The following is a 549,865-nucleotide window of genomic DNA, read 5'->3' as shown; positions in this document are numbered from 1 at the left end:
AATGAATTAAGAACCTGCTTAAGCAGTTCCCTCCCTAGGAATGTGAAAATTGATCTGCTTCTATCTTCTTAAACCAACACTCTTCAATGTGGAAAACACATTACGAATACAAAAATCTAAAATGATCCACTACTGGCCCCTGAAACACACTTGCTACTGAAAATATTACAGATTTAACTCCATCTCCCTCCATTGGAGTGGAAATAAATAAACCAGATTCTCTAAATTGGTTTCAAGGACAATGTCAGTACTATCTGTGTTAACAAAATTTCAGGCAAAAGAGCAATGATTACCCAAGACAAGAGTGCCTAATTTTCTACATGGTCAATTGGTTTTTTTCAGAAGAACAACCTTGAAAGTATCCAGAAATCAATTGATTTGGTAATGCACACTCAGCAACCCCAAAGTTGACATAGGGTTTGATCACCAAGTGAAAATCACTAAGGCCTTGATAGGCACTGTCCAAGTAAAGATGTACTCTGAGAACAGAGAGTGCATCAAGAAGGAGTGACTGACATGCGCTGATACTCGCATGCACTATTTTTTAAAATAACTATGCTGCAGGCGCCACAGGTCAACTCACTTGGCAGCTATTCCAACCTTTTCTTCCTTGGCTTCCTCTACTATAGAAGCTAGGAAAGCTGAATAATCACTTTTCTAGCCCCTTTGGCAACTAAGGGTGGCTAAATGAACAGTTTGGGCTGAAGAAGACATCTTCACTCTCCCATTTGCTTAAGTCAAAAACTTGGAGTCATCCTTGACTCCTGTCTTTCTCCCACATCCCACCTCTGATCCATTAGCAAATTCTGTTTGCTCCACTTTCATAACATATTCCAAATCCAAATCTCTCTCGCCACCTCTACCCCTACTCTCTTGGTCTAACGCAGCATTGTCTATTGCCTGGGCCACCACAATAATCTCCCATTTGGTCTCTCTGCTTTCATCCTCGCCACCTCCAGCCTATTTTCCAAAGAAGGGCAGAAGTTATCTTTTTAAAAATGCGAACCTCATCATATTACTCCTTTACTCAAAAACTTTGATGTCTTTAAATACAATAAAATACAAACTCTTTACCATAATCTACAAGGCCTTGCATGATCTGACTTCCAGCTACCTTGACAACATCCACACCCACCATTTTCCTGCTTGCTCACCCTGTTCAGCATTGCTGGCCTCCTGCTGTTACTCAAACAGGTCAAGCATGTTCCTCATTTGGGCCTTTTGTTTGCCGTTCCCTCTGCCTGGAACACTCTTTCTCCACATTTCCCCGTCCTTTATCCAGCCCTCTACTCAATCCTCACCCTATCAGAGACACCTTACCTGAACACTCTGTCTAAAATAGCATGCTGCCCAGCACTCACTGCCTTTTATCTTCCCTTACTTCATCGCACACATTACCACTTGACTTTATATTTAATATGTATTGGTTTATTTCTCTATTGTCCCTCCAACACACACACACACACACACACACACACACACTATTTTATTTACCACTATATCCCCAGCATCTAAAACATTGCCCGACATGTAGCGGGAGCTCAGTAATTGTATTTGTTGAATTAGTAAACTTCTCGTAGACCTCTGTCCAGGCTTAAGTTCTACTATATTACCTTTCATTGCCATTTCTTCTCCTTTTTCTAAGTTAATAGTTATGGCAGCCATTGTTCATTGTCCACCCATCACATAAGCCTCATACTCCACTTCCATGACAATAAAACTTTGATTTGTTCAGGTAACCACAGAGCCATGAATCTATCCCAGTCCTGAGTGATGAATCACAATTCACATACATTAGTCACAGTAATGCCATTTCACTTTGCCACAGATTGTTATACAGTAGACGTGTGATCTGATTTTGTCAAAGGGAAAGTTAACTAAAAGGTTTCCCTTCTCAAATAAAAAGACAGAATCTTGCAAGTAGCTAGGCTTTTGTACTTGTTTCTTCTTTCCTTCTTGTAATATGGATGTGAAGATACAATATTCAGAACTGTGGCAGCTATCTTGCAGCCTTGAGATGACATGAATAAAAATTAAAAGTCAACTCAATGAGGATAGTGAATGGAAAAGTCAAAAGACAGCAGGTCCTTGATGACATCATCAAGCCAGTGAATAAACCTGAAACTGCCCACTTCCAGCATTCCTATTAAGGAAATAATAAATGTTCTTATGCTTTATGCTATTGTTAGTTACGTTTTCCTCTATTAACAGCCAAATGAAATCCTAACTGATTCAATTATTTTATATGTGAATGTTTTTTTGAGGACAGATGTGTTTTTCCTCTATGTAGGACATTCTGGATAAGAAAAGGGAAGGAAGGACAGAGAGAGGGAAGGGAGAAACACACTCAACTAACTTGTGGATGAAAAATCTTGGAAGTGAAGTAATTTACAGGGAAGGATAAGGAAGCTATATATATATATATATATATATATATATATATATATATATATATACATACACACACACACACACACAAAATATTTTCCTCACTCGTCATGTAGTCTCAACCTCCCTGACTGTCTTTATCTGATCCTTCCACTAATTTGGAGGATCATAAACTAAGCCACTGCTTTCATAAATCTACCACCACACTGTAAAACCTTTAATTACTTCTCATAATCAGATATTGTTCACCTAATTAGCATTCAAAGATTCTAAAATCCAATCACATCAATTCATTGAATTTACCTCCCACTATTTCCTCATCTAAACCTTCCTGCTCAAATAAACAACTAAGAGCAAACTCTCCTTATTGCCCTCTCATTCCTTATTACATCTAATGCGTTGATCTCGCCATTCCCAGTTGCTGCATGACCCCATAGACAAAGTAAGAACGTATTTAAAACACTAGCAAAGCAGAGAGAGAAACAGATTCAACTGTAATGGACTTATCCAGAATTTTGCAACCAGAAAAATCTGGAATAAACTTTTTAGATTTCATTGTATGTGCACGTTTTGTGCTTTACAGTTTTAGAATTGCTTTATTTTGAATTACATATGGTGTACGTACATCACAAATTTTCTTCTAAAGGTTAAATCAAGGCCTAACCACTTAAACCCCTTTTCTCCTCATGTCCAAATCCTGCTCCATCCCTTGAGCCCAGGTCAAAATCCCATCTTCTCCAAATAACCTTTCCAAACGACAGTAGGGTTGTTTTGTTTTGACTGAATTTTCACTTTCAGTTTTTATACTGAAGTTTTCACTTAAAATATATTTATATATTTATTTGTATTGCAAACTGTTCTGTATGAGTTAGAGCTTATCTCTCTTATCAGACTCAAAATCTCCTACTTACAGGTAAATCCTCTAGAATGGATTGCACTTTTTTTTTAATCTCCCACATTGCAACTAGATCAGTAAGAGTGTCATGAATACTTGTTGAATGGAAGGCGTACAGAACTCCTGACCTGCCAGTTTTCATGACCAATGTGCAGATAAATGTTTGAATATAAATATTTTGTGTTTCAAGAGTTATCAGCAAACCATTAGATAGATAGAGAAACCCTGGATTAAGTTGTAAAGTAGGATACGATAATCAGCAATGATAAATGAAGAACCAAATCCTTCTTTAGGAAGTTCTGCAGGAGTCCACCAACTTAACCAATTGCCCCTTGCAAAGTCTTTCCTAACAGGCAAAAGAAGAGCCACACAAGAACTCAATTTAGTCAGACATTAACCATTCCCACCCAGTCCCACTTCTTCCCCTTCCCCGAGCACCACTACTACCCCCATGACCAGGTCAAAAATATGTGTTTTAAACTGAAATACAGATTGGCAACCAACAGCATTTATGCTGTACAGAAATTGATTGCCAAAACATGCCCACCTCCGTGCTGCCTATGACAGTCTGCTACCTGCCTCGCCGACAAAAATTGGCAGCCTGCATGCTTCTTCCTCCACTTCAGTGTCAATGGGCTATCTTGCTCCCTCCCTGTTTGGAAATCGTGGCCAAAGACGTATGCATGAGCTGCCTCCAAAATGCCCGAGGGAAAGGAGGAGGAACTTTAGCACTCTAATTTTAAAAGGGTGCCAGTCCATGATGTAAAAAGAAGATAATATTCTTCTCCAAATGTGGGCACTGCCTATTTCCTTTACTGCAGTCATTAGCTGATGTCTTTGGCAGAGAATATATTGAGTAAGCTTTTCCAGGATGGGCTCGTAGCCTTGAAAATGTATCATCTACAACAAAAAGCCAAGCTCCTGATTGTTTCTCAGTTTGCACCCACACAGTCACCAAGACGCACCATTTTATTTTATTTCTTTTTTGTAAGTTACGTGAAGCTTATTTTGTAACATCAGAAATTGATTTACTTCACATAGACAACTATAAAAACACTTTTCTTTTTTTTTCTTTTTTTTTTATTGTGGTAACATTGGTTGGTAACATATATAAATATCAAGTGTACATCATTATATTTTGATTTCTGGGTAGATTACATCATGTTCACCATCCAAAGACTAATTACAATCCATCCCCACAGCCATATGCCTAAAAGACCCTTTCGCCCTCTTCCCTCCCCCCTTCCCCTCCGGAAACCATCAATCCAATGTCTGTCTCTACTTGTTTGTTGTTGTTTTTATCTTCTATTTATGAGCGAGATCATATGATATTTGACTTTCTCCCTCTGACTTATTTCACTTAGCATAATACCCTCAAGGGCCACCTATGTTTTCATAAATGGCCAGATTTCATCATTTTTTATGGCTGAGTAGTATTCCATAGTGTATACATGTATATATATATATATACATACACTACATCTTCTTTATCCATTTGTCACCAAATCACATCATTTTAAAAAATATTTTTTTAAAAAAGCAATAGCCAAATTCATACTCCCTCTGTCCCCTTAGCAATGGCAAGTTATTCAGATTTTTACTTTTCTTTTTGGCCTATTTTCTTTCCCTTCTCAATTAAAAGGTATATTTTTATCACCAGTAACTACTGCATTTCCCATTTTCCCTTTTCTGTTCCCTGGCCTTATCTCTCTTGTCCCATACCTGAACAACAGAAATTTTAAAAACTAAACTGAATTGTGGGCAATCTATCATTGAGATTTTAAGGTGAGTATAGAAAAGCTGGATATGAATAGGATTTGACTCAATAAATCATTTACTTCTTTATAAATCTGAATACAGATGTATTTAGTATTTATAATAAAGTGCTTCTAAGGAGAAATGTAGAATTTTTTCTCAGTAAACTTTTATTTTGGAAGGTTGCTTACTCCCATTATGCCAATATCACGTTATGATAAGATAATAAAATTGAACTAGTATAAAGTTTTTTCTATTGGAGTCAATGACGTGAGTTTAATAGGCAGTCCAGAGCTCCAACTTCAACTTTAGTCAATTCCAATGTCAAATCTCTGATTATCATATGCTCCACTTAATGAGTAACTAGCTACAGGGTAAGATGTCAGTTTGATTGCAGCATGATATGTACAAACCAGACCACTGGTTTTTTCTGTTTTTACAGAGTTAAACAGTAACAAATATGTCTTAAAAGGCCATGGAAAAATACCACATCACTGGGAGAATTGAAAAAATAAATGCTTCTAATTATGGGTTAAGTTGCTCTCGTATTCTGGACTTGATTTTTTTCCTTAGGGTCTCAGGAAGATATAATGTGATATATCGAACTACAGAAACAATAAATAACTTCTACCAAGTTATCTAGTGTGAGGACCAGGTTAAACAGATTCAAGCATACCCATGGTTTTTATTAACCTTTTCTTAAGAATTAATCAAAATGCAAGCCCCAATTCGACCACTCCAGGGCTATGTGACATTAAGAACATGACTATCTTTTCTAGGTCTGCTGTCTTATTTGTAAAATAAAGATAATAACCCACCTCACAGGACTGTTGTGAGGATTTAAATGAGAGAATATATATGAAATACCATCTGGTTCAGCGCCTTGAGTCTGGTGAATTTCCTCTAAACCCCTTCTGATCTCTAAACTTCCATTCTTACTATTATGAGCTGATAAGGATGTATGTAAGCATCCCTTCCATTCCTCTGTAGCAATTAGTTAAATAAGTAGCTCTTTGTTTATAGATTTTCTTGCAAAATATATTGTTTTGTGTGCATGTAATTTTAATTTATATAAGTAGTATTATATAATATATTTCATTTCATTTCTTATTCTACTTATTTTTTGGTTTGGGGCTTGGAGAAGTTCTTTTTTTCTTATTATTGTGGTATGGGAAAAATATAAAATCTGCAATACATTAGTCCTTCACAGCTCCGTTTCAAGGCAAATTCAAAAGTGAGATTTTCTGAATCAGGTATGCCCGAACTTGCTTGGAACAATTTTATCTAAAGAGATTAGATATACATGCAATACATGCAAAGCAAACACATGATGAAAGGGTGTAGAAGTTTTTTTTATCTTAGCTCTTTTTTCCTTTTTTGGCAGAAGTGGGAGGGTGGAGTGGATGCCCCGGGTGCACAAGGTTGAGTTAATCATATTCTTCACTTCATGGCCCATTATCATCATTGGTCTGTGCAAGGCTTTGCCCTTATTTTATTTATTTGTTCCCTTTAATCTCCATTCCTGACACCTTTCTCCTTCACCGCCCCTCCACGCGATGAGTTGAATGAGTGTCTTTTTGTTTGTAAAGGTACTTGCAAGCTATATCTTTGTTTAAAGATAATTTTAATTTACTTAAATTTACTTTAATTTACTTAAATAGTATCATGCCACATCTTCCCATTTCTTTCTTTTTTCACTCTACATTGTGCTTGTAAGTTCATCTATATTGCCATGTGTAAATCCAGTTAGCTATTTCTAATTCTTGCTTTGTTGCCATGGTGTGCAACCACCACATTTTACTGAACCGCTTTCTCAGTAATGGACGCTCAAGAGAGCATCCAGCCACCTACCATCACAAATAAAGCTGAAATGAAAATTCTTATATGAGTTCCCACATGGACCTGTGTGAAATGTTTTTGGCATATATACCCAGGAGCAGAATTGCTGTATACTAGGGTATACAAACCTTTAATTTTATCAAGTACTCCCGATTACACCTGTCTACCAGTATCAGCAGTACCTGAGAGTTCCTATAACTTCAAATTGGCATGCTACAGCTTTCTAATAAACAAAAGCTGATATTGTTTTAACTTGCATTTCTCTGATTATTGATGCAGTTGAGCATCTCTTCATTTGCTTGTTGGAGTTATACTGTAAATTAGGCAATTCATGTTCAAATCCTTTCTGCATTTCCCTATTAGAATTGTTGTCTTTTTCTTATTGATTTGTAGGAGTTCCTTGGATATATTAGATATTAATTCCTTGTCAGTTTTAATCTTTGAAAATATATTCTCAGTGTCATTTATTAATTTTGTCCACAGTATCCTTTGTAGAAATCCTTCAGTTTGATGTAATCTCTCTGTCTTCAGATTTGTAATTTTGAAGTTTGAAGTCTTTTCTTGCCCCTGGGTCACAAAAAATATTCTCCTAAGTTTTCTTCTATTAGCTTTATAGTTTACCTTTCTCATTTCAGTCTTTCAATCTTCTGGAATCCAACTTTGTATGTGAAGTTAGGTAGGGATCCAGTTTTATTTTCCTTCATATACTGAGCCAATTTTCTCAATACCACTACTAATAAAATCCATCGTTTCTCTGTTGATTTATGGTATCATCTTCATTGCATATTAAATTCTCAGTATATCTGGGTCTGTCTCTGAGCTCTCGGTTTTGTTATTTAGGTCTGTCTATTCTGCACTACCAACACTACACTGTTTTTATTATTATAGTTTGTAATGTCTCTTCATATCTCAAAGGACAAGTCCTTTTTTGTTATTCTCCTTTTTATTGTTGTCCTAGCTGCTTACGGATCTTTATTCTCCGATATAAACTTAAGACATTTACCAAATTCCTCACAATAGCCAACCGGAATTTTTATTAGGATTACATTGAATTTATATATTAACTTTTGGATTATTGATATCATTATAATACTAAATCATCCAATCTAGGTGACACTCAGGACAACTTTACCTAAAGAAGATCATAGATGTCCATGAAAAGCAAAGTCAAACAAAGCGGGGAGAAGGTTTTTTTTTAATTATCCTAGTTTTCTTTGAAGGTTGAGAAACCATTTCCTGATTTGGAAAAGAAAAAACATGACACACTGTAGAAATGTTTTAGGGGACTATGAGCTCTTTTTTAGTTTCTGCCTCAAGAGGAAAACTAAGATCCACCCTTCGAGAATAAGATAATCCACAAAATCCCTTTATAATCGCAGAAGAGTTATGATGCATATTACAGCCAGAGTGATGACGAAAGCTAAATATACACAGCGCCTTGATATGAGACTGCTGACTCAGCTGTGAGCAGACCCAGATAGCCCAGAGTGGCTAGGTAATCCGACCAGTTAGGGAAATGAGCTTAGTGATCACAATCTTTCTGTTTGTTTATTTTAAGAATAGAAATTTAAAGATTTTAAATGTTACTTTTAAAAAAAATTTGGCTGCATCATAGTAAAATGGTGTTTAGACAGAGTTCCACCTACCTGTTTTAATAAAGCTATATTGGTGGTTCTTTTTAAGCAAAAATTACTACAATAAAAGTCATCTCTAGTGCAAAATTAACAAACCAAAATGTTGTGGTTTAGAATAAAAGTTCTTAAGAATTAATTTTTGAAAAATAAAAGTTACTCTCCAAAAACCACTGTTGTTTTATATTTTTGCGATATATGTTTTGCCCATAGTGAAAAGGAAATTCATTTTTTAAATATAAACTATCTTTTAAATTCACTTCTAAGTAAATAAAAAAGGTTCTATGAAAGTTTATGATCTTGTAAAAGTAACTGTCTGGCTTCTTGACTAAATTCGCTTCCACTGGAATCTGCTAGCCTTTTTATATTAAAATCTATTAATCTTCAGCCAGGTCATTTCTGCCTAGATTCATTCTCCCTTTATTCGGCGGTCAGAAGAGAAACAGTCACAGAACACAGCCAACAATCTACATATGCCTCCGAGTCTTCACTCATTGTCAAAAAACATAGTGACAATTGTGACGATGATCTAGAGGCAGCTAATTAATACTTTAAGTTTGCGATGAGAAATTTTTTTTTTTTTTTAAGATTTTATTTTTTTCCTTTTTCTCCCCAAAGCCCCCCGGTACATAGTTGTGTATTCTTCGTTGTGGGTTCTTCTAGTTGTGGCATGTGGGACGCTGCCTCAGCGTGGTCTGATGAGCAGTGCCATGTCCGCGCCCAGGATTCGAACTAACGAAACACTGGGCCGCCTGCAGCGAAGCGCGCGAACTTAACCACTCGGCCACGGGGCCAGCCCCGCGATGAGAAATTTTTTAAAAGAGTAAAACTTTTTTCATGCTAAAGTATGCCAGCTGGTCACACAAGTGTTTAAAATGAAGACTGAAAATAAAATTTTGTTCTAGCTTCTGAAAATGCTAGTAAAGATCATTTTTAGGATTTCAAATGGCTTCCTTAAGCTGCATCTCTCAGAAGTATACCTAGTATCTTGACTAGCCAGAGCCTCTCATTTTAAGGTAAAAATATCATGATGTTTATCATGCTGAAGCTAAAGTACTGAGATTTCACGAGAAAACTGAATTGTAGTGAAAATGATTCAATAGTCAAGAATTTCATTCTGCCAGTACTTGATTCTCTTTACTCTTCAAAGAAAGAAATTTATGGTATATTATTGGGCATATTTTAAAACTACAACCAGATGCTGCCACAGGATATCAAGAAATATTTCTTAGAGCCACATGCAGTCAAAGAGTGTGTTATTAGTCATCTAAATGTTTGAAACATTTGAAACATTAGCATCTGACCGAGAAGAGAAACAAATGTGCTGTTCAGAGAAAAATCTCTCCAACATTTCTAGATCTGTATTCAGTCCCAAAGTCCAAAACTATCTGACAAAGTCTGAAAATATTTGTTCCCACTTCCGATGACTTATAATTGTGAATGAGCATTTTCTAATTTAGAAGAAAATAAAGAGTAAGAAAAGAAAACAAATGCATAAAACCTGACCTACAGTGCAAGGTACCCATGATCAAACCTGTCAGAGATTATTATCAATAATTTCAATATGCTTTTTTTTAATGTTAATAAATTTTTATACCTAAAATTGGTGATTTGTGTATGCTCTAAAAATCCATTCCATGGTCCGTGGACATTAGAAGCTGGAGGATTTTACTCTGTGCCTCTGGGTACCACTGATTCACGACTAGCATCCAAGGTTTCAGGTAGGAACCAAAAGGAGAGAGTCATTCTCTTCCCAGGTCACAGGAGCGTGTGTTATTACTATAGTACTATACTATTTTTATAAACAAAAAAACTGTAATGTAGATAAGGAAAATGAGGGCCGGCCCAGTGGCTCAGCGGTTAAGTTTGCACGTTCCGCTTCAGCGGCCAGGGGTTTGATGGTTCAAATCCCCGGTGTGGACCTACGCACTACTTGTCAAGGCATGCTGTGGCAGGCGTCCCTCATAACTAGGTGATAGTTGTTCAGCTTCCACTTCCAAACTTCTTGCTGTCCTTTAAAATTGTCTTCTTCCTGCCGCCTTGAGAGAGCATTTCACACAGCTCAAAGCAATGCATGTTTGAGTGCAGAGCTCTCTCTGTTCTAATGGCACTGTCTTCCCTGGACCACGTACAAAGCACCAATTTCCCTCCCTACCCCACAACCTGCCCCCCTCCACTTCTAAACCTGGACATAAGGAAGCATCTGGATACTGGATACTTTTCTTGCATTTCTTTTTAAGCCTTAAACCAACATTGCAGTGTGCAGTTGGGCTGAAGGTTCATATTCAATTTGCCAGTCTTTAAAAATCAGTAGAACTATTTCCACTAGATGGCTGTCTTTACTAAGAACTGTAAGAGCTATGCCAGCTTGTGGCAATTTGCATTTTAAAGCCTACGTTTGCAGAGAGAAGTATATATGCAGCCATTTAGTAGACTTACTCGTACAAAGCTTCTATTATTCCGTTTTTTAGCCCCCTCCTTTGGAAAAAGTCAATACATATTAAAAACGTGCTTTAAAAAAATAGAAATTTCGTTTGTTTCAGGTTGAAAATTTTGTTTTTTCTGTTCAGATTGAAGCACATTTGACCTATAATATTGTGTACAACACGTTAATTTGTTACACATATATTGTAATATGATTGTTACTGTAGCAATAATTAGCACCTCTATCAAGTTACATAATTATCATTTCTTTTTAGTGGTTGGAATAATTAAGTTCTAGACTCTTAGCAAGTTTGATGATTATAATACAATAATGTTGTCTATATTCACTATACTGTGCGTTAGATCTCCAGGACTGGTTTACTACTCATTGCAAGTTTGTACTCTTAACCAGCATCTGAAAATTTTCTCAAAGAGCTAAGGAGTTTCACCCAGAAGAAAGACTGAAAGATGTATGTAAACATTATCTCTGTGTAATTGTTCATATGCTCAGATCAAAAATTACCTGTTGATCATAAAAATTAAGTGTTCGATATTTGGGAAAAGAGATGGGCTATTGCTATTTATAGCTGGCATTTGTTTTGCATCTTTTCTCAAGGTGATAAAGGTATTTTTAAGTTAAAACATAATCTATTGAGTAGAATTTATTGTATGCCACAATTTCCATTCTGATCATCAATGAAGTTGTTTCTTCTCTCATGCTTTGTTATTTATTAGTATTTGATGCCTTGTTATTTGATTAGTAGGAAAATTGGGCACCATGCTTGGGGGGATTAGCTGGCTGACAGTTTTTCAGTAAACTTTTTATTGAAAGTATAACAAAACTAAAGAAAATTTCACAAATCATAAGCATATAGTACAATTTTCACAAAGTGAAATGAATGTAAATGTTTTTGTGCAATGTGGATTTTATCTTTTTTAATTTTATATATTAACTGTTTAATGCAGGATTTACAATAATGACATGTATAATTGATGATAAATCAATGTTGATTAGTTGATTGATCGGTATTTAATTTAGCAAATCCCCTAATATCCTTTTTTTCTCATTAATTGTGATATTTCAAATACTTTTTTGTTATATCTTCTCATCTGTAAATGAGAACTTATAGGTTTATATATAAATCTAATTTAATGAATCGTTTTCATGCTAAAAATTTGAATTTTTTTATTGACGTAACATTGGTTGATAACATTAAATAAATTTCACGTGTACCTCATTATATTTCAACCTCCATATAGACTACATCAGGTTCCCCACCAAAAGTCTAGTTGCCATCCATCACTGCACAAATGTCTCCTTTACTCCTCTTGCCCTCCCCTCACCCCCTTCTCCTCTGGTAATCACCAATCTATTCTCTAAATCTATGTGTTTGTTGTAGTTGGTTTTAGATTTTATGTTTTTAAATTTTATTTGCTATTTATTTGGTTACACCTAGACTAAGAATGAGAACCCTGCCAGCCACCCAGAAGCCCATTCATGCTCCCTCCTGGTCACCTCCCCACAATGGGGACCGTTATCCTGACTTCCAATATCGTATATGACTTTTGCCTGTTTTTTAAGTTTATATGAATCTTCTTGTTTCTTTTGCTTCCCATTGTGTTTGTGAAAATCATTCACCTCGTTTTTCACTGCTGTATATCACAACTTTTATTCATTCTGCTGTTAATGGACACGTGGTTTCTAGTTTGGAGCTATTATGAATAGTGCTTCTGTGAAGTTCGTATATATACCTTGAATCAACATGTGTATGCATTTCCTGGGTTGGGTATGTACCTAGAAGTAGGATTGCTGGGTCATGGGATTTGCATATGTTCAGCTTGGGTAGATACTGCCAGTTTTCTGAAATGGTTGTACTAAACTACATTCCCACCAGCAGGATATAAGAGTTCCATTATTCTGTTTCTTCCCCAGCATTTGGTATTGTCAGTTCTTTTATATTGTAGCCATTCTGATGGTTTTCTAGTGAGAGCTCATTGTGGTTTTAGATTGCATTTCCTTGAAGACTAATGAAATTGTTTATATGCTTATTGGTTAAGAATTTATCAGCCTTTTGTTCATTTTCTATAGCCTTGTATCTTTTAAAAAAAATTAATTTGTAAGGGTTCTTTATATATCTGAGGCTTGTCAAGTCAGTGGTCAGAGATAAATACATTGTAACTATCTTATCCCATTCTAGGGCTTGACTTTTTACTCTTTCATGGTATCTTTGATGAACAAAGCCCAACTTATCAATTTTTTTCCTTTATGGTTAGCACATTCTTTGGGTCCTGTTTATAAAATCTTCGCCTATTTAAAGTTCATGAATACATTACTCTGTTTTCTCCTGAAGCTTTATTATTTAACCGTTTATATTTGTACCTAACCCATCTGCAATTGTTTTCTGTATATGGTATGAGGCAGGAACAAAAATTCATTTTTTCATACTGATAAGAAATTGTCCCAGCACCGTTTACTGAAAAGACCATCATCTTACTAATGTACTACAGTTTCATCTCTGTCATAATTCAAGTAACTGTATTCATGTGGGTTTGTTTCTGGACTTTCTATTCTCTTCCATTGGTCTCTCTATCCTTGGGCCCACGGCGCATGGCCTTCATTACTGTAATAATATGACAGTATCTAGTAGTCTAAGTCTCCCAGTCTTGTCCTTCTTCAGGATTATATTGACTGTCCTTGGCCTTTTGCATTTCTCCATAAATTTTAGAATCAACTCAACGATTTCTACAGGGGAATAAAAAGAACTGCTGGGATTGCTACTGGAATGGAATTGCATCAATAAATCAATCTGGGGAAAATTGGTATCTGTGGTGGCTTTATAATGTGTCTATTTAGCTAAGCAAAATTACATCTTCCAGAATTCTCTTCCCTGATAGCTTTGGTTAGAATGGCCGCAGGAGTCTTTTTTTGCATGAGATCTGGAGAGCAGAAGTGAAGCAGCAGGCATAATTTCTATGTTCAGAATTCCAGAGCAGGCATTGTTATAGCTCGTGCACATTGTTACTTACCTCTTGACTCACCTTGTTGGTGTGGGGACAGCAGTCAGGCCTGTAATTGCTCCAACTTCCTCTGAATCCTCTTTCAGCTTCTCTGACTCCTTAGCAGTGGGCACAAATTTCTCCTCAGGACACCCACATCATCAAGGTTGGAGACAGTGAGAGGTGAGCTGATCTAGTTTCCCATCTGTACTCATGTGTTCTAGCTTGTCCTTGCTCTACCCACTTCCTATCTATCTTCCCTTCTCTACTGCCTGCCATGTAGATTTCAAGCTCCAGCATGAGACACAAAGACAATAGCCTTACAGAGACTATTTAACCAGCTCCCACATTGTGTAAGGTCAAATTCCCATAATACATCATGTATATATATTTATGATACTAAACTTGAAGTGAGTTCGCTCACCCGTTGTGCAGCAAGCCAATCTCTGACACCAGGTGTAGTGGAAGAAAGTAGGAATTTTATTTTTGCACAGCACTGAGCAAGGAGAGAGGGCAGCTAATGCTGAAATCCCAAACTCCCCGAGAAGCTAAAAGGAAGGGTTTTTATTTGCGGTTTTAGGTAGGGGAGGGGGAGCATATGGCCTTGCTGGTTGGAGCTTTCCCATTAGCCTGTCTTTGGCCTTGAGACTACTTGCAGAGAGGGGGAAGCCTGTGACCTTGCTAGTCAGCAGCTTTCCCACCAGCCTGTATCTCTTTGTGGGGAGGAGATAATCCAGGTGCTTGTCCTGACAGTGTCTGTCTCCATGGAGGATAGTGGATTCTGGAGCCAGAAAGCCAGAGAGTAAGCAGGGAATGAGTGTTTTGGTTTTAACCCCATATATGCTGGGTTTAGTGTGGGGAAACTGATATCAGGGTCAGTATCATTTACACATGTTATATATATATATGTATATGTATGTATATGTATTATATGTACATATAATACATGTGTCTGTGTGTTTGTTTATTTATCTTATCTTAGTGATTCTGCTTCTCTTATTGATCCCTGATTGATAAATTTTTATAAATTGGGTCTTCCAATTCATGAGCATGATACAGACTTCTATTAATTTGGTCATCTTTAATCTCTCTAAATAATGATTTGCAGTTTTTTGGTGTGATGGTCTAGCCCATATTTCATTATACTTATTGCTAGGTATTTGATATTTTTGATGCAATTGTAGATTTTATATTTTTTAAATTTTATTTGCTACTGTCTGCGGCTGGTGTATGAAAATACAAATTGACTTTGTAAATTTTGATGATATATCCTGCAAACTTGCTTAAATTTAGCTATCATTTTTAATAGTTCATGAATACTTTTAGATTTTCTAAATATATAATCATGCCATCTGAGATTATGTGTTTTCTTTCTTGCCTTTTTTGGACTGGCTATGACCTCCAGTACAATGTTGAGTAGAAGTGGTAATAGAAGGTGACCCTGTCTCGTTGTCTAGCTCAAGAAGGTGTATTTAAATAGCTCACTCTTAAGTATCATGTTTTCTGTAGGTTTTTGTAGATATTCTTTATCAGATAAAAGAAATTCCTTCTATTAGTTTGTTGAGAGTTTTTGTCATGAATGTCTGTTGCATTATCAAACATTTTTTCTGCATCTACTGAGATGATCACAGGAACTTCCTCCTTTTTTCTGGTAATATGGTGAGTTACGCTGATTAATTTTCAAATGTCAAACTGAGCTCAACAAAAGCCAATTTGATCACCATATATCATCCTTTCCATATATTAATGGATTAAATTTGCTAATATTTTGTTTAAGATTTTTGCATATCTGTTCTTGAAAGAGATTGGCCTGTAATTTTCATTTCTTGAATATCCTTCTCAAGCTTTGGCACCAAAGGCTATGCTAACTTCTTAAAATAAGTTGAAAGTATTTCATCTTTTTCCATTCTCTGAAGGAGTTGTGTAAGATCAGTGTTATTTCTTCCTTAAATATTTGGGAGAATCCACCCACAAGGCTGTCTAGACCTAAAGACTTCTTTACAGGAAGGTTTTTAATTATAGAATCAACTTATTTAGTAGATATGGGACTATACAACATGTGTTGTATATATCATCTTTTTATCTTTTTAATGTCAATAAGATCTGTAGAAATGTCCTCTTTTTCATTCCTGATATTGGGATTTTGTGCTTTGTCTCTTTTTTCCCTTGATTTAGCTTGCTAGAAGTCTGTCCAATTTATTAGTCTTTTCAAAAGCCCAACTTTTGGTTCTGTTGGTTTTCTCTATTGTGCATTTGTTTTCTATTTAATTAATTTCTGCTCTTATCTTTATTCAGTTCCTTCTACTTTCTTAGATTTATTTTGCTGTTGTTTTTTCTAATTTTTTGAGATGAATATTTAGGTCCTTCGTTTTCAGGCTTCCTTCTTTTCTAATATATGCATTTAAAGCTATAAATTTCCCCATAAGCACAGCCTTAATAAAACACACAGGTTTTAATATGTTATATTTTCATTATCATTCAATTCCAAATACTTCCATTGTGATTTCTTATTTGAGCCACGACTTACTTGGAATTATATTGCTTAATTTCCTAGCAGTTGAGGGTTTTCTAGTTAACTGTTTTTGATATCTAACTGGATTCCACTGTGATCTGAGAACACATTCTGTATGATTTTAAACCTTTGAAATTCTGATGAAGCATGCTTTGCAACCCAGCATATGGTCAATTTTAATAAATGTTCCACACGAACTTGAAGTGAATGTGTATTGTGTTGTTGTTGTGTGTAATGTTCCATGTATGTCACTTAGGTTGTTTTGTTAATCACCTTCTTCAGATCTTCTTTATACTTACCGATATTTTGTCTGCTTGTTCTATCAGCTACGGAGAGAGCCATCTTAAAGTGTCCCACTATGACTGTGGATTTTCCTATTTCTCCACTTAGTTTTGTCAAATTTTTGCTTCATATACTTTGAAGCCATGTTATTGGGTGTATATAGGTCTAAAATTGTTATATCTTCCTGAAGGAGTCACCTCTTTAAAATTATTAAATGTTTCTCTGTATTTCTAGTAATGTTTCCCGCCTTAACGTGTTCTTGTCTGATATTGATACAGCTACATTAATTTTCTTTTGATTAGCACTTACATGGTATATTTTTTAATTCTTTTACTTTCAAATTTTCTATGTTCTTATATCAACGTATGTTTCTTATAAACAGCATATAGTAGGGTTTTGTTTCCGATTCAATCTGACGATCTTTTAATTGGAATATTTAGTCCATTTACATTTAATTATATTGATGTAATGTAATGATTAATATATAATAAAGTGAATATCTCACCCAGGTGGTTTTTATCTTTCATTTCTTACCTTCTTTTGAATTAATTAAATACTGCTATATTATTCTATTTTTTCCATCTATTAGTTATTTATGCTTTTTAAGCTATTCTTTTAGTGGTTGGCCTAAATATTGTAATTTATTACAGTCTATATTAGTTTCCTAGGGCTGCCATAACAAAGTACTACAAATTGGATGGCTTAAAACAACAGAAATATATTCTGTCACAGTTCCAGAGGCTAAAAGTCCAAAAATCAAGGTGTCAGCAGGGTTGTTCCTTCCAAGGCTCTGAAGGAGAATCTGCTTCATGCCTCTTTCCTAGCCTCTGGTGACAGGTAGCAATCCTTGGCATTGCTTGGCTTGTAGATGCGTCATTCCAATCTCTGCCTCCAGCTTCACGTGGGGTTCTCCCTATGTCTGTGTCTTCACATGGCTGTCTTCTTCTAAGGACACCATATTGGATTATGGTCCCACCCTACTCCAGTATGACCTCATCTCTACTTAACTAATTATATCTGCAATGACCCCATTTCCAAATAAGGTCACATTCTGAGTTTTGGGGCTTAGGATTTCAACATATCTATACGAAGGAACACAGTTTAACCCACAACATAGCCTAAAACTAATTATTACTTTTACTACTTCCCTGACAATGCTAGAACTTTAGAACTCTTTGACTCCATTTACCATTTCCTACCTTTTGTGTTACTGTTATTGTGCATTTAACTCTATATATTTTAAATTGCAAAGAACATTTCTGTTGTTTTATGCAGTCAAAATCCACTCATATTTACCCATAGCCTTTTTTTTTTTTTTAAAGATTTTATTTTTTCCTTTTTCTCCCCAAAGCCCCCCCGGTACATAGTTGTATATTCTTCGTTGTGGGTCCTTCTAGTTGTGGCATGTGGGACGCTGCCTCAGCATGGTCTGATGAGCAGTGCCATGTCCGTGCCCAGGATTCGAACCAACGAAACACTGGGCCGACTGCAGCGGAGCGCGTGAACTTAACCACTCGGCCATGGGGCCAGCCCCCCATAGCCTTTTCATTACCCTTCATTTTTCTCTGCATTTTCTTTTTCCATCTTATAGTATTTGCTTTTGCTTTTTCTCCTAGTCTGCTGGAACCCCAATTAAACGTATATTAGACCTGTTTACTGTGTCTCATTTGTCTGTGGTGAAATTCTCTTTTTCTTAATCTGTTTTCTCCAACTTTTCCTCTATTTTCTTGAATACATTCATCATAGTTATGATAAAATATTTAGCAAGTATCTGTAATTCTGAATTACCTGTCTGATTTTTCTCTTATTTTTTCAGTCATTTTGTCCTATTTCCTAGTATGCCTAATACTCTTTGATTGACAGTCATATATTGTATTGAAAAATTGTAGAAGCTCTGGATAATGAGGAAATCTCCAGAGAGGGTTCATCATTTCCTTTGCTAGGCAGGCAGAGTTAGGGCTCATCACCTTAATCCAATCAGGCACTGAGCAGATTCAAGTTTAGGCTTCAGATTTACTAAGGCTCTTTCAACCTCTTCTTCACTCTCATCCTAGAGCATAGTTTACAGAGTTCCAATCAAAAGCCTGGGTAGTTCCCCAGGGTCCCCCTCCGTGACATGACCTGAACTCTAATTCTTGACTCCTCAGTAGCCCGGGACTGCCAGAAACCACTCTGCTTTTCAGAAATTTTTTGCCTGTCTTCTTATCCTCCTGTACTTCACAGCCTCAGAATTCAGCAAAATGGCTTGAAAAAGTCCTGACCAATTTGGCTCAGTTTTCTGCTCCTCCAGCCTCCAATTTGAGTCTCTTTAGACCACAGGATTGCCAAATGCTCTCATGGTTTCTCTGCCTTCCAGCAGCAGCCCTTTGCCCAAGACTTCTATTGGGTTTTCAGCCACATTCCTTGAGCCCAGAACTGTGGAATTCCCCATGGAAAACATGGCTGCAGAATGTTAGTTCAGCTCTCCATGGTTTTCCCCTCTCCAGAAGTTTGACCTCTGAAGTTCAAGCTGCCTTAGCAGCTTCCCAACACCCATAAAGAGATTTTATTTGTCTGCTTGTTTATCCAACTTCTCTAATTATTCTTAAAGGGTGCAGTTTTCTGCCATAAGTTACTCTATCTTACTAAAAGTAACCACAGAGTTTTAGAGCTTCCCCTTCAGTGGAGCTATTGATCATGCTTCAGAAAGTTAGATTGCCTCATAAGAGACTTTCTCTTTCATTTTTAGTCAGGTATATGATGGTCTCTAAATCCCAACTGTGTTTAATTGGTGTGCCTTATGGCAAAATATGAATTTAAATTAATTAAGAGAACTTGGCGTTGGACCATTTTGTCAAGAAATAAATGAGAAAATTAAATATACAAAGTGAAAAACAAATATACAATTAATAAAGCACATTGAAAACAAATTTTATTCAAGACTGAAGCAAAAAAACTTGGTAAGGTTTTCATAGAAACAGAAATGCTTTTATTATGTAAATGTATGCTACATTAACATAATAAAATAATTTGCAGTTAAAAAAGATTGAAGCAAAATGTTAAATTTACTTTATTTCATATTGATATAGATAACCTAACTAGAATATTTATAAAATAAAAATAAAATTCTTTCAAAAAGTGTTATAGCTCAGTGATTTATTAGCAGACGATTCTTTTTTTACCTCAGGTTTACAGAATTCAATTGATAATATTAATTTCATGGCAAGTTATCATTATCCATCCAAGTTAAACTCCTTTTAAGAAAAATTTTTAAATTTATTTATTGTCCTTTTCCTTTATCTCTATCCCCACTCTCCAATTCCATTTTCTTTCTGCATGCCATCATAAGCTCTGTCTCATGTATTTAATATATCTTCTTCCAATCTACCTTTCATACATGCATTTATCCCTGAAAATATGTGATATTATTCTGTCCATTTCTTAATTTACATACATGAAACTGCACTATCGAGTGTGTTCTTTTTAAATTCTTTTGTACAACCTTATTTATGAGGTCTATCCATGTTCTCTATGAAAATCTAGTTCATCTCTTCTGATCTTTGCAGCATGCTCAGTCATATGCTTCTATATTTTCCTTATTTATTCCTTTATGAAGAACATGTAAGTTGTCTACAACTCTTGGTTACCATAAGCAACTGCAATGAACATCCAGTGCACGTCTCCTTGTGCATTTGTACTAGAGTTTCTCTAGGGTAAAAACTCCTGAGGGGAACTGCTGCATTCTAACACATACATATTCAGTTTCATGAAATATTGATCGACTACTCTCCGGAATGGCAGCACCATACCATTCAATCATAAACAGTTGCCCAATATCCCCACCTGCACTTAATATTATCTAATGATCTAATGAGTGGAAAATGCTCTCTCTTTGTCTTAATTCACATTGTAAATATCAGTCCTCCCCCAATTAATCAATAAAAGCGATTCTATTTAACATTCCAGAATTTTTGAGGAAATCAAACTTTTTCTAACACTTATGTGGAAGAATAAAGTCCACAAATAGAAAGTCAATTTTATAAAAGAAGAACAAAAAGGAGGGAAACTCGGGCTGGCCTGGTGGCATAGTGGTTAACTTTGCATGCTCCGCTTCGGCAGCCCAGAATTCATGGGTTCAGATCCCAGGAATGGACCTATGCACTGCTCACCAAGCCATGCTGTGACAGTGTCCCACATACAAAAAATAGAAGAAGATTGGCACAGATGTTAGCTCAGGGCCAGTCTTCCTCACCAGAAAAAAAAAGAGGGAAATTAACCTACAAGATATGAAAGTATATTACAGAGTTATAATAATAAAAACATAAGTTTCTGTCACAGGAATAAGCAAACAGACCATTGGAACAGAATTCAAAACTCAAAAACAGACCCATGCATTCACGTATGGGAATTTTGTAAATAATAAGAAGAACAGAAGGGGCCGGTCCCATGGCTGAATAGCTAAGTTCATGCTCTGCTTTGGCAGCCCGGGGTTTGCCGGTTCGGATCCTGGGCACGGACTTACACACTGCTCATCTATGCATGTTGTGGCAACAGCCCACATGGAAGAGCTAGAATGACCTAAAACTAGGATGTGCAACTATGTACTAGGGCTTTGGGGAAAACAAAAAAAGAGGAAGATTGGTAACAGATGTTAGCTCAAGGCTAATCTTCCTCACCAAAAAAGAAGGAACAGCGGCAACAATAATATGGAAGATAATACTATTTGTCACAATTCTTCCTTTGTCTTTGGCCCCTGCCATAGTTTCACTATGGACAAGTATCCTTGCCCCACTGATTTGGGCCTTGGCCCTAGGACTTGCTTTGGTTAATGGAATATGAGTGAACGTGACACGAGCAGAGGTTTTACGTGTGTTTCGTGGCTTGGCTTCTCTTGCATATCTGCCACCTGCCATGAAAAAAACATGATATCACAGAAACAGCCAATACAAATAGTAATAGCCTACACTTATCATAGACTTTTTATGTACCAGGCACTGTTCTAAGTGTGTTAGTTGTAACAGTACCTTTAAGCTGCCCTGTCACCTTTAAGATAACTACTGTTATTATCACCATTTTAAAGATGAGGTAACTGAAACACAGAACTTGCCCAAAATTACAGAATGAAGTAAGAATTTTAGGTAACATCATATTACAATGGGAAAAGAACAGATTATTTAATGGGTGCTGTTGGGAAAATAGTTTATCATTAATTTTGATCGCAACTTCACACCAATAGAAAAGGTAAACTTGATATCAAAGGCCTACATGTGAAAGGCTAAGAAAATGAAAGATTATAGCTTTGTGACAGTTGATAAGGGAGGAATTTCTTAAACAAGACCCACAAAGCACAAGCCATAAGGTAAAAATTAAAGGATTTGACTTTATTAAAATAAAGGATTTTTTTTTTCAGCAAAGGAAACCACAGACAGAGTTAACAGCCAAGGATTCCATTTGCAGAAGATATTTGCAAGGAAAACAACGACACAGTTTCAATAACCTAGACCATGGGTCAGCAAGCTTTTCCTGTAAAAAGCCAGACACTTAATGCTTTAGACTTTGGGAACGAATCTGTTGCAACTACTCAACTCCGCTATTGTAGAACAAAATAGCCCAGGACAAGACATAAATGAATGGGTATGGCTATGTTCCAACAAAACTTTATTTACGAAAGCAAGTGGCAGGCCAAATTTGGCCCATGGACCAAAATCTGCCAACCTCTGATCTAGACTAGCACTACATAAAAACATAATACAAGCCACATATATAACTTTAAATACGTATGTTCATAAGCGTAACTAATTCCATCAAATACTGCTAGATTGCTCTCTAGAATAACTGAACAAGTCTCTATTTTATAGACAGTACAAGAGGATTCTGGTTTTCCCATATCCTCTCCACATCTTACTTCCTAATTTTGGTCATTCTAACATATGTAAAGTGGTAACTTTTTGTTGTTCTAAATTTTCTAGTAGCCGCATTTAAAAAATAAACAGTAGCAGGTAAAATTGATTCTAGCAATGTATGTTCTTTAACCCAATATAGCCAAAATATTATCATTCCAATATGTAATTAATATTAATGAGATCTATTAATGAATATATATTTTAGACTTGCAGCACATCTCAATGTGAACTACTGATATAGTCAAGCAGCCTTAGAAGGAACTTAGGGGAAAGCTAGGTCCCTGAATGACCTTGTGGAGAAAAACCTCCCTTCCCCACAGCCCTATCACATAGGCTTTGTGTGTGAGAAATAAATTTCTATTGTATTAAGCTACTGAAGTTTTGATGGATTTCTAGTATTATCTTAATTAATACAGAAATTAATACCTTGAAGTTGAGTGTTGCAAAAGAAAACCTAAATTTGTGTGGCACTGGCTTGATAGTTGAGAGGCAGTGAGGAAAATACTATGATTGTCTCTACTGCTGGCTGCTGCTAATGCGGTTGTTTGGATCCATAAATCACACACCTGATCTCTATAGCAAACGGTCGTCCAGCCACAACCTTGGCCCTGTTTCCAGAACATGCCATCTCAGCAGGCTAAGAATTTCCCAAATCATCCAGTTCAAGTTCCTCTTTCCTAAACAGTTCATTTTTCAATTTATCTCTTTCTTTACTCATTTTACTATAAGTTCTAAGGCGAAACCAGTCTGCACCTTCCCAGTGTTGCTTGGAAGTCTCCTCAGCTAAATATTCAAGTTCATCTCTTATAAATTCTACTTTCACCCAATAGCAGGACATAATTCAGCCAAGTTTTCTGCTGCTTAATAATGAGGATTACCTTTCCTCTGGTGTCCAATAACATGTTTGTCATTTCCCTCTGGGACCTCAGCAGAAACACTTTATCACTCACATTTCCAGCAAAATTCTGTTAGTAATGATATGTGTATGACCCAAGACAATAGAGGCTTTCTCTACAGTTCTCTCTTCTTTCTGGGCCCTCACCAGAATTGCCCTTAACTTCTATATTTCTACCAACAATCTGTTCAAGGCAATCTAGGCTTTTTCTGTCACGCACTTAAAAATTCTTCCAGTCTGTACCCATTACCCAATTCCCAAGCCACTTCCATATTTTTAGGTATTTGTTACAGCAGCACCCCACTTTGCGGTACCATAATTTGTTAGTAGTGTCCTAGGGCTGCCATAACAAAGTCATACAAATTGGGTGTTTTGTAACAAGAGAAATTTATTCTCTCACAATTCTGGAGATTAGACGTCTGGAATCAAGGAATTGGCAGAGCCCTGCTCACTCTGAAGGCTATTGGGGGCCTACTTCCTTGCCGCTTCTAACTTCCAGTGGTTGCCTGCAATCCTTGCAATTCCTTGGCTTGTAGATGCATCACTCCAGTTTCTGCCTCCACGCTCACATGGTCACATTCTGAGGTTCCGGGAGGATACGAACTTGGGGAGGACACTATTCAACCTGGTATTGTCTTTTTCTGCCACCTTCTTATTTCTGTTCTAACTCACTGTTTCCAAGTCCAAGCTGTTCCCTTCTCTCTTAATGAAGGGAAAAATAAAGGCTGGCAAGGGAAAGCATCCTGTTTAAAATTAAGAAATGTGCTGGCAGACTCAGTCCCACAGTTGCTTTAATTATACATATAAACACCTCTGGAGCTATTTGTTCTGTGCTTATTTGTTTGTTTTGAGTATTTCTTTTCAAGTACCAGCTGGTTCTACATCATCTTTTCTGGATTCTGTTAGCTTATATTCTATTTAGGAGTTTTACATCTAAGTTCCTGATTGAAAGCGGCCTGTAATTTTCCTTTCTTGTCCTTTCCAGCTTCATTGAGTTAGGGAGTATTTCCTCTTTTTCTAGTCTCTGGAACAAGATTAAAATTAGCTATTCTATGAAACTTTGGTAGGATTTGCCTGAACAACTCTCTAGACTCGATGTTTACTTTGTGTGAAAATTTTAAATTATTGATTGGTTTGACATTAGAAAATCCATAAATATAATTGACTATGTGAATAAATTAAAGAAGAAAAAAATGCATCTCAATGCATTTCCTAGATGTAGGAAAAAAACATTTGATAAAATTCAACATCCAATTATGATAAAAACAACAAATAAGGAAGCATTTCATAAAATTCAACATCTATTCATGATAACAATTCTTAGCAAAGTGCAAATAGAAAGAAACCTCTTTTACCTTAAAAAAGTGTAACTACCAAAACACTACTGAAAACAATATTTTTTTAAAACGTTATTCTTAGCAGTAAAAAGTTAGATGCCCCTTTAAAAACCAGAACAAGACAAGCATGCCTAATATCAACATTTTTATTCAACAATACATTAGAGGTCTCAGCCAACCCAGTAAGGCCTAGGATTGGAAAAGGAGAAACTTTTTTCACAATTCACATTCACAAATGATAAGACTGTGTGTGCATATGTATATATACATATATACATACATACATACATATACGTAAGCCTGCAAAGAATGATTAGAAAATACAATTTTAAAGTCTATTATGGACAATTTCAAATATACACAAAAATAGAGAGAACAGTATAATGAACTCCCATGTATCCATTACCTAGCTTCAATAATTATCAATATTTTGCCATTCTTCTTTTACCTCTTCCCTCATTTTTTAATGAACTATTTTAAATTATTTTTATCAACCATTTCAAACAAACAAAACATCATGTCACTTTAAGTATGAATTTCTGATAAAGGCCTTTTCTTCTTTTTACCCTGATGAATACTATGTTAACATATTAACCTAACCAAATTAACATCAATACCTTATTATTACCTAATATCCAGTCCATATTAAAATGTCTCCAAGTGCTTCAAAAATGCCTTTTTACAGTGGTTTGATAAGTCATACTCAAAAAAATTTACGATAGTAATAAAACTAGGAAGTGCAAGATCTATATGAAGGAAAGTACAAAACTTTATTGAAATTCATTAAAGAAGACCTAAATAAATAGAGAGATATGCCATGTTCAAAGATAGGAGAATTCAATGTCCTTAATGTAGCAATTCTCCCTAAATTGATCTGTAAATTCAAGGCAAGTCTCATCAAAACCCCCATGGGGTTTTCAAGGAACGTGAGACTCTGATTCCAAAATTTATATGGGAGAGCAAAATCTTGAAAAATCAAAAAAGAATAAGTTGTGAGATTTGTCCTATTAGGTATCAAAATTGATTACTAAGCTGGTAAGATAGAATTGGAGGATGTATTACGATGTATTAAAGGAGGGCTATACAAATCAATTAATGGAATGAAATCGAGTCCAGAATCCGACTCATGAATATATGGAAGCTTGAAGTGGCACTGCAGCTCTCTTCTGAAAGGTAGGCGTTCTTAATAAACGGTGGTAGGACAATATGTTATCTATTTGGAAAAAAAGAAAAAGAAAAGAAATTAAATATCTATCTCATACCATACTCCAAAATCAAGTCCAGAAGGATTAAGGACTTAAATGTAAAAGGCAAAAATTTAAACTTTCAGAAGAAAATAATTTCTTAAGTAAACACACACAAACACACACAGAGACATAAACTCTAAGCGAAAATATTTGTAAATTCAACTATATTAAAGTTGAGGCATCTTTTCATTCGGAAAATAAAAAAGCAAGCTACAAACTGGGAGAAGATATTTCCAACACATATAACTGACAAAGGATTAGTATCCAGAATATATAAAGAATGCTCACAAGTCAACAGCAAAAGGCAAACAACCCAATAGGAAAATGGGCAAAAGACACAAATAAGTATTTACCTGAAGAGGAAAATATAAATAGACCATAAACATCTGAAAAGACACTCAACTTTATTTGCATTTTTATGCCATTTTTAAGTGTACAATTCAGTAGCATTAAGTATATTCACATTGTTATGCAACAGATCTGCAGAACTTTTTCATCTTGCAAAACTGAACCTCCATACCCAATTAACAATAAATTTCCCATTTCCTCTTCTCCCCAGCCCCTGGTAACCACCACTCTGCTTTCTATCCATCTACATCAGATACCTCATGTTATGGGCTGAATTGTGGCCTCCCTTAAATTCATGTATTGAAGCCGTAACGCCTAGTACCTCTAAATGTGACAATATTTTGAGATAGGGCCTTTAAAGAGGAAATTAAGCTTAAATAAGGCCATATGGGTGGACCCTAATCCAATCTGACTGCTGTCCTCTTATAAAAAGAGAAAATTTGGACACATAGACACAAGAGATGCACATGAAAAGAGGAAAGGCCATGTGAGGACACAGCCAGAAGATGACTATAAGCAAGTCCAAGAAAGAGGCCTCAGGAAAATCAAAGCTGTCAACACCTTGATCTTGGACTTCTAGCCTCAAAAACTGTAGAAAATAAATTTCATTGTTTAAGCCACCCATTCTGTAGTATTTTATTATGGCAGCCCTAACAAACAAATACACTTCACATAAGTGGAATCATACAGTATTTGTCTTTCTGTGACTGACTTATTTCACTTAGCATAATGTCCTCAGGGTTCATCAATGTTGTAGCATATGCCAGGATTTCCTTCTTTTTTTTAAAGCTTAATAATATTCTACCATATGTATATACTACTTTTGTTTATCCATTCATCTGTTTGTGGACCCTTGGGTTGCTTCCACCTCTTGCCTATTATGGACAATGCTGCTATGAACGTGAATGTGAAAATATCTCTTCCAGACCCTACTTTCAACTCTCCTGTATATATGCCTAGAAGTGGGATTACTGGATCACATAGTAGTTCTATTTAAAATTTTTTGAGGAACTTCCATACTGTTTTCCATAGCAGTTGCACTATTTTACAGCCCTACCAGCAGTGCACAAGCATTCCAATTTCTCCACATCCTCATCAACATTGTCTTGTTTTTTTGATAGCAGTCATCCCAACGGATGTGCAGTAATATCTCATTGTGGTTTTGATTTACATTTCTCTAACATTCATTAGATATTTTTAAAATGCAGCCCAAGACCTCTTTGAAATACCATTTACACCCACTATACTGGAAGAATTAATCTGACAATACCAAGAGTTGATGGGGACACAGATTTAGAAAACTCCTACATGCTGCTGGTGGGCGTGCACATTATTCACAATCTCTTTGAAAAACAATTTGGCATTACCTTGTAAAGTGAACATTCTAGTTCCCTATGACTCAGTAATTCCACTCCTAGGTAGTCCATTTCTGCAGTGTTTTTCAAACTCTGGGTAAGCACTCATTTGTGAGTTCTGTAATCCATTTACTCAGAGTTACAATTACCATTTTTTTAAAGACTGGAGAGGTGAATATTGTTTTATTATTTTGCAAAGTTTTTGTTTTATATATGTGAGTGTGTTTACCAGTTGAAGACACTAACAGCATTTCTTATACTATGGGTAGTAGTCAAAAGTCTGAAAGCCTCTCACATTAAATTGTTGCACAGGTGCACCAGGAGGATGTATAAGAATGTTCCTGTTTTACTGTTCACAATAAAAAAAATTGGAATGAAACCAAATGGCCAGGAGGATTGTAAATTTATGGTATATTCACACAAGGCAACTCTATAAAGCAATGAAAATGAATGCACGAGTCTTACAAATGTCTTCTTAAGCGAAAAAATCACAAAGACTGGTATTTTTATAAAGCTCAAAAACACGCACGTAAAATTGAACAATATGTTGTTGATGGATACACACATGGGAAGGGATTAATAAGTGCAAATTAGTAAATTGGGAATGATAAACAAAATTGGAAATACATTTGGAGGGCCAGCCCCGTGGCCAAGTGCTTAAGCTCCCTCTGAAGTCCACTTTGGAGGCCCGGGGGTTTCAGTGGTTTGGATCCTAGGCGCAGACATGGCACTGCACCTCAAGCCATGCTGAGGCAGTGTCCCACATGCCACAACCAGCAGGACCTACAGCTAGAATATACAACTATGTACTAGGAGGCTTTGGGGAGAAGAAAAAGAAAAACAGATCCGCAACAGATGTTAACTCAGGTGCCAATCTCTAAGGAAATGCATTTGGCAAGCGGATGAAACTGGAAAAAAAACGGTAGATGCAATTGTGTTGGTCATGTTCTAGTTCTTAGGTGCATTCATGGATATTTATTAATATTAATAACATAAATTTATACTAAATATTTTATTATGTACTTATATAATTATGTAAGTTACATATTTACAAAAATGCTCCCAAAGTGTACATGCTCTATCTTTTAGCACATTAGTGAGTCAACGTTCCCAAACAAAAACTGAATTTCCTGAAAAACAGGTTAAGAAGTTAAAATAACAGGGGAGGAAATGCCTGTCAGTGTGCCAAAGGTCAACACGTATCATTTTACGTAAGACTACCTTTCTTTTAAACAGTTTCTTGAGGCCAGGGCATGGAGAGTAGGGAATGATCAAAACAGCCACATCACTACCTTAAGCGTGAGAATTAACCGAGTGCTTTTCTTGCTTCAATGGTCAAAAAAAACAAGAAGAATTGCAACTCATTAAATTTCGTCGGCGATGCGTATACCCAGTGTATCCACACCTCATCCAAGTCAGTATAATACTGATTTACGTATGGGCCCTTTAGTGAGTCCTGAGCTAATAAACTACGGAAAGAGTAATTAATCAGATGACTATCGGATGATTATTGTTAATTCAGAATTGGAACAAACTTTCATCGGTTCCCTAATTTCCTTTAAATGATCTTAGGGCCGCTCATCCAAACTTCCCATCAGGTAGAGAGCGACTCATTCATTTCCAAGAAGCAGCTTACAAGAAACAACAAAATAGCAGTTGCGGAGGAATGGAAGAGACAGTAAAGAAATAAGAAATGCCCCAGGAGAAAGAGATTGTGGAGGCTGAAAAAACAGAAAATTTCCACAGTAAAAATTTCAAAATAACATGCAAGATGGGGAAAAACTTTCAAAGGCACTTTTCAGTGTAACAATAAGAGAATTCAGCTTGGGAATTCCGTGCCTTAAAAAAACAAAATAAGCACACTCGCTCCCAGTCGCTCGACGTCACCAGACGCCACCGCAAACATGGCGGTGGGCCGAAGCCCCTTCTCCTCCCGCCGCCAAGGCTTTCGCCGCACATTTCCCACAAACCCCTCGGCGCGGCCCTGTTCGCCGAAACCAGCCCGGCGCGGCTCGGAACACTGCGCACGCGCGGCAGGACGTCACGTGCGCTCCCAGGGCTCCGCGGAGCTGGCAGGAGGGGCCTCACCAGCTTCCGCCGCCGCGTCGCCTCAGGGCTCGAACGGCGGGTTCGCTCTGCCGCGGGGCAGCCGGGGGTTGCAGGGCCGAGCGAGGAGCGCGCGGCGGCGCGGCCATGGGACTGCGCCGAGCCCGGTGACAGGAGGGAGCCGAGCGGCCCGGGCCCTGAGCGCGTCTCCTCCCGGGGGCCTCGCCCTCCTGCTCGCGGGGCCGGGGCTCCTGCTGCCGTTGCTGGCGTTGCTGCTGGCGGCGGCGGCGGCCAGGATCATGTCGGGCCGCCGCTGCGCCGGCGGGGGCGCGGCCTGTGCGGGCGCGGCGGCCGAGGCCGTGGAGCCGGCCGCTCGCGAGCTGTTCGAGGCGTGCCGCAACGGGGACGTGGAGCGAGTCAAGAGGCTGGTGACGCCCGAGAAGGTGAACAGCCGCGACACGGCGGGCAGGAAGTCCACCCCGCTCCACTTCGCCGCAGGTAACCGGAGCCAGCGCCGCGTCGCCTCGCCGCGGACCCCACCTGCGCACCCGCGCTCGCAGGCCCCAAACCAGACACGGCGCTCCTGTGCCCCCGGCTTCCCCCAGGACTGCCGTCGTGGTCATTTCCCTCTCGTCGAGTGAGGACAGAAGAGATTGGGCCAGGGGGCGAGCGTGCCGCGCTCGCTGGAAGTTTTTTTTGCCTGCTTTGTTTTGTATCAACAATACCTGTACCAACTTCCGGTCTTGCTACCCTCAAAGGCCTCCACACACAAGAGGGAGTACGGGACGTAGTACACCTTGCGATTTGAAAGGCCAATTTTCTCCAAAGTTTATCGTTCTTACGGGTTGCACTATTTAACTCTTATCAGTCCTTTGGGTTAAGGGCTTAAAGGCCCTTGTAAAATGCAAGGATGTAATTTGGGAGGAGTAGCTTAATTGACCATTGACACGTTAGCGTGAATGGGTTTATCAGGATAGTCATTAGCAAGTTTCTGGAGAGACTAGAACTGGAAATAGTCGAGTTTGGGAGAACTGAGATCTGACTCGAGCTGGGTGCGGGCGGGTAGTCTGCCCCCCACACACAAGTTGAGGTGAAAGTAGTGAGATGAGAGGAAAGATGATGCGGGTACTTTAGCTTGGATCTAGAATCTAAATTGGGACTAACCTCACTTCATTCTGAGATTTAGATCGTTTGAATTACTTTCTTTTAATATTTAGCAGGTTCACTATGATACAAACGTATTCAATTTAATTAAAGAATTTAAGAGAACTAGAGATGGGACACACAGCTGATTTCTATAAAGCATTTATACTTTGCGCCATGAGGAAACATGCGACTGTCTCTATCAAGTGAGGCATGCATGATGGAAAATGGGAGGAGATTCTCATGCTTCTCATAATCCTGGTTTTTCATTTTGTATATTACATAATTGTTTAAAGTAATTTTTGGCAAAAGCAAAAGGATAGGTTTTAAAGCTCTCTGTTTTTTTGGAGTAGGAATGATGAGCAGAGAAGAAACATAAAAATTTCCTTGTTCACAGACATTGCTTTGACAGTTTTTACCAATTGGAGATTTGTTTGCTTTAACCTATACTTGTTTTAAAATGTAAATATTACTAGGAGGTATGCTTTCTTGATCAGTTGCAACTTTGCTGGGTTCCCATTGGGGTGTCTTTTTAAGGGAAAAAGTTTGGGGAACCATTGGCAGGAGAACAAGAAAGAGTCAGCAGAAAGGGAAGGGAGAAGAATACTAAAGTCAAATCTCACCTCTTTAGCCATTTAGCCTAAGATTTTTGTGATTGCTGCTGCTTTTCCTCAGCTAATGTGGATTGTCCTGCTTGACCATGTGGTCAACCTTTAAACAACTGATTTGGCAAACTGTTATAACCAACTGATATGCAATCCAAAGGGTAGTGTTACTTAGATTCTGTTCACTTGATCCGTGGGATAAAAATAACCAGGTAAGATCTTAGTTGCTACCTTTCAAGAATTTGGTGTATTAGTGAGTTCATATCTGAAAATAGTAATATTTAGAGGTTTAAGGTTATGGGATTAGCTTCTTATTGACCTTGTTCCTCCCCCACCATCCCACCCTCAATTCTGTCCTAGTGTTTCAGAGTACTTTTTACATAGATTTCACGTGGTTTGTTCAGACTGAAATGGAAAACTTACTTTAGGAACCAACCCACCCCTCACAGTTTACCCAGATTATCAGGTACAGGTTATAAGATTAAGAATTTAGGGTGTACGAAGAAAGTAATAAAATGAAAGTTACTAATTGTCTACATTAAACCAGAGCTTTGAAGCCCTGCATTTAAACCCAGGCACATAAGAAGAAACTTTTTAAAATTAGCTTGGTAAATTTGATCTCAATTATTAATTAGATTAATGAAAGAGAACTTAATTTTTAAATAAATACATCTGGCTGCATTTTCTCTTAACATATGGAGAATACATTTTGTGATCTCTTTTGTAGGTAGCCACTTATCAGTCATGTTAAAGCGCATGTAAGCATGCCGTTGGAAGCTCAGCATAGGCGTGGGACTTTGTAGCTGCCTGACCAAGCAGTTTTTTGTGTTTGTACATTATAGAGTAAGCTATAGGAGAAAAAAATCTTTTTTTTTTCCAGCCACTTAAAGTTTGGAGGTTTTATTGGGGGAGGGGAGGCATGTTTTTGTCTTTTTGCTTTGATTTTCAGAGAACAGGAATGAGAGGTTTGTGCAGATGAAGGAATATGAATCGTAATAGAGGAACAGTTTAGTCTTTTTTTTTCTCCTTCTCCTCAAAGCCCCCCCGAGTATATAGTAGTGTATTTTAGTTGGTGTGGCATGTGGGATGCCGCTTCAGCGTGGCTTGATGAGTGGTGCTAGGTCTGTGCCCAGGATCTGAACCAGCAAAACCCTGGGCTGCCGAAGCGGAGCGTGTGAACTTAACCACTTAGCCACAGGGCCGGCCCCCAGTTTAATCTTTTCATCGAAAATATTTGATTCACTTAAAAGAATAATCAATTGCCAGCCCCAGAGGAGTTAAGTTCTTCTGTTAATCAACATAAACAGGAAATTTTGTTTTATTAGGAGTTTTTTATTATTGAACTAGATTACATCTCTTTTAGATAAGTATGCTTTAAAACATCATTTCTTATGAGAAAAATTGTTTCCTCTGTAATCCCCCTGCTGCCAGCCCTCCCTCCCCCCCAACACACAGGATATGAATGATTTTTTTGTGTGACACATCACAAAACTTGTAGAGGCAAGTTGGTGGTAGGGAGGCTGCATCTGTAATTTTGCTAAAAGCAATAGCATCTGAAACTCGTGGCAGTGTAATCCCATAGAAAACAGCGGATTTCAGTAAAGGAGATTGCTTCTCTGAACCTTCTTCGGAAAAAGAAGAGGGGCAAACTTTGTGAGAAAGTCATCTTGTCCATCATAGCCAAAGAAAAGAAATATATAGCATTCTCTAGAATCTTAGAACTCAGGGTAGAGGAGTGGGGGGAACAGAATTCCATGGCTTGAGAATCTTAAATAAGCTTAAATAAAAAGAGCTTGCATTGTAGAGTTCTAGCTAAACAAGGTAACACTTGTTTTGTATTTGTAGTTTGTTATGTATTTGTACTGTGCTGCTCAGCCATGTACATTGGACCAGTCAAATTGAACTTTGGTTATTGTATTCAGTTGTGTGAATTGCATATAATGAGGATTTTTTTTTTCAGAGGAGGGAAGTGAAATTAGGGCATCTGGAATTTATTATACAATCAACAGATATGAAACTAGAATTACTTATTCTAAAGATGAAAGAATACTAAGATTAGACAATGTTACTGTCTTCACATATGAGACAGATGGTCAAGTAGTAGAAAAGTGATTGGATATGACTTGTGTGGCTTCGGTAATCAAAACTAGGGCCAGCAGGTGAAAGGTTACAAGGAGTCAGACTACATTTACCAATCTGTTCAGCACTGAAGTAGGCTGGAAGGGTCCAGCGAGTGGCTGGATTGACATCTTTCAGAGATGTTGTAGAAAGGATTTTTACATAGGGTGAGCAGTTAGACCAACAGATCTGAATCTGACTAGTATTAGAAAGTGGAATGATTCCTCCGTAACAACGCAGTTATGAAAGATGTAATAGTTTTTGTTATTGCCATTCATGTCTTTTCCCAAAATGGTGATATTGAAGGCCTCCAGTAACCTATCAATAGCATTTCCTTCTTTTGGCTATAGGCCAATGTACCCACATTTCTGACCTAGGACTAGAATTATAGATTATTGTTTCCAGCGTTAGTTTTTGCTGTAGAGGGTGATTAAATCCTCCATCAGTAGAAGACCTCAGTATTACATAAAGAGCAGTCTTTTTAAGAATTGAGTCTTTCTTGACTTACCGTATCTCCCAATATATCATCAAGACTTGAGCTACAACTTTTTCCTCAGCTTTTGCTGGACTTAGAGGTAGGTGATTGAACTCAATAACATCTAGTTTGGAGTACTTGTTTCAGTACTTCCCCATTCAGATTGTCAGAACTTCATCACCCTAGAGACCATGGCATCCTTTTCCAAGTTTCTCCTAGTTTAACCAGACAGATAGTATGTGTCCTCCAAGTTGAGCTGGGCAAAACCTTCTCCCTTGTATTCCTCATTCTAAAGAAATGTATTTGTGAAATACCTTTTCTGGATCTTAACAAACTAAAGTTGATAGTAAATGAGAAGTTTAAAATGATATCCCTCAGAAAAATCTGACAGGAGTCCTGGCTATGTAAGTCAAAGCTGAAGCCAGCTTGATTATACGTTCCTATCTCCCAGACCACAGAAGCCTTCTCTGTTTCATGGTATTTGTTGACACTGTCTGTTTCTGGGCATTTCCTTCTGACAAAGCCTTACATGACACCAGCCTACGTTTAGATTGGTAGGACATGGCTGTCATTTCATATTGGACCAGTTGCGTCATTAATGGCCCATCCCGCTATTGGACTATAAAAATGGGGAGGTGGTGGCTCTCAGTCAAACTTCCTAAGAGTCTAAGTTGGTTTCTCTGTGGTAACTTGCACTGCTTCACAGCTTTTTGGAAGCTATTTGGATAAACGTCTGTTTCCAGTATAGCAGCAAAATATGATCCTGTTAACAGTAGTCATGGTTGGCAAGACAGTTCCTGGAGCTGCTGAAACTGATGATACCTGCAGAGTAATGAGAGAAATTGAATAGACTGCTTTTCTTAGTGGTCACAAATCATCAACTCCATATTCTCTCTGAGGGTCATTTGCTTATCAGGTCCTACTATATGCCAGATACTGACCTAGGCCAGTGAACAGAAATGAACAGGACACAATACCTGCCATTAAGTGGGACAGTTTTTTGATCAGCAAATAGACTTTCCAGAAGCCTGCTTTGTTTCCCTGTTGGTGCTTTATAGTGGATTTAAACTCAATGTATAGATTTCATCAGGATTTTCACGTGTAAAGCAGTGTTTGGAGCGCTGTTCCATAATTATAAAATAAATCACAATATATCCTGAGTAGCCATGACTGCTACCTTTAGGCTTCTGATTCCTTGGTAAAGAGATCCTTAGGATATGGAGATTGTCATTGACTCTGAGAATATGCCTATTCATGTTTTGCCTAGCCAGTGAGAACATGATCAGAGTATACCCTGCAAAGCAATATTTTCCTCAAGAAATGAGTACTTAACAGAAGTGCTTTCAAACTATTCTTAAGAGCACAGAATGGGGATTTCATCAGGGATTAGCCCTTGGAGTGTGGGAAGAATCTTAAATCTAAAGGTTTCACCAAACTCCCAACAGTGGAATATTTTTACATTTGAAATAGCTACCTATTGACCCCCTCTAAATAATTTCCTTTCATGCTGAGAAGTGGCTTCAAACATTCAAGATCTCAGACTCTTTATCTATTGTTTCGGGATAACAAGGGTGACCTCTGCTCCCATCTGATAGTCCTTATGATGTGGCTTTGAAAACCTGCTGAACTCTGCTGTCAGTTTCCAGACAAGTTTCAGACATCTTAATGGCAAGGGAATCATGCTGATATAAAGTTATTGAAGTAGACGTCATATGTGTCTTGAACTATTGGTAACTATATACATATAATCACTTGACCCTCTCCGCCCATATCTCCTCCCCAGCTGAAACTTAAATTTCTGTATTGAGTTATACATGTCAGAGTCTGTTTGTCTTTGACTCTGATTTTAAGCAACCATCCTCTTCCCAATGATATTTTGACAAAAGGCTACTCCTTGACCTTTCTTCAGCTACATCACCAATCCTTTGGAACAGCTGTCTTCCTAACTGACACTATCTTATAACAACTAGACGTTCTATTACAGCTATTTCTGTGCCCACCTCACTCTCCCTTTTTGAGAAGTTAGCCTGTAAGTCACCATTTTTATTACTTTAGATGTTTTGATTACCACTGAGGAAATAGTGATCCTTCTTCTAAAAGTGTTTGAGTACATCAAGCAACTTTCCAAAGAAAGAGGTGTTTTCTTTCTTTATTCTGAATCCTTTTCCCTTACTCTCCAATTTAAGAAGTCTTTTCTAAAAGCATCTCCTCCAGGTAGGTGCTGAATGGCTAGGAGAGCAGAACCATTGATTGGGGCAACTGTGAATGGCTTACTTGGGGGAGGATGATATGATCAACAATGCCCAGGCAGTGATAAGGAAGACTCAAGTTAGGATGTAGTCACAACAGGTTTGGTCTTTCCCTCCTTGAAATTTTTCCTCTTGGCTTCTGCAATGCTGCTCTCTCTTAGTTTTATTTCCCAGTCTCCTTTTCTCATAACATGATGTATTCAGCAAATATCAACAAATTGCTATGTGCCACACAGTGCGAAGGACACTGGGGAAGTAATGATGAACTAAGATAGACATGGATGTCTCCTGCCCTTTATGGAACTTAAGAGTCCAGGAGATAAGTAAACAGTAATTACAAATTTTAATAGGTGCCAGAGGATACTGCTATGAACAACAAAGACAAAAATCTCTGTTTTTCTGGAGCTTGCATTCTAGTGGAGGAGTCGGGGGAGACCAAATAAATAGAATGTTAAGATAGGAAATAATGTAGGTGGGCAGAATGGACTGCTTTAGATAGGATGATCAGAGATGGCCTCCTTAAAGTGGTAATATTTAAACAGATTAGACAGTGAGTAGAAGCGAGGGATGCAAAGAGCAGGGGAGGTGCAGTTCACGCAGAAGGGCAGCATATACTAAGTCCTTGAAGTAATTCTGGCATACTTGATGAGCTGAAAGAAAGCTGAATCATAGTTCAGAAAGGAAGAGTGGTATGAAATGAAGTTAGAGAAGTAGGTAAGGGCCAGTTCGGGCAGCAGGCCTTGTAGGCCACAGTAGGGTGATTGAATTTTATTCTAAGAGCATCAGTGGGAAGCCAATTAAGTATTTTAAAAGAGTGATATGATATGGTTGTTTTTAAAAGGTCACAAGAGAAAGAAGTAGAAATCAGAGGCCCAATTAGGAGCCCGTTGCAGTAGTTCAGGTTGGAAACAGTGGCGGTTGGGTTAGGGCAGTTGTCAGTGGAAATGGGGAACATGTTGAGTTTGGGATGCCTTTGAAACATTCAGGTGAAAAGTCGGGACTGGAGATTTAAATCTGGGGGTTGTGTATCTAGGTAATATTTAAAGCCATAGGAGTAGACGAGATCATCTAAGAAGGGAAAATAGGGTAAAGAAGTGAGTCTTGAATCCCAGCATCTAGAAATTGGGTGGAGGAAGCAGGAAGCTCTCAGAGAGAGAGGACATGTCCAGAGTTTGAACTCCCATCTTCTGTCACAAACCTATTTCATCTGCAGCTTTCCACATCAGAATTGATGCCAACTGCACCCTTCCATTTCTCAGTCCAAAAGCCTTGAGGTCATCCATGACTCCTCTTGCCCTCGCGCTTGCCCTTTCTCACCTTCTTACCCGTACCCTCACCCTACCTTCAGTCCATGAGGAAACTATGCTGGCTCTACCTTCAGAGTATCCAGAATTTGCCACTCATTACTCTGACAAGTGTCACCAGATTATGGTCCAAACCACCATAATCTCTTATCTCCTTCTGTCTTTAACCCCCTACAGTCTAGTCTCAACAGCCAGAGGGTATTTTTCAGTTATAAGTCATCATGTAACTTATCAACTCAGAACCCTGCAGTGACTCTCCATTTTCCTAAGTAAAAAAGCCAAAGTTCTTATGGTGGTCTCAAAGCCTCTCTGTCTGGCCCTCATTGCTTCTAACCTCATCTCCTACTATGCTAACCCTTTCTCACTCGGCTCCAGTCACTCTGGCCTCCTTACTGTTGGCCAGTAAGGCTAACTCCCTCTCTTTCAAGTCTTTGATCAAAAGTCACCATCTCAACAAGACCTTTGGTGACCTCCCTATTCAACTTTATATACCCTCATACACACTCTGATTACTCCTTATTCTGCTGTTTTTCTAGTTACCTTCTAACATACTTTTTGCATTTGTTGCACATCTCCCCCACCTCCATGGAATAGAAGTTCCTCAAAGGCAGGGATTTGGTCTGTTTTGTTCACTGGTATGTCTGAGGCACCCAGAAAAGCATCTGTCACATAGTAGATATTCCCTGATCATTTGTTAAATGAATGGATGACAGGAGGAAAACCAGGATAGTGTGATGTCATAGAAACTTTGGAGAGGAAGTTTCAGGAAGGAAGGAAGGAGTAATCAGTTGTCAGATGTTTCTGAGAGGTCTACGAAAATGAGGACAGACACGCATCCTCTGGATTTGGCAACGTGGAGATTTTAAGTTACCCTCGTGAAAGCAGTCGTAAGGAAGAAGCAGAAGCCAGAATTTGAATTTGAGAGAAGAGTGAATGGAAGATAGAGCATTGGTGACAATCCTTTGAGATTTGGTTATGCGGGGGAACAGAAAAATGAAAATATGAATATTGGGAGAATATTTTTTATAAAATGAAAGATATTAGAACATGTTTACATACTGTTAGGAATGATCAAGTAGAGAGGGAGAGATTGATGGGGGTAGGAAAAGAACAAAGACCTTAAGATGAGAAAGGACTACAATGCAAGGTGAGAAGGGATTGAAATTTGATGGAAAGTACATTTCTTCAACAAAACAGGTGGAAAACTAGTGCTCTCTAGTCTACTTCATTCATTTTCCTGCATGGCTTCCAATACCATCTTTATCGTTTCCTGAGTTCATGATCCACACAACCTTCTACTTACTGGACATCTGTTCCACAAGCACCTCAAACTAAGCATTTCCAAAAACAAATCGTCTTATCCAACAAAACCTGTTTTATTTTGTATCTCTGAGATCTTATAGTCACCCCATTCCTTCTCTCCTTTCCTCAAATTGAAGTCACCAAATGTTGTCAATTTTCTCTCCTAACTGTCTTTAGTTACTTCCAACAACACTATGTGCGGTAGCAAAAGATTAGAAACAACATAACCATCCATGAGAAAGGAACTAATTAAATTATGCTACTTCTGACCAAGAAAATACATACTGATAGGAATTGATTTCTAGGATAGTATTAGATTTTTTTCCTTTTTTTTTTTTTTTGCTTGAGGAAGATTAACCCTGAGCTAACATCTGTGCCAGTCTTCCTCCACTTTTTACATGGGTTGCTGCCACAGCATAGCTGACCAGTGATTTAGCTCCATGCCTGGGATCCAAACCCGCAAACCCGGGCTGCCAAAGCAGAGCGCACTGCACTTAACCACTATGCCACGGGGCCAGCCCCCAGATTTTTTCAAAGGAAGATGCAGAACAGTTGTTTTTTTGAAAAATATTAGTAGGTGTTTGTTTGTCCTTCAGTGACCGCTGATTTGTTGTAGAGGTATTTTTCATACTGTTTCTGAGAGGTAACTCAGGAATACGGGATAATTTCCTTGGGGTCTTTGTGATCAGAAGAAGGAGGATTCAACCTAAATAGTTTTATTTTATTGAATTGAGTTCACTTAATTTGCAACTTTTTAAGTGACATGTACCCAGGCACTGGGTATTTTTGCAGTGAACATGACATATATTGGAATTTTATGTAAGATTTCATTAGGAAATGCTAAGTTGAAAAGATAAATGTATCCCCATGTTCATTGCAGCATTATTTACAATAGCCAAGACGTGGAAGCAACCTAAGTGTCCATTAATGGATGAATGGATAAAAAAAAAATGTGGTATATGTACACTATGGAGTTTTATTCAGACATAAAAAAGAATGAAATCTTACCATTTGCAGCAACACGAGGGGACTTTGAGGGCATTATGCTAGGAGAAGTCAGTCAGAGAAAGACAAATACTATATGATCTCACTGTGGAATCTTGGGGGCGGGGGGAACAAAACTGAACTCACAGATACAGAGAACAGATTGGTGGTTGCCAGAGGAGTGGGGAGAGGGGATGGGTGAAATGAGTGAAGGTGGTCAAAAGGTACAAACTTCCAGTTATAAAATAAATAAGTCCTGGGAATGTAATATACAGCATGGTCATTTATTTATTTATAACTTTATTATATAGTTAATAAAATTGCGTTGTATATTTTAAAGTTGCTGAGGATAGATCTTAAAAGTTCTCATCACAAGAAACAAACATTTGTAACTGTAGTGATGGCTGTTAACTAGACTTATTGTGGTGATCATTTTACCATGTATACAAATAGTAAATTATTATGTTGTACACCTGAAACTAATATAATGTCATATGTCAGTTATATCTCAGTTTAAAAAAAAAGAAAACTTCATTAAAATTCTGCTGCCTGAAAACAGTTTGGTAAACACTAGTCTATAGGACAAAGCCCAGATGCCACCTTAGCGTGACATATAAGGTTCTTCCTCATCTGGCATCTACCTACTTGGGCATTCTCTGTCCTGGCTATTATGAATGATTTGCTCTTGCATGCTTCCGTGCCTCTGTACATTGTGTTTCTTCTGCTTGAACCGCAGTACTCTTCTCTGCTCAGCTCCTCCTCATCTCTCCTCATTTTTCTAATGATCCTTCAATGTTTCTGTAAGCCTTCAGCTCAGATGTTTTTACTGGAATCTCCTCTGGGATAGACCTTCCTATTCTCGGCTTTCCCCTAATTTAAGTCTTCCCTTCTTGGAGCTCTAGTAGTGTTTTATATATACTTCTATTATGACAATTACATTGTATTGAAATTATTGGTTCTTATTGTTTCTACACATCTTAAATTGTAAGCTCTTTGAGAATAGAGAGAATCCAAGATAGAAAGATACTCATCTTTGTGCCTAGAGCCTAGCTATATTGAAACAAAACAAACTAATAAAGAATCTGGTTAATCTCTTCAACCATATAACTCTTCCGACAGCTGCAGCCAGGCCCACCCAGGCACACTGCTTGGAAAGATTGTACCATTGCTTTCTCGTTCCTCTCCCACTCTGGTCTTTTTAGGACTATGTTCAGACTTGGTGGTTTTAAGACTATTCTGGTAAAATTTCAGATGAGTGAAAAGGTCTTTTCTGTCTCTCCCGACACACATATGTGCTTCCCAGTCTGCTTTAACATATTTGCCTGAAATCCTTTTCATGTTACAGTTAGCTGTAAAAAAGTTTTAAGTGCTATTGTATGGGGATGATAAGAGATCGAAACTCATTGGTACCAAATCTGTAAACCACTATAAGTGTGTTGTCAGCCTTTTTTGATTTGTTTGATATGGGGGCAATTGCAGAAGAACTGTGGGACATGGGTTTCTAAGGGAGGCCTCCTACCTAGAAGGAAGTTGCCTGTGTTGTGCAAATGGCAAAGTAGGGGCTCCTTTGATGACACTTGATGTCACACTTTACCTAGGATCACCTCTGTCTTTACTATATAAATAAATATAAACTGTAAGCAGATCTTTTTTGTTGCTATCTGAGTCTCCCAGTTTAGTGGAAACATTTTATGAGATAGATGTGGGAAAGGAATTCTAGCAAGAGTTAGTTATATACTTTGAACATCTGAGAATGTATGCACCCTAAATCTGCACGAAATATTCTGTATTTGCAATTAGAAGTGCTATTTTAGAGTGGGTAATGTTTGAACTTTGGACTTGCAGTCACCTTTTTCATTACCTTTATCTGAAGTTAGTACTACCTAAGGTGTTAGCGAGACCCTTTGGCTTTCTCATTAAGATTAGTTAGTGGTATATTTCAGACTACCTTTTCATCAATGAATTCTTGAATTGTTGACTCTGTTATTATTTTCCATCCAAAAACATTTTAGCGTGATTTGTACTTATTAATTCTAATTTGATATATTTTCTTTGAAGAACTTAAATGTGGATAACTTGTGTTCTTCTAGGTTTTGGGCGAAAAGATGTAGTTGAATACTTGCTTCAGAATGGTGCAAACGTCCAAGCACGTGATGATGGGGGGCTTATTCCTCTTCACAACGCATGCTCTTTTGGTCATGCTGAAGTAGTCAATCTCCTTTTGCGACATGGTGCAGACCCAAATGCTCGTGATAATTGGAATTATACTCCTCTCCATGAAGCTGCAATTAAAGGAAAGATTGATGTTTGCATCGGTAAGACTATTTACTTTCTAGAATTTTCCTGAAATGGTTTGTAGGTATTCTGGGTCTCAATTGAAATTCTGCCAGGCTGAATTTAAATATTTAAGAACACTTCGTGATTTAATCTTACCACTATTTTCTGAGTGGTTTTTTTGTGTATGGTACTGAATTTAACTTCTTTGGAAAGTAGAGTCCAAAATTCTTGTTCTCTAGAAATTTGGATTCTCTTGGGAGATAAGGAAGACAAAGAACCATATAAAGGCATAGTGGAAGTGAACAGGGAGTGTTAGAGGGTAAAGAGTGCAGTAACTTGGATGGAGTCAAGTCATTCCTTCCCAGAGCCTTTCCAGAAAGTAGTAGGAGAAGGGTTGAAAAGGTAGTTTGGGACTTCTTTATAAAGAGCTCTGAATTCCAGATTTAGGAGCTTGATAATATTATTTGTGGAATCATTGAAGACTTTTAAGGAAGACAATACTGTGAGATGTTTTAGAAAGAGTGATCTGGTAGGCGGCTGGGTAGAACGGATGACATCAGGGAGACTAGCTAGGAAGCCATAGAATAACCAGGATGAGAAATAATGAGGGCGTGAACCAGGGTTGTTGTAGGAGAATAAACTTGGCAGGATAGGTAAAGAAGCATTTAAAGGAAAAGTTACCAGCCATTTAGAATACTTTAAACAAATGAGATAGGATTTGCCTGACAGATTGATCACTGACAGAAAATTATATGTGAGAAGGCTGCTTATTTGAGAGTTTTCATTAACCTGGTATTGACTTTTCTGAGCCTCAGAGAGTCAGGAATTTTGGACTCTGCTACCTTAGCTCTGTTTCCTAATGCAAAACAGATAGTTGCAATCCCTGAGACAGACAGAAAGTCAGTTCTCTACACTAGGAAAAGTCCAAGGGCTCTATGCTGGACTTAAGTTGTTCTCCTCTCACCCCAAAATCAAATCACTATTTATACCAAAGTCACCACTTAGTTTAAATTAGGTAATTTATAAAGATACAGAACTGATTACCTAGTAACCTCTGCCCAATTCTCCTTTCCTGTTTGTTATCTTAAATTGCTACTTCCCTCTGCTCATAATCCTTTTCTGGTACCTGAGTCTCAGACATATAAATAATTAGCTTTAATAATGTAGAGTTTTCCATATATAGTCATAGATCTGTACTGTCCAAAATGATAGCTGAGGACTTGTAATCTGGCTAGTCTGAATTGAGATGTACTATAAGGGGAAAATACATGCCAGATTTCAAAGACAGTGCAAAAAAAAGGAATGCAAAATATCTCGGTTTTATATTAATTGCAATAAAAACGTAAATATTGAAATAATATTTTGGGTATATTAGGTTAAATAAAATATGGTAAAATTTTATCTTTTTTTAATGTAGCTACTAGAAAATATTAAATTACATATGTGGCTCACATTTATAGTTCACATTTTATTTCTGTTGGACAGCACTTTACAGATAGAAGTAGAGTGGAATGAATATTAACCCTAGCAAAGAACAGGAACTGGGCTTCCGTTTCTGCTTGTAGTTACCTGTCTTTCCCCAGCTCCTTATTTATAGACTGTGCTGAAGTATCTTCATATAACAAATAATACAGAGCATAGCACAAGTCTTCTCTTTTTATGTGCCTCTGGTTGTAATGTAGCAGTTTTGATTTGGGATTGTTACTCTACAGAGAGTATTTTTCTTTTATTTTTTCAAAGAATTTACCTGTGTGATTTTTTTTTTTAATCCCACAGATCCCTATTCCTGGGCTATCCATAGCTTTAGAAATTTCATTTCTGTTCTAATAGAACAATCTTTCTAACATATGCAGTGTTCATTTGGAATGAGAAAAATGAGCTTTCAAGCAAACTTGCCTTTTATTTCCTTACACACTCTTATCTATCCTTAGTCACTTATCGGCAAAGGAAAATCTGACATTGAGCTTAGGGCACATTTATTTAATGTGTCTAATACATTAAATAATGGAATATTTTAGGGGCTGGCCCCGTGGCCGAGTGGTTAAGTTCACGCGCTCCGCTGCAGGTGGCCCAGTGTTTCGTTGGTTCGAATCCTGGGCGCGGACATGGCACTGCTCATCAAACCACGCTGAGGCAGCATCCCACATGCCACAACTAGAAGGACCCACAACGAAGAATATACAACTATGTACCGGGGGGCTTTGGGGAGAAAAAGGAAAAAAATAAAATCTTTAAAAAAAAATTTTAAAAAAATAATGAAATATTTTATATATTCTTATCCTTTAAATATAAAATTTACTATCAGGATATGAAAGGTCTTTAAATAACTTTGAAACTTCTGGACCAGAGTTTTTGAGAAAATGATTTACTAAAGTCAAATTGCCATGATTATCATTTTGAAAAGTAGTGTTGCTATTTTGCAGTGCTCTTACAGCATGGAGCTGAGCCAACCATCCGAAATACAGATGGAAGGACAGCATTGGATTTAGCAGACCCGTCTGCCAAGGCAGTGCTGACTGGTAAGTCTGTGTGTTCTTTGGGTATTCCAGGAAGAGTTTAAGAATGACTTGCTGGGTAGATAGTCGGCTTCCTGCGGTTAGTGACCTCAACTAGATTTTTAAAATAGTGTCAGTTCAGTTACTATTCTTTTCTACATCTGGACAGTTGGTATTTGATTCTTGTCTAAGAAAGGTAAAGCTTTTTTTCTTTTCTTTTTAAATTGGTGTTTAAATTTATGATTCCTGCCTTACTGGGAGCAGAGGTGATAGTTAATTGTGTGTTACTATCATGTTTTCAGGATATTTTAAAAATATTCCTGCATTTTCCAGATAACTTATGTTTACCCTATGTACTATTCTTTTTTTTTTTAATGTATTTTAATCTCTTTTTTTTTTTTTTTTTTTTTTTTAATGAAACCTTTTCGAAGAGCTGTAACTGATCTTGCTTTTCCAAAGTGAGGATTCTGGGCATACCAATTTCAGTACTGTGAAGAGTGTCAGTTATTGTGCTCTACTATAACATGGTCATGTCCTTGGAATCTATTAAGATGTATAAGGCTGTAGTCTCTAGGTTCAAATTAGACTGCTGAGCTTTTTTGAGTGATAGTAGCTACTTCACATGTTTTCAGCCTCATCAAAGTGTTTCCTCTTAAGCAGTCCTCTGCCATGTTGTTTTCTGGATTCTTATCTACTGTGTGATCACCATTAGAACCATGTCTAATCTAATAGCAAAAAGCCTGAAGGGTTCTGCATGAGCTTTTGTGCTTGGACTTTGTGATATTTCTTCTGGTATTACTGAGAAAATTTAAAAGAGTTGTAGAAAAGTGAGCACTTATTGTAGCTATCAGTTCAGTGTTTATTTCCTCCTTCACTATTCCATGCTACTCCTTGCTTTTTATCATTTTTAAAAATCTTGAGGATTAAAAGAAGCCTTTGGACTAGGAATCAGTACACAATTCATATTGTGGGCAGCAGTTTGATTTAATTTCAGCAAGTGAATAAACGCTATCAGTTAGGTTGAATTATGTTAATTTAAATTATATTGATTTTAAAGTTTTGTTTATATTCATTTGTAAATATAAAAGCTATGGGCATAAAGTGTTTATATTTAATCCTGTTTTTATGTGTATATATTTATAAAGTATTATAATAAAAACAATTTTAGTGTTAAAAAATCTTCCAGATTCATAAAAATGTTAATGATTATATTCAATTGGTGATGGTATAGGTTTTTTTTTTTTTTAAAGATTTAATTTTTTCGTTTTTCTCCCCAAAGCCCCCCGTACATAGTTGTATATTCTTCGTTGTGGGTCCTTCTAGTTGTGGCATGTGGGACGCTGCCTCAGCGTGGTCTGATGAGCAGTGCCATGTCCACGCCCAGGATTCGAACCAACGAAACACTGGGCCGCCTGCAGCGGAGCACACGAACTTAACCACTCGGCCACGGGGCCAGCCCCCGGTATAGATTATCTTTTGTCATTTTTGTACTGTTGGTATGTTGGATTTTGCTTGTTTTGTTTTCTTTTGAATTGAAGTTGTGGATGTATTTTGTCTGTTATACAAATAACATACTGGTTTCAGGAAATTTGAAGAATAGAAAAGGAAAAGCTTATCTATAACCTACCACCTAAGACAAACTTTGTTAAGAATTTTGGTATATTTCCGTCTTGGCTTTTCTTTTTCTGTGCCTATTGTTTTCATACAGTTGTGGTCACACTGCATTATATAACATTGAATTATTTTTTTTCACTTTCAGCACAAAGGTATCTCATGTTCTTCATATAAGTATTTTTAAACTGTACAATATTCTGTTGATTAACCATTTTCCACTTATTGGAAATTTATTTCCAGATTTTTCTACTTTAAATAGAGTTTAGTGAGCATCTTTATGCATAAAACTGTCATTACTTTTGTAATTAAATTTTTAAAATTTATGCTCATTTTTTTTTTCTAATTCACAGGTGAATATAAGAAAGATGAACTCTTGGAAAGTGCCAGGTGTGTACTAGTGTTATAAATATGTACCATGAATACTTCACCTTTTTTTTTTTTAACAATAGGCAAACTTTAAAAGAGAATTAAATTTTTGTAATGCTCGCATACATGAATCCACATAGGATCTGATAAAGAATACAAATTGCTAATACATTTTTTTGTGTGCTAGGAGTGGCAATGAGGAAAAAATGATGGCTCTACTTACACCATTAAATGTCAACTGCCATGCAAGTGACGGCAGAAAGGTACTTTTCTTTTGCAACTAAGTTTGTGTTCCTCTCCAGGTAACATGAAAATGTGTTTATCTTACTGTAAATTAAAACTTTTGACAAGAGTACTGATATTTTCTCTTAAGCAGTAATTTGGATTAATTCTTAAACTTAGTAAAACCTTACTGATAATAAACGTTTAGTTGTTTGCTTCCCATTTGCAATAATGAACTTATAAACTTGTATGCTATGTCTTTGGTATATATGTTGGATTTTGAAAAACAAAATTGATAACTATTTATTTAGACAATGAAGTTATAAAGTTTTTTCTGGATTTCTGATTTCATATTTGGATTTTTACCTTTTTCACGCTTTTTTTTAAGCCATTATTTGAATTTCATTAATTTGTCTGATTAATATTTCAGTCAACTCCATTGCATTTAGCAGCAGGATACAACAGAGTAAAGATTGTGCAGCTGTTATTGCAACATGGAGCCGATGTCCATGCTAAAGATAAAGGGTTAGTAAGCATTTGAACAAAAATGAGGATTTCTTAAATATTACTGTCCTTATATAATAACTCCTGTAACCTTATAACAATCATATTTCTTATGAAGCAGCATACATATTCATCAAGCTTTTACAAGATGCAGATTGCTCTGAGGACACAGGAAATTATAAAACCTTAAGGCTACCACTCAAAGGGCATACACTACATGTTGGGGGCATGAAAAGATACCTAACAATGCAAGTTCCCTACTAAGTATGAGGTGATAAATAGAGATAATAGTACAGGATTTCCCAGGAGGGAACTTGGTGATGGCAGTAGTAGTTGGGATATCCTCCAGGTGCTACTTGACCTGGACTCAGTTCAAGAGAGCAGACAATTTAGGAAACATCACTCTGTGCAAACGAATTGGTGTGAGAGGAGGTGCTACAGCAGATATTACAGCATATTTAAGGAACAATGACTAGGCCAGCTTGGCTGAAGCAGATGATTCGCATAGGGGAGAAATGAAGGTTAGGGTTGGAAAAATAGGTAAGAACCAGATTTTAGAGGACTTGGTATTCTAGCCTAAGGAATTCAAATTTTGTTCTGTGAGCCACGATAGCCATTGAAGGATCTTAAGCAAGAGGAGTGATTCTTCTAAAAGAGGAGTTTTAGAATACGCATTCTGAAAGCAACGTGTAGGGTAGTTTGGAGAGGGAGACTAGAAGCAAAAAGACCACTTAGAAGAGTGAGCATTGTAGAGGTTCAGGCATATTGAGGCTCTATAATAGTGGTGGCAGAGGAAGTAGAAAAGAAGACAGATGCAAGAGATACTACGATGTAAGACTGAATAAGATTTGTTAAATATTTGCATGTGATGAGAAAGAAAGGAAGGAAAAGATTATTATATTTTAAATTCTGAAGCTAAATGAATGAGACCTAATGACACACATACTGAAATCCAAGGGGGAAAATTATTTTGGGAGGAAACATTGAGTTCACTTTTGGAACTCTTGGTTTTATGAGATGATGATGGAAACTCATGTGGACGTAGCTAATAGACAGTTGGAAATGAAATTGGTGCACAGTTAAGTAGGAAATCGTATAATCAAGAATGATGAGGAGAGCCATGAGCCTTTAAAGAGAGGACAGATGGAACTAAAGATTAAGCCATGGGCGGCCATCATGATGGTGTCTGTGGTAATTAATTAGTGATCCCCAAGGAGGAGCAGCCTGAAGATAGGAGTCAGGATTTTGAGGTTCCCCTGTACCTTCCTATATAGAAAATTCCTCCTCCGTTGCCATCATGAAGGAGTAGGGTTTTAGTTTATTAAGTCATATAGCAGTTTACCTTACAGAAGCTCAAAAAAATGTTTAAAAGAAGAGCCAGTGTTTGAGCTCTGAGTTTGGAAAAGACGTGTTAGAAGTAAGCCAAGAGGGAGGGAAATCTGTCCTACACCCAGGGGACAGTGTATGTAGAAGCGTTCAGGGAACTGCAAGTCGTTTAGCATATCGTTATTGGAGGTAAGGCTAGAGAAGATCAATCAGATCATTGTATGCCAGGCTAAGCAGTTGGGTCTGTCTTTTGGAAGCAAGGAAGAACCAGTGAAGGACATTAAAACAAAGCTTACGTAACCACATCAGGTTTACCTTTTAGAAAAATCTGGCTACAATTTGGAAGATAAACTGAAGTGGGGGCTATTTCAGTAGTACAGGGAGGGATAATAAAGGCCCAAACTAAGGCAATGGCAGTAGCAGTCAGAAAAAAAAGGTGGATTTGAAAGAGACTTGGGAATTAGAATTTTTAAGACTTAGGGTTCAAATGGATGTTATTAAATTTTATACACTTTTACTAGAAGGTCACATATAAGCCATTTGCTATTTAAATCCAAGTGTAAATTTAAATAAAATTAAATACACTAAGCCTAGGGAATCTAATAACACAGGCTTTCTCCTCCCCTTTCCTATTGTAGTGATCTGGTACCCTTACACAATGCCTGTTCTTATGGTCATTATGAAGTAACTGAACTGCTAGTCAAGGTTAGTTCTCTTGTACTTTTCTTATAATCATATAAAATTACTTGAAATACGTAGTATATCTGTTTTCTATGTGTTTTTAGTGCTCGGTGGATATAGAAGTATTTATAATCATTATAAAATGTAGATATTGATAGGTCAGCATCTGACTCCTTTGAGATTTTTGAGATACGATAAGATTTTAAATATAAAGTAGCATTACCGTCTTGCCAATAGCAGCTTAAGTGATTCTGTCATTTGTGGCTAAAGGTGAAGTTTTAAAACTGTTGACTGTATCAGAAAGTAGTTTTTAGTGAACTGTGTATTATTAAAACCACCATTTACGTTTGAAAGACTTGCTTAGTTGTAATTTGGGTTGAAACAGGCTCACTTGGTAAGCTTCACTTCTTCCAGTATGCTGTGTGGCTGTTGTTTAACATGCAGCTTCCCAGGGCTGGCAAGAAACTTAATTTGCTCCCTGTTAGGTGAGAAGGGAAGATATGTATTCTCCTTGAGAGTGGATCCAAGAATGTTACCCACACCCATTTCCTTTTGTCCCCCCATCTCTACATATGTATTTGAACATTCTTTAGACTTCTCTCACTCTGTACCCATTCTGCTCCTTTAATACTTTTTCTCATTCTGTCAGCAGCTGTCATGTACGGGAAAGAGGACATTTATTTCTAATGCCTCTGTGCTTCCTTTTGGGCATTTGCTACCACAGAATACATTTTCCCACAGAAACAACTTTATTATAGTGGTTAGATACACTGAGTAGCCCATAAGCCTTTTTAACTTTATAATGTGGCTCCAAAATTTACATTTATAACAGTAATGCTTTTGCTTATTGTAAAACTGAATCTTGAATTCATTGGAACATGTGGAATGTTGTGGATGAGAGTAAAACATCAGACACATCACATTGGGTCTTAAAGACAACTGAATGGTGTTTTGCTAAGACCTAGTGTTCACGAAATAGGAATAGGAGGCTGCCTAGAGGTCCTACATATAGAGCAGGTTAGCTGAGGTGAGGGTGCAGGCATTTACTGAGTAGACAAGTTCAAGAGAAAGCAAGTAGATAGGGACAGGGAACATAGGCAGAGGTCCTGGGCAACACTGAGTCAGTTGGCAATCCTTGCTAAAGAGTCTGGCTAGCAGAAACAGGCATTTAACAGCAGACATTGAGTGACTGCTTTTCCTGATCAGGACACTGTACAAATTGTGATGCGACTGCTTGAAAAGCTAACATAATTTTATGCCAGTAGTAGAAGTATAGTGTCGAGAGCAAGTGTAATAATGGTTGCACTGTACTTTCACAGTCAAACCACATTGAGAATCTACTGTTATTCTAAGTTTTCACTATTTTTTTAATGAATTTTTTAAACTGAAGTATATTTAGTTGAGGACCACTAGGGTGATAGGAAGTCTAGAAACGATCTAATAAGAAGAATGAGTGAAGGAGCTAAAGGTGTTTAGACTGGAAAAGGAAAACATAAGAGCTACCTTCCAATACTGTAAAGAAGAATATTGATCCCTTTTGCTCCAAAGAAGACTAATAGATCAAAGTTTAAAGCATGTGTTTAACTTGATATAGAAGAGAACTTCCTAACCACAGGAATTATCTAGTAATTATAAAAAGCCTTGTTAATTGAGAATTCGTTTCCCATTATTGAAAATACTAAAAGAGTAAGTAGCTGGTTTGCCTTCTGCAAGAATGCTCTGGAAGAGATTTTGTTTGATGAGAGGTTGAACTAGAATGACTTCTGTGGTCCGCCCAGTTCCAATACTTGGAAATGGCTAGAGTTAAGAAGACTGACAATACCAAGTATTAGCTAGTGTGTGGAGCTTGGAATGCAAACATCACTTGTGGCAATGCAAAAATAATACAGCCACTTTAGAAAACTGTTTGGCAGTTTCTAATAAAAGTAAACATATATCGACCATACGACCCAGCAATTCCACTTCTAGGGATATATCCAAGAGAAATGACAGTGTGTGTTCGTAAAAATAGTCCAAATACCCATCAATTGGATGATGGATAAGTAAATTATGGTCTATCTATACGATGGAACGCTACTTTGTAATAAAAACAAACTATTGATACGACAACAGGAATGAATCTCAGACATTGTGTGTGAAAAAAGCTAGACACAAAAGTACATACTGTGTTAGTTCATTTTTATAAAATTCAAGAGCAGGTAAATCTAATATACGGTGCTAACAATCAGAATGGGGGCAGGAATTGTCTATAAAAGGAGCATGAAGGAACATTCTGGGGTAATGAAAGTATCCTGTGTCTGGAATTAGACACAGTGTGCCTGTGTCCTGTGATGATATGACAGATAATTTGCGTTTGTCAAAACTCATCAAACTGTACACTTAAGAACTGTACATTTTGCCATATGTAAATTATGCCTCAAAAAAGGAAAAAATTAGTTCTTGGAAGAGATTCAGGTTAAATATAAATCTTCATTCTTAACTGTTTTTAACAACAATAGAGTTAAATAGGCCCTTGTGGGTAGATCTAGCAGCCAGCTGCTGTTTTTTCTGTGGGGAGAAAAAATGTATTCTCTTTCTGAAATAGCAATTACTTTAAAAACTGAACTTTGGGAACAGAACTTGTTTAAACTTGCATAATGTTAAATTAGACAGTACTAATAATTCTAAATTCTCTTAAAAATTGAACACTAAATGTATGCTTTACCCCCCACCCCCCCAGCATGGTGCCTGTGTAAATGCAATGGACTTGTGGCAATTCACTCCTCTTCATGAGGCAGCTTCTAAGAACAGGGTTGAAGTGTGTTCTCTTCTCCTAAGTTATGGTGCAGATCCAACACTGCTGAATTGTCACAATAAAAGTGCCATAGACTTGGCTCCCACACCACAGTTAAAAGAAAGATTAGCATGTAAGTATAAAATGATGACTGTTCAGCTAGGATATTATATCAGTAAACTAGAAATTTTTTCTCTCTTGTTTGTTTTTTGGAAAATTTTAAGTAATGGAATATTTTCCTTAGCCAGGGGTATCTGTTGTTGTTCAGTCTAGCATATTTAATCATTTGGAGGTTTCTACTTGTTCTGCTCTTAAGATGCTATGAAAAGACAATAATATTTTTGTTTTTTTCAATTCAAGTTAAATGCTTTTTATATGTATTAGTTTTATAGATGGTGTGCTTTTGGAAACAAAGAATTTGGGTTTTATTCCTGTCTTTGATATGACTTTCTAGTTAATCTGCTATGAAGTCAAACTGTTATTTGTAGGATTGCTGTCTTGTAGACATAGTCCCCAGATCTTACCATCTAATATTCTTCGATATCTGGGCAGTTTCATGGTTTTCTTTCTACAACTGAAGTAGAATGAGAAATAGCCACCTAGTTCAGATATAGTATTACTATACATAAACAGGAAACTTGTATTAAACTTGTTTTATTATGGAACAATAAAGGATAATGGGTGGTTTCACAGGTCTGGTGAATAAAAGAGAGGAATCTTGAGAAAACACCCTCTTTCATTTGTTCATCAGTAGGTGACCCTTGGAAATATCCAAGTTGTCTAGTCCCCAGTTCTCTGATATGTGAGCAAAACCACCTGCCACTGCCATAATGTTAGTGTAGGGTTGTGATCCCCTTTGTTTTATTCCTTTACTGAGAAAAGTTCTGTGCCTTAGAAAATTCTTAGAACTCTCTGGTCTGGGAATGTATTACAGTACTCTGGATGCCTCCAGACCAAAATAGACCTTGAGTTGGCCATGGGCTAAATCTGTGTATATACTTGGGGGTGAATTGGGTCATAAGTGAGGGGAACTGGAGTACCACTGTCTCCCTTTTCAGGGGTTATATTTGGAGAATGTGTTTAGAGCCTCTATCTGGCTGTTTTGATAGATAATTTTGAAGATGATTTCAAGAAAAATACTAAGTGTCTTTTACTAAGTTCCATCAATTTGATAATTCTGATGCAGATTTAAATGCTTTTTCTTCATTTAGATGAATTTAAAGGCCACTCATTGCTGCAAGCTGCACGGGAAGCTGATGTTACACGAATCAAAAAACATCTCTCTCTGGAAATGGTGAATTTTAAGCATCCTCAAACACATGAAACAGCATTGGTAATGTTTCAGATTTAAATTTTAAAAATACTATAACTAAAAACATGCTAAACTAATCATAATGTCCTACTTTTGATGATGCAGGATAAGTTTTAGTAATAGAAGTGTTTTAAAAATTCATGCTTTTTAAAAATTAATGCCTGCACATACATAAAAAAATTTTAAACAATACAGAAAAATATCCTCACCCCACAAAAGGCAATACTATTATTCGAGTATCCTTCCAGAAAAAAATTTTATTCATATACTGGTATATTTTACATGTAACTTTTATTATCATAAATGGTAAATATCATTTGTGTTTTTTATTATGAAAATTATAAATGTTTATGGTTGAAAATTTGGAACTTACTGAAAGTAATGAAAAATAAAATAATTCTGCCATCAAGATAAAAATCACTTGGTTTTCCTTCCAGTATTGAAACTTTTTCCAAAATCAGATCTGAAGTCTGTGTATATCCCCTCTATACTGTGTGAATAAAGTATCTGTGTGAGTAGAGGCTATGTCCCTGATAGAGGTAATGACAGCTCTGTGGAGCGGTAACAAAGTAGGCAAAAATTGGGGAGTCTGTGGAAAAGCAGTCAGAAGAAATGGGAGCTAGTAGGGATAAGAAATGGAAGAGAGGAAAGGTAATGGTGTAATCAGAGGCTGCCTTAGAAGTAGAAATTTGAAAGGAACAAAGTAAGTCCTGCTGTATGAAGTGCAGAATGTGCTTTGGATGAGGGAAGATAACCCTAAGTAAATTGACATGTTTAGGGGCAGATTTAACTCATAGTAGCCTTACTTACCTAATGTCTTTTGTGGTTAATTTTCTTCCTTATGCCATGGTGTCAATTCTGTGAAGTTTATGTAGAAACCTACAGAAAGCATTTTAGACCTTTTTACTACTTAACTTGTAAAAAAAAAAAAAACAAATAGCAAAGCTGCAAACTAAGAAGAAATGCTAGTTCAAAATTAAAATCATAACAACATCAAGATGGTACAGAGAAAAGCTGACATGGAAAATTTTCTGGTCTGAAAAGCTAATACTACTTGTTTTTTTCCCCTAAATATTCTGCTATTAAATGACTTATTTTTGTTAGTGACTTTAAAACATACTAGGAGTTAAGTATTGGTGGATAGCTGTTTTGCAGGGGCATGTCTTCCAGGTTTCCAGAGGTTACAGCCCCTGCACCAGGGTGGGGTGGAAGAGTAGGGCTGCAATTTGAAATGGATGTGAAGTAACTTCTTGATGAAGAATTCTTAAATGTAAACTATTTCCATTCTCTGTACTGTCCTGATGGATGTCCTGGGATGGTTACTCATAACATACCAAAGGAGCTATATTCACCAATTAGAAATGGTTTTACTGAGGGCAAAGCAATGATTTTGGTGACAGCAACAGCATCAAAGAATGAATCTGAAGCAAAGTCATGAAGATCATATAAGCTTTATAATTAACCGGTTATAATCAGAGAACAAATTTCATGTGTACTGTGTATTTAGATGTAAGAGCAACTTAGCTTAACAATTATCCAGACCTTTCATTCCATGAATTATCAGGTTTCAGTTTTAACTTAACATATATATACATTGATTTAGTCATTCATTCATTCATTCATTCTGACATTTATGGAACACCTGTCATATCTGAGTATCATTCTGGATGTTGGGGATGCAAAGATTTGGTACATGACTATGAATACTTATTAGGTTTATAACAGGCAAAACCTTACCTCCTGTCTCCTTTCCTCTTTGATACGTCATAGATATAGATGTTGCAGCCTCCAACTCAGAGTGTATCATTTTCTACCACTGATTTTGCCAAACAGATAATCCAAGCTCCTTATTCTGCTGGAGCAACTCGTTGAGAAAGAAATAAATACCGCTCAGCTTGTTAACTATTCCATCGATGATGATATCAAGCGGAATCCAGAGCTGATGAGTGCTCTGTTATTTCGTCATGTAAAGAAACCCCTACTTTTGGGGTATTTTATTAAAATAACGTAAACACTGTTATCTGGGAACAGTTTTGGAAGGAGTCTTGGTCACATTAAGTTTTTCATCACATTAGTAGTGACTTTTTCAAAGATGTAGGACAACTGTAAAGCTTGATCAGGATAAATATTCAGGTAAATAACTGGTATCACCTGGTAGATAGGATTTTTCAGGCCCTGTCACAATTTAGTAATCATTGTGCATTTTGTCCAATAGAAAGTCTTTGAAGAGCAAAGTTAAGTCAAAAATAAAACGAAGAAGTGAAATGACTTCTCGATTGTTCTTGATTGGAAACAAATGTTCTTAAATAAAAATCAGTTATGTATAGTCCTTGATTAATGCTGCAATTTAAATTATCTAGCATTGTGCTGCTGCATCTCCGTATCCCAAAAGAAAGCAAATATGTGAACTGTTGTTAAGAAAAGGCGCAAACATCAATGAAAAGACTAAAGAGTAAGTATACTTTTAATAATTAAAAATTATTGATATTTTATTTTTTGGAAAATACATTCATTGTCTGGCTGACTTTTTCTCTTTAAGATTCTTGACTCCTCTACATGTGGCATCTGAGAAAGCTCATAATGATGTTGTCGAAGTAGTGGTGAAACACGAAGCAAAGGTATACTTCCTTTTTGGTAATCTTTGGTAATCCAATGAGTTGTTTTCTCTTTAGCAGAGGAAATGCCTTACTTGTAAACTATTTACTCTGTCGTAAATATTACTTTTTTCCTCATAATCTGTACTTTAAAATAACCTGGCGGATACTTTTTCTGTATCTTAATTTTTTTGCTAGAAAAGCCTATGGATTTATTCAAAAATATATTATTCCTGTATATCTTTCTTTCTCCATTCCTTTTAACCACGCCCCACTAGTCAAGTTATCCTTGTGGTCTTTTTCTAACAGTACACTCGTAAGAATATCCCCAGCCAGAGACGTACTGATTCTGACCTATCTTTTCCAGTCTCCTCCTCACTTGTATTTTCTGTTCCTTGGTTACCATGATGACTCCTGTCATATACCCCAGCCACAGTCTTTCTTATGCTCTGTTATTTCTGTGACTAAGCCAAAGAACTTGAAACAAAAGGAAATAAATTATTTAAATAACTTGACTAAAAGCATAAATCCCCATATTGGGAAGTTACTGTTCTTTAGTTGGCATTTGTACACAAAGCATTTTATTCATGGAATAATTATGTTTTCATCAAGGCTAGAAATCATCATTTCTTACCCAGGAACTTTAAAAAATACTACTCAGTAAGAGATACACATAGCATCTCAGACTGGAAGCAATGACACCTAATTCAGCAGTTTTCACACTTTTTAGCCACAGATCCTAGCCTTGTTCAAACAAAATCTTTGGTAGAAATTCATTACGTAACAGAAAGAATGGAGCTGCTCTGCGTGAAAGGAGAAGAAAGGACTAGACACCCCTTTCCCCCTTGGGTGGCCCCTGAGGCTCTTCCCTAAATGAACTTTGCAGAATAGTTTTTCTGATCTGTCCTTCCTTGGGTTTCCAGTCAAGGAACCACTTAGAATGCTTCAATTTCTTTTGTTGTTGTCTCTCAGTGTCCTAATTTCTCTTTGATTTGGGGAAATTCTTGATAATGTATAACCTCAATTTTCCTATTGTAAGTTATTGAAAAAATAAAGTTTATTTCTGCTTACTGCTTGGCATATCTCACTTGTCTGTCTGTTCTGTATCTTTTCGTTGGTTGCCTTTTTCGTACTGGCTGCACCATACAGTGGTGGTGCGTTACTCAAAGACTATCTGGATGCATATTAAATTTGAGTTGAGAAACTCACTGGAACAGTCTTGACTAGGATGACCAGCCGTCCATTCAGAGTTGTCTAGGACTGAGGAATTTCTGGGAACACGGGACTTTGGGTGCTAAAACCAGGGAAGTCCCAGGCAAACCAGGACAAGTTGGTCACCCTAATCTTAACCCAGAGTGGTACCCAAATAAAGTTTTCAATTAGATGTATTTCACATTTCACTGAGTTTTGGTATGTGAATAAATAGATTAATTGCCCTGAGCATTCAAAATTGATGTTTCAGATTCTGTAAAGGTGAAGACTAGCTATTTATAGTCTAGTTTTAGATGCATTGAGAAAGTCTTACCATGCTTCTAGTCAAATATTCTCTGATTCCGTGAATATGAGTTGGACAGTGTCTCAATAAACACTAGTGGCCACAGGGTTGATTACTGAGGAATTTAATTTCTCAGTTATGTTTTGTAGAATTATTTTCCTGGTGGTGAGAGTGGGGTTAAGATAAGGGGAGTCTTACAGGTGATTTTTTTACTGTGAAAATTTTCAAAAACACCACCAAGTTGAAAGAATTTTACAGAGCATAACTATATACCCACCACCTAGATTCTACTAACATTTTACTATATTTTTTATTACATATCCATCAATTTCTCCTTCCATCCACCAGTATATCTTATTTTTTGACAGATTTCAAAGTAATTTGCAAATTACTGTACACATCTCCCTAAATACTTGTACATAGGCATCAACTAGAGGTGAATATTTGTTTACAGTTTTTCTTTGGAAGTGAACTTTACATGCAGTGAAATGGACAAATTTTAAATGTAGTTTTACTGAATTTTGAATAACGCTTACAACCGTTTAACCAGAACTCATCAAGATACGGAACATTATGTCATGGCAGAGGCAGTGCCCTATCCAAGGTAGTCTCCACCCCTAGAGGCAACAACGGTTTTGATTTTTTCTGACATAGATTAGATTTGCCTTTTCTAGGCCTTCATGTCCATGGAATCATGCAATATATACTCTTGTGTAAGACTTTTTCTACTCAATATATAACCTTTTGGAGATTCCTCCACATAGCAATAGTTTGTTCCTTTTTATTGCTGAAAAGTATTTCATTGTGTGAATATGCCATGGTGTCTTTATCCATACAGATTCTATTTTATATGATAAATAAGGTAGAAGATTAAGCCCATAGAAATAAGTGTTTTAATGCTAATTTACTCTCTTGCTTTGTTACTATTATCTGTCTTGAGGTTAGCCCCCATGTTTCTGGATCTCAGAGCCATAAAAATACGTGGTTTAGGCTTTCTTAGGCAATGTCTAGCTGTAGACGTGGTGAATCTATGAATACTTTAATGCTAAACACAACAGTTATTCAACATTTCACACTTTTAATCCAAAACTGGGTCTTCTTTCTGATGTCAGCTTCATGCATTGGTGAATTTATGCTCTAGATTTGAACAAAAATACTTGCTTTGGCACTGATAATAAGAAAATAATTGAGATTTTTAAATAAGTAGCAAGTGTTAAATACGTGATTGGATGGTTTTAAATTTTGCACTGCAAGCTAATTTCAGCTTTTTCTACGTTGTTAAGGTTAACGCTTTGGATAATCTTGGTCAGACTTCTCTGCACAGAGCTGCACATTGTGGTCATCTGCAGACCTGCCGCCTCCTTCTGAGCTATGGGTGCGACCCTAACATTATATCCCTGCAGGGCTTTACTGCCTTGCAGATGGGAAATGAAAATGTGCAGCAACTTCTTCAAGGTATTGAATGCTTCCATGAAAGCAATTTTTTTAATTAACCTTTAAGTTTTTTCACATATCATGTAGGAATTGGTAGTAAAAGAATTTTTTAGAATTTTTGCCTGTTTCTTTTTAACTCATACTCTATGTCCAATTGTTGTTAAGTCTTAATCATGATTTTGTTCCAGTTGCATTTGCTGCCCAATTTCTCTGAGTAAATAGTTGGCTTTTAAGTTTTTATCTAGAAAGGTTTTAAGAGTAAGATACAATAATTGCTATTTCTTTTTAAAGAAAGGAAAACTGGGAAAGGTAGGTATTTCTTAGTAGAGCAACGACCATAGTGATAAATAATACTCTACAGACTGGCTCTGCCTATTCACTCTTTTTTTAGGTCCTTCATCCATAAGGCATGTAAGAATTTGTACAAAGTAATCAACTATTTGACTTATTAAAACATATTGAACTATTGAATATAGTGATATTCGTTACATTTTAAAATCAAATCAGTGTGGATCAAATATCTACACATTTGGCATAGGTTGAGCGTTTCAGTCTAGAAATCTGGTCCCATAAATTTTAAAGTGTCTTTGACATCTCAAAGCTCAAATGAGAAGAAATGTAACAGATCAAGCCTTTCGTATCTTCCACACTTACCTTGATGATCTTTATGCCTAGGGTCTGGAAACCACATTTTGAGAAAATCACTGCTTGCATAGATGAAGACAGGTTGATAAAACCTGGAAGCTGCCAAAATTGAGCAAGACTGCTTTCAAGATTTTCTTTACTTACCCATATGCCACACATTTGTTTCAGTGTCAGTTTTTGGGGTAGTAACACTGGTCCTATTCAGTTGCTGGTGATGGACATTTACAGTCTTGCTAGTTTTATGCTAGGTGCTGTTATCTTTCCGCCCGGTGTCTTAGAATAAATTATCAAGTGGACTTTCCAGGTCAAAGGATAGCATATGATTGTTAAATCATCTAAAAAAGTTGTCATGTGCCATTTTACACTACGACTAATAGTGTATGACAGGACCTATTTTCCTTGTCAGCACTAGGTATTATGATTCTTAATCTTTTCCTTGGGTGAATGTGTGTGAATTACAGAAGTAATAGATGCTTTTCTTTTTTCTTGTGAGGAAGCTTGTCACTGAGCTAACATCTGTGCCCATCTTCCTCTATTTTATGTGGGATGCCACCACAGCACAGCTTGGCGAGTGGTGCTAGGTCTGTGCCCAAGATTTGAACTTGCAAACCTCAGGCTGCTGAAATGGAATGCGTGCACTTAACCACTATGCCAGTGGGCCAGCCCAATAATAGATGCTTTTATAAATGCAAATTATAGAAATATTGTCAGTGCAGCTCTCCCATTTGCTCTTTGCCCACTAATAGATGAAAAAAAACCCAGTATCTCATTTTAATTTGCATTCCTACGATGTAGCAGTATTTTTTCCATTTTGTTCTTTGCCTGTAACTTTGTTTAATGCTTTATTATTGCCTGACAGATATTTTTCAAATCAATTTTAGTTCTGACTTTGATGTATTAACTCTAAGACACTTTTCTACTCCAAGATAAAAAATATTCACCAGTATTTTCTTCTAGTATTTTTAACGTTTAATTTTTTTTATACTTAAGTCTTTAATCCATCTGGAGTTTATTTTGTTCTAAGATACAAGGTACATGTTTTCTTCCTTTCCTGCAAGATTTAAAATGAGCTATAAAACATGGAATTTCAGACCTAAAAATGAATTTAGATATCTTCTCATCTAACTTCTCTCTTTAGCACAGAAAAAAATCTGAGGCCCAAAAAGTTCAGGTGACTTGCCCAGTAGATATTCCTTTTTATTGCTTAAATCACATTTTTAATTGTTCACATTTACATACATTTCATATATATATATTATGTTTCAAAAAGAAGATTTAAGGAAGTCTTACTGTTTTTCTCCTACTACCATGGAGATTTCCTACATAATCTACCAAACTGCTGAAGGACTTTACTTTCAGATAAGATGCCACCCTTAAAACTTGGTCCCACCTTCTAAATAAGAGTTAATCATTCTTTCCTCCTTTCTTTTTAGAGGGGATCCCATTAGGTAATTCAGAGGCAGACAGACAATTGCTGGAAGCTGCAAAGGCTGGAGATGTAGAAACTGTAAAAGTAAGATATGATCTTATATTTTTGTTAACTTTGGGTTCTTATTTTGATAGTGTTTTAATGAATCTGTAGTAGTGAAATGCCTAGTTATTTATATGTGCCTTATTTTAAAAGGTAAATAATGCTAATCTAGTTCTCTGCAGATAAGGATCATTAAGTAATGAAAGAAACTTTTGGTTTCACATGGATCTCAGTAAATACATCGCAATCACAGATTTAAATAAACTGCATGTTTGTGGAAGTTGATTTTGTTTAAAGAACCTATTCATTTGTCCCTTTAAAAGAATAAGGCATATCAGATTGTTATCCACTATTGTTTACATATGACACATAAAACAAGGGAAGAAGACTAAACAATGTGTCATTCTGTCTACACATTTCTTCTGGTTTCTTCATTTCTTTGTCCCCTCTACCTCTGTGAGGACCCAGTGTTTAAATATGGTGATAATACAGTGTTGCCGCTTTTCAGAGTCACTGTCTCCTAATAATCTTCAACTCATCTAAACTGAAGTTTTTTTTTTTTCTTTCTCAGAGGGGCCACCTTCAGCTCTTACGTGGCATATCTCCTATAGCAGTCTTCTCTAGAATAACGCTTCCCTCAGATTTTACTTTGCTTTTTACTATAGAATCATATGTAATGTCTTAATGCCTATATACTACCAGATATTTGTTACCTACAGAAACTGTGTATCTGCGTAAATAACTTAGAAGCCTAACATTTTGAAAGAGCATGACTACTTTTCAGTTCAACTAATATAAATTAAAATTAACTCAGCATGTTTCGTAAATTAAATAATTCTTCAGTAATGCGATAATGTTATTTTAATTTCCAAAGCTAGTAGGGGGGAAAAAACCTTATTGTATCTCCCTTCCGCCTGCCTCCAGACTTGCAAAACAGTTGTTTAAGGCGGCACTGACAAGTAATAAGAAGTTTTATTTTTAAAATTTACTCATTTGATTCATGGCAGAAGTAGCTATTTGAAGCATTTCCACTGTATTCCTGTATGGTGTTCTCAATCCTGAACAGACTCACCCCACAGAGTCAGTTTTAGATTTTCTGAGAATGAAATCTGAATGTTGGTTCCATCTGAACTTCCTTGAGCTCTGAAGAAATTTATTCACTGTCCTTTTAAATAAAAGGATTTCTGGAAGTTGATTTAAAAGTCCGTGTGATCCTTTCCTACTGCTTTATTTGCGTAGATAGTACAATCATCTCCGAAAAAACTTCATATTTTATTTTTTAACTAATTTCATTTTTCAAAGAAAAAATGCTATTATAATACAGTTTTATTGTTTGGCTTGTTTTATATTTACATTCTCTTGTCCTTACTTAGGAGATTAATAGGGTATTGAAAGGAGGATTACTCACTATACTGACTTGAGGAAAAACAAGTCACTTGAGTTAAAGGCAACTAGCTGGGTTTGTTTTTTGTGGCAGGGGGTGATAAGAAAAAGTTTTAAATGTTCATCCACTTAAATATACTAAACAGTAGAGAACTATATTCAGTACACGTAATGTTAAAGACCAGATTTGTTTTTGTAAAGATAGAAGGAGTGTAGAGGAAAAGATAGAGGAAGAGGAGATGAGATTGGGGGCAAGAACTGGATTTAGAGAATAAAATAAGGCCACTGGATTGAGGAAGTCCTTCCTCACTCACTCTCTCCCTGTGATAGGCATCAGGCTGTCTTCCCTCACCTCTCCTTTTAAATTCACTTCATGGAAGTTTATCTCCATCAACATGTCTATTCCATTTGTATCTCTAGACATGTGGCTTGGTGTGAATCACTGGGACAATAATATTTGTATATTACTCAGTGAACACTTAATTATGTACTCAGTTGTATTTGCTTAGTGATCCATCAGGCTAGTTACTTTTCGGACACCTCCTATTAGAAAATTGGTCTCAGAGTGGACAAAGTTAAACTGAGAGGTAGGGAGTAGAGTGGCTGATGATAACTACCAAACTTGGCACATGTGTTAAAAATACTTATTCTTCGAACCCGACTTCAGACCCACGAAATATCACATGGGCCAGTGAATCAGTGTATTTGACAAGCTCTGGTTTGGGAAGCACAGAGAGCTTTATCAGTCCTGTGATTAAACCGCTTGAGGTAAACCTACTGATAGCTGGCTCCTTTGGTTTATGGTTGTTAATGCCGTTGAGTTGATTCCAACTCCTAGCAACCCTGTGTACAGCAGAGTAAGAACCCTGCACGGTCTTTTCGCACCCTCCTCTCACCTTCTAGCACTCTATTGGACGACGCTCCACTGCTATAGATAGGGTTTCCATTGCCAATTTTTTCAGAATTGGGTGGCCAGGTCCTTCTTCTTAGTTTGTTCAGTCTGGAAGCTCTGTTGAAACCTGTGCTCCTTGGATGACCCAGCACTGATATTAGGAGTACTAGTGGCATAGCTTTCAGCTTCAGAGCAACACACAGCCGCCACAGCATGACAACCAGCGGACAGGTTCTTTGGTTCCCTGACCAGGAAATAAACCCAGACAACAGTGGTGAAAGCACCAAATCTTAGCCACTAGACCACCAGGGCTGGTTGATTTATTAGGCTTAGGTTATCCCTACTTTTAGGGTAGGATGTTTTAAAATGGGAAAAGGTTTTTACTAATATTGATGTTCTTTTGACTTTTTTTGAACACCATGATTTATTATCTATGCTGCCTTCCTTCTCCAAATGTTCATAGTTTTCATGCAAAATACTCTTGAGTATTTTGAGTGTTACTCTTTCAATCCTTTCTCAGCTATCCTTCCTCATCTGAACCAAAGAACACAAAAAATTATTTGAGTGACTTTCTTACCTCTCCCAAGGATGGTACATAACCCAATAGCATTCTGTTAGTTCATTCCATATAGTGCAGTATAATTCTGTAAGTGTAGTTCCTCAACTAACAACATCGCATCCCCTAGGAACTTGTCAGAAATGCAGGTTCTCAGGCCCCACGCCAGATACACTGAATTGGGAAATCTAGAGGTGGGACTAATGCACATGAAAATTCCAGAACCACTGGTCTCGAGCAGTACTTCTCGAACTTTAATGTTCTTGCAGATCATCTAGAGATCTTGTCAAAATGCAGGTTCTGACTGAGTAGTTGGGAGTCTGAGATTCTGAGTTTTTAACAAGCCCCCAGGTGATGCCAGTGGTCCTGTGATCAGTGTACCTCAACGTATATTTGCCACAAAATGAAAGTTACAATGGCTGATAATTGGCACTTAGCTTACTTTTATGTAAGTAGTAGTAGTGACACTAATAAAACTTGCCTACAAGCTTTAGCAAAAGCAGAAGATTCAGACGTAGATGAGAGGACCAGAGGGATTCCAAGTAAATAACAAGATGAAATAAGAAGAAGAAATAAGAGTTTCTGAGAATATTGATTTGATGAGATAAGAAAATAAGTCAGACATTTGAAATTTCTACTAAATGAATGAAAACAAGAGACCAGAATATGTAGCATCATGTGTATACTGTGTTTCTTCCTATAGAAATTGTGTACTGTTCAGAGTGTCAACTGCAGAGACATTGAAGGGCGTCAGTCTACCCCACTCCATTTTGCAGCTGGCTACAATAGGGTGTCTGTGGTGGAATACCTGCTGCAGCACGGAGCAGACGTGCATGCTAAAGATAAAGGGCAAGTACCAGCTATTGCCATGGCTTCTCTTCTCCTTTATCTGACCTTTTAAGAAAGATTGGCTTAAATATACCTTTTTATTTGACTGTTTTTTTATTGCAGTGACATTGGTTTATAACGTTACATAAATTTCAGGTGTACATCCTTATATTTCGATTTCTGTGTAGATTACATCATGTTCACCACCCAAAGACTAATTACCATCCATCACCACACACATGTGCCTAAATGCCCCTTTTGTCCTCCTCCCTCCCCCCTTCCCCTCTGATAACTACCAATCCAATCTCTGTCTCCTTGTGACTGTTTGTTGTTGTTTTTATCTTCTACTTATGAGTGAGATCATACGGTATTTGACTTTCTCCCTCTGACTTATTTTGATTAGCATAATACTCTCAAGATTCATCCATGTTGTCACAAATGGCTGGATTTCATTGTTTTTTATGGCTGAGTAGTATTCTATTGTGTATCTTTGCCACATCTTCTTTATCAGTTCATCCCTTGATGGGCATCTAGGTTGCTTCCAAGTTTTGGCTATTGTGAATAATGCTGCAATGAACATGGGGGTGCATGTGTCTTTATGCATTCATGTTTTATGACTTTTCTTTTTTTCTTCTTTTTTTTGCCGAGGAACACTGGCCCTGAGCTAACATCTCTGCCACTCTTCTTCTATTTTGTATGTGGGTCACCGCCACAGCATGGCTGCTGATGAGTGATGTAAATCTGTGCCCAGGAACCAAACCTGGGCTGCCAAAGTGGAGCGCTCCAAACTTAACCACTAGGCCATGGGGCTGGCTCCTTAAATATACCTTTTTAATTTCCGTTAAGATTTTGTGATGGTTAGCATTTATATAAAGACTTATTTGCATAATGCCTTGTAATTTTATAATGGCCAAGGAGATTACAGCATTGGTGTGATATTGATTTTTAGTGTAAAATTTTCAGTTTGCATTGAGGATATTTGAATTCTTCAGCTTGTGTTAAAATTATTTTTCTTTGAAAGTATCCAATTCTCAATTCTAGATATTGAGGGTATAGATATTTGTTATATTCTCTGCAATTCTAAATATTTAAAAAATTTTGTCCCTGGGGCCGGCCTGGTGGCACAGCGGTTAAGTTCATATGTTCCGCTTCTCAGCAGCTTGGGGTTCGATGGTTCGGATCCTGGGTGTGGCCATGGCACCGCTTGGCACGCCATGCTGTGGTAGGCGTCCCATGTATAAAGTAGAGGAAGATGGGCACGATGTTAGCTCAGGGCCAGGCTTCCTCAGCAAAAAAGAGGAGGACTGGCAGTAGTTAGCTCAGGGCTAGTCTTCCTCAAAAAAAAAAAAAAAAATTTTGTCCCTGACCCCCCCCCAACAAATAATTCCATTTCTCCTTTCAATAAATTTAGGTTCTATAAAATACAATCAGTATAGTCCCTTATGCAGTTCAAGAAATTTATCAGCTGTATGTAATTATTTAGATTAAAACATGTCTTTGTGTTGCATTGCTTATTTAACTTTTCATTTCAGAGGCCTTGTACCTTTGCACAATGCATGTTCCTATGGACATTATGAAGTTGCAGAACTTCTTGTTAAGCACGGAGCAGTAGTTAATGTAGCTGACTTATGGAAATTTACTCCTTTACATGAAGCGGCAGCAAAAGGAAAATACGAAATTTGCAAACTTTTGCTACAGGTATATTAAAGTACTTACTGTGGACATGGTGTATTATATAGACTATGTTAATCATATTTCTAAAAACTAATATTTCTAATAACTAATATAAACTTAAACTAGTAAGGAGGTGGGAAGCAAAGTTATCTAATTCTCTACATAGATTTCAGAATGTCATGAACACTTATATTTTAACCTAAAAATATGTTTACTACACATATATTTGTTATTGTATAAAGTCAACTATCATTTAATACTTCCGATTATCTCAATTTTTCCTATATAGTATTTAAATCTCAAAATATTTGATGGATTATGTAATTTATAAGCCAGACTTATTTAGCACTAATAAAATAAAAAGTACTGGTCTAATACAGGTACCAATGTAAATATTTTACAGTAAAAACAAAAGTATAGTTAAATTTATACTTTATTTCAGTGTTTTTGAAAACTAAAAATAGCATACACGACAGACAATTTTTAATGAAATGTTGCCTTAATTTGAATGTAGTTTAAAATTTTGGTTATATTATTGCATTGTAAAAGCCCAATATTTAATAGCTTCTGTATTTTTCATGGGATTTTCTGTGTATTACATTAAATGTTAACAACAATCATGTTAACTTTTAAGGTAGAGTCTCAGTATAAAATAGTTTTCCTAGGTATAGTTACATTGACTATTTTCTCATTGACCAAGGGCAAACTTAAGCCAATTCCTCCTTTTCTGTTTCTCACATTCCCAGCATGGGGCAGACCCTACAAAGAAAAACAGGGATGGAAATACTCCTTTGGATCTTGTTAAAGATGGAGATACAGATATCCAAGATCTACTTAGGGGAGATGCAGCTTTGTTAGATGCTGCCAAGAAGGGTTGTTTAGCCAGAGTGAAGAAGTTGTCTTCGCCTGATAATGTAAATTGCCGTGACACCCAAGGCCGACATTCAACGCCTCTACACTTAGCAGGTAAGTGAATGAAGTTTCACAGATTTAGGTTGGCAACATCTCAAGATTCATTTTACCTGACTAAAATCTTTCCTATAAGTAAACCTGAAAGGTTCAAATCAGGTCTCTTCTAATACCACCGTTATACTCTAGCTTATTTGTTCAGGGCAACTGTACTTCATGTTCGCTTTAGTGCTGGTATCTTACGTTCAGTGAGAATGATTGAAAGAGCCTCTGCCACTCGCCGTGTGCTTTGGAGCCTTGATTCCAGGTCACCATATTGTTTGAATCATCTTTACTGAGTGAATTTTGGCTACAGAAACTTGAAAAATACTCTGCTTGAGCCAGTCTTCTTCATGGGGAGCTAAAGCTTTCCATTCTTCCGATGATATCCGTTAAGCAAAAGCAGGAAAAAAGTCTTAAAAGACTTTCAGAAGTGATATATACCTCTCGCCAAAGTTATTTGTTGTATTAGTTTGCTAGGCCTGCCTTAGCAAAACCACAGACTGGGTGGCTTAAACAACAGAAATTTATTTTCTCACAGTTGTGGAGATAAGGGTGTTGGCATAATCACTTTCTCCTGAGGCCCCTCTCCTTGGCTTGCAGATAGCCACTTCCTGGCTCTGTCCTCACGTGGCCTTTTCTCTGTATGCACATCCCTGGTGTCTGTCTCTCTGTGTCCTAATCTCCTCCACCAGTCAGATTGGATTAGTACCTACCCTACTGGCCCTGTTTTGACTTAAGTACCTCTTTAAAGATCCTGTCTTCAAATAGTCACATTGTAAGGTTCTGGTGGTTAGGGGTTCAACATACACATTTTGGGGGACACAATTGAGTACATAATATTCATTCTAAGTTTTCACTCATAAAATTGGTGCGATGTACCTTTGTTTTTAGTGAAGGTGTGCAATGTTGTGGTTTCAGTATAGCTTTTTCAGCTGCGTTGAAGATGCTCGGGAATGGGCCATTAGTCCCTGAGCTACAGCTAGTACATCAGTGGAGTTGCATCATAGGCACTTTTGACTCATAAGTTTATCTAAATACACATTGTTTAAAAAGAGAAGTAAGTAATACAGGTGTTTCTGCTCCTTCGTATAATATGGGAGATGGAAGTCTCTTCTTTCAGTTCATTTCAATCTCATAGTCTGAGTAACTGAGTATGTTCCTAGTTTTTAAGAGATAATTTTAGTTATATTTGGTTTTTACCTTTAAATTCTCACCCCATGTAAGTTGGGACCCCACTGTCCAAGGGAAATAATTACTCCATCTGTCTGTCTTTTAGAGCATTTTGGAAGTGATAGACCACAAATGCTAATATCATGAGAAAAAGCTTTTCTACTTTCACTGGCAATCAGGAATTTCTAGTCCATGCAAGACAAGATGTGACCTGACATCTGATTTGAGTTGTGCTGTGCCATTTTTTTTTATATTAGCTTTTTATATCTTTATGGTAGCTTATCTAGACATTTAACATTACTATTTAAGTCTGTGTTGTCTTTGTAAGTGGCAAATATGTTGTATACACAAAATATTTCTGCCCACTTGTGTAATATTATACCTTGAGACCTGGAAGGACTGTTTTACTCAGTGTAATATTTAGCTTTTGGTAGTTTTGTACTTCTGTTTTTCTTTACTTGATCTTATTAAATTATTTTGCTTTAGGTCCTTCAGCAAAAGGCTAAAAAACTACAATAAAAATAAATGAATAATATTTTGAACTATTTTAAAGTTTCAGGTGGTACCTGGTTTTATGTTAGCCCAGTTCAGTTTCAGATTTGCTTTCAGTTGGTGGTTATGTGTCCAATAAAATATACTTTACTTTAAAAGTATGTACTAAGGTAGCTGACAGTTCCCAAGATGACAGCTGAGGCTTTATGTTACACATATAAAATACTAAGTTCTACTTCATGGCTTTAGCAACATACAGGTTCTGCTGCCGGACTTGTAGAGATGTGTGCCCCTAAGTTCTCTCTAGCAAAAGGCATGTCCTTATGGCCCTCTGGGAAAGTGGGGCCCTGAGACCCACGCTGGTGTGGTGTCCCCTGTTCTGCCAGCCATTTGTGTTCCTAACTTGGCTTTTATATGATTGGATGCCTTTTACTTGCAGCCCTTGAGCCCATGTACCTGAGTTTAGGAAGTTGTATATATAATAATCATGAAGGCAGAGACTTTGGTAAGACGAAAAGATACAAGCAAGTCAGTTAATGTAACTTTGAGAGTCTCTGAAATAAATGGGTATCATCACCAAAAGCTTCCAACTTGAGGCCAGTGGGCAGCTTTTCCATAAGATAAATTTTAATAGACTCCAATGGAGAATTTCAGATTTCTATAAAATCTTTTTATCTTTTAAATAATGTCTGTATATGTTTAATATGTATATATAGATATAATATGTGTATTTACCTATATACACATATGTATACATAAAATAATATGTATATATAGATAAATACAGACATATATTTACCTATTTTTTATACTAACGAGTGAAAGTAATTTTACTTCTTTTCTAAATTAGCTGGTTATAATAATTTAGAAGTTGCAGAGTATTTGTTACAACATGGAGCTGATGTGAATGCCCAAGACAAAGGAGGACTTATTCCTTTACATAATGCAGCATCTTATGGGGTGAGTTCTTTCATGTTGACGTTAAAAATCTCTGAAATTTCCAAAGTGAAAATCAGTGTTGCAGTCCAAAGAGAATTTAATTTGACTTTCTCATTTTACAGAAAAGTAAATATGAGGGCTAAAGAGGTTAAATAACTGCCAAGTTTCAATTCTGAATTTATTGTAAGCTTGCCACGTGACCTGCAGCACATTCTGTCTTTTGTTTTATTACCTTCTGTAGCACCCATCTCTTATTTTCAGTGAGATGTTGGTGCTGTTGTTTATTTGTTGGTGCCTGGAAAACCCATTGAGATTCATAGGAATCTGTAGAGATCAGATGCTTTGTTCCTGGCTTATAACAGCCTTGGAAATTACAGTCAGTATTGGCTATCTTTAATAATAATCGAGGAAGGCTGCTAGTTTATAAATTGATGTTCAGCAATTATAACACTGGAATAAATGAGAAATTGTTAAACTCCTATTAGTTTAGTCCTCTTCTTGCCTAGAATTCTTAAGCATTTTCTATATATCTTCTCGTTATTGAAATGTCTACGATGATTTTTAATGAACTACCCATAAATTAGGATGTTGAGGAGAAACAAAGTTCTTCTTTTCATTTCTAGAGCAAGTTTAGAAATATGGAAAAATAGGTATATAGCTAGTTTCTTGATAAGAACTAAAGTGTGGTAAAATATTTCAGACTGTAACAGGAGTGTTTTCTTTTACAGCATGTAGATGTAGCAGCTTTACTAATAAAGTATAATGCATGTGTCAATGCCACGGACAAATGGGCTTTCACACCTTTGCATGAAGCAGCCCAGAAGGGACGAACACAGCTTTGTGCTTTATTGTTGGCCCATGGAGCTGATCCTACTCTTAAAAATCAGGAAGGACAAACACCTTTAGATTTAGTTTCAGTAAGTGATGGGCTCTTTGAAAAATCTCAGTGCTTTCCTGACTTTTTAAAGTTCACTTGGTATATATAAGATGTCCTCATGGTGAATGTGGCAAAATCTGGGTTTTAGCCCAATTTAAACTTAGGACTTATTGAAATATAGTACGTAAATGAGAGAATTATCTGTTAATTGTATGCTGAGTTCCTTTGGAAATGGGAAAAAGAAGTACGAGCTCTAGCTGCTTATGTTAGTTGGGAAACAAAGTAGGCACAGGCCCTCAGTGAACAGTTACAGTGCGCACAGTGTGAGGTAGTCCAGGCCGTGAGTCTGTGAACTCCCCCAGCTGGGAACATTGCCCTCACTGTGCAGCCAAAAAGCCTGCTTCTAGCAGAGATTGCCTTCCCTCCTCCACTGCCTCATCCCAAAGCTTTCATTGCTTACTCGCCCAGAATTGTTGATGAAACAAGCTTGTTCCTCCAGTTTTCTTTGGAAGTTCTTTTTTTGTCCTCTCCTAAGGGAGCTCATATCTGTTGTGGCCTCCACCTCTGCTTTGGCACCTGTGACACAGTGCCTCTCTTTCCTCTCCCACTGAGGACATTGACCAGAGCAGTGGAAGGAAAGGGAGAAGAAATTCTTCTTGAGCTGGGAGGAAGGAGAGTCGCTTCTGCAGACTGCTTTCTACTGAGAGATTCCGCTGTTCCAAGTTACATTGAGAAGCTGATTTAGTTCAGCTACGCTGAAGATTCAGTAGATTTTTCTCAGAAGGCTGACAACTCAACCCTATTTGCAACTTTGTTTCTTCAGGGAAATGTCTTGCCGGTTCCAAACTACCTTAGAAGAGAATTTATCTAATTCGGTCCGCCCATATGTTAGTCTAGCAGATATAATCGACAATGAGACAAAGTGCTCTAGAGAACATGCATGGGCCTTGCAGTCAAACAGACCAGCCTTAGAATTCCAGTTCTACCGCTTAGAGTTGTACAGACTGGCATGTTGCCTAGCCTCTAAGCCTCAGTTACCTCATTTATAAATGGAGATAAAATATATCTGGTTAATATGAGAATTAAAAGAGGTAATGTGCTTACAGTTCTTGGCATGGTGTCAGGCACATAGAAGGCACCCAATAAATGGTGCTAATGTTCTTTTAAAAATGTTACATACAAACTGAGTGCCGTGAGAGTCCTCAGACTCGAGGGGAGAAAAAGGTGAGGACTGCAGCAGTATAGGTGACTAACTGAAAACAAGGACTGAATGGTAATTACTTAGTGTCTTAACTGAATATTGTGAAAGAATGGTATATGTCACTAATTAATGTACCGGTAAATTTGGAGATTTTTTTCCATTCCAGCAGATTTGATTAAAATTATTATCTTTCTTTCCCCCACCCATGTTCAATTTTGAGGACCAAATATGTTGCCAAATATTTTCCAAGAAATACAGTCATTCTGTTCACTAAAGTTCTCTGTAGGTTGAATTAGTTCTTTCAGAGTAGTTGCAATAGTGTTAAAAGCTCTTGCCTTTTTTAATTGATATTTCTATAATTTATTTCAGTGCTTTTCAACCATGGTGTCAAAGTTAGGATTTTTTTCATGCTTTGCCACATTTAACAGTTTTATTTTGATTCCATGTATCTTGAGAGAGATGTTCTGATTTATGTTTTACATTTAATAACAGTTTAACTGAGTATCGCGTGTTTGCTTCACTTTCTTAAATAATTTTTATGTAATAAGTAATTGTAGTGTAAATCTGCTGGATTTTTATCATATTTTTAAGTGCATTCTATTGAATATAGTAGAATTTAAACTTGCTTATCTCAGATTTCAACTCTCTCTGACTTGTACCCTAGGCAGATGATGTCAGTGCTCTTCTGACAGCAGCCATGCCCCCTTCTGCTCTGCCGTCATGTTATAAACCTCAAGTGCTCAATGGTGTGAGAAGTCCAGGAGCCACTGCAGATGCTCTGTCTTCGGGTCCATCCAGCCCATCAAGCCTTTCTGCAGCCAGCAGTCTTGACAATTTATCTGGGAGTTTTTCTGAACTGTCTTCAGTAGTTAGTTCAAGTGGAACAGAGGGCGCTTCCAGTTTGGAGAAAAAGGAGGGTGAGACATTCTGCAAGAATAACTTTCTAAGTGGTATTGTAGCCACATATTTGTCATTTAGAATGCTAAAGAGTCATTTTTAACCTTAAATACAACTATTAGTATCAGATTGATTAATAAAGCCTAAAAGCTTTAGCCCTTTATTTCTTTTACATTATTTATTAGAATTCCTAATGAAACTTTCTTCTTCCAAGTTGAGACTTGATGAATCTTATGCTACTAACCTACTCTTTAGATGTAAGTAGGCTTTTTGAGAGATTTGGAAGTCCTTTTGGTTTAGGAGTTATGCCTTTATTTACCTCTTCCAGTTTATTACAGATTTATGAAATACTTTTTACCCGTCCCAAAATATCCAATTCTCTTGTTTTGTTTTTTTGAAGATCTTTATGAAGATGCAATCCACATCATAAAATTTATCCATTTAGAGTGTACAGTTCACTGGTTTTTTAGTGTATTTGCAGAGCTGTGCAACTATCACCATAATCTTTAGGTTACAACATTTTCATCACCCCGGAAAGAAACCCTGTACCCATTATCAGTCAATCTCCATCCCTCATTATATTCCCCAGCCCTAAGAAACCACTAATCTCCTTCTGTCTCTCTAAATTTGCCTATTCTAGACGTTTTATATAAATGGAATCATACAATATATATTTATGATTGACTTTTTTTTTAGAGATTCATTTATTTGTTATTTTTTTGCTGAGGAACATTGTGCTTGAGCTAACATTTGTGCCAATCTTCCTCTATTTTGTGTGTGGGACGCTGGCACAGCATGAGTTGATGAGTGCATGCCAGGGATCTGAACCCATGAACCCGTGAACCCACTGCCACCAAAGCAGGGTGCATGAACTTAACCACTATGCCACTGGGCTAGCCCTGGCTGCTTTCAGTTAGCCTAATGTTTTGGAGTTTCATCTATGTTGTAGCATGTATCGATGCTTCATTCCTTTTTATGGCTGAATCATATTTCATTGTATGGATACACATATCACATTTTGTGTATCCATTCATCAATTGATGGACATTTGGATTATTTCCGCTTTTTGGCTATTATGCATAGTGCTGCTATGAACATTTGTGTACCAGTTGTTGTGTAGACACATTTTTCACTTCTCTTGGGTGTATACCTGGGAGTGGAATTGCTGGGTCATATGGTAACTGTGTTTGTATGAGTCTCAGATGTACTTATTATATTTTGCCTTCTGTATAGACTACATGGTGTTTTCCACCCAAAGTCTAGTTGCCATCCATCACTGTACACATGTGCCCCTTTACCCTTTTCTCCCTCCTCCCACCCTCCCTTCCCCCCCAGTAACCACCAGCCTGTTTTCTGTATCTACATGTTTATCTTTCACATATGAGTGAAATCATATCTTATTTGTCTTCTCCTTCTGACTTATTTTGCTTAGCATAATACCCTCAAGGTCCATCTGTGTTGCTGCAAATGGCAAGATTTCATCTTTTTATAGCTGAGTAGTACACACACACACACATATACACATACACACATATACCGCGTCTTCTTTACCCATTCGTCCATCAGTGGGCTCTTAGGTTGTTTCCAGGTCTTGGCTATTGTGAATAATGCTGCAGTAAACATGTGGGTGCGTATATCTTTTCAAATTAGTGTTTTTGTGTTCTTTGGGTAAATACCCAGGAGTGGAAGAGCTGAATCATATGGTACTTTGATTTTGATTTTTTGGGAATTCTCCATACTGATTTCCATAGCAGCTGTGCCAATTTACATTCCCACCAGCAATATTACAAGGGTTCCCTTTTCTCCACATTCTCTCCAACACTTGTTATTTCTTGTCTTTTTAATAATAGCCATTCTGATGGGTGTGAGGTGATAGCTCATTGTGGTTTTGATTTGCATTTCCCTACTAATTAGTGATGTTGAACATCTTTTCTTGTGCCTCTTGGCCATCTGTATGTCTTCTTTGGAAAAATGTCTGTTTAGGTGGTCTTCCCAGTTTTTAATCGGCTTGTTTGGTTCTTTCCTAAGTTTTATGAGTTATTTATATGGTTTGGATATTAACTCCTTATTGGATTTACGATTTACAAATATTTTCTCCCAGTTGTTAGGTTGTCTTTTCATTTTGTTGATGGTTTCCTTTGTCATGCAGAAGCTTTTTAGTCTGATGTAGTGCCATTTGTTTACTTTTTGTTTCCCTTGCCTGAGGAGACATGGCATTTAAAAAGATGCTTCTAAGACCAGTGTCAAGGAGTGTACTGCCTGTGTTTTCTCCTAGGAGTTTTATGGTGTCAGGTCTTACAGTCAAGTGTTCAATCCAGAAAAGAGCCAGTTTAGAAAATCATTTTTTAAAAAGAAGAGAGACATACATACCTGTAGTTTCTATAAAGCTGTTCTCTATCTTTTACCCATCAAAATGTATCTCACCCTGTGCGACGTTGTGGAACTTGTTTTCATAAACTTTTTTGTGAAGTAGCTTAAATCCTCAGAGATAGGGGAACTTTTTTGTTTTGAGACATAATTGACATATAACATTATATTAGTTTCAGCTGTGTGGAAACTTATTTTAAAGATACAGTTAAAAATAAATTTTTTTGACTGTTTTTTAACCTGAGAGTGCCCCTCTGGTTAACTGTTTCTTCTAACAATGAAATTTTCTAGCTTTCTCTTTGTAATTTTTGATGTCATGTTCAGTATTCTATCCTGAGTGGCTATTAATATTTGGCTTCATCTTCCCATTCTTCATATAATAGTAATATCGTAAAACTTTATTGTATAACATTGATATCTATTATTCATTATTCTGGTGTGAAACTGTGTTTTCTGGATTTTTTATTTTTCAGTTCCAGGAGTAGATTTTAGCATAACTCAATTTTTAAGAAATCTTGGACTTGAGCACCTAATGGATATATTTGAGAGAGAACAGGTGAGTACACAAATGGTTTTGCTTGGTTTGGTGTTTTATGGATCCTCAAAAATTAGGACATACTTGGACAAGCCCAGTGGTATAGTGGTTAAGTTCATGTGCTCTGCTTTGGCGGGCTAGGCTTCACAAGTCCAGAGCCCTAGGCATGGACTTACACACTGCTCATCAAGCCTTGCTGTGGTAGCATCCCACACACAAAATAGAAGACGATTGGCACAGATGTTTGCTCAGCAACAGTCTTCCTCAAGCAAAAAGTGGAAGATTGGCAACAGATGTTAGTATGTTCGTTAGCTCAGGGCCTTACTCACCAAAAAAAAAAAAGACATACTTCAAATGCCCTGAGCCATTCACCGTATTGAGGGGTGAGGGGGATGTTTTTTTAAACTAGAAATCAGTCACTCTTCTAAATTGGCTTCATCTTGGAATTTCCATTTAGTTTATTAGCACATAAAAATTGAGTCTTGTGTAGTATTAGCTTTCTTGAATGAAAAGTTTAGCTTATTCCATCCTTAAAGTAAATCATCCTTGACCTCTGTTTGTTCAGTTCTCTTGTGTCAGTCACTACTCACTCTAAGCCTGAAACTTTGCTAACCACTATGGGAAGATACATAGATACACCAACTATATATCTGGGATTTTCTAGAACAGTCAGAATTTAAAGGACTGTCAGAATGCGTTTACTGATTTTTTTGATTCAGTAAATGTAGTTGCTACAGACTACCACTAGGGAACTTTCTTTCTACTTATGGAGCTATAACAAAGAACATATGAAGAGCTAAATTTTTGGCATAGATTTAGAAATTCACCGGAAAAAAATGGTTACTACAACAAGCTGGATTATTTAGGCAAAGCTTCATGGACGATATGTAAATAAAATAGGATTTTAAAGAGTGTCTTCATTTTACAAAGTAGGAATAGTATATTTGAGGTAGAAGCGTTAGTTTGAACAATGATGCAGATGTACCAGTTAGCATAGCCCAGAGTTTGGAGGAACCCTTGAAGGCATTGTGTAAACAGGTTGGATGTGTAGTGAGGGTGGAAAAGATAAAATCATGTACCTAATGTGGTTAATTTGAAAGTGCGTTTTTGTTTTGCAGTTTAGTTCTGCTCAAGTTCTTATGTTAAATGAAAATAATGATATTTTTGGTAGTTCATGACTCAACTTTCTGTTTAATTAGCTGCAACTTTCATTTTCAGTTTGACAACTAGTTTGCTTTCATTTCTCAGCTGTTCAAAATAATTTGAGGTAAATGTGTGAATCTAGTGCGTTATGAGAGCACCAGTATCTGAATATTTACCAAATGAGTAAGTCTCCTAAACAGTTTCCTCCTCTTTTGTAAGATCACTTTGGATGTATTAGTTGAAATGGGGCACAAGGAGCTGAAGGAGATTGGAATCAATGCTTATGGACATAGACACAAACTAATTAAAGGAGTTGAGAGACTTATCTCTGGACAACAAGGTATTTCACTTTAAATCATTGCTATCATCAGTTTAACAGTTTGCGTAATGGCAGCCCTGAACTTAGTAAATGATAATATAAAAATCCGTAAGAGCCCATTTAGTAGGAAAAGCACTAATTAGGATTCAGGAAACCTGGGATCAGGTCTTAACTCTGCTACTGTTAAGCTTCCTGAGCTGTTGTTAACTGTGTGTGAACTTAAGTAAAATTTCTGGGCCATTCAGAAATTTGGGAATTGCTTTAGTTCTGACGTTATTTCTGTCATTTCTATTCAGTTATTTCTGAAATATTTGTAGCTCTAAAATTGTGTGATTCTAGAAAATCTGAAACTTGGATATCTCCTATCTTAATGATAATATAATAGATAATGACTAGATGTTTAGGCCTGCCCGTAAAATAATGTTATAAATCTTTATTGTAAATAGTTAAATTATAAACACTTGCAGTGGAAATACTGGGAAACAATGCTACAGCTGAGGAACTTTAACAAAACAAAGGTGAATAACATTTTTTATTTCTCCTGAAGGCAGATACTTAAGGAAAATGTAAATTGCATCGTGCAACAGGTGTTAACACTCTGTGTACCAGGTCCTGGCTGTAGAAAGATGAATTGTTTTAAGTATCAAAAACCACCTTTTAACTTCATTATTAAACTGAGGGGAGGGATTTACCCTGGGGTCAGAAGCGCCCTATAATTGAAGTTCTGGCTATACAACTAGGATTGAAGATAAACCTCCACTAGCAAAAGTGAGGGGATTTTCAGAGAAGAATGTGTGCTGGCCAGGATAGGATCCGTCTCTTGAAGAAGAAAAAAGAGCAGCTCTAAAAATTAGGTGATTCAAGCTAAGGAATGCTTTAAACTGGTAGGGACTGGGGGAAAATGTTTAAAATGTGAGATAGCCTTGGATATTTCTAGTATAGATGACAAAATTTTATAAGATAAAGAAGAAGGAAAACCCGTGGCTCCCTGGATGTTAGTATACAGTATAAATAGCATCAAAAAGAGGAACTAAAACCCTCAGTTGTGGACTGCCCTTGCAACTTCACTAGAATAATCCTGATCTGGTAGAATGGCAATTACAAAGGAGTACTGGGATAACAAGGGTCATTTAGGAAAGAGGCAGGTTGAAAAGGAAAGCAGACAGTAGTTGTACATTAAACACCTGATGGAGCCTGCAATGCGGTTATTAAGACCTTGTTGCAAGGCTCAGGAAACAATGACAGAAACAGATACACTGCGCCCAAGTGGCAGAAGTGTGTACTTCCATGCCACCTCTGGTCCTGTAGTCATTCTGATACATCCAGCTATAGTTGGGTGGGAACATTTATTCCTACATGGAGGAGAAATGTGGTCATGACATAGAATGACTTTGTCTGATCATCAAGTCAGTAGATTACTTGTCCTGATCTTTCAGTACTGATAAATGTCTCCTTAAGGTGGTCTAAAGATGCCTTAGTCAAGAGTTTCTCACAGTCTTTTTATTGTTAAGTCTTTATTCTGTGAAATACCTAGACACTGTAATTCAGCCATACCTATCAGTCCTTATTAGAGTTTGGCAGTCCTATTAGTCAGACAAGAGCTCAGAACTAGAATAGTGCTCTTAATCTCCAAAGGCACACTGCCACACCTTAACCCAGCGATGAAGGATTTGATCTCTACCTGAGAAGAGAGCAGAGCTTTAGAGATCTTCTTGTAGAGATTAAAGGAGAGTTGTGTTAACAGATATACCAAAGAAATTCAAAATTCTGTTTGATTCTGTTGAAAAGCTTTTGTGAGAGTAAAGATACAAAAGTGTATATGGTTTATCTTGACCACTGACATTCAGAAAATATGACGAATTCATTGCTGAATTAAAGAATCTATTAGGAGTTAGAATAGGCATTCAGAAGTTAGTAAACTTTATGGACTTCTCATTTTAGGATGATTTAAAATTACCTGAGGCTGTGCAGGTTTCTGTCATAATTCTTCCTCACATTTATAAAAAATAAAGGGACTAAATGCTGAAGGGGCTGCATAGTTAGTAAAGGAAATGATTTGAATAAGACAATGTGTGACAGACTCATTAAGAATAGATAAAGAATAGAAAGATTCTCTGAACTGTTCTCACAAAACCCTTATGACTTGTCAGGTGAAAAATTAGTAGTCTAAATGCAGTGTGGTGTTCTGGTTTGGATTCTGGAACAGAAAAAGGACATTAGTGGGAAAAACTGGTGAAACCCAAATAAAGTCTGTAATTTACTTAGTAAGGTTTGATAGATGTACTATGGTTAAATGAAATGGGAGCATTAATGCTCCTAATGGTAGCATTAGGAAGTTGAATGAAGGGTACACAGGAACTCTCTCTCAACCTTCCTGTAAATCTAAATTATTGCAAAATAAAAATATTTTAAAAATTGGTAGTAACCATCAGATATATTAGGTGGTTATTTTTGGTTGGTGTTAACAGTTTTTCTGGCAAATTTTTTTTACGTTGAAATTTCATTTGATAGGTCTTAACCCATACTTAACTCTGAATACCTCTGGAAGTGGAACAATTCTCATAGATCTGTCCCCTGATGACAAAGAGTTTCAGTCTGTGGAGGAAGAGGTATGTTCATGCACCTGAAATGAATATTACCTCAGTAGCTCAATTTCCTGGAGGTTCTCCGATCTACTTGAACATGTAGTAGGGTATTTAATTGTCCCTAACTCTTTACCACCTGGAAGGCTTTCGAAATCGGCATTTAAGGTACACTCCCTCAAGAAACCTTAATTCCAGTAACTTGGTTCAGCACTACAATTAATAATAGCACAGACTTCTGTTGGAGAAGAGGTTGCTGTTACTTAAAAGAAAATGCTAATGTTCTCTCCCTTCACGAAAGCAATTGCCAAGCCCAGTATCTTAGACAAAACCCAGAATATGTGGATGCTACTTATCCAGGAAATTTTTCTTCCAGCTTTCTTTCCACAAAACTCTTGGATCCACTGAAATCTTTGAATAGTGCCTTAACAGTTTGAAGAACATGTACCTTATGTGTGTGAGTTGAGCACAGAGATACAAAGTTGAGTGAGACTTAGTTCTAAAACTTAAACTGCAGCTCTCAATGAAATACAAATTTTGCTTTATTACGGCAGAACAAATGGGAACAAATCATTATTTTGGTTTGTTTTTAGTATGTCACGTGGTTAGCTTTGTATGTTTAGCTCACCTATGCATCTGCTTGTTTCTTTTTCTTCCTTTAGTTTGCATTATATAATTTTCACCTCTAAATATTGTTTTCAGATTGTATTAGCTAACATTTTTAGAAAATAGTACTTTTGAACTTATAGAACTCATTCCTTAACAAAAATATTAAAAACTCATTTTGTATTCTCAAAAATAGAATCAGATGAGTCAAGAACCATATCTCTCAAATCCGAAAAGACATAGAAGTTAATGCATGTATATTTGAAATATTTTTCCATCAGATGCAAAGTACAGTCCGAGAGCACAGAGATGGAGGTCATGCAGGTGGAATCTTCAACAGATACAATATTCTCAAGGTAATAAGTTGGTGAAGATAAAGTTTGCTGAGACCATAGTTTTCAAACCCTGAAGCCGTAATTAACTTTCTTAAGAATATAATGATCTGTCCTGGTCTGTAGGTCTTTGACATGGCATCAGGGGATATTTTGGGAAAGATTATATCCTTGGGAGGTTAAGATTCTCAAAATCTCTGTACTATTTTTATAACCAGTAATCTAGCCCTTGTTGAACATGTTCAAGTTTAGGGATTATGCTTTATCTTGGGGTAAAATAAATCCTGTAGGATTAGGACTTGAAACATACAAACTACTATTAAGGTACGTTATTCTAACAAAGGGCAATTTTTTTGTGGCTCATAAAAGAACTCCATCTTAGTTTTATTATGCTTTTTTTATTTGTCCTGTGACTACTCCAGGTTTCTGTGAGCCCCTGTATGTACCACTTTTTTATAATTTTAATAGTATTCACTCTGTATCTTCATCTTTTCCAAAAAGATGTTTTAAGTCATTCTAATGAGAGTCTCGTCTCCTTATTGGTATCAGTTACTCTTCTCAGGACATTTTCCAATTTTGCTGTTTTTGTTAAGCTATAGCAAGCCAAACTACATACTCTACTTGGGATGCATAATGATTTTGTGTTAACTACATCTAATTTATGGTTAGAATTAAAATTTTGCAGATGTCTTTCTAATACCTAGATTTTAAACTTAAAAGTGAACAATATCAAATCTTTCAGCTGTGTTGTGTTACTGTTTAACAGTAATACCCTATTATGAGTATAATATTAGATGTCATACTTTAGAGTTAGTGAATAGTAACTAAAACTAAAACCATTGAGCTTGCTATTTTACACTAATAGAAATTAAATGATTTAAAACAAACGCACATTCAGGTGAAGGGCTAATACTTCTGGGAGCTCATTTTTATTAGTTTATATCATAGTATGACATAAGAATGACATCTTGAGATTTCCATTCAGGGACATATGTATAATCATTTTTAATAAGACAGTTATGCCTACTACAGGAAGTTTCAGTCAAGTCCTCTTTGTCTGCAAGCAGTAACAAAATCGTAGAGATTTGTTAAGGGTGAGGGCAGGAGAGAGAATATGTGTTTGATTTCAAAGTCATTGAATTTGAGGAAGATACACTTTCTTCCTGCAAAAAGGTATTTTAATGCAATATTTATTGAAAAATTATTCAATAATGAAACTTTTCTTTTTCTTTTACATAAATGAGATCTGTTTATGCCAGTTGTGTTCCTTGATTACTTCTGTGACTGTACTTTGAGTTAATTTGAGCCAAGACTAAAACCATGAGCTCCTAGATGTCTTCTGGGACCAGCAGGGGGCTGTAGCACCTTTAAACACAGCTGAGAAATAGCTCTAGGATTGTGAATTTTTACCCTGGAAATACTCCTAATGGGACCATTATCCACCTTTAAGTCTTCTCTAGACAAAAGTTCTGGGAATTGGAGGGATAGGGAAGGGTACAGGGAGTAATAAGTGTGTTTGTGTGTGTGTGTGTTTTAAGAATGATTTTGGTGTGGCTGTTTTAACCATTTTTTAATTAAAAACAGATAAAGATGGTACTTTGAGCTAGATAAAACAGGAAAAAAGATACTGTTCTTTCTAATACTTAGATACAGAACTTAGCATGTCTAATTTGGAGATGTTTTAGTAGTGATTCTAAATTAATGAGCATGGAAGTGTTTTAATCAATTAATGGTATTCTTGACTTTATATCACATAATGGCCATGTAGCTATTTTCCCCTTTGAAGTTTTGGTTTCCAAAATGTAGCTGTATTTCCATCTTTATGGCTGGGACAAAATATTTTTAGTTGACTAGAACAACACATAGTTAACATTTCAAGGCAAGTTTTGCCTCTCTTCTGGCTGAGTATGTGGCCCATTTTTAGTTAAGATGAACAAGTAGATAATTATTATGACCTAAAGATTTGATTTTTCTGGTTTCTCTTATAGATTCAGAAAGTTTGTAACAAGAAGCTATGGGAGAGATATACTCACAGGAGAAAAGAAGTTTCTGAAGAAAATCACAACCATGCAAATGAAAGAATGCTATTCCATGGTAAGATTCCTTCCCCCTCACCCTACCACCATCCTCCTCCACATTAGGATAGTTTTTTGTCAAGTATGAAATAATAATAAATCTGCATATTCCTTATGTCATTTTAAAAAAATAAACCTAATTTTTTCTGTAAATTTTACATTTATATTCATATTTTCAACCTCTTTTGAATTTGTGTATTATATGATGGATGGTTTATAAAATGGAAAAAAATACAGAAATAGGAATGTTGATTATTCATATTTTCCTTTTTTCTTTATATATTACGATGATTCTGAGAAATGGCATGTTTTATTTTTAACTAGTTGATTGAATTAAAATTAGAATAATATCTGAAAAATCCCCTCAGAAGAGTATATACATCCTATTCTGACTTTGATTCTAAGTGTCAGAACTACGTTTAACTTAAGTGTTAAAAGAGCCGTTGTCATTGGATCTATGGAGGTTTCTGAGAACTTCGTTGAACCAAGAGCTCCACCGTTACTTTTTTGTACGTTGCAAGTTGGCAGGTGTTGAGTGGTCTTTCAAGTTTGTAGCAAAGATTAATATAGATATTAATGTAGAGTTTATCAAGTCTTCAAGCACATTACCCATATTAGCTCCAGTCTATTCCTTAATTTGGCCTTGATTGCAGAAAATTTTTAGAGACCTATAAAGTTCTATAAAACACAGTATTTAAATTTCACAATCCCCTAGAAGAATGGCTAGAGCAGAATGGAGCAGAATTGGTGTATAACATCTAAATGGTACTTCTTGTTCCAAAACCCTAAAAATCATCATGATAATCTCTTGGCACAGAGCATAACATTTATTTCTGTATTGACTTGATGGTTATAATGAGTGATTTTTCCATTTTATAATACAAATGGTTTTAGTTTTTCCAAATTAATTCAAATAAACGATTCTATTCTTCAGTATTTCTGTAAAGTGGAATTCGATGTATTTTCCTGTCCTTTGTGAACAGGGACACTGATCTTGATGAATCAGTTTTTTAGCTGTGTTATGTTGGCTCTTCCCAACCCCACCCTCACCCTACTCCCTGGCCTGGTTGCAGCGCCCAGCACCTTCCCTTTGGCTAAGCTCCCTTTTTCAGCACACATAGAAGGGAGGAGGAGAAAGAAGTCAATATGTAGGAAATGAAGGAACACACTGCATTTACAGATTGAATATGGTATAGCAGGTGATGAAAGGCAGAGATGTGGAAGGATGGGAGAGAAGAGGTATAAAGAAGAGAATGAACATGAAAAGGCCACTTTTGATATCTAGAAAAAGTACACAGACGTGGGTGTCATTGTAAGCCTAGTTTCATTCACACCTGCTATATGAGGTGCATTATGAGACTCTTGGTTTTGGATTTGTATGGTCTACAATTTGATAACTCTAGCATTGATATTTCAAGCAATCTGTTTGTTTTTCTAGTTGAATCTACATGTGTCCTTATTTTGGCATCTTAACCACAATGCTATTAAAAATATTAATTAATGATAGCAGTTCTTCTAAAGTATTTATTTATTCTAAAGTAATAAACCGGCTGACTATTAACCTGTTACCCTTGTTTTTTGATTTCGCTTTGTTGTGGCAGCAGTGTATATATGTTTAAGAATTTAACTTCTAAGAGGCTTTACTTTCTGTTCTTTTTCTTCTGAGATAATTTTGAATTGTTATCCATCTATATATATTTTAGGGTCACCCTTTGTGAATGCAATTATCCACAAAGGCTTCGATGAAAGGCATGCCTACATAGGTGGCATGTTTGGAGCAGGGATTTATTTTGCTGAAAACTCTTCCAAAAGTAATCAGTATGTATATGGAATTGGAGGAGGTACTGGGTGTCCAGTTCACAAAGACAGATCCTGTTACGTTTGCCACAGGTAAGAGGTCTCCTTTTTTATTTTGATAAGAATCAGATAAGAACTGGTTTCGTATTTGAGAAATTTGGGGGGGCAAGGCACTATCTTGGACAACTTTAGGAATCCAAGCTAGGTGTGTTTCAGGTTGCTTTTGGCCCTCTCACCAGTTATAATAATAGCTGATATTTATTAAATGATCTGTATGAGTCAAGCACAGTTCTAAACACTTGACCTATCTAACTCATTAATCATTAGAACAGCTGGTGCTTAAAGAATATGGAGTAGAAAATAACCATTGAACATAAAAGAGATTTTACTGCAGCCTTGAATATTGTAGGACTGTGGACTCCTTAGAACTCTAGTATTCAAATGCTGAAATGACACTACTTGCCAAGTCTAGTCATTTCGTGACAATGGGTGAGGGAGTCTTTCTTCCACTGTGACACGATCTCATTCCTCAATTTGTGATATTACTAGTCAAAAGGTTATAATAAAACACATCAGTTCCTTTAGAAAGCACATTATTATCAAATAACTACTTTGCACTCTTTTTTTCCACTTTTAGTTACCCTGTTGTAACTCAGTTGTTAAAATCATTCAAATAACTTGGCCCTAATAGATAAAATCCTCATAGGTAAATAAATTATCTTCTCCCATTTGAAAAATCACTTCAGATTACTTATTGAGATTTATCCTACAGTTAGGGCACTGCTTATAAAGATCTAGAGAATCACCTAGATCACCAGAATCACTTATAGGGCTTGTTAAAACCTGGATTCCTAGCTGCCGATTTAGTGGGTCACGAGTAGGACCCTAGAGCTTTAATTTCTACCAAGTTCCCAGATGGTACTGATGTTTCCAATCACTGATCTAGAAAACACCCAGAGGTGTAGTTCTCAGCCTTAGCAGTACATTGGAATCACCAGGGGAGCTTTAAAAACTACTAATGCCTGTGTCCCACCCTTAGAGATTCTCATTTAATTGGCCTAGAATACAGTCTGGGCATTATGATTTTTGAAAGCTTCCCAACTGATTTTGAAAGGTTACCAAGGTGAAGAACTGTAGTCTTGGAGAGAAACCATGTCTGTTTTTGTTTTGTTCTCGTTTTCTCCCCAAATTTAGACTCAAGTAGGTGTCTAAAGTCAGCCCTCCTGCATATTACCTCCTACCCACTTCTTTTTTAAATCATAAATTGGGCTGCTTAAGAGGCTTGTTATTTCTTGAGATTCTGTAACTTGAACACTGCTGTTTTTACTTATATTATCTGGAGGTTAAATAGTACTGATTATTAGTAATAAGCAGTGTTCTAGTACCTCTTCTAAACTGTCTTTGGGACAGAATACTTAGTTGTCTGGAAATAAGTTTATTAACTGAAGACTTATGTATTCTGGATTATCATGGAACTGATTGTGACTATAATAGAAAATCTGTTAGAAATGCTGAGAAGGTTTCCAAAGGGCATATCTAGAATAAAAGATATATAGCCTGTCTTCTTTGGAGAACAGAATCATCAACTGGTCCACCAAAACCTCCTGTTCCCCTCTAAAAGAAAAGAAGAGAGAGAAACAATGAAGTAATAAAAAAAGGTTCGTTGGAACTAAGGAAGGCCAAATCATATACCTGAGGGGAGTGGGAGAGTGATCTGCTTAAAACTTCTGGTAAGGGGCTGGCCCCGTGGCCAAGTGGTTAAGTTCACATGCTCTGCTTCGGTGGCCCAGGGTTTCGCCGGTTCGGATCCTAGGTGCGGACATGGCACTGCTCATCAGGCCACGCTGAGGCAGCATCCCACATGCCACAACTAGAAGGACTCACAACTGAAAATATACAGCTATGTACTGGGGGACTTTGGGGAGAAAAAGGAAAAATAAAATCTTAAAAAAAAAAAAAAACTTCTGGTAAGGGAAGACCTATCTGAGGTGGTAACATTTCAGCTGAAACATGAAAAATGAGTATTAGCTGGGTGAAGAGTGCTAGGTAGAATAGATACTGTTCTAGATGGTAGAAGAAACAGTATGTATGATGGCCATGGAGTAGAAAGTTTGGCTGATAGGAAGAAAGAAAATTAATGTGCCTGGGCATAATGAACACAAGGTAAGATTAGAGAAATCAGAGCATTGTAAAGAATTTAGATTTTCTTCTGAGTACAGTGGGCAGCCTCTAAAGGGTTTTAAGCAAAAAGGTAATGTGATCTATGTTTTTTGTTGTTTTTTTCTAAACCACTGGTTGCTTGGAATAGTTTAGATGGGAATTAGAATAGAAACAGGAAGATTAGTTCAGAGGCCATTGTTATAATCTAGTTGAAAATTTTGGTGATTTGGACTTGATGGTGGCAGTAGAATTAAGAGAAGTGCATGGGGGCCCCACCCGGTGGCACAGCAGTTAATTCGCATGTTCTGCTTTGGCAGCCCAGGTTCACTGGTTCGGATCCCAGGTGCAGACATCACACAAGTTGGTGAGCCATGCTGTGGTAGTCGTCCCACATATAAAGTGGAGGAAGATGGGCATGGATGTTAGCTCAGGGCCAGTCTTCCTCAGAAAAAAGGAGGATTGGCAGCAGATGTTAGCTCAGGGCTAATCTTCCTCAAAAAAAAAAAGAGAGAGAAGTGCATGGATTTCAAATATATTTTGAAAGTGGGATCAAACTAGGCTCAGTTGAATAATTACCCACCTGTGCAAACCACTCTTGGAAGCCCCTTAAACTTTCTCCTCCTTCCCACTTGGCCTGTGATTTGTACTTTTGCTGGGATACAAACAGAAGGTAGAGTCTGCATCTCTATAAGGTTATTACATTTTTAGGTTTTGCACTTAAAATAAGGATTAAAGTGACAGATTGTTTTTTGGGGTTTTTTTCTTGAGGAAGATTCACCCTGAGCTAACATCCTCTGCCAGTCTTCCTCCTTTTTTTGTACGTGAGCTGCTGCCACAGCATGGCCACTGACAGACAAATGGTGTAGGTCCAACCCAGGCCACTGAAGCAGATCGTGCCAAACTTAACCTCGAGGCCACCAGGGCTGGCCCAACAAATTCTCTTATTAATGAGAGTAGAAGACATTCTTACAAAGTTCTTTTAAGGGTGAAATGATAAAAGCAATCATAAGTGTTTAAGTATAAATGCATTTAAAGCTTATGCAGTGTACACAAATTAAACTGTCATGTGCTGCCTTGTCTTCAAGATCTTTTCCTTTTCTTGTTGTAGGCAGCTGCTCTTTTGCCGGGTAACCTTGGGAAAGTCTTTCCTGCAGTTCAGCGCAATGAAAATGGCACATTCTCCTCCAGGACATCACTCAGTCACTGGTCGACCCAGTGTGAATGGCCTAGCATTAGCTGAATATGTGATTTACAGAGGAGAACAAGTAATTCCATTTTATTTGTTCATCTTCAGAAATGCTTTAGAGCCATTGCTTTAACTTCTTACTAATCTCTTAAACTGACGAGGCATGTTGCCTGAAGAACTGAATTTCTTTTTAACTTATATTTGGAAATAATTTCAGACTTACAGAAAAGTTACAAAAATAGTGAAGAGAATACCCTTATACCCTTTACTCAGATTTTCCAACTGTTCACAGTTTATTATTCTCTTTCTCCTTTATCATTCACTCCCTGTGTGTGTACACACATAGTTTTTTTTCCGAACTTCTTGAGAATAGGTTATAGGCTTGTTCCTTTACCCTTAAGTACTTCAATGTGTATTTCCTAAAATCAAGGATGTTCTCTTAAAATTATTAAAATCGGGAAAATACCATTGATATAATTTACATCTAAGCTATAGACCTTGTTCAGATTTTGCCTGTTATACTGAATCCTTTCTTTTAGCTTCTGTAAAATATAATTGATCAGAATCCTATATTTAATAATTAACCTGTCTGTAGCAAAGAAATATATAATTCCCTCTTGCTCTTAGTGACACAGATCTAGTCAAAAGCATCTCTAGAGCAGTGTTCTGAACTGGGAATATATAGCAGAGTCACCTCAGTTATTAAAAACAGACAAACACAGGCTTAGTACCCATCCTAGACCATTCAGAGCCTAAAGGATTGGAGTCAAGGTAAGGATGTTTTGAGAAAATGCCCTTAGAGGATTCTGATCCACAGCACTAATTTAGAACCTCTTCCCTAAAGATTAGGAATCCTTACGATAAATCTCCTTTCAAAGAATTTTGTTTACCAATATTTGAATTAATCTTTCTCTTCCAGGCTTATCCCGAATATTTAATTACTTACCAGATTGTGAGGCCTGAAGGTATGGTCGATGGCTAAATAGTTGTTTTAGGAAGCTAACTCCACTGAACCTAAAATCGTCTAAGCAGCTGGTGGCCTCTTAAGTTTTACTCCTTTGCTGAGGAAAATCGTCTTGTCTACAAGCCTGTGGCAAAAGGATAAAAAATGTGAAAGAAGTATAACATTCTGACTTGATAAAGCTTTAATAATGTACAGTGTTTTCTAAATATTTCCTGTTTTTCAGCACTTTAACAGATGCCATTCCAGGTTAAACTGGGTTTGTCTGTACTAAATTATAAGCAGAGTTAACTTGAATCTTTTATACGTTGTGCATTGATGCTAACAGAACCTGTAATCCCCTCAACAGAATTCATTTTACTAATACAGTACTGTGTTCTTGAAAACACAGCATTTACACTGAATACAATTTCATTTGTAAAACTGTAAATAAGAGCTTTTGTACTAGCCCAATATTTATTTACATTGCTTTGTAATATAAATCTACTGTTTGAGTACTGCAGCAGTTTCCACGTTTTCATGTGTACTGCTCATCTGTACTTCATCTTGCATCATCATGATTGAGCGATCTTTACGTTTGATTCCAGATGCTGTGTTGAGAAGCTAGCAGAGACTTTGTCAGTTGGGAAAGATTGATTTATCAGATCTAATTTGCTGATGGAAGTTTTATCTCTCGTTAGAAATCTTTCCCAATTAAGAACTTGTTTCATGAGTACTCTGGGGATTTAATTTGTGATACCTTTGTATGTATAAGACACATTCCAAAGAGCTCTAATTATGATAGTCCTGATTGCTACAGAAGTTCCTTTATTGGCCTCAAACTCTGGGTTCGGCATTTGAAAATTTTCTCCTGTCATTCTGTGAAAATTAGAGCAAATGCTTCCATTTTTGAGAGATACTAAATCCTGCCACTGAAAAATTATCGTGGTTCTTTTCGTGGAATGTAAATTGGAAGTTAAGTTTCAGGGGCAGGAAGGGTAATCCTGAATAATTTTCCAGTCTGTTCTAATTACCTTAAATCTAAAGGAAAAAAAATAGCAAATGGGAGTGGGTAGTTTTTTGTCCTAAGTATTTTTTCCTGTTCTTTTTCTTTGGCCTTATTGTTACTGGCACTTCATATACCATAGGTAAACTCAACCCAGAACCATGAAATATCGGTGTCCCGGTTGTCTCCTGGTCTCCTGAATGGGCAGGTGCAGTGAGACGGGCACTTCTGCTCCTGGGTTAGGTCATTGTGACATTACGCTCAATTGGAAATACACTTCTATTGTGCATCACATGATGTCCAGGCTTGTGTTCAGTTTGGCAGCTGTGGAGGGGAATGCTATCCCATAAAATGCCATTCCTATTTTCTAATGTAGAGCTATCTTTTCCATAAAACGTGCTAAAACGTCTTGTTACAGAGACATGAGTTATGGCTTGACAGTCTATTTTATTCGTAGGCTCCAGCTCCCTCAGAAGTCAAGGCAGGATTTTTACCCCCTTAAGTCTTTGTAAATGGGGACGTTCCCTTTCACTCTCTGTACCAGTTCACCTTTGTTTTACATTTTACTTAGTCTCTTAATTAGCTGGCCCTTTGCAGTAACTTGTATGTGAAGTTCTAGAGAATCACATTTCTTGTCTTGAGTAAGAGTTAAAGTAAATGCATATCTGCAGTTGTTTCTATGATGTAAATTGTGATCTTTATTTAAGAGGTCAGTTCCTGACCTTGGAGTACTTTTATACAGTTCTCTAATAATTGCAAATATGATCATACAGTCATTTCTTGGAACACAAATGGACTATGCCAAATTTTATAAAATTTTTCAGGTTCTGGAAGCTTCCAGTTTTATAATTAGAAGATAATGAGATGAGTTAATGGAATTTATATTTACATACCTTACCTCTCAACATTTAGCCCATATTACTCACCCTATGAGTGAATCTGGAATTGCTTATCATGTAAAATCATCGTAGTCTATGAATTTGCGGTATTGCAGCCTGTTGTTTCATCTAATCCATTACTTAGTTAGCGTGTTGTTTTTCTGTGAATGATTATATTGTGGTTAGTATGATAGCATGGCAATATTTTCAGATAGCTTTTTGTTTGTTGGGAGCTTGGGGGGGTTGGGGGAGGGTTTTTGGAGTCTTTTGCATGAAATACCTTACTTTATAATGATGGAATTGCTTTTTCTTTTGTCTTGTGATTTTTTTTGAAGTGTGATTTAACTTTTTGTGTGAGTAGTACTGTTATATCCATCTTGAGTGTCTTACTTGTACTGTATCACATTCCATACCCTCATTTAATCCTTAATAAACTGTTCACTTGTTCTTCTGGGTAGCATGGTAATTACTGAAATAGAATAAATGTGTAGAATGGTCTTTGGGAAAAAGGATAAAGATTACAATAAACCACAATTTCAGGAAAACAATGTAATTCTGAGTCTAATAGTGATAAAGAGTGCAGTTTACAGTTTGAAATACTGAGTCTTGGGACCATACCTGCTCAGATGCTTTAAGATGGCAGTAGCTGTCAGATGCTTTTAGACGTTTAGTCTGTCCAGCACAACTTTTGGCAGACTTTAAAGCTCATTCCTGGGGAATCTCTCTTCTTAACTTAATAAAGAAGAATATATTTTGTTTTCTATGTCATATAAAAAATTATGTTTTCAAATATTAAAATTAGTGGTATTTATTACTCTTAAAAGAAAGTATAATAATATGCATTTTAGACTTCAGTATGCTAAGTGTCTGTGTGTGTGATCAAGTCTGTGCTTTCCATAGTAAGAGAATAATGGTGCAAATAACCCATACGTCATTTGGCTTTGAAATATATTTCAGCAGCTTTATCTTACTGCTTTAGTTAAGATAATATTAAAGTGTTCACTTGCTGTTTTAGAGCATGCATGTCACTGTATGATGTGATCCAGTTGTTTGCAGGGTGATGAGGAAAGAAAGCATACAAATAAACTTCCCTAAGCTTTTGTGATTAGTGTTCCTGGCTGACCCTTTGCCTACTGTCCTGTCCTAGTCCAGGACTAGAGTGACAGAGGGAGCAAGTAGTAGTAGCACCCTTCCTTCACCAGGAGAACTGTCTGAATTTTATAAAGTTAGACTAGAATGTGATCTTTTCACTATCTCCTGAATCTCCACCCCTCCTTGTTTTCATGCTTACTGACAGACTGACCTAAAATACTTAATCATACCCTTTTAAAAGGTTCTTGTTCCTCACATACAAGCCACCATTATCAGAAGTGTCTTCTCTACTTCATCATCCACCCACAGTTGTCATCGCTGTCACACAGATATACACAAAGCCCCTGAGATGATGTGCCTGTATACCATAGAGCAGTGGTACATAAATGTGGCCTGCACATGGGCTTGGTCTGCAAACCATTTGTTACCAGTCCATGGAAAGATGAAAACAAACATTGAGAGGAAACTTTTATAACAGTCTGACATTGCTGCAGTGGTTTGACTTTCTTTACCAAAATATTTGTCTGCTACAGAGTGGAAATTAAGAGGGGAAAAACCCTAGTCCCTCACAGACAATTTGAAAGGTATAAGGAAAATTCCTGTTTGTTTACCACTAGACCCATCACTTAGCACATGCTGGCACATAGTAGTTCCTCAGTAAATTTTTGTTGAATAAATAGTGATTAAGTGATTGGGCTCTAGGGTCAGATGGATCTGGATTTGAATTTTACCCTGTCCTTCACCAACTGTGAAACCTTGAACAAACTGTATAATCTTTATAAGCTTTATAATACTTATAGGGGCATTGAGAGAACTAAATGATTTTCTGTCTGTGCCACTAAGTGCTGTATTTGACAGTAACTGCTGATTGTAATTAATATTATTATTTCCCTGAGTGTTCCAGGACTAGTGGTTGAATTTTCTTGTTGTGGAGACATAGAACATAGAATTTTAAAGCAGCAAGATTTTATTAGCCACTGATCCCTTTGTTCAAATGAAATCTTAAGCTCAAAATGTAAAGTATATAAATCTCTAGGTGTGTGAGGATCTCAGTTTGAAAAATACTGATAAAAGCACACAGACATGATGCCAGCCTGGTTGAAGGAAGACACACCCATAACCCAAGCTGCATCATATTCCTGCGGTACAGAAGAAACAGTCCCTGCTCAAATGGACTCCTGGGCAAAAGTCCAGAACACTCCATGTGAGCACCGGTCAGCAGACACAATCTTGGAGGATTAGCACCCCCACAAACTTAATAGAACAGCTATGGAATAAGAATGTTTAAAATGTTGGGGCGGGGGGTTGGTGAAGAAAGCATAAAACCATTAGAAAAGATGATACTATGAAAAAAGCAAAGTAGAATTGAAAAGCTAAGTCTTTTGGAGCTAAAAAATGTATAATTAAAAACTCAGTGGGCAGATTAAACCACAGATTGGGCATGTCTGAAGAGAGAATTGGTGAACTAGAAGATAAATCAGGAAAATACCCAGATTATAACAGAGGAAGAGGTGGGAAATAGGAAAGGGCAAAGAGACATGGGAAACAGAACAGGAAGATCCAACGTAAAGAATAGGAGAGGTAAGAGATTTGAAGGTTTTTCCAGAATTTATAAAGGATATGGATCCTCAAATTGAAGAAGCATAACATGTCTAGGAGAGTGAATAAAAACAAGTCTGCTTATACGCATGTAGTAGAATCGCAAAAAATGAAAAAACCTAAAAGCAACCAAGGAGAGAAAACATTACCTACAGAGATGTAATTACACTGACAGTAGGCTTTTCAATGGCAGCAGTGTAGGCCAGAGGATAATAAAATAGCTTCAAAGTGCTGAGAAAAAAATTGATGTTAGCTTTGAACTCTATAATAGGTAAATGAGTATTCAAAAGAGAGAAATGAAGAAAACGTTTTCCGATTTTGCTGAAAGAACTCATGGGATTGGTCTTTAGGAACGAAAGCAGTTCAATCTAGAAGGAAGGAGTGATGCAAGAGCTGGTGAACAAAGAAATTGGTAAACATGTTGGTAAACAGACTGAAATCATACATAAAAAGAGACTGAGTACCTTATTAACTGATGGGGACTGATATCTTCAAGACATAATAAGTGAAAAAAGCAGGAGGTTGACCAGTATGTATGATTTGCTACTGTTTGTATAAAATAGGGAAAAGTACAATATACATTTGCTGCTTTAGGCATAAAATACCTCGAGGATACATGGAAACTATTGGGAGGACATGTGGGTGCTGGGCAACAGAGGTTTTAAAGGGACTTTTCACTGTATACTCCTTAATTCATTTTGAGTTTTGTACCAGAAATATTTTATCTATTTAAAACACTATAAAATAAGCATTATGTATAAAAAATACTGTAGATTTGAGATTTAAAAAGCAAGGTGGAATTTAAAGGCCTACTTGACAATAATACAGAAAATAGGAGAATCTTTAAGATAACTGATGAATTTTAGAGTTTGTCAAGTATGCATATTAAGCTTTTAAAGATAGTTGCTAAAAGAGTAGAAACAACTGTAAAGGTGAAAAAAAGGTAAGAAAAATGAACCTCCGATAGAAATGGGAATAACAGGTGACTCATGCACTTCTTTTCCCCAAAAAATATAAAAGAATCTAGAGTGAATAGGAAATATCTGTAAAGGGCTGAGAATAGGCTAGACACTCCTGGGGAAGAAGACAGTAAGTCAGGAGGAGCAGAGATTGAGAACAGCATTAGTGCTGTAGTAACTCAGCGCAATATGCAGGGATAGGCTCTTTGAACAACTGGACAGACTATGTATGGAATTTTTGTGTACATCAGAGGTAACGTTACAGATGGCGTGAAAAGGAGGAACTGTTGAATAAATTGTTATGGAACAACGGTTATCCATATGGAAAAAAAGATCTATATATGGATGCATACACAAAAATAAATTTCACATATGAAAAGTGAAATATTTTAAATGTTTAGAAGAAAATAATGATTTTCTGATTTGGGGATAAGGAAGAACTTTTAACTGAGCTTCAAAGAATGCTAACCCTAAAAGAAAAAATTGGTAAATTTGACTATATTAAAATTAAGAACTTCAGTTCATCCAAACTCCTATAAAGAAAGAAGCATGTCACAAAGTGAGAGAACATATTTGCAACACATGTAAAGGGCAAAGGATTCATATCCAGGATATATTAAAAGCTGCAGTAAGGAAGGGCCAGCCCCAGTGGCCTAGTGGTTATGTTTTGGCGTGCTCCGCTTCGGTGGCCTGGGTTTGGTTCCCAGGCATGGACCTGCACCATTCATCTGTCAGTGGCCATGCTGTGGTGGCAGCTCACAAACAAAAAGAGGAAGATTGGCAACAAGCAAGTACAATAAAGAAAACACAAAAAGAATGAGTAAAAGATAGGCATTTCTCAAAATGGGAAACCCCAGTGACCACTAAGCATTCCAAAAAATGCTCAGCCTCATTTACAATCGGGGAAATTCACATCAGGTGCCATACAATACTATTTTACGTCTGCTGGAATTGACAAAAGTGAAAAACTTGCCAATGCAAGTAGTAAAGAATGTGGACCTCACACAGATTGCTGTGGGTCCAAGTGCTTTGGAAAACAATTTGGCATTTCCGGTAAAATGAGAAATTCTACTTCTGAGTGTTTAAAGAGGAAACCCCGACTCAGGGGTTCCCGGAGACGAGCAGAATGTGTAGCATTGACAGCAATAATGTTTATATAATGACTGTCTTCTCTTTGCCCTCCTGATTCACTCTTCACTGTTCTCCACCCTGCTTTCTGCCCCAGAATACTAAACTTTATGGACCAAATAGACAGATTCACTTGCCCTCTGGCTTCCTATTGGGTTTGGCCAAAGGGGAATCCCAGCAGGATATTGGAGGGAGGGAGAGGGGAAAGGAAAAGAGATCTGAACGTCTGTTTTCCCTGTTCCCATCCTGCCCAGTCATCTCAGGACAGCCCTGACACTATTGATCTTTGGGCAGGATGATTCTTTGTTGTGGGGGCTGTCCTGTGCATTGTAGGATGTTTAGCAGCATCTCTGACCTCTAACCACTAGATGCCAATAGCATCTCTCCTCCCCCAGTTGTGACAGCCGAAAGTGTCCTAGATATTGCCAAATGTCCGTTTGGGGGCAAAATCTCCCTTTAGGGGAGAACCACTAGATTCACTGTCCCCTTGACTGAAAAAAAGTCACTGCTTCTCCCAGAATGGCCCTGCCTCTTACCCAACTTTTCTGGTTTCAGTACTACTCCCTCCACTTCTTCCTCCTGGCATAGGGGTGGTAGCAGCTTCACTCTACTGTGCTATCCCTTCTGATTTCTCTCCGCTCTGTCTATACCTTTGTGAATAGTTGCTTTATTAAATCTTCCTTGAATCATCAAACTTTGAGTGTGGCATCTATTTTCTGCTGCCACAATAGTAAAAGATCATTACTAAAGGGGCCACTCCATAATCACTTCCTGATTATCTTGTCTTCCAGGCATTATGTCAGGCACTAACCAGAAGAGCTAAAAAAGAAGGTGGCAAAGAAAGACTTGAGGAGGAGGGGTATAGAAATAGACATGCCCCCTAGAGGCTGAAAAAAGAAACACTAGACTGAAAAGATTCATAAACTGGTCTCTAAACCGTCGGCTCACTAGAAATCTGTGACTGTCTGTCAAAGGGAGTTTAGTAGTATCATCCTGTTAACAGATAATTCTCAGGCAAAACAGTTTTTGAAGATTGCAGAAGCTGATCCATGAAAGACCTCTGCAAAGCAGCATATGGAAAGCCCCTGTCATAGGGCCTAGCACCCAGTAAGTGCTGCATAAATGGTTAATGAATCAGAAGGATAGTTAGGACTTTGAATCCAGCAAAGAGTTATTTTATTTTAAGACATTTACATGACAGATCAAGGAGACAAAATATATACAGAAGACCTAAATAACATAATAACATAGATTTAATTGATATGTATAAAACCTTGTTTCCCAAGTGTTCATGGAACACTTACAAAAATTGTCCATGCATTAGGTCATAAAGAAAACCTTAATAAATTCCAAAAACTAGAAATAATGTGGGACGATATGCTCTGTTCGCAATGGTCAAAACTGAAAATTAGTAACAAAGCTAGCAAACAAAAAGTCCTAAACACCTGGATACTGAAGATGTTTCCTTGATTTAAACAGGAAATTAAAACTGAAATTGCAGAAGAGTTAGTGGAGAGGATAAAGAGAACACTCAAAATATGAGACACCCCAAAAGCAGCGTCCCAAATATTTGAGATCTTAAATACTTTTAATAAAAATAAACTAGAGAAATTACTAATAGCACCAAAAGTAAATAAACCAAGAAAGAAGGACTTAGTAAAAGTAGAAACTAGGGGATAAGAAAACAATTGAGGAGCAGCAATAAATGCAAAAACTAGTTCTTTTAAGGGAATGAGATAGATAAGGTCATCAAGAAAAAGTAAATCATAAATCCACAATATAGAAAATGAAAATGGGGAAGTAACCACAATTACAGAGAAAATTTAAAAGAATTTTCAAAGACCACTTTTCTCAACTCCATGCAAAGAAATTTGGAAACCTAGATGACACCTAAGGTGATACTCTAGTAAAACATAAATGACCAAAATTAACCCCAGAAAAGAGAAAATCTAAAGCCAAATGCCAAGGAAGGCATAGAGAATACTGTCCAAGAGCCATCCCCAAACCATCCCAGACCCAGGGAGTTTCATACATAACTTCTGACAAACCACTAAGGAATCAGTAATGCCAGTGTCATTTGAGCTGTTCTCGAGTGTACAAAGCTTCCAATGTTTTTATAGCTACAACATAGAATTAATATCAAGCTTCAACAAGATAACACCAAAAAAATGAATTTTAATGCACAAATCTTTAAAATAATTGCAAACAAAATCCAGCAGAGTATTAAAACAATACCCACGAGAGTGGGGATTAACAGTGAATGGGCGGGAGGGAGCTTAGGGTGATGGACACATTCCACCACCGTATTAGAACGTGTATCAGTCATAAATTTACTAAAGATAACTTAATTGCATACTTACAATGGGTGAATTTTATGGTATGTAAATTATATCTCAGTAAAGCTGTTGGTGAAAAATAATATATAACCAGTCAGAGCTTATATAAAAAAGCAAGGATGGTTCACCATTAGAAAATATAGTTCACCCTATCAATAGCTCACAGAGCAAAAATTAGGTAACAATCCCCCTGAATGATGAAAAGGCATTTGATGAAGGCATACATATGTACCTACATATATGCAAAATAGAAATAGATGCTTCCTAATGTAACAGTTACATATAAATCAACTTCATTTATAAACCAAAAGCCAGCCTCATGTTTAATGGAGAAACACTAGAAGCATTTCTTTTATGTCAAGAACCAGATAAGACTGTCCATTATTTAACCTTGTTCTGAAGGTACTCGCTGATGCTATTTAGTAAAGAAAGAAAAAAATGTTAAAGGAGAAAGTAAAATTCTTTTTACTTACAACTGATATTATCTGAAAAACCCAAGAAAACCAATTGAAAAACTATTTCAAACAATAAGATCATTCAGTAAGATCAGTTGCTACAAAATTAATAAACAGAAATTAGTAGCCTCCCTATCTGCACACAAAAACAGTTGTAAAGTGTAATGGAAGAAAAGATCCCATTTATAATAACAAAAAATATATATAAAACCAAAGAATAAACTTAACAATAAAAAGAAGATATTAAATGTCACTTAGAGACAGAAAATAGGACTGGCACAAATAGAATACCATATGCTATTTTTGGACAGAAAGGTTCAATGATGTTATAATGATTTCAGCTCTCCCTAAATTAGAGCTAATATATAAATATATTTAAATACTATATATATAAATACTATATATAAATACTAATGACCTAGTAACATAACCCTTTTGAGGGAAGGAGTGGGAAATTATACAAACTGATTCTAAAGCTACTATGGAAAAATAAGTGTACAAAGATTCTTATTAAAAATATCTGGAAGAGTACTGAAGGGCTACTAGCCATATCATATATTAAAATGTTTTAAAACTACTGTTATTAAAACAGTAATATAGGCACATAAACAATGGAATGGAAGAGAGCGTCCAGAAATGGTCTGAAATCCACAGTATATGATAAAGGTGTTATGTTATGAAGTTGTGGGAGAGATGATGGTCTTTCAACAACTGGGGAGCCATGTGGGAAAGATAAAGTCGGACCCAAGCCCTATGTCTCACACAAAATGCACTTCTGACGAATCCAATATGTGATGATAGAAACGAAACTACAAACTACAAGAAGAAGGCGTAAAATGATGTCACCAATCTTGATATAGGGGAGACCTTTTTAATTATAACACAAAACCCAGAAGCTAGGAACAAAATAACTGATAAATACAACTTCATAAAAATCTAAAATGTCTGCAAATGGAATGAAAAGATAAATGGCAATCTGCGACAAATATTTGCAACACGTATAACAGACAAGGAAGTGATTTTTTAACATACAAAAATCAAGAAACAAAACAACAACCCAATAGAAAATGAACAATATAGAGAAAAGGAAATAAAAATGGCACTTAAAGAAAAGAAAAACAACTTAACTATATACTATGGTACCTTTTTCCACCTCTCATTTAGGTGAAGAGTGATAGTCAAAATATTTAACAGGCAGGCACTGGCCAGTTAGAGTAGATGCTAAAGACTCTGGCTGCTGACTGATGTTAACCCTTTAGTGGCTGGATTGTGGGAGGTCGTGGGGGAACGACAGCCCCCAAGATATCAGAAAGGAGCACTCGGGGGGCTTGGGGCAGCGGATGGGCACCAGTGGGCGTGGAAGGATGCTGATATTTAAGAGCCCCGCTGGTGCAGTACAACTGCCTATCAGCTCCGGTGGGGGAGAATGCCTCTCTTGCATCCTGGAGAAACAACCTCTAGAAAGAAAACTGAGCAATACTTGTCCAAATTTTAAGGGGATATACCCTTTGAGTAAGGACCCATGATAAAGAAATACATCATAGCATTATTTGAGAAGACACAGTTATAAATAGCACATCTATCTGTCAATAGGGGACTGGTTAATTAAATCATAGTGCATTCAAACACCAGAAAGTCTAGAGTCATGAAAAGAATGAGCCAGTCCTATGTGTACTGATCAAGATAGCTTATTGAGTGGGGAGAAAAAAAGCAATGTTTGGAATAGTGTGTATGGTCAGTTACCATTGTAAAAATATAGAGGGAGGGAAATAACATATTGTCTATCTTTGCGGGGGGAAATGCAAGTAAGTGGCAACGGTAATCTGAGGAGGAGATCTGGGTGGCAGGAGACATAGGAGACTCCATTCTATATGCATTGTACTGAGAATTTTCTACTTTGCACTCATTTAAAAATACAATTTGACAAAATAGAGGAAGATTGGCACAAATGTTAGCTCAGGGCCAATCTTCCTCAAGCCAAAAGAGGAAGATTGGCAACAGATGGCAGCTCAGGGCCAAACTTTCTCACATATATATGTATATTTTTTAATATATATATAAAAAAATTTATATATATAAATTTTGTTTAATTTGTATATATATACAAAATTTGTTTAAAGATGAAATTTGAGTTAGGTAATATCTAAGGGTCCTTTTAAGCTGTAAGTCTGCAAAAGTGTGACCAAAACTGAACTAAGTGCCCCAAATCTGTTCTACCTTCAGTCTTCCTCCTCCTGGTTCATGGCCTCTCCAGTCTTCCCGTTGTTCAAGACAGAAACCTTGGAGTCGTCATCCCCTTTCCCTCACAGCCCACATCAAGCCTCAGTCTCCCTGCTTCCCCCTTGTCCATCACCGCTCCCCGTCCCAGATCCCATAGTCTATTTTCAACTCAGGAGCCCGAGTGATCCTGTTGAAGCCTAAGTCAAACTATATCTTGCGTTTTGCTCAAAACATTGCAGTGACTCCCTGTTTCACTTAGAGGAAAAAAATGAAGTCCTTAAAATGCTCAGCTTGACCCACGTGACCGGCCTCTGCACCCTTGTGACGCCATTTCCCACTCTACTCCGGGCCGCTCCACCCTTCTCCTGAACACACAGGCGTGCTTCCCCCGGCCCGCCTGGCCTTTGCAGGTCTTTTCTGCTGCGTAGAATGCTCTTACCCCCAGCGTTCCCCATGATTTACTGCCCTTCTTCCTTCCTGTTTCTTCAGACATCACCTTCTCAGGGAGGCCTTCCAGAACCACCTTATTTTAAATTCCATTGCATCCTTCCCCTTCTCCCCCAATTCACTCCCAATCCTCCTTACTCTGCTCTACTTTTCCCTACTAATCAAGTTCTAAATTCAACATAACTTACTTATGTATTTTATTTATTGTCCATCTCCCCCCACTAACAGGGAAACTTCACAAGAATGGATTCCGCTGGTGTAGCCCAGTACCTAGAACACTGGCGCATAGACGGTGCTCTATAAACTCTTGTTAAGTGAGTGAACGAGCTTATACGTCTTCACTCAGTTCTTTTGAAGTCTACTTACCATATATGGAGAGAGCAAAAGCTAATAGTGGCATTACCAGCAGTAACAATGATAACATAGTTATTTAGCAAATCCGCCACCAACAGTACAATAATATCCAATAATCATCGTTATCATGTATCCGATTCACTGCCAGCAATAGCATATCAGTTATCATAGTTATCATTTTTTGAATTCACCACTAGTAATAGTACTATCAATAATCACAGTTATGAAATTCACTATCACTTATACCAATAATTACAATTACCATGTATTAAAACCCTGCACCATGAGCCAGATAAATCCCACATAGATTATCTTTCAGATAAGGGAGCTCAGGAGTTAAACAGACTTGCCCACGGCCAAGGCTGGTAAATCTTTTCAGATTCCCTTTCCTCTGTGCTCCTCAACCCTCTTCAGTACGCTGTGCTCCCGGCGAGCAGGACATCAGCCATGAGGAGACAGGAGTCTTTCCTCCAGGCTCTGTGGGAACTTCGTTGGTGGTCTGTACCATACAGAGATGCAGGATGATGCATAGTTGTCTCCACTTTTCTGGTACTTCCAGTCTCAGATCGTGGGGAGTAACTGCTGTGTGTCTCTCCTGGAGTTAGCACTCCTCCCCACCCGTCGGCATACAAATTCTGTCAGAGGAATTTTCTGTCCCTAAAGCAGAAAACGGCTCCAACTTGCCCTAGAAGAGGCTTGGACCAAGGAGGAAGTTACTGAAAATCGAACTGTGCCTTCCCTCTTGAAACAGATGCTGGAAAGGATGTTTTTATTTAGAGTCTCTAATCAGCTGAATTTTAAACTGACCAATTGGAGGAACAGACAGATTCTGGATGAAGCTGTAATCCAGAGGTTGAAACTGATTTCTATTGGCAGTTTCAACCCTACATATTTGTCAAGAGGGAATGGTGGGGACTCTTCTGGGGGAGTGTTCCATCCCAGAAAGAGGAGAATGTTTCTCTTCTGACCGCCGAATAAAGGGAGAATGAATCTAGGCAGAAATGACCTGGCTGAAGATTAATAGATTTTAATATAAAAAGGCTAGCAGATTCCAGTGGAAGCGAATTTAGTCAATTTGTATTTATAGACAGGGATTAAATAAACTAATCCGACGGGAGTCTGTGCAGGCAGTTGTTTGGGAGCAAGATAGATGCATTTGCGTGCGCAGAATTGTGAATGAACGAGGATCCATGGCTCAGTGGGCAGGCGGGGCATAGGGGAGACCACCAGTCCAGATAACCAGACATTCACATTTCCCACTGTTTTGTTCTATTGTATCCAAATGTGAGAAGCTGCTTTCCAGTCCTCCACACACAAAGCTTTTTGTTGGACTTTATTGAGGCTTGATCCCAGCTGCTTTACTCAAACTGCCAGCCTCAGAAGGAGTTTTGCGATGGCATCTGGCAGCTGGGCTTTGCCCCCAAGTAGATTTATGAGCTGTGAAAGATGGTCAAATTAACACGAGAAGCATTCCTGATAGGATTAGAGGGTCTGAGACGTGCTGGCACTTGCACACCGCCCTGGTGCAGCACATCGTCTCTGCGTCTTCCCAGCCCTTCTGGGTGGGGTTGGGAGAGGGCTGAGTAGGAGGTGACACCACACACCCCTCTCCCAGCTGGCAACTCAAAGGGTCACCAGGAGATTCCAGATGATGTTATTTGGCATTTAACATTTTCTAATGGCAGCATCTCCCAATCAAAAGGACTGAACTGAAGTGGTAAATGCATCCCCTTTCGGGCTGGAGACCCATCCATGACTCTCCTTGGAGAGAAAGAGTGTCTCTTCTATGGGGGTATTGACTCCTCCAACTTCCCTGACAAGCGCTGGGGGTGGGCCTTAAAACATCCATTTAAGTAATACTCATTACTGATTTTTCTGATTGTAACAGTAAAGCACATTCATCATAGAAAATTTGGAAAATGCTGAAAAATATAGCAAAGTAAAAATCACCCATCATCCCATTACTTAGAAATAGCTTACCATTAACATTTTGGTGTATTTATTTACAATGTGTTTTCTATGCCTATAGACAGGTAATTTGTTGTTTTTGTTCTAAGAAAGCCAGATGATACTGTTTAACCTGAATCTTTTCTTTTAATATTATACCCAAAGTATTTCCCCATGTTACTAAACATGTTACTAAACATCTGTTTTTAGAAAAGGTTATTTTTTTTATTGTGGTCATAGTAGCTTATAACATAGTGAGATTTCAGTTGTACATGATTGTTTGTCATACACCATATAAGTATGCCCCTTCCCCTCTTGTGCCCACCCCACTCTCCTTCCCCCAGTAACCACATCTCCTTTATCCAATCATCAGTCCATGGGCACTTGGGTTGCTTCCATCTCTTGGCTATTGTGAATAGTGCTGCAGTGAACATAGGGGTGCATTAAGTCTTTTTGAATTGCTGATTTCAAGTTCTTTGGATAGATACCCAGTAGTGGGATAGCTGGGTCATATGGTATTTCTACTTTTAATTTTTTGAGAAGTCTCCATACTGTTTTCCACTGTGGCTGCAGCAGTTTGCATTCCTACCAGCAGTGGATGAGGGTTCCCTTTTCTCCACAACCTCTCCAACATTTGTTATTTTTTCTCTTGGTGATTACAGCCATTCTAATGGGTGTAAAATGATATCTAAGTGTAGTTTTGATTTGCATTTCCCTGATGATTAGTGATGTGGAGCATCTTTTCATGTGCCTATTGGCCATCTGTGTATCTTCTCTGGAAAAATGTTCATATCTTCTGCTCACTTTTTGATTGGGTTGTTTGTTTTTTCATAGGTCATTTATGTGAGTTCTTTATATATTTTGGAGATTAACCCCTTATCAGATACATGATCGGCAAATATTTTTTCCCAGTTGGTGGGTTGTTTTTTCATTTTGATCTTGGTTTCCTTTGCCTTCCAGAAGCTCTTTAGTCTGATGAAGTCTCACTTATTTTTTCTTTTGTTTCATTTGTCTGAGTAGACATGGTATTCGAAAAGATCCTTTTAAGTCTGATGTCAAAGAATGTACTACCTATATTCTCTTCCAGAAGTTTTATGGTTTCAGGTCTTACCTTCAAGTCTTTGGTCCATTTTGAGTCTATTTTTGTGCATGGGGAAAGATAATGGTCTGCTTTCATTCTTTTGCATGTGGCTTTCCAGTTTTGCCAGCACCATTTATTGAAGAGGCTTTCCTTCCTCCAGTGTATGTTCTTGGCTCCTTTGTCGAAGATCAGCTGTCCATAGATATGTGGTTTTATTTTGGGCTTTCAATTCTGTTCCATTGATCTGTGTGTCTGTTCTTGTACCAGTACGATGCTGTTTTGATTACTATAGCTTTGTAATATATTTTCAAGTCAGGGATTTCAATGCCCCCAGCTTTGTTCTTGTTTTTCAGGGCTCTTTTGGTTGTTCGGGGTCTTTTGTTGCCCTATATGAATTTTAAGATTCTTTGTTCTGTTTTTGTGAAGAATGTCATTGGGATTCTGATAGGGATTGCACTGAATCTGTAGATTGCTTTAGGTAGTATGGACATTTTAACTATGTTTATTCTTCCAATCCATGTGCATGGAATATCCTTCCATTTCTTTATGACAGTATTGATTCCAGAAAAGGCTATTTTTAATCACTGCATAGTGTTCCATCACATAGAATAAAGTATCACAACTCAGGTTGCTTTAGCCACAGTAATGTTTTACTTCAGGGGACAATGTGCATGAACAAGTTTGTGTCACACAAACAAGATGCAATATTAAGACTCTCTCCTTGAATTTGCGCTGCCTAATACTAAAACATATTTTAAGGCTGTAATAATTAATTAAAATATGTGCTATTATTAAAAGATGAGAGTGAAAATTATTGAAACAATAAAAAATGGTATTTCAAATCAATGGGGAAAGAACGAATGAAAGAAAGAATATAATAAGTGGTCCTAATACAAGTGACGAACTGTTTAGAGAAAAATTAAAATCAGGTTAAATTCTTCCTTCACATCATACTCTAAAATAAATCCCAAGTGGATCTAAAAGTCAAATTTTTTTAAAAATAGGACTAGAAGATGATAAAGGTGAATATTTATATGATTTCAAGATGAGGAAACAAAAGCAAAAGAAGTTTTAAATCAAAAGATTAAGAGATATGATTACATTTTAAAAATTTAATTTGACATGTGAAAAATACATAAATACAAAAAAGACCAGAAATATGACAAGAGAAAAAGTTCATTAGAATTAATAAAATGAGTGAAAGTGAAAACAACTTAATGCCAATTTTATCTATCAAATTGGCAATTTTTTTTAAAGAATAATACTCTAAGGCGGAGGTGCTAAAAATGGATACTCTCATATATTGAGAAAGTGGAAGTGTAAATTGGTGTAACCCTTCTGGGAGATTAATTTGTAGATCTGTAAATCATAAAATCATAAAACAGCGTTTTGCAGCTCTCCTTTTCAGATATTAAAAGAAATAACAAATATCATCTACTGTGTGGTGGTGTATATCAGACTCTTTATCTAAATAATAATTGTCATAGCAAATCTATATCGTTTTATCTATAAAGATGCCCATTTTACAGATGAGGAAACTGGGGGTTAAATGTCTGCAAGCTGTGTGTATTTCATTATTCTGACACTATTTCCCATGTGTTGTTATTTTTTTCACTTTACCTAGTCAGACCCTGATAAAGATAATAAATTAAAAGCATTAACCCTGCCCCACCCCCAAATAAAGTTTAGAGGAAAATTCTCATTCACAGCTTTTCAGCTGCTCTCTGAAATCTTCAGAGCTGCCCGCCAAAGAGGGTGTGAGAGAGTGCTATTCTGTACTGTGAGCCCTACTGACTGAAGAGTTACATCATCACATCACCACATACTGGGGCCCCCAGTGTAAAGCCAAGGGATGACTGGGGTTGTAGGTTATTTATGTGGTTGAAATTCCATTGAAACCCTCTAAGGAATGGAGTGGGACCAAGAAATCCAAAACTCCATGGGTTAAGAAGGTTGGAAAATACCTTCCTCATTCCCCAGGACTCCTAGCCCCAAAGTGGTCCATCCTGTTTCATGGAGAGGCCCTGACTACTCTGTGGCATGTTATCTTACTGGATATTTTTTAAAGTATGTATTTGGGCTTCTGGTCTTTTATTTTCAGGATTAAATTGTTGTTGTTTGTGTTGTTGTGGTATGAAATGGGTTTTCAGAAGAGTATCCTAGTTCTTAGCCTTGTATCTATAGAAAATAAATTCAGTTTTTATGATTCAATTAAGGACTATCATCTAGGAATCATTTAGATTGTATCATTAAATAGGAGGTTGTATAAAGCCATTGTGTTAGGGCTTCTCAACACTGGCTGTCATTGGAATCACGTGGAAAGTTTAAAAAATACTGCTGCTTGGAACAAAGAGAGAGAGAATTCTGCATGTTCCAGGGAATTCCCCCATCCAGGTGAAAACTGTAGAAAGAGAGGTGAAAAGACGTGCTTAAGGTATACCAGAGGTTTTTTGTTTTGTTTTACTTACTGTTGTACCTCTAGAGTCTAAAACAGTGCTTGTCATATAATAGGTGTGCAATAAATTTTTGTTGAATGAAAAAAAATACTGCTGTTTTGGCCTCACCTCCAGAGATTCTGATTCAATTGGTCAAGAGTGGTCTTAGAGTATTGGTATTTTCTAAAAGATCCCAGGAAATTCTAATGTGCAGCCAGAGTTGAGAGCCATGGTATTTGATCCCTTGTTCAATTGCCTTTCCACCTGGGCCACTGGCTCCATACAGACAAGGACCACGTCAGTCTTGTTCATGATTGTCATTCCAGCATCCAGTCCAATGCTAGGGACATTTGTGTTAAATGAACACAATGATGCCCTTGAGAGTTTATTGATTCAAGGCCTAAGTGGCAGCCTGTTTAGAGCCACCACTGGCTTTGTGGGGGCAGGGAGGAGCTGGAGGCTCTGAAAATCAGTTTGAGCCAAGTTTGGAGGTAACTGGAGGAAGCAGGTGAAGGTAAGCACATGATGGGTGACCAGGGGTTGTAAGAGTTTTAGCAAGGATTAGGGGCAGGCTCAGCTGGTCTTGAGTGTGAGAAGACTGATTCAGTGTGAGAGGCAATTATTTATACCTTTAAGGATACTTGGATGTCAATTGTATGCCGAAAGTGGGATGTGGGGCCAGTTTAAGGCTTGCAGTAGAGCTGGGAGTTGGCCAACCCTAGGGAGCTGTTGCGACACCCACGTTCAGAGCCCTGCTTCTGCTTTCCTATAATTCCAGGCACGAAGTCATGCTATAAATCAGAGCTCTGCTGGCTACAGCAGTGTTCAGAGGGGAGGCCCAGGGAAGATTGATGAGAATTGGGTAAGGGGGTGGGTAGGGGAAAAAGGGGATAAAAAGCTGGCATAGAATGGTTCTGAAGACTAGGAAGCCAGAGGGAAGAGATGCTGCTTTGGATTTCCTGCAAGTCACTATTTGAAAGGATGAAGGGAGGCCCAAGGGCTGGTTTCTTTAAAAGAGTGTTTTGTTTTGTTCTGGCCCTGAAGCAAAATCATAATGGCAGTGCTTGGTGTAAAGGAGGGGGAAGCCAAAGTGTAATTTTTGTATATTTGTTTTAAAATATTATCTAATTTTGGATAGGTATTATATTTTCATGGTTCAAAATTTTTAAAGTACCAAGAGGTATTCAATGAAGTCTCTCTCCTATCCCCATTCCCCAGTCATCCAATTCTCCACATTAGATAAATGCTATTACAGTCATGCATCAATGAACGATGAGGATACATTCTGAGAAATGTGTCATTGGGCAATTTTGTCATTGTGTGAACCTCACAGAGTGTACTTATGCAAACCTAAATGGTATAGCCTACTATACATCTCGGCTATGTGGTACTAATCTTATAGGACCACCATTGTATATGTGGTTTGTCATTGACAGAAACATTGTTACGTGGTGCATGACTGTATTTGGTTCTAGTGTACCCTACCAGGGCTTTTAACACATATACGCGCCAAGATGAATATGTATGTGTGTATATACTTTAACCCCTGTTTTACATTCATATTATACACACTGTTCTGCATCTTCTATTTTCACTCAATGACATATCTTGTGGATCTTTCCATATCAGTATATAGAGAGCATTCTCAGTCCCTTTACAAATACATGGCATTCCATTTTTGGACATGCCACAATCAGTTTTACCAGTCTCCTATTGTTGGACATTGACAATGTTTCAAACATTTGTCATTACAAAAAAAGGAAATGCTTCAGTGAACAACTATGTGGTCATGTCGTGTTTTGAATGTGTGAGTACATCTGTAGGATCAGTTTCCAGAAGGGGAATTGCTGGGCAAAGGGAACGATGGGGGAAACCAAAGTGCGGTTTAAAAAAGCAAAATGGGCATAGTGCAAATCAAAAGATATGAAAGGGTATAACAGAGTGAAAAGCAAGCCTCCCACCCACCTCATCCCCTCCCGCTCAGTTCCCTTCATAGACGCAACCAGCATCATCAGTTTCCTGTGTATTTCCCCAGAGATTTGATGCACAATCAAATATATATGGGTTTCTTCTTTCTCTTGTTCTTTTTTTTAACACAAATAGTAGTACACAAGACACCTTGCTTTTTTCCCTCTATATAATATATCTCCAAGATACTTTCATATCAGTGTAGTGTTGCCTCAATCTAAAGGAGAATTTTCTAATCATTCTCCAGTGTGGTATAGTTGTCATCATTCTTTTTAATGTATTTTCTCATCCAGCTAGAAAGCAGTTTAGCTCAAATCTGAGAGTCTCATAGAATTGGAAAAACTCCTAGAGTTTACATTTGTTTTTAAGATGTGTATGATTTGGGGGGTGGTTGTATTTGCATTTCCATCTCGGTGACCCATAATATGAGGGGAAGGAAGAAGACTCATGGAGGTAACACCTGAAAGGAAGCTCACACCTGCTCTGCACTCTCAGACTTGCTAAGTCCTGGGGGACTCCTGGCACCTGTCACGTCGGGCTCCTGCAGGTCTCCTGACCCATTCAGGTTCAGCCTTCACCTGTTTCATACATTGGTGTTCAGCATAAGATTTTGTTAGAAATAAGGATTTGGGTCCAATACACCCCTCCACCCCCTACCCCCCGCATTTCAGAAGAGGGTAGTGAGGCCAAGAGAAGTTGAACAACTTACTCCAGGTCACCCAACTGGTATAAGCATGACCAGAAGGTGGGCCTCCCAAACCACGCCCACATCCTTCTCCTCCCCTCCCACCAAGATCCTCATCTACCTTCCCAGGACAGCTTGTGTCCTAAGCGGACAGCAGGGCATTTAACCAGCTCCTCCAGATGACATCTGTGCATGTTATTGTCACACCACCTGAACCCAAAGAACTGCTTATAGAGTGGACCTCGCAGGCATTCCAGCAGAACCCCTGGGAGGACATCAGGGGAAGGAGGCAGTGGGTCTACATCTGTTCTCTCCAGCAGCTCACAGGTCTAATTGGTACAAGGCCAAGGAAATGCTAGATCCAAGAGCTCACAAGAAGGACCATGAATCAAAACGGAACACTCCTGGGGCTTGTCTAGGTGAGTTGCATGGTAGTTACCAAACGTGAGTCTTACAGAATCACTTGGGCAATCTGCAAGTTGAAAATAGTCTCAGCTAAAAATGCTGCCCCAGCAGGTCACTTTTGCAAGATCAGAGTGGGCCCGAGAAATCGGTATTTTTCCACCAGCTCCCAAAGTGGTTCAAATAGAACTAACGCTCAGCCCAGATTTGAAGAAATAACAGTGAGTAGAAAGAGCTCTTTAGAGTCAGTTATGGGTTCAAGGGGGCAGCTCTTCCTGTCAAGACACTTACTCTCTCTGAGCCTCAGTTTCTCACGATGTTAAAGAGGGAAAAGTGTGTGGATGCTCTGCTGACTTCACAGGGTGGCCGTGAGGCTCAGATGAGGTAACGTCTGTGAAAATACTTGGCAAATTATAAGCTGCATATAAACATGAGGAGGCGTTCCTCACTGTGCCCAAGATGAAAAGATACTTGGAAGAGACTGATTTATTTTCAGCCCTCAGCAACAGCTCCCAGCTAACCTTAGAGAGCCTGCTTCAAAATGCATCCTTGTTTCCCTACGAACACCCTCTCCTTCCTTGTCGCTGGGCTTCGCCTGTGACTCACTTCACTGTGGGTCAGCGTTGGCTTTTCCGGGTTTTGTGCTGATTGGTTGGTTTCGGAGGCTCAGACTCCTTATTGCATCAAGTGTGGGACTGAGGAAAAGAGTGCTCTTCCTCCAGACCCATTCCAGGCCCTCTTCCTTCCAAGTCGTCCGGATTTGGGAGAGCCTTGGATGGGGTGGCTTGGATCTAGGTCACAAGATTGCCCTTGTTAATCCCATGGGATCCCCCTTGCACCCAGTGCTTCAAGGGAGGACCAATGAAAGGGAGTAAACGGCCTGCATTTGCCTTCCTGCTTTCCTACAGAGAGATGCAAAGGTTCCTGGAGATTAATAAGTTAGAGCCAGTGTGGGGTTCGCTCCCTGGGGCTCTCCTTGAGTGGTGGGACACCATGCTGTTTAGTGAGGGCTTCAGTGGGTCTCTTAGAATGTCAGAGAATAGCGCCCCCCTCCTCCCAAAAAAGGAGTTCATATTCTGTGGTCTCTGCTCTAATGAAAATGCAAGTCGCCTCAGCCTGGATTAGAAGAGGTTTTCTTTTAAAGTGCCTATCGGCTTGGAACTACAATGTAAAACAAGAGCTAAATTGCAGGAGGCCATTTCATGCCAGCCCAGCGGAGAGTAGAACCTCAAAGACTGCTTAGCTAGGGGACAGTGGTGGCCAGATCCTGCCGCCCCTTGAAAGCAGCAGGCACAGAAAGTGGCCCCTGGCTGGAGAATGCCTTGGCTGCCAACCCGCACAGCTTCCTCCAGTCACATAGAGGAACATTCTTTCATGTGTCCTCCTCCTTAGGCTGTTGTTGACCTTTCATGATTAATGTACTCATAATTTTGACAGGCCTTGTGCTTTTTTAATAAAGAAGGGGAAGCCCTTTGAAGATAGAAACAGTAGTCCTTTAATTGTTGCCTATGAAGTGACAATTACAGCGTATGACTGAAGCTGGGGGAGGCGAACTGAGAGAAGAGTCATTTTTTCCCAGTTGTCAAATGTTGCATGTTACTGTCTCTTTAGGGGAGGACCTGCCGTTGTAAGTGTGTCGACCTAATTAGACGACAGTTCATGATTACAGACATTCTTTAGGAAGGCCTGGTTTTCTTATACATCTAGAGTTTGATTAGCTTTTGCTCTGACTTCAATAAACACTTCCTGAAGGCCTAGTAGAGTGCAAAGGAGAGGAGGAAGCGAAAAACGGCTAGCAACTACCACACGCCTGCTGGGCAAAGGTTTCCCTTCAGAAAACTGAAAAACACCAGCCTCCCTCCCTTTCCCTTAGGAATTCCCCAAACCTCGCTGTACATTGGAATTATCTGGGATCTTAAAATAGATATACATATACACAACACTGATAGCGGGATCTCACCCCAGACATTCTGACAACCTGGGTCACAGGGATGTTTAAAAGCTCCCCCAGGTGATTCTAATGCCCAGCAAAATTAGGGAACCACTGGCATAACTTTTCCTTCAGGAAGTCTTCTTTATGCCCCTCTCCCATCACCTCCAACACACCCATGCCCCTGCCCCGGTGGCAGGTGCCTCCTGTAGCACTCAGGACTGAGCCTTTCATTATCCCGGTTACTTTACCCAACACCCTTCCTCGGGAATCCTGGGAGATTCTGGAGAGCAGGGCCGGTGTCCCACTCACACTTGAATCCCTGGCCTGGAGCATTGTGGGCTCTGTAAGTACTAGTCGAAGGAGTGAACTAATTTTCTATTTAGACACTTCGTTTTACTCATTTCCACCATGCCAATTTACTTTCTCTGGTGATAATAAATGTCATTTTAATGTCACTTAATCGCACTTTCTCTCATTTGCATGGTCATTGGATCACGTAATAAAAATGAATCATTTACACTATTTTATGTATTCTATATTTTAAGAAATATGCCCAGCTGAGGCTTTCAAATAAAAGATCCAAAAATGTGGTTTGTCACAACAGAAGGTTAAATGATTAGATTTGGTTCAGCAGAGTTATTTATGAAAATATATATGTTCATTTAGATTTCGGGAGGCGTAAAACCTAGTTTTTCTCCTATTATTAAAAAGACATATTTTATGAGATATGCGTTATAAAATTAACCAAAGGCAAATCAGTAAAAGTGTCTCCATTTTATTCGGTTCATACGGATTTAAAGAAAGCGCCCGCACACACGCACACATTTCTGAAGTTGTACCGCGCTTTATTTCCAAAATTCAGACAAAGAAACAGATCTACAAACACAAGCCCCCTGTAACATCACCGAAGGGGTCAGATTACAAAGCTGGGGGCCGGGGGCCTTCAGAACCACGGTGACTCTCTCCACGTTCCTGGCCTCACATTTCTACTTTCTGCGACGCCCGAAGACTTCTTAATGACCCGCTTTGTAGCTCTGCCGGGCTGCGTCAATGGCAGTGAAGATAATGTGACTGCGGATCGCGGGGTTGGCCCGGGAGGGGCGCGGGTCTGGCCAGTGGGAATGTCGGACGCGGAGCAGCGACATCACCCCACCGGCATCAGGCCATCGCCTCCATTCAGCGGCGGAATGTGGGCGGGCAGAGGGTGCGCGGGCCCCCCGGCCCGCCGTTAACCCTGTGCGCACCCGCGGAGGAGCATCGCCCGGAGCGGAGAGCATCATTCGGCTCACGGAGCATCACAAGACGCACGGAGCATCCTCCAGCGCACCCCCGCGCGCGGTGCTTTGGCTTGCCAAGTTCATTCCCCTCTACGTGAGCGTGTGGCTCTTTTGGTGTTGTCATTTTAAAAAAAAGGCAAAAGAATCTCACCATTTAACCACCATGATTACATTCCCCAGAACCACATATTCTCAATACAATTCAAATAATTTAGAAAACATTTTAAGGTAATCTGGGGGCCGGAAGCCAATGCAATGTAGGCGGCTTCCCTTGCTGGAACTCATGGCACAGCGCCCAGAAGAGGGAAGCGAGCGCCAAGCAAGCTCTTAAAACTGCAGCCTCCTCCTCCGCACTTTGCACGTGGGAACAGTGAGAAATGGCCTTTTCTCTTACTTTTCTCCCCTTCTCTATAACTTTATTATATTCGTAAGTAGACCAGTTTCCAGTTGCTTTTTCTTCGAACTTTTTATTTACAAAATATTGAAATGTACAGAATTGTTGAAAGTGTGGTGCAATAATACAAATGAACATTCCTGTATCCTTTATCTAGATTCACCAATTATTAGCATTTTTCCATATTAACTTGATCATCCATCTGTACAGAGAGCTTTCTTTCTCCTAAATTATTTGAAAGTAAATTGCAGATCTCTTGACATTTTACCCTGAAATAATTCACATGTAGCGACTAGGAATAAGGACATTTTCCTTCATAACCACAGTACTTTTACCACACCAAAGAAATTTAACCCCACTTAAATATAGACCTTATTTGAATTTTCTCAGTTATTCCAAAAATGCCTTTTAACTGTTTTTTATAATCCAGAGTTCAATAAAGATGGACTGCATTGCGTCTAGTTATGTTATTTACTTTTCACAGTAATTTTGCTATGCAATTTTTATTATTATTTTCAGTCTGCATGGCACATTTCTCAAGTTTAAATTTGGATACTGTGATTATCCTAGATCTATCTTGTACCCAAGGCTAGTTAGCACATTTTTAAAACAAGATTTTGACAGAAATCCTCTGTTGCTAAACTTCTGGTACAAACCGCAGGTTTGGTATGCAGACCGACATGCTCCCCTGCCCTGGGGTCTGCCCCAACCCTGATACAGCAAAGCTGCCTTCCCCAGGCCCTCTCCTCCAGAGTCAAGTGTCCCGTAAAGGCTCTTAGTCTCTCCATTTTCTCTTACCTCCCCTTTGGATCCATGATTTCATGCTGCTTTACAGCAATTCTGATCAAACCCAGATTAAACCATTCTATTTTCTTCTTTTAGAGAAAACTTTAAAATCATTTTTAAACTTCCCCAAGTCCTGTCACTCTTCTTGTCCCATATGTGGACCTCAGAATTCTTTTCCTACAGTCTTATTGCCTTTCTTTCCTGGCTTATCTATAATAAATGTGTATTGAGGGGCTGGCCCAGTGGAGTAGCAGTAAAGTTCCTGCACTCGACTTCGGTGGCCTAGGGTTCACAGGTTCGGATCCTGGGTGGGGACCTACACATCGCTTATCAAGGCATCCCACGTATAAAGTCAAGGAAGATGGGCACAGATCTTAGCTCAGGGCCAGTCTTCCTCAGCAGAAAGAGGAGGCTTGGTGGTGGATGTTAGCTCAGGGTTAATCTTCCTCAAAAAAAAAAATTTAATAAATAAAAATAAAAAAAATTAATGTGTATTGAGTGCTTGCTACATGCCAGACACTATATTAAATCACTGTATATATGTATATAGTCCTCAGAACAATCTTACAGAGTTGGCATCACTAACATTACTTCTGTTTTAAAGATGAGGATACTGAGACTTAGAGTAATTTGTCTAGTGGGTGTGACATTATAAGACACAGAGCTGGGACTTGATCCTTGGCTATCTGGCTCCAGAGTCCATGTTCTTAACACTGTTATATATCACCCTTGAGACATCAGCATGTCCAGAGCCCTCCTTTTTTTTTTTCTAAAGATTGGTACCTGAGCTAACATCCGTTGCAAATCTTTTTCTTCTCCTTCTTCTTCTCCCCAAAGGCCCCCCAGTACATAGTTGTATGTTCTAACTGTAGCTCCGTCTGGTTGTGCTACGTGGGACACCGCCTCAGCATGGCCTGATGAGTGGTGCCATGTCTGCACCCAGGATCCGAACTGGCAAAACCCTGGGCTGCCAGATTGGAGCTCGCAAATTTAACCACTCGGCCACGGGGCGGCGCCCTAGATCCCTCCTTTTATTCGACAGGTAAAGAGCCTGTATAACTGGGAGGTGTTTCGTCCATCAGGTAACTCTGGTTCATCGCTATTTTCATAAATCATTTGGTAGAAATTGGTGACACTCGTGTGCCAGAGCTGCATATTGAGCACAAGCTAACATTTTAGCCAAATGACATCTGGAGAGCCATTTCAGCGAGCTTTTGGCTCACGGAAGCCGTAGAAGACCGCTGGTGACACGCCCGGGAGCAAGAGAATGTTAGATCATCCTCTTAACCAGTGGTTTCCATATGTCTGGAATTCCAAGACCATTAAAATCTCCTGATACATTTTGAGGAAAGACGGAAGGTTGCCATTTTGTTACTTTGCCAAGTGAGGATATTAAACTTTTTGAATTACCGTTTATAACACTAGCATCATGATTTTAGAAAAGGAAGGATATTTTAAACCTCTCTTTCTCCACTCCTACAAAAAGATTGAGGGACATAATCTCAGAATAAAGAATAATCCTTAATTTGATAAATTCATCTCTATCAAAATTCACTATATTTTCCTTTTCTCATTTTGTGGTAGATGGATAAATAAGCCCTATGATGAAGTGACTTTGGGTCTGTCCATATGGGCCAACAGCATCGTTTTGCCGATAAGGGGGTGACTCATCAGACACATCTTTATGTTAGCTGGATTATTGTGATGGAGTCTGCAAGCCAAGATGGAAGGGATTAAGCCCATCTGTCTAAGAAAATCACTGAGTGGTTTCCCCCTGGTTAAGGGGAAAGGTCTGGTGCATCCTTAGGCTGTGGATGTAGGACTGGCAGAAAGTCGCTCTGACTCAGCAGAAGCAAGGGATTCATAGAAGAAGAAGAACTGAAGTATTAACAGAGGGTGTCCAAGGTCTACGGCCTGGAGACGGGACAGTTGTACAGTAATGGAAAGACTGTGGTTCAAGTTCCAGCTCTGCTCTGTGTCCTTGGAGAAGTCACTGATTGTCTCTGAACCTGTTTCCTCACTCATAAAATGCCATCTCGTGAGGCAGATAAGAGGACATACAAGAAAGTGCTTTTCAAATTAAAAAGCAAATAGAAATTATAGGAATTATCATTGATGAGTTTTTATTGATAACAGCTTTAAAACAAATATGTGTGAGAGAGTTCTGGGAAGAGCAAAGATTTCAATTTGCAACATTTTTTAGATGTCACACAAATGGGAGAACAGAGCAGTGGTCCTTGAAGATCTCATTCTTAGGAATGTGTGTAGAATACAGCGCTCTCTGTCTTCAGTCAGTGCCAGTCTCCCAGCCTGTCAGGCCCTGTGCAGGAGGTCGGTGCCTGGGGAAGAGGCTGCAGCCAAGGCAGAGTCAGTTAGTGGGCATCCCTCAGGCTCAGGAGAGGAGCATAAACTCCCAGGAGGGTCAGTACCACATTTCAGGTCAGATGAGAAGAGCCTCTGCCTGAGCCCCCCTCTGGAGAGGGCCCTGCATGTCGCAAACACATTTACAAGCAAATTATTAAAGACCACGTGAGTACCTCTGTCATCAGAGGGAGGGCTGGGTGCTAGCCCAGCACAACCCTAAGCCTAAACATCACTTTACTGACAACACGGTTTAGTCTTCAGGGAACAGCTTCTCCATATTTTTTGCCCTGTGTTCTCACAACAAAAGGTGGCCGTGTGTGAAGGCTCCTGATGTTGGAGAGTGAAACCCTTAGGTATGAGAAGAGAAGTTAACTTGTCAAGTCCTTCCTCTCAGATAGCAGGAATGCAGTAAATTCTTGAATATGATGAATATATTATTATATATTTCCCAATAATACTGAGAGACCATTTTCTTGCTTCTCTTCTGTGTTCAAGTTCGTAATTCCAGAAGTACTCATGAATAAGTGCAGTATTCACAATAGATATGCCAGCTAAAATTTTTTCAATAGTAAACAATTCATATTACTCTTCATTTTGCATATATGTGGCTCTGAACGTAACATGCATGAAGCTTGATAATAGTGCTTTGCATTGGCAACTAGAAATGGACATTGAATGCCAAAATTGGAAATAATTTTTATAGAAATATTTAATAACGTTTAATAACATTTCAAAAAATCGTTATCAGCTTTATTTTAATCATTTTTATTTAAAATTTTGAAATTCATTAGTTATAATTTGTATTTTCCTTTTAATTTAATAGGTAATTTTTAATATCTTAAAAATAACCTTTTAAAAACATATAGAAATAATTCAAATGTTTGGACTCTTTCACTTTTTAAAATTCACATGTTTTTAATAAAGATGTATCAAGTTTTGTAGCCACTGAATATTATTACATTTTATTTTTTAATCCCTTAGATCACTGAGAATGAGTACTAGTCAAGATTGGGATAGAAAATATCCAAATGGAATCAGAGTAGAGAAAAAAAGCTGAAAGGAAAAAAGAAATAAAAAATATTCAGAATGATCTGTTTAAATTTTTTAAACCCTAAACTGTAGAAAATGACCATATAAAATGTGCAAACAAGGCATTAGAAATTCTTTAATGAATATTTTATTACTTATCAAAATAGTGAAATCTGGCTAGAAAATTAGTCTCATCAAATCTACAGCTTGAATAAGTAGAAGAAAATCTCCACACTTTCAAATTCTTTACTAAATGGAGAAATAATGACTAATCAAAGCAATGAGAATTTGAAAAAGAGAATTATTCCTTCTAAACCACATTCTGAAAGCTCAAATACTACCTGGACTGTCTATTAGGAGATAAAGAAAATGACATCCATGAAATCAGCAAGCTGGAGGACAAAGAGGAGACCTATGGAACTTTACTGTATTTTTTGGGTAAGGATCCTGGAGAAGGGCTGTCACTTCCTCTGCCAGTATGAGAATGTTTCTAGGAAAAAAAAATTCAAATAAATGATTATTCAATTTCTCATTGTATGAACTTGGCAGAAAGTCTAATATTTCATTTTACATCAAAATTCCTTCAAATGGAGAAACTACAGAAACTGGCGTTTATATTCTAAGCACAAAGACAAAATATTCTGTAGCTCCTCTCACATTTTTCATAAGCATCTTCATGATTAACGTTGGTTAATGAAGGGACCTGTGAAATGATACATTTAGATTCTCTGTTAAAAGAAAATGATTGTCACTTGTGCATTAAAAAAACACACAAACCAAAAAAACAAAAAGGCTGAATAAACAGCAATTGACGATATTCCACAGGGACAACTAAACACCAATATAAAACATCCATGCAGAGTCCTAAAATAATAATACATGTCCAATACTTAGCCAGACATAATGATGCTTTTCGTGGCACTAACACAATATTCACAGAAAATAATGGGAAATTTCTAGATTTAATGAAAATGATTTCAAAAGTTAAAGCTAGAATAGTCAAAATTAGTTTCACACCTGTTGTAAAAAATACAGGTTTCCACTCAAGTAAGGAATTGAAGAAATTAAAAAAAAATTCAGTTGTAGGCCTTGATTTAAAAGATTGCTGAAGGCAGGCCTGTAACAGTGCTAACACCTTGGTAAAGGGAGAGATGTACAAGCCAGAATTTAGACCAAAAATCCAGAGGCATTCTTTGGGCTCTACACCAGTGCTGTTCGATAGAAACATATTGCAAGCCATATATGTAATTTTAAATGCTCAAGTAGTCACACTAAAAAACATGAAAAGGAACAGGTGAAATTAATTTTAATGATTTATTTAATTCAACCTAATATATTAAAATTTTAGATATATGCAAGTCATATTTAAAGAATTATTCATGAGATATTTTACATTCTTTTGGGGGGTGGATACTATGCTTTCGAAACCCAGTGTGTCTTTTGTACTTGTGCCACATGTCAATTCAGAGTAGCCACATTTCAAATGCTCATGCGTCTAATGACTGCCATAATGGGCAGTGCAGCACATAGTTTAAATTCATTTCAGGAATGTGGCCTCAACTGTGTTAACAGCAATGCCATTCTTTGGAACAATTCAAAGATTATATGCAATGTTTTCTGGATCTGCCCAGAAATGTCACACCTTGATGAAATACGTATCAAAACTGACCTTTCAGACTCACAATGTAAGTGCCTGTTAAATGCTGCTGAAGCAGTTAGACTTAAACTAGACAAGACACAAGGTGTGTGAGATGAGTTAACTGGAACAATAGATCTTCAGATGAAGAATGCAGTTGGTGGTAGAAAATGAAATTAATTTTAAATTTGCTCTGTCCATACTTATTTGGTGTAAGTATCACTTGCCATTAATAATGTTATCAAAAATTTACAAGAACCAGAGGGGCCAACCCAGTGGCATAGGGATTAAGTTCGTGGGCTCCACTTCTGCGGCCTGGGTTAGCAGGTTTGGATCGGGGCACACACCTGGCACGACTCGTCAAGCCATGCTGTGGCAGGCGTCCCACATATAAAATAGGGGAAGATGGGCACAGATGTTAGCTCAGGGCCAAACTTCCTCACCAAACAAAAACAAAAAGCCTTACAAGAACCACAAATAGGTTCAAGATTGTCTGTTTCACTTTTAAAAGGATTAAAAATACTTGCTTAAGTTTAGAGAAAATTGGTTATTTAAATTGAATGAAACTGTGTGTGACATATGAACAAAAGCGACATTCCAGGAAACATAAGGAAATCAAAAGAAGGAAAAGAAAATGCTTGCACAACTTTGAAGGAAAAGTCATTCATAAATAATCCTAAACTAATTTCAATAGAGCCTATTTTCTGGCCATTATAGAATAAGATATAATCTTAATTGAAGAGAGATTTAAACAAATTGCAAACTTTGAAAGAAGAACTTAAGAAATATTGTATGGTTCTAGATATTGCTTTAAGAGATGAAACATTGCAATATAAATGATAGCAATTCATATGATTAAATTACAATATTTTATAAATATATTTCAAGTATTTTATAATATTTTCTGCAATAATGTTAATTTATATGCCATCCCAATACAATGCTTGAATGTGATTTGTAAAGTTTAGGGCTCATTTCTGAATCTAAGAAATTTATTGACAAATTCAGTTGCTACTGTCTCAGCAGAATGAGGTATCTCAAAACTGAAATGAATAAAAAATCACCTAAGAACTATAACGACTCAAAAATTATTATCTAACTTGGCATTTCTGGCAATAAAGCACAAATCATGCTGTTATAATACAAACAGCATAATTACCAACTTTGCTGAAACGAAGACAAAACATAAATGTATAATAACTTGTAAATCATATATATTGTTATTACTCATCCAACATTCACCGGCCCATCAAGACAACACCAGACACGTACCATGATCATTAAAATTCATTGTCTTTGTTATGTTACCAACTGTCATTCCTATAAAAATCATAGTTTTCATATGCATATATTTAAATTTTGTTGTTTGACAGCATAGTCAAGATAGAAGGACAGAATAAATTTATTAGCTTGAGTCATGATTATTTAATCTTTAGACATACGATATGTGGACTTTCCTCCATTGGAACGCTCCCCTCAGGCCCTGCAAATGGTGGAGGAGGACCTAAAGAGTAGCTGCTATTGGATGTGATGTCTCAGCCTAAAAAAGCTCAGTAGTGCCCACACCTATTTCCACAGCTCTGAGAACCAATTCCTTACCTCTGTGGCCTCCCCTGGTGTCTTTCTTACCTTCTCCCTCTTGAGTTTCCAAAGAGACTCTAGTGGGACAGACCTTCTCTCAGACGTGCTCCTCAGCTTAGTGTAGCCCACCCGTCCCTGGGGACCTGGCACCATTTCCTGGGGGTCAGACCACAAGTCAATCTCAGCAACACCACGCAGCTTAGGGTGCCTTTGATCCTCACCAGCTGTTACCGCTGGGAGGTTAATAGGCAGCAATTGTTCCCCAAACACACTCGAGGTTCAGACTTGGGAACAGGCCACCAACACAAGCTCATAGAGCTCATTAGGGACCCCTCTCACCCTTAGATCTGCCCTCTCACCTTCAATATTTAGCACGTACCAGGAAGTCTATGAATTTTAATTAAGATCTAATGGCAAACTTTGAGATAGAGAATAAAATGATAAACAAGAGAACTTTTATGCTATTGATACCGAATTTTGCAAAACTGCATTACCAAAACAATGCACCAATCATGTCTAAATTGTTTGCTAAATCATCTTCAAAACTCCAGAAGATCATTTAGACATTAAACAATAGTTGTTGTTTTTAAGTGGCAAATGAAATGGCGTGGCTATTACAAGAGAAGGCCTCCTCTGCTATTTTGAACAAATTTACCACTAAGCAGTAGGCAAATTTTGAGGCTGCTAGGAACTTGAGGCTGCTGACAAATGTCCCTGCTGGCCCCTTCCGGACCCTCCCCTCTTACATCCTACCAGCTGGTCCAAGGAGGCTAATTATCCCCCTTGAAAATAACTTCAGCCTTCCAGCCTTCAATCTGCTCCCAACCTTCCCAAGGCAGCCTACTGGCTTTTAGGTACACATGCCATAATCTTACACTGAGGTCCTCCTTCATTCTGGCTGACTCACTGAAAGTTTTTATAACACCGTAGTGATGCCAGCCATTCACAGTTACTCAAAGTGGTTTCACTCTCCAGATTTTCCTGAGGGTTTATGTTGTGGATATTAACAAGGCTTTGCAGGAACATCCGAACCAATCTAAGAAACTGGTCGCAAACCCACATGGTTGAGACGGCCGGTGTGAGCTAAGGAATGAAAACTATGACTGTCCCAAATATTTTCTTTCCTCCAGACACACTGCTGCTAGTAAGTTTTCAAAATACTCCAATCCTCTGGGGGTGTGTGTGTGTGTGTGTGTGTGTTCTGGTGTTTTGCATGTTGTTTTTCTTTGCTTTTTTTTAAAAAAAAAATGTAATTGAGAGCATTCCCGAAGCTTGGGCAGTAATCAGAAGGGATAAGAAGAGAGAAGGGTATATATTTCATCCTGTGGCACTGCCAAGGAGTACTCATACATGGTTAAATATAAACTGTGACATCTCACCCTCCTGGGGGACCCCACACTGGCCATCTTCTTGTCACCTCCCTCCCCACATCTTAAAATCAGCGCACAAGGACTCTATCCCTGTCTCAATTTGGAAGAGAATCGTTCTCATTGTGATCATTGTGTGTGGGAACAAAGAACATATGGATCAAAGGTTTAGGGTCTTCAGCCCCACCACCATCACATGACCACCCAGCTCAAAGGCAGCAGCTGTCAACTGTAGTGCTGGCCGGAAGCTTCTGGCCTTTCATAGAGAGTCCCTGTGGTGACCTAGGAACTGTCCCCTCATGACATTTACATTGTTTTGCACTGTGCTGCCAACAGTTCTTTGCAAGATTCTGTATTTAGCCATTACAGGTTTTACCCTTAATGAGAGCATCCCTTTTTTTTTCTCTTTGAAGCGTACAAGCTGTGTCCCTCCAGCCCCCAAGTTCATTTTGGTTTTCCTTTGGAACTTTCGAATCAGTTTGCCTGCTTCTCATGTCCCAACATCCTATTGGTAGTTTTATTGTAATCATATTTAAATGTATAGATTATTTATGCATTGATATTTTTTAAATGTTCCAGTTTCTTATCTAATAATAATAAGAAATCCATATATGTTTTCATTATTCAGGTCTTTCTTTTCTGCCCTCAGAAGTATTTCTGTGTTCTTCATCTAGCTCCCGCATATTTTTTATTGAGTTCATTCTTAAGTATTTTACCTTGTGTTGCTATTTTTTTTTTTCGAAGTTTTAAATTTTTTTTTTTTTAAAGATTTTATTTTTTCCTTTTTCTCCCCAAAGCCCCCCGGTACATAGTTGTATATTCTTTGTTGTGGGTCCTTCTAGTTGTGGCATGTGGGACGCTGCCTCAGCGTGGTTTGATGAGCAGTGTCATGTCCGCGCCCAGGATTCGAACCAACGAAACACTGGGCCGCCTGCAGCGGAGCGCGCGAACTTAACCGCTCGGCCACGGGGCCAGCCCCTTGTGTTGCTATTTTTAATGTCACCTCCCATTATCTTTTCTAACTGCCTGTTGTCTGTATATGATGAGTACCCAATAATTTTAATATGGCCAAAGCAGCCTTCTTGCTTTAAAGGGAAGAAGTGGGCTTTGGTCTGCTTTTAAAAATTGAAATGGGGGGTCCAGCCCTGTGGTGTAGTGGTTAAGTTTGTGTGCTCCTCTTTGGTCGCCTGGGGTTCCCAGGTTGGGATCCCAGGCACCTAGCACCACTCATCAAGCCATGCTGTGACGGCATCCCACATAAAGTAGAGGAAGATTGGCACAGATGTTAGCTCAGCAACAATCTTCCTCAAGCAAAAAGAGGAAGATTGGTAACAGGTGTTAGCTCAGGGCCAATCTTCCTCTCTCTTTCTCACACACACAAACACACACACACACACACACCAAGTTGACATGGGACAGAGTTTGAGTGTGGTAAACCCGAGGTCACAGGAGGGACAGAGTTGGGGTGAGTCCATCAAAGTCCTGCAGCGGCGCTCATTGGTCAGGAAGGAAGGAGAGTTGCTCTTTGAAGTTGTGAGAAAGCCGTGGATCTGGGAGGTCAGCTGTGGTCCCCAAGCCTCCAAGACCAGAAACATTCTCATCTCCTTTCAAGTCATCCTCATTGAAGAAGATCTCACATATCCCCTTGCTTCCACATTAGGGACATGAGCACTGTATATTGTTCTCATCATCAGATAATTCTCTCTTCTACAACTACACATTTCTTGCTTATTCGTTTTTATGCTGTTCCCAGCTGAGATGGAGAGTTGCTGATCACCATTTTGTGTACGTGCTTTTTAAGGCTGAAAGTTCCCTTTAGATGCCTGCATTGGTATACAAAAGGAAGTGGAAGCACTAAGGATGTATTTATTGCATGCTTGAAATGTGCCAGGCACTGTGCATTACATGAGCATCTCACTTAATCCTCCCAAGAAACCTATGGGGAAATTACTATAATTTTCCTCCCTATTTTACATAGGAGAAGACTGAGACTCAGAGAGATGAAGTCAGTTGTCCAAGGTCCCACAGCTGCTTCGTGGTAATACCAAGATTTGAACCCATACCTGTTGGCCTCCATCACCTAAACTCTTAGTAGCTTTTAGCTGTAATATAATTTTACAACAGTGGAAGATAAAAGACCTAAATCATGCCTTAACCGAACTAATCATTAGTGTTTTATTAACCTTTTGTGGCAGCCATGGGAGTGCACTGCTCAAATCTCCCTTTAAGTGAGAGCCAGCTATGAGCAGTGTAGTGAGCTAACAGTGTCCAGCAGCACCTTCAGGATCCACCACAGTGTTCACACCAAGAGCATCTTCTTCCTGGGCCACTCCCAGTCCGTGACTGTGCCTGCAGGGGAACTAGAATCAGGCCATTCCTGTCCAATGTGAGCTCCTCCAATCTCTGTGCTGGGGCTCCCCTCCAGTCTGACTGAGATTTTCTCAGAGCTGCATAGAGCTAAGCCTCTTTCTATCCAATCGTCCCTCCTCCCACTCTCCCTGCATAGAACTCAGAGATTCTCCCCACCTACCCCTGCTCCCTCTCGCTTTATCTCTTACAGGCATTTCCCCCAGTAAGTCTTGCCATCTGATTCTTAGGGGAGGACCACTCTGATATTCCTTTCCTCAAAGATATTATCATCTTTGTGGTTCTCCATGGATGGTCTTCGAAGTTTCTATATTCTCCTTGCCCTAGAATGGGAAATATGCTACCGTTCAGACCAGAACTGAGCAGCAATGACACTGGTCACAGGTGTCGTATTTATGCTATGGGCTAAGAGCTTGACCTCTGGTCCAGTCCTTAACACGTCAGTTAAGCATGTAGATACACTCAGTTGTAAAATAGTCTTTTGTCAGTTGGTCTGCATGTTGATATATTCACTTACTACGCCTATTTCCTAACCTGGACAGGAGACATAGAATAGTGTTTAATATATCTATATTTCTGTCAATCCTGAATATCTAGAATTCTGCTACACATAGGTGGGTCTTTTATTACTGTATTTCAATGAATGTAAGGCTGTGTCAATTGTAATACATGCCATTTTTTATGTAACACCAAGAAAGTAAAAAGATATTGCCAATTAATCATGACATGCCATTGATTATAAGATGTATTCAGATTTCAGATATAAATGTGGGGAAAATGTATGCTGTATAGTCTTTGTCCCTACAGATCACCCTCCACCTGTCTCCATCTTCCCTGCTCTGGGCCGGGCAGGCTGACCACTAAGCACTGCATCCACCAGACTCCCTTGTCTCTGGCTTCTGATTGGGTTCAGTCCATGGAATGTGGAGACGGAAGCTCAAAGGGTAGTTTTAGAGAGAGGTTAGCATATTTATTCTCTTGAGTCCCTCCCTATAAGCCAAGGTTTGACAATGATTACATTTATGTTAGGTATCTAGTTAGTTTCCTAGTGGGCAACCCTTTTCCTACAACTCCAGTTCTTTCTCTCTGGGTTCTGGAAACCACTCCTTTGCTTTGCTTCTTTGGGCCTGGGGCTGGCAATAGCTTCCCCTATTGCCAGTCCCAGGGTGTGCCATCTTTTCTTACTAGTCCCTGTATTCATTTCCTGGGGCTGGCATAACAAAGTACCACAATCCGGGTGCCTTAAAACCACAGAAATTTATTTTCTCATAGTTCTGGAGGCCAGAGTCTGAAATCCAGGTGCCAGCAAGACAATGCTCACTCTAAAGACCCTATGGAAGAATCCTTCCTAGCCTCTTTCAGTTTGTGGTGGTTCCTGGCAATCCTTGGCATTTCTTGGCTTGGAGATGCATAATTCCACATTCTGCCTCTGTCTTCAAATGGCCTTCTTCCCTCTGTGTCTATGTCTCTTCTCTTCTTATAAGGACACCAGTCATAGTGGATTTAGGGTTCATCCTACTCCAGGATGACCTCATCTTAACTAATTACATCTGCAAAGAGCTTACTTCAAGATAAGGTCACATTTTGAGGTTCTGTGAAGGATATTAATCTTTTGGGGACACTATTGAACCTACTACAGTCCCCCTTACTCTACGCTTTTGTAAATAGTTCTTAATTAAACTCTTTCCTTACCCCTTCTGAGTGCATGTTGTGTTTCCCATAGGAACACTGATGATACAATGTGCACCTTAGAATCAATAAGCACAGTATTGTTTCTGACTAATAGAAATTGCACTAGAATCTTGTATTAGTTAATGTAAAGGTTAATTTCAGGCTACAGAGGCTTAAATAAGAAATGAGTCAATTCTCATTATTTGCAGCAGTAATATTCTATAGAGTTGGTGTGAACACAGAATCGGTGTTCTGAAGCATTGCTCCTCGGCAGAATACAGGATTGGGTTTCTGCAAGCCTCTGGCCACAACATTCACAACACAGAATAAATTTGTTTTATGTGTGTTTCTGTTTAAAGACACTTATTTAATATGTATTGCTGATTCGTTAACATTGAACTCGTGGCCAACAGCACTATAATGCATGCCTGAACAAAGCTGATCTAACATATGTATTTTCTCTTTAAGGCACGTCATAGCTTTCTTGTTCTTGGGAACACCAGACAGCACTTCAGCTTTATGCTTGGGGGCCATTTTAAGCTGTGAAATTACCAAGAGAAGATACAGAAATGCGACAGAACAATGGCACTATACATATCACGAAAAGGAGATTTGTTTACAGTGTAAGAGCTGAAACAAGAAGGCAGAGCATTGCCTCTTTCAGCCTCAGCTGGGAACATGCACATTGGATGACTCAAATTTTTCACCACTCTGTGCATGCACGTGTCCACAAAGGACTGCAAAACTGCCCTGCGTATTGATTTTGGGGTTACAAGTAAATTTTAGCAAGTAGGAAAATTTATGAATAGGGAATCCACGAATAATGAAGATAGATTGTATATTTTCTTTTTCTCTCATGTACAAATCTGGCCCGTGTAGAGAGGCAATTTTCCATGAGGTTATGCAGGGATCCAGATTCCTTCCATCTTGTTGCTCTGCTATCCTGTAGCATATTGTATTCCTCTGCATAGGTAAAGGTGACTTCCTAGAACATCTATGTGCCACCTTCCAGAAGCGGAGAGGAGAGGACAAGCAATTTTTTTAAAGCATATTGAAACTAAAGGTGCACACAATCACCCACAAAAATGTAGTGATTTGATCACACCGGTCTGCAAGGAAGGCTAGAAAATGTCTCTGGCTGGGCATCATGCACCCAGGAAGAAAAGGAGACTAGATCTGGGGTCGATAACTGGCAGTTTACCACAAGGAGTAATTAAAAAACCAGAGGTATATTTTTAATCCTGAAGCTATGTGCAATGTTGTATCATGGGAAGTCTGGGGAGACCTGGGTTCTATTCTACCCCTGCCACTAATAAGCCACTTATCTTTTCTAATATACGCAATCAATGCTATAAATTTACCTCTAAGTACTGCTTTAGCTGCAGTGCACAAATTTTGATATGGTCTATGTTCATTTTCATTCAGTTCAAAATATTTTCTCATTTCCCTTGGGACTTCATCTTTGACCCATGAGTTATCCAGAAGTATGTTGTTTAATTTCCAAATATTTGGAAAATTTCCAAATCTCTTATTGTTATTGATTTCTATCTTAATTCCATTATGCTTGGAAAACATACTTTGTATTATTTAAATTGTTTTAAATATGCTACAATTTGTTTTATGGCCCAGAATATGATCTATCAGTGAATGTTTCATGTATCTTTGAATAGAATGTGTATTTTGCTGTTAATAGATGAAGTATTCCATAAAAGTCAATTATGTAAAGTTTGCTGATGATGTTTTTCAGGTCTTCTATGATTAGAATGATTTTCTTAATGATTTCCTGTCTTCTTGTTTTGTTAATTACTGAGAGAGAAATGTTGAAGTCTGAAGATATACTTATGGATTTACCTATTTCTCCTTTGGTTCTGACAGGTTTTGCTTCATGTCTTTTGTAGCTCTGTTGTTAGGTATGTTCACATTTAGGATTGTTATTTTTTATAAATCAACTCTTTTATGTTATGTGATGTCCATCTTTATCTTTTTTCTTTGTTTTAGAGTTTACTTTGTTGGATATTAACATAACCAGTTGTGGTAGGCAGAATAATGCTCCCCACCAAAGATGTCCATGTCTTAATCCCCAGAATTGTGAGTAAATTATGTTAGATGGCTATGGGGAATTAAGGTTGCTAATCAACTGACCTTGAGATGAGATTATCTTGAGATGAGTGCAATGTATTCACAAGGGTCTTTTTAAGTAAAAGAGGGAGGCAAGAGAGTGAAAGTCAGAGAAGGAGATGTGATGAGCAGAGGTCAGAGTAAGGACTTGCTGACTTTGAAGATGGAAGGAGCCCATGAGCCAAGGAACGTGTGTAGCCTCTAGAAACTGAAAAGGCAAGGAAATGGATTCTCCCCTAGAGCCTCTGTTGTTTATTTCCTCTCGGCTGGGCCTGCCTGCTGTTTCTAGATTGACCTTTTCAGGGAATCTTGTTTTGACCTTGAACCTTATCTTGTTGAAGTTTACCCCTAGAATTTTCTTTCAGTCATCAGAAAGCAGAAAATTAAGACACGTCTTTCAGGTGACAGTATTCCCAGGCAATGAGATATGGTAAAAAGTTGGCATTTTATAATGCTAATAATATTAATAATTATAGCTAATAATATTCCTGCATGGATTTGCTTTCTGGATTGAAAATGCAGAACAGACTGACAGCATGCCAAACATATTGTGACTAGCCATGTCCCATGACTGCCAAACAAATTTACAGCCAAATTGGACCAGTCTCTTAGAGAAGATATCTCTTTCCAGTTTAAATAAAATTGAAAGAAAAATAAATGAAAACAATATCCATAGGAGAATGGAATATGTTTGTGTATAATAACAAAGGAGTAATTGGGGGAGGGACAGAGAGGTTCATTACTATTATGGGTTGAATTGCATCCCCACAAAATTCAATTAAAGTCCAGTCCCTAGTGTCTCAGAATGTGATCTTAGTTGGAAATAGAGTCATAGCAGATGTAATTAGTTAAGATGAGGTAATACTGGAGTAGGGTAGGCCTCATACTGGAGTAGGGTAGGCCTCTTATCTGGTGTCTTTTTATAAGGACTAGTGTCCTTATAAAAAGAGGAAATTTGGAGAAACACACAGGGAGAATGTCATATGAAGAAGAAAGCAGAGATCTAAAAGCCAAGGAATGCCAGATATTACCAGCAAACCATCAGAAGTTAGGAGACAGATGGACCAGATTCTCCCTCACAGCCATCAGAAGGAAATAACTCTGCTGATACCTTAATCTCAGACTTCCAGACTCTAGAATTATGAGGCAATAAATTTCTGTTGTTTACGCCATGCAGTTTGTGGTACTTTGTTCTGGCAGCCCTAGCAAACTCATACAATCACTATTTAAAGAAGTATAAGCATAGAAGAAAACTTTGTGGAAGTAGTCAGGTGATTTCAATTTTGTGATCACTTCCTATGCAGCTAAAGAGCTTTAGTTTTTGTCCATCAAGAGGGAAGTGGTTAGATAAAACTATACTTATTTTATGTACTGTGGACCAATGAAAAAGAATGTGGTATATTTATATTCACATGTGCTAATTTAGAAAGATCTCAAAAATATATTATGTGAAAACCAAGTTGTAGGATATGTATAGCATGATTCCATTTATGTAAGAAAGAAAAAATCAAGATATTTGTAAATATATGCAGGCAATTGTAAAGAACATAGTCTGAAACTTTACATACACCCTAGGTTAAGAACCTCAGCTATAGACCACTGAGAATTGGTCTGAATATCTATCACATCCAGAGAAGAAAAACTTCTGATGGTTCCCACAAAATTGTACTTCTATGAAGATGACAGGGAGGAGGAAAGAGTGAGAAGGTGAATAGAGATTTTCACATTTTAGTTTTTATACATTTATATTTTAGAAAACTTTAATGAAAATGTCTTTATCAGAGTTTTATTGGTACAATGTTAGGGAGGGCAATCGATCAATAGCTTTCAAAGTTCTAAGTACATAAATCCTTTAACCCACAAATTCCACGTATAAGAATTTATCTTGCAGATGTACTTGCATATGTGCACAATAAAATCATTTCAAAGTTATTTTTATATATTTATATTAGTTGTCTATTATTGCTGCATAACTAATTGTCACAAACTTAGCAGCTTAAACAACATAGATTTATTATCTCACACTCTGTGGGGCAGGCACAGCTTAGCTGGGTCCTCTCCTTCACAGTCTCCTGTGAGGCTGCAATCAAAGTAGCAACCAGGGCTGGAGTCTCATTTGAGGCTCAGCTGGGGAAGGATCTGCTTCCAAATTCGCATAGTTGTTAGCAGGATTCAGTTCCTTGCAGATGTCAGACTGAGGGCTTCAGTTCCTTGCTGGCTGTCAGCTAGAGCCTGCCTTCAGTTCTTTGCCCTGCGGGCTTCTCCATATGGTGGCTTACTTCATCAAATTCAGCAAAGAACAGAGTCAAGAGACAGAGTCTGCTGGCAAGACAGAGGTTACAATATTATGTGATGTAATTATGGAAGTGATATTCCATCACCTTTGTTGTATTCTCTTGATTAGAAGTAAGTCACAGGCCCGCTTTCACTCAACTGAAGGGGATTACACAGAAGTGTGACTACCAGGAGGTGAGGCTAGTATAATAAGTAATTATATTTACTTATATACTTGTATATACTGTCTGCCGCAGTATATGTCTTGTAGAGTTAAAAAATGATAAAATAAGATAAATATTTACTCTTATTTGAAGAATTTGGATTTAACTTTGATTTCTTTTGGACTGATTTTGTTTTGTTTTGTTGTTTGAGATCAAAGGTATTTAGGTTGCAGGTACCAAGAATTTATTGTTTTAATGTAATATGCAAGGGTATGTTCCAAATGGAGGACCAGAATGGTCAGAATAAAACCATCTTACCTTGTTAGGAAGAGAATGACCATGAGGACTCACCTTCAAGCTTGGAAGTAAGTAGTTGTCACACAGGATCCTTGAATTCTTCCAAAAAGTTTTTACTAATAATTATTAACTAGTATTCCAACTCTCTCTCTCCCTGAATATATATATATTTCTTTGACTTAACCATACACATTTGACAGTTTTGCATATCAGTACACATAGAGATGTTTCATTTTTAAGTGGCCACAAAATATTGTATTAGGTTGAACCACATAAAATTGCTATTTTTTGTAGGTAAAAAATGGTCAAATATCAGCAGGTTCTTGTGGTTCAATCTAATATAAATGAATTGCAATTTATTTACCCAATTTCCCATTGATTTAAGCTGTTTGTTTCTAATCTTTTGCCAATATAATAATGTTGCTATAATAACTTTTTACGTGTTCTATGCGTACTTGTACTGATATGTCTTTAGGATAAAGATGTCGAACTTCCAGGTTAAAGGGTATGGCTATTTCAAATTTTGATAAAATAAATTGCCAACTTATTCTCCACTGAGGGAATACCAATTTACACTCCCACCAATGTTATCCGGAGCTCGTTTTCTAGAACCTTTAGCAGCACAGTATATATTTTTTCTTTATGTCATTTTGAGGCACAAAAATTTTCACAACTTGCCCAGAATTAGACTTAGAGACAGAGCCTGGTTTTAAATTTTAGGTTTACGTTTACATCATCCATCATTTGTTTTCTTCCCCACGTGTGTTTCTTGAGTTACACCAAAGTTTACTTCAAGCTAACATCTCCCAGATGTCCAGACCTACACTCACCTTTCATCTTCCTAATTTCTACATTTCCTAATCTAGAAACCTAATGTTTATTGTTGTTAATCTCATTGTTTTTTCCAGTGGTTGCATGGTGTTATCCTAAATTCCAGCTTGTTGAAGGCTGATACTATGTCAGGGTATCCCCACCCCCTTCCTCAGCACCAGAGGACAGGGCATTTGGCACAGCATCAAAAAATTATTTGTTTATTGTTTTATTAAATTAATTGATTTAAAAATTTATCATTCTTTAAGAGAAGGAGAGGTAATATTTATTGGGCACCTAGTGTGTGGTGCTGGGCAATATCCAATATGTCACATGATTTATTCTTCATGATAACCTTGCAAGCTGGCCATTATCTTTATTTAAAAAGAGGAGAGTGTGCAACATGGAGCGATTAAGCAACCTTCTCAAAATAACCCAGAGTAAGTTGCAGGCAGAACTAGTATTCAAACCAGCCCTTTCTGGCTCCAATACCAGTACTTGCCCACATCACAGGAGCTGCCTTCTGGGGCCGGGACTAGAAGGAGGCAAGTGAATTGAGTGAGTGCACCCTCTTGCCTAGGGTGCAAAATAAAAGGGAACCCAACAAACTCAGTAATCAAGATAAATAATTTTTTTTTGCTGAGGGAGATTAGCCCTGAGCTAACATCTGCGCCAATCTCCTTCTGCTTTATATGTGGGTTGCCACCACAGCATGGCTAACTAGTAGTGTAGGTCCACACCTGGGATCTGAACCTGCAAACCTAGGCCACCAAAGCGGAGCTCCCTGAACTTGACCACTAGGCCATGGGGCCAGTCCCAAGATACATAATATTTTAATGCAATATTTTAAAAAATCAAAGTTAATGCAAAACAATCTGTGATAAAATATTAGGTTTGTGTGTGTGTGTGTGTGTGTAAGACTGACCCTGAGCTAACATTTGTTGCCAATCCTCTTCCTTTTGCTTGAGGAAGATGGTTGCTGAGCTAACATCTGTGCTAGGTCTTCCTCTATTTTATGTGGGATGCTGCCACAGCATGGCTTGATGAGCGGTGCTAGGACTGTGCCCAGATTCCAGACCTGTGAACCCCAGGCTATCGAAGTGGAGTGCTCAGAACTTAACCACTACACCACCCAGCCGGCCTCCTAGAGATTTTGATCCTGTCTTCTCCCAACTGCAGGTTTGTCCTTCTAGCCTAACCTTTCAAATCTTTCTAGAAGCTCCAGATACAGAAGCCTGCTCTATTTCTCTGGCCACTTTGGTTGTCTTTCTCTGGATCTTTCCTAACTCCATGATCTTTCTTGGGTTATAACATGTAATACTCTACACATAGTACTTGTTGATTTTCACATGTTATCATATCTATGTGAAACTATGTATAGAACTGTAGAGTGCTAGCAGTGTGTCTTAGGGACTTCAGATTTAACCCAGCCCAACTCCTTCAATGTGCATGTCAGAGACAATGGGACTTAGCTAAAGTCAGCCTGGAAGTCAACAGGATCTGTCCATTTCCCTTCCACTGCAAGCAACTGGCCCCTGTCAGTCCGTATTCTGCTCCTGAGACAGAGTCCTGATGTAGCTCTTCTTAAAGAGTAAAGGAGCAGAGACAGCAGAAACCTACACTGCGTACTTGGGCCTACAGAGTTTGGCCAGTCCCTCTTTCATAGAGGTAAGTTCATCAGACTGCCAAAGGGCACACAGGAAGGACTTGCCAGTCCTCTTGTACAGAGAGCTGGAACTATGGTTCTAGCTACAGTTCTAGACAATGCTGTTTCATTCCCAATACCCTTTTCTGATGATACCCAAATTTTGCCGAACTCTTTGGAGAAAGTGTATATTGGTTCCTGTCTTTAGGGAGTGGTCTCCAGCTACTCTGAGCTTCCCTTCCTTGGCCAAGATGAATTTTGTCTAATGGTCAATGTTACTCAGAATGTGACTTCATGAACCCCGCCTGAAACTATGTGCAATTCGAATGTCTTGCCAATTATGTGAATTCAAGAATGTATAGAATTGGTAAAAGATAGTTTATATTTCCTAGAGGCTGGTCAAAGAGGAAAAAGTTCAGGAGATGTTCAGTATCTATAAGATTTTTGCATTTACCACTATTTTAAAAGGGGAGGGGAAAAGGTCAGCAAAAAGGTAAAAACCTTCTAACTGGGGGTTGCTTAAATGTCTAGTGGGCTCAGGCCTGTAATATAAATGAGTAAAGGCAATTGACAAGATGTGTAGGAGCAGTGAAGAACTCTCGAAAACATGCCTAATCTAAAGGGGGCGGCAGACATTCAGTGTCAGCCAATTGTTGTCATGTAGGAAGGCGGGTCCGATGTTGCTAGATCTGATTTTTCAAGAGAACTCAGAAATCTGGATTTTTATATAAAATTATCTAATTGTTTTGGTTGCTATTGGGTTTTTTGGGGGGAAATTATCTAATTTTTAAATGGTGGCAACAAATCCAAATTGGAAAGAAGGAAAGGAGGGAAACAGGAGGAGAGGAAAAACGAAAGAGAACCACCTGCAGGCCAAACAGAACAGCAATGCGGCCCAGAGTTTGCCGGTTTGTGACTCTTGCCTTATGCAGACTTCTTCCTTCCTTCCTGTCTTTCCCCAACAATTCAAGACGTATTCAGGGACTTCTTCAAGGTAGACTCGGAACTAGATCAAACACAGTCAGGATTTCCATTGCCCTGACAGTTCTGTAAATCTATCCATATAGTTTTTATTGAGCTCCTAACATTTGCAAAGTCTATCATTACATCTTGTTTAAAATGAAATATGTTAACAATTACATGAAACAGAGATACAACTTCCAGAATGGTCCAAATGACTCTGACGTATATACTTAACACTTTAGCTGTTTTAAGAAATATGATCAAAAATAAAGAGAATTGTTTTTAAAACCTACTGGAGCACTCAAGTTTTACAATTCACTTCTGAATTTAGAAGGTTAATAGGGAAGTTTCAGAACATCAGGCATCACTCTGTTGAAAAGTAGGGCTTTTTTTTTTGAGGAAGATTAGCCCTGAGGTAACTACTGCCAGTCCTCCTCTTTTTTGCTGAGGAAGACTGGCCCTGAGCTAACATCCGTGCCCATCTTCCTCTACTTTATATGTGGGACGCCTACCACAGCATGGCGTGCCAAGCGGTGCCATGTCCCCACCCGGGATCCAGACCAGTGAACCCCAGACCATCGTGGAACGTGGGCACTTAACTGCTGGGCCACCGGGCTGGGCCCGAAAAGTAGTGCTTCTAAAAGACTTCAAAGGCAACCATCCTGAAAATCTTTCATTGGAGTCAGTTTTGACTCTAAATGGTCTATACCTATAGAGGTCATCTATGACACCAAGCAGCATCCAAGTTCATACTAATTCTGAAAGAAAAAAAAAAGTTGGTAATCTTGTCAACTGATTAGATAAGAAGACACTGAACAATTCAACCTGGCTCAGGTTATCAACCGCTCATTATTACCTTTTAATATAAATGTTAAACAGTATACATGTATCCTACTTTCCACATGAGATTCACATCACTTCAATCACTGTTTTCCTCTCATGTTTTTCAGCCTGTGTCCATCTCTCTCCCCAGCCTACAATTTTCGCACATTTAAGGTATGCCTACTTCTGTTTCCACTATTTCTTCTGCTGTTAATCAGAGTCGAGACTCTTCAAAATTTTTAACTTCTTTGCTGTCTCAGATATTCTTCATACCCCTTACACTCTCAACCCAAGCCACCCCCAGCCCCGCCCCATTCTAGAACCTGGACTCTCCTCCACTCTCTATCCCGTATCTCTTGGCCTAAATAACGCCCTTAGCTACCTCCTCCCCAACCCCCGCCCGGATGTCCCTCCCCGGGCCGGCAGCCTCAGCCATTCCAGAAACTGACAAAGAAATTGCAGACGGAGCGCCACTCCTCAGCGCAGTAGGTCTCCGTGAGCTTCGCGTTCTCATCCAGTCCGTCAGGGTCGGGCCCGGTCCCCAGCGGTCGCTCCTCTTCGGGGTCCGAGGCCGCCTTCCTCTTGCCGTCTTTGGTCTTCTTCTCAGAGGGCTTCTCTTTGGGCGGAGCGCTCGGGGGAGGCCGGGCCCCTGCGGGAGGGCCTGGCGCGGGCTCCTGGGGTCGACCCTGGCTCCCGGCTCCGGGCTTGAGATCCCGGGGGAAGCTCCCCGCAGTGGGGCCGGCGGGTGGGGACGGGTAGGGCACCAGGCGCAGCTTGGCGCCGCGGCCCTTCTTGCCGTTGCACAGGCGGGCGGTGAGCGGCGCGGGGTCGTGGCAGGGCCGCCGCATCCTGCGCAGCCGGCTCAGCACCTGCTTCCAGAAGCGCCCGCGGCGCGCGGCGTAGGCGGCGCAGCTCTCCGGCTCCCCGCGGTAGGCGCAGTGCAGGCGCGTCCCGGCCGGGCCCTGGCAGCGCAGAGCCAGCTCGCTGCCGGCCGCGGGCCTCGGGCCGGGCAGCAGGAGCTGCCAGCTGCACGCGTGGCGCTCGGGACTGACGAAGCGGCCAGAGGAGGGGCCTGCGGGACCCAGGGCCAGCTCTGCTGCGCTGCCAGCGCGCCCCTTGTCCCTTCGGACGGCTGAGAGGACACAGCCGCCCAGCAGCAGCAGCAGCGAGAGCGACGCTCGCAGCCTCAGAGCACTCATGGCCCGCGATGTCTGCGCTCAGGTCGGCTCTTTTGGGACCCGTGGGCGCTTCAGTGACGGCAGGGCCAAGAGAGGGACATCCCTTGGACCTGCGGACAGAGGCAGAGACGGCGTCCGACTGAGCCAGGCGCAGCCCTTCGTTCGAGCCCATGCACCTGCGAATCCCCCTCCCCAGACTTTGTGAACACTGGTTTCCAGCAGGCAGCAACAGCCTGCGAGGACCCCCTCTGAAAAGTTTCCTGGGAGAAAGCCGCTTACTGTCTAAATAATCGTTTTGAAACTATTGGTGCTTTGAGGTTTTCTTCTCCGTGCCAATACGGTAGCAAAGCGATGCCTGATAATTACCACCTCCGCTCCTTCCTCCACCCTCTCCCTTCTCCACCCTCCAATAAACTTTCTTCAAAATCATTTCAGATTATCCTTCGGAAACATGCACTTTGAACTTACCGAGTTCAGGGAGAGGCAGCGAAGCCTTATTAGGGCGGAGGGAATGACTGCACGAAGGATTAGTCCGTTTCAGCTGGCTCCCAGTGAATGAACGTGTTATCAGTGGGACAGAAAGGGCCTCTCCCACATGCCCCTCCCAGATTTCTCTCGCAGTGGGAGATTTCTCACCCCTACGCCACACACGCATCCAAATGTCCGATGGAAATGGCAATGTAACATGAAATACAGATCTTGTATTTTGCTTCCAATGTTTAAAATAATCACGTGAATTTTAACAAATCATTCTTTTCTTTCCTTTTACAAATTTAATTATCCAAAAAGAAGTTAAACAAAGATCTAAGTTTTAAGAGAAACGAAATGAAACAAAACAGTTGTCAATATTCTAAACCAGGCACTATTTACCCTCTCTTTTTCATATCAGTCTGAGTTCTATATCTTCACCCATCATTGCCGACAGTCTTTCTCATCCTAACTTATCCTAATAAAAATATTACTACTAATAAAAATGTAATATCCTAGTTTATTAACATACCATGCTGTCCAGTAGTTCACCCAGGGGTGGGCATTTGGGCTTTTGATTATTTTTAGGTATTATAAATCAATTATAAAATTCTTACAAAAATTAGAAGTTTAAAAAATTTGAATTATAGTTGCAAGGTAATATTACCAATTTGAATAATTAATCTTTAAGAATTAATGTTCTTGAATCTTGAAAATTTTATATTTAAACAAAGCTTTTTTTTATACTACAGGATATTCTATCATCTTTTAAAAAAATGTTCTCAGTAATGTTTTTTTATTTCAAGAGTTTATACCTCTGACTATAACTGTTTTATACAAGTATTTTCCTAAAATATTCCCCAAGATGTCAGCAAGTCTCATAATATTTCCTAATGTCTTCTTTCAGACAGTATTTTCTATTACTGAACTCTGATCGGTATTTGAACAGTTATAATTTGACTACTACTATAACAACCAAAATATTTTAGAATTAGGAAAATGTACTTAAATATGTTTTCACACATATTAAATATATAGTAGTGTATATTAACCTAAGAAAGGAAGTTTTTACCCCTCTGGTGAAATCAGAGAGATTAAATGACTTACCCAAGATCACACATGATTTAGTGATAAAGCCACAAGCCACTTGACTTTCAGTGATCAATGATCTTTACATTTCAGCTTTTTATTTCACAAGTATCACTTTCACAGTTAGTTGTGTCTTAGTTACACCAATTCAATTTATACTGAAAAACAATTAGTATCTATGAAGTTAAGAAATATTAACATGTGTCATAAACAAGAGTAGCTTATTAATACATTTCACAGATGGAAGCCTTTTCTTTCAGAAAACCATATTTGTATTAGCAAAGTGCTGATGAGTAGTTGCAGGCTTTTGTCTGTTGTTCTGGCCTTTACTTACTGTTATCAGCTACTGAACGAAATTGGAACAGTTTTTCAGCTAAAGAGTGACATCTTGTGACATTTTGCACTAATTACAATGAGAAGGTTTATTATCTGAAAAGTCACAATTATGAAGAGACCGTGCTGTCGGAAACATTATCCCCAGAAGAAAAATAAGGGCACACAGATGTGCTGTGCCATGTCAGGAAGGGGTACCTTTTTACCAGAAGTTACTTTTTGTAAATTGTAGTAAATTATACGTAACATAAAATTTACCATTTTAACCATTTTTAGGTGTACAGTTCAGTGGCATTAAGTACATTCATAGTGTTATGCAACAAACACCACCACGGATCTCCAGAATGTTTTTTGTCTTCCAAAATTGAAATTCTATTCCCATTAAACAATAACTCACTCCTCCCTTCCTCCACCCTCTGGCAATCATCACTCTACTTTCTGTCTCAACGAATTTGACTACTTTAGGTGACTTGTGTAAGTGGAATTATAGAGTAGTTTTCCTTTTGTGACTAGCTTATTTCACTTGACATAATGTCTTCAAGGTTCATCCATGTTGTGGCATGTTTCAGAATTTCTTTCCTTTCTAAGGCTGAATAATGTTCCAGTGTATATATATATATATACCACATTTTATTTATCTATTTATCTGTCGATGGACACTTGGGTTGCTTCCACCTTTTGGCTATTGTGAACCCTGCTGCTATGAACATGGGTGTACAAATAACTGTTCAAGTTCCTGCTTTCAATTCTTTTGGGTATATACCAGAGGTGGAATTGCTGGGTCATATAGTAATTCTATTTTTAACTTTTTGAGGGAACTCCATACTGTTTTCCATAGTGGCTGCACCATTTTACATTTCCACCAACGGTGCACAAGTGTTCCAATTTCTCCACATCCTTGACAATACTTGTTATTTTCTGATTTGTTTGTTTGTTTGCTTGGTTGTTTTTGTTTTTATAATAGCACCCTAATGGGGATGTGAAGTCTATCTCATTGTGGTCTTGATTTGCATTTCTCTAATGATCAGTGATATTGCACATCTTTTCATGTGCTTATTGGCCGTTTGTAGATCTTCTTTGTAGAAATGTCTATTCAAGTCCTCTGTCCAATTTTTAACGTTTGTTTTTTGTTGTTGTTGGGCTACAGGAGTTCTTTACATATTCTGGATATTAAATTGTTATCAGATTTATGATTTGCAAATATTTCCTCCCATTCTGTGGGTTGCCTTTTCACTCTGTTGATAGTGTCTCTTGAAGCCCAAAAGTTTTGCATTTTGATATAATCCAAAGGGAGACACTTTAAAAATATCATGATGTAAGATGTGTAAGAAAACATGAAACATATACCCTAATATTGATTTTTTTCCTGCTTTTTCTCCCCAAGTCCCCTCAGTATAGAGTTATATATTTTAGTTGTGGCATGTGGGACACCACCTCAGTGTGGCCTGACGAGCGGTGCCATGTCCGTGCCCAGGATCCGAACCAGCAAAACCCAGGGCCAACGAAGTGGAGGGTGCGAACTTAACCACTCGGCCACGGGGCCAGCCCCCAATATTGATTTCTTAAAAAATAATCTTGTTTGCATCAGTGATACAACAGGCCTGTTTGGATTCATACCATATACCACCTAATAGTTTAGAATGGGGCGACATTTCTCGATAGTTTCAATGATTGACTGCTTAGTCCTGCGCTCTGAATTCTGCAAGGGAAAAATCTTATCATAAGGAACAGAGTCTATGGGGCACCTCCTTCCCTTCTTATCCTAGAGGAGGTTAGCTGCAGCACCTGATCCAACAAAGTTCTACAGTGAGTGGGGCGGAGTAGAGGCCTCCTGCCTGTTGTTTTCTTAAGACTACATAATTCTTCCTGCATGTAAAATCAGCTTTGTACAGTTTAATATTCAATTTTTTTGTTTCATGTGTATTAGCCTAATATCCCAAATTAAATCATAAGCTTTTTTAGACAAGAATAAGTTTTTTTATTTCTTTTGTACCTAAGACAGTGCTCAAGGAGAAAAGTAGATTACCTGAACTCTCATACATTGCTGGTAGGAGCATAAAATGGTACAATCATTTTAGAAAACTGTTTGACATTTCCTTATAAAGTTAAATACACATCTACTCTATGATCCAGCCATTCTACTCCTAGGTATTTAGCCAAAGTAAATGAAAACATATGACCACAAAAAGATGGGTACAAGAATGTTCATAGCACCTTACTCATCATAATAGCCCCAAAGTGGAAATGACCCAATTATCCACCAGCAAATGAATGGATAAACAAATTGTGATACAATCTGTTTATTACTCAGCAATAAAAAGGAATGAATTACTGCAACATGCAACAAAGTGAATTCATCTCAAAACCATAATGTAGAGCAAATGAAACCAGACACAAAAGAGCGCATATTGTATGACTGCATCTATATGAAGTTATAAAAAAGCTAATTGACAGTGAAAGAAAATCAGAAAAGGACTGCCTCAGGGAGATGAATGGGGGTTTGTATTGACAAGGAAGGGATATGAAGGAAGTTTCTCCAGGTTATGACAAGTATCTTGGCAGAGGTTTGGGTTACACTTAAGATTTGCGTATTTCACTGTATGTAACTTTTACCTAAAAAAGAAGCCAAACCTGTAAACAATTATTAAGCCCAACTTAATCACATCCATGCTGAATAGTTTAGGGGTGAAGTTCTGATGTTTGCAATTTATTCTTAAATATATAAAAAAATAATATAGATACGAATAGACAGAAATGAGTAGTAGACAGTTATGTGATAAAGCTAATACAGTAAAATATTAATTGTAGAAGCCAGGTGGTAGGTATACGGGTGTTCACTGCATAATTTTTTTCAATGACAGTATTTTTGAAAAATTTCATAATAAATGTTGGAAAAAATAGAAAACAAAAATATAATTTAAAAATTATATCCCTACCATTAAGAATTAACATATATTAATACCTTGTCATATTTGCGTTCCACAATTTTTTAAGAAAAAAATGTCGCATAACTCTTCTATTTCCATTACCCCTCTCAAATCCCATTTTCCTCCCCACTCCACTCCCACCCAAGGGTAATCAGCTTTTTTATTCTAAGTTTGGGGTATATTCTTTCAATCCACTTGCAATAATTGTATACTTGTTTATGCACATACAGGTAAAACGCATGTCAAGTATAGTCACTGCAGCTTTATTCAGAATAAGGAAAAATTTGAAAAACCTAAATAGCAATAGAGTAGAGAAATTCAGTAGAGAAATGAATAAACTATGGATTTTTTATACAATGGAATAGCTCTTGAAAACACAGTTAACTAATTCATTAATTAAAAACAAGCTTATATGATACTGTTTATTGTTTATGGAACACCCATGTAGCAAAATGATAAAAACATGGACAGGAAGTAAAACACAAACTTCATAATAACAGTTATTACTGGGAAGGTAGGGAGGGGAATGAGATTAGAGAGAAGTAAAAGACCTCAATTTTATCTTTAAGTTTTTGAAAATTTATCTGAAGCAAATATGGTAAAATTTTAATAGTTGTTAAACGTGGGTGCTAAGTATATGGATGGATTTTATTCTCTATATTTTTATGTATGTTGGAAAGAATTCATAATTTTAAAAATACAAATAGTATTGCTTTGTGAGTATAGTTTTTACAATTCATAGAAATTGTATGATATTGTAAATATTGTTCTGCATCTTGCATTTTTTACTGAATTTATGGTTTTGAGCTTTGTTCATATTGGCATATGTAGATCTAGTTAATGTTGGGCTGTTGATAGCCCATTGTATGACTATATTATATTTGATTTATCTATCACCCTACTGATGGACATTTAGGTCATTTCCAGGTCTTCTCGATGATAATGAATGCTGCAGTGAACACCCTTGTAGAGATCTTTTTGTGTACAAGAGTGTTTCCCTAGACCTGTCACCTTTAAATTGGAGTATATGTATCCAGGAGGACACCCAAAAACTTCTTGAGAAGTGTTTAGGCCTGTATAGATTTTTTACAAATTTAATTTCAAGATCCACAACCTCTACGTGCGTGCTTTCCTCCATGTGTTTATCTCAACTACAGGCCTGGGTATAGACCAATGTTTGGGGTACTATGCTGGTTCTCCTTTGCCACCTCCTTTCACAATTGCTCATTTCTCACTTGACTACACAAAGGCGTAGTTCTCATCCATATCAAATCTCACTTGAGATTTTATACATAAAATTTAATATTTATGCATTTTTATATTGTTTTTATTTTTTAAATAAAATAATCCATGTTAATCCATCTAAAATTTATTTTTGTTTAGCATTAGTTAACATTATAACTGTAGATCTAATAATTTTGATGTAAAAGTCTAAATAATTTAACTGATAATCTATACTTTTATATGCATATCAAAGTCCCTTTGATCATAGCAGAAGGACAAAGTTAGTTGATATATCATTCCACTATCTTCCTAGAATCTCCTGCAGCTATAGTAGTCACGTGACACAATTCTGGCCAATGAGGTGTAAGTCTGCTAAGAATTACTGGGAAGATTTTTGCTTTCTCGAGACAAATACTATGTCTTACTCCTTCTTTTTCCTGGATGTATGATAACTGCAGGTGACGCAGCCATCATTTCAGCTTTCCCAGGAGAGCTGGTCTCAGGAGAAGCTGACTCCATTCTCATCTCCTGGGTGGTCTAAGGATAATTCCATCTCCACTGCCCATAGTTGGTTTAATTATGAGCGTGCGACCCAATTATGCACACTTTGTGAAGTTTGCTCTCAGCTTCTGGGAAAGTTCTTCTCTGCTCTTAAAAGATTCACAGAAAGCCAGTCTTCCTCTCCCTTCCCTTGGATGTTTTGCTTTTGCACCATACAAGTTTTACAGATCAGTGGATTCAAGTTTACCTACTTTTTTCTTCAACGGTATTTTTTTGTGCATTAGGAAATTCTTTCCTACCCTAAAGTCAAAATATTCTTCAGTGGAGTCTCCTAGTAGTTTTAGAGTTCTGTTTTTCATTTTTAGACCTTTAACCCATCTGAGATTTATTTGGGGATATAGTAAGAAGTAGGGAATTTATTTTTTCCTCTACATGGAGAGCCAATTAACCAACATTCTTTGTTCAATAGTTCTTTTGCCACTGATTTTTTTTTTTCCCTAGGAATGATTCGCCCTGAGCTAACATCTGTTGCCAATCTTTTTTTTTTCCTCCTCAAAGCCCCAGTACATAGTTGTATATTCTAGTTCTAAGTCCTTCTAGTTTTTCTATTTGAGCTGCTGCCATAGCATGGCTACTGACAGACGAGTGGTGTGGTTCTGTGACTAGGAACTGAACCCCTGCCACCAAAGTGGTGAAAGTGCTGAACTTTAACCACTAGGCCATCAGGGCAGACTCGCCACTGATTTGTTTTTTTTATTGGCCCTGAGCTAACATCTGTTGCCAATCTTTTTTTTTTCCTTCTTCTCCTCAAAGCACCCCAGTATGTAGTTGTATATTCCAGTTGTAGGTTCTTCTGGCTCTGGTATGTGGGACGCCGCCTCAGCATGGCTTGATCAGTGGTGCTAGGTCCGCACCCAGGATCTGAACTGGTGAAACCACTCAGCCATGGGGCTGGCCCCGCCACTGATTTTTGAAGGTACCTTTCTGGTGGTAAAAAAATAATAGCTAATATTTATTTAGCACTTACATGTATCATGTATCAACTCATTTAATCCTTAAAAACACTTTTCCAAAGTACAGGTCCATGATCTGTTATTTACAATTCTGAAATTGAAAAAGGTCTGAAAACCATAGTTAAAAAAAATTCATTTGGCAGCAAAACCTGACCTGAACTGGCATGCAGCTATTTATAGTCTTTTATTTATTCCTCTTAGTATGGCTATTCATACATTTTGCTGCAGAACCATAAATGTCCTTGATTATAGGGTGCTGCCCTAGAAGCTGCTGGCGTGTGACATAATACAAGGTATGTCTATTGGATTACTTATCAAAATCTAAAGAATTCTAAATTCAGAAAACCATCTGGCAGGGTCAGGCTGGTGGCGCAGCGGTTAAGTGCGTACGTTCCGCTTCGGCGGCCCAGGGTCTACCAGTTCGGATCCCGGGTATGGGCTTGGCACCACTTGGCACGCCATGCTGTGGTAGGCATCCCACACAGAAAGTAGAGGAAGATGGGCATGCATGTTAGCTCAGGGCCAGTCTTCCTCAGCAAAAAGAGGAGGATTGGCTGCAGATGTTAGCTGAGGGCTAAATCTTCCTCAAAAAAAAGAAAAGAAAAGAGAACCATCTGGCAGGGGTTTCAGATAAGGGTTGTGGACCAATATATTATTATCCCCATTTCATAGCTGACGAAATTGAGACATAGAAGTTAAGTCACTTGCTCAAGGTTGAAAAGTTAACAAAAAGTATAATCAACGTAGTTAACAATGTTTTTGAGTGCTTATTGTGGCAGTCACATGGTTAAATGCATTATATTCATTATCTCATCGAATCCTCACAATTCTAAGAGGTACCATTATTATTGCCATTTCCCAGATGAAGGAACTGAAGTTTAGAAAGGTTATACAATTCCCTTGAACACACAGCTTTTAAGTGTGGTGAGGAAGGATTTAAAAACAACTCACTCTAACATCAATATATTTGATTGTTACACTTATCCCTTAGAATCCTATTAATACCAGTCCTTTCCTCTTCTAAATGTCATTTAGAACTGCATATCTAATTACCTCTTGGATATTAAAGAATACGATTTTTAAAATGTGTATCAGATCATTTTATTCATGTGTTTAAAACCCTATGACTTTCCACCACATCTAGAGTAAAATCCCAATTCCTTACAATGGCCCCTCTCTCTCCCAGCTCATCTCCCAACACAGCAGACTTTGCTTAGACTTTTTCATTAGGTGTAGCCTTACCTGATCTTCACACAGCTGGCTCCTTTTGTCACTCAGGCCTCAGCTTGAGCGCCTCCTTGGTTTTTCCTAATTACCTAGTCTAGAGTCTCTAATCACCCTCTCTATTCCATCATTCTGTTTTATATAGCATATAAACATGCTATTTTCTTGTTTATCTTTTTACTCTTTTTCCTTCCACTAAAATGTAAGTTCAGCCAGAGTGGGCACCTTCTGTTTTGGTTTCTTTTGAAGCCTAAATCTCTATTACAGAGTTTAGCATATGGTAGGTACTTAATTTTGGCTGAATAAATGAATGTAGTACACTATCAGTAAATAGAACCTGCTTGTTAGTTTCAGTGATGGGAGATAAATTGAGAAGGCAGGTGGCGGGAGGCAGTGAAATGTGAAGAAGCTTGGACATCAGCTTAATCAGATTTTGTCTAAGGGTATAAACACTGCCTAACAGAGTGACACAGATCAGGTACCAAATAAATATTTGTTGAATGAACGACAGTATATACCATTACTAGCTTGGATCTTAGGCGAATTACTTGAACTTTCTGAGCTTGGTTTTCTCACCTGTAAGTGAAGATTAAAACCTACTTTACAGGGCCGGCCTGGTGGCGCAGCAGTTAAGTCCCCACATTGGGCTTCTCGGTGGCCCAGAGTTCACTGGTTCAGATCCCGGGTCCGGACATGGCACCACTTAGCAAAAAGCCATGCTGTGGTAGGCATCCCACGTATAAAGTAGAGGAAGATGGACAAGGATGTTAGCTCAGGGCCAGTCTTCCTCAGCAAAAAGAGGAGGAGTGGCAGTAGTTAGCTCAGGGCTAATCTCTCCTCGAAAAAAAAAAAATTACTTTACAGGGTTGGCCTACAAATTATATGAGATAATGCATGCCAAATGCCTACCACATGGCACGTAGTTTCTTTCCTCTTACATTTATATACTACTCTATGGTTTACAAAGCTCTTGTAAGTTCTTCTCGATACATGACCTCATTTTATAATGGAAAAACAGACTCAAAGGTTGAGACATAGCCTCTTCAGGTAATGAGAAGCCAATAGGCAAGCTGTTTTAAAAGCAGAAGAGTGACGCGATAAAAGCAGTGTGTTTTGAAGATTAATCTCTTGGTAGCCTATAAGATGGGCTCGACTGAACAAGCTGAAGAAATATGACTTTGACTACTGCCATAAAAATCACGTTTAAGTTGATGAGGGCCTGCATGAGGTGACAGAAAAATGTTTAAAAGCCTAACGAATTAAGCGAGTGAATAGGCAGATAAGACTGAAAAAAAAATAAGATGGGAGTTTCCATATCTAGTTGAGAAAATGATGGTACTAACAACATAAACAATTAAGAAATCAAACTTAGCAAAAATGGTTGGCAGAAGACCTTCCCTCCAATATCCATGCAGAACTGCTGGCAAATAGGGCAAACGTTTGAGCCGTGTCCTAAGGGCCACTGCAGATCTTTCTTGATTTCACCCTTCCCATGGTATCGCCACCTGGACTAGAGCATCCCAGTCCTTGGGATCAAGTTTTCTCTGGAAGCAGTCTGATGAAGATCGGAGCGGTAATGAATTAGAAACCAAGTTTTCGAACCTCCAGAACCTTGGCTAAACCGCCTTTTTTCCTTCTCTGGAAAAGAAAGGGACCTTTATTTCTCCTCCACGCCTCATTTTGAGACTAACGACCCTCTCCAAAGCAGCACAAAGAGACTTTTTTCCCCCCGCGCGCGCCGCCAAGCCGAAGACACTCTCACTCTTTTGCCTTACCGGCCGAGAGGAGCTCTGGGCGGTGAGCTGACGTCACTTCCGGCGCGCTGACGCTAAGTCCGGCGTGCCGACGCCTGCGTCAGCAAAGAGCGGAGCTGGGGGCACCGGTTTTGAAGTCGTGCGGGTCGGAGGACTGCTGCCGTCGCCGCTGCCTCAGACCCCTGCTCCCCAGCCGCGGCGGGGACGAGCTCGGGCAGGCGGCGGGGCAGATGCCCGAGGGCCCGCGCCGGGTCGCCCCGCTCGCCCCGGCCGCTCCCTTGTGCTCCGCGGCCTGGGCCTGCGCCGCTCTGCTCTCTGGAAACTAGCGCCTCAGCGGCGCGGCGCGTAGCTCGCGGGGAGCCCCGAACCGCCGGTGCCCGGCCATGGCGGTTTCCAGGTGGGTCTCGCTCATGACGAGCGGATGGGAAGGCGGCCCCGGCGAGGCGCGGTCTCCTCTTGGTGCCCCGACTCGCTCCCAAAAAGGAGCGGTTCCCATTGTCACTGCGCCCGGGCGCCTTCTTCCCCGGACTTCAGAGTTCGCCCCTCGGTCTGTGGGGCTTTGGGCTCGGGTTACTCCCAGGAAATAGGTTCAAAAATATCTTTTTCGTGCTGAATAGATCTCTTGCCACGTTAGAGCTGGTGTTTCTCTTTCCTAACCGTGTTTCTCTTGTCTGGTTTCTCTTCCCTCTTTCAGTTCTAGAAGAGCCTCTTATCTTGCTTAGTATTTTAAGGCTGATCCCTAACCTCCATTTCACGGGAAAACTTGGTAGTAACTGTCGAAGTTGGGGAGATTTGAATTGCTCTTATCTAAGTGACCTTCTGATTATGTTGAAGTTTTTTATTTATGGCTTTAGGGATGTGTTCTTTCCTGAGGACTTTTTCCTTACCTTATGGTATAATTCTTCCTTTTGTTTAGCGGTAAACATTCAGGCGTCAGCATTGTAACCTTTGGCAAATTAATTGTATTAGCACCATCTTCTTTAAGGCATGAAAGGTATATCACGAATCTTAAATTATTTTAAAATGTTGCTCGTCAACAGGAAAATCTAGGAAGACCAGCAAGACGTGTATTTAGATAGCTATAGGAGGCAAGTGCTCCTTTCCTCCAATATGATGGAATGGTGGGAAAACTTTTTGTCGGTAGTTTGATTTTAGTGGACATGTGTACATGGAAGTAGGGGCTCGTTTCTCTGATAGCAATCAGAAAGATTCACCGAGTTCATTAGTTGATGAGGTAAGTTTTTATGAGAACGGGGTTCTTCTACCACATAGACTGAAGGGAAAAAATGATAGTTCAGAAAACAAATTGTTTTCATTCATCTTTCATAGTTAATTCAACACATTCCTTGACCACAATACGTGCCCAAGCTTTCTCTGTTTTGCAAGCGAAAGGATAACCCATCCCTCTCAGATTCCCTGGATAACTGATGAAATAGCGTGTGGGAGAAACCCATGGGAGTTAGGGCAGTGGGGTTGCTACGTACCTGAAGTGTAGGGCATCTAATTGTTATTTCATAGATTAGTTAAATCCATTCAATGTGAGGGAATTCTTATTTTCTCATATATGAAACTGCCTTGAGAATGCCAGTTGTATTTTCAAATTTTGCAAATATAGAAAGGTGTATCTTCTGATTTGTTACCTCCTACATAAATACACTGATACATAAACTTAATATGAGATTTATCATGTGATACAATGTTTAAGGGAATGAGTAGATCTTGAAATTCTTTTCTTAGAGCAGACTATGTATGTTTTCACAGTGTTGGATATAATTTTATAGAGACAAAATGAAAGTGTTTAGCAAGATCCTCATCTCTTTGGCCAATGCTAGTCTATTTACAGAAGTTTAGGGCACCTACATTTCTGAATGAATGAGCTTGGAAAGCTATGGCCTTTTGTTCTTGACCTTGGATTTCAAAGGGTAGTGCTCTTTTTTCTGTACATTCTTTCTTATTCACTTTGGCAAAATTCTACTAAATTCTCCTTAGGAAAAAAAAAAAGCCTTTCGTAGTCTTATGAAAGAGCTGCTTCTGTGCTTATTTTGGTAATATAATAGATTCAAGGAAAACACATTTGAGACATCTGTGTTTTTGGGATACTGTCCTTGCCTTTTTCTTTTGCAGATTCACTTTGAATAGCACACCTTAATTTCAAACTGGCCTTCTTCAGGCACTAAGCACATTTCTTTACTAACTAAATTTTCTTTCTCTCCTGTTGCTGCATGTTTGTGGAATACAGACTGATTTTAATATTATTTTGTACAGAATAGGTAGAAGATGGTTCAGAAGATAAAAATAATATTTGCCAGAATCAAATCTGAAATATATTTTGCACTGTTTATGTCAATGTGCATAACTGAAAAGGAGCTATGTAATATTTTTTGTTGCTATGCCCTTGGATCGATCCTGATCCCTAGTGATCCTGTGTACAGCAGAGTGGAGCCCTACCTGGCCTTTTTGTGCCATCCTCTCATCTTCTGGCGCTATATCGACAGTGCTCTGCTGCTATTCACAGGGTTTTAATGGCCAGTTTTTTCGGAAGTGAGTGGCTGGATCCTTCTTCCTAGTCTGTCTTAGTTTGAAAACTTCACTGACACCTGTCCACCATGGGTGACCCTGTTAGTATCTGAAATAAGTGGTTGCATAGCTTTTGGCATCACAGCAACATGCAGCCACCACAGTATGACAACCGACGTTTGGGTGGTGTGGTTCCCTGACCTGGAAACTGAGGGCTAAGGTGGTGAGAACTCCGAATCTTAACCTCTAGACCACGGTGTAATATTTTTAAGACCTTGTAAATATTTCCAACAGAAGGGAAGTAGTAAGTTGGTACCATCATTCCCTCAGTTGCCAGGTTCAGAAGTCTGAAAATAATGTTTGACTTCTCCCTCCCTCCTTTCCCCCCCATCTAGCCAGTCACCAAATCCAATCCTGTTGGTTCTACTTTTCTAATGTTTCTCTGGCCAGTCTTTTTTCTTTCCATACCAGTTACCTCAATCCTTCTCCATACCAGCATCATCTCTAATCCAAGACGCCTGCAATAGCAGCCACTTGCTCTTCCTGCCTCCCATGGGACCTCTTTCTAATTTATTCTTTGGCTATATTATTTGCTAATATGTGACTTTTAATGTGGTCATTTTTCTGTCTAAAACCCTTTAATTGTTTTCTGTTACCTTAGGATAAAGTCCAGATTCCTTACCAAACCATATTCTTACTGGATTCTTTGTGATCTGGTTCTTGCTTCACCTTTTTAGCTTCCTCTTGTGTCAAGTTCTCTGCATCTTTCTCTCTTTCCTTCTCTCTCCTCCTTTCCCCCTCTCTCCTTCATTCTGAATCTGAATCTGTGTTCTCACCTTCGAATCTTTACTTCTGGAACATTTCTTTCCTGCCCCCTCCCCTCCCCGACCCCCAAGTCTGGCAAATTCCAACCTTAGGTTTTGAGTCTAAGCTTATGGGTCGCTTTGTTTGGGAAGCCTTCTCTGATTTTTCCTTCATCTGAGCTATTTGCACCAATGTGTGCTTCTATCAGTAATAATACTTATCATACCTGTGATTGTTTACTTGTTCTCTCCCCTGCTGGGGATTTACATAAGTTCTGTGGGAGAAGGGAATATATTTGATCTTTCTATCCCCAGCAGAGTGCTTGTCTCCTAGTAGGTGTTCAATACATTTTCTTTAATGAATAAGTGAGTGGTTTTGTTTGTTTTAATGCCTGTTATGATTTTGCTCTAACTTATGTATAGTAGAATATTTCTGGTGTTTTTCAGAGAGTGCTTCTGAGTTCAGCTACAGTTTTTCCTCAGGAAGAAAAACTCACTATAGCTTTGAATATTGGCCAGAATTATAATTTTAAAAACATAAATATTACCAGGACCATTTTTAAAAGTTTATAGTATAGTACAATTCTCTGTTAGTGTGGCCTTTTATAATGCAAATTGGATGTAATGAAACCCAACATTTTGTGTGATCAGATTTTTTAGATCCTGCTTATAGTTTTAGAAAGGCCTAGTTTTACTGTACTTTGAATTGTAAGACTGTGGCAAATTATGAAATGGCATGGTCAACTCTTGGTCTGTGGGTGAGTTAAATCTTGCAAAAGCAAACAAACAAACTTTGCGACTCTCCAAAATTGCAAATACAATTATACCATTTGAAGTTCTCCATAAAATGTAGTGAAATATTACCGAAAAATGTATGAGTACATTAGACCCTTAATAAAAGAGACAGTATATAAATGTAGGAGTAGAGAACAATGTTGCCCTTAAGATGTGAATGCTGGAAAGTAAGCTAAGCTCACTCACTAGCTACTTGTTCCCGTAAAACCAACCTCAGCAAAAAGACAAATTTGTATATATTACAGCTTACAGTGTTGCTTGCAAACAATTAAAATCTTAGTTGTTAAATCTTTGAAGACTGCTGTTTGGCTTGGTGAGCCTTTCTTCCAGTATCATCTGTCACCTGACTGGGGTTGGGCCACCAACAGTAAAGGCAACCTTAGAGGGATTGTTAAAACTAATGCTCGTTACGGAAGATGGGGAATCTGTGGCATTGCTGGGTTCCATGGCTTAATAGAGTTTTTTAAAAAATTTTTTATTGAGTTCATAATAGTTAACATCAATGTGAGATTTCACTTGTACATTATTTCTTGACTGCCACCACATAAGTGCTCCGCTTCACCCCCTATGCCCCCCCCACCCTACCCCTCTTCCCCTGGTAACCACTGAACTGTTTTCTTTGTCTGTGTACTTGTTTATATTCCACATATGAGTGAAATCATCTGGTGTTTGTCTTTCTCATGCTGGCTTATTTCGCTTAGCATAATTCCCTCTAGGTCTTTCCATGTTATTGCAAATGGGATGAATTTGTCTTTTTTTTCTGGCTGAGTAGTATTCCATTGTATATATATACCACATCTTCTTTATCCAATCATTGGTCAGTGGGCACTTGGGTTCCTTCCATGTCTTGGCTATTGTGAATAGTGCTGCAATGAACATAGGAGTGCATCTGTTACTTTGGATTGTTGATTTCAAATTGTTTGGGTAGATACCCAGTAGTGGGATAGCTGGGTCATATGGTAGTTCTATTTTTAGTTTTCTGAGGAATCTCCATACTGTTTTCCATAGTGACTGCACCAGTTTGCATTCCCATCAGCAGTGTATGAGGGTTCCCTTCTTAATAGAGATTTTTTAAAAAATCTATTTTTGATACGTTTGCCTGTTTATGCCACAAAATTGATTGAGTTGACTGTTGTACATTGACTAGCTAGTATGATTATAGTTTTTCCTTGATCATATAGAGAAAAGTTAAAAATATAATTTAGAGAATTTTTCCTCAGTGATCTAAGCTATAAGGGTCATGTCTAAAATGTCTAGATGGCAGTTATGATTTGACTTCTGTAGAAGCCACACCTTAGATCTGTGACATACATCTTTGCATTTGAGATGGTCCAATGTTCAGAAAAGATTCAGGAAAAAAAACTGGAAGACACCCTCTTATAGAAGAAACAAATCGTTAAGTCTGAGCAGGACTTTTCTCTGTTTTGTTAATTCTCTCTCTACACTGCTGATACTTCAGAGAAACATTGTTTCAACAGGTCTATTCTGCCAAATAAAAGGAAGTTTGTTGATGTGGGGGAAGTTCCAGTGGATCCTTCCTATTAACAGGAAAAATGCTAAAGTGATCTTATTTATAGGACAGCACAGATTTCTCATGTTTGCTGGGACTGTTCCTTCATTATTGCTAATTTCAATCCATTATAGGATTGACAGAGGGACTATTGTAAATTATATCAAATATTTCATACTTAAAAAGATTTAGTGACAAAAAAGCCAGGAAAGGTAGAGGAGGCATTATAGAAGTTTTTCCATTTCAATCCCTGTGGTAAATGCTTTCCTGTTTCTTTGGATTATACTTCAAAGTACTTGTATAAAGGGGTTTGTTTTGTTTTGTGTTTTAAAAAATTGTGGTAAGGGGGGGCTGGCCCTGTGGCCGAGTGGTTAAGTTCGCGCGTTCCGCTACAGGCAGCCCAGTGTTTCGTTGGTTTGAATCCTGGGCACGGACATGGCACTGCTCATCAAACCACACTGAGGCAGCGTCCCACATGCCACAACTAGAAGGACCCACAACGAAGAATAGACAACAATGCACTGGGGGGCTTTGGGGAGAAAAAGGAAAAAATAAAATCTTTAAAACAAAACAAAACAAAACAAAAAAAATTGTAAGGGGCCTGCCTGGTGGCATAGTGGTTAGGTTTGCATGCTTTGCTTTGGTGGCCTGGGGTTTGCAGGTTCGGATCCTGTGCACGGACCTACACACCATTCATCAAGCCATGCTGTGGTGGCATCTCATATGCAAAATAGAGGAAGATTGGCATAGATGTTGGCTCAGTGACAATCTTCCTCAAGCAAAAAGAGGAAGATTGGCAATAGATGTTAGCTCAGGGCCAATCTTCCTCACCAAAAAAAAAAAAAAAAGAAAGAAAAAAAAGAAAAAAATTGTGAAAATATACATAACATAAAATTCACCGTTTTAAAGTATGCAATTTTTTTGTATAAAGTTTTAAAACCACAGATATTTCTGCTAAAGAACCTAGATTTTATGTTTAAGACAAAGTCATACAGAGGCATAGGTTGTTGAATCAAGGGTAGAACTTATAAAAAAAGGTCCTGAAGGAAATAACACAACTTCACTGTACTTTTTCAGCATTCATTTAATGCGTATTTATGGAATGCTTTGTATGTTTTAGGTGCTAGAGACACAGCAGAGAACAAAAATGAAGTCCCCATTCTCGTGGAGTTTATGTTCTAGGTGGGAGTGGGGAAATGTAATTTATCTAGCATGCACCTGGCCTTGCACCTGGCTTTGGTGTAGTTTCACATCTTTATATTGATTCTTAGTGTTCTATGTGGTATGTTAAATTAATCTACTTTCTTGTTTAAAGAACGCAACATTAACATAGTTTCAAACTACCCACAATGTGAACTAGAAGGTATACATTTTAAAACACCAGCCTAGAGAATTTCTTGGAAGTTGTTTCTTTTGACCATAACTTTTTTGCTTAATGATAATGTGTGGGACTTGGTATAGTGTTCATATCAGAAATTTATTTTCTTTCCTTATGCTGTAAATAACACAGAAAAGTAAAAATTCAAATAGTTTCTGTTTTAAATTTTACTGCACTTTTGCTGGGTATAAAAATGCATAACAAAATGGACAAACTTGACTGATCATTCTCTTTTAGTTTACAAAGCCATCCTTGTGAGGCACTCTGTCAGTTGACCTTCCACAGTTTTTTAGAGTTTAGAGAGATTAAATTTATTCTGAGAATATTGAGATTGGAAGTAGATTGAAGAAGTTATATCTTACACGATCATGCACTGCATACAGTGTTTCAGTAAATGACAGACCACATATACAATGGTGGTCCTGTGAGATCAGTACCATATAGCCTAGGTGTGTAGTAGGCTATACCGTCTAGATTTGTGTGAGTACACTTATGATGTTTGCACAATGATGAAATCGCCTAACAATGAATTTCTCAGAACATATCCCTGTCGTTAAGCAATACATGACTGTACCTCCCCCCCTTTTTTTTTTGGTGAGGAAAATTGGCCCTGAGCTGATTAACATCTGTTGCCAATTTTCTTCTTTTTGCTTGAGGAAGATTGTCCCTAAGCTAACATCTGTGCCAGTCTTCCTCTGTTTTTTGTATGTGGGATGCCACCACAGCATGGCTTGATGAGCAGTGTGTAGGTCCACGCCCAGGATCTGAACCTGCGAACCCTGGGCTGCCGATGCAGAGCACATGAACTTAACCAGTATGCCACCCAGCCAGCCTCTGACTGTACCTTTCTGTTTTTCATCCTCAAATGGCTTAGGAGTGGAAATGCAACATATACTTGTTTATTAACGATGAAGTACTAATCTAGGACACAGTAGAAAATCTATATGATTTCTTTCAGTTTCTTTTATATGTATCTTTATGAATTATCATAATGCAAACAACTGAAGAGAAGATGGGTTAGATTGCAGCTGGCAGCATAACCTCTACAAATTTCTATGTACTCTTTCCTTTTTCTAGGCAGTCTTTAGAGTTGCCTGAAATCACAGGTAGGTAAGCAAAACATGAATCATGTCTTGTATAGTCATCTCCCTGAATTAAAATGCAAATTGAAAATGGCCAAATTTCTTACCATCAGCAGATTCATAACCAGTGGATATTGTCAAATATAATTGCCTTATGTTTTATTTAAGTTATTCTCCTACAGTCTTTGGTATCCATTCAGCTTGACATCTGTTACCTCTTTCTCCTCCATCTGTCTATCCTTCAGAGAATGAAGAATGGCATTTTCTCTACTAGCTGTTCTGCAAGAGAAGATTTAGCCGAAAGAAGTATTGTGGTAAGTACTGTGTTCCCTCAATCAGCCCTCCTTTTAACTTTCTTTCTCTTCTGACCACCTAGCTTCCTTCAGACCTCTCCTTCACCAAGGGCCCTGTCCGCCCTCCAACATAATACTGACCCTGTCTCATGCCCTTTCCCCCTCCCCCACCAGTTCACTGCACCAGCCTTTTCCATTGTGGCCTGGCCCTGATGCTTACCCTGCTGGCCTCATAGCTGGCTACCCTGGGGTAACAGGTCAGACTGCCCTCTTGTCCGATCCTGGCCTGCTTATCCCTTTGTTCTTCCTTTTGTGTGGTGTCTAATCTGCTGTCCTGGAGAGAGGAATGGAGAACTCCAGAAGGGGTTTTGAGTCAAGAGGACCAGAGAAGCAATCTTATGTCCCCATTCCTCTATTCAGGGAGGCAAATTTGGCTACCACCAAAGTGGGAGATGTGAGAATAAACAGGCCTGGAATTGGATGAGAGCGTGAGCTGATCTGCTGCCCTCAAGGCAGTTGGCTGGTGGAGGAGCAGAGGTGACATGACATGGCATTGGGATAAAAGGCTTTGCAGAAAGGAGAGGCAAGAGGAACTGTGTGGCTGTGAGACAGGATCAGCATTAGGTTAGAGAGGGGTTGAAGGTCTTTGGGCAGGAGTATGGTTCTAATGAAGCTGGGTAGCAGGGGACTAAAGGAAAGTTTGGGAAGGGTGGAAATTATTGAAGGAATACAGTGCCTACTGCACAGTCTCTTTCAGCTTGCTGTTTGGAACAGGCACAACTGCCTTGATGTTCAGAATGCTGAAGTCCTGCTGTGCTGATCTTTTCACTTACTGAAACATTACCTCAGCATCACTTTTGCTATTTTTATAGCTTGTTTTTATGTAATATAGCTGTTACAGATTAAGGATGTTTCTCAAAGGAAGCAAAAACAATTGTAATGTAGCACACTCTTTCTTTGCTTAAAAATGTTGCTTAAACTTGTGCCCAAGAAACTTGAACTTTTTAAAAATTTTAATTACAGTAAATACCAACTGCTCAACAAATATTTGAATACTGTGCAAAGTATTGTGGGGGACAAAAAGAATCATCAAAGGAGGTGAAGCCTAATGAGGAACATAAGACATCATGTGACAAAGTAATGTAAGAGATGCCACAAAACAAAGCGTAATAACCAAAATGGCTATTCAAGATGAGAATTCATGTGGATTTTAGAAGAGGAAATAATTTCAATGGTATAGTAGTCTGTGATGGTTTCAAGAGGGTAGACGAGTTAAAATCTTGATGGATGGGAGCTAGCTGAAGAATTGAACCAAGAAAAGGCATTGCAAGTTAAGGAAACAGTATAGACAAAAATGTGGAAACCATAAAGTTTCATGTTTGTTTTTGATTACTGTCTGATAAGTAAGGGTGAGTCATTCAGAGTTTTAGAGTGAGGCAGTAATTTGATCAAAGGGTGCTTTAGGAAGTAAATCTGGCAATAAGATCATATTAGCATGGGGATTATGCTCACCAGGCAGTTGAAAGTGTGGTACTAGAACTCCCAGATGGGCTAGATTTGGGGATTATTTGTGCTGTTTTATAGTTTAAGCAGATAACAGTAGTTTCCTAAAGGAGAAACTGGTGAGAGATGAACAGCCGAGGATTGAATCTGGGAGAATGTTCAGATTAAGAGTGGTAAGAGTAGTGAAACCAAGGAAGGAATTAAGAGTTCACAGAACAACAGGGTTGTATAATATTGTGAAAGCTTAGGAAGGGAAGTATTTTAGGATTGTGATACTTGCTGATGTTGGATGTCATAGAAGAGTCAAGAAAATTGGATTTACAAAAAAATTGGATTTGGAGTTTACAAGCTCATTGGTGACCTTCTGGTGTACTATTTCAGTAGTAGAGAAGGATAGGAACTTGACTGATAAGGATTAAATTGTGTATGGTGAGGAAATATGAGAAGTGATTTTAAACACTTGTTCAGGATGCTTGACACTAAAAAGCAAATGTTCTAGAAGGTGGAGGTCAAGCAGTTTATTTTCTCATTAGAGACCTGCATATTTGAAGATAGAGAAGGGAATAGATTAATAAAGCAGTGATTTAAGATATTGGAGAAAGAGTAATTGAATGAGGATAGAAGGGGATGGTATCAAGAAAACAGTAGAACAATATCTAAGTCTTGAAGAAGAGTGAGGACTGTCTTTTCATCTGAAATAGGATAAGTATAAAGAACAAACTTTAGAGGTAGCGAGGAGAGAACTTGTGATAATGTGTGTTCCTTAGCCTAGAGATCTACTCAGTGAAGTAGTCCATTCCATTTTAAGGAATAGGGAATAGTAATTGGGGCTTGAGGAAAGTGGAAATGGTTGGGGAAAACTTTGAAAACTGTCAATTTTCTTTTAACCTTTTACACATGGATATAAAACAAGTTAGTATTATCATTTAGAGTGTGCATTTTGCAGCCGGCTTTGCTTTTGGTCACAAAAAGCAAAAACTGCGTCAAGGAAAAGGAATTACGAAGTAGTTGCAATCTTTCCAGAGGTGCAGTCTAAAGAACTTGGCATCAAATAAGTCAAAGATAAGACAAACACTATGTTATGTAAGGGGGAAAAAACTACAAAAAAACTCCACAACATATAATGATGTGAAGCTGTAAAATAAGGCTAAATTACCTAGTTTGACCTTCCAAAATAAGAAGGTAAGCAAAGTTAAGTGTGCATCCCTAAGTCATCTAACAAGTAACAGAAGCAGGACTTTTACGTGTCTCCTAACCTCTAGTCTAGTTTGTTTTTCATTTTACCCTTGTTTCCTATAGGAAAGTCCTGGATCTATGTGAACTGTACACATACAGGACAGCTTGATATTGTTATAAAGAATACATGCAGCAAATACAAATATAAGTCTGCTGTAGCATAAATTTGACCTAATACAGTCCTTTTTTGTTTTCCTTGAGGAAGATTAGCCCTGAGCTAACACCTGTGTCAGTATTCCTCCACTTTACATTTGGGTTGCCACCACAGCATGGCTGATGAGTGGTGTAGATCCCAGGATCTGAACCCATAAACTCGGGCTGCTGAAGCAGAGCACGTCAAACTTAACTACCATGCCACAGGGTTGGCTCCTAATATATTCTTTGTAATAAAACACTTAAGTTTTGATAATTTTTCCTGCCACAGGATATAGAAGATTTAGAGTGAATGTTTATCTTGATACTTACAGAAAGTTGTTCATAGATGTTTAAGATTTCTTTTTGCAAATTTCATTGAGCTTAGGCATTCATAATCATATGGTCATGGTCATGGCAATATGCAGATGTTAGTTGTGAAAGTTCAGAGAGGGTTCTCATGAACTTGAACATCTCAACCAGTTTTAAAGACGAACATAAGTCCAAGGGTGTTCTGAGAGTTATGTATGGCATGGGTGAGGGAAGTCATTTTATGGGGAAGGGATTTGAGGTCTGACTTAGTCTTAGAACTTCAGAACACCAACTGTCAGAAAAAAAATTTTTCTCCCATTCCTTTGTCCCATTATCTCTCTGAGTCACTGTTCACCAAATCCTGTAGCAAAAACTGATGAATGAATGAGTAAAGGCAAATATTTACGTAGCCTTGATTGAATAAGGCGAAATATTGTGTCATAAGGTGGATGTGTCTGTGCAAAGTATATGTATAAAGTAAATTAATTTTTGCATGTCTTGTAAAAACTAATTTCTTTATAGTCACTCTGTGTAACGTTCAGTATATTGGAAGCAAAAACTGTGTTGTACTTACTCTTTTTTTTATGTCACTAGCTATAATTGCCTGAAATATTTTTCTTAAACTATGTCCTTCTTACATACCCTTGACTATAAAATTTGAACCTTGTCTCTTAGTTTTTTGTTCTGAAACAGTTAAAAAGTTTTCATAATACCCTCAGCCTTCTTGACTGAAAAGATGTATTTTAGTTATATTTCTTACCAATTACCATGATTTTGTGCTTATTAGTGACTGGCTAGTTTGATAAATACTACCAGACAAAAAAAAAAAAAAAGTACCCATTTGCTCCCATATAGGTTTATCTTATAAAAGTTGTTCAGAACTTTCCTTTGTAGTTTTTTAGCTCTTTGTGAAAGAAAAAGAGTCCCAGAAGTGAAATATGAGCCTCTTTGCAGTTTATTAATGCTTAATGCTCACAGTTAGCTTTGGGACCTTGGTTGCTGCTTTTCCTCGTTAGATAAAATTTGAAGGTATGTTGACTGAATCTCCCTGCATATAGGATTGGGCATAGTTAGTATAATCTTGCCTCTTGCCATCCTCCATCTTGTTTAAAGTACCCATTTATTCCACTTATGACACCGCTTTTCTTTCATTACCTGTGGCATCTACTTTGCCTCATTGAGCCTGATTAGTAGTGTGATAGGAGGGCTAGACTTGTGTGATATGTGGGCAGCTGGTGGTAGTTACTTGTGACTTTGCCTTTCTAAAACCTTAGGATTTTCCTGTATCCTCAAAACAAAGTAACCAGTTTTCTTTTTCTCCCAACTGTTTTGTATGTGGATGGCCACGGATGAGTGGTGTAGGTCCGTGCCCGGGAACTGAACTGAGGCTGCCAAAGTGGAGCACGCCCAACTTAACCACTAGGCCCACCCCACTTCCCATTTCTTTTAATGACGTCTTCATTTTCTAAGAGTTAGAGCCTCAGAATCCTTTCATTTCCTTGGCATTTCATTTAATTTCTATACTTCTGCAGCATTTCTCCCAACTTCTTTCTAGTCTTTTGCCATGATTGTAGTTCAAGTCAGCACTTTTAGCCTAAAATTCTCTAAAAGTTTCCTTTCATTTTACTTCATGCTTCTCACTGCTGCCAGATTAATCTCATAGCTCCAGTCTCATGACTTTCTTGACCCAAGACCTTCTTGGTTGAACCATACATTCTGAGGTCTCCGCAATAGGGCTCTAGCTGCTTTCATAGCTGTATCTCCCACTGTTCTCTTAGTTGTACCCTGAATTAAAACCAAACTATGTTATTCACTTCCCTAAATATAGTTTCCCTTTTCTTTTTGCTGTGCTCTTGTTATTCCCTCTTCCAGATATTCTTCCCCATTTCCTTTTCACCACCTCATCTCCACCAGTACTGAAATCTTATTCTACCATTAATGCCCATCTCATACCCCATTTCTTTTATGAAGCCTTTTCAGTATTACACGGTTGGGGATACAGTAGGTGCTACCTCTGTTCCCACTCCTCAAAGCACTTTGTACTTCTTTTCTGACACATATATCTTTGTGCCCTGTATTTTAATTATTTGTGTACTTGCTTTACCCACTCACTGCAGCCCCATAGCAAGTTCCTTGAGAGTAGAGATTCCCTGAAACCCTAGCATAGGTTTTCATTCATAGATGCTCAATATGTTTATTGACTCAAACATACATATGAGGAAACACACTTCAGAGTAACCATTATATTTTTGTTATTTTAGGCTTGATCGTCTTTTTATCTTACTGGATACTGGCACTACTCCAGTTACAAGAAAAGCTGCTGCACAGCAACTTGGAGAAGTGGTGAAACTTCATCCTCATGAACTAAATAATCTCTTATCTAAAGTAAGAACCCTTTTTTTCCTTGTAGTATAATACAATTGTAGAAATTTGTGCTTGGATAGGAACATGAAAGTGAAGATAGAAATTGCCTTATTTTAGTGACAATTTATGGTCTTCAAATTCCGTTAAATATCTTAATATTTCTTCAAATATGTAAGAAATTTTGCTATTTCTTTATGTGTTTTTTTGGTCACATGATTTAAAATATTTTGTTTTTTGCATCAAACTTAATTGTTTAAGGAATTTGACAGTATAGAACCTTTTGCCTGTGGCACATCTGACCCAATTTGGTAGTGAACTAAGTTGTTAATCTAGTTTGTTAGTTGTCTAACTTGTTCTTAATGGCTAATAGTATATCATAGTTGGCAGTCTTCACATGGATGAATACTCATGGCAACGATTGAAATATATGAGAAACTAGTTGTCATTACATTCTTATTTATCAGCTGCTTGAAAGTGAAGGTTTTCTGCTTTTGTGGATCAATGTTTTCATAATCCCAGCCCATGTTCTTTTCCTAAGCAATGGCTGTATTTTCACTGAACTCTGTGGGCTTGTAGAAGTGTGGCCGTATGATAGTAAGAAGCAAATTCCATGTGTTTAATTCTCTGGCATGCAAAGTAAAAACAGGAGGAGGGGTGTGTAGGAGGGGATGAATAGAGGATAGGATGTGGAAGCCGTATGATAGCCCAGACGCTCGAAGCCCCAGGATACCTCTCTTTCTGTGGGTCTTACCCCCTCCTTTTGTCCTCATTTGTCTCTGCCTGATTTGTGTGAGTAGGAGTTCTAAGCCCTTTGTCGACATATAGAAATCTGCCCTATATAGTTTCTACCATAAGGACTTTCTTTTCAACGTATTCCCCACTTAGATATTAGAACTTTCTAACCAAGATGTAGATAGAGAGACAGTGATTTGACACCTGCAGCCTCCATGTTCTCAGAATGGAGAAGGATGCATTATTAGGCAGTATTATACTCGTGTGTATGGTGGGAGGATAGAGAGGTTTACCCATTTCGTCTCATCCCAAGGGAACAGATAGAGGACTGAATGAGCTGAAACTGGAAACAGTGAACAAGACTAGTCTGTACTGAACTGAGAAAAGGTTTCCAGCCTTCTAAGTGAGTTCAGGTCTTCTTAACTCAGTGCCCAGCATACATCAAATAATTCCAAAAGAGGCAAAGTTTATCTTCTCACCTCCTATCCTCTTTTCTTTGCTCTCAGTGTTTTCTTGTTGCCTTTTGGTTTTGTTTTTTAAACAGCTTTATTGAAATATAATTTACATGCCATACAGTTCACCCACGTAAAGTGTACATTTCAGTGATTTTTAGTATGTTCACAGATAAATGCAACCATCATCATAATCTAATTTTAAAACATTTTTTATCTCCCCAAAAGGAAACTTCGTGGCCATTAGCAGTCACTCTCCATCACTCCCCCTCCCATACCCAGTCCTAGGCAACCACTAATCTACTTTCTGCCTATAGATTTGCCTATTCTAAACATTTTATATAAATGTGTGACCTTATGTGACTGTTTTCTTTCATTTAAAATAGTATTTTCAAGGTTCTTTCATATTGTAGCATGTCATTATTTCATTCCTTTTTATTGCCAAATAATATTCCATTGTATGGAATATGGATATACTATTTGGATATGCCACGTCTTATTTATCTGCTCATCAGTTGATGGACAGTTGGGTTGTTTCCACTTTTTGGCCTATAATGAATAATGCTGTTATGAAAATTCATGTACAAGTTTTTGTGTGGATGTATGTTTTTATTTCTCTTGGGTATATACCTGTGAGTAGAATTGCTGGATCATATGGTAACTATGTTTAACTTTATGAGGAGCTGTCAGATTGTTTTCCAAACTGGTTCTGCCATTTTACATTCCCAACAGCAGTGTATGAGAGATCTGATTTCTTCACATCCTTGCCAACACTTGTTAACTGACTTCGATTGTATCCATACTAGTAGTGAGTGTAAAGTGATATCTCATTATAGTTTTCATTTGCATTTTCCTGATGACTAATGATGTTGAACGTCTTTTCATGTGTGTTTTGACCATTTGTATATCTTTGGAGAAGTTTCTATTCAGATCCTTTGGCCATTTTTAAGTGGGGTATTTGTTCTTTTATTATTGAGTTATAAGAGCTCTTCATGTATTTTGAATACAGGCTCCATATTAGGTATTTGGTTTGCAATTATGTTCTTCCAGTCTGTGGGTTGTCTTCACTTTCTTCTTTTGTGTATGTGTGTGTGTGAGGAAGATTGGCCCTTAGCTAACATCTGTTGTCAGTCTGCCTCTTTTTACTTGAGGAAGATTGTCAGTGAGCTAATATCTGTGCCATCTTCCTCTATTTTATGTGGGATGCCACTACAGCGGGCTTGACGAGCGGTGTTAGGTCTGCTCCTGGCATCTAAATCTGTGAACCCAGTGCTGCTGAAGCGGAGCGCATGAACTTAACCACTATGCCACCAGGCCGGCCCCACTTTTCACTTTCTTGACATTATCCTTTGAAGCACAAAAGTTATTAATTTTGATGAAGTCAAATTTATCATATTTTATATCACTTGTGCTTTTGAGATTATATCTAAGAAACCCTTGCCGAACCCAAGGCCACAAAGATTTACCCCTATGTTTCCTTCTAAGAATTTTATAGCTTTAGCTCTTTTAGACTTATGGCCCACTTTGAGTTAATTTTTATGTATGGTGTGAGGTAGGCGTTCAAAATCATTATTTTGTTGCCCCAGCACCGTTTGTTGAAAAAATTCTTCTTTCCTCATTGAATTGTCTTGGCACTCTTGTCAAAAATCAGTTGATCACAGACACATAGTATTACTTTTGGATTCTCAATTCTATTCCATTGATCTTTGTATCTGTCTTTTGCTAGTACCACACTGTCTTGATCACTGTTGCTTTGTAGTAAGTTTTGAAATCAAGGAGTGTGAGTCTACCAATTTTACTATTCTTTTTCAAGATTGTTTTGGAGATTCTGAGTGCCTTGTATTTCCCTATAAATTTTAGGATCAACTTGTCCATTTCTGTAAAAGAGCCAGCTTGGATTTTTATAGGAATTATGTTGAATCTGTAGATCAATTTAGGGAGTATTACCTTCTTAACAATATTAAGTCTTCTGATCCATGAACATGAGGTGTCTTTTTGTTTGTTTAGATATTATTTAATTTCTTTCAACAGGATTTTGAATTTTTGGTAGTTTTCAGTATACAAGTTTAACACTTCTTTTTTGAATTTATTTTATTTTATTTTTTTAAAGATTTTATTTTTTTTTCCTTTTTCTCCCCAAAGCCCCCCAGTGCATAGTTGTCTATTCTTCGTTGTGGGTCCTTCTAGTTGTGGCATGTGGGATGCTGCCTCAGCGTGGTTCGATGAGCAGTGCCATGTCCGCGCCCAGGATTCGAACTAACGAAACACTGGGCCGCCTGCAGCGGAGCGCACGAACTTAACCACTCAGCCATGGGGCCAGCCCCTGAATTTATTCTTAAGTATTTTATACTTTTTGATGCTGTTATAAATGGGATTGTTTTCTTAATTTCATTTTGAGATTGTTTATGGAAAGTTTATAGAAATATAATTGATTTTTGTATGTTGATCTTTTATCTTATACAATCTTGCTGAATTCATTTATTCTTTCACTTAGTTTTTATTTTTATTTATTTATTTATTTTTTGAGGAAGATTAACCCTGAGCTAACATCTGCTACCAATCCTCCTCTTTTTTGCTGAGGCACACTGGCCCTAATATGCATGCCCATCTTCCTCTACTTTATATGTGGGACGCCTGCCACAGCATGGCTTGACAAACAGCACATGGGTCCACACCAGGGATCCAAACCAGTGAACCCTGGGCCGCCGAAGTGGAATGTGGCAACTTAACTGCTGCACCACAGGGCTGACCCCTCACCTAGTTTTTATAACTTAACTCTTTGCATTAAGTAATGGGATTAATGAATAATATACACTTTGCTTTTTACTATGTTAAAAGCTAGGTTATTTTTCTAAATGTACATAAGCATTCTTTTATTAAACTCCTTTTTCCTTTTTTTAAGGGGTAGTGATATTTCCTGTGAATGACAGAATCTTGTATAAATTTTTTGTCCCCCCTGGGGAAGATTTACCCTGACGTAACATCTGTTGCCAATCTTCCCTTTTTCTTTTAATATGTGAGCCACCACCACAGCATGGCCACTGACAGACAAGTGGTGTGGTTCCATGCCTGGGAACCAAACCCGGGCTGCTGAAGTGGAGTGCACTGAACTTTAACCATTAGGCCATCAGGGCTGGCCCTGTAAATGATTTTAATAATTCCAAAGTGTTTTATATAAATTTGAGGACTGCTAAATTAGAAGTTAATAACAAGTAAATTTGTATTTCTCTGTTCTGGTTACCTTGAACAAACAATATTTTTTGGTGTGTGACTATTTCATTTTATAATTTTTTAAGGTGTTGATATATTTAAGGAGTACAAATTGGGATACCCGGATTGCAGCAGGACAAGCTGTTGAAGCTATAGTGAAAAATGTACCTGAGTGGAATCCAGTGCCAAGAACCAAACAAGGTGCTTTTAAGTAGAAAAAGTAGTTTGCAGTAAAAACTTTACTGTACATTTTATATTTTAATATAGTTTCAATTTTAATTTATAGGCTTAATTTTCATGCTTTTAGGTGTAGGCTTGTCAGGAAATGACATTGAATAAGGCGATTTTCACCACACTTTAAAAAAAAAACTAGATAGATAAATGTTTTCATATATATTTTTAAATTATTAATTCTACAGTATGTGTGATTTACAGAGATTATTACTTTCCTCAAGGAATTTATGTCCTAAAAAATAAATTAAATCAATACAGTGTAAATATTTGAAACAGTCTATTTTTTCTTGTTGCTGGGAGAATAGTGTAATTTTTCTAAATTTTGTAATTATTTTCTAAATTTAAGCACAGTTATATATGGATATTTGGGGGGGTAAGTCTTTAGTTTTTTACGTGTCTTTTAGATGTCTTATATTTTTCATTTTAGAAAAACATATAAATTATTTTTTCTGACTGCCTGTAATGATATTTAAAAATGAACGTATGCTTTTGAAAATTTGTAAAGGTGAATATTTTCATTAAGTGCAAATTTAATATGGTGCAACTGGATTTCATTCTCAAGTCACATTGATAACATCACTTTTATCATAAGTAGTAGCTTATCCAAAATTTTTGCTTTAATTTGCTGGCACCAATTATTTTGAGTGATTGTGTTAATTTGTGTTCTCTCATCAAATGAAATACCTAACCAAAAGAACTTTTAACTTATTTTAGAAGAGTTTTTTCCAGCTTATTATCTCTGCTTATTTTCATATATACAGCTATTAGAACTTAGATTCTTTTTTATAAAACTTATTAAATCAGGTACACTAGCATTAAAATTTATAGTAAATAAGGTTGCTAGTCATCAGTAGAAAATTTAAAATATAAGTAGTTCCCTTTAAGTCAATCAATTGTATTTTAGTTTACAGATGAATTATATGCAAATGCCAGCTAAACAAACCATTAGGTCAGTGAACAGTTACAACATATTTTAAAATTTAGCAGCATAACGTTTTTTTTGGGAGGAATACAGAACCTTTTATAGATAATTTTAGGCCTCAGATTGATAGATAATTTTGAGCAGTTTACTGTGAGATTATAATTTGCTTATATTATGAGAAGTGAGTCCTATTGAATGAGTAGTTGCTTTGTATCCTAGATATTCCTCAGATATAGGGAGGGATGATGTTTATTAGTCTTGTTTCTGAATATATTCTGTAAGTATGTGTTTGTCTTCCAATTTAGCACTCTAATTAACTCATGCCGTTACCTTGGTACTTTTTAACTGTCAACAGAAAGTGGAGATAGCACGATATCTAACATACGTATTTCAACATTGGGATGCATTTCTTCATATAACATCGTGCTTTTGTAGTCAAAAACAGCCACACATACACCCACTAACATTCAGGTAGTTTGTAGAAGGGGAGCCACCAACTAAATAGTTTATTCATAAATAACTAAGAGCTGATCATAAATAAACCCACAGTAGCTTTTCTACTTCCTCCACCTTTTACTTTTCTTAAAATATTACCCACCCACCCCAAGTAATGCTCTTTTCCTTAATCCCACACTTTGGCTATATGATCAAATTAAATCTTTTTTAACTTTGTCTAGAACCTACTTCAGAAAGTGCTATGGAAGATTCTTCTACTACAGATCGATTGAATTTTGACAGATTTGATATATGTAGATTGTTACAACATGGGGCATCGCTTTTGGGATCTGCTGGTGCAGAATTCGAAGTACAAGATGAAAAATCAGGTATGTAGTAGTTCTGTAGAAGAAAATCTGAAACGTGTGGTTCAAAGTAATTCATCACTTGGTATGCTATGTATCAGTCATGCAAAAAAATCCAGCAGATATCATGAAATGTAAATTGGCTAGAGTTTACAATTGTGGGTGGGGCACGCTTTGGGTGGGGAAGGTAACCAGAAGTACTTGGTCTAAAGTTACCATATGAATATTTTTCTTCTGTTAAGTGAATATGTACTATATATATACATCATTAATAGATACATATTAATATTTCAGCAGCCATTTTATTATGTAATATAGAAATTATAAAGTGTTACACAAGAGCCTCAGTTGAATAGATTTTAAAAGCCAGTATTAGTGTAGATTGTGGTCATGTTTTCCACAATTCTGGAAATTTGAGAGGCTGTATGATAGTTTTCTTTTTATAATGTGTTTTAAATATTTAAATAATTGGATCTACTCATGCTGGTGACCAAAGCAAAAACTGGAAATGAAAAATAAATCTTGGATAGGTAATTGTCCCATTATCTTTAAACTTACAGAATCTATCTGGATATAAAATAAATGTTTTGGCCATTCAAGATTGATGCCTTGAGTGGAAAAAACCTTGATGTTTTTAATGGATTTCTGTAAGTAAATAAGTTGCTCTTTTGACTAAAACCAAAACAGAACAGTGTTTTGTTTTTTTGCTAATTAAATTAATTATTAGTCAAAACATACCTATCTAGCTAAGTTAATGAAATGATCTTCAGTTTGTTCATCTTAAAAAAATGTCAAATACCCATTCCCTCTTGTTTAATATGGTTTCTATTAAAAGGTCTAGTTTATTTTTGGAGAGAAATAAGAGGAGAATTTGCTTAAGTTCCAGAAAAACATAGTTTTTCTAATAAGGGAGGTAGAAATTGTTTAAAAAACTTCCTAATTTGAAAAAGTTATCTCTAAACAGTAGGTTTACTGATCTTACTAGCGTACCCAAGGACATCAGCAGAAATCATTGACCCTTATCCAGGAGTAAAAGTCGGTATCACCTTTGTTACTTTAAAAAAATATGTGTGTTTGGATTTTATCCTACAGATTCTGGTTTAATAGATCTGTGGAGAGCTCTAGGAAATTTTATTTAAAAGAAAAAAAATGCCATAGGTAACTCTGATATGTAACCAGGATTGGGAACCCCAATTTTTTGAGAACTCAGTTTTTAAGGCTAAGTGACAGCATGCTGAATAGTGCTCCTTTAAAACCCTATAATTAGGTTTTCTTTAAATGTCTGCTCGTCTGTGTTTGTCTCTTCATATATATGAAAGACACATACATGATCAGTATAGGTGCTGGCCTGTTTCCTTTGCAGTTGTGTGGATATTTTCCCCAATAGGACTTTCCCTGGAATGAGAGGACTATTTTGGGCTCTGTGTAAGTGTACTAGACTTGTGAGCCAGCAGTCTTCACTTTTGGATGCCTAGTGTTTTTCCCTCTGGGTAGAACAGCCTTAACAATTTTTTTAAATAGCTTTATTGAGCTATAAGTCACATATACAGTTCACCCATTTTTAAAGTGTACAATTCAGTGGTTTTTAGTATATTCACAGATATGTGCAGTCAATTTTAGAATATTTTCATTACCTCAAGAAGAAACCCCATATCCTTTAGCTGTCACCCTCTTATCCCCCTACTTTCTCCCTTCCCTTTCCCAGCCCTAAGCAACTTACTTTCTCTATAGATTTGCCTATTCTAGTCATTTCAGATAAATGGAGTCATACAATATGTAGTCTTTTTTTTTTTTGAGGAACATTAGCTCTAAGCTAACACCTACTGCCAATCCTCCTCTTTTTGCTGAGGAAAATTGGCCCTGAGCTAACGTCTTTGCCTATCTTCCTCTATTTTATATGTGAGACGCCTGCCACAGCATAGCTTGATAAACAGTGCGTAGGTCTGTGCCTGGTATCCAAAATGACAAACCCTGGGCCACCAAAGCAGAGCACACAAACTTAACCACTATGCTACTGGGCCAGCCCCCAATATGTGATATTTTGTGACTGGCCTCTTTTACTTAGCAGGATGTTTCCAAGATTTATCCGTATTGTGGTGTATATATCAGTGCTTATTTCATTTTTTTAATTCTAAATAGTTTTTATTACTGTTATAGGATGTATCAGTTTTTTAATTGTGGTAGAATGTAGACAACATAAATTTATCATTTTAACTATTTGTAAGTGTACAGTTCAGTAATATTAAGTACATTCACATTGTTGTTCAGCTGATCTCCAGAACTCTTTTCATCTTGCAAAATGAAACTTTGTACTCATTAAACAACAATTCCCATTCCTCCCTCCCCACAGCCCCTGGCAACCACTGTTCTATTTTTCTGTCTTTATGAATTTCACTACTCTAGGTACTTTAAATAAGTGGAATCATACAGTATTTGTCATTTTGTGACTGGCTTATTTCACTTAACATAATATTCTCATCAGGGTTCATCCATGTTGTAGTATGTGTCAGAATTTCCTTCCTTTTTAAGGCTGAGTAGTATTTCAGTGTGTGTTTGTACCACATTTTGTTTCCGTTCATCCATCAGTGGACACTTGACTTGCTTCTACCTTTTGGTTGTTGTGAATAATGCTGCTTTGAACATGAGTATACAAATATCTGTTTGAATTCCTGCTTTCAGTTCTTTTGAGAAAATACCCAGAAGTGGAATTACTGAATCATATGGTAGTTCTATTTTTAGTTTTTTTAGGAACTGCCATACTGTTTTCCATAGCAACTACACCATTTTACATTTTACATTCCCACCAAAAATGCACAAGGTTTCCAATTTCTGCACATCTTGCTGTGTTGTGGGGCCTGTAGCTGGTGTGTTAAATTAAGAATATGCAGATTATGACCTGCTGAATGAGGAGGCACAAGCCACCCACACAGGGTCGGCAGGTAGCTCTTTCAGCATCTGATCTCCCACTTTGGGGAAGTGAAAACCCCGGGGATCATTTTGATTGAAGGCACAGTTTTAATACACTCATGCAAAGAAAGTAAAGTCACAAAATTTACGACTTACAAATCCCAGAAAAGGGGGGTGGGGGGCAATGAGCTGAGAGAAGGGCAGACTTTCATCCCAGGTCATGAGCAAGCAGGAGAGAGAGAGACGAGTAGGAAGCACCTATTACTTATAAGGTGGTTGGGGTGGAGGTCACTAACTTTTGGAGGGCTCAGCTCTAAGTGGTTATTTTAAAGGGCGCCCCAGGAAAAGCAAAGTGGGAACTTGTGGTGGGAATCCTAAACTCAAGTCTTTATCTACATGTCCAGACTCTGTATATGAGGAGGGTTGTCATACTGTGCAGTGCTTCGGTAGCAACTCAGAGTAACTGTTTTCTCATCATACTTGTCCGCACTTGTTATTTTCTGTTTTTTTGATAGCAGCCATTCTAATGGGTGTAAAGTAGTCTTATTTCATTTTATGGCTGGATAATGTTCCATATTGTAAATCATGTTTTGTTTATCCATTCATCAGTTGATGACATTTGGGTTGTTTCTACCTTTTGGCTATTAGGAATAATGCTGCAGTAAACATTCATGTTCATGTTTTTGTGTGGACATATATTTTCATTTCTCCTGTGTAGGTAGCTAAGACTAGAATTGCTGAGTCATATGGTAACCATATTTTACCATTTGAGGAACTGCCAGACTGTTTTCCAAAATGGCTCTACTGATTTATATTCCATTAGCAGTATATGAGGGTTCCGATTTCTCCGTGTCCTTGCCAGTGCTTGTCATTAACTGACTTTAATTATATCCATACTAGTGAGTGTGAAGTGATTTTGATTTGCATTTTCCTGCTGCATAATGATGTTGAACATCTGTTCATGTATTTACTGACCATTTGTTTATCTTTGAAGAACTGTCTATTCAGATCCTTTGCCCATTTTAAGTGGGATATTTGTTCTTTTATTATTGTTGTAAGAGTTCTTTATATATTCTAGATACAAACCTCTTACCTGATAATATAATTTACAAACATCCTCCCATTCTGTGGGTTGTCTTTTCACTTTCTTGATTGTATCCTTTGAAGCACGATAGTGTTTAATTTTGGTGAAGTCTGATTTATCTTTTTCTTTTGTTTCTCAAGGTTTTGAGGTCATATGTAAGAAGCTATTGCCAAATCTAAGGCCATTTGCCCCTGCGTTTTCTTCTAAGAGTTTTATGACTTTAGCTTTTACTATCTGTTATTGATCCATTTTGAGTTAATTTTTCTGTCTGTTGTGAGGTTAAGGGTCCAACTTCATTCTTTTGCATGTGGCTATACTGTTGTCTCAACACCATTTGTTGAAAAGAACTATTCTTTCCCCACTGAATTGTCGTGGCACCCTTGTTGAAAACTAGTTTGCCATAGACATGCAGTTTTTTTCCTGGACGTCTCAGTTGTATTCCATCGATGTCTATCTTTATGCCAATAACTCATTGTCTTAGTTATTGCTCCTTTGTGGTGAGTTTTAAAATCAAGAAGCATGCGCCTCCCACTTTGTTCTTTTTCAGGATTGTTTTGGATATTCTGGGTCCCTTGCATTTCCATATGAATTTTAGGATCAGTCTGTCAATGTCTTCAAAAAAGCCATCTGATATTTTGGTTGGAATTGTGTTGAATCTGTATATCAGTTTGGAAAGTATTACTGTCTTAACAATATTAAGTCTTGTGATCCATGAAAATAGAATGTTTTTCCATTTATTTAGATCTTCTGTAATTTCTTTCATCAATATTTTGTAGGAATATAAGTTTTAAGTTTTGCTTTTGATGCTATTATATGTATAATTGTTGTCTTAATTTCATTTTCAGGTTGTTTCTTTAATCTTTTCTCCCCCTCCTCTCTGTTCTATAGATAGGGCAATGCAAAGTATCCAATCTTTAAATTCACTTATATTTGGTCCTGTTATCTCCATTCAGCTGCTAAGCCCATTTAGTGATTTGAAAATTTCAGATATTGTTCAATTCCAGACCTACTTCTTTTTTTAAAAAAATAGCTTTATTGGCATATTTTTGCACATCACAAAACTCACCCTTTTCAAGTGTATGATTCTATTTGGTTCTTTTTTATAGTTTCTGTTTCTCTGTTGAGGTATCCTGTCTTTTCATCATTGTGATGATATCTTTCTTTACTTTGAGCATTGTTATACTAGCTGCTTAAAAATCTTTTCTTCTAATTCCAGCATTTGGATCTTCTCAGAGTTGGTCTCAATCAACTGTCTTTTCTTTTGAAAATGGATTATATTTTCCTGATTCCTTGTATGTCAATTAATTTTGAAGTGTATCCCTCACATTGTAAATGCTATACTGTGCAGGCTAGATTCTGTCATTTTCTTCCCAAGAGTGTTTTGGTTTGATTGGTTTCTTTGCTTGTTTGTTTGTTGTAGCAGGCATTTAATTTGGGGAAACTCAAATCACAAACTGTTTTGTGGTGGGCAACAGCTCACATCTCAATTTAGTTTTTAGCTTTAGCTGAACTGTTTGGAATCTTCCCTGTGCATGCATAGTTCAGAATTCAGCCAAAGATTTGGCTGAGTTTACACAGAATTTGGGCCTTCTCTTTGGATCTCTCCTTATGGGTTTTCTCTGTCTACCTTCTAATGGCTATAGTGACCTCTGACTCTCCTTCCTCTAGTTCTTCAAGCCAGAAAGACTGGGTTTTTCCCCTAAATTTTTAGCTACCTCACATATCATGGACTGGGTCTACTCTCAGGTTAAAAACTGCAGAAATGGGAAACTCACCCAGTACCATGCCCTTCTTCCAGGTATTGACAACACATCCATGTATATGCCTACTTTTGTTCTCTTTCAGTGCCTTCAGGTGTTTTTTTGTGTTTTGGCAAGAGTTTATTATAATCTGTGGAGAGTTAGTCCAATAAGAACTTGGTCATTATTAGAAACAGATCATTATTGATTTTAAAATGTTAAATTTTTTTCCCAGTAATGTAGAATTGTCTCTTGCATCTAAGTTATTTTAAGCCCAAATTTTTATTTTTAAAATAGTACTGTTTGATCTGTTTTCCACTGAATTATTGAGGGTTTTATTTGGGACGTTCAAAATCTATCTACTTGTATGCCTTTATCTTTGTTATCTGGGCTGTTAGGGCTGTATGGGCTAAAAATACCTAAAGAGCACACTTGGAATAAGCATGTATTTGTTGAGATCTTTTTCTGTCAAGTAAAATCTAGGTTTTGTTTTTTTAGCCTGGTTAGATCTTTCAGAGAATATACAAGGTGTAGCTATAAAATAAGATTGCTTTATTTTCATAGGAATGCATCTCATTTTATATATACTTGATAATTGTCAGTAGGACAATGGAAGAATCTCATGAAAACTGGTAGAGTGTTTTATTAGCTAGAATACTATTTACCAATCATGGTTAGGTAATAGAGTTTATGGCATATTCAGAGATTGTGTGTATAGTTTGTTTTATTGTCAGGAGGGGTATTTTAATAGTTACATTTTTTAAGAACATTTGAATCAACTCTTATCTTCATGTGTTAGAAAATTTCTTAAATGATTTAGAGGAAGTATATTTCTTTTCTGTTTAAAGGTGAAGTAGATCCTAAAGAGAGGATAGCACGCCAACGGAAACTACTACAGAAGAAACTTGGCCTTAATATGGGAGAAGCCATTGGAATGAGTACTGAAGAACTCTTTAATGATGAAGATTTGGATTACACCCCGACTTCAGCAGCCCTTATAAACAAACAACCTGTAGGTAAAACCTTTGGTTGTTTGATTGCAAGTAATAATCAAAGAGATTTGCTTCATTTTGCTATGCAATTGTAATTAAAAAAGAAAATGCTATCCTGGATTCTGTTCATTGCTGCCTAGTGCCACCATAATTTAGTGTTTTCATAATTTGGATTTCTAATGACAGATTCTAAAGAGACAGAAATTCAACCTACCTTGAAGACACCAAACTGTTGGATAAAAGCAGTGGTATACCTTTTAGGAGCCACTTGTATTGAAGGATACTCAACTAGTATTGAACTAGTTGTGTTAGTTACTCTTTCCTTTGTTCTTTAGTGAAGGAAAGAAAAAGTAAATGTGTGAGAGAGTGGGATGATGATACTAGAAATCTTCAGAGCTATGATTCATTCTTTTATTTTCTAAAGTAACAAACATGATAAAAAAAAAACTTTCAACCAATGCAAAACGGTATATATTATGAAGGAAAAGAAGTTTTTCTCCAAAAATTGGTGGACATCCATGTCTCTACACCCCACTGGCAACCCTTTTTAAGTTACTTGTGCATTCTTCCTGAAAATTTCTATGTACGTACAAGGATATGTATCCTTTTAAGCCTTGTTTGCATTTCTCACTTCGTGTAACTTAATATATATCATTATATACAGGTTGAGCACATTCTTTATGGCTTCATGCTATTTTGTTTTATGACTGTACCATAATTTTGCTCCGTATTCCTCCTTTTTCTCTATTCCAGTTCCCAGTGGATGCCTTTGTGCTTCTTTTTTTATGCCTCAGATTCTTTTTAAGCTCCAGTAAAAACTGTGGCTCTCTCCTTAGAAAAATTCACTTACAAGTGAAATATTACTTTTCAAAGGGTTCAGTACTCTTTTGTTTTGCCCCTGCAATATCCTTTAAGGATTCCATGGGCCCCATTAAGAATTCCTGCTTTGTAGTCATGAAACCCTTATCTTGTCATTTCCTTGGCCTTTCCCTTTGCTTAAGTGGAGAATGGTTCTGTTTGCCTTTATACTAGTCCTCCAAACCATTAGAATTTGTAAAGTATATTTTTTAGGGTTGGGGGTATGTGATGATGAATGACTTTTGTAGACAAGAAAAAAATGGCACATATCAGAGAGAAAAAGGAGAAGAGTATAAAGAGGCAGAAAATCTAATGACAGCCAGGAAGCAATGGAAAGAAATGGATTACAAACGGAAGCATAAATGTAAATAAAAAATAAAGAAGAAACTAGAGTATAATAAAGGAGAACAAAAATGTAGTAATGTGCTCACAGTGTGGTAGTTGGACATGGTATAAGAAAATGAATGGGTGGGTGTATTAGAGAAAATGGGCAATGGATAGAATAGTGGGATGTGGGATGGGCAACAGCCAGTTTGAGGTTTGGAAGATCCAAGTTTGGTTGGCTTTATATGTCATGGACCTTTGGAAAGAATTGCTGAAGGTTGCTTGTTTCCATAGGCTCATCACTGCTGCATTGCCTTGTATACGTGCCAGTGGTCCCTGGACCAAGACTATAGCAGGTCAACCACACTGGTGACCCCAGTTGGTTGTAGAAGTGTAAAGTTCAGTTGAATCTTACTCAGTTAAGGGCAGAAAGGATTTTTAGGCTTGGGCTGAAAGCATTTCTGTCTCACAGTCTTTATAATGTCTCCCGTGAATGGAAAAGAAAGCAAAAAGTGGCATGAGGGGTTATGAGGAAAGGTGCATATGGGCTAAATTGACTGTAGGATGCCCTACCAATCACTTATGGCTGTAATTATTTTATTTTTTCAGTAGATGATGATTATCCGTTTCTTTTGACATTCTTTATTCTTATGACTTTTGGGTGGTATGGTTATTTTAAAGTCTCATCTGTTCAAAGCCCTCTGTGGGTTAGGATAATACATTCTAACATAAAAAAAACTTATATGCACGAACATCTGTTGGGAATTGGAAGAACAGGGAAGAAGGAAGAAGAGAGTGGAATTATGGTACAGCCACATAAGAGAATAGCATGAAGCTGTCAAAAAAGACTCAATTTGTATATAGTGAAATTTGTAGACTTAGTCCTCTTCTAAGGCTGAGACTGAGTATTTATTTTAACTTCAAAAGTTCAAACTCACCATTCTTTTATTCTTTTAGACTCTCCAGGCAGCTGAGTTGATTGACTCAGAATTTCGAACAGGAATGAGCAATAGACAAAAAAACAAAGCTAAAAGAATGGCCAAGTTATTTGCAAAACAGAGATCCAGGGATGCAGTGGAAACTAACGAGAAGAGGTAGTAATCCTTTTCTGCTTATTTATTTAAAACAGTAATGCTGTGTAGCTTAGATCTGTGCTTGATTTCTAAAAACATTTTGCAGACATTGTCTTTAGCCATGGAGTACCATTTGGATTGTCTTGCACAATTTTTAGAGAGTATTTACTATTACAGCCAGCCCTGGTGGTCTCGTGGTTAAGATTCAGCACTCTCACCACAGCAGCCAGGTTCATTTCCTGGTCAGGGAGCCATACCACTTTTCTGTTGGTTGTCATACTGTGGTGGCTGCATGTTACTGTGATCCTGAATGCAATGCCACTGGTATTTCAAATACCGGCAGGGTCACCCATGGTGAACAGGTTTGACCAGAGCTTCCAGAGTAAGACAGACTGGGAAGAAGGACCTGGCCACCCACTTCCAAAAATAATGGGCTATGAAAACTCTATGAACAGCAGCGGAGCACTGTCTGATAAACAGTGCCAGAAGGTGAGAGAATGATGCAGAGACTGAGCAAGGTTCCACTCTGCTGTACACAGGGGCTGTAAGAGTAGGGATTGACTTCACGGCGCTAATAACCACTCAAAAATTTACTGTTACTGAGGACTAGGACAACTTCCCCAGAAAAATCCTCATATGCAGATTTTTTTTCTCACTATGAACTCTGAATAAGTGCAGAAGATCTTCCAAAGGGAGTGCATTCCAGGCAGAGGGAACAAGTATAACTGCCTTAATCTTGAAATATTCAAGAAACATGATGAATGAACAGAGGTGAGAATAGTAGAGTGAAGTCAGAGGATGGTCTAAGGGCCACAAGTTAGAAGTACTGCATTAATAAAGTGAATTGTCACAGTATTATACCACCTGTTCCCTAGGTTGGGGGCTAAGTCATATAGTGAGTAATATTTCTGTGGTAGGAAAGAACTTTGTGGGTAAAATCACTGTCCTCACTTTCTTAATGAGTTAATAAAAGTGATATCTGTGTACAGTTTGGAGCAAAGGGTGGTTCAAAACAGCCCCCTTCAGAAGCGCTTTGAGGGGTTTGTTGAAATGCCGATTCTTAGGCCCCACACGGCTCTGTTAAATTAGAATCTATAGTGGTGGTCAAGAAATGTTTGACTAAATGATGAATTAATAAACACATGAGAACTTATGAAAATAGAGTTTTGTTGCACATGACAGAACCTTTTGTTGTTCTTTGTATTGATGTAAAGCTAAAAAGTGTTTACAGTGTTTATTTAAAAGCTAGGCACAAAAAGGGATAAATAATAAACATTTACTTGGTATACATTTTTACTGGCAGTTATTTTTTTTTAAGTATAAAATGTTTTTGACTTGTTAGCCACAGCGTTTTTCAAGTTAACAGCGCATTAGGCTCATATAGTAACTTAATAAGTGTTTCTAGTGACTTTTATTCATATATATCTCATTGAATTTTATTCACACATATATATGTCATGTTAATGATAAAGGTTAAGAAGAAAAAAGAGATAAAACAAGGAAGGAACATGTGAAATGTTTTGTGGGGAGAATTTGAAATTTTAGATAGGATGGTCAGGGAGGGATTCACAGAGGTGACTTTTCAGTAAAGACCTGGAAGAAGGGAGGATATGAATATTTGGAAAAGACATTTCAAATAGAGGGCACATATCTGGAAGTAGAAACATGTCTAACGTGACTATCTAGTTTAACGACAACCAGCCTGGCTAGATTGGAGAGAATTGGGGAAAGAATAGTAGGAATGAGATTAGGGAGGCTCAGATTTCTTTCATCACCTTATAGAAAAAGTAGTTGGAGAAATAAATTACACTGTTAAGATGGAGGGAGGGAATATTTATAAAAAATAATGCTGTGTATACCTTAACTGTGCTAATTGTTCCATTCTGTTAATACTAAATAGTTTTACCTGTATTCTCCTTTGTAATATTTTGTTATTATGCTAGCCTTGGTATTTTGGTCTTTTAGTCATAAAATAACATTTCCTCAAATTTTCTGGGCACATTTTCGTTGCTCAGTTCTTTTATGTTTTTCAAGAACTAGTAAGATTATAGTGCATTACTCAGTATATTAGTTTTCTCCAGGGTACAAAAGCCTAAAAACAATATGCTGGGCCAGATTTAGGTTGTTAGACCAAAGGAGTTTCAAATAAAAAGGAGAGGAGCTGATTGTAGAGAGAAAGGAAAAAAGACTTGTTAAATTTGAGATACAGTTTGAAAGCAAGAATTCATTGATCTATTTTACCTTCATCAATAAGAGTAGTAGGATATATTTTGCTCAAGAATTTTTAAGTAGTTAATCTAAGTTATTTGATACATGAAATTTTAAGTAAATCATATAATCAGAATATGGCAAAACATTTGTTCAAATGGTGGATTCTCTTGCATTCATTGTGGTTCACATTATCTTTTACTCACTTTTTAAATTCGTGACTTTTATTTTTTAGCAATGATAGCACTGATGGGGAACCAGAAGAAAAGAGACGAAAAATAGCAAACGTTGTTATTAATCAGTCTGCAAATGATTCCAAAGTTTTGATTGATAATATGCCGGACAGTTCTTCCTTAATTGAAGAGGTACTATTGAAATGCCCTAAAGTGTCCTTTGAAATTGTTTATAGTTTTTTCATACTAATGTCTCAGTAGATAGTACTTAATAATCTATTAATTGAGAGAAATTTTAATTAAAAATCTTGTCTTCATTAGTAAAAATTTTAATTATTTCAGTTTTTAAAAACCTGACTATTATTACTAGGCCTACAAATAAATACGCTTTACTAAATTACTTAAATTGTTAGCATAAAATAGACCTTTTGAATTAGTAGTAATTTTGTTTTTCTTATTCAGACAAATGAATGGCCGTTAGAAAGCTTTTGTGAAGAACTTTGCAATGACCTTTTTAATCCCTCCTGGGAGGTAAGATTTCTTCATTTTATTGTGTCTCAGCTCTATTTTCTTCACTAATGAAGGGAACAGTGTCAAGCATAACCTATGCTTCCCCTCTTTACCTCTTAGGACCACTGGCCAGAACACTTTGTTACTCACCTAAGTAGAAAATTTTAGACTCATTTTCCCCTTTCATACCCTTTTTGTCCTATTTCTTTAGTGAATTGTTCATTTCTTTTCATTCTTTTAGCAATAATATAAAGACTTGCGTATCTCTCCCAGATGTAAAAATTTTCTTTGGAAGTAGACGATTTTGATTAAGAACAGTAGTTTCCAGACCAGCTTTTTAGCCTCAGAAATAATTTCTTCAAAGAAAATCTTGAACAGGTTCCAATACGTATGAGAAATGAAAGTGAAGTTCCTCTGGTTGAAGTTGAGGGTTGGTGGTTTCAAAACATTCTGTCCTGCTTTTGTTGGCTTCTGGATAATTTAAAAAACACCGCTTTGAAAAACTTTTTAGCAGCCTTTCTGCTTCTTGAGGTACTTCCGTTTAAAACTGTTCAAGTCTTAATTCAAACGGAGTCTTAAATAAATGGGTGCAGTGTCAGTGGCCTGTTTCTTCCCTCTCAGATGACGCTTCAAAAGGCTACAGGGCTACAGTGAAGCATTAGTCATGAGACATTTTAATTGTATTGTCTTCATTTCACACTTAACACTGGTAGCTTTGGAACTTAGTTTTGATGCATATATTTCTAAAATGTTGGTGTTGGGGCTATAAGGAGCAATGTATGATACTTTCTTTCCTCTCCTTTGCTGTGGATAATGCTGAATGCAGGTAGAGGGTAGAGGAGTGGCAGTCAAGTGGATTAATATCTCAGAAGGATTTCAGAATAGCTATTTTCTTAGTTTGGTTTTAAAAAAGTTCCACATAACCAAAGTTGTGAAATTAATGTACTATGTAATTCTTCTTAGATAGTAAAAGAAAAACATGTTCTTGTGATGTATCACTTAGTTTGTTCTAATTTCTCAAAGATCCGATATCCCTTTTTCATAGTAAAGAAAAGTTAAACTCAGTTTCTTAAGCATTTAACCTCAGACATTTGTTTCTTGGTTCTTTCTAGGTTCGACATGGCGCAGGCACTGGACTTAGGGAAATCCTTAAAGCTCATGGGAAAAGCGGTGGTAAAATGGGAGACAGCACTTTAGAAGAAGTAAGTGTAGTAAAGCACCAATTATTCACCAAGTTTCAGTGGTTGGCCTCTTTTTCCAAGACAGAGAAGTAACAGAGCATGTGCCATGAAGTAGAAATGAGAGGTAAATAAGAAGAAATATGGAAAGGTGAATATGAGAAAAACGGTTAGGAAGAAGTCTGTAGACAGAGGAAGAATGAGTTCACGGGAAAGATTTGTTCAGAAACATGGAGTGGAAAAATATGTGGAAGCAAGAGTATTTGAGAAGGATATAATGAATGGACTGGAAGGTAAAGTAAGATGAATAAGAGGATAGTTTAGAAGTCAGTGAGCGATATGATTGGTGTAGCATGGAGACACTGATAATAGGATAGATAGATAATAGATACGTGACAGATATAATTGATATCAGAGCAATCTTCAATAGTTTTTTAACTTCTCTTGGAGTGCAAGTAACTTAATAGAATTCATGAATCTTAAAGATTGTAGTATAGTATATGTGAATTTAATTAAACATCAAAGAGGATGTGGTTAATATTAAAGATAGTAATTGGGACTATTCTGTATTTTGATTATTATTCCTACAGCTAAAATAATCTGTCCTGATATTTTAGTTTTGGTTTTGGACCTAGTGTGTTTCCCCAACCCCCAATACAAAGTGTGATCTTCATTACTAAAAAATGATCATTTTAACAGATGATTCAGCAGCATCAAGAGTGGTTGGAAGACTTGGTTATTAGACTCCTTTGTGTTTTTGCATTAGACAGATTTGGAGACTTTGTTTCTGATGAAGTAAGTATCGCCTAAGTGAGGCTTTGCCCAATCAAATGTCAAATTCAACAAAATAAGTTTTTTGTAAATATGAGGTTTCTTATTTTCTCATTTGTAGGTTGTGGCACCAGTTCGTGAAACTTGTGCTCAAACATTAGGTGTGGTGTTAAAGCACATGAATGAAACTGGAGTTCATAAGACTGTGGATGTGCTGCTTAAGTTACTTACACAAGAACAATGGGAAGTTAGACATGGAGGTCTGCTGGGAATAAAATATGCTTTGGCAGTTCGTCAGGTAAATGTTTAGGTTTTTGAAGGATATATAGGAGACTTTTCCCCCCCTCTTAGTTTATTTTCATTAATTATATGAAATGGCCCTAGATTCTTAGTGTTACAGATAAGCCAGTTCTTCAAGATTTGCCTTTTTGAGGTAGTGTCATAGAGATAGGTGATGCTGCTAAGAATTAAGTATGACAACAGATGGTTTGTTAGGTGCGGAAACTTGTTCCTATTTCTTAGCAAGACCAGTTCACAGCTAGTTTCCTAGTGTATGATCACAAAAGTAGCCTCTGGGGGCAGCTCTACTGGGAAAATTGAAAAGAGAGTAGATTGGAATAATGAGAAGCGGGAAGGGATAGCTTTCTCTTCCCTCTTTTCTCGTACCCCCTTTGGTTGTCAGTGGCATTGAATGAGAAATAGAAGTTAAGGTTCTAGGACAGGGGTACGTATGTGTGTGTTTTCACACAGAGAATTCATAGTCTTACCTCAAAAACGTGTTCTGATGTTTTAAGTCACATTGAATAGTAAAGTACTTGATTTTGTTGTAATCTTTTTCAAATGAGATTAGTCACATAGGCTTCTATTAATGTTATTTTTCTTTTCTGTTTGTGACTTTTTTAATCAATAAAGATTAAATTTATGCTTTCATATGGCAAGTTTAATAAAAAATGTTTACAATAATTGTACTACAGTAAATTAATCTATTTTGATGTACTGTTTTACAGGATGTAATTAATACTTTATTGCCTAAAGTTTTAACTAGAATAATTGAAGGACTCCAGGACCTTGATGATGATGTCAGAGCTGTTGCTGCAGCATCATTAGTACCTGTGGTAGAAAGCCTGGTGTATCTTCAGACACATAAGGTAAATTTAAATATTTTTGCATTTTTTTCCCATCAGGGTTGTTTACATTTAGGGTGTAGAGTATTAGGAAAACATTGAGTACTTTTTTCTCCTTCATCTTCCGTTTTGCTTATGACACATAGCCCTCTGATGTATGTGATCTTAATTACATATTATCCTTGGGAAGAGTGAATTTACTTCCTCTTTGTGTACAGAATATATAGGGAACTTCCTTGAGAAGAAAACAAACATTTCTTTATTTTACCCCTGGTTTTTAGACGTATGAGATTTTTGGTTTTTTTGATTTTTGGGTTTTGGCTTTTGGTTTTTAAATCTGGTCTCATTTTTTGAAGTGCCTGTTTTAAGGTCTGATTTTCTTTTGTATTCTCAGAACCAGAACATGTATATTTGAAAGTGCAGCAAGAACTATTTTAAAAGCTCAAAAGCTAATTTGTCTTTTTGTGATGATTAGTACTGTTTTAATAGTCATGCATTGCTTAATGACAGGAAGACATACTGAGAAATGTGTCATTAGGCGAGTTCATTGTTGTGCAAACATCATAGAGTTAGAACATCATAGAGTACTAAATGGTATAGCCTACTACACATGTATGCTATATGGTACTAATCTTACGGGATCACCATCATTTATGCGGTCCATCATTGACTGAAACATTGTTATGTGGTTGGTGCATGATTGTATATTAAAATTACTTTATGTAGAGGGTCATGTCTTATTGCGCCCACACTGTATTGTTTAGTTTTTTATGTAGCGTATTGGCCATCTTATTTCCTGAATTGTCTATCCCATTATGAGCCTGGTTAGGAAGGGACGTGCCAAAGTAGAGTTGAGTGGCATTAAAAAGAGGGGTTAGAGAACTCTGAAAGGCAAATAAGGTCTCCTTCTTGACCTTGCTCAAAACTGGCACTATCCAAGATCATTGAGATTATATATGTTGATGAATCAGTAGCAATTCCTGGGATATGATTTGGGATAGCTTGTGAATATTTTATATAAAATTAATAACTGTTTTTTTGATAACTGATCTTATAGGTACCCTTCATTATAAATACATTATGGGATGCTCTTCTGGAACTAGATGATCTAACAGCTTCAACAAATAGTATTATGACTCTTCTTTCATCCTTGTTAACTTATCCTCAGGTCCAACAATGCAGGTAATTATTTCTAGTTAGTGGAATAAAGTAAAAAGTGTTTACATACATTTCCAGATAATTAAGCCTGAAAATCAAATGGTCTAGCACCTTTAAGAATACTACTGTAAGTTCAGATGCCAAAGCTTGCTATTTTCAGGAGGCCTTTTTATTTTTTACTCTCTAGCTACTAGTACATTTGGAGCAGGAGCTTAAAAAGGTCATATTCTTTATCCTTGAGTTGCTTCAGTTATATAATTCTTCATCTTGTTCATCCTATAATAATTAACTTTAGAAATATAATCATTGCATATTATTTTTACCTCTAGCCCCAGAATATAGAATTTTAGCCTTATTTAGTGACATTTAGTTAACAGTTATCATTGAACATCAGCATTACATTTTCCAAAATTTGCTCCTCTGTGAACTTTTTCTTTGTAATGTTCATTTCAGCTCTTGCCCTTGATTTCAGTAATTATTCATCAAGAAGGGAATACATAATAATGTAATATAATGTCCAAAGGCAGAGATTGGATGAAGCCAAAACTGTAAATCAAAAATTTAAAGTGTCACCTATTTTCCTAACCTGATACTTGAAATGAAGCCCAGCTAATTAATGTATTCCCTACTTTTTCTGGCTCCTGAATGTTATTGTTCCTATTAATAGTACTCTTGGAGATACAGAAGAAAAAATTTGTATGCAACTTTAAAAAATCACAGATGAGAAAATTAATTGCTATTCTTCAGCCTAGTGAGGGTATTCAGTGAATGTTCATGTGATAATGACTAAGTGATTTCTGACTATTTTCAATGAAAATCATAGATGTATGAAAAACATGTAGAGAATGTTTCAAATAATACTGATCTACCGGTGGTACTTCAACATTAAATTTAGACTAGTAGGACAGCCCACATGATGGAATAGCAGAATAAGTGCCTGTAAAAGCAAATGAAGAGAAAATTTGAGGTGGTAGTGCATGTATGGGATTTCATAATTTTCAGATGCTTTCATTAGTAATGACAGCTATAAGGATTAAATGAGTTAATCTATGTGAAAGCCCTTCTCAAGCTGCAAAATGCAAGAATTTTAAGTTATCCTAAATCAGAGGTTGGCAAACTTTTTCTGTGAAGGCCCAGATAGTGATATTTTTGGCTTTGTGGGCCATATGATCACTCTCAAAACTACTCAGTTCTGCCATTGTAGCTCAAAAGCAGCTGTAGACAATACATAAAGGTATGACTGTGCCTGTGTTCTAATAAAACTTTATTTAAAAAACTGAATGGGTTGGATTTGGACTGTAGGCCTTAGTTTGTTGACACCTGTCCTAAATAAAGGACTTAGGACTTTTTAAAAAAATCATCAAGTAGATAGTGTCAGAAAAGCTAGATAATGTAAGAAAATGAAAGAATGTAGTGAAAATTCTATTAATTCAATGTGGAATAATGTAGTTTTTCCCCCCAAAATTGCCTTATTGGAAAATTTGCTTCATATATTGTGATATTTGGCAGATACTTTCCAGCTTATGTAAGAAGAAATGCAGCATGTCATTTGGAGCATGAAGAGTTTCACTATTAACAAGATCTTGTTATAATGCTTTTACATATTTTGAGTCTGTTTTATGTCTGTGTGTGCATGTGTTTAATTTGATAAGTAAATTTACTAAATGTGTAAATAAATGTAAGAAGTGATGTTTATACAAAGCTAAAGTAATGAAATAGTATTAAAAGATAGGCCTCCTGAGAGGAACCACAAAAGAACAGACAAATAGTTACACTGACATATTCTTTTTTATTCATACCTTTTGTACAGAGGTGTACATTTCAAATGCTTAGAAATCATTTTCTAATTCCAGGTAACTTTTATAAGTGACTCAGGGATGTGACAGGAATGCAAAGTCTAGACGTGGCTTTACTTGTTTCCCCATTTACAATCTAATCTGTGAAAAGGAAGATATTTAAGTTTTCCTTATTTAGTAATGCTAAATCAGGATAACAAATTTCAAAGCTACTACCATACCACCTCTTGCCCATTTGGTATGGAGCAGAGATGGCTTCAAATGGGGATATGAGTTTTGTGCATCTAATAGTTACCCATTGGGGTTACCTGTGGGAAAGGAGTAAGGATTAGCAATCCTGATTTTGTGTAGGCTGACTACCAACTAAAATACATATGCTATTTTCCTGAGTAAGAGCAGATTGAGAATAAGGGCAGTTATGTTGGAAAGTTCTCATTTGATAAAGGTAATTCATGGCATTAATGCCATTGAGGAACCTAATGTTAATATTTCTACTCTTTATGACTATGTTTGCTCCGACTATTCTGGGGCTATAACAGTTTTGAATGAGGCTATTAAATGAATATTTGTATAAAAATTGTAGTATCTTTTTAAAATTCATCAAAAAACACACTGGGTCCACAAGGAAATAGTATTTAGGTAATGTATCAACAATGTTTCAGCAGAGAATGAGTAAGATTAATTTGTGTCTTCTTTGTTAGTATTCAGCAGTCACTCACAGTTCTAGTTCCACGTGTCTGGCCTTTTTTGCATCACACTATATCATCAGTTCGAAGAGCAGCATTGGAAACTCTATTTACTTTATTATCAACACAGGACCAGGTAAGAACTAATAACTATGTATAGTAATCTTGAAGTTTATATAAATTAATTTTATAAAATAAATCTGACCACCATGTTACCCTTGCAACATATCCAAAGATCAGGAGACTGCTGTGCCTAGTAGAAGATGTATGGTGACCATGTAGACACGTAAGAATATAATCACTGTGATGGCAGAAATAGTTTAATATTTTGTTCCAGGTCATATTCCCAGCACTTGGCATAAGGCTTAAATACTTGTCGAATGAAAGATTGGTTGAATAGTCCCTTCCTGTTGAAGACCTGTTATTTAGTCTGTGATTGACTTTTGGATGGTTGGTAGAACCCATCCCAAGTTAGAAGGCTACATTTGAAGCTCTGCAGTATGACTTCTAAAGACTGATGATGAAATTGCTAGGCACTTGCCTCCTCTTAGGCATTGGAATACTCAATCTTAAGAGCATGTTATTTTCATGGGTAGTATACTTCACTGTCACACATTGAAATGCCTATAGAGATCATCCAGGTAGTAGTGTGTGAATGGAATCTGTGATGAGCTGAGGAGTCCTGGCCCTGTCTATAAAAGGTTTTACATTCCTATTTTTAAAATAACTCTATAGGTCAAGCAAAATACTAGAATTTAGGGAAATATAAAGAATCCACTCTTCTATCATGCTGTTATTTATAGGTACTACAGTTTGAGCCAGTGATCTTTAAAAAGCAGTAGTTAGGGTCGGCCCCATGGCGTAGTGGTTAAGTTTGCGCGCTCCGCTGCAGTGGCCCAGGGTTTTGCCGGTTCAGATCCTGGGTACCGACATGGCACTGCTCATCAGGTCACATTGAGGCGGCATCCCACATGCCACAACTAGAAGGACCTGCAACTAAGATATACAACTATGTACTGGGGGGATTTGGGGAGATAAAGCAGAAAAAAGGAAAAAAAAAAGATTGGCAACAGTTGTTAGCTCAGGCGCCAATCTTTAAAAAAAATAAAGTGGTTAATTTTTTAGACAGTATTACAGTGTGGATAAATGTGTATTTTGTGTTTACTAACCATGCATTTCTATGTTAATTAGGAATATTTCATGTAGAATTGCTTTAATCTGTAGCGTGGTATTGTGTTGTACTTGTGTGAATCAACATCTGTAAATTTGTTTTTGTATTATCTTTTTGGTTTTATCTAATCAGAATCTTCTGAGGAAAAACTGTCAGATCTATTTTGTAATCCTGAGTGGATCAGGCGTGGGCTGATATGACAAAACTGGCATAGGTTCTGAATTTTTATTTCATTTTTGCTTTAGTTTTGTGGGTTTGCCTAAATGTTTCTGATGTAAGTATTCTTAAATTCACTCTGGATAGGGATTTTGAAGTTATCAAACTTATTCTGTTCCCATTGTTCTGTTTTTAATAGCTTTACTTTTAAGAGCAGTTTTAGGGTTACAGAAAAATTGAGTGAATAGTACATATGTGCCCCCCCCCCACACACAGAGTTTCCCCTGTAGTTAACATCTTGCATTAGTGTAATACATTTGTTACACTTGATGAAGCAATATTGATACATTATAAACTAAAGCCCATAGTTTGCATTATGTTTCACTCTTTGCATTGTAGATTCTATGGGTTTTAACAAATGTGCAATGATATGTATCCACCAGTACAGTATCATACAGAATAGTTTCACTGACCTAAAAAATGCCTGTATTCCACCTATGTATCCCTCTTTTGCTCCCTCCAAACCTTTAGGAAACACTGACATTTTTATTGTCTCCATAGTTTTGCTTTTTCCAGAATGTCATATAGTTGGAGTCATATAGTATGTAGCCTTTTCAGATTGGCTTCTTTCATTTAGCAGTATGAAATTAAGGTTCCTCCATGTCTTTTCATGGCTTGATAGCTCACTTCTTTTTATCACTGAATAATATTCAATTGTGTGGATGTACTGTAGTTCATTTATTTACCTATTGAATGATATTTTGATTGTTTCCTGTTTTTGGCAATTATGAATAAATTTTCAAACATTCATGTATAGGTTTTTGTGTGGGCATAAGTTTTCAGTGTGCTTGGGTAGATACAAAGGAGCATAATTGCTGGATCATATGGTAAGAGTATGTTTAATTTTATCAGAAAGTGTCTTCCAAAGTGGCTGTACCATTTTTGCATTTCCACCAGCAATGAATGACAGTTTCTGTTGCTCCACGTCCTTGCTAGCATTTGATGTTGTCAGTCTTGTGGAGTTTAGCCTTTCTAAGAAAATAAGTGTGTAGTATGGTATCTCATTCTTTTAACATGCAATTACCTAATGGTATATGATGTTGAGCATCTTTTCATACGCTTATTTGCCATCTGTGTCTCTTCTTTAGTGAAGTGTCTGTCAGATCTTTTTCCCATTTTTGAATTTTAAGATTTCTTTGTACATTTTGGGTACGAGTCTTACATTGTTTTTTTTAAGCCTCTCGGTTCTTTATAAGGTGATTAAACCACCTGCAGGCTCTTTTTAACTTCCTTTTATGGCTTTTTATTATTTAGTAATATCAACTTAATTTACATTGTTAGGGAATAACGTATTTTATGTAAATGAATTTTCTAAATAATTGAAACATACTGTTTTTGCCATCAGCAATAGTTAACCATTAAAATGATTGACACACTTGATCATCATCTTAAAGTGTATTAAACATAAGTTAATATTTTTTGATGAATCAGTCGCCAGTATTGCTTGTTGGTCATTAGTTTTTTACTGTGTTTATTATGGTATACTGTGGGACTGTTGAGATACATAAGAATCACTGCTTTGGGTGATTGAACTGTTCTTTTTCAGTTGCTTTTTCCTAGTTTTTTTTTTTTTTTTTTTTACAGACATTTTATTCACTTCTCCAGTGCACTGTTTATTTGATTTTGTTTGTTGTAATGTTTTTTACTTTTACAAATGTTTGCTCTAAAGCAACGGCTAATTTACAAAATTTAAATACCTACTTATCAAAAATACTTTGGAACAACAATCTTGTTCTACAAAAAACTTTTTGGTTGTTATCACAACTATGTTGTGATGGGGAGAGAATTTTTATGGTATAAAGGAATACTAAATTTAATTAACAGTCATGGGAATCAGAGCAGTCACAGTAATACATGATCAGATTTTGTTGTCTCAAGGCCCTCACCCTCCCTAGTATATATTTGGGTCATTTTGGGAAGATTGCAGGATACTCCTTCAAGGAGGGAGTCAGTGCCTGCTATTCTTAGTCCTCAAGCTCCAGAGAGGCAGGGGCCTGAATGATCATGTATTGTTGACGTTATTGGTCATGGTCATTGGTATCAGCAAAAGAACATATCCAGGCCTTCTCTCTGTTTCCTCTTGCCATCCTGCAAAGCTCAGGGTCTGCTCTGAGAACCATTTTAGATCTTAGCAGCAGCACTGTAGAAAGTATGCTTGTCACTCCTTCCACTGCTTCCAGGGATCCAGTACCCCCACCTTCAGATGTATGGCTGCGTGGATCTCTCAGATGTCCTGTTGTGCCTTATACGGAATCCTCGGTTAATGAATGTCCCTTTGGTTGTAACTTACGGAGTAGAGACTAAGGGAACAGCTCACTCTGCCACAATGCTGACAATCCCTCTTTGTGATTTCTTACTTTTGTTAGTCTTATGATGTGGTGTCTCCTCCTGTGTTTTATAATTTTTACACTTTAGATAAGATCCAAGATTGTTCCAAATCCTCTTCGAAGTTTTTTAGCCCCTCAATGATTGTTGATATTGGCTCTTAAAATTACATGGTTGTGAAAACAGCTTTGTTTTCTGTGATGTTGATTTTCTTATCCAGGGGTTTTTTCTCTTTTTTTGGTCTTTTGAATTTGCCTTTACTGGATTGTAAATAAAGGCTTTGGCTCTAGCATATATCAAGAATTGATGATGTTGACTCTTCATCATTTCTTATACCAGAATTCTATTGTCTTTGTGATTTGTGGGATGTCAGCCACCACTTTGCATAGGCCCTTAATATTTGTTAAATAAATTTGTATAAAATTCTATGCAGGGTGCTCTGGGAATTAAAAAGGAATCCTGGGGCTGGCCCCATGGCTGAGTGGTTAAGTTCATGCACTCTGCTTTGGCGGCCTGGGGTTCTCCAGTTCAGATCCTGGGTGCGGACCTACACACTGCTCATCAAGCTGTGCTGTGGCAGCGTCCCACATAGCAGAACTAGAATGACTTAGAACTAGGATATTCAACTATGTACTGAAACTTTGGGGAGAAGAAAGGAAAAAGAAAAAGAAAAAACCCTACACGGTTCTTACCTTGGAAAAGTTTACAGTGTGATTATGACAAGACTCTTTACACAGTAAGATTAATAACCTCTGCAAGGAGTTAAATAATGGAACACCAGAATATGAGAAGTACCAGGAAGCAGCACCGAAGGCTGGACTAAGTGCTTAAAGATCAGGAGGATTCAGGTGATAAGGTTAAAAACCAATCTTCCCTGACTTTTATTTAATATCTAATATCTTCAATATGTACTTGTACAAACATCTCATTTTGCTGAGTAGTGTGTCAGTTTCAAATTAGGCAGGTATACAGAATGTGTTTTGGAACAAAAGAGATTTTCTAGTCGACTCTCTTTAGACATTAAATATATCCTGCTTCCATATTTCCTTCCAATTATTCTGGTGTGTGCATGATCCTTTATTTTTTGGGTCTTAAGTTTATTGTGTTTCCCATGTCATTTTTAGTTATCTACATCTCTAACTTCTTTTACTCTTCTTCCTAAAAAATTTTTAATGGGGGCAGGCCCAGTGGTGTAGTGGTTAGGTTTGTGTGCTCTGCTTTGGCGGCCCAGGGTTCACTAGTTTGGATCCTGTGTGCACACTTTCACACCGCCTATCAAGCCGTGCTGTGGCAGGTGTCCCACGTATAAAATGGAGGAAGATGGGCACAGATGTTAGCTCAGGGCTAATCTTCCTCAAAAAAAAAATTTTAATGGTATCATTAATGGAATTTCCCCTTGTTTTTGTCTAGCCTCTATCTTCAGAATATCTCTTTGCTGAAAGTCATGCTGTCAGTGAAACTTAATATTGATGCATATAGATTATTTTGTGCTTTGTCACTGCCCTGAGCCTTGCTCTCCAATATCCTCACCATTGAAGACTTATAGCTATGGCACTTACCACTCACTCTTTAGTACATTCTGCTTTTGGCCCCCATATATATCCTTTACTATTTTTATTTGATTTTTCATTCTGTTTTTTCAAATAATAGTAGAAAACTGATTTTTTATGCAGTGAAAAACTTGTTTATTTAATGGTTATTGTTAATCTTGTGATCCCAGCACCATTATTTGCTTTCTGAGAAGATGTCAGAGTAAACCATGTCTGATGCTTTTATCTCTTATTGTATTCCCCTCTCTGGCAGTGCCTGATGGTTGTTACTGCTTGATTCATAGCTACATGCAAACTCTCTTGTAATGCAAGTCCATGATCTCTTATCTGTAGTTTTGAAAACCAAAGCTTTTTTATAAGTTGGGTCAACTGATAAAACTACTTCTTCGATGGAAAAACCTGACCATTCTGAAGAGAAACTATTTATATGCCTTTATCCTACTTAATGTGCCTATTCACAAATTTTGCTGCAGAAATATTAATACATTTTATTCAGGTGCTGCCTCAGACCCTCTTGAGGATATTACATAATATATATAACCTCATTATTATTATAAAATTTGAAAAATTTTCAATTTTAGAACACATTTGGCTCTAGGGAATTTGGATGAGAGATGATAGGCCTGTGGTGATGATAAAATCTTCTCTCACTTTAACTTGCCTTACTTTTTCTGAGCTGCTTTCTCTCACTATGGTTTCCTCTTCAGTGGTTTAATGAAGAGATCCCTTAACTAAACAGAGAATCTGGGTTCTAACTTTGGCTATACCATTTGTTAACTTCATGAACTTAGTTAGGTTTATTTAACCCTCTCATGATAATCTCCACACAGCCTTTTTCAGGGTTATATGGGCCAAGTAAGATAATGTATGTGAAAGTGCTTTAAAAATATTAATACTGTGCAAATATAAATAATACAGAATATAAGAACAATAATAATGCTTCCACTTCTGGGAATTCTTTCCTAACAATTTGGAAGTCTTATTTATATTCTGGGATGTAAGAATGATATTTAATAATAGTAATAATAATCCAAGCTATTATTGAGGGCTTTCTTTATGCTATGAACTATGGTAAGCTCTTTACATGGGGTAACTACTGCCATTCCTATTTTGCAATGAGAGAACTGATGATCAAAAATTAAGAAACTTTCCCAAGCTCACATAGCTACACAGCTCACAATGAGCAGCTCCACTCAGATTCAGATCCAATTCTAGCTGACTTTCAGCTTTTAATTTTAAATGGAGACAAAATGGATTAAGTGTCTATTGAATTGCTTTCCCACTTCTGAATATGAAGTCATCTTACATGCAAAGTGAAAAAATGAACCTCATCTTTAAATTACTAGTAGCTCTGTTCTGGTTTCAATTTCTGACTTGTCAACCTATTCCTCTCAATAACTCCAGGGTAATTTGGTGAGGCTAAATGTGGCTGTAGCTCAGTACATCAGTACCTTTTAAAGACAGAAGCCTGTGTTCCCTTGAAAGTATTCTGATTATCTTTAGTAACTTTTTGTTTTGTTTTGCTTTTTGAAACCAGAAGACTTTATAAGGAAGATGTCCTTAGGCTTAAAATTTATCCCATTGTAAGTATGTATGCAGGTATGCATCTCTAAAATGTCCTTAACTACAGTTATTTAGAAAATTTGATTTTCATTAGACTTCTCCGTGACATACCATGGCATCTGTGAAAATAAATTGTTTAATACCTGTGCCTTTATCTGTGGTGTTAACATGTAAAAGTATTGGCAAGCCTGACTTCTTGGGGAGCATGAAATAAGAACACTTAAGCAAACCAAATTAGTTTCATTTGGTAATGACTTAGAATCAAGGTGTAACTTTATTTGCTAAACTAGCAGCTTGGCAATCAAAGTTTTTCCTTTCTGTGTTGTCTCTTTAGCCCATGACTGTGTTTATACATGCAAGATTATGTTTATGAATGTATATGTCTATCAGTGAACTACTTTACTGGAAAATCTAGATTAACTAGTGTTGATAACTGCTAACTTTTGTAGCTACAACTTTGACTCCATGATCTAGAAAGATATGCTTCTGGACTTTAATATCTTATTTAGTCAGGTTTTGCTGGTTGGGTCAACTTTTCCATTGCACTTGCATCACAGTCATTTTGTGAGTCATTCTAAAATTTCAGTTACCAATACATACAGCATTGACTTTTTTTTTTTTTTGGTCAAAATTGTAATTTATTTATTTTTACTGAGGTATAATTGACATACATTAAATTACTTTTAGGTGTACAACATAATGATTCAATATTTGTATATATTGTGAAATGATCACCACAGTAAATCTAGTTAACATCTGTCACAATACACAGTTATCCAATTTTTTTTCTTGTGATGAGAACTTCTAAGATCTACTCTCTTAGCAACTTTCAAATATGCAATGCAGTATTGTTAACTAGTCACCATGCTGTATATTACATCCTCATTTACTTATTTATTTCATAACTGGAATCATAGCTTTTTAAAAAATTATTTTATTAAACTCAAATTGGCTTAAAAAATTTCAGATGTACATCACAATATTTCAGGTGTACATCATAATATTTTACTTTCCATACAGCATTGACTTTTGTTTGAAAGGCAAGCTTTAGCATGAAGCTTATATTCAGCATGAAGACATACATGGGATTGAGTTGGAATCTGAGGCATACTTAATCTAGGATGTAAGAAAATTTAACATGCATATGTAGAGAAGGAAAGAAAAACAAAAGAACAGACTTGACTAAGACTTTGGCATTAGAGATCATTAGCACAATTAGACTTTGGCCATATTTTGTAAAGATACTAAAAAGGGAGAGCATGGGCCAGCCCCCAGTGGCATAGTGGTTAAAGATAAGCTCGCTCTGCTCTGGCGGCCCAGGTTTGGTTCCTGGGTGCACAACCACACCGCTTGTCTGTCAGTGACCATACCGTGGCAGCAACTCACATTTAAAAACAAAGAGGAAGATTGGCAACAGATGTTAACTCAGGGCGAATCTTCTCCAGGAAAAGGAAAAAAAGGTAGGGGAGAGCAAAATTTAAATCTCTAGTTGACTTTCAATAAATGTTGATTAGACAAACGAATAGAACAGGTTATTATAAATTGTCTAAATATAGAGTTGGAGGGGGTTTTTTTGGCAGTGGGCCAAACTAGGACTTCAGACCAAATTAGTGGAAAAACTCAGTGTGATTCATCACTTTGTTATAGCTTCTTTGCAGATCTTCTTCCCTGCAACCCCAAATCACTTGATATGGAGATAGAAATGATGATGAATTTGCCTACAGGCAGGAATCAGGTCTTCATGGTAATGATGATCAGGTTGCTACTTTTTTCCACGTCTACACATTTTTGTGGGAATGCTTGTGTGAAAATAAAAGAGGGGGCATAGCAAAAGGATACTGGCAAAATCTTACCCCACCTAAGATGCCAATCTTCCCAGTTAGTGATTTATTACCAACTACAATTGTGGAAAATCTTGCATATTACCAACTATCCCCTGTGACTTGGACCATTTCCCATAAGCACAATGGATTTATTCAACAAATATTTTAGTACCTACTGTGTGCCTACAATTTTCTAGATATTGATCAGTACCAGACAAGGTCTCTGTCCTTCTATAGACCTTAAAACAGGACATTAAACAAGATAGAGAAGACAACTAGACAAGCTCTAATATCATAATGCGGTAAGTGTCTGATAGGGGAAGTAGGCAGTGCTATTGGATCCTAGCAAGTGAGGTGAGTGAAAGTCAGGGAACATATCCTGCTAAAAGTGAAGTTTAAGCTGAGACCTAAAGGATGAGTGGACTTTAACCAGATAAAGAGCAGCATAAGAATGAAAGGAAGGAACAGTATGTGAAACTCTGGAAGCAAGAGAGAGCATAATGGCACTAAAGAGGAAGTGAAAGGAAATTGATGTGCTGGAGAGTAGAGTGTGAGGGAGTCTACATGGCCAGAAGTTTCACCTTGATTTTCAGTTGCAGTGAAATGTCTGATAGTCTTGTTTCTGTTTGTCATTAATTCTCTTTATTCTGAGTCCCAGGAAGGCAGAACACAGGAGGGAACATCAGTCTGAATAAAGAAGCTGGGGAGAGACTACCCCATTCAAATCACGTTAAATAATGTCAGTTATTTCCCTGAATTAATTCCTGCAAATCCCCTCCCCTCCATATAATCTTCACTACAAAAATGTTGGGGACTGCTTTTAGCACTAACATGAAGTGCTAATATTGTGTGAATCGTTTAACACAAACCAAAAGAATTTTCTTAAAAGCTCTCTTAAAACATGAATTCCGGGGCTGGCCCCATGGCTGAGTGGTTAAGTTCGCGCGCTCCGCTGCAGGCGGCCCAGTGTTTCGTTGGTTCGAATCCTGGGCACGGACATGGCACTGCTCATCAAACCATGCTGAGGCAGCGTCCCACATGCCACAACTAGAAGGACCCACAATGAAGAATATACAACTATGTACCAGGGGGCTTTGGGGAGAAAAAGGAAAAAAATAAAATCTTTAAAAAAAGAAACAAAAAAACATGAATTCCCTTATAACTTAAGTTGTAGTAGTCCAGATATAGTTAATTTAAACCTGGTGAAGTAAAGAGTCTGGTAGGAATTTTTCTGTATTTTAGTTTACACTGTGCTGGACTGATACTAAACAGTCATCAGAGTTTTCCAGACTTTGCCTAAGATTAGGGGGGAAATTTTTGATTAGTAGAGTGCTAGTTAGTAGCACACTAAAAGTCCATTGACTATTTAAAAAAAATTTGAGGAGGGGAATCCCAAGGTGGATAATCTCTAAAGGACTAAAAATACTACACTCCTCAATGCGTCCCCACTCTCCTACCAATGCAATTAAATAAACCTATAAATACAAAGCAACAGCGTTAGTTTACCTGCCTAAATCAATGCCTACTGGAAGACAGGTACAAAATTAATGAAAACAGGTGGGACAACTTTTGTATTTGCAAGAGACAGATTGTCCCTAGATGGGCCAAACTATACCTTGTGATCTTTTAAGATAGTAATAATAGTTAAAGCCATGTTACTTTTGCAACCATATCTAAAAGGAGATACTTACACGATATTCAAGTGGGCCGCATTTGACCTACAGATGTTTTCTTGGCTGTATCTTGTATTTTCTGCTAAGCAGACTTTATGCTTTGTTACTTGAGAATCCGTATTTTTCAATACTAGTTCCTGTGATGACGTTGACCTATGTATTCTGGGGTGGGTTTTTTTGTTTGGTTGAGTTTTTGTTTTCTCTTTGTTTTTTAAATTTTATTTATTTTTCTCTTTATTTTATTTATTGACTTTACTTTTTAGAGCAGATTTAGTTAACATCAAAATTAAATGGTAAGTCACAAAGAGTGCCCATATACCTCCTCATCCAACCCCAAACACAGCCTCTAACCTCCCACACCAGAGTGGTACATTTGTTATAATCAATGAACCAACATTGACACATCATTATCAACCAAGTCCATAATTACATTAAGTTTCACTCTTGATATTGTACATTCATTCTATGGGTTTTGACAGATGTATAATGACATCTCTCCACCATTATTCTATCATACAGAATAATTTCTTTACCCTAAAACCCCCTCTGCTTTATCTGTTCGTCCGTTCCTCCCCCTGGTTGTTTTTAATAAAGTAGCAATTACTAGAGTAAAAAAGCTTGTAGCCTGAGAAGACTGCTATGGTTTATATCACATTTATTGTTTATAAATATAGGGGGGAAAATCTTCCTCTATAGATGTGGCTTTGGGATCTACAAGCAACTATTTGGATTTCCAATGAAAAGGTTGGGGTGGGTTAAGAGAGTTGGTAGGTATGATTGGGGAAAATCAGAAATAAGAGATTATAAAAGAGTAATCTTAAATTAGTTGCTTAGTGCTATTACAGTCTTCCCAATTCTGTTAAGATTGTCCCTAATTCTCTCTGATGAGAAAAGAGAGCTTTTCTTCTTCCCAGCTTTCCTTCCCCTTTCAGTGAAAAGTAGTTAAGGCATAGCAAATCAGTGATTAGGCTCCCCAGCTGATGATTTTGTAGTCTGTTTTAAACTTCTTTCAAACCATTTTGAGAACATATATCCGTGGTCCTGTCTTTGTCATTAGTTTTCCATTGGCTAGAAAATTATAGGTACCTTTCTGGAATTTCAGTTAAAATTTTCTGATTTCTCTTTAGTCTCTTCCAGACAAAATATTTTTTGCCTAAAAAATTACGATTGGTACAATTGGAAGTGGGTGATAGGTACCATGAACTAGTTACTAGAATTTTTCTGTTGACCAGTCTTATTTTAGTGAGCTTGTCATCATTTGAATAACAATAGACAACACATTAGATTCCTTTTCTGAGAACTCTGGGAACACACAGATACTTGGTTAGGCACTATTTGATTTTTTGATTTGGGTGGGCTTTTGAATTGTTGGAAAATTCCTTAGTTTGAGGTTCTAAACCTGGACTTATGGGAATCCCTAAGCCCTCTGAAACTGGAAGCAAAAAGTTATGCCTAAGTATGTGTATAATTGTATTTTTCTAAGGAAAGCGTGTGCATAATTTTCATCAGATTTTCAAAGGGTCCCTGATTCAAAATAGATTAAGAACCTTTGCCTTTAATTTTGTAGTGAACTCAAAGTAGAATTTTCTAGGTTGGATATTATAATTCATTACTTGCCTTACTGGTGAGCACATAGAACTTAATCTCTGGTCCTCCAGCACAGCAGTAGTAATCTGATCATTTTTCAAATTTGCATGACAAAGCAGTGATATATAATATAATCAAGGGAATGTTGGTGGTTAGAGTTTGCTTCCATATGGAGGAGGATTTCAACTTATCTGATGCAAAATTCAGTGTTGTTAATGAGACTCTCTCTAGCTTCCCAGCGAGTATATGCCATTTAACTTCTTTAAATCATTGGAATAACAACTATGGTACTGTTACTCCAAAATCTTGTCAAAATTTATTACACTTGAACCTTTTTGATAAAGCCATATAGTCTTTTCATGGTAATACTTCCATTATTTGACTTAGAGCTCTTCAAATAAGCTAATACTCAAGAAGTATATGCTATATCTTTGATTTTGTTTTTATTTTCAGAACTCTTCATCTTGGCTTATACCTATCCTGGCTGATATGCTGAGACACATTTTTCAGTTTTGCGTTTTAGAAAGCAGCCAGGAAATTCTGGACCTCATTCACAAGGTACACAGTGAATATATCTGTACTCCTTTTCCCAGTAACTTGGATAGCTCTTTTTAAATGTTCATAATTGCTATACTGTTGTTGGTCAGGGATTTTAAGAAATTAGAAATCATTCAAGAGATTTGAAAAGTCTGGAGATGTGCAAGATGAGACAAGGAAATAGGCTTCTTACGGAATATAATACTTAAGTCCTGGTTGGTCATGCTTCCTCCTCTGATTTTGTGAACTACTAAGCAAGTGTTTTAAGTACTTTCTGATAGTCTCAATACAGAAAATAAAATGAAAAACTGCTTTCCTCCGTCGCTTATTTTGCTATTTATCAGTATGCTTATTGATCCTGCAAAGTATCTTTTGGTATTTATTGGTAATATATAGAGTCTGATTGTCATAGTTTAAACTTGTACCTTTTTCCCATACTTAGCAAGATTGCTCATATGTGTTAGAATTGTTAAAGAAGAGCCATTTGATGTATTCAGTAATATTTAGGGGGGGAAATGGCACTGTTGTACCTTTAAAACCTGTTAAGTTAGTGCGCAATTATTGGCCTCTGGGGTAGCTCATTGTTAACAGCCTTGGATTAACAGTGGTGGTATTTCTACATTGCGGGTCCCGGCCCATTTAATGTTAGGAATCAAGAAAGGTACCTTAGTGAGTAAGATCATGAGTCAAGACTTACACTGTTTTGAATTTATATTAGGATATTAGCACCTCTAAATTTAAAGGATATTTATCAGGAGTTATATCTTGAAGTGTGTGTTGAACACAGGACTGCATTACTATTGAACTTTATGATATATACAAAGTATTTCAGTGACTTATTGAGATTTTGACAACTCTGTTATTTTCATGAGTAGCTTTTATTTTAAATGATTTTCATAAAATACTGAAGAAAATTCTTTGTATTCCTTTTTTTAAAAAGTTTCTTTTGTATTACTTTTATTAGTATACAAACTTACCAAAAAACAGTATTTAAAAATAAGCCTCTATATTGAATTTTAAAATTAACCTCCATGCTATTTCTTACTTATTTTTTTCAATTCAGTATCCCTAAAAATAAATATTAGGCTTTACTAGCCCTTACTAGAAAAGCTTCACTTTCTTGATCCCCTTTCACCCTGTAGGTTTGGATGGAATTATTGAGCAAGGCTTCAGTTCAGTATGTAGTAGCAGCTGCTTGTCCGTGGATGGGTGCTTGGCTTTGCTTAATGATGCAGCCTTCTCATTTACCTATTGATATAAATATGTTGCTGGAAGTAAAAGCTAGAGCCAAGGTAAGTGTAGAGGGACATAATGTATTTGTATGTTCAGCTCATAATTATTAATTTGATAACCATATAAGAAATCTGTATTGCTTTATTATAGGTGTGATTTCATTAATTTAACAAAAGGAGAAATTATTATTTAGTTAGGTCCTTGACAAAATGCATAGTAATTTTTATCCATTAAAATTATGTGAAAAGAACTAGTTTATTGGGATTATAACAAATGAGAGTATTTTTTTTGTTGCCTATTAACTTTTAATGATTAATCTTTATTTTTTTTTCCTCCTTCCCTCCAGGAAAAAACATGTGGTAAAGTGCGCCAAGGCCAAAGCCAGAGTAAAGAAGTACTTCAGGAGTACATTGCAGGTGCAGACACTATCATGGAAGAGCCCACTACAAGGGATTTTGTGGTTATGCGGGCCAGAATGATGGCAGCCAAGTGAGTATTCATAAATTCAAAAGTAATTTAACCAAAGATTCCTCTGATATGTCTGTCAGTCCTTCCTCCATCACACTGGTTACAGAGGAAGAAAAAATTAAAGTGAAGAAAACATTTTTAATTTTTTTGAAGTTTTAGATAAGATTTCTATCTTTTTATGAAGAGAAGATAGGAGTTATGTCTTCCTTGGGAAAAGTTACAGCTTCAATAGGGGGACCTTGAAGTAATTTCTATAGTAACTTCTTTTTTCTACCTCTTAGATTGTTAGGAGCACTTTGTTGCTGTATTTGTGATCCAGGTGTAAATGTGGTAACCCAAGAAATTAAACCAGCTGAATCCCTTGGCCAGTTACTACTCTTCCATTTGAACTCCAAATCTGCCTTACAGAGAATTAGTGTTGCTTTGGTAATCTGTGAATGGGCTGCTTTACAAAAGGTAAGATTTTTCCCAAAAAGTAATGAAGACAAATTGAGTAAACCAATTTCCATTAGCTGTTAGGATTATTTTCATTATATTTTACAAACAGAAAAGTGAAAATTTTCTCTGTATAAAAATCCAACGCTTTATAGACAAGTATTCCAAATTATATTGAAACATTGTTTCTGTCCTCTTTGCCTTTAACCCTATACTTTTTTCTTAGAACCCTCAGTCTTGTACTTGAGACTACTAGCTATGCCCATACTTATTTGATCTTGGTCCTACAATCTGTTAAGAAATGTCCCTCTCTAGAAAACATGTGTATATATGGAAATGGCCCAGAACTGTTGGTCATTCATTCCTCTATAGTATCTCTCTCAGATATATCATTGAAAACTACGAAAGACAAGAGGCTTTGAGTAATAGAGATCTATTTGCATGAGTAGTGGCAAGGGCAGAATTTTTGGTCACAGGAAGAATAAAATCTCCACATTTAAACCAAAATCTTCATGTTTCCAAATAAGCCATTCCCTTGCAGCCCCTTTCACTTTTAACACCTAGTAAGATTTTGTGTAAGGCTTGCTTCTGTAAATCAAAGAAACTTCCTGCTGGCTTTGTTTATTCCATTGTCTGGAATTCTGGAAATTTAACTGTCTGCACTTGCTGTGAGAGTTGCTTGTTACTGCCTCTTAGCAGTTTGTCAGAGCTGTGTCTAAAAGTAATTGAGCCATGCTCTATTGAACTGAGACCCTAACTTTGCCTCTGGAAAGAAGCAAGGCTCATCTGTTTTTAGGCAGGACTCGGTGTGCTGGAGAGGCAGTGATGCTGTGTTTTTGTGCCTCTCAGACTCAGCAGCAAGTGTTGACAGTTCGGTTTCTGGACCCTCACAGAGCTTCTCTGGACTTACTCTGTGAAGCCCAGGCTGATCACCCAGATCCCACAGAACCCCTCATGGCTCACCACTGAGGCCATTCCCCCTCTGGTTGGGCAGGCAACCACCAGAGAGAGTGGGAAGGGTTAGTTAAATTTGGGGGCAGGTGAGTAGCTTTTAAATTATATATCCATTTCTACAGTATGGCATGTGAAGCTGTGGGTTCAACTCTTAAGAAATCTAATAATGAGTTTTTAAATAACATTTTTAGTGCATGCTAAGTGTTCTTTTCTGATTGATTTCTTTTTATAGTTACATATTTTTAAATCTATGCTATATATAAACTTGGAGTAAATTTAAAGTAAGAGTAGTTAGGAGGAAAATTTGATGGAATTGTAATAGTTCTGTGTGCATGTTCTGTAGTCATTCATATTAAAATTTTAGAGCAGTTTGAGTGTGATACCTTTTCTTTGTGCAACTAACGATATTGTTCTGGGAGATAACAGAACACAGACTCAAAATCAATAGGAATGTAGAACTTGGTAGTTTGCAAGTGAAAATTTATGCATCTCTAGAATTATGTTTATATGTTTGCCCTGAATATTGCTGTCTGTTATGTTTTAGGAGTGTAAAGCTGTTACCCTAGCTGTGCAGCCACGTTTACTTGATATCCTTTCAGAACATTTATATTATGATGAAATTGCCGTTCCGTTCACGCGAATGCAGAATGAGTGTAAACAGCTTATTTCGTCATTAGCTGATGCACATATTGATGTTGGTAATAGAGTAAACAACAATGTTTTTACAATAGATCAAGCTAATGACCTGGTGAGTAAAGAAGTAACTTTCTTAATTTTAGATAGAGCATGAAATAAAGATTAGAAATTTGTCATGTCATGTTTACCACAAAAACACTAATTTGTTGAATCTATCTTTGGCTTGGTAGCCTGTCATCTGTACCCTTTAGAAGAGTTATTTCGTTATATTGACTTTTCTTGAAATAAGAGGATGGAGGAGGAATTTTTTTTTTTTACTCAGATTCTGACAAACCAATGCACCTAGTCGAAAAAGCTGTTACATTTTTCGTCATTTTTTCAGTTTTGGTTAAAACTGGCAGAGTATAGAGAAAACCACTTCTGTACATTCCTGAGTATTTCTCCTCCCCCCTCCTGACTTATAATGAAAATATTCAACCATAAAGAAAAGGTAAGAGAATTACACAACGAACATTCCTATACCCACCAACTAGATTCCACAGTTAACGTTTTACTAAATTTGCTTTGTCACGTATGTATGCAACTATCTACCCCTCTATTCAACCATCAATTCATCTTATTTTTTAATGCCTTTCTAGGTAAGTTGCAGATAGCAGTATACTTCAGCATATGTATATCATTAAAATTTAGTATTGTGGTTTTTTTGCTTCTTTTTGAGGTAAAATTTATATATTATCAAGTGTACAAATCTTAAATGAAGCAATTGATTAATTTTAACAGAAGCATATACCTATGAAACCCAAACCCTATCAAGATACAGACAGTACCATCACCACTTCCCAGTCAATCTCTGCCTCTCCCTGCCCTCAAGTAACCATTGTTCTGATTTTTTCCTCCATCATGGATTACTTTTGCCTGTTCTGGAATTTCATATAAATGGAATCATACACTCTGTGCTGTTTGGTGTAAGGGTTTTTTTCAGCATGATGTTCTTTAAATTTCATCCATGTTGTTATATCTATAATAATTCATTCTTTTTTATTGCTGAGTTTTCTTCCATTTTATATGAATATTCGACAGTTGGTTTAAGCCTTTCTCCTGTTGATAAACACTTAGGCTCTTCCAAGTTTTTGGCTCTTATCAATAGAGCTGCTGTAAACATTTTGTACAGGTCTTTTATAGACATATATTTTCATTTCTCTTAGGTAAATACATAGGAATGGAATTGCTGGGTCATAGGGTAGATGCTTACTTAGTTTTATAAAAAAATTGCAGACCTTTTCCCAAAATGGCTGTATCATTTTATCGTCTAACTAACAATATGTGAGAATTCTGGTTGCTCCACATAATCACCAACATTTGATGTGGTTATTTCTTTTAGTTTTAGCAATTCTGGTGGTTGTGTGATCGTGTTCTTGTGGTTTTAATTTGTGTTTCCTTGATGACTTAATGTGTTCAGTGCTTTTTTATGTCTTATTGGCCATTTGTGGATCTTCCTTTCTAAAATGTTTGTTCAAATCTTTTGTCTATATTTAATTAGATTCTGTTTTTATTATTGAGTTGTAGGAGTTCTTTATATATTCTGATACCAATCGTTTGTCAGATAGATGCTTTCTGAATATTTAAGTCTAATTTATCAATTGTTTTCTTTTATGATTACTGTGTTATGTGACCTAAGTACCTTTTCTTATCTCCAAGTGGCAAAAGTATTCACATATATATACTTTTTTTACAACTTTGTGGTTTTAGCTTTTATAATTAGATATTTAACATGCATATTGAATTAATATTTATGTACAGTGTAAAATTAGTTGAAATATAAGTGTGGGTCTCTATCTAGGCTCTGTTTGTTCAATCTCTTTGTTTCTCCTTATGCCAGCACCAGTGTCTTGATTACTATACTTAGTAATACTGTACTTAGCTTTGTACTAAGTCCTTGAGGTTGGGTGTTGTAAATAAGTTTGTCCTTATTTGAGCCACTTCATTTGTGTTGTTCCCTGTGAAATAGCAGTCTTCATTTCTTATGCCCCTTTGTAATTAAAAAATACCGTAGTTGAAATTTTTTCTTTTCACCTGTGAAAGAAAGCAAAAATTGCTATTTTTTTCTGAGTTGTTCTTTTATAAAGTTCTTTTTCTAATTGTTGTTGTATAATTTCTCCTTTTCACCCCCCCCCCCCCCCCCACACACACACACCTTTTTGAGCGCCTGGAATAAAATCTCAAATTTCTGTATGGTCTGGGTTCCCTTCCTGCTATTTCTGGCAATGTTTCTTTTTAAAGCTAGCAAATGGCCCCTTTCCCAAGCTTTTCTTATTCAAACTTTTTACTCCCCAATGAAACTACTGTTCTGTCTCATCAACTTCATTAGTCCAGCGGTTTTGACCTGGGATATCAGAATCTCTGGAAGAGAGTATTTGAGAGAAGGGCAATTTCAAAAGGTTAGTCTTGGCCTTGGCTAAGAGCCACTGCCCTCTGTATCTTTCATTGAATCCCTATTCTTCTCTTGCTTGCCAAATATAGGCTTTTCCCTAAGGCCTTTCTTTGTCTCTCACCATTCTCACAATTTAGTTTTTATCTATGTGCTATCCTGTCTTCTCTTGATGTTTTGTGTTCTTCTATTAGGCCTTTTTACTTGGACATCTTACTGTCACTTCAAACTTAACACAACCAAAACTGGAAATTTTTTTTTTTTAACAAAAAGTGCCCTTTTTATGCAGTCACAAATCTAGTTAACGTTGCCTTTCAAAAAATCTCATATGTTTATCCTGTCTCTGTTTCTGTTGCCACAACCCAGTCAAAGGCATTAGTACTTTATGACTAGGTCCTGACTCATCTCTAAGGCTCCAGGCAGTCTCTGGTCCATTTTGTCCTGCATGCTGTGTCAGACTAGTAAAGTCCGTTAGTGCCACTCTGAACACATCCTTCCCCTGCTGAAAAACATTATTTTCTTTTTCCTTGATTTTAGTTTTTCCATTCTTATTTTCAACACCTTCTCTAACTTCCTCATTTCTTTTCTCCTCATTATTTCTCAAACTTCTTCCACTTAACCCTAGTTCGCTTTCCTCTTGCAGAAGTGTACCACTCTCTCGCTTCTGTGTCAGAACTCCTGTTTTCTTTTGCCAGGAATTCCCTACCCTTAACCCTCTGTTCTGATCCCAAGTTCATCTCTTGACATTCCTCCATCTGCACCCAGTGCTCAAGGTATGGTAAGCTATTTTCAGTTCCTTGGACAAGGCCTCGCTTTCCACTCCCTGTCTCACTCTGTTTGCCGGGATGCCCCTACAACTTCTGATTTAGCTGTTCTTAAAAAACCCAGCACAGGGGCTGGCCCCGTGGCTGAGTGGCTAAGTTCGCGCGTTCCGCTGCTGGCGGCCCAGTGTTTCGTTAGTTCGAATCCTGGGCGCGGACATGGCACTGCTCATCAGACCACGCTGAGGCAGCGTCCCACATGCCACAACTAGAAGAACCCACAATGACGAATACACAACTATGTACCGGGGGGCTTTGGGGAGAAAAAGGAAAAAAAAAAAAAAACAAAAAAAACAAAAAACAAAAAAAACCCAGCACAAGTGTTAAGTTTCTCTGGCAAGCCTCCACTAATTTTGTCACCTAAGAAGACTTAAGCAACCCATGTGCTCCCATAGCAACTTGCACTTAACCTAAATTCTCTGTTATATTGTCTTAATTGTTTACTTATATATATATATCTCCCACACTAGTCTCTGCATTTTTTTGAGTGTATGAAGACACTGATCTTACTCATCTTTTAGTATTAATAAATATATGTTGAATGAGTGAATTGGGGGTAATTGGAAAGCTTTTCCTGAGCTGCCTAGAATCATTGAAAATTGACAGAAGCATAGTGTATTTAGGACAATGTTTTTAAACTTTTAACAGTGAAACCCTGTTTCAAATAAATCTTATGCAGAACTCAAACAAATAAAACAGACAAAACAAAGTGGAATGTGATATGTATTCATGTTTCTTTGTAGTGAGCAGATCGACATGGTCAAGCAGATATAGCTCAATTTAAAGCCTTTGGTATTTTGTAATGATAACAGACCATCTTATTTGTGTGCCTATTTTGTTTTTCATAATAAGAGGCCAGTATTATCAGTCTTGTCCATAATCTAAGATTTAGATTTAGAATCATTTCTAAGTCTGAAAAATTAGGCTCTCCATTGAAAAAAAAACTTAAATTCTTCAGTGTTTCAGGCTTTTCTGACCCATATTGATCAGACTGATCTATTTATGGAGCTTCTTTATGATTCCAGTTACCTATCAAACAAGGAGACTTTGTTATTTAAGCCATCACAAAATCTTTAGATGGTAATTTAAAAAACATCCCTACACAAAAACTTGTACATAAATGTTCGCAGCAGCATTATTCATAATAGCTAAGAGGTGGAAACAACGCAAACCTTCATCTACTAATGAATGGATAAATACAGTGTGATATATCCATATAGTAGGATATTGTTTGGCAAAAAAAGGGAATGAAGTACTGATATGTGCCACAGCATCAATGAACTTTGAAAGTGTTATGTTAAATGAAAGAAACCAGTCAGAAAAGATTACAATATTGTATTAGTCCATTCATATGAAATATCCAGAATAGGCAAATCTATAAAGAGAGAAAGTAAATAAGTGGTTACATAGGGCTGGGAGGAAATGAGGAATGATTGCTAATAGGTATGAATTTTATTTTGGAGATGATGAAAATGTTCTAAAATTGTGATGTTGCACAACTCTGTGCATATAATTAAAACTATTGAATTGTACACTTTAAATGGTGTATTATATGTGAATTATATCTCAATAAAATTGTTTAAAAAGTTGTATTGAACAGTCTTTTAATGGGATTTGTAAAGTACTTAGACAGCTGTGGTAATTGAAGAATTAATGGTTATTGAACCATTTTCTCCCCCGCCCCCCCCCCCCCCCCCCCCCCCCCGCCATTACCTGGGCATTTTCACCAGAAGGGAAGTGAAAGAAAAAAATGAAAATAATCCAGTTAGCAACACTTAGCCCCTTAGTAACAGCTACCCTAAAAGTTTTTGAGTTGAAGAATATTTTTCTGTAAAAGGAAGTTTATGAGTTTTGGTATTCCTTAATTAACAGTTAGTTGATATTTGCTTATAGCTGTCTCATTTCACCAAAGTACTATGTGGGTGTTGAGTGTGATTTTCTCTCAAACTTATTAGATGTATTTAAAGGATAGGTCATTTTGTTCTTCTCAAGGGACTGTATCTTAAAGAATATAATGCTAATATTAAATTAAGGCAAATTAAAATGAAGTTTAGTTGGGAGGTTTTAGACATTTATTTAGTTTACTGAATGTTAAAATAATACTAGATATTGTGAAACTTAAGATTGAAACAGAAAGCTTGCTGTCTGCCCTTTAGGAGTTTATAGGCTATTTGGGGTTGATGTCATTAATTATTTTTAATTTCTCTTTTTTAATAGGTCACTACTGTTTTTAATGAAGTCACATCATCTTTCAAATTAAATCCTCAAGTGTTACAGCAGTTAGATAGTAAACGACAGCAGGTCCAAATGACAGTTACAGAGACCAACCAGGAGTGGCAAGTGTTGCAGTTGAGAGTGCATACTTTTGCTGCATGTGCGGTTGTGAGCTTGCAGCAGCTTCCGGAGAAATTAAATCCTATCATAAAACCATTAATGGAGACAATTAAAAAAGAAGAGAATACACTAGTGCAAAACTATGCGGCTCAGTGCATAGCCAAACTACTTCATCAGTGCACAACAAGGACGCCCTGTCCCAATCCAAAAATTATTAAGAACCTCTGTAGCTCACTTTGTGTGGACCCGTATCTAACTCCTTGTGTCACATGTCCAGTACCAACACAAAGTGGCCAGGAAAATTCTAAAGGTATATATCTAAACTTTCATTTTCATTTACTTATAGGTATAATTTAAGCACAAATCCACTTGATGTTAGAGCTTTTTCCCATTTTGAGAGAATTTGCACATATTGCTAATCAAATCACAACCCTCTAAAACTCAAATAAGCTATTCATAAAAGACCTGATATCTCATATAAGATGACCGAAATCTATGAGACAGGTGTTAACCCTTACCTTCTCTTTTAAGACCATTGTTATAGAGTTTACTGTTAACTGGGCTAGAAAACTTAATTGTATCACATGTTAAGTGAAAGTTCATCCTGTAAAACTCTGGTTTCTCTGATTCAGTGCATGGCTTATGAGATAAGTAAACTCTCTTACCTTTAGCAAATAATTAACTAACTTTTCTGTTTTCATCTGGAGAATTTATATGGAAAATAAGAACTGCTCTCTTTAGGCTAGTCTCAAGGACCAATGTTTCTTCACATGCCTTAGTCCTATATGATTTATTTGATTTGTTAATAAGATTTTGGAAAAGCAAATTACTTGAAATGTGATAGATTTACAACTTTGGTGCAATATGGGTCTTTAAAAAATGCAAATGAACTAGAAGAGGAAAGTGGACATTTAGAATATCAACATCTTAAAAGTTTAATAGGGTGATTCCTCCACCCTCCCCCCCCCCCCCACGCCGCAATGCTTTGTGAGGCAGCAGTGTTTTGTAGTGGTCGATGTTTCTGAATTCGTGGTGACTACGGACATTTCTTTTAGAGAGAGCTTTCTTGCACTGTTTTTTAATATTTCTTTTTATGCCTAGAAACAATCATTCATTTTTTAAAAATTAGTATACTTTAACTGAAGGCACAGTCGTTCTTGCATGTGATGTTTCTTGTTGTTAACATGATTCTGCAACTTTGTATTAAATATGATCCTGTGCAAATATCAAAACATTTAACTTAATGTTATAAATTATTGATTATTTTGTTACCATTTCATTGTCTAAAGAAAATGTCACTGGCCTGTAAAAATTGAGGCTTAAAAGTCATAGTTTTAAAATATGTTATATCTCTTTTGGAGCAGAAAGCGTTTGGTCACCTATATTATGCCTAACGGATTATTTAATTGTTTTTCTTATTAGGATCCAACTCTGAAAAAGATGGAATGCAGCATAGTGTCACCAAGCACAGAGGTATAATTACACTTTATAGGCATCAGAAAGCTGCTTTTGCTATCACAAGTAGGCGAGGTCCTACCCCCAAAGCAGTAAAAGCTCAAATAGCAGACCTTCCTGCAGGAAGTAGTGGAAATATCCTTGTTGAACTTGATGAGGTAAGTAGTTTTTTTCTTGGAATACTCTGATTTTTAAACAGATATCTTACAGATTGAGAGCTAAATTGTTGTCCTAGCTTCCAGAATTGTGTTTTTGTATTTTTAAGTGAAAGAACTGGAATTAATAACGTTTGGAGTACTCCAGCAACGTGATCCAGAAAAACCGCCAACTTCTTTAAATTTCTTCTGCCTCTTGTAATTTTTACCAGCTTAACTTTGATTATTTTCCTAGGCAAGAAACCCTACAAGCTACATAAGTCATTCATAAATATAAACTAATTCACTCCTGTAGCAGTGATTGCAGAGATGTTATAAACAGTGAAAGTTAACTTTTCTCAATCTTATCAATGCCAGGAATTACTGCCGATATTCAGAGGATAAGTTTGTAAGTGTCAAATAATTGTCCCCTACCTGACTTTTAGTCAACCTGGAATTTAGTAAATTTGTGATGTGAGGTAGGGATCTAAATTTATTTTGCCATATGAACAGTCAGTTATCCTGCTAGTGAATCCTTTCCTCCCTGCTTTATAATGGCACCTCTGTTATATATCATGCTTCGTTTATGTGAGGATCTGTTTAGGGTTTCTATTCTGTTTCATTGATCTACTTGTTCTACAGTACCATCTTCTTTAAAGACGATAAGAAAAAGTGGTTTTTGAAAATCTTACAGTCACATTATTAACTATGGAATGAATGTTCTAGGTAGTTCTTTTGGTTGCAAGACGTAGGAACTTATCTGAGTTCAGCAGTGAACTATCAATGCTAAAAGACATGTATTTAATATATTTCTGTAAATATAGGCCTATTTTAGGGGCTGGCCCTGTGGCCTTGTGGTTGAGTTCAGGGCGCTCTACTATGGCGTCCTGGGTTCACAGGTTCAGATCCCAGGTACCAACCTACACCATTTGTTAGCCATGCTGTGGTGGCAACCCACATATAAAATAGAGGAAAATTGGCACAGATGTTAGCTCAGGGCTAATCTTCCTCAAGCCAAAAAAGAGGAGGTTTGGCAACAGGTGTTAGCTCAGGGATAATGTTTGGCAGCAAAACAAACAAGCAAATAAAATATATATATAGACCTGTCTTAAGTTTCTTTTTTTAATCAAAATCTTAGCTTATTGTCTACATTTCTTTTAAAATAGTCTATGAATGAAGGCTTTTCACTGATTAAATTCTTCTCGTAATTCAATCGAAAATTTATTGTGATTTTAATATTTATACCTCTATGGTTTGCATTGTTCTTTCTCGACTTAAAAGTAATTTAAAAAATATGTGTGTATCTTTCTGAGGGGACAGTTTTTTTTGTATTTAATTATAATAAAATTACTTCTAAGTGAGAGGTTATTAATCTTGTGGTTATAGTAAACAGATGCCCTTATTCTGTCCCTTAAGCAAATATAAATAAGGACAGATCTTTTTATCTCATATTCTCTCTATCTGGTAAGTTTCTTTGGGGAAGGGAGAAGAAGAAGAAAACATGTCACTTAGGACCATCTCTAGAAACGGCATGTATTCTTTTATTCCTTACCCCCAACCTGAAAAAAGCATTTTACTTTATTATTGAAAAATGTTTATACTTGTGATAAATATATCCGATAATTGGTTAATTGGTTAATGGTAACACTGTGAATTCTTAGATGGTGACTTCCAGTTTCTCATAATAAAATTTCAAATGCATTGTACTTTTTTCTGAAATTCTCTTTTCAACTAACATTTAATTTTAGGCCCAGAAGCCTTACCTGGTACAACGGAGAGGAGCCGAATTTGCCTTGACAACTATAGTGAAACATTTTGGCGGTGAAATGGCAGTGAAGTTGCCACATCTCTGGGATGCTATGGTTGGTCCACTGAGGAATACAATTGACATAAATAATTTTGGTGTGTACATATTTTTCTGAGTTGGGTTTTTAATAAATTTCAGTGTCTTTACATATATCCTTCAGATATATGTAAATCAGTGTCTTTACATATATCCTTCCTTCAGTGTCATTACATATATCCTTATAAAATAAAAATGCCTAAACTTGTTTATCTCAGACCAGCTAGTAAGTTTTAAAATGGAAGGTTGGTAAAAAAATTTATTTTAACTTATTTTCGTGTCATTTTGTATATTTTTTTGTTTTTTATTTTTTCTGTTATGTATTTAGAAAGAGATAGTTGAAATGGATCATTATGTTATTAAACTTCTTTAGTTGCTTTGTGTTGTATCTCAGCACTTAAATTAAGGGCATGTTATTTAATTTTTATGTTAAAAAGCAAAATAGACTCTCCCATGGTAGCTGAGGAGGTACTAAAACTTTTTGTGGGCTCTAGATTTTGAAAAATTATTTGCAAGGTGATATGTGGTTAAATCAATATATTTTAATAGATGGAAAGTCCCTCCTGGAAAAGGGAGATGGTCCTGCCCAAGAACTGGTGAATTCTCTGCAAGTTTTTGAAACAGCAGCAGCATCAATGGATTCTGAGCTTCATCCCTTGGTAACTAATGCAAGTGTAGTTTTCTTCTAATAAAACAAGTAATCTTAAGGCTTGGCAAATACAACTTTGATGTCATCCCCAGTAATTGCGTTTTCTTTTATATGGTATAACTAGATTCCTTCTTTCCTGACAGCACAGTACTTGTGGTCTTTGAAACAGATCTTAGCCACGGGGGAGTGAGGTCAGGGCTCTGATGACATGGAAGCCAGGTGTAAACAGGAAAGAAAGCTGCAGCCCTATTCATCTTAATAATATTTATCTTAATAATAGAGCTCCAAGAAAGGAAAAGCATAGGTAATAACACCTCTTCCCAAGATAAGTAAGTGTAAAGGTAGAAGGAAGTTACCTGCCTAAGGTGAGACTAGTCAGTGGCAAAGGTAGAACACTGATTTGTGTCTTTTGACTATTAAAATATTTCTTACGAAAAAGTTGGGACAGAGGGAGGAGGAAAATAGACTAGAGAATTAATTGTCTGATTTTTCTATAGAAGAAACTTGTATTCTTCCCATATAACTGCAATAGGAATATCTCTGCAATTTATAGCACTGTGAAAGGTGCTAACTCCAATTCTCTATTCATATCTGTAAAGGGAAAATCTAGAACAGAGTAGAGAAAAATGATCTTTTTCTGTTTATGTAGTAATAAAGTATGTCCTTTTACTTGTTAAATTTCACTGATTTATCATTACTAAAGCAGGACAGAATCTATCCTTGTGTTCTTACCCTCCATGATTAACAACCAGCATTCAGCTGAGCTGTAAGGCTAGTCTGTCGAGCAGGTATCTGGCTCTCATTAACATTAATCCTGGCGTTCTGTGCAGCAGGCATTTAACAATGGGATATGTCATGCTATTGTGATCATAATGCCTGTGGTAAGCCAGGAGGTTAAAGTGGAAAATACCTACCAAAGTATGGTGCCTAGAACAAAACAGGATCTCTCAGCCCAGTGAATAAAAAGTATGTACCTAAACCTAAACCAATGCTGCCAAATTTGAAGGGGACTAGTGCTGTGTGATGTCATTTTCCCAACCTCAGTAGGAGAATTTTACAAGTGCCTTTTGATGTGTTCCCTGTTAATTTTGGAAAGAACTGAGTATTCTCTGATGCTTGGAGAGAGGATGTTGAGCAGTGGAGAAGTTCTGCACCTTTTCTTTTTAAATACTTCTACACTAATCCCCCCTTATCTCCAGGGGATACATTCCAAGACCCCCAGTGGATGCCTGAAATTGTGGATGGTACCAAACCCTATATATACTGTGTTTTTCTCCTGTACATGTATATTTGGTATATATGTGACACCAAAACTAGCATGAATTTCTTTTTCTTTCTTCAAAATGTCATGGATACAAGATTCTTTCTTACCATAAATCTTAGCAGCCTCAGCATACAATTTTTTTTCTTATTCACCTTTTCACTTAGAGGAAGCACTTTATGGCTTCTTTTTGGAATATCCAAATTGCTAGCATCACTATTCTTGCCTTTGGGGCCATTATTAAGTAAAATAAGGGTTACTTGAGCATAACCACTAGGATACCACGACAGTCGATCTGATAACCAAGGTGGCTACTAAGTGACTAACAAGTAGGTAATGTATACAGCATGGATATCCTGAACAAAGGGATGATTCACCTATTGGGCGGAATGGAGTGGGCTGGCACAAGATTTTATCAGGCTACTCAGAACAGCACACAATTTAAAACTTATGAATTGTTTATTTCTGGAATTTTCCATTTAATATTTTTGGACCACGGTTGACTGCAGTAACTGAAACACAGAAAGTGAAACTGGATAAGGAGGGACTACTGTGATACTGAGTTTGGATTTAGATTAAATTTTATTGAGGATGTTTTAACAATAATGTTTTGAGGTAATCAGAGATATTCTTGAATTTAGAGTCACTTAGAATGTTGAGAACCTCTGAGTATGGGCTATTATAGTTATATTTTAAACAGTAGATTCCCTAATGAGTATTCTGATTGTCTTAAACTCTTTGTTTTTAGTTGGTACAGCATTTGCCTCATCTTTATATGTGCCTTCAGTACCCCAGCACCGCAGTGAGGCACATGGCTGCTCGTTGTGTTGGTGTCATGAGCAAAATAGCTACCATGGAAACCATGAATATTTTTTTGGAGAAGGTACTTCCATGGCTGGGAGCAATTGATGACAATATCAAACAAGAGGGTGCAATTGAAGCACTTGCCTGTATCCTTTTTTATTTTGACAAACTATTCAGAAATTATATGCATTTTATTTAAGGATGACTAAAATAAAATTGATTTGTTCAGATATGCACATAAATAGCCTGCCCTGTTCTGAAAAGAAAACTACTTTTTTACATTTTATTTTGAAGTATTTTTATATTACATTATAAATACATTACAAATATGTTTTTTAATGAAAATTTTCACACAAAGCTTGAAGAATAGTTATTAATTTTAAGAATTCTTTTTAATAGGCAGAAATAATTTTATGTACTTTATGAACTGTATCTAGTAACTCATCTATTTCTTTGGTTTATAAGCAATGTTTTATTAATATTAATCAGATACTACATAGGCATATTATAAACATGTTTCCAAAGTTCATTACTTGGGTGGAAAATACTAAATGTACTAAATAACTAGAAATATACAGGGAAGCCCTTTGCTAAGGGTATGGCATCCACTGACATTCTTTAACTTGAAGTACATGAAAGATAAGAAAGACGGATGGTGATCAAATGAGTAGAAACTCTGGTTCAGAAATGCTGGAGATTGCAGGAGGACTGAACTTACTGGACCTGCTTTGTCCAGTTGTTGATTGTCAAGATCCTGGTGGGAAATTTGGAATTAACCTTTGAGTGACCCTAGTTGTCCTCCCTTGCTTGCAATGTAACATGTTATTTTGGTATTGGAATTCTAAAAACTTGTAGGAATTTCTCTATGAAAAAAATCTTATTAGTAAAGCTTCTCCAGCTTTCCTCAGATAAAAAACATAATTTTATATTACTAATCATGAGAAAGTTACGTAATGTTTGCAAAGGAGCAGCAGCATGCAAATGCTGTTATAATTGAATCATCGACCTTGAGAGGCAGTCTGTTCTCTCATAATACAGATGAGAAAATGGGGAACAATTTTAGAAATTACAATCTTAAGATGTCAGTTTGTTTGCAAAAACATGTACCTCCGAACCATTTGGAAATTTCCTTAATAACTTACTCAGGTGTAATGGAACAACTGGATGTTGGTATTGTTCCATATATTGTCCTTTTAGTTGTGCCTGTGTTGGGAAGAATGAGTGATCAAACAGACAGTGTAAGATTCATGGCTACGCAGTGCTTTGCAACACTAATTAGACTCATGCCACTTGAGGTAAGTTGAAGATACTTGGTTTATGGACTTAATGTTTTCTATAACTTCATAATAACTGTAACACTTTTTAAAGAACAGGTCAGGTTTTAAAAAAAGACATTTTGAGTATGTTTATATTACAAGCACTAAGAATTTCATGCTTTAATTTTTTTTCTTTAACACACAGGGTTTTAAGTAAAACTATGGTTCCTATAAGAATGATAATTCATTGATGCTATTCTAGAAATCGAATTGTTCTTAAGTATCCCTGCTAACATCTAGGTAAAGATTCGGGTGCTGACGTTTATATGAAAGGTCAATTTGAGAGATGGTAATTGAAAGTGTAAAAGGCAAATGAAGCCTCTGTGGGAGTATGGAGAAAGCAGACTAGAAGTTGTAGAATTTTGGAATATATTCATGGGATAGAAATAATGTTTGTGGCCACTGTGGGAAGAAGAAGTGGCTTGAAGCAGGGGAAGAGCCAGGACCCTACCACCAAGCTGCTTAAAGTATTTTGATGAGATTTTTGTAATTCAGGAAATAAGTAGATATGCAGTTCATCTGTGTTGTAGCATGTATCAGTACTTCCTTTTTATGACTGAATATACTCCATTGTATGGACACACCACATTTTGTTTATCCATTCACCAGGTGATAGACATTTGGGTTGTTAATAACTTTTGGCTATTACAGGTAATGCTACTATGAACATGCACTTATAAGTCTTTGTGTGGATGTGTGCTTTTATTTCTTTTGGGCAGATATGGAGGAATGGAATTACTGGGTCATATGCTATTTAACTTTTAAGAAACTGCCGAACTGTTTTCCAAAGTAACTGTACTATTTTACATTTTCCATTCCTACCAGCAAAGTATGAGTGTAAATTGGATAGGATCTTTGAAAAAAAGTTTTGCTATATCTGGTAAAGTTGAAGATTCCCGTCCCAATGACCCAGCAAATCCATCCTATGTATGTACCCTAAATAAATTCATACACATGTACCAAGACACATCTTCAATAATATTTATTATAGCATTATTTATAGTAGTCTAAAACCACTCAAATATTCGTCATTGGTAGAGTAGATTTGTTAACTGTGGATTATTATACTGCAATAAGAATGAACAAAATACAGACACATACAACAACATTAGTGAATCCTTAACATAAGATTCCATTTTTGTGAATTGCAAAAATAGAAGTACATGGGATACATACTTAGGTGATAAGGGTATAAAAAAATAGGAAAGAAATTGCCATGAAAGTCAGTGAAATGATTACCTCTTGAGGAAAAGAGAGTGGATTGTCACTGAGAAGGAGCATATGGGATCTTCTAGGATGATGGCAGGGCTATTTTTCTTGGTTTGGTAATAGTTATAAAAGTCTTCTATAGTTTATTAAGCTGTACATTTGTTTATATATTTCTCTACTTTGTTTATATATTTCTCTACATGAATATTCCACAGTAAAATAACCACCATGACAAAAAAAAATTACTAGACTATTGCATCAAAAGACCCAAGTGTCATTTCCAGAACTGTTTCCATCCTCTGCTTCCTAGGTCTTAATCACATCCTTTATCTCTTGGGGCGTGCATCATCTTACCTGTAAACGAAATTGGTTATACTTAGTTCCCTTGGCCGTCTTTAGCTTTCAAATCAATGAGTGGTGGGAAACTATCATGTGTTCTTTGAGCAAAGGAGTAGATGATGAAAGCACTGTTTTAGGGAAATTAGTCTAGTAGCTGAAAGCATTGTCAGGAAAATCAGTTTAATAGCTGTTTGAATGTGGATTAGAATGGAAGTTCCCCAAAACAGAGCCCAAATCCACTGTGAGGTGACAAAGGGTCTAAACTGCTTTTCTTTAAAAGGGAAAATAACAGTACTTGATAATAGATTGGCAGAGAAAAGAGATTTTAGACTTTAGAGATTGAGAAAAGATTGGTAAGGTTCCCTTTGATAGATGTAAAAATTACAAGAAGGTGATGCATATTTTGCTTCCAGGCGTGATAGAAAAACAGGGACCAGATTTATACTCCCACCTTAACTAGAAAACCAGGCAAAATGAATCAAATAATGGTTTTTAGATGTTGAACAATAGGCAGCACAGAACAGTGATTCATGAGAGAAGGGAAACAAATGAAGTGCCCTAGCTTATTGTCTGGAGTGAGTGTCCAGGCCATGGGACAAGAAAGCGAAACCTAAACAGCTTAGCAGTCTCACCAAGTTGAAGAGTCGGAGTTCAGAATGCAGGGAAGACAAGATGGCTAGAATTTGCAAGGCAGAGTACCTGAGAAAGTAGCTGCACAGAGAGGAAGCTCCAGAGGTCCACACAAGGGCTGAGTATTCATCTGGGCATATGTTTGAGACTAGGGGAAAAAAATTTAAAAGGGAGTAGGTGGGACAATTCCTAGAGCTCATAAGGGCCAGGAATAGTTTGTGTTTCCACTAAGCTGAGTCAAGAGACCTTCCACCATATAGAGCATCGAGTACAGATCTTAGAAGTATATTGCCTGAGTAGTGGGGCCAAATTAGCCCTTGACAAAAGGCTGATTTGGACCTGCTTTAACAAGGCTTAAAAGCAAGCCTTAGGGGCCGGCCCAGTGGCACAGTGGTTAAGTACACACGTTCCGCTTCTGGCGGCCAGGGTTCATCAGTTCGGATCCTGGGTGCAGACATGGCACTGCTTGGCACACCATGCTGTGGTAGGCGTCCCACATATAAAGTAGAGGAAGATGGGCGCAGATGTTAGCTCAGGGCCAGCCTTCCTCAGCAAAAAGAGGAGGTTTGGCAGCAGATGTTAGTTCAGGGCTAATCTTCCTCAAAAAAAAAAAAGCAAGCCTTAAAAGGATCAAATTGATTTCAAGTAACTTAACTACATCCCAGAAAAAAGCCTAAACTATTTAAAAGAAAAAAATCCCAGCACCCAACAATGTAAAACTTATGATGTTTAGCACCCACCAAAAAATAACCAGGTATGAAGTTATGTCCAATAACCAGGAGAAAAGTCGGTCAATAGAAGGAGAACCTGAATTGACCTACATAATAGAATTAGTAGACAAAGACGTTAAAATACACTTCATATGTTCAAGAAGGTAGAGGAAAGCATGAGTGTAATGAGGAGCAAAATGGAAGATATAAAAAACAACCCAAATTGAACTTCTTGAGATGAAAAATATAGTTACAAATAAAAACACATTGGATGGGATTAAAGCAGATTGGACACTGTGAAAGAAAAGATTAGTGAGTTTGAAGACACAGCAATAGAAACATGCTTATGTCATGCAAGTTCATTCCTGTTCCTCTTTATCTTGATTTCCTCTATTACATCTTCTTGGGAAGAATCATGTACTTTTCTGAAATATATACTGTCAAGGATTCAGGAACTATCAACCAGTGGTTTGACAGGAGCTCTAATTCCCTTCACTGTTAGTAACTCTTGCTAATTTTATAGGAATTGGAGTGAGGAAGATACTCAGAGGAAGGGTTACTGGCACTGAACAATATTTATGACTCTTGGCCTTAGGGTTTCATTGTTAGGAAATGGACTTCATATATGGCTTTATATCTGGTTGAGGATAAACGTTTGAAGATTTTGTTACTTCTTTGTAAAGCATTGTGAGAAAGTCCTCATTTTGATGATTGTCATGGTATTAGATGTGCTAAAATGTTAGTTTATATCTTATTAAAGTTACTAATTCTCAAAGCTTGTGAAAATATAACGCAGTCATTTTTAAGTCTCAGTGTATCTACTTCACTCCTCCAATACTATTTCTGGTGTTATATGGAGTACATATTTTAATTGAATTTAATTGAAATTCTGTTTCCAGAGTTTTACATTTCTTAGTTTTAGAGATAACATAGGGCAGTAGATCTCAAGCTTTTTGGTTGGTCTGAGGATCTCTTTTACACTCTTAAAAAATTGAAGACCCCAAAGAGCTTTTGTTTATCAAATTTTCTGTAATAGAAATTAAAACTGAGAAATGTAAAAAGATTTATTCATTTAAATAATAAACCCATTAGATGTTACCATAAGTAACATTTTTTAATGAAAAGTAACTGTTTTCTAAAACAACAGTAAGCCAGTGAGAAGAGTGACATTGTTTGACGTTTTTGCAAATCTCTTCTATGCCTGGCCTAATAATAGATAGCTGGATTCTTGTTTGGGCATTGAGTCTGTTGCTACATGTTGCTTGGGTTGAGGTATACGAAGAAAGTCCATCCTCATAGAGATAGGTAGTTGGAAAAGTGAGCAGTATTTTGACTGCCTTTCCAAATTATTGTGGATATTCTTTTATCTGATAGCATACCAAAACTCAAAAAGAGAAAGCTTGTTAAATTTATGTGCAATATAGAATCTAAAATCCTAGCGGTGAATGTGTAATTTGTCTTACGTTAATATTCATTAGTTTGTCTTACACTTTTGAATAGATCTTTTATTCATACATGTTTTGTAAGATAATGCATTGGTTATTTGGAAAATACTGGTTCACTGAGTTATATAAATCTTTTAAAGGTTGATACATTTCATCATACAATAACAAAAAATTAGATTCATTACTATCACCAATGGAAAATTCTTTTTAAGTATTGGGAAGCTGTCAAGCTCACAGCGCCATGTTTCTCTTGAAAGCTTGAATTTTATCACTGGCAACAAGTTATGTCAGTTGTTTTCCTTGAAGTGACAAATTTATTTTTGAGAAAATGTCAGCCAAATACTGAAGTCAAAATAACCAGAGTTTGTCAGTCCATTCAAGTAAAATGTTGCATAATAAATGGCTAGATCAGCTCACAATTTAAACAATCTCACAAGTGCTTTCCCTCAACATATTGTGCTTTGATATGCAGCAGGAGTGCTTTATGTGTACTTCACTTTTTGTTGCACGGAATGTTAAAAAGATGTGCATTCAAGGGTTGAGGTTTAATAAAATTATTTTTACTGCTTCAAGGACATTCTTAAGTGAAACTAGCTTTAAAAAAAAATGCCGGTGCATGGCTGTGAGGAATACAGTGACTACCAGTACATTTGATGCCGTTGCCTTGATTCTTTGTGAGGCAAAAGCAGTTTTCCCCACCATTACTGTTGCAGCATTGGTACAGATGTTAACACGGTGAAAAACGCAAAGTGTCTTTCTTTTATTATGAAACACTTTTTACCTCAATGACCCTTTGAAAAGGTCATGGGGATGCCACAACTAGAAGGACCTGCAACTAAGATATACAACTATGTACCGGAGGGATTTGGGGAGATAAAGCAGAAAAAAAAAAGGTCTTGGGGATCCTGAGGGGTCTGCAGACAGCATTTTGAGAACCAATACCTTGGGGCATCATAACACTAAAACTGAGAAGCTCCAGTAACAGCATTTTACTTAAAATAAGCTATACAACTTTATTTGCCTCTTTATCAAATAATGCATGGTGTGGGAAAAATTAAATTGTAGCTATGTTCTTTAAAATACCTCAAATGTGTTTGTTTAGTAGTCTCATTATAGCACTTTTAATACTTGTCAAATTCTTTAAAGTCTGCTTGTTTGTCTTTCAGTCTTTAAAATTATACTATTTTTGAATTACTTTTTTCTCTGCATTTATATTTTGAAAAGGCTTGAAATTATTTTATAATCTGAGGATGAAAAAATTGTGACTAAATAGTTTTAATACACTTTAAAAAATCATTTTAGGCAGGCATTCCAGACCCTCCAAATATGTCAGAAGAATTAATCCAATTGAAAGCCAAGGAACGACACTTTTTGGAGCAATTGTTAGATGGGAAAAAATTAGAAAATTACAAAATTCCAGTACCAATCAATGCTGAACTCAGAAAATATCAGCAGGTAAAGTTTTATACTTGTCTTGAAAATATAAATAGTGACTATTCCTTTTGAATGTACCTTGAAGAGTTTTTTTAAATTATTTAGTAAAATCTTAGATTTAGTGTCTTATACCCATTTATTTCTTTTTTGCCTGTAAAAATACAGATTTTTGGTCTGTGCAAACGTGTTTTTTACAAGAAAAAAATTCTTATGGCCTGTTAACATTTATAATTTTTCTCTTTCTCCCAACCTTTCAGGATGGTGTGAACTGGTTAGCATTTCTTAATAAGTATAAACTTCATGGAATTCTGTGTGATGACATGGGTTTAGGGAAAACTTTACAGTCCATCTGCATTCTAGCAGGAGATCATTGTCACAGGTAATTTAAAATATTTTAAAAGAAGGCTTCCAGATGCTGAGAAATGTAAACAAGCTAGTTAATTTATTGTGTTTTGTTCTTGTAAAGGGCACAGGAATATGCAAGATCAAAATTGGCAGAATGTATGCCACTTCCTTCCTTGGTGGTTTGTCCGCCAACATTAACAGGTCATTGGGTGGATGAAGTAGGTAAATTTTGCTCCAGAGAATATCTCAATCCATTGCACTATACTGGACCTCCTACTGAAAGAATAAGGTAAGAACTGTACAACAAAAAATGTTTGATCTTTTGCTTTAAGTAGTTTGGAAGAATTAAAATTTATTAAAAATGAATTCTAGTTAGTTTTTTTGATTGTCAGACATAGAAACTAATTTAAGAAGGTGAGTGTACATTGTAAAGATATAATTATCTTTGATGAGTGAGACTTATCAAAATTCAAGGACTTTAGCCATTGTTAACAATCAAGTGGGCTTTCTAAGTATTGGAACTAGAAACTAATGAACCAAAGCCATCTCTGTGCCCTTCTTGCTACCCTTTTGACCATAGCATCTCCTAGCTGCTTCTATTGTATTTTTATTCTCTACCCACTTTCCCTAAGAGCTCCCTTTTCCTTCTTCTCTCTCCCCAAAAGTGCTTTTGGTCCACAATGGCTACTCCAGGTGCCCTGATACCGTAGCAGCAATAGAGTTCTATTAGCTTTGCCCTGTTTGTGTTAACTAGTACATCTCTTATGTTCCTAAATACAAATTTTGAAGAGCGCAGTCTCTTTGATTTCAGTTTATCTTTTAAAGCTTGGATAATCATAGGTTGCTGATTACTCCATAGTCTTGCTGCCCTCTGTATTAATAATAGCTGACATATATTGAACACTTAATGGCCAGGCATTATTCTAAGCAGTTTTATATTTATGTAAAATTGTATATTGTGTATTCTCACAGTCACCTTATGAGGTGTGGGTACTATTATTCTTCCCAATTTGCAGATGAGGAGTCCAAGACATGGGGACTGGGTCCAAGGTCACTCAGCTAATTGGCAGAATGAGGATTTGAACACAGGCAGTTCAACAGCTTGCACTCTTTAGGAACTTACTGTAGTGTGTGTTAGTTAGAATTCATTCACTTACGGGTGATAGAAACTCAACTCAAACTAGCTTAAGTGAATAGGAAATTCATCAATTCACCAAATCGAGAATTTCAGTGGTGAATTCTTGCTTCAGGCATATCTAGATTGCTCTCATTTGCTCTTCTTCCCCATAAATAACTTGTTCTATTGGTCTGTGCTGGACTTCAGTCTAAAATTGGTGGATAAGATGACCATGGACAGTCTTAGACCCACATTCTCCTAGCTTGGCAACTACAGTAAAGAGAGATCTCTCTTTCATCATGAATGTATCAATGCTGGAGATCACTCACTGGCCTTGTTTGGGTTATCGCCAAACCAGCCGCTGTAGTCAGGGAATAAAATACTGTGAATGGCTCAACCTGATTCAAATACTTCATCTCGTTGGTGATAATGGGGACGTGTGATTGATAGCTGCTCCATCCCCGCCCCAGCACAACATGGAGTGGTGAAGGAAAGTTGTTGGCAGATAAAGTTAAAATGTCCACCGCATTTTGAGTTAGATACCTGTCTCTTTCTAATCACACTGATTTAAAGGCAACAAGGCCAAGTCATAAGTGGAATGGCCTTCAAGTAGCAGGGTCAGAGATGTAGAGTAAGCAGAAGGGAATGTTGGGCTTAGTAGGCAAATTGAAAGCACCTTATATAATGGTAGCTGTAGTTTCCCCCTTTGAAATTATATTATAAACTCTGCGGATTCCCTGTTTCCTAACCTTACTTATTTTTAAATACAGATTACAGCATCAAGTAAAAAGGCACAATCTGATAGTGGCTTCATATGATGTTGTGAGGAATGACATAGATTTCTTTAGGTAAGAATTAAAATTTTTTTCTTCAGAAAAACTTAGTATCAAATTTGAAGAGACTTAATATTTTCCTACCTCAAAGACTCTTCATATAGTTCCTGACATATAGTAAAAGATGCTAAAATTTTTTTGTTTATTCTCCCTTAGAAATATTAAATTTAACTACTGTATTCTTGATGAAGGCCATGTCATCAAAAATGGGAAAACAAAATTGTCAAAAGCAGTAAAACAACTGACTGCTAATTACAGAATTATTCTTTCTGGAACACCAATCCAGGTAACTATGTACTTTTTTTTTTTTTTTTAATATTTGCCATGTGGAAGAAGAGTTGGCATTTGGCAGTGAATTAAAGGAGAGGTTTTTAATTTTTTTTAGTTTATAGGAATGATGATTTCCTGTAATTACCTTGCTGTTTTGATGGTTCATTTGGTATGTAGCAAACTAGGTTTTAAAATTCATATTTAAAATATAATTTTAGGCTATGTAAATAGAAGTCTTATGTCCAAAGTATGGGAGACATTAGACTGTTCTACACAGGCCATTCTTCTTCTCCAGTATTATACTACAATCTGATTTATTTAACATTGAAAAGCTAGAGGTGAATCATCATATAGTGGAGGTGTGAATACCTGTGGTTAGGAGGCAATTTGAAGGGAAGAGATTGTAGACGTTTATCTTGGAAAAGGAAGGAAATGGGCGCGTATGTGGATGTCTTCTGATAGTTTTGAGAGATTCTGTTATTTTCCAGAGGAATAGGTTGCAAAAGTTCACACCTAGTTTGGATAGCCAACTCTGATGGGAAAATACCCTCCATTCTCCACTTAGCCAAGTGACCTGTAAGATTCCTTCTCAAAAATAATTGATGGTTTTTTATGTATTTGTTACTTTTCTTTTAAGTTTATTTTTGGTGATAGACTGATTATTCTAAGTGTTAGGGTTTTACCCATTAAGTGAACACTACAGATTTTAATAACCACAAGAGATAACTTAATTACAAGCATTTTAAAATTTAATAGAAGTAAGAAGTATATTTAAAAGGGAAAAAAGACTCTTTAGGCTTGAATTATCAAGATTTCTTTTGCTTCAGTTTAAATTTATACAGAAACTTCACAGTATTTTTAAATAGGTTATTGCTTTCACAACAAAAGGTTTTTTAAATTTGTTCTTGTCATTGTTTGCTTAAAGGCCCTCTTTCTTTCTCCCTTCCCCAACTGAACAATTTAGTTCTGAAGTTGTAATGGGGGTTTCGGCACCAAAGATCGATGTTAGCCCAGGGTTGGGGTGGGGCATAGCCTAAATGGGATTAAAAGGATGTCCATATGGGAGGGCAGCCCAGCATGGTGAGCCAGAGCCTGAGCAGAAGGGACAAGGGGGTGGTAGGATGGTACTTTAGTATCCACACATATTGGGAAAGCATCCAAAATGAAAAAGTACTGATTTCTTTTTTCATGAAGCTTTAAAGGTAGAATTGGAAAGAACCTGTGCCAGTTCCTTGTCATCCATAAACGCTGGGTAGATTTGACCTATAACCAAACTCTTCTAAGTTCTTCTTTGTTAAAGAAATGGTGATATTGGCCGAATTCCTTAAATCTTGCTGTTAATTTGAGTGTCAAAGTTAAAAGAATCAGAAACATACTCATCTTTCTGCTCCTCCTATTCACTACCTGATAAATGCCACCAATAGGATTTAAATACTATGGACCAAGCCTTCTTCTGGTGGAAGAGACTTGAAAATTTCCCCCAAATAGGGTAGAGTATTTTCTCCAAGGATGCTGACCTGAATTTTACACATTTAAAATACAGACTTTTACCATATACCTAAAAATGTGGTGATAAACTCTCATCTATGTCATCATAATGGGCTTTCATTAATGTTCCATTTTTTAAGTGTAAGGAAATAATCTCAGTATAAAATATAACTGGTGCTCCTTTCTTATATTTAGAACAACGTTTTGGAGCTGTGGTCATTATTTGATTTCCTCATGCCAGGATTTTTGGGGACTGAACGCCAGTTTGCTGCTCGGTATGGTAAACCTATATTAGCAAGTAGGGATGCTCGAAGCTCCAGTCGAGAACAAGAAGCAGGTATGAAAAAGAGATGTAATTATATATTCTGTGCAAGTGAATATAACTTATTCCTAACTTTTTTAAAGCTATTTTCTCTTATTAACAGGTGTTCTTGCGATGGATGCACTACATCGCCAAGTCCTGCCATTTCTTTTGAGAAGAATGAAAGAAGACGTTTTGCAGGATCTTCCACCCAAAATTATTCAAGACTATTATTGTACTCTTAGTCCTCTCCAGGTTAGGAATCTGGTGATTGTATTTGTGGTTGTTGGTGGTATACTTACTAGTAGAATGTTTTGAGTAAGCCACAAAAGTATTGAATAAAGGGGATTAGCCTTTGGCTTTATCACACTAATCTAGCTTCTGCTTCCCTAGACTTTTGGAATATTCTTTTTCAAACCTAAATGAATCTGTTTGGATATGTGCATTTTGCATATAGCATTAAAACAAAATCCAGTATTATAATTGCTTTCTTATATGTCTAGTTAATTTAAAAAGTTACAAGGTTAAAGTGATAAGGAAATAAGGCAATATTTATAAGGGCCAGCAATCTGCCTGTAATATCATATCGTCAGAACAGCATTATAGATATTGTCAGTCCCCATTTTTGCAAATAAGGAAAGTAAAGCTCAAAAAATGTTAAGTAACTTGCTCAAGGTTACATGGCTAATATACATCAGAGCTGAGTTTCAAACCTTGGGAAGTGGAACCTCATTCCTTTCAAAGTATTATTGCATTGCCAGTAAATTTTTGAAATAAGTTTTGGCTTCTATACAGTACTGATTTTGTACCTAGAGACCATTATCAAAGGAATTTATTGTATGCCTTTCCTTGCGTAGTATTTTAGGAAGGGAAACTGTCCTTTATCTTAGTAAGACATGGCCTGTAATCAGAACTTTCTATTTGAATATTTACTTCATGTTCTAGGTTAGTATGCATCAATCTATTTCAGTATTATGAGTTGATTTAGTATGGCCAAGTGAGTAAAAGATACAGAGACACCCAGAAACTTACCTTCTTTCCCCTCCAATGTTTAGACAGTTAACCTATTAGTATTTATGTATACAACTTGAGTTTAGCAGATAGGACATTAATCTAGATGCTGAGAGCTTTGTGTTCATTTATATGATCAACCTCATCTCCTTGGGGCTCCATTCCTCATTTGTAAAGATTTATTAATATTCCTTGAAAGGAATATTTTAAGGGTAATGAGATGAAGACTTTTTAAAGTAAGTGTAATAAAGAAGAGGTGCTATATGAAAAAAATCTATAGTGATAGACTGGTGGTGGTATTATTACATGAGCATAAAACACATTTAAGTAGACTGGAGGAAGGGAGCTGGGGAGGGAAGTAACATTTGGCTTTATTTAGCATCCATAGCTTTTTATTCTCTACTTCTGTTCTTTGGCACTCTAGATTTTCTTCTCTTTCACATTGTTTTAGCATGTATAAGATAGGAACCCAGAGCCCAGTGTAATGACTTAAACTTGATAAAAGTTCCCTTTTAGGCAGCAGTAGTATTATTTTTAAACTTTGTCTCTGGGAACATACCTATAAGGTCTTGACCATATAACTTCACTTAAGGAAAATATTTGTCATTTACTTGTAAGGGTTCAGGTTCTCTTTTATTGATAATGTTTTTATCTTCTTGAAAAGAATGGAAAGGGCTGGCCCTGTAGCTGAGTGGTTAAGTTTGCACACTCTGCTTCAGCAGCCCAGGGTTTTGCCAGTTTAGATCCCGGGTGTGGACCTAAGCACTGCTCATCAAGCCATGCTGAGGTGGCACCCCACAGAGTAGAACTAGAAGGACCTACAACTAGAATATGCAACTATGTACTTGAGGGGCATTGGGGAGAAGAAGAAAAAGATTGGCAACAGATGTTAGAGCCAATATTTAAAAAAAAAAAAGTGGAAAAATTGAGTCAGGCCTATTTGACTAGTTTTCAGCACCAAATTTAATGTGTTACACTTGTTTTCTAAATGTAATTTTAAAGGAATTCACCAAGATGCAGTGGATAATCTAATCAGTAGTGAAGTATAGGCATCATAACTTATTTTCTTTAATGAGGGCTGATTTGAAATTACTGCTCTTATTGGCCTTTGCAGTTATGTTTTGACTAATTGAAAATAAATATACTTATTACTTTCATGGGGGTGATTTTACAGGTTCAGCTGTATGAGGATTTTGCTAAGTCTCGTGCCAAATGTGATGTAGATGAAACAGTTTCTTCAGCTGCACTTTCTGAAGAAACTGAAAAACCGAAGCTTAAAGCTACAGGCCATGTATTCCAGGTATAGATTATAGTCCACTTTTTAAATGTTGCTGAAGAATGTTCTTCAATACAACAATTTTTACATGGAACACTGAAATATGGCTTTTTAAAATTTATTCAATATTGTGTATACATTCTTGAAAATAGGTAAAAGGGCCAACTTATTTTCATATTCATAATTAGTAATTAGGTAATTGAATATTAAATGTGTAAAATGCAATATACATTTGTATATTGCATAAAAAGAAGGGTTTTAGAGTAGAGAATCTTTTGCTTTCCATTAAAAAATTATTAGAACTCCTACCACAAGGCAGTAATTTTTCTAAACTCGGGGGTTAATTAAAACAGTGGACAAAACAGACTCTTTCCCTTGTAGAGATGAAAAATGAGTAAGTAAGTAAAATACATATTATGTAAGAGAAAAAGAGTATGGGGTTATACAGTATAAGAGGGTAGGTTGTAAGTTTTAATAGAGGGATCAGGGACAGCCTCACTGAGAGGGTGACATTTAAGCAGAGATCTGAAGGAGGATTGAGGCATGCAGATATGTGGGGGAAGCAGTTCCAGGCAGAGGATACCAAAAGTAGAGAAGTCCTGAGACAGTGGATGCCTAATGTGCTTGCGGGAATAACAAATGAAAAAGATGGAAAGCGTTAACTCAAGTTTTTTCTTTTCTCTTTTGAAATAATCACCATAGAAAACCTCCCAAACCCCCTTGCCACCAATAAAGTAAGTACTGTAGTATTTTTAAAGATAGAAGAGGGAAAAGGTGGTTGTGAAGGCTTATACCTCTCCCATAGTGCCCAGCAGTCTCTTGAGCCTTGTCAGTGGAGCTTACTAATACAAATCTTTGTGCCAAGGATGAGACACAAATCATAAGCCAAGTAAAAAGCAAAAGAGAAAGGGTGTGGCTGAATCAGAGAAAAGAAAGAAGAGATCCTATAGGATGCTGATTCTCAAACACAACCACTTGAAATAACTACCTAGCTCCACTTTCCCCTCCTCCACACCAGACCTACTGAGTCACAATACTGTGTAGAGGGGAGAGATTTGCCGACTTATAAGGTCCTCAAGAAATGTTTACACCCACTAAAGTTTGAGACACCCTTCTTTAGGAAATGATGCCTGGTTCCAGAAGCATCTGTTAAGCATTATCAGGCACTTTGAGTGGGAAAGGGTTAGCTATAGAAGCTAATGAATAAGATACTCTTTCTGCCATGAGAAGTTCATTGTCTAGTGGGAGAGACAGACATAAATAGTACAATTTGTACAAATTATAGATGCTCTCATAAACATAAATACAAACTGCACAAGAAGCACATATGAAAGCATCACAGATGAGACATTTGAACTGGTTCTTGACAAATGAGTAGGAGTAGCGAGAAGAGAAAGAAAGGCATTCTAGATAGATGGAAGAGATATTGAGATACAAACATTTGTGGCATGTGAAGTGGACTTGTTTATGCTTTTTTTTTTTTTTTTTTACCCCTTAAAGGCATTACAGTACTTACGTAAACTATGCAACCATCCAGCATTAGTTTTAACACCTCAACATCCAGAGTTCAAGAGTACTACTGAAAAACTGGCAGTTCAGAATTCTTCTCTTCACGATATTCAACATGCCCCTAAACTCTCAGCTTTGAAACAAGTAAGTAGATCTTTTAAGTGTTAGATGAGTGTTGTACATTCCTGATCTGTAACACTAGGTAAATTTGCTTTTCCAAAAGATTACTGATGTGTTTGCTGTTTCTTTTATTTTTTAATTTGGTTTATTAAATTTTTGGTATAGCTTTTTTAAAAAGTGTGTGAAATACATATAGCATAATATATGCCATTTTTAGTGATTTTTAAGTGTACAATTCTGTAGCATTAATTATATTTGTAATGTTGTACAACCATCACCACTATTTATTTCCAAAATTTTTCCATTACCCAAACAGAAACTCTATACTCATTAACCAGTAACTTCCCATTCCCTTCTCCCCCAATCCCTGGTAACCTCTAATCTACTTTCTGTCTGAATTTGCCTGTTATAAATATTTCATGTAAGTGGAATCATACAATATTTGTCCTTTTGCAACTCACTTATTTCACTTATTTTCAAGGTTCATTCATGTTGTAGCATGCATCAGTACTTCATTCATTTTTATGGCTGAATAATATTCCATTATTATTATGGTGATGATGTTTACACTACATTTTGTTTATTCAGTCATGTGCTGACGGACACTTGAGTTGTTCCCACCTTTTGGCTATTGTGAATAATGCTGCAGTGAATGTTGTCTTATAAGTATCTCTTTCAATCCCTCTTTTCATTTCTTCTGGATTTAGATCTAGGAGTGGAATTGCTGGATCATATAACAATTCTATGTTTAACTTTTTCAGGAACTGCCAAACAGTTTTCCATAGTTGCCTGCACCATTTCCATTCCCCCCAGCAATGGGCCAGGGTTCTAATTTCTCTACATCCTTGCCAACATATATTTCACTTTTTTTTTTTTTTTAAATTATAGCCATCCCAGTAGGTATGAAGTGATATCTCAGTGTCAATTTGATTTCCTGTCTCTCATGACTAATGATGTTGAGCATCTTTTGATGTACTTATTAGACATTGTATATCTTCTTTGGAGGAATGCCTGTTTACGACCTTTGACCATTTTTTAGTTGGATTGTTTGTCTTTTGGTTGACTTTTAGGAGTTCTTTTATATTCTAGATTAAGCCCTTATCAGGTATATGATTTGCAAATACTTTTTCCCATTCCGTAGATTCTTTTCATTTTCTCCATAATGTCCTCCATTGTTTCTCATGAGAAATCAGGTGTTAATCTTACTAAGGATCCCTTTTACATGATGAATCACTTTTCTCTTACTGCTTTCAAGCTTCTTTGTCTTTCAAGGGTCTGATTATAATGTGTGTCACTGTGGAACTCTTTGAGTTTATTGGGAGCTGCCTACTCTGCCATTTTGCTCATGTCACTGTCTTGGTATAGCTTTTAAAAAATTCCAAGATTTCAAAAGGTTAAATTAAAAGAACCAATTTCAAGCACCAAAACATTAATGCTAATATCCTTTAGTTCTAACTAGTCTTAAAAATTAATATCTTATAGTAAAATCTGGACTTTAGTAATTCTTTTAGGTTTCTGTAGTTATTCTGGCCTAAATTTCATTGAGAATAACTAATGAATGAAGATTTTAGATTTCACATGGGTTAGTATAGAAAATATTATATAATGGTAATATATAATCATTATAATATGACATCCAAGTATGTATCCTTATTTCACTAAATGTTAAAGAAAGGACTTTTACCATAAAATTGAAGAATGACTATTATGTTTAGGTGGTTTATATATGGAATAGTTTTCTTGTTTGACCAAACTTTGTATATAAAATGTTGATGATTTTCTTAACATAGCTGATACATTAGGTAAAGCTCTAAGATATATTTAGTCAAGGAATCAGCTAATTAGATCTATTTTCAAATAAAAATTGAATTTCATCCACAATTTTAATTATACTACAGGCTTGAAATTATTTTTTAGTTTATTTTTTGGTACATTATTTTTTTTCCTGCAGTTATTTCTGGGAATTAAGATGCTTTAGGAACTCTGCAACTTAGGCCCAGATTGTTTCTGGCCATAGTCACAGAGGGCTGTTTTAGAACCCTTCTTTTCCATTTTCTCAGTTCTTTTCAGCCATGCAAAGTAAAGGTTCTGTCTCAAGAGAGAGAACGTACCTACCTTCCTTCTTTCCTTCTTTTCTTCCTTCCTTCCTTCCTTCCTTCCTCCCTTTCCTCCCCACACTTCTCCTCTCCTCCCCTCCGTCCCTCTCCTCCCCTCCCTTTCCTTTAAAATATGTGTTATCTGAAGTAGGGGAGAGGTCTTATTTGCTTTTTAAAAATCGGGCACTAGAAATACAGAAACAGGTTTATCAGCAAGTAATAGTACCAGAAGTATTTAATATTGTCAGAGACAGAATTTTAAAATTTCAGGAGACTGGAATGATGAACTGAAACTCTAAGTGAAATTTAAGGGAGATAAGCAGAGTCAAGTTTAAAAGAAAACACTTAGTGGGGCCGGCTCCATGGCCAAGTGGTTAAGTTCACACACTCCACTTTGGTGACCTAGGGTTTTGCTGCTTCGGATCCTGGGCGAGGACCTAGCACTGCTCATCAAGCCATGTTGAGGCAGAACTAGAAGGACCTACAACTAGAAGATGGAACTATGTACTGGGGGGCTTTGAGGAGAAGAAGAGGGAAAAAAAAAAAAGATTGGCAACAGATGTTAGCTCGAGGCCAATCTTAAAAAAGAAAAAATTTAAAAGAAAACATTTAGGTAAATATAGATTCTGTCAGACTTGGTGAACATTTCATATAGGGTAAAGTTGAGTTTGAGTTGATGACAAGTTCACTATAAACCTACTAAATGAATTAGTTGCCAATAAATAAAGCTAATATGGTCTTCGGTGGGATTAATAACAGTGTAATGGCCAAAATGATGGCATCATAGTTTCACTGTATTTTATACCAGTCAGACCAAATTTTGAATATCATTTATAGTTTTGGGCTTTAAATGGAAGATCAAAATAATCTAGAGATTATTTTACATGAGGGATAGCTTGAAAAACCTGGGGTAATTTAGTCTATGCTGAAGTTAGGGCAAAATAAAATTAAATTCCTCTCTGGGGAGGCAGCTGGCCTCTCAGACATCCATATCAGGTGGCCTAGGTAACCATTTTCTAGAGTCTACACCTTTGAAGGCCACAAACTAGATTTTGCCAGGATACTTGGAGTTCAGCAGTCTCAGGGCAGACTCAAGTTATACAACGTTATTGGGAAAACCAGAAGGGCAGTTCTGCCACCAGACAAGAATACTTATATCAAATGATCTGTCCCTACAACCCAGTAGGATAGCTACCCTGAATGAAGATTATATTAGGAAGATTGTCTGATGAGTGTGGACTTGAAGAAGAAGTCGTAGTTGAATGTTCTTTATATGACTGGTTGTCTGGAAGGTTTGTGATATTGCTGCATAAGGGACTGAGATAATTGAATGTGCATGACAATGACCTTCTGATAAATTCTGTCTCTCAAACTCCTGTTTTATAGCATCCATGTAGAATGTCCCACTGATGATATCACGTTCTTTATACTGCGTACCACACGTCATAATCTCATAAAACATCCTAGAAGGGAGTTTTAAAAATTAATTTAACTTGGTTAGCAATCTGATTACAGATTTAGGGGCAAGAGATAGGGATAATTACATTTATCCCATTTCTTTCTTTCACTTGGAGAAGTTCCTTGGTGTAGTACACTATATGTCTACTCTACTCTCAAGGATGGGAAAATACCTAGGGCAGTCTAATAAAAATTTAAAATTTGAGGGCTGTTGGGTAGAAGAGAAAGAATAAGGAAGCTCATTAGAGACTCATTGTCCAAAGTTTTTACTGGGTCTGATCACATAGACTCCCTCTGCCTAGTATGTACCAAAATTCTAGACTTTCAGAAAGACAGCAGCTCTCAGCATAAATTACATTGTTTGCACAGCAGTTTAAGCACAGTAAGCCACCCTTATCAGAGAGAGAATGATGCAAAGTCTCCCGAAATCCAAGTTGCCAGACTTCTTTCAGCCAAGGGCTGACCTTGCAAGCAGGACTTTCTAAGAAAAGTAGTTCAGGCCTACCGTGTTGACTTTTTTCTGCACCATACCCTGAGAGTTTTACATTGAATTTGAAGTTTGTCTCAGTTCTCTTGGATTTTGTTCACTCATTTATTTATTGTACCTGCTATGTGCCAGGCGCTGAACCACTTCAGTAGCAGGAAATACAAAGATCTATAGCAGTGTTGCTCTTGCCGGTAAAGATCTTGGTCTACAGATGTAGTAGTAAGCTCAGGAATCCAAGAGATCTAGCTAGATGCTGCTTTTGGTTCTCTTCTTTCTTTTTTGTAATTTTGATTTCTGCCAAATTTAGCTGCTTTATTATGTTTTCTTCACACCCTAGTTTCTCATAACCCTTCATGAACCATTTTGCCTGGGTATCTTCATTGTCATAACTTTCAGTAAACATTTATTGAGGCCCTACTGAGCCTCAAGGAACTCAGGCAAGGGGAGAAGGCCGGTTAGAGAACCTCTTTCAAGAGGCGACCAGGAAATTCTAAGCCTGAGCACCTCAGAAACTACTTCCTGATGCTGTAGGGTAACACACTGCAGCCCAAAATGCTAATCTGTTTTCCAGGTTATAGGTAAGTTTAGCCTTTTCTCACCACAAAGATAAATATTTGTCACAGTGAGATTGGTTGCCTACTTATATTGAACACCTGTATAACAATTGATCCTTTTTTCAAGTTGCTGTTGGACTGTGGTTTGGGAAATGGCAGCACTTCAGAGAGTGGCACAGAGTCTGTTGTGGCCCAGCACAGGATACTGATCTTCTGTCAGCTTAAAAGCATGCTTGATATAGTAGAACATGATCTTCTCAAACCTCATTTACCCTCTGTCACTTATTTGAGATTAGATGGCAGCATACCTCCTGGTCAGAGACATTCCATTGTTTCCCGGTAAGTGGCTTCTAAAACTCTTATAAATCAAGCTATAGTCATTATATTATTACTTCCATAGATGTTTGCCTCATGAAGTATCTTCTTTGGCTAAATATCTGCAATTTTTTTTATTGTTATTTTATAATTCAACCCAACTAAACCCTGTTTAAAATATAGAACCACAGAGATATAATTGAATAGTAGTAAAAAAATGTGACTAGTAGGAAAGCACTCTGAAGGGCATGAAAGAAATTTAAGGCATCAACAAAAAATAGAGATAACTACTTTCCCCCTCACCTTTTTTGGAGGGTTGAGGTGGGAGGAAGCAAACAGGTAGCTTAGCTAAGATTTCTATCCTGATCTCTGTGTCTCTGCTGAGAACAAACTGAAGCTGGCCCAGCTAGGAAGCAGAATTGGTGAGTGCAGTGTTTCTTAAGTGTGGTCTGCACCCTCTGGTTTAGAAATCTTAGGGTTAGTTTTTTAAAATTCAGATTACTAGGTTCTGTCCCAGACCTGCTGACTTCAAGAGTCAGCGTTTTTAACAAGCATCCATAAGAGATGGTTAGGCACAATATAGTTAGAGGTGCACGAAGGGGCTTTGGAGGCAGACAGACCCAATTTTGACTCCTGACTCTGCTATTTTAGGCAGTGTTCTCTTGGGTCTGTTTATCATCCACATAACCTGAGTCTCTCTAAAATAAGGACAATGCTAATGTCCTTATAGAGCTATAGTAACAGTGAAATAACATAATGCATATAGCAGACAAAGCCCATTGCTTGACTCATAGTGAGAATGTAATAAATGGTAGCTTGGTAATAATGTTAGTTTTTTTTCCTAGAAGCTAGTAGATGTCTTTTGTCAATATCTTCTAGAATTAGTACGATAGTAGCAACCAACACCCTCATCCTCTGCCTTCCCTAACTGATCTAGCATTTTCCCCCACTTGCCTCTTCTGTCTCCATATGGTAAAGGTTTATAGTTGGGTTTTGTCTTAATTATAATTAGTGTTTAATTACATTTTTGCAACTTAGTCTTTATCTGATATCCTAAAATACAACCTAATTGGACTTCTTTCTGTATATGAAATTTATGACATGTTCTAGAATACATTCTTTCTACTACTAAATGTGTTATGTATATTAAAAGAAGATAGTTTCATTTCAAGTGGTCACAGAAATGTCCATATCATGGATTTTTAAATGTGTTCTCATTTGTGCTATTAAACAATTTATTAAACTGTTTAAAGTTTATTAAACAGTTTCTGTTATAGGAACCTTAAAAAGAAATGTACTAATTTTATTTTTTTATATCTATACTTTTAGGTTTAACAATGATCCATCCATAGATGTTCTCTTACTTACAACTCACGTTGGTGGCTTAGGGCTTAACTTAACAGGTGCTGACACAGTGGTATTTGTGGAGCACGACTGGAATCCCATGCGTGATTTACAAGCCATGGACCGGGCCCATCGCATTGGGCAGGTAAAAAGTCATCACTCACAGGTGTTAACCTGTTCACTGGGAAAAATACTCCCCCCAAAAAAGACAGAAGGCTTTGGTTTAAGTTCCAACTCTGATGTTAATAAATGTTGTGACCCTTAGCAAGTCACTTTAAATTCTGTTGCACAACTTGCTCATGCATTAAATGAGGTTCTGGGGCTAAGAAAACCTGGGACACTGTCCATTCCTAATATTCTGTGATTCTCTGCAAACATTTTAAGCTCAGGGGGCCAGATAAATAAAGAAAACCCAATCCTAATTAGATAGTAGTAAAGTATTTAGTATAAGTATGTAAGCCGCCTGACTTGGTCAACCTCAAAGCTTATCAATTTATTTGTGCTATAGTTGCTTAACTTCTTTTTCTCATTCAGAAACGTGTGGTTAACGTGTACCGATTGATAACCAGAGGAACATTGGAAGAGAAAATAATGGGTTTACAGAAATTCAAGATGAACATAGCAAATACTGTCATTAGCCAAGAGAATTCTAGTTTGCAGAGTATGGGGACAGATCAGCTTCTCGATCTGTTTACTCTTGATAAGGTAAAGAACTTATACAATTTGCTGTATCTTTAATGTGTTCACAGACTTCCTGGGACTCCTTAGTGAAAGTATTAAAGGGACCAGAAAAGGCATTCATTTTGGTATCAGCTAGACAACCCTCTGAGGGAATTTTTGATGTCCAGATAGGACTCTCCAGGATACTAGGGGATGTTTGAAGTTTAACTTTCTGGTTGATGTCTCCAGTGACTTGCCCCAAGGTTTCTCTCCTTAGTCCTTTCTTGTTGAAGGATAGCTGTCACTGGAATCAGCTAGACCTGGGTCTGCATTTCTTGCCCTGCCTCCTATTAACTGGTGACCTTAGGCAAATTAGCTTCTCTGAGCATCTACACCCTTGGCAGAATAATAATGTCTGTATTACTACATGGTTATGAAGATAAAATGAAATAATATATGCAAGCACTTAGGGTACCTAGTATAGATTCTCAATAGTAGCCATTATTGTTATTGTGGATGATGGAACTAGTACATCAGATAACAATTGATAATCAGAGGATACACCAGCTGGAAATACTCATCAATCTAATAATATAAAACTAATAGGGTTCGATTTAAGGTCCTGCACAGGTTCAGAAAACGGTATAGTCAGCATAAATTACCATGAGAAATACCTTATATAATGTAATTAAACTGGCTGTAATAGCAGAATTGTCATGTCCAAATCTGAGAGAATAGTTCCACTGTACTCTGTGTGTAAAGCCACATTTAGAATATTATGTATGGTTCTGGGTGCTGCATTTTAAACAGTAATAGATTAGTAAGTCCGCAAAAGATGACCAGAATGGAGGAAGGTTCTTCAATTATATCATATTAGGTAAGGTTGAAAGAAGAAGATACATGTAACCTAGAAAAAAGAAAGCTCAAAGAAACATGGATTGCTGTCTTCACATAGCTTTTATTCTGTTTGAAAGAATATTCTTATGGGTGACTTTCAGTGAGGAGAACTGGGCTTAGGAGGGTGTTGCAGAGAAGCTAAAGCTATTGCCATAAAGGATCCTATTGGGACAACTGGCAAAATTGGAATATGGACTATATGTTAGCTTTTAATATATCAGTATTAAACTTGCTTATTTTGATCTTTGTACTTTGGTTATTCAAGAGAATGCCTTTGTTCTTGGGAATGCATGCTGATTCCTATCTAGGCATAAAGGGGCCTAACGTCTACAACTTACTCTCAGATGGTTTTGGGAAAAAGCTGATAGCTATATATCTGTGTATACGTACATACACAGACATGTCCATATACAGGGGAGAGAATGACAAAGCCACTGTGATACAGTGAACGATAAGTTCTTTGTAATGCTCTTATTAATCTTGAAATTCTTCCCAAATAAAAAGCTTAAAATGACAAATAAAATTATTAGAGCCTTGGGAAAATAGAATAGGCTATCTTATGAGATCATGAACTTCCCCATCACTTGAAGTGATTAACTCTTGAGTAAGTGCAATGTTAGAAACAAGTGTGATATTTTAAAGGAAAATATAATTTTTGAAGTTAATAATTTTTCATTTTATCTTTCTGCCAATTTCTCTTAAGGATGGCAAAGCAGAAAAAGCTGACACCTCTACTTCTGGAAAAGCAAGTATGAAATCAATTCTTGAAAACCTGAGTGATCTTTGGGATCAAGAGCAATATGATTCAGAGTACAGCCTGGAAAATTTTATGCATTCTCTCAAGTAACTATCAAAATATTATAAATGCAATTGCTGCTAGTTCAGTTACATTTCTGCTGATATTCAGCAAATTTCAAAGTTTATGGTGAACTTTTAGCTCAATGTGTAAATAGATCTGAAGAATATTCAGCATAACGCTGGTTCTTGTTTCACTGGGGGGAACAAGCTATTCTCAAATATTTGCACTGTATTAAATTTAAATGTTAATGTGAAATGGTTTAAATTTTACATGCTGAATAGCTGCAGAGCAGAGGAACCAAACCAGGTTTACACGTGCTACCATGAGGTGTTCTTACTGAGAACGAGCCTCCTGTCTTTACCTAGTCACTTTGTACAGGATAATATCCATGAGTACTTTAGTGTTCATGTACATTTTTTCTTTTAAGTAGAACTTGTTTTTATAAATGATTAAAAATAGGGCTTTTTTTTTTTGTATAAAAGCCTTAATGAGCCATAATTTTAAGAATAATGACTATGATATTGGTCACTCTTGGAACATGAAAATCTTAGACAATGAATTGAACCAGGCCCTCAATGGAAACCTTTATATATTTAATGCAGAAGCGTAGTGTTTTTCAAATCTTTAACATCATTTTGTCAACTTTTAAAATATATCAACTATTCTAAATACAGGTAATGGTCTATTTAAGGCTCTCATAACATCCTATTAAGAGGGTGTTTTTTTTAATTTATCTAATGGCTAGGATATAGCCAGATTCAGAGAACATATGTACTCAATAGGTTTCAATCATATAAATATATAATATATTTTTTGTAACTATGAACAACTATATACAGTTTTCCAGAAGTAGATTTTACACTGTTTGGAATTCCAAAACCAATGGTGAAGAGACTGTTTATTGTAGTAATGCATGACTGAAGCATAAAAGGGAGAAATAATTCCTCTACGTACACAAACATACATAAATACACATATCTATATGCACAGATGTTACCTATCCTGCATCCGAAAAGGTGCTTGGTATTGGCACTAAAATCATGTAGTTATACTGGGCAGCAATAATAATTGGGCATGAAGTTGATTAACATGTTAGAAAAGTGAGCTCAATGATGAGGGTGGGTATATGTATATAGATATGCATGTATGTGTATGTATATAATTTTATAAATTTCACACAAATTAATACATGCCTGTGTGCATATATATGTTTGGGATATATTTGTATATACATGTACAGGTAATAAACATCCCCAGGGTTTGTGGCTGGACATACACATAGGCATTGGTTTAAAAACCATCAGACCTCAGCTGTAAAATAACAACTTTTTTGTCTAAAATCATTAAAGTTATACTGTTCTGCAGCATTTAGACATGGACATTTGTCACATTTCAGTAGCTTTGACAACCATACTGTAACATTAAACCTAGCATTCCACAAGAGAATAAAAATAAGATTGAAACTGTAAAATATATGCAACTGTGTGTTATTTGTAGGAAATTATCACTAGAAAAAGCAAAAGACTAAAATTATTAGTTCAGATCTAAAGGTTCTAAAAAAGCTCAACACCTTTTTTCTAACTAAATGGGTATTTCATCGTTTTTTAGGATTTATATTCAAATTGTAGAAGACCAAAAGGAAACTCTTGACTTTACATAGAACATCCATTGTACATAGCATAGCATAGGGTAACTGAGCCAGTATCCTGAGGTGAATTTTTTTTTAATTAACTAACTGTTTATTTGCTATTCTGTAGGCCAGCTATTTAAAGAGATAGGAAGGGCAGAAGAATTCACACCATAAAAGTTAAAGTTTTTTTTCCAATTTGAAAGGTTAGACAAAGCTGGAAGTCCAATATTTAGGCAGTTTAAATTTTAAAAAACTAAAATATTTCTAGAAGCATAGATAAGAAAATGATAACAGTGATTGGTTCTGAGTAAGAAAAGAGAGTCAGAGGTGAGAGGAAGACTTAATGTGATTGTAACATTTAAAAAATAACCTTTTGCATTGTGCAAAATTAAATCACACATTCCAGCTTCCCAAATAAATAAAAACACATAGAGGTAAGAGCTAAGTATGCTCAATTAAATCACCCATTTAGTCAGTAGTACTGCTTAAGAGTAATGGGTATGTGGGGAAAACTGAACTGAGTAGTGAATGATACTAAAAGCATTTGTGGTTGTTAATTTTGTGGATGTGATAATGATATGGTAGTTATGTTTTTTAAAATTTGTGCCTATGGGAAACAAAACAAGCATGAGAGAATGTTGGTAATATTTTAAGCTGGGTAATGGGTTCATGGATATTCATTGTACTATTTCCCTTTTTTGTGTGTTTATTATAGAAAATTTCAAACTGTTAAAAATAACTATAGATTGAGATTATCAGAGTCATCACTAGTGTTTCCTATAGGAAAATCTTATGTTTTTGGCACTAAACAAATATTAAAATTTGGGGTTCTGGGTATAATTTTTGTTATATGTATAATATATGTATACATCCACAAATATTTCTCCAAAAAATATTCTAGTCTTTCAACAAGAGCTTATTATAATGGTAACCAGAGTGAAAGTCTCTGAGGTTGGAACTGATTGAGCCAATATAGTATAGCTTTATTCCTTATGGATGGTTATATAAGCTTATTCAAAAGTAAATACTCCAATAAAACTGTTTGAGAACGTGACCATTTAGAGGCAACAGTGGGGGAACTATGGAGCATGATAGAAATTATAGCAAAGTAACAAGCGTTCTATCACACATCTGTTTCAAATATTTAATCCCAATACAATTTTATACCTTCTGTTAAAGACAGAGCTTGTCAATTTCCTAGAATACAGTCTGGCGTCAGTGGAATCTAAAGTGAAATTGATTGATTGCAGGAATATCTGGTATCAAAAGCCAGAGTATTCAATGTGAATCTATGAAACAAAAACTTGAGTTTGCCAATTAATAGAAAATGTTTGCTATTCACACAAATCAGTGTCTCTAAGGAGACAAAAATTGACTCCTGCTTCAAGAAAGGGTTCCTACCAGTCTATGGTAAATTCCTTCAAACCAGTGAAGTTCTGTTGAAGAATATAGGGGCTGAGATCCTAATATCTGTGTAGGAACAAAAGACTTGGTTTCAGGCTTATGGGAGAAACTGCAGCTATAACTTAATCCCCTACATAAAGCCACAAATTGCTCATGGATTCAAACAGGACCAGCACAACTGTCCATGAACCCAGAAACACAAAGTCATCTATGAGAAATCAGAATCCCAGGCCTGCACCACAGGTAAGTTTAAGGTCTGAGTTCATGCTAAATGTAAACGGGAGGAACCACAAATCAAGAAAATGACAAAATCAACTCTGAGCCCCTATGAGAAGCAGATACAAAACTGCCCTAGAGGGACAGTTCCAGATAGGGTCCCATAGGATTACCACAGAGGGAAAGATTCTAAGGTTAAGCTTATACACACACACAAATCTACAGGAGGCAATGAACTACCAGAAGGAAAAGTTACCAGAGGCAAATAAGAGAGTTAGTTCTTTAAGAACTACAAATAGGGCCTGGCCTGGTGGCTCAGCAGTTCAGTTCGCATGTTCCGCTTCTCAGCAGCCCAGGGTTTGCCAGTTCGGATCCCGGGTGTGGAAATGGCACTGCTTGGCATAAAGCCATGCTGTGGTAGGCATCCCACATATAAAGTAGAGGAAGATGGGCATGGATGTTAGCTCAGGGCCAGTCTTCCTCAGCAAAAAGAGGGGGATTGGCAGCAGATGTTAGCTCAGGGCTAATCTTCCTCAAAACAAAACAAAACAAAAGAACTACAAGTAGAATAATCTGAAAAAACATAAAATAATATTAAGATAATTAGACATAAAAATAAGGAAAACATTATAATAAATTTAAATTAGGCAGATTTGAAAAAGATCCAATAAATGAGAAATAGTTATTGGAATTGAAAACTTGATAGTTATCAATGCAGACTAGACACAGTTGAGGAGAGAATTTGTGAACTGGGAGATTGACTTTACAAAATCACCTACCTAAGGGTAGAGAGATGAACTGATAGAAAATACAAAAGACAGTGGGAGAAGCTCAAAGACCAGTGAGGAAGGAGGATATTGAAGCCAACAGCTGGTATAGTTACATTAAATTCAGAAAAAGTAGCCTTCAAGACAAAAGTATTACTTGCAGTAAATAGGGGTGTCTCATAATAAGAGATTCAGTTAACCAGGAGGTTATAATAACTGCAAATTGATATACACCTCAAAAATCCATAAAGCAAAAATAGACAAAGCTACAAATAGGAAACAGATAAGTCCAAGTCACAGAGATTTTAACACACCTCTTTCAATGGAACAAGCAGACCAGAAAGAAAAAAATGCAACAAGATACAGATGATTTTAACAATATAATTAACAAATGTGACTTAACTGACATGTATTACATATCTATAGATAGACCCAACAACTGCAGAATACATGCTTTGAAAGCTTAGGTGGAACTTTACCAAAACTGACCATATGCTGAGCCATAATGCAAGTCCTGGCAAATGTCAAGAAATTAAAGTCATTCTTAGTGTCCACTTTCTCCACGCCTGTTTGGGAGAGTGTAGGATTGGTAAAAAGGTAGATCAAAAATACTGAGTTCCTTCCCAGTACAATAAGGCAAAAAAGGAAAGCATACAGATTAAAAAAGAAATTTTCTACCTACAGTTGTCCATGTAGAAAGTTCTGAAGAATCTACAAAAAAGCTACTAGAAGTAAGTGAGTTTAGTAGGTTCCCAGGATACAAGGTCAGTATACAAAAAGTCAGTTGTAGTTTTATATACTAGCAGTAATAAATTGGAAACTGAAATGTTTAAGCATACTTTATGTAATAGCCCCAAAACCTATGAAATACTTAGGTATAAGTCTTACAAAATATGTAAAAGGTCTGTGTCCTGAAAACTACAAAAGGCTGATGAAAGAAATCAAAAAGGCCTTAAAAAATGGAGAGATACACCAAGTTCATGGACTGAAAACAGTATTGTTAACATCTTACTTCTCCCCAAACTAATCTGTAGACACAAAGCAATTCTAATCAAAATTCCAGGAGGATAGTCTGTACAAATCAGTAAACTGATTTCTAAAATTTATTTGGAAAGACGACAAAGGAACCAGAGTAATCAGAAACAACTATGAGGGGCCAGCCCAGTGGCGTAGTGGTTAAGTTGACATGCTCTGCTTTGGTGACCTGGAGTTCACAGGTTCAGGTCCTAGGCATGGACCTACACACTGCTCATCAAGCCATGCTGTGGCAGCATCCCACATACAAAATAGAGGAAGACTGGCACAGATGTTAGCTCAGTGACAATCTTCTTCCAGTAAAAAGAGGAAGATTGGCAGCAGATGTTAGCCCATGGCCAATCATCCTCACCAAAAAAAAAAAAAGAAAGAAAAAAGAAAACCAAAAAAATACAACTATGAAAAAGGAACAGCTGGAAGACTTACATTGCCAGATTTTAAAGCTTACCATAAATGTTTAGTAATCAAGAGAGTATAGTAGTGGCATAAAAATAGGTCAGTGGAACAGAAGTGATTGCCTACAAATATACTGACACTTACATAGTCAATTGATTTTCTACAAAGGGGATTCTCTACAAAGGTGCTAAGGCAATTAAATGGAGAAAGGATAATCTTTTCAAAAAGTGTGTGTCTATATGCTAAAAAAAACCCTCCAAACATACCTAATACCCTATGCAAAAATTTAATTAAAAATTCATCATGGACATACGTGATAAACCTAAAACTGTATAACGTCTAGAAAAAAACATCAGAGAAAATTTTTGTGACGTTGGGTAAAGATTTCTTAGATATGATACCAAAACCATGATCCATAGAAGAATAAATGATAAATTGTAAGAAAATTAAGAACTTTACAGGGGGCCGGCCTGGTCGCGCAGTGGTTAAGTGCGCACGTTCCCCTTCTGGGCGGCCTGGGGTTCACAGGTTCGGATCCCAGGTGCAGACATGACACTGCTTGGCAAGCCATGCAGTGGTAGGCATCCCACATATAAAGTAGAGGAAGATGGGCACAGATATTAGCTCAGGGCCAGGCTTCCTCAGCAAAAAAGAGGAGGACTGGCAATAGTTAGCTCAGAGCTAATCTTCCTCAAAAAAAAAAAACTTTACAGTATTTGAAAGACACTTTAGAAAGAATGAAGAGCAACAGAGTGAGAGAAAATATTTCCAAATCATGTATCTCATAAGAGATTTATGTCTCATTATATCAAGAATATAAAAAGAACTCCAAAATTCAATCAGTAAACAACCCAATATAAAGACAAGCAAAAGATTTGGAACAGACACATCACCAAAGTAGATAAACAGAAGGCAAATGAGCACATGAAAAGGTGTTCACCATCTTTTCCAATAGATGTGTAGTGGTGTATCATCACCATTACAGACCTACGAGAATAATTCAAAATTGTAAAACTGACAATACAAACCGCTGACGAAGATGCAGAGCAGCTAGAGCTCTCACACAGTGCTGTTTGGAATGCAAAGAGGAACAGCAACTTTGGAAAAGAGTTTGGCAGTTTCGTATAAAGTTAAGCATGCACTTACCAATGACCCACCAATCCCATTCCTAGGTATTTACCCAAGTGTAGTGAAAACATATGTCCACACACAGACGTGTACACAATGCTTACAGCAGCATTATTCATAACAGGCAAAGGATGCAAGCAACCCAAATGTCCATTAATTGACAAATGGATAAACAAATGTGGTATATCCATACAATGGAATATTATTTGGCCATAAAAATGAATAAAGTATTGATACATGCTACAGTGTGGATGAACCTCGAAAACATTATGCCAAGTAAAAGTAGTCAGTCACAGAAGACCAGATGTTATATGATTCCATTCATATGAAACATCCAGAACAGGAAAATCTATAGAGACAAAGAAAACTAGTAGTTAAGGCTGGGAGTGTGGTATAGGCAGATGATAGGTAAAAGTTACAGATTTCTTTGTGAGGTGATGAAAATGTTCTAAAATTGTGGTGATGGTTGCATATATCTGTGAATATATTAAAAACTACTGAATTGTACAGTTAAAATGGGTGAATTGTATGGTATGTGAATTATATCTCAAGAAGTCTGGTTTTTTTAAAGAGAGTTTCTAGGGAAACCAAAGGCAAAAAAGGAGACAAAAACAAGGATGCTGGAGGAAACTGCAGCCCCCAACACCTGGAACTACAGCAAACATTAAACAGAGCTTAACTCAGAGCCAGATAAACAAAATCTCACACTAAAGGCCTGTTTACCTCAATTCCTACTTCCCAATACATCACGTCCAGTTTTCAACAAAAAATTACAAAAGATGCTGAGGCAAGAAAAGATACAATCTGAAGAGACAAAGCAAGCATCACTACTAGGCTTAACTTATGGCAAAGAGTTTGGAATTATTTTGGAAATTTAAAGTAAGTATGACTATTGTGCCACAGGGTTTAATGGAACAAGTGAACAACATCCAAGAACTGATGGGTAATTTAAACCAAGAGATTGAAACTCTAAGAATTAAAAGGAAATGCTAAAAAAAAACAGAACAGAAATGAAAAATACCTTTGATGGGCTTAGAAACTTCCCAAACTGGAATGCAAAGAGGAAAAAAAATGAAAAAGATAGACCATATCCAAGAATAGAGGGACAATTACAAATGGTTTAACATATGCGTAATGGAGTATCAGAAGAAGAACGAGAGAGAGAAAGGAGCAAGAGAAATATTTTAAATAATAATGACTGAGGATTTTCCAAAATGGATGTCAGAAAGCAAACCACAGATCAGGAGGCTCAGAGAAAGCAAACAGAATAAGTGCCAAAAAATCTACACCTAGGCATATCATATTTAAACAGCAGAAAACCAAAGACAGAAAAAGTTTTGGAAGAAACCAGAGGAAAAAAACACCTATGAAGGAACAATGATAAAAATTACATCAGATTTTTCTTCACAAACCACACAAGCAAGAAGAGTGGAGTGAAATATTTAAGTGGTGAAAGAAAAACCCCACCAACCTACAATTCTGTATCAAGTGAAATTCTTAAAAAATGGAGAAATAAAGCCTTTCTCAAACAAAAACTGAGGGAATTTGTCACCAGTAGACCTGCCTCACATGGAGTGTTAAAAGAAATCCTTCAGAGAGAAGGAAAATGATACAGATCAGAAACTCAGATCTTGATAAAGAAAAGAAGAACATGAGAAGGAATAAATGAAAATAGAACAAAATCTTTTACTTTTTTTATTCTTAATTGATCTAATATATAACTTTGAAATAATAGCAACAATGTATTCAGTGATTATGGCTTATATATAATTAAACAATGACGGCCATGTTAAAAGGGACAGTTGGAGATACAGTTGCATACTGCCTAATGATGTTTTGGTCAATGATGGACCATATGTACAACGGTGGTCCCGTAAGATTGGTACTATATAGCCTAGGTGTGTAATAGGCTATACTATCTAGGTTTGTGTAAGTACACTGTATGATGTTTGCACAGTGACAATATCGCCTAACAATGCATTTCTTAGAACATATCCCCATCATTAAGTGATGCATGACTGTACTCTATTATAAGGTGTCTGCACACCCATGAAACATGGTATGGTGCTATTGGAATGTGGACTTAGATTAGTTTAAATGTAAACTGCAAACCCTAGGGCTGCCGTTAAAAAAATTTGTAAAAGAAGTATAATTGATGTTCTAAGAGATGAGAGAAAATGGAATCTTAAAATTTGCTCAAATTAATCCAGAAAAGGCAGAAAAAGAGGGGAAATTTTAAAATGAAGCAGTGAATAAAAAACAGCTACAAATATGGTAGATACTAATCTTACTGTATCAACAGTCACTTTAAGTGTAAATGGCCTAAATACACCAGTTAAAAGGTAGAGACAGAGAGTAGATTAAAAAAAAAAATAAGACCTGGGGCTGGCTCTGTGGCCTAGTGGTGAAGTTTGGTGTGCTTCACTTTGGCGGCCCAGGTTGGTGGGTTCAGATCCTGTGAATGGATGTACACCACTCATCCGCTGTGCTGTGGTGGCAACCCACATAAAAAGTAGAGGAAGACTGGCACAGATGTTAGCTCAGGGCTAATTTTCCTCAAGCAAAAAAAGAGGAAGATTGGTTGGGGCCAGCCCAGTGACATAGTGGTTAAGTTCACACACACTGCTTTGGTGGCCTGGGGTTTGTGGGTTCAGGTCCCAGGGATGGACCTACACACCGCTCATCAAGTCATGCTGTCACAAGTGTCCCACATACAAAGTAGAGGAAGATGGGCACAGATGTTAGCTCAGTGACAATCTTCCTCAAGCAAAAAGAGGAAGATTGGCAACATATGTTAGCTCAGGGCCAATCTTCCTCACCAAAGGGGGATAAAAACGAAGATTGGTAACAGATAGTAGCTCAGGGCTAATCTTCCTCAGCAAAAAAATAAGACTCAACTATATGTTAGCTGTAAGAACCCGACTTTAATATAAAGACATATATTAAAAGTAAAGGGATGGAATCACCTCTGCCCATTAGGATGGATACTATTTTTTAAAACCCCAACAAAATAACAAGTGTTAGCAAGAATTTGAAGAAATTGGAACCCTTATGCACTGCTGATGGGAATGTAAAATGGTGCAGCCACCATGGAAAACAGTATGGTGTTTCCTCAAAAGATTAATTAATCACCATATGACCCAGCAATTTATTTCTGAGTATCCAATACATTTGAAAGGACCTCGAAGAGAGATTTGCACACCCATTTTCCTAGCAGCATTGTTCACAATAGCCAAGCAACCCAAGTGGTGCATTAATGGATGAATGGACAAATAAAATGTGGTATAGACAGACAACGGAGTATTACTTAGCTTTAAAAAAGGAAGGAAATTCTGATATATTCTACATGGATGAACCTTGAGGATATGCTAAGTGAAATATGCCAGTCAGAAAAAGACGAATACTGTATGATTCCACCTAAATGAAGTATCTAGAGTAGTTATGTTCATAGAAACAGAAAGTAGAATGGTCATTGCCAGGTCCTGGGGAGGAGGAAGTGGGGAGTTGTTGCTTAATGGGTATAGAGTTTGGGTTTTGCAGGATGAAAAAGTTCTGGACATCCATTGCACAATAATGAATATACTTAACACTACTGAACTGTAGTTGTGCCACAGGGTTTAATGGAACAAGTGAACAACATCCAAGAACTGATGGGTAAGATGGTAAATTTTGTCTTCTGTGGTTTTTTACCCCAATTAAAAATAAAAATTGAAAGTATAAGATATACCATGCTCACACAAAAGAAAGCTGCAGTAGTTATATTAATTTTAGACAAAGCAGACTTCAGAATGAGGAAAATTTTCAGAGTTAACAAAGGGCATTACATAATGATAAAAAGATCCATTCTCCAAGAAGACATAACAGTCCCTAAGATGTATGCACCCAACAACCGAGCGCCCAAATATGTGAGGCAAAAACTGATAGAACTGCAAGGAGAGAGAGACAAATCCCCTACTGTAGGTGGAAGCATCCCCTTATCTCTATCAGTAACTGACAGAGCCAGCAGGCAAAGAAATCAGTAAGGATACAGTAGAACTGAACAATACTCAACAGCAAAATATATATATTTCTTAAGCTGACATGGAAAATTGACCAAGATAGGTCATATTCTGGGCCATAACACACACACTTCAACAAACTTAAAAGATAGAAATCATAGAAAGTATGCTCTCAGACCACAATGGAATTAACCTGGAAATCAATAGAAGAATGATAGCTGGGGAAAAAAAACCCCAAAATGTTTGGAGATTAAACAACACATTTCTAAATAACACATGGGTCAAAGAAGAAATCTCAAGAGAAATTAAAATAATGTTTTGAATTAAATGAAAATAACGACCTATCAATTTGTGGGATGCAATGAAAGCAGTACATAGAGCAAAATTTATAGCATTGAATGCATATATTGCAAATGAAGAAAGACCTGAAATTAAAACCTAAGCTTCCAATTTAGTAAACTAAAAGAAGAGTAATATAAATCTAACACAAATGGAAAAAAAGAAGGAAAATTAGAGCAAAAATCAATGACACTGAAAACAGGAAAATGAGAAAAATCACTAAAACCAAAAATGTTGGTTCTTTGAAAAGATCAATAAAATTGATAAACCTCTATCTAGCTAGGCTAACCCAAAGAAAAAATAAAGAGAAGACATGAATTACTAATATCAGAAACGAAGGAGAGGCCACCACTACTGAGCTCATGGACATTAAAAGGATAATAAAAGATTGTGAACAACTCTGTGCCCACAAATTTGATAACTTACATGAAATAGATCAATTCCTTGAAAGGTACAGTCTACCAAAACTCACACAAAGAGAAATAGATACTCTGAATAGGCCCACATCTATTAAGGAAATTGAATCAATCATTAATAACTTTCCAAAACAGAAAGGACCAGACCCAGAGAGTTTCACTGACAAATTCTACCAAACATTGAAGGAAGAAATGATACCAATTCTTTACAATATCTTTCAGAAAATAGAAGCAGAAGGAACACATCCCATCTCATTCTATGAGGAGAGTATTACTCCAATACCAAACCAGATAAAGACGTTACAAGAAAGGAAAACTACAGACCAGTATGTCTCATGGGACTCTCAACAAAATATTAGCAAATCGAATCCAACAGTGTATAAATAGAGTTACACACCAGGACCAAGTGGGATTTATTCTAGGTATGAAAAGCTGGCTCAACATTAAAAAATGAATAGAATGCATTACACTGACAGGCTGACGAAGAATAATCATATAATCATTTTAATAGAAGCAGAAAAAGCCTTTGACAAAACTCAATACCCATTCATTATAAAAACTAGCAAACTAGGAATAGAGGGAACTTCTTCAACTTGAGAAAGAACAGCTACAAAAAACCTATAGCTAACAGCACACTTAAGGCTGATAATCTAGATGCTTTCCCTTTAAGCTTGGAAACAAGGCCAGGATGTCTCCTCTCACCACTCCTACTCAGCATTACACTGCAAGTCCTAGCTAATACAATAAGAAAAGGCATACAGGTTGGAAAGGAAGACATTTAACTGTCTTTGTTTACAGATGACATATGGTTGTCTATGTAGAAAATCCCAAACAATTGACAAAACAAACAAAAACCCTGAAATTTATAAGTGCTTATAGCAAGCTTGCAGGATATAAAGCTAAAAAGTTCATTGCTTTCCCATAACCAACATTAGTTCCCCCAAAATGAAAAGCTTAGGTATAAATCTAAAAAATGTGTGTAAGATCTATATGAGAAAAACTACAAAATTCTAATGAAAGAAATAAATAAGTGGAGATAAATTTCATATTCATGGATAAGAAGACGTGATATTGTTATGTTGGTTCTTCCCAACCTGATCTACAGATTCAATGCAGTCTCAATTCAAATCCTAGCAAGTTATTTTGTGGATATTGACAAACTGATTCTAAAGTTTATAAAAAAGAAAAAAAACTACAATAACCAACATAATACTGAAAAAAAGCCCAAATGGTGGGATTGACACTGCCTGACTTCAAGACAATATAAAGCTACAGTAATCAAGATGGTGTAGTTCTGGTGAAAGAATAGACAAATAGATCAATGGAACAAAATATAGGACCCAGAAATAGACACTCACAAATATAGTCAACTGATCTTTGACAGAGGAGCAAAGGCAACACAATGGAGAAAAGATGGTCTTTTCAATAAACAGTGCTGAGACATCTGGACATCCACATGCAAAAAAGTGAATGTAGACACGTACACCTCACACAAAAATTACCTCAAAATAGATCATAGACCTAAATATTAAACACAAAACTATAAAACTTCTAGAGGATAGCATAAAAGAAAATCGAGATGATCTTGGGTTTGGCAATGAATTGTTAGATACAACATGAAAAGCATGGTCTCTGAAAGAAAAAACTGATAAGCTAAACTTCATTAAAATTAAAAACTTCTGCTCTGCAAAAGACACTATTAAAAGAATGAAAAGATAAGCCACAGACTGAGAAAATATCTGCAAAACACATAAAGAATTTGTATCCAAAGAACTCTTAAAACTGAACAATAAGAAAACAATCAACCCAGTACAAAAATGGGCAAAAGATCTGAACAGACTTCTCACCAAAGATAAGACAGATGGTGAATAAGCACATGAAAAGATACTCAACAGCATACATCATTAGGGAACTCAAATTTAAAACAGATGCCACTACATATCTATAAGAATGGCTAAAATCTAAAACACTGACAACACCAAATGCTGACAAGGATGTGGAGCAACAGGAACTCATTGCTGATTGGGATGCAAAATAGTACAGGAATTTTGAAAGACAGTTTGGCAGTCTCTTACAAAGCTAAACATAGTCTTAACCCTATGATCCAGCAGTCGTGCTCATAGATATTTACCCAGAAAACTTATGTCCACACAAAAACCTGCACACACAAGTTTACAGCAGCTTTGTTTATAATTGCCAAAAACAGGGAGCAACTAAGATGTCCTTCAGTAGGTGAGTGGATAAAGTACGGTACATCCAGACAATGCAATATTATTCAGCACTAAAAAGAAATAAACTCTGGGGGCCAGCCCAGTGGCTCAGTGGTTAAGTTCACACATTCTGCCTCTTGGTGGCCTGGGGTTTGCGGGTTCGGATCCCGGGTGCGGACATGACACCGCTTGGCACGCCATGCTGTGGTAGGCGTCCCACATATAAAGTAGAGGAAGATGGGCATGGATGTTAGCTAAGGGCCAGGCTTCCTCAGCAAAAGAGGAGGACTGGCAGTAGTTAGCTCAGGGCTAATCTTCCTCAAAAAAAAAAGAAAAAAAAAAAAGAAAGAAACTATGAAGCCATGAAAAGACATGGAGGAACCTTAAGTGCATATGGCTTAGTGAAAGAAGCCAGTCTGAAAAGGCTACACACTGTATGATTCCAACTATGTGACATTTTGCAAAAGGCTCAAACCATACAGATCATAAAAAGATCAGTGGTTGCCAGGGGGAGGGATGAAGAGCTGGAGCACACAGGTCTTTTTGAGCACACTATTCTGTGTGATGCTGTAACGGTGGACACATGATGCTATGCATGTGTCAAAACCCATAAATGTACAACACAATGTACTGAGCCCTAATGTAAACCAAGGACTTTAGTCAATAATAATTTATCAATATTGGTTGATCAGTTGCAACAAATAAACCACACTAATGCAAGATGTTAATAAGGAAAACTTGGAGGGGGGGATTGAAGAGGGCACATGGGAACTCTGTACTATTTGATCAGTTTTCTGTGAACTTAAAATTGCTCTGTAAAATAAAATGATTAAAAAAAAGATACATGATAAGAAAACACCCAAACAATCCAATTAGAACGTGGGTAAAAATAGAGACATTTTACTAAACAGGATATAGAATGACAAATATATACATGAAAAATGTTCAGTATTGTTAGTCATTAGCAAAATGCAAATTAAAACCACCATGGCATATTATTGCACACCTATCAGAACAGCTAAACCAAAAAGTAGTGACAAAAGCAAATGCTGGAGAGGGTACAGAGAAACTGGATTACTCATACATTTTGGTTGATGTGTAGAAAGGTACACCTGCTCTAGAAAACAGTTTGGTAGTTTCCTTAAAAACTAAACATGAAACTACCATATGACCCTGCAATTAATTGCACTCCTGGACATTTATCCCAGAGAAAATGAAGACAGGTTCACACAAAAACCTGTGCATGAATGTTTATAGCAGCTTTGTAATGACCCCAAGCTGGAAACAATCCAGATGTCCTTGAACAAGTAAATGGTTAAACTATGGCGCATCCATACTATGGAATAGCACAGTCACGCACCACAGAACAAAGTTTTGATCAGCGACGGACCACATATGTGGCGGTGGTCCCACATAGCTGTACCATACAGCCTGGGTGTGGAGTAGGCTAGACCACGTAGGTTTGTGTACGTACATCCTATGATGTTCGCATGACAAAATCACCTAATGACGCATTTCTCAGAACGTAGCCCCGTCATTAAGTGACTGTACTTGGCAATAAAAAGGAACAAACTATTGATACATAACAACCACCAAGATGAATCTCTGGATAATTGTGCTGATTGTAAAAAGCCAGTCCCACAAGGGGATATATTGCACATTTCCATTTATATACCATTCTTGAGAAGTTACAGAACTGGAGAACAGATTAGTCATTGTGAGGGTCTCAGGGGGTAAGAGGGGGAGGGAGGTGGGTGCGACATGAGTGTTCCTTGCGGTGACAGAAATGTTCTTTATTTTTTCTGTATCAGTGTCAGAATTCTGGTTGCGATATTTAATGTAGTTTTGCAGCATGTTAGGGGGAAATTGGGTAAAGAATACATAGGATCTGTCTTATTTGTTACAACAGTATCTGAATCTACAAGTATCTCAAAATAAAGAAGTTTTAATGTTAAAAAATCAATCAGACTATACATGGAAGTGGGGCCAACAGATCCTGGATGTTAATCAAGACTTGATAAGCCAGTCAGCACATGCGCTGTGAGAGAACTGGCTTCCACTGTATAATGCTCAGCCGTCAACTGCAGAGATTAACGATGAAATTTTTTTAACTTTATTTCTCTACTCCACCTCTCCCCGCAAATTAACTTAAAAAAAATCACCCTGGATGTTGGTAGGCTTCAGGAGGAGCAGAAAGGAGCCTGGAGACAAGAGGGGGGAAGATTGGAAGCAAGGAAGTGGATTTTGGGTGATTGGGAAGGTGGGCCAGGCTATGTGGGTAACTGGTAGCAGTGACAGCCAGAAAAGGAATCTGGTTACTCTAGAGTGTGAAAAGTGAATTAGGTAGAGGGTGCCCAGAAAGAATCCCCTTCATTCCCAGCATCAGCTTTTTCCTTTCCCAGAGCCTGTTTCTGTTTTAATCTTCCACTGAAACAGAGAAATGCACAGATCACAGTGTATATCTCAATGGATTTTCACAAGCTGAACACACATGTGAATTCAACACCCAGATCAAGAAAGTCACCAGCACCCCAGAAGCCGCCTTCTTGCCCCCTTTCAGTCACTCCTTCCATTTATATAAATAGAATCATAAATTCTGTAGTCTTTTGTGTCTGGCTTATTTTGATCAACATTAAGTTTGTGAGATCCTTCTGTAATGTTGCATATACTCATAGATCTTCATTCTCAAATTGTTACGCAGTATTCCATTTGGATCTACTACAGTTTATCCCTTCTAATGTGCAGGGCATTTGGATAGCTTCCAGGTGGGGCTATGTCAGTGGTGCCGCCATGATCATTCTCATATGTGTCTTTGGGGAACATACACCACATTTCTCTTGGGCATCTCCCTGTGAGTGACAAAGCTGAGTCACGGGATATACACAGATTCAGCTCTTGTGAAATGGTTTTCTAACATGGTTGCATCACTGTACACTTCCACCAGCACTTACCTAGATCCTCCCTCCCTAACACTTGGTATTTCAGTCTTTTCAATTGTCGTCATTCTGTGGATATGTCTTTGAATCGCATTTTGGTTTTAATGAGGAGCGATGAAATTGAGCAGAAGGGCCATGTCTTTCGAAAGGAGAGGCCGGGCGCACAAGACAACTCCTCACCTGAGGGACCAAACCTTGCCGGGGGAGTTTTTCTTCCAGTTTCAAGGAGTCTCATTTGGTTTAGGCCCGCACTGAAGTTGACAAGTTGGAAAGTTTCCCTTACACGTAACAGTTCAGCTCAAACCATCTGAACCAAAGATTTGACCAGTAACAGCAAAGAAGAAAATGACCTGACCTCAGCTGACCCTTGTCGGGCAGGAATGAAACACAGGTGAGTGCACGATGCAGCTACAGCCAAGGCCGCCTTCTCTAAACACCAACAATGCCCAGACTCAGAATTCCATTCCCTCCATAATACTATGTCATGGGACAGAGTAAAGGCAACTTCAGTTACCCGTTCCAGTGATAGCTTCATTGCAGCCATTTACGTGGGGACCCCCGAGGGTCCCCCCAAGTTGATATGAAGATGGGTTTGTTTTGTTTTGGTGGGGAGGATTGGCGCTGAGCTGACATCTGTTACCAAGCTTCCTCTTTTTTTCTCCCCAAAGCCCCAGTACCTAGTTGTATGTCCTAGCTGTAGGTCGTTCTATGTGGGACGCTGCCTCAGCATGGCTTGATGAGCGGTGCTAGGTCCCGGACCCTGATCCGAACCTGCGAACCCCGGGCTGGCGAAGGGGAGCGCGGGAACTTAAGCACTAGGCCGCGGGCCCCTGAAAATCTTAAACCAAAGGCATTTGAGAATCAATAGATGCAAAAAGAAGCTTTTCAAGAGCTTCCCTGATCTGACTAAGGCGGAAACTGAGAGGAGGCTGTAATCATGCCCCCTCCGGGGGAGTCTCACTGGCTGGAAGGAAGACGGCGACAACGCTGCACCTGCATAAACAAACTAGCACCAACTTTCCCATCTTCCACTTGTTCCTCTAAAAACCCACCGTCTTTCCTAAAGAAGCCGTTTGCTGTTCCCACAGAAGCCCTTTCTCCCCTCCCTCCCGTTCCCCCCTTAGGACGGCTAGAAACCCGTCTCTAACTGCTGATGGGCCACTGCTGCGGGTGCTGTGTCTGCACAGGAATAAACTGTGTCTTTTCCCCTGCAACTCTGTCTATCAGTTAATTCGCAGGCTCCTAATCTCTGAACCCAAACTGGTGGAGGAAACAGTTTTTCTTCCCAACAATCCTTTGAACAGCAGTATACCCATCAGTTTGGACTCCCTTCGCCCCATTAGGAAATCTATTTAGCACAACGTTCCAGTTAAAATGTGTCTTCCAATTTGAGAGTGCCCCAGTGACCCAGGTGTCAAGGGTCTGGTGAAACCCACCCAAGTCCAGTTTTAAAGCTGAGTTCCGTGTTGCGGGTAGTGACCCTTCCTGTGAAGCGGGCACCTTGACCGCAGCCCCAGCCGCCCCAGCCCCAGCCCGGCCGGCGCATCGCTCCGCGGGCCGCCAGGACCTAGCGGGGGCGCTGCTTCAGCCCACGGCACCCGGACCCGGGACTCCCGGTTTTCACCCCGAGGCAGAACAGGCACCACTCGCTCCCACTCCCCCTCCGCTCCAAGAGGGAGGCCAACCGAGCCTTTTTGCCAGGGGACAAATGTGGCGTCCGAGCCAGCCCAGGGTTCTGAAAACAGGATTCCATTAGTCGCTTAGTGTATGATATGTTTTCACAAAATCCATTGTAAACGCGACCTGAAACATTATATTCTTCTCCCCGTTTCGGAGGGAGCTGCAAACGTGAACCGCCGTCCCGCCGCCGCGGCGGCCGAGCGCGCACCCAGGCCCGGCCCGCTTACCTGCAGGGCTGCGGCGAGGAGGGGACGGGCCACCGCGACCCGCCGGGCCACCCAGGGGAGGGGCAGGCTGGGGCCCGGCGGCAGCAAGGGGCGCGCCGCAGAGACGGGGGGCGCAGACGGCGGCGGGCTGGCCCGCGGCGCGAGCGTGTGCGGCACCGGGCAGCCCTCGGCGCGGCCGCGCGGGGGACAGCGGAGCCCACGGCGTCCCCGGCCGACCCTCAGCCCTCCCGAGGCCAGCGGCCCCGCGCGGGCCCCGCCGCCCAGCCGGGAGCACTTGGAGCCCCGGCTCCCGGCCGGCGGCCGCCCCCCTCCGCCCCCCACCGCGAGTGCGGCCCCCTGGGCGCCCCGAGCCCCCCGCGCGGCCCCGGGCGCAGCGCGGCTCGCGCTCTTGGCCGGCGGCCGGGAAGTTGCGGGACCCCTGCGCCGGACCCCACCTGACCACCGAGACCAACCCCGGGGGTGGGCCGCTGGCCCCGGCAGGTCCTCAAAACCCTTCAGGCGATTCTTTGTTGGGGTCCGTTTTCTAAAAGGATTCAAGTTAGCGCCCCACGAGAGCTTCCGGCTCGGCCACAACCGATCTGGGATTTTTAAGGACCCTTTTTCGGAAACGATTGGAGGGCCTAGCGTGAAAAATAAAACGAAAGGGGGCGTACTTACGTTTTCACTGCCTTTCTTGATTTTGATTTTGAGAATTGGTTTCATGAGGCAGCGCTGGCATAAAAACCCAACTGCAGCTCTAAACACCTTGCACTGAATACACGGTCACATTGTGTCAACAATCCCCTTCCCGTCTCAAATATACTCGTGCCTTTTTTTTTAAAATGAGTGTTGTGTCAGAGAAAAGGTGAATTTTGCTGTACTTAATCTGTCGTAAAGGAATTTGTTCTCCCCGCCCCCAGAAAGCCAATCGAGCAAATTGGAATGAGCAAAATGACCCCAGGTGCGATCCACATGCTCCAGGTTATTCCTTAGCAAATGCAAAGGATGACAAGTGTCAGTACTTCATACAACTAGATTTAATAAGTTGTTATTACAGAAAAAAAATGAAGTCCAAACTACAAAGTTTAAGCGGTTGTAAGCAACAGCTGCATTGAGCTCCGTGTTCAGTCACAGTACTGCAGTTCCACACAAGCAACACAGGCCAAGCCCCACAGGCGGAAGCTGAGTAAGGTTACTAGCAAAAACAATCTAAGAGAACAGGTAATAAAAAATACGATACATTTAAAATTAGTTGTTAGTTGAAAAAACAAATACAGAGATCTTAGCTGTGAACACTCTAAAAGTTATGTCCATTATTTTGACAGCAAAAATACAAATACCTAATACTTTATACCCCAACAGAACTATATCCAGAAAAGGAAAAGAGCAGAAGTTATCCTGTGTTAGCACCCGAGTTTTCTACTTGTTGCATTAACTTCACTGTCATACAAATTTAAACATCCCCAAATCACATATCCACTTCTTGACCCGTTTTGGGGTATAAAGTCAACAGCATTAATTATAAAATACTCTGTGGGTAAAATGGAACACTATTGCAGCTGAGATAGAGAAGTTTGGTTAATATAAAAAAAAAAAAACAGAAAATGTTAGCTGACATACCATACAAACTGGTGAAAAAGCAACAATCCATACAAATAAGCCAGTTTAACAAAAAGATACTTTTTTTCACTAATCTGTGACTAATCTTTCACTCAAACCTTGCAAGTAGAGATGTCACAATACTCAAATATTTAGATAGGAGCTTTACCCAGTTAAATGCCATTTTGTTGCTAATATAATAGATAAAATGAAAACTAGCAGTTATTTGCTAATTGCATAAATGCAGTACATTCTGCATTAGCCCATGCCTCACTAACAAGCTATAAAACACAAGATATAGGCAGAAATCTAAGCATAATCTTTATACCACTAAGCAAGAATTTTCCAATTTCTTTTCTTCTGTTCCTAATCACTTATTTGTAGTTAATGTAAAATTCCAACCAGTAGTACCCAATTCGAGTTAAAATTTTACATCACAACTTGATCTAATCTATATATTATTTACAAAACTGAATACATAGAGCATACCCAAGAGCCAACTCTGGACACACGTTTCTCCGAGTAATTGATCACCTCGCCTCCGTGGCAATGGAACCGGAAGAGGCCATCAAGGACTAGCAGAAACTCGCCATCTATCTAGAGCAAGTCATTGGATGTTCTGTTTACGCAACACCAGTTCTGCAGTTGGAAGATTTTTGTTGGTTTGTTTTAATCTTAGGTGCCATTACAATGACAGGCTGCCTTCACAGCACAGCTTCAAGGTGAGGTGGGTGTTGGAAAAGAAGCAGGAGGGCAGACAGATCATGCTCGGAGGGGCCATTTGTGCTGCCACAATAAGGGACAAAGAAGGGACATGATACAGGGAACGGGCTGGGGGGGTGGAGGAAGACGAAGTCTGAGACCGTCCATATACAGTGGTGACGCCCAAGTGTGCTTCCTCAGCACGCCACCCGAGCCGCAGGGCAGGCAGCTCAGGGGGGACACCGCCACCCGAGTCTAACCACACAGAAGGTGTGTCCTCTCAGCAACTTCCTTCCACTCTCAGACGTCACCACTATGAATGCATGGAAAAGATTTGGCCGGGGCGAAAGGCACCGTCTCACACATGGACAGCAGCTGGTGTCAGATTCACACACACACACACACACACACCACACACGCGACATAATGAAGAGTTAGAGGGGAAAAGCAATGAATCATTGTGTGACCTAGCCAGGTTTTCAACCCGGTGGCACTTCAGTAGGGGTGACTTCATTATCAGGGCCACAGATTTGGCTGCACCTGGTGTTGTATAAATCCACTGTGACATCCCTAGAGAACTGTACTGTGACATCCCTAGTCTTACACTAAACCACTGTGATAAAGGAAAAGGCTTGTCAAAATCTCACATGTTCTGCTCATTCTGTCATTTTATTACCCAATTATCCATTACATTTTCCAATCACTTTACATAACCAACCATTTTCATCGTTGTCACACTATTGTAAACCACATCAGCAAGTTAATACATAAAGCTTTGCATTTCAAAAAACTAGACACTTTAGTAACAATATTACAAAGGTTTTAGCTTCAAAAATAACTGAAAATGAAAAAAATAAACTTTTAAAGAATTAGCATCATAAAATTAATTTATTCCAAGTAAAAATACAAAATAATATTATGACATTGACCAGATATGAAAGTCCCTCCCAGAAACAACTCTATTAATGATTGAGAAAGCACTCCTTAAAGAAAATACGAAATAAAATGAAAAATATGTAAATATGTTTAATTTTTTTCTTAGCAAAAAATCTTTCTAAAAATAACAATGAAAATTTGTCTCAGTACAAAGGCTACATTACTATTGAAAAAATACCAGCATGAAGAAAAGGTACATATTTGACAGTAGAAAAATGATTTCAGTGAATCACAATGTCTAAAGTTTGCAATGAAAATAAATCTGCAATAAAGATTTATGCCTTTTTTCTTTTCTTTTTTTTTCTATTTTTTATACAAACAGTACAAACAGTATTGCACATAACAACAAATAGTCGAGGTTAGGTTATAGCCTTCAAAAAATCGACTAGTTCAAGTGTCACATCAAGGAAAGGCCACAGCAGGCCCTGTGATACTCAGGGGCTCCCCAGTCAAGCTGCAGGTCAGAACACCTCTGTGTGTTAAAAAATAATTCTTTTTTGAAGGACCCTCTCTTTTAATATAACATTAACAACTTGGGGGCACATTTATTTACAAAACAAAAGGGAACATGTTATAATTTAATAAACTAAAAAAGTTCTCTTTAAAAAAATACAAACAGAAGAACTCTTTCACAATCCTGGTCAGTCGTGCACAATCAACGCTTGATTATAAATATACAAATTAAGGGAAAGTCGTTTCCACCATCTATTCACAACTTTCAGCACCAAATGGAGTTTCGCTTTTGGAACCTGTTCTTCACAACAATGGTTTTTTGCCTTCACGTTAGCTTTATGCTGTACAATCTCCCAGCTTGGTTTTTTTTTTTTATCTCAGTGTTATTTTAGTACATGAAAGAGGGGTGCTTCTTCAAAACATTTTGCTTCTTTCACATAATTAGGTAGATTTCTGTAGGTTAGATATGATCTTTAATATTATAGTTATAAAGCTCTAACTTCTTCATTTTCAAAAAACACAAATAAGCATGAAAAAAATAAAGTTACCCATCTGTTAAATCATTTTTCTTGCAGAATTAAATTAATATATATTTTTCTGAATAAACTTACTTAGAAAATATCATTTTCTTTCCTATATTTCAAAATTGAGGTATTGCAAAAGATCATGTCAGTCAGAAAGCATGCCTTTTTCCTTAAAAACAAACAAACAAAAAAATCTTCAGCCAACTTTTGAAAACTGTCTAGAATACAAAAAGTAGTAGTGCATAACAAAATTTCTTGTACAGATGAAAAAAACCACAAACATAGAAAAAAAACAAACAGAAAACCACAGCTGGGCTGGAAAAAAGCAATTATTACCAAAAAGCCCAGAGGTAACCTCAAAAGGGGAGAATTCTAATAAGCATTTTTAATCCAGTAAAAAACTATTTTGTTTTTCCTTTTTGAAAACAAACTATAGTTTGAGAGCTGGTAATTGCAACTAAACACTGGAGAAACAGAACAAAACAAAAACAAGCAATATTAACTTAAGACAGTACACGGACATCACAGCACATAAAACACAGCGACTTAAATCTATTCTGCAGTGTCATATCCAGTCAGATTGTCCCCAGAATTCCAAAACATAGGAAGAAGATTAAAAAAAAGATCTACATAGTCTCACAATCATTGTGTGTGTTTATATATTACTATCTGCAGCCCAAGAGTGAATGCTAAAAATGTCCATGGCAGTCCCAGCAGGTCTTCATTCTATTCAAGCTTTACAGGATAAACCCAGGGAATTAAGTAGTTAATTTCTCACCCAGACAACCAACCCTGCCCAGGCCATCTTAGTTTGCACAGACATTTCTTTAGCATCACCATCTCGCAACTTTCTTAAAATGTGCCTAGTTTGTCAATCTGACAACTTATCTCTATATACTGTATATATTCCTAGTGTTTGTAAGCTAAGATGAGCTCTTTGGTTTTCTGGACAAGGTCTGAAGCTATGTAAAATGGTGCAAGCACTAGGAGATTGTAACTAAGAGCTCATGTGTTAGTTAATAATATACCAGTTAGGAACTGTCAAGTTCGTTAATGTCTGACACAGAGGCTTTAAACAGTTAAGTTTGATCACAGTTAGACATAATCACTTTACTATATAAAATAAATTGCACAATATATAACAGAGCACCGCAAAGTACTTCATCTACCATCCACGAATTTGCTTTAAGAATATCCTACACCTAGCTTTTATATTGGTTGTAATATAGGCCATTCTGTATGGGCTCTTCCTAATTTCAGAAGCATTCCATTTATTGAGGCATGCCTTCCTCCAGTCAATTACCAATTCTTTGAATGAAAAATCTTTTTAAAAAAATCAGTATTTTATAGCTTATATAGATTCTTAATTTGTGCATTGTGGGAAGGTTTTATACTAGACATTGGATATAAAATTTATTGCATGCAGCAACCTGATTAAGTAAACATGCAGTCAGAAATAGTGACCTTCCGTTGAAGCTTTCTCAAGTCTCTTCTGATCTCCTTCCGGCAGCTGATTCTATCCCTAAATCACAAAAGTGTGTTGTTGGGTTTTTTTTTAAATTGATACTTTAGCCTGAATAGAGTATTATGGTATTAATAATACCACTTTAATAGCAGCAAAAGCTATTGCAGCATAAATTTACATAACACTAAAAGATCTAACTAAAATCCTTAGCAAAACAAAAGTCAAACATGAAGGAAAAATAAAGATTCAGCTTATGAGGTATCCTTACATGTCAAAATAGAGAGCAACTAAAGGCTTATTTTCATTAAGGGTTATCCTTACTCTAAATGACCCCAACTAATGACTGCTGAATTGTTGTGAAGTTTTTGCTACATCTGCCACCTACTCCCGAGCATTACCTTTGGTAAGTCTTCTCCTAGGGGCAACTCTCTAAGTTTCTGAAAATAAGTGCATGCTCCAGTTCAAAAACAATCAGAACAACAACACAACAACAAAAAATCACAGACGTCAACCTGGTGGCCGCAGATGAGAATGGCAGTCTACGTACTGTCACGAGTGACAAATCAGGTGTAAGAAATGAAGGTACCAAGCAGACAAAGGTGTGAATCAAAGTGCAAATCAGTACCGTTATACACTCCGCAATTTTGCATTATACTGGACACTGAGTTCAGTAATATGACTGTAAATAATAATAATAAAAAGACCCATTTCTTCTTTAAAAATTGAGAACGAATGCACAGATTTCCAGAACACTGTAAGCCCTGAGGCAGTGCCCTCTCTTTTCCCTCCTTGTTATCTACTCCAGTACTTGTGGCTGGGTCTGTCCTGGGCTCAGCTCCAGCGGAACGGGACATGGCGAGGGCGGTCACCTCCCTCCTTCACCAGCGGTTTGTGGAACTCTCGCCCGGCGCGGGAGTGGATGCTTGCCCAGCAGTACTCGCAGTAATACTGCAGACAGGTGACGTTGGCACAGAAGAACGGGGCAAACTTTCCACCGCAGCGCGTGCCCTGGCACTCATCGCACATCTGATCATCCAGCACGTATGGCTTCACTTCCACCTGGACCCAAAGAGGAAAGACAGGAAAACAGCTTTAGCAAAGCCGCCTCGTGTTTCTTCCTTTTGAGAGTCAACAGTATAGCTTAATGATGCAGCTCAGTCAGACGCCGCTTCGAACTCAGCTAGGGCTGAATGGTAGCTGAGCACGGGCTTCGGAAGCTGCTGCTTGCTTTACTAGTCGTGTGCTTGTAGGTAAATTCTTAACCTCTCTGTGCTTCTGTTGGCTCCATCTGTATATCTGTAAAGTGGGTATAACATTTATACACACACGTATTTATATATCTGTAAAATGGGTATAACAGTGTCTCCCTCACAGGGTGCTGCGGAGGATTGAGAGGCAGCGATGAGAAAGCACACGAGCTGAACAAGGCGGGACAAGGGAGAGCGTTCCAGGGAGAGGAACCAGCTAGGCCGCAGGCGGGAAGCAGGGCACACACTTGGGGAACGGATTGGCAGGAGCCAGGCCACAGGCAGAGTCACAGCGAGGCCGGCAGGGCAGGCTGAAGGGCGACGCACTGTGAGGCTCCGGGCTTCGGTGTTTTAACAAGGCCTCAGAAGACCAGCATCCCAGCACTGTAGACAGCGGGCCGGAGGGAAAGGGGGCGCCTAGTGAGACGTTAGACGCTACCGTAGTAATTGTGGCTTTTCCGTTTTTTGGACTTTAATGATTTACTGTCCCCCCAAGACTGCAAGCTTCAATGGAGGAGAACTTTTCATCACAGCCCTTCAGGGGGCATTTTATAATCTAAACGAAGCTACACTGTGTTATGTGAAAACCAAAAGCAAGAATGAGCAAAAGGTAGCACAGTTTTCCCCTGTCCTCTTCCCAGAACCTCAGAAAAGGAACGTCATTAATGTTTTCATCTCGAATGTTAGAAATGAGCAGGAAGGTGGCAGGTCAGCGATCAGGCTCCTCCCCACACCGACCTCCAGAGACACCCCAGGGAAGAGTAGCCACTGTGGCCGCTGGGGCTGTGCGGTCTGTGACCTGAGCTACGTGCCTGACGACTCAAGCTGCCTCTGGATGCCGCCAGGAGGTTCCGGCAGGGCACGGGGTGGGCTGCACAGGAGGCGCAGCAGGGAGGCCAGCGTCGGGGGAGCAGGAAAGGTAGGGACGCTGAGGATCAGACCCTCGACTTTCCTGGTTCTCCTTCCCTTCCGAAAGCCCTTTTGCTGGCCTCCTCGAGAGTTCTATCTCCAGCCACAAGCTCTAGTCTGCAGGCCCCTCGGCCAGCTAGAGATTTCTACTTGGAAGATCGGAGAAGACCTGTATCAGCTCTTGGTTGCTCAGGGGGAAAATGTCTCTGCTCTGGCCCTAGTTCCCTTCTTCCTATTTCTCCCTTCCCAACTTGACAAGTTAGCGAGTGGGCTTCAAAAGAAATCTCTCACATTCATCTCTGCATCATAATCACAACTGTAGTGGCTTTGTATCATCTGCCTGGGTTCAAATCCAGGCCACATTATTAGCTGTGCAACCTTAGGCAAGTTTCTTAGCCACTCTGATCCTCTGTTTCCTCATCTGTACACTGGGGGGAAGAGTTCATACTTTATAGCGTTCCCATGAGGATTAAATGAGTTAAATCACACAAAGCACAGAGAACGGCAGCAGGCACGTCAAAAGCACTAAGCACAGTTATCCTTCCTACTGCTTCCTCTCTAGTGTAGACTGTCACAACTTGCGTCTGGATGTGTTCACTATCGATGGCCTCCAAGCTCCGAGACCTCCCTGGTTCAATTCTCCCATGTACATGCTGACGTTTCAATAATCTCCTTTCACAAGGTCCCTCTCCTGGTCAGATTCTCCACCGCCCACAGGATCAAGCCCAGCTGCCTCGGTAGGAGAGGGGACCCTCCGTCTCCAACAACTCAAATACAAGCAAGAGCCTTCGTGGTCTGCCCCGATCTCTCTCCCGACTCGGCCTCAACTTAAACTCTGCCTAGTCTCTATTTTTACTGCACTTTCTTCCCACTTTAAATGCTCAGCCCACTCAACAATTTCATGTATCCAATGAGGCCCAGTCTATCTTTTTCTTTCTTAACATAAAATTAACCACTTTAAAGTGAACAATTCCGTGGCATTTAATACATTTACAATGTTGTACAACCACCATCTCTATCTAGTTCCAAAACATTTTCATCGCCCTCAAAGAAACCCTGTGCGACTAAGCAGTTATTCCCTTCCCTCTCTCCCCAGCCCCTGGCAACAACCAATCGCATTCTGTCGCTATGGATTTACCTATTCTGGATATTTTATATAAGGGGAATCATATAATATATGAGCTTTTGTGTCTGGCTTCTTTCACTTATCATGTTTTGAGGTTCAATCATGTTATAGCATGCAGCAGTATTTCATTCCTTTTTAGGACTGAATAATATTCCATTATACATGTATGTATATGTGTGTATATATACCACACTTTTTTAATCCATTCATTCATTGATGGACAATTAGGTTGTTTCCACCTTTTGGTAGGTGTGAATAGTGCTGCTATGAATATGTGTGTAGGCATATTTGTTTGAATACCTGTTTTCAATTCTGTTGAGTATACACCTACGAGCAGAATTGCTGAGGCACAAGGCAATTCTATGCTTAACTCTTTGATGAACTACCAAATTGTCTTCCTCAGTGGCTGTACCATTTTACATTCCCAGCAGCAATGTACCAGAGTTCCAATTTCTCTATACATTCACCAACACTTGCTGTGTTCCATTTTTGTGATTACAGCCATCTTAGTAGGCGTGAAGAAGTGTCTTGTGGTGGTTTTGATTTGCATTTCCCTACTGACTAATAACATGGAGCATCTTTTCATGTACTTGTTGGCATTTGTAGATCTTTGGAGAAATGTCTATTCAAGTCCTTTGCCCATTTTTTAACTGGATTGTCTTTTTGTTGTTGAGTCGTTTATGCTAGATACTAGACTTTTATCAAACATACGATTTGCAAGTCATTTCTCCTATTTTTGTGGGTTGTGTTTCACTTTCTTAATAACATCCTTTGATGCACAAAAGTTTTTAATTTTGGTGAAATACAATTTATCTATTTTCTTCTTTTGTTGCTCCTCCTTTTGATGTCATATTTAAGAATCCACTGCCAAATCCAAGGTCACAAAGATTTACCCTAATATTTTCTTCTAAGAATTTTATGGTGTTAGCACCTATATTTAGGTCGAATGATTTCGAGTTAATTTTGTATACAGTGTGAGGCAAGGGTCCAACCTCATTCTTTTACACGTGGATATCCAGTTGCCCCAGCACCATTTGTTGAAGAGATTATTCTTTACCCTTTCAATGGTGTTGAAAACCCTGTCGAAAATCAATTAGAGGCCCAGCTTTCCTTAATTATTTCAGTCCCACAGGGATCTATTCCCTCCTCCTTTGAACTTAATACTCCGTATTGTTCCTCTGACATTCCCCGTCGGTAGTCCTGTCCTGGTCAGCATTGCTCCACAGCTTCAAGCAACTTGAGGACAGAGTCCCGCGGCAAGACAGGACCGTGGCAGATCCGGGTAAGACTGCGGTCTGCAGAGATCTGAGCTCCTGGGGTAAGGGAGCTATAGGCTTGTGAGAGTGTATGGAACTGGCCTGATGTCCCTGCATCTGAAGGCCAAGAAGGAGCCCAAATGGTGGAACGAATTCCCTCTGCCCCAAGACTGGAGGACGGCTGGCCGAGGCAGGGCACGGAGGGAAATGGCAGCAGCCTGCTTTCCCAGCTCCAGTCTACGAGCTGAGGGCTGCTTTGCTTCCACCACCAGGCAGATGTCTACGCTCAGGGTGCTCCAGCAACCAGATCTAAGCCTCAGTAAGCCTAGAAAAGGGGATCCAGCAGTCATAGAGAGGGCTGGTCTGAAGAAACAGAATTCACACTCAGTAAGAGAAAGCTGCTGGATGAAAAAGACAACAGCCGTGTATAATATATACCATTTATAAATATGAAAAGAGAACTTAAGGAGATTCAACTCTATCACAAAGAAGATTTTCTGGTAATATTTTTTTTAAAAAAGGTTGCTCTTGTTCAGGTGTAAAAATGGTCTTACGGTCATGTGGAGTTCTCTTCCCCTCCAGTTTCCTTCGTTTTTAAGAGCTTTAATTAATTTTTCAAATTGAAGTTAAAGTCACAAAAAAATAACCATTTTAAAATGAATAATCTAGGGGCATTTAATACATTCACAATGTGTAACCACCACCTCTATCTAGTTCCAAAACATTTTGATCACCCCAAAAGGAAACCTCTTACTCCCAGCTTTATTTTTTTAAACACTCTTTTAGAGATACATACTAAATTATTTAACTGAATTATTTCAGGATGAAATGACATGATGTCTGGGATCTGTTTCAGAATAATCTGAGGTGAGGGTGGGAAAGTGGGTAGAGGTATAGATGAAACAAAATTGGTCAAAGTTGATGATTATTGAAACTGGACGACAGGAACATTGTATGTTGATAATTGTTGTAAATGGATGATGGGGTTCATTACACTGTTCTCTATACTTTTGCATGTATTCAAAGTTTTTTATTACTAACAAGTTAAAAAATCTAAGCCGTGGCATTTTGACTAATTAAGCTATCAGATGAATTGAAGAGAGGATAACCACTGTTGAGATCCAGTTCAGTGGCATTTCAAAGCTCTGGAAAAAAACAATTTGAAAAGTAAAGAGTAAGAGGAAAGAAAAGAAATTTTAGATTAGATCCAGGAGAACCTAATATTAGAGTAACAAAAGTTCCAGAAGCAGAAAAAAACGGAGGAAAAGTAATCACTTGACAGGAGTCCTGAAACTGCAAATCAAAGATACCACCAGGTCCAGTCTGGACTGATGAGAAAAAACCACACCACCAGGCACATCTTAGTAAAATCATGAGCTAAAATTTCTGAACTCTAAAGGTAAAGAGAAAATTTTACATGCTTCCAAGTGAAAAAAGCTAGTTACTGTCTCCTACAAAGGAAAGGAAGAAACAAACTGGCATCAGACTTATCTGCACACTGGAAGATGGAACACCGAGGAATACTGTCTATTAGGCTCAGAGAAAAAGACACGATCCCCAAATCCTGCAGCATCTAGTCAAGATATTTCTCTGTCAAGAAGACTTGTAAGAAAAGTAGTAGCTTTATGCTATTGTAGCAATAAAAATGGAGAAAATATCCTATTCACAATTGTAACAAAAATTATAAATTAGTCGGAATGAACCAAACCATAAAGACACAGGACCTATATGAAAAAAGAATTAAAAATAAAAAAAAGAAAGTAACTAAAAAAAAACACACACCAACTAGGTCTGTATGTACAAATTAAGGGCAAGGCAGACCTTCTTAATAAGGACTAGAAACCTAGAAGATTCCGAAGAAAATAAATATATTAGACTATGTAAAAATAAAATATGCTTAAACGGCAAAGATACCATGAGAAAAGTCAACAGGCAAATGACAGATTTGCAAAAAAAAAAAAAAAAAAAAAAATGCAGATTATTATTTATACTATACTTAAATGGCAAGAAAAAGACATACAACATAGTGAAAAAACAGGTAGAGGATAATTCACATAAGAATCCACAGGCAATCCACATAAAAAGATGTACACATTTATTAGCAGTCAGGAAAAAGAAAATTAATATCAGTTTATTCACATCAGACCAGCAAACATTTAAGAAGTGATAACTATTTCTTATCAATTGCTGACAGAAATGTTAATTGCTACAACATTTTTAAAAAGCAAACTAGCAAACTCTTAAAATTAAAAATACCTATACTCTTTGATCCAAGAATCCCACTGTTGATTGTTGTTAATGCTGTAATCCCAACACTTGGAAATATAACCGTCAGATGTGAGGACACATGTAAAGTATATTTATTGCAGAATTACCCAGAGTGGCCAAAAACTGGAAACAAAGTAAATGTCCACCTATAGGGAAATGGTTGAATAAAATGTGGTACATCTACCCCCATGGAATATCATGCAGTCACCAAAAAGACTGAATTAGTGCTCCACCAGTTGATTTGAAAGGATTTCCACAACATGGGGATGTTAAATTCAAGCGGAACGATGGTCATGAACACCTACCACAAATTGTAAAACAACGGACAAACAAATTAAGGTCACGTAATACATTCGTGCTGATATACGAAAATGCAGAATGTCTATTCAGGCTTCCAGCTGAGCTTCACAACAAAGCTCCTTACTGGCTGAGGGGTTTTGAGGGATTGAGTCAATACAGTGCTCAGGAGGTCTGCCACGAAGCTCCATCATGACCGTCTCCAGGCCAGAGGTACACAGCGATGCCTTATTTAATCAGCCTTCTCAGTGAATAACAGATTCCTCCTAAGTTACACTTCCAGAGAGCAGAAATTTTTCCTTTTCAATGGAAATCTTTCTAAAATGTACTATTTATTCTGCCTTCTCTTAATCATTGGACATTATGAATGTCCTTTATAGTAGTGCCAGGTAATACAATGCAGGGGACAGTTTTCACTTTTCCTGTCACTTCAAAATCTGTCTTCTATCACTTTGAATAATACCTTTCAATGACCCTTTATAAATTTACAACTTCCAATCGGACTGAAAAGCTAGATAATCAAGTTTGCTAAGACTTGCACATTAAATGCCAGTCAGTAAGACTCTGAATAAAGCCAAAAAAAGAAAAGGATGTGACTTTTGGATTGCTCCTGTGCTCTCAGAGGCCCTTCCTGACAGCTTCCAGGGGGCTGCCTTCCAGATGGGGAAGAGTGCTATTGCCACGAAGCCACTCCAGCACCCGCATGCAGGGTGCTGGTCCAAAGAGCAGAGGCTTGTCCCACAGACAAGACACACATGATGACTCAAAATCATCCAAAACACAGAGGTGCAAGTTGGCGACCACAACCTCTCAAAAGGCAACAGTTAAGAGTGTCTCTGACAATTTATATCAACAAAGAGAAGCAGCTGCATGAAGGACGTGGGAGCTGGCTGCCCCTGCACTAAGGAAGGGTGATTATTTTGGCTCAAATGGATTCACTTATTTGACTAATATTTATGGAGCACTTATACCTTGTAAGCCACTACATTAAAAACTGAAATATAATAGAGAACAAGATATAGTTCTTTCCTAAGATAATTCATGGTCTACGTGAGAGTTTCTTAAAGGTATTCCCAAAGTTTGTAGTTTTCGCCATATCCTAATGCCATCTGTACTATGACTTGATGTTTTACTTGACTATCTAGATTAATTCTATTTTTCCCCATACACAGATATACAGCTATGAAAATAAAAATGGGTTTCTCTGTTAATCACCTAAATCACCTGAAGTATCATTAAGCTCTGACACTTTCGAGACACCAACCTACTGGGATCACATCGCTGATCTATGCTACCATTAAAGTCCAAACACCAGAACCCTATGCAGAGCCAATCATATCACCAAGCTGACCCTCTAATTCAAAGAGATTTGCAGGCAAGGAGATGAAAACTTCCTACAGAGAGACACTTAAATTCCTACCATATATCAAATGGAGATGACCATGCCCAAAGATGGTGAGGAACATGTGCAACTTATTGATGAGCTGGTAACCAATAAGGATAAGGAGGACTGATGTGGAACCCTGCATAAGTGGCTGTAAGAAGATGGATAAAGGGAATAACATATTTAGAATGATATCAACAAGAGAAAGCCATACTTTCACAACCTGACCTCGGTGCTGACATTGTTTTGTTTCTAACAAGCTAGAGAAAATATTTCTGTCTGCAGTTATTTTGGTACCAGTCAATAAAATGATCTCCCAAAGTAAATAAAGCAATGACTAAAGAGCTCTTGGTGGCAGAGAGGAGATACCTAGGGAGACCATAAACTATTCACAGGTCCAGAATTCCCTCTCCTTAGACCTGAGAAGTTGTAGTAATGAGGAGGGAGGCATTAGCCAAGATCAGGCTTAGTTTGAATTATGTGCTAAAGGTCATATTAAGGACCAAAAACTGGTCCCTGAGGCCGGCCCCATGGCCAAGTGGTTAAATTCACATGCTCCACTTTGGTGGCCCAGGGTTTTGCTGGTTCAGATCCGGGGTGTGGACCTAGCACCGCTCATCAGGCCATGCTGAGGCGGCGTCCCACATAGCACAACCAGAAGGACTACAATTAGAGTATGTAACTATGTACTGGGGGGCTTTGGGGAGAAGAAGAAAAGAAGATTGGGGGTCAGCCCATGGCGCAGTGGTTAAGTTCGCACATTCCACTTCAGCGGCCTGGGGTTCGCCAGTTCGGATCCTGGGTGCGGACGTGGCACCGCTTGGCAAGCCATGCTGTGGCAGGTGTCCCACATACAAAGTAGAGGAAGATGGGCACAGATGTTAGCTCAGGGCCAGTCTTCCTCAACAAAAAGAGGAGGATTGGAGGCAGTTAGTTCAGGGCTAATCTTCCTCAAAAAAAAAAAAAGATTGGCAACAGGTGTTAGCCCAGGGCCACAAGACTGGTCCCTGCTGCAATCCCCCCTTTGGTGATAGGAAAAACCAAATTAAGCCTGTCAGATACCTAGCCATCCCGAGGCAGGCAAGGCATGCCTACAGGCAGACGAGATCCGAGTAGAAGCAATAACTTCAGACAACGGAGTCAGAGAGGACAAACTGGAGACAGAGGCCAAGTGAAGCGGTCTAATTTAACAGGGGAAATGTAAACCTTGCCAGAACTCAGGGAGGCCACTGATCATCCGGGGGAAGATGCTTCCTGGAAAAACCAGTTTATTTTGTGTGCTCCAAACTTTTAAATATAATGTGCTCCTAATCGTCTTGGCAGGTGTCATAGAGTACATCTATCCAGGCCTAAAAACCACAGTAATCTCAATACCATTCCCACTGAACACTGTGTCTTTACAGTTGCTAATGCAGGTCCTCCACCGGCAGACAATATTAAGAATGTTTAAACATAAATTTTTAGTTTTTCAATTGACTATGAGCTGGAATCCTGCTGTTTAGAATGCAGATGACAGATGCCTAGGAAGTTAAAGTAGCAACGTGAAAATAGCTTTTCCTTAGCAACAAAGTTATCCACAACCTTCCAGATACAGCAAATTCACGGTTATTAATTTTAGCAGCAATCTGGGGTAGATTAAAAAAAAAACATAGGGGAAATGGTTTGGATTTTATTTTTCTTTTTACCTCTCAAAGGACGGGATTTACCATTTTTCATATTTTCCCAAAGTGCTAGGGGAAGGAAGATTTTAAAATCACCCTTGTGCCTTTCCCACAGTTCAGAGTGTGCTTACGTGTGCTAATGTTGACACATCTGTGATATGTTTATAGAGTACAGAGAGATCTGTGAGTGCTCTGTTTGGCCTTAAGGTAACTTTTTCACAAAACAAAGAAGGGCCGACTGACAACATCCTGCACAATCCATAGATCCACCCCCTACTCTAGTTTCCTTGCATGGTGCTTGGGAGTGGGGCTGGAGGTGAGGATGTAAACCAGCCCCAAACCAAGCTCTAGTAGCAGAAGAGTGCATCATGTGGAGAATCAAGAGTAAGAAAACCATGAAATATCTGTGAAATGCCTAACTGCCATGGCAGCACCCCCACACCCAGGGTGTAGGAGTGCAGAGCACCTGGCTCTATCCATTAACTCGCTATATCACAACCTTCCAGGCCTCAGTTTCTCCTACCCTATGAGAGGTTTAGACCAGCTCTTCCAAGTAAGAATAAGCACTCACCAGAAATTGCTAATTGACTGATACTCCCTGGCTTCTGGGGTTAAAGAACTTGAATCATATCCCACTAAGAATACTACTTAAAAAAATGGTGATGGTCTTTTCCCTATCAGTAATCTCATAAACAGCCTCTATACTCAGATATGAGCAAGAAAGAACATTTAACAACTCTAAAGTGTTTTCACATTAAAAATGATCACAATTCCAAGAGAGAAGGCATGACAAGAGAGAACTGGACAGGAGAGATCAGGGGTCAAGACTAGGAAGGACAGACAAGACAAAAAAGGGTCAACGCTATTCAGAAAAGAGGACATCTTTCCCTCTTTCTTTAGATGACCCAAACTCCATTTAAAAACTATTTCTAGTCAAAGGCTCTGCGACTCCTTGTGCTTTAAAATAAGCCTAGGTAGGATTAGTTTAGATAAGACTTGAACTTGCTTCTGGGTGTTGCTTCCTCTCAAAGGGTCAAATCAAACATAGCTATAGCTACAGCTAGGAAGAAATCACGCCAGATCAAGGCGGGCCAGTGACAGCAAAATAAATGTCTGGGTTGTGGGAGTCCCAGACTCCCAGGAGCAGAGACAGTCTGGGAACAGGTCATCAGAACCCTCACTTCTTTTGCTATTGAGTCATCTCACATATTCCAGCCGGCCAGGAACAAAGTGTAGTATTCTCAGCACTTCTGTTAGAGTGGTTAGTGGCTCATACTAATCTTCACACAGGCTAAAAACATAAAGCCTTTGATAGTCTTTAGCTAAAATTCAGGCCCAACATGTTTCTAGCAAAGAGAGAAAAAAAGATGAAATACATGAAGTACTTGAAATGCTTGCCAAGAGAGGTGCAATGGATAACATCCCGTTAAATCAAAAATGCGTTATTCTAAAGAGTACGCTCTTCAAAGCAAATATTATGTTATAGCTTAGCTACCACAACGTTCCTTAAATAAAAGTATCAGAAAGCCCAAAATTAGCTAATGAAAAGTCAGTCTCTCTGGTATTTTGCATTAAGCTAAAACAGAGTCAAGGGAACATTATTTGTCAACGGTATATTAATTTCAAACTATTTTTCCTTCTTATACAGAGAATGGAATGTTAGAAAGATACCATAGATAATTTCAAGCAATCAAAAGACAAAGAACTATAAACACCAAAGGCAATATCTACCACACGTTTGATGCTCCACCACCATGGATATGTACCTGCTGCTTCCCTGCCCCACCTCAACCTCCTGTAGATAGAAACCATATGTTCAGCAATCCCACTTCTGGGTATTTAATCAAAAGAATTGAAATCAGCATCTTGAAGAGAGATTTGCACTATCATGTTCATTGCAGCATTATTCACAATAGCCAAGGTGTGGAAGCAACGTAAATGTCCACCAACAGACGAACGGATAAAGAAAATGTGGTCTAGACATTAAATGGAATATTACTCAGTCTTAAAAAAGAAAGAAATCCTGTCACATACAACAACACGAACCTTAAAGGTATTATGCTAAGTGAAATAAGCCAGTCACAGAAGGACAAATACTGCATGATTCTATTTATAAGAGGTATCTAAAGTAGTCAAACTCATAAAAAGCAGAAAGTAGAATGGTGGTTGCCAGGGACTGGGAGCAGGGGAAGCAGGGAGTTGCTGTTCAAAGAGCATAAAGTTTCAGTTATACAAGAAGAAATACTTCTAGAGATCTGCTGTACAACATTGCACTTATAGTTAATACTACTGTACTGTACACTTAAAAACTTATTAGGAGGGTAGTCTCACGTGTTTTTTCACCACAATAATAATAATAAAAAAAGAATATATGCGGTGAGTGGGACACACTTGGAAAAAAGGGACTGAGGAAGGGAAAAACAATCAACTGCTTATAAAACTTCTGAATTTGAGCATGAAAGAAGAAAAGAAGCTGAAAACACAGTATTTTCTCAACTGAGTTCCCTAAAACATTATTCCCAAGAGACGGTACATTTTAGAAGAGTTCTATGATCAAAAAAATTTGTGAAAAATTGCTTATTGTCTCCTTTTTGGAGCTTCACAATGAAGATAAGTATATAAAATATTCTAAGAAGTCCTAGATAAACCAGTCTATTTAACTTTCTTCAAGAAAGCATTTCTGAACTCATCTGACTCAGAAAAAGACTCAGTGTGTAAAACAGATACTAAACTTCCAAGGGTTCAAGTTTCATGGAGAACGATTTAGGAGACGGTGGTTTAGGGGAACTGATGTTAAGGACACATTTCTGAGCAGGGCAGACCTGCCTACCACGAGCTCCTTTTCCTGTTTCAAAAACTCAAATAACCCCCACCTTTACCCCTACCTTGCCTGAAATATTTAACCCCTTTCATCACGTGAAATTCCAATTCGACTGTCTAATAAGCATCTTCCAGAAGAGCTTAAATATTAGTCATTGATAGGTTCACGTAAATCAGTGCTATCACTGCCACTACACGTTGACAGAGCGCTTTCCAGTTTTCAAAAGCACTTTCATTAACACACATACAAACATCCTTCCTTCAAGCTATAGAAGAAGTGGTCCAGTCAAGACTAAAGCCCAGATTGGCTGATTCTAGCCTAATATCCTTTCTACTAGTAAAAAGGTCTCTATGGGCTGAGTTGGCAGACTATAACCAATGTTTACTGCATGACACATTTCAAGTTATACACATTTGACTTACAGACTTTTAGGAGACAACATGACCAAGTTGAGCTAAACAGTAGTTGTGGGGGGAGCCCCTCAGATTTTTGTAAAGAAATTGTTCACATCAACCAAATCATATGTTTTTGTTAGACCAAGGGAGATCCGACTGATTCTACTCTTGCGAATCTTCTCAGGACCGCGATGAGTAGACAAAAGGGTAGAAAAATGGCCATGTAAAAAGATTACCCATTTTCTAATGATCTCATTTTTCACACTACAAAAATCTTTCATATGTAAGTGACCTAGACTTGAGTTATAAAGAAAACTAGATTTAGCAGAGCTTTCACATCTTAAGTGTTCACTTGGCATCACTTCTAAAAATACCATTAAAACAGACAGAATGAGTACAGGTGCCCTCTTTTGCCCTTATTGTACTTAAATACTTTAAACTGTTCCAGTTTTCACAGAAACACTGTTCAAAGGAATATAAGAAGAATTTAATCCTAACCTTCTACTCAATTTCAGGTTCAAAATTTTTTCATTATCAGAGAAAAGATACTGGTAAAAACACCCCTTTCTAAACTAAAGAGAAAAAAACCTTCAATCCTTTAAATGGGAAAATGTATACAGGTGTTTACGTCAGTAAAAGGAACTTAGGAGTCTCCATGTGTGTGTCTTGACTAATATCCAACCAGCACGTTGGCAGATCGGCACCCATGTTAATTTCTTTTTTCTTATTGTCAATTTCAACTATTTTATTATCCTTATATTAAAGATTCTTAGTAGAACTGAGTAGGCACTTTGAAAGGAAAAAAAAAAAGAGTCACTAATTAGCCTTGGACATATGGTTAGGCAACAGCACAATTTAAATAGGCCAGGCTCAGCAATAATACAAATCAACATCTGTACAGCTTAATAACTTTTCAAAGCACTTCTTCATCTACCATTGTTTATCTGTGTAATAAACCATAAAATAGTTAGGCTGGTGTTTTTACTAGTATAGGACAATAAAATCAGTAAAATCAAGCCTCTAAAAGGTAAAGTATAGACTCAGATCTCCCAATTCCCAAGCCAGGACACTTTTTCACTAAGACCATGGTTCTCTGGGTGGTAAGGATAGGAGTGGGTGGGGGATATACGCCCCCGACCCTTAGATACATAAATGCCCCACCCTATTAGTGTTCTAGGAAGCCTCTGCAATCCATGAGAGTATATCACATGCCTCATGTATGCCAAGGCAGAAGAAATGCTGAGAACAGCTGTGCTGGATATCATACAACCTGGATATTGTCAACACAGGGACAAATTACCAATAGGCAAATAACTGGTGAACATTAGCCATAATGCATAATATAAGCCTTAAGGGATTTTTTTCCAAGATGTTAATTTTTCCTTTGAAGTAAAAACTGAGGCACGAATTGCATTTGTATCATTTATAATAATGTTCCATAACAAGGATCATTATGACACTAAAAATTCCTAACATTTCCACTAAATGTTATAATCCAATGGAGCTGTATTGGCTCACACTGACTTGAAAAAGGTTTTACATGAAGACAACATCAAAGTGAAAATCAAAAGCCAAACAATTGCCAAAAAAAGCAAAAATATTTCAAACTCACTTTGCTAATGTTCAAAATGATCTACAGACATACTAGAAAATCCTACTAACAAACTCTAGCTGTGCCCTGCTCTGTGCAGCATATGTTCACCTGAAAACTTATGTGAAATACTGAAATATGTATAAAACTAAATAAAGAACCTATAATCTAATTCAGGGGTTCCTAACCTAGGTCTGTGGAATAAGCGGGTTTGAAAAAACATCAGACTCTTGGATGAGCAGCAAGTTTTAGGAAGGGAGTCCCTGAGCAGAGGCAACTCAGTCCTTAGAGTCAACAGGTATCTTGAATCTCCAAACCATTCCTAGATTCTCCTCTGTTACGAAATAAAGGAGCTTGGATGAGGTCATGCATAAGTCCAGCTTTAATGTACTACAAGTGTCAAAGAACACTTTTTGATATTCTACATAGCAAAATCTAAATTTCTTTATTGAGAAATTTATTTCTTAGTTCTTAACTAAGTAGAAAAGGAAAGTAATGCAAAGTGCCCTCTGGTGGATAGTTGGATAACGCCAAAGGTTGGATTTAATGGCTTCCCAACTGGGCCACCTCTCAAAAAATCAGTATTCTCTCAATAAGTCACTCACTCATTAGTTCATTCAAAAATAAATAATTAACGTGTTTCCACTATGTGTCAAATATTGAGTACACAGTAGCTAACACGAAAGACACACAGTCATTGCCCTCATCAATTGTATAGTCTAGCAGGGTAGATAGACATTAAACAAAGCATTATTTCATTACAGAGGTATTTAATGCCACAGAGGAATGGCAGATGGTATTGTCACAATGATCTATGGGGGAGATGTAAGCTCCAGTGAAGAAAAGATTCCTAAAAATATCCCAATTAAACTAAGACCTGAAGGAAAAGTGGCTATTAGGCAGGCAGAGGAAACAGCATCTATAATAATCCTGAAAAAGAGAGAAAAAGGCCAGTTGTGACTGGCTCAAGAGGAAAGGAGAGCTAAAGCAGAAGTATGTAGTACATGAGGGGTCATGTAGGCAATGTTAATTAAGGACTTTAACCTTTATCCTAAGGGCAGTAGAACAGAATGAAAAGGTTTACAGGAGGGGAGGACATGATTCAAATTATGATTTTAAGCGATTACTCTGGTTTTTATGTAAAGAATGAATTGGGGAGACCAATGGGGAAGCTACTCTGATGTCCAGGTGAGAGATGAGAATGACTCACTCCAGTATCCTTGACAGCCTTCCATGGTTGCTTCCAGTTCTTGCTCTCCCATGGATCATCCTAATTTATTCTACACATTCACTTCGTGCCACCCATGTACCAAGCACTCGCACTCAGACCTCTGAGCACAGGTGGCAGAGCCAAGATCACGGCAGCTCTGTAAGGAACTACCAGTAGACGCTCTTGTCCACCTCTGCTAGTCCTCCCATTACTAGACAGACCATGGCAAAAAGTCTGTTGAAGTGTAGATTTACCAGCCCACTCCAAAAAGTCACATATTCTTGGGGGGTCCTAATTACAGTTAACGCAAGGGTCAGGAGTTTGTCCCAACAGCCTGGGCTGCCTTGTTCCTGTGACTTCGAAGAGCACAGGTTAATTAAGTAAGATCCTCTCCCTATAATGAGCTGAGCAAAATTATACAGGATAAATGCAGTGTTCCCCATGCTCCTCACTGGGGTTATTGTTCAATTATCCTTTTACTGCAAACTAAAAGGCTGTACATTAAAATACCTCTTTCCATGTTCTAAAATTGACTGTGGTGATGATTGCACAACTATTTAAATATATTAAAAACTACTGAATTGTATACTTTAAACTGGTGATTTGTATGGTATGTGAATGATATCTCAATAGAGCTGTTACCAAAACAAAAAGCAAAAACAAAAACACTACCTCTTCCTTAAAGATGAGTGAAATGACAGCAGAGATGAAAGTGCCAAAGTTACAGGATCGACTGTTCCTATAAATGTTGTATATTGACATATTTTACATTCATAGGCAAGCCAAAAAGACACTAAGATGGTGAGAAGAAATCAAACCTATAAAGGTTGTATGTTCCCCATAAACCACTCCATCTAAAAGCTTAGCCAAAGAGCAGTAATAACAATAATAACAATAATAATAAACACATAACATATAAACTCTCAAAAGACATGCCTTTTTTTTTAAAAAGTTGGATACAAAAGAGATAAAGGAAATACACCAGTCAAATTCTTCTTCCTGTACCTCCCACAGCTCACCCAGGAAAGGGGCAACCTGAGAGCACACCCCTCAAGCAGTCCTAGAACTTCCATGGTTCCAGGCATTGCTGCTCTGCAAGTGGCCCTCTCCCACTCTGCATATGGGGCAAAAAAGTGAAAGGGGTAAAGACTGCAAGCAGGAAGCAAGTGGCCCTTAAAATGCCATTTATAGTTTTTTAAAAAATCCACTGATTCCACTAAGCCTGCATTTATAATGATGGAGACAGCAAAGGAGGCTCCTTTGACCAGAAAGGTAATGAAGGTTGATGCTATTTAAAACAGTCAAGATCTCTGTTTAAAGGCAACTCTAGGCTAACATGAGAAGGAAAGAGAAAATGACTGTAGATCTTGGAATTTGCAAGAGCAAGGAAAGGACTGTGGGCATAGGTAGACATCTACCCCCTGACTTTTAGGACAACAATTTTCAAAATCTTGGCTATGAGACTGCTGTATTGCTAAAAACCTGGAGGAGATATTCAGGAAAGAAGAGTGTGCATAATGACAGAAATCCTCTGTAGATAAGAACAGAGTCTCTGAGAAAGAAAAAGGGCATTACTTAAGGAAATACTAATGTGCTTATATATAATGGGCACTCTCTGGAAACCTCAAATTTAAGCTTTAGGAGAAAGATAAATAAAACTAGGAATGAACCTTAAAAAGCATGTATGAAGACTGTAGTTACAAAGGCTCGAAATGGCATTGTTGGCTATGTTCAAAGCCAGAAGACAACAAGAAGAGGACAGAGTAACCGTTTGGGGGAAGGGAGTCTGTTCACATAAGAACAGAAGAACAAGGAAAAAGGAGCCCAACTCAAGATGGAAGTTGGCTTCCATCGTTCATAATAAAGAAAATGGTCTCCATATTGGTCAGGGCAAACAAAGAGCATGAAGATCGGGAAAGTAGGGGCTTTGCCACTTTCAAGGATTTCCAATTCTCCCGCTTAGATGACTCTCATCCCAGGGCACTGAGGGAACTGAGAAGTGCCTTTTTGACACCTTGTGGATGGAGGTGGCATTTTTGTGACCACAATAATAATCCCGCTATACATGTGTATACTGTGTTACACTGTATATACTGCTTTCTTGTTCAATATCTCTTCTGGGCTTCTCAACAATCTTGTGGGGTACATAAGGCTATTACTACTACCCTCATTATACACTGAAGCTCAGAATTTAAGTGACCTGCCCAAAGTTACATAGCTCACGGGGAACAGGACCAGATCTAGACCCAGCCATCTGACTCTGGCCCTGTGTACCTTTTCACTACATCCTCAGCAGAGCAAGCGATAAAATTCAAGCTATGTAATATTAACGACTTCAGTATCAAGGGCATACTGTAGCAAGATGAATACTGTTAACCAGCAAGTGCTAGCTAAATATCTATCCAACTGCCATAAGGATCTAGCTGTTCAATCCTCAAATCCCATTTAATCTTCAGACCGTCTCCAGGACGGAGCTACACATGAGGACCCAAGGCTCCTGGCACTAAGTAACTTGCTTGGGGTCACCAGTGGCTGGGGCAGCAAAGGTTTAAAAGTACTGGAATCTGTTCTAGCTCCAAACTCCATACTCTTTCCACTACGACTGGCTACTACTCTCAATGCTTATCAAGAATGACTCTAAGATATGGAAGGTATGGTTAAGCCAAATATAGCAGGCAGAAAACAGTCAATGGCTTTCCTCAGTCCTGAGAAGTTGATGTTCCAAATACATTTTCATAGCATGGCCTACGATCATACTAACAAAAGAAAAACAAATTCTCTCTTTTTTTCGTGTGTTGTCTTTGTGAGGAAGATTGGCCCTGAGCTAACATTTGTTGCCAATCTTCCTCTTTTTGCTTGAGGAAGATTGTTGCTGAGCTAACATCTGTGCCAATCTTCCTCTACTTTGTATGTGGGACGCCACCACAGCATGGCTTGACAAGTGGTGCGAGGTCCATGCCCAGGATCCGAACCTGCAAATCCTGGGCCACCAAAGCAGAGTGTGCAAACTTAACCACTATGCCACCAGCTGGCCCCAAATTCTCTCTTTTTTACCTAGTTCTAAGTCTTATGGGAAGAAATACTTAGGGCCTGACCTAGCAGAGGCGGGTGTAGGGATAGGCAACAAAACAAATAGCATCTAAATGTAAAATGATTCTTTAAGGGGCTCTGAGATCATCATAACCCCTGGGGCAAGTGTACTTGCCTCTATTTAGGAATAGGCCAGGAGGTTGTTAGGGTGGGGGCAAAGGGAAGACAAGCATGGGGAAACGGAACCTTCTTTTATCATCTTTAGGACCTACCTCCTGTACAGTCACTAGTTGTGGCTTCAGAGGGGACAAAGAAAGCTACCTCCATACAGATGAGAACCTAAGGCTATTCAGGTTAAGTTTATTGCTTGGGGTCACCAGTGATGGTGCAATAGCAGTCTAAATGTAATGGAATTTGGTGTTGCAGACTCACAAATGTATGGGCACAAGCAAGTCCACTAACACCAGCAATAGCAGTTAAGAGAACCCTCCAAGTAGAACCATTTGTCAATTCAACAAAGGTTTATTGAGCATCTACTACTGTATCTATACATCAAGCAATGGGTAAGCACTGGGAATGAAGCAGAGAATGAGACAGATACCATGTCTATCCTTGTGGAGCTTATAGTCTGTAGGGGGATTATTGTTACAAAAGGAGAAGCTCAGGATGCTGTGGGTGCTTGAAAACTAGGAATGGGGTTGAATCTTTATCATCCCTCTGATCTCCATTAATTCAAAGAGTATTTGAAAACTCTGAAAAAGAATTATTTTAATTAATAAACAAACCACCACTACTTACTTTTAAGGAGCCCAGTGATGTAGCAAATAGATTAAGTACCGACTTTTATAATTTGATCAGATACATATCTTAATGAAAATATAATCTCGCTGAATATAAAAAATTCATCACCAATTGAAACTTTCACCTCCTAAGAAACTTAAGTCTGCTGCACAAAATTAGTCAAAGTCAACCGAACAGAGTATAGGTGAAACTTCATAATAGAACATATTTATTACTCTACTTATTGCAGTCCAGTGTATGCCGCCCCAGGAACATCCTTTGCTGGAAGCATTAATAGTCACTGTACAATTACACAGGGAGACGCTCAAGACTCAATGCTATTCTCCTACTTGTGCTTTTAATCTATTAATATAGGTCTCAGTTTAGTTCCTATCACCTTCTGTTCCCTCAAGCTTCCAAATAGTGGCAAAGCTGACATTTAAACGTATGTCTGTCTACAAAACCTACTGAGCACACCAACTCCCTACAACTGTACCTTGTGTCCCCTTCTTTAGATCAGAGGTAGCAAATTTGAACACCTCTAGTTGCCAGGCAGGTAACACCAATGAGTGAAGAGGCAGGTAACGTATAGGCATATATGGTATGAGCAGTAGAACTACAGGGAGTGGGAGAGAGGACCAGAGGGGACAGTGGATACTTGGCTCTAATGATTGCTACCGTGTGTGATCTTGCAATTTTAAGAGAAACCAGAACTTCAAAACTTTGTGTATACTGCTGAACATTAACATCAAATGTTAGTCCAAGTTTGTTTGTTTCAAGAGCACCCCATGGGTCAAACAGGTCACCCGCTCTCAACTTCATTAAGTCACATTCTCAACCTTCGTCACTTTTTCAACCTTGCACTTGTTGGCATCATCTTTTGAACAGCACTGGTTTGGTATGCTAAATTCTGCAGGGTTATTTTCATAAGTGTAACATCACCCTGGGGATGGGTGAGGCAGAAAGGTTCATTAACGCCTTAAATACCAAGGGAGCTTTGCTTTTCAGGCAACCTAGATGGACTCATGGACTAATGCTATGTAAGGTAGAGCTGCTCACTTATGATCACAAGGTGCTTTTCTCCCACAGAACAAACTTCATTTCTTTCCCAAAGCTATTATCCCCTGGGTAGTTGCTTACCCGTTTGTCAATGTCATTGTGTTGGAGCTGCACAAAGCGAGCACTGATAGCTGCAATGTAACTCTGCTGATTGGAGAACGCCACGCGGCCAGCACCTTTCGGGTACTTCAGCTCTGGGTCCGTATCAATGCCAGCATAGCAGACACCACCATACAAACGGTCCATGATCATTGCCAGTTCAACTGCAAGAAAATAAACACGATTTTGTATAAACGTTTAGAAGGTACTCTTGCCCAGAAGGAAGAACTATTTAAGGATCATGCAGTGTAATCAAGAAAAGGAAAATCCACATTAAGTATCATGAAGAGTATCCACACCAGTCTTACAACTCAAGTAGGGGAGCTCCTCACAGGATATTTAAAAATAAAATTTTTTAAAAAATACAAATTTATACACACACGAATTTACATAATCAAAACTTCAGCAACAGTATAAAAGGAAAGATCTATCAATAATCCTCCTGTTCTAATTTCTAACTGCTTGGTCCACTGGAGTGGGCCCCGGGTAGGCAAAGCATCTCACAATACCTAACAAGTTAATAAGAAACAGCCCTATTTACTGACCTCTAAGACTGAAAGCAATTATGAAAGTCACACTGTTATATTAAGACTAAGCTATAGAAAAAATTAACTCTTCATTTTAACTAGAGGCAATAAGTCGACAGTCTTAAAGAAAATCTCTACAATTAAAAACAATAAAGATTTTTAGAGTATATTCTATCCCAACTGAGAAATCTCCACACTAATCTCTCACACTGAGTTCTAAATACTACTACTAGTATGACAATAGCAGCAATGAACATTTATTGAGCATTTACAACGTGCCAGGAAATACTAAGCTGCTACATAGGCAGTAAAAACATACCCATCCTGCACCCTGCTATAAATCCAGAGATCTAGTCTGCACTCCTTGCCACATTTCTTCTAAATATTCCTTTATAGTGGTATATTTAAAAACACGTACAGAAGGCATTGGAAATTGGACCATTCCGAAAGTCTAATATTCTAAAATTATCCTCACCATAAAGGTACCATGGAGAGACATGTAGCAGTTACTTACCTGGATCCAAACTGCCTGAAGGTAATTGTTTACTCGATACTGGATGGCATCTCCTCCAGGTATGACCATTCCTTTCTGGTCACTTACATGGTTTAAGTCCAAAAGACTTAGCCCTACCTCTAGGGAACAACCCAAGAACCTGCTTCCCTCAAACACCTACATACGGTATATGGAAAGGAAAAGACAAGGAAGATAAATGATGACCTGGGCCACAGTCAGTGCCAAAGACCATCACAGAGTAGAGCTCCACAGGAATCAGTATCTGGGGAGAAGAGAAGCAGCACAACCTGGGGGGAAGAGGAAGAACTTTGCAGCAGATACAAGGGCTGAAGGGTTGAACTGTAATAAGAACTCCACTAGATTTCTACAAAGAGAATGAAAGCCAAGTATTATTGGTTCCTGTAATATGAAGCTGGTGAGACAATAAGAAAAGCTATGTCACCATGGCAGAAAGGCTGTCTTTCTACTTAATGATTTCTCTCCATACTAGACTGCTTAATATTGTTTTCTAAGTGCCTATTCTTAATAGGAAGAATGACCTGCAACCAACAGGTAATTTTTAGAAAGTAAGAAAATAAGCCAGAAATAACTAAGTCCCAAAATAAGTACTATTAAAGATAGAACAGCAGGGGCCAGCCCGGTGGCACAGTGGTTAAGTGCACACATTGCACTTTGGCCGCCCAGAGTTCACCGGTCCTGATCCAGGGTGCAGACATGGCACGGCTTGGCAAGCCATTGCTGTGGTAGGCATCCCCCATATAAGTAGAGGAAGATGGGCATGGATGTTAGCTCAGGGCCAGTCTTCCTCAGCAAAAAGAGGAGGATTGGCAGCAGACGTTAGCTCAGGGCTGAGCTTCCTCAAAAAAAAAAAAAAAAAAAAGATAGAACAGCAGAAAGCCATCCCAATGATCCCATTATGATCAGAATTACTGAGTCATATCAGCCAAGGGAACATTGCTGATTAGAGCCCAACTGGACCATGACTGCAGTCTTGGGGCAGGATCCAGGCATCACATTCATCCGAACAATGCAATAAGAATCGTGCACGTACCCTGAATATCAGAGTTCAGTGGGTCCTTATACTTCATCCCAACAACCTCTGATGACTTGAGGACCTCCTCATGTGGCTAATGTTATTCCAGTAACAGAGACCAAGAAGCTGAAGGTAGCATTAATTAACTGCAGTCATTAATGAATTTCCCTTATTGGTCAAATGGGCTTCGTAAAATAAGTAACCACATGGCCTAGAAATTAAACACTAATTTTCCAAAGACCTGGCTTCCTCTGGAATAGAATAGGAGAGTAAACACTCCCTCAGCCTGGTGAACGGCCAGGAGAAGAATGCTGTGCTGGCAAGGCACTGAATGGCACTTGTTTGCCTTCCTTAGGAAGGACGCAAGAAAGTGATTTAGAAAGAAGGTATACCAGCTGTAAGCTTGAAGCTCCAGCTGAGGAAGACAGTTACTGTAACCACAGGTTCTTCTATAGCAGAGTGATCTCCAAAGGAATCCTAAGGATCTTCAGATGCTAAAGAAGGCGTCTTCCAAAAGCACAACATTCCATTACTCCGTGAATCTAGCTGCTGGAAAATCATCTTCATGTGCCAAAGATTAGGTCATGACTGATGTTGCTGGCAGTCAAGTACTTTTGATAGGAAGCAGAAACTCTCACTCACTTATGCTTTATGAAAACTAATTACAAATAAATCATTTCCACTTATAAGCTTATATACAGTCATTTTCTTGGCCACCAAAAAGTCTGCAGACATTTGAGTCAATAAAGTCTCACTCAAGTAAAAGGCAATTTGCTGAGAAGCTAGAAGAAACCAAGGCGACTAAAGAGTTTTTTGGGGGGAAGAGTATGAAGGTTTCCCATCTCTCTTTCTATTCGAATCTATACTTTAACTACAGAAGGTCTAATACTGTGATCATCCTTGAAGAAAAGTAAATAATGGTCCAACAACTGCTGTTTGCATTTGGTCCTTTACTCAATCAGCACGTCTTCACTAAAAGTGTACTTCCTGCAGGCTAAACATGCTGGGCTCAAACACCAGAGGGATGTCATTTCAGTACTAAACAGAGTTCCTACTTACTGAGAAAAGTGACTACCTGGTAAAAGTAGCATTAAAGAAAGGTCTAACTTAATTCATCCACTACGTAGGTGACTAACAGAAACACAGAGCAAGACTTCAAGTCCTATAAATTTCCAATCTGAAAAAATTTTTTGATATAGAAGATACAAATTCACCTACAGATGTTAGAATGTACAACTACTTTTAGAGGCTAGGTTTTAAAGGATTTAGAGTGACATTCATTAGTTAATATAGGGAAGTTCCATATAAATTCCCTTCTTCTGATGGGGGGAAGCTGAGCCAAGAAGAGGGCTACCATTTTCACTTCTTAGGAGGAGAGAAAAAAGAAGAAAGATCGCAAGGATCTGAAGAAGTCAACTAAAACCTTCACGGGTTTATGTATACCTTGTGATTTCAACCCTGCTCATGAAATGTGAGCCCTTGATCAAGGATGTGTCTTATCCGGAAAATGTAGTCAAAACACGTACTGAGCTAATGACAGTGAATCCTCATTCTAAACCGTCCTCTGTAGAGGGCAGGAACAGTGTAGCTCCCACATTCTTAACATTTAACCTAAGGAAGATAAGACTACCAGAGCAAGACATACAGGTGGAGCCTGGAATTCAGACAGATGGAGGTGACAGCAGGCATAGACAGAGTCTATGAAGAAGTCAAGAGTCTCCAAACTACTTTTTATTTTTTCCTTCCTATGCAGACAGTGTTCACAGGGTCTGTCTGGTCACCACAGGGGTGGAAAATTAGCAGGTCTGGTAGCTTTATCCAAGGGCATTCTGTATTTTAGATAAGACATTCTGTGCTCCTAAGACAACTCAAGACATCTCATGAACAACAGTTTCAGGGTAACAGAAACATTACTATGAGTCTAACCCAAATACTGGCTCTTGTGATGAGCTTCACTGTGCCATAGACTAGAGAAGGAAACAAGAATTTGCAGTTGTGTGCAGCACATACCAAGAATTCTTTTGGGTTGTGGTGACTATGCCTCTGAAGTTGACTCTGAACCCCAATTATGGTTTGTTAGATTTGCTCCTGATTCTTCAGAGATCTGAAAGGGACTTTAGCTCACCAGAGAGGAAATTATGATGACTCCCTCATCCTGCCCCACCTCAGGGTCCTGTTCCTATCATTTAATTAGATGTTAAAGCCAGCCATAAGGCAATGTCTAAGTCTGAGATACTATGAAAATCAAATAGGGCAGAGCAGGAATGAGGATTCCCAAGGGAAATATCAACACATTCATCTTTCCAGATCCTAAACTGTGAAAGTAAAAGCCACATTTCTTCTCTTTGGAAATAAGACCAAAGCAGAAAGGAAAGAGGCACAGGCACCTCAGGATGATGAAGAGGTCTGGACTTCTGAAAGAAAGTAAGATTCAACTTGAAGGTGGACTTTCCAGATTTACCACGGTTGTTGAATTGGTTCACAAGGGCAGTTCATACATCTTCAGCGGAAGAAATGTGTTCATAAGCTTCTACTCTGCATCAGATGTTGGGAGATTAAGAATGTTTTCAAATAAATGGTATGAACAATCAGCTAAGTCAGAGAGATGGAATGTTTAACTTGATTAAATTGGACTGGTACCACGTTGACTGTTACTGCTGTTACTGAGACAACATCTCAGATCTCAGCTTGACAAAGCGGCTTCCTGCTGTGCAAAGAGCCCCAATAGGGAAGTCTGGAGATCTGAGTTTGAATCTTGGCTTTTTTACTTATCGTGGTTTTGGCCAATCACCCCCTTTGAACTCTGCTTCCTTATCTCTAAAATGGAAAGTCTACCACTTACAACCTCACAGGATTATCATGAGGATTAAACATACATGAAAGGCTCTGAGCATACTGCTGAGCACAGAGTGGTACTCAAATGTTTAGTTTTGTCCAGGGGTTGTTTTTCCCTCTACTCATAAATCTTTGCTTAACATTAACTTGTCCTCGTTTCTGTTCCAGAAGTACCAATTCATCCCAAGTCTTTCTTTGGTTTTATGCTAATGCTACTCATCTGCCACTGATAAGGCAAAGTTTGACATCAACCGTGGGCAACAGTTTGCTTTTTTGGGGGAGGGAGAACACAAATACATACTAACATTAGAAAATTCTTAACCCTAAGGGTAAAGCAGTTAATCAAGTCAGTATGCCAAATCTGGAGTTCATCTGGAACAACTCCTGCTGAACTTGGGACTTGGTGGAAAAAAAGGCTTCTACTGCTGAAAAACTTGATATAAAATGATTTCTGCCTGCTACCACTTCACAGAACAGAAAGAGGATATGGTTACAATACTCCTATTTTCTCAATCACAAATGAGGATTCCTAACACATATGAACTACCAGAATGTTTATACAGAAGGTCTGAAATAAACGCACTTAGACAAATTTAGGATGTATGTTCTCTAGATGGATGCTATTTATCACTGAGTATTTACCTCAAAGGTTTTTTTTTCCTCCACAGAAAAGCCATCCTTACAACAGTCAGAAGGGAAAAAAGGGCAAAGAAAGAAATTTCAGGATCCATCACAGAAAATTAGTAGGGGAGAAAAAGACAGGAAAAAGTTATCAAAGGAATAGTTAGGAGAGACAGGAGACCCAAAGATGATGAGTAAATAGTAGGCTCCAGAAACTCAGATGAGCAATCTCTCAAGATTGATCTGTTCTGCAGGACCTGGTCAGATAGACTGTCAGAAGGAAGTCATGAAGTAGAAGAACTCACATGCCTCTAATTAGAGAGGGTCAAGCCTGATCAACGTTGGAAGTGGATCAGTCCCAAAGCTTGATCCCTGAAGCAGTCCTTAAATCAGATGTCTCAGCCGGGAAGCTGGAGACAGGGAATACTCAATGTTTATAAACTGGAGGAGAGAACAGGGAGCAGAAGCTTCATTCTCCATTTTTTCCTGGTGGCCTCCTCATAACCCCCAAGCCTGGCACTTATTTCCTCTCAGAGCAAAGAGATGCATTCTGGAGAGGTCCTAATGCTATAAGGATAGGCAACAGGGCTACTTCCGTACTGAGATTCAAGAGGACACGTTGACTACATTACTTGAAATGAAGAGTGGCAACATGATGTTGCACTTCCAGGTGGTAGCAGGTGGAGAATCAGACAGACTACCCCTTTCCCTGTACTGATTCTCTGAAGAATATGTAAACTTTAGCCACATGGTGGCATGGTGAGTCTACCTATAGTCTTTCCTAGCATGTGGGTGGGAAGAGCTGGGACTGGAAGAAAAACAAGACCTGGGAAAAATTAGGAGACTTCAGGCAAACTGTCCTTGCCTTGCCACCGTCATTGACTGCAGTGATAGAAGAAGGGAGGGACAAGAGATAGTAGAAATGTGTATTATTTGACCTAGAGAAACCAAGAATCAGGCAATCTAACTTTGGGTAAATTCATCTAGATTTCCCACTGATTATTTTTCCATTTTCAGATTAATTTTTCCAGGCCTGTGATTTTTTTCCAACCTGAATTATAAAAAGGAAGGCTGGTCAAATGACCAGAAGGAGCAAGCTAAGCTCATCAGGACAATACCACTTAAAACACTTCTCTTTAAAAGTGTTTGTATATTTCCATTTGGTGGGATAAGACTATACTTAGAATAACTTATCAGTGATAATGGTCCCTGTCTTACAATGGGGAAATATCAAACATAAAAAGTCTCACAAGATCCAAAGGAATAACTCTTGAGTGATAACATTTTAGTCACTGTTAACATGTCAAAGAACCATTTTTGGCTCAGGATAAGGTGAAAATCAATCTGGATACCCAGAATCTCACCTGTTGAGTACCATCACCCATATCTAGCTCAGGATCACTCTGTACATAGCGTCTGAAATAGTTTTAAGAATTTCCACAATTCCATAACTACAGCACCCCCTGGAAATAATAAAAAATGCCCTGAAGTATTTAAAAACCAAATTTGAGAATCATTATGTCAAAGAATATAGTTTAGCATCCAATTAATTCTGAGTTAGCATTCTAATACATTTCTTATTTTCTTCTGTTCTGAAATCTTTGACTTTCTGTAGATGATGATCTGTTTAACACAACAGGGGGATGTTCTTTCAGTTTAGCACGATGCGGACTTGCTCAGTGCCAGTAACATAGTGGATGCTCAATAAATGTTTATTGTTCAAGTGAACCACGCTATATTCAATTTAAGATTGTATAGGAAAGTCAAAATGAATTCCTTTAAAAATAGTCTTCTATTCCAGGGTAGACATCAGTCCACAAATCTCTGTGTGTTCCAAAGAAACTCAATTCTACACAACTGGATAAAAGCTGCAGACATTAACTCTTTTTTCGTCTAGATTACATGGCCTCCAATATGAAAGTCTTGCATAGATAGTAAAATTCTAAGATGCTATATAGATTGTTTAGCCATCTAGAAACTAGCTACACTTATGAGAGGTGTTGGCATAGGGGAACATTTCCATTAGACCAAGTGACTGTAGCTTACTATCCACATAATGGCAAAAACAAAACAATTTTAAAACAAACAATTTTAGCTTAACTTTCAAAAAAAAAAAAAGAACTTTGAGACTTATAAAAGGTATACTATCTGGGAAGGGAACATAAAATCCCATTTCTGACTACGTAACTAAATATAATTCTTGTCTAATCCTAGAATTTGCAGCATCTTATAGACATAGAATGTTAAAGAAAAAAACATAATTTAGCGTCTTGGGTTTTCTGTCCTGCAGTGTCAGTGTGATCATAGACCAAGTGTGAAAAATGGATCTTCATAGGATTTATAGAGGGAAAATGATACACTGGCCTTTACTTATCCTTTAAATCACTTAAATGGGAAGAATAAAGAGAGAAAAATAAAAAGGGAATTTAGTTTGTAAACTATTGTGTCTGTGACTTAAAAACAGACATAAGAGGTTTAACACCAGTTCTGTTATAACTGTGGGGCTTTTTCTTTCAGAATTTTTTTTTTCAGATTCCCATCTAGGAAAAAGGAGAAGGGCTAGAATATTAAAACTAATTTGTGCATGTAGTTACTTGCAAAAAAGAATAGCTAGAATACTCACAATGAATGCTCATTTTTGTAGAATATATATGCAGTTAAAAGAATATCAAAGGAGGTTTTCTCCCTCTCCGCTCATTAATATAACACCAGTTAGAAAAAGTCAGGAATATTCCACAATGCCCCCATTACAGTTTTTTTTTTAAAGCACAAGCAGTTTAGAAACAAAGGGCTGCATTTGCCCTCATCTCATAATGCTGTTCACGTTTGAGTTAGCCCTTCCTAGACTTTATTCTCTGACAGCAGATAAAGGGGAGGCATCTCTGTGCTTGGCTTGCTTTCTTTCGGCACAGTTTTCCATTAGAATGAGAATAAGACCCAAAGATATTTGACTTTCCGAAATACTGTAAAATTACAAACTCCACAGTCATAATTAATAATGTTTTAAAGTCTTTCAAAATGGAATTATGAATATATCTTTACATAGGTCTAAAGTTGTCTTTTAGGAGTAGATCGGAGAGTTGAAATTTGAATAAATATGTTAGAAATGTTGACAAACATTCCGAATTAAAAGGTCATAAAAGTCATAAAGCCAAATAGCTATAGGTAAATTTTATAATACTGTTTTTACAATTTGATTTTAATGATCTCTGCTTTTTCTTTTATTTTTAGGTAGAACTAAGTCTTCTTGCTTACAAATAACACAGAGATAACATTGCACTTTCACAACTACAGTGGCAACAATACCCTCATTTTTTCATCTTGCTTCTAAAAAATAAACTCAATTATTTTAAGCACTTAAAAAATTTAGTTCTTACAAATAATTTTATCATATTCCACTGGCAATAACACTGATCCACAACTGATTAGATTTGTGTTTGGATTTAAATATTGAGGTCATCAGCTCAGCATCACTTCAAACACGCCAGTCAATTATGATTCTGCCCAATCCTAGCAGGTACAATTATTTCCTTATTGGAAAGAAACTTGAAAAAAAAACAGGGAAACTTTTAAAAAGTCATCATAAAAATGCTCAAATACATAACTTATTCTTCAAAGTGCATAAGAAAAAATAGGAATCTGCTTCACTTGGGAAGAGTTCAGTTGGATTCCCAGGGACACAATTTCCAGCAGTGGTTTGGATGGTCACTGAGTCGGCACACAGCTGCACTGGACAGATTTCTGATTGGGTGACTTCTTTTTCTGTCATACATAACAATGCTAACAGGCATAAGAACGCACACTGCCAAATGTATCACTATTATTTTTAAAATATGTGGTTGAATAAGCACTAAATAGAATTCATCCTTTTGAAATAACAGTTTAATGAAATTCACTCTTGCACCATAAGAAAATAGAGCATTTGGGGAGAAAACATTTAATCTTGAAAGAGTCAGCTCAGTGAAACTGACATGACAGCCTTCCTTTTGGAGATTATGTATAGCTGACCAGAAACCTAGAAAATATTGAAGACTAAATACATTGGGGATTTTGTTGTTGTTGGTTTTGTTGTTGTGGTGTTACTATTTCCACTCACCAGCTCGAAGGGGTCGTGGAACTCCCCCAACAAAGATAGTTTTTCTGGGGTCCAAAGGCTGAGAACCATCCATTACAAAGTCACTGTCACTTAGGTTCCATGGTCGAATTTGCACCTGAAAAAAAGTCGTTTACTTGGTCCTTACTTCATTTCCATCAACCCCAAATGAGAATAAGGTGACTAAAGACAAACCCACTGATTTGTGCATTTTACAACATATACAACCCAAAGAAAATCCAGTTACAGTTAACGTAATCTGCATTAAGTGCCTTTCAACAGAACTCTTGGGGAACCTACTCACAGGTACTGTACTCAACACACTAGACATATACCATAAAACCTTCAGAAACCGTCTGTGGTTTAAAAAAAGGCAGTCTTTTAGAGACAGTTTCTGAGTTTTGAATCAGATCCATTTTAACACATGATAGAGTGTTTATAACCTGTCACAGAGCAGCCCTTAGCTTTTTAGGAGCTCACCTAAAGGGAGGGAAGAGGAACATTAGGAATATTTTCTAAAAATTATCTATATGTGTGGCTTTTAAATTCTTATCATCCCCCTAAAATTAAAACATTTATCTTTCAGTAATATGATTTAACATAGATTAACATTCATCAAGTTAGCACAGAATTACCAGCAATATCAAATACTGAAGCACACAGTTATCTACTTTTGATTTATCTGATTTTCCTCAGGTCTGGTTAAATAAAGGCAAGCCTAGAAATTGAAGTAAATTTTATAAGAGTAGAAAAAGAAATCTTTATGACATATTTCTTTCTGTTTAGTAATATCTCTTCACTGGGACTCTGACTTCCTGCCCATAATTTGTACTGTTTCATCATATAACAAAAAATAAGGTATTTCAACAGAATCTTAACCTTAAAACATATTCCTTTCAAACCATAACTGAATTATCAAAGAATTGTTTAAAACAAAACAAACCAAAACCACAAAAAACTCTCTCATACTGAAAGGCAAGTTTCAACACTGCCTGAAAACCAACCAGCCACTCAGGTACCACGTGCTCTGGGAAGTGGGCTAGGAGTAGAATCAGATAAACCTGTGTCAGTCGTTAAGAAACATGCCTCTCCTTTCCCCTCACTGATTAGTATAGGAAACAAAACAGCTGAGTTGTCATTTCCTTAGTATCAACAAAATTCTTCATTTTCCCCATTGCTCAACCGGCAATACTTAACGCAAGGAAACACATAAATAAGATAATTTCTTATGTGGCTTGGCTTATATCCGGGAGGACTCTCATTTGAAAGGTAGTAAATCTGTCAATTACACTTTCTTTTCTTTTTTTTTCTTTGTCTCCCCAAATCCCCCCAGCATATAGTCGTGTATTTTTCAGTTGTAGGTCCTTCTAGTTGTGGCATGTTACACTTTCAAAACACCTTGAATCAACTCTAAAACTGGCATTGCTCAGTTAAACTTAAGATCTGTTTGCAATTCTGTTAACATTCAGGCATTTGCTCCATCTTTATCGTGTGGGAAAAAAAACCCAGTTCTTTCCTTGTAAAATTTGGTCTGTTTGACTAAATTATCATTCCCTTGACATTTACGACAAAGACAGATTCACTAATACCATAAAACACCACTTTTAAATGCCTTCATGAGGACCCATTATTAATTTTTAATTAAAACACAATTTCCCGACACTGTAAGAACAAGGATTCTAATGTCACCAATAAAAAAAAAAAGTAGGATGTATCTTTTTCTACACAGAATCCTCTCTTCTTCTAGTCTCATCCCTAATAAGGCAGTTAAGGCAGCTTCAGGACCTGGTAAGGTAATTCCAATAACTTTACGATAATTGAGTTTGATCATAGATAACTATTTCACAAATGAAAACAATTCCTGTGTAGTATCCCTAGTGTTCTGCTTTCATTTAATCAAGAAGTACAGAAAATGCAGCCTTCTATAACAGCTGGAGGTTCCTGCTGCTCAAAGCAATCTGCAGAGGATCTCCAAACCTTCCTGCTGAGAGCTTTCATTACTGCTGCTTCTCCTCCCCAGCCCTCCCTCATTTCATTACGTCATACACAACCCATTCCCTTACCCTATTCTTGGCATTACAGACTACATAAAAATACAGGAAGAGGACTCAGGAGACAGTAATGATTAACCCTATTTCCAAAAGTCACATTTCCCAGCTGCCACCAGAAGACAGCTCCTCAGAGCTTGCACCACTGCAGAATAAGAGAAATATCAACATAGGCCAACATCAGCACTCTACATGCTAAGCAAAAAGTAATATTGTCGTACTGTTTGCACTGAGAAGTTCCATTTACACTCTGGTTTCTCTCTAAAATATAAGCCCACTCAGTGGCCGGCCCGGTGGCGCGGTGGTTAAGTTCACACGTTCCACTTCGGCGGCCCGGGGTTTGCCAGTTTGGATCCCAGGTACGGACATGGCACTGCTTGGTAAGCCACGCTGTGGCAGGCATCCTACATACAAAGTGGAGGGAGATGGGCATGGAGGTTAGCTCAGGGCCAGTCTTCCTCAGCAAAAAGAGGAGGATTGGCAGCAGATGTTAGCTCAGGGCTAATCTTCCACAAAAAAAAAAAAAAAAAAAATGCCCACTCACGTACAGGGCATGTTCTCCATCTTCTAAGGTTTATTCTCAGAACTCAGGGCCTGATATCCATGTTTTATATCTCTCTTACTCCCTGAATATATTTCCTGGTCCTGATTTATATATACATACATATATGTTTCTCTAATTTTTTAATACCATACTTCATAAGCTGACTCAAATATTTTATAGAAAGGGGTAGAACATAAACAAAAGAATTGCTTTTTATTATCTCTGTTTCTTTAATAATTATTATTGATAACGGATGAAATTAGAACTCTGTCCTAATTCAGTAGAAATTTCCCCCAGCGATACAACTTTTACACATACAGAGATTACTCTGTGTTGTGTGTAAAACAACTCTTCCAGTATGATATCAAATAGACAATACCCTGGGCAGTAAAAGCCTCAACATCCTGAAGACAAGCGTAGGGACATCACTAGGAATGGTGAAGATTTCCTTAAATGAGCCTGACACAATTCCAACACTCCTTCCTGCAGAATCCTGGCTACACTTGCTTACAAAGATGACTCTAGGAAGAGGCTATCATCTGGAAGACAGCACCCACCAGCCCTTTGGCCAAGCCGTGACCTTGTAGCAGAAGTTACACAAAACCAAATGTCTGTAGGATAGGACACGTAGCATAAATGTGTCAAGACACCAGGACAATAGTTAGTAGGCAGTTAGCACTGGAATAATCCAGTCCTTTTAAAGAAGCAGACACTTTTTAGCTCCAGCAAGTGGTTATTCGTGAATGTGTTGTCAGACATCCATTTTTCAAGAGTAGCTAAAAATTCAGATTTTTATGCAAAATTTCAACATTTTAAAATGCTGGGAATTAATGTTAAAATCAAAATCAAATGTTAAAATCACTGTACAGGCTAAATAAAACTATCTGCAGGCCAGATCTAGACTGTGGGCCCCAGTCTGTGATCTCTGGCCAGAAAGGTTTAGTTTACACACAGCTCACAATAGAATGGTCTGTTTTATAAGTTCGTATGAGAGAAAATACAAAAATCGTTTTTCTTTAGTTTCTTTTTTAAGTATATATTCCTGTGGAAGCTCTCGTGAGGACCATGAAACCTACTTTTGACTGAATTATTTTTCTTCTAAATTCTCATCTTCTGAATTAATAATCTGCTTTGTGTAATTGCTTATCTCCAAAGGCAACAACCAAACAAAGTCTGCTGGTATAAATATACTAATTTATACCATATAGTGACTTTTTAACAGCCTTCAAGATATTTAAAAGAACATAACATTAATGGTATCAACAGTTGGGACTCAAAGCACTAATTTTCCTTTTGGAGGTTTCCCACGGTGTGTTTTGTGAAGTGCAGGTCCCTAGGGTTTGGGAAAAGTCATAGACATCTCTTCCTTCTTGGAGTTTCATGGCACCCACTGGTGTATATCAAATAAAGGCTCTAAGAAGTTCTACAGGAAAGAAATCTGTTCAAATGTTGTTTAATCCAGCATTTCCAAAATTATTTCCACAGAAAATATTTTTTGCGTAACACCTATTAATAGCCACACTTTGGATAATACTCCTCTTATTATATCTTACTCTTAGTATGTATCAAAATACGGCATAATAAGTTGAACAAAATGTTGTTAGAAACTTCACTCCAATCCAGGTCTTTTCCTCACTTATTTCCTGCTATTGCTCTAAAAAGCTTGCTTCTATAGAAATTAACTTAAATGGTTAAGAATATAGTAAATTTAAATAATAGATAGCTCTTCAAAGAACTGAAAGTTTTCTGACTAAACTGCACAAAAGAGATGCTACCAAACTACTTTGACTATTTTGCTATCAATAAAGAATAAAATATCTAATTATAGTCCTATATAAAAACTAAAGTTTCATCCTAGTTAAATCTAAAACTAAAAGTCATTAATAGGGATAAGATTAGGCCAAGTGCTAGGAAAAAATTTAAGAAATGCAACATGTGTCATTTATTTTGACAGGAAGCTATAAGAAAACATAATTCCCTAAAAAGAAAATTTCAATGAAAATTTGTGAAAGTCTCTAAGTTGAAATTAAATATCAAATGCATTTTTATTGTATCGTTAATAACAGGATAAGAGAAAACATATAGTTTTTTTTTTTAAAGATTTTATTTTTCCTTTTTCTCCCAAAGCCCCCCGGTACATAGTTGTGTATTTCTTTTAGATGTGGGTCCTTCTAGTTGTGGCATGTGGGATGCGACCTCGGCATGGCTTGATGAGTGGTACCATGTCCGCGCCCAGGATTCGAACTGGTGAAACCCTGGGCCGCCGAAGCAGAGCGCGCGGACTTAACCACTCAGCCACGGGGCCGGCCCCCTAGAAAACATACAGTTTTAATAAGAACAATTTCTAACACAATCCTTAGGGCTTCAAGTTGCCAAACATGACCAAGTCTCCCTATAGCTCTGTACTTCTCTGTTTAGATCACTACAGTCATGCGCTACATAATGATGTTTTGGTCAGCAACAGACCACATATACGACGGTGGTCCCATAAGATCAGTACCATACAGCCTAGGTGTGCAGCAGGCTATACCATTTAGGTTTGCAGAAATACACTTTATGACGTTTGCACAATAACAAAATCCCCTAACAACACATTTCTCAGAACACATCCCTATTGTTAAGCAATGCATGTCTGTATTTAGAATTTAGACATTCACCTACCAATAAATAATGTTATCAAGCTCATTTTGAACATCTCACCCTGTATTTCATCCTTGTCAGATCATCTCCTTTGGTTACAAACATCCAGCACATCAATGTCCTACTCACAATGCCTTCCTTTTCATCTGTTTGTCTCAAGGCAGCTCCAAAAAGCAACCAAACTGTTCAGAGTCAACAGGGCAACCTAGTGGCCAGCTCAGGAAACTACTTGACCAAAAACCCCTTGCTGTCATTTGTTCTCTTTCCCATAAAGCACATGGCTCAGCCTCCCCACCCCTCTATTTCCTTTTTCCTCTTTTCAATACTCTTCAAACTCCTACCTAAGCTCCTCAGGAAAAAGTCTCCATTTTTCTCTCCCTAATCCTACAATCCTTTCAATCTACATGAATGAGAAAAACAATACATACTGCAGAACCATCAGGACTGCTCTCCCCAACAAGTAGCAGCATCCCGGCTCTTCTGACAGCCAGGATGAGTCAGCTGAACCTAGGTCTGCTGACATGCAGCTGCAACAGCTCAGCTGTAGTGGTAATAAACTCAGACCCACCCCAGCTGTCAGCAATTCTATTTTAAGCATCACAGACCTCACAGAATGACTGGAGTGCCCCACAGTATCACAAATAAACTAGTTTGTGGTTTGTGAGGCATCTTTATCTTTTCCATGGTGTAAGGAGTTATTTTATTATTAACCACCAAAACTAACAGCCACAACAGCAATAATTGCGGTTTGGACTCTTCAAAGTACATTCATATTTAGTATCTCATTTCAACCTAATTTTTACCACATCGCTCCCTAACAAACAGGTCAGCCAATTTCCAGCAGTTTAGATGCTACTATTACTCTCAGTGCTGCCCTCCACCCAATGGAGAGGAGAAGGAGGCGCCCTCCCTGTATCTTCTGGGGAAAGTGGCTAGAAAGGAACCTAATAGCTGATCAGAGTTGTTGGCCTTGGAAAGATTTCTGTACCCTGGGCAGCTCTGGGGGCTCCAGTCAGAACTCCATTGGGCCTCAAAGCAAAAAGCTGCAACTCTCACACACAGACTATTCCTCCCATTCCTTAGACACAAGCAGATCACAGGCTTCAGAGAGCCTTGTCAAAATAGCCAGGATTCTTCCTAGACAGGGAGCCAAAAGTAACCCTAGGAAATTCTCTCGTGGCCTTCCAGGATGCCCCAGGACCAGGAAACAGTCCAGGTACGAAAAGGAAACCCCTGCCATCTGCACCAAGCTGCCTGATGTGCAGAAACTGCACGCTTACAGCCCGCTTTGGGACCGTCAGTTACTGCTGAACAATTCAAACAGCATTCCGTATACTGTTTCATAAGGGTACACAGTACAAAAATAAAGCATGCATAAACTGTGCCCTGAAAATGGTGATGTATATCCTTACTCTATGCTTGACTTAATAAAGCCATTATCAATTAAATTTTATGACTAATACCCACACATAACTGGAAGATTCAAGGGAATACCTTCCTCCTAAAGGCTGGTGACTTTCCTGACTCCCTCAGGAACATCTGACCACTTTGCCCTTTGAGCCCCCCTCCCACAACTACTTCCTATAACACTTCTATCATAGCACCTGTGACTCCTTACTTCACTTACTATTCACATGTCTCTTTCCCTCCACTGGACTTCAGGGTCCTCTAAGGCTAAGACCATATGTCTGCACAGGTCCCAACTGCCCAGCACAGTGCCCAATCCCTAGCGAGTGCTCTGTGCTCATCAGTGTTCTGGTGAATTAATAAAGGTTTTCCTGAGGGGCAGACACTGCAAGATGCCTAGCAGCTGCCCTCCAACCTGAAAGCCATCTTCCAGGGGCATGGAAATACAGTGTGTCTGGTCACCAGTGGGTGCTCCAGGGTTGGGCCTAATCAGAGCAAATTTCTGATGCCACCAGGTGATCCACTCAGTGATCAGAATTACCTACTGCTCATCATCACTAATGATGTTTTCATATTACTTAGAAAGTGTAAGCATCATAGATGATTCCCTTTTGAAAGAAAGAAGAAACCAGCACTTTTGAGCACCTACACTGCACCACTGTGCCAGGCATTTTACACACACTCTCACACTTAAACTCACCGTAACCATTATGCTACCTTACTTTAGAGACAAGAAAACTAAGGCTCAGAAGAGTGAAGTCAACTCGGGACTGAAACCTAGGTTTATCTGACCGAAAGTCTATATATATTCTTTCCACTATCTGACGTCATGAGGCTGCAAGGATCTCATCCTCCAGGTTACTGGCTACCAGTCGTGCTTCCTAACAGTCTCCCGGACAAGTCAAAATGCATGTTTATTTGTGAGTGATTAACCTCTCTCTTCTTTCCAAACCCATTCCGCCCATTTTCAGTGCATTAAGAAATAACCAATAGATTCTTCTTAAACCTACTAACAAAACTAACAGAAAAGCTCAAGAAAATGATTTAGCAGTGAAACTGGCACTATATTCAACTACTTTAATTGCCAGGTTCATAGCCTCAGGCAATCGTGCTCTGCAGCCAGACAATTTTGTCCAATGTCTACATAAATGTGTATTTTCAGCTCCATGGTACTAGGACAAGGATGTTGTTACTGGCATGCTGATCACTAAAACTCTTGAGAGGAATGTACACATCAAAGTTCAAATTACCTAAGTTTTTCCTGGGAAGAAGCCTATTCTTTGAGTGAGCTTCATGGAATACTAATTCCACCAGAATCTTCACAAGTATAATTCCCAAAGAGGTATACAATATGCTGAATTAAACAATATTACACAAATTTATTTACTGCAAAACTTCTCAGAACCTTAATATATCAATGTTTCCCAAATATTTTTGGCTATGTAACCTTTAATTAAAGGAGAAAATCAATATAAAATGCACAAAGAAATGGATAGAAAATGCTCAATAAATGACTCCTATTATTACAAGCAAAGCTTTTGTTGATGGTCCTCTCAAGAGACTTGTGTTTTATGGGACAAGTGTTCTTCAGAATACACTTTGGAAAACACTGACTATGATCCCTTAGGGGAAGGGTATTGGCTTATTTCATCCACTCGACACCATATGGTACATTGGAAGTGCAGCATCTTTTAGACCTCCCTAAAAGGAATAACAGCTTCCAAGCACTCAAACACTAAGAAACTCTGGACCCATTTGCAAATTCACAGACTTAGGGGGAAAAAATAGAATTTATTATGAACAGGAAGTACTTTTCTCATTTTAGAGGAGGAATTCCTTCTTTGGAGAAATTCCTATGATGACAGGTGTCCAAACCACGAATTTAGATCATGGAATCAAAGAACAAATAAATAAATCAACAAGATCAGAAGTGCTGAAGATTTCCAAGGTGAGATATGACAAAACCAGATTTGACCGACCCAAGATAAAATTACAGTATTATTTTAGGAGGTATTAGGTGAAGAATGAAAAAGTCTGAATAAATATACCACAAATCCAAGGAGTCAGGCCATCAATCAAGATGCCCTATAAAACATAGCCCCCTATTTTTCTCAATTTAATTTCTCTCTACCCCCTTTCATATATTTGTGCTCCATCTAACCCACCTAAATGTTCTTCATTCATACTGCACAATTTCTCATTTCTGTGTTCATACTGTTGCCTTTCTCTGAAATGTCTATTTCTCTACCCCTCCACACCTCCACCCCTCTCCTGGCCAATCTCCAAACTCTCTTCATCCTCCAAGGTCTAGTTCAAATGACACTTCACCCAAGAAGCTTTCTTTCATCACTCCAGGTGTATATAAACTCTCCAAAGTACTTAGTCTATATCTCATCTTCATTGTATTTGTTATTTTTCTTAATTTGACAAATACTTGAAAACCTTTTATGTGCAGTCTCTATAAGATCTGTGTATTTATATACTTGTTTTATCTACTCATTACACTATTAACTTTTTGAACACAGGATTTTATGTGCGATTCATAGTAAGTTCTAATTCATAGTAACCAGTACAATGCCTTGCCCACAGTAGGCATTCAACGGTGGTTTGAAGGAAGGAAAGAAGAGAGGCACACTGTTTAAAAAGATAGGTGTATATGGACTGGAGACAGCTATAATAGCTGGTATGATTTGCTATAGATGGCATAGTGATCAGAGAAGGCTTCAGGAAAGAGATAACATGTGAGAGGGGTCTTAAAATAAGGGTAGGTAGGAATTAGAAACTGAGATGGCAGAGGAAATAGTTCAGTTGATTGGAACATGGGGTTCAGAAGGAAAGCAGAAAAACGTAAGGTTGGAAAAACATTTGATGTCAGGCTAGAAGATCTTAAATTCCAGGCAAAGGATCTGGACTCTTTTTGTAACTAAAGAGGAGTGATTAAAACTGCTAGAGATTCCATTGATATATAAATGGGGGTAGCAAAGACCAGAATGATGGACAGATTGGACAGAATTAAAAATTAAAGAATTAAACCAGCCTCTATTTCCAGCTTCCTTGCTCCCACAATTTTTTCAATTTTTGTTTTTCAAATTTTAAGTGGATGATCATGTTACCTGAGCAATAACCTAATGAACTGAGCTTATAAGCACACTTCAGTTTGGTAAAACAATTTTTAAATATACAGCAAAATCAATTTGTCATATTTCAGGACCTTTATAAATTGTGATTGTGCTATAAATCATAAGGAGAAGGAGTAGGAAACTTTTCTAATACTCCTTTCAAGGTGTTTGCTATCCCATATCTCTGGCCAAAGTGTTATAGAAGGTAAGAACCATAAACATCTCCTTCCTTACCTCCTTTTCAAGGTTACTCTTCTTCAGCTGCTAAATCTGTTAGACTCTCTTAAGTTTCCTCTTCTATCAGTTTGCTGTCTTAAAACTTCAGGTTCAGTCTATTTATATATTCAAAAAGTGGAGTCACCCTAATAAGACGGACCACTGTCACTACGTCTGTCCACTTCACTGGAAGCCCGGACAAAGACACAGCTATCCTCTGGGATGCCTCGGACTATGAACTACGCAACTCCTCTTGCTGGAGGAGGAAAAAATATCACAGATCTAGAAGATTTACAATGGCTCCTGCTCTTGCCAATTTGTCTTCCCATTGTTTGGGACTGAGGTCTCAATTAACCAGGCTATAAATACAGTTTCTTTTGCCATATTTCAGGATCAGATCTATACGTAGAATAGTCTGAGTGGAGCCATTTAATGAAAGGTAATCACTGACCAAAAATATCTCCCTAACACTACCTAAAATTCACTAATTAGGGATTTGTTTAAGTTAAAAAACAAACATGATCATAGAAAGGATAAGTGAGGGGAACTTTCTACCAGGCTCTGGATTAGGAAAACAATCTGATTAACCTAATCCACCCAAAGGGAGTGGGGGTTTGATTTGGGGTAAGGGGTAAGGGAGAAGAACAAAAGATAGAAAATCTGAGTTCATTTTAGAACATGATGTATTTCCAAGGAGAAACCCACGGAGGATCAAAGAGAGCTAAACAACAGAATGAGGGCACTAGGATCCTGAAAGGCAGCCAAGCTAAGAAGCAGAATAAATGAGAAAGAGCCACAGTTCAGAAGGTTTGGTGAACAAGCTTCAAGGGTTGACTTTACCTTGAGCTATTGCCAAGGTCCTCATTTACTCCCAAAGGTTCAACCCAGCTCTCACTTTCTGTGGGAGCCTCCAAAATGAGGCAGGATGTACCACAACCTGGATAGGGTAGTGCGGCCAAATGAGGCTGGGAACGGCAGATGTGGAACTGAAGCCAAGAAAGAGAAGGTTTCAGAAATGGAGCCCAAAGAGCTGGAACCCCAAACAGGATCCAGTTCATTAGAACTACAGGTATTTGGGGACTTTTATGTTTCCCATCCAAAGTTTTATTCAAATTGTTTATGCTGGAAATTATGAGTATGACTGGGTCAAAGAAATATGTGATCAGCAGCCACCATTCAGAATTCACCAAGCTCCAATAAAACTGCTTCCCTTGAGCTCAGAAAACGAAAACTGCAATAAGGCAGAAATTTGTAAAAACACAAACAATGAAAGTTAGTTTCCCTATAGACATTTCCAAAACAGATAATTACACTAATTATTTTCAGAAGTCCTTCAAGTCAAGGGTAAGAGATTTGTTTAGAGTGAAAACACTCAACAGTGTTGGTGTGGCCTCCATACCACCTCCATCTGCAACCACAACTGCTCACTCTCCTCTCAAAAGATGTCCAGTCCTGGTGAGGGCTTACCTGACAAGGCATATTATCCTCCTACTCAAACAGAGCCAGTGACATGACCCTTCCAAGGTACATGAGCCCCACTGCTTATCTCCTGTCTCCTCCCCTCAATTCGACAGCTTCTTAATCCACTATGGGCAGAACCATCTCAATGTGTGCCTCTACTCCTCTGCCTTTTTATATATATAAATATATTTCCAATCCTCTCCTACAGTGCATGAACAATCCCACCATAACCCTTCCTGGCTCACTCCCACTCCCCTTCTACTGATGTGCCAGTGGTAGAGGCTCTCTGGAAGTTAACCATTTACTTCTCAGACATCAGACCCTGCCAAATTGGGTTCAGTCTTTCTAATCTCACACTATTCCAAAGAGATTTAGAGAAGTTATTTCAGCTTTCTTATTACTCAGATAAAACACTGCACACTCCCATTCTAGTCAGTCCCCACATCTCCCTCATAACACGCAGCCTCTCCACACTGTTTAAATTAAGACCAAACTTAACAAAATTTCCCTACTCTTTTTTCCCCACCTACTGCTTCCTACTGTTTCCCCCTCCTCTACAACTATCCTATCCAATGCTGTTAACTGCTGTTAGAAAAATTTGGTAATGGCCCCAGAATTTGAAAATTACAGTGGCACCTTTATACTTGCTAAAATCTTTGCTGCTGCTTCTGCATCAATTATTCTACTAGGCCTCAATATCCCCATTCTTTAGTAACTCTCTCTTCTGCTTTACCCGCTGTAGTCTCCTCCTTATAGGTGGTCAAGTCCCAGAATCATTCCTTTGCAATCAATTGTAAAGCCTGTTCTAGAAGTCAGCATTCTTTCAACAGATGTTACCGTGTAGATAAGCTCTAACCTTGCTCTCCTGAATTGTATAGCACTATGTAGGACTAATATGTAGCACTATGTAGCACCATCCAGTTATGTCTGCACAAGTACCTGACCTCAGCAAATGCTTTCACATTCATTTTCCTCTTATCTGAGCCTTTCAACATCCAAGAGAGGAACCATTTTATAGATGAGGAAACCAAGATTCAGCAAGGACTAGGTAACTCATTCAGAGTCAAGTAAATATTTATATGCTGGAGTCAAGACTCAAACCGGGAACTTCTATGTCTGACCCCAAGTCTTTCCCCATGCACATTTCTGAGAATAAACCTAGCTGCCAAGCAAGCTCCACACCTCTGGTGTAAGTCTTACAGAGGATGCCTCAGGCCTCATTACAGACACTTGCCTTGGTCCCTTGGTCCACAACACTTTTTTATTCTGTTCCCTACTCCAAGCATCAAGTCTTGACACACAAACTCACCCCCGTCCCAACTTCCCATGGATCCTTACTTCTGCCATGTTAACCAAGCTCTTTTCTTCTATTCTGAACATAGTCTTGCCCCTTCTCCACTGATAACACCCTCTGCCAGGAGAAAAGAAGCAGTCTTCCTCTCTTATCCAGTGACTTACTCACTCACACTCTTTGGCTCAAATACCACAAACTCTGTATAAGTGTATGTGTATTTATGGTTTTGAGTCCATGTTCTCTGTCCTTCCCCTGTCCTACCCTGTTTAAAGGTATCCATTTTAGAGTGTAAGCTCCTGGCCCAGAAGGCTCTATTTAGCCAGCTGTGGTTACCACCCAGCACAATGCCTTGCATTCAAAGGCACATAAACATGGACAATTATGATCTTTTTTTAAAAAAAAAATAAATTACTCCTGTCCTTGGTCTGAAATAATGACAGAAACCAGCTGCCAAAACCACTAAGAGCATTATTTACTTCAATTCAGAGTCTCTGAATAGGAATTAGCTTAAAAGAGCTGTAAAGTGAAACACAAGGGCACATTTGTTTACATGCAGTCTCAAAGGTATAAAACGAAATACTGAATAATTTGTTACTAGCTTCCCATCAACAACAGTCCAGCTCTACTGCATAGCAAGGTCACGCTGGGTAAGAGGATCCCAGTTACCAGCATTCCCATTAGAAAAAGGAGGCGATGAGCTATTCCAATTGTACATGTGCTCTGGAAAAGCAATAGTTAGCTGCATATTACTTACCGGTTTATCCTTGATGGTGGGGCTTGACACACACAGGTACAGTTTCCCATCTTCTTCTAGGCAGGCATCTATCAAAGCTTGTACTGAGCTCTCTTCCTGGAACAGCAGAAAGGCATAACCTTGGGGAGAACAAAAACAAAAAGGTGGGGGGAGGAATCAGTAAATTAAACTCAAAGTACCAATTAAAAATTTATCTATTGTTTCACTTTGGCAAATTCTTACTATAATCTAAGAACCTGAAGCAGGACACAGGGATGTAACAGCCACTGAGACCCTCATGTGCCAGCCATTGTATTAGATGCTCATAGATATTTACTCAGGGGAGCAAGTTCAGAAGACCTCTATAGAATTTCCACTAAATAGATCCAGTCATCTTTAATGAGACCAGGCAGACTCACCATTCTTGAACTACTGGCCAGGAAACAAGTAGCACCTGCCCTCCAACTTCCACCAAGCTTTAGGCTTGACACATGCTACAATATGGATGTACCTTGCAAACATAATGCTAAGTGAAAGAAGCCAGTCACAAAATACTACATATTGCATGAGTCCATTTATATGGAATGTCTGGAATAGGCAAAACTATAGAGACAAAAAATAGACTGGTGGTTGCCTAGGGCTGGAGGACTAGAGAGAATAGGCACAGGGTTTCTTTTTGGGATGACGAAAATTTTCTAAAATTGATTGTGGTGATGGTTGCATAACTCTGTGAACATACTGAAAACCACTGAACTGTACATTTTAAATAGGTGAAATGTATGGTATGTGAACTATATCTCAACAAAGGTTATCCAAAAAAAAAAAGCCCAACAATAGGCTAGTGTATTTTACATGTTACTTCTGATGATAATGCTGTTTCTCCAAGGATACTCTCCTGTCTCATGGCAGAGTACACGATGTATAAACATGGATGCTAACTGCAGGATTTCCACAGACACAGTCAGCTTTGTTCAGTTCAAAATCAGTAAGATTTATGGGCTAGCCTTGTGGTGTAATGGCTAAGTTCATGTGCTCCAACTTTGGCGGCCCAGGGTTCACAGGTTTGGATCCTGGGTGTGGACCTACACACAGCTTGTCAAGCCACGCTGTGGCGGCATCCCACACAAAAAATAGAGGAAGACTAGCACAGATGTTAGCTCAGGGACAATCTTCGTCAAGCACAAAGAGGAAGACTGGCACAGATGTTAGCTCAGGGACAATCTTCCTCACACACACACACACACACACACACACACACACAGAATCAGTAAGATTTACTGAGCAACTGTTAACAAGTGGGACACATTCTATACATTATGAGAAAACTGAAATGAGTGAGACTAGTTCCTGCTGTCAAGAGACTTATGTGGCAGAAGAAACAGACATTTAGACAATTAACTACTTGCTACAAAGCTGAGGGAGATAAGTGGGGACAAAAAGTGCCGTGGGAGCCCAGAGGAGCAAGGCATCTGACTCGAGAGAATCAGCAAAGACTTCAAAGAGGACAATACATGTTCAAAGGGCCAAATCTGGTGCTTGTTGCCACACTGGCACTCATGAATGGCAGCTGAGCAAAGGCCCATCTTGAGCTAGTGTAAGCCTGGTATTCAATTACTCAACCTCTCTACAAACCCTTTAGCTTTGCTAAATCTCTCAGCTGTCACCTCCACTCCTGGTCCTGGGTACTGACCTTAAAGGAAACCATCACCAATACGGTTCTCCCCTGGTGCACTGCATGCCAGAAAGATGTAAGTGGTGGAGAATAATAAGAACCCTCATATTCAGAAGATTCTCACCCATTAAACAAAGATGTTAATCGACTGGCCTAGAAGCAAAGCTCTCTGGAGTCCTGGACAGCACATAATGACAGTGGCAGAGGATAATAAATAACGGGTACTCTTTTTTTATCCTTTGTCCCAATTCCTCATCTACTACAGAGCATCTAGGCAAACAGAGCAGGAAAAAGATCAACCACTACCCAGCACACTGAGTGACCAATGCAACAGGCAAAAGCCAACACACACAGGGGAAAAGACCAAGCCCACAGGAGTGGGGATGTAGCTGCAAGAGGGAGGTTGCCTATGTGGCAGGACCCAGAGCTGTTTCCTGGACTTTTGCTCCCAGGCTGGATGGGTCAGAGGATTCAGCAGATGTCCAGGCAAGAAAAATAAAACCTAACTGTAAAACTAGAAAAGATAATACATCATTTCTTCATATTCTCTCTTTTACAAACAGTATCAAACTATCACTAAGCCCTAGGGAATCTATTAAAAATTCTGTGTTTTCTTTTAATGTGAGAACATTAACTGCACTTGCCAAAGAGAATATTAGAGATGAATGGGTTAAAAAATGCAAATATCACCAAGAGGAAGTCTTAGCATATCCTCTCAAACCTCCTTGCTCACCAAGTTAAATCCTGGTACAGATCTTCCAAAAAGATCCTAAGAGGCATACTGGATATCTTGTTCTTGGAGAGGACCCTGTCTGGGTACATTGTGCACAGGCACATAAAACGGCCTGGGGATGGGCGTGCTCAGTGAGCTGGAGCTTTCTCCAGCTCCTTGCCTCTGAAAGGCCACCAGGCTGACTGTACCCTTCCTGCACATTGCTGCCCACCCTCTGCAATCTTCTGCATCAAATCCCAAACTGGGTTCGACTTGGGCATCAGAGGGTAGGGAGGGAGTCTCCACATAGTAGCTGAGTAGCTACCACAGAAGCACAGAGATTTTCACTCAGGCCTATCTCACAGCCAAAAATGCTAACATTGGCAGTAGACAGAGTAAAAACAACTGGGATTCACAAGTAAAAGCCTGCTACAAATACTATTACCAAGAAAAATATCTACAAACAACTTCTTATCCTTTGCCAGGGAATGGCACGTAATATTTTACGGTGACTCTTTACAACAAATGATCTTTTACAACAATCATCTCTACTCCCTGATCAGCAAGCTGCCACTTTCAGTAACGACAATATTCTCTTAGCACTACACACAAGGAGTGTGATTCAAGTCCAAGAACTTCCTTCAATCCTACTTCCTACTTTAGCCTTCCAACCAAAACAAAATCACCATAAACACCCAAAATCACTGAGGAAAACAACTTTATGATACCTTCACCTACTAAAATAACTTTGGATACCTCAAGGTCAACCAAACCCAGATGACAACAGAAATTAGAGTATTAAAAAAAATCAGGAAGGAAGAAGCCTTCAAACACATTTCCTTTTTGATCTTCAGAAATTTAAGGTCAAAGTAAACAATGTAGAAAAAGATCCCTTCAAGAATAACAAGGTCAATGTGAGATGGAAATTCAATCAATGATTTACTAAAAGGGAAATTCCACGTGGTACTATGAAAAGAGATCTAGACTAGGAATCAGAAGGTTTGGATTTGGGTCAAAGTTCTAACATTTACTAACTGTGTGGTAATAACAGCTAATAGCTAACATTTATTGAGTATCTACTATGCACCACTGTTCTAAATGCCTTAGGTATAATAACTCGTTTCATCTTCACATACACCCTGTGAGGTAAGCACTATTTTTATTCTGTTTTACAATTAAAGAAATCGCACAGAGTGATTAAGCAACTTGTTTGAGCTCACCCAGTAAGTGGAACCATGAACTTGAATATTACCTTAAAGTTTCTGAGCCTTACTTCGTTCTCTGTGAAATGAAGAAACTTAAATATTTGTCCTGATTATCTTACAGAGATGTAGGTTGTGAGATAATATATGTAAAGGTGCTTTGTAAACTAGGATATTAAGTGTCAATTTTTCTCTTACTGCATTTTCTGTTATTTATGTGATATGTAAAATTGAGTTTTGCATATGGTCTCATTATAAAGATTAGAGTTCAGATTAATGATATACACTTTCTACTTTGCATTTGCAAGCATTTGATGAATAAAGGGCAGTAATATAGAAACAAAAGAAAACCCTTAAAGTTATTTGAGTGACAGGCTGAATATTACTCTAAAAAAACAATAAAGTGACTGAATATTTGCTTTCATATATCATTAGCTATTTCCACCAGAAGAGATAATTATCAGATGTGGTATTATTTGCTGATTTTAATACATTCTTTAAATAAAAGCCTATTATACCTATAAATTGAGCTCCTCAAACTGTCACTATGATGCCAGGGTTTTAGTTTGAAAGGTATATAAAAGAAACTTGGCCAAAAATTTATACTCCCTCTGTTCTCCCTTGCCATCTGAGCCAGTAAGAGATAACAGGATTATAAAATTCCTCAAGTTTCAGAAATGGTGACCTTGTTTCCCAAGTACCTGAGGAGTATGTAGGGGTTTCAGAGATGCAGTGAGCTATGAGAGGCCCTCAACTCAGAGCTCCTCTGTGGGTAGAAATATGGGCTCTGAGGGGAGGAGTACGGACTCTTGGCATTGTCACCATCACAACCCTGGGTTATGGGCAGAATGGATGGCAGGAAATTGCTTGCTTTCCCACTGGTGCCAAATAGGTTGGGGGAAGGAGAGTAGAACAGTGAGGGATTTTTGGACAAGCCAGAACTGACCAATGCACTTCTCTGGGGTAAAGAGGAAAAGGAAGGTATGAGGTGGGGAAGACTTAATTGGGATAATTCCATTTTATTTGGCCAGATTTTTGAAGGGTAAAGTTAATTAAAAGATTTTTTTTCTCTTAATACCTTAGAACACATTAAGTATAACAAGCTCCAAAATGTTCTTGGCTATCTTTCAAAAACAAAGCTCCCTGAGCTCTTAAATAAATAATTTTTCACATTATAATTTTTTATACTTGATCTCTAGTACAAATATCACCACCAACTTCACCACCACAAGTACCAGTTACGAAGTGCTTACAATATGCCGGGTACTTTGCTAAGAATAAGCATTTTACATCTGTTAGCTCTTTTCATCCTCACAGTAATTCTATGAAGTAAATACAGTTGTTATGCTTATCACTTTACAGATGAGGAAACTGAAGCTCCAAGAGGTAAGGGCCACCTCAGATTAAAACCTAGATGTTAATTTGGAATTAAAACCTCAGTCAGCTTCCAGAGCCCTCATTCTTCAACTGTTAATTTATACTGTCTCATCTAAAAATGGTAAGATAAAACTTTCAATATCACTAGCAAATAAGGACTTACCTATTTATTATTTACTGTCACTTTAGTGACAGTGATCATTTGGCAGTGTTTCAGTAGCATGAAGTGGTTACCTGTGTTTTAGTGTTTAAGGTCTATGTAGACATATTTGCTCTAAAGCCCATAAAAATTATGTTAAGAAGAGTTGAAATGATGAATTTCAAAATAATCAGAAGTCTACATTTAGTTTTATTAAGGTCCAGCAAATTTTCATATTTAGTAAAGATGCTTACTGTTTTTCAATATACATTTAAGTTATATATTTAGAATGAAGGCTCTTGAGAGAGTTACAGAGCAGATCTCACTAAATTAAATCAGATTTTAATAAAATGAATATCACCATCATAGTAATAATCAACTTAAGCAAGACTCTTCAATGAATTCTAAAACCATTGGGTGAATTTGAGGAGAGAATACAAGATATTCATACTATGTTAAAGTACCACTTCACAGATTAACAGTATTCGCAAGGGGGAAAAAAGGTACTCTACAACGGAGGAATCTGGCAGACAACACCTTAACCAAATTATCAAACTTAACATCACCAACAACAGGGCAAACTGCCATCAGGTGCCTCCTGCATGTGTCCTTCTCAGTGCAGCACATCATCTGTGTGGTCTTCCTGATAATAGTGTTTCACCTGAATCTCACTATGAGGGCACAACTAGATAATTCCAAATTAAGTGATACTCTATAAAACATCTGGCATGAACTCTTTAAATGACACAAAAGACAAAAACCTAGGAAAAACTGTCTAAATCAAAGGAGAGTAAAGAGAGATGACAACTACATGTAAGGCTAGACTTTCACTGGATCTTGGGTTAAAAAAAAAAGTCCTACAGGACATTACTAGAACAATCTGAATATTTCCTGTTCTCAGGAGACATCTGAAGCATTCAGAAGTGAGGGTTTGATATCTACAACTTAACTCTCAAATGATTCATCAAAAATATATGTGTGTGTATATACACACAGACAGAAAAAAGGAGAGAGAAAGCAAATGCCGCAAAATGCTAACAACTGGTGAATTTAGAGGAAAGCTATGTAAGTGTTCATTGAACTATTCTTACAACTTTTTTGTAGGTTTGAAATTTTTCAAAATAAAAATTTATTAAAGAAAAAATTAAAAACCACAAAGTCTTTCTGAAGAAGAGGGTAATATACACTCCCATTCTCTAAAGAGGTATGTGGTCTTTTGAAAGACCCAGTAGTTCTTAAAATCAACTAATGCTTTTAGTGATCAATATGTTTCAAGTATCAACTATAATGGGAAAATAATTCCAGCTTGTAGGGTTGTGCCTGAACCACCACTGCATTCATAAAACAGTGGCCTGACCAAGGGCTGGCTGGTTTCTGACTAAGTGAGATCAGCCCCAGGAGGAAGCCTCCAAGTCTGGACAGAGAGAGATCTCTCCCTGCACAGAATCCAGCCTCCCTGATTTCCTGTGACCTTCCTAGAGAAACCTGAAGGACACCTCTCCAGCTGGAGCTGCCTGAGTTCAGACTTTTTTTGGGCACACCAAGTCTGTTCCAAACATTCTCTCTGACCTTGGCTTTCAGGTCAGGGGACTTACCTGGTTTGCCTCAGGAGTCTTTGTCCTTGGATTCAATTTAATAGAACCAAAAATAGTTAGGAGGTACAAGATATGATGCTGGCAATGAAGCTACAAAGATGAATAAGCCTAGGAAGAACCCTGCCCTAAAAAAACTCAGCCTGTAAATAAATGACTAAGAAACAACATGAAAAGTGCTATGTTGGGGGTATGTCCTACAGAACACTGGTGAAAGACAGATGGAGCAGAGGTGTCCAAACATCAAGGAAAGCCACAAAGCAAAGGCCATATCTGAGCTAGAGGATAGTTACTCTTCTAGGAAGTAAGGGCATTCCAAGTTCAGGAAAGAGCACAGGCCAAGGCACAGAAGGGTCAAATGGTCAGCTCATTTGGAAAACAGTGAGTGAGTAGAGTTCACCAGTAGAGCATAGGATCCAGGGCAGTGGGTGAGAAGAGACCAAGATCTCTTCAACCCTTGGTCTGCTGCCTGGAGAACACTGTAGGTCTCTGAACTAGATTTGTTACTTATTTTGCTCTTGGATGAGAACATCTGACCTTCAAGATTTATTGAATACTGACTATGTGCCCTAGGCACTATGGGGAAATGCTGACAGAAGCAAGTCCTTGTTCTCAAGTAGTTTATAAGCTAGTACAAGAAGGTCCTGAAGAATAAATACAGAGAGAACTCTAACCTAGGAATAATGCATTAAGGACCCCCAAGAAGTGTTTCTTAAAACATATTTTTACAAGTTGGACTCCACAGAAGGAAGACAGATCTTTCAGTGAAGAAGTCATAAATAAAGAAATCAGGGAAGATTTTCTGTAGGTGGGGGTAGAGAAGCCAGACATTAAAGGTATGACACAGGTGGAAAAATGGAGGACATTCCAAGGGAAGGAGTTAGCCTAAGTTAAGATGTAGAGATGGCTCCTCAGGTACCACCCAAGTCCATAGATTCCTAAACATTCCCCTTGCATTCAGAACCAAACACATTTCTTTGACTACATTTAGGGCTGAAGGCTCAAACATTTTGGTACCAGACTGTTTCGTTTTCTATTACACTAGTAACTGTCTCTTTGTGGGCTCGTTGCTTGGCAGGCAAGGGGTTGGGCAAGGTGGAATGGATAAGAAAACAAGTCTGAAGGGTAGAACCACCTCAGAGTTGAAAATTAGCAATCTACTTCCTGTGTTCTTAGTAATGTCCTGCAGTCCAGGGCAGTGACCTGGGGCATTTGGGATTATAGTCTGCTTTGTTTATATAACCACACATTTCTTATATAAAGAGATCCTTGTGAAGTCTGCCAATCTGTCACTTCTAGTCACAGTCAGTTCTAACAAGCACCTGACCAAGAAAACTGAGACCAGCCTGGGGGTGAGGGAGGGAACTGGTCAAACTAGTTGGGCAGTTTTATTATTATGAAGCATTACATTTTCACCGGGGGAAGGACACTAATACTACTTAATACTTATTAAGCCTAAGTACTGTGTTGATGTGTATGTGCACTGTCTCACATAATCCTTTTAATAACCCAAGGAGCAGTATTAACTCAGATGAGTAAACTGAGGTTCAGAAACTAAATGACCTGCTCAGTGTGATATAACTAGTAACTGCTGGTATCCACATCTGAGTCCACAAATACCTAGCTCTTGCCCCATTGCTTATTGCTCTCCCTCATTCAACATCAGACAACTGGCAAATTCTACACTTTAACCCAGCAGATGCTTCCCTACAGATGAAGCTTTAGTCCAGCCCTGCTTGTACACTGCCTGAACTTTGACAATCTAATTTCTTCTTCTCCTTACACTTTAATACTCCTCTGGTAAAGTTTTTGTTTTGTTTTGTTTGCTGGGAAAGATTCATCATGAGTTAACATCTGTTGCCAATCTCCCTCTTTTGTTTTTCTTTTTCTCTCCCCAAAGCCCCAGTACATAGTTGTATATTCTAGTTGTAGGTCCTTCTAGTTCTTCTACATGTGCTGCCCCCACAGCATGGCTACTGACAGACAAGTGGTGTGGTTTCACACCTAGGAACTGACCCTGGGGTGCTGAAGCGGAGGTATGCCAAACTTTAACCACTGGGCCATCAGGACTGGCTCATCTGATGAGCTCTTAATGCTGCCGCCAATAGGTTTTCTCTGTGTCACCATTTCCCCCTCTCAAGACTAAGGCTATCCATATTATTTTGAAAGACAATCCAGATCTTTGCCCTCAGCTTTCACAGTTTTTCAACAGATCCTCTCAGCTTCCCATTCCAAACTCTTTCAACTGACATATCCTCTCTTGGTCTCACTTGCTCATGGCCTTAGCCCTACCCAATTCCTGTCAGCAAGTCCTGTCCCAAGCTACACCCTCTTCTAAAACATTCTCTCTGCCTCAGCCTGCCAAATTTGCACCTTCCATTTCAGTTCCCGAAATTTACTCTCTTCCAGAGAAAGTTTTCATCAGGGGTGGCTTTGGCTTCTCTAAACTAAACAAGCATCTCTCCCTTCCAAGCACTTCTGCCTGGGCAAAGCACAAGTACTGCTTAACAGAGTACAAGACATCTCTCATTTATGTGGCTGCTCAGGCCTTATCCTGTACACTCCTATTGCCTACTCCTTTCTCTAAGGTCCCTCAAACGACAAATGCTTTGAAATCAAAGACTAACTCTTATAATTCATCTTCAATACAATGTTGAAGAGATAGGTGTTTAATAAAACAGTTTAAACTGAGGGTGTGCTAAGCTTTTAAAAACAACAATAAGATACTGCTCCATCTGTCAAAATAGGACAAAACAAAACAAAAAGCCCACTCTTGCTGCTATGCAGTGCAGTTTTCATGTTTTTACAAGAAAATCCTTCCTGAGAATGAAAATTTCAATAGATTAAATATTAAAATATAGGATTCACTAAATAGGATGAGTACTATAAGCTAGGACCCGTGTTTTAAAAAAAAAGAAAAGGTAAAGCATTACTCAAAAGCTTACAAACTGCAAAAGGTTAAGTACAAGCTAAAACCATTTAGCTTCCCAACTTGATCAGTTTATGTAACTCAGAAGGTGGAAAAACTTAGAATCTGGGCCTAAAACAACATTGACTTATTTCTATTCAAGTTATGCTACAAGGGAAAAAAATGTGAGTTTGAAAACTTTCCTTTCCAAAGCCAGATTTAGACAAACTGAAGGAAAAAGAAATAGATGCCATGAATCCAGCCCACTGCAGCTTCACAAAGACCTATTTTTGTCCCTTTAGAGTCCTCTTTCCTGTTCTTCAAAGTTTCTTCTTAGCTTGTTGGCTCAAAGTCGACCTGAATCCCATGTGGCCTGGCTTATGTCAGGTTCACAAACCATGTTAGTATTGTATAAACTTCCACAACTGCATGATCTTGGTCACAAGAATCAGTAGTCAAGCCAGCCTGGCCACTGCAGAGGAAACACATGATTACCAGCAGTACAGCCACACTTTTATACACACTTTACTCAAGGTGGGTGGGCATCAGCAGAGTGCAAGGCATGGGTCACTTTTGCGTAAATCTGCATGCTTGTAACTGTTCCAGTTCACCTGGCTGTGCACCTGAACCCTGTAGCCCTGGACTGCCAGAGCTGAAGCTGGCTAAGCAAGTGGGCTGAGGAGGACAGCCTCCTCCATTCCACTGCCAGCACCAATGACTTCTGAACAGGCTTCGGAGCCACGCAGCCAATCTCCTGTCCAACATCTGCAGCTGGCTGCTGTCCTTGCCTTTGCCCCAGAGGACTCTGCCAACACTGGTAGTGCAGCTGTGTTCACTGCCCAGGAGAGGTCAGCTCCTCCCCCTGGCCCCAGCCCCAGGGGCCACAAGAAGTGAGATATTGGCAATATCAGGAGCAGCTGCTTAGCACAGAACCACGTATAGAAGGCTCAGGATGGGTAGACATTTTTTGTAACTCCAGTGACAGCAACTTTGGATTTAGGCTATTTTCACAGGAGGCAAACAGGGAGGTTTTGCTAAACATATCTAATATCAGCATAAAAGCTTGTTATACCCAACTTATCTTCCTAGATGCCAAATTCATGGCCCCAAGCTCAAGGAAGCACAAATGAACTGTTTCTTTATTAAGCAGTCAAGGATTCTAAGGCTACTACTGTTAGGATGCCCTATGTCACAGCTAGGTATTAAAAGATGAACTGGGCCAATCAGATTCCCTCTCTCTGGAATTCAAGTAGAAATAGGAAAATTTGCCACTGGAAGCGGAGAGAGGAGCACACATGCAGAGAAGAGTTGAGTCATGATAATGGTGGAACAATACAATGAAGAATTAACAGCTCCCACAATTCAAATACCTGCAGCCTGCCACCCCCTAGCAAAGTCTCCATGACACCTGGTTCTCTCACAGCTCCTATTTTTGGGCTTTCCTTGTTACTCATAACCACATCCCCAATCTGAGGTAGCACAAGAGAACCTCTGATTCTTGCAGTCAAAGAACTCAACTACAAAGTAGTGCACTCATGTCCAGAAATGATGTGGCATCACCCAAGAGGCAGAATCCCACGGTTAAGCTACAACTAAAGGGCAGCTCAGACCTGCAGCCTCAGCCTAAATCAGCTCTTAGAAATATCCCAGCTTTGTGAGTATGACCAACAGAACAGAAGAATTCAGGAAAAAGCCAAGGACCACTTTCATTTTTAAATAGCTGTGAAAGTGTACCATGGGTCATATATCTTAAGTTGCTACTTTTTATATAAAATTCAGCCTTATAAATAACAGCCTAATTTATCAGATTATACAGTTTAAACCTAACTTTCTTTCCCACAAATGATACATATTAGCAAAACAAATAAAAACTACTTTCTTTACAACTCACCAGGTAAAATAGTATAAACGATAGGTCTGCCAGGTCCAAATCTGTCTAACAAAGACTGTGTGCTGTTAGGAAAAGACACTTTACCTCTTAGAGTCTCAGTTTAAAACAAAGGTTGTACTAAAATGAGATGATCTTTAGGGAACTTTCCAGCTCTAAAATTTGGTGGACTCTACTTCCTGAGCAAGTATGGAACTCATCATTTGCAAAGATAAAAGTCATTCATTTAATAAATATCTGAGGGCCAGCCATTGAGACAGGTATCCAAGGTATTGGGTATAGAGCAGTGAGCAAAACATAAAAAATACCCTACACTTATAAAATTTACATTCCAATCTAGAAAACAGACAGAAAAACACATATAATTTCCTCAGGTTGTGGTAAGCACTTTGAAGAAAAATAAAATGAGAATTAAAAAAATAAAGTGAAGATAAGAGGGATAGAGAGCAAGAGGGTAGAGGGGCTGCTATTTTAGATAAGGAAGTCAGGAAAGATCCCTCTGTTAAAGGGACATTTGAGTAGAGGTCTGCCTAAGAGAAAAGACGAGCAGTCCATTCAGAAATCTGGGGAAGATGGTTTCAAACAAAAGGAAGTACTAAGGCCCTGAGATGCCTTAGCTGACCTCAAGGAATAGCAAAGAAGTCAGCATGGCCGGAGTGGGTACGAGAGAGAATAATAGGAGATGATGTCAAAGAACATCCAAGATTCAACAGACAAGACAGGGGAGGAAAAGATTTAAATGTTTCAAGTATGATTCACACCAACGTGGTTCCTGGCTTCTGTGGGGGTCCATTATATTCCAAACACACAGGCAAAAAGGTAAGTCTACAACTGCAATCTATCATTTATCTGACTTGGAACAAAGCAAAAACTGTGCTGCAGATGTCCAAATTAGCATAAATTTCATAAAGAAAATTGCTTTGGGAAGCCATGTGATATCAAATCCGGAGTCCTTAAGATTTTCCTTTCTTTTAACTCTGGTTAAGCTTCTGCAAATTTATCCTAAAGAAAATAATATGAAAGAAAAAGCCATATACAAGAATATATTAACAGAAGCATTATTTGGAACAGCCTAAATGATCAACAAGCAAGTAAATTACGGTGTAACAATAGGTTAAGCAGCCTCTTGAAAAATATGAAAATTATTTAAAACCATGGCAAAGGGGAAGGAGAATAGAAAATTATATCTCTGCTATTATTACAACCCCACAAAAAAAGATACCTATGAATAAAGATTGGAAGGAAACAGAAAAATGACGACGGGTTGGTTCTGCTGGGCAGGCAGGATTATTCTCATTGCTTATAAAATAATACTTGTTCACTGCAAATCAGATTGCTTTGTTCTGGTTTTACTACTTCATTACAATATTAAGGCCTAGAATTAAGATAACAATAGAAATTACTGTGATCCTATACTTCACAAGTGGGCCACACTCATCTCTAGTCCATGAAGGTCTTCTCAGTAACCTTGCAATATCTGATGGTGTTGACTATTCTTTCTGGAAGCTTCTTTCCTTAGTCTCCACAGCCACAGACATATTCCCAGTCTTTCACTCACCCACATCTCCACTGCCATGTCATCTTCTCCCTTCTGGTTCCTAACAAAAGTTACTTATTATCTGTTTTTCATTTACTTCTCCCTCCTCTCTACAAACATGACTCTTGTCAGAGACTGGGTACCTCCAACCCCAGTCTCTTTTCCCAAACTCCCTAACCACAATTCCACTGCCCATTAGGAATTTCCTCTCAGATCAGATGTGAGGACATACCAAACTGTACATGTCTTTAATCAAATCATCACTACACCAAACTAGTTTTCTCAGTTGACTCCTCTACATTCAATAGTGCCGTGAGTCTCATTCAATGGAAGGAATTTTAGCACAGCCCTGCCATCAAATCTACCACCATCATGATCTACCTTATCACTAAGAATGACTGGTCCTTTTCCCTCTCCATTCTAGTAATATCTCCATGTTAATATCTTAGGTCTTTGGGGTCCTTATTATTTCTATGAGCTGGATTACAGAAAATTCCTAAACAGTTTTTCTGACCGTGGCTAAAAAACTAAAACCAAATAAAAAAACCCAACCTCTTTCTTGCTTAAAAAAAAAAGAAGACTTCAATGATATCTGGGCACTATGAAAGTATTCTACACACATTTCTCATTTAATCCTCATAGGAAACTAGAAGTAGAAACTATTATTATTTCCATTTTGTGGATTAAAAAAAAGAGAGAGAGATTTAAGAAGATTAATAATTAGCCCAAGGATACAGAGGTGGCAAGTAGTGCAACAGGAATCCAACCCAGGCAGCTTGCTCCAGAGCCTGTACTCTAGATCAGTGGTTCCTTGGCCCAAGTCCTAGGCCTGGCAATCAGGCTACCACGTAACCTTGCCTTAATCAAAGCCTGCTGCCTAGCTCTGGGCCATTCTTATTCCCAGATAAGAATACTAGAGTGCAATATTTAAGAATCTTCGGCTCTGAGGTCAACCTGTTTAGGATCAAATCCCAGTCCTACCATTTAACACATGACTGGACAAATTACCCTCTTCTAAACCTGTTTCTTCCTCTATAAAATGGGAATGCTAAAGGTGCCTACTTTGTGGAGTTACGAAGATTAAATGAGACTAGGCATAGAAAATAGTAACCCATTGCCTGGCTCAGGGCAAGCCCTCGGTAAACGTTAGCTATCCTAATTATAATTCCAGCACCCTACAATTTCTGCCTATTCTTTTCCTGCCTAGCTTTGAAGATCAAGGTCTTGCACAGTCCACAGTAATCTGTTCCACCTCTGGATGCCTAGAATATTTTTTGCTCACTTCTCATTAACCATAAGTTGATCTGTATTTTAAGAAAAAAATAACAACATCATTCACAATACCTACCATATGCAGGGACTGTTTTAAGCACTCCACATGGATTTACTCATTTTAATCCTTATCACAACTTTATGATGTAGGTTCTATTATTATCCTTCTTTTGCAGGTGATGAAATGAAGGCACAGCAAGGTTAAACAGCATGCCTAAGGTCATACCACTAATAGGTGGGGGAGCCCGGCAAGTCTAGTTCCAGAATCCATGCTCTTAATGCTTCACATCTGTGTTTTCATGTCTCCTCTAAGAAACTGCAGCCTTCTCAAAAACAAGAAAGGTGTCTTCTCTAGATTCCCCACAAGGCCAAATACAGACTCTTCCCGAGACGAACATGTAACAAAGATTTGATGGATTCATATTCCCAATGCTATATGATCATGTGCACCAGGACCTAAGCCATCTGTTTGCATTTATTCTGTTCTCTCACCACCCCTTTTCAATAACTATCTTTAAATTACCTGCACCCAAGCTATTACAAACATAATGGTGTTGGTTAGTATTCTGTATGAACGTGCAATCTGGTTCATGCCCTAACATTTGGGAGAACCTCTCTTTCCAGCATTCACAATTTCAACTCTACTATTCCAAAACTAAAAAGCATGTGAATGCAATCTCAGGAAACTTCTCCTCAATATTTTGACTAGATTTGGATTTCTTCTCATCATCAAGAACTAAATGGAGAAAATACAAAGCAAGACTTTGCTTCAATTTTATCAGCAACTATTTTTCAAAAGTATCTTAAACTAATATTTCTACTTGACCAACTCCATCCTCCTTCCACTCCAAAGATAAACACCACACAAATACCTTCACGTCCACTCTCTCTGGAGGACTGGATCAATTTAGGGAAGAAAAAAATTTCCTACCTCTTCAAGGCTCTTTCTTTTGCATCATTTTCTCCCCCTTACAACATTCCAACCATACTTCCTTCATTTCTTCAAAGGTACTAAAGCCCTTTCACACTGTCTTTGCCATATGGTACTCCTCTGCTTGGAACTTGCTTCCCTACACTTTCTAGCTAATTCCTCAATTTTCAGGTCTGCTTAACTGTCATTTTCTCAGAGAAGGTCTCTCCATATCCCCAACTGTAATTGGTGTCCTCTTTTTAGGGTCTCTCACTGCATTCTCTATTTTTCCTTCACAGAATTATCACAGTTTGTAATTGTGTTTATTTTTGTGACCATCTGACTTATTTCTTATCTCCCCCACAGGACTATAAGTTCATGAGCTCTGAGACCAAATCATAAAGACACACATTCTGACTTTCATGCCTATCTACCATTTCCATGTTCTCAGTGGTGCTCTGGAGAACAATAAGCAATTATTTGCTTGCAGGCCATAGGCAAACTGATCCAGAGAACTCTGCATATTCTCAAATGGTTGATCAAATGCCTCAGTGGCCTTTGTCCTGGAGAGAGCCCCTGTCTCCACCACCTCCCACTCTGCTGGCTCAACAACATTTAAGGGGACAATTCATGTGCCTGGCCACTGTTTCTCTACATTGACTTTAAGCTCCCCACAGTCCACTGAAATGGTCATCGTTTTACAAACCCTACTCGATATTTGTATAGGTAAATCTGCTGGGTGGATGAATGGTTTTGTTTATTTCAATAGGCGTATACTTTCCGAGAAAAAGGCCAAATGGCTCAATAGAGGATGATTCACATATTCCTCTCTACTTACATACAAGCCTAAAACATAGAGCCAAACAAACTGTACCTGATGGTCAACCTGAGGTGACCTAAAGAAAAGTACAATCAGCAAGAGGGGCATTACCAAGAAGGCACAGACTTGAATTAAAATCTAAGGAATTTAAGGAAAAGTAGAAACAGCACAAGGGAGCATTATTAAGAGGTACAGAACAATTTGGGGTGAATTCCTTAGTTGTTCCCAACATTCAAAGCAATGGGCATGGATTCCCAAAGTTATTTCAATCTTGGAATAACATCAAATTTCTTTCGGTCCTCCCAAAATAGGTCAACCTTCGGACTTTAGCTGAGAGCAAAACACAACAGGAGCCAATAGTATAATAATAATTTCTCCTCCCTGACCCCAATCACCAGAAAGGCAATCTGCTCTCCGAGGATGCAAACCTGAGGACCAGAATTAGGAGATCTAGATTCTCTTCTTGGCCTGGCTCTCACTGGTCCATCTCAACACTTAACCTCAGCTGTGAACTAAGGGCACCACCTCTAATGTTTTATAGTTCTATGTTATAATGCTGTTATATAGGAGTGGTACCAAAAACCACGGAGTTCATAGAGCTGCTAAACTCTGTATTGCTCAAACCAACCCAAATGTTCTCTCTTCAATTCTGAGTAACAAATTTAAGTAGGATATTGTAAATGTGAGAATATATACAGAAAAGGTAGACAAGAAGAACGGTGATCCAAAAACCATTAGACATGAGGTATGACTAAGGGAAGTGAAAATATTTAGCTTAGAAAAAAGAAGACTGAAAGAGAAACTGATAGTCCTTTAAGTACCAAGAGATAGATGTCACAATGATGACATTTTGTTTTACATTATAGGACAAAATTGACCAATAGGTACAGATTGCCAGGAAGCATTTGACCCAACAGAAGAACAAAATTTAAGAATTAGGTCTGCAAACATATGGACTTCCTCTGAAATAAACTGCCTCCTTTGTTAGTAGATGTCCCAGAAGCTAAATGAGCAGTTCTCTGGGCTATTTTAGAGCAGGAATCAACAAATTTTCTGCAAAGGGACTTGAGGGCCACATATAGTCTCTGTTACATACTCTTCTTGTGTGTGTGATTTTACAACCCTTAAAAATATAAAAACTCTCCTTAGCTCACAGGCCATACAAAAACAGGTAGTGTGCTGACCCCTGTTCTAAAGGAGTGCTGCCAAATAGAAATATGAATCACATATGTTAATTTAAAATTTTCCAGTATCTACATTTTAAAAGGTAAAAAGAAACAGGTGAAGTTAATTTTAATATATTTTATTTAATCCTATACATCCAAAAGATTATCATTTTAACAGATAAAATCACTAAGAGATCTTTTATTTTTTTTAAACTGTTTTCAAAATCCAGTGTATATTTTACACTTACAGCATATCTCAATTCGAATTAGTCACATTTCAAGTGCTCATTAGCTACATGTGGCTAGTGGCTATCATACTGGACAGAGCAGTTCCAGAGAACTTGAGCATTCTATTGAAAAACAGAAGAAACGACCTTTCAATCAATGCCTATTTCTTTTTTCTTCTTCTTTTTCTCCCCAAAGCCCCCCAGTACATAGTTGTATATTTTAGTTGTGGGTCCTTCTAGTTGTGGCATGTGGGATGCCGCCTCAGTGTAGCCCAGTGAGAGTGCCATGTCCACACCCAGGATCCAAACCGGTGAAACCTGGGCCACCGGAGCAGAGCGCACAAACTTAACCACTTGGCCACGGGGCTGGGCCCCTCAATATCTATTTCTAATGATTCAAATCAATGAAAAAAAAAATGGAATAGTCAATAAGTGACTATTGGAAGGACTGGCATGCTACCTGGAGAAATAAAGCGGGATCCCTTCTTGTGCCTTCTTCAATACAAATTCCAGACAGAAATTAGAAGCCAATATAAAAAAGTAAAATGAATTCAAGGGCCAGTAAAGAGAAAAAAAAAATGCCTATAAAAGGATGTTATTTTAACCATCAGATTGGCAATGAATAAGAAAGAGTCACTTCCCTAGACCTTCAATAAAACTGTTTTGTAAATCAGGTACTATTGGTGGGAACATAAAAGTGTATGATCTTCCTTAAGGGTAGCTTGGCATTCTGTATAAATATGCACCTTGCTTCTGGAAGTTCACCCTAAGAGGTAATTATAAAAGGGCAAAAAGATGAAGGCACAAGGATATTCACTGAAGCATGATTCATGAAAGCAACAGCTAAAAGCAACTTAAATGTCCACCAATAGGATTGATTAAATAAAATAAGGTCATTAATGACAATGTAGGTTTCTTATAGAAAGATATTGATATTGCTGGAGGGAAAAGGCAAGTTTTGTATAACATGTATAGTGTGATCCCATCTATGTAAAATTTAAAATTTCATATAAATGTCTATGTTCATAAAGAGATATCAGAAGGATATTTAATAAAATATATACAGTGATTATTTCTGATAGAGGTAGATTTGGGATAAGTTTCTTTGGACATGACCATATATATATGTTGATCTTTGTTTTCATTTTTTACAACCATCATCTGACACCTTTTATTCAAGAATCATTTTTACAGCGTTTTTGACATGATTATTTTTTTCAACTAGCACTCTTAGAAATATCTTTTATACATGTCATTTTACAGAGTTTGCTACATGCACCACAGTGTGGTGGACACATTCTTTCATTGAAATAACACTGTCTTGATTCACATGTGCAACTAGTGCTCTCAGGAACACCTTTTCATACATGTGACTTTACAAGAGTGCATTACATGCAGCACAGTGTGGTGAACTCATTCACTGAAATAACACTACTGTGATTCAACAAATTATTAGCACTCCTAGAAACATGTTTTGAACATGTGTCTTTACATAGTGCCATACGTGCAGCACAAAGTGGTGAACACATTCCTTCACTGGAATAATCAGCATGATGATTTTTATCCTTTCTGATTAATATAAAACTTAATTTAACTTTAAAAATTCTTGGAAAGAATTAACAGAAGAATGTTAAAAGTAAACAAACAGGCCTCTATTTAGTAACTTATTTTCATAGGTTATAAAGAGAGTGAGAGAGCCAGCCCTGATGGCCTAGTTGTTAAAGTTGGGTTCCGGTGGCCCAGGTCCAGTTCCCGGGCGCAGAACCACACCACTCATCTGTCAGTAGCCACGCTGTGCCAGCAGCTCACACAGAAGAACTAGAAGGACGTACAACTGGAATATATAACTATGTATTGGGGCTTCGGGGAGGAAAAAAAAAGAGGAAGATTGGCAACAGATGTTAGCTCGGGGTGAATCTTTCCCAGCAAAAAAAAATAAAATAAAGAGTGTGAGAAGAAGTATAGGTGACAGATAAACCTAATAAACCAGACATAAAAGGAAGCCACTTGCCTTTCCCAGGTTAAGCTATAATTTAATTCCTTACAAAGTATAGGAAGGACAAGTATTTTGACTCCATCTTCTTGTAGTGAGTAATGTTACATAATACTACATATCAAAAAACATTTCTTTAGAGATAAAAGACACTCTTGAAACAGATCTACAGAACATAACACAAGAAGAAAATTTCCTTTTTAACCCAAAACATTCTTCTATATAAATCTAGGAATATACCAAAAGTTAATATCATCAGAAAAGTTCCACAGAAATGACAAACTATGAACAAAGTAATATATTTTTATGGTTTTGTAAAACATCAAAAAAGCCTACCAGAAATAAGGGAAGCAAGGTCATGTGAAGAGTCCTTTGCTAGTTTGCCCTCTACCCCTCAACAGGCTAAGTCACTTAGATACAGATATGGATAAAGGTAGTTTCATACAATGTCATTCTTCAGCCACTAGGTTTTCCAAGTTTGGGGTTTATAAGATCTATAAAACCACAGGGCTATGGGATATAAATAAAACTTGACTCTAAATTATCTTTTCCTCTCCCATCTCTGACATTCCCCAAAACTCTAGATCTTTTCTCTCAAATAATGAAAAGTTAGCACAAGCCTCATTCATACAGATTCACAGGACCTCACGGTCAATAAAAGAGATGCCATGAAACAATCAGTGTACTCCTGGGGGAATAGTCTCCAAATGGAAACAGTAAGTCACAAAAAGATGACCAACCTAAAAATGTTTTCTTAATTGAGAGAAAAAAGTCACCAGCTATTTCAGGAGTTAAAAGGCTACCTTTTATTGAACTGCATCTTGGAGAAACAGGCAGGCAGTAGAGACATTTTATGTGCATTACCTTTAGGAGGAAAATATGACTTGCTTTCAGCTTTGTGGGGCCAGTCTACGACGAGAGGTCCAAACCTGCGAAAGCTGGCAGTGATCTCATCTACAAAACAAAGAAGGAATCTTAGCAAAAGAGAAAAAAATACTGCAAACAGAATAGCATAAAACGTGTCTTTTTATGTAAAAAATGTTTTGAGAGCTACTTTCTAAAGCAAATTTACAGAAGTCAAACCTACTAAGTGAAATACCATTGTTTGGGGGGTACATTTGGTTATTCACTTTCAATCATGCAGAATGTATTTCTAACTATAATTCATTTCCCTTCACTGCCAATAAATTTGATATAAAGAATTTGGAAGAAAAAATCTGACATTAGCTAAGGTGACCTTTCTGCCAAGTAAAAAGGAGACTCTAAAAATAGGAATGTTCTGTTTTTAGAAAAAAGGCAAAAGTATTCAAAATATTTAATGTGTGCTTTTATTCATATGAAATGATCTCTAAGATTATTAATCTTAGATTATTATTTTTAATCTAAGTTTATTAATGTCTAAGATTATTTTAGAAATAGATATGATTCATTTGGTGAGGTGAAGGGGCAATAAGTAGGTAATTCTATTTGGTGATAAGAAAAAGTTAAAAGCCAACGGTCTCTTTTTCCCATATATACCTACTACACATGCTATAAAGAAAATGTTTCAAAAGTTACAGCTCAATAAATTTATCTTTTCCTTCTGACTTTTGACTCAGAGCAGGAGGTTATAACTTAGCTCCTACTAAGCCTTAAGTTGCCACTCCCTCAGCCATGATCAAAACTTTGTCTTAAAGAAAAATCCAATTGATCAATGAGATTAACACTAGTACAAGAATAGTTTGAAGGAAAATGAGACTCCAGCTGTGTACAACTTTCAAGCAGCAAGTCTAAAATAAAAATATTTTTAGAGACTATTCTTCCCTCATCACGAAAAAAAGAAAATTATAATAAATTAGAGAAATGTCATAGCTGGAATAATGCTGGCAAAACAATTCTGCTTTAACGATATTTTTTTGGTAAATCCAAAGCCTACTAGAACCAGAGACATTGTTTTTTCCCTTAAGTTAACTTTGTCACAATTTTATTTCATTCATACATCCAGCAAATATTTACTGACAACATACTATGTGCTGACCGACTGGCTTTAGGCACAAGTGAAAACTCACTTTTGGACTGTGAGTATCTCAAAAATATATTAAAAATTCTAATTATTCTTCATTCTTTTAAAGGCAAGGGAGGCTTTTCATTAATAGGTATCTACATTAAAATATTAGATGATATGTGTGATGGACATGAGCAAAAGTTCTGGAATCAGACTGGTCTTGAGTTCTAACTGTACTTTTAGCTACATGACCTGCGACAAATTGTTTCCATCTGATCCTCAGGTTCCTCATCTATAAAATGGAGTTGGTAAGATATGCCTTACCAACTATGGGTATGGAAAGCTATTGGGATTAAATGAGATAATATAATGTGAAGCATTTAGCACAATAATAGACTTACAGTAAGAGTTTCATAAATAGTAGCTCTCATTATTATTTTAAAATTTATCCTCAAATTAATAACTAGGAAATGGGAAGCTCTTGGGAGACTGCTATGTATGAACATGTATGAACAGCAGACTTGAAGTGCACAACCTAGGACTTCCTCATCCATCAAACAGTCTCACCTCGTGCACACTAAGACATGAATGTCCTAAAGCTGCCTTGGAGAGGAGAGGCAGAGCACAGAAAGAACAAACCTGACCTTTATAAAGTCATTAATGAATGCATAGTACCTTCATCAATATCAGGAGGAAGGCCTCCAACAAACACCTTTCTAGAGTAGCGTTCTACTCGTTCCCCATTTTGACAGCGAGTGGGAGAACTTAAGCCAGATGACAAGGACTGATCGCCATGACTGTCGTCCAGGAAGGCGTCTTCAAAGGGAAAGAGAGAAGATCGACCTGAAACAAATGTGGGAGTTTCTACAGTTAAAATGATTTTCCTGGACAAAAAATGCTTTATTAGAAGCCAAAGTAAAGAGTGAGGCATACAAAAAAATGTATCCTGAGCTGTGGCTTTTTGAATAAGCAACTACAGATTACCAGGTCTAGAAAAATTTATAAGATCATTTTTGTGTAAAGGTATGTACAGCACAGAAAAGATGAGATTGATACTGAGGAAGAAGCATCAAAATTTGCAGCTGTTTTTGTTGCTAAAAAATCACTACATTTTACTCATACAGTCCCTATCACCACTGCTAAAAATATTCAGCAGTTACTTTTCCTTTCCCCAGGCATTTCTTAAAATAAATGGAAAAGTTATCCTTATTCACAGATTTTTATTTGCTCTTTACGGTGACCTCAGAAGTTCAGTTCTAAAGATTAGCCCTGACAGTTGAGGGAATATTAAAGGGATGATAACTTCTCTGATAGCAGGACTAAAGATGACCAAGTTTTCCTTACCATTTCAAGCTATTCCAATTTGGAAATTAACATCTATGATAATAAAAGGTGGGGAAAGTAAATGAAAATATATAAATTAAGAGGTGGGAGTACACACGTAGATGTGGTTACCATATCTTTACCCTACTAATCTAGGCCATATTTTATATCACTCAAAAAATTATTTTCATAGTTAACTCTATAGCCAAATAAAGTTTGTAGAGCAAAGGCACCTACCCACTCCACACGACTATAAGATACTAGCAGTCAGAGTCTGTTAATAAATGTAACACAATAATGCCATCTGGTATTGCAAAATAAAGTCTAAGTTTAAAAACAAATATATTTCCTGTTTGAGTCACTGAGCTCCTGGTAAAACTTTCCTCTAGGTTCACTCTAAAAAATAACTGTCTTGAACACTCTAACTTTTGAAATAAAGAAAAATTCCCCTCCCAAATAAATTCACACAGTCTTCAAAAAAAGAACAGGGTCTTCTCCATTTAGTCTATATCCTGTCGATATTTCCCTGAAACCTAGGTTCTGCGTCACTACAGCCAACTCTCTAAAACAGAATATAAATAGCCTTTAGAAAAATACTGGACATTTATTTCTTTTACAAAAAAATAGTTACTAATATAACTCTGTTTATTTTATGAACAACCCAGGTGGTGTAAGAAAGGCACTGTTTTGATGTTGGGAGTTAATAAATAAAAGAACCAAAGAATTTTTTGTTCAGTTCTTCTCAGCTTAGCTACAAAGAAACAGAACAAAATTTGTCATCTCATGTCACCTAGGTTTTTTAGCCTGGCAGGAACAAACAATAGACAGTAAATTCTCATCCCTTGGTGTCTGTTTTGATCACTATGGGTAAAAGAAATACATCTGCAGCTCAACTATAGGCAAAATGAGCTTCCCAAATACATCCAGAGATGTTCCCCCACGGCCGTCAGATTTGCTTTTCATGTAGTCCAGGCTCAGTGAACTATGTGCCTACTCTGTGACAGGGACACACACAGATCAGCATTTCCCACAGAATGTTCCTACGCCCACCTCTTACTCTCAACACAAGTAACATGAGATGCTCAGAAAACAAAAGCTGGTGGGAGGGGAGGGAGAACTAAATAATTTTGGAAAATACTGCACACCTTACACCCTTTCCAGAGAGTCACAATCCGCATGAGGATACAAAAGTCTGGACAAAGTTCTTCAGCAAAGTAATCCTGGATTTAAGATAAAGGAAACTTTAACATACATAACTCAGTGGAAAACACTTGAAGAAATATTTTTCTACATTCCAGGAAGACCAAACAAGATAGTTATTTGGAAGTCTCTGCCAAACAAATCAGGTCTTGTGAGAGAGATAGGTACGTACATAATTATAAAATGGAGAGAGAAGTATTAAGAGAAGACTTTACAACAAGTGACACAACATAAGAGTACAATCTACTGTTCTATAGGAGATGGAGGGGAAAAAGACCTTGAACATGATTTCACAGGAGGGCAATTTTGAGCAGAATCTTGTGGGAGTTTCTAAGGTAAAGAACAAGAATCCACAGAGAAAGAACTTTCAAAACTGCTCTCGATCTTTTCCTCTAAACCTGCTCCTCTAGCATTCCCTGCAATCTTAATAAAAACGACTATTATCTACACCCAAGTCAATCCAGAAATCTAGGAGTCATCCTTGACATCTCCCTTTCTTTCATAGTCCACATCTAATCTCTTTCTCACTAAGTCCTACCAAAATTCAAGCTACAAAATAATTCTTCAATCCATTCAGTTCTCCCCATCTTCAGTCCTAACATCTTGGTCCAGATCACCATCATCTCTCCCCTGAACTCACAGTCTAATGAGTTTATACAACAGTCTGTTTAGTCTACTGATTCCCACCTTATACCCCTACAATGCTGTCTCCATAAAATAGCCAGTCACCATTTTCAAATATTAATCTGAACATATCCACACTCCTCACCCTTATTCTTAAAACCCCGCAATAACTTCCCATTTTGGATAAAGCCAAAAAAAAAAACTCACTGTAAACAGTAAGGCCTCTGCCTACCTCTCCTACATCATAGCTGCTGCCTCTTCCTGATTCACTAACTTTCAATCACACAGACCTCTTTTGAATTTCCTGATTATTCCTCTTTGCCTCAGGCCCTAAGGACAAGATGCTCCCCCTACCCAAAACAAACACCCTCTTCTCAACTCCCACTTTCCTAGTTAATTCCTACTAATTCTTCAGGTCTCAGCTGACAAGTCATTTCCTCAGGTGGAACTTTCCTGACCTTCTAGATTAAGTTAGATCCACTTTTCTATCCACTTATAGCACTTTTCCTAACGCTTTTCCCACTTACTATTACATTATCATATGTGTTTTTATTTGGTATCTCATTCCCCAACCCCATTAAACTGTAAGTTCTATTAGGACAGGGACCAATTTAATTTTGTTCACCACTATATCTTCATGTCCTAATAAGGGCACATAAAAGATATCCAATAAACGTTGAAAGTGAGGCAGCATCCAGAAAAGGAAAACAGTATGTACAAATACATGTGCTGTAAGCACATGCTGGAACACAATACACAAGTGTGGGAATAGCAAGAGATGGGACCACGTGCTAGAAAATTGAGACCTTTTCTATTGCTTCTATTTGTTCAAGCATTACATTCTATACTCTATATTACAAAAGCAGTAGGGAAATTTCCTGTTTTCCAAATTTACTATTTCATTCCAATATTAGCTTTTTGTGAACTACACTCACTCCCTGGAGACTCGGATATTCCCATCTAATTCATCTTCCATCCTGTCAGAATGACTTCTCTAAGATGCCGCTGACCATGTTATTCCTTCTACCGCAAATCCGACAATAGTTACCATCACCTCCACCAGCAATTTGCACCCAGGGAGAGGGTGGACAAGGTGAGAGTCTGAAGAAATCTCCAGATGAGAGATGAGGAAGTCTTGAACCAGAGCAGTGAAGAAAGAGAAGAAGCGGATGTTCAAGACATTCTGGTCAAAGAGAACTTTCCTTCTGCATGGCCAACACAACCACAGCTTCCCCAGAGTATTTTGGCAAAGAAAATAAAAGCAAGAGTTAATTGTAAAAATTTGTACTGTTTTAAAAATTGGTTATGGGTACTGAAGAAACTTTCCAAGGTTTTGAAATCAAGACTCTGTCTTATTATTAGTATTTAGAGTACCATAGACTTTAGCAATAAAGTTGCCCTTTGAAATGAAACTACTAAGCATTCACACATATGTGATATTTCTCTAACTGTAAGAACTAAGAATATAGGCCTCAGAGGCCAATCTCCAGATCTACTTAATCTGAATCTGTAGGGGTCAAACTTGAAAATCTGCACTTCTAACAAATTTCCCCAGTGATTCCTATGGTCAAGTTTAAGAACCACTGAAACAGAGATTATCTGTCTGTAGCAGGCAGCCACTGATATTGTGTGAAGTGTATGAAGCCTTGGGAAACATCTTAGTTCCATCAAGTTAAGGAAAGTATATCCTCAGGAATGGAATGTAAAATCTGTAATCTAATCAACCTTACCGTAACATGACTGCCTAAAGTGCTGATGGAACAAAAAGTCTACAGGAAGCATCTAAAAGATGGAAGTGTAGAGTAAGAACTTGTAGCATTTACCCAGCACAGACCAACAGGAGACAAGAGGATTTTATCATACTGTTGGGATTACTCCTCTGTGGGACAGAATGGTTCATTTGATGTTCCCATAGCCTAAAAACTATTTCCCTATTCTCTAATTATAAGCTCCTGAGGACTGTTCTATTAATTTAGTACCTTGCTATTGTGAAGAGGTGACCCTTGAACTAGCAGACAAATAATCAGCCACTGAAATTGTATTTCTGTTCCATCCATCCATCTCCATGATAAATTAAAACACTGGTATTCTAATTTGTCCAGTGGTCCCTTGCAAGGTTGGTATTCATACATTCATTTGGTTGGTATAAATCCATCCTCCCAAGACAAATTCTCCCTGGGAAGATGAGTAAAATTTTAGTCCCTGGACATGTGTTACTAGAAACTGAAACTTTAAGAGGCTGCACCCAAATTGTGTCCCATGAAAAGCCCTGCTTCACTAACTAGCATCTCTCTGACGGATTTCTTTTTTTTAATGAAAATACTCCCCAAGACCAAAATCTTTTACATAAGCCATGTTACTTACCAAAATTACATTCTTATGTACCTAGCATATAAATCTGCTTTAGAATCTCATAATACTTCCATATAAAATATTCATATTCAATATCTCAACAGAAGTAGGAGAAATGTTTCTCAACTGCTACAATTTGACTGTTTGGCTTTCTCTTCCACCAACGATCTGGTTTTCTGATATTTATTTTCAATTAATAACCAGAATGTAGTTTTTGGTCCCGTATTGGACAAATAATCTCTGAATGACTTAAAGCTAAAGGAGCCTTGTAAGAACAGTGCCAACTAAGAAACCCACAAAGCACTAGTTAAGCACAGAAGGCTTGCCCAAGAAAACTCTTCCCCAGGAGGCTCCCTTTCCTGCAGCTTATGATGGGAAAACAAAAGCCCACTGGCCATGCTGGGCTGCCAAAGCTGCTGGGACCTCACCTCTGAACTCCCACCAATGCCTCTGCTGTCAATCCAGCAGTTCCAGGGCACTTCTGGCCCAGTACTTCCATTCCAAGCCTGACCTTTTCCATCTTAGTTTTGCAACTAGCTTAGAAATTAGTCACTATGGGGGTTTAAAAAAAAACGGATTATGAGGCATGACTCTCTTAAGAAAAACCTGCTTGGGAAGTCAAGATAGTCAGGCTTCAACTTAGGCTGTACTCTGTGACCTTGGACAAGACATTTCACTTACCAGAGTTTCATTTATGTAATGAGAGATTTGAACTAGTTGTAGGGTTTTCAAATCTCTGGGGCCAGCAGAATTCCTTCTATTACCCAAAAATCTTATAGAAAACCCTAATAAATAAATAAAAATACATCTTACTTGGCATTACTATGCGGATATCTCTTAGGCATCACAAATTTAATGTGTTTACAAATGAACTCTTGAAACTTACCTTAAGCTTATTTTTTTTCCAGTCTCATTTCAATACATGGCATCACAATTCACCCATCTGCTCAAGCTAGAACCTGAACGTCATTTGTGAGTCTTCCTCCTTATTTACTCTCCACATTCAATTCTTCAATCTAATGCCATTAAGGTGGGTTGATTCTACCCTCCAGAATATATCTTCCATTTATTCACTTCTTTCTACCTCCATTGCCATGACCCTATCCTAAAACACCATCATGTCTTGCCTAGACTACTAACATCATTTCAATCTAGACAACCCACTTCTCCTCACTCCACTCCAAACAGTAGCCAGAGTGCTCTTTTAAAACGCAAGTCCAATCACTTGACCCTGCTTTAAAACACTCATAGATTTCCTCCTGCACTTGGACCAAGTTCAAAATCCTGCTGAAGCCCAGCAAGATCAGATTTCCTTCCTTCTTCCAACCTCATCTTAATGCACCCTCCCCTCTCCCATCAAGCTCAGCCATTCTGGGCTCTACATACTTCCTCAAACACGCAAAGCCTTTTCTTGCCTCAAGCTACCCTCGCCTTTATTTTTTTATTTTTATTCTTTTAAATGCAGATTCTGACTCAGGAGGTCTAAGGAGGCCCAAGAGTCTGCATTTCTTTTTTTGTTTTTAAAGACTGGCACCTGAGCTAACATCTGTTGCCAATTTTCTTTTTTTTTTCTTCTTCTCCCTGAAGCACCCCCCCAGTACATAGTTGTATATTCCAGTTGTAGGTCCTTCTGGCTCTGCTATGTGGGACACCGCCTCAGCATGGCCTGACGAGCAGTGCTAGGTCTGCGCCCAGGATCCAGACCAACAAAACTCTGGGCTGCCAAAGTAGAGTGCACAAACTTAACCATTTGGCAACGGGGCCAGGCCCTACTCCCGCCTTTAATAACATCTTTGTTGAGATATAATTTACATATCACATAATTCATCCATTTAACCCATTAGCTGTCACTCCCCATTTTTCTCAAACCCTCTCAGCCCTAGGCAACCACTAGTCTACTTTCTGTCTCAATAGATTTGCCTATTCTGGACACTTCATAAAAGTGGAATCATACAATATGTGATCTTTTGTAACTGTCTTCTTCCACTTAGCATAATGTTTTCAAAGTCTATCAATGCTGTAGCATTTATCAGTACTTTGCCTTAAGCCTCTTACAATAGCTGTCTTATGATGTCTGGAATTTCCTTTAAAATATTCTAAGAGAAAAAAGGGATGGGATATATTAAACAAGATTGGCAAAATGTTGATAATCATTGAAGCTGAATGATAGGAATATCATTCATTAAACTACTCTATTTTTATATATGTTTGAAATTTTCCATAATAAAAAAATTTATTTAAAGACAGTTGTCTTTCCATCCTTTGGATTTCAGTTTAAACAATACTTGTTCAGAGAAAACCACCCTACTTTAGAGAGAACCTCCCATTTCTCCTGCCTAGTACTTATCACAAATTTTGAGTATAAAAATGTTTATTTCATTTATTTATTGTGAACACTCAGTAGTGAAACAGAACACATCTAGAATCTAGCACAGCTTCTAACCTACAGAAAGCACGTGAACACAATAAACGAAATTAGGGTGGACAGCTCATTATTTCTTAAGGCCTCTCCCAGAGCAACTTCTTGCAAAAGTGAAAAACTAGTGATCTTACTCCCCTCATCATCTGCTGTGGTCAAACTTTCCTATTACTATAAGTAGTAACATTTCATATACTATAATCATGAACACTCAGAAATTTCTTCAGCTATCCATGTTTCTTTTTGCGACTATTCATTCCTTTAGACAAGAAAGCTCACACAACTGGGTTTGAATTAAGAGGATGGCATGTTTGTACCATGGTCTCACTGACATAGCTGGTCTCTCCTCTCTTAGGCAGGCTTTTAGCAGAAAGATCCAACTCCAACTTGGTACACAAGTTTGTTTTATCGGATTTTTAGAACCTTTGTTATCAACTAAATCATCCATTAATGTCAACAGATTTTTTATGGATTAAATATACACAGAAGTACATTTTACAATAGTAACTCCAATCCAATAGTAACTCCAATAGTAAAGTAACTCTAATCATTCTTTGTATTTGCTCATTTACATTATTTAAAAGGATCTTTTATATTATCCTTGCTGTTCTTTAAGAAATTAAGTTAAACATCAAGAGGACTGGCACAACCAACATGTCTACTTATGGACAAAAGTCTCCCAGAGACCATAAAAACTCATGTGAAAAGAAACAACACAACATATATTTTAACCAGGTGTGCTGCTAACTGTGTAGGCAAATATCTCATATGACACTACCCATGATACTAGTTTCTAACAGGGGCTGCAGTTCTGTAGGAAAACACATATCAAAGGCTCTGAAAGCCAGAATACCCAGAAGGAAATGCTAAGATTCTCTGGTGTCATTTTGGTTCCACAGGGGTAATCAATATTTGTCTACTGGAAAACACCTCTAAAAAAAAAGTGGGTATCAATGGGAAATATAATTGGATATTTAAATACTTTATATACAATCAATATTCATTTTCAAATCCTATTTTTTCACATCTAATTCTTCTTCTTCCCTGCTACTATTGCTTCACCTACACCCCTGGAAGCACTTGGTTTGCCAAAGAGTCTAGCCTCCAATACTTGTTTCTCCATCTAAGCCTTCAACTGATGTCCAAGTCCTCTCCTGTTTTCATTACTTGTATCATGAAACCCTCTTTCTAAAGCCTGACATATCTGTGTCGAGGAGTCTTATCCTCTGTTTCAAAAGCCATTCATCAGGGCAGGACAGACCATCTCATTGCCAACTCTCCTCTCCAGCTGGCCCCCACTGCAAACGCTCAGAGACATATGCTTCAAGCAACCTGGTCATGCCAATCTCACCTTGAAGCTTCTTTCAAGTTGAGTCACATACCTGGAATGTCTTGCTTCCCACTCCTCTTCCATCACCCAAATAGATCCTGAAATTCTACCTATTCTAGGTTTATCAGGAGAGGTGAAAGATTCCACTGGCCTAAATCTTGCTAATAGACCTCAAAACTGTCACAGATAATTCCCCTTGCTTTCTATTCCTAAAATATTTACCAACGTGTATATCTAACGCATAGAATACGAGTTATAGCTAAAACTTAATCATAGGTAAAGTAACATACATCAGGAAGTTCACTTTTTATGCTTTTAAGGGAATGTCTAAATTTTGCTTGGAGGAAAGAAATCAAGCATTCATATAATCCCTGATCACACAAATAAATGAGCATGAGGAAGTCTGTCAGTTCGTCAAATTTATACTATGCAGTGTTGACCTAGATGAGTATATTTCAGGGAATGAGAGTGGATATGAGGTACACCTGCCCCATCCCACATGGCTATGTCACTAGATTTAAGGAAGATGACTTGTCTTTTTCAACTTTTGGAATAGAGGACTAAAATGAGAGCACAGAACAAAATTTTTCTGCCTGTTCTTTTCTCATTACAGAAAGTCAACATCAGTCTTTTAGTCCTCTCTCGCACATGCTCTCTGTCTCTCTCTGTCTCTCTCTCACACACACACACACAGACACACACAGAGACACATCTCATCTTCTTCATCTACAACTATCAAACCACAGACATAGAGAGCAAGGAACAAGTCATTCTAGGCAGTGTTTAGCTTGGCACTTGTTGCAAAGATGATCATGGCTTCTGAAAATGATTAAGTCAAAACTTAAAAATAGATAAAGGGAAGGTAACATGAAAATAGGAAGAATAATTATTTTTTCAGGAGTTTAGAAACTGTGAGTGATATTATATTCTTGATGTTTACTATTTAATATACTACAATTTGTAAAAATAAAATAACTTTTTAAAAAATATGATGCCAAACTCTGGCCTGCATAGATGTGGAATGTTACATAAAAACAATCCTCATCAACAAGCATGTAATAAGTACTAAATACATGTAGGTCACAGTGTTAGGCACAAGAGACAACTTTCCTCAAAGAACTTATATTCACTTGAAGAATCAGGTCATACAGAAAAGACAGGAAAAATGTAAGACAGTCTAAGCAGAGGAAAACACTGCCTGCAAGGCCACTGGGCAAGGCTTCCTAGAAGATGCAAGGCTTGAATCAGGCCTAAATGCATGAACTAAGGACAGGCCTTAGATAAGTAAATGACAGGAGGGGTGGATAGTACTTGCATTGGCCAGAGAGTGGAAAAGCACAGAGATTGGTCAGGGGAAGGTGAGGTGGGAAAAATGGAGATGATGAGGCTGGTGAAACAAGAGATGCCAGAAGATGGGAATCCTGAATAGAGGAGGGTGACATGGACAAAGAGGTGTTTCAGAAAGATGAAACAACCGAAATGGAAAGGGAGGGATGAGGCCTGAGAAACTAGAGGGAACATAGTGACAAGATCTGGTGACTGATCAGTGCATAAGAAGAGGAGAGGACAGCCCTATTGTCTACCCTCCAGATGGTGTCCATTTTCCATGTAAAATGGTCCATTCCCTATTTCTTCCTGAGAGTGGTCAATTTTCTAGCAACATGAGAAAAAAATATATGGTACAAAATGATTTCTAGGAATATTATTTTCTACACTTTAAATTTAAAAATAAGAAATGTTAAAAAATGTTAAATGGTATTTATGGAAACATGGTTTAAAAATAATCAACTACACAAATGTTTTTCTTCACCATGAAAACAAAACTGACTATACGATTCAACCATGAAAGAAAGTTTCAATGGTAACTCAAATATATATTAGGTTCACATTTGCTGTGGAATAAATAATAAAATACTGTGAATTTAATATTATTATCTTCTTTTCAGAACTTAACTACAAAGTCTGAGACAGCCTGATGAACACTGAACATCACCCAGTAAGCAGCCAAAAGACGAAGGTTCCAGACTTGGCTCTGACTTCTAACTTGAGATCACACAGTAAATAAATTACTTCATCTCTCCCAGCTTCTGCAAATGAACACCAAAGCAACTTACATTTGTAGAATGCTTTTGGTTTTCCTCTCTCTTTATACTACAACTTCACTAACACTCTTGAAGTTGGACAAGATTGATTTTATTACCTCATAATTTACAGATGAGGATACCAGACATAAGTGATAAAGCAGTGATTACAATCTAGGTCTTTGGCTCTAAATCTCATATTCTTTCTGCTACATTAGGCTTATCCTACCTACTTCATAAAATTATTTGAACAAATCATAGATATGGAAATGCTTTAGAAAGGTTACAGCATTACACAAATGAAAGCAATATTATTTTGTTTGAGTGTGACCAGGAAAGAATGCAAGTTTTATGGGGCCTAGAGTCTACACAAGTTGGGGATCCCTCTTTAAAAAAAAGAATACAAAAATAAGGTAAAGATTTTGGAGGGGGCCCATGAAAGTGAGGGTCCCTGAAACTTAAGCTTCATTTAGCTTCAAGGTAAATCTGCCTCCGGATGTAAAACAAAAAATTCACCAGTCAACCTACTAAGATCAAGAATTGCCCTCTAAAACCTAAATTCTACCTTCTAAGGAGTATGAAAAGAACAGTGGATACAAGACAAAAAAACATGTATGCTTGGCCTTTATTCTGTCAAGATCATTTGCAATAAACCATATAACAAAAATTTCCAGGTAGAAAGTCTTTGCTATGTCTTTATTAGGATTAGAAGAACAAATTACCAACTAACAACAAAAAATAATTATAATGAAAGTGATAAGAGAATTATTTTGCTAAAATAATTAAGCTAGAACATCATACCATACAATAATTATTGTTTTACATACACACAAGTATAAACACACACACACTCGTATTTACTCACAATTTGGCAAGCAAAAGATCTCATTAAAAAAATTTACCTCGTCTCCGCCCATAGCTCCTGGCTGCATGTAAACACAGAAGAAAACCATGGGTATTTGTATCAAAATGGTGAATTTAAAAATAAAAAAATATTCACACAAACCTTTTCTATGTATTCTCAGAATTAATTAATCTGGAGATACTGTTCAACTTGACTGCAGACATATATAAAAAAAACTTTTACGAAGCACAAGTTAAATCACAATCTTAAAGAGAAATTCAACTGGACGTGGCAGCCACTGGAAAAGATACAATGGGTGCTTAAGTTTCACAAGTCTTATAAGGATTTATATCGTGGCCCATTATCTATATCATATATAGAGAAATAGAGTTATTTTAAAATTTTTTCAGATTTTTACATCTTCATTTGTACTATATATTACCATCAGACATTAATTTAAAGAAAAAACCATTCATTCTAAATAACTAAAAACTGTAGTGGGTGGTGGTCATTCTGAGTTTCTCCTCACACACACACACATACATGCACACACACTTCATAAATACAGTCCCTGAAAATTGTATAGATATTTTACACACAATTAACTCTTGCTTTAGAGAATGTGTTTCTGTAAAATTTTCAGTGAAGTTTCTCTTAGTCTCCCCATTTACTTTCCATAGTATCACAGATAGGGAGAAAACATATCTTTTTCATCTAGAAAGTGAACTGAAAAAGTAGTAAGGGATTAAGGTACTTGGTACATCCCAAGCCATGCTGAAGAATAGAGTGCATTGAACATTTTCTTCCCCTTCAAAACTCAAGGCCCACAGAATGCATTGTTACAGTGTTTAATAGAGCCAGACTGTGGTATCATACATATATTGCTAGGAGATCCTGTCATCTAAAATGATTTTCAAAGTGGAAAGTTTTTCAAATTTGAAACCTCAAGTTCTATAAAAATAAATGAGAACTGTAACTCATTTTTTAAAGCATAAAACGTCATAATAAAAGATAATTTGGGGTTACATTTACAGTATAAGGTAGTACTAAAGAACACTACTTCTCTCCTAGGAAAAGAACTCAGACTTTTCAGGTGGAAAGTTGAACTACCAGTTGGCCAATCTCATCATCTACTAGTTCCCACTTTTCTTCAGATATCATACTCACCCTTGCCACACAACTTTGGCTTCTTCACTTTCCCTTTACACAAATATTAAAAAGGATTATCCAATTCAAGTTCTACTTGCTCCCTAGCTCCTTCCATCACTATAATTCTCAATGAAAAACATCTCTTCTGAATTTACAAAGCAATTACTATTTAATCACTTACAAAGGGAATGAATCTCAAAAAAAAAAAATTTAAGGAACTTTTGCACTTTTCATTATGTGGAACCTGGAATTCATCTCCCCACAGAATGTATAATAAATGGTAGCTTCCTAGCGTGGCCTCCCAAAAAGTCTACTTCATTTATAATAATATAGGTGAATCAATACTCATAGACAACATTTACAAAGAGATTAAATAGGTTTTGACATCCTACACTTATTTCTTTGTTCCTTCCCTCATCCCCAATGATGTCATGCTGCCCAACACCCTAACTGCAAAACCTCTATTTAGGGAGGAAATAAAACATTCTGTATTTCAAAATTATTCATTTCTCTTCCAAACAACAAATTCCCATTCTTTCATTATTGATTTCTGGCCAGATACTCAATGCAAAAGAATCTGATTACAATACTAGGTACAAATGACTCATCAGACCTTAACACCCCTAAAGGATAAATGAGAATGGTGTTCACTCAAGTCTTCAAATGCTAAATATTCAGGTAATAAAGAACATGAAGTGAATAGATGCAGACAGGCTTGGGGGTAGAGTAGAGCATCCTGAATTGGGGAGAGGGGGAAGAGTTGCAAAAGACATACTTGGGAGCTTTGGGATTTTTTTAAAAGATTCTATCCTGGGGCTGGCTCCATGGCCAAGTGGTTAAGTTCACGCGCTCCCCTGCAGGCGGCACAGTGTTTCATTGGTTCGAATCCTGGGCACGGACATGGCACTGCTCATCAGGCCACGATGAGGTGGCGTCCCACATGCCACAACTACAAGGACCCACAACTAAAATATACAACTATGTACTGGCGGGCTTTGGGGAGAAAAAGGAAAAAAATAAAATCTTTAAAAAAATAAGATTCTATCCTATCTATTTTTTTATTTAGCTGAAGAAGATTTGCCCTGAGCTAACATCTGTTGCCAATCTTCCTCTTTTGTATGTGAGCCACCACCACAGCATGGCCACTAACAAGTGGTATAGGTCTGCACCCAGGAACTGAACCCAGGCCACTGAGGCAGAGTGCACCAAACTTAACCACTAGGCCACCAGGGATGGCCCATACCTGCAAGTTTTAATCAAAGTTCAGTTCATGATTTTTATTGATTCTTCTCTTTTTCTCTAATCAAAGACAGTAAATTGGTTCATGTCAGCCTGGGAATTCTGACATCATGGAGGCAAGATGGCATATGGAAGAGGCAGCCAATTTAAAGAAGTGATCTGAGATGCTTCAATTTGCTTTCATCATTCATTGTGGCATTTAATTATGTGCTACCTTGGTCCTAATTTCAGTATTTTATCTATAATCTCTATAGTGATTATTATTATAGCAGCTAAAACTTAATGGTATTTACTATGCACCCAGAACAGTTCAAAATGTTTTACATGTATTAATATCATTTAATACATCACAACGTTATGATGTAAGTATTCTTACTAGCCTCTCCTTACAGATGAGGAAAATGGGGCACAGAATTAAATATCTTTTCTAAAAATCACACAGCCAGGAAGTGGTGGACTTGGAATATAAATCTAAGCACTCTGGATCCAGAGTGCACACTTTCAACCACCTCACCATACTGTTAAATTTCTAGGGGGCAAGGTCTACATTTTGTACTTTTTTTAATATCCTCTAATGCACCTGGCAGAATGCTCTGTGCCAAGCTGGTATTCAACAAATATGGCTTGTTAGCTGAGTGCACAATCAAGGGAGGGAGTAATACACGCCTTGATGGGCTTTCGAATGTAGGTCAACTCTGTTGGTGATTAAAAATTTGCTCATATGATGGCCATTTGCAAATAGACTAATTAGAGTCAAACTCTTCCCTAAGGGAGAAGTAATGAAATGAACACCAAGGAGAGAAATTTTGGAGCACAAAAGTAGTGCTTTCCCCTGAGAACAAACAGGACTTTTAAACAAGAAAGAATATTGAATATATAAACTATATGAGATAGCACAAAATGACCCCACATAGAAAAAAAAAAAAGAGAGAGAGAGTAATGTAACTAATTCCATCTATATACTATATTCTATGCTAGTATAAATTCATACCAGATATAACATACCAGATGTGATATACTTTCAAAGTCCTATCTACTTCCTCCAAGAACTTTAATACTTGATTCTCAATCATCATCATCACAGATAAAATTATTTTACCATTTTATAAGCACTAAACAATTTTAGGCCTCAAAAAAATTACATTTAATTTGTAGAAGTCAAGGTCGTGGTACGCTTGGCTAGGGGTATTAACAGGAAGGGAACCTGAGAGGGTTCTGGGTGTTGATAATATTTTGGTCTTGATCTAGGAACTGGTTATATGGTTGTGTTCAACTTGTGATAATACATGAAGCTATACGTTTATAACCTGTGCATTGTTTGGTATGTATATTATTCTTTAATAAAAAACAAAACATTACAAATATTGTAGATTGGTTCACAGGATAAAAGGTTACAAGATTAATGTAGAAAATCCAAAATGCTAACATTTTTTGTAGTCTTTAAATCATAAACCAGAATATTCCAAAATTTTAAAAAACTAGACTTTCAATCCATCAGAATAAATAGAAAAAGGCACATGAACTTTGTAGTGGGATATGCCGAATTTATTCTGAAAATAAGTTTACATGATGAATGACTAGCACATTGTGAATGGCACTCTCATGTTAATGGTATGACTTTGTTAGGCATATGAGGAAACACAATAAAATGGATCATCTGTTACTCCTTATGACTTGGCCTGCACTCAGTTTTAAACAGTTGCACTCATACATGTGATTCCCCAAGGGCATGTTATGATCTGATTTTAAAATCTAAACTAATTCTTCAACTACATGGATTCATCCAAATTCGCTGAAATTTCCCTAAGCAAAGTAACATCATATACAGATTCCACCACAGAGGCTCAAAAATGAGAGAGAGAGAGAGAGAGATTGATCTCCATTCTATTGTGTATCAAAGTAGCATGCACCATTTCAGAAACTTTAAGCAGAGTCCCTGAGGTGCTATACTCATGAAAAACAAATGAACAGGATACAGCGACCTTAGGATAACATTTTACTCACTGGCTTGGAAATATCTGTCAAGACTGTTAAAGTCAACTGTAACAACAAACTGTTAATTACTTTCCTTGCAATAAAATCAGTTTCTTAAAACCCCCTGCAAACACTTTTTAAATATCATTTCAGCAGGCAAAATTAAATTCTATTCGAACATCTAATGGTTCCTTTCAGCTTCCATCTAAGTATTAGTCACGTGAAAAATTCCAACTAAGATGGGTTAAAATCTTAAAGTTAGTACAAAAATGTCCCCTTTTCCCTAATTAGACTGTAAATTCCCAAAGAGGAGAAGTGATGAAGTTTGTCCCATAAATTCTCCTCTTCTATCTTTTTCTTCATAATGTCAGGTAAAATAGTTTTAGCCCAGTGAGTCTCAATTCTGGCAAATTATAATTGAAAGGATCAATTTCTCCATAAACAATATGAACTTAGCAGGTAAAAATGATCCTTGAAGGGATGGGATACATTTTCATATGCTACATTCACATAAAGTATTTGGACATTTTAAAATCCCTTCTTCCTACCCTTCTCTCTTTGACTCTTACCCATTTTTCTCAGGAAAATCTTTTTTTCCATTCCATTTGCAAGCCTAAAAAGTAACACTAATAACTGACAAGCATACTACTACTGTTACTGACATACTTTATAAAGGAGAAGAAATATCATAAAGGAAAATATAATAACCTACTGATAATTTGCCATGCTCCAGGAACTCTATGCTAAATGCTTAACATGTCTATTCTAATTCCCAAAGTAACTATCATAATATATGTTCCCAGATGGGCAAACTGAGGTGCAGAGAGAATGACCAGCCTCAGGTTGTTCAGCTACTGAACACCAGAGCTGGGACTGAATCTAGGTCCACACTGGCTCTAAAGCATTTATTCTTTTTTCTTTTAAGTTGAAGTATTACTTAAATTCGATAAAACATCCACTGTAAGTATACAGTTTGATCAATTTTGGCAATCATATACAGTCGTGTAACGACTACCATCATAATCAAGATATAAAACAGTTTATCTCCCTAAAAAATTTCCTTATGCCCATTTGCTATTGGTCCCATCCCCCAACTCATGGTCCCTGGCAACCATTAATTTGCCTTCTGTACCACAGTTTGGTTTGCCCTTTCTACAACTTCTTATTAATGGAATCAATGTGTTTGATTTCCTTTACTTAGTATGTTTTTGAGATTTATCCATGTCGCATGTGCTAATATTTCATTTCTCTTTATTGCTGAGTAGTATTCTATAATATGGAAATACCACAATTTATCCATTCACCAGTTGTTATGGACTGAGACGTGTCCCCCTAACATTCATGGGTTGAAGCCCTAACCCCCAATGTGACTGTACTTGAAGACAGGGTCTTTAAAGAGGTAATTAAAGTTAAATGAGGTCATAAGGGTAATCCAATAAGACCCGTGTCCTTATAAGAAAAGGAGATAATCAATCAGGAATGCCCTGGGGCTGGCCCTGTGGCACAGCGGTTAAGTTCGCATGTTCTGCTTCTCGGTGGCCCAGGGTTCACTGGTTCAGATCCTGGGCGTGGACATGGCACCGTTTGGCAAAGCCATGCTGTGGTAGGCGTCCCACGTATAAAGTAGAGGAAGATGGGCACGATGTTAGCTCATGGCCAGGCTTCCTCAGCAAAAAAGAGGAGGATTGGCAGTAGTTAGCTCAGGGCTAATCTGCCTCAAAAAAAACGGAATGCGCATGCACAGAGAAAAGGCCATGTGAGGTCAGAGCAAGAAGGCAGCCATCTGCCAGCAAAGGAGAGAGGCTTCCGGAGAAACCAACGCTGCTAGCAGTTTGATCTTGGACTTCCAGCCTCTAGAACTGTGAGATAATAAATTTCTGTTGTTCAAGCATCTAGTCTATGATATTTTGTTGTGGCAGCCCTAGTAGAGTAATACACCAGTCAATGGACATTTGAAAAGCCCTCACTCTTAACCACCAAGATTGAAGAGCCAGTATTTCAAACCTACAAAGTCCTTGAAAGTACCCAGAAATTGCATTTAGAATTTCCACAAACTTCATCATCCTCTAAATGTTTGCTTTTAGCAGCATATTCCAAGATTAATAGAAAGGAACTTATCCAAATTTTCCTTTTTGCTTTATTTCATTGTTACTACCATAGTACTATTGTTTTCTATTAATCACCACACTTAAAGCTGTTATTTTATGAATTAAAATCAGTATTTGTAATAGGAATTTGTGTAGATTGGTCAGAGAATCTAATTGTCATCAATAACATATGAATCTGTACCCTGCATTCTAAATAACTGAACTTTTGCAACATTCTGCTTTATTGCTTACAAAATCTTACAGAAAACCTATAGATCTTTAATCAATCTCCCAAACAAAACAGGAATTACTTCTGTGACCAACACAAAGATGTTCTATCCAGTTTTGCTAGAACACCTTAATCGAGAGTTAAGGTGAAGAGTAAGGAGGCTCACTTCAGCCTCTTCAGTTGTTTTATTCAAACTTTTTTCTAAGCAGCAGAACACTTTCTCCTCCAACAAATATGAGGTATTTGTTCCCTAGACAGAACAAGGCTGTTCAAGTTGAAGCAGCACAGGGACACAAAGCCCACCTGTCAGGTATCCTTCCTCCATAGTGGCCCTTGAAGTATGTTCTTGGCTGCTGGGGTTCCACAGAACATGACTGGAAAATCTATACTCCATGGTAGGACCATTCTTACTTATTAGAAAGTTCTTTCTTATACTTGCTTCTCTATTATCTTTAACCATGGACCCCAGCCTAATCCCACTTTTATTTGAGGGTCATTATTTTATTTCCTTTTGGTTTTCTCTTTCCTACAGTGAAGACATATTTACCTATCCTTTATAAAAAATGGTTTTCCATACCCCATATCATCCTGAACATTCTCCTTTGGATAAACCTAATTTTCCAGTAAGACAACACTTGACTGTCCAAACCTCTCATGAGAATATCCAAGGCCCTTCACCATCTGAGCCCTAATCACCTTACAGATCCTCATTCCCACTGTTCCACACATCAGACCCAGATATCCCAGTCACAACAATTTAACCCACTCTCCCAATAGTACTATTATGATATAAGCACCTATCTGGTCAGCATAAGAATTTAGATACCCACATGTCTTGATCTATTCTTCTCTGCTCCCTCAGAAACCCCTAACCCCCTTGTCCATTTCCACTTACTATTATTTTCCCCATCTTGTCCCAAACGTAAGTTCAAGGTTTCATTATACCATCCTGCAGTGTCCACGCATACCTAGTATTAAGTTACATTCTAAACTACATTTACCTTATAGGTTACTGACAGAACATCTCAATATGTGACACGTTATCAAAGTAATCACTTCAGAATTTCTAGGTCCATGTCCTAAATTGCTCATTAAAACAGAAAAAAGTCATTCAAAATGTGTACATCTGATAAGATTTCTCTGGAAACAAACCTAGGTAAAGAATCTCTGCCCTATACTGCTATCACTGGTTCGAAAGAGTGGGCGCTCATATCCATTTACAGCAGGTGATGTCCAGGCATCCTCACACCTGTGGCCTAACAGCGTTCCACTGAGAGTAACTAATTGCCATCTTGCTTTTATTTCAGTAGCACATTGCTAAATGACATGATAACTGCCCCCCTAAAAAAGCAAAAAATCAAGAGAAGTTGAGGATTCTAATCACATAACAGGGTATTTTATACTTTACACAGACAAAATCTGTCCAAAGCAGGTCTGAAATTGCCTACAACAGAGGTATGCATCCAAATATCTGGCATATGTTCTTAACAAAGCATTTTCTCTGAACCACTATGCCAAAATCTCATGAGGTCTCTCTTCAAACTTTATATAAATACTAAATTTCTGGACTGTTCAGGACAGCCAAAACTTGCTAATCCTACGTTTATTTCTAAACCCCAAAATAATGCAGGGAATTATATAGAGAAAAGAGAGGGTGAATAAAATGGGTGCTAGTATGCTCAGGAGCCTAAGCAGCATCAAAAGCCGGGCCCCCTGGTCAATGCTCCTTGTCTCCTTCCTATCAACAAGGCTCCTCTTACGAGGGAAGGAGGGTTCCTTCATGGAAGAAAATTATAGAAAGGAATTGACCTGAGAATTTGGGAAGAGCTCCAGCAACATAGAGAGCTGTTCATTCCCCTCACCTCTGCCCTGACCTCTTAAAGACAGCTTCTTCTTCTGACCTGGACTTGGGAAAACATGAAGGGACAATAAAAGCAGGCCAAGCCTTGAAGGAAAAGAAAGAACAGGAGGGAATGCACAGCATGGACCTTAAACTACTTGATTCCTTCACACTCAGATAAAGATAAGACATTGGCAAAAGGTGGGATAGCAGTGGATCTCTCTAGAGGTAACTACTTCTAATTCTCGTCTTTTCTATCCATCCCTCGCCCACCAACAACAACCAGATTTCATCCTAGACCAATTAAATTACAGTCTCTGGTGTGGGGATCATAGGTATTTTCTATTTTGGTTCCCATTTTGATTGTATAGCCAGGATTAAGAATTACTGCTGGAGGCGGCCCAGTGTAGTGGTTAAGTTCATGCACTCCATTTCAGCAGCCTGGGGTTTGTGGGTTTGGATCCCAGGCACAGAACTACACCCTGTTCATTAAGCCATGCTGTGGCAGCATCCACATACAAAATAGAGGAAGAGTGGCAAAGATGTTAGCTCAGTGACAATCTTCCTCAAACAAAAAGAGGAAGACTGGCAACAGATGTTAGCTCAGGGCCAATCCCCACCCCCTCACGCTTCCCCCCAAAAAAGAATTACTGCTAACTCAAAAGGGAAAAAACAGGGAGGAGGGGTAGAAGAGTAAGGGAGCAGAGATAAGCATTTGTTAGGTGTGTGCATCTTGGCAGGTTTGGTAATAGGAGCACTGCACACTTAACCTCACCATTTATTAAAAAGGGGTTAATATGTCCATTTAAAATTAAAAACACAGATAACTTGCCCAAGTTACATAGCAAATAAGTGATATATCCAGGATTAAAACCCAGATCTGTTTGGCCCCTCCAAAACGGCATTATTTCCACTATGTTAGGCTGAAAAAGAAAAAAAAAACTTTAGTCAGATAACAAAGGTATATCTGTGTGGATGGTAGCAACAAAAAAGAAGGCAAAGCTTCACCTACTTAACTTTACCTGGAGATCATCTGCAAACCACGTCTTTGTTCAAGTCTCCGACTTCCAATCTGCATATACCAGAGGCCTGAGTAGAAGTATGGTTAGAATTGCTGCCACTAACAAGGAAGACTATGTTCTGAAACTAAAACTGATCATTTTTGGAAGTACACTAATTCTCTACAATCAATAAAGAATTATGTAGCAAACTGTTACTTAAGGAGCTAAATGAAATCTGAGTGATCTTTTTGGGAAAACCCAGAAGAGTAGCAATCATACTGGATTAAGGGACTGGTTGGCAGAATAATCTGTGTGGCTAAGCCATACATGGCTATTTGCCGGCTGTATGACACCAGCAAGTTCGTTCAGCTTTTTTCGACAATGAAGACACTGCCATGCTTTAAACAAGGTTGCAATAAAGATGAAATGAATGACCATCATTCTCAACTTTTCTATCAAGGTGCCCCAATAGCAGAGGGAAATGAATCACAGAGCATTCTTAAAACTTGAAGTCTAGAAAACCCTTTGAAGTCTCCAGCTTTATCTTAAAAACCACATTTTAGTTTCATTTACTAGTCTACCACATAGCCATGCTTCGTTTGGATAAGAAAATAATCCTGGGCTGCTCAAGGAAAGTGGGTTTTGACTATGTCCTAGCAAACTGTTATAAGCATTACCAAGGCACAGAGGTCTGTGAAAGCAGTTTGTAAACTGTTAATTGCTAGATCCATGTATGTTATTACCATCTTCCAAAAGGAAGAGTTAAGATAAATCTTTAGGAAGGAATTAAGGTGGATTAGCTATTCTCTAAAGCTGTTACACTCTGCTTTTCACCATCTGTCTGAGATAATCCTTCTTCTGGTCTCCCATTTGAGTATGTACTCAATGGGCCAGGCATTGCACTTGAAGCAGTGAACAGTTGTGAATAAAAGCTAGTCTCTGCCCTCTTGAAGAATACATATTGAAGAGAAACATCAACATTAAATCATAAGTGTGGTGAGTGGTAAAATGGGAAGTCCAGGTTCTATCACCTACACAAGGAGAAAAAGCAAACTGGGAAGTTCATAGAGAAAAGTAGGTAACTTCCAAATTTTCTGCATCTTTTTTTTCTTTTTTCTTCTTCTTCTTTTTTTTTTTTTGCTGAGAAAGATTAGCTCTAAGGTAACATCTGTGCCAATCTTCCTCCACTTCACATGTGGGTTGCTGCCACAACATGGCTGACAAGTGGTGTAGGTCTGTGCCTGGGATCTGTACCCAGGAACTTGGGCCGCCAAAGCAGAGCACACCAAACCAACTTAAACACTATGCCATGGGGCTGACCCCTCCTGTATCTTTTTTATTAGGTTGGAAGCACCCAATTCCTGGCACTTTAGACATATTCACCCACACAAGGAACTTCTTCCAAACTCCAATAAAGTAAGTCAAGAATATTTCAGACTTCACTTATTTACAATGTCAAACCACGTAGACCAGGTTTATTACTCTATTTTTCAGGAAAATAGAATTTATTAAGCATTCAGCACATAAACAAGGTGACAAGTAATATTTTTTCAATGATTTTCCCAAAGACACTGAATTTGTGTGTTTGTCTCAGCAGAAAAATAATACAACCACTCCTAACAATTAATTAAGTGTTGAAAGCAAAGGTTATCACCCTCAACCTGGAGGCAGAAGGTTCTGTTCCTGGCTCCATCGTGCCACCCTAGCCAATTCCTACAGTTTCTTGAACCCCAGCTTCCCCACCTGTAAAATGAGAAGGTCAAAACAAAACAGAATAATAATGCCCTTAGGTCCCCTACCACATTCATGTACAGCATCCATCCAAAACAGTTTGAAACTTGACTACTTAAAAGTTATAGAACATTACATATCCTCCTAACTACTATTTTTCATTTTTAATTAGCTATCATTTACAATCTATTCATACCACAATTGTATATTAATTTTACTTCTAAATCTGTTCAGATAGAAACAGCAGCACTGGATCTTGTCTTCTAAAAGTTTAAAATACTCAAAGACAATGTCTTTAATCTGAGAATCTCAAAATAATTCCTTCACTATCTTATTACTCTGCTAAAAAATTATTTACTTACAGCCACTCATGGTGAGCAGAAATACAATATACTCTTCAAATTTTGGAAAATTCCATTTGGAATTTTAGCAAACCTGGCTCTATTCCCACTTTGGCATAAAAGAATCATGTGTTCGGCTCCCTCTCTGCCACTTCCTCTCAGTTGAGTCTCTCCCCAAGGAGTTCACTTCCCGCAGAGAATGAAAGGGAGGGGGAAGGGGAGGTTCCACGGCCACACAGGAGTCTCTGCCCAACACAAAAGTTCATACCAAAACCCTTTCACATTTCCTCTTTCAATTCAACAAATGCTCTGGCAGCCCTCAGTTCAAACAGAAATATAAGCGAAACCTTCCAAAATACTTTCAAGGCATTAACAAGAGGAAAAAAGTGGAAGACAGCATAATCGAAAGCTCCACATTTCTTGGTGCATCAGCTATGTATTAGGGGTCTAACAATCAGCGACCTCACAATTTCTCAAGCAGGTAAATGTCTTTTTGGTTTTTTTAAGATATTAAAAATACAAGTCTTCAAACTGTCTAGGTTTTATTCTAGGACTCCTCAATTTATCAACATTTTTAAAGCTTTGATCAGGAAGAGTAAGAGCAAACAATCACCTCTCCCTGTCAGAAGGAAAGTGGCACTTCATATTTCTTCTTCACCTCTTATAATTTGGAACAGACTCTAGTTCCAAGCCGAAATATATCACAATACAAATGATGTGAAAACTTTTAATTTAACTAAAATTGAACCTCTGTTACATTACAAAGCTACTTCTAAAAAAATCACTCTCTGGCATATCTTTTTTCCAAATATAGCAGTAATAATACCTTATTTGTACGTGTGCCTAATCTCATCTGAATCTCACAAGAACAATGAGGTAGTTAGAGTAGCCTAACTATCCTCTTGTAGGTTTCTAAACTAAGGAGAGACTTAGGAGATTCAGAGACTTGCGCAACTAGATGGCCATCCTTATCACATGACTCCTCTAAGATCTAAGCCCTTACTTTTGCCTCTGAAAAAAGGGAGATAACAGTACTTCAAAATATTCTTGAAGCTGTTGTATTTTCTCTCACTATAGATCAGATTACATTTTTTCAAATTTTATATTAAGGGAATCATCTAGTATGTACTCTTTTTCATCTAGCTTTTTAACTCAGCATAATTATTTCGAGTCATTCATGTTGCATGATTCATACATGAATCAATAGTTCATTCCTTTTTATTGCTGAATAGTATTCAATTGTATGAATGTACTGCAATTTGTTTATCCATTCTCTAGTTGAGGGACATTAGGGTTATTTATAATTTTGGCGATCATGAATAATGCAGCTTTGAACATTCACTTACATGTCTTTGTGTGGATATACGTTTTCATTTTTGCTCTTGGGTAAATTCCTAGGAGTAGAACTGCTGCATCATATAGTAGGTATATGTTTAGCTTTTTAAGAAACTGTCCAACTGTTGTTCAAAATGGCTATACAGTCATGTGTCGCTTAATGGCGGGGATACCTTCCGAGAAATACGTCAGGCAATTTCGTCGTTGTGTAAACATCATAGAGTGTACTTACACAAACCTAGATGATATAGCCTACTACACACCTAGGCTATATGGTACTAATCTTCTGGGACCACCATCATATACACAGCCCACCACTGGCCGAAATGTCATTATGCGGTGCATGACTGTACCATTTTATATTCCAAACATCACTGTATAGCACCTTTAAAAGTGCCAAACATTACGAGAGTTACAACAACTCTAAGCCCCAAAGAAGGTGCATGTTCCAATGTCAGGGGACAGAGGCAGGAAGCATTTCATGCAGGAAAAGAAGATTAATACAAAAAGAGATGGTAATGTACCCCAATACAGCCACTCTAGACTATGAGTGACTTGCAGGTGTGCTGTCTTAAATTCTATCGGGAAAACATCTAAGTATAAACAATGTAAGATAAACATGTTTTGGAAGTCTAACATGGCCAAAAAAAAGGAAATCTTAAAAAGGCAGCAATAAAGCTGATGCAAGCAATCAAAATAGCAGCTCACCTGAGCATTATCTACTAGGCACTATACCAAGCTTTACAAGATTTAAATACAGCCACTTTAATGATCATTATCTCCATTTTACAGGTGGAAAAGCAAGAGACAGAGGAGTTAAGAATGTGGCCCCAAGGTCATTTGGCTTGTCAGAGGTGGAACCAGATCTGCCTGACCCTAGACAATGCTTTTCAGGGCTACACTAATTCATTGCTCCATCTTCAGGTTTCACATGCCTTGCAGCCTGCTTGGAAGATAGCTCCCTGCAGCTGAATGATACCCCCCGCTTAAGACATACTACTCCCTCTGTTTCTAATTTTGTACTCATCAAGCAGTTTTCTGATATTTAACTGTTTTTCCAAGCCCATTCTCTACTTGGAAAAAGAGGAGCCGACCAGTCAAAAAGAATAAAGGGGATATACTTGGCAGTGATTATCTCTTAGAGTAAATTACAAGACCAGGTATTCTGGTTTTGAACATTAATTTGACCATAAATTTGGCTCACTTGACTAACCATGGAGGTACCAATATCCTTTTCTGAGGTTCATCATAATAGAGGAAAAATCACCAAGTCAGGCATGAATCCTGTACAAGCCCACAACTGCTAAACTCAACTCCATTCCTAGAATATAGCCAAGAAAACAAAACAAAACAACCCACAAACAACCAAACAAAAAACACAAGCAACCGTTAGTGTGAGAAAAAATCTGGCCCATAGAACTACTACATATATAGCTGAAACCACTCTCAGTAGCCTCCTTCCTTCTCCAGCAGAAAAAATAAAAATATATTATGCAAACTTCCCACGTTTTTGGTGTAAGGATGAAGAGCATGAAAGGACAGAATTATTAAAAAGTTAAGAAAAGATATATTACCAGTTTAAATGGAAGGGGCATACTGTTTCAGAACTAACAACTTTGGAAATACTGGACAAGAGACAGGTCTTACTGATGGATTAGAATTTCTTCCCACCATCTCCCCTTCTATATTCTACAATACCTGAGGACCTAATATTTTCAGGAAAAGCCAAAATTTAGATGTGTCTCTTAGTTTACTCCTCAAAGTTTGGCCTGGTAATTCTTCGTAGATTCATGGTCATGAGTAAGAAAAATCAGTAGATTCTTGGCTTTACACAAATCTCGCCAGTCCTTCAACACCCTAAATGTCTATAGGTTTACTGTTTTCTATAGTTGGTAGCCTACCCTCTTCTCCCAAGCTCCATTTTCTGTCTTCTAGATGACATCAGTGGCGGTGACTCTCAGAGGAAAGTATAACTGAAAGGCATGCAGTGGGAACACCAAAACACGGGAATTGATTCAAAGCTGGGAAGTAGCACTAAGAAGTGAGAATGCTCACCATGACACCTCTGTCTTTCCCATCAAGTCAGGATAGCTGAAGGCATGGTGTCTTCAGGAGAGATTTGGGTTTTGGTGAGGTCAAGGAAGTAAAAAAAGGATGGAAGATTTTTTGAAGACAGTGAACGGCAGCATTACATATAGAGTTAGGAAGCATATATTTTGTATAGCAAAAAAGGGTAATAAAGAAGGAACTACAACTGACTCATACTTCATTTTTTAAAAAATTTAACCATTGACTCAATTCTCTTTCTCTTAGCCAGTAGCTTCTTGTCTGAAAATACAGTTCAACTGCAACCCAGTACCTTTCAATAATGACGAACTGTGAATTAATAAAGTTTTAGTGGTTTGTGACTTCATCTTAATTATTCCTATACGAAGGCTGAGGGAAAAGAAGAAGGATAGACCAGTCACAGGACAATAATGGTTGGGCCAACAAATGGTAGGGATAAAAGGGAAGATAAAAAATATATGTGTATTTGCACATGTGTTACATATTAAGTCACCAGATGGGCTGGGCCCAATCATACAAAAGGGAAAAAAAGCTTTATCACAGCAAATTTGTCAAAACCTGTAGGTCTCACAAGTACCTGCCAAAAAGGATACTTTGTTTATTCTCATCATTTTGAGTTGGAGTCAACTTTGAAAAAGAACTGACAGTAAGTAATGCAAATGTCAACCTCTGGTTGTTTTTATGGTTTACTCTGAGGAGCCTACAGGGCAGCACCCACAGAGCCATTTGAAGATTATGCACTCTGATTCTGCCATAATGTTGGAAACATGCATAACTCATCAACAGTTGATATAAATATTGGCAAAATGACCCTTTTGGTACTTTAAAAAAATATTACAGAATCACATAATCTTCATCCTGAAAGCAATCACTAAGACAACCTAATCTAATCCCCTTATTTTATAGACGAGGAATTTACAGGCTAAAAGGGGGATTTAAGCAATATGCAAAACTGGAAAGAACATAAACAAAACCTCTTATTTAAAAGCAGAAAATTAAAGAGAAATCAAAGAGAATCAAATTTTTTTAAAAAGAAAAATGCCTTTTAGCTTCATTTTTTACACAGAAAATCAGAAATTATATCCTCTCTCTCTTGCAAAAGAAGGCTTACATCATGTCAAATTAAGTCTTTTCTAAAATATACACTCATTCCTTCAAGCAGACACACTACCACACTGTTCTTTCCTTTTACATTCAACTCTAAGTCCCATCACCTAACTGAAGTGTTTTCACAAAATTTCACAGAATTGCTGAAGCTCAGCAAGTTAAGCATGTTTATTAATCCTCACCCCAATGTACCTACTTCTAGAAAAAAAAAATCAGAGGTACCATAATCTAAATGTAAAGTGACCTTTATTTTAGAAATTAGAAAATAGAGGTGGATAGTCTGGAATTTTTACTGTTTCCAAGACCCTCCCAAAAGAGGGGATGGCTGTTTAGAACAGAAGAGGGTGGAGTGGCCTAGGACCTGCATCATCAGGCACAGCCAGTGGTTCTCAGCAGTGCTTACTGGGAGGCAAGCTACACGTCAGAACCAAAAGAAATGTGGAACACATATTTTAGAGATAACCTAAAATCTGCCCTAATGGCATTTCAACATCCTTACTCAAGCAAGAGGGAAAGGGGCAATATTGTACACAACCTACAGTTTACCCAGTATGTCTCCCATGTATATGGAGAGTCAGCTTGTATATCTAGGAGGGTGAAAGAAGAAAACCTGCTATCACTCATTTGATAGAGGAGAAAACTTAAATCCTGAGAGATTCAATGGCTTGTATGATCCTTCTGACAACTAACAAGTTCCATTTAGAGCCGACTTCTGCAAAGCTATTCAGTCTATAGACACTAGGAAGGAGAACTGTTGCCAGTCAGATATTTCTTCCAGTATTAATTAATACAATGACTTTCTGGTTAATAAAGTTTCGATGCTCCAGAACTCAATCCAGCAATTATACCGACAAAACCATTTCTAACTTGCAAAGCTGATGACACCTATACCACACAAACTCCACTAATGGGAGACCCCTGATGGCCTGTTTGAAGCACCTGCTGGCCATCTAGCACGATGAGAAAGTTCTGAGTTATATATAAATAAGCTGATTTATTCATTCACATTCTCTCCCGACTCCCTCTTCTCCCTTCGCCTCCCTCCTTTCTTCCTTTTTCCTTCCTCCTCCCCAATGGTATGCAGCAGGAGTCAGCAAACATTCTCTGTAAAAGGCCAGATAGTAAATAGTTTAGGCTTTTGGGGGTCTACCATTGTAGCACAAAAGTAGCCACAGACAATCAATAAATGAACGGGTTTGGGTGTGTTTCAATAAAACTACTTACAAAAACAGGCAGTGGGCCAGATTTGGTTCACAGCACTGTAGTTTGTCAACCCCTGATATGGAGTAGCAGTTCTCAAACTTTAGCCTGCATCAGAATCACCTACAGGACTTATTGATACACAGATTTCCGGGCCCTATCCTGAAAGTCTCTGATTCAGCAGGTCTGTAGTAGGGCCTGAGACTTTGCATTTTCAGTAAGTTCCCAAATGATACTGGCGCTGCTGGTCCAAGGGACCACACTTTGAGAACCACTGGTATAGAATAATGATCTATGATGCACTCGGTGGAAGGCTGAAATGTAATGAACAACTAGGAAAGTGGAAATTACATGTTGTAAACTTGACTGCCAATTTTATAGAACATTTTATATGAAGACTTACTGTTAAGTGCCATAATATTATCTGTTCCTGGATGATGGAAATTTATTCCCATGCGTCCTGAAAAAATAAAATAATTTTATTTTAAGCACAAAGAAAATAATACTTAATATAATCATTTCAAATACATTGTAAAATATGAACATTACAAAAAGCTACGACAGATTAATCTATAACAATACTATCAAAGACCACAGCACTTGCAAGAGTTTTTAAATCAAGTCATAAAACATACACACAAAAAAAATCTTAAAACAAAGCCAAAGTCTCAATAATAACAAATAAACAAAACAAAACAAAAAAGATGCTTCCATTATAACAGTCTGAAATTTTAACGCATCTTCTGCATTCCGATTTCAACATGCCAACTCCTTGGATAAAGCATTTTATTTAAACAACCATTCATACCGCTCTTCAAATTCAAGCAGCAAAATAATGAATTCAAAGAAGTATATAAACTTGAAGCTTAGAGGGGATAAAAAGATAAAGACTTCATAGTGGCTCAAAAATGCAACATAATTACCAGAATGGCAATAAGAAGAAAGATTGTAAAATTTATATAACAGATATAGTGGGGAACAATGACTGACCTAAAATGTAGAGTTCCTATGCTGCCCCCACCACTAACTAGTTACATGACCTTGGGCATAATGCTTGTGTCTCCAGACTTTTGTCCTTATAGGGGTCACAAACTTCATCTGCCCACATTGGCTGGCTGCCTATTTTTGCATGCCGCCAAGCTAAGAATTATTTTTACATTTTTAAAGAGCTGTAAAAACAAAGATAAAAACTAAACAAAGAATAATGTGTGACAGAGACCATATGGCCCACAGGTCTAAAATATTTGCTCTCTGGCCCTTTACAGACAAAGTTTGCCAATCTTTGGTCTCTAAGATGACAAGTCTGAATCAGATGTTTCAACTAATAGCCTCCAGGGTTAAGAGAAGATGTAGACATTTGGTATGTTTTTTCATTAATTATTTGGGAAAAGGAGGTTGATGTATCAAAAGAAAAACAAAACAGAGAGACATAGAGTGCTATATGAAAAAAAATGTACTTAGTGTGTTTTCTTGGCCAATTCCTTCAACAAAATAGTTATTGAAATAATGCTTTTGTGTAAAGCTGATTATCTATGAAATTGGCTCTGCAAGGATTTCATGTCCAATTATGTGAAGGGTTATCATGAAATTCTCAGAAAAATGTTAATTTTATGTCACTTACCATGGTTTAAATAAATAAATCAATAGTATTTTGGAGGAGAGTGATACAAAGAAAGCTGGAAATAAGGAAGAAGTGATTGACTTTTACAACAAATACAATGTTATATACAATTACAAAAGGTCAGTGACTATTTGGTATTAAACTCTGTTATGGAATACTGGAGGCAAACAGCATTATCATACTCTTCTGGCCCCAAAGAGAAGAATCACGGTGGACAAAATAGAGTATTTGCTTCAAATAAAAAGAGGGAATCATGAGGGGCCAGCCTTCTGGCCTAGTGGTTAAGTTTGGCATGCTCCACTTTGGCAGCTTGGGTTTGGTTTCCAAGCGTGGACCTACACCACTAGTCAGTGGCCAGGCTGTGGCAGCAACACACATACAAAATAGAGGAAGATTGGCACAGATGTTAGCTCAGAGCAAATCTTCCTCAAGCAAAAGAAAAAAGAAAGAGGGAATCATGAATTCCTAGTCAAATCAATTTTTTGCCTAGAGAAGGCCATCCTAATCTCTTAAAGACTCAGGTCTGGGCCAGCCTGGTGGCATAGTGGTTAAGTTGGGCACATTCTGCTTTGGTGGCCCAGGTTGGTGGGTTTGGATCCCCAGCTGGTGGGTTTGGATCCCAGGCGTGGACCTACACCACTTATCAGTCATGCTGTGGCAGCGACCCACATACAAAATAGAGGGAGATTGGCCACAGATGTTAGCTCAGAGCAAATCTTCTTCAGCAAAAAACCCCAAAAAAACCACAATTACTTGGCTGAATATAAAAAATTCTAAATCACTTTAAAAAACAAGGACCTTCAGGTCACAGTAATTTGTGAAAGGTCATTTCATATTAAGAGATAGGGAAAAAAATAAAACTCTCATAAGTGTAATGTTGCTTGTATTGATGAATGTGTGTGTGTGAGAGAGACAGAGTGAGTAATTAAGAATAGAAAAATCAACAATTGATGGATTCCATTGATCAAAACAATTCATGGATGAAACTATTCTAATTTTACCACGAAGCAGTACAGGACTTTCAATGAAAATTACTTTTAGTTTTTATTATTTTAAACTTCCTTACTAGGAGGAAGATGTTACAGCTATGTGTAGTTTTGTGGAGACTATTTTGCTAGCATTTATATTATAGTAAAATTCTTTTATAGAATATATTTTAATGTTTTCTATAGAAAATTATCATATTAGTAAAGAATCATCTCTTAAATGCCTATTTTATTTTTGAAAGATTTTGTAGATCTTTTTATATTTACAAGAAGCTAATTACTAGGAGGATCAAAAACTACCCATTGCTAAAAAACATTTTTAATGGTATCTGTATATGTAATTGCTCTATGTTTCTTATGTTTTTCCAGCTCCTACGTCATTTTAGAGTCCCTAAAAGTTACAGTCTACACCATATGCAACAAGTACTATCTCCTACCACCACCTTGGTCAGAACCTATTATAGGAAATTTTGTCACCAGAGCAAGGCTTTGATTCAGTTAGTTATATCAATGTTCTTTCCTTTATTATTTTCAGATGATCAAGAGCTTATTTGGATTTATTACCACCAAATACTAACAACTATGAAATTAGATGTGATCTACTCATCATATTCTGAGGTATTCAAATTTAACAGTAAATAGCCAGTCACTGGAAACTCTGCCTAAAAACCCAACAAGCATTCAAAATCAGTGCCTATCAGAACCTGAAGAAACAGCATATAGAGAGAGTCTCTTCAATTTTGACCAAGGAATATTCAGACGTGGGTGTGGTTCCTAAAAGCTAGGGATGTTCTCTAAACATTCTTGAATAAGAAAGAGTTATCAAGAAAACCAAGCAAGCCCAAATTTAGCTGATCCTCATTCAACTTCTTTTATTTCCTGTGCTACAATCATTTATGGTAAAGAATTATGTAGTTTACAATCACTACATCAAGTAATAGTTTTTGTATGGTTCCGGAACTACTTATGTTCCCAAACTGCTGCCCCTCTCTGCAGTCCTCCGGAAGTTGGATCCTTTTTGGACTCTTACAACGAGGTCTTAGGACTTTTCAGCCTGGGAGATGATACTAAAAAGAAGCTCAGTAGTTTTCTAATTATGATCTTCTATCCCACACTGATGACTGCCAATTCAATCTTTCTAAAGATGCAGTAAAACAAGAGTCTTAGGCAACGTTTTGTAGATGAAGGCATCACTATTTGCTGCAAAACAGGAAACTTTTTCCCTTTCCAGGTAACCTCCCTAATTCTGTTGGCTTCTTTGACTTCAACGAATCTCTTAATCAATATCATCAACAACAGATTTTATAAGAAACTCTGGGTCAATGCCAGATCCATCAGGACCAATTATTTAAGCACAATCTAATGTTTCCCAACTAAATGCAAATTCTTTTTAGTAACTTATGGCTTCTGTAAGCTACTTTCTTTACCTCTTCACAAATTAATGTTCAGATTATAAGATACAATACATTTTCATTGGATAAAAGCTAGACTATACAGAAAAACGAAGAAAACAAGACCACCAATCAAAGACAAGCTCTGTCAACATAATTTGATTTACGGTCTTCCAGTTTAGAGAAACTGGAAGTGTAAATAAGTGTAAAGGTTTCTTTTCTAAAATTGGAATTATTTTATAATTTTATTTTTTACTTAATATATTGTGCATCTTATATTTTACAGTTACTATGGAATTTTGGAGGAGAAAGAAAATATATAACAGCAAAAGAAAAACTAATTCCAAATTCAGATGAGGCCATTTCTTTTTTCTTTCTTTTGTCCAACAAATACTGCTGTTTAATCAGCTGTGAAAATAGAATCAAGTGTGTGACATCTGGTGATTTTTGTTAATGCAGTCTGGTGCTGCCAGCGTGACATTTTGTCACCCGTCCATGGTCTGCTATTTTTAAATTGTTCTTGTCAGCTAGCTATCTGTTAAGTATAGTGTAAAATATACGGTTTCGAAAACTGGAAGGCATACTTGGTTTTACTGAGTTAAATGATGCTGTGGAAACTGAAGACTGTGTCCCACTTTCCCCACTGCCCAGGGCCTGATAATGGGGGTGAGAGGGGATGGAGGGAGAGGTTGTAGAATAGGGTTACATAGGGTTTTTCAGACTGTAAAAATCACAGTCTCGTAAGCTCAATTCACATTTATATTTAAGAGGCTAGTTATAAAAAACTACCTCTCCTGTTGTTCAAGTTTCAGAGTCCAACTAAACTCATACTTTTATATGTCCAAAATAAAAACTGGAATTTTTATTAATTCATAATTATGAAAGTCACCTCTTCACTTCTGCAATATGTTATGATAGGAAACAACTGCTGTATCTTCCTCTAATAATCCCCATTTGCTCTAAAAAGTCAAGTCCTTCAGAGACCTTCACATAACAGAATGTGAGTGCTGTGTTCTAGAAAAAGCTATAAGAAAAAATGCATATTCTACTGGATTCTATTTCCCAACAATTTTCTCTATAAAGTTGAAGATATACTCCTTCAGAAAAAGTATGCACAAGATGCAATAATATGATATGTAAGAATACAATAAAATGGTGTTTTAAATCTTTCTTAAGGAAAAACAATAGAAGTTTGGTACTATAATATTCTAAGTATGTTCCAAAGAATCAAGAAGCAAAAGCTGTGAGCTTAGACCTGAGGTCATATCCTAGTTTCTTCTCATATGAATAGCGGATAATTTCTGGCATGTTATCAATTCCTTTGTGCCTACATTTACTCATTTCAGGCTGTCCTCTATAACAAATCAGAATTTCTGGACATAGTGCCCAGGATTAAAGTACACATAATCTTTTTCTTTTAAAACTCTCAGGTGATTATACTGCTATATTGAAAGGATCATTGGGCAAATTAATGGGAGGTACCTATTAAAAAAAATCACTCAGCTTCTATCTACTTTCCTCCCTTGCATAGATTAAGAACAATCATTTCTTGCTAACTCAGAACCTGTGCCCTAACAGTTTGTGGAATCTGCTAACTTTTATACAAGACAAACTGATAAGGGCCAAAGGGAGGCAGCACAAAAACAGAACTGGAGCAACGATTCAAGTAAGTAAAGAGACAGTATGTTTTTCTGGCACTAAATGTAATGAAGGTGTACTTTTTCTAAAACAAAGGAACCTCCACATTCCACAAAAGGGGCCAATTGTGTGAAAGGCTCTATAATACTAAATTTAAATTGTGATAAATAAAGACAAATGCCTCTATAACACAAAAGGGGTGGCATTGATTCCTTCCAAGTTTCTGTCAATTTAAATGTTTTACAGTACTATCATCAGAAGATAGCTATTTTTTCCCCAGATTCAGTATAGATTTGAAAAGCAAACTCTTCAATATTAGTTCTCAACTGACATCGCCTCTTTTCAGTTTTCAAATTTCAGTTCCATGAATGGCAAAGGAAAAGAAAATTCAAATATATAAAAATGTTTCATCAGGCATTAACCCTCAAGGAGTCAGCCAACTTCTGTCGTAAGAGGGAGACTGCATGGGATGAGAGACGGGTGACTCCTTCCTGCTTTTTGCCAAGATGTCTCCTATATTGTGCTACCCCAGCCAGGGGATCAATCCTTGCTTCACAATGTCACCTACACTGCCCAATCCACTGTGGCTAGTATTTCCCTATTATTCTGCTCTCTCGTCACTCTGTACCCTTTGAATATTAATCCTAAAGGAGGGGTTGATTAGTCAAACCCAGGGACCCTGGGTTTTCACGGGGATTCCCAGTGGCTAGGTGAACCCTCCTTATTGGTAGCAATTTGGAGGACAGCTGTAAAGAGGGTATGGAGATGAACCTTTTTCCCTACCTCTTATCCCACCTCTCCCAGTGCCAGAAATCCTCTTAATCTTCATAGTTATGATGAGAGTTGGATTTCCCTTCAGTCCACTAGAAAAGAGGGCAGAGAACAAATCCTCCCACTCAGGCCTCAACTCATACCTCTACCAACCCACGGAATTCTGTACTTAAAAAAGAAATAAGGGGCAGTTTTCATTAGTCCATTGCCCCTCTCAAAACCCTCCTCATCTCTCAGAAGCATTCTCTCAAACAAACAATAGGAAAAGAAATGCATAAGATATGGTAAGAGACAACAGGTAATGATTAAATTGTTATTGTTAGAACCAAGAATGTAGTTTGAGATCTTTAAGAAGCTGGAAAAAAAAATTAGTCTAATTTTTATTTAAATGAGGGTTCTGTGATCTGACCAATAACACAGAAGACAGTCCTCAGGGTGCTGTGAAGAAAGCTCAGTTCAACTTTTCCTCTACATTACTTGACATTTTTATCATGGGGGAGGAGATAGGGGACCTTTTAAAATTCCCTACAAACATCTTCAAGGCTGACCTAGTACAAATATAAATAAACGTGATAGGAAAAACTGTCAAAGCTCTGTACTAAAATAGAAGTCTTATTATTTCCTAAACTTCTTATTCTGTCATTCCTCCCACTAACCCTTTTTTTCTCCAAATCAAGAGAATAGTTGAATAAAGGGATTTCTTACTAACTGCATTTCTAAGATGTCATATCACTGTGAACACATTTTCACCAAGTTCACTTTAAGTACATCATGAAGTACTTTATTTTTCATCAGTGTGCTATCCTATTTTATTATACTTTCTTTACATTATTCAGATATACAATTTTAGAAAGCCAACATAACTTAGGAGGATTAGTTTTCGTTCTCCTTTAGGTGGTTTTTGATAATAATAAAACGTTTATCCTTCAATAGTCACTATTTCTCCAAGGCAAATACAAAATTTGACAACTTGCATTTGAAAGCTTTCAACATTTAGCTGCAGCCTAGCTGGAAGGAAGTAAATATTGTAGGGATATAAAGGTTTAATTTATTACCCAGGCCAGGCAGTAGGCACACCACTACCACTGCCAGCAAAGAAAATTAAAGATAACATTTGAGCAGTTCTAAAAGTGTCAGGGAGTTTATCTGACCTTCACACCCACTCTATGAAGTAGGTGCTTTATTTTAACAATGAGGACACTAAGGCTTTGAAGAGGCTAACTAATTTATCTAGATCAATAGCCAACTTGAGGCAGAGCCAGAATTCAAACTCAGGTTTGAATGACTGCAAAGTCAGAAAGGCTCAGTTAAAATTTTATCTCCTGTACAGAGAATATAAAACGTCTGGAAGAATGTTAATAAAAATAATAATCTTTGCTATCTCCAGGTAGTAAGTCTCAGGTGATTTTTTCACTCCCTTATCTTTTTATGTAGTATTTGAACAAAATCAAGCTCGGGGCGGGGGGGGGGGGGGGGGGGGGGGAGGGACACACAAGCATACAAAAAACAAATGACTCTGTAACCTGAGTTTGGAGACCCTCAAAATAGTGTTCCCATGTTCAAGTGGGAGAAGAGGACACTAAAGGCAGGAGGAAAAAATACAATAGAGTTCTAGAAGGAAGTGCTTCTGGACAGATTCAGACAGAAGCCACACAGTAAGTCCCCTAGCCTATCACCTTTCTATTAAAGCTCAATTCACCTAGCTGTTTACATCTTTTAACCCAGAGAACCTCTCTACGAATTTACCTTAAGGAAAAGCTATGTGCAAGAACTTGTCCGTGGCAGCATTACCTATTACGAAAAAAATGCTGGAAGCAGTCTAAAAGTCTAAAGTTAAGGCCTATTAATAAATTATAAAGACCAGATAAAAACAGATAATATTCATTATGTGGGAGGTAAAACAATAAAGGATATACCATCACAATGTTTCTTTTCTTTTTTTAGTTATCTTTTTGTTATTATAATTTTCTCCACTTTTTAAAGTCAAAAATTACTTAAAATCTTTCCTTTAAAATGCTAGCATCATAATTATGTTATTAGAAGTCATAAGGACCAAACACATGGTACCATAAACCAGATCTAAAAGTCTCCCAGTTGGAAAAGAGAAGCAGGAAACAGAGGACACCCTAACCCTAAGCAGAGGACAATGATAGGGTGATGTCATTGACCATGGGAAATAGTCCATTCACAGGAAATCAATGTGGGTGGTATGATGAACTGAGAAGTTGCAATCATACTGAGGCTGTAAAAAAGTACGTAATAAGTGCCTTCCAACTTATTAGAATACATTATATCTGTAAGTACAGTGCAGAAGGCTCTTACAGATGAAACTTCACATTTGCAAGTGTAGTGGAGAAATTTCTGCAGAGGTAGTTGGACATCCAATAAAAAAAAAGGGGCCACTAAAAATAGAATAAGGTATTTACATTACCCCATAGCGAGGTACCCTCCTCACACTTTGCCATTGCTAGTCTCAAAAGGGCACAAATATTTCCTGCTTAAATCTTCACAAAATTCCGGAAAATTATTTTACAAACTATAATCTAAGATCCTTTCACAATCTTTCATTGCTAGAAGAAAAGAATACAGAGCACAATAAAACCAGTATGCATAGAGAACAAGGGCTGAATATTTTAGAATAATTAAGAGAGGCTTATAGCTGTTCGTGGTAGAGAAGGAAGATAAATGCAGCCTTCCAAGATACTAAAAACACAAAACAGTCTGTGAAAATCATTGGTTTTTTTTTTTAACACCACTCTCACTTCTAAGAAAGACGAGGTAACGGTGACTAAATATAACAATGAATAAATGAGAGGTTTTTTTCTACTTCTGAAGGCCTTAAAATATAGCTTTTCTCAAAATCCTTTATCTTCTTCATAGCCTGTTAACTACTTTCTTTTCACTGGAAATTGAAGAAAGCAGCAGAAAATCATGAGTGTGACAAGAAAATGATGAAATGAATTTCTGATGTGGCTTGAGGAAATGACTATCAGGTGTTCACGGTCAGTCATACCCTATATAAGAGCCTGGAGAGAACCAGAGGGGATCAAATTCCTCACAACTCAGGAGGGCATAAGGGTTCATACAAGATGGGCATCCCTGTGGCTAATGCTTCACAGTTTTCAGATATTTAGACTCTAAACCCAAGTATAGTGGATCTTTCCACAGAAAATTTTCACTACACTATTTTAAAATATCATAGGGACCCTAACAAGTCCTATAACCCATTAAAAAGAACTATCTGTAATTATGAATGTAACATCAGCCTCTATCCTGAATTTACATGGGCTCTAAAAATAGGAAGTCCTAAAACTGCTGACATTGGGACTTTCTGCCTTATATTTAACCCAAAACGTTTATACACTTTAAGACATTTTCCTTGTGTTTTATCCTTAGAGACTGCAAAGGATCACTGGAGGCTCTTAAGTCTGTGTAGTGATACTTCCTCTACTAGGAAAGTAATAATATTTTAATAAAATGGAACACTTTTCTATGAAGATTTCTGCAGCAGTCTTTGGAAACTGGCTTACCAAATTTCTTACTTCCTTGCAGCATGCTTGGACTTAAATGAATTATCCAGGTTCAGCTAAGGATTCCAAATGCACAAAGCCAAGAAAACCTGGTTTCTGGTCATGCTATAACCATGACCTCAGCTACCCATCACATGCTTCTGCCAGACATTATGATTAAAGCAATCAACCTTGATTATTGTAGGTAGCTGAACCCAGGTTAAAAAAAAAAAAAAAAAAAACAACTTTAAATACATTCCACAATGCTTTACAGAAGCAAACAAAAACAAACAAACCAAAACAAAAGAAAATAACAATTATTAAAAAGCTGATTTTTGTTTAAAACACCAAGCAAGGAATGGACATATGAATATTCCTAACCTGCAAAATGATTCCTCCACATTATATCAGCGAAACTCATTGGTGGGCCACTGGGAGGGTAGTGTTTACCTTTCAGAGGCTCATGATCAGTCCTTATCATATCCATTAAGGAGTTCTCCAACGAGTGCAAGTTAAAAGTGTCATAGGGCCTACTCCGGTCCTACAAATGAAAACAGAGAACAAGACAATACATAAAATTACTTCACAAAATTAATACCATATCCTTTGCTTCTTGCCATGGATTGATGACATGAATCAAAGTTCCAGATAGTTCTAACAACACAGTCATTATTTTCATTAAGAATAATGACTTGGCAACATTAAGTTTAACACAAGTTCCCATAATTAATGAAATTGCATCCTTTTCCTTAATGTACTTTAATGTATACGTCCCACTACTCCAGACTGACTTTCTCTCAAATGAACTAAATGAAGTAAATTCAAAAGGAAGAGTCAAGAGAATTGGCTTTGCCCTCAGCCCTACACCCCCTGCCTCCACTGTCAAATGAACAGAGAGGTTTTTTTCTGGAGGAAGACCATGATTAAGAACACTCAGTCTAAGAAGAGAATCACTTTCCTGAAAAATAAAAAGATGACTGTAGTTTCAATGTAACTTTATTGGGTATCTTTCATGTTTACTGCCAATAAGTTCCATACATTAGATACACTTTATAAAAATTAAAACGTGTCCAAAGTACTAAAATTACCTTTTGAAAGGTACTCACCTGAAAAAACTTTAACCCAAGGTAGTGTTTTCATGATATTAGATTCAAAAACACCTTGAAATTAGAGAGCTAATGCAAACTAAGTGAAGAACAAAATAACTGTTCCGCCACATTTCACTCAAGCCCATGGGAGACCATCACCTAAAAATTATTTTTAGTAGTGTGAGCCTAAAAGGAAAGGCAGCTTATGGCCTAACTTAATACTGTAGGACAGATTTAGTTTGCTTTTGTTTAAGAAAAGCAAGACAACCATTCAACCACATCAAATCAAACTACAGCAATGAGACATTATTTTCAGACTCTTAAACAGCATATCCAACCTTGCAAATAATCACTTATCCTCTCCTGTGAACAAGAGAACTAACAAAATGACTGCCTAGATGAGCAAAAGGGGATACAACAGGTAAAAACCTCAGCTACAGTGACAATTTTCTAGGTTCAGTCTTAACTCTTGGGCAGTTTTCTTCTGGTTTCTGGCAAGCATGGCTGTATACCTATCCAGGGAAGCAGAAAGGAAGGTGGCATTTCCTCAGCACTGAGCATAAATGAGGAACTCAGAGGGTTATTGAATGAATAAATGCAGTATGTACACACACAGGTCCTAAAAGCCCTGAACTGAGAATCAGGAGGCAAGAATGCCAGAACAACTAGTCAATTGGGTACATTATGATCCACCTCTCCAATCTGTGCCTGAAATGCCTCCCTTTATACAAATGAGAGGATTGAGAGAGATTATTTCTAATATCCCTTACAATCCTATACTTTTTTTTTTTTTTTAACTCAGAGATGAAGAGTAGGTGTGGAGGGGGCAGATGTTTTCAAATGCCACAAAGAGAAATTCCATTTCTACAAGCCCTTAATGCACGAGTCAAGGGCCAACTCCCCTACTAGGCCCTGGTGATTCAGAGATGAATGTTATAACCTAGTCCCTGTTTGCAAGTATTTAGTAGAGAGAGGGAGACATAATCAATTAAAATAAGAGCATGACAGGTGTTTTGACAGAGGAATGTAAACAATATAATGGAAAGTAAGTCACATCTATTTCTTAAAGAACATCCATTTGTGTATGTGTGTAATTTTTTTTCCTTTTTGAAAAATCACATTCTATAAAGTCCTAGGTGTCTGGAATCTGAACCTGCCAATTGACCACGTATGAGGCTTGTCTTAGTTATTCTCAATGTCCTCAGTAACCTCATTGGTAAAATGGGATCTTACCTGTGAGGATTACATTGAAATTACCCAAGTATTTATTTTACTCACATTGTGTTTGCCAAAGAGTAAGTAGTCAACATTTTTAAGTTTACTGCTGTCACCTACTTTCTACTTCAACCCCATTTTTTTCTTTATAACACTCCTCAGTTATCTGTCTCTACTATTGGATAAAAAAAGAGACATGGAATATTTTCTTTGGTTCTCCATTTTGGTCTCTATCTAATTCAAGGTCTTATCTTTTACCTTTAAGGTCTTCCTGCAGATCATTTGTTTTGCTTTGGGTTCACGTTATCAGTGGAAACTCTAATTACTTAAGGAGTAAAACTGAATTCCCAGAACTGCAGGCTTATCTGTTCCTCTAAGAGGTATCGTAATTTTTGTCCAAAGAAAAAGCCAGGGGTAGGAAAGTGTGCTGATGAGGAGGTAAAATGACAACCTACTTCGGGCACTGACAATCCCAGAATGATTGTCTAGGAGCCTTCTATCATATATATCCATACTTCCAACTAGAGCCCTGCAAAGTGGGATTGTTTCAAAACAGGCTGATAAGGTGAAGGGACTATAAGAAATGGCTGTCTGAAGGCATTCAAGAATCTTTCCAGCCAAGACAGTTTATTTGTTTTCATTTTTTAATTCTTAATATAATCCTTCAAGGTAGATAACAACATACTCATTTTACACAAGAGGAAGATGAGATTCAGAGAAGATTCAAGCCTGGATCTGACCTCAAACTCAGTACCTAGGGAGTATAAAAATCTGTCCAAAGAAGTTGATCCAATCCATATGGGATAGTAAATGAAAGCTCTATGTAAGTGTTGCATCTAATTACTGATGAAATGACCTTCCTGGCAAGGAGGTAGTGAGTTCCTGTCAGAAAATAGTATCAGATATTAGATGATTACCTGTCAGGAAAATTGGAGGGGATGTTTGGAGGGGTATTCATGTATCCGAAGTGGTTCCCAAATGTGTCAGATTGTCGAAATCACATGTAAAATGGTTAAAACGCAGGTTCCTGGGCTCCAGCTAAAACCAATTTAATCATAATTTAAAAAGGAATAAATGTCCCAGGTGATTCCTATACTAGCTAGATTTGAGAGCCACTAGATTGAATGATTCTTCAAGGTAAGCCTTTACATCCATGAATCTGATCAGTGAAAAGGGACAACAAAATGAGGGAAGGGACTAGAAGGATAGCAGCAGGAAATAAACAAGCCTGGTCAGCTTTGCAGTCTTTCAATTGATTGTGGGTTAGAGAAGCAGTTTGTGGCCTGGTTTTTAAAAGCACAAATTTTGAAATCAAGCATGTGAGTTTCCTGCCACTTGCTATCATGTCACTCTGAAAAAATTCCTAGGCCTTGGTTATCTTCATCTATAAAATGAGAGTGACAATAATTCCCTCTTTATAGTTGTTTTCAGTACTAAATGAAAAAATGTACAACAAGGCATTTGCACAGTGCTGGCTACTGGAATATTAGGGAGAACACAAAGAGACTTCTGAGATGCCACCTCAGAGAACTGGAACATAGATTTAAAAACCTAGGGGTTCAGGGATGCTAACTTAACAGGGTTCACCAGTGAACAGATGAAGACATATGGTGTGAAATGTACAACACAATTTGCACAAGCTTCTTAACTGAACAAACTTCAGTGCTGAGAAACTTATTTTCTCACTAAAATGAATTCTATCTATGCCTCATCAATTTATATTTGCTGCATACTATTCATCCTTTTTGTTTTACAAATAGTAAATGTCGCTGAAATAACTGATTAACCAGAAAGCCTGCAAGAAATAGAAAAAAGGATAGAAAAACTTAAAAATTTGCAGTGAAATTCAATGGAAATTACTCATTGAGAAAACAAGACCACAGTTTATCATTAAACGACAAAAGTTAAGAGTGACAACTAACCTTTTAAGCCTTTTTTTCATGTTTTGTTTCCTGATATAGGGAAAATAAGGAAAACATCTTTTTTTATTTGTTTTTAACAAGCAAACACACCAGGAAGTATTAGAACATTTATAAACAATGCATCCCATTATAGACTCTTTTTCTCTGAAGATAACCAATGACAGATGTTATCCGTTAGTTGTACATAGAGGCAGCCCACTCCTACTGTACAGTTCATTAGCCCTGCTTTCTTTCTTCCCCTAGCTTGACTTAATATTAACAAATTTATCAAGTATTTAATATGTGCCTGGCACTGTTATAAGCACGCTAAATACATTCTCTACAACTCTATGACGTAGGTAACTTTTATCCCCATTTTATAAATTAAGCAATTAAATCTTAGAGAGATTAAGTAACTGGCCCAAGTTTACAGAGCTGGTAAGCGGCAAAGCCAGGGCTAAAACCCACTCAAAACCAGACTATACTCTTAAGGACACTCACTGCCTCCCTAACTTCCTCCTACCCCTTCCGCCTTAAATCCTTTTCACAAACACCCCCTTCAACATAATCCTGACACAATCATAGAGAGAGAGGCCTCTTTGACCCTACCCTGCCACTCAAGCAACCTAACCCTCATTTGCCCTTGGTCAATTACCCTTCTTCAACTGACAACTAGTTAAACTCAAGAAGTAGCTTGATCTACGCTCCAGCACAGCCCAGGCCTGCCTCTACCATCCCTGTCTATTCGCTTGCATTTTTCTTGGGAGAAAAATTCAGAACCCTTTTCTACTCTTTCTGGTTTATCCCCAGACATTTCTTCTCCTAGAGATCAAGGCAGAAGGCTGCAAGGGGCCAAGCATCTGACAAAAAAGCAGCTCTGGAACCAAACTATAAAATTAATCATGGTGCCTACTATGTGCCAGGTACTGGGCTAAACGCTTTATAGCCATGGTCTCAATCCTCACCACAACCCTGCAGGGTAGGCATTATCTTCATTTCACAGAGGAGAAAACTAAAAGGCTCATAAAAGTTATGTAACTGCTTGTCACATAGCTGGTCAGAAATCAGGATGTGAACACAGGTCTGTGACTTTCAAGTCCACGACATAATATTCCAATGCTTCTACACTGGTCAGTTATTGTGCATCCCATGAACAACAGGGGCTTGTCTGGGAAGAAAGGGGCACAGGCAACATCAAAAATCAAAGGTGGGTAGATGTTTGAAAGGGCTAGGAAAGGATAAACGGGGTCATGAAATAATATAGAAAAACAAGAGGAATTCCCGAAGGAAAGTTTTTCTATTTATCATATGGCTTCAACGTATGTATAGATAAAACATTTCAAAGTTAAATGCATTCAACACATAAGAGAGGATTAACTCACAAAACTAGCCATTTCTGAATTTCCACCCTACTGTTCTTATTTTCTAGTTAGTTTACATTATTTGAAACTATCTCAGCTCCCTGTCTACACTACAAACACTGTTTAAAGGTAACAAATATGCTTTTCCTATTTTTAAATGGATATTTAATTACATAATTAATATATGAACCTACTCTTCTCAAACATACACACAAAAAGAGTATTACAGAAAAAGCAAAAGTCTCCAATCCTGCCTTCTTGTACTCTTTTTAGACCACTATATATATTTGGCATGTATTCTTTCAAACATTTTAAAACATATTCATATATATGTACCCATAGAAAATATATACTGTTTTATGTTATTTTTTTTCCCTAAGTGTAAAAGTATGCATACTATTCTGCAACTTGCTTTCTTTGGCCAATACTATGCTTCTGAGATAGGTCCCTTTTAATATATATGCTTTTGCCTCTCCCCACCCAACCATATATATATATACCCCTCCTACAAAGTAAATGCACAGTGACTATGTTAAAAAAATCAGGTAATCAATCCAGTGAACATTCTAGAAAATAATTTCTGATTTTGAGGTTTCTTTCCCATCCCCCAATTTTCTCAAAATGTCTGTTCCGGCTCTTTAACTGCATCTCTTCCATGCTTGGCCTACTTTGGCACAATGGTTTCCTGACCCCCAATTTATATGAAGGACACCACTAATAACAAAACTTAAGGATCCATGGAACTTGCCAGCCCAGACTGAAAACCAAAGAGGCAGTACATCCAAAAGCTCAAAATGTAATAATTTCAAGCACAGAATGTGCTTAAGAGTACCATAAAGAACAAATAGGACACTTAATAATGAATATTAGATGAAAGCAGCAAACAATTAGATGAATAGTAGTATAAAATTTCTATGTATCACAAAGCAGAAGTTTAGGAATTTGTAGTTCTAAACACTTACTGCTGTTATTTGTCAGAACCTATCAAAAGCATGAGGTTCCTATATGAAACTGAACTTCATTATATTACTCAGCAACTTGACAGACATTTGCCCTAAGATTAAAACCTTTCCCAAATAAAGGAAAATGTATGTCACTAGCCTGAGGGAAGGAGAAAAAAATAACTTTTCAAATGCAGATTTTTATCTTCTCTTCAGTAAGTATCAAGTCCTTCAGTCAACGGTAAATTTTAAACATCCCAAATGAGACTACCATATTTGTAACCCTCTGGAAAACATGATTGTAGACTCTTCTTCAGTCACCCAATAGCAAGCAAATGCTCTTTTACATAACTAAAGTCCTTATGAAGTTGAAACCTTTCTCCTTTTCTGTCCTTAAAGAAAAACAATAGATCAGCATCTGCTATGAATTTTTTTTTTTTAAGATTTTATTATTTTTTTTCCTTTTTCTCCCCAAAGCCCCCCAGTACACAGTTGTATATTTTTAGTTGTGGGTCCTTCTGGTTGTGGCATGTGGGACGCCGCCTCAGTGTGGCCTGACGAGTGGTGCCATGTCTGTGCCCAGGATCCAAACCAGTGAAACCCTGGGCCGCCGAAGTGGAGCACACGAACTTAACCACTCGGCCACGGGGCCGGCCCCCTGCTATGAATTTTAATATTTCTTAAAATTATTGTTGAACCCAGTCCTCCAAGCAAGAAATTCTCAAGAACCCTCAATATAGCCTGGAATAAGATTAGGGTATACAAAGAAATTATGACTTCCTCGTCTTATTCTTCTTGAGGATGACTAATTGCAATTACTTTAACCTTTTTATCAGATTATATTTTCCCTTGCTGTATAACACCAAACCAAGCTAACCAAGGTTCTCAAGACATTTAAAAAAAGGAAGAGGACAGTTTCACCTGCTCTGAGGGACGCTTAAAAATTAGATAATCAAGACAACTTGAAGCATAACCCAGCAATTTTCACCTAGTCTCCTCCTGCTCCCTGCCATCCCCCATCTTCCTTCACCGCCCTTCTCATTGGTTTGCCACACAGGTCAGATAAGAGGCCCCCTTTATCCAACATAGGAAAACAGGGCTCTTAGAATCACCTTATTCACCTGAAATGGCCTACATATTGAGGCCAGATCTAGCCTGGCAAATGTTGAAAAGATCAACCAGACAAAAACTACAAATGCCTATTGCTATCACTTGTGACTGTGGTAAACATTTCAGAGCTAAGTACATATGCACTTAAAAAAAGAGTGATTATACAGTTTAGCAGTTTGCTAGGTAAAAGGCAGAAAGCCAGACCTAGGTCAGACCTAAGTCTGAGCCAAATCTAGCAAGGATACAGAAAGGGAAAGAAGTAACTACACAATGGTCAAAAGAGCAAGCTTCAAGGCACTACAAAATTAAAGTTGTCCCTTTCCCTGGCCATCGTGCATATGTGACTAGTTAATGTTGCCCCAAATCACTAGGTTGTTAGCAAGCAGAATATTATCCCAAGCAGCTTATTAGGCATGATAACGTAAAGGGAGCTTGACCTTTGCAACCAAAGCCTATCTTAGAACATTATGCAAAGAACATGTAGTTCCTCATATTGTTTTCTTTTTACTGATTATAAATGTCAAAATCCTTCCACAAAACTGACCACTCTAGGCACAGCTGGACTCTCCTTCACCACTCCCATATTTTAACTCCAGGTAATTAGCACCAACTCAGTATTAGAGTAATTATTTCTTTACATGGCTGTCATCCTCAATAAACTGCAAGTTCCATGGGAGCAGAGATGTGTCTTATTTCTCCATATTCCCATCACCTAGCAGTGACACATAATAGGCATTCAGTGAATAAGTGCTTTGCATTTAAATTGTCCTTCTGATGGTTTCACATTGCAAGAGTTTCATTTAAAACTAACAAAGAACTACACATGTATTAGAATGGCTAAAATACAAACAAACAAAGGAAACCCCTGACAATTTCAAAATGCTGACTAGGACACAGAACAACCAGAAATCTCATAAATTGCTAGTGGGAATGCAAAATGGTACAGCCACTTTGGAAAAACAGTTTGGGAGTTTATACACTTATACATACACCTACCCATACAACCTAGCAACCCCATTCCTAAGTATTTATTTACCCAAGATAAATAAAAACACATGTCCATAGAAAAACCTGTATACAAATACGTTTGTAACAATTTTATAAAACAAGCTTATTCATAATTTCCCAAAACTGGAAACTACCCAAATGCCCATCAAGTGATGAACGGATAAACAAATTGTGGTATATCCACATTATGGAATATTATTCAGCAATAAAAAGAAATAGGGGCTGGCCCCATGGCTGAGTGGTTAAGTTTGTGCGCTCTGCTTCAGCGGCCCAGGGTTTCGCCAGTTCGGATCCTTGGCACAGACATGGCACTGCTCATCAGGCCACGGTGAGGCAGAGTCCCACACAGCACAACCAGAGGCACTCACAACTAGAATCTACAACTATGTACTGGGGACTTTGGGGAGAAGAATAAAAAAAAATATTGGCAACAGTTGTTAGCTCAGGTGCCACTCTTTAAAAAAAAAGAAATAAAGTACTGGTATGTACTATAAATGGACCAATCTTGAAAATACTATAATAAGAGAAAGAAGCCAGTCACAAAGGATCATATGTTGTATAATTCCAATTACATGAAAGGTTCAGAAATAGGCTATTTTGGAAATGTCCAAATTATCCATAGAGATAGAAAGTAGATCGGTCCCTGCCTAGGACTGGGGCAGTCAGGAGGCAAATGGAGATTGACTGCTAATGGGTACAGGGTTTCTTTTTGGAGTGATGAAAATGTTCTAGAATTAGGCAGTAATGATTGACACACAATTTTGTAAATATATTAAAAGCCACTGCACTGTATACTTTAAAAGGGTGAATAAACTTCATGGTATATCTCAATAAAGCTATTATTTAAAAAAAAAAAAGCTTTGAGGCTGGCCCCGTGGCCGAGTGGTTAAGTTCGCGCGCTCCACTGCAGGCGGCCCAGTGTTTCGTTGGTTTGAATCCTGGGCACGGACATGGCACTGCTCATCAAACCACGCTGAGGCAGCATCCCACATGCCACAACTAGGTGGACCCACAACGAAGAATATACAACTATGTAACGGGGGGCTTTGGGGAGAAAAAGGAAAAAAATAAAATCTTTAAAAAAAAAAAAAGCTTTTCTAAGATTTTAACAGGAACTATGACACTACACTTCAGCTATGACTGAAGAAATGCAAAGTCTTGACTCCAGCTGTTCCATTCAGGTGTCACTAAAGGACTCAGGTAATTAAACCTAAACAAGACAGTAGTAAAGCTCAAAACATAACTCTAATGCTATCCATCGTCATAATATGTGTCAATTACATTTCAATCTTTTTTTTTCTTTTGAGGAAGATTAGCCCTGAGCTAACATCTGCTACCAATCCTCCTCTTTTTTTGCTGAGGAAGAGTGACCCTGAGCTAACATCCATACCCATCTTCCTCTACTTTATGTGTGGGATGCCTACCACAGCATGGCTTGCCAAGTGGTGCTATGTCTGAACTTGGGATCCGAACCAGCAAACTCCAGGCCGCCAAAGCAGAACGTGTGCACTTAACTGCTGCGCCACCAGGCTGGCCCCTGTCAATTACATTTCTGAGGATGCCTTTAACACTCCTCCAGAGACCCACAAGGAGTTATTAGTCACATTATCCACAAGAAGCATCTTCTCATGTCTTCCATTATTTCTGATGAGTTTTTCTATCTCAGAGATTCCTGTCTTATACTAATGCACTGTGTCCTTCAGAGACCCAGCCCGTCCCATTTATAACCAGGGCACATTTTAAGAATGATGTGCTCCAGTATCTGGCTAGAAGCAATACTAGACCATAAAAGATACTATATCCATAAAAACCAAAGTCTGCCCTGCTGCTGTTCATTTCAATTGTTGTTTGACTTGAATGGTTAAGCAAGGAGATACACAGCAGAATTCGCAGATTCACCAGAATCTGACAGGGGCCGCGACGTGAACGCTTCTGCTGTGGCCCCCTGTTATCCTCCATGATCCTTGTATTTAAAAACTGAGCAGCAAAGTACAGCTGCTTTTATGCAAATAGCCCTACGGAGAAGAAAGCAATAAAGAAATAACTGTGCCAATTTGGGCTAGCAGATGTCTAGGGTTCTACCCCCTTTCAGAACCCAACAGATGCCCAGTGTATACACAGATTAAGAGCTATGGACTATAGTTCTGTCTATAGTTCACTGTCACTCTCTGGCACCACCACCACTGGAGAGGTCACCAAGGTGCACATGTATTTATTTTTAAGCAGGGAACCTGGTAAGTACCAAGAGAATTCACTCCAAGCTGACGGACTGGGACCACAGGAAGAGAAGTACATTATTTTTTCTCAGTTTCTGAATTCTTCTCTTCTAATGGAAGAAGAGAAAACAAACAAAAAAACAAACCAAAAAGAACCCCTGCATCTCAAGTTTATTGCACAACTCTGATTCCAGATGAGACCAATAATAAAAATAAAGTAATCAAACAAATATAATAGGATAGTATGGTCAAAAGACCAAACTGTCTTAACCATTTTTAAAGCTTTATTATTTTTGAATTTGAGCAGGCTTACCCCCTAACCCCTTTTATGCCCAGCCCATCTCTGACCATAAGATGACGCTGGTTTATAAAAATAGCTACCAATCTACCTCTGGGGGGAGGGAAATGGATGTGTACATTGTTTTTCATAACAAGTCTTGTAGAACTGATCAAGTCATAGCTACGATATAACAGAAGATTAATATGTGCCAGACCCTGTGCTGAGGACTTTACCTGGATTATTTCATTTAATCTTCAAAACTGTCCTATGAGGTAGATATTAAAATCTCTATTTTTAGATGAGGAAAATAAATATTAAATTCAGTTCTTAATACAAATCAAGTGTCCCTGAAGAAAGCTAACCATATACAAATTATTTATGTAAGCATTCCAGAAAGAAAAGAACATTATGTCCTTAACCTAACCTTCCAACACATGTAACTACATTTAAGATGAACATGTTAAAGCATCTAAAATGCAAAGCATCTATATTCATTAAAATATTTGGTATTTGGAAGTTTAAAAACTGTACTTTAAAATGAAGCCTGTATCATTTTAGTAATGTTACCTTAAGGTACTTTAGAGATCATAAAGTAAAATGCAATAATTTAGATTAAGAAAAGTTGAGTCAGAATTTCCAAAATGTCTAAAGAACAGAATATGTTTTAGAAGAACAGCTTTCTTTATTACTTTCAAATGTTAGTGCTAACAAAATTTTGCCAAGTGTGCTAAGGGCTGTTTTACTTTTTTTTTTTTCACGTATTTCACATATATTTATTGGGAAGTTTAATATGCCAGGCATTAAAGATTAAAAAGTTAAGCGAGGCATAGACTTTGTCCAAGCATATTCTCTGTCCACAAGAAGCCAGCTGTCTAGTTTACAGATAATTACTATATAATGAGGTAAATGTAATAACAGAGCTATGTGCTTGAAATTATGGGAGCACAAATGACAGAGAGATCAGAAAGCTTCCAAAAAAGGAAGGCCAGAGGCACAGACGCCTGGTCCCAGCTTCCTCAGAAATTTGGAAGGACCCAAGAAGAGATTCCTCAAAGGATATATAGAGTATAGGCTATAAATAGATAAGACTTGTTTGCAAATACTATTAAGGATGTAGTTTAGCAAACCCTTTCTCCAGGACAGCATCAGGTTAATTTGTGTGTGAATATGTACAATTTCAGAATAATGTCTACCACGAAAGAATCCGACTTTATTTTAAAGACATTTTTGGTATGATCTTAAATCTTTTCCCTGGTATTCAACTTTGGAGATCTGGAGGGGAATATTAACACTATCTGTTGAGCCTGATCTGCAAATATGCACTCTCCAGCATACTAGGCTACAAATAATCTAACGTCTTCCAATAATAGTTTATTTATAGAGTACTTTACATCTCATAAAGCATTTTTACAGACATCTTTGCTCATCTGAACCTCATTAAGGAGTTCTTTTGAGCCTTACTTAGCATGCCCTATCCCACTTCAACTTTTCCCAGAACCTTTCTCCTCTTGCTAAACCAACAATAGAGCTATGAAAAACTCTTGGAATTAAATAAGAGCAAAACTGGTCAATATTGGCTTTATGCCCAGTGCTGTTTTAAGCACTTTACATGTTTTATCTCATTTCTTCTTCACAAAAGCTTATTGAGGTAAATACTATTATTATCCCATTTTACAAATGAGAAAACTGAGGCACAAAGACATCACACAGAAAGTATCTGAGACAGGAGTCAAACCCAGGCAATTCAGAGTCTTAAAACTATTGTGCTCTTCTGCCTCTAGGTTGAGAACCATTCCCAGTTAAAAATTCTCATCTCTGTTTATTATCTAACCATTATTTTCTAGTCATCTTGGTGTGGGGTGTGTATGTGAAAGAGATATGTACCCTCTTATATTATTGTTTTCTTATTTATTAAGCTGAATTCCACAGGAAGAAGGGAAAGCAAAAACATGAATAATTCTAAAGCATTTTTTCAGTCCATAATTTTAAGTCACTCTTCCAGACCTATTAAAGGACTGGTAAAAAAAAAAAAAAAAAAAAGAAAGAAAGAAAAAACCCTTGGGGCCGGCCTGTGGCTGAGTGGTTAAGTTCACGCGCTCCACTTCAGCAGCCCAGGGTTTCGCTGGTTCGGATCCTGGGCGCAGATATGGCACCACTCATCAGGCTATGCTGAGGCAGCATCCCACATGCCATAATTAGAAGGACCCACAACTAAAATATACAACTATGTACTGGGGGTCTTGGGAAGAAAAAGTAGGAAAAAAAAAAAAAAAGAAGATTGGCAACAGTTGTTAGCTCAGGTGCCAATCTTTAAAAAAAGAAAAAGAAAAGAAAAAAACCTTAATATTTTACTTCAATTTGTGCGTCAAACTCTATTTTGAGGAAAGTTTACTTAAATCAAAAACTTGAAGTAATAATTTGCTTTTGAAAAGTAATTGAAGTAGGACCTCCTTTTAAGGTTTACATATTTGAAGCTTTTTTGAAGCTATCTGAAACTTCTTAAATTGATTCAATTTATAAAATTTAATTTTATTCCCAAAATGTTTTGGAAACACTTATTGCCTAAAAAGTGAAATACCAATGTAAAAAAATTATATATATAAACTTATGTAAATATATAAACATAAATATATGTTTATGTATGTGTGTGTGTGTGTATATATATATATATATATATATATAAAACTCTTTCCATGGACTCTACTATCAACCAGAATATATTACGCCTTCCAGAGGCAGCGGGAAAAACAAGCAAGTAGACTGGCAGCGTTGTGATTATCCTCATTCAATGAGACTATTCTACAAGCAAAGACTCAAAAGAGGAATTTCAACACACAATTTGAGGAAGGAAAAAGGTGAGAAAACCAAGAAGAAATGAAAAGGAAAAAGCAGACAGAACTCACTATTTGTACAACTGTATACACAAGATAATCATCTTTTCACTGGGATGGCCAGTGGTAGGCAGAATTATAACGCTCTGCTGCTCTGCAGTTAGATAAAAGCAAAATACGTAAGTCAGAGTACATCATAAGCACTGAAATTTCAATAGAACTGGACAAGTTAATTTACATCCCTGTGAATCAGTTTCCTCATAAGAAAAATGTGGATAACAGTAACACCTACCTTATGAAGACAGTATTTGTAAAGCACTTAGTACACTATGTAGCATAAAGTAAGCACGAAAAGAATGTTAAATAAAAAAAGTAAACAAAATACCGTTCTTCTCTGCCATCACACGGGAAGGTGAAGACAGTCATGGTACGGAGGTTCAGAATGAACCTCAATTCTGTTTTCATGAAGTAATAATGAACCAAGGTAAAAGTCAGGCATGATTTACAGGCTACAAACCATAATTGTGAAAGAGGGAAGTGGCAAATAAATTGCATTCAACTAAGTGGAACTGAATATACATAAGGCATATGAAAAATCTCCAGCAATTATTTTGAAATAATGGAAGATAGGAAAGTTGTCAGAGACCAAAAGAAAGGAGGAAAAATATTACAAACATGCATATACACACACACACACACCCCCACACACAAACACACACAAACACACGCTTTAAGGAACAATACATAAACTATTGAAAAATCTGTAGTCACTTGGAAAAACTGCAGGTATGAACAAGATTTCAATAGATACATTGTGTTTTTAAAAATGTTTCATTTGAATAATTTTACAATTTTGTTGACAACTCATCTATCCTATATAAAAACAATTTCATTTAAAATATAAACGTAAAAACTCAAAGATAATAAAGGAATATCTTTAGTGAAACAAATTAGGATATACGCAAAATGCTTTTGTCAACTGTAAAGAAAGCACCACATAAAATTAATAGAAAAAGCGGCAGTATAATATTCGTATTTAGCCATTTCCAGGCAATATTTGTTATCGTTGTTCAAACACTCTATAGCTTTAGAAAATCTGATGAAAATTCTACCTACTGGAAGCAGAGGCTCAGTCTGGTAGACAGTCTATCAAGCATACAAGAAAACTCTTACATTCTCCTTGTAAATTACAATAATTTTTGTAATGCTAATGGAAAACCACAGATTTTGGCATAAAAGTGAGAAATGAAACAGAAACCACAAGTTATAAAACTATACTATGACTTCTAGTACAGATAAACTGTGTGAAATCATGACATGGAACAAAAACTACCTAAGATCAAATTGTTTTAAACATCAGCTCATTCAGACCCATTTCTTCTAAGATAAGACTACATATCTGCACTGTCCAATAAGGCAACCCACCCACATGTGGCTATTGAGCAAGTGAAATGTTGTTAGAACGAATTGAGATTTTTCTATGTGTAAAATACACACTGGATTTCAAAGATTTAGTATGAAAAAAACAATGTAAAACATCTCAATAATTTTTATATTGATCACATGTTGAAATATTTTGGATACAGCAGGTTAAATACAATTTCACCTATTTCTTTTTACTTTTCAAATGTGCTACTAAAAAATTTTAAATTATCCTATGTGCCTTGCAGTCTATTTCTATTTGGCAGCGCTCCTACATACAAATAGATTTAACGGTAACAGTTTCAATTCCTATGTTCCAAAGTTAAGACCACTGACTATTCCAGCAACTAGACCTGTTTACAAATTCAACCAATCCCTGCCCAAACTTTGCTTACTAATTTCTGCTCTAAAACCATCCCATGACTAACCTCAGCTTCCAAAACTTTATTTAAGAACTCTAATTTCTCCCCCTCTAAGACACTCCTGAGACTGTCGAGGTGATGTTTGCTCAGCAAGTTTAGGAAACCCAGTTTTGTACAATCAACAGGTTTCCCTAGTGGTCTTTGTTTGGGCTCTGACAAAGTCAACGACAAAGAGTTGGAAAATGCAATAAGTTGTGTTGAGGATGCATAACAAACAGGAACAGTTAGAAAGAATATATAAGTTGCTCTGTCTAGTGATTAAAATTATGTAAATTAAAATCCACACTTGTAGCAATCTACCTTATTTCAGAAGAGTAAAAGCGTAAATCGCGTGGGCATTAAGGTTTCTGCTACAACAGAGTAGGAAAACTTAACATTAAGTTAGAAACAACAGGTATAATATCAATTTCACTGACATTTCTGAGTCCTATAAACAGGCTAGAAACATGATCTAAATTTTTAGACTTTGTAGACCCTTATTATTTCCCTAATCTGCTACTCAACTCCTGACTGCGTCTTTAGAGTACAAATGGGTGCAGTTTTACAGGAGATATAAATGTGACCATCTCTATACTTTTCTTTCAGTTTCAGGACTCAGTGGAACACCATTTTCAAATCCCAACAACCAAGGTAAACCCTCTAGTCTAGAGCTGATTAGAATGTGGCAAGCTAGCTGAAGAACACCAAGTCTCCCCAGTACAGAGTGAACTGCACCCTGCCATTATGATTCCAATCAATGGCTATATTTAAATTCCAGAATTACAGCTACTTAAATAGGCCGTATTTATGAAAAGCTAAATTTATCCCCAAATCACTAAACAGAAAACCATACATATGACTCAATTTTCACTTTTTACCATTGCACACATATTAATCTCAAGCAACACACAAACATTTTCACTTACCCAAAATAGTCACCTATCCCATCCAAACTTATTTTAACCATTTCCTTTCAACTTTCTCTGTGTTCTGCACGCCAGTAAGTAAAAGATTTAATAAACAAAGACATCAGATACCCTCCAAATCCTACGGCAACCTAACAACAGAACATCAGAATAAAAATTTTTCCTGGGGCTGGCCCCGTGGTCGAGTGGTTAAGTTTGCGCGCTCCACTGCAGGCAGCCCAGTGTTTCATTGGTTCGAATCCTGGGCGCAGACATGGCACTGCTCGTCAAACCACGCTGAGGCAGCGTCCCACATACCACAACTAGAAGGACCCACAACGAAGAATATACAACTATGTACCGGGGGGCTTTGGGGAGAAAAAGGAAAAATAAAATCTTTAAAAAAAAAAAAATTTCCCATCTTGGGAACCATACATTGATGTCAAAAACCAATGTTGTTGCATCTAAATATTAACACATTTACTTGATTTAGCAATATGACCCACAATCAATTTTGCAATTTTGGTAGCTTTACTTTGATTTTCAGTATGCTTCTTCAGTCTCTCTCCACCATCAATGAATGCTCAAATCAAATTAGGTTCATACTAACAGAACATGATTAAGGATGACCACTGACAAAAGAGTATTCCAAAATCAAAGAGAGATATTGACTTTTAGATCATTACTACTACTTCACAATTACATGGTCTACTCAATATGTCTCCTTCTTAGTCTCTACAGGGTGCATGTATATGTGTATGCATATGTATATAAAAGAGAGAGATATGAGTATGTGTTTCAATGCAAAAAATTACCAGCGCAGACTCTGTGCTCCAGCCTACATGCAAGTGTATTTCCCATAATGAGCCAACATAAATTATAAAGATAAGATGACCCTTTTGTGAATTCTATGGAGGAAGAGCAATACAGGTTGTTACAGGGAACACTATAGCATAAAGAGATGCTCTCATTCACTCCCAGAGCCTGACCTTACATCAGTTCTACTTCCGTACTTTTAATTGCATGCTTGCTGCCTATTTTTACTTGAATAGCCCCTTAGCACCATAACACTCAACCTATTGTGGGGACAGGAATTCAAGAAATGGAAATATCCTTATCAGTAGTTTGAGAATAGACAACAGCAGTTTTGACTTCCTGAGCTTCAAATAATAGGATTCAAAGAGAAGGCAGCAGTTTGATGCACTGGAGTGCCAAAGAGAGAAAGGAGAAAGACCATCTTCTCTTCTCCCTCAATCCTTTTAATGAATAGGGACCTCCATGGAAAATGGTGTGGGACACACAGTGTCACCAAGTTTTAGCTGGAGCAAAGCCATGTAGGAAAAGAGAAAGATGGAAAAAAAAATTACCTAAAAGTAGATACTGTTTTCAGCATAACAGAGCTCAGAACCATCTTGCACTCCTTTGTATCCTCTACTCCATCAGTCAGCACTCCTGACATATTTTCCTTCGTAAGGTTTCTTACAGTCATATCTTCCTAGATTTGTGCTAAACCCAAGATAACCATCATGCCTCCTCACCAGCCTCCCTGCTCCCAGGTTGTGCTGCGGCAGGCACATATACTTCTTCAGTCTATCTGCCTGGTCTTTCTAAACATATTTTTATTGTGCCACTGCTCTGATCTTTATGGTCTGCAGGAGAATCCACATTCCTAAGCCAGACATTCAAGACTGTCACTATGGTGATAAGCATCATCAGTATTAGTCTAATTCTGGACTCCATTTTGCATCCTTATTCTTATTTTACCTTTATCTCATTTTTCTCACCTACTTCTAATCTATGTCCTCTTGCAGTGTGGTATGTACAATGACATCTTAAAGTCTTTTTAAAACCAAGTGGAATCTAGTAAATAAAAATGTATTGGGTTTTTTTAATCCTAAGAGACAACCAATCCATCCCTATCTCTCATGAAGACCTAAAAGTCCCCTGCTCTAGTCAAGAAGGTCTGCTCAATAACCCCCCCTTATCACTCATTTTTCTTTATTTTGGATTCCCATTCTATCCAGCCAAATTCTATCTATTCTTCAAAATTGAGGGGCTGACCCCATGGCCGAGTGGTTAAGTTCGCGTGCTCCGCTGCAGGCGGCCCAGTGTTTCGTTGGTTCGAATCCTGGGCGCGGACATGGCACTGCTCATCAGACCACGCTGAGGCAGCGTCCCACATGCCACAACTAGAAGGACCCACAACAAAGAATATACAACTATGTACCGGGGGGCTTTAGGGAGAAAAAGGGAAAAAATAAAATCTTTAAAAAAAAAAAAAATTGAGCTACAGGGACCCTCTCTATCACTTTTTTTTAAACCATTCTAGGCTAAATTATTCTCTTTTTTTTTTTTTTTTTCAGGAAGATTAGCTCTGAGCTAACTACTGCCAGTCCTCCTCTTTTTGCTGAGGAAGCTTGGCCCTGAGCTAACATCCGTGCCCATCTTCCTCTACTTTCTATGTGGGACGCCTACCACAGCATGGTGTGCCAAGCGGTGCCATGTCCGCACCCGGGATCCAAAATGGCGAACCCCGGGTTGCTGAGAAGGGGAATGTGCGAACTTAACCGGTGTGCGACCGGGCCGGCCCCTAGGCTAAATTATTCTTGCCCCTCCTTAACCATTCCTGGCAACTAATACATCACACAAGCTGGTACTTGCTTTCATATACTGCTCTGTTGCATGTATGTTAGTTTCTAAGGACAGGATTCCGATAATTTGCGTCATCCATAAGACCTAACACCAGTCTAAGAACATATCATGTGCATTGTAAACGCTTACTGCATGCAAACTCCAGTTAACAGCATAGCACACGTGAATTTCTATAGCTCTATTATATATGAAGGGAAAATATATAAAAGAGTATATAAGAATTTTGCACAGCATAGATGATTTCTGCAGCTGTCTCTATAGAACACAGGTAAACAGAACATGTCTTTTTACAATACTGACTACTGTGAGAAGTCATCAGACTAGATCATTAATAATATACACAATGCAAATTATGCTGAACACAGGGCCTATCTTTCTTTGATGGTTTAGAACAAACATGAAGTGCCTTAGGGGCATCATGAATATTATGATCACGTCACAGGAGATTAAAAGATTGGGTTTGAACTTGCTTATGACATTCCCTAGAAGAAACTTCATATAAATCCCTGAGGTCAGCTTACTTGCCTATGGCTTGCTTGTATAAAACTGGAATATAAAATGGGCAAGTGCTTAACTTCCTGGATAGTATAAAATGGCTGCCTTTTTGAATATTTAATTAGTGTAACAAAAGCTGAAGCATCCTTTTACCTAGCTTTGTCCTCTCCGTTGAAATCTTCTTCACAGTCTTTCAATGTCCTTTCATGTCTCAGTATTCAATACATTCTCTATTATTTATGTCCCTCTAACTCCCTGTGTCACTCCAACTCCCTGTGTGCTTCAATCCTCCATTATATCCCTTAGTGTGAAGGAATATATTCACTATCAAGAGATTTTTTTCGTTTCCTCCTCACTCCAGGCCTTGCATTTTTGACATTAACCTGTAATTTCCTTTAAGTCTCTTTCTATATTTCACATTTAACAGAATCTAGGCCTAAATTAGAATATCAAATATCCCATTATATTTTAAAATGAAAATCTTGTGTTATACCTGCATGATTCACCAACTTTAAAACAGCTACTCTGGAATATTTCATATACTAGATCACACCAAAATTGATAAGTCAATTAGAATCATCTACACTGGCGAATACATAGGAAGTAGCCAGTAAGCTCTAAAACGTTAAGTAAATAATTTTGCTACCTTCAGATGAGCTTATGTCTTTGGAATGTTGAGGAATTCAAGGTCAAAATATGATAAAATCAATCTCCCCACCCAACCCTAAATCTTCTAAATTTATAAAGCCTTTGAAAGCGGAGTTTAAAATTTTCCGTTCACCAAAGTTTTACTTTGCAACAGCCTGAAGCGTTAGCACAATTAGTCTGTCTTTATTCTGCTTAAAATCAACACAAAATTTAATTTGATAAACATTGCAAAATATTATGTTTCATCAGGATTATAAAATGGTTCAAAGTATTTAGATTGTGTTTTTGCAGCTTAAGGGCCAACTATTTTTTAACCAGAGTCAACTATTTTGATACTGTCATTACACAGATTTTAAAAATACAGTCCTTTTTTTACTCTAGATAATTTTTGCCCTTTGATGAGCACGTTGGCAATGAGGTGCCTGGTAAAGCTTCAACTTAAACTGTCATGTTGAAAAAAAAACCATCGCCTCTCCAAACAAACAAACAAAACAGGGTCTTTCTATTTTAATTTAGGTATATGTAAAACATGATGCTAAAAAACAGTTCAGAAATGGCAAAAGTTTGGTCAATTGTTTTTACCACTCCTTGATGCTATACATCTTAAACAAACTGTATTCCAAAATGCTCTGTTGTTAAAATGACTCTTTACCAACAGAAACTAAGTACTAACAGATGATGATTAGGTTTCCACACTAGCCTATAAGTAGATAATTGGTTACAAAACTAAACAGAAAAACCTACATCATGTAGCCAACATTGTTTCAAAAAGAAAACTACAAAGTCTGGTGCATTTCTCTCAGTGAGTTGCAGGTCTATCATCAAGATCTAACTGACAACTGCTCTTCTACCCCACAAACTCCCAACTTCTACTCACTCCCCTAGCTCTACTCTCTACTCTCTTCTCTAGGTTACAATAGTAGGAATAGGGCTTCTAAGGTCATAGCAACAATAAAGGAGTGAATGGGAGAATGGAAATGTTCCTCTAAGGAGAGAAGGTCATTTGTATATTAGCAATTCATCTGAAGTTGTACCTCCTATACCAGAAATGAAACATCTCTCTCTTGAATCAAAACTTTCTAGTCCATTTATTTATTCATTCAAACACAAGCATCTACTATAGCTGAAGCTTTGCTTAGCTGATTTTCCAGATTAACCCATGAGTTTCATCTTCCTATAAAAAATGCCCAAAGGGGTCAGCCCCATGGCCAAGTGGTTAAGTTCACACGCTCTGCTTCCATGGCCCAGAGTTTCTCCAGTTCAGATCCTGGGTGCCGATGTAACACTGCTCATCAAGCCATACTGAGGCTGTGTCCCACATAGCAGAGCCAGAAGGATCTACTAGAATATACAACTATGTACTGGGGGCTTTTGGGAGAAGAAGAAAAATAAATAAATAAAAATGAAAAATGCCCATAGTACACTCAATACCTGTGACCAATAAGCCCATAAATTTCTGTCCTCCTAGATGAGCTGTAAGCTAACCTAAAGATGGTGGGTTTGTCTCCAAACCTTTGTAATGCTAGTATTATTGTCATTATGTGATTTAATTTAATATATGTAAACCAATGAAATGAATGCCAAAAAATTATTTGTATGATAAAAAGCAATTTGAAAGCTCTAGAAAGAGTTAGATAAAAGAGGAGTTGAGTCTCTTTTATTTAGAAAGTTCTCAAAGTTAGGAAGAATTTCTCTCAGCTATGAAGAGGGAGAAAGAGAAATTTTATGAGATGCCTAAGTTTTTAAAATCCTTTAAATGTTTATTGGGTGCTATGTAGCAGTGCTTTTACTCTATATCTGTGATTCTTAACCATTTTTGAGTTAGGGACTCCTTTGGAAATTTAATAAATGTTATAGCCCACCTCTCTCACTAGAAATACAAATAAATAAGCAATATGCAATTCTAATGGTTCTTATACCCTGTCCCCATCTCCTCTCCCCTCCACCCTCCCACAAAGCTCATCTCCCTGTGGCTCTACGGAATCTAAGCTTCAAAGCATTTCATCATGTTTACACCCATTAAAAAACTAAGCATTGTATTAGTACAGCAGAACTAAATTCCTAAGGTCTAATCTCAACTTTGCTAAGACCCTATTAATGATATTTCAGACAAGCTAATAACATCCACTGACCTCTGAAGTGAATTTATTCAACTTAAGTAATAAAGGATACCAGGTTTCATTTCTCTTGTTGCCTGTGATCCTCCCATATAATTGACTGGTTAGTAATTCCTTATAGATCTTTGCAATACCAGGCTGTAACCCATAAACAAGATGACTAATCAGCTAACACATACTCTAATTCTCAGGGTACAATCAAAAAGAAATCAGGCTTGAATCAGAAAAAGCTCTTGATTTAGAATGGTAATTATTTCTGCTCTCAGATTTAGTGTTCTAATAAGTAGTTCATGAAGTAATCTATCTTAATAAGGTTTTCCTTCCCATGCATTAAGAGGCACACAAAACCATGGGTGGATAACAGATGTCAGATCACTTGCTCAAATATTCTCAACACACAGCTTCTTTCTGAAGTTCCTCTACTCTAAATCCACCTGGCTCATGAGTCATGAAAATTCTAATCTGCCGCTATTAAGCATTTTCACCTCTAGATCATTTTCCCCCAGCTGCCTAAACCAAAACCTGGGAATCATTCTAAATTCCTCCTTTTCCTTTATTCCCCACATCCAAAAATCACTAGTCCTTCTAGTCGGCCTCCTAATTTATTTCTCAAATCTGTCTGTCCCTTCTTCTCAATCACTTTAGGTCCTTACATGTTACCTGGTTTCCCTGCCTGTGTTTGGTACCTGACAATCTATGCCCAGAACAATCTTTCTGAAACAAAGATGTGATCACTTCATTTACCAAATTAAAAGCCTTACAATGGCTATCTTTCTCAGCTTAAAAATCCTTCAATGTCGGGGCCAGCCCGGTGGTGCAGTGGTTAAGTTTGCACGTTCTGCTTTGGTGGCCTGGGGTTTGCCGGTTCAGATCCCAGGCACAAACCTACAACCGCTTGTCAAGCCATGCTGTGGCAGGTGGCCCACATATGAAGTAGAGGAAGATGAGCACGTCCTCCTCAGCAAAAAGAGGAGGATTGGCAACAGATGTTGGCTCAGGGCTAATCTTCCGCAAAAAAAAGAAAAAAATCCTGCAAAGTCCCTATTGGACAAAGTTGAAGGCACAGACTGCTGGAATGTCCTTTGTGATGTGGCCCCTACCTACTTCTCCAGCTCCATCTCTCATTTGCCTCACCCCTACCCTGAATCTTCCGCTCTCTCAGCACACCATGTTGCCCTTACCTGTGTACCTGCTGTTCCCTCTGCTTAAAACAAATCTTCTTTGTTGCAATCCCTTCCCAAATCCCCTGGTCTGCCTATGGAACCCTCCTCCTTCAGCTCTAAATAAAGCTTTAAAATGCCCAAAGATATTCATGACAACATTACATTTAATAATTAAATACTGAAAACAACCTAAATCCTCCAAATATAGAAATAATTTGTTAAATTACAATGGATTCCTGTGATGGAATATTATGCAACAAAAATGTTTATAAATTTAATGTTTGAAAAGCTAAAAAAGTGGCTATAAAATTGTTTACACAGAACTATCTCAACTATATAAAATACATTATACATACACACTAAAAAAAAGATAATTGGCAGAAAATGCACCAAATGATTAAGAGTGCTATCTCTGGGTAACAGAATTACAGGCAATTTTTCCCCCTTCAAATTTTAAATAGTGAATATGTATTACTCTCAAAATCATAAAAACTTTGAAAATATTTTAAGCTGTGAAGACTTTCCTGGAGCCTTCCCAATTACACAGACAACAAATTTAATCATTCCTTCCTCTGATTCAAGTACACATTCTCTTTTTTGTGCATATCACATACTGTTACAAAACTTATCATCCTATATTTTAATTCACATTTGTAAGGGAGCTGTCTGAGGACAGAATATGGTTCAGCTTCAATCTCTAATGACTGACCTCTGGTAGAGGCCAGTTAAATGTTTATAAAATGAAATTACTCTTACATTGCTGGCTACATGCAAATGACCAATAAATGCCTAATCAATCACTTGTAAATGTAAATCATTAATAGATTCAACAAATATTTACCATGTGCCTAAAACATCCCAGGTAGTGTCACAACCCCTGGGAACACTGTGGTGGAAAGGTCCCTGCCCTTGCGCAGCCCACATTCTAGCGTAGAGAAACAAAACACAATAAACCAGCTCATTTCAAAGAGTGACAAATGCTATAAAGACAATATGGGATCATGGGAATCAGGGACGATCTGGGGAAAGACTGCAACATCAAAAGCATGTTGAAAGATGATGAGTGACAAGCTAAGAAGGAAGCAGGTGTAGTGGAATGGAAAAGCTGGACATAGAGTCAAAAGACCTAAATTTCCATTCCTGCTCTGTCACCTTACTAGTCAGGTAATATTCTCCGAGTCTCAATTAGGATAATAATTCCTAAATCACAAGAACATGTAAAGACTAAATACAATAATTTATATCAAAAGCGTAAGGCCAGTGCTTGACATTCAGGGTCCCCTGTATTTTTCAGCTGGATCTATTTGGAGAAGAACATCAAAAATAATACAACATCCAAAAGCTTGAGTACATGGATTATGACTGCGAGTGAAGATGCCAAAAGAAACTTAACAATGTAAATCCCATCTCTTTGATCAGGGAACTCTGTAATGGATATGTAGTTAACAAAAATACTGCCTATGCTATCCTTCTTAACTGTTTATCTGAACTCACATTCTACTGCTGATTACCATTGCTTTAAACAAGAACGTGGCAAAGAGTTGAATAGTCTAGCCACAAAATCAAATGCAAACACATAAAAACAGTTTTACAGTCCAAAAACTGTCTCTCAGCCTTTCCCCACAATCTCATAAACTTCACTGGTCTTCACTACTTTTAATCTCTTGCATAGCTAGGTTATATTTCTCTAGTCCAAAAGAGGAAAGGAAATTTGCCATGGCAGACTGCAAAAGAGAGGGGCTTCCGGGCACGTTTACCTCTTGTCCTTTTTAATTGCTGCTTATCTGAAACCCAAGAACTAGGTCTTCTGGGCTTTGAGTAGGGAGTTAGATTGTCAGATCACTAACATGCTTCCTCTGAAGTATTTCAATCCCTAATCAGTCCCCAAACCCTACCATATATTTAAGATAGAAAGTCTTTTGCCCTTTACATCTCTGCTTTCCAATCTCACATTCCTCTAACAAACACTAGCTGAACAGGCCTACTATAAACCACTCTTAGTCAACCTCTTAGACGAAAGAATTTTCTCCTTAATATTTCTAAGTGCTATTGTCAGAATTATCCTGACTCTCATTCTGATCAGCTGCAACATTAACAACTTGATTTTGGAAGTCAGGAACAAAACAGATCACCATGACAGGGTAAATTAACTCCACAAGAATGAACTAATTAACAGTGAAGAGGCAAAGAAAAATTTAGCTCATAGGATGTAAGCTAGTGTTCTCATCTATTGATTGCCAAAACCTTTTATGTCAAAGCAAGAACCCTGCTTATTTGGCATACCAAACCTACAAATACAGAGTGACAGCCCAGAAACTATGGGATGTCTATAAAGTCTGGGAACACAGATAATATTTTCTATTTTTAGAAATTGAAGACGTCCTTTATGACATTATGTACATTCACCTATGTCTCCATATTCTACGGACATTTTGTAAGGAAATGCTACAATGGAGAAACTATCTCAAAAATGTTTAATATACTGTACTGAAGGAAGAACAAAACTATAGCAACTTGTGTTTAAATGTTTATTCATTCATTTAATGAGCACCTACTAAGTGTCAGGCGCTCATGAACTTCCAGACACAGGTTCATTTGGTAGCACTGACCATTTAATTAGCTGCGCTGAGTTACTAAAGATAGGGAATTACTTTTTTTCTCTTGTACTTGATCTTGACCTTGAAATAGGTTTGAATGCCTGAGGAATGAAGATATTTGTCTGTCAGTACACAATGTTTCCTTCCACACATGTACATTAATTCTATGATCACTTCAAATGATATAAAGGCTGTTTCATGCCCATTTTTTTTTCTCTCCTCTGAAGTCTATCAACAAGGATTCATATCATATATTTATTATTTCTGAGAATTATATAATAGTGCTTTGGGGTAGAGAAAAGTAGGCTTGATTCCAAGATGCTAATTTATTGTATTATTTTGACTATTACTTTTCTATTTCAAGTTAAGTCAAAATACAAATACTAGAATGGTTTCACATTAAGAAGTTCACATATCCCACACCTGTAAAGAACACTAAAGGATATGAAAATTAAATGTAATAGAACCAAAGCAGAAGCCCACAAAACAAGCCATCTACAAAGTCTAAGGGCTAGCTGTGGAAAATTCCTTGTGAGGCTGGTGACTACTGCAAGCACAGCCATCTCCCCAGAAAACCCCCTTTGAAGCTGTGGCTATATTCTCCAACTCTCAACATCCAAATTTGGGGCTTTATACTGAATTCTGTCACTGACAACCACATTGGCCCCTTAAGAGAGCCAGGCACGGTCTTCAGGGAAGTGGCAATAACGAGCTTCAACTATTAGAGCCTTTGTAGCTCTAGAACTACCAAAATCAACACTTGTAGCAGTCAGGAAATTAAGAATTTAAGTATTTCTCTCACCACCAATTAAAATGTTCATAGAACAAGGAAAACTCTTATACTTGCATTGGTGAGTCAGCCATAAGCAGAAGCAAGCAGTTACAAATGTACACCATCCTTGTGACATAAGCCCATGCTCCCTAACCCTCAGATTACCATGACTGGCTTTCTAGGACAAGCAATCACCATAACATACAAAGAGACTTTCCTTACTCTTCTATCCCTGCTAGACACATCTTTCTAGCCCCTCTCCACTTCCAGATGCTATCAAAGAGTGCTTAACTCTGGACTACTTATACAATCAACAATATTTCCTCTATTAAACTATAACTGACTATAATTACTGGTTGTTAAGCAGGCATCTAAGAACCATAACAGTATCTAATTTTCTAAACACTTTGTACACATTTTCTCATAAAGCAAAGGCAGAAGATAGGCTTGCTCTCTCCATTTTTGCAGACTGGGAAAAAGAATCACTAGATAAATGACCTGACCCCAATCACCAGTGACAGAGTTGAGTCTTCAACCAGTGTCTTCCTCATTCCAAGCTTCATTGGCTGTCCACTACTCTATGCTTGCCTCCATCTCTTTCCTCAGTAAAATCCACACAGCTTAATCAAACTTTTCATATTGTAGCAAACAAAGCCATAATCTTTTGATACTTGCAGATCAAAACACTACAAAAACCACCTAAGCAACGACAACAAGTTCCATATGGACAAGCATTACACATTGTGCAGCCCTTGAAAGACAGCAAAATAGGTCAACCAACAGAGAAAGCTATGTAAGTAGGAAATTGTGTCACAGAGAATATTTTAAAACACTACATTTCTGAAAGTGTACTTTTGTATCAACTCATTGCAAGGTCATGAAGAGTTTAAAGCTGACTACTTTTCAACATGTAGTTTTGAAATATACGGTTTATATTATTAGATTAATGTTTTCAGTAGCACAGAAAACCTCCTAATATTTCCTAGCCAATTCCTCTTTTAAATAGAATACAGATAATGTGGCTTTGCTGGCATTCACATTAACCATGCCACAACAGGTTCTGAAACAGTCTATGAGGTTGGGTGGACCTTCAGCGGTTTCGTGTTAGAGCAGTAGTTAAGAAACCAACTACAGAAGAGTCTCGGGTTTTAAATCTAGGTCATACTATCCTTATTCAAAAGCAAGCAGTAACTAGATGATTTATTTTACTTCCTAAAAACGATTTTTTTTTTTAAGCAGTGTAGATGGGTTAAAAAGTATTGATGTTTCCTCAAAATTTATTATGAAAAGGCATATTTATTTTTAAAAATAACTTATATTCCCATGAATTCATGTAAGGAATTTCTTCCTCTGTTATAGATAACCCACCAGCAAAATTAACACTAAATTACATTTAACTAGACTTATGCCAGAAAATATAAAATCTATACAATCACTTTCCATTTGGGATAGGGAAAGAGGAAAGGGATAAAGGCAAAGAAGTAGACAAAAAGAAAAACATAATTTGAAATTTTTTCCAAAAATATATAAATTAAGTAAATAAATAGAAAAAATATTGACTACTGTTAAATCTAAATGGTAGTATACATATGGGCACTATATTTTTCTTCCTCCATTTCTATCAATACAAAATTTTTTTAAAACACAATTTCCAAGGTATAGCGTAAGGTCAAGTAGAGATTCAGGCCAGTCTTCTGCTTCTACACTGTACTGTTAAACTGATGTCCTAGAGGTATTATAGCCAAGATATTATATGCCTTCACTGGCTGTGGAGGCAGATTGCCTGGGTTCAAATCCCAACTTTGTCAGTTATTGGCTGTGTGATCTTGAGCAAATAATATAACTGCACTAATCCCCAATTTCTCTGTCTGTATAATGAGGATAATAATAGTCCTCTACCTCGAAGGAGTTCCAGAGAGAAACTACATGCAAAGTGTTTAGCACATAGCCTGCCCCACAGATAAATGGTGGATTACCATATTGTTACAGTAACCAGAGGGTACCTTAAGACAGGAAAAAAGACTAAATGACATTACGTAGAAGTTTGGGGTTATTCGGATTGCACTGTATAAAAAATTGGTAACCCATACTTGATAAGATCACACACAGCCTCTGGTTACCATTACAATAACAAAAATCATAACTCAACATTTATGTAGTACTTTATTATGGGCCAAGCACTGTGCTAAGCACTTTACAGGCAGTTTCTCATTTGAATTCATATGAAGCAAGAAATTATTATTATTATTCCCATTTCACAGATGAAGAAATTGAGGGTCAACATGTATACACAATTTGCTCAAGATTATGAAGCCAGTTAACTGGCAGAGTTGAGATGTGAACCTGGGCAATATGCCTCCAAAGCCCGCTTCTAGCAGAAACTATGCCCCTGAACTTGGGCAAGCCATTTCACATATTAGGTCTTCGATTTCCTCCTCTGGAAAATGAGCAGAACGGTGCAGTAGGTGCTCTCAAAAGTCCCTTCTAAATTTCTATGGACAACAATGCTATTTAAATCCAAATTTACTACATAGAGAAAACATCTCTGCTCTAGTCCGTTTACATACCTAGGCTTCCATCTTAGATAAATATAGAATGATGCATATGCATAATTCCCCTGTGGAGTGCCTCACTGTTCTCGAGCTCTGTTGGTGGGAGGTATACCATTAAGAGGCATCAGCCAGATAGAGAACTCACTAGATAGTTTCATAACTAAGTCCCTTTGAATGGAGTCCAAAGAGAATCTGACTTAAAATGAACTCTACCTGACAATACTAGTACTACAGGGAAGTAAAGGACACACATGAAGAAAATTAGCCAAAGCTCTAGGACCTAAGTTATGTCACTCTACCTCTCAGGACCTCAGTTTCCTTATTCACAGAAATGAAGCAGCTTTTAGATACAAGAAATACCTAAGGAGGCAGCCACCCCAACCCAGGGAAACCAATCAATTTTATGAGAATTGAGGAAAAGGGATAAGGAAACATGTGTAGTGTGAAAAACCACCTTCAAATACAGTTATTGGTTTTACAATATAAACCACAGAAGTAAAGCTTCAAAAAATCTATTGTGTTGGTTGGCAAAAGAGAGTGAAGCAGCACTGGGGAGATGCAGGGGTGGGGGGGGGCCTCGATTTAAAAATATATATATTAAGATACATTAAAGTAGACCACTGTTGAAAGCCCCTTTTAGCTCAGAGAGTCTTTGAAATAAAAAATTAAGCTGATTTGGAAATAAACTCGTCAATTTAAAGAAAAAAATCCTATTTGTCAAAATAAACAAATTTCTTTAAAGTCATTAGAACTACTTAAGCTATTTTTCTCCCTTTTGTGGAAAAATTGTTTAAATAAATGCACAAACATAAAATTCTGCACACAAGACTCAAGGTGTTTTGTTTTTTAAACATCCTTGATATATTTATCAACGCAACCTAAGTCTGGTAACGCTCCAAGCTAAAACACAACCAGGTTACTCCTACTCTGGTTCTAACATTGCTTCAAAGCCCTGAAGTTCCATTTTAAGTAAGAAAAAGAAACGAGACATAAAGTCCACGTAATTCTTCCTGAGGTCAAATACATAATCCTCAATTTTCAATCAGATCTCTCCTCCTACAAATCTTTCGGCCATCTTTGCCTACTCAGTAGTACCACCAGGGATGAAAAGACAAGAGCCCCAACTCAATCCAGTTGGTCTGGCTCTCATTAGCATCACTAGTAAATGGTGCAGTGAGAAACAACTGGCAATCCCCACACTCCTTGTCAATATCAGTTTTGGAAAAATCTTATGGATTTAATCTCTCCCCAGTCCCCATTTCCAGACATAATTAATCAAAAACTAGGTATTCAGATTCAACTCCTAGAAAAAGACAATGTCTACACCACCAGCTCCCCAACCCCAAACCTCCCCATCAGATTTTAGGTTATCCTCTAAGACTGGACTTGGGTAGGGAGCGTCAGAATAAAAAAAGAGAGTGTTAGAAAAAGAGATCTCCTACCAATTGCAGCCTCCCTGTTTTACTGCCTCCAAAAAAAAGCACATAGAGAAATTCCAGAAAGTGGATTCCTCCTTTTCTCTACCTATCAAACTAATTCCATTTTGCGCTGTCTATTTATTTTATTAAAATAAACAAACTTTAGAGTAATGGGGAGAAATACACCTTAATATTAAAACCTTCCATTCCTGAAGGACCCTTGTGAAAATTTGGTAAGATCTTCTCTCATCAAAAACTTTCATGCACACAGTTTACGGGTTTCAAGAGCCCCCTTTAACTGTCAAGGTTAAAAATCGTTGCTCTAGCCTAGAGAATCATACTCTTCTCAATAACCCTGTCTCCTCCTTCACAGATGGGAGCGACCCCAAACATCACATCTGAACTGTAAAGAGCAACAAAACGAAGGTTCCAATTGCACCTGATGCTGTAAACTACCTCTGTCAAATGTCGGTTCTGCAGTTTTCTAGCAATGCTCAAAGGATTTCTGTTTCATTTTCTTGACCACCCAAATTGGGTCTTATCCAAAGCCCTCCTCTCTCTTTCTTTTCTTTTTTAACTGAGCCTAGAAGCTTATGGCCAAATCAATTCGTAAGTGAAGGATAAATGTTTGCCTGAGAACAAAAGCCCCCAGTGAACACTCACCCTCACTACCCCTTTGCAAATCAAGATGTTCAGAACACTGCCAACTGATGTGGCCATGAGCTGGATCAGAAAGCAAGAACAGAATACGCACACTCCATTCAACCTTTTTGTCTGGGGCACTTCCTCGGTTTTTAATTGGCATTTAACACCAAGACACAAGGCTCATTTTTCATTAAAGTTGCAAGACTTTCATTTTGCAGGGTTTCAAATGGTGTAATTGATCTGCATTGTCTTCTTAAATAACCCAATTGAAGGACACTGCAGCTTTAAATATTTCAGTGCTAGCTAGTAAATAGACTCCATTGCAATATGGCTCTGAAGGTCGTGTCCTATTGTCTCTTTCCTCTAGAAAAAAACAATTTCTAAGTCCTTCTCCTAGATAACATATGAAGGGTTACCCCTAGAATTTCCACTCTTCCATCTCAGTCCCTGATAGAGTTCCGGTGTTTATTGGAATCTCACACTCATAATTTTCCCAGCAGGGGCAATATGTTGATTGCTATTAATGATGCCAGCACCTTAGCGAGACATAAACACATGTGTTCACATTAGTTTAATTGAGCATATGCAACTGTCTGAAATAGCACAACTCAGGGGCTGTTAACCTCTTTAAGAGCAGGGCCAGGGTGGTTTGGGAGTGGACGCCTTTCAGGCGGCACCCTGAGACCGAGATTGCATAACCAGAAATGTGTAGCTACTTAAAACGACAGGAATCTCAGCCTACTCATCCCGGGACTATGCAGGCACCTTGCCATACACTTGCAGCTTTACTTGTCAAAGAAGGTCAAAATAATAGGCACAAGCACGATGAAGGAAAAAATAAACTAAAAGAAAAAGGGCCTTTTCTATCTTGTCAGGATGCATAAATACGATTCCTTGAGCAGTCACAATGTTCCCCGACCCTTCTCCCCGGTAGTGGAATACCCCAGTGAACTGAGGGTTTTGGAAAGGGACAGGGGAGCTGGACATCACTGACTTTTTTAAAGAACAAAATTAACGCACGATTAAAAGAGAAGAAGGGGTAAAGCGAAGGGGGGTACAAGGAAGGTGTGTGCAGGTGCACTGGAGCATTACCTGAAATGGCAACAGATTGTTACCATTATCGGTCCGGAAAGCGTTATCCTCCATCCAGGACTTGGAGGTGAGTGGGGCCGCGCGGGGGAACTTGGGCGGCGCGATCACATTGCTGGAGAAGGGCTTTTTGAGCGGCGAGATGGGGTTGAGTGGTGAAGGTACCCCGACGCCCACGCCCACACCCACGCCGACCGCCCGGCGAGGGTCCCGACCTGCCTGCAGGCCACCCCACGGGTTGGACGGCGCGCTCCAGGCGGCGTTCACACTCTGATGCGTGTTCCAGCTGGACGAGGCGGACGAGGCTGCGGCTGCGGCCGCGGCGGCTGCTGCAGCCGAGGACGAGGACGGCTTGCTGGTCATGATGGGCTGGTGGCCGTATGCCGCGGCGGCGCTCCTCTGAGCGTAGGGCGCCTGGCTGGGACTGGCGGGCGACCGGCGCTGCTGCGGGGGCTGTGCCTGCGGGGGCTGAGCAGGCTGCGCGGGTTGTGGCGCGGGTGGCGGCGGCTGCTGGTGGTGCTGGGTCTGCGCCAGGCCGATCTGCGGGGAGAAGGTGCCTCCAAACACTGGGTTGACGTGGTGCGGGAAGTTCTGGAAGAGCATGGTCCCGTTGACTGGGGTGATCCCCTGGAAGAAGCTGTCCTCCACCGCGTTCGTGGTGCCCGTGGACCAGGTGCTGCCGAAGGACGGCGACAGTGACGCGCCCGGCGCCGCGGGTTCCTGCGGCGGCGGCGGCTGCTGAGGGGGCTGGTGGAAACTCAAGCCCGGCAGGAGCGGCGATTCCATCTGCATCTTGTCGGGGCCGTTGGGGGCCGGCGGGGCCGCGGCGGGGCTGAGGGCCGGCACTGCGCTGCTGTCCTCTGGCTTGGGGGTCTCGGAAGAGAGGGGCGTGGACGGGGCTTCGGCTGCGCTGGGCTCGGGCTGGGGCTGCTGCTGCTGCTGCTGCTGCCGCTGCTGCTGGGACTGGGGCTGGGTTTTGCTTTTGTCCATCAGTAAATCATCCTGCATGGTTTGCGCAGCTGAAACGGGAAAAAAGAGAGACGCGTTATTGTCAATGTGATCGTTAATGCCCCTCGCTGAAGCGGACGGGTGTTTTACTTGCGAAAATCCAGTGCCTCCGCTCCTAGCCAATTGCAATGCAAATCCATAATCTCCCATTTAGAAGAACAGGTCGAGCTGGGGTGGGGGGGCTCGCGCAAGGTCTCTAAAAATACTGTGAGAGCGTCTTCACCCTTTCTGATGTCTTGGTTCCTTTTCTGTATTAATGAGAGATGTGCTTATAAGACAGAAAGACAGCAATTTCGCCACGTCTCTTTTCCCTTCACCGGAACTCAGAGCGTTCACCCTGCAATGAGAAACTGATTCTGGTTCCTGTTTTTTCCCAAGCACCACCCTCCCCCAGTTATTTGCATACGTCAATAAATACTGCTGCGTCCTTCAGCAAGGTTAAAAAGACACCGAACACGACCCTTTCTTCCCCCTTCCCTGTGCAGGCACTTTAAAGAAACAGCAATCTTATCCCTCTTGATTAGCGAACTGCCTTCTTGCGTTGATAATTGTTTCATTTAGCAGCAGCGAGCCACGAGGGAGGAAATCCTTGGCATTTGTTAGGAGGAGGTCTCAGCTGCACAATCATTCTCTGGCCTCCCAGTAGCTGCAGCTACTCCATTTTGTTATGAGACATAAAAAACCACCGTTTTTAAAGAGGTAAAAATCTACGGAAACGTTTGGAAGTGCTTGCTTCTTGTTACTCTAAGGATTAGAGTTTTTCTGCTTATTCTCCAATTTTCTTGTCTCCAATTCTGCCACACAAGAGATTTCTTGGCATCTCAGTGGTTCAGGTCTCAACAGGAGCCTGAGAATTTCTCTGCAGAGTGGAGAAATGTTCTGGTTGGATTTGAGGTCAGAAAGAGAGAGACAGACAGACAGGCACTGACTGTGAGAAGGGATGGGGTGTGGCTTTTTAAAAATCCCTCTGAGATTTAAGTAGAAAGTCAAGATAATTCTGGGGTTGCCAGATTTTCATTTTTGAATCCTCCTGCTGCTGCCTTGGTCACAAGACTCCGGCAAATTTAGAATCTATTCTCTTATCACTAGCATTAGCAGTGAAAGATGGTTTAAAGACCCTGAATTACCATATGCTAGCAAAAGTGTTAAAAATAGCATAGTACAAAGTCCCAAATTCTCATACATTGTAATTATAGTGCATTGCTATCACTGCTTCATTTAGCCATATAAGGAGTGTATGGCATTTTCCATTTTGCATAGAAGGGCTATATTCACCTCTGCCATATAGCCTATTTTCTCATTCAAGGATGAAAATAGTAATCACTCAAAACCAGGAGATTTCCATACACACAGTTATCACTGAGTTAGCTTGTCCCTTAGAACATATTGTTTTAAATATATGAATATTATAGTGCTGAGACCCTGAAAACAAATATTTTGAAATGTTAAAGCATATGACCAAACATATAATTATTTTTAGATGATGATTCGGTATAATTGCAACAAAGTTATTAATAGGTTTAATGCAGTTAATTAACTCAGATACTTGGAGAAGCATCTTTCTCAGGACACTTGTGAAAGAGTATTCAGATACACACAGAAGCTCTGACTTTGGACATCCTCATGATAATAACTGTTGTAAAATAAATGTATTGGATAACAGAGATGCTACCACTCTTAAATATTATGCAAAATATGTCAGACCAAGAAATGGAATTAAAAGTAGTTCTACTATTTTATTAAAGGCTATCTTTAAAATGGTTAATCTTTCACTTTAAAGTTTCATACATAGACAAAATAGCGGGCTTAAGGAAATGCTTCACAGCCACCCTCCTCTCCTTCCTACTCCTCCCTGCTTTACCCCCCCACAAAAAAAACACCAATATGATATACATCACAAATTGCCAGCTACTACCAATAAAATCTACTTAAGATTGATTTTATGTTCCTCAGTTCCCTTGGTCTAAACAATGGCTTTGATCAGTATTGTAAAATATGACACAAAGAGGCAAGCGAAGCTTAGATTGACAACAGCACAAAGTTCTAATGCTGTCAAAGGAAATGGTCATAGAAAGAGACATTTTCACACTCAGTTAAAGCAGTGCTGCAGTAAACCATTATAATCTGGAATTTGAGTCGCTTCCAGTGGGCTAGAGTTGTCTTTACAATAGCCATATCATCATGGCTGAAATATGCATTTGATTATAATTTTAATGTCACTCAGCTTTTCCAATGCTTGTATCAATGCTTTTTGTTAATGCCTTCAGTTTAAACTACATGCTCCTGGTGGAAAAATTAATGCTGTATAAGGCAAAAAAGCCAAAAAGTAAGCTGGACTCAGAATATTTTATAAAGGCTATAATTAATATTGTAATTGAATTTTTAAAAATTTATCATAAAAGAAACATCCATTTCTCTTCTCAATGCTCCTTAAAGATATAAATTTCACTTTCTGCATAAATTCACTCTGTCAAGGTCAAGACCCATCTTTAATAAATAAGACCCTTTGAAACAAAAGATAAGCAATAGATTAAGATAACATTTACAAAGTTAACATGCAATGTCTCTCAGTAACTGCTTATATAGTTTATTTGTTTGGGTGGGGTTTTTTTTGTTGTTTTTTTCTTTTTTCTTATTTACAGCAAGTCCGAGAAATAGATACCTCCTTCCCCTCCCCCCACCACACACACAATAGATTTTCCTTTACATGCAATCACCCAATCTCAAGTAACAAATTCTTAGTAGCAGTTACCTTTGAGTGTCCAGTTTTTAAGGATCGATAAAATTTAAAAGTGTACAGTATTTATTTTCTTCTTTCAGGTTGATTATGTGACCGCTCTGGCAAAAGCACTTTGACAACTGTAAGAAGAGAGGGCATGCGCACACAGGGAACTGTGGGGGCTGAAGTCCTTCACAAGGTACTCTGTCTGACTTAAGCACGTTCAGCCAAGAAAGGAGGAAGCCTCGAAAATATTGATTCCAAGAGGAAGAGCTTGTGCCCGGATTACATTATATCTTCCTAACCAATCTAAATCACGAGGTGTTGAAGCGAAAAGGGGGAAAAATAAACTGGTTTGTCAACTTGTTTTAGGAAGCCAGATTGTAGGGCTCAAAATAAATAAACCCAGCAGAGCTACCTTAAATGGTATTAGAATGGTAATGACTGGGTTGCCAGCAATAAGAACTCCACCAAAGGGAAAGAGATTTGGGTGGGGAAAAATTAAAAAGGGAAGAGGAGCCTACTGGGGAAAGATAAGTACTTAATATCTGACCATACTTAAAAGAAACATTTTTAGTATTATAGAATGAAAAAAAACCCTTAATGTTAAATGTAATATTAACCTTGGAGGTCAGGTAAAAATAGATTTCAGTTACAAATTTTTGACATCTTATCCACAAAGATTTCTTTGTATTTGAATTTTTAATGAAGGCACAAATCACTTATTTTAAGATTCTACTTGACATGCTCTGAATCAACTCATCTCCTTATTTTACTTGTCAAAATGAAAGTTTATCTTGCATTATTCATACAGTGATCAAATAAAATTCAACTCTTTTGAGCTGGAATAATATTTGGTGAAATATTAAAAAATAATTTGACATGTTTAGTGTTTCACTCCATAGGACAGTGACTTCTTTATCCAAGGCAGAAAGTAGATACAGTTTCTATTAAAAAAATTTTTTTTCAGTATACATTTTTCCTATCTTAACTTTCATGACTCCAAGGCTGGAATCTCACCACATATTAACATCAACTATTATCATCTATAGCTTCTGAGAGCAATAGTTCAACTACCAGTTTGCTCACGTAGGCAGAAGATATTATTTCTTGTGGGATTTGGTTCACTGCCATTCACCCAAGGGGTTCAGAGTAAATGTCAGTTGATGACTATGCTGATTGAACTTGGAACTAAAAATGTTAAGCACCATTTAAAACTGTCTTAATTTTCTATTTCCCTTCTTCACCAATTGGAACTAAAATACTACCAGACCCTACCAATTTGCAGCAGTTAGTAGTCTTTGTTTCTAGTTATTTCTAAGGAAAAAACCAAAACAATTTAAGAGGAAAAAATCATTTTGAACCAATCTGCCAAAAGTTCTTCTTAAAAGAACTAAATGGTCGTCTTATTCTTGCTGTGAACTTAGCTTATATTCCTCATTTTTTCTCTACCCTGCTAAAGAAAGCTTCACTTCTGCCAATGTGGTATGCTTACCATTTGCATTCCAGAGTCTTTAAGGATTAACTCAAGGTTAATCTTATTCCTGAAGACTTCTCTAAGCTACCAGACTTCTACATTTTCAAGTACTTCAATTAAGTGAAAAAAAAAAAGTTCCCTTATAAAATCCTAACAAGGACTTAAGAAATAGAATTTTAAAATTATTTTAAGTTAATACGTCAAGATTTTATGGTAAAGTAGAAATTCTTACGTTGTTCAGGTGTGCTTGAAAATGGTTTACTTGGGCATTTATTAATCCACCTGACCCAAAGTCCAAGTCTACTAATAATTTGCACAACGAAGAAAAATAAATTTTGGCCCTGACCCTTGATAAATGATAATAGTTAGCACTGCCCACACTTAATGTGATTTTATTGTATATGAAAATGAACTAATCTCTGCTCTTCCTTTCCTAAAATGAGCACTCAAATCTAAAAAGAAAATGACTCAAACATAAATATCAAGGTGTAAATAAATACTAAGCAAACAATAAATTATAAAAGGATCCCAACAAGGACAAAGACCTCTACTGAAATCTTGTTCTTTATTTAACCAGAAAGGAAGCACTTTCTGAAATTGTGTCTTCAGGTCACAGAGGTTAACCAATGCTCCTTTTGAATAGTCATGGAAGGCTGTAAAAATAGAGATTGCAGAGTTAACTCATGGGCTAAAGACACCTTTCTAGGCTTCCTTCCCTCCCTTCCTTCCCTATTTATATGTCTAGCACAATGCTCGTAAGTCCTGGATAGTTGGTAGTTGCTCCATATATGCTTGCTGAATGAATGAATAAATATATGAATGAATAAATGAATGAATGGATGAAGTATAGTTTTTGATTTTCTAAAACAGCCAAGGTTTGAGTAAGTATTAAATTATTCTCCATTTATAAGAGCAATTACTTTTTCATCAGCTGCAAGAATGGATATGAAGAGGAGTGGTATAAAATCGAAAACCATTTTGGCCGTTATGATGTTTAGCGGTATGCAGATCATTTGATTATCGTCATGAAATAACATTCATGAAGCACTAATTCAACAGGGAACATTGTTCCCATCTAAGAATTTACAATCTAATAAAGACACACACCCAGCCCTCCACAGAAACTGCTTCATTAAAAGTTCACAATAGCCACTCAGAGCTAAGACCAATGGATGTTCCATCAGTCTTTATCTTTCTTGACCTTGAAGCAACATTGACATAACTGACCACACTTTCTAGATATACCTTTTTCCCTGAGCTTCCTTCATGCTGTCCTTTCCTGGTTTTCTTATATTTGAGGTTATGGGCACACACACACGCGCGCGCTCACTGGCTCTCTCCTTCTCTCTTCTTTGCTAACTGACTTTAAATACTGAGTTCCTCAGAGCTCTATCCTAGGCCCTCTTCTCATCTCACTCTGTGTGAGTGGCCTTCCCAACTATAACGAAAGAACCAGCCCTTTCTTATTGACAGCTAAATTCCCAACATCTATTACTGTGCCTTGTTGTTAGTGTCATTGAGTTGATTCCTACTCCTAGAGACCCCATGTATAGCAGAGCAGAACCCTGCCTGGTTTTTAAAAATTGGCACCTGAGCTAACAACTGTTGCCAATCTTCTTTTTTTTTTTCTTCTGCTTTTTCTCCCCAAATCCCCCCAGTACATAGTTGTATATTTTAGTTGTGGGTCCTTCTAGCTGTGGCATGTGGGATGCCACCTCAACGTGGCCTGACAAGCAGTGCCATGTTCGCGCCCAGGATCTGAACTAGCGAAACCCTGGGACACCAAAGTGGATCATGCGAACTTAACCACTCAGCCACAGGGCCGGCCCACCTGTCTGGTTTTATTGCACCATACTCTCATCTTCTGGAGCTATATCAGATAACGCTCCACTGCTATTTACTGGGTTTTCATGACCAATTTTCTTGGAAGTGGGTGGCCAGGTCCTTCTTCCTGGTCTGTCTTAGTCTGGGAACTCCGCTGAAACCTGCCCACCATAAGTGACCCTCCTGGTATTTGAAATACTGGTGGCATAGCTTTCCGCATCACAGCAAAACACAGCTGCCACAGTATGGCAACTGACAGATGGATGGTATGGTTCTCTGACCAGGAGACAAACCCAGGCCAAAGTGGTAACAGCTCCAAATCTTAACCACCAGACACCAGGTTGGCCTATCACTGTGCCTAGCACATAATAAATAGGTATTAAATAAGTATTTATTGGATTAAAATTATATTTATATGCAAAGGGCCAAGCATGCCAAGGTAATCCAGGTGGCAAAAACTAAATAAACCTAGAAGACCTACACTACCAGATATCAAGATTATCATGAAGCTATAGTAATTAGACTGTGTGATTATTGGCACAAGGATAAGCAAATAGACAAACAGAACAAAATAAAAAGTCCAGAAACACATCCACATATATATGGTCACCAGATTTATGAAAACAGTAACACTGCAGTAGTAAAAGGATGGTCTTTTCAATAAAGGATATTGGAGTCAACTGAATATCCATAAGGCAAAAAAGAGACCTTCACCCTTGCCACACCATACACAAAAATCAATTCAGATAGATTGTAGATCTAAATGTAAAAGGTAAATAGTAAAGCCTTTAGAAGAACATAGGAAAATATTTTCATGACATTAGAGTAGGCAACAATTTCTTCAACAAGTCACAAAAGCAATAACCAAAAAGGAAAAATTTAATAAACTAATTAAATTAAGGATATCTGTTTACTAAAAGAACTAGAGTGAAAACTCACAGAATGGGAGAAATATGCAATATATATATTTTTCAACAAAAGACTTTCAATCAGAAAATATAAAGGACTCTTACAAATTACTAACAGTAGATATCCCAAAAAAATACAAGCAAGAGACATCAACAAAAGATATTCAAATGGCCAAAAAGCATATGAAAAGGTACTCTACCTCATTAATCACCAAAGAAACACAAAATAAAACCATAATGGCCCCCATTTTCATCGCAGCATTATTCACAATAGCCAAGACTTGGAAGCAACCTATGTGCCCATCAAGGGACAAATGGATAAAGAAGATATGGTATATATACACAATGGAATACTACCCAATCATAAGAAATTATGAAATCTGGTCATTTGTGACAACACTGATGGACCTTGAGGGTATTCTGCTAAGTGAAATAAGTCAGAGGGTGAAAGTCAAATACCATATGATCTCACTCATAAGTAGAAGATAAAAACAATGACAAATAAACACACAGAAACAGAGATTGGGGCCAGCCTGGTGGCCAAGTGGTTAAGTTCACGCACTCCACTTCGGTGGCCCAGGGTTTTGCCGGTTTGGATCCTGGGCACAGACATGGCACTGCTCATCAAGCCATGCTGAGGCGGCATCCCACATGCCACAACTAGAAGGACCCACAACTAAAAATATACAACTATGTACCAGGGGCGCTTTGGGGAGAAAAAAGGAAACTAAAATCTTTAAAAAAAAAAGAAAGAAACAGAGATTGGATTGGTGCTTACCAGAGAGTGAGGGGGGAGGGCAAAAGGGGGGACTGGGCACATGTGTGTGGTGATGGATTGTAATTAGTCTTTGGGTGATAAATATGATGTAATCTACACAGAAATCAAAATATATAACAATGTACACCCAAAATTTATATAATGTTATAAACCAAGGTCACTGCAATAAAAAAAAAAACAGAATGGCTAAAATTGGAAAAGGGAGACAATACTACGCATTAACAAGGATGTGGGAGCAACTCATTCTCAAACACCGCTGGTGGAGATATAATTTGGTATAACTACACAACCACATTGCCAAAACTATTTAGCAATATCTATTAAAGCAAACATTCACACACCGTAGCATTCACCAATTCTGTAGCTAGATATATACCCAATAGAAATGCAAACATATGTTCACCAAAAGACATGTTCAAAGCAGCATTATTCCTAATAGCCCAAACCTGGAAACAACCCAAACATCCATCCACAGCAAAATGGATAAATAAATTTGGGATTCATATGATGGAATATTTAAGGCAAAGATACCGAATAGACTCCAACTCTATAGAATGACATAGATGAACCGCATGAATACAACGCTGAGTGAAAGAAGCCTAACACAGAAGAGGACATACTATATGACTCCATTTATATAAAGTTCTAATAGAGCTAATTTATGTGGTTAGAAGTCAGCATAGTGGATACCTTTGCAGAGAAATAATGATTGGTAGGGGACACAAAAGGGGGCTTCAGGGATGCTGCTGATATATTCTGTTTCTTGAACTGGACACTGTTACATAGATGTGTTTACTTTGAAAATTCAGAAAACTGGACACATGATTTATGCACTTTTCTGCATTGTGGTAATACTTCCATTAAAATTATATAACATATACATGTATTTGTAAAGGTTAACTATCTTCTGTAGGGTAAAAAAAGAAAAAAAAAGCATAATCTGGCCTAATAGGCAGGGGAGCCTTAAATCTGGACCATCTAAGCTAAAGAAATAAACTAGGGGCTGCCTATATGCCACTCCTGTGCTAGAGACACTAAATGCAAAGATGAAAATAGCCAAAAACTTCAAAACCTCACAGCCTATGGGGGTAAAAATAATTTTGGTTAACTACGGTAAATTACATATCCGCTAGATAACCTAGGAAGTTTTTAAGATTGTTAAAGCCTAAAGCAATTTACAAGCAGGAAGTCCACATCTCCTGAGTGAGGACCTGTTAAGCAATTCTAGATCAGACTAAGTTTGAGAACAGAAGAGGGGAAAAAGGGAGCAGAAAGGGAGCCAGGTGAGTCAGATGTGGTTTAGTGGGCAATCTGGAGAGCACCTGGGGTTCTTTATGTTTCTTGCCTCTCTGTCCATTAGTCTTGAGTTCATTTATTCATTCAGCAATTTTATGAAAGGCCTCCTAGCCACAAAATAGCAATTCCAAAACTTCACCTGCTTTTTTATTGACCTTGTCTCTAATTTCTAAGAGAACACTGAGGATATTAGGCAGTAACATTCTCAATTTCTCAGCTACCTACCACCAAGCCCCCCTTTACAAACTTATCTCTATTCCCACCCACACTTCCTTTCCTCCCACCTCAGAGGAAGCTGAATTCCCATACAGGTCCACAATTAATCCATCCTTCTATAGTCTAGAGCCCATTCTTTCTGTTTCCTTGAGACCTAGTTCATTAGTTAATTATTCCCAACTTTCTCCTTCCCATTCCAGACAGGCTGTTTGAAAGAAACCTCTAAATCCCTAACTCTATTTTCTCACTTCCAGTTGACTCCCAAACTTACTGCATCTAGCTTCTGCCCCTACCATCCTGCTAAAATTGCTCTTGCTGCTGATCTTACTAAGGACACCAATGACCAACTGACACTTTTCAATTCTTATTTTATTTGCCATTCACACTTCATAAAAGACATCTCAAGCAGAATTCTAAGATGGCCTTCCAAGATTCCAGGCTAGAAGGAAAACAGGAACCTTAGTCCTAAAACTACAATTCTACCAACAACAAGAATGAGCTTGAGGGGCTGGCCCTGTGGCCTAGTGATTAAGTCCAGCGCATGCCGCTTCAGCGGCCTGGGTTCAGTTCCCAGGCGCAGACCTACACCATTCATTGTGGCCATGCTATGGCTGCAACCCACATACAAAATAGAGGAAGACTGGCAACAGATGTTAGCTCAGGGTGAATCTTCCTCAAGCAAAAAGAGGAAGATTGGCAACAGATGTTAGCTCAGGGCGAATCTTCCTCAAAAAAAATTGTTTAAAAAAAAAAAAGAATGAGCTTGAAAGAAGATTTGACACCCTGAACAGAAAACCCAGTCATGCTGACCTACAGAACTGTAAGTTAATAAATGTGTTGTTTTAAGCCATTAAGCTTGATATAATTTGTTACACAGCAGTAGAAAACTAACACAACACTATTCCATTTGCTTTGAAGACACTGTTTTCCTGGTCCTTCACTTCTAAAGTTCTTCTCAGTCTCCTAACCACTGTATGCAGCTTCCCCCAGCGTTCTCCTACTTGTACACTCTCCTTGGGCAATGTTACGTTATGAACCAGGAAACTGAGCTCACTGCTACCTAGGTTTACAGATCAAATCTTTTTGCTAAGCTCAAAACCACTGTTTAACAACTTCTCTATCCAAGGAAGCTACAGCACTTCTTCTCCAACAAATGTGCTTCTGCCTTTATTGCTGGTTTATTTATCTTTACCATATTTAACAGCACCACCATCCATCTAGTCACTCAAGTGAGGAATCTAGACATGATTTTGTCCTTTCCCTTCTCTCTCACTGAAGGACAAGTCTAACTGGTCACTAAAACTTGTTAATTCTGCCTCCTAAATTTCTCCTTGACATCCCCTCCTCTTCATTCACAGCCAGTATAATACTTCACTCAAACTATGGCAGTAATACCCTAATCTCTCTCATCTAGTACTCTTCCAAGTGTGGCCCCCGTACTAAAGCCTGAGTAATCATTCAAACACAGTTTTAGGGCCAGCCCGGTGGCACAGCAGTTAAGTTCACACGTTCCACTTCGGTGGCCCGGGGTTTCCCAGTTCGGATCCCGGGTGTGGACCTACACACCGCTTGACAAGCCATGCTGTGGCAGGCGTCCCACATATAAAGTAGAGGAAGATGGGCATGGACGTTAGCTCAGGGCTGATCTTCCTCAGCAAACAGAGGAGGATTGGTGGCAGATGTTAGCTCAGGGCTAATCTTCCTCAAAAAAAAAGTCCACACACAGTTTTACCATGTTATATCCCTTCCTAAAACTCTTTACATTTTCCTGGCCAAGAAGATAAAGTATAAACTTAACTCTTCTTCTACTCTTCTTCCTAGCTGTACCAAACTGCTATAGGTCCCTGGATGGACCATGCTCTTCTGCTGTAATGCCTCTGCACATATTCCTTGTGCCTGAAATACCTTTCTACCTCTTGACAACCTACTGCTACTTTCCCATTAGAACCAGTTCAAATGTCGCCTCTTTGAAACTTTCCATGAGCATGTGAGCAAAATTGCCCATTCCCTCCTTTGTATACCTCTGTAACACAAATATTTCTCCATTACAATACTCTTCATACTTTGGGGAATTATCTGTTTACACATAGCTCCAGGATCAAGACTATATTTATCTTTGTAGCCCAGGCACTGGGCCTGAAACATAGAGATAAAGTTTATTAACCAAATCAAAGAACAAGGTATCTTTTACCTCAATTTATAGAGGCTAAGAGCACTTCTTTAACATTAGATGAAGAGAAATTCTTTTGCCATTAAAAGTATTTCAAAAACACTATGTTTAATGACTCTATACTTAATATTTAATGAAGATATCCCATACTAAAATGTGGCATAATTAATTTACCCTTTCTCCTGTTGCAGGACATCTGTTTCCAAGTTTTCACTATTTTCCAAACTGATTGTTTCCTTAAGCCGTATTTCTAAAGAAAAAATTACTTGGTTGAAAGGCATAACATTAAGGCTTTTGATACATATTAACAACTAGTTTAAGAAAGGTTGCAGCAGTTTATACTTCCCCAAGAAATGAACTTCTAATATGAAAACAATGTATGAATAGTGCATACAACAAAGAATAATATAGTTATTGTTCTGATAATAATCTAATGTAGAAAAACACCTCTATTCTTTTGATATGAAAAATAAGATTAAGTCCCCTTCAGCATCCTAATGTATTTAATGTTTCGTTCTTCTTTTTTTTTTTTGAGGAAGATTAGCCCTGAGCTAACATCTGCTGCAATCCTCCTCTTTTTGCTGAGGAAGACTGGCCCTGAGCTAACATCCGTGCCCATCTTCCTCTACTTTATACGTGTATATGTGGGACGTCTGCCACAGCATGGCTTGCCAAGTGGTGCCATGTCTGCACCCAGGATCCCAATCAGCACACCCTGGGTCACCGAAGCAGAACGTGCACACTTAACCGCTGTGCCAACGGGCTGGCCCGTTTCATTCTTCTTTATCATACCTTCATGTGACAATGAAACAGAGAAGCTGTTTATATATTTACAACTTATGTTTATTAGCTGGAGATTCCATTTCAAATTATGACATATATATGTGTACATGTGTGTATTCCATTTGAAAGAAAAAGAGGAACACCTTCTTCTACATTCTCTACGTTTCTAGATTTCAATTGTAATTAATTTTATTTTAAAACCTAATACTCATGAAGGTGGTTAAAAGGTACAAACTTTCAGTCATAAAATAGGCAAGTCATGGGGACGTAATGTACAGTATGGTGACTATAGTTAATAATACTGTTTTGTATATTTGAAAGTTACTAACAGAGTAGATCTTAAAAGTTCTCATCACAAGAAAACAAATTTACAACTATGTGTTGCAATGGATGTTAACTAGACTTACTGTGGTGATCATTTCACAATATATACAAATATCAAATCATTACGTTGTACACCTGAAACTAAAATAATGTTATGTCAATTATATCTCAATTTTAAAACAGAAAAAAACCCCTAATATTCATATATATTTCATGTAACTATGTTCATCTTGGGAGTGAATAATGCTCAGTAGACATTTTTACACAAAAAGTTTTATGCTTCAAAAATTTGTGAACTTATAGAGGAACTAACATTGTACTCTGAAAAAAAATGCAGGGGCTCACCCAGTGGCACAGCGGTTAAGTGTGGACATTCTGCTTCAGCAGCCCAGGGTTCGCCGGTTTGGATCCCAGGTACAGACATGGCACCATTTGGCAAGCCATCCTGTGGTAGGTGTCCCACATATAAAGCAGAGGAAGATGGGCACGGATGTTAGCTCAGGGCCAGCCTTCCTCAGCAAAAAGAGGAGGACTGGTGGCAGATGTTAGCTCAGAGCTAATCTTCCTCAAATAAATAAATAAATAAATAAATAAAAGCAGCCCACACTATTTTTAGTCCTATACCATGACAAATTGAGTCCCCTCACCACAATGTCCTCTCCTTTACAAACCATTTTTGATACAGCATACCTCCTTTTAATCATCTATAGCTTGTTCATTTTCCTATTTTCATCATGGTAACTCAGTTACAAGAACCCTCTGGAGACTACAAAACTTGCAGAATGATTTCAGAAAATATAGTTAAGCTTTATATGGGTCATTTCTTCTCCTATAGTCACTGCCATTTTATATTTTAAATTTTCACTTAAAAAATATATTCTGAAAGGCCACGTCTTCTTTCAGAAGACTTCAGAGAAGCAAACCCTACCCAATTAATCGTTTAAGTTGTTCTTCGAATCTCCTGACAGTTTCACCATGTCACTTTAAATGCTCTTCAAAAGTTGCCCTCACTAGGGGCTGGCCCCGTGGCCAAGTGGTTAAGTTCACGCGCTCCGCTGCAGGCGGCCCAGTGTTTCGTTGGTTCGAATCCTGGGCACCAACATGGTACTGCTCATCAAACCACGCTGAGGCAGCGTCCCACATGCCACAACTAGGTGGACCCACAACAAAGAATATACAACTATGCACCTGGGTGCTTTGGGGAAAAGAAAAAAGGAAAAAGAAAAAATCTTTAAAAACAAAAAAAAAGAAAAGATCTTTATTAAAAAAAAAAAAAAGTTGCCCTCACTAAATTGGAATCAACAGGCACCTCTCAAGGAGCTAGCCTTAGAAGTATTACCAGCTTCCAGTTTCAACTTCCATCCCCAAAGTTTAGCTTTGAGCACTTTCCCCAGAGCTTTCCAACTGCCTGCTGGAAATTTTCACATGCAAATTTCAACGTGTCACTCATCATTATCTACGGGACAAGAGTCAAACACCTAACCTAGTGTTTAGGGCTCTCCCCTTCTAATTCCAACCTCTGTTCCCAGATAGCATTATCTCCATTTCTCCAGGCAATTTGGTCTACTCCTGGTCTTGAATCTTGCTGATGTTACCAATCCCATATGGAATGCCCTCACCTTCTCCACTTATACTAATCCTACTTTTCTTCAGAAGTTAGTTCCAACACCGAGTTTCTAACAATAGCATCTATCTGTACCACATATTTATTGCTTTGCATTTCTATATACCTTTTCTGGTATAATTATGTTAATTCCCCAACAAGAACTCTATGCCTCTTGGGGGAAGTCACTGCAACTTATGCTTTTGTTCTTCCTCAAAGTCTGGTAGAGTATCTCACAGGGAGCTTAGTAATAAGAGCTAACATTTATGGAGCCCCATACTGTGTGCTGGATACAAAGCTAAGTGCCTTCCACATATCAGTTCATTTAAGCCATGTAATAAACTGATGTGGTAAATACTGTTATTGCCCCTAATTCCAGATGACAAAATGGAAACAGAAAAGTGATTTATCTGCCTCAGGTCACAAAACTAGTAAGTGTCAGAACTAGGACCTAATTTCAGGTTTGTCTGACTCTAAATCTGTCTTTTGGTTAGTGACTCATGCAAGCAGGTCCTCCTACTTGATCCATACAGTCCAGGAGACAGCTTGGGCTTCAAAGGTGTGAAAAGGGGGCAAATTGTGGTTCAACAACTTTTCTTTCTCCCATTGACACAAAGCTTTTATATAACGACGACCTTTGCCTGAAAACCAGAGATAAGCTCTAACCAAGGGATTCCAAATTCCATCTATGGGCAAGACCCAGTCCCACTCCAGGGTGTTCTAAAAACAGCATGATTGTCTTCAAGAGGATGAATCATCAAAAGAACTGATTTTAGTCTTCAGGGATCTAGAGAAGAAGGCTGGTCCAGGCCTGAAAGTGATGGAGAAAATCTTTCTTTGCCACAACCTCTGCTTTAACAGCCAGTAATTAATAGGTGCTGTACAAGTTAATGAGTCACAGGGGTCATCAGAACAAAGGGTAGGGCAATGGTCAGTCTGACTATCCAGGTAGCCCTTGGAGCCTAGCCTTCGAAACCAAGTAGTCTTTGTATAATATCAGTGCCTTACATTCACAGAGGGCATTAGACTTTACCAAACCCCTTCACCTTTGCTATCTCAGTTGATGTTAACAGCCTTGTGCAGTGGATAGACAGGGCGCTCACATTTGCTTCTGCAGATTGTGTTATGCAACAGAAGGCTGGCCAAGGAGGCTAGCAGAAACTGAAATCTAGTACATCCTCTGCTCACTAAGCTCATGAACATCAGTGTAGAGCTGCATATGCCCCATGGAATTTCCAGAAAGGGACTGTTAGGAACAGGTGACAGCACTGAGGATGACTGTTGGGATCCCCACTTTAAAAATGCGGATGTCAGTGAAATCAGCAATTCCAAAAGCCCCATGTACCCCTATGTTCATCGCAGCATTATTTACAATAGCCAAGACATGCAACCAACCTAAGTGCCCAGCAACTGATGATTGGATAAAGAAGATATGGTATATATATATACAATGGAATACTACTCTGCCATAAAAAAGGACAAAATCATCCCATTCACAACAACATGGATGGACCTTGAGGGTATTATGCTAAGTGAAATAAGCCAGACAGAGAAAGACAAACTCTGTATGACTCCACTCATAGGTGGAAGTTAACATTATAGACAAGGAGAACTGATCGGTGGTTACCAGGGGAAAGGGGCGGGGGGAGGGCACAAAGGGTGAAGTGGTGTACCCACAACATGACTAACAATAATGTACAACTGAAATTTCACAAGGTTGTAAACTATCATAATCTTAATAAAATTTTTTTAAAAATTTTAAAAAAAATGTGGATGTCAGGGGCCAGCCCCATAGCTGAGAGGTTAAGTGCACGTGCTCCACTTCAGTGGCCTGAGGTTCGTTGGTTTGGATCCTGGGCGCTGACCTACATACTGCTCATCAGGCCATGCTGCGGCAGCATTCCACATAGAATAGCTAGAATGACTTACAACTAGGACATACAACTATATACTGGGACTTTTGGGAGAAAATAAAAAGGAGGAAGATTGGTAACAGATGTTAGTTCAGGACCAATCTTCAGAAAAAAAAAAACAACGTGGATGTCAATTATACCTCAATAAAGCTAGAAAAAATAAAAAATCGGTAAAGATGTGGAAAACCCAGGCTCAGAGATGTTACAAGATAAGAGGTGGATCCAAGATTACAATTCAAGTCTTCCAACTCACTAATCAGCATGCTTTTTCAACTACACTACAAGTCTCCCATTGGTTCAATTTAATGTAGCCTACCTCTGTCTTCTCATGTGGCAGACTGGTATTCTTAGCACTTTGATCCAACCAGCTGAACCAAAATCAAGAGCTTTTTGGTGTAGTTCTGTCCTGAAGCCATAGCTGCTTTCTTATTGAGGAAGATGAGAAGCAGATGTGTGTGCCAACTGAATCAAGAGGGATACTTTAGGTAGATCTCCTACCACTTTTGGAAAAACAAATTAGACCACCTCCCTAAATGTTAATGGATCATGACAGCATCACAGCGGCAGGGAGTCAACATTATTAATATTATGGGAGGTGGTATGTGGAAAGGATATGGGATATGAAATCCAATTATCTAAATTTAGATACTAGCACTACCCACTTATTAGCTGCCTGGCCCTGGGAGATAACAATAACAAATATTTACTGAGCACATACTATTTGCCATGCCACGTACTTTATTTACATGATGAATAATTTCACACAATCCTAAGAGGAATGTACCTTCATTATCCCCATTTAACAGATGAAGACATTGAGGTTCTTGGAAGTTCAAGTAACTTACCCTAGGCTACATTATTGGGAAGTGGAGAAGCCAGGCTTCAAACACCAGCAACATGACCCTAAAACCCATGTTCTCAATTTCTCAGTCTTAGTTTCCTCTAGAATAAAATAGAAATGATAATAACAGCTGCCCTATCAAAATAATCAGAATTATATTAGTGTGTATGAGGGCATTTTTAATAAACTGTAAAGCACTCAAGGTGAATGTATGAAATCCAAAGCCAATACTGACATGCAGATGCATTTATCTGGAAGGTCTACACTTAAGTAGAGATTTCCTTGTCTGCTTTCCACTTAATATTAGGAGTCAAATAAGTAGTGGTAAGCCTATGCTGCTTCTAGCAACAATGATCTTGCTATCCAGACATTTCTTATCCCACCTCTTTCCCTATCCTTTATTCCCTATTTATGGAAACAGAATACACTGGGATATATCCTTAAACTGCCACAGGATACAGATTTTCTTTTTAATTATTAGTTTCAAAACCTGTGGATTGAGAGAATTTCTTCATCATCTGGTGATGATGATGATGATGACGATGATGATGTTTATACCAACTGATCACTTGCCTATGTAGGCATCTAGAGAGGCAATTCATGTGCCTTATCAGTTAATCCCCATAATAACCCGAAAAGATAGAAGCTATCATTCTTCTCATTTTTCAGATAAGGAAACCAGAGCTTAAAAATGCTAAATAATTTGCCCAAGATGACATAACTAGTGGGTGAATAAACTCAGGTCTTTTTTGACTCCAAAACTCAAGCTCTAAAGCTTAACTCTTATCCCTCACCTCTTGCCACACCCAGGCACAACCCAGAGGACTAACATCAGTGCCCACACTTTCTTTACAATCAGTCTTCTTCCCGTTGCTTCTTCTTTTAGTGACCATGTTTTCTCTAAATCAAAAGTCAAAACATGTGGTCCGACAATCCAAAATGATTAAACTACAGAAAAATCCAGGACTTATGGTTGTTGGGCCTTTATCTTTCTCCCCCATACCTGACCACCTAGAACAAGACCTATTCAGATCATTTTCAGCTTCTTTTTTGAGCCCACACCTGGCTCCTCTGAGTTTTAAATCCATCTCCCAAGCAGACGCCTCCACCCAAAGTCTTCACTCAAAAGCCTCAAACCTCTTGGAGAATGAGACCTCAACTAGTCTTATCATTCTGAAAAATTCCTCTCTCAAAAGAAAAAGAGGAAAGGAAGAAAGGTTTTCTTTCTTTCTTTCTTTGTTTAAATAAGTGCTTGAGACATCCGTTTGAAACATCTCACTCTTCTAGCAATGGCCTCTCCCAGGGAGAGGGAGGAGAAAGAAAAGAGAGGTCTATCTCTTCTATCTAGGGAGAGATATTGTTTTGCCTCTTCTTTCTAAAGTGGCTCTTCATTGCACTTAGCACTTTAGGGTCGTCCCAGAGAGAACAAAAAAGAAAGCAGAAGACCTAAACTTCATATGCAGAAGTAATCTGCAAATTTACTCATTCAACACTTTTACTGAGCACCTACTATGCAGTAGGTTCCCAACACCCACTATTCCTCTCTTCCATCTAAATGCAAGATCAAGAATACTCAAAAGTAGTAAATAAGACAAGATCTTCCTGCATGGTGTGGGGTTGGGGGGAAGGTTGCTGAAAAAATAAAAGTAAATAAGAAAATGTCAGACAAGTATAAGCGCTAAAAAGAACAAAGGGTGATGTGATTGAGAGAATCTGGTAGAGTATTTAGACTAGATGGTCATTAAGGCCTCAATGACGAAGTGACCCCTGAATTAAGCTCACACATGAATTAAAAGGACCCATCCATGTGAAGCCTGGTGGTAGAGAATGCAGAAAGAACAGATAATGTCAAGATCCTAATGCAAGAATAAGCCTTTAGAGGAGAGGTTGGCAAACTTTTTCCGTAAAAGAGCCGCATAGTAAATATTTTAGGCTTTACAAGTTATATAAGGTCTCTTGTTGCATATTTTTCTTTGTTTTTGTTCTTGTTGCTATAGTTGTTTTACAATCCTTTAAAATGTAAAAATCAATCTTAGTTCTCTGGCAATATAAAAATAAACTTCTGGCAAAATTTGGCACCTGGCTTAGTTTTCTGATCCCTGCTTTAGAGGAACATCTAATCTATTGTAGCTAGAGGGGAAGTAAACAAGGAGGAAAGTGGTACAAGATGAAGTCTGAAAGGTAGGCAGGAACCAGATCATGTAGGGCCTTTGAGGCTAAGTTAAGATTTTGGATTTTTTCTAACTGTGATGGGAATCCCCTGGAGAATTTTAAGCAAGGCAGTGACATGATCTGATTTATGCTCTAAAAAGACCAGTGTGTTTCTGTATGAAGAACACACCATGGTGAGGGTAAGGGGGGAAACAGAGAGAGTTGATTAGGAGGCCAGCTATAGTAGCATCCAGGCAGAAGAGGATGAGGGTGGTGGTGGTGGTAGAGACAGAAAGAACTGAACAGAAAGTGAACTGACCACCCTCACTGAAAGCTATGCTTATCTTTGATGAACAAAATCATGGAAGGATTCTTAAAATTTTACTTTAAAATCAAAAGAGTAGTATAAAGAGCTAGGTTGAGCTATAAAGACTATTAAAAGTTTGATTCATAGGAAAATCTTGGTTAGTTGAATTTTTAGCAATGTTTTGACATGTTTGATGTATAGATATTTGACTTTCAGAAAGTTTATCTCTTCCTCTTTCTTCCTGGTTAAACAATTCACAGTTTTGGGGCCGGCCCGGTGGCACAGTGGTTAAGTTCGCAAGTTCCGCTTCTCGGCAGCCTGGGGTTCGCAGGTTCGGATCCCAGGTGCAGACATGGCACCGCTTGGCAAAAGCCATGCTGTGCTAGGCATCCCACATATAAAGTAGAGGAAGATGGGCGTGGGTGTTAGCTCAGGGCCAGTCTTCCTCAGCAAAAAGAGGAGGATTGGCAGTAGTTACCTCAGGGCTAATCTTTCTCAAAAAAAAAAAATAATAAAAAATAAAATGTCTATAAAAAAAAAACTATTTACAGTTTTTCATCTGGTTCCTGATACCCATTATTTTCTCCCTTTCACCTAAATGTATAATAAAGTGTACTTAGAATGTTCCTCTCATTTCAGAACGCACTTCAGTAAACCAAAAGATAACCGTTTGCCATTTTAAAATCTGAAACACTTCCAATGCCCCTTGGCAGCATCCTCCCCCTCAAAGTTTTCACCATGAGGAAGTTGTAAACTCACGTGGTTCTTACACTATCCAAACTCATTTTCCGGTTCTTTCTTTGAAAAAAATACTACTGAGGATTTTTGAAAATTCACCAAGGTGCACACTTAATTTGAGCACTTTTTTTGTATACTTGTAAAGATTTATTTAAGTTTTGGGAAAAACAAAAAACAACCCAGCCACACACACAAAGAGGTTCCAATGATGGCGACCTTTAGGGCATAGGGAGATTAGAGAGTGTCATAGGCTGGGTTCCTTGGAGACAGATTCTGTGGCCAAATTTTGCATGCAAATAATTTTTGGGGGCAGGACACAAGTGGCAAACACACCTGCAATGAAAAGAGAAACGCAAGAAGGGTCAGAGGGAGACACTGCCCCCCAAAGTGGTTGCAATTGAGTACTCAGCCAATCCTGTGATGAGTTCTAGAGTTGGGACAGTCCAGAGACTTATCCTCGAATGAGGCAAGGAAGCTGGCTCTTTGTATCTTAAGTCAGCCAGCCAGTGGCTGTGGCCTCCTGGGAGCATAGAGAGAGGCAGTTCCCCAAATCCTAAGGCAAATGCCCAGCAAAAAAAAAAAAAAAAAAGCTTCCTGCCATGAGGAGCTAAATTCCCAGCAGCTTAGGGAGGAGTACATTAGCCATTAGGAGAGGATGTAAGTTGAAGAGAGGATCACAGTATCCACTACAGAGGGATATTCAAGTATTCTCATATAGTTATTTTTATTGTTTAATGTTTACTATGGCACAAACTACTGTACCATGGGTATATAGTATTTTTAGTACACAAAATCAGGGGGCCGGCCCAGTGGCACAGCAGTTAAGTTCTCACGTTCCACTTTTCGGCAGCCCGGGGTTCGCCGGTTCAGATCCCGGGTGTGGACATGGCACCGCTTGGTAAAAGCCATGCTGTGCTAGGCATCCCACATATAAAGTAGAGGAAGATGGGCATGGATGTTAGCTCAGGGCCAATCTTCCTCAGCAAAACAGAGGAGGACTGGCAGTAGTTAGCTCAGGGCTAATCTTCCTCAAAAAAGAAAAAAATGAATTAGCACGCCAATTAGTATTTTCATTAAAATTATAGACCATGTTCAAATACTTAGGAACATACTTTAAAAAAATACTGCTGAATCAGTGACTCTAGTATCATTTCAACTGTGTACCTTTATGCAGCTGATGATTAAATCTGAGTCATTTTTGACTCTCTTCTCCTTTACCAAGTCCTATGGCTCGTTCTGTGATAAGACTCCTCCATCTATCCTTTTCTGTCACTGCCACCAATTCTGGTCCCCACCTTCATCTCCAAACTCAAACTGTCTCTTGTGTCCAGTTTCATCCAAGTTGTTACAGGGAATAAGGGGATGTTCCGTTGCATGACTTGCATTAATTCCTCAAAGAGTCATTGAGAGCTTGTGAAAGGCATTAGGGAAACAACATTGAGCAAGAAGACTCAATCTTTCCATCTCTTATAAACATTAATTTCTAGTGAGTGAGAGAGACTTTAGTCAATTCCATGATAAATAATTTCATGGCAGTTGTGATAAAAATGCTATGAAAAAGTACCAGATGTTATGAAATCTTATATGATGTTGGGACCTGGATTAGCAGGTCAGGGAGGGTTTTCTAAAGTAAGCTGAGCCTTAAAGAACAAAAGAATAAAGTTGAAAGGAAGTATGTTCCATGCAAAGAGAACACCATGCTTCTTCCTACCTTCAGGCTCTGAAGAGGAGGAGGCATGGTATATTCAAGGAACTAAAGAAGCCAGTAGCCAGCATGCTAGAGCTCAGGGTTTAGTTGGGAAGCCAGAGCAGGGACAGGGAGCTGGTAAAGTAAGCAGGGGCAATACAAAGCCAATAGAAGTGGGTTTTTGGGGCCGGCCCCACGGCCAAGTGGTTAAGTTTGTGCACTCCGTTTCAGCAGCCGGGGTTTCACCAGTTCGGATCCTGGGCACAGACCTAGCACCACTCATCAAGCCATGCTGAGGCGGCATACCACATGGCACAACTAGAAGGACCCACAACTAAAATATACAATTATGTACTGAGGGGCTTTAGGGAGAAGGAAAAATAAAAAATAAAATCTTTCAAAAAAAATTTTTTTTTAACTTTTCATTTTGAATAGTTTCAGAATCACAAAAATGTTACAAAAAAGAATTCCCTACACTTTTCACCCACGTTCTCCAAATTTTAACATCTTAAATGACCAGAGTATAATTATCAAAATCAGGAAATTAACATTGATTCAATACTATTATCTATTTTACAGATCTTATTTCACCATTTCGCCCACTAACGTCCCTTCTATGAATCTAATCCAGATCACACATTGCTTTTAGTTGTCACGTCTCCTCAGTTTCTTTTAATAGGGGACAATTCCTCAGTCTCTTTTATGACCTTGACACTTTTGAAGAGCACTGGCCAATTACTTGATAGAATGTCCCTCAATTTTGGTTTATCTGATGTTTTTTCCTGGTGAAATTCAGGTCATACATTTTTGACAGTAATAACACAAAAGCGATAGTGTCCTTCTCAGTGCATCATTTCAGAAGGAACATGATGTGGAACACGATGTGTCCCATTGTGGTAATGTTAACTTTGATCACTTGGTTAAGGTAGTGTCTGCTAGATTTCTCCACTGCAAAGCTACCATTTTCCCTTTTAACTTAAATGTCATTGGGAAGATACTTTCTATGTGAATATCCTCTTTCTCAACATACTGTCACACATGAATTTTAGCATCCATTAATGATTCTTGCATCAATTATTCCTGTGGTGTTTCCAAATGGTGATTTGCTATTTTCATCAACATTTCTACATTAGCTGGAATGCTACTTTTAGGAAGAGTTTTTCCTTCTCCCCTGATTCACTCACTCACTTTTTATCAGTATAGACTCATGGACTCATTTTATGCTATGGGTTGTAATTCATTACTATTATGATTTATTTTCTTATTCAAAATGTCCCTGATTTGGCTAGTGGAGTCCCTTCAAGTTGACTCCTAGATCCTTTTGACACAGACCTATCATTTTTTGAACACATCCTACTTCCTGGCACTGCAGATTCATGTGCTTTTCTTGTCCTAGTCTGGAATTAGCAATTTCTCCAAAGAGCCTTGGTTCCCTTTACTGGAGATAGCATTAAGTATACTCATTGGTTTAGTGGTGTCATTGCCTTGGGCCCTCTCAGCAGATAAATCTAAAAAGTATATGTATGTACACATCTGTGTGTTTATCTATATATCTATATCTATAAAATCATGACTTTGTATTGATACCTCCAATTCTAATCAAACACCATAGGGTTCGTTCTAACCTTATATTTGCTTACAACAGCTAGATGTTCAACAAATATTTGCTAAATGATTACAGGTCACACTTTCCAGTCAGATGTTTCTTTCTGCTTTTCCATAATAAGCAAAACAACATAATATTTTGATTTTTAAAAAATTTTTAATCATCCTTCACTTGCAACAAGGATTTTTTTTTCTTTTTCTTTTTTTAAAGATTGTCACCTGAGCTAACAAATGTTGCCAATATTTTTTTTTTCCTGCTTTTTCTCCCCAAATTCCCCCAGTACACAGTTGTATATTTTAGTTGTGAGTCCTTCTAGTAGTGGCATATGGGATGCCGCCTCAGTGTGGCCTGATGAGTGGTGCCATGTCTGCACCCAGGATCTGAACCGATGAAACCCTGGGTCGCCAAAGCAGAGCACGCGAACTTAACCACTCAGCCATGGGGCCGGCCCCTTTCTTTTTAAACTTAGTTAAAAAAATTTTTAACTATAAAATACATACTCGTGGTGAAAAATGAAAAGTGTCTCTTTTTAAAAATTTACTAAATATTTACTGAACACTTGTTATGGGCCAGGCTCTGTGCCAAGCACTGGGGATAGAATAATGAACAAAACAGGTACAGTCCTGTCCCTGCCTTCATGTTCCCCCTTTCTCCAAAATTGCTAAGTTCATGCTTTCTGCTGGCTTGTTCTCACCAGAATTTAAACAGGCCATAGAAGGATTTTAAGCAGATAACATAATCAGTTCTATATTTCTTAAAAGCTCATTCTACTGGGGAGTCAAAAGATGAAAGAGCAGACTGGAGAGGCCAATTATCAAATCAGTTGAAGGGGGTGAAAGCAAATGTGGGGAGACCAATTAAGAGACTGGTAAGTAGTAAGAGATTACAGTCAACTGGACTAGGGTGAAGGCAAGGAGAATGGAAACAAATAAATGGGGCTGAGAGATATTTAGGAGATAAATGGACCCTACTTGGTGACTGACTGAAGGGCAAGGATGTGAGGTAAGGAAGAAGGATGACTCAAGGAGGATTCCTGGGTTTCTGGAAATGTGTACATATATATTGACTCAGATTTCCATATATTGTAAATATATGATAATATGTCTCTCCCATTAAATTGCAAACAGTCTGATGACAAGAATGGCGTACAGTGTATTATTCACATCTTTGTATCCCTAATATCTCCTACAGTGTCTGTTACATAGTTGGAGCTCAAGAAATGATGTTGAATAAATGATTGAATGGTGATCTTCCTCAGACTTACCAACTTGAGATTTCAGCTGTAAGGTCTCAAATTAGACATAATTCCCTCATAAAGGCCTAAAACTCCCTAAGTAGAAGAAAACTACTTATGTTGAATATCTATTCTCCTAAAAGGGTGTATCCTGGTCTATTAGTTTATTATGTACACTTTCTCTTCTATCATTAATTCCTCTTACCCAAGACTTGATACCCAGAAGCTATAAAATAGAGGTAAACACTTGACTATAACAATGAAATTTTATTTCACACCTATCAGATTGCCAAAAATTAATGCCTATTAATTGCCTATCCCTGACAAGAGATGAGAGTAAGGGGAGGCCTCTGTTTGCTCACCTCTCAATAAAGGGCTTTGGGGATTAGGTGAGGTGTTTCTAACTTCAAGAAGACATTCAGTAAAGGTTGACATTCTGTCTTTCTTTTTACATATCCATATACCCCTCCTTCAAGACCCAATTCAAACCACTCCAATATGCAGCAACTTCTTTGCCCTTCTCTAAGTTTCTGAGGTATTTATCTGTAAAATTCTTCAAAAATTAAGCATGAGTAGTCCTGTCACTGCTTTTGTAATAAGTCACTTTCTTTTTTACTTTTATTTAACTATTCACATACTCATATACTGTTCTCCAGTGAAGTCAAATATACTTGGATTCAAAGGTCAGCTATGCCACTTATTTGGTATTACTTCAACTTCCTAATATTCAATGTTCTCATCTTTGAAATGGGAGACATAGACATCTATCTGATAAGGTGGTTGTTAGGATTTAAGGTGGGTAAAGGGCCCAGCACATGCCACATATTTGGTGTTCAATAAGTAAATGTCAACAAGTGCCCACTGACGGCAGTTGTCAGATATTTTTCAAATTTCCATCCCTTCCCAAATACAGCACCCTACAGAGTGGCTCACACATGGCTACTGCTAGATATTTTATTTATTTATATTCCACCTTTTCCAAAAAGGATCTAAAACAGCTAGATGTTCAACAAATCTTTGTTAAATGATTACAGGTCACACTTTCCAGTCAGATGTCTTTTCTGTTTTTTCATTATAAGCAAAACAATACAATATTGTGACTTTTTCAAAGCTTTTAATCATTCTTCCCTCGCACTAGGGATTTTTTCTTTTTTCTTTTTAAATTTAATTTTAAGAAATTAACTATAGGGGCCGGCCCTGTGGCCGAATGGTTAAGTTCGTGCACTCCGCCGCAGCAGCCCAGGGTTTCACCGGTTCAAATCCTGGGCGTGGACATGGCACCGCTCATCAGGCCACGCTGAGGCGGCGTCCCACATGCCACAACTAGAACGACCCACAACTAAAAATACACAACTATGTACCGGGGGGCTTTGGGAGAAAAAGGAAAAAAAAAATTAACTATAAAATACACACTTGTCGTGAAAAATGAAAACACCATAAGGGAATAAAATGAAAAGTAGTCTCCTTGTCTCTTATTCAGTCTCACCATCCAGAGGTAATATTTTCTAAAAAGCAATTTCCTATGTGTCATTCTAGAAATCTCCTTATATACACATGCTAAGTTAGAAAAACAAAGTAAATGGGATAATACTATAGATACTGTCTACTCCCTGATTTTTTCACTTAACACATAGGTAGTATTTATTGGTTTTGGTGTTTGGCAACTATTTTACCTTCTTTATGTTATTTCTTAAAGACTTGCCCTAACTTAGTATCATAAGAATATAAGCTCCATGAGGGTGTTTTTGTCTCTTTTGCTCTACTCTATCCCCAGCACCTAAAGAGTACCTGGAACATAAGTATATGATCAATAAGTGTTTACTAATGAATGTACTTCCTTCCTTTTGAGGAATTGTCTCCATTCAAGGTATACTGCCCTCCCTTAGCCAAGCAGCAAGGAAGATTGATTAGAAGTTCCCTCCTTAGATTTTGAACTGTGAGCAGAATAAAAACAGTTGGAGTTCATTCATTCTAGCGCTGAACCCACATGAGAGCATGGAATGTTCCTGCTACCAAGATTCTCTGGGGTGGCTGCTACTTGACTGTTCCCAGCCTGGTTCTCCTGCCTTACTTTCAATCGTATGAGCTCACTCATATCCTTCCAATGAACTTCCTTCTGCTTAAGCTGGCTCAGGGTTTCTCAACCTCAGCACTATTGACATTTTTGGCTACATAATTCTCTGTTGTGAAGGGCTATTCTACACATTACAGTGTATTTAGCAGCATCCCCGGTCTCTACCTACCAGATGCCAGTAGCATCCCCTAGAGTAACAATCAAAAACATCTCCAGAAATCAACAAGGAAATAATAGAATTAAATGAAAAATTAGACCAGATGGACTTAATAGATATATATAGAACACTTCATCCAAAAACAGCAGGTTAAACATTCTTCTCAAGTGCACATGGAACATTCTCAAGGATTGACCATATTTTGGGAACCAAAGCAAACATCAATAAATACAAGAGAGTTGAAATAATATCAAGCATCTTTTCTGATCACAATGCTATTAAACTAGAAATCAACTACAAGAAAAAAGCAGAGAAAGGTGCAAAAATGTGGAGACTAAACAACACGCTTCTCAACAAACAATGGATCATTGAAGAAATTAAAGAAGAAATCAAATTTTATCTGGAGACTAATGAAAATGAGAACACGACACACCAAACCATTTGGGATGCAGCAAAAGCAGTCCTAGGAGGGAAATTCATCGCAATACAGGCTCACCTCACTAAACAAGAAAAAGCTCACGTAAGCAACCTCAAACGACACCTAACAGAACTAGAAAAAGAAGAACAAACAAAGCCCAGAGTCAGTAGAAGGAGGGAAATAATAAAAATAAGAGCAGAAATAAACGATATTGAAACAAAAAAGACAATAGAAAGGATCAATGAAACAAAGAGTTGGTTCTTCGAAAGAATTAACAAAATTGACAAACCCCTAGCCAGACTCACCAAGAAAAGAAGAGAGAAATCGCAAATTAATAAAATTAGGAATGACAGAGGAGAAATCACAACAGATACCAATGAAATACAAGAGATCATAAGAGAATACTATGAAAAACTATATGCCAACAAATTCAACAACCTGGAAGAAATGGACAAATTCCTAGACTCCTACAATCTCCCCAAACTGAATCAGGAAGAAATGGAGAATCTGAATAGGCCAATCACAAGTAAGGAAGTAGAAACGGTAATCAAAAACCTCCCCAAAAATAAGAGTCCAGGACCAGACGGCTTCTCTGGAGAATTCTACCAAACATTCAAAGAAGACTTAATACCTATTCTCCTCAAACTGTTCCAGAAAATTGAGAAAGATGGAGAACTCCCTAACACATTCTATGAAGCCAACATCACTCTGATCCCCAAACCTGACAACGACAACACAAAGAAGGAGAACTAGAGGCTGATATCACTGATGAACATAGATGCAAAAATCCTCAACAAAATTTTGGCAAACCGAATACAGCAATACATCAAAAAGATTATACACCATGATCAAGTGGGATTTATACCAGGGACACAGGGATGGTCCAACATCCGCAAGTCAATCAACGTGATATACTACATCAACAAAATGAAAAACAAAAACCACATGATCATCTCAATAGATGCAGAGAAAGCATTCGACAAGATCCAACACCCATTTATGATAAAAACCCTCAGTAAAATGGGTATAGAAGGAAAGTACCTCAACATAATAAAGGCCATATATGACAGACCCACAGCCAACATCATACTCAATGGACAAAAACTGAAAGCCATCCCTCTGAGGACAGGAACAAGACAAGGGTGCCCACTTTCACCACTCCTATTCAACATAGTACTGGAGGTGCTGGCCAGAGCAATTCGGCAGGAAAAAGAAAGAAAAGGAATCCAAATAGGTAACGAAGAAGTAAAACTCTCGTTGTTTGCAGACGACATGATCTTATATATAGAAAACCCCAAAGAATCCACAGAAAAACTATTAGAAATAATCAACAACTACAGCAAAGTAGCAGGGTATAAAATTAACGTGCATAAATCAGTAGCATTTCTATACACTAACAATGAACTAACAGAAAAAGAACTCAAGAACTCAATCCCATTCACAATCGCAATGAAAAGAATAAAATACCTTGGGATAAACTTAACCAAGGAAGTGAAGGATCTATACAATGAAAACTACAAGACTTTCTTGAAAGAAATTGACGATGACATAAAGAGATGGAAAGACATTCCTTGCACATGGATTGGAAGAATAAACATAGTTAAAATGTCCATACTACCTAAAGCAATATACAGATTCAATGCTATCCCAATCAGAATCCCAAGAACATTCTTCACAGAAATTGAACAAAGAATCCTGAAATTCATATGGGGCAACAAAAGACTGCGAATTGCTAAAGCAATCCTGAGCAAGAAAAACAAAGCTGGCGGAATCACAATCCCCGATTTCAAAACATACTACAAAGCTACAGTGATCAAAACAGCATGGTACTGGTACAAAAACAGGTCCACAGATCAATGGAACAGAATTGAAAGCCCAGAGATAAAACCACACATCTATGGACAGCTAATCTTCGACAAAGGAGCAGAGGGCCTACAATGGAGAAAAGAAAGTCTCTTCAACAAATGGTGCTGGGAAAACTGGACAGCCACATGCAAAAGATTGAAAATTGACCATTCTTTTTCACCACACACCAAAATAAACTCAAAATGGATCAAAGACCTAAAGATTAGGCCTGAGACAATAAGTCTTTTGGAAGAGAATATAGGCAGTACACTCTTTGACATCAGTTTCAAAAGAATCTTTTTGGACACTGTAACTCCTCAGTTGAGGGAAACAATAGAAAGAACAAACAAATGGGACTTCATCAGACTAAAGAGCTTCTTCAAGGCAAGGGAAAACAGGATTGAAACAAAAAAACAGCTCACTAATTGGGAAAAAATATTTACAAGCCACTTATCCGACAAAGGGTTAATCTCCATAATATACAAAGAACTCACACTGCTTAACAACAAAAAAACAAACAACCCAATCAAAAAACGGGCAGAGGACATGAACAGACATTTCTCAAAAGAAGATATGAATATGGCCAATAGACACATGAAAAGATGTTCATCATCGCTAATCATCAGGGAAATGAAAATCAAAACTACACTAAGATATCACCTTACACCCGTTAGATTGGCAAAAACATCCAAAACCAAGAGCGACAAATGTTGGAGAGGTTGTGGAGAAAAAGGAACCCTCATACACTGTTGGTGGGAATGCAAACTGATACAGCCACTATGGAAAACAGTATGGAGATTTCTCAAAAAGTTAAAAATAGAAATACCCTATGACCCAGCCATCCCATTACTGGGTATCTATCCTAAGAACCTGAAATCAGAAATCTCAAGAGTCCGTTGCACCCCTATGTTCATCGCAGCATTATTTACAATAGCCAAGACGTGGAACCAGCCTACATGCCCAGAAACTGATGATTGGATAAAGAAGATGTGGTATATATACACAATGGAATACTACTCAGCCATAAAAAAAGACAAAATCGGCCCATTCACAACAACGTGGATGGACCTCGAGGGTATTATGTTAAGCGAAATAAGCCAGTCAGAGACAGACGAACTCTATATGACTCCATTCATAGGTGGAAATTAGCATATTGATAAGGAGATCTGATCGGTGGTTACCAGGGAAAAGGGGGGGTGAGAGGAGGGCACAGAGGGGGAAGTGGTGTATCCACAACATGACTAACAAAAATGTACAACTGAAATCTCACAAGGTTGTAATCTATCATAACATTAATAAAAAAAAAAAAAAAAAACATCTCCAGACATTAACAAATGTCCCCTAGCAGGGCTGAATTAGCTAGAGCTGATTTCTATGGAACAAAAAAATCCTAACTTATGACTACTATATCTTCAGCAATTTTTCATTATGGCCTATATAGAAATATCTTATTTGTTTCAATAGCTCAGCTATATAGTATTGTGCTATATGGATATGTCATAAGTTATTAAATCAGTCTACTAATCATGTATTTAAAGGTTTTATCTGGTGTTATTTTAAATAACAGCTTTGTGGTGATATAATTTGAACACCATATGTGTAATTCATCCATTTAAAGTGTATAATTCAGTGGCTTTTAGTACATTCACTGAGTTGTGCAAGTACTACAATCAATTTTAGAATATTTTCATCACCTCAGAAAGAAAGCCCTGTACACTTTAGTTGTCACCTCCCCTCTCAAAACTTCATCTTCCAGTCCTACGCAACCACTAATTTACTTTCTGTCTCTGTGGACTTACCTATTTTTACCTACTACATTTCATATAAATGGAATGATAGAATATGCGCTCTTTAGACTGGTTTATTTCACTTAGCACAATGTTTTCAAAATTCATTCATGTTGTAGCATGTGTCAGTACTTCATTCCTTTTTATTGTTGAATAATATTCCATTGTACGGACGTACCACATTGTATCTATCTATTCAACAGCTGATGAAAATTGGGTTGCTCTACTTTTTTTTTCTGCTTTTTCTCCCCAAGCCCCCCCCAGTACACAGTTGTATATTTTAGCTGTGAGTCCTTCTAGTTGCAGCATGTGGGACGCCACCTTAGCATGGCCTGACAAGCGGTGCCATGTCCACACCCAGGATCTGAACCAGCAAAACCCTGGGCTGCCGAAGGGAAGCGCAATAATTCAACCACTCCGCCACGGGGCCGGCCCCGCCACTTTCTGACTATTATGAATAATGCTGCTATGAACATTCATGTACAAGTTTTTGTGTAGACATATATTTTCATTTCTCTTGGGTATATATCTGGGAGTAGAATTGCTGGGTCATACGGAAACTTTATGTTTAACATTTTCAGGAAGAGCCAGACTGTTTTTCCAAAGTGGCCACACCATTTTACCTTCCTGACAACGGTGTACTAGAGTTCTGATTTCTTGACATTCTCACCAACATTTGTTATTATTCATCTTTTTGTTATAGCCATCCTAGTGAGAGTAAAGTAGTATCACATTGTGGTTTTGATTGCATTTCCCTGATGGCTAACATTGAGCATCTCTTCATGTGCTTACTGCCCATTTGTATACCTTTGGAGAAACGTCTATTCAGATCTTTTGTCCATTTTTTAATTGGGTTATTTGCCTATTATGTATTGAGTTGTAATAAATCTTCATATATTCCAGATACAAGTCCCTTTTCAGATATATTATTTCCAAAAATTTTCTCCCATTCTATGGGATGTCTTTTCGCTTTCTTAACAGGATCCTTTGCAGCAAAAAAGTTTAAAATTTTGATTGTCAGTCTTTCAGGTAAAAATAGTGTGCCATAAGCAGCCAGTTCAGTTTGCATCTCAATCATGTAAGAGTTTTTCCCTGAGACAACTATCATACTTTGGATGCAGCAGAAGCATACATGTTTCCTTTTCATCACACAGAATGTTAAAAACATGTGTATCCAAGGGTCAAGATTTAACAAAATGAATATTTTTTACTGCCTAATCAAGGACATTCTTAAGTGAACTTTTGTTTTGTTTTTACTGCATGTGCATAGTGGTGAAGAATATATAAAATTAGTACAGTTTGGTGCTAATGCCTGTAATGGTGCTAAGGTACAAGTAGTTTCATCTACCATTGCTTGTGCCATCAGTGTAAATGTCAATGCAGTGAAAAAAGCAAATAATGTTTTAGTAGTTTTATGAAAATAGTTTCGACCTCACACACCCCCTGAAAGGAAGGTTCTCAGGGAGCCCTACGGATCTGCTAGATCACACTTTGAGAACTGTTGCTCTGTGACATTCATGTTTGTTTAAAACGGAAAATAATTCTTCATATATAGATTTTCTCATAAAATTGATACTCCAGGAACAAGATACAAGAAGGGAAATGTAGTGTGTGATCCTGTGACTTTTGCCTACCCTTGATACAACATGGCATATCTCAGGAACACATAACCCACAGAGAGGAATTTAAGCAAGAATAATAAAAAGTAATGGGTCTTCCACTATATTTATGAGGAAGAGGAGAAGGCAAATTGATGGATGATGATTTTTTGTAAAATTATTTACCCTCTGTAAATATCTACTCCATTAGAGTGGATATAAGCTGTTAGGATTCTATTCTCAGAGTAGCAAATGAACATACATAGACAGGTTTTAGACTGTCCTCTATAAGTGGCCAGTGAAGCCTCTTTCCAGAATTCAGAAAAAGTCAATTCAAAGTAATTCTGTAGATGCTAAGCCAGTAAAATGTATTCTGGGGACCAAAGTCTCCTGTAAAAGTCCTTTAGAGAGGCCCCAGGACATTATCTAGTTGAGAACTACTTAGCCTATCTAAGGATTTTCAAGAATTTATAGCCACGTTAAAGCAAACTTTTGAAAATAGTTTCAGACCCCAGCCAAGTTACTGAGACCTAGCCCAGTCCCAACTTGTCTTTGTTTCCAATCCACCCTGCACACCACTGCAAGGTTAATCCCTCTAAATCACTCTCATCTCTACTCAAGAACTTTCAGTAACAATTAAGAGCTAACACCAGGGGCTGGCCCCATGGCCGAGTGGTTAAGTTCGTGTGCTCCGCTGCAGGCGGCCCAGTGTTTCGTTGGTTCGAATCCTAGGCACCGACATGGCACTGCTCATCAAACCACGCTGAGGCAGCGTCCCACATGCCACAACTAGAAGGACCCACAACGAAGAATATACAACTATGTACCGGGGGGCTTTGGGGAGAAAAAGGAAACAAATAAAATCTTAAAAAAAAAAAAAGAGCTAACACCAATGGAGCTCTCTAATCTTCTCATTTAATCCTCCCAGTAACCCAGTAAGGTAGGTCCTATAATTCTGCCCCTGGAAATGAGGAAACTTTGGCTTAAAGAGATTCAATAACCTACCCAAAGTTGCTGAGCTTCTGAGTAGCAATGCTAAGACTCAAACCCAGGCTTGAGTCGAAGCTCTCAAACACTGCAGTATTTCTGCAGAGATATCATTGGTCTAATAATCACTTAAGAAACTTCTTAAAAAAAAAAAACAAAAAACAGCTAATTGGGCACAACTTCTAGGCACATGGATCAGAATTTCCAGGGCAATTCTCTGATTCATAGGAACCACTACAAGTTAACTTCCCATTTTCTACAGAAGGGAGTCGAGTTCTTCTGTCTAAACTCCTCCCAGCAGGATTCCAGGATAAGGGCAAAATTTCTTAAACTGGCCTACAAAGTTCTTCAGTCTGTCACTTGATCGACCTTTTTGGTCTCATCTTGGCCCAAGTTCCCTCTTTGTTTCAGTTTCTCCTATTCATCTCAGGGCCTTCCTTCACAGGGTATTTGCATATGGTCGTCTTTGGCCTGAGATGTTCTTCCCTCCTCCCTTTATCTAGCTAACTCCTGCTCATTTTCAGGCCTCAGCACAATAGACATTTCTTGAGAGAAATTTCCTGACCTCCCCGTCTAGGTCAAATCCCTAGTTATAATCTCTCATAACACTATTTGCATTTAAGTAGCACATTTGCAATTTATATGATTATCTCTCCTTCCCACTATAAACTGCAAATTCTACAAACGTAGAGACTGTGCTTGTTTTTGCTCATTATTGCATCCCCAATGCCTAGCTTCATGCCTGTCACACAAATAATGCCTGTTCAATAAATGTTTGTGAAAGAAGTCATAGATTTCCAGGCCTTTTAATTATTCCCTACTTAACCAGCCAACCATATTTTTTTCACTTTTACTCAGCAGAAACCTACAGTTCGTTACAGAGGTTAACTCCTCTTTCTACCTCTTTTCATCCTTATCCAGACTCAAGATTCTTTTCCACCTCTTCACCTAGACAATTTCTCCTACTGCTACACGATAGAACCTAAATTTCCCTTGTTTCACAAAGCTCTCTCTAAAACACCAGCCCATAATAGTCTCCTCTAAATTTCTATATCACTTTGTATTTCTGTGCCATTCATTTGGCACTTCATCACATGCTGCCTTGTATCATTATGTTGTATTTCATATGTGAGGGCCTTGTCATAATTTTTAAGATATAAGCATCATTAGGTAGTTTGTATGTTCTTAAAGGGTAGTTATAGTTTAATTCGCTCCTGGTATACCCAGGCACATCATAAGTCCTCTGGAAATATCTGCTGAATGAATGAATGAAAAACTTTCTGTAGCCAGCAATGTGGATTCAGCCTGCAATTTATTACCAAATTTGGCAACTAATAATTCTCCCTGGAGGGCACCTGAATATTTTATACTATTTCTCTATGGAATACTTCCAGGGCCCCTTTAGGCAGACATTCAAAACAAATGTGATGGAAGAACATTAAAGCAATCTACTATTTAAATTTCATAACATATTTAGAGCAGTTCCATACTCAGGCATTTCTAAATTCATTACAAAATTATTAATATAGTTCATAACTCTTTAGGATAACTCTACATTGTCAATCCTTGCTCTTGTCCTATGAAGTTGAAAGAATCTTTAAATATTTTCAGTAGATTAATTTCTATTTCAAAATATATCACTGAAGAAAATATTTTTTTGGCTGTAATCATGTTGTTACTCTCCTGACTAAAAATCGTTTACATAAACCTTTAACTCTATGTAAAATGCAGGAGTGCATTTCAACTTTTTTTTTTGGTCAGAGTAAGATGTAAGTAATTAAGACTTTTTTCCTTCAAAAACATAGAGTAAATTATAATTCCAATTATTCTGAGTCTTATTTGAGAATGCAAGAGCAGAGGAAAACAAAGTTGACACACAATACTGAAATTCAGGCTATATGTGTCATCCACTTCAAAGGCAAGGAATTAATTTATTTTATGAGTTTTATCAATCATGATTTTTGCCCATACAACTTAAATATATAAAAAATTAAAGTTTGATAATAAAGAATTATTTGTTATCTGTTTCTCTTTAGATGTCCTTATGAACATTTTATACGGACCTAATTACTTCTTTTAACAGCTTTATTGAGATATAATTTACAAACCATAAAATTCACTTGTGTACAATACAATTTTGTTTTTAGTGTATTTATAGAGCTATGCCACCATCACCAGAATCTAATTTTGTTTTATCTTATTTCTTAAATTGAGATATAATTCACACAGCGTAACTATCACCACTCTAATCCTGGAACATTTTCATCACCCCAAAAAGAAATCCCATACCCATTAGCAGTCTCTCCCCACTTCTCCCCAACTCCTCCAGCCCTAGGCATCACTAATCTACTTTCTGTCTCTATGAATTTGTTTATTCTTAACATTTAATATAAATGGAATCATACAATATGTGGTTTTGGTGACTGGCTCCTTTCACTTAGCATGTTTTCAAGATTCATCCACGTCACATATATCAGAATTTCATTCTTCGTTATCACCTAATAATATTCCACTGTATGGATATATCACCTTTGGTTTATCCATTCATCAGTTGATGGATATTTCGGCTGTTTACACTTTTTAGCTATTAGGAATAATGCTAAGAACATTTGCACACAAGTCTTTGTATAGACATATGTTTTTATTCCTCTTGGGTAGATACCAAAGAGTGGAAATACTAGGTCAGGTACTAATCACTCTTAAGACGAATAACAGATTTGTTTTTTTCTATTTCAAAGGGTTTTTGACACAGCCAGGAAACAGACTTTTCATGAAAATGCTAACATAAAAATTTTTTTTTTAATAATAAGGTAAATCTGCAAGCAGCTTTGCTATCAACAGAACTGTATCATATTACTTGCCAATTTTTGGTTCAAACAGAAATTCTAAGATGAGGTGAGAACTCCATTAGTGTAAATCATAAAACTAAATGGAGTTTGCACTAGCCTATTTAATCAATATGCTAGGATCATATTTTATTTTTTGAGCTGGGTGTATATATCCATCTCATTATGGCTGACAATTGCTTAAGCGATAAATACAAGTAAGGCAAGGCTCACCCAGTAGGAGGAGCAATAAATAGGAATTTTAAATATCAAAGGTTCTGATTAAATTAAGAACTTATTTCTCTCCTCTAGCAGGGGCCTGTTTTTCATTTCATGAGAAAAAGGTAAAACATTAATTATAATTAGTCATGTAAATTTCCCAAGCCTTTCATAAAAGCATCTTTCAGAAATTGGAGGCCAGATAAACTTCTGGTCACATGTTATTTTTGCTTTTCTTCCCTGGCAATGTATACTCTAGTTCAAATATATTCAGGAAGCAAACTTTAAACAGACAATTAAGGGCTGATTGTAAAATTCTACATAAAAAAAGAGCTTAAAAGACATTTTAATTTAAAGAAAAATCAACCCTCTTGCAGTAGAAATTAGGCATAATTAAGGGAAAACTACCAGATGTCCTACCAATCACAGCACTAGAGAACGCCACAGGTCGTCCAAAAGACGCATTCGTTTTAGCCAACAGCTCTTTCCTCCCGCCAAAGCTGTCCCTAGAGCGTCAGAGAATAATCCTAGGAATGACTGATGATTTTTCCCTTTTGATCCCCTCGTCCCCCCGCCACACACACACATCCACCTGCTTGGAGGTGTCAAGGCGACTAGAAATGGTTAACAGCGATCAGCAGCAGAGAGAGAAACAAACACCCCTGACAACCCACAGCTGAGTAAGCAAGAGCTGTTTATTCACGAACATGTTCCATTTGGAGACTGTTGGCGAGCCCTTGAAAGCCCAGGCACATTTTAGAAGGTTCCTAGAGAGGGAGAGAATAATCTTTTCTCTCCCCACCCCACCCCCTACCCCGCAAACACACACTGAGAAGCTCGGGTGGGAAGGCAGCCCCTGCCCACCCGCCCCTCAGGAAAAACCTCACGCACCAGAGCATCCGACCCCGTGCGGGGGTTGTGTAACTCCCCAAAATGGGCTCAGACGCGGCAGAGGCTGGCCCCAGCGCCGAGGGCTTCAGAAGGCGCTTCTGCCACCTCCGCCCCCGCCACGGCCCGTCCCGACGCCGCGGCCGGGGCTAGGGACCCTGAGGAGAAATGGCCCTTTAGCCCCCTCCCCTCACCTGGCTCGGTCCCACCTGAGGGTAAGAGCCGAGGAGAAAAGAAACAAGCAGAGAGGGCTGACCTTGTTGCTACTGACAGTGGAGCGGCACATCCTGCTGCTTCCTGGAAGGCGGCCCAAAGGACATTTTTCCCCCTGGAGGAAGGAAACCGGAGGGCGCCGGCCGGGCGGCGGCTGGCGCGGCGGCGGTGGTCCGGGAGGGCTGTGCAGCCTCTAGCGGAGACGGTCCGAGGACTACATCTCCCATGCTGCTCTGGGCCGCCTTGCGTCGTGACCCCGGCGCGCACGGAGGCGGTGACTCTTACCTCACAGAGGTAGCTCCTCCGCCGGCAGCAACTCGGCGCCCGCGGTCCATGGACCGGAACCCCGGGCCGACGTGCAGGAACCCGGGCCGCGATCGCCGCCTCCCCGTCCCAGGCTCCTCCTCCTTGCTCCCCTCCGCCTCCTCCGGACGGCCGCAGGCCGCGCACCGCCACCGCCGGGCTCGCGGAGCCGCCCCGGGAGGCTGGGTGGTCGGCTCGCGGCTGCCGCCGGACTGAGGCCTACTTCGCCGCCTCTCAGTGCTATTGTCCCTGGGCCCGGCCCTGACCGGGTCCGCTGGGGAGGCGAGTGCGCCGGCTCCGCGGAAGATGCCGGACCAAGCTCTACAGCAGATGTTGGACAGGTACAGGCAGCTTTGGGGGAGAACGCGAGTCGGGGATCCTCGCTCCGGTCCTGCCCGTGCCCGGCCTCGAGGCTCCTCGGCAGCGGAGCCCGGCGTGCCGGGAGGAGTTCCACGGCCTGGGGCTCGTGTGAGGGGCAGAAAGTTTGGATTCCGTACTTGGGGGGAGGACGGAGTGGGCGTCCTGGGTGCGTAGACTTAAAGCGAAACTTAGTTAAGGAGCGGCGTCTAGTTTTGTTGGAACGCCCTTTTGAAGTGAGAAGGGTTTGTGTTAACCCACAGAATTAGTTTGTTTTTTTCGTACCCTCCTTCTCCCCTCCCCCCAACTATGTTGTAACGTGTTTGTCAGCGATCTCACTGGCAAGAAGAACCAGATTATCTTTCAGGGGAATGATCCCCCTACAATTTTAAGACTCTTTCCAAAAACCAAGGATAAGCATTCTTTTGGAAAACCGGATGGGCTGACTTCATTCCTCCTTACCCCCATCCCATCCCCACCCCTAAACTGTAAGGTCAAGAGTATCCGCAAGGGAGCATTAAGCGTCGGACCGGAGTAGGGGTTATGGAAAACAGCCACATGAGTCCAACACTGAACGCTTAGCGTATTTTACGATTCGTTGAGTTCGCTGAGAAAGTTTCATCTTATACTGGGGCCGGTTGCGCATTCCTGGGGGGCTCCAGTCGGTGAAACTTTTTGTGAAATCGGCTGCACCGCCCTCTGCTGTTCAAATTCTAGTCTATGGGTTCTGCCATGAGTTTTTGGAGGCTTAATCCACATTTCCCCCTAGCCACGTCTTAACTTCTGGCATAGCCAATGCCACAGGCTAATACAAAGTGTTTGTGGTTGCTTATAGCTCTCAGTAGACCCCTGCCACCCTGTTCAGCATGTGGGATAGCTCTTTGTACTGAGTAAAGGTCTAGCCATAAGATGTTAGTTGAAAGCATGCCTGAATTGAGATTATACCCGGTTAAACGCTGTTCAGATCTGCCACACCTAGAATACAAATCATCCAAGAGTACATCTTCTCCCAGAGTGACAGACATTTCCTTTGGAGCTTAGAATTTTGAGACATCTAAATTGATAGCAATAATGTTATTGACTTTTTTCAGTTGGGGTGACCCAGTGATTAATCCAGCCCTTGTTTGAGGTCAGCATTCAGGTCAGGTTGTATTGACTACCCTTGTTTGTGTAAGTAGTTTACAAGCTCCTGGAAGGCAGAAATTTACTCATCGTTATTTCTCTTGAATCCCAGAACAGAGCCTGGTACTTGGCAGGTCATCAGTAAATATTTGTTTTATGAAAAAATGCACAAACATTTTTGTCCTTTTCCCCAGTTGTCTAGAGGAAACTGATCATTTACCAGGTTTTTCTTTTGTTATAATTTAGCATGCTAACAAATTGCATTGGACTACTAAAATAGGCCCAGAGGAGACCACCTTCTGCCACTGTCAATTCCAGTCAAATGAGACCTTGTTCTGATGCAGGGTATTGTGTAATTAATTTTTTTTCCTCTGAGGACCTGCTGCTTTCATGTTTATGTATGTGACTTTTAGAAGAGTTTCTGTGTTCAAAAACTGACCTGGCTTTCATATGCTCTTTGGAGATTTCCATAAAAGTAAAAAGCCAAGAAGTGCTAGTGAGGCATTTAAAACTTCTCAACAGAAACTTGGAGATTCTGGCTGCATTTACTGAAGCAGGTGACTACATGGCTTACCCTCATTTTCTGTGCCTTTTTGATGTACTTCAAGGTAGATTCTTAAGATGACATTTAAAGACCTTTATTGTCTAATTCAGTAGTTTGCAACCAGGCTCTGAGTTAGAATCACCTGGGGAGCATTTTAAACTATAGATGAATGCCTGTCTGGCTCTGCCCAAGACCAGTTAGATCACAAATTTCTTGGAGGATGAAGCCTGCGCATCTATATTTTCAAAGCTTTCTAGATGTTTTTGATGTGGTTGAAAACCACTACCCTAACCCATGAGGGATTCTTTCATGATGAGATTGTACAGTTCAATGAGAAAAGCTTGGGCATTAGAGACAGAAATCTCAAAATTCTCGTTTTGCCACTTACTAGCTATGTGACTTTGGACTTAAATTCTGAGGCTGTACATCTTCATTTATGGGAATATCCTGTCACGGTACTGTATCAAATGAGAACACATGTAAGGACTTTATCAAACAGTAAATTGCTATTCAGATGTTAGGTACACAGAAGGTACTTAAGATTCTAGTGTAACCAACCAGTGTGGCAATTTTCCCCCATCTCCTTCATATTTACTAATTATCTTAGTCTGGGCTGGCTGTACATGCAAGTTGAACACAAAGATACTTGATGGGCTCAATTGAGAAACACTGACAGGCCCAACAGACTAAAATATGGTCAGCCTTTTAGGACCCAGAATTCTCGCCATCAATTTGGCTTCCCCCCAGCTTGATGTTGATGTTTGGGTGGCAATTTTTGAGGGACAGAATTTAACTCAGAAACCTACCCATATGTTTATTTCTTCAATGCAGATTTTATCTTGGTGCAGATTAAGGAAATATATATAACACATATTGTTCTTTGCTCCTAGGTTAAAAGTTATGTATTTTATAGTGAATTAATTATTAAACATTTGTATTAATTGAATTTATTTAATAAATATTGGGAGGCTATATGTGCCCAGTACCATTCTAGGACTTTGGGTTATGGTAGTGAACATAACCAAAAATGCTTGTATGGAACTCAAATTCTAGTGAAATTTGTGTTCCATAAACTGTCAAATAGAATGAATAAGTAACTAAATTTAGTTTAGCAATTATTTATCTTGATAAGTTTTATTATTGCAATATTTGTAGGTGGAAAGAGTATATATATGTAGATATGTATTTTGATTGCCTTTCATTTTTGTAAATAATAAGCAACTGTTTTATGTAAATTTATTATTTGAACCTTTTAAATTGCTGTGGGTAAACAATTATTTGAGAGTAGTAGGAAAGGAGATGGTTTTCGAGTGTCATGAATGATTTGGTGTCACGAATCGTTGCCCTGAAATTATAACCATTCATAAACTCACAACCTTTATATCAGGCTCTCTGGACCTTGGTCAGTTTCTCTCTTTTCTTCATTGCCACACGTTTTTAAGAAGTCTGTTATATATTGTTCTATCACCAATTACTTTCCCATTTTCTTTTATATTTCTCTAAATCAGGATTAAATGTATAGAGAATACAAAGAATATTGTAACAAACTGCAGGAATGGACCTCAGGTTTGAACCCTGGGCGTGTTGAGAGATGCTTCTGGAAACGTCACTTTTGTGTATGCCATCTCACAATAAATACTCAGGAATTTTTTGAGGTTGTTTTGCTTCGCTTGTATCCCCAGAACAGTCAGATGGAAGGAAAAGTAGGGAAAATAATCTGCTCCCCACCCTCTCCTGAAGTGGCAAAGTGAATTCGAATTCTCACTCTATGGGGGTGTTATCAACAACAGATGTACATCCCTTTGGAGGGTGTAGAGTATTCTGATAGGAACATGCTATATTGTCTTCTCATTTATATAACCATCTCTTGGTTTCCATTAAAGCAATTTCTCATTCTCTTTGTCAGTTGGCGTCTTTTCCTCAATCACATCACTATTCCATTTTGACAATTACGGACCAATACCTGGAATTAAAAGCTGTTAGCAATTAGTTATATTTGCTTCCATCTGTATGTCAAAAGTGGAAACATTATAGCTAAAGCCCCAGTTCCATCATCTTCTCTCTATCCCCACTCCACTGTCGTAAATGGGTTTGTATTCTTCCAGTCTTCTTCGTTTAATGCTTTTATATATACCATATATAATTTGTAGTTTTGTTTTTGTTTCTAAAATTTAAATATATCAATCTACAATTTGCTTTTTAATACTGTCTTGAATTCTGTGACATATAGCAATTAAAGAGAATATATATTTATAAAATATCCATTGTGTTACCATACCACTCTGTTTTTTCTTAATCCATTCCCCTGTTCATGACATTTAGGTTCTTATTTTCTCTTTATTATCTCTCCTTATAATTTGACTTTCATTCCCCTTTCTTGTCCTTAGCTCTACTAAAGATATGCTGAAGGTCACCAATACTTTTTTTTTTTTGCATTTCTTTTACAATTTTTGTTTTACTGAGGTAACATTGGTTTGTAACATTATATAATTTCAGGTGTACATCATTATATTTCAATTTCTGTGTAGACTACATTGTGTTCACCACCCAAAGACTAATATATGCATTGTCTGTCACCATATACATGTGCCCTGTCACCCCTTTCGCCCTCCTCCCTCCCCACTTCTCCTCTGGTAACCATCAATCTAATCTCTATATCTATGTGTTTGTTTGTTGTTGTTGCTTTTCTCTTCTACTTATGGGTGAGATCATAGGATTCGACTTTCTCCATCTGTCTTTTTTCGCTTAGCAAAATACCCTCAGGATCCATCCATCCTATCAGACATGGCAAGATTTCATCTTTTTTTATAGCTGAATAGTGTTCTACTGTGTATGTATACCACGTCTTCTTTATCCACTCATCCTTTGATGGGCACTTAGGTTGTTTCCAAGTCTTGCTTATTGTGAATAATGCTGCAGTGAGCATAGGGGTGCATATATCTTTATGTGTTAGTTTTTCATGTTCTTACACCCAGCAGTGGAATAGCTGGATCATATGGTAGTTCTGTTAATTTTTTGAGGAATCTCCATACTGTTTTCCATAGCGGTTGCACCAGTTTACATTCCTACCAGCAGTGTATAAGAATTCCCTTCTCTTCACATCCTCTCCAAAATTTCTTTCTTTTTTTTTTTTTAAGATTTTATTTTTTCCTTTCTCTCCCCAAAGCCCCCCCATACATTGTTGTATATTTTCAGTTGTGGGTCCTTCTAGCTGTGGCATGCGGGATGCCGCCACAGCACAGCTTGATGAGCGGTGCCATGTCCGTGCCCAGGATCTGAACCGGTGAAAATCTGGGCCGCTGAAGCAGAGCGTACAAACTTAACCACTCAGCCACGGGGCCAGCCCCTAACATTTGTTATTTCTTGTCTTGTTAATTATAGTCATTCTGACTGGCTTGAGGTGATATCTCATTGTAGTTTTGATTTGCATTTCCCTAATAATTAGTGCTATTGAACATCTTTTCATGTGCCTGTTGGCCATCTGTATATCTTCTTAGGAAAAATGTCTGTTCAGATCTTTTGTCCATTTTTTAGTTGGGTTGTTTGTTTCTTTGTTGTTGAAATATATGAGTTCTTTATATATTTTAGATATTAGTCCCTTATCAGATAAACAGTTTGCAAATATCTTCTCCCAGTTCTTAGGTTGTCTTTTCGTTTTGTTGATGGTTTTCTTTGCTGTGCAGGAGCTTTTTAGTTTGATGTAGTCCCATTTGTTTATTTTTCCTTTTGTTTCCCTTGCCTGGTGAGACATAGTATTCGAAAAGATGCTGCCAAGACCACTGGCAAAGAGCATACTGCCTATGTTTTCTCGTAAAAGTTTTATAACCAATGCTTTCTTAATCAGTAAATGGAATGATGTTTTTGCTTGGTCCTCATGTCCTTGAAATATATGTGATGAAGATTAAACTCATGACTACCACCCCCTAACTTCTTGAAACTATGTTCTATTATATACCCTACTGTTTCTCTATCTTTTGGTTTTTTCACCCTCTTGTGTATCACCTTACCTTTACTCCCTTCAGTCACTTAAGTATGCTTCATTCCTCAGCACTCATCATTCTTCTCTGAAAAGTGCACCCACTTACTATTGCTTTCACCTCTATTTGAGTGACTCTCAGATGTGTTTCTTTATTCCTGACCTCTTTCCCCATTTTAGTGTGTCATTTCTAACTGCCCAGAGGGCATTTCCGTTTGTGTGTACACAGTATTTCTAGCACCTTAACCTATCTAAACTAAACTACTGGTATTTCCCTGGCTTTTACTTATCTTGACTTCCCAATTTTTGGTCTTTGATAGAACCATTCTTCTAATCCACCATCCATAAAATCTACACCTTTTTTTTTGCTTTTTTCTCCTCCAACTCCACTTACTTATCAAATATTGTAGATTATCCTTTCTCTGGCTCCAGTTTTTCTCTTCCAGTTTGACTTACAGAGTGGTGCCAAAATTGACCAAGGCAGAATTATAATCCTGTCATTTCCATGCTTTAAAACCTGTCGCTGTCTGCATAGCTTATAGGATAAAATCTAAACTGTTAAGACCCTAGTGAAAGGATTTAGAACTATTAATATAATCCAGCCCCAGCCTACCTTAACCATACTCTTCTGCATTCCCCTTCATTGTCATGTGAATGTATCCTGCTCTTTCATCTTATTTTTGCTTTGGATGACTTCCTCCCTTTTAACATGTAGCTCTTACCCATCTTTAGAATTTAGCTCAAATATCACCTTGAAACATTGCATAGCTCCTTCAGGCAGAGTAAGGTATTCCTTCCTCTCTTTCCTAAAACTTTTATTCATTCATTACGGTATATTATACTGTATTGTAATTTTTTTAATGTGCCTATCCCATGTCTCCGTGCCTTCCACACACACCCTTTACCACAACCACTGTGTATATTCAACTGGAAGTTCATTGAGAACAGGAACGATTCCCTATCTCATTTCCCAGCAAGGGCCTAGTGCATTGGAGATGCTGTTGAACTGTGTTGTCTTCTTTTTCATTCTTTGTAACATATCAGTGCTTAGAATAATCTTACAGAAGCACCATCTTAAAAATTGTCTCATTTGCTCAAAACCTTCTGTTTTTTTCTTTTCAGTTTTATTGAGGTCATAATGGTTTATAACATTGTGTGATTTCACGTGTACTTTATTATTTATCAGTTTCTGTATAGACTGCATCATGCTCACCACCAATGGTCTAATTTTTATCCGTCACCATATACATGTGCCCCTTTACCCCTTTCTTCCAAGCCCCTCCCTCACTAATCTGTTCTCTTTATCCATGTGTTTCTCTTCTGCATATGAGTAAAATCATGCAGTGTTCGTCTTTCTCTGTCTGGCTTATTTTGCTTAACATAATACCCTCAAGGTCCATCCTTGTTGTGGCAAATAGGATGATTTTGTCTTTTTTTATGGCTGAGTAGTATTCCATTTTATACATATATGTATGTATATATATACCACATCTTCTTTATCCATTCATCAGTTGATGGGCACTTAGGTTGCTTCCATGTCTTGGCTATTGTGAATAATGCTGCAGTGAATATAGGAGTGCGTAAATCTCTTTAAATTAATTGATTTCAAGTTCTTTGGATGAATTCCCAGTAGTGTGATTGCTGAACATATGGTATTTCTATTTTTAATTTTTTGAGAAATCTGCATACTGTTTTCCATAGGGCTGTACCAGTTTGCATTCCCACCAGCAGTGTATGAGGGTTCCCTTTTCTCCATGTCCTCTCCAATATTTGTTATTTTTTGTCTTGGTAGTTATAGCCATTCTGACTGGCTCAAGGTGATATCTCATTGTAGTTTTGATTTGCATTTCCCTAATAATTAGCAATGTTGAACATGTTTTCATGTGCCTGTTGGCCATCTGTATATCTTCTTTGAAAAGACGTTGGTTCATATCCTTGGCCCTTCTTCTTCTTTTTTTTTTTTTTTAGGAAGATTGGCCCTGAGCTAACATCTGTGCCCATCTTCTTCTGTTTTATATGTGGGACACCTGCCATAACACGGCTTGATAAGAAGTGTGTAGGTCCATGCCTGGGATCCAAACTGGCGAACCCCAGGCCACCAAAGGGGAGCATGCAAACTTAACCACTAGGCCACCAGGCAGGCTCCTCCTCTGCCCATTTTTTGATTGGGTTGATTTTTTTGTTGTTGTTGAGTTGTATGAGTTCTTTATGTATTTTGGAAATTGACCCTTGTCGGATATAAGATTTGCAAATATTTTCTCCCAGTTGGTGGGTTGTCTTTTCATTTTGTTCCTGGTTTTCTTTGCCTTGCAGAAGTTCTTTAGTTTGGTGTAGTCCCATTTGTTTATTTTCTCTTTTGTTTCCCATGTCTGAGTAGACATGGCCTTCAAAAAATATGCTGCTAAGACCGATGTCAAAGAGTGTACTGCTTATATTTTCTTCTAGTTTTATCAAAACCTTCTGTATTTTCTTACTGCTTATTAAGCTTAAGTTCAAATTCTTTAGCCTGGCCTTGAAGACCCACAACTATCACATTTATTGTACTCCCTGTTAATATTTAAGACACTGAATACCGTATATGGCTGGTACCCAACTACATTTTTAAAACTTTTCTTCTCTTTAAGAATGAGTACAGTATAAGTACATGTCTTTTGCCCAGGCCAAGCTGATTTGTGCACTGTCCTCTGAACACAAGGTGTTCTTTTCAGCATCATCTTTCAAAATTCTACCCATTCTTCAAGACCCACTTTAGATTCTGCCTCATTTATAAAGCTTTTCTGACCATTTCAGCCTGAAATATTTTTCGCCTCTTCTCTAGATTCATGTAGCAATTCTTTACATACCAAACATGCGTGCCTCCAACTCTTTACATGCTGTAGTTCATAAAATGAGAGATGATAATATTTAGCACCTTGGAGTAGACTAGAAAGGGTTTAGATTTTTGGTGAAAGCTCCTTATGGCTGCTTAAAAGTACCCTATCAGAAATGAAACATGGGCCGGCCCCATGGCCGAGTGGTTAAGTTCGCGCACTCTGCTTCAGCAGCCCAGGGTTTCGATGGTTCGGATTCTGGTTGTGCACATCGCACTGCTCTTAAGGCCACGCTGAGGTGGTGTCCCACATGCTATAACTAGAAGGACCCACAACTAAAATATACAACTATGTACTGGGGGGCTTTGGGGAGAAAAAGCGAAAAAAAGATTGGCAACAGTTGTTAGCTCAGGTGCCAATCTAAAAAAAGAAAAGAAACATAATTTCTTGTACTGGCTATAACTTCCTAAGAAATGGAAAATTTTCTGAGAATACACTGTACAGATGGCAGCATGGTACAGTGTAAAAAGCCAATGTTTCGGAGTTGAGACATCCATGCGTCTCTACTTAACTGAGGACTTGGGCAGATTATTTAATCTCCCTGGGCTTTTGTTTGCGTATTTATTTATGATGGAAATAATTATGCTTGCAGAGTTTATGAAGATTAGAGACAAAGGGCATGACATGAATGTATGCTCAATAAATGATTACGTTCATTGTGGTATGTTTCCCTTCGGCTTTGCCCTTTGATAATGTGTCATGATTGTGGTTATATCTCTTTGATGAATCTAGATACTTTAACTTCCATTCCATTTGGGTGAACAGACATGTAAAGGGATTTTTAGTATTCTTGATGGTATGGTTCCTGTTCAGAATACGTGAGATGTGACACTTTAATCCTGAGACAAAGCAACCAGTGTGCAGTTTCTTCTGTTGTTAAAGGGGGCCTTCCTTGCGTTAACCAGAGTATGGATCTCTAAGCATGTTCTGAGTTAAAGAGTCCTTGTTCTCTTTCCTTAAAACAGTCATGCAAATACATTGTTCAGGCACCATATATAATACAACAGCAGCAATTTAAGGTTTGTTTCATTGCTCTCTCCTGTATCCTGGAATTCTATTCAGCTATGTTCCAGTTTTCCTAAAAGTGACTTAGAAGGCAGGAGCCTATGATTTCCCAGAATTTTCTAAATCCAAGATAAACACCTGCACTTTGAGTCTGCAAAGATAGAATTTACTGTTTTACTAGATAACCATACCTGTGTTGCTTAGATAATTTATGTGCCAGTGAGAAACTATTTTATTGATAAGTAAAGTTTCCTTTCTTTTTTTGCCACACCCTTTTTAAATAATTAATTTAGATAATCATATAAACAGTAGATGAGTCACAAATGAACCCTGTGAAGTGAGGTTATCTTTGTCATGCATCCTCTCCCAACTGGTGTGTAATATCTAGCTTTATCTTAAAACCTTTCTACTCCAACCAGGTTGGTCTTCTCATTGTCCATGTATGCTCATTTCCATCTCTAAGCTTGTTTATGCTGTTTTTCTTACTTCAAATACCCTATTCTTTTCATTCCTCAATCCAATTTGAGTCCTCATCTGTAATTCTCTCCTTTTCATGAAACCTTTGCAGCTGTTTCACCCTGGTTTTCACTGTCATTATCACATTTCTGAATTACTTATGGTCTCTAACATTTTGTTTTTGCACTTAATGTTTTTGTTTTTGAGGAAGGTTAGCCCTGAGCTAACTGCTTCCAGTCCTCCTCTTTTTGCTAAGGAAGACCAGCCCTGAGCTAACATCCATGCCTGTCTTCCTCTACTTTATATGTGGGGTGCCCACCACATATATGGTGGCTTGCCAAGCGGTGCCATGTCCGCACCCGGGATCCGAACCGGCGAACCCTGGGCCGCCAAAGTGGAACGTGCGCACCCAACTGCTGCACCACCAGGCTGGCCCCAACACTTAATGTTTTTTCTGGTAGTTTTTATGTGATCCTTCTGTGCAAATATTTGTTCCTTAAGTAGACTGCAATTTCCTTAAATCTAGTTCCTTGTGGTGTCAAATAATGAATGTACTGAAGTTGATTTAGGAGGAAATCTTAAGTAATCTTACATTTCAGGCAAACTAGCCATGTAGTCCTTGAACTGTTTACAAATTTTACTGTTAGGAAGGATATATAACTGGAAAAAAGTTACAATTTTAAAATCATGTAGAATTAAATGACTGATCTTTTATAAAGAGTGGCATGGTATACATACAGATTAGTGATATTACTAGTATCAGTAAGGCTATACATTTGTTTTAAGGAATGAGTAATATTCTTTAGATTTGTCCAGTTTAGTTCTTTTTTCTTGTCTTCATATTATAATAGTGATTTATTCTTTGATCTCTGAACCAGTCATCATAATTCCCAAATCTCCCTTTACTTTGTAAACTAACATCCCCAACTTGGCTAGTGGGAAGATGTGAAAGTACATAGTGAATGTGTATATCAGCAAAAAGGGGCATTTAGAAAAGCTACTGGAAGGGAAAGAAGGGTAGAAGAAAATGAAGTGAGAGGATTTGAATGAATATCTTAAGCAGTGATAGGGTCCTATTGAAAAATTGGGAGTTGCTTAGGAATCCAGGACTTTTTCCACTGAATACCAGGGTGCCAAGCAGAATTGCTTCATGTGCTAATTTAGGTAAGAAACTGCATCCATAAAATCTAGGCGTAGATGTAAAGTTGACACCATCCTTCTCATCTTTATCAATGCCCTTATTACTAGTGTTCATTTGGTGGTTACATATGTGCCAGACAGTTCTTAAATAGTTTCATGATTACGTGTTTAAATCCTCTGCAATAGGGGATCTTAACATAAAATCTTTTTTACGCCAAGAACTCCTTTAGCAGTCTGGTTAAGCCTATGGGTTTCTTCTCAGAATGTTTTGAAAGAGTAAAAATATATATATATATATAGGATCAGAAGTGAAACCAATTAGGTTGAAATACAACTATCAAAATATTAAAAATCTGGGGCCGGCCCAGTGGCACAGGAGTTAAATTTGCACGTTCTGCTTCGGTGGCCTGGGGTTTGCCGGTTTGGATCCCAGGTACGGACATGGCACTGCTTGGCAAGCCGTGCTGTGGTAGGTGTCCCACATATAAAGTGGAGGAAGATGGGCACGGATGTTAGCTCAGGGCCAGTCTTCCTCGGCAAGAAGAGGAGGATTGGCAGCAGATGTTAGCTTAGGGCTAATCTTCCTCAAGAAAAAAAATTAAAAATGTGACATAGTAGTATGAGCTTTAACACATTAAAATACAAGGTCTGTTGGTTGGTCTGATAACTAATTTCAAATTAGCAGTGAGCTCAATGTTATTTTAGGATCTGTACAGCTGTAAAGTAATATGAAAATTTCTGGTCGCTGCACTAAGTTCTAATTGCTGTACTGCTAATATTACTATGGTTTGCTTACGTTCATCATTGAAGGAAATTTAAATTTTATTTAGAAGTTAGCAAAAGTAAAGTTGTAATTTTTTTCCCCATCCAAATTTACCAACCCCCATAAATTTTTCATGGACCCCAGATTAAGAACCTCTGCATTACAACTCTGAAAGAGATACTGTCATTAAACCTAGAATAAGTGGTGAGCAGGAATTTGAACTCAGGCAATCTGGCTCCAGAACCCAGGTTCCTTAACCAGTTAAAATATCCTGAACTTGCATAATCTTTTCCCCAAATTTGGGATCTTCATTTTACTTACTGTTTAAATTAAAAACCAAATAATTTAAAAATGTTTACATTGAGTGTTAAATGAAATTTCATTTCTGTATTGTGGTGAGTTGAGGAGACTTAAAAAGGGAAGAAATAAGGAAAATGGAAAGAAGAGTGGCTAGAGCAGAGATTCTCAAACTTTAAGTATCTTGACCACTTGAAGGACTTGTTAAAATACTATGTCAGTGGTTCCTCAAAAAATTAAAAATATAATTACCATATGAGCCAGCAATTCCCCTTCTGGGTATATACCCAAAAGAATTGAAAGCAAGGTCTTAAAGAGATATCCTTACACCCATAGCATCATTATTCGTAACAGCTAAAAACATGGAAGCAACCCATGTGTCTATCGACCAATGGATGGATAAGCAAAATGTCATATCTACATACAATGGAATATTATTCAGCCTTAAAAAGAAAGGATATTTTGCGGTATGCTACAATGTGGATGAAACTTGAGGACATTGTTAAGTGAAATAAGCCAGCCACCAAAAGACAAACACTAGATGATTCCACTTATATGAGGTATTTATAGTAGTTAAAATCATGAAGACAGAAAGTATAATACTGGTTGTCAGGGGCTGGGGGCGCAGAGAATGGGGAGTTGTTTAACAGTTATAAAGTTTCAGTTTTACAAGATAGAAGAGTTATGGGGATGGGTAGTGGCTATGGGTGCACGACAGTGTGACTGTATTTAAAACCACTGCATTATACACTTAAATTTACCATCTTAACCATTTTTATATGTATTTTACACAATAAAAAAGAAAAATAATAAACAAGAAATTAAAAATAAATAAAATTTTTAAATGTCACGTCAGGTCCCACTTGCGGAGTTTCTGATTCTGTAGGTCTGGGGTGGGACCTGAGAATTTACATTTCTAGCAAGTTCTCAGGTGATGCTTGGGCATCACGCTGAGCACTGCTTTTTGAGAGATTGGAGGATTGAAGAGAATGAGGGGATGGAGATGACCTTTTTTTTTTGAGGAAGATTAGCCCTGAGCTAACTACTGCCAGTCCTTCTCTTTTTTGCTGAGGAAGCCTGGCCCTGAGCTAACACCCGTGCCCATCTTCCTCTGCTTTATATGTGGGACGCCTACCACAGCATGGCCTGCCAAGCGGTGCCATGTCTGCACCCGGGATCTGAACTGGTGAACCCCAGGCCGCCGAGAAGTGGAACGTGCAAACTTAACTGCTGCGCCCCCGGGCCGGCCCCTGGAGATGACTTAAAGAGAAACTCTTAGTTTGATCAGAAATTTCAACCTCTTGGGTGTGAACTTTGAAAGGTTTTTTACTTTGTCCTTTGCAATGAAAAATAGCCAATTATTCTCACCTTTTAAGGGTATTCAAATTGCCATCCCATAAATTATAACATTAAAATATGTAATAACTTGAATTAAAGTAGAATTATGTTATGTTGACCTTGAAATGCAAATATTATGGCATTATCAGTAAAAAATTTTTAATTTCAAAATGTTTGGTTTTATCTTCCTTGGCTGTTTTTTACCTAAGAAATTACCTGATCTGATAGCAGAATCAAGAGCATATTTTCCCCAGTGTGAGAAATAGAACAGCTTTCAAGATTCAAAGTACTTGTAGAGGGAATTAAGTTTAGTTAAGTCTTTTCTGCTCAAGTTCCAGTCAGTAGGAAACAAAGCTGTTAACAAAAAATACTGTGTGTACTTATAAAAGCTGTTGAGAGTTTACATCATATGATTGTTCTGGGGCCATCCCTTATATCCAATTCCTCACACTCTGTATCAGTATTGTTTGGGTTGCACATGATGGGGAATCTGATCCAAACTGGTTAAGCTAAAAAAAAAAATCTATGGGTTTATATAAGTGAACCATGCAAGAGTATATTTAGCTTTGAGCACAGCTTGATCCATGTCTCAAACAAAGCCATCAGTTTTCATCTTTCAGCTTCCTCTTGGTTCTTTAGGCTCCACGTGGTAGCTCTCATGACAGCAATTGCCTCACACCCTCATTTAGCCTTATGCTTCCCTGCCTTTTAAGCCCTGTAGAAAAGAGAAAGTCTGTATATCAACTGTCCCAGCAAAAATTCTGAGGTTCATTCTGATACAACCAGCTTTAGGGCCCAGCCTACCAATCACTGTAATCAGGGGCGGGCAGTAGGAGGGGAGATACTCTCTTAAACCAGTCTAAAAATTACTCTTTCTGGCGCTGGGGATGGTAGAGAAATAACGGCCTAAAACCATATACATGGCTGATGGAGGGAAGAGTTTTCCATAGAAAGTATGGGATACTGTTTTTGTCCCTTAAAAAAGAGGAAAAATCAAGCTGTACCTTAAACTGCAAGTTTCTACTCTCCCCTCCATTCTAAGATCTTGAGAAACCTTAAACCCATCATTTTGAAACTCCTGTTTTCTCCTCCTTAAATGGAGGGAGGTGGGAAATTGGGGAATAAATAGCTGAAATAGATTGCATCAAGGAGAGAGTATGGTATGGGGAAGCACAGAGGGAAAGCATAATTTTAAGACCTTCTCAGGTGATGTTCCTGATTAGTCTATCAGAATTTTTTTTTTAAATGAGGAAAGAAAGGATTTGTATACATATTTCATTTCCTACCCTCCTTTTTTCCAGCCCCGAAGACTAATAACTGTCTTATAGGCTGTTTGCCTAAGAACATGTAACCATTTTTTGTATACTTTAAGCTAATTTCCCATGTGCCTGGCCCTTATTTCTTGGACTAATGTTCTTTCCATATTAGGTAGATTAAACTCATATACCTAGTAAGGTAGTAAATCAGTTAATAAATTCTTTAGAACTTAACATTTTCTGTACTGTTATTTATATTAAAAATATTTAGTCATCAAAAGCAATTGTTTCTAACTTAAAAAATCCAGTAATTATCTTTTTCATACACTTTGCTTTCTCTAATCTCTTTGCTTTTTTTTAACCTGCCATTTTTTTACACCAGCAGTTCTCAAACTTTAGTTTTCTCAACTTGAGATCAAGCAGATCTCAAACCTGGGATCGCCTTGAGAGCTTGTTAAAACACAAGATTTCTAGGTCCTTCTCCTCCAGAGTTTTTGATTCACTAAGTCTGGGGTGGAACCAGAGAATTTACTAGGTTCCCATGTGATCCTGAAGCTACTGGTCCAGGGAGCTTTGTTCTGAGAATCTCTGTAATAAAATCACTTGTCCCTACCTCTGCTGATTTCTACTATCGCTGCTCCCTGAAGCCTTCTCTGGTCTATCCAAATTGATCCTTTGTTCATTCTTCTTAAAATGGATGTACCTATGGTAATTTCACTGGAACCTTAAAACAAATCTCTTCTATCTACTGGACGTAGCCCCGATTAAATTATAGCGTCTTCCAGATGGATACAGTCTTCCATTTATTTTGTTTGTGCTACTACATGGAACCAGTAATGCTCAGTAAATGTTGCTGGCAATTTCTATAATTTTCAGTTGCTTGCTTGATTTGTATTATTATTAAAATAGTTAGAAATTTCCATTTCATATTTCTTTGTACCTAAACTATAATTTTTAGATGAAGTAATTTGGTGGTGTTATTAGAAGTTTACATATTGTGAGCAATACCATTTGATCTCAAATGACCATCAACAGATTTACTGCTTAACAACTGGAATAAATACAGAATGGATGTGGTAAATTGGTAGATTCTAAAAATCAGGCAAATTTTTTGAGAATATTGATAACAATAAGTTTTCTTAATATCTCCTCTGCAAGATAATTTCAGCTAATCTCTAATGAGCATTAGCTTCAAAATCCAAATTTGTAAGCCGTGTATTATCACTATGAATCAAACAAGAAAAACAAGGTTATTTGTATTAACACTTCTAATTAGACTTAACTCCTAATAAGTTTCCACTGTATTTCATTGTTCAACTATCTTATCTACCATAGTTGTGAAATTAGAAAAAGTCTGAAAGTGCCTGCTTTAAATGTCAGTTGAGTACCTTCCAAAAAGTGAAACTGTAAAAGTATTTAGGGGTGAAGTATACTGATAACTGCAACTTTGAAATGCATCAAAAAATAAGAGGATTGATGAATGAATATATGGTGATGCACATATATAGCAAAATAAGAATTGTAGAGTCTAGATGTTGGGAATATGGGTATTCACTGAACAGTTTTTAAACATTTTTTGAGAGAAATTTTTCATGATAAAACATTGGGAATAAATGAACTTACATTTATCTAGAATTTATGAGGAATATAGCTATATAAGTATTCCCTTTAGATCAGAATATGAAATTGCCATTTATGTAGGTCCAAAACAGACCAAAACAGAAAAATATATGCAATTTCATTTGGCTCAACCTAGTATTAAGGCTGTTCGGAGTAGATATATTTTTACATTTTATTTTTTTCCTGATGACTGAGATTGGCTTAATTTAAAATTTGATTCACCTTAATACTAATTAATTGTGCTTGTCTAGCTGTACTTAGCTGCATATGTGTTCCATTGTTGAAATGAAAAACTTACAAGAACTTAGAAAGTTTCCAGATACTGCCTATATTTTTTTTACCAAAATAGTGCATCTCATTTCCCAGAGATATATAAATATATTTACAAAAGCACCTCAGTTGTAGGGAAAATGTATACTAATACCTCAATTAACCGATCTATTTGCTCTATACTTGGCAATTGAAATTTTATGCAAAAATTCTAGGTTAAAACCCAGTCAAACCACAGATAGTGGTGATGGTTGCACAACAATGTGAATGTACTTAATGCTACTGAATTATACTCTTAAAAAATGGTTAAAGTAATAAATTTTATGTTATGTATATTTTACCACAATAAAATTTTTAAAAAGAAGAAGGAGGAGGAGGTGGCATTTTTAGGTAATCATAAGACAGTGGGCCCAGACAGCTTGGCTGAGGTGGGTCACAGGGTCAGCATGCTAAACAAACACTACCTACCTCCCATTTTTACCTAGGTTGTATGAAACATGACTGAATTTGAAAGCTGAGTGAGATCACAATTTTGGATATTGTTGCCATGGATTCAGTTCAGTTTTTTTCCCTGTTCTAACTTAAAAATTTTAATTGGATCACACAAGTAAAATTCTTGTTGTTCTACAAGGACTGGGAAAGCGCCCCCCTCCCGCCTCGGGGGCCCCCCCCCGCACCCACCCATAGTAGCTGACTGTATAGTCTTTCTCACTGAGCATAGTTAAGCTAGTAGTTCTGACAGAAGGCACTTATCTAATTAAAAGGAAAATGCACAATAGATAACAAGCTTTAATTAGCAGTTGTTTCCAATTGTACAAACTGTAATGGGGGGAGGAATGAATGGTCTCATTGAATCAAATTGTATTTGCTTTAATGGAAATAGATGTCAAAACTTATGTTAATTGGGAGAAAAAAATAAGGAACTGCAACCTAATTCCACAAGAATTAGACTTCATGAAGTACTTTTAAAAGCAAAATGGGAAGATGTTTTAAAATTAACCATCTCGTTAGGATTTTGAGTTTTGTTAATATAAGCATCCCAGACTTGAGACTTTTAGATTTGAAATATAATAAATGTAATTTAATTCCCCAGAAAAGGGAAAACCAGTCATACCTATAACGGAAACAAGTAGGCCCAAATTTTTCATATCTCTATCCTAAAACAGTTTATCCTAATGTCTTCTTCCCTTTGTGCTCTTTTTTTAGAAAAATTTAATAATCTTTCTTCTTATAGTTATGCTTTGCCAGGAACAGAAACGGGTGTGTTTTTTCCCTTAGTTGAAAATTGAATGGGACCGTATGTGAAATCACTTGTGTAGTACTTGAGTTTTCCAAATTCAAGAGGTTAAGAAGTTAGTGTTATTGAAATGGAGAATATACTGAATTTCACACATTCCTGTGCTAACCACTCCTCAAAGAATTCTTGGGTCTTATAAAACAAAAGCAGCTTGAAGCTTGTCTCTTGAGACTCTGGTTCATTAGAGAAGGTGAAGAATTGCTAGAAAGATGGAGGAAATGACATAAAAACAAAATTCAGAGAATAAGATTCCACAGAAGAATACAAGGAAAAACAGAAAAAGAAGAAACTACTGTACTGGAAATGTATTAGTTGTTTTGTCTCCTCAATCTTTTAGTGTAGAATAGAGGTTCTATAATTATTCATACTAGGCTCATCCATTAAGTGAGGGCCACAGTGGAGCCAAGGGTGAGGTCTTAAAGATAATATCATTATTTTCTTTTTTAATTTACAGAAGTTGCTGGGTGTGTTTTGCCACTGATGAAGATGATAGAACAGCTGAATGGGTGAGACCATGCAGGTGCAGAGGATCTACAAAATGGGTTCACCAGGCTTGTCTGCAGCGCTGGGTGGATGAAAAGCAAAGAGGAAACAGTACAGCCAGAGTGGCGTGTCCTCAATGCAATGCTGAATACTTAATAGTTTTTCCAAAGTTGGGTAAGAAGATCCTTAAAAACAGCACAGATGTATGTGATGTTATTGTATATAATCCTATGATCTCAGGTTTATTTTAAAGTGACCCATCTCTTTGCTTTTTGTGAATTTCTCTGTTCCCTTTCTGTTGTTTCCTCTAAATGTCTGACATTTTTTTGTTTTGCTAATAGTTTATATTATCCTTAATATATCCCCAAATCCATCCATTTGTCTGTGTATTAAATGTGTTTTTATTTGGTTGAGTGGATAAAGAACTTGGACGTCTAACTGTGGATAAAATCAAATAACAAAGCTATAATAAAAAGCTGACTAAAGAGCCTCATCCTCTGGAGACCATTGGTGTAGAAGAAAGAAAATAGTAGTATGTACTTCCTAATACTTAGCCTTAATTCTTCTATTAAGGAATAAAAGTAGGAAAATTAAAGATTGAATAAAAGTCATCATTAAGCTCATCTTTGGAATCCCATTTATGTGGTTGTCTTTCATGAAAACTGCTTTCCTTTTTTTGCAAATTGGCAGGCAAGGAATAACAAAGGTCTTTGAGAATGGGACTAGCATTGAAAAAAGTACAGCAGACTATTTAAAGGAGGCTGTAACTAAGGGTGATATTTAGTTAGCATGTTCCATTACAGCCATGTGATTATGAACTGGTGTCGTTCTCTTTGGTGTTTATGCCGTGCCAGTTGTTAAACATCTTTACTATCCCCATTGGCTGTAATCAAGAGATGTATAAAGGCAGTTTGAGTTCTGGAAAGGTTAGAAGGAAAGGATGACTTTCGTGACAGGGCAGAGTAGTGTTCAAGGAGACATTGGAATTAATTATTAGATATGTTTTTTTCTGGGTGTTATATATTGAAATCAGACTCATTTTTCTTTCAGTGAGGCAACATAAATGCAGATAATGAATTGCTTTTCTAATGCGAGAAGAGTAATAATAAGGGCAAACAAAATTTCCATGGTTGTCTCTATTTCTTTATCATGATGCGTACAAAGAAATGATAGCTTCCTATGAAGGGAAAGTAGTGTAGTAGAGAAAGTAGTGTTTGTCATTTAGAATTTGTGGATCACATGATGGGTCCTCATGCATACCACTGATTTTAGATAAACACAAAACAGTAATCCAGAATTTTTTTGTTATAATATCAAAACAGTATTAAAATAATTTAAACATCAGGAGAAGTGATTATTTTGCTGCAATCTTTCACCACAATGATATCTGGCTTACTAAAGTCAAAGTTAAGTTTTCGTATTTAACTGTTTCTTTTCCTACTCTTTAGTTCTATTAAGTAAGATAACCCCACTTTTCAACTACAGGTTGTTGGGAATAGCAGCAGATATAGGATGATTCTTTTAGATGTTTTAGATATTTAGATGGATGGATACAGTAATTATTGCAAGAATTCTCATTGAAAACTACATACAGTGTTCAGTGAGGCGCTCAGTTGACAAATATATGGCACTCAACAGTTGAATATTTCAGTTTGGAAGATGGCAGTGGGTAAATCTGTTGTTTTGGTTGTATTCAAGTCTAGGAAATATGTTTTTAGGTCTAGAGTGGTAATTGTGATTTTTAAGTATACCTAATAATAAGACATTGATTTCTTTCTACAGCAAGGAAAGAAAATGGCTAGATGTTGGAAAAGTCAAACTCTTTGGTTAACCCATTTGTATCATAATTTGGTCTTCGTATTTTATCCTTAAGGATTGTTACTTACTTCACCCTCAAATGACAGGTTCAAGTTATTCAATATACTGTATGTCATAGAGACCTGCCACTTGAGTAAGCCACAGATAATCGTAGAAATTTTTTACTGACCTTGTTGGTGTTAGGGAAAAAAAATTATATCCTCCATTTGAATAGTTTTTGTTAGCATCTTAATTCCTGACAAAATAGAAAAGCAGAGTCTTGTATTTGCTTCTTCTTTCTTGACATAACATGCTGAAGATACCTGCAGAGGGGCTGTAGTTTGAGTGATATTTGTAATTTTCCATTTAGTTTTAACACTGACTCAAGAATAGCAGGCTTATTGTCAAATGCCAGCTGTTGTCTGTAAATGAAACCATGCATGAATTGGCTTTCAGGTGCCATACACTTCCTTGCTACACACATGGCTAGTGCTCTTGGCCATACTGATTCCAATATACCTTTTCAAGTCAAGGTTCAAACATAATTGTGGGTTAAAAGAAAATCACTTCTCTATAGTATGTGTTCATTGATAATCAGAATTAAAAGTTGCCTATACTTCTTGATTTACATATTATGTATGTGCCAAGAGTTGATTCGTATTCTGAACTCTAATGGTTTCATGCAGCCATAAAACAAAATATTTGAGCAAACGTCTGTGATAGTAATTGTTCTTCCTTACTGTATACCACACATACAATGTTCAGTAGTGTCATCTGATGATAAAATTTTGCCCAGTAGATTGTTTTGTTTCTCTCTGAGCATATTTGTCGTTAATTTTGCAGCTAACTGTAGTTATGCCTGTTTTTGTTAAAATAAGTTGAAGTTCCTTTGACTGCAGGTTTTAATCTTTGTTTTCAGTGACAAAATTCATCATGCAGGCTTTGATTGGTTTACTGAAGTGCTTGAAATTATATGAATGCTTCAGTGGCTTCTTGGCCCTGTTTTATAATGTTTCATCCATGTTTAATAATGTATTATAGTACAGTGGGAACAATGAGGTCTCCCAGTGCAAACTAATCACTCCGAATTCACTGATCACAGCCTATTCTAAGATCACGCTATCTTCTCTCTGAGATCATACTCTTTTTACTCTAAGATATCCTATTTATCATTTATGACATTCTGAGTTGTGTTTTTATCACTCTTCAGTGAACACTTTTGAGGCATTGATTCATTTTCCAAAATTTGGGATTTAACACATTATGATAGTAACAACAATAAAATATGTATTTAAGCAATGTAAACAACTCACATGATGTGAGTTTGTTAGCTGAAACAAGCAGTCCCCTCTTGACTATCCTTGTAGAGCATATATGACCCTTGAAACATAACAATTAAAAACCTAAAAGAATTTCCTTGAAAGTCATCATTAATCTTACTTTTCAAATTTGTGAAATGTTTGTAATCAAAACTTTTATCATTTTTTCATCATATTGTCTGTATAGTTAATAGATTGCCAGGGACCACCATTGGTCCCCACATGGCACTGGAGAAACACTGACTAGAAGAAGGAATAAAAGACAAGAGAAAAGATGCAAACGAGCCGGCCCTATGGCCAAGTGGTTAAGTTCGTGTGCTCTGCTTCGGTGGCCCAGGGTTTCGCCGGTTCGGATCCTGGGCACGGACATGGCACTGCTCATCAGGCCATGCTGAGGCAGCGTCCCACATGCCACAACTAGAAGGACCCACAACTAAAATATCCAACAATGTACTGGGGGGATTTGGGAGAAAAAGCAAAAAAAAAAAGATTGGCAACAGTTGTTAGCGCAGGTGCCAATCTTCAAAAAAAAAAAAAAAAAGATGCAGAGAAGGAGAGGTGATGGTTAACATTCTATAGGATGATCTCTCTGTAGCAGGTATTAAAAAAACATTTTCATATGGATTTAGCCTGTGGCTGGCTGGCTAGCGGGCCAGGTCTACATCTTTTCTGTTAGTAGTGGTCAGAATGGAGGGGTGGCAGCAAGTGTATATTGTTGATTCTTGGTAGGAAATATATTGTGCTAAGTTATGAAAAACTTAAGAGGACTCATCGGACTTTCATTCCTTTCACTATTTGCTACCCATCCTAGGGTTTGCTTTCTTCTTTCTTCTAGTGAGTTGGGCCAATTGTATATATGCTGCTACTTAAAAACTACTGAAATTGTGGTCTGAGGACCAATTGACATTGGTATCATCTAAGAGCCGTTAGGAATGAAGAACCTCAGCCCCTTCTCCCACCCACCCCTAGTTTTTAATTAATCTGCATTTTCATGAGATTATTAGTTAATTTCTGTGCACATTAAATTTAAGAAACATTGCTTTAAAACATAAAGGGAATACCAGCTGAGGATAGTTTGATTGATCAAAGAACATGCTTTATGTCTGTCCTTTTAAATGTGTTAAGGCTTGTTTTATGGCCTAACATGGCTTATGCTGGTGAATGTTCCATGTACACTTGAGAAGAATGTGTTCTGTTGTTAGGTGGAGTGTTCTACAAATATCTAGTTGGCTCATAGTATTCTCAAGTCTTCTATTTCCTTGTTGATCTTTTACCTATCCTTCATTGAAAGTGGGATATTGAAGTCTTCAAATACTATTGAATTTTCTATTTCTCCAGTTCTGTCCATTTTTGCTTCACTTATTTTGGGCTCTGTTGTTAGGTCCATATATGCATTTTCCTGATGGATTGTCCCTTTTACCATTATAAAATGTCTTTCTTGGGGCTGTCCCTGTGGCCAAGTGGTTAAGTTCACGTGCTCTGCTTCAGTGGCCCAGGGTTTTGCTGGTTCAGATCCTGGGCGCTGACATGGCACCACTCATCAAGCCATGCTGAGGTGGCACCCCACGTGCCACAACTAGAAGGACCCACAACTAAAAACATACAACTGTGTACCAGAGGGCTTTGAGGAGGAAAAGGAAAATTTTTAAAATCTTAAAAAAAAGTAGTCTTTGTTTCTCGTAACAATTTTTGTCTTAAAGCTGATTTTACCTGATATTATTGTAGCCACTTCCACTCTTTTATGTCTTGATAGATTAGTAGTAAATTCTTAGATTACTTTCAAGTTGTTTTTATTACAGTTTTGTTCTTATTTCTTTATTTTATTGTTCTAAACTAAACATTAATTCAAACTTCCGTATAGAGTTGAAGGTAACTAACAATCACTCTCAAAGAGTGGTTGTCAAATGTTAAGTGGAGTGTAAAGCTTAGAAGGGAAAGATATTCACCAGGGATGATGAAGGATGATTCCTGGGAGAAACCTTTCCCAAAGAATCTAGCAAATAAAAGTAATAGTTGTTACAGTTTTATTTTATTTTATAGTATTATTTCATTAATAATATTAACAGTGATATCAATAGCTGTCATTTGCTAACAGGCCCCTACTATTTGCCAGACACTATATTGGTCACTTTGACTGTATTATTTTATTTATGCCTCTCAAAAGCTCTGTACAGTAGATATTGTCCTTATTTTACAGATAAGGAAACAGACTCAGCAAATTTATTTAATGGAAGGCCATAGGCTTCTAAGAAGTGAAGGAGCCAGGATTTTAAATTGCTGAATTTCTTGTCACTGTCACTCAGTGAGTCAGCTACCAGGCTACCTATGAATAGTAAATAGTTTCATGTACCATAAGAACTAATAGGGATAATGTGAATTTGAATTTATTTGAGATACTGTTAATAAATTACATGTATGATGTATAAATAAATATATGATGTATAAATAAATATTTTCTATGATTTCACGCTCTTGGAATCAAAGGAGAAACATGGCCCAGGAAATATGGCTAGGTGCTTGTACTAGCAAATGGTCTATTCTCTTTTTTTCTTTGTCTCAATATTTGCCCTGCTGGGAATGGAAAGGAATAGCAAATATAGGAAAGAAAAGATGCAGCAACTACAATATCTCATAGGCAGTATTTTCTTTTAACTCTTCTAGACGTTTAAGTTTACTTTATGTATTTTCCCTCCAGATTATACATTCACGTGGATTGAAATTCAAAGATACTAAACACAGTAGGGTATTCAATGAAAAGTCTTTTTACCATGTCTGCCAGCCATGATGCCAAGTAAGTTACTTACTTAGAGGCCACCATTGTTAGAAGCCTCTGATGTTTCATTCCAGAGTGTTCCTCTTTTTCTTCACTTTCTTTTCCCTCTTCTTCCCTCCCTCCTCCTCTACATTCTCTCTCTCTCTCTCTCTTTGCAAATAGTAGGGTAGAGTTAAGGGAACAAACAAGGGACAGGGAAATACCCAGAGATTGGCAACTATGGAAAATCATTTCCACTCCTAGGCCTGAAAATACAAGGAAGGGAGCTGTTAAAAGAACTTGACAAGAGCTGTAGCAGAGGAAGAGGGGCTGTTTAACAGGACCTATGGTCTCAGAGAGAGAAATGCAAGCTTCCTCCACTGAAGGAGTCAGGGAAAAAATTCCCTTAACACTTTTTCTACCCTCTGGTTTTCTAGCCATTCCACTCATTATTTGAACACATCAGAAGCTAGAGTGCAAGGTTGCCTGAAAGATGCAGTTTGTTTGGTCGGCCTCCTAATGCACAAAGCAGAGTGGAAAAACATGAAGAGTAAACTTGGAGAGGCAAACAGAATATTGAGCACAATTAGGTTATGTGTCAATATGTTCAAGACTATTATACTATATATCCTGTTGTACTTGTTTTTTTTTTTCTAACAATATATGGTAGATACTGTTTTATATTAGTTCACAAAGAGGTTTTTTTTCTTTACAGTTACATAGTATTCTATTACATAGATGTATGGCTGTTTATATAACCATTCTTCCATCGATGGACATATAGGCTGTTTCTAATCTTTTACTGCTACACACAGTGTTGTCATAAATAACTGTGCAAAATAACTTTATGCACATCTGCAAATTTATCTGTAAGATAAATGACTAGAGTGGAATTGCTGGAGGTCAAAGGGTATGTACATTTTTAACATTAATAGATATCATCAAATTGGCTTCTGTAGAGATTATACCTATTTAATCTTCCCAACAGTGTACTGGAGTGCCTGCTTTTCCATTGTCTTTACCAACATGCTGCTATATACAGAACTAATTATATCTGCTACCTTAGCGTTGATCAAAGCTCAGCAGAATGTTCACTCAGGTATTTTTTCTCTTTTATTATGAAATATTTCATTTGTTGAAAAGGAGTGTAACTACATATGAGAAATAAAGACTAATAAACTGTCACCCATTTACCTACCCTTCAGGTTTAGAAATAAAATATCCTGGTGAGTTCAACTTTTTATCATTAAGGAATGACTGTTTTATCCATAATAATATTTTGTCTTAAATTTGTATATAATATAGACATGATAATATAGAATAGACATAATAATATAGTTATACTAGCTTTTTAAAAATTGTTTTATTTTAGAACAATTTTTGATTTACTGAAAAATCGCAAAGATAATACAGAGAGTTCCCATGTATCCCACATCCAGTTTCCTCTGTTATTAACATCTTATTTTAGTATGGTACATTTGTTATAATTAATGAAAAAAATTGATACATTTTTATTATCTTAAGTCTATACTTATTTAGATTTCCTTAATTTTTACTTAATGTCTTCATTCTGTTCCAGGATCCTATCCAAGATTTCACATTACATTCAGTCATCTCTCCTTAGGCTCCTCTTGGCTGTAACAGTTCTCAGACTTTCCTTGTTTTTGCTGACTTGACAGTTTTGAGATGTACTGGTCAGATGTTTTACAGAGTGCCCCTCAATTGGGAGTTGTCTGGTGTTTTTTCCATTATCTGTTGGGTTATGAGTTTTGGGGAGCAAGACCATGGTGGTGAAGTGCCATTTTCATCACTCACATCAAAGGCACATACTATCAACATCACTTATCACTGGTGATACTGCCCTTGATCCTCTGGCTAAAGTAGTGTTGTCAGCTTTCTCCGCTGTAAGGTTACTCTTTTTCCCCCTTTAATACCAGCTTTTTTTTAATGTTCTTGTGGCATTTGCCCTATTTATCTTTTCTCGCCCTTTTATTTTCTTTTCTTCTGAATTCTTTGTTACATTTATTGTGATACTGATATAGTTGGGTTTTTACTGTCAAATTTTGTGCCTTCTGTTTGTCTTGCCTTGCCCCTTTTTTCCCCTTTTCTTGACCATCTTCTGGATTGAAGTATTTTTTCCTCTGATACTGTATTTTCTCATATACTAGTTTTTAAGCTTTATACTTTCCCTATTTAGGTGGCTATCCTTGAAAAGTCTTAGCTTTTATCTCTTCAAATATTGCTTCTCCCACATTTTCCCCATTCTCACCTTTAGAACTCTAGTTAGAATTATGTTTGACATTTTCGTTTTATTTTTCATGTCTCTTAACTTCTTTTTTATGTTTTTCAATTTTTTGGTCTCTATGCTGCAGCATTGTAATTTCTTCTTAACTGTTAGCCAGTTTGCAAATTCTGTCTTCAGCAGTGTCTAATCTTGCAGGGATTTTTTTTCTGTAAGTTCTAGTTGTTTCTTAAATGTGCCTGGTCATTTTTAATAGTCTCTTGCTTCTTGTTCATTTATAAGTTATCCTGTATTTTATTACATAGTTCTTATAATCAGATTGATAATTGCATTATCTAAAGCCTTTGGTAGCCTCAACCTGTTGTTTTTCTTCCAGCTCTTGTTCATGATACTTTATTTCTCTTGAGTGTGGGAATTGTGTTCATATCTATAGGCTGTGGAATCTTGAAGGTGAAGGAATGCCAGAAAGGATTTGTACTTGCTGTTCATAGATAACCCAAGAGATGCCACAAATCTGGGATTGCTTTAACCTCTGGGCTTGGGAGTTCTCCTGTGGCACAGACAGATTTCTAACCTGAAATCAGCATGCCAGTTAACTGTGGTTACAGATTCTTAGAGGAAACTATCCTCTTCATCATACTTTTCTTCTTGAAGATGACGGTTTTCTTTGTTGTCATGTGGATTTTTTTTCTAGCTTACCCTTTCAGGGCTTATATAACCCTTTTGAGGGTCTCAGCATCAGTTCTCCAGCTTTGTATGGACCCAAAACCTCGTATGACTTATAAAACCCAGTATTTTAGCTTTTCCCCTTGTAATTTTTTTCACTGAAGAAAAAGATCATTTGTCATTATAGAATTTCCCATTTTCTAGATTTTGTTATTACTCACACCCCAAGAATACTTGGGCAATATGTTGCTCTGTCCTCTGCATTTCTTTTATAAATTGGTGGTTAGATCTCATCAGTGAGTTATGCATGATTTTTTTTTGGCAAGAATTTTTCATAGATGGTTCTGTGTACTTATAAATCACAACATGAGGCACATAATGTGTCACTGTCTTTCAAAGAAGAGACTTTACAGCTGACACCTCAGAACTGCAAAGGATCATAAGAGACAAATTGGATAAGCTAGAAGTAAAGGATAAATTCCGAGAAACATACAACCTACCAAGACTGAGTCATGACAAAATGGAAAATGTGAACAGAACAATAATAAATAAAGAGATCATAAACCTTCGAACAAAGGAAAGCCCAGGACCCAGTGGTTTCACTGGTGAATTCTACTGAACATTTAAGGTAGAATTAATGGCAGTCCTTCTTAAACTCTTCCAAAAAATTGAAGAGGAGAAAACACTCCCAAACTCATTTTATGAGGCCAGCATTACCCTGATACCAAAACTGGATGATGACACTACAAGAAAAGAAAACTATGGGCCAATATCCCTGATGAATATAGATGCAAAAATTCTGAACAAAATACTAGCAAACCAAATTCAGCAGCACGCTAAAAGGATCATACACTACAGTCAAGTGGAATTTATTCTTGGCGTGCAAGGATGGCTCAACATCTGCAAATCAATCAATGTGTTGACACCACATTAATAGATTGAAAGATAAAAGTTGTATCTCAATAGATGCAGAAAAAAAATCATTTGACAGAATTCAACATCTTTTCTTGATAAAACTGTCAACAAATTGGGTATGGAAGGAATACACTTCAACAAAATAAAGGCCATATATGACAAACTCACAGCTAACATCATACTCAACAGTGAAAGATTAAAAGCTTTCTCATTAGGATCAAGAATAAGACAAGGGCATCCACTCTCACCACTCCTGGTTAACATAGTACTGGAAGTTCTAGCCAGAGCAGTTAGGCAAGAAAAAGAAATAAAAGGCATCCAAATTGGGAAAAAAGAAGTAAAATTGTCTTTGTTTGCAGATGATATGATCTTATATATAGAAAATCCTAAAGACTCCATCAAAAAACTGTTAAAACTAGGGGCCGGCCCAGTGGTGCAGTGGTTAAGTTCACATATTGTACTTCGGCGGCCAAGGGTTCACCAGTTCAGATCCCTGGTGCAGACCTACGCACCACTTGTCAAGCCCTGCTGTGGCAGGCATCCCACATATAAAGTAGAAGAAGATGGACATGGATGTTAGCTCAGGGCTGACCTTCCTCAGCAAAAAGAGGAGGATTGGCAGCAGATGTTAGCTCAGGGCTAATCTTCCTCAAAAAAAAAAAAAACTGTTAAAACTAATAAATGAATTCAGTAAAGTTACAGGATACAAAATCATTGTATAAAAATCAGTTACATTTCTATACACCAACCACAAACTATCTGAAAAAAAAATCCCAAATATAATATAAAAAATAAAACACTTAGGAATAAAACTAAAAGTTACGAGACATTGATGCACGAAAAATTGAAGGAGACACAGATAAATGGAAAGATCCCATGTTCATGAATTGAAAGAATTAATACTGTTGAAATGTTTGTACCACAGAAAACTATAGATTCAGCGCAATCCCTATCAAAATTCCAATGGCATTTTTCACAGATGTAGAAATAATAATCCTAAAATTTGATGGAACCACAAAAGACCCTGAACAACCAGAATAATCCTGAGAAAAGAACAAAGTGGAAGGCATCACATTTCCTGATTTCAAACTTTGTTATAAGGGTGTAGTAATCAAACAATGTGGTATTGGCATAAAAACTGACACAAAGACCAATAGAACAGAATCAAGATCCCAAAATAAACCCACACATATAAGTTCAACTAATATTTGACAAGGGAGCCAAGAATACTCAGTTGGGAAAGAATAGTCTCTTCAATAAATGGTGTTGGAAAAACTAGGTGTTCACATGCAAAAGAATGAAATTGGACCCCTATCTTATACCGCTCACAAAAATTAACTCAAAATACATTAAAGACTTAAATATAAAACCTCAAAGTGTAAGACTTCTAGAAGAAAACATAGAGGGAAAGCTCCTTGACATTGGTCTTAGCAATTATTTCTTTGGCTATGACACCAAAAGCGCAAGCAACAAAAGCAAAACTAAACAAGTGGGACTACATCAAACTGAAAAGCTTCTGCACATCAAAAGAAACAATCAGCAACCTGTGGAATAGGAGAAAAATATTTGCAAACTATCTAGGGGTAAATATTCAAAATGCATAAGGAATTCATACAACTCAGTAGCTTTAAAAAATCTGATTTAGAAATAGGCAAAGGACTTGAATAGACATTTTCCAAAGAAGACATACAAATGGCCAACCAGTGCATAGAAAGATGCTCAACATCACTAATCATCAGGGACATGCAAATCAAAACCACAATGAGATATCATCTCACACCTGTTAGAATGGCTGTTATCAAAAAGACACGAGACAAGTGTTGCAACACTATGGAGAAAAGGGAATCCTTGTGTACTGTTAGTGGGAATGTAAATTGGTACAGCCACTATGGAAAACAGTATGGAGATTACTTACAAAATTGAAAATAGATCTATCATATCCAGCAACCCCACTTCTGAGTAGATATCCAAAGGAAACAAAATCACTATCTTGAAGAGATCCCTATACCCCCATGTTCATTGCAGCATTATTCACAATAGCCAAGACATGAAAACAACCTAACTGTCCATTGACAGAATGGATAAAGAAAATGTATTGAGTGTGTGGGTGTGTGTGTGCGCACACACATACATACAGTGGCATATTCAGCTGTTTAAAAAAAAGGAAATCCCACCCTTTTTAACAACATGGGTGGTCTTAACGACATTATGCTAAGTGAAATAAGTCATAGAGAGAGATAAATACTGTATGTTCTCACTTACCTGTATAATCTAAAATAGTCAAACTCATAGAAATAGAATGGTGATTGCTGGAGGCTAGGGGATATTGGGAGATGTTGGTCAAAGGGTACAAACTTCCATCTAAAAGATGAATGAAGGGGCCACCCCATGGCCTAGTGGTTAAGTTCACATGCTCCACTTCCGCAGCCCACGGTTTCATGGGTTCAAATCCTCAGCATGGACCTAGTACCACCCATCAAGCTGTGCTGAGGCGGCTTCCCATATAGCAGAACTAGAAGGACCTACAACTAGACTATACAACTGTGTACTGGGGGACTTTGGGGAGAAGGAAAAAAAAAAGATTGGCAACAGCTGTTAGCTCAGGGCCAATCTTTAAAAATAATTAAATAAAGGATGAATAGGTTCTAGGGATCTGCTGTACAGTATGGTGACTATAATTAACAATACTGTGTTATATACGTGAGAGTTGAGAGTAGATCTTAAGTGTTACCACCACTCAAATGGTAATTATGTAAGGGAATTGAGGTGATAACTAACATAGTAATCATTTCTTAATATATATGTATATCAAATCATCACATTGTGCACCTTTAACTTAATATGTTATATGTCAATATCAATAAAGCTGAAAAAATGTGTAGTTGTCTTTCTTTCTTTCTTTTTAAGGATTTTATTTTTCTCCCCAAAGCCCCCTAGTACATAGTTGTGTATTTTTTTAGTTGTGGATCCTTCTAGTTGTGGCATGTGGGATGCCGCCTCAGCGTGGCTTGATGAGCTGTGCCATGTCCGCACCCAGGATTCCAACTGGCAAAACACTGGGCTGCCTGCAGCAGAGCGTGTGAACTTAACCACTCAGCCATGGGGCCAGCCCCAGTTGTCTTTCTTTTTATGATAAGACTGATCAATGGATACAGGTGTTATCACTGATGTATCCAATAAAGTTCCCTGTCAGCTTCCACCTACTGATTTTTAGCAGAGATTAATGATATTTTATTCACTGCCTGCAGATCTATTATTTCATTAAGTCGTACAGAAGAATGACATGGTAATTCTTTAGTTCTTTCTGCATTTATTAGCTTAGAATATTTATGTAAAGATGAACCCAAAAGGGATTGCTGAGTCAGAGTATAAATCGCACATAGACTTTTGCTAGATGTTGCCAGATTCCCCTCCATAGGTACTATACCTTTTGTGTGTCCACCTGCAATGGACAAGTGTGCCTCTTTGCTTGCGGCTTTGCCAACAGAATGTGTTGACTAAAATTTTAGCGAGTCTCTTAGGTAAGAAAAGCTATCTCATAGTTTAAATTTACATTTCTTTATGAGTGAAGCAGTTAAACCATTGGAAAGCAAGTAAGAATGCTGTAGATTGAAAAGGGGTACTATAAAGTAAGTATTAAATATATTTTTGCCAAATTTAAAAAACATTTTTCATGGCTTCAACTCTATGGGCATTTTGTGTTTAATATTTTCTAAGCTATCAGTTACTCTCTAAGAACAGTCTTAAGTTGTTTTCCTCTAACCACATGGCCCTTTAACATGAATTCAACCTGTTACTTTTCTGACTGCTCTCATAAAATAAATTATTGGCTTATTTCACTGCTTGAAAACCAGTGTAGACTTAAAAATTCAAGTACTTTCTTCATATTCATGAGGTTCTAATAATACTTAGACTTAGCCATTAGAGAAGTGTTTTATTTTTACTTTGTTTTATATCCAGGTTCCTATGGATGATCAAATAAATTTAGGACCGGCCCCGTGCCTCAGTGGTTAAGTTCACACACTTTGCTATGGTGGCCCAGGGTTTCGCGGGTTCAAATCCTGCACACGGACATCAAGCCACATTGAGGCGGCATCCCACATGCCACAACTGGAAGGACCCATAACTAAAAATACACGACTATGTACCGGGGGGCTTTGGTGAGAAAAAAGAAAACTAAAATCTTAAAAAAAAAATTTTAAAGCCAAAATCCTCTGCCATAGTGATCCAGTCTTTGAATACCCTCTGTTGTCAAGGTGTGTAGTTAGACATCTCATTAGGTTTTTGGGTCTCATTTATATACCCTCTTATGAGGCAGATGACTAAGATACCTTCAAACTAAGGATTTCTTGGGGCTGGCCCTGTGGCCTAGTGGTTAAGTTCAGTATGCTCCACTTCAGCAGCCCATATTCAGTTCCCAGGCATGGACCTTCACCACTCATCGGCAGCCATGCTGTGGTGGTGACCCACATACAAAATAGAGGAAGATTGGCACAGATGTTAGCTTAGGGCTAAACTTGCTCAGGAAAAAAAAATAAGAATTTCTTGTTTTTATTGCTGGGTCACTTCTGCTCTTGTTCCCAAGATATAAAAGTTTTAAGAAGATTAGTTTTAAAAAGTATCCTCAACAGTGTGAGACTTTCTGTGTGTACATGCTGTGTATAAATACAGGCAGCTGAATTATAGATCCGAAACATAATTACAGAATCTTTAAAAAAAAAAGGGTAATTACTAACAAAAGGTCTAAATTCTGTAAGTCTGATGTCTTCCTTCTGCCTCTTCATTCCTGGATTTCCTGGCTTTGTAAATTTTCCTTCTCTTCTTTGGCCCAGACCTTTAAGCAAAAAGGATCTATTTTTTATTTCTTACCTGAGAATTTCCTGAAACAGTCTTACTTTTATACCAAAGCTTTATACCATAAATTTTTCCTCAAACATCTGTCTTGGATTATACCTCCTATCCCAAAATTCTGTTATGCTTAAACTTAGTTTGCCACTTTTGAAAGAACTAATAACTGACATAACACTAATAGCTACGTAACACTAAGTACTGAAGAGCTTCGTATGCGTTATCTTAATTTTCACAAAATCTCTGAGGTATATAATGTCTTTATGGAACAGATACAGAAATTGAGGTCCAGAAATAGCAGACCCAACCTAATCCTTACCTACCTTCTTGCCTCCTAAGTAGCCTAACATGAGCTTCTCATACAAAAGGAAAAAGAAAGGAAACAGTAATGTCAGGTTGACTTTCCTCAGGGTTATGGTTACCTGAATTTTGTGATAACCCTTTGTTATTCTCTAAAAAGTAGTTTTCTTATTAATAAAAGTAATTGTATTCTCATCATGGAAAATTTGAAAAATATAGGTATGTTTAAAGAAGAAAAAAGAATGTAATAACAGTCCCTTGGTATATATGTACTATGTGTATAATTAATATTGCCGTCTGTTTGGGTTTTTGTTTTTTGTTTTTGGGGGGGTTTTTTGAGGAAGATTAGCCCCGAGCTAACATCTGCCACCAATCCTCCTCTTTCTGCTAAGGGAGACTGGCCCTGAGCTAACATCCGTGCCCATCTTCCTCTACTTTATATGTGGGACATCTTCCACAGCATGGCTTGATGAGCAGTGCCATGTCTGCACCTGGGCTCCAAACCGGCAAACCCCGGGCCACCGAAACAGAACGTGCAAACTTAACTGCTGTGCCACTGGGCTGGCCCCTTGCTGTCTGTTTTTATGTATTCATTAATGTTAATTGATGATGGTGTTTCAGCACACCTTAAAGAAATTTTTCAACTTTTTATTTTGAAATTCAAAGAATTTAATACCTTAGGCATGGTTTTCTCTAGAAAGCAGACAAATAAAACATTCTTTTCTCTAGTAAGTTTTAATGTTTCTTGATCCTTTCCAACTCAATTCTCTTTTATATGAAGCTCCACTAGATTGATACTACTTTCTCTTTCTTTGTGCTCACTTTGGATACAAAATCTTGAGGATTCCGTTCTAATTTATTCTGACTTTAGGTAATCTGTTATAAGATTAGTTTTCCTAAAATATCTTTTTTATTTTAGCATGTCTCTCACCAGGAACTTCCTTCCTACTTATTGTGTCGTGTTCTTCAAAGGTCAAGGTTTCTATCAATTAACACCCATATCAGCTTTTAAAAAAATGTATAAACCCTTTCAATATAAAGTCTTTTGCCTCTAGTTAGAAAGTGTTTTAGCATGCCTCCTTTTCAGATCAAAGACTTCAAGTCTAGGTCAAGATTCACTCATACATACATACAGCAATTTAAAACCTCTTTATATCCTTATCCCTGTGTAATCTTTACTTAAAAATTCAGAAACATGTTTCTGCATAGTTTGTACCATACTATCATACATTTATTAATTTTACCTTAAAGTTTTTCAGTTGTTTAATGTATGTTGTTTGTCCCTAACTAGATTGTAGGGCTCCTTGGAGGCAGAGGCTAGTGTGTTAAATTTTATTTACATTTATTTTAATGCATAGTAAAATGCTATGTATACAGTAGGTGCTTAATAAGTACTTAGTAGTTGACCTTATAGTCTATGGGCTTTTCTAATGACGATAAATTTAAGCTTTCCTTTGGCACAAACTATGTAATCATAAAGAGCTACTATGATGATCTTTAGTTACTATTCATGGTAATATGCTCTCTGTATACACACAGAGGAATGGTACTCATCTGCTTTGACTCTGGATCTTTTATTCTTGAGGGTTGTTTGACTTTTTGTTTTGTTTTGAGGATTTTTTGTCAGTTATTGTTAGTCTGGTTATCTAAAAAATTGGCCAAGAACGTATCCTTTCTTCTTTGCCTACAATCTAATGACTAATTTCTTGTTATTAAGCAAAGCCTGAGTTTGCAGAATGTTTGTTCTTACATAGAAATGGTAAACTCTCAGCCTGCAAGCAGAGCAATCAAAGATGAAACTTACATAAGCTTGCCTGAGGCTCTTAGATCTAGCCTCCAAAGTCTAGTATTTAAAACAGTGATGAATGCTGGAGAAAGAGTTAAAACTCTTTAGTATCTCATCAGAATTCTCACATACTTTTAACTCTTAATGGAGTTGTTGTGATATTGTTTCATGTCTTCAATAAAATCCACATTTGTTGACTTGAAACCATATAATTAATACTTTTTTTAAAAAGTCCTTTTTTCACAACAGATTGAGTCAAATATTTGTCATGGAGTGCTGCAGCTAGGTCCCATGCCATTGTATTATAATACCCTGTGGAACAGGCCAAAGTGCCTCTGTATGCTACCAGATACCATGTGCTGAGATAGCTGTAGCCTAGAGAGTCCCTGAGAGTGATGCCAATCATCATCAAAAAGCATTTTTTTAAGCACCTATCTGTACATGGTTCTATCCTAGGCACTGTACAAAACGAGTTAAACAGACATGGCCCCTGCCCCCTGGGAGTTTTCAATCTAAGATGATGCTGGCATGGACAGACATAAAGGATATTGAGACAACTGAACAAACATTGAACAAGAACATAAAGTACTAACATTATGCACAAGCAAAGGGGTAAGTGCCTTTTGTGGGATAGTATGTAAAGGAAGCCTCATGGGACACGAACAGGGTGGGGTAAAGCTATTAGTCAACCTCTATCAGGTTAGGTTAGTTTCCATTGGGAAATTGGGTTTCCTTACAGACTTAAAGTAGGGACAGAACATTTCAGAAATAGAGTGCAACAAAAAGAAGACTTCGAACAAGCAGAGTAGTTTAGAACTATATTTTTGGACTCCTTGTGGCCTCCAAAAATCTCCAATTCTGTATGGTTCTGAATCTGAAAGTGGGGTTGATGTTTTGGCTTAGCAAGTTGGCATTTGAGTTCGGTCTAGGTCAAAACTAGTTCAATGCAATGCAAAAAGCAAATTAAAAAAACTTGGAAACTTGAGTAGCTTCTGTAAGTGGTCTATTTTGCTTGTTAAATCTCTTTTATGAACCATTTGCTGCTTAACAGAAACCTTGGAGTTCATGGGAGCTGTTATCTTCTCATGAACTTCTACAAGATTATCTTGTGAAACATCTGTATATGCTCATTAAAGTACGTTCTATGTTAGAAACTTCAGCACTCTGGCAACATATAGAAATTATTTCTTAAGAATTGGTCAGAGGTGTTTTTGAGGATACCTTTCTATCTCAGAGAAAGGTCCTGGGAATTCTGGGTGTTATTCTAAGCAGTGCCAGGAGATGTTGAACAGTAAGTACTACCTGCCCTTCAGTCATTAATTTCTTATCTTCCAAGATGTGCCTTTAACACCATGCATACATAGACTTGAATTGAAATCACAGCTGCAGCAAATCTACTTTTGCAGTGTCTGCCAGATAAAAATGATTCCTGCTTCTTCAATAGACATGGACTTAGGAGTTTCCCCAATAGTTCTCAGGCCACTGATGTCATTCAACTATGCAATGTGAAAATTTGAATTTACCGAGATTTTAGGGTGTAGTTGTTTTTTTTTTTTTTTTACAAAAGAATTCACAATAGATTTCCTTTTAACTGCAGGCTTCCCTGGTGCCCTTTAAATTATTGGATTTTCAAAACTTGTATTTATACAGAGTTTCTTCAATTGCCATCTATTGTATAAGTGCAGTACTGTTGAAAACATAAGTGCTAAAGCCCACTGAAGCATTAAAAATTCAATAATGCCTTTTTAAAATATTGAAGCCTTTTAATATTTTATATGTTTAACTTTTGAGGTTCATTTATTCATACTTCTTCCTCCCCATTAGAATTGAAGTTTTCAAGAGCTAGAGTCTTTCCTTTCCTCACTTCCTATAACTCCTTGTGCTGTAATCTCACAATAAGTAGAAGCTAGTGACTGTTGCTGTTTTCATTTTATGACCCCAAGTCATGGGATAGTAGTGCATGATAAGCTTCCTAATAGAAAGACTATGATTTCGGGACTGTCATCCAGAGGATTTTAGTAATTGTTCTTAATCACCAAATAGCTTGCCTAAATAATCTTTACCTCTCAGAAATACCTCCCCTATGTGACAGTATATTATTGTAATGGTATGTTTACCACTAGGCATTTGTGCTTCCTTTTAAATATTAAACTAATCTTGGTCTAGTCTGTCTGAAAGAGGCTTGAGAGGTTTAGTTTAGGCAAAATAAACTTAAAACAAAAGCCTGGACAGAATTTTGTCAGAAAAACTGGAATTAGGTACTATAAAATGCAGCCAGTTTGTCTTAATATATTTTGCATATGACTCAAGGGATGAGTAGAAAATTTCCAAAAGGAAGTATGAGAATTTTTTGTTTGTTTTTGCTTGTACAAAAAGGATTTACACAGGAAGAAAATTGAGCTCATTATGTTAGAATCTTCTGAGATCTTTAAAGGAAAGACAATTCAAATATCTCGAGATTGTCCATGTTTGTGATAGATAAAAGCAGTACTGATGGATTACTTTTTAGGAATTGTGTTTTCGTCCAAGTGACTGGTTACTTTTTTTAGGAAGTATCTTGCTTCACTCCGTCAATAGATAGTTCCAAGTATCTGTGGAAAAGTAGGAGGAAGAAGGTACCTTCTTTCCTCATAAATCAGAATTTATAAGAAAATAGTCTTATAACTTGGTCTCAGTGCAGAATAATGAAAAAGGAAGACCTAGAGATCTTCATGTCATATAGTTTTAAATAAGTACCTCAGTAGAGTATTCAGCAAATAGTTGAGAGTCATAAGAATTTGAGATTCATCAGTAAGCAAAACAAAAAGGTTATTTTCCCTTTGGAGCTTATGTTCTAGTTCAGGAGTAAGCCAACTTTTTCTGTAAAAAAATAGCTAGTAAATATTTTAGGCTTTGCATGTGGTCATGTTGCAGTAAAACTTTCTTTACAAAAACAGGCTGCTGGCTTGATTTGGCCCATGGGCATAGTTTCCCAACCCCTATTCTAGTAGATGGAAACAGAATTAATAAGTAAATTAGACTATGTTAGGTGATAAGTACTTTGGGGAAAAGAAAAATGGAGCAGAGTAATCAAGTAGGGAGTATGATGAGGCAGAAGTTGGCCAGGTGGTGCTCACTGAGGTCAAGAAGAGGAGGGACCAGCAAAGGAGACTGAAAAGTGAGTGACTGGTGAGAGGGAAAGAAAGCCAAGAGATGGTGATGTCCTGGAAATGCAGTGAAGAGCCTTATATTGGGAAGAAGGGAAAGTCTGTGTCAGATGTTGCTGTTAGGCCAAATAAGAGGAAGGCCGAGATTAAACCATTGGATTTAACTATGTGTAGGTTGTTAGTGACCTTGATGAGCAGTTTTGGTGGAGTGGGTTTAGGAGAGAATTGAAGGAGAGAGTAAGTGACAACAGATGTCTTGAGGAATTTTGTTGTAAAGGGAGCAAAGAAATGGAGCAAGAGTTGAGTTTGCTTTAAGATAAAAGAAGTAGTGACACATTTGTTTGATGGAAATAATCCAGTAAAGAGTAGGGGGGAAATGATGTAGGAGAATAGGAGAGAATTGCTGGAGCTGTGGCTTTGAGTTGGCAAGGGATGGGGTCTGGTGTATAAGTGAAGGGAATGACTTCAGATAGGTGTGATGCTGTAGATGGGTACGTGTGCTGTAGAGAGTCTGTAGTTGTTCCCTTGTGGCTTGAATTTTTTGATTAAAGAATTACCAAAAGAGAATATGAAAGTTGAAGTGTTGAGGTTTTATATGTACCTATAGCCCTTAACTTTTAATACCAGCTTTTGATGGATCTTTGGTGACTCACTAGAAGGACTTTTATTGTGCCCTCTGAGGGAGTTATAAACTTAACCCAGCAAAGTTGTCTATTTTAAGGATTAAACCCTACGTTATGAGACTGAATAATAATGCATGTAGTGCCTGTGGCACAGCACCTGGTATCATGTAGACAATCAAAAAATACTATTATTAGAGGATGTAGAGTCAGTATGCACTGAAGTAGGCTTACTTTATCTCTTTGGTCCCAAAAGATACTTTGTCATAGTTTTAAATGTTATGTAAGTCAAATTTGACAATAGTAAATAAATACGCTAAATTTAAGTCATAGGTCCTTTGACGTCTCTCCTACTGGTCTTTCTACTTGTGGTCTCTCTTTATACAGTGACTAATGATATTTCTGGCTCCAATGATCAGGGCGAAGTATTGATCAGGGCTCCACAGATGGATGCTTGTTCTTATATGTTTAATTATTTTACCATCATCTTGCTATGTTAGTTTTTATGTACTATTAAAATAAATTGTTTCCGTGTACAGCATCCTCCTGTAGATTGTAAGCCCCCAGAAGGTAGGTAATAATGTTAAATATTTCTAAGAAAATGTCTCAAGTAATAGTTTGTATGTAGAGGATATTCAACAAATAATGATTACTAAATCATGGTTTCATTTTCCTTCGGTTAAACTTAGATATCCAATTCTTTAGGCCTTACTCTAATTCACTTCCACTATTCTGAGAAATTCTGGAGCTAAATTATATTGAACTTAATGGCAGTTCTTAGAATACCTCCAAATGTGGCTATTCCAGGCAACTTCTAGAGAAAGATGGTAGCCAAATTCCACAATAAGCACATAATAGCAGCAGCATACTTGGCACATACAGCTGTTGGAATGCCACAGAAACTGGCATCATGATCATTAAAAGAAGTTTGTTAGAAAATAATATTCAACTGAATATAGCATACTGAAAATCAAAGTAAGATAGATTGACTTTATGTAATTGTAAGAAAATAGCCTAGGTTACTACCTTCGTACATTGTACCAAGGAAGTGATGAGTGAAGTCAAAGAAGTGATATTCTTACCAAGTACTAAAGAATCTAATTATGGCCAGGAACTGTTTGGGAAGAACAAGCTGAAATGGCCATTTCATTCTGCAGTAGCCAGTGTGATTAAAAGATAGAGTGAGAGAATTATTTCCTTTATAAGAAGCAGCTGTATCTGAGGCTTTACTCTTAGGGTTACTGATAAAAATAAAAATGTGAAGACGCTATTTCCTAGAATTTAGGAAGTAAAACTTAGCTGTTTGTGCAAATGACTGAGAAATTCTAAATTTATTTAAATCTAGGTTGCTAGCACATTTATAACAGTTATTTCTAAAGCATCAGAACATCCAACTTCATAAAAATATTTTAGATCAATGGAAAATATTGAACAAGCCATTTGAAAAAAAAAATCTGTCTTGTGTTGAACCTTTCCTTGTTTTCTTTGTATTATAGGTCCAGTTGTTTACGTCTTGGATCTTGCAGATAGACTGATCTCAAAAGCCTGTCCATTTGCTGCGGCGGGAATAATGGTTGGCTCTATCTATTGGACAGCTGTGACTTATGGAGCAGTGACAGTGATGCAGGTTCACTATTTTACTCTTTTCAATGATACTACTTTTGATGTGAAGATCTATTAAAAAGATTTTTGTTAGGAGTTTTAAAATTTATTATTTTGAACAAGTAGTAACATTCTATGGCTTAAAAATGAAAAAACATGTAAAAAGTTATCTAGAGAAAAGTCTTCTTACTCCTGTCCTTCACTTGTCCAGGTTCCCCCTCACCTCTGCAGGTAGCCACTGTTAGTTTCAGATATATTCTTCCAAACTTTCTTTGGGCTTATGCAAGAAAAATATGTTCTTACACACGCTGGGGTTTTTTGGCGGGGGGGGGGGGGGGGGGGGGAGGGGTGCCTTAAAGGAAACATGTTAGAGCTGCATCCTTCTTTTTTCACAAACAATGAATCATGGAGATTTTTTTATATAAATATGCAGAAATCTGCATAGCATTCGATGTATAGAATTACAACAATTTACCAACCAGTCTCTTGTTAATTAGACCATTAGTTGCTTTTGGGGTTTTTGCTGTTACAAAACAATGCTATAATCAATAACTTGATGAAGATTAGAGAGACTTAAATTTCAAGATATAGTCCCAGGCCCCTGACTCTTCTCTGTTTATACCCCTTCCTTAAAGATTTCCAGCTATCATTTCTGTGCTTTTTGTGTTCAGATCTATGTCTTTTGCTCTCCTCTTTCCCCAAATCCAGTCCTACAATAGCAGCTCGACCCTTCTCTTTAAATGACCTCTTGTGACTTCACACTCAATATTATTGAGATGAAATTTGTCTTTTTCTCAATTTGAATCCTAAATTTATTCCCCATTATAATTTCTCTATACCTTTGATTCCTACTATTATTTTCCCATCTACTCAATTTATATTCTACATTCTTAGGATTACCTTAATTCTTTCTACTTCACAGCCCAAGATCCAGTCCACTGACCAAGTCCAAGCAGTTTCCATTCTGGTATGTCTTCCATCTATGACTTCCTCCCATGGCTTTACTGCCCAACTTCTTATCATTCCCCCATCATACCTGGATGGCTAAAGGAGCCATTAGATTGGTTTCTTTAACTTTATTCTCTTCTGTCCATCTATCCTTCCAAAAGAATCTTCCTAAAATAATACCTTCAACATCTTACTCCAAGCTTACTGTCTTCTCTGCCTTAAGTAGTGATTTTCAAAAGCTGCACCTAGATTGGTTGTAACTCAGTAAGTTAACACACTTTGGTTTGTAGATGATATAACTTGCTTTTTTCTTTAATATAAATCAGAGAGTGCATGGAAGAAAAAGGGATCGAGGGAGTTATATGTAATGTTCTAGAAATTGCACACAATCTCTCTATGCCAGGGTCCATGGTAAGCAGCCTTTCTGGTTGCTCCCTTAATTGTCATGGTGAGACAGAGTATTGCAAGGCTTTTTCATAAAATGTTGATAACACTGCAAACATCTGCGTATAGTCACTGGAATGGATCACAAATAGTAAACCATCGTTTGTCGTGAGTGTAGTGGATAAAGATTGAGAATCTATGACTTGAAAGAGATTTCCTTAACCTGATTTGTTATGCAGCGCCCTTCACAATCTTATTTCATTCTACTTTGAAACCATTGGGCTGTCTCCTCCAACCCATCCTTCTGTTGTTTTTTTGTCTGTTTTGTTTTTTTCTTCTTTTTCTCCCCAAAGCCCCCCAGTACGTAGTTGTATACTGTAGTTGTGGTCCTTCTGGTTGTGCTTTGTGGGACGCCGCCTCAGCATGGCTTGATGAGTGGTGCCATGTCTGCGCCCAGGATCTGAACGAGCGAAACCCTGGGCCACCGAAGCAGAGCGTGTGAACTTAACCACTCAGCCACGGGGCCAGCCCCCCTTATGTTATTTTGTTTTTTACCTCTGTCCCTTGGCTTATATCACCCTCCTGCCGAATACCTGTTCTTCCAGTCTTCTCTCTACTTGTCCAAATCTAAACCCCTTTTCAGGTCTTAGTTCCCCAGCCACTTTTTCTTCATAAAATCTACTAGGCAACTCCTGGCTGCTGTGATTTCTTCTTCATCTGCATTCATGACATTTTCATTCCTCAGATGACAGCTAATCTTGTGCTGACCAAGTGATATTTCTTATACAGAGTACCTAAGTTATTTAATTTTCTCTGTATTTAGGCCTTATTTTTCCTATTAGAAGGTAATTTCCTTGAAACTTGAGACTATCTTATACTTAATATTCCCTACATAGCACATGTACAGAGACTAACACTTGAAAGGCTTTCATAAATATTGATTTTTTTAATATATGATCAGTTCTAACAGGTTTGTTTGACTGATTATATTCTCTACAATGATTTGTTAAACTCCAATAATCAGTATCAGTACATTATTAGATCAAGGAGGTTCAGGGTGATTCACTGGGACTCACAAAGACCTGAAAACTTAGAGCAGATTATACATTATTTAATGTACAAATACATTATACAGATATTTATTTTTGCAGATGAGGAAATTAAGGCCCTCTGATATTGAGTGATTTCTCTTAAGACCTAATTGACCATAAGAAGTGGAATAGCTCTTTTTGAGGAAAAGATTTTAGGTTAGCTCAATCTTAAAAGAATTTTGATAATTAATGGGACAATAGGAGCCAATTAAGGAATATAGTTTGTATTCTCTGAAAAAGACTACCAGCTGCATTTTGGCATTTTGAACCATATTGGTATGACTCATTCAAAAAGTTAACACTGAGCTGAAGTCTGTGTAAAATACAAAACAAAATTGAAAGCCCTGATCCCCAGCCTCAAGGAATACAGTCTTAAGGCAAGCTGTGCATAAGTGATCAACCTGAGAACTGTTATAATGTTATATAAACAAATGTGAAGAGAGTGCAGAAGACTACATAAACAGTATTTTATTTCAGTAAAAGTGAAAGATCGTTTGAAGTTATGAAAAATGTAAGTCTTGATCTGACTCTTGAAGGAAGTGATTTGGCTAGTCAAGGGGAGAAAATGATACAAGCAAGGAGATAAAAATGAACATGTTGGTTAATGGTGACAGTTAAGAAGATCTAAAATTATGATAATACATATATATTATGTGATACCATTTAGAAATAACCTTCACATGTATTGTTTCACTTGAGAAGATTTTTTTTTAGCCCGGAAATGAGAGATTAGCTATAACAGTAAGTAGGTACTATTGTGTGATCGAACAGGTGGGGAATACTTTTACCTATCTGAGCAAATTGGAAAAGGAATGTGCCCCACTATGCCATCAACAGTATTTAGGATTTTCTTTTTAACACTTGACTGTTCTTTTTCCTTTTGTTCTCTGACTACTCTGAAGTTCAAGTAAATCAAATTAAGGAATTATACCACTGTTCTTTTCCCATTTACTCCTATTTACGTCTCCATGAACCAGTCTTAGGTTCAGTCCCTGTTAGTTATGAGGAACTTGAATGGGACTTGTTATTTTATTGAAAAGACAACTTTTTTCCCCAGCACTGGGCTGAACACCTTTCAAACACTGATGCATTTAATCCCTTCAACAATCTTGTGACGTAGATACAATCAACAATTCCTAATTTATAGGTTCAGAGTTTACATGTCCAGTACCACACAACAAGGATGAAGTGTTAGGACTCCTGTCCCTAATCTAAGGCTCCTTAAGTGAAACCTGGTTCCAAAGCCAGCTGGAACATTTTATCCTGGAAGAATGGAACCTAGTTCCACTATTGCCTCTAGTGTAAAGACACCTCTGTAAGTATTGCCCACTTTTAATTACACTACGCTTAAATATGACTAAGAAAACCTATTAGTTCATCACTGTTCCATCCTCCCATTTAAAAGTTGGGTTCTAATAGGCAGTACTTAAAAAGATCAGGCCTCAATTAAAACTCTTAAACTTTTCAGCGTTGGTGAACTGCAGGCCTAGCTGGATATGAAGATCTAGCTTTTAGCTCTAAAGCAGAAAAACAAACTTTTCTCTAAACCTACAATTCTGTAGGCCTTTTTTATACATGGATAACAAATTCATGGAGAAGGCGTTCTATAGTTTCTGAATCTCACTCTAAAATTGAAGTCTTAAAAATAATCTGTTTTTTAATCTTGGGGCATAAAACCAGAATATACATGATCACACACACGGTTGGCTAGTTCTGTATTGAGCAAAGTTAAATCAGCCCCATTGCTTAATTCAGCTGTCTTTTATTGCCCTGGAGTCTAAGTAGCAGGTGGTGTACTACATATTTTGTGCTATCCTATTTTCTTTACAGCATTTATATTTGCACGCTTGTTTGATCTGATTGTCTCTCACCTCCAAAAGACATCTATTTAGCTCACCATTTTATCCCCAGCACCTAGTCCTGTGTCTGGCACATAATCAGTGTTCAGTTGAATGAATGAATGTATGCATGGAAGTATGCATGCATGGTGAGCCTCAGCTTGAGCCCAGAGCGTGTCTCACTTTAGCTCTAACAAGTGGGACAATGGGCCTTTGCTCGCTATTTGCTCTATTTCTCTTTTTCTCATTCTTAGACACCTAGTTGTGAGTTTTTACTGCTACACCTGAGGAATAAACTTTCCTTTACTATAGTCCATAGCTCAATATTTGTTCCGCTTTATATTTCTAAACCCTAAATTCTAAAAAGAGTACATAACCCAACAAAGGAATTTTTCAAATTTCTGCATTTACCTGCTAACACTTTGAGAGTATTTAAATCACTTTTAGTTATAACTAAAGTGATCATTATATTGAAAATAATAAAATGACATAAAATTGAAATGTCCTGGGAAAGCATTATAGATAAAAACACAGTTTCTGGGCTAATCCAGTTTTGCCACCAGTGTGGAATTAGGGTTTATAAAATATTGTGAACCAGACTATTTCACTTTAGGGCAACTCAAAATGATCACCCTTCACATGCAAGATGTGAAGTTGTTAAATTTATGCCTGGAGACACAGAAGATCAGATACTGATACCATGGTTTTTGGCCATTTGGTGTTTAAAAACATTTAATGTTACATGTTGATTAGGGAAATTAACCAAGTGCAAGTCTGAGCTGTAGCCCTAGCTGAAATTTTAACAGCACCCATTTTGGTCCTCTCCATATAACTTTTGTTTTTGAGGAAGATTAGCCCTGAGCTAACATCGGCCGCCAATCCTCTTTTTGCTGAGGAAGAGTGGCCCTGAGCTAACATCCATGCCCATCTTCCTCTACTTTATATATGGGATGCCTGCCACAGCATGGCTTGATAAGTGGTGCATAGGTCCACACCTGGGATCCAAACCGGTGAACCCCGGGCCGCCAAAGCAGAGCGCACAGACTTAACTGCTGTGCCACCAGGCTGGCCCCTCCACATAACTCTTATAAAATATTTTTACCTAGATCGAGTCTGTTGTCTAGAATTTCAGTTTGCCTTGGACTATTCTCAGCTTGACCTTATTTTATATGTCCTTGTAGTCTACCTAAAAAAATCTGCTCTAATAGCTGACATAAAGGGCATCTTGAGGACCAGCCCAGTGGCTCAGCAGTTAAGTGTGCACGTTCTGCTTCGGTGGCCCAGGGTTCTCTGGTTCGGATCCCGGGTGTGGACATGGCACCGCTTGGCAAGCCATGCTGTGGTAGGCATCCCACATATACAAAAGTAGAGGAAGATGGGCACGGATGTTAGCTCAGGGCCAGTCTTCCTCAGCAAAAAGAGGAGGATTGGCAGTGGATGTTAGCTCAGGGCTAATCTTCCTCAAAAAAAAGGGCATCTCATTTTTGATAAAATACCATTTACTATTTCATGAGCTTGCTTTCCTGAGTATGTATTGTCCCCGGCAGCTTTTAGTCTTCCCTACCTTTTTTTCTTTCTCCCTTTTCCCTCCTCCCTATCAAAAATATAGACAAGGTCCTTTTCAATCTTTTCTTCCTGGCTTATTCCTCAAGTGTGATCAGAAAAACTATATAGAGTCCTTTATAGTAGTGTCCTATCAAACTGTCGCTTCACTGTGTGATACCTGGGTTCTGAAATAGTCTCTTTCCGTTGTCATAACTGCCAAGAATAATCCCTCAGAGAAATATGTTTAATCTGCGAGCAGTTGAGACTTTCGGCTAAAGGGAGGTCATTTGAGACTTGAAATAGAATTTTCAGGGAAATTCTCTAGTTAGAAGTAAGAAGCTCCCTAACAAACTGGTGATGTTGAGAGAAGTGTAAAGCCACAGAGTGATCAGTAAGTGAAAAGGATTCTTCTGGGAGGGGAAGTATGGAGATTCACAAATGCCAATTAATTACGTCCTTCTTGCCCTCTGGGATCTAAACCGATTGAGAAATAGCCCCAAGACCCAGATGAGAGGGGAAAGATTGTTTTAGCTTCGTTACCCCGTAGATAGGGCACCCTGAGGTTCCTGGGTGAGAAAAAATGACTGGAACCTGTAGCCAAAACTGGACCCCGTACTGCAGTCCCCCAAATCCAGCCCTCGGAATTGCATTTTAGGAGAATTAGGTCTGTAGAGCAGGCATTTGGCCAGCCAGAGAGATCACACTCTATCCCAGGCACCGCTGAGTGAGAAGAAAGAGCCAAAGAGGAGTGAGCCTTCAGGCCATTTCTTGAAGACCTGTCCTGCCCCTTCACTGGCTATGCTTACCTCCTAGTAGGAAGAGGAGGAAAACAGAGGCTCTACTGGAAAACAAATAGGACCTAAAATAATAGCCCAGTCTAACCAAATCAGAGGAATGTAAGCAAGAAGCAGAAGTCCCCTCCGCTCTATTGAAATGTCATCAGTGTGGGTCAACCATTTTTAAAGCTTTTATTCCAATGTAATATGAAATAGCTTGGGAGCTTTTTTCTTTGAATTCAGAGACACTTCCTATAAGTAAATCAGGACTTGATAGCTTTCCAGCGTATTTTTTAAACCTTTTATTTCTGTATTCTTTTGAAATTTAGCATTTCCTCTAAAATGAATTGAGCTTAAGCATGCAACTCTTGATTAGATAAGGAAATGATTCTAGCAAATGCTGTCTGTTTCACAGGTTGTAGGTCATAAAGAAGGTCTGGATGTTATGGAGAGAGCTGATCCTTTATTCCTTTTAATTGGACTTCCTACTATTCCTGTCATGCTGATACTAGGCAAGATGATTCGCTGGGAGGACTACGTGCTTAGACTTTGGCGCAAATACTCAAATAAACTACAAATTTTGAACAGTATATTTCCAGGTAAGGCTTTGGATCGTGGTTGTGATGAGTATGCCAAATTAATCTTGTGAAAGAATCCTAGCATGCAAAGATATTTTAACTATTCTGATTTATTAGCACTGACACTGCATTCTTCTCTAGGAATTGGTTGTCCTGTTCCTCGAATTCCGGCTGAGGCTAATCCTTTAGCAGATCATGTGTCTGCCACCCGAATTTTGTGTGGAGCCCTTGTCTTTCCTACTATTGCGACAATAGTTGGTAAACTGATGTTCAGTAGTGTTAACTCTAATTTACAAAGGACAATCTTGGTAAGATGGCTTTAATAATATTTTTTCCAAGTGACTATACAAAAGAGAATGAGCTGTATATTTGTTTTTAAAAAAATCCCAATGGGACTTTATAAATATTCATTCTGTGGCTCCTGTGCCTTCAGCCTCTGTTTGATCCCCACTGTCATCCAATAGCAATAACAAGGAGAAAATCCACTGCAGTAGTTCTGGCCTTCCAGAACCATGCTGTGGGTGATCTCTCTCCTGGAAATCCCTCTTGCCAACAAGATTATGGTAAAGAGCTTCTGCTCTAGAACACGTTGGTTCAAATTGCTGAGAAATCTAAGTCAAACTTCTTGACTTCTCTGTGCCTATAGAATGGAGACAGTAATGGTAGCTGCCTCAGGATTATTGTGAGGATTAAATGAGATAATTCGTTTGAAGTACTAGCACCTAGTAAGCCCTTAATGTGGTTTGATGTCGTTATTATTCCCACTTTCCCCCTCTGGTGGCAGCCTGTACATAGCTCATGCATTCTCCCTGCTTTGTCAGACTGAATGTAGAGCTAGGTGGAAGGAGTATTACTCAGATAGGATAACAGGAAGGCATCTCTGACCTGTTACCAGTAGTGTCTCCCTATCTCACCCGCTAGTAGAAAAGAGAACTGTTTGATTTGCAGTCATCTGAATTAGCATTAATGCCTATGTCTTTTGTGATCTAAGTAAAATTATTTTTGTTCCTCTAAATTTGCGTTATAAAAAGCTGATTTTCCTTTTTATTTTAGGGTGGAATTGCTTTTGTTGCCATAAAAGGAGCATTCAAGGTTTACTTCAAACAGCAGCAATATTTACGTCAGGCACACCGCAAAATTCTAAATTATCCAGAGCAAGAAGAAGCATAAAACTGTGACTTCGCCTTGTTCTGCAGTTCTCTCATCCTTCTGAGTCTGTTGTGTTGTTTTGGTTCCATCATTAATGCACAGTAGTGGAGACTTGTGATAAGCTGCTGCTCTCATATTTTTAAGAAATATAATAAAGCACTTAGGACAGGGGAAATCCTCTCAGTAATCACGGAACCTGAGGATGTGATTTGTTTGCTTTATTTTGTATGTACTTCTTTTATGGCTGTCATCTGAACATTATTTTAGCATGGTAATTCTGGATTTTGTTCATATTTTCTCCAGATAGAAATGTAAAGATCAAACTGTGCAAATATTTCAAAATGCACATGCTGTTTTATTCAAATGCCTCTTTTGTACATGTTCATGTTCAATGTTTTCTTAGAATCAGCAACTCAATGAAGGTACTATGAGGATTTTTCTCACTGGCATAATTTGATTACATGCTAAACAGGAATATATGTTAATATGAGGAAATGTAAATTAAATTAGTTATAAATAAATAACAAACCAAAAATGTATGTAAACATTCAAATGATTATCTGAACAAATGTGATTTTGTTATGTTTTTCTTAACCCATGTGATGTCCTCCAAAATGTGTAGGGGAAAAATTCACAGGGCTTCCAGATCACTTTTTCACTATTAAATTTTATTTATATAATGTTGACATCTCATAGTTCATAATGTAATTTTGACTCATGCAGTCTTAATTACTCTGTGTGTGTCTGCGTGTCTGTGTGAGAGAGAGAAAAAGAGAGATCAGGTCCTTTCATCACTGGAGTAGAGTTTTTAAATCCATATTTCTAGAAATTAGAGCTGCCAGTTTATAGTAGTTTGAGCACAGAGAACGATTTGAAAAAAAATCAGTAAAGTTATTTTACTCTCCTTCATTCATTGAGTCATTCAGGTGTCTGTTAATCACCTGTTTGCCCAGGCACTGTGCACAGTGCTGTGGGATACAGTGCTGAACAAGACAGACTTGGTTCCTGCTTTACATAGTGTACGGTCTAGCTTCAGCAGATGGAAAACCAGCACTGAGAAAACCAAGGTGAGGCCTTGAGCTCTTTGTTTTTACACCAGTCAGTGAGGAGATAATTATGAAAACAAGAAGTCTTGAGTAAATATTGAGGTCATTGTTTTTGGCTTAAGTCAATTTATTATTTTAAAAAACCAATACTAATGTTTTTCGATTTTAATTGTCATTTTGGTGAGGCTAGCACCTTAATAATCACTGTTTAATTAGTTTTATATTCATTTTTCAAAAGCAATTATTTAAGCCATTTTCAGTAGTGGCCCTTTTAGTGTTGCTCAGCAATCTGAATGGTCTTGGAGTTATTTTCATTAATTAAAATCAAAAGATAGTTTCAAAACCCTATTTGTTTTCTTGTTCACAGTATCTAATGCATGACACTTAACAAACATTTCCCCTTATACTTCTCTTTAGGAGTGTAGCACATATAGATTGAGCTATGTAGATTGCAATAATGTATGTTAACTTTAGTAATTTAAGACTGGTACCTTTCTATAGTATGAATGTCTTAATTTTGAGTTATAACATGAAGTTTATGTGAATGGCTGTTGAACATTCAAATTGTAATTATTTGGGGACGAAGGGAATATTTGACTGACAGTGAGCCTTATTAAGAACACTGCTATAGTTCTGAAGGGGAGATATAAAATCTATGGTTATATATAAAAATAACTTAGATTATATAGCTGTAATTATAAAATATATTGGCTTTTCTTTAATTTTCAATATGAAAAGACAGATATTTCCTGCATAATTTTGTTATATAAAACAGCTTTTAGGCAGCATTTACTAAAGTTATATAAGCATAAGCACACAGTTCCCCATTTACTACTTTAATGCCAAGATGAGGGATTAGCTGCTTGGTTTTATGACATCAGGGCTCTTAAGGGCCAGGGAAACAACTCTAATCCTTTGGGGGCAGGGGGCAGGGGTTTCTGGGGCTGTGGGGAGGGAAGTGCAAGTGCCTGGGGACCAGAGTGGCCTCTAGCCCTGGAACTGAACACTTTTAAACCTGACGAGCCTTAGCTCAGGAAGTACTATGTACCAGTCTCTTCAGAAAGGTGGCCCGCGCCACCATGAAGCAACAGAAGAGCATGGGCTGACTAAAGTTGGATGGACCTGCCTTCATATCCTAGTTCTGCTTTTAATAACTATGTATGACTTTGCCAAGTGACAACTTGCTCTCAGCTGCAGTTTTCTTCATCTCTGAAATGCAAGTAATACGTATCTCACAAGACTGTTTCTAGGATTAACTGAGAAATCAAAGGAACAGAGGCACTTTAGGCTCGAAATAGCCCCTACAGAGCGGTAGTTGTTTCTTAATTGCTAAAGAGCCCGAGCACACTCTAGGAAAAGGGGATGAAGAGGTGCAAGAAAGGCATTAGGGGACAGGTTGAAGGGATGCTGTAGACTTTTGGGATGGGTGGGTATATTTTGTGTTTTCCAGTTTATTTTCATGTTGCTTACTGTGTTATTTCTATAAACTTTAATGTTTTAAACTTCTTTTATAAAATTCAATGATAACTAGTAGAATTCTCTTCTTTCAGAAGTTAACTTGTCTCCAAAGTGGCTGAAAATATTGTTCATCATTACATGATTATCAAATGACTGTGAAGAATATAAAATTAAACTTAGTGACTTAATTAGTCACTGCCTTGCTAACTGTGCTGTAATTTTTTTAAACGTCTTGTTTTTAATATAGCAGACTATCTCAATACTGGCTGGATTAGGTTAAATAAAGAATTTTTATGTTCTCCAGGTGTACTTTGTCTGTTGAACAACTCTGAAAACATAATTCGTTAATTCTGTACCTACATAGTTCTTTTTAAATCATAGTTATTGAGATAGTAGTGAGATTTTACTTTTAGTAAAAATAATCTGAATTTTTAAAAAACTATGGAAGAATTTGTCTTAATTTTGTAAGCAGGCTGGCCTGAATTCCAAGTATGTTCTCATTTGTTTTGTTTATTTATTTATTTTTTTTTTTGAGGAAGATTAGCCCTGAGCTAACATCCGCTGCCAATCCTCTCTTTTTTGCTGAGGAAGACTGGCCCTGAGCTAACATTCATGCCCATCTTCCTCTACTTTATACGTGGGACGCCTACCACAGCGTGGCTTGCCAAGCAGTGCCATGTCTGCACCCGGGATCCGAACCGGCAAACCCTGGGCTGCCAAAGCGGAGCATGCGCACTTAACCACTGCACTGCTGGGTCGGCCCCTGTTCTAATTTTTTAAATATCCCCTCTCGCCTACCCTCAGAGCCACTTGGACTGACTGATTAGACAAGCAACTAGATAAGATCTGGGTGGTTTCATGCTACAGAATATCTTAAAGAATATTCAAGTGGGTTAGGAACTCATAAAAAAAGTTGCTTCCTCTGAGATATAAGTTTCTGAAGATGATTAGAATCTTTTAGATTGAGTAAACTAAAAAAAAAAAAGGCCCATCCATGGGCATTTTATTGTCTCTAGGTCATTTCATTAACTCCATCTGAGAGACAGACTAGCAGAGGAGAAACGGCATACAGTCCAACAGTCCTGGATGCATATTCTAGCTGATACTTGATCAGTTGTAGGGTAAGTTACTTTATCTCTCATCAGTTTCCTCATCAATAAAATGATCATTGTAAAACCTATCTCCGGGATTATTGTGAGGATCAAGTGAAGCAACTTTCTAGGACAGTTTTATATACAGAGAACTCTAAATCTGTGCCAATTTAAGAAGTTTGTTTGCCCGTCACCTTTCTTTGGTCTCTGGGATCTCAAGGTTGCCTCTGCTGCCTGCCACCCCATACACCCATTAGAAATGGTACAGTGATGAAATGTTTTGTTTAATTGCCTTCCTGGAACCAAGATCATGAGCAAAAGGAAACAGTTGAATGGCTGTAGAGAAGCATTGTAGAAGCAACAGGCTAGGCCATCATTCTGGTCAACCCCCTGTGGATTTCAGCATCTTACTGACGACAGCCTGCCAAGGTTACTGCATGTTAACAACATATACTGCTTTACCAGATGCTTGATGAGCACCTGTAAGAGCCAGGCATTGTGCTAAGTCCTGGGGTAAAATGGGAAATAAGCCTGCTTTGAGATGTTAAGAGACTTAAAAGTACACAGCAGGTCTGTCTTAGCCTTATGATGTTAACCACCACAAGTATGTAAGAGCCATAAGGGTGGGGATTTTTTTTTACTTTCATTTATTACTCTATTCCACAAATTAACAGCATTCTTGGGCCACTGTGGAATACTTTGAACTCTTAGAAGATGTACGCTAGTTTAAAATAACAAGAAACAATCTGTAACAGGAACTGAGAGGTAATATGTTCATGATTTTTTAATAATACACATCAGTGTATTTATCTGTATGTATCAATATTTCTATCAATTCAGATAATGGTACACCAAAAATAAGATGTGCCAAAGTGCACTGTTTTTAAGTATAAATCTTGATGATTGTTTGCAAAATGATCACATATGTAATGTATCAGTCCAGGTCCAGTCAGGAGATAGAAATCACATCAGTTATTTGAACAGGGAAAATATAATACAAGGAATTGTTAACTGCTAGGAAGTAAATACTGGAAAGAGTAAAAGAGGACTTTAAAGCAAAGTAGCATGGACAAAAAAAGCAGCTACTCCCTCTAGGCTGAAGGAGAGTGAACAAGAAGGAAACAGAACTAAGAGAAGGCCGCCTTCCCCCGAAGGCTGAGACTCAGACCCCTGTGAGGACGGCGTGGCTGCCACAGGAACTGTGTCTGAGGGGGTGGCAGAGGGACTTGTCACAGGGCAGGCTGGAGCTGGTCTGTAGAAGCTGAGCTGGAAGGGAAAGAGGCCCGAGGGTGTGCCTAGACGTCTGCACAGGCTGCTGGGCTCTGGTGCTGAAGGGTCAGAATACGGAGGCTGGAACCTGGAAGGGAGGTATCTTCCTGACACAGTGGCCGTGCATTGTCACTCCAGTGCCCTCTTTTGAAAAAGCCTAATGTTCCAAAGGAAAAATGTGTACAGGATCCAGGTCGATGTCACAAAGTTGGGCAAAGAAGGGTGAATCCGGAACTGAGAGAATAAGTTGGCACACGTATCCAGTGCCCTTCTTCATGACCCCTCCTAGTCAATCTGACACCCCACCCCCACCCCCACCACAAGGAAACATAATCTTGATCTATTTTCAGTTAACTTAGAAAGTATTTGGCTCAGTCATTTAATCCTGATATATTTGATTCACAGAAAAGACCATAAGTGATTTAATACAATAACATCAAGGATGACAAATGGGCCATTTTCATGTATTCTGGTTGGGGTATAAATTGATATGGAGGGCAGTTAGACAATAGCTGTCACAATTAGAAATGCATGTATCCTTTGACTCAGCAGTTCCAACTCCAGGAATTTATCTTAAGATATACTTGCACTTGAGTACAGCAATATATCTATAAAGTTATTTGTTGCAGTAGTATATGTTATAACAACAGATTGGAATCAACCTAAATGTCTGTCAGTAGGGAGTTGGTTAAATCAATTATGGTACATCCATAATGGAATACTATGCACCTATAAAAATAATGAAAGAGCTGTTTACATACTGATAACGAAAATATTTTTAAGATTATTGAAAGAAAAAAATCAAAATGTAGAACATTACTTATAGTATGTTACTGCTACTGGAAAATAGGGGATGGGAAACTATAGAGACATTTGTTTATGCCTTTGAAAAATCTCTGGAAAGATAGGTAAGAAAACTGCACTTACCTATGGGATGTTTGGGAAATGGGAGGATGGAGATTGGGGGTGGGAGGGAGATTATTGTTACCTTTTATACTTTTTTCTTAACTATGTAGATACATTATTTTTAAAGTAATTAAGAATTAAATTTTCTCACTGAGGACAGTACTGAGAATCAAATAGGAATTTCTTTTTCTTTTGAAGATGATAACATTTGAACTGTATGACAATAGTTTCTCCTTTCTAAAGACTGATATGATTTTTTTTTAGAAATAATTTTGCTTCTCCCTTAAGTAGATCTAGTAGATAGTCAATAAATGCTTTATTGGACTGAATTTGCTTCCCGTAAGATTCATTTTTGATTGATTGAACTTTTTTTTTCTTTTTTTGCTGAGGAAGATCCACCCTAAGCTAACATCCACTGCCCATCTTCCTCTTTTTGTATGTGAGCCACCACAACAGCATGGCCACTGACAGATGAATGGTGTAGGTCCGCTCTCGGGAATCAAACCTGGGCCACTGAAGCGGAGCGTGCCAAACAACCACCAGGCCATTGGGGGTGGCCCTAATTGAACATTTTACAACTAATTTTGTCCAGCAGTTTGCGCAAGTGAGTGATTTTTGAGACAAAACTATCCAGCCTGTAAACATGGATACTAGAACTTATTAAAGCAGGAAATTAATGAAGGTTTATTACTCATTCATTTATTTATTCATTCATTTGTTGAGCAAATGTTTCTTGAAAACAGTATCTATCTGATACTACGCTAGGCATAGGAAATTCAGAATTAATAATAATAATGACTTGTAGTATCCAACATTTCCTGTATGCTTGCTATGTGCCAGGCACTGTTCTAGGTATGAGGATTAACTTATTTAATCTTCACAACAACCCAAACATACTGTTTTTATACTAAACAAATTGTAATATATTCCAAATGTGGCAACTGAGGCACTCTGGTTTTGGTTTGGTTTTTAAAGAAAACTACCCAGGGATACATTCCTCTACCCTCATGGAGCTCACAGTCTAGTAAAGGGGACAGGAAGAAAACACAAATCCTAGCATGGAGTGAAAAGTGCAGGGACAGAAGAGGTACAGAGGCAGTAACAGGGTGGGGCTTCCTAGAGGTGGATCTTGGAATATGAGTAAGAATTTGATGTGTCTGGTTAGCTCAGTTGGTTAGAGCATGGTGCTAATAACACCACAGTCTCGGGTTCGATCCCTGTATGGGGCAAGAGGAGTCTCTTCTTGGGGCCGGCCCAGTGGCACAGTAGTTAAGTTTGCGCACTCTGCTTTGGTGGCTTGGGGTTCACAGGTTCAGATCCCAGGCGCAGATCTACACACTGCTCATCAAGCAACGCTGTGGCAGCATCCCGCATACAAAAAACAGAGGAAGATTGGCACAGATGTTAGCTCAGCAACAATTTTCTTCACACATACACACAAAAAGAATTTGACAGATGGGAAGAAAAGGACATACATAGGCACAGTGTCTTGAAGAAAATGCTGAAAGAGTGATACTGACATGCTAGTCTCATATACTCAAATATATTGAAAAGGGGCGACACTTAAAACTGTGGTACTGTCCTATAAACGGACAAAACTTTGGAAAGACTAGAAGTCCAAAAATAGACCCAAATACAAATGGGAATTTTGTATATGGAAAAGGAACCATTTAAATCAGTGAAAACAAAGCTGGATCAATCAGTACACAGTGTTGGAGAGCCTTGTAGCCATCTGGAAATTCCGTTTACCAAAATAAAGTCCGGTTGGAACAAAAATTTAGACACAAAAAATGTAACCATTAAAACATCACGAAAGGGAGAAAATATTTGCAAGACACATATCTGATATAGGACTTGCATCCAAAATACACAAATAACTTAAAATTCAACAATAAGAAAACAACCCAATTAAAAAGTAGGCAAAGGGCTGCCCAGTGGCGCAGTGGTTAAGTGCGCATGTTCTGCTTTGGTGGCCTGGGGTTTGCCGGTTCGGATCCCAGGTGCGGACATGGCACCACTTGGCACGCCATGCTGTGGCAGCTGTCCCACATATAAAGTAGAGGAGGATAGGCATGGATGTTAGCTCAGGGCCAGTCTTCCTCAGCAAAAAGAGGAAGATTGGCAGCAGTTAGCTCAGGGCTAATCTTCCTCAAGAAAAAAAAAAAGTAGGGAAAAGATATGAACATACACCCCACTAAAGAAGACATACAGTGGCAAAAGAAAAAAAAGTATATGAAAAGATGCTCCACATCATATGTCATTAGGGAATTGCAAATTAAAATAACAATGAGATACCACTACAAACCTTTAGAATGGCTAAAATGCAAAAAAAAAAAAAAAAACCCAAACCTGGCAATTGCAAAAAGCTGGCAAAAATGTGGAGCAAGAGGAACTCTTATTCATTCTGGTGGGAATGCAAAATGGCACAGGCACTTTGAAGGATAATCTGGTAGTTTCTTACAAAGCTAATAGTCTTACCATACCATTCAATAATTGCACTTGTAGGTATTAACCCAAATGAGTGGAAAACTTACGTGCACAGAAAAACCTGCACATGGATGTTTATAGGATCTTTATTTATAACTGTAAAAGCCAGAAGCATCCAAGATGTCCATCAAGGTGAAGGGATAAACTGTGGTACAGCCATATGGTGGATTATTATTCAACAAAAAACCAGAATTGAGCTATCAAGTCGCAAAAAAGACATGGAGAAACCCTAAACGTATATTGCTGAGAAAAAGAAACCAGTCTGAAACGGCTTGTATGATTTCAACTATATGGCATTCTGGAAAAGGCAAAATATAGAGCCAAAAAAAAAAAAAAAATCAGTCATTTCAAGGGTTGCAGGGGTTAAGGATAATGAATAGGTGAAGCACAGGGTCTTTAGGGAAGTGAAACTGTTCCATATGATATTGATAATGGTGGATATATGACAATATGCATTTGTCCATAGAACTGTGTAACACAAACAGCGAATCTTAATGAAAACTGTAGACTTTAGGTTAATAATAATGTGTCAATACTGCAACAAATGCAGCGCACTAATGCAAGATGACAACAATAAAGGAAACTGGGTGGGGGCAGGTACATGGGAACTGTCTGCAGTATCTGCTCGATTTTTCTCTAAATCTAAAACTTCAAAAAAATAAAGTCTATTAACTTAAAAAATGTTAATACATGAAAACATGGAAGAGTTGTATTTTTAATAATTTCACAGCATGAAAGGTCTTTTCAAGAAATCATAAAAGATTGGACATTCTAACTACATTAAAAACTGCATAAAATAACATTAAGTTAAAATAAACCCACAATGGAAGAAGCCACAACTCATACAGAACTAATTTCCTTTACATATAAAAATCTCTTTAGATCAATAAACAAAAGACTAATAACCCAATTTTTTAAATAGTCAAAGGATGCGATCAGTTTACAAAAACATGGCACTGAAACATATAGAAAGATGTTTAGCCTAATTCATAATAAGAAATAACTAAATTAAAATTGTAATGAGACACAATGTCTCACCTATCATATTAACAAATAGGAAGAATCATTGGTCACCTGCTCTTTTCCAAATGGTGTTCAAAATTCTTTATGTGTATTACCCCATTTAAATTCACAACATGTGGCTGACCAGGTGGCATAGTGGTTAAGTTCAAGCTCTTGGTTTTGGCGGCCCAGGTTCACCAGTCCTGATCTTGGGTGCAAACATACACACCACTCGTCAGGCCACACTGTGGCAGCAGCCCACATAGAAGAATTAGAAGGACTTACAACTAGGCTATCCAACTACGTACTGGAGAAGAAAAAAAAAGAGGAAGATTGGCAACAGATGTTAGCTCAGGGCCAATCCTCCTTACCAAAAAGGATACCTTCAAAAAAAGAATAATAAAGTCACAGCATGAATCAATTAAAAACTTTGGGCCAACTTTGTGGGTTAGGATTTAAAGAAACAGGGACTCTCCCACATTGCTTGTCTATTCAGCATCTCACAGCTAGTAGACGTCCCCTTCACCCTTTCTCCTCTGTCCTCAAATCTCCAACACCTCCCTGCCCATCTTCACTCTCAACTGACGCTCTGGCTTCTTGCCTCCTACTTCACTGAGAAATAAGAAGCAGTGGGAGAAAAAAACTCCTCCAAATCTCAACGCCCTACATCTATATTCATATATGGTATAATCTACCTTTCCTCCTCTTACATTGGACAAACTGCTGGTGTCCCTTTCCAAGGTCATCTGTATCAGAAGTATTTTCCTTTCTAATGAAACGTTCACTCACACACACACACACACACACACACACACACACACACATCCTCTATCTTAAAAAAAAAAATTGACCCACATCCCCTTCCAGATCCTGTCATTTCTCTACTCTCCTTATAGCAAAGCTCTTCAGGAGAGTTGTTCATATCTCCACTCTCTCTTCTTGTTCTCTCTTTTTAAAATTTTTTTTGAGATGCAATTTATATAACATAAAATTCACTATTTAAAAGTGTACAATTCAGAGGTTTATACTGAAGCATAGTAGTATTTTCAGTTATGCAACCATTACCACTATCCAATTCCAGAAAATTTCTATTACCCCAAAAAGAGACCCTGTACCTATCAGAAGTCAGTCCCAAATTCCCCCTCCTCCAGTCCCTGGAAACCATTAATCTACTTTCTGTCTGGATTTGCCTGTTCTAGACACTTCATTTAAATAGATTCACATAATGTGTGTCTTCTGTCACTTAGCATGTTTTCCTGGTTCACCATGTTGTAGCATGTTTCACTACTTCATTCCTTTTTATGGCTAAATAATACTCCATTGTATGGATATTCCGCTTTTGTTTATCCATTTATCCATTGATAGACATTTGGGCCCTTTTTCTCTTGAACCTGCTCCAATCACACTTTTACCCGCCACAGGCTGCACTTCACTAAAACTACTCTAATCGAGATCCTCAATTACCTCGCTGCTAAATCCAATGGTCAATTCCTAGTCTCAGCTTATTTAACTCATATAAAGCTCATATAAAGCATTTAACAAAGTTATAACTTCATTCTTAAAACAGTTTCTTATTTGGCTTTTGGAGTACCGCACTCCTGATTTCCCTCCCACCTCACTGGCTGCTCGTTTCCAGTCTCCCTTGTTGGATCTTCTTTCTCTCTCCGACTCTAAGTGTTGAGGAGCCCCAGGGCTCAGTCCTGCACTTCTCCTCTTCAGTCACACTCCCTAAGTGAACTCATCCAGACTCCTGACAATCTAGCAGACGATCTACCATCTATAATATGATAATAATTCCAAAATTTCTATCTCCAGCCCAAATTGCTCCCCTAAACTCCCAGCTAGAGTATTTCCTATTCAACATCTTCACTTATACATGTCACAGGCATCTCAAATGTATCCCAAGTCATGTGGAGAGTCCCTGGAGGGTGAGGTGCTACATGGAGAGAGACAGTCTGAGAGAGAACAAGGAGCACACAAGTGGCAGACATGTCAGCGGTGAAGCCATCCTGGAAAGGGATCCTCCAGCCCCAGCCTCCCCCAGCCTGTCTCAGCTAATACCATGCAGATCACAAACAAATTACCTGGCTGAGCCCTTCCTGAATTCTTGACACACATAATTGCCAACAAAATAAAACAGAGTAGCCTGTTACACAGCAATAAATAACTGAGGCACACAGTGACAGCCAGTAGTCACTCACGTGAGGCATCTTAGGGAGTCCTCAAGTATTTCTGGTTTGTTACATGCATCCTTATGGTGAAGGCGACAGGAGGGTCTCTCAGCCTGAGGCCAATACACTTCGGAGCTCTTGCTCTGATGCCACGTCCACCAGACAACTCTGAGGCCCACAGAAACCAGCCTAAAGGAGACATTGCTCGCCTTTTGGGTGTCCCACCCTGGCCTTGATGGTACCCATGGTGAACTAATAAAATGATCTCTTTGTCTTTCCCTGCAACTTGATCACTAGGCGAGAATGTGCTGATTATGAGGCCACAGTATGGTGGTCTGCCCATGTGAGGACTGTAATTCTCACCATAACTTAATCAGTGGGGGTTCTGAAATCTGCCTCCTTATTGTGGGAGCTTTTCAGTTAGTTGGCCTTCAGGGATGGAGGAGAGCAAGTGTTTGAGTCTTCAGAGCAGAAGAGGGCCCATTTCAACTGGTTTTGTTTAGATGACTCATCTATGAACCAATTCCAGATGTCCTCGTCTTCTATTGATTTCTACACTCTTTATTATCCCCATTTAGCAGATGAGAACACGGAGGTTAAGTGCCTTAAATGCTCTCCTCTCCTCTCTCTGCCTGTTCTATTTGTTCATTCCTCAAGGCTGTGACATCTACTATATATGTATGATTTTAAATTTGAGGTCATTTTTATTGTGTTATAATTATATACAGTAAAATACACAAATCGTTAAAGGTAACAACTCAGCGGGTGTTTATACTTGTACACCCCTGTGTGACCACCTTCCACTCCATACAGAACATTTCCTTCTCCTAGAAAATGCCCTCTTCCCAGTTAATACATCCCCCCACCCCTAGAGGCAACCGTATCCCGACGTCTATCAACAGTCTTTAATTTTAGCCCTGCTCATGGGTATGCAGTAGAATTATCCCATTACGGTGATATAATTCTTAACAAAGCTTGTTAAGGTCACAACACTGTGCTGCCTCAGGCCTCAGACTGCTGCAAAAGAGGGTCAGTGAGTGGCAAAGACTCGATGGCTTTGGCTGAAAAATCGAGCCTCCCCCATCTTTTATTATTTGGATGGTGATAACTCAATCATAACTCAAATTATTCCTCACTTATGCATAGAAAGAAGTATATTGATATACATATAACTACAATCCTCTGGGTATATTACCAAATCAGAAAAGATTAGCATTTAGAGCAAATAGTGCATTTCATCTATTCCACAAACAATTGTTGTGTGACTACCCTGTGTCCTACCGCAGCGAGCCAGATGAGATGAGCTCCCGCCCTCAGGGAGCTTGCAGTCTACTTTTATAAGAAATCTCTTACTCGTAGTAAACACAGCCGTTAGTTTAATTTACCTGTTTGACGCAGGTTTCTGAGAGGCTTGGAAGGCTTGGCCGTACCCCGCTCTCTCACAGCAGCTGCTGGTCCTACTTTGGTTACTTGTTCACGTCAGTGTAATTTTCGTCAGCTAACGGTCCTTTCTCTCCTTAGTAATTCACCAAAAACATGAACTTTCTGACCAAATCTTGTTTAATCAGTTCAGCATCCCTCTTTTTCTGAGGTATTAATAATATTTCTTTTCAAAGCTTCTCACCAAATTATCCCTATAACTCCCAAAATAATGTTTTTTATTTTGGTTTTAAAAAGTAACACAACGTTTACCATCTTACCCCCAAATTGAGTTCTTAGTGTCCTAGGCTGACTTGTCTTTTTCACACATTACTCAGTAGTGCTGTATTTACCATGTTTACCAACTACAATTTAAACAACTTTGCAATTCCTCTGAGGAATCTTTAGGATGATTTTTAACCCAGTCCTCCAACTGGATTATGAGTTAAAGTGGATTTTATGGGTTTCCCCAAGGCTGAAGAACTAATAATGAAAGAAGTAAGACTAGACCCTGGGTGGTGGGTCTCTTTTCAGCTTCTATAGATGTGGGGTCATGAAAGGGGACATTTAGACACCCAGTGGTGCACAAGAGTCCTCTGCAGTCCCAGGAAGCTGAGCTGTCAGAAGGCGGAAGACATGAAATTCTGGTGCCAAGTGTCAACTTCTAGTAACATGTTATTCACCTAAAGCCCTGGAGAGAACAACCGTGCTGAGTTTGGCCTGACAACTCGAGGTCCTCCTTTTGATAAAAATTAATATTTCCAGAGACTGCTGACCACATGCAGTTATTTTACACTTGGACCTGGAAATCAATTTAAAGATTAATTTTTATTTTTATCAAGTAATACATGGTTATATTTGTAGAAGCCAGATCTCCAAATCTCACCCCCAAGACATAAATCCTCAACAGTTTCAGCTCCTTCCACTGGCATCTACTCTATATTTCTAAATAACATACTTATACAGCCATTTCTTGCTCTCTCTTTTTTTCACCATTATCTATTGACTTCTTACTCTGGTGTAGAGGAATGAGCTCTCCCAGAAGACACACCTTACTTTCCCTTCTCCTCGTCCCTCCACCATATAGTTATATCAGACTATTATGAACCACAACTTGTTTTTTTCTATTATCCCTTTGTTTTCTCCTGTTGTTCATAATTGCCCCTCTTTTTTTATTCATTTGCCTGGCCCTGTATGTACTTATTAAAAATTTTCCCCCAAATCCTCCACTCTCTGCCACAAGCATATCAGTAATACTCTCCATTCTTTCAAATACATTAGTTCCAATTTTTCCCTAGATACTTTCCTCCTAGACTCTTGTCTTCCTCTTCCCAACTGGAAGACTCGCTGTCTGGGCTCGTCACAGCTGAAATCCCGGAACCTCTCTTCTCCTCCGTGCTGGTAGAGCTCCCTCAGTTTGTGCCCAGCTGAGGGGGCAACGAGCTAGAAACCTAGTCCATCCTTGGCTTACCAAGCTGTGCATCCTGGCAGCTGCAACTGCCTGGAGGGGACCCTTTTTTCTAATGTGTCCTTACAGAAGGGGAATCGTTTTCTAGTTTAACACAAAAGCTCCATTTAGGCAGCCCTGGAACTGGATTCCTGTTTCCTTGATCTGATGATTTCCTTTTTTCTTTATTTTTCCTACTTTTTTTTTTTAGTGGAGTATACCCTCTGGTGCAAAGAAAATTTTTTGAAATGTTTTAAAATGTCTTTATTCTGCTTTTATACTTGATTGAAAGAATTATGGGTTAGACATCATTTCCTGCACAATTTTAAAGTATTACTTCATTGTGTTTTGCTTCCAAGGCTGATGTTGAGAAGGCCAATGCCACTGAATCCCGATCCTTTGACCATGACCTGTGTTCTCTCTGGATGCTTTTAGGAACTTCTCTTTATCTCTGGTACTTGAAATTTTGTGACCATGTGATGGACACCTGGTGGGCCCTTTCAGTCATGAGACTCATGACCTTCGTTTGTAGGAAACTTTCTTGAATTACTCCTTGATAATTCTCCCCTTTGTTTGATCCCTTCTCTTTTTCTGCAATTTCTATTAGTCAGATGTTGTATTTCCTGAATCAATTCCCTAATTTTCTTATCTTCTCCCTCCAATAATCCAATTCTTCATCAAGAGTTACTAGAGTAACTTCCAGCCCTTCTATTGCAATTTTCTTTCTTTCTTTCTTTCTTTTTTTTTTGAGGAAGATTAGCCCTGAGCTAACTACTGCCAATCCTCCTCTTTTTTTGCTGAGGAAGACTGGCCCTGAGCTAACATCCATGCCCATCTTCCTCTACTTTATATGTGGGATGCCTACCACAGCATGGCTTTTTGCCAAGCAGTGCCATGTCTGCACCCAGGATCCGAACCGGCAAACCGCGGGCCGCCGAAGCAGAACGTCCGCACTTAACCACTTCGCCACCAGGCTGGCCCCCAGCAATTTTCATTTTGACTGTCCTCTTTTGAATTTCTAAGAGCTCTATTATTCTCTGAATTTTACATCTTTTTCATACAGCAATAGCATCCTGTCCTTGACCTTAGCTTGTGAATGTAATATCTCCTCTTATCTCCTCAAGAATATCAATGATTTCTTTTAAAACATGTTTTGTTCAACTCTTTGCATTGCCTTGCTTCCTCTGAGTTCTTTTCCTTGAGTACCTGGTGATCCTTGGCTGTTTTTCCATATTTAAAAGTAATGCACTAAAAAGCTGACTGGAAGCTCTGAGGGGATGTGAGATGCTTGTCAATTCGTCCTGTTCACTGTGTAGGGAAATGGTAGAGAGCCAACTTTTCTTTTGGGGAGGACATCCATAAGTCAGCATCTGTATCAGTCAGCTTCTTTCCCTTACAAACAACCACAACATTTCAATGGCATATAGCACAAACATTTCTTTCTCACTTCCCTATCTGCAGACTAGGCTCTGCTGGGCTTGGTTCCAAGTTTCAGGTTGGGTCAGGTCTGCTCCGCATGTCTCTCATCCTCCTTAGACCGGTGTCTACCTGTGGTATATTCTTTTCATGGTGAAAAGCAGGAGAGCAGGAGAGAAAACCAACCATGCAAGCTTATTTCAGGTCTCTGCTCATTTCATGTCTGCTAACAGGGCCAAGAAATTCACACAGCCAAACCCTAATCAATGGGTCATGCAGTACATGCTATTTACCATGAGGCTATGGCAAGAGTGAGGATGTGAACTTTATGACACAGGAGATAAGAGCCGAGACGAATAATCCAATCTAATATTTTAAGTTTTTTATCTCAAGCCACTCAGTGTTTCCCAAAAACAGTCCTCCAGTCTACTATGGGGGTGAATACTCTAAGCCACAGGTGTTCTTGGGACCACAGGGGTAGGGTGGGGGGGTGTCTCTCCCCGACCAATGACAGCCGTCTGTCCTTTACTCCTCTCATTTTCAGCTGAGCCCTCACTGCGGCTCTGCACGTGCTTAGCGTTCTTAAGTCCTGAACTTCTCAGGTTCAATTTCGCCAAAGAACGCACATCCCATATCCTGTGGGAGTGAAGGAGGGAGACTTGGCTGATTGCTGGAGATGGTGTTGGTCTAATGCCCTTTGTAAAGACTCAAACTAACCTCCTTGTTTCACCCCTGCCTTCTGAGGGGTTGTGTCTGCCATTCGTCTCATTAGTTTTCTCTCCTCTGGCCGCTTGGATTTTTATCTTTCCTCCCCTCTGCTCAAGCAGTTACTGCTCCATCATCTGCTTTCTGCTCTCATATGGAGTAGCAGGGATGTACGATCTCATCAAATATGCAGTCTGAGTTTTTGTTCCTCATTGTTTTGATCTTGTTTTGTTCTGGAATGATTTCCAAGAGTTGGAGAGGTGAGGGCATCTATTATTCTCCATCTTAAAACTGGAAACCTGAAGGAGAAATACAATTTTAAAGCTATCATTTATTGATTATTTACCATGTGCAAGGCACATCACTAACCAATTTACATGCATTAACTCATTAACTCTTTACAGAGTCCTGAGAACTAAATATAACTATGATTTTGCCCATTTTATAGGTAAAGAAATGGAGGCTGAGTGAGGTGACATAACTCAGCCAAAGCCAACAAACTAGTAAACAGTGGCATCAAGATTAGAACACAAGTCTGTCTGAGAGTCTGTCCTGTGGGTAGGTTCTATACACGATACTCATTCACCCTTCATCCTTTGCTAAGGACCAACTCTGGGCCAGGCTCTGTGCTTGGTGGCTGGGGACACACAGATGAATATGGGGCAGAGGGCTGGGACCTACTCCCACAGAGTTGACTGTTTCTTGGGCTCCAGCCAGAAGTATTTATCCTTTCCTTTATGTTGTTATACATCTTACCAAAAGTGTCATTTAGAGATGCACTCCTTACCATGCCATGTTTACCAGGCTCTAGCATAGATTTCCTAAGTTCCGAACACAGAGGTGCCAAGAGGGAAGTCTTCTGTATCCTGCTCTCTTCTGCTGGTATTTGGCTTTCTTTGGATATCGACAATTCTGACTGTTCCTGCAGAATCTAATTATTGACTGAAAATGTGGAAGATGATAGAAATGGCTGAATTCCATACAGTTTTTATCAGAAAACACTTCATGTTGTCAATTTAGAAACAGTCTAACAAAAGTTCCCAAAATACCACAGATTTGAAAACCACCACATGCACAATATAAATATATCGTCTCTTTTTTATAAAAATAAATTATTATAACAGTATTATATGATTTTTTTCAAGTCAAACACAAAAGGACAAAATAAAAAGTTAGAGTCTGCCCTGCGCGATTCTCTCCTCGATTTCTGAAATATCACGTGCGTCTTGCAAAAACTCCAATTGAAATAGAAGCATATCCTCAGTCCCACTTCCCACATGTAACCAGCCTCTGTTAGTTTTTGATGCTTCCATCATCTCTTTTCAAAATAGCTTGCAGAATTCTTTGGGATTAATAACTAGGTTTTGCTGAGCATCCTCCGGTACCACTGTGTGTGAGCAGGAAGGGTCACATTTCTCTTCAGCCTTCAGGGATTTTGCTTCTTTTTGTTCTGATTGTTGTGTTTGGAGTCTGGGCCCCAGGAAAGGATCCAGTGGAGAAACACGCAGTCCCTGCCACCCCAACACAGTTCATCTCAGCTGGAGGTGGTGTTTAGCAGATGAATGTCGCCTTCATTTGAAGAACAGTGATACTGGGAGTAAGGAATTGTGTTGCAGGAAAAATGCAATTAGGGTTCTAAGACACGAGGCTCTGGATTTCTCATCACGTCTCCCCAGCAAGGCAAAACACCTTTTGTAAAATGTATGTTTATTGTAGTTTTTCACCTTACAAAATTAATACATTTCCCTTGTAAACATCAAATAAAAGTCAACCCAGTCCTTAGCCCCCCAGAAATGACAACAGTTAATAGTTTGGAGTATAGTCCTTCAGAGTTTTTTTCTATAGAGCAAAAAGAATCTTTTTAATTTCCTAAATATTATATGCTTGCTGTAAAAACTTCAAATGATATAGAGGTATGTCAAAATTGAAAGCAAAAATTTCCACCTTCCACATCCTCATCCTTAGAGTTAATTTGGTGTACACCTTCCTTTCCAGAACTTTTTCTACGTAAACATGAAGAAACCTATATCGTTTTTCATTTTTTAAAACACAAATAAGCCTATTCTGTAAGACACCTTTTTTCACCAACAATACATCTTGGGCTTCTTTCCACGTCTATTCTATTCGCGTAGCTCTGTCTCGGCTGTTGAATAGTTGCATAGCATTTTATGGTATTGGATATACCAGGGTCCTATTTACCCAATCCATCCTAGCAATTTCCTTTTTACCCATTTATGTAAGCATTTCTCAAGTCTAGTGCAGTGGTCACCAGGATGGACTCTGGAGGTGAACTACCTGGATTGAAAAATCCAGCTCCAACTCCACCACTTTATAACCTTGGGCAAGTTACCAAACTCCTTTGTGCCTCAATTTTCCCAGCTGTAAAATGGAGATCATAGCAGGTCTTGTGTCATCAAGCGTATTGTAAGAATTAAATGACACAGAATATATAAAATGCTTAGCTTGTTACTTGGCATACCTAAGTGCTCATTAAATATTGGCTCAATTTTTATTATTATCAATAAGATTAATAAATAGTCCCTATTATTATAATTATCATCACTTCTCAAGAAAGCAAAAACAGGGTAAATTGAGAAAGTAGTACATAGTTAAGAAAAATTATATCATCACCACTTAAAGACATTTCCTCCACCAGACAGGTCAGTTAATGAAAGCGTATTTTAGTATGCGAATAATTTTACATTAGGCTAGTTACATGAGAAAACCCAAACAATTTGTATTGTAAATAAGAGTGAACAGGCCTTCTGAAGCCCAGAAGGGAAGACATTAACTGGTAATTGGAAAAATCAATCTCTCCAATGAAAGTTTTAATAGCTTCCCTTGCCCTTTTATTCTAACATGTTATCTGGCCCTGAGCAGAGGCTGGAGGGAGGGCAGAGGATTCCTGGCGGGGCTTCCACTTAGGACCACATAGGGACTCTGGAGGCATCTCAGGGCACAGCCTGCATCTTGGTCACTTTAATATCATGAATATCTTCCCATTAAGGATTATTGTTTTTCTCTTATAGCTTGGGAAACTGAAGTTCAGAGACCATGTCCTTTAGGGTTTCTGGTTTGCAGAAACCAAGGCTGGCTGACTGAAGTCAAGTGCATTTTTAGGCAGGGATGTTGGGAGCTCACAGGCTGGGAGGGGTGGCTGGAAAGCCTGGACCAGAAACAGACAGGATCTGCAGGTACACACTGGGCTTGTTAGAAATGCAATCCTGCATTGGTGGTATAGTGGTGAGCATAGCTGCTTTCCCAAAAAATAAATAAAAAGAAATGCAGCATCTCAGGCCTTACTCCAGACTTAATGAATCAGGATCTTCATTTCAACAGATCCCCCAGCTCTGTGCATGCTACAATTTGGGAAGCAGTGGGCAGAGCCCCTACAGAACACCTCATTTCTGATCAACTTCCCCATGGAGAAAAGGTGATTCCTCAAGAGGAAATCTGGGGTGCTGCTCACAGAAGGAAGAGGAATGGACTCTAGGACCAACCATGGGACTCCAGCACAGGCTGGTCTCCGCTAGACTGCGTCCTCCTCTCCACCCTCAGGACATGTGGACAAGCAGTTCTCGTTGGCGGTAGGACAGGGTTTTTCACTCTAGGTTGGATTTCTCATGGGCTGCTGCCATCTGAGAGATCTGAGAGAAACCTTTTCTGTAAGATCCTTGATCTTTTTAAACTAATGAGTGTTAAAAACCTTTTCTCCCCTCAAACCCAACTTTTTGGATGAAGATGGAATGTTAAGCTAGCAGTTGCGTCCTTTTTCTCAGTGGTGCCTCTTTCACAGGGACCAGCTATAGATTTATTGCTATATTAAGGGAATGATGAAGATTAAAGTTTTGAAAGGCCTTGAATCCAGGTGCCAAGGGACAAAGCAAGCCCCTGGCTTTGACAGCACAAAGGCTCCAGAACAGAAAAAGCAAGATGTGAGCACTGGATGGTAAAGGGCAGCCTCACATTCCTTCATCTGACGTTGCCTTGACAAGGGGATCTTACAGAGGAGGCCCTCTTTGGAGACTGTCTCTCGCTCTGGAGCCCTGCCCCTGCTTCCACCCAGGCCCCTCCTGCATGAGCCTAGCAGGCCCATGATGGTCTGTCACAGGAGCAGGGCACGTGGACCGCTATCCTTGGTCCTGAACCATCATTATGAGTTGCATCAGTAATTCACTATCTGACTGCAAATCTGAGTCAATGGGAAAGCTTAATAAACGTACTGATTGCAAAGCCCCACCCCTAGATATCCTGACTCAATAGGTCTCTGCAGTTTTTTTTTTTAAAGAAAAAACAAGAGCCCAGATAAATCTAATAGTCAGCCCATGGATTACAGCTTGGAAATCACTCTAATAGGGCATACTTACTGCTCCTAAGCTGATGCAGTGGACATTTGTTGCTTTTTTCCTATTAGTATCCATTCCCCAATCTTCTGGAAATGCACCCTGGTTCTTATTAGGAGAGTCACTCCTCTCCACCCTCAGGTTTTGGCAAGGCTGGTCCAGCTCCAGGCCATTCAACTTAACTCAATTCCCTGACCACAGTGACCGGCTGTGAGGTGAGCCAGGGATGGAGTTGGGAGATGTGAGATCAGGCTCTTCATTATAATGAAGCCAACCCAGGGTCAGGTAGAGCTGATCATGGAGAGAGACCAAGTCCGAATGACCTTCTCTGTGCTTCTGAATCAAGTTGCCCTGAAGTCAGAAATTCCCCTGGACTTTTCAGATAGGAAAGTAAATACGTTTCCTTTATTGCTTAAGCCAGTTGGGGTCAGGTTTCTGTTACTTGCAACCAAATCTGACTACCATTTCTTAGGACTCTGGTGACCTTTATGCATCCTCCGTTAAGAACTCTGTCTTATGAATTCTGAACCAAGCGAGAGAAGAGGCAGTGTGGAGGACAAGAGCTGGGGCCAGAGAGAGAACAAGGAAAAGAAGCTAAGAGGCTGCCAGGGAGAAATAAGAATGACTTAAATTTGGACACTGTTTTCAAATAATCATCTGCCAAAGATGAAACTTCAACCAATCATGGCCTAAAGATCAATTGACTGAAGGAGAGTCAAAGCACGGGGGGACCCAGGGGACCAGGCAGGACCAGCGTCGATACACCACCAGCAGAAGTGTCCTAGGTTGAGTGTCACTGAAGTGTTCATAGATTTTCTTTATTTTCTATCTTGAAAACGTTGTTACTTTTACTCTGTCTCTGATATCTTTGATTTATGCCACATGGTTTCCCTGTTGATCTCACTGTGGCTTTCTGTCTGACATTTACAATGTTTGTCCTCTCTGAGGAGCTGGGGCAGTGTGAACCCCTCCATCAGTACACGAGCTCAATGTTTTCGCTCTCCTATGGCACTGCAAGGTGACAGACATATATAATATTTACACTAATACAGGAGTATTAGACCCATAACAAAAAATACTGGAAGACAAAAAGGTCTTCAAGACTGGAAGGAATAACCTCCTGTGGTATCATTTCAGAGCATCATTTCTCCAAGTAGGAGGTAGATATGGGAGTAGAGAAGCATGACCAAAATGCCTGCACCCCTTCCATGTGATTTTGAGAGCACCCCTGTCTGGCTAGGGTAGGAAAAAAGTACTAATTAGTGGATGTTGAAGTGGGTTAATGCTTGCATTATGGGAGAAAGGAGAATTGCCTGGCAGAGGTTCTGGGACAGAAGTAATTAGATAGGAGGTGAAGACTCAGAGGAGAGGCCTCTGGGGAGATCTGAAAAGCCAGGGTAAAACATAAAAGCAAGCTTTTTTTAGGGATGCAAGGTTGGATTGCAGGACAAGAAGATCTAGACATCTGGGAATGGTCATTAGAAATGGCTTGAAAGCCAGTGAGTCCAAGCAAAAGAGTGTTAGGGCGAAGTTATGGTGTTTGAACGACTGTTAAGAGATGTGCAATTTTTAACAAATTCTGAGGGGTCACATGCCTCTGAGCTATACGCAAAGCCTAGGAAAAGGACCAGTTCCTTTTGGGACAAAGGTTGCTCCTCTAAAGTGGTACAAAGTCATTAGATCATGAACATCAAATTACATTGACATTTTGCAATGTTGTAGCTGAAAATCTAAAGGAGGGAAGGAGCAGCTGGTGGGTTCTGGGGGCTGTTTTTTGTCTCATTCTTGGCCTGGGAAGTGGTTATGAGAGGGCTTACCTTTGATTATTTGTTAAACTATGCATTGGTGTTATTTGGACTTTTCTATGTATTTTACTCCATGAAACAGTAAAAACAAACAAACAAACAAACAAACTATCCAAGTGCTAAAAGAGAAATATTCTGAGTCATTGAGACAGGATGGGAACCAGGGAGGAGACCGCATTCTTTAGGGGAATGTTATTATACGGTCATTAGAAATAATGTCTATGAGGGGCCAGCCTGGTGGTGTAATGGTTAAGTTCACGTGCTCCGCCTCAGCAGCCTGGGGTTCACAGGCTTGGATCCTGACACAGACCTAGCACAGCTCATCAAGCTACACTGTGGCAGCATCCCACATAAAACAGAGGAAGACTGGTACAGACATTAGCTCAACAACAATCTTCCTCAAGAAAAAAGAGGAAGATTGGCAACAGATGTTAGCTCGGGTCCAATCTTCCTCACAAAAAAAAAAAAGAAAAAGAAAAAGAAATAGTGTCTATGACAAGCTTTTATATGGGAAAATGTTAATGATATGGTGTTAAGTGAATAAGTAGGCTACATATGTGTATGTATAATGATATCTATAAAACCTATAAAATATGTATATGTATAGGAAAAGTATTGGACAGAAACTGCTTGCCTCTACTCCACAGAATGAAGGGAAGTTGTTTGGGTAGGGCACTGGCTGGTTCCCATACAATAAGTACAGTGTAGTGGTTAAGAGCAGACTTAAGGCTTTGGGGGCCAATCCCAGCTCTACCACTTACTAGCTGGGTCCCTTAGACAAATTGCTTAATCTCTCTGGAGATAGTAAAATAATGCTGTTGGGGAAATAAGTTCTAGGCAAAATGTACAGAGAGTCTATTTAAAATCTCCCTAGCCTGCCAGCAGGGTTAAGGAAGGTCTGATTTATTAGGCCCACTCCAGCCCAAGATCAAGGAGATTTTCACAGTCTGAACCTTTTTCTTTAGTATGGATGAGGCTGGAGACGATTGTAAAGCGTTTAGAACCCCCTTGCGACCATGACTTGCTGCTGTCATCTTTTTTGTTTGTTTTGTTTTGGTGTTTCTTGATCCTATGGGAGAAGTTGAGAGGGGTGAATTGGGGCTCATGCTGCACCCTGAGACATTAAGATGTACTTCACTGCAGTCTGTCTACCCAACTCCCTGTCCCACAAGAAGCAGGGCTGGCTGGCAGGGAGTAAATTCCGTTCACTCTGATCCTACTTAGGGAGACAAGCTTTGTCCATACAAGAAATCAAAACATTTCTCTGGCTAGATGACCAGCATAGAAATATTTCAGACCTATCAAATCTTTATAACCAAATTTTTCTCTCTTAACCTTGATAATTACTATGACCCTTGGTTGTCTTTTGGAAGAGAACAACATCTATGATGAAATTTAGCCAAGGAGTATTCTCAGAGCATGGGCCAACATCCCTTTCATGCTCCTCATTCCATCCCAGGTTAGAGGAGCACAATCAGAACTTTAAAAGTATGCTCTAAAACACTTCCCTTGAAAGTTGTTTTGGAGATTTGGTGAGAACAGACAAGCAGCCTGGGACTCAGGATCTAGTTCTGCAGCCAACCAGCTGTAGAATTCAGGACAAGCCACTTCACACCTCGAGGCCTGGCTTTCCACTTTAAAATGGAGTTTGCTCTAGTCCGTGGTCTTCTGGATACAAGAAATCAAAGTTTACTCAAGCCAATCCAGGTGAAATGTTTAGGTGCAGATACTGAGCGGGAAGGCGGAAAGATTGCACAGAAGCCAAGCACAGAAAGGGAGGTACAGGAGGGTTTCATGGGAACATTTTCTGTTTGTCTCTCTTGGGGTGGGGTAAGTGTGTCTCTTGGGCCATTTCTACACCTCACTGTGTTCCTCCACTCTCCTCTCTCTGAGCCCTCACCTTGTAGCTTGAGTGCCCAACAACAACTGACTATGACCCTTACAGTCTCTTAGATAAACTCGAGAAGAGGACATTTGATTGATCATTTCATGACTGTCAGGGCTAGGATATAATGTTATATAATGTTATCAAATATTAGCTGACTTTTGAATTTTTTTTTTTTTGAGTTTGAGTAAGGTATCCACCCCTGGTCCAGTGGACTGTGGTTGTGGGTAGATGGGAGCCGACCTGTCCTTGGCGAGGCTTGGTTGAGACAGGCAATGAATTCTATCTTGTACAGAAATGATATAAGCCTTGTTTGACAAGGACCATATGATATAATTGTGAAATTGCTTTACAAATTGTCTAGTGTAAATTGAAGTTAATCTAATTATTACTCAAAATTATTAGAGGACTTAAAATAGAACAAAGAATGAGAGTCAGGAGATAATTTGAAGGAACTCCCAATGGCCAAATCTGCCATAGTTTGAGCCAATAAAATTAATAATGATGGTGATGGATTATTGCCCACAGTAAAATAAATATCTATAAGTCCTTGGTGATACAAAGAGTTGAACAAACTTTAAAATGTAGGAAAAGGAAAAGCCCTTACAGGAGAATTTCAATTAAATAAATGTACAAGGAATGACTGAAGTAGAAAATTACCACTTGGTAAATACCACAGTAATAATTGTTGCAAGCAAGGATCATCAATAGATGCTAAAATTTGTGGGTAAACGTATGATAGAAACAGGATATTTACATAGTCTCAAAGTATCTTTCCACAAGATACTTACTAACTGTAAAGGAAAAAATAGTAACTTTACAGTGGAGAAAGCTAGCAGGTACCGCCTTAACTAACTGTTCAAAGTTAACATTACTAATAATGCAACATATCAGCATCATACGCCTCCTGATATGATGCAATGAGAAGGACACAATATCACTTCTGTGGCATTCTTTTAAAAAATGCGTAACACGGGGCTGGCCCCGTGGCCGAGCGGTTAAGTTTGCGCGCTCCGCTGCAGGCGGCCCAGTGTTTCGTTGGTTCGAATCCTGGGCGCGGACATGACACTGCTCGTCGAACCACGCTGAGGCAGCGTCCCACATGCCACAACTAGAGGAACCCACAACAGAGAATGTGCAGCTATGTACCGGGGGGCTTTGGGGAGAAAAAGGAAAAAACAAAAAATCTTTAAAAAATGCATAACACGGGACCCAGTGGTTAAGTTCACACGTTCCGCTTCAGCGGCTCAGGGTTCGTCGGTTCAGATCCCGAGTGTGGACCTACACACCACTTGTCAAGCCATGCTGTGACAGGCGTCCCACATATAAAGTAGAGGAAGATGGGCACAGATGATAGCTGAGGGCCAGTCTTCCTCAGCAAAAAAAAAAAAAAAAAAAGGAGGATTGGAGGCAGATGTTAGCTCAGGGCTAATTTTACTCAAAAAAAAATGCATAACATGAATTTAACCATGAGGAAACATCATATAAACCCAAATTGAGAGACGTTCTGTAAATTACTGGACAGCACTCTTCAAAAGTGTTAAGGTCATGAAAGACAAAAAAAAAAAAAAGACTGAGAAATTCTCTAAGACTGGAGAAAATTAAGGAGCCATGAAAACTAAATGCAATGGATGATCCTAGACTTGATCCTGAGTCATAATAACATCTTTAGTGAGATATTTGGCAACATTTGTATAAAGTCAGTAGATTACTAATAGTATTGTGTCAATACTAATTTCCTGGTTTTGATAATTGTCTTGTAGTTACAGATGATGTTAACATTTTAGGAAGCTGTAGAACAGGTATACAGGAATTCTTGTACTATTTATACAATTTTATTTACAAACCAGAAATTACTTAAAAATTTAAAGTTAACAAGCTTAAAAAATAAAATGAGAGAGCTCATTAGTACTGATATGAAATCATCTCCAAAATATATTATTGTGTGAAAAAAAATGTGACCCTTTGTGCAAAAAAAGAGCCATATATATACACACATACATGCCCACATTCTCGAATCTACATAGAATATGTCCTGAAGAAAATGCAAACAATTGGTAATAGTGGTTGCCACTGGAGTGGGGAACTGGGAACCTGACAGTCAGTGTTGGGAGAAAGATTGTTTACGACATACATTTTTTTTTTTTTTAGGAAGATTAGCCCTGAGCTAGCTGCTGCCAATCTCCCCCTTTTTGCTGAGGAAGACTGGCCCTGAGCTAACATCCGTGCCCATCTTCCTCTACTTTATATGTGGGACGCCTACCACAGCATGGCTTGCCAAGCGGTGCCATGTCTGCACCCGGGATCCAAACCAGCAAACCCCAGCCACCAAAGCAGAACGTGTGCACTTAACTGCTGTGCCACCGGGCTGGCCCCTGTTTGAGATTTTTTAAAGTATAATGTATGTATTATCTTTAAAATATCATTAAACTACTAAAGTCTATTTGTCTTGTGAAATCTGGATTCATTTCACCAAAGCTTACTAGGGCCATACATGCCCTTTTCTAGACACTTGCTCCTCTACCTACTCTCCCTATTTCTCTAAGCTAAGAACACAGGCCAATGTGATTAGATTTCTTCCCAAACTTATATTCCCATGGAAACTGAAGAGCAACAGATCAAGAGAGAGAAGCAAAGAAAGAAGAAAAGAATATGCATTTATGATTATTTGAAACTCTTTAGGTCATTGTCTGATTTCAACTTATGCTGCATGAAAGCTTTAAAAAAATGCCAAATGTATAACTCAATTCTGTCATTAAAAGCATAAATTTTTATAACTAAAACCAGGTAAGAACTGTCCTTTAGTGTTAGGCAAGGTCTGGATGACTAGAACCAAAATAAAATGTAAGAGTCTATCTCTTTGTGCTTTTAAATCTTGTTGGTGGAAGTGAATCCTCTTTGAGAAAAGTTTGACAACAGGTATTAAAAACTTCAAAATGTGCAGAAATGAGACTTCCAGCTATGGCAGTATGAAGAGGTAGGCAGATCTTCTTTCCCGAAACACAAGAATAAAACTAGACAAAATTACCAAAACCAAACCACATCAAGGCTCCGGAGATCAGCCAAATGCAAACAACAAATGGAGAGATATTTATTTCTAAACTTGATTTGGAATGGAGAGTAAAAAGTCCGCGCTTAACGGCATTGTCAGTGAAAGTAGCAAGCTCAGTAGAAAATGAACATAGAAAACCTACAGCTTTGTTGGCCTGAGGCTGAGGTCCCAGTTGGGGTGAGTGGTGAATCAGCCAGAAATTTAGTAGGCAGACTCTGGAAATGATAGAGCAGTACAAGACCCAAATAAGCTCTCCACATGTCTCTGGCTGACTGGGAAACTACACACACGTTCAGGGAGACACAGAAGACTCATGGAAATGTAAAAGCCAAGGGCAACTTGAGAACTGCCTGAACTTTGAATGCCTTCCCCACCCTGCACACAGACCCCATCAATGAAAGGTGTAAGTGTTATGGGCTCAAGGCATTTAAACACACTCTCTACCAAAATCAATGGCTAACTACTGAGCTATGTAGACACAGGGGCTCCCTATGAAGTCAGACTAAAAATAAAAATAAGAATTTAAAAATTGAATCAGCTGCTATACACTGTGAGGAAGACAGATTCTGCAGATTAAGTCCAGGCAAGTTGCTATAATCAAACCAAATCAAAACAAAACAAACTAAAAGAATCCCTCAGGAAAAAAATCAGAATCTCTAGGTGCTATAATATATTAAATGTTCTTCAGCTTTTGACAAAAAATTATGAGATATTCAAAGAAACAAGAAAGTGAGGTCCACACAAAGAAAAAAATGCTCTCAATAGAAACTGACTCTGAATGAGCTCAGAGGTTGATTTAAGAAGATAAAGATTTCAAAGCAATTATTTTAAATATGCTCAAAGAATTAACGGAAATCATTTAAGGAATTAAAGGAAAATATGATGACAATAATTCAGTAAATAGAGAATCTCAATAGAAAATATCAACTAGACTAAAAAAAACAAATGAAAATTCTAGAATTGAAAAGTAAAATAACCCAGGGGCTGGCCTGGTGGCATAGTTGCTGGGTTTGCATGCTCCATTTAGGTGGCCCAGGGTTCACAGTTCAGATCCCAGGCACAGACCTATGCACCGCTCATCAAGCCATGCTGTGGAGGTGTCCCACACACAAAATAGAGGAAGATTGGCACAGACTTTAACTCAGCAACAATCTTTCTCAAGCAAAAAGAGGAAGATTGGCAACAGATGTTAGCTCAGGGCCAATCTTCCTCACACACACACAAAAAGTAAAATAATCCAAACGAAAAGTTTGATTCACTGGATGGACTCAACAGCAGGTGTGAGGAGGCAGAAGAAAGAATCAGTGAACCTGAAGACAGATCAATAGAAACTATCCAATCGGGGGAACAAAGAGGAAAAGAAAAAAGAATGAAGAAAAATGAATGGAGCCTCAAAGACCTGTGGACGACATCAAGCAAACCAACTGATGTGTATTGAGAGTCATAGAGGAGAGAAGAGAAAGAGATAGAAGAAATATTTGAAGAAATAATGGCCAAAAATGTTCCAAATTGGGGCTGGCCCCATGGCCGAGTGGTTAAATTCGTGCGCTCTGCTGCAGGTGGCCCAGTGTTTCGTTGGTTCGAATCCTGGGTGCGGACATGGCACTGCTCATCAGACCAGGCTGAGGTGGCATCCCACATACCACAACTAGAAGGACCCACAACTAAGAATATACAACTATGTGCTGGGGGGCTTTGGGGAGAAAAAGGAAAAAATAAAATCTTTAAAAAAAAATGTTCCAAATTTTATGAAAAGTTTAACAAACCCCATGTAAGATAAACACCAAAAATCCATATCTAGACACATCATAGTCAAATTGCTAAAAGTCAAAACAAAGAGAAAATGTTGAAAGCAAGAGAAAAGTGACTCATTGCATGCAGAGGAACCAAATTACAATTAATGACTGACATCATCAAAAACAACAAGGCCGAAAGGCAGTGAAATGGCATACTTACAGTACTAAAAAAAAGCCAGGGGCCAGCCCAGTGGCGCAGCAGTTAAGTTCGCACATTCCACTTCAGTGGCCTGGGGTTTGCTGGTTCAGATCCCTGGTATGGACCTACACACCACTTGTCAACTATGCTGTGGCAAGTGTCCCACATATAAAGTAGAAGAAGATGGGCATGGATATCAGCTCAGGGCCAGTCTTCCTCAGCCAAAAAAAAGGAGGATTGGCAGCAGATGTTAGCTCAGGGCTAATCTTTCTCAAAAAGAATTCAACAAATAATTATAGATTCAGCAAAACTATCCTTTAAAAATGAAGGCAAAAGAAAGACATTTCAAACAGACAAAATCTGAAAGAATTTATTGCTAGTAGACCTGCCTTCAAAGAAATGCTAAAGGAAGTCCTCCAGGCTAACAGGAAATGACACAGATGGCAACTCAAATCCATAAGAAGAAATGAAAGAGTTCCCAAAATGTTAAACACATGGGCAAATTTAAAAGAGTCTATAAATATAAATGCTTCTCTATTCTCCTCTTAATTTCTTGTAAAATATGATTGCATGATAAAAACGAATGAATTGTACACTTTGAACATGTGAACTTTATGGGACATAAATTATACCTCAATAAAACTGTTCAAGAAATATAAAAATGCATAAATCAAAAGTTCTGACAGTGTATTGCTGGCTTCACAACATGTATAGATGTAATACATATGACGATAATAGCACAAAGGAGCGGAAGGAAATGGAGCTTTATTGGAATAAAGTTTCTATATTTTACCAGAATTGTCAGTACTAATCTGAAGTAGACTGTGATAAATTACAATACGTATTTTAATCCTTGGCACCATTGACACTTTGGGCCAGATAGTTCTTTGTTGCGGTGGGCTGTCCTTTGCACTGTGAGACATTTAGCAGCATTGCTGACTCTTGTTGCCAGCAACACACCCCTACCCCCAGTTGTGGCAAATAAAATAGTCTCCAGATATTTCCAAATGTCTGGAGGGGAGGTGCAAAAGCCACCCTTAGTTGAGAACCACTGTCCTAGAGCAACCACTGAGGAAATAATCCAAAGAAATAGTGTTAAAAATCAAGAGAAAAAAAATGAACAGAAGAATGAGAATGATACACCAAACGTATTTAACACAAAAGAAGTCAGTAAAAGAGAGTGACATAATACATACAGAAAACCAATAGTAAAGTGGCTGATTGTAAATCCAATAATATTGATAACTACATTAAATATGAATAGACTAAATACTCCAATCGAAAGGCAGAAATTGTCAGATTGGGTCAAAAAGCAAGAACCAACTACATGCTACATACAAGAGACAAACTTCAGATTCAAAGACACAATTAATTTGAAAGTAAAAGGATGGAAAAAGATATATCAGGCAAACAGTATCCAAAAGAGAGCTGGAGTGGCTATATTAATATCAGACAAAATGGACTTTAAGACAAAAAATAATACAAAAAAACAGAGAGAGATATGTTATAATACTGAGCGTCACTACTTCAAGAAGCTATAACAATTATAACTGTATATGTTCCATATAATAGGGACACAAAAATTGGTGAAGAAAAAGCTGACAGAATTGAAATGAGAAATAGAACAACTAAAGAGGACATCAGTAAGAATACACAGCACCCTCCAACCCGATCTGACAATTATGGAACACTCCACCCCACAAGCAGAACACACGTTCTCTTCAAGCACACTTAGAACGTTCTCTAGGATAAAAACAACAGGACAGAAAAAGCAAGTCTCAATAAATATGAAAGGATTGAAATCACATGAAGCATATTTTTTGACCACCATGGAATTGAATTAGAAATCAAAAACAGTAGGAAATTTAGGAATTCCACAAATATTTGGAAATTAAACAACACGTTTTTAAGTAATGCATGGGTCAAAGAAGAAACTGCAAGGGAAAAGTTTTCTAAAGGGTCACTGTATCTTAAGGGACCCTCAGGCTAATAAGCAGTTAATCCAGAGTTCACGCCAAGGTCTGTCCAGCCCAGAGACCCGGGACATGAACACGTACTTCCCTACTGAGGGTCAGGTCTCAATATGTAAATGGAAATCCTGGGACAAGATTCTGTTTCTCCTCCTATTCCCAATAAGATTGGCTTGCTAATGACACACACAAAAAAACCCACGTGAGGGGCTCAGGAAACTCTGCTTTCCATAGACATTCAAGGGGTTTTTTTTCCCCCCCAAGGAAACATCTAGACATGATAAAAAAGAATGTAACGTCATATTTAATGGGACGTTCCAATTCACCAGTAATAATATTATTCCATTAGAGCCTATCATTCAAAATGTCTCATGGCAGAGAATGAATTATTATTTAACTAGGTGTTCGCACTGTACTTCAGAAGGACCCATTCATAATACATCACAATATTCTCAAACTGAGAATGTGGGTCATCTTGGCGTCTTCTCTGTTCTGCTTTTCACTGCAGCTGTTTCTCAAAGCCAGAGCACTGAGTGTCGGCATTGAATGTCCTCGGTCGGGGAGGCACAGGCCCACGTTAGGCACATTTACAGAGTCAGGATGGAGCGATCTTCACCCCAACCCCTTGCTTAGGCCCAGCAAGTCAAAGTGGATACAGGAGTTGGGAGGCAGCTTTGTGCCTGTTCAGGAACACAGGATTTGGCGTTAGACAAATTGCATTTGAGTCTTGGCTCCTCTGTTACCTGTGTGCCCTGGGCAGCAAATTACTCACCATCTCTGAGCCCATCTCCTCTCAACTGCAAACTAAGGGTGATGAAATCTACCTTACAGGGCTGCAGAGAGGAGAATGAGATGATGTGTGTCAAGTGCTTGGAAGAGGGCCTGGTGTATACAAGTGATTAGTAAGTGCTGGGATTCGTGTGTGGCAGAACTGGTATCAGGGTTTTGATCTCTGGGTTCCCAGTCCAGCATTCTGAGCCCTTTATCTTCCCCCACTCATCCCAGCCTTTATTAATCTCCAGCCTCCCGGTTGCTCAGTGCCAAGATCTTGAAGCCTTCCTCTTCTACTCTGCACATCTCAGCCATAAGCAAATCCTACTGGCTCTACCCTCAACATACATCCAGAATCCAGCCACTTCCCACCACACCACTGGCTCCCACCTGGCCCAAGCCACAGTCCAAGCCCCCATCATCTTTCACCTCCTGACTGGTCTCGCTGCTTCTACCTTTGCTGCCTTGCAGACCAGCATCCAGAGGGATCACTCTGCTTCTGCTCAACGCCCTTTGAAGAAAACAGTTTGGCAATTCCTGAACCTGCAGCCAGGGTGCATCCTGAGGCAATAGTGGCTCCTTGACCCAGAAAGGACGGGAGAGACTGAAAGTACGGGGATGAAGTTGGACTTGGGACCAGAGGCCTACCCTACCAGCTTCCGTCAGGGCCCTCCAAGCAGTACTTACCTCCAGCAGGCCTCCAGAGACAGGATGTAGAAGCACAGCCCAGGCTTGAAGGTGGAGAGGCAGAGCGGGGCTTACTTTTCCTCCTAAGCTTCTGCTCTCCCACCACCAGCATTCTCTCCTGCAGCTGCCCTTGTCCCCCCAACGCTAAAGGATAGAGAAAGGGAAACTGGTGTGGCTTCACCAGTTTCCTGTGAACCAACAGGCCAATTTAATCAAAGTCCACAGCATACAGTTGTGCTGAAAGGGCTGGCTCCATCTGTACATGGGAGGCTGTTGCTTTTTTTAAAACAGCTTTATTGAGGTATATTTGACGTATACCAACAATTGCATGTTTTTAACATATACAATTTGACGAATTTGGACATATGCATGCACCTGCAAAATCATCACTACAATCAAGGTAATAGACATATCCATCACCTCGAAAAGGTTGTGTCCCTTTGTTTTGTCTTTGTGGTAAGAACACATAACATGAGATCCACCCTCTCAACAAATTTTTAAGTGCATGATGCAGCATTGTTGATGATACTCACTATGTTGTATAGCAGATCTCTAGAACTAATTCATCTTGCATACGTGAAACTTTATACCAGTTGAACAACTCTCTACTGGTAACCACCGTTCTATTCTCTGCTTCCACAAGTTTGACTATTTTATACACCTCACATAAGTGGAATCATTCAGTATTTGTCCTTCTGTGACCAGCTTATTTCACTTAGCGTAACGTCCACAGGTTCGTCTGTGGAATCTCTAAGAGATATGTGCACTCCTGTGTTCATTGCAGCACTATTCACAATGGCCAAGTTATGGAAACAACCTAAGTGTCCATCAATAGATGGTGTACCTACAGTGGAATATTATTCAGCCTTGAAAAGAAGGAAGCATCATGGGTTTCTGAGAGGTGGGTAGGCTGCCTGTGGAGCAGGAAGGACACACAGGTGGAGAAGTAGTGCACAGAAAGACTAAAACATCCATCTCAACGGCCAGCCAAGGCTGGGTTACTTTGGAGTAGGGGGAGAGACCTTGTAAAGGAATGTGGGGAAGGAGAGTATTAAGGGCCCAGAGAAGAAACTCGAGGAACCAAGGACTTTAGAAGTTCTTTCTAATTGCTCTAAGGAATTGATGAGCCTTGTGACTAGGTTTTCCTCATGTTTCACTTAGTTACTACAGAATAACAAATCACTCCAAAAATCAGTGGCTTTAAACAATAAGAATTTATTATTGCCCACAAGTCTACAGGTCATTTGGGTGGTTCTTTTGGTCTTGACTGGGCTCATTTATGCAACTGTTATCAGCTATGGAATCTGCTGATCATAGCTGGGTTATCTCCCACATTTGGGCAGGTCTGCAGGATGGTCTAGCTTGGCCCAGACTGAGATTACTGGGCTGCCTCCCATATGCTCTATTATCCTCTGGTAGGTGGTAGTAGAGGCCCCAGAAAGAGAGAGAACATAAGCATTCAAGGCCTCTGGAGACCTAGGCTTGAAATGGACTTATTTGTCCTTTCTGCCACGTTTGTTGGCCAAAGCAAGTCATGAAGCCAAACTCAAGAGTCAGTATAGGAGGATGCTACTAAAGGTGTGCATACAAGGAGGGCTGAAAAATTGGGGCCATAATCAATCTACCATACCATACCAGCCCCAACTTCAAATCTGCCACCCCACCGTCAGAGGGGCCCAGAGAACAACAGAATGATTGACGAAGACATTGGGATCTGCAGGACTTGAATTCAAATCTAATTCCTTGTCTGAGTATGTTCGAGCCAGTTACTTAGCCACTCTGGCCTTGGGTTCCTCATCTGTAAAGCAACAACAATAAACTCTCTCCCTCAGGGCTGTGAGGATGAAACGACATGAATTGTGAAAAGTCTCTACCTGGCCCATAACAAGTAAACAAGGATTGGTAGCAGGTGTTATAACATGTGAGGTTGAAAGCCTGGCTCCCAAGTGATGGGGGATCCCAGAGAAACCCTATGCACCCCTCTTTCCTCCAGGCTTTAAGTGGGATGTGGAGGATGAGAAAATGAGGAGGGAAAGGATGAGACAGGTGAGGGGATGGGGTGTGGAGGGTCGATGTGGTAAAAACCACCGTGCAGGGACTCAGGAGGGACTTGAAGAAAGCAGAGTGCACTTCCACCGGTCACAAAGGCCTTGCAGTCCAAGCGTCTGCAGGCATTTGTCAAGCCAGGAAGAAAATATAGCTGGTCCTCTCCAGGGAACACGGAAAAGAATGAGGCAATTCAATAATGCATCAAGTCAGCTCAAGTACTCTAGGAAAGGGGTCTTTTGTCATCCTCACCTAACAATGAAGGGGCTGTGGCTCTCACTTGATTGGCTTCTGCGCACATCTTTTTGAGTGTTTGCATGTGAGAAACAGATGGAGACATACTCCCTGAGAAGAAGAGAACTTCATTTAACAACAAGGCTAAAAGGAACCAAGAGACCATTTGGCTTACCCTCCTCATTCCACAGATGAGCCAACTGAGGTCTGTGAGGCCAAATGGCTTGTCCCAGTTCACACAGCCACTTAAGTGAGCCTGGACTAGAACTCAGGTGTCCTGCTTCCATTGACCCCAACTGCAAGTTCAGGTTTCCAAAACCACCCTTAGGTTGAATAATTCGCTAAAAGGAATCATAGAACTCATCAAAAACTATTATAGTTACAGTTTATTTCAGGGAAAGGATACAGATCAAAACTAGACAAAAGAAGAGACACATAGGGTAGAGTCTGACAGGTTCCAAATACAAAACTCCCATCGTCTTCAGAATGCATTACCCTCCCAGTATTGATACTGATGTGTGACAATATGCATGGAGTGTGGCCAACCAGGGAAGCTCACACAAGCTTCAGTGTCTAGAGTTTTTATTGGGGCCTCATTACATAAGTATGAGTTATTGTCCATGGGATTGGACCCAGTCTCCTGCCCCACCCCACTCTCTGGAGGTCAAGTTGACATCACCTGGCCTAAGCAGCCTACCATGTCACCTCCTTAGCATAAACCATGAGGTGTGGGCTAAGGGGCCCACCATGAATAACAAAGACATTCCTAATATTTGAAAAATTCCAAGAGTTTAAAGCCTTCCTCCCAGGAACCAGGGACAAAGGCCAGACCTCTTTGGGCAAGGCCAAATTCTTTATGACACATCCTTCATCTGTGTATGCCTTATAAAGGCAGCTACAATGAAAAATAAAAATAGCTATTCTGAGAGTACACTAGGTGCTGGACATTATGCACATATTTTGTCTAATTCTCACGACAACTCTGCAGACTTGGTGTTTTTAGTCCCATTTTAAAGATAAGAAAATTGAAGCTCATGAAGTTGTCCAAAGTTTTAAAGCTGGAAAGCAACAAATTTGAGCATGTCGACACAGCATACTCCATGGGTCTTTAGCTCCATGTTGCTAATTTCATTCATTCATTCATTCTACAAATATTTTATTCAAGCCTACTATGTGCCAGTAACCATTCTAAGTGCTAAAGATACAGCAAAGAACAAAACAGACAAAAATCTCACTCACATCAAGTTGATATTCAAATGAGAGAGACAGACAATAAGCAAATAAATATATAAAATATACAGTGTTTTGTACAGTGATATTGCTATGGAAAAAATAAAGCAATGTGTGTACCTTTGTGTGTACCAATGTTTGGACCTTTATTCAAACATATCAACTATAACATCTTTGAGACAACTGGGACATTTGAACGTGGACTGGTATTATATGATACTACTAGTTTTGTTAGAATCAATGATGGCATGGTGACTGTGTTTGCCAAAAAAGTACTTATCTATTAAAGATGCAGACTGAAGTATTTATGGATAAAATAAAATAAGATTGCAAAATGTTGCTAATTATTAATGGTAGATGATACATAAGGAAAGGCCTTTATACTACTCTAATTTTGTATGTTTGAAATTTTCATTAGTACAAAGTTGCTTTTTTTTTTAAAGTGATGGATGGGGTGCCAGATAGGATGTAAGGAGTATTGCAAGACCAAGTATGTAGATCAGGGAAGGCTTCAGTAAGAACGTGACAGTGGAGCAAAGATTCGAAGGAGATGGGGAAAAGATCTATGTGGATCTCTGGGAAAAACATTCCAGGCAGAAATGGGAGCTAGTGTGGAGCTCTGAGGTGAGGTATGTGTCTGTCAGGGCATGTTCAAGAAATAAGGAGTCAACGGCTGGAAAGGGATGACCAATGAGTAAAATAGTAGGAGGAGGGATCAGAGAGCTAACAGGGTGAGTGGAGAGAAAAGGAAATGCACACAGGTCATATCCAAACAAGTATTCATACCCAAACTATACAAGAATACGTGCGAACCATTAAGAAAAATACAGGCAACCCAATAGAAAAATGGGCAAAAGACTTGAACAGGCACTCCACAGAAGAGGAAATGGCCAATAAGCTTATGAAAAGGTGTTCTACTCCATTAGGCATCAGGGAAATGCAAATTAAAACCACAATGTTACAACACGACATACCCACTGAAAGGTTCAAATTAAGAGGCAGGCAATACTAGGTATCAGAGAGGAAACAGAACTCTCATCCACTGCTGGTGGGTGTGCTAAGTGGCACAAACAGTGTCTACTAAAACCAAAAATATGCATACCTTTAAGCAATCAATTCCATTTCTAGGTATATATCCAACAGAAAACCATGTAAATGTCCACCAAAGGTTGGAACAAGAATGTTCAGAACACTGAACGCTGAACAATGAGAACTTCCCAAATGCCTGGTAACAGCAAAATGGATAAACAGGTTACTACCCAGCATTCAGAATAACAAAGTAAACAATATAGATGAATCTCACAAAAATAGTGAGCAAAGGAAGTGGACACAAAGGATTTAATACTGTGCGATTCCATTTATGTAAAGTTCAAGAACAAGCAAAACTAACTTAGGCTGTCACAAGACAGAATGGTGATCACCAGTGCGGAGGAGAAAATGACTGGAAAGGGGGGCCGAGGGGACTTGGGGGAGCTGGGAATATCTTGTTTCTTGATTTGGATGCTGGTTAAGTCTACGAGTTCAATGTGTGAACAGCCACCAAGAGACACACTGATGATTCGTGCATTTTTCTCCATCTGTATTATACTTCAAGGAAACATTTTTAAAAATCATGTAGGGATATCTTGGTTCCCTCCTCTGAGGTACCAGTGACATGTCCAACACCCAGATGCCCCTACCCCCACCCATGCTGAATAAGAGGGACACAGGGCACGGATTGTCGGTTTAAAAAGAGAAAAAAAAAAAGAGAAGAAGACATGCTTTTCTCAGCTCACAGCTGCAACCTCTACAGTTAAAGACACTGAAACTAACATAGCGAGTTCTCTGGCTCCTGGAAGGAAGAAATCGACTCCTAAGAACTGGGGCACAACTGTAAATAAGAAGATATGAGAACTGTCTTCCCTTCAACCTTCTAGATGCTAATAACGTACCGCACTATATCTTATGCAGCAGAATACTTTCACACAGTCACAATGCCAGTTAAGTTGTGGTGTCATTTTGAGACCAATCACTTAGAGTTTAGAGAAAAAGGAATTGAATATATTAAGTGTATGCCTTATGGGCTCTTTAAAAGCCAAAAGTTATTACGGCTTTTCAAACTAGAAATGAAAAGGCACTGAAGCAATCTACAGTTTTCAATTTCCAATAAGATAAATATTCACAGCCATAACCCATATAAACAAAAAGCTCTCTGGGGTCCTCAATAATTTTTTTAACAGTAAAGGGTCTCACTTGAGCCCAGAAAGTGAGAAAATCCCTGTGGGTTATCGATTGTTGTGAAAACCACTTGCTGAGAGTTCTGTGTCTTCCTCTCCCTTCACGAGGAGCTGCTGTTTGGGAACTCCGAGTCCCTGGCTGGGCCGAGGTTATCAGTCCTTCTAGCTCAGGAAGCTACTTTTCAGTGACCTGAGGGACTTTGACCAAGTCTCTAGCTTGTTTCCTCCATGGTATTTTGGGTTACTTTGGTAGTTGGGGTTTTCTTTTCTTTCCTTTTTCTTATTTCTTTATTCTTTCATCTTTACTTTTATCATTTTTAAATTCTTTTTACTCAATATTTTAAAATTTAGTTTGTCGGTATTTTTCTTTTTTGTCTGGCATTTTGGTTCCCTTAGAAAGACCCGTTCCTCCTCGTCTCCAAGCGCGGCAGTGAGTCCAACACGCTGCGGCCCCTCAGCCACCGCTGCCGAGAGGCTCATGCTGACGGCGTCTCGGGAGACCACTGGGGAGAGTCACGGCTGGGCTGAAGGGGGCGCAGCACATCCTGACTGGGGAAGCGAGAGCCGGGAAGGTCAGTAAGGAGACTCGCCTCCTCCAGTCCAGAGACTGTCCCACAGGCAGGAATCGTGAAGGCTTGGATCATCCCAACATAGTGAAGTATCTGAAGTGACCGCGGCTGAGGAAACTCTCTGCCTTGTTAGGAGGGGCGCTGGTGGAGGAGGGGTGTTTGAGTCCCTAGGGCTCATGGCAGTAGGAAGGACGAGAAGCTGAAGGCAAATTCCACCAGACGGTGTCCGCTGTGCAAACTGTCACCAGAAGCGTATTGCCCATAGAGACTTAAAGGCAGAAAAGGTGCTCTTGGATTCTGGCCTGAACATCAGGATTGCATACTTTGGCCTCAGCACAAGTTCACGTTTTACAACAAGCGGGATACCTTCTGTGGCAGCCCCCCGATGCAGCCCCGGAACTCTGCCAGGGTCAAAGTGTGACCTGGTGGATATATGGAGTCTGGAAGTTATTCTACATGCACTGGTTGGCGGATTCCTGCCTTTCCATGGAGAGAACTTCTCAGAGATGTGGGAGCAGGTACCGAGCAGAATGTTATATACCCTCACACGTGTTCACAGAATGTGAAAATCTGTTTAAGAAATTTCTGATTCTCGAGGAGAAATAAGAGCAAATCGTGAAGGATCCATGAGTTATTGTGGGTCATGAATATGAGGAACTAAAGCCCAACGTGGAGCCACTCCCTGACTACAAGGTCCCCCGCGGGCTGAATTCATGGTGTCCGTGGGTTACACACGGAAAGAGAGATCCAGGACTCACTAATGGGCCAGAAATACAACGAGGTACCGGCCACATACCTGCTCCTGATCCGAGGAGAGGGCGCCCCCCTCCACCCCGAAGCCTCAGCCTCCAGCTGACCTCACAACAGCAGCGCCCCTTCCCCAGCCCCGAGGAACAGCACAGGGCTCTGCCAACCGCAAGCAGCACAGTTTCAGCAGCCCGCCATTCACACCTTTAACTGCTACCCTAAGAATACTCAGAGGAGCCACGCAGGTCCTGAGGAGGATCAGGGGACAGGGCCACAGCACAGCCGATATGCCTGCCAGCCCCCTACCCAGCCGCAGGGGAAGACCACCCCTGTCCCCCTGCCAACAGCGACCTCTCCACCAGCACAAATGAGAGCAGGAATTCCCCACTCTGGGAGGGGGCCAGCCCTGGCCAGGCCACCATGCAGAGCGGCACAGACATCCTAACCGTGCCAGGGCCTGGGCCCCCCATGGCTTCTGCTTCCGCCACAGTCTCCCCCACCTGCACCAGGAATCCAGGTGGGCCTCTGGGCTGCACCCCATGCAGGGCACCTGCGAGGATGAGGCCAGCACAGCCCCCAGCCGGCCCTGTGGCCCCCTCTAGCCACAACGTCAACATCCGTGGCGGAGTCTCAGGGGTCCAAAGGGAACTCCGCCCACACTGGCGCTAGACCCAGAGATTTTGCCCGAAGGTGAGACCCCAGCCTCTCCCTATGGCAATGGCTACAGCTGGCATGGGCCACTGGTTGCTTCTTCAGGAAGTTCAAGATCAAATCCACAGGAAGAAGTCTGTGTTTGAGGTTTGCCGGAAGGAACCTGAGTGAACCTGAAATCAAAGACAGAGGGACGACACGCCTCCCTCGCGCGGCGGGCAGGGAGGCAGGGATAAGAAAATCCAAGGCTTTCCAGCGGCCAAGCCGGCTCCCTACTCTTCAGATGGCGGATGAAGGTCCCAGCTCCGCGAGCCCAGGCGATGATGCGGGAGACGCGGGGCTCCCCGCAGGGGGACTCGCGCGCGGTGGGGCCGTGCACACGCCAGGGCGGCTCCCCCCGGCCGGCCAGCGCCACGGCTTCCAGGAGCATCGCTCCAGTAGAACCAGCGCCTGGGGACAAGAGGAGAGGCCGCGCTCGCCCGCCTGGGCCGAACGCAGCCTGGCCGGTGCTTCCCCGGAGCCCTGCTCTCTGCCTGGCCGTCTCTGTCTTCTCTTGTGCCTGGTGAGGGAGGACAGATGGCTCTGGAAGACAAGCAAATACAGTTCCAGTGAGGACAGGCAGAGGCTATGACTCAGAGCTCGCTGGAGCGGGGGTCGGCCGCCATCTCTTGGTTTGGCAGAGGCTCCAGGCAGGCAGGGCGATGGGAGAGGTTTCTCGTGAAAAGGGAAGGCTCCACGGGTGCAGACTGGAGGCTGCTGGCCAGCGGCCACCTTTCCTCCCTGCTCCGTTGGGACAGACTGGATCTGTGGGTTTCCCGGGAGGGTGGCTGTGGGTTTTCTGGGAGGGTGGCTCGGGGCTGGAACCTGCTCAGGCTGGGTGGTGGAGTTCTGTCACACCCTCCCCAGGCCCACCTCCCCTTCTCCCTCTCTTCTCCTTTTTCCCCTCCAAGCAAACCTCCTGGGCTGGCCTGCCCCTGACCCCAGGCACCTGGGCAGGTGGGGCTGGTCTGCTCTGAAGCTGCAGAGGTGAGGGGCGGAGGCTCTGGCCTCCTCCCACCCCGAGCCCTTTGCCCTCCCTCCTTCCCCAGAGCTGGGCATTGCTCCACAAGGCGCTATGCTAGGGGCATTTGTCCCCCTCCTCAAGTCTGTGCCATCACCTCCCCACCGCCCTCCAGGGCTGGGAGTGTGGAGGGGACTGCAGGGCTAATAGGGTCCTCTGGGCTTCCCCAGGCTGTTTGTCTCCCTGGTGACAGGGACAACGAGCATCCTCCATTCTAGGACAGCCTGTGTCTGAAAGCACCCCTGACCCGCCGTCCTCCCCACGGCTTCCTCTTGATTGGCATTGATCTGGACACCAGCTGGTTTCACTGCAGTGACCTCATCCCACCCCACCCTGCTGCCTCATCTCTCTGTCACCCTAGCCTGACAGTGTCACCCATCCTTGGGCTGGGGCACAGGTGGGGCAAAATGGCACCTGCCTCCTAACCTTACTGCTGGTGTAGGAATGGATGGTTATGGGCGCTGGCTAGTAGTGGTTGCTGCATCCTTCAATTTATTTCTCTGCTCTTTCTGTTCTTGAGAAATTGGGGCTCAGACCAAAAGCTCCCCTTCTCTCCACTCCCTATCCCTTCCCTGTGGAGCAGCCTGGATGCTCTGAAGCATCCACAAGAGCGTGGCTTTGTTCCCAAAGAAGGTAGGGGTCAGGGCACCCCAGTAAGTGGCCCCTCCCCACCCAGCATCCCCTCCTGCACTTAGTCTCTCGTAGGGACCAAACACATAGTAAAGAGAATGTTTGGGAGGGGAGCCTTTAGGCCTCTATAAAGACTTTTAATCTGAGAGGAAGGGGGAGACACTGGAGAGTTTTCACAGAGAACTGACATAAGCTGACTTATGCTTTAACAGAATCCCTATTTGATAGAGTGTTTAGGGGAACAAGGGCAGAAGTAGGTAGACAACAGGAAATATTGCCGTAACCCAGGGGAGTGGTGATGGTAGATTGGACCAGGATTATGGAAGCAAAGGTGGGAAGAGGAGTGTGTCCCTGTGGCTGGCAGCTTGTACCTGCTGAATTAGCGGTCAGCTGGCCTGACTTCTGATGGACCTCCAGCAGGGCTCTCTCTGCCTCTCAGGCTCAGTATGGTCTTCCATCCTCTTCTCCCAATCTCTTCTCCCAGCTGATATCAGAAGATTCAAGCAGCAGAGGCCAAAAGGAGTAATATAAGATGTTAAATTAGTAAGTATGGAGAGATGAGACAGAGGAAGAGAAAGGCCATACGTTCATGAGTCTTAGTTGCAAGCAACAGAAACCAACTCAGGTTGATTTCAACATGAAAGGAGTTTATGATAATGATATTGTGTAGATCACAAAATTGCCAATATGGATGGAGAGCCAGGTTCTGTGAAACACAGGATCAATGCCCACTACGACATGGCACAACTCATCAAGTGTGGACATCCCTACCACCACTGGCAAGGAGAAGACTCTACAGCTTGTACCACCAACTCCTCCAGCAATGGACCCTGCATACCACCCCTAGCCCTGCTCTCTCTACTGCCCTTGGAACTCAATCTGAATGGAGGTTCCTGGTCTCTACCTCTTTCAGTCACTGATTCCTGACTCCAAGTCAAATAAGTCACTTGACCAGGCCCTAGCTGCAAGGGAGTCTAGGAAAGCAGGTTTGGCATTTTTATCTCCCATTGGGTGAGGCACCCTCTGCATCCCACTATGGCTAATAAGGTTAGGAAAATACCAAACATACAAGGGATTTCAGATGCTAAGCAGATTTGAAAAAAACAAGAGCCAGCCCTGATGGCCTAGTGGTTCAAGTTTGGCATGTTCTGCTTTGGCAGCCTGGGTTCGTTCCATAGAACCACACCACTTGTCTGTCAGTAGCCATGCTGTGGCAGCAGCTCACATAGAAGAACTAGAAGGACCTACAACTAGAATATACATCTATGTACTGGGGCTTTGGGGAGGAAAAAAGAAGGGGGGGGGGGGAAGATTGGCAACAGATGTTAGCTCAGGGCAAAACTTTCCCAGAAAAAACAAAACAAAACAAAAAAACAACTGAAAACACAAACACACGTGTGCATAAGACAAAGTATATATGATGGGGATCAGTGAATGTCCTATGATTATAAAATTACCAGACTGATTTCCATCTGTGGCTCTAATCCACACCACCAGAAGAAAAACCCAAGAGAAAAATTACTCTACTGAGGGAACTACCTTAAATGAAAATACTTTTTGGATATTTGTTTAAATATTCTTGTCAACAGCATGACAAAATTTTTATAAAACAATGTTTGTGATAGATAGACAAATCTTGACCATATGGTTGACAAACCCCCTTGACCCAGCTGTAACTGGAGCTCAATAAATCCTTGGAATTCCCAGGTATTCAAACAAATAAATTGCCTTTTCAATTCTAGTTAGTTTGAAATGAGTTTCTGTCACTTGCGCCCAAGAGAATCTGGAATAAACAACTATTTTAATAAAATTGGGACTTAACATTTGTTGATTCTATTTGTTTGGACTACAGACGTGAATGGACTTAGGTGAGAATACTTTTAAATCATATCAGAAGGAAATGGGGAAAAAAATGGAAATGATTATAGATTTATTTTTATAACTCCATCTGTGAGAGCTTTTATACATTTTATTTTCTTTACCACTTTTTGTTATTTTTTAAGGTTTAGTTTTTCTTAATGTGCGTAAGTGGGACAAAAGCACGTTTAACAAAAAAGAAGAAATGGGTCCTATGGTATTTCCAAAATTTTTTAAGTTCCAGGCAAGGCAGGTTCTATCTGTTCCTGGAGAGTAATAAACTTTGATATAGGTTTAATGTCAATGTGTAAAAGAATAGATTTTAAAACAAGCTACTTATAAAATAGGAGGGGAAAAGAAGTAAGGGAGACTAAATCTGTGATTAAGTAATCGCATAAAATTAAAGCACAACCAGGCATCTGAGTCTAGCACTGATGCCTTCAAATCCTCAATACACACACACACACACACACACACACACACACATTAAACAGGTACTTTGTTCAAGGGTTCTAGACACTAGATTAAACTTAAATAGTGCATAAAAATGTATGAATTTTATGAGATACTTCCCACTAATCATCAAAAAATGAACATGGACATTTGCCTCCCCTCCTTCCTATGACTCCACTAAAATAATAGTAACTGGATTAGGTTGAAAGGTCAAACCCCAAGGATAAATAGAAGTGGCAAGGAGACAACAGCACAATTTTGGAAGCAAGAATGCAGATGTATGAGCAGTAACTTTCTAGAAAACATGAGAAAGCCAAAACCTAAGCCGGCGGTGGCAGAAGTATAAGCAAGCTCGTTGCTGCCACAGGTGAAATGGAGGCATCAGGGGCCCTGTGGAAAATTCAGAGGAGTCGCTGGAAGTCTGAGTACAGATGGTTAGACGCGCCTTCCCCTCCCCACTGGCAGAAGACCAGATGTTTACTCTCTGGAGATGTTAATTCAACAAAGCTCTGGACTTTAGGGCCCCCGTCTCCCCTGTGGGCAGAGAGGCTGTGCTGAAAACGTGAACAAGTGAGAGTCCTCACACCAAACACTGACCCTCTGGCCCCCTTGTCCCCTAGGCCCCCTGAATATTGGGGATTAATTTAGGGTGCAGCTTTCAGGCTACCTTACTTTCTGCTTTCTGTTTATAGTTACGTGTTTTGAATTCTTTACAATGACATGCATCATTTATGTATATAAACAAAATTCAGGAGGTAGATTACTTCCCACTTAGATATACCAGGTGCTGAGGAATGTATTGATTTACTCCAGCAACGAAATGACATCTGGAACAGCAGCTAAACGGGAGAGACCATCTGATTAAGTTGATAATAATCCACTGCTGTTCCCGCAGATCCATGTGCCCCTTGCATAGGCATAATTGAGCAATCCTTGGGGTTGCGATCGCCCAACTGATAAATATCTGACCAAATTCAAACGCTTCTGTCTAGCTTCCAAGTCTAAGCGCTCGTCCCTACGCCATAAGACCTCAGTGACTCGCAACCACATTCAGTTGCCACCACAAATCTGGACCTGCAGATTCATTACTAGACATTAGTTACTCTCACTTTTTGGTAAAGAATATATTTTAAAAATTCACCCTCTCCCAAATATTAAGTAGAGTGCAAGGTAGGTACCAAAATAAGATCCAATCCTTCTCCTGCAATATTTGAGTGGTTTCTAGTGGGAGTCCGAATTGTGACTGGCTCTCTAGACGGCGGTTTGGTAACGGATCAATGTCTTTAACCGCCACGCTGCCCGCGAGCGGCCGGGCTGCCGAGGGGCCGAGTGTCCGCCGTCCGCTGGCCTCGCCTGGGATGTTCTCACGGCCGCCGCGGCCTCGGTCCCCAGCTTCCCGGACTCCGGGCAGCGGAGATTGGCGGAGCTGCGGGAGGCGTTACACCACCAGGAGAGACTTTTCACAATGAAAAATTCACTTGCAAGTTGCCCACCGAGGGTAAAAAGATTTTAGACTCTATGGCCAAACTGCAAGCGGCCATTGCGGAAGGTGGGGTCTTGGAGGAAAAAGGGGACGGTTTCATCCCCTTACAATAGACTGTAGGCTAAGGTGAAAAGCCGCTGCAGGAGTGGATGTGGACAGAGACAAGGCCCAGCATTCTGACACTGATACTGACGTTTCATGACTAGTCTCTGGCTGTTCCTCTGTAGCTACGGCAGGCCATCTAAAACACCTTCACACAAGCAGGGACCGTCCATCTCTACAAACCAGGTGGACAGACTTCACGGGCGTCTGCAGTGGACAGGGGCAAGGCTTCCAGCTGCAGAGCCAGTGCAAGGAAAATTATCAGGGATAAAGAGGCATATTACATAATAATAAAGGAGTCAATTCCCCCAAAAGACATAACAATCCTTAATTTGTGGATAAACCTAACAACAGAGCATAAAAATACGTGAGGCAAAAACTGATAGAATTGCAAGGAGAAATAGACCAATCCACTACTATAGTTAGAGATTCCAGCACTCCTCTCTCAGAAATGGATGGATCCAGCTGGCAGACAATCAGTAAGGACATAGTTGAACCAATGGCACCATCAATCAACTGGGTCTATTGACGTTTATAGAATATTTCATCCAAACAGTGCAGAATACACATTTTTCTCAGACTCATATGGAACATTCACCAAAATAGACGAAATTCTGGGACATAAAACACACATTAACAAATTTAAAAGAATAGGAAGCAAACAATATGCTCTCAGATCACAATGGAATTAAACTTGAAATTAACGACAGAAAGATACTTGGAACTATCTTTAGATTTAGAAGATTAAACAACATACTTCTAAATAACACATGAGTCAAAGAAGAAGTCTCGAGAAATTAAAAAATTTTTGAACTAAATGAAAGTCAAAACACAACTTAAAATTTGTGAGATGCAGCAAAAGCAGTTCCAGAGGGAAATTTATAACACTGAATGCATATATTAGAAAAGAAGAAAGATCTAGAATCTATAAACTTCTACCTTAGTAACCTAGAAAAGAAGAACAAACTAAATCCAAAGTAAATAGAAGAAAGGAAGCAAAAATTTGCTCTAATTTAATCTAAGACAGGAAATTGACAGAGAAAATCAAAGAAAGCAAAAGCTGGTTCCTTGAAAAGATCAGCCAAATTGATAAACCTCTACCAAGGCTAACCAAGAAAAAGAGAGAAGACAAATTGCTAAGACCAGAAATGAAAAAGAGGCCATCACTACTGACCCCACAGACATTAAAAGGATTAAGAGGAACATTATGAACAACCCTATGCCCATAAATTTTGTTGATCTTTTTAAAAAATCAAATTTTGGTCTTGTTGATTTTCTCTATTGTTTTTCTATTCTTTATTTCATTTATCTCCTCTCTAATCTTTATTCTTTCCTTCCTTCTGTTACCTTTGGCTTTAGCTTGCTCTTCTTTTTCTAGTTATTTAAGGTGTATAGTTAGGTGATGAATTTGAGATCTTTCTTCTTTGTTAATAAATGCATTTACAGCTATAAATTTCGCTCCTAGCATTGCTTTTACTACATAATTTTTGGAATGTTGCATTTTCATTTTCATTTGTCTCATGATATTTTCTAATTTCCCTTGTGATTTCTTCCTTGACCCATTGGTTGTTTAAGTGTATGGTGTTTAATTTCCATGTGTTTGTGAATTTTCCACTTTTCCTTCTACTACTGATTTCTAGTTTCATTCCATTGCAATCAGAAAAGATACTTTGCATGATAGCAATCTTTTAAACTTTATTAAGATTTGGTTTGTGTACTAACATAGGGTCTGTCCTAGAGAATTTTCCATGTGTATTTTGCTGTTTTTGAGTGAGGTGTTCTGTATATGTCTCTTAGGTCTAATTGGTTTATAGTGTTGTTAAAATCCTCTCTTTCCTTATTGATCTTCTATCTGATTGTTCTATCCATTATTGAAAGTAGGGTATTGAAATATCCAACTATTATTGTAGAATTGTCTATTTCTCTCTTCATTTCTGCCAATTTTTACTTCATATAATTTGGTGCTATGTTATTAGATGTGTATGTGTTTATAATCGTTACATATTCTTGATGAATTGGAACTTTTATCAATCTATAATATCCTTTTTTGTCCCTTGTTACCTTTTTAGACTTATAATCTATTTTGTCTGATAATAATATAGCCACCCCAGCTCTCTTTTGGTTACTGTTAGCATAGAATATCTTTTCCATCCTCTTACTTCCAACCTCTTTGTGTCTTTAAATCTAAAATGAGTCTTGTAGACAACAAATGGTTGGATTATACATATTACATCCAATATGAACAAGATCTACATGAGAAAAAGTACAAAACTTTGATGAGAGAAATCAAAGGAGATCCAAATAGATATTTCATATTCATAGACAAGAAGACATATTGTTAAGATAGTTCTTCTCAACTTGATCTGTAGATTCAACACAATCCCAGTCGAAATCCTAGCAAGTTACTTTGCAAATACTGATAGATTCTAAAGTTTATATCAAAAGGCAAAAGACTCAGAATAGCCAAAACAATATTGAAAAAGAACAATGTTGGAGAACTGACATTACTGACTTCAAGACTTACTATACAATTACAGTAATGAAGTCAGTGCGTATCAGTGAAAGAATAGACAAATAGATCAATGCAACAGAATAGAGAGCCAGAGACAGACGCACACAAATGCAGTCAACTGATATTTGACAAAGGGGCAAAGGCCATTCATGGAGATAGGATGGTCTTGGCAACAAATGGTGCTGGAACAACGAACACTCACATGCAAAAAGATGAATCTAGACACAGACCTTATATTTTTCACAAAAATTAACTCAAAATGGATCATAGACCTAACTGTAAAATACAGAACTATAAAATTTCTAGATGTTAGTAGAGGAGAAAATTGAGGTGAATTTGGGCTTGACAATAAGTTTTTAGATGCAACACCAAAAGCATGATTCAAGAAAGAAAAAATTGATTAAGTTGGACTTCATTAAAATTAAAAACTTCTGCTCTGTGAAAGACACTGTTAAGAGAATGGAATGACAAACCACAGCCTGGAAGAAAATATTTGCAAAACACATATCTGATAAAGGACTTGTATCCAAAATACACAAAGAACTCTTAAACTCAATAACAAGGAATCAGACAACCCCATTAAAAAGTGGACAAAACATTTTAAAAGACCCGTTACCAAAGATGGCAAATAGCAGATCAAAAGATGCTCAACAGCAAATGTCATTAGGGAATTGGGAATTAAAACAATAGGATACCACTATATATTCATTAGGATGGCTAAAATCCAAAACACTGACTACACCAAATGCTGGCCTGGATATGGAGCTACAGGAACTCTCATTTATTGCTGCTGGGAATAGAAAATAGTACAGCCACTTTGGAAGAGAGTTTGATAGTTTCTTAGAAAGCTAAATAAACATAATTTTACCATATGATCCAGGAATCAAGCTCCTTGGTATTCACCCAAATGAGTTGAAAACTTATGACCACAAAAAACCTGCACACAGATATATATAGCAGCTTTATTCATAATTCCCCAAATTTAGAAGCAACCAAGATGTCCTCCAAAAGGTGAGTGAATAAACAAACTGTGGTACATCTGTACAGTGGAATATTATTGAGCAATAAAAAGAAATGAGCTATCAAGCCATAAAAGACTGGGAAGAAACTTAAATGCATATTGTTAGGTGAAAGAAGCCATTCTCAAAAGGCTACATACTGTATTATTCCAACTATGACACTCTGGAAAAGCCATAACTATAAAGACAGTAAAATGATCAGTAGTTAGCAGAGGTTCTGGGGAGATGGATAGATAAATAGGTGGAATCCAGGGGATTTTCAGGGCAATAAAAGTATTCTGTTTGGTAGTGTAGTGATGGATACATGACATGTGTTTGTCAAAACCTTTTGTACATAGAATACATAACACAAAGAGTGAACACTAATGTAAACTGTAGACTTTAGTTAATAATAATGTATTGGTATTGATTTATCAATTGTAACAAATGTACCACACTAATGTACGAAGTTAATAATAAAGGAAGTTGTGTTGGGAGGGTGGAATGGGGGAGAATGAGATATTTTGGAATCCATACTTTATGCCCAATTTTTCTGTAAACATAAAACTGCTCCCTCCAAAATGAAATCTATTAATTAAAAAAAAGTAGGTTGAGGGGGCTGGCCCCGTGGCCGAGTGGTTAAGTTCGCACGCTCCGCTGCAGGCGGCCCAGTGTTTCATTGGTTTGAATCCTGGGCGTGGACATGGCACTGCTCATCAAGCCACACTGAGGCGGCGTCCCACATGCCACAGCTAGAAGGACCCACAATGAAGAATATACAACTATGTACCGGGGGGGCTTTGGGGAGAAAAAGGAAAAAATAAAATCTTTAAAAAAAAAAAAGTAGGTTGAGGGGCCGGCCCCATGGCCTAGTGGTTAAGTTCAGTATGTTCCATTTTGGTGGCCCAGGTTCAGTTGCTGGGCACAGACCCACCTGACTCATCAGTGGCCATGCTGCGGTGGTGACTCACATACACAATAGAGGAAGATTGGCACAGATGTTAGCTTAGAGAAAATCTTCCTCAGCAAAAAAAAAAAGTAGGTTGAGGGGCTAGCCCCATGGCATAGTGGTTAAATTTGGCACACTCTGCTTTGCCAGCCCAGGTTCACGAGTTTGGATCCCTGGCACAGACATACACCGCTCTTTAGGCATGCTGTGGTGGCAACCCAAATATAAAGTGGAGGAAGATGGGCAACAGATGTTAGCTGAGGGCTAATCTTCCTCAGGAAAAAAAAAGTGGGTTGATTTTTAACATAAAATTGGAAATCACTAGAAAGATTTTAGTCAGGAAAGCAACATGGTCAGATACAGATACATGGATAAAGCTGTCTGGAGGCAGCATGGGAAGGGATGAGGGGTAGAGTGAAGAAGAAGGGGGGAAATGTACAAAGCCTGGCATCAAAATGATCCTTATAGAAGATGGAGACAGTCTCAGCTAGAGTAATGAGGAAGGGAAAGAAGAGATGGTTTGAGAAATATTTAGAAGGTCAAATAGGCAAGATGTGGGGGTTGGTTGTATATGAATGGTAAGAGAGTGAGAAAGAAAGGATGATGTCCAGTTTGCTAGCTTAGATGACCAGGTGGGTAATATTCTGCCTAATTAGACACGAAGTTCCACTGTCAACTCTCAGATAGCACGCTGTGTCCGTTCCCTCGTCATCACAGATTGAATATGTAACGATTTGTGTGCTTGTTTGTTTAGTGGTAGCCCGCCCCTCTAGACTGACAACGCAGTGGCGTAGAATCGTGTCTGCTCCTGCTCATCCTTGTGTCACCAGCACCAGCACAGTGAGTGGCACAGAGTCAGTATGGAGTAAAAGTTGTCCAAAAAAATACAGAATGAGAAAGGAATATACAGAAAGAAATGACACTTTAATGAGTGCCTTTTCAGACATGGTGAGTTTGAAATAACTGCAAAAATCCAGGTGTAGATAACCAAGTGGCAGCTGGAAAGGAGTCTGAAACTCGGGGAGAAATTAGGTTTGGAGACAAAGATTTGAGAGTCACCAGCATGTAATAAAAGCATGAAAGAGAGAAGGGCATCAGGAGCAGACCCTGACAAAGTTCAACATTTAAAGGGATTTCCTTCTTCCTACTTCTTAGTCAATTACCTTTGCCACTTAGAAGGACACAGTCACTGTCCCCTGGGCTGCTCACAAAGCTGGCACATGACACAACTCCAGGGGACACAGTTCTATGTTGTGCTCCGGGGAGGGCCCACCTATGCCTTTATGACCTTTCCAAGGCAACATCACATGCCTATATTATCTTTCCCCCGTATTGTCAACAAAGTGCTCCCAGTCCTTTAAACAGCCCCCGAATTCCATGAAATCCTCCCACGCTGGACCACAGAATCGCAATTATTCTGAATATTCTGGCCATCGGATCGCAAACTGCTACTCTGCTTAATCAAAATGTAGAAATCTTACTCTTTCCCAGTTTTTTTTTCAATTACATACCTTTGTTTGTCGTCTACCTTTAAGACCAAATTAGGCCTGTCTTGATGTAAACACCTGCTGTCTATTTCTATCTCATTTATCGTTTCTGTTGTCTGTGTGTTTGGCCACAGCAGGGTCTGTGTGCTTTGACCCGGTGCACACCCTGAAGAATCACAGGCTGTGTCAGGTAGGGTGACAGGACATCCTGGAGTTTTGAGATGTTCTGTTGAAAATATTAGGTGATGTGTCAAACTGTGCATTTTGGCTCAGAAAACGTTCATCAAGGAAGGACCCAGGCTCCTCCTGCCTGTCCTCTGTGCCATCCTTAGTAATACTGGCTGTGTCCTCACAGTTGTCATCTCGTGGACAGTGATGGCTGTTCCACCTCAAGTTTGCATGTGCCCAGGAAGATGAGGGCAGAAGGAGGGGGGAACAAGGGAAAAAAGAAATTACTTAATTACTTGTACTAAGTCCTTGTTATTTTATTCTAGAAAGGAAGCCCTCCTCAGTGGTTTTCACTACATCTCACTAACCATCTCAGCTACAAGGGGACAGAGATCAAGCTTGGAGCTTTTACAGCCTGTATGATGGAGCTAGGCAAGAGATGGGAGAAGAGAATGCTGAGAACTGCCAATCAAACACTTCAGACTTAGGAATAAATCTAAGTCACATTATTACATTTGCATATGTCCTAAAATCCTGTGAACATATCTTAAGCTAATTTACCCGTGCTGATGTTGATTGCTATTTGCATAATTCTTGGAGTGATCTTATTTCAAAAATTTCCACGCTGTAATATCTGAACAATATTACCGTCCTTTTTTATTTTCAATCTTGATGTCAGTTTGTATGGTCCATTTAATCAAAGTGAGCTAGGAAACGGATTGAAACTATTTCTTGATGCTAATTCAGGATATTGAATAAGATATCTTTTTAGCCACATGTTGTTTCTTAACTTTGTTCCTGGAATTTTCCCCAGTTGTGGCAAGAATATCTTTGGTTGGCAAGCAACAGTTCCAAAGATAATTTACCTATCTTCCCACATGTTTGCCCTGCTTGGTACATTACATAAATTGGAGTTGGTGCAGCTGTAGAATCAGAGAACGTGCTTTGTTTGTAGAGCCCTTTTCGTGGAGAAGTGCTTTGTCTCCATCTGGTGGACAACCTTATCTTTGCACTGTCTGCAGGCGTTCTCAGGCGTGGCTGCAGCGGTGGTGCCAGTGAGCAATCCCAATATCCAGGCCCCTCCCCAGACCAAGTCAGTCAGAAGGCATGGGATGGGACCCGGGGTCAGTACTTCTTTTTTTTTTTTTTTTTTTTGAAGATCTGTAGCTAATTTTAATGTGTAATTAAGGTTAAGAACCCCTGAATTTGAAGGAGCTCTAAATCAGTTATGAATACTGAGGCAAGCATTCCTCCCATTAAAATGCTTATAAAGGAAAAAGAGCAATCTATGTAATTTCTGTAGCCTTCTGAAGGCCTTTTTCCGCCTTCCAGGGGGAAAATAGTCAAGGAGTTGCTAAGAATATAAGAAATCTAAATCTAAATTGCTTCCTGTATGATTCTCCCTATGATGAGGCAGAATGTGCTATAAGACATGCACACACGCACACACACACACAAGCACATGCACGCACACAGTCAGACTGGTTCCTGGGTAAAACTGTTAAGTAGTTTCCATCTGATTTTGATATCTTATGTATCTACAGAAAACTTTCTTCCATATTTTCTCATTTAATTCTCTCAAGAACTTGTTAAAATGAGTAGTCCTTCTTCCCATGAGTCCTAATCCTCACCTGGGAACACAGAGCCCCAGTGTATCTTAGGTGTCCCTGCTATTCCCTCCATCTTTTTGCTCATTAACTTACTTTGCTGGGATTGGCTTCCTTCTCGACTTGCTAGCTTTGAGAAAAGCTTCTCAAACTAAATCCCACTGATAGTGGCTCGGTCCTCATCATGATGCATGCATTACTGCTATAACATTTAGTTATTAAGAAGGAGACCTGGTTCTGCTTCTGGCAGTGGTTGGCTAGATGGTTCTGACCTCTCTCACTGAAAACAACCACAAAAGTTGTATAAAATAAGGCCATTAAAGAGTGAAAAAGGCAAAGCAGGGAGTGAGAAATAATACTTGCAATGCATATAACTGACAAAGGAGCTCATATCCAGAAGATATACAACTCCTACAAATCACTAAGAAAAAGACTGACAACACAATAAAAAATGGGCAAGAGACTTCACAAAGGGAATATTGAAATAGGCAATAAAGAGATGAAAAGGGTCTCAACCTCATTAGTAGTCAAGGAAATACAAATTAAAATCACAATATGTACACCTACCACTCCCAGCAGAATGGCCAAAATTGAAGACTGACAAATACCAAGTGATAATGAGCAACTGCGGTTCTCACGGTGAGAGTGTAAACTGGTACAACCAATTTGGAAAATTGTTTGGTGGTGTCTCCTAAAGTTGAACATACAGACATATCTTATGACATACCGGTTTCACTCCTAGGTACACCCACAGAAATGCATGTAAGTGTGTAGCCAAGACATGTTTAGGAATATTTATAGCAGCATTATTTATAAATAACCAAAAACTGGAAACCTAAATGTCCTTCAAAAGTAGAATGGATAAATTGTGATATATTCATACAAATGAAACATTGTATAACAATAAACAAAAAACCAAAAATTTTTCCAGCAGCAAAAACAACTGCTACACACACACCAAATGGGTAAATCTGACAAATGCAATTTTGCAGAAATACGTGAGGTCAGACACAAATGATGCATATTTTAAAAATTTCTTTTATATAAAGTTTGAAGCAGGCCAAACTAATCCATGCCGTTAAAAGTCAAGGCAGCTGCTACCTTTAGGTAACAGGGAGGGGTAGTGACTGCAGAGGGGGAAGGGATAATGATGTATTTCTTACCCTGAGTGGTCATTACATAGATGTGTTCGCTTTGTCATAATTCATCAAGCTGTAAACCACTTTGTACATTTAAATTTTTTAAAAGTTAAAATACAAAACACGACATTCAAAAGTCGCTCTGTAAATATCAAGTTTTCCTTGGGTTTTCCACCTTAAGTGAGAGTTTTAATTGATGAGATGTAACTGGCAGTGCTCCTCAAACTACTACACATCTGATCACCTGGGCGTCTTGTGAAAGGGTGGATTTGACCCAGCATTCTGGAGTGGGGCCCAAGATTCTTGGAGTTCTAGGAAGCTCCCAGGTGATGCTCATTCTTTGAGTAGCAAGGACCTAGGCAAAATCATGATCCACAGATAGTAATGTTTTGAATTGTTAATAGATGTTAATACTACTACTAAAATCAAATCAAAATTTACTTTTAAAATGTAATACTAAGCACGTTTAGGCCATTTCCTCTTATTTTGTGATAATTCGTCTTCAAAAAATAAGTGTGCCATACCTGAAAATAAACTCAACAAACATAAAGCTGCTAAATACGGCCACGGGCCAGTCACTGTCACAGTACCTCATTTAATCCAGAAGAAGATGCCAGGAAGTGGTAGGAAACATCGCATGATTCTGCACACAAGTGTTTGGCCTCTTGCTGGATAAGCAGCACTTAGCAACTGGCATCTCTATGTTAGATTGTCTATGGCAGCGGCAAGCGAACTCTTCCTGTAAAAAGCCAGATGGGAGATATTTAGGTGTTGCAGAACCTGGGATCTCATTCCCAACTACTCAGCTCTGCTATTATAATGTGAAAGCAACCATAATGATATGTAATTGAATGGGCGTGACGGTGATCCAAAAAAGTTTACGGACAAAACAGCTGGCAGGCCAGTTTCCAGCCTCCGGTCTGTGGAATCTTCAGTCCATGACCTGTAACCTGTCTCAAAATTTCCACATAGTTTATCTTAGAAAATATTTTAGAATCTCTAATTTGTCTTCTTTTTGATTAAAATTTCAAAAATGAATTTTAACTTTTTAAAAACAATCCATGTGCATATTGTATCTCAAGAATGACTTTTTATTGTTGTGAATGGTCATTCACAGTCAAATAAGTGTAAAAATGCTCATCTAAGGACAAAGAGAGTCTCCAAATTAAATGATATCTGGAGTGATAATACAGAGGAGCTAAGTGTGAGTATAAAATTGCATTCTTGAACCCCACACTGCTAGGTCATTGGCCCACCCGCACTACAGTTTCTCAGGACTAGCAACCATCAATCGTTGCAGTACTAAGTTGGAGTGCAAACAGCACAGAAACAATGTGTGTGGATTTAGATTCCATACAGAACCTAATCGTGCTGAGGCCATACCATGAGGCTGTCAAAGATACACAAAACCAAACTTGAATTAAAGCGATGAAACAGATTTTATTCAGTAACTACTGACAGTAGGGGAAAGAGCCGAGCTCCATTTCAATTTGCAAAGTGGTGACTGGGTGTCTTAAAGGGAGAAAGAGGGTGTAGGGAGGGGGAGTGATCTGGGACTCAAGTGAAAAATTACAAAGCACTGGTCAGTGTACATGCCATCAGGCCAGCTGTGTCTGCCAGCAGGCAATTGTTCAAGTTAGGATCCTTCCTTCTCGTGGAGACTGGGAGCCGAGGGCCTGTCCTTCCTGATGATTATGTTTCAAAGGAATGGCTCTCAGGTGCTTGAGAAATACACTCCCCAGTGGTAGGAGATACAGATACATCTCAAAGGGACAAAGAGAGGATTCACAATTGTAAGGAGGTCAGGGCACTGTGGACAGGTACTAGACCTGCTAGAACAAGCAGCAGATTCTTTTGACAGCCTTGAGCTTTTCCTGAACCTGAAAGGGGGCTGCGTTGTCCCAGGGCATCCACCTTAGGCTGCTGGAAGCCATGTTAAAGTTGGGTCGAGTCTCTTACTGCAGGGGTTTGAATGAAGTGTTCGTGTGGCCAGTCTTTGCAGTTCTCAAGGCACATTTGTTACTGTACGTAGTTTTATGTCCTCGGTACATGGCGGGGGTATAACCAGAGAAAAAAAGTGTTTTAGAATCAAAAGACCAAACTGACCCAACTTCTAAAAAGCTAACCATTAATTAGACTAAGCTCTGCTAGCTCAAGCCTTGGGTTCGGAAAGCCAAAGTGGAGGTTCCCATTCATGGAAGTTTAGCCTACGTGGCCACGAAACAGGTCTAAGCAAAGCCTAAATTTCCTTAAGGAGTTCCATGTTTCGGGCAAGTAGGGACTTTGTTGTGTGTGTGGAACTCTGAGACAGAGTTCAGATATTGGTTCAAAGGTGCTAGTCACCTATAATAAATGAAAGGCTCTGAAGAATCAAATTAGCCAGTAAAATTCCAGTCTAGCGCCCCATCTGGTCACTCTGGGATTTGGCCAAAACAGATATGCTGACAGCATCCATGCCTTACAAAACATGTGGAGGGGAAGGGAAATGCCCGTCTGGATCAAACTGCAATCACGGCAATTGCAGCCGCAGTGATGGCTGTAAGCAGAGATCAAAAAGCTAAAGTGCTTCCATCTTGCTCCAAAGCAGTGACGGGAGGAAGATCAAGATGAGGGAAGCCAGGCAGTAGGAGGTGAAGGACAATGTGATACGGTAAATCACGGTAAGCACGACATCACGCTCATCGGGGCCTCCTTCTGGCTGAGATTCAAGACTCCTATCAGTGAGGATATTCAGTACATTGGACGGTGACTTTACAAAGCCTGGTACAATTGGACCAAGTGATGAACAAACCCGAAAGACATAGGGACCACAGGCTTGTTTGATTGGCCCACCAATAATAATATTCTCCTGAATTTCTCTGAAGTTGTTCTCTTGATTTTAACATTCTTAATTTCTCTTGAATGCTATTGAAGATCAAGAACATTATAATCAAAAGGGAATTCAGTAGCATATCCTTTTCCCATTTTTAGATATACTGTACTTGGCGTTCTCCTCTTCTGCTTTTAAATAGTATTTATCATCAACAAGTTTTTATTGAGTATTTGCTAAATGACTTCTAGCACATACAGGTGTTGCTTTCTATAATAAAAAAATAAAAATTTAAACTTGTAAAACAGATAGATTAAAAAGTGATTATTCTAAGTATTAAAACAAAAGGCTTCACCATAGGATTCCTTTGGCTACTAATCTTCCCTAGGACATTTAGAATTAATGCAATTTACACTTGCCTTACAAACCATTTTGTGTATTATTTACAGAATTTCAAACTGCCCCCAAATCTGCTCCTATCAACCACTTCATCAAGTGCAACTACTTATACTTGTAGCCTAAAGTGAACTTTAATAAAATACTCCGTTATTAACTCTATCTTTCTAACTCACCATACCTTCAAGTTGTCAAAAGCTGCCTCCAAAATATCCTCTAAAATATGATCTTTTGCTACAATAAAGAATGAATGCATCCACTGTATAGCAGGAAAACAATTTTTTTAAAAAGATACGTGCTAGAAGCTTTCACTTGATATTGTCAGTATTTATAATTTTAGCTATTCTAGACTGCATGGAATGGTATCTCATTTTAGTTTTAAAAATATTTTTTCCAGCTTTTTATTGCTATGGAACATTTCCAGTTCTCTAAGAAGTTTCCTTATGTCCTTGGATCCCATCACCTGACAGCAGCCTCCAGGCCACCGCTCATCTTCCTCCTCACTAGTTTCGCCTCTCCTGCTGGCTTTAATTTGCACTTCCCTGATGCCTAATGATGTCAAGTATCTCTAGGTTCATACTGACCATTGCCTGTATCTTCTTTCGTGAAGCATCTATTCAACTCTTTTAACCAGATTTGTGTCTTACGACTTTAGGAGGTTCTTTTTTATTTTTAAGGCTTCATTTTTCCTTTTTTCTCCCCAAAGCCACCCCCCACCCCGCCCCCGGTACATAGTTGTGTATTTTTAGTTGTGGGTCCTTCTAGTTGTGGCATGTGGGATGCCGCCTCAGCATGGCCTGATGAGTGGTGCCGTGTCTGCGCCCAGGATTGGAACTGGCGAAACCCTGGACCGCTGAAGTGGAGCATGCGAACCCAACCACTCGGCCACGGGGCCAGCCCCCTAGGAGTTTCTTATAAGTCCTTTGTCTGATTTATGTACCTCAAATATTTCCTCCAAGTCAGCAGCTTGCCTTTTTCTTAATGGTATATTTTGGAGAACACATTTTTAAACTTAAAAGACTTTAATTTGCCCACTTTTTTCTTCCTTTTTCTCCCCAAAGCCCTCCCGGTACATAGTTGTATATTCTTAGTTGTGAGTCCTTCTAGTTGTGGCATGTGGGACGCTGCCTCAGCGTGGCCTGACGAGTTGTGCCATGTCCACACCCAGGATTTGAACCACTGAAACCCTGGGCCGCCACAGCGGAGCGCACGAACTTAACCACTCAGCCACGGGGCCAGGCCCTGCCCACTGTTTTCATTGATGCTTAGTGACTTTGGCATCCTAAGAAATTTTTGCCTATCAAACTTAGAAAAGATTTTTTTCTGTTTCCCTGTAGAAGTTTCATAGTTTTAGTTTTTACATTTAAATCTGCAGTCTCTTAAAATTTTGTATATACCGTGAAGTCATGTTTAAGGTTCAACTTTTTTTCCATAAGGATATCCAGTTGTTCTTGAACCTTCGCTGGAAAGACTATTTTCTCCCCCATTGAATTATCATGACACTTTTGTCAAAAATCAATTGAAATCAACATGGGGATCTATTTCTGGACTCTCTGTTCTCTTCCATTGATCTATATGTCTATCCTTAGGCCAATACCACACTATCTTGATTACTATAGTTTTATATAAGCCTTGCTATCAGGAAGGATAACTTTGATCTTCTTTTTCAGCATTATTTTAGCTAATTGAGATTCTTTACAAGTCCATGTAAACGTTAAAATCAGCTTGTAAATGCCTGCCCAATAAGCCTCCTGGGATTTTGATAGGCATTGTTTAGAATCTATAGATCAACGAGAACGGGTATCTTAAAAATAGTCTTCCAATCTGTGAATAGGATGCATATATCCTTTTACTTAGGGTTTAAAAAAATTTCCTTTAGTAATGTTTTGAAGTTTTCACATTTTAAAAAACTTAATTTTTGGGTGCTATTCAAAATTACATTTGAATTTTGTTGACACAGATATACAATTGCTTTGTTAACGTTGATTTACCTCCTGCAACCTTGTTAATTCAGTTTTAGTAGTAGTATTTTTGTACTCCTTAGAATTTTTTGGTATGTGCTCACGTCGTCTGTGAATAAAGTTTTACTTCATCCTTCCCAATCTTGACCACATCAACCAGGACCTCAGATACAAGTGTGAATGTAAGTAGCGAGAACATATATCCTTGTTTTGGTGCAGATCTTAGGGGGAAAGCGTTCAAATTTTATCATTAAATATGATGTTACCAGTAGGTATTTTATAAATTCCCTTTAATAGGCTGAGGAAGTTCCCTTCTACTCCTTGTTTGCTGAGAGCTTTTATTATGAACTTTGTAAGATGCTTTTATTGTATCTACTGAAATGATGATTTTTTTCCTCCTTAGTTCTGTTACTATGATAAATAACCCTAATTGATTTGCAAATATTGTACCAACCTTACATTCGTGGGGAAATTTCACTTTGTCATCACGTTAAGGTTGGTATATTTGAAAATCAACTGTATAAAAAATTCCTCTTTATACATCGTTGGATTCAAATTGCTAATATTTTGTTAAAGACTTTCGGGACTTGTTAAAGGGTAATTGGGTTTGGAGCTTTCTTTACTCAAAACATCCTTGTCTGATTTTGGTAAAAGTGAAATGCTGGCCTCATAAATAGGGCTCCCTACTCTGTTTTCTAAAGTATTATGTAAGATTGGCATAATTTCATCCTTAAATGTTTGATAAACTTCACCAGTGAAGCCACAGGGGCTTGAAATTCTCTTTGTGGGAAGGCTAGTAATTCAATTTCTTAAATAGATAAGGGAATATTCAAACTTTCTGTTTCTTTTCATGCCTATTTTGGTAATTTGTGTCTTTCAAGAAATTTATCCAGTTCATCTAAGTTCTCAAATTTACTGGTATCAGTGTCTAAACAAAGACAAAAAGGACAAAGGCAAGACCTCCCTGTGGGTGAGGCCCAATTCCTTACTACACATTGACCTTGTTATTGGAGATACTTGATAAACTACTTAGGGGTAAGCAGTCATGACATCTGCAACCTACTGAGACAGACGGAGGGAGCAATGTGTAGCAAACATTATTAAACTGGTGAATACAAGGTGAAGGGTATATGGGAATTCACTGTACTATTTTTACAACTTTTCTGTAGATTTAAAATTTTTCAGAATAAAAAGTTAAATGATATATTTCATAACCCCACAATTTAAAGAAATAATCAGAAAATCACACACATACTCTGCACAAGGAGTTTTATCACGGATAGAAGTTTGAAAACATCCTAAACATCCCACAAAGAGGATTCGAAAACAAACCACAGTATGACATCAAACACACAACAAGAACAACAACAACAACAAATCACATTTTTTCAAGAGCATCCATGTGGAAAATTCTCAGTATAGACTATTGAAGGAACAAGTTGCAACACTGAATCTATGACCCCGTTCTATATGCACAGGACAAAGACTGCAAAAACATAATGCATATGTGGTTGTCTTGGAGTGGTGGGGTCCCAGATGAACTTCACTCTTCTTCACATTCCTCTTCCAAACTTCTTGAAGGATTCCAGACAATCTATCACTCCAGGGGCAACAGGAAAAAGAGCTTGCACGGATTTAGGCGTTTAGCAGGCCAGGAGGCATGGGTCGGATTAAGCCCAATGGAGGGAGATCCTGCAGGCAACGGTGATAGGTGTCCACAAGATAGCCCAGCAGAGTGGAAACAACAGCGTACTGGAGATGTGCATTGACTCCAAGATCTCATCTC

General features: G+C 38.2%; 5 protein-coding genes, 2 long non-coding RNA genes and 2 other non-coding genes across 42 annotated transcripts; 5 read left to right on the top strand and 4 right to left on the bottom strand.

Moving 5' to 3' along the window:
* The first annotated feature begins 29,806 nt into the window (after window positions 1-29,806).
* TNKS2 (tankyrase 2) lies at window positions 29,807-91,455 on the top strand. Of its 2 annotated transcripts, XM_001502681.7 has the most exons (27): window positions 29,807-30,331; window positions 42,104-42,328; window positions 44,714-44,809; window positions 46,750-46,786; window positions 46,953-47,028; window positions 47,418-47,512; window positions 49,456-49,522; window positions 52,218-52,404; window positions 53,483-53,604; window positions 55,944-56,035; window positions 56,123-56,201; window positions 58,956-59,127; window positions 61,185-61,264; window positions 64,757-64,902; window positions 66,414-66,579; window positions 67,302-67,521; window positions 70,019-70,128; window positions 70,836-71,024; window positions 72,850-73,102; window positions 75,923-76,005; window positions 77,347-77,467; window positions 79,958-80,055; window positions 80,916-80,990; window positions 82,955-83,060; window positions 84,745-84,931; window positions 88,107-88,263; window positions 89,104-91,455. In XM_001502681.7, the coding sequence occupies exons 1-27, from the start codon at window positions 30,133-30,135 to the stop codon at window positions 89,164-89,166; spliced, it is 3,501 nt and encodes a 1,166-aa protein (XP_001502731.3). In that variant the 5' UTR covers window positions 29,807-30,132; the 3' UTR covers window positions 89,167-91,455. The 2 variants fall into 2 exon arrangements, with proteins under 2 accessions (XP_001502731.3, XP_023498475.1); XM_023642707.2 differs by lacking the exon at window positions 70,836-71,024.
* A 43,419-nt stretch (window positions 91,456-134,874) lies between these two features.
* On the bottom strand, window positions 134,875-137,469 carry FGFBP3 (fibroblast growth factor binding protein 3). The gene is made up of 2 exons (XM_023642682.2): window positions 137,261-137,469; window positions 134,875-136,902 (listed from the first exon to the last, which is right to left on the bottom strand). Exon 2 carries the CDS (start codon window positions 136,811-136,813, stop codon window positions 136,043-136,045), a length of 771 nt encoding a protein of 256 aa, XP_023498450.1. The 5' UTR covers window positions 136,814-136,902; window positions 137,261-137,469; the 3' UTR covers window positions 134,875-136,042.
* Window positions 135,987-137,221, top strand: LOC138923409 (uncharacterized). The gene is made up of 2 exons (XR_011436971.1): window positions 135,987-136,099; window positions 136,836-137,221. It is a non-coding gene; the product is annotated as an uncharacterized lncRNA (long non-coding RNA).
* Window positions 137,470-147,381: 9,912 nt separating the features above from the next.
* BTAF1 (B-TFIID TATA-box binding protein associated factor 1) lies at window positions 147,382-239,515 on the top strand. Of its 8 annotated transcripts, none has more exons than XM_070262051.1 (40): window positions 147,388-147,722; window positions 155,656-155,724; window positions 161,148-161,271; window positions 165,731-165,845; window positions 167,478-167,624; window positions 168,161-168,247; window positions 174,179-174,342; window positions 176,462-176,598; window positions 179,021-179,150; window positions 179,421-179,489; window positions 180,581-180,670; window positions 181,346-181,441; window positions 181,539-181,715; window positions 182,425-182,565; window positions 183,599-183,723; window positions 186,197-186,317; window positions 198,543-198,647; window positions 199,769-199,918; window positions 200,206-200,348; window positions 200,609-200,783; window positions 202,261-202,464; window positions 207,819-208,245; window positions 209,358-209,548; window positions 211,273-211,426; window positions 211,917-212,026; window positions 214,026-214,227; window positions 215,228-215,376; window positions 221,033-221,185; window positions 221,422-221,543; window positions 221,631-221,798; window positions 223,397-223,474; window positions 223,616-223,745; window positions 225,413-225,554; window positions 225,643-225,773; window positions 227,704-227,829; window positions 229,306-229,458; window positions 234,157-234,368; window positions 235,674-235,833; window positions 236,223-236,393; window positions 237,949-239,515. In XM_070262051.1, the coding sequence occupies exons 6-40, from the start codon at window positions 168,229-168,231 to the stop codon at window positions 238,090-238,092; spliced, it is 5,169 nt and encodes a 1,722-aa protein (XP_070118152.1). In that variant the 5' UTR covers window positions 147,388-147,722; window positions 155,656-155,724; window positions 161,148-161,271; window positions 165,731-165,845; window positions 167,478-167,624; window positions 168,161-168,228; the 3' UTR covers window positions 238,093-239,515. The 8 variants fall into 8 exon arrangements, with proteins under 8 accessions (XP_023498340.1, XP_023498335.1, XP_070118152.1 ...); XM_070262040.1 differs by having other exon boundaries at window positions 211,917-212,035; XM_070262029.1 differs by lacking the exon at window positions 168,161-168,247 and having other exon boundaries at window positions 147,391-147,722.
* CPEB3 (cytoplasmic polyadenylation element binding protein 3) lies at window positions 216,365-438,822 on the bottom strand. 24 transcript variants are annotated; one of them, XM_023642644.2, is made up of 11 exons: window positions 438,555-438,696; window positions 399,921-400,936; window positions 367,472-367,631; window positions 357,578-357,634; window positions 339,933-339,956; window positions 328,377-328,544; window positions 326,582-326,671; window positions 306,324-306,442; window positions 292,844-292,958; window positions 283,200-283,381; window positions 216,798-216,960 (listed from the first exon to the last, which is right to left on the bottom strand). In XM_023642644.2, the coding sequence occupies exons 2-11, from the start codon at window positions 400,923-400,925 to the stop codon at window positions 216,952-216,954; spliced, it is 1,929 nt and encodes a 642-aa protein (XP_023498412.1). In that variant the 5' UTR covers window positions 400,926-400,936; window positions 438,555-438,696; the 3' UTR covers window positions 216,798-216,951. The 24 variants fall into 24 exon arrangements, with proteins under 24 accessions (XP_070118237.1, XP_070118227.1, XP_070118230.1 ...); XM_023642591.2 differs by lacking the exon at window positions 216,798-216,960 and adding an exon at window positions 259,355-263,143 and having other exon boundaries at window positions 438,555-438,822; XM_023642619.2 differs by lacking the exon at window positions 216,798-216,960 and adding an exon at window positions 259,355-263,143 and having other exon boundaries at window positions 367,541-367,631.
* MARCHF5 (membrane associated ring-CH-type finger 5) lies at window positions 438,823-490,713 on the top strand. 3 transcript variants are annotated; one of them, XM_014733058.3, is made up of 7 exons: window positions 439,015-439,155; window positions 457,580-457,782; window positions 464,465-464,575; window positions 479,496-479,626; window positions 486,599-486,782; window positions 486,903-487,069; window positions 487,815-490,713. In XM_014733058.3, exons 1-7 carry the CDS (start codon window positions 439,121-439,123, stop codon window positions 487,929-487,931), a joined length of 948 nt encoding a protein of 315 aa, XP_014588544.1. In that variant the 5' UTR covers window positions 439,015-439,120; the 3' UTR covers window positions 487,932-490,713. The 3 variants fall into 3 exon arrangements, with proteins under 3 accessions (XP_001502673.1, XP_014588544.1, XP_023498436.1); XM_001502623.6 differs by lacking the exon at window positions 464,465-464,575 and having other exon boundaries at window positions 438,823-439,155; XM_023642668.2 differs by lacking the exons at window positions 439,015-439,155; window positions 457,580-457,782 and adding an exon at window positions 463,419-463,515.
* A 36,113-nt stretch (window positions 490,714-526,826) lies between these two features.
* Window positions 526,827-534,067, bottom strand: LOC138923438 (uncharacterized). The gene is made up of 3 exons (XR_011437040.1): window positions 533,647-534,067; window positions 530,530-530,642; window positions 526,827-529,050 (listed from the first exon to the last, which is right to left on the bottom strand). It is a non-coding gene; the product is annotated as an uncharacterized lncRNA (long non-coding RNA).
* Window positions 526,908-527,022, bottom strand: MIR9052-1 (microRNA mir-9052-1). Its single transcript, NR_128072.1, has one exon. It is a non-coding gene; the product is annotated as a microRNA mir-9052-1 (primary transcript).
* Window positions 534,068-543,063: 8,996 nt separating the features above from the next.
* On the top strand, window positions 543,064-543,206 carry MIR9053 (microRNA mir-9053). Its single transcript, NR_128074.1, has one exon. It is a non-coding gene; the product is annotated as a microRNA mir-9053 (primary transcript).
* The last annotated feature ends 6,659 nt before the right edge of the window (window positions 543,207-549,865 follow it).

The sequence above is a fragment of the Equus caballus genome, chromosome 1, assembly GCF_041296265.1.
Source record: "Equus caballus isolate H_3958 breed thoroughbred chromosome 1, TB-T2T, whole genome shotgun sequence".
Lineage (NCBI taxonomy): Eukaryota > Metazoa > Chordata > Mammalia > Perissodactyla > Equidae > Equus > Equus caballus.
This window is presented reverse-complemented; position numbering and strand designations above follow the sequence as displayed.

Coding starts and splice junctions, on each gene's coding strand:
- TNKS2 (XM_001502681.7), top strand. CDS start 30,133: ATGTCGGGCCGCCGCTGCGCCGGCGGGGGCGCGGCCTGTGCGGGCGCG. Junction 47,513..49,455: donor GTCCATGCTAAAGATAAAGG/GTTAGTAAGCAT, acceptor TTCCTATTGTAG/TGATCTGGTACCCTTACACA. Junction 80,991..82,954: donor ACAGATACAATATTCTCAAG/GTAATAAGTTGG, acceptor TTTCTCTTATAG/ATTCAGAAAGTTTGTAACAA.
- CPEB3 (XM_023642591.2), bottom strand. CDS start 400,925: ATGCAGGATGATTTACTGATGGACAAAAGCAAAACCCAGCCCCAGTCC. Junction 306,443..326,581: donor GTCATATTTTCCTCCTAAAG/GTAATGCACATA, acceptor GTTCTCCCCAAG/GTTATGCCTTTCTGCTGTTC. Junction 283,382..292,843: donor TCCACGACCCCTTCGAGCTG/GTGAGTGGAAAT, acceptor ATTTTCTTGCAG/TTGAACTGGCAATGATCATG.
- MARCHF5 (XM_014733058.3), top strand. CDS start 439,121: ATGCCGGACCAAGCTCTACAGCAGATGTTGGACAG. Junction 439,156..457,579: donor CTACAGCAGATGTTGGACAG/GTACAGGCAGCT, acceptor TTTAATTTACAG/AAGTTGCTGGGTGTGTTTTG. Junction 464,576..479,495: donor TCAGCAGAATGTTCACTCAG/GTATTTTTTCTC, acceptor TTTGTATTATAG/GTCCAGTTGTTTACGTCTTG.
- BTAF1 (XM_023642567.2), top strand. Junction 167,625..174,178: donor AGTACAAGATGAAAAATCAG/GTATGTAGTAGT, acceptor TTCTGTTTAAAG/GTGAAGTAGATCCTAAAGAG. Junction 179,151..179,420: donor GTTCTTCCTTAATTGAAGAG/GTACTATTGAAA, acceptor TTTCTTATTCAG/ACAAATGAATGGCCGTTAGA.
- FGFBP3 (XM_023642682.2), bottom strand. CDS start 136,813: ATGAGTGCTCTGAGGCTGCGAGCGTCGCTCTCGCTGCTGCTGCTGCTG.